We start from the raw sequence: 576,716 nt of genomic DNA, 5'->3' as shown, positions 1-576,716 counted from the left end.
GCTAAACAGTACACTACTAAATAACCAAGAGATCACTGTAGAAATCAAAGAGGAAATCAAAAACTACCTAGAAACAAATGACGATGAAAAAACACAATGGGATGCAGCAAAAGCAGTTCTAAGAGGGAAGTTTATAGCAATACAATCCTACCTTAAGAAACAGGAAACATCTCAAATAAAGAACCTAACTTTACACCTAAAGCAATTAGAGAAAGAAGAACAAAAAACCCCAAAGTTAGCAGAAGGAAAGATATCATAAAGATCAGATCAGAAATCAATGAAAAACAAATGAAGGAAATGATAGCATAGATCAATAAAACTAAAAGCTGGTTCTTTGAGAAGATAAACAAAGTTGATAAACCATTAGCCAGACTCATCAAGAAAAAAAGGGAGAAGACTCAAACCACAGAATTAGGAATGAAAAAGAAGGAACAACTGACACTGCAGAAATACAAAGGATCATGAGAGATTAATACAAGCAACTCTATGCCAATAAAATGGACAACCTGGAAGAAACGGACAAATTCATAGAAATGCACAACTTTCCAAGACTGAACCAGGAAGAAATAGAAAATATGAACAGACCAATCACAAGCACTGAAATTGAAACTGTGATTAAAAATCTGCCAACAAACAAAAGCCCAGCACCAGATGGCTTCACAGGTGAATGCTATCAAACATTTAGAGAAGAGCTAACAGCTCTCCTTCTCAAACTCTTCCAAAATATAGCAGAGGGGGGAACACTCCCAAACTCATTCTATGAGGCCACCATCACCCTGATACCAAAACCAGACTAAGATGTCACAAAGAAAGAAAACCACAGGCCAGTATCACTGATGAACATAGATGCAAAAATCCTCAACAAAATACTAGCAAACAGAATCCAAGAGCACATTAAAAGGATCATACACATGATCAAGTGGAGTTTAACCCAGGAATGCAAGGATTGTTCAATATACTCAAATCAATCAATGTGATATACCATATCAACAAATTGAAGAAGAAGAACCATATGATCAGCTCAATAGATGCAGAGAAAGCTTTTGACAAAATTCAACACCATTTATGATAAAAAACCCTCCAGAAAGTAAGTATAGAGGGAACTTTCATCAACATAATAAAGGCCATATATGACAAACCCACAGACAACATCATCCTCAATGGTGAAAAACTGAAACCATTTCCACGAAAATCAGGAACAAGACAAGGTTGCCCACTCTCACCACTATTATTCAACATAGTTTTGGAAGTTTTAGCCACAGCAGTCAGAGAAGAAAAAGAAATAAAAGGAATCCAAATCATTAAAGAAGTAGTAAAGCTGTCACCATTTGCAGATGACTTGATACTATAGAGAATCCTAAATATGCTACCAGAAAAATTCAAGAGCTAATCAATGAAATTGGTAAAGTAGCAGGATACAAACTTAATGCATAGAAATCTCTTGCATTCCTATACACTAATGATGAAAAATCTGAAAGAGAAATTAAGAAAACACTCCCATTTACCATTGCAACAAAAAGAATAAAAAATCTAGGAAAAAACCTACCTAAGGAGACAAAAGACCTGTATGCAGAAAATTATAATACACTGATGAAAGAAATTAAAGATGATACAAATAGATGGAGAGATATTCCATGTTCTTGGATTGGAAGAATCAATATTGTGAAAATGACTCTACTACCCAAAGCAATCTACAGATTCAATGCAATCCCTATCGAAAGCAATCTACAGATTCAATGCAATCCCTATCAAACTACCACTGGCGTTTTTCACAGAACTAGAAAAAACAATTTCACAATTTGTATGGAAACACAAAAGACCCTGAATAGCCAAAGCAATCCTGAGAAAGAAAAATAGAGCTGGAGGAATCAGGCTCCCTGACTTCAGACTATACTACAAAGCTACAGTAATCAAGACAGCATGGTACAGGCACAAAAACAGAAATATAGATCAATGGAACAGGATACAAAGCCCAGAGATAAACCCACGCACATATGGTCACCTTATCTTTGATAAAGGAGGCAAGAATATACAATGGAGAAAAAACAGTCTCTTCAATAAGTGGTGCTGGGAAAACTGGACAGGTACATGTAAAAGTATGAAATTAGAACACTCCCTAACACCATACACAAAAATAAACTCAAAATGGATTAAAGGGCTTCCCTGGTGGTGCAGTGGTTGAGAGTCCACCTGCCGACGCAGAGGACACGGGTTTGTGCCCCGGTCCGGGAAGATCGCACATGCCGCGGAGCAGCTGGGACCGTGAGCCATGGCCGCTGAGCCTGCGCGTCCGGAGCCTGTGCTCCGCAACGGAAGAGGCCACAACAGTGAGAGGCCTGCGTACCACAAAAAAAAAAAAAAAAAGGATTAAAGACCTAAACGTAACGCCAGACACTATCAAACTCTTAGAGGAAAACATAGGCAGAACACTCTATGACATAAATCAGAGCAAGATCCTTTTTGACCCACCTCCTAGAGAAATGGAAATAAAAACAAAAATAAACAAATTGGACCTAGTGAAGCTTAAAAGCTTTTGCACAGCAAAGGAAACCATAAAGAAGACAAAAAGACAACCCTTATAATGGGAGAAAATATTTGCAAATGAATCAATTGACAAAGGATTAATCTCCAAAATTTACAAGCAGCTCATGCAGCTCAATATCAAAAACACAAACAGTCCAATCCAAAAATGGGCAGAAGACCTAAATAGACATTTCTCCAAAGAAGATATACAGATTGCCAACAAACACATGAAAGAATGCTCAACATCATTAATCATTAGAGAAATGCAAATCAAAACTACAATGAGATATCATCTCACACCAGTCAGAATGGCCATCATCAAATAATCTACAAACAATAAATGCTGGAGAGGGTGTGGAGAAAAGGGAACCCTCATACACTGTTGGTGGGAATGTAAATTACAGCCACTATGGAGAACGGTATGGAGGTTGCTTCAACAACTAAATATAGAACTACCATACGACCCAGCAGTCCCATTACTGGGCATATACCCTGAGAAAACCATAATTCAATAAGAGTCATGTACCAAAATGTTCATTCCAGCTCTATTTACAATAGCCAGGATATGGAAGCAATGTAAGTGTCCATCGACAGATGAATGGATAAAGAAGATGTGGCACATATACACAATGGAATACTACTCAGCCATAAAAAGAAACAAAATTGAGTTATTTGTAGTGAGGTGGATGGACCTAGAGTCTGTCATACAGACTGAAGTAAGTCAGAAAGAGAAAAACAAATACCATATGCTCACACATATATATGGAATCTAAAAAAAAAGTGGTCCTGAAGAACCTAGGGGCAAGACGGGAATAAAGACAGAGACCTACTAGAGAATGGACTTGAGGACATGGGGAGGGGGAAGGTTAAGTTGGGACAAAGTGAGAGAGTGGCATGGACATATATACACTACCAAACGTAAAATAGATTAGCTAGTGGGAAGCAGCCGCATAGCTCAGGGAGATCAGCTCAGTGCTTTGTGGCCACCTAGAGGGGCGGGATAGGGATGGTGGGAGGTAGGGAGACACAAGAGGGAAGAGATATGGGAACATGTGTATATGTATAACTGATTCCCTTTGTTATAAAGCAGAAACTAATACACCATTGTAAAGCAATTATACTCCAATAAAGATGTTAAAAATAAATAAAATACAAATGAAACAAAACTAAAAAACTGCGCATATTAAGAACTTCATAAATATTTGGTGAATGAATGCATGTGTATACACTATGTATCTAATTATCCTTGCTCATAATCAGAATTTTCTCTTATAAAGAAGAATAACTGGCACTTTTTAGACTGAATCTCAAGTTGGACAGAGAAAGGAAAAAGTTCTGATATTAACAATGCTTGGTCGGTATCAGACCCTGAGGAAAAACACACGTGCCAGTGATCATTTAAGGATGGGTTCCCACGCAAGACTTGTAAGGAATCAAAAGAAGCAGGACAGGGAAGGGATGGAAGCTGAGCATGGGTGTGAACTCGGCCCATAAAAGAGGACCTCTGGAGTGGAACTTAGGTCTCAGAATCATCCCCAACCCAAGGAAAGGGAGCTGGGGTTTCATAATCCATCCTGAGCAGGCATTGGCTGAGGACTACCGGAGGGGATGCAAACTTTAAGGCCCTGCTGGCTGTCCAGCTTGTGGGCAATGCAACTCTAGTAGCACCCAGCTTCACCACTCCATGGTAGCCTGACCTGGGGGATGTGGGGTACCATTTCTAAGCATGAGTTTAAATGAACTCCAATATGAATAACTTTCTCAATTGAAATTTTTTTGGAATTGATTGAGATAATGCATTTACCCCAATACCTGAAACACAGAGAGAACTTGGAGAACAGCTATTACTTAAGATTTGGTTTTTAAGGCAATTTGGAGATTGGAAGAGATGTCTAGGAAGTTAACTTCTTACTTAAGAATAAAAACTAAACAATACCTCTGGTATATCATCCAGCCCTATATATTAAAAATTAAAAGTAGAAGTGAGGAATACTGGATATTAGGTTTAAGAGAAAAAACAAGCATCAGAGCACTTATATGAAGACACGAAGTTTACTTTTCATTTAACACTATCCCTTCAAAATTTCTGTTGAGGTCCTTTAGGATCGTGGAAAGCACAAATTCATGGACATATAGGAGGTGAACAGTCCCAACAATTTTCAGCTCCCTGAGAATAAGAGAAATGGGTACTACCACAGTGAAAAGAAATGGACTCAGTCATCTAAAACATTTATGTTTCCATTCAGAGAGACTACAAAGAGGTATTGGCAGCATTCTGGACTCATCAGCATGCATTGTCAAAAAATCTCATTGATCCTACAGAGAAAAGCAGCTGGAGCATCTTCAATCCCAGACGTGTTCAGAGCCTGTCTATGGGCAAATTTGAGGGGATTTTGCAAAGTGTCAGCTTCAGAGGAAAGTGAGTGAGGCGTATTTGCCATTTTTGCATTGGTGATGCTGAGATCTATTTAATAAGCTCAGGTAAATCTTTTAATAAGTGCTAGTGTTAGTTCAGGAGAAACTACCAAAGTTCAAAACTGCTGAAGTGGAGAGCACACGGACAGCCAGGTGCCTGTTTCTCGCAGCACACAGGCTCGTACCTTCTCTTTGCATGTGTGCATGCACTAGCCGCCACATCGTTCTTTCCTGAAGGGAGAAACTTGATAAGATGCAAATGTGGCCATATCACTGCCCTGCTTAAGAGGGTTGTTGTGAATATCAAATAATGTGTGTGAAACATTTAAAAGAGCGTCAGGCATACAGTCAAATTCCAATGTGTTATTAATTTTATTATTCCTATTTTACGGCTGTTAAAAAATGAGAATTAGAGAAGCTTAAAAAAATTTACAAAGGTGAGAACGTTAACAAATTGCAAAGCTAGAATTCAAACCCTAGAACTTTTTTTTTTAATATCTATATTGGAGTATAATTGCTTTACAATGGTGTGTTACTTTCTGCTGTATAACAAAGTGAATCAGCTATACCTATACATATATCCCCAGATCTCCTCTCTCTTGTGTCTCCCTTCCACCCTCCCTATCCCACCCCTCTAGGTGGTCACAAAGCACCGAGCTGGTCTCCCTGTGCTATGCGGATGCTTCCCACAAGCTATCTATTTTACATTTGGTAGTGTATATATGTCCATGCCACTCTCTCACTTCTCCCAGCTTACCCTTACCGCTCCCCGTATCCTCAAGTCCATTCTCCACGTCTGGATCCCTAGAACTTTTTGACTCAAAAATTCATGTTCTGGGGCTTCCCTGGTGGCGCAGTAGTTGAGAGTCTGCCTGCTGATGCAGGCGATACGGGCTCGTGCCCTGGTCTGGGAAGATCCCACATGTCGCGGAGCGGCTCAGCCCGTGAGCCATGGCTGCTGAGCCGGAGCGTCTGGAGCCTGTGCTCCGCAACAGGAGAGGCCACAACAGTGAGAGGCCCGCGTACTGCAAACAACAACAACAACAACAACAAAACATGTCCTTACCCATCTTTCTGATAAATTCGTTTAAAATGAGCTATATGTATTAGTCAGCATTTTCCAGAGAAACAGAATCAACAGGATGTACATATCCATATAGATAACTACAGAAAGACAGATGGATGTACATACATAAATGTGCATATATACATATGTACACAGAGAAAGAAAGACAGAGATTTATTTAAGGAATTGGCTTACAAAATGTAGCGGCTGGCAAGTCCAATATCTGTGGGGCTGGCTGACAGGCTGAAAATTCTGACAAGTGTTGATGTTGCAGTCTTTATTCCCCAAGAAGTCTGGAGGTGGAATTCCTTCTTCCACAGAAACTCAGTCAATGCTCTTATGGCCTTCAACTGATTGGATAAGGCCCACCTCAATTATGAGTGTCATTTGCTTTACTTAAATTCTACAGATTTAAATGTTAATCACATCTTTTAAAAACTACCTTTAGAGCAGAGATTCGTTCAAGATGGCAGAGTAGAAGGATGTGCTCTCACTCCCTCTTGCCAGAGCACCGGAATCACAACCACCTGCTGAACAATCTTTGAAAGGAGGACAGTGGAACTCACCAAGAAAGATACCCCACATCCAAGACAAAGGAGAAGGCACAATGAGACGGTAGGAGGGGCACAATCACAATAAAACCAAATCCCATAACTGCTGGGTGGGTGACTCACAAACTGGAGAACACTTACACCACAGAAGTCCACCCACTGAGGTGAAGGTTCTGAGCCCCATGTCAGGCTTCCCAACCAGGGGGGCCGGCAATGGGAGGAGGAATTCCTAGAGAATCAGACTTTGAAGGCTAGCAGGATTTGACTGCAGCACTTTGACAGGACTGGGGGAAACAGAGGCTCTATTCTGGAGGGCACACACAAAGTAGTGTGCACATCGGGACCCAGGGGAAAGAGCAGTGACCCCATAGCAGACTGAACCAGACTTACCTGATAGTGTTGGAGGGTCTCCTGCAGAGGCGGCGGTGGCTGTGGCTCACAGTGAGGAAAAGGACACTGGCAGCAGAAGTTCTGGGAAGTACTCCTAGGTGTGAGCCCTCCTAGAGTCCACCATTAGCCCCACCAAAGAGCCTGGTAGGCTCCAGTGTTGGGTTACCTCAGGCCAAACAACCAACAGGGAGGGAACCCAGCCCCACCCATCAGCAGACAAGTGGATTAAAGTTTTACTGAGCTCTGTCCACCAGAGTAACACCCAGCTGTACCCACCACCAGTCCCTCCCATCAGGAAACTTGCGCAAGCCTCTTAGATAGCCTTATCCACAAGAGGGCAGAGAGCAGAAGAAAGAAGAACTACAGTCCTGCAGGCTGTGAAACAAAAACCACATTCACAGAAAGATAGACAAAATGAATAGGCAGAGGGCTATGTACCAGATAAAGGAACAAGATGAACCCCCAGAAAATCAACTAAATGAAGTGGAGATAGGCAACCTTCCAGAAAAAGAATTCAGAATAATGATAGTGAAGATGATCCAAGACCTCGGAAAAAGAATGGAGGCAAAGATCAAGAAGATGCAAGAAATGTTTAACAAAGACCCAGAAGAATTAAAGAACAAACATCTAGAAGAATTAAAGAACAAACAGAGATGAACAATACAATAACTGAAATGAAAAATATACTAGAAGGAATCAATAGCAGAATAACTGAGGCAGAAGAACGGATAAGTGACCTGGAAGAGAGAATGGTAGAATTCACTGCTGCGGAACAGAATAAAGAAAAAAGAATGAAAAGAAATAAAGACAGCCTAAGAGACCTCTGGGACAACATTAAACGCAACAACATTCCCATTACAGGGGTCCTAGAAGGAGAAGAGAGAGAGAAAGGACCTGAGAAAATATTTGAAGAGATTATAGTCAAAAACTTCCCTAACATGGGAAAGGAAATAGCTACTCAAGTCCAGGAAGCACAGAGAGTTCCATACAGAATAAACCCAAGGAGAAACATGCTGAGACACAGAGTAACCAAACAGGCAAAAATTAAAGACAAATTACTGAAAGCAACAAGGGAAAAACAACAAATAACATACACGGGAACTCCCATGAGGTTAATGCTGATTTCTCAGTAGAAACTCTACAAGCAGAAGGGAGTGGCATGACATATTTAAAGCGATGAAAGGGAAGAAACTACAAACAAGATTACTCTACCTGGCAAGGATCTCATTCAGTTTCGATGGAGAAATCAAAAGCTTTACAAAGAAGAAAAAGTTAAGCGAATTCAGCACCATCAAACCAACTCTACAGCAAATGCTAAAGGAACTTCTCTAATGGGGAAACAAAAGAGAAGAAAAGGACCTACAAAAACAAACCCAAAACAATTAAGAAAATGGTAATAGAAACATACATCGATAATTACCTTAAACGTGAATGGATTAAATGCTCCAACCAGAAGACACAGGCTCTCTGAATGGATACAAAAACAAGACCCATCTATATGCTGTCTACAAGAGACCCACTTCAGACCTAGGGACACATACAGACTGAAAGTGAGGGGATGGCAAAAGATATTCCATGCAAATGGAAGTCAACAGAAAGCTGGAGTGGCAATACTCATATCAGATAAAATGGATGGTAAAATAAAGAATGTTACAAGAGACAAGGAAGGACACTACATAATGATCAAGGGATCAATCCAAGAAGAATATATAACAATCATAAATATATATGTTCCCAACATAGGAGCACCTCAATACATAAGGCAACTGCTAACAGCTAACAAAGAGAAAATCAACAATAACAAAATAATAGTGGGGGACTTTAACACCTCACTTACACCAATGGACAGATCTTCCAGACAGAAAATTAATAAGGAAACACAAGTTTTAAATGACACAATAGATTTAATTGATATTTATAGGACATTCCATCCAAAAACAGCAGATTACACTTTCTTCTCAAGTGCACATGGAACATTCTCCAGGACAGATCACACCTTGGGTCAAAAATCAAGCCTCAATAAATTTAAGAAATCATATCAAGCATCTTTTCTGACCACAAACCTATGAGATTAGAAATCAATTACAGGGGAAAAAAAAGTAAAAAACACAAACACATGGAGGCTAAACAATATGTTACTAAATAACCAAGAGATAACTGAAGAAATCAAAGAGGAAATTAAAAAATACCTAGAGACAAATGACAATGAAAACACGACAATCCAAAACCTATGGGATTGGGCTTCTCTGGTGGAGCAGTGGTTGAGAGTCCACCTGCCGATGCAGGGGACACAGGTTCGTGCCCCGGTCCGGGAGCCATGGCCGCTGAGCCTGCGCGTCTGGAGCCTGTGCTCCGCAACGGGAGAGGCCACAACAGTGAGAGGCCCGCGTACCACAAAAAAAAAAAAACACACAAAAAACCTACGGGATGCAGCAAAAGCCGTTCTAAGAGGGAAGTTTATACCAATACAAGCTTACCTCAAGAAACAAGAAAAATCTCAAGTAAACCATCTAACCTTAGACCTAAAGGAACTAGAGAAAGAAGAACAAACAAAACCCAAAGGTAGCAGAAGGAAAGAAATCATAAAGATCAGAGCAGAAATAAATGGAATAGAAAAAAACAAAACAAGAGCAGATATCAATAAAAGTAAAATCTGGTTCTTTGAGAAGATAAACAAAATTGATAAACCATTAGCCAGACTCATCAAGAAAAAGAGGGAGAGGACTCAAATCAATAAAATTAGAAATGAAAGAGAAGAAGTTAAAACAGACACCACAGAAATACAAAGCATCCTAAGAGACTACTACAGGTAACTCCATGCCAAGAAAATGGACAACCTGGAAGAAATGGACAAATTCTTAGAAAGGTATAACCTTCCAAGACTGAAACAGAAGAAATAGAAAATATGAACAGACCAATCACAAATAATGAAATTTAAACTGTGATTAAAATCTTCCAACAAACAAAATTCCAGGACCAGATGGCTTCACAGGTGATTTCTATTAAACATTCAGAGAAGAGCTAACACCCATCCTTCTCAAACTCTTCCAAAAATTGCAGAGGAAGGAATACTCCCAATCTCAATCTATGAGGCCACCATCACCCTGATACCAAAACCAGACAAAGATACTACAAAAAAGAAAATTACAGACCAATATCGCTCATGAATAGAGATGAAAAAATCCTCAACAAAATACTAGCAAACAGAATCCAGCAACACATTAAAAGGATCATACACTACCATCAACTGTGATTTCTCCCAGGGATGCAAGGATTCTTCAATATACACAAATCAATCAATGTGATACAGCATATTAACAACTTGAAGAATAAAAATCGTATAGTCATCTCAATAGATGCAGAAAAAGCTTTTGACAAAATTCAACACCTATTTATGATAAAAACTCTCCAGAAAGTGGGCATAGAGGGAACCTACCTCAACATAATAAAGGCCATATACGACAAGCCCACAGCAAACATCATTCTCACTGGTGAAAAACTGAAAGCATTTCCTCTAAGATCAGGAACAAGACAAAAATGTCCACTCTCACCACTACTATTCAACATAGTTTTGGAAGTCCTAGCCATGGCAATCAGAGAAGTAAAAGAAATAAAATACAAACTGGAAAAAAAGAAGTAAAACTGTCCCTGTTTGCAGATGACAGGATACTATACATAGAGAATCCTAAAGATGCCACCAGAAAACTACTAGAGGTAATCAATGAATTTGGTAAAGTTGCAGGATACAAAATTAATGCACAGAAATCTCTTGCATTCGTATACACTAATGATGAAAAATCTGAAAGAGAAATTAAGGAAACACTGCCATTTACCATTGCAACAAAAAGAATACAATACCTAGAAATAAACCTACCTAGGGAGACAAAAGACCTGTACACAGAAAACTGTAAGACACTGATGAAAGAAATTAAAGATAATACAAACAGATGGAGAAATTATACCACGTTCTTAGATTGGAAGACTCAACATTTTGAAAATGACTATACTACCCAAAGCAATCTACAGATTCAATGGAATCCCTATCAAACTACCAATCGTATTTTTTATAGAACTAGAACAAAAAATCTTAAAATTTATATGGAGACACAAAAGACCCTGAACAGCCAAAGCAGTCTTGCGGGGCAAAAAACAGAGCTGGTGGAATTGGACTCCCTGACTTCAGACTATACTACAAAGCTACAGTAATCAAGAGAATATGGGACTGGCACAAAAACAGAAACATAGATCAATGGCACAGGACAGAAAGCCCAGAGATAAACCCATGCACCTATGGTCAACTAATCTATGACAAAGGAGGCAAGGATATACAATGGAGAAAAGACAGTCTCTTCAATAAGTGGTGCTGGGAAAACCGGACAGCTACATGTAAAAGAATGAAATTAGAACACTCCCTAACACCATACACAGAAATAAACTCAAAATGGATTCGAGACCAAAATGTAAGACCGGACACTATCAAACTCATAGCGGAAAACATAGGAAGAACACTCTTTGACATAAATCACAGCAAAATCTTTTTTGATCCACCTCCTAGAGTAATGGAAATAAAACGAAAAATAAACAAATGGGACCTACTGAAACTTAAAAGCTTTTACAAAGCAAACTACAAATAAGACAATGAAAAGACAACTGTCAGAATGGGAGAAAATATTTGCAAATGAATCAACGGACAAAGGATTAATCTCCAAAATATATAAACAGCTCATGCAGCTTAATATTAAAAAAACAAACGACCCAATCTAAAAATGGGCAGAAGACCTAAATAGACATTTCTCCAAAGAAGACATAAAGATAGCCAAGAAGCACATGAAAAGTTGCTCAACATGACTAATCATTAGAGAAATGCAAATCAAAACTACAATATGGTATCACCTCACACCAGTTAGAATGGGCATCATCAGAAAATCTACAAACAATAAATGCTGGAGAAGGTGTGCAGAAAAGGGAACCCTCCTGCAGTGTTGGTGGGAATGTAAATTGATACACCCACTATGGAGAACAGTATGGAGGTTCCTTAAAAAAACTAAAAATAGAATTACCCTGTGACCCAGCAATCCCACTACTGGGCATATACCCAGAGAAAATCATAATTCAAAAAGACACATGCACCCCAATGTTCACTGCAGCACTATTTACAATAGCCATGTCATGGAAGCAACCTAAATGCCCATCAACAGATGAATGGGTAAAGAAGATGTGGTACCTATACATGATGGAATATTACTCAGCCATAAAAAGGAACAAAATTGGGTCATTTGTAGAGACGTGGATGAATCTAGAGACTGTCATACAGAGTGAAGTCAGAAAGTGAAAAACAAATACCGTATATTAACGCATATATGTGGAACCTACCTAGAAAAGTGGTATAGATGAACTGGTTTGCAGGGCAGAAATAGACAGAGATGTAGAGAACAAACGTATGGACACTAAGGGGAGAAAGTGGCGGGGGTGGTAGTGGTGGTATGAATTGGGAGATTGGGATTGACATGTATACAGTAATATGTATAAAATGGATAACTAATAAGAATCTGCTATATAAAAAATAAATATAATTCAATAAATAAATAAATAAATAAAATAAAAATTATCTTTAGCGCAATACTGATTGACGTTTGGCCAAACTATTGGGCACCATAGCCTAGCCAAGCTGACATAAATATTCACCACCACATGAGACACCAGAGGCAAAAATGATGTGAAAAAGTGCCAAATGTTGGTAAAAAAGAGAATGTTATTATTATTAAAGAACATGGAAAATGAATGCCAGCACACTATGGCTTGCTTTTCCAGTCCTTTATGTTTTCATCCACATTTGATGAATGGGCTGAGGGAGATGCTTAGAAAGTTTCACTCAGCCTATTCACAAGGGGTATTCTAGAAAAGCCGAGAAAGAGAGAACAGGGGCCACTGCAATTTCTACAGGCATAACAGTTCTTGCTGGTGCATAATGCTTGTCAAGTGCTGTGAGATTACCCTATGTGTCTATGACTGCCATGCACCCCTGACTGTGAATCCTTCAATCACACAGAAAATGAGTGCCCACATCTCTATCATGATTTGCCATCATTCTGTTTATTTTTAATGTATGTTACTGAGATTAAATTTGTGAATTTTCCTCCTCCACAGTCTTTCAAAGCTTCTTTTATATTCTGTCTGTGACAGAACCAAACAGTAAATTGCAGAATGAATTAGCACCATGCAGTTAGGGATGCCTGAACCTCACAATTCCTACGTTAGTTTTTTAGGACTTAGAAACCTATGATGCGAGAAGCAAAATGTTCCTTGTATGTGAGGCCCCAAGTGTGCCTAATGTGCCTTTAACTAGTAAAGAAACGTATAATTTGTTTGAAATCATAGAAGTTGATTTAGGGAGGGGAGTAGCACTGACTGCTCATTCTAACTCTCAAAAAAAAGGTGGAAATTCTCTCTGTTGATGGTTGCAGAAGGTACAACCTTTTCTTGAAAAGTCATCACATGGCTTAGGGCATCTGTAGCGTAGAAATAGTACATGGCTTTAAGAGCCACATCAAGACATGACGTTGCCTCAGGTAGCCTAATAACTTGGAAGCTCTTCAAGTTGATATTTCTAAAATATGTGTTTAGGGGTGATTCTGAGCTTTGCATGGGGAAAGAGGGTAGCAGGAACACCAGTAATAACATCCGTATTCTCTGTTGCCTTCCAAGCAATTTCATCCTGGCCCCCTAACATTCATACCCACTCAAAAGAAAAAGAAAAGTCCTGAACTGAACTAGACTCCCCTTCTCCAAAGGCAACTTAGTAAATACTGACTGTTATCCCAGTTCTCCCATTAAAGTCCCCCAAGCGGCTGAACAAAAATTCCTTCCAATCACATACATTATTTCTCTGATAAGAATTCTGCTAGGTTCTCTTTTCTCCATCCAATTAGCTTCCCTGACTCTTTTTGCAGTCTGTGCTAGTCAGGGCGAGATCAGAGAAGTAGAACCACTAGGAGATTTATATAATAAGAGACTTATTGAGGGGATTTAATCTTAGACAAATGTGGGTTAAGAATCTATTGAGCTACAGCTTCTGCAGCAAGGGAAGTCAGCCGTCTGGCATTTGGGGATGGAAGAAGGATGTGAAGTAGGGGAAGCAAGCTCAAAAGGATCCCTGCAGGAATGGGCTGGGACACAGGAGGATGGACGCGCGAATCTGCATCAGACTGGCACTGCCACTGAACCTCCAACCTGGATCATGGGAATGATGTGAAGGAGAAGCTGGTGCCCTCTTTCATGCAGCTAAATCTACACCTGACCCAGGAGTCAGAGAAACTGAAAGTGGGAGTCTGGCTGGAGCTGCCACACACCAGCAAGGTGTGTCAGCAGATAGAAGGCAACACGCACGGCCTGCAACAGCGCTTCAGACCACGCGCCGACCTCCTGAGCATAAACTGAATACAGTAAGTCCCCTACATAAGAATGAGTCCCATTCTGAGAGCATGTTTGTAAGTCCAATTTGTTTATAAGTATAACAAAGTTAGCCTAGGTACCCAACTAACACAATTGGCTATATAGTACTGTACAGTAATAGGTTTATAATACTTTTCCCACAAATAATACATTAAAAAAACAAAAAATAAAGAAAACATTTTTAATCTTATAGTACAGTACCTTGAAAAGTACAGTAGTACAGTACAACAGCTGGCATACAGGGGCTGGCATCGAGTGAACAGGCAAGAAGAGTTACTGACTGGAGGAGGGAGAGGAGGTGGGAGATGGTAGAGTTGAAGGATCCTCAGTAATAGGAGATGGAGGGCAAGCTGCAATCTCACTCACGTCTGACACTGATGGCACAGGTTCTGGTTCCTTGCTCGATTCAATTCTATCTACCCTCTTGAAAATACGATCCAGTGATTTCTAGGTAGTAGCTCTTTTTTTCTCGTCATAGATGACATTCTGGGCTTAAAATAAAGATACTGTACTACTGTACTTTATACAGTACTGTACAGTAAAGTACACAAAAACACAACCACTTGTCGAGGATGCACGCATGTGACAATGTACACCGGACACGGGAATTAATTTATGTGGCTGGATGTGCGAACGTACGTCGGCATCTTTGAAAGTTCGCAACTTGAAGGTTTGTATGTAGGAGACTTACAGTATTGCTGTTGCTTCACTTCCACCTTCCAAATCTTGTGCAGAAGATCTTTTGTGGCTCACCTAGCCCAGAGCTATACACGAAGGGAATTCTGGGAACTATAGTTCTGGATTAGCCAAATTAACACAATATGAATCCACCACATATGCCTTATAATGGTACCCCGGGAAAATTCTTGGCTGACCCATCCATGAACCTATCAGAAACAAAAGTTTCGTGATGTAAGAGACCATTAGCACCAGAGTGCGCTTAGAGTCATCTCAGGCCACACCTGTACTTTATTGATGAATAAAATGACATCCAGTAAGGTATAGAAACTTGCCCAGTTCTCTTAACTGCCCAGAAGCAGTGCAAGAAATCAGTTTACCTGTCTGCTATCCATTAGATGTGAATTGAGCATCGCATACAAAGCATAGAAACTCCCAGATAAGCCTATCCCTGGTCTGACTCATCCGGGGCCTCCTTTGAAGGCTGCATAGGGTAACATATGATAAGCTGTGGCTTTGGCATTCCTTCTCATTAAAAAAATTTAAAAAAAAATTATTGCATAACTTATGTTTGTAACTGTTATTTTGGCTTTCACATTTTCTTTAAGCATTATACCTTTTCATGATAACGGGCCATGAGCGAATTCATCTGACAAGGTACAGACATTTAATTTTTTCTTTAAAGATTATTTTCTCAACTATTTTTAATTGGTGATGCCTTTGAGTAAAAGGTTTAACTAAATACAATCAAGGTACACATTATATTAAGGTTGATATTCTAAAGCTTAGCCCTGAAAAAATGATGTACTATATAACATAAAAAAACAGTCTTTGGATTCATACAACTCCAGCTTCAAATAGGAGTTCTACCACTTGCCAGCTACTGAGCCTGCACCAAGTTCCCCAAACTTTAGAGATTATTTCCTTTTTTTGTACAATATAAATTAGTGTGTTGCTAGGATTAAATGAGACAGTTCATACATAAAGTTTACTACAGTGCCAGGGGAATATAAAGAGCATTAAAATAGAAGCCATTAGTTACTATCGTTATTATTGTTGTTATTATAATTGGCACTATTAACAATGGCATATAATAATTAATACTAATAATTAATTAGTATTATTGATTGTAATTAATCATTAAGAATGTGTTGGACCTGAAGAACCAAATGTGGTGCAAAATAATTTTTAAGACTTTTTTATTGAAAAGAATAATTTATGTGATTCCTTTAAGAGGTCATATTAAGGAAACTGGGGTTTAATATAAAAAGAGCCTGATATTATCAACATATGACTTAGAGTCTATTAGATTTCCCAATATGAGAACTGTTACACAAATTTCAAGCCTAGGTCCCAGGACAAGAAATGGCAATTGTAAGAAATTAAGTATAAAATTAATATTGTATACTTAATGTTAACGGTAGGATGCCAACATCCTACCTCTAGCTATTTATCTTCTTTCCATCATTCAGTTTCCTCTTCAAAACTAAGAAACACAGATCAAAACATAACTCTACCTGCTCAGCATCCTTTCTTCAACTGATCTTGGCCACAGCTCAAGGGGTTTTCTGCCTGGCCCTTTAACATGGGAACAACTTATTCTGAAACTGCTGGGCCCCAAAAAAGCACCTTTTTCACTCTACAAATAAAAACTTCACTGATATTTGTCTAGAAAGCATTTTATCCAAGGCTCCACAAATTGCCTGATTCCAAAGGTTTCCAAGCCTTCTTGATGTCCTCATCCAGTGTCAAGCAGGTTTTGACAAACATGAGATCAGTTGATTTCAACTTCAGACAGTTCATCCCTCTCCGAGTTCCATTGTTATTTTGAACTATCTTCTATTCACAACCTTTACTTAGACATGTATCAGTCTGCTGATTGCAAATACCAAAGATTTATTTCTTTTCCATATCATATATCCATTGCAAGTTTCCAAGAAGTCTCTGCCCATCTTAGTCATTCAGAGTCCCAAGTTGATGGAACAGGCACCATCTTGAACACTGCCAGTTGCTGTGTCGAAGGAAAAAGAGTTCTGCAGTATCTTGCATCAACAATTAAATACTTGACCCCAAAGTGGCATGCGTAACTTCTTCTCATAACTCATTGGCCGGAATGATCACACGGCCCCATCCAACCAGAGCACAGCTTGGAAGTACTTAGCCAGAAGAGAGTAAACCAGAACCACCTCAGGAAGCCCTAAAGACTAACACACCAAATTGCTATTTGATCCCAAACAGCAATATCTTTCTTTTATTTGAAAAACTGTCACCTTGAGAAGGTTGTTTACTTATTTTCTGTGGAAGACTTTTGGTGGTGAGTCACAGGTTATGTGAAAGGATTCCAAATCAGATAAGTGTAAAGCATATTGATTAAAAAGCTCAGGTGCCAGTAAATTTCAGTCTAGGAGAGTTTCTAACCGCAAATCGCCATAGAAATCACACTCACATGGAGACATATACCCACCCCCTTCCCTGCCGCTGAGATGAAAATGAAGACAACCTGGAGTAACTGACCTATGTAAGAGTCCTGCAAAGAACCAGACCTAGAGTTTTCAACAAACTGCCTCCATGATGTACCTTCACTGCAAAAACTAGATTTGACCATTCACTTCGTTTAGGCGTGAGAGTTCTAATTATTGGCCTTGGAACACACATGCTCATGGGAATGATAACAATCTAAATCAGCACGAAGAGTAACTACTAGCCACAAATGTAGCTATTTATACTTACACAAATTAGAAATAAATTATATTAAATTAAAAATTCAGTTCCTCGGTCACACCAGCCACGCTTCAAGTGCTCAATAAGCACATGCAATTAGTGGTTCTTGTACAGGAACAGCACAGATATTGAACATTCCCATCACTGAGAAAGCTTTATTAGACAGGTCTGGTCTAAATCTTTCACTTTTGTGTCTGGAAAGAGTTGAATGTTACCCATTTCCTAAAGCCATACTTTCAGAAGAATAACCGGATTTCTAAGATCTTAAGGAATGAAACAGAAAGTCCTAACTACAATAATCTAACAGTCCATCTCTGGGGTTGGAACACACATAGCTGGACTTTTTTGATCACATTGATTTGACATGCCTCATAGTTGCAGAGGGTACTTACATTAACACACACACACACACACACACACACACACACACACTTCAAATTCAAGGTTTTTCAAGCTAGCAAAGGAAAGCAGAACATCAGAAATCGTGTACAAATTATTTCTACTAACCCTGTACTTTGTAACTCCAGGATAAAATTTAGCCTAAAGAGAAATTGCGGTAAGGTTAGCTATATTTTTTAGTGTGAAAATATTACAGAAAGTCTAGATCAGGAATCATAAGTAACAAATGATAATTTATTTTGATTCTCTGTAACTCACTCAAATGTTTCCATAAAATTAAGAACATTTTATACTACTCAATAAAAATAAGGAAAGAGGTGGATCAGTTTGGGTTGTGAAGACAAAGAGGAGATGATGGAAGAAGCCCCCATTTTGCTCTTCCTCAGGTGATACTCATATAATCTGTGCATCATTCCTCAAGATGGGTATGGCTGACAACCAAAATGATGACCATGGTCCCTGAGAACATGACTTGGTAGCTGGAAGGATTTATTTCCTGTTGCTTTGTTTTTGTAACGGAACACAAAAAAACTGCCAAATAAGCAAGATGTTGGCATATTGCTAGACCCCAACTCTTCATTGTCAAACCCCACTACGATGCTCTCAGCTTCTGTTTATTCAGGCATCTCTTCCCATTTATGCAAAGGCTGTTACCTCAGAAAGAAAGCTTATTTTTCTCTGCCTCATCAAAGTTTGCCAAGAGATCTAATAACAGGGCCAGGGATCTAATTATAAACAGCTTAAGTCCCTTATCTGATTTGAGCAGACAGAGTCTGAGCAACAATAAAAATCAAAACATTTCTCTGGGCAAGTTTTATTGAACCTGATATATTTTAGGCCAAAATATACTCGTTCTCTGAAACTTGCCCATACTCAATAGGATGACTCCTTTTTTATGCAATGTGGAAAAATATAGAAGAATTTTAATCTACAAATTGATATATGCTTTACATTTTTGCAGCCCAGCTCCAATTATAATTACAAGAGGAACTTTAAGAAATACTCATTAAGCATGAAGTATGCATGTCTGGGTATATACTGTGAAAATTTTTGTCATTGAATATGAAGCTGTAGTTGTCAGGGGCTGTTGGTACGGATACTTGTATTGTGTCAGCATCTGCAGTGACCAGTATTGAGTCTGCTTCTACAGGTCTGAAACACTAAAACAATGGTCAGGAGTGCATCCTTAGAGTCAGCCTGGGATTAAAATAATAGCCACGCTGCTTTGCTCCTGTGACTTTGGAAGAGTTTCCTTATCCCTCTAGATCTGATTTCTCAATTATAAGATGCACAAAGTAATATCTCAGGGTGGGTGTAAGGATTAAAAGCAATGGATGCAGTCTCTGGCATATGGCAAGTGGTCAGTGGATGTTAGCTGCTGTTATCAAGTGTTGCCACTCTTGTTGTCTATGAGTAGGACAGTGCTACAATGATGATACGCCCATGGAAGATGCAGTGACGTCATCAGCCCCGGAAGGTATGAGGACTTGTGCTCAATCATTAGGAATATGCTTCAAGCGTTGAAGAAATAAATGACACCTTGTATGATGACTTAGTGATAATCAGACCACGATCACATGAAATACCACTGTCAACCCCCATCTGTACAGTACAGAAACATCTCCCACTTTGAGAAAGAGGCTGTCATGGTAGAGACTCTTCTTGTTCGCTATGGTGGTGGTGGTAGTTGTTTTTAATGCCCTGGATTTGAAATCTAGAAACCAAGGTTTGAATTCCAGCTTGTCCTTAACAAGTTGTATGACCTTAGCTGCTAAGTCACTTGGCCTCACTGAATCTCAATTTCTTTGGCTATAAAAATGCAGGTTGTTTTGAGCAATATGGTACTTGGACTTGTGAAAGGGCCTTACCTACTGTAAATGCTAGTGATGATGCAGATTTTTAACAAGTCACCAGGAAGATGCTACCACAATGCAACTGTGTTACAAGGAGGGGCAACAGCTGTCCTGGGATTTCACTGTTTCATCCCATTAGCCGGCTCTCACTTCATTCATTCCCTCACTCACAAATATGTATGCCTACTATGTGCCAGATGCAGCTCTAGGGATTGGAAATGCAGCAGATGACGTCCTGAAACCCACATTCTACATCAGGAAAAACCACATTAGTAAATATATGTTCTAACCCCCAGTAATGGTAAGTGCAATGAGGACAATTAAAGTAGCCTAGGGAGTAGGGTGGTCAGAGTTCTCTCTGAAGAAGTAACGTTTAAAAGGAGAGATTTGAATGAAGTAAAAGAATGAACTATGTGATTATTTCAGAAAGAACCTTCCTGGCAGAGAAGACACAAGTACTGTGCATCGAGGCAGAAGCGTAACTGGAATCTTCGAGGAACATCAAGGAAACTGTTGCATTTGAAGCCTAGTGAGCAAGGCGGGCGTGGTAGGAGATGGAACCTAGATCGTGTAGTACTTGTAAGCTGTACAGGAAGTTTGGGTAAGATGGAAGATACAATGAACACGAGCGCTGAGAGAATAGAAGTTTGGGTGAGGATGGGGAAGGGAGATGGAAGGAATTTTAACATGGGCAGAGTGGGAGAAGGGAAACCCCGACCAGGGACCACAGTGGGTGGTGCTGGACAACCAGAGCCTGGAGAGCGTGGAGAGCACCAGGGTGGGTGCAGACAAAGGCTCCCATTTCCAGGACTAGCCAGTGCCTTTATTGGACAGTATGATCAGTACTGAGAACCAGTACAACTTTTCCAGAACAACGCCTGGCACACGTAAAGTCAAGTAAGTTAACATTCACATTTAAAGTGACATTTGTCAGGAACATGTTCAGTTGCTGATGTGAATGTAGAAGAGGCCACAAGGACTCATGGTAAGAGAAAATTAAGAAAGGCCTTGTATAGGGGCTTCCCTGGTAGTGCAGTGGTTGAGAGTCCACCTGCCGATGCAGGGGGACACGGGTTCGTGCCCCGGTCCGGGAGGATCCCACGTGCCGCGGAGCGGCTAGGCCCGTGAGCCGTGGCCGCTGGGCCTGCGCATCCGGAGCCTGTGCTCCACAACGGGAGAGGCCACAATGGTGAGAGGCCTGCGTACCGCAAAAAAAAAAAAAAAAAAAAAAAAGGACCTTGTATAATAAAAATGGTTAACGGTGTAATAAAATGAATGTTTTTAAGACAATGTTGCTGTGTCTTTTTATTATTGCTATATACCCAATTTCTCTAGACCACATAGTAGGTCTATCCTATTACATAGTAGGCACACAAAGTTTGTTGAGTGAATAAATGAGATAAGGAAAGAAGGCAGAAAAGAAGGGAAGGGGGAGGAAAGGAAGGAATAAGTGACACTGGTTTCCTAAGCCTGCTGTAACAAATTACACAAAGTTGGTGTTTGAAAACAACAGAAAGTGATTCTCTGACAGTTCCGGAGACCAGAAGTCCAAAGTCAAGATGTTGGCAGGAGGACTTCTCTGGTGGCCCAGTGGTTAAGAATCTGCCTGCCAATACAGGGGACACAGGTTCAATCCCTGGTCCGGGAAGATCCCACATGCCGTGGAGCAACTGAACCCATGCGCCACAACTACTGAGCCTGCCTGCCACAACTACTGAAGCACGTGCACCTAGAGCCCATGCTCCACAACAAGAGAAGCCACCACAATGAGAAGCCCATGCACCACAACAAAAAGTAGCCCCCGCTCGCCGCAACTAGAGAAAGCCTGCATGCAGCAACGAAGACCCAATGCAGCCAAAAGGGTTGGCTCCTTTTGGAGGCTCTGAGGGAGAAGAATCCATAACCTCTGCTTCTAGCAGCTCTTGGCAACCCTTGGCGTTCCTTGGCTTATGCCTGCATAACTTCTATCTCTGACTCTCTCTTCATCTGGAAGCCATACTTCTTCTGTTTCTCTGTCATACCTTCTTTTTATAAGGACACATGTCATTGGATTTAGGGCCATCCTAAATCCAGTGTGATTTATCTCAAGACCCTAAGATTAATTACATCTTCAAGCATCCTTTTTCAAAATAAAATAAGTTCATAATCACAAGTTCCGGTATACATGGGGGGCCACAATTCAAGCCACTGCAGGTGATATATATTTTTTAATATGAGGAAAACTATTGGTAGGTCAGATTCTCTTATCAGGAGTAGCACCAAGGCTGTTCCTATACTTTGCTTAAATTGACCCATAGTATGACAATTTTGTCCTACATAGATACATTTTCAAAGGGCAGGATAATATGTTCTAAAGTATTTTGATATTCTTGAATAGGATAGCTCCAAAAATGGTTAACTAGACTCAGAGAGTCCAATTCTTATTTTAAAAGAAATTAAAGATATTAATTGATGTCTGCACTTTGAAGTATTCTGCCTTTTGGCTGGCCCATTTTAAAACAGTTTGAGAATGATTATATTCTGATTTTCATATTAAAAAAAGCTTGTATAAGCAACAGATGCATGGGAATGAGTTTTTGCAGCATAAATGCTTAATAGTCAAATATTAACCCTCACAAGTATGTATTTTCGTTCTGAAACAAGTTATGTAACAGTCCAACAAGTAATAGACAGACAACATACATCAACATGTTTCTCAAATTGGTAAATGCAACGCCCTCCCCCAAAAATGAACATCCCACATCCATGCATTAGGTGGTCTCTTCTGCAACTTGGTGACATTCTTTATAGGAACACATATTGGCTGAGATGGAAAAAAAACAGTGGATGAGGCAGACACTTTTCTCTCCTGATGGACCACGGGACTATGGCAAGGAGCCACGGCATCAGTGGCCACTGCAGAAGGATGGCACAATCATATTAGAATGGTTGTCAAATGTAAGAGCGACAGAGAAAGAGGAGGAAAGAGAGGCCCTTCCATCAATTTTGGCAAGAAGAGGCCGGGAGCCAGATTTAATTTGGTTTAAACCAACATGTTAATATGGTATTATCTGAATCCCAAGCATCATGTAGTAATTAAAAAGTATTATTTTCATAAGACTTGGAAAAAATGGTTTTAATTGCTAAAAAAAAAGTTGGAAAAGCTCTTTTGTTGGACCTCACTACTCCCTCTGGCCACACTACTCCTTACCTACATGAAAGAAGGATTCCACTGAAGGAACACTTAGTTCTTTTGAGTTCTACACCTGTGGGTAACACACACAACTTTGCATAAATCTAATAGCATGTACCATGATGCCCCTGGCAGGCTTCTACAGTGAAGTAGGGAGGAAAATCCAGAAAAATGGAGAGATCAGAGGCAGCATCTACAGGATATTGAATACTACAACATAAGGATAGCCGAGTTCCAGTGAACTGAATACCTTCTTTCCATCCTTCATTTCACTCCTACAAAGCTTTCCTTGTACCCTCAGTCTTTTCAAAATGGTAAAAATACACAGGATCACAGCTGGAAAATATGGCATACCTTGGATTTTTTCCCCTCTGATTATTTCCACCCTAGGGAAGAAGTACCGTGAAATTGCTGTTTCTAGTAGCTGATATTGAGACCCTGTAGGAATCAAAATAGTCTGAAGAAAGTACACAGCTGATGGCACAGGTCTAGAGATTAAACTCTCATTATCACTTTTGTCTGAGAGTTCAGAAAGAAATGTGGAACAAAGTCACTAAAGCAGAGCCAGAAGCAAATCTCATTTTGGTACAAGCAACTCTTGCTGCCTTTTTTGTGCGCCATTTATCATAAAAGCGTGGCTTCTATCCCAGAGCATAGGGGAAACTGGAAGTCAATTTTATCCACCTCTTTTGAAAACAGTATCATGGGTGATGATGGGAATTAAAACAAAACAAAACAAAAAAATCACATCTTACACCAGGAAAAATAACATTCAGCTGTATAAAGGAATCAAGTACCACTATTTATGGTCTAGAATTAATGAGGACTCGGGCAACTTGAAAAGCTTTCTTTTTGGAAAACTCAATGGCATATTCAGTGAGTCTCTGAATGACAAAAGCAAGGTAGGCATCTCTTCTCTAGCATGGTGGGCATTAGGTGAGGTGGACTTTTCTTAATTACTTCTTCTTTTTCAGTGAATTATCTACCCTGTGATCCAGGTCCCTGGGCAAAGGTGGTAGGGGACGGAAGTAAGAAGATGGATTATTTGGGAGAAAATATGTCAAGTTAGAGACTCTTCTCACACATACATCAAAGTGAAATCCAAGTGGATTCAAGAGTGAAATGTAAAAAATAAGCAAGACCCAGAGAAAATAGATTATGTAGCAGATATTGGTAGAGAAAGATACTAGAAGCATAAAAGCAGAAAGCACAAAGGAACATTTTAGTAGAATTTGTTACATAAGAATTTAAATGTCCATATATCATGAAATATTATAAATAAAATCAATAATAAATAACAGAAAATATTTGCAATGTTTAAGACAGATGAAAGATAAGTATTTATATAATAATTATATACGCTAATTATATAGTTAGCTCTTATAAATCAATAAGAAAAACCTCCAATGGAAAAGAAAGTAAAGATCTTAAATACTCAAATCTCACAAATACAAATTATTAATAAGCATATGAACAAAACTTCAACCTCATATATAATCCAAGAACTATTCAAATAATAAATAATATTCTCACCAAATTGCAAACTTGTTTTTAAATGACAAGCTCCACGCTGATAAAGTTTTGAAAAACAGGTAGTAAAAGATGTAAATGGTTAAGGAAACTTTTTAAAATAAATTGAAGAATTTATAGTCTAACAGAAGGCTAGTTAGAGGACTGAGAGAAATGGGTCCTGCCAGGTCATGGGAAGGTCAAAGTAGAGATTTGCTGTTTTTGTACACTCTACCAAGTCACCAAAAATTCCAGTATCATGACCACACTGCTATAAGGACATACTTCTGTGCTTTTCATGTGAATTATTCCTCCATCTCCAGCATAGCTTCACTGCCTGAGGTCAGACCATGGAGCAATGGTTGGACCTCACACACACCCAGTCCTATGGGAAGAATATAATAATGGCCAGTTTGCAGGCTCGCTGTCTCATGCACCTACTATGATACAAATTCTGAGGCCACTAAGCTTGGTATGCCCAGCCATGAAGGTCCACAGCAATGCCAATCAAAAGTCTCCACATTCTTTGACCCAGTAATCCCATTTTTGGAACTCTGACCTAATGAAACAGAGATGCAAACAAAGAAGTCTGTCCAAGGATTTTGACGGAAGCACTTTTTATTTCTGAGAAAACCTAGAAACAATCTAAATGTTCTATACCTGAGGAATAGCTAAATTACAAAAAACTCAAATGAGGAAACACTAAATAATTTCAAGGCTGCCTAAAATCATAATAAAGCCACAGACACCCCAAAACACACCACCAGACGTGAAACTGCCCACTAGAGAGACAGGATCCAGCCTCATCCACCACAACACAGGCACTAGTCCCCTCCACCAGGAAGCCTACACAACCCACTGAACCAACCTTAGCCACTGGAGACAGACATCAAAAACAGCGGGAACTACAAACCTGCAGCCTGCAAAAAGGAGACCCCAAACACAGTAAGATAAGCAAAATGAGAAGACAGAAAAACACACAGCAGATAAAGGAGCAAGATAAAAATGCACCAGACCTAACAAATGAAGAGGAAATAGGCAGTCTACCTGAAAAAGAATTCAGAATAATGATAGTAAAGATGATCCGAAATCTTGGAAATAGAATAGACAAAATGCAACAAGCAGTTAACAAGGACCTAGAAGAAATAAAGATGAAACAAGCAATGATGAACAACACAATAAATGAAATTAAAAGTACTCTAGATGGGATCAATAGCAGAATAACTGAGGCAGAAGAATGGATATGTGACCTGGAAGATAAAATAGTGGAAATAACTACTGCAGAGCAGAATAAAGAAAAAAGAATGAAAAGAACTGAGGACAGTCTCAGAGACCTCTGGGACAACATTAAACGCACCAACATTCGAATTATAGGGGTTCCAGAAGAAGAAGAGAAAAAGAAAGGGACTGAGAAAATATTTGAAGAGATTATAGTTGAAAACTTCCCTAATATGGGAAAGGAAATAGTTAATCAAGTGCAGGAAGCACAGAGAGTCCCATACAGGATAAATCCAAGGAGAAATATGCCAAGACACATATTAATCAAACTGTCAAAAATTAAATACAAAGAAAACATATTAAAAGAAGCAAGGGAAAAACAACAAATAACACACAAGGGAATCCCCATAAGGTTAATAGCTGATCTCTCAGCAGAAACCCTACAAGCCAGAAGGGAGGGGCAGGACATACTGAAAGTGATGAAGGAGAAGAACCTGCAACCAAGACTACTCTACCCAGCAAGGATCTCATTCAGATTTGATGGAGAAATTAAAACCTTTACAGACAAGCAAAAGCTGAGAGAGTTCAGCACCACCAAACCAGCTTTACAACAAATGCTAAAGGAACTTCTCTAGACAAGAAACACAAGAGAAGGAAAAGACCTATAATAACAAACCCAAAACAATTCAGAAAATGGGAATAGGAATATACATATCGATAATTACCTTAAATGTAAATGGACTAAATGCTCCCACCAAAAGACACAGATTGACTGAATGGATACAAAAACAAGACCCTTATATATGCTGTCTACAAGAGACCCACTTCAGACCTAGAGACACATACAGACTGAAAGTAAGGGGATGGAAAAAGATATTCCATGCAAATGGAAACCAAAAGAAAGCTGGAGTAGCAATTCTCATATCAGACAAAATAGACTTTAAAATAAGGACTACTAGAAGAGACAAAGAAGGACACTACATAATGATCAAGGGATCGATCCAAGAAGAAGATATAACAATTGAAAATATTTATGCACCCAACATAGGAGCACCTCAATACATAAGGAAAATACTAACAGCCATAAAAGGGGAAATCGACAGTAACACATTCATAGTAGGGGACTTTAACACCCCACTTTCACCCATGGACAGATCATCCAAAATGAAAATAAATAAGGAAACACAAGCTTTAAATGATACATTAAACAAGATGGACTTAATTGAAATTTATAGGACACTCCATCCAAAAACAACAGAGTACACATTTTTCTCAAGTGCTCATGGAACATTCTCCAGGATAGATCATATCTTGGGTCACAAATCAAGCCTTGGTAAATTTAAGAAAATTGAAATTGAATCAAGTATCTTTTCCAACCACAACGCCATGAGACTAGATATCAATTACAGGGAAAGATCTGTAAAAAATACAAACAATTGGAGGCTAAAAAATACACTACTTAATAATGATGTGATCACTGAAGAAATCAGAGAGGAAATAAAAAAATACCTAGAAACAAATGACAATGGAGACACAACAACCCAAAACCTATGGGATGCAGCAAAAGCAGTTCTAAGGGGGAAGTTTATAGCAATACAAGCCCACCTTAAGAAGCAGGAAACATCTCGAATAAACAACCTAACCTTGCACCTCAAGCAATTAGAGAAAGAAGAACAAAAAAACCCCAAAGCTAGCAGAAGGAAAGAAATCATAAAAATCAGATCAGAAATAAATGAAAAAGAAATGAAGGAAACAATAGCAAAGATCAATAAAACTAAAAGCTGGTTCTTTGAGAAGATAAACAAAATAGATAAACCACTAGCCAGACTCATCAAGAAAAAAGGGAGAAGACTCAAATCAATAGAATTAGAAATGAAAAAGGAGAAGTAACAACTGACACTGCAGAAATAAAAAAGATCAGGAGAGATTACTACAAGCAACTCTATGCCAATAAAATGGACAATCTGGAAGAAATGGACAAATTCTTAGAAATGCACAACCTGCCAAGACTGAATCAGGAAGAAATAGAAAATATGAACAGACCAATCACAAGCACTGAAATTGAAACTGTGATTAAAAATCTGCCAACAAACAAAAGCCCAGGACCAGATGGCTTCACAGGCAAATTCTATCAAACATTTAGAGAAGAGCTAACACCTATCCTTCTCAAACTCTTCCAAAATATAGCAGAGGGAGGAACACTCCCAAATTCCTTCTACGAGGCCACCATCACCTTGATACCAAAACCAGACAAGAATGTCACAAAGAAAGAAAACTACAGGCCGATATCACTGATGAACATAGATGCAAAAATCCTCAACAAAATACTAGCAAACAGAATCCAACAGCACATTAAAAGGATCATACACCATGATCAAGTGGGGTTTATTCCAGGAATGCAAGGATTCTTCAATATACGCAAATCTATCAATGTGATAAACCATATTAACAAATTGAAGGAGAAAAACCATATGATCATCTCAATAGATGCAGAGAAAGCTTTTGACAAAATTCAACACCCATTTATGATAAAAACCCTGCAGAAAGTAGGCATAGAGGGAACTTTCCTCAACATAATAAAGGCCATATATGACAAGCCCACAACCAACATCATCCTCAATTTTGAAAAACTGAAAGCATTTCCACTAAGATCAGGAACAAGACAAGGTTGCCCACTCTCACCACTGTTATTCAACATAGTTTTGGAAGTTTTAGCCACAGCAATCAGAGAAGAAAAGGAAATAAAAGGAATCCAAATCAGAAAAGAAGTAAAGCTGTCACTGTTTGCAGATGACATGATACTATACATAGAGAATCCTAAAGATGCCACCAGAAAACTACTAGAGCTAATCAATGAATTTGGTAAAGTAGCAGGATACAAAATTAATGCATAGAAATCTCTGGTATTCCTATATACTAATGATGAAAAATCTGAAATTGAAATCAAGAAAACACTCCCATTTACCATTGCAACAAAAAGAATAAAATATCTAGGAATAAACCTACCTAAGGAGACAAAAGACCTGTATGCAGAAAATTATAAGACACTGATGAAAGAAATTAAAGATGATACAAATAGATGGAGAGATATACCATGTTCTTGGATTGGAAGAATCAACATTGTGAAAATGACTCTACTATCCAAAGCAATCTATAGATTCAATGCAATCCCTATCAAACTACCACTGGCATTTTTCACAGAACTAGAACAAAAAATTTCGCAATTTGTATGGAAACACAAAAGACCCCGAATAGCCAAAGCAATCTTGAGAACGAAAAAAGGAGCTGGAGGAATCAGGCTCCCTGACTTCAGACTATACTACAAAGCTACAGTAATCAAGACAGTATGGTACTGGCACAAAAACAGAAAGATAGATCAATGGAACAGGATAGAAAGCCCAGAGATAAAGCCACGCACATATGGACACCTTATCTTTGATAAAGCTGGCAGGAATGTACAGTGGAGAAAGGACAGCCTCTTCAATAAGTGGTGCTGGGAAAACTGGACAGATACATGTAAAAGTATGAGATTAGGTCACTCCCTAACACCATACACAAAAATAAGCTCAAAATGGATTAAAGACCTAAATGTAAGGCCAGAAACTATGAAACTCTTAGAGGAAAACATAGGCAGAACACTCTATGACATAAATCACAGCAAGATCCTTTCTGACCCACCTCCTAGAGTAATGGAAATAAAAACAAAAGTAAACAAATGGGACCTAATGAAACTTCAAAGCTTTTGCACAGCAAAGGAAACCATAAACAAGACCAAAAGATAACCCTCAGAATGGGAGAAAATATTTGCAAATGAAGCAACTGACAAAGGATTAATCTCCAAAATTTACAAGCAGCTCATGCAGCTCAATAACGAAAAAACAAACAACCCAATCCAAAAATGGGCAGAAGACCTAAATAGACATTTCTCCAAAGAAGATATACAGACTGCCAACAAACACATGAAAGAATGCTCAACATCATTAATCATTAGAGAAATGCAAATCAAAACTACAATGAGATATCATCTCACACCAGTCAGAATGGCCATCATCAAAAAATCTAGAAACAATAAATGCTGGAGAGGGTGTGGAGAAAAGGGAACACTCTTGCACTGCTGGTGGGAATGTGAATTGGTTCAGCCACTATGGAGAACAGTATGGCGGTTCCTTAAAAAACTACAAATAGAACTACCATATGACCCAGCAATCCCAATACTGGGCATATACCCTGAGAAAACCATAATTCAAAAAGAGTCATGTACCAAAATGTTCATTGCAGCTCTATTTACAATAGCCCGGAGATGGAAACAACCTAAGTGCCCATCATCGGATGAATGGATAAAGAAGATGTGGCACATATATACAATGGAATATTACTCAGCCATAAAAAGAAACGAAATTGAGCTATTTGTAATGAGGTGGATAGACCTAGAGTCTGTCATACAGAGTGAAGTAAGTCAGAAAGAAAAAGACAAATACCGTATGCTAACACATATATATGGAATTTAAGAAGAGAAAAAAAAGTCATGAAGAACCTAGGGGTAAGACAGGAATAAAGACACAGACCTACTGGAGAACGGACTTGAGGATATGGGGAGGGGGAAGGGTGAGCTGTGACAGGGCGAGAGAGAGTCATGGACATATACACACTAACAAACGTAAGGTAGATAGCTAGTGGGAAGCAGCTGCATGGCACAGGGACATCGGCCCGGTGATTTGTGACCGCCTGGAGGGGTGGGATAGGGAGGGTGGGAGGGAGGGAGATGCAAGGGGGAAGAGATATGGGAACATATGTATATGTATAACTGATTCACTTTGTTATAAAGCAGAAACTAACACACCATTGTAAAGCAATTATACCCCAATAAAGATGTTAAAAAAAAAAAAAGAAAAAAAATGTATATCTAGGACACTTTTTAAAGTTTTTTACAAGTGTAAAATTAGCTGATTTTTCTCAAAATATCCAAGCATCAAAGCAATGAAAAAGACATATATTTTTCCTACAAATATTAAAGCTTTTCTTAACTTTTAAAAGTAACAAAATACAGGAAAAATTGTTTTAAATACCCCCCCCAAAAAAATTTTCAAATTATGTTTTTAAGGACTATTTAATGACATATAAAAGCACTCAAGATATATTAAGCCAAAAAAGTTGAAACAATAATCTTTTTATCGTTTGATCCAATTATTTTTAAAAAGGCCAGAAGATAACAAAATGTTACCATTGGTTATCTCTGATATAAGAGATTAATGTTGCTTTGTTTAATTATAAAAATATAATTTAAAAATTATTTTGCAACTATAAAAGTATAACATGATAGTTCAGAGTAAAACAATATAGGAGCTTCCATGTCCTGGCTATTGTAAACAGAGCTGCAATGAACATTTTGATACATGACTCTTTTTGAATTATGGTTTTCTCAGGGTATATGCCCAGTAGTGGGATTGCTGGGTCGTATGGTAGTTCTATTTTTAGTTTTTTAAGGAACCTCCATACTGTTCTCCATAGTGGCTGTATCAGTTTACATTCCCAACAGTGCAAGAGGGTTCCCTTTTCTCCACACCCTCTCCAGCATTTATTGTTTGTAGATTTTTTGATGATGGCCATTCTGACCAGTGTGAGGTGATACCTCATTGTAGTTTTGATTTGTGCAAATGACCTTGCCTCCATGTTTTTAGCAAAAATGAAGAGCTTCTAGGCAAAGTGTAATACACACATACTTCTTCTACAGAATAAAAGTCTTCCTGTATAATCTCATCTTGTTTATCTTTTTAAAACCTTTCCCTGTCTCTCAGAGCCATGTAACCAACACAACCTGCCATATTTAAAGCACAAATACTGATGCTTGCATTCAGATTTCTGCTGCTCAGCTGAAAAGGCTTTTCACACTTCAATCCTTTAAGTATCTCCTATCCTATTATGGAAGGGTTACAGATCCAACTTAAGCATCTCATTTTTTCCTATTTGTAAAAGGTGAATCACAAAGAACTTCGCGTGATTGGGCTTGAAATGAAGAGCATGTTAAATAATTTCTTTAGAAAAAAACCATAAAGAATTAGAGATGAGCTAATTAAAGACAGACATATTGCAGTGCATTTTTAAAGCATACAGTAATAATAGGCAATAATCAAAATACCATAGCTTGCAGGAAAACTAGCATTCAGGAAACATGAATAATCTAGAACAATCATCCGAAGATACCTGGAGGACAGTCAAGGTGAACTAAAATATATTATATATTCATTTCATGATCTGTCTGGACTCAGTTAAATGATACTCTGTCATTTTAATCAGAGAAAAACAGATAATTCCAGAATAAGATTAAGGGCAATGGTGGGGAGTGGAAGGATAGAGGGGGTGAAAATTAATCAGGGAGAGAATTTAGACCTCTGGGGGAGCTGGTGACCTTCTAAAAACTATCTCCCAATACTTAAGCTTTAAATGAAACCTGAGTTTGGCAAACAGAATTGTGGCTGGGTGCCAACTGAAGATCAAACTTCTACTAAGCAAGTGGCTGAAGTATTTTTAAGAGCTTCCAAAATCACTTAAGAAGAAAATTGAACTTCACATCTTACTACCCTAGCCTTCAAATATTGAAGTCTTCAGGAGTCTCAAAAGTCTAAGACACTGAAATATTTTATCTACCCAATCTCATTCCCGATCATGCAGTCTAAACTATGGTGGAAAATTGCAATTGCAATTTGTTATGGCTTATTATCAACTCCAAATCTGGTTTAGCAATTCAATGAATCCCCTCCCTGGAGAAGCAAGAACTTCCACCTGAGAACCCATCCAAGCCCAGCTGAAAACGTCATCTTGTCTTATCACTAAGATCAGATCAAAGGTATCTTTTCCCTTTCCCCAGGCACCATATAAATGATCTCAAGTACTGACCACTAGTGTTGCTTTTCTCATTTTTGAAAATCTCCATCACTCTATCTAGTCTTCACCAGGAGAAAGTAGGTTTTAAAATAACATTTTTCCATACATAAAAATGAATCGAAATATTCAAGCATCAAAGTTGTGTTCAGTTTGAAGTAACACGCAGCTGCTTCTTATTTAAGGGTGATTCTCTTAAAATCATGTTAGCTCTCGCTTTTAGTTTATAGATTTTGTGTCTGGAATTCCAGGTAAGCTTCCCCGTTAATTAGACATAAGCCAATATTGACAGCAGCAACTACCACTGTGAAAATGAGATGCTAAACAATGTCTGGTCTTAAAAGTCAAGAACCTATGAGTTAACTAGATGATCTAATCTAGCTTCAAATTAACCACATTAAAATAAATTAAATGCTCTTTCCTCTCGATGTTGCAAAACATAAAAATGTCATGCTCTGTAATTTGAGAATGACTGTTCTCATTTGATTCAGGAGACGGTGTGGTGTCTTTAATCCTTTGTCAACATTATCCCAGACCAACAGATGGAAGATCAAGCAATTAAGGAGAAATAAGCATGTGCCGTACTTATCATGCTTTTTAATTTTTTTTCCTGAAGTTTGCTTACTGGAAGCTGTTTTGCCATATCCACCAGACGGGGGTGTTGACAGCCAAGAAATGACAGAGGAAAAATTAAAGGGCTCAGGGAGATCCATGATGTATTGTAGAGGCAGGGACAGAGGACAAATTCACTTCTCCTTTCTCAGTCTATTCCTCTATTGAAAGATTCTTCTTCAAACAGACAGGTATCCAGTAAGCCTTGACTTTTTTCTTATAAGCAGAAATTATGACCTAGATTTTGCCGAGATAGTAGATTAGTCCGCAAGCATTTATTGAGCACCTATTATATGCTGAGCACATTGCTAGGCTCTGTAGACACACTGGTAACAACTCAGTGGCCCTTCCTACAAAGGGAGCCAGAAAACTAGGAGGGAAGACAAATGCTAAGGAAACTATTTCATTTATTAAATGTGAAGGAGTTAAATTTTGGATCACAGCTCTAAGGATCAAGACAAGTTACATGCTGTATCACGTCAGGTCCCAGCAAGAAACAGAGGTCCACTTACATAAGCAAATGGGTGACTTTAATAAAGGGACTATTTTAAAGGTGTGGGCTGGATTCAGTCCCCTAAAAGGAAGCATGCAGTTCTATAGGACTGTAATGAGGAAGAGTGGAGTCCTCCAGGGTAATAAAAAATGGTACAGTACCTCAGGTCCCTAGCAGAGAGCCAGCTATTACCCCCAGGTCCTTCTCCCTGGCCCCACCCCTATCCCACAAATACACTTAAAGGAGTAAGAGGGCCATGCTTAGGGGAACCTGGAAGAAGAACTTTGTGGAGAGGTCTGCCAGATAGGAATGACTGCCTCTCTGAAAGAATACAAGCAGCCCTTAGCAACGCAGCAGCGAGGGCGGGGGAATAAATGCGCCAGCTTCACTCTCCTCCATCCTGACTCTTCTAGCTGAATACAAGGCCCAGACTAGGCACAAAATCTGAGGGGGCCATCACCACGCCCTGGGGACCTCACGCCTTTCACCCTGAATCTGACCCTGGATGGACCCAATGAAAGCCAAAGAGCAACTCTGCCTGTTGATGCAGCCATGCAGGCCACAGAGCAAGGCTGAGAGAGGACAGAGCAATTTAATAGAAAACATGTAGAATATGCAGCACACCTGCTTTATTTTTCTAAATCAGATTATATCTGCTCTACGTTTCCATCTACCTGGTTGGAGAGAAATTTAATTTCAGTAAATCTTTGGCCCCCTTCACCTCCTGCTATTACAGAAGAATCTTCGGAAATTGGGGCAAGAATAGTAGGAGAGGGTCCAGGGCTTGGTGGACGTTACCTCTGTAACTGTGGCCCTGAACTACTCAATATTTCCCCACTTTAGGCTTTTACGTATGTAGGGATGACCTATATTATTATTTCCTTGGGATGTTCTTCAAATCAACCTATTTAATATAAAAAAGTCATAGCCATAAAACCACAGTTTTAATATTCAAAGTATATTTTTTCCTCTATGCATTTAAATAGATAAATACATAAACAATAAATAAATAAACATCTGCTCTCTCAAATCCTCCAGCACTGTTGGGATACTTTGGGCTTACTCAGTATTTCAGTTTGTCCTCCCAAGCACGGCGGCCCTGGACAAGCTCAGGGATGCATTTCCTAGGAGTTATCCACCCCAGACTCTGATTCCACATCCTCCCTCTTCCCAGTGGGACACAGCAGGTCCTTGATCATGTTCTTAGTCTCAGAGGTCACTCAAGCTCTGCCCAACCAAGCACTGGCCTGTCTCCCTCCTCCACGGAGAAACCCACAGTTAATCCTCCCAAACAAAACCAAACCTTAAAATCCCCTAGAGAATATTATGCTTAGTGAAATAACCCAGGCAGAGGAAGACAAATACTATAAGATATCAATTACAAGGGGAATCTAAAAAATAATACACGTGAATCCATATACAAAACAGAAACAGACACAGAAAACAAACTGATGGTTACCGAAGGGGAGAGGGAGGTGGGGAGGGAAAAGTTAGGAGTATGGGATTAACAGATACAAACTACTACACATAAAACAGATGAGGGCTTCCCTGGTGGCGCAGTGGTTGAGAGTCCACCTGCCGATACAGGGCACATGGGTTCGTGCCCCGGTCCGGGAAGATCCCACATGCCGCGGAGCGGCTGGGCCCGTGAGCCATGGCCGCTGAGCCTGCGCGTCCGGAGCCTGTGCTCCGCAACGGGAGAGGCCACAACAGTGAGAGGCCCGCGTACCGCAAAAAAAAAAAACAAAAAAAAACAAAAAAAAAACAGATGAGCAACAAGAATTTACTGTATAGCACAGGGCATTATACCCAATATCTTGTAATAACCTATAATGGAATATAATCTGCAAAAAAACTGAATCACTGTGCTGTACACCTGAAACAAACACAATATTGTAAATCAACTATCCTTCAATCAATCAATCGATCAATCAATGAATTCAGAAATTTAACAACATAGTGTCAGCTCCTCTTTCTGTGGGCTAGAAGGGGAGAAAAGAGTCACTAACATCCCCTGTTATATGTGTTCTTCTCAATCATTCACTCTGTCACTAAATAATAAAAGCTGTTATCAGGAGACAAACAGTGGTGAAGAAAGTTGGCAGGTGTGGGGAGAGAGGGTACGACCTGCTCAGATTATGAGAGGATTGGCTGCAGGCAGCCTAGAGAAAGGTGTACAGAAGTCAGAGTCCCTGAGCTTGGCAGGCATCCTCACTCATTTTGCAGGAGGCTTTCCAGGTTTTCTTGGTACCTGCCTTTTCAGGTCTGCTATGACGATAAGCTGTTGCCTCAGGGTCCACAGCCAACCCTCTACACTGCCTATGTGTTTATTACTATCATCCTCCAACAACAGATCCTAATTAGAAAATATGAGTATCTGGTAGAGTATAAAAACTCACAGGTGGGCTTCGCTGGTGGCGCAGTGGTTGAGAGTCCGTCTGCCGATGCGGGGGACATGGGTTCGTGCCCCGGTCCGGGAGGATCCCACATGCCGCGGAGCGGCTGGGCCCGTGAGCCATGGCCGCTGAGCCTGCGCGTCCGGAGCCTGTGCTCCGCAACGGGAGAGACCACAGCAGTGAGAGGCCTGTGTAACAAAAAAAAAAAAAAAAAAAAAAAACCTCACAGGTGTTGTATTGATACTAAGCGATAACGACATCTAAAATTGACCAGGTTTCTGGGGGCAGATCTCCTGGGAAATGTGTAACAAAGTTAGTGATGGTTTTTTAAAAAACTGGAGAAAATAATTGCCACTTTGGCCATGCACGTGGTGGGCCAAGTTTAGAGCTTAACTAGTGAGAGCTTCGAACCTAGAGGAGGGACCGCCTGGCTGGGTTGCAATCACAGGATACGGCTCCTTCCGAAGAGGTGCACTGATATATGGGGGCTACGGGGAAGAAATTCCCCAGTGTCTTCCCGTTTCACGTGCTCATTTCCTTCTTCTTGTCTCCCTTTGGCTGAACCCAATGAGAAGAAGCCAGAAAGGGTGGTGGGGAAATGTAACCCTCATGGATCATCGTTACAGGGTACAGAGCAGAGATCAGAACAAGATGCAGGTGGATGGGCAGAGGGAAGATTATTCCAGTTATTTTTATCTCCTCTATTCAGGCTCTAGAGATCCACTGAGCTCATCCAGACCTGACTGGGATCAGAAGTATAACTAAGAGAGAACAGAAAATGGTCTCTCCCCCCGGGCAGAGTCTATAAAAGTCATGTTTTTTCAACAATTTTCAAGGATAACATACTGACACGGCTATAGCACTATGACATAAAGACATTATAAGAAAAATATGACATTGACAATGAGACTCATAAAAAAATATTAAAGGCACCTTTTATTATGGTTTTATTCCCTTAACTACTAATGGTGTAGGTATGGGATATTGGGTTAGTGGAGAATTTTCCAAAATAGGATAGCAAAAAAAGCATTTCTAGAAAATTGTCCTTCCATAAGCACTCCTGTCCGAGTATATAGGATATGGTGATGCACCATTCAGATTCCTCATCAGGAATAAAGGTCTTAGTCCCCCAGTTGCTAGGGATGGTGTTGGCAGACAGTTCTCAACTGCAGCACCCTCCAGGGATCCCCTTAGCTTGAAGAGAGACACTCACCCAAGGTCAGGAACCTCTTCCCAATCCCAGAACAGCCCACATCCAATGACTGATTAACACAGGCCTATAAAGGGTCAGCCCTCTTACCCCAAGTAGGGACAGTTCTGAAGGGCCAGGCCATCTTCAGAACAGAACACCCCTTAGGGATGGCTCAGGCTCCCAGTGAGACTACATCTCAGCTTGGCATCTCTCTCTGTGCAATCCTGCTTCTTTCTCACTCCTTCCATAGGCTGATCCCAAGAGCACTCCCTAGGAAAAGCCCTAACTGCTGATCTTCCTCTCAGAGGCTGCTTTCCTAAAATGCAACCTGAACCACAGACAGCCTCTAACAAATAACACTTGTATTTCTCCATATTGTTCAACATGCCTGCTACTGTAAACCAGCTAAACCAAGGGATTATTTTGCTGCCAGTATTTCATTAAACTCCCTGCACATTAGTTTCCCTTTTCCAAGTTTCTAGTTTTGCTCTTGAAATGTACTTGAGAAAATTAATAGACCTAGATCCTTTAAAGTAAAACCCAAAGCACACTAAGTCTTACACCAAGAAAACCAGGGGAGAGGGCAGAAAGGAGAACCAAGGGCCGAGTTAAAAAGGGATGAAGGACTTAAGAAAGACAAGTAGAACAGCTGTATACATAATAAAACCTGTTTTAACTCTGAAAAAAAAAAGGGATGAAGGAGAATGTAATAAACTCATAGATTTACAGGTTCAATGAAAAACACACTTAAAATGGACAGTGGATACCTGGGCCCATGGATTTCTTGCACTGGAAATCTGCTTCCGTTAGGAATCAGAATCTTTTTCCCCTGGGGCAGCACCACAGCAAGATATCACATGGGTGCAAATTCCCTCCACATTTTCTGAGCTCTACCCTCAGAGGATGTCAAGGCCAAAGAAGTCAAGAGCCTTCTCTAGTTTGATGGGAAAGGTCAGTCCTGAAAAATGATAATAAATTCATGTCATTTTCTGTGATAATAGAATAATAATAGCTAACTTTTACGTGTTATGCATGTGTAAGACTTTATGCTAAATGTTTTAATAATATTTCACTTAAGGGGAAAAAAGAGGAGATGCTGAGAACTGTACATCATGTATATTGGATTATGTCAGTTAGTAAATGATTGTGGGTATCAGAAAAAAGGAGAAAATCAAAGAGGAGCCACAGTGGCTTTGGAATGTGTTAAGCTGGCTGGGCTGAACATTTCCCAACATTCCTTCTCCTGTATGTTTCAGGTTAGGCCGGACCACAAGGGAGATTCTCACGAGAGATCTGGAGGGTAGTCCTTTCTTAGCCCACACACATTGTTACCGATCACCTTGTGGGCATGCGATAGTGGCTGGGTCTTCAACTGCTCCACCTTTCCCTGAATCCTCCAACTTTGCTGGAGTGATAGGTCCCACACACGGGCTGAGGCTTATGTGGTTTGAAATTCCCACAAATACAAAAGAAGGAAGTATCCAGGCTTTCTTATCAGCCTGCCCAGATGTGGGGCAAAGGGGAAGGGAGCCTGATGGGGATTGGAAACTGTCAGCTAACAACAAAAATGGAGCCAATCTCTTTATTAGAAACGTCTTTGACTAATGGGCCAGGGATGTGTGTTTTTCCCCATGACAAAGGGCCTTGGCTTCTATAGAGCATTCACACTGCCAAGATCAGAGGGGCATTCAGCCCACCAAGACGAAAGGTAACAAGAATGGATACTGACTTCAGTCCATTCTTGTGAGCTCTAGCTCATGCTTATGGGTTCCAGCTTCACCTTTCTTGACTCCACTTTACACCCACCTTCCCTTCAGGATTTCCTGGCCTTTGGACTTCAAGCTCTAGTAGCAGGTGCAAAGACAGCAACCTTAGAAGAATACTGAACCAGCTCTCCCCATTGCACATGGCCAAATCCCTAAAATAAATGTGTGTGTGTGTGTGTGTGTGTGTGTGTGTGTGTGTGTGTTTGTAGTGATTCTGCTTCACTGATTGAACTCTGATACAGAAACCCCAACCTTACTTGTTTGGGGGATGGGAACATGCATCAAGAAAGGTTTAGCTTCTCTGACCATATGATACTCTTATTCAATATGTTTAATGATTCTCAATGGGCCCCCAATTAAGTACCTGGGTGTTTAAGGCCCCTGAACCTACATTTATACTCTGTATCATAGCCCAGCTGAACTGCTGGCAGCTCTCTGACCAGATATCCATATTCTCATATCCAAAATACAATGGTCTGGGGAGAAGGCCAAGCCCAACCACCATAGGAAAGACTCTGGCCAATCACAGCCCTGTTAGCCATACCCTGTTGTTTGTATGGTAGTGTGTATGGTCCCCTTGGGCAAACCTCCACCTTTATTTGCCTCATTCTGAGAAGCAAGAGATCATGTGTACAACTGGTGAGATTTTTCAAAGAAAGACTCTATACATTGAGAGTATCTTAATTACTACATATTTTTATTAAAAAGCAATTCTCAAGGCCCTCATCATGCAGTGTACCTTAAACTTTTAGATCACAAGGTCTGTCAGTCATGGTATCTACATGTGGATGAGTTTCCTCCCTTTCATTTTTCTCTGAATTCCATTACTTACCATATTAAAAGCATAGTATTTTCCTACAACGCCCAACTTGTGCCAAGTGAAGATTTTTCATACTTGCAGACAGAATTTAAAACTGCCAGGATTTAAAAGCTCAAATTTTTATCAAAGCAAATGATTATAGTCATTTGTGTAATTTCTGTTGACAGTTTTCTTTAACCTTGGTCTCCATGTCATAAAAATTAATGTCTATAATTTGCTTTATGGTCCCACAGAGAGGGACAGCAAAAGAAAGAGGAAAAATACCTGCTCTGTTAGGGGATATGGTGAGAACTGATCATGTGAGTAAAAATCCAGAATAAAATTAATGCTACTAAGAGGCAAAAAAAAGAAAGTGGAATAAAAAAGCATTGAACAAATATACCAAGGGAGAAATATAAACTCTACATTAGACAGGTCTGCTAGTAAAAAGATAAATATTAAATTATTATGACTCTAAATTTAGCTGAATGGTTGTTGTCATTTTTCAACTCCTGTTTACCAACTCAAACTAGAAAAATAAACTTGTTCAATAAGAATAATGGAAACACTTCAAAATAAGTATTGGCAAAATGCAGGTGGCGAGTAGAGTAAATGTGAACATAAGCATTTGGTCTGGATGATACGCATCCTAACTTAACAAGAAAATGAGCAAACATCATTTGAATTGCTTATAATTGTCTTTAAACAAAGCACTCAAGACACACCATAAGATTAGAGGAAAACAGATGTGGTATCGTTCCACAGAACAGGTAAGAATGACTGAGCCTGCTATTGTAATTCAGAAACTCTACCTTAGCAATATAATGAAACAAATATAAAAAGATGAAATATCTTTAAACAGTTAGAACACAAGAGGATCATAAGCAAAAGATAAGATGGGCTTACAAAGAAAATATCACGTTAGACTGAAGTCATAGATTTTTGCCAACAAATTAGAAAATCAGTGACTGAAGGAAATGAAGTAGATGTTTCATAATTGGCCTTTGGTGAAGCTTGGGACAGAATCTCATAAAATTCTGTCTGTGAAATTCGTTTGAATTGGCTTAGAGATGAATACAGTCACCTGGACTGAAAATTGGTTGCCTCGTTGAAGGACTATGCCTAGAAGGCTCTGACAAGGATGAATATTTATATTTTTTATGCTCCTAGATTTTCCTTCTTCCTTTCAAGGCCTTGATGAAAATGAGGGTAAAGCTACAGATTTAGGCACTACCCATTTGGAGCCATTTAATTTTATATTTTTAGCCAACTAAACATTAGTGCATCCATTTGTAGAAGAGAGATGTACAAGGAAATGCAGGAATAGAGTAAAAAACAATATTTCTGATAAAGGCATAAAGTACAAAATACTGGCTGTTTCTGATGATATCTTTGTAAACAAATGGAGGTAGGGTTTTATTTGAGTTTTTCCTTTACTTTGGTTGAGTTATCATCCGTACACATTCTGATTAAAAACAACTGAAGTTTAACTAAGACCTTGACCCTTGAATGATTTCCCTTCCTTTTTTTTTTTAACTGCCCAGCTAACCTTCTCACGCTCTCACCTGATCATCTTCCTTGTCAATGGAAAAGAGTTGTTAGGAAGCTAATCAAAGATGTACTTTGTGCAACAATTAAGGTCAGAGCCCTGCTCTGGTTTCACAAACCAGGTGAAAATTAGAAAATTAGAGCCTAGGAGTTGGTCCTCTCTCATCTGGCAGGTGAGAAATGGTGAAAGACAAACTTTATCTTACAGTATCCCAGGGTGTGAATGGGGACCTTTTGCTCACTGGGACACAAAAGCAATGAACAACTAGTGGGATTTTGTAAGATGCCTAAAAACTAGGTCACCTAATCTGATACACAAGGCAGGAGAAACCATGGAAATGGATAAGCCAAGTGGCAGAGAGGAAGGCTTGAACTGAGTCTTAAAAGATAAGCAGGAGATCATCTGGGATTTAGGAAAGAAAGCAGGGGAAAGAATGTCCCAGGCAGAGAGAACCTTACATGTAAAGACACAGAAGCAAGTACACGCTGAGGTTCAGAGCAGCTGAAGATCATCTGGTATTAGACTAATGATACACCCAACGCTCGCCATGCCACTACGGCTTAAAACCTTTAGTAGAGCTCCATTGTGTATAGGATAATGGTGTAGGATCCCTGTTAGGGCCTACAAGACCTGCATGGTCTGGCCCATGTCTAACTCTGTTGCTTCCCTTGTTGGGAGACAATTCTCCATGAATCTCTCGAGTTTCTGCATTTCTTGCAAGCAGAGGTATTAACTACCATTTAGTTCCAGACTATCTTTTCAAGAGTGAGGGTATAGGGCACTGTCCTGGAAGTCAGAGACAGTGTCTCCCTCTGGAGCAGAAGGCAGGTTTGCTTACTGTCTAGTGTAATAAAGACAACATCCCCCTCCAGACCAAAGATCAGGCAGGTCTCTTTCCCATTTTAAAAGGCTCAGGTTCCAAAGCTCAGGATTCCTCAATGATGACACAAATCCACTCTGTGTTCAGCTCCACCTGGGCCTCTCCAGGTTGCCTCTGTGAGACTCTGGTGGTGGGTGGGAGAGAACGGATACAAACATGAAGCCCCTGTTATTTGCTGTGTTAGGAGTAATAGAACTTTTGTGTCTGATCCTGGGATGTTTTGTCTTCTGTCAGTATCCATAAGACGGTGGCAGGCTAACTTCTTTGTGTCCATCTAGAGTAAAATCTCAGATCTATCACCGTTCTTGACTCACCCTGACTTCCTGAACTCTAGTCACATTCAACATCATTAGATATCAGAAACATGCAGATTAAGACCAGAAGGAGATATCATTACACACCTATCAAAATGGCTAAAATAAAAAATAGTGACAACACCAAATGCTGACAAAAATGAAAAGAAACTAGATCACTCATTCTTTGCTGATAGGAATGTAAAATGGTACAGCCACTCTAGGAACAATAATGCTGTTTCCTCAAAAATTAAATGTGCAGTTGCCGTACAATCCAACCATTCCACTCTTGAGCATTTAGCCCAGAGAAACGAAAACTATGTTCTACACCAAAACCAGTATACAAATGTTGATTCCAGTTTTATTCGTAATATCCCCAAACTGGAAAAAGGCTACATGTCTTCAATAGGCGAACGGTTAACAAAATCTGGGTACATCCATACCATGGAACACTACTCAGTAATAAAAAGGAATGAACTATTGTTACATGCAACAACTTGGAAGAATCTCAAGAAAGTTACCATGAATGAAAAAGAGCCAATCCTGAAAGGTTACATACATATTATATGATTCCACTTACATAACATTTTTAACGACAAAATTTTAGAAATGGAGAAGAGATTAGTGGTTGCAAGGAGTTGGAAATAGAGGGGCAAGGCAGGAGAAAGGCTGATGCTGTTATGAAAGGGGGGCATAAGGGATCCTTGTAGTGATAAAACTCTTCAGCATCTTGACTGTGGCGGTAAATACATGAACATAGACACGTGATAAATTTATACAGAAGTAAATACACAAACACGCACATACACACACATGAGCACAAGTAAACCTGGAGAACTGTGAATAAGGTCAGTGGGTTTTATCAATGTCAATATCCTATTTGTGATATTGTGCTGTATTTTTATATGATGTCACCATAAGGGGAAACTGGGAAAAGAGTACATGGGATCTCTCTGTATTATTTCTTACAACTCTATTAAATCTCAAACTCTCTCTGTAAAAATTTCAATTAGAAACTTCTGGGACGTGCCAAAGACACCTTCTTTGCGTAAGGAAGGAATCTATCAAAAAGTGTTTAAAGGCAGAAACAGAAAAAGCTGCGTCACTTCCTGTTTACATTACATCAAGTCCAACCAGTTTCATACACTGCTACAGCATTCCATAATTCCACATTTATTTTGTGGACATTGATGAATTTCTCTTGCCTTACAGTACTGTAAACTTCTTTATGGCAGGACCATGTCTGGTTTGCTCTAGGGTCTGGCAGGTATTAAGTGATCAAATATTATTTGATAAATTAATAAAGAAAGTTTCAAGAGGTGATATTAAAGAAAGAGAAATTTACAATCATGAAGAAAATATTTTAAGCACTGATAATGTCAAAGAAAGTGCCAGGATAACAGTGAAACAAGTACACCCAAGCCTCAGACTGACCAGGGTCCACATTCTGCTTCTGCCACTTATCCCATAGGTGACTAGGCACCTAAGTCTTGATTTCCTCATCTCTGCAGCATGAAGATATTAATGGCATCTATCCTAGAGGATTGTTATGACAACTGAGATTATATATGGAAAGCACAGGGCTTGGGACAAAGAAGGTGTCCAATAAATACAGCTGCTTCCTCTACTAAAATTAGTAATAACACTATTGACACTCATATTAAAAAACTAGCTGCTCCAATTGAAGAAAGGAGACACTGGATAGAAGGTTTCAGAGTGATAAAAAAATTTTTCCAACAAGTCTTTCAACAGTGAAAGTGTTCTATAAGCGTATTTTTCTATTGGGAGATAAAAATAATAAAGTAGTTAAATAAAATCTTCTTAAAAACTTCCATTTTCATCAAGATATACCACATTCCAGGCCATAAAATATACCTTAACAAATATAAAAGACTAGAAATCATATAAAGTATGTTCTCATCCCACAGTGGAATTAAAATACAGGTCCAGGAACAGAAAGGTAGCTGAAAAATTCCCCAAATATTTGAAGATTAAACAACACACTTCCAAATGACACATGGATCAAAGAAGTTACAAAACAAATATTGTATACTAACATATATGTGGAATCTAGAAAAATGGTACAGATGATCTTATCTGCAAAGCAGAATAGATACACAGAGGTAGAGAATAAACATATGGACACCAAGAGGGGAAACGGGGGGGAGTAGGATGAATTGGGAGATTGGGATTGACCTATATATACTACTGATACTATATATAAAATAGATAACTAATGAGAACCTACAGTATAGCTCAGGGAATTCTATTCAATGCTCTGTGGTAACCTAAGAGGGAAGGAAATCCAAAAAAAGAGGGGATATATGTATACGTATAGCTGATTCACTTTGCTGTACAGTAGAAACTAACAAAACATTGTAAAGCAACTATACTCTAATAAAAATTAATTTCAAAATGAAGAAATGAATGCTTACCCCTGGGGAAAAACAAAACAAAGAAGTTACATGAGAAATGAAAAAGTATTTTGAACTAAATGAGCACAACTAAAGGACAAAGACAATGCAATGGAGAAAAGATAGTCTTTTCAAAAGTGGTGCTAGAACAATTGGATGTCCATATGCAACAAACAAAAAACAAACAAACAAACAAAAAATCCTATATACACAGACCTTACACCTTTCACAAAAATTACCACAAAATGGATTGTAGCCCTACATACATGTAAAATGTAAAACTATAAAACTTCTAGAAAAGAGCAAAGCAGAAAATCTACGTGAACTTGTGTTTGGTGGCGAGTTTGGTGGCGAGTTTTTACATACAACACTAAAAGCATGATCCATGAAGGAAAAAGTTGGTAAGTTGGAGTTTATAAAAGTTAACATTTTCTGCTCTGTGTAAGATATTGTTAAGAGAATGAAAAGGCAAGCTACAGTCTCGGAGAAAATATTTGGAAAATGCACATCTGATAAAGGACTTGTACCCAAAATATACAAAGAATTCTTAAAATTCAACACTAGGAAAATAAACAACCCAACATTAAAAAATGGACAAAAGATATGAACAGACTCTTCACCAAAGAAGATATATGGAATGTAAGTAAGCATATGAAAAACTTATATGAGAAAAGAATCTAAAAAAGACTATATATATATATATATATATATATATATATATATATGTATAACTGAATCACTTTGCTGTACATCTGAAACTAACAAAACATTGTAAATCAACTATACTCCAATAAAATTAAATTAAATTAAAAAATAAAGCATATGAAAAGATTCTCAACATCATTTGTCATCAGGGAATTACAAATGAAAACATTTGTAACTTTACAGAGGAGAATGGCAAGTACTATCTTAGCCAGGCAGTCTATATTAACAGGGATATCATATTGATAGTATGTCCTCTACCCTGAGTCTAATCAAGAGAAAAACATCAGACAACTCCCAAATAAAGAGCATTCTACAAAATACAAAAATCCTCAGAACTGTCAAGGTAATCAAAAACAAGGAAAGTCTGAGAAACTGTCACAGCCAAAAGGAACCTAAAGAGACATGCAATGTAATGTTGAACCCTAGATGGGACACAAAGAGGAACAGTAGGTAAAAAGTAGGGAAATTTGAGTAAATATGGACTTTAGTCAATAACAGTGTATCAATATCGTTAATTGTAGCAAATGTACCCTACTAATGTTACATGTTAAGGACAGGGGAAACTGGGTATGGGGTATATGGGAATTCTCTGTACTGTTTTTGCAATTTTTGTGTAAATCTAAAATTGTTCTTAAAAAAAGTTTTGGGTTTTTTTTAAAGCCTTGTTTAATGGATAGGGAGTTTCAGTTTTTCAAGATGAAAAAGTTCTGGGGCTCTGTTGTACAATAATGTGAATATACTTAACACTACTGAATTGTACACTTAAAAATGATTAAGATGGTAAATTTTATGTATGTGCTTTTTACGACAATTAAAGGTAAACAAAATTTTTAAAGCCTCATTTTCACTTTTAGTAACAGGAGTTTCTCATTCTCTTCAATTAATTAAATATTAATTATTACAATACTATATTTATTATTAGTGTAGCTTCTAGCATCAGTAGAATGCTTAATGTATTTATGAGCTATACTAAGCATTTCAAAAAAATTCTTCAGTTGAATCCTCACAACAACTCCATCAGGTGGGTATCATTGCAGCTGACCTTTGAACAAGGTGGAGGTTGGAGCACCGACCGTCCACCATCCACACAGTTGAAAACCCACATATAACTTGACAGCCAGCCCTCAATATACTTGGTTCTACATCCCTGGAGTCAACCAGCTGCAGATCTTGTAGTATCTATTTGGTGGAAAAAAAACCCACCTGCACAGTTCAAACCCATGTTGTTCAAGGGTCCACTGTACTATGCTTCCCTGTTACAGGTGGTATATGTGAAGTCTTAAGTAAATTGCTGTGGTCATATTGCTAGTAAGTGGTTCTAATTTCCAAAACAATCTGACGACAAAAATACACATCCATAGCTACTTTGCTATATTTGTAAATGTCACCTGCAGCAGGTCACAATTCCCCGGTATTGAAACAACAAAACAAACAAAAAATCCATAAGAGTAAACAAATGAATAAATGCCAAGCCAGCAGAGCAGCCGGCCACTTAAGTAAAGTGACTCTGAATGCCTATGCATCTCTCACAATGCACCCACAAGCTTTTGACCATTTTATAGATTACTGGTCCCCACTGTGATCCCATTACAACCAATGTTGGCTGCTGTGATGTAAACCGTGCTCCCTATCACGCACTCATATTCAATTCACCTTATAAAAACTGGAAGGGGAAAAAAAATGCTATACCTTAGAGACCGAAAAAATCCTAAACGTAGTTCAGTTGAAACTTGAACAAGGCTTGAACTTCACGAGTCTAGTTATAGTAAATAAGTGAGTAAGACCTGTAAGTACAGTACTACCTAATCCGGGGTTGGTTGACTCCGTGGATATGGAACCACAGATACAGAGGAACCCCGGGTAGGAAGGAATCTTGGATACAAGGGCCAACTACTATAAATTATACGAGAATCTTCGACTGCTCAGAGGGTCAGTGCCCCAACCCCCGCGTTGGTCGAGGATCAACTGTACATTTAAACAAGTGCTGCATTCCTAGGAAAATGAGGCTATAACAGCTCCATCCTAAACATCTTTTCCCTTGCGGAGTGGAAGAATCTTGGAACAAAGAAGAAAAGTAATGCCCCTAAGAAACCGGTTAATCCTTCACTTTGTTTAAAAAGACCTGCATTTACTTGTCTAATTACGAAGCCCCGTGCACTTGTCAGGCATGGACTGTGAATGAAGGGGAAACAATCTCCCTGTTTGTGAAATGTCACAGTGCTCTCCCGGCATTTAAAAAAGGCAGAAAGCGCCTATGAGGCTAAACTGGATAGTTCCTTGCAGGTTAAAGCTGGAAACATTTGAGGAAAACGTTTCAAGCTCGGCCTGATGTAAAAATCAGCAGCAATGCTGACTCTTAATAAGGAAAACCATAAATCGCGCGAATAAATCCTTGTTTGGGATGGAACCATGTGAATGGAACATGGACAATGCATAAATAACTTTGAGTAGAAAAAGTGAACATGTTTTCTAACTTTGAAAGTGCTGCAGAATGTTAAGCCATGGTTCAAACTCTATGACTTTTTTCCCCCCATCAGCTTTCACTAATTTCAGTTCCAAAGACTCTGACATGAAAGGAAGGCATAACCTCTGTTATCAGGGTTCAAACTTCAATACAGAGTTATTAGCTCCATCTTATCGATTATGTTAGTTGAGGTTTCTCTATCCTTATTAGTGTTTTCTCCTCTGATTTCTCCAGGATTGAGACAAGTGTGTTAAAATCTCCTATTTCTAGTGTGTCTCTATTTCTCATCTCTAGTAGTTTCTGCTTTTCAAATGTTGTTGCTGTGTTATCAGAGAACTGGGTAATAATAACTTTTGCATCTTCTTTGTGATTTTCAGCCTTTAGTATTATAAAATATCTCTTTTAATCTATTTTAATATTTTTGGTCTTAATTCTATCTTGCCTATATATCGTCCTGTGCTTTTTGAATTGCAATTGCCTAGCTTTTTATTTATAACCTTTGAAATTATTTAATTTTAGGTATGTCCCTTTTAAACAGTGGAGAGCCAGATTTTGCTTTTGGGGCAATCTGAAAATCCTTTATCTTTTCATTTTTTACTATTTTGTAATAAGCGAAGTAACCCTGATATGATCTATATGCTTGATATCTGTTCTGTCATATTGTTTTATGATATTTTTCATTGAATGTAGAAAGCTGTTAGCTATGTAGACATTTTTCTTGCCCTTTTCCTTTTTTAAGATGCATATTAAAGTACTTGAGAGTAAAATGATATAACGTCTGAGATTTTCTTTAAAATACTTCAACCATAAAAGTGGTGGTGGCAGGGGTATAGATAAAATAAGTACAGATAATGTTGATGGTTATTGAAGTTGCATATTGGGGTTCATTGTAGTTCCTACTTTTATGTATGTTTGGAAACTTTTGTTTTTGAAAGTCTTTTGCTTTATCAACAGTTATGAAAGTTTTTGTCTTTTGTAAGTCATATGAAGTTTGTGTGTTTTTTAATTTACTTTCTTAATAAGCCAAGCTGTATCTTCATGAACATAGACCTGAAATAATTAAAACTTAAGAGCTTCATAAAAAGAAGTGCTGGTCTCTAAATCAAATAAAGACTTTCTCTATTGCCTCAAGCTCTGCAGTAAATTATACATACTGTAAATGAGCACAGCTTCTTTTAAACTTACTAGAAACAATTTTGTCTTTGTGAGAGTTTTATAACGACATCCAACAGCCTATAAAAAGCCTGTCTTTATGCAGTTCCCATGGTGATAGGGCATAATATATGTGTCCATTAAATTTGGAAATGTAATGAAGTGTAATAAAAATCTACTTCAGAAAAATACACTTCTCAGCATATTTTTATTAGTTAAAATATTGCATTGAGCGTTTTTCATGTCTGTATGCCTGACAGGAAATAAAAGCTTTGCCACAGATTAACTGTGACTCTTGAGTTCCATCCAGTATTAATTGGTACAAAATAGGAAAGGCATTTTTGCAGAGAAAATATTTTGACTGGTGGCCCAGAGTGATTAATCGTGAACAGTTATGCTTCCTGATCTGTGCATATACCATTTTAAATGCCACCAGCAATATGGATTTTGACATTTGTGTCTATAGGGGTAGAAACAGACTAGAAAGTGGATATCTTTAATCCTTGGGGAAGAAGTTCCTTATTGATGACTCCCTACTCCAGCCTTGCAGAGAGTGTGGCTATTTTGCCCACGGGGGAGGTATGGTATCATAAAGGCAGTTTAAGAGAACCCTGCACAAATTTAACTAACAACAACAAAAACAAAGAAGAAAAATCATCTTGGTGTACTACTAGAGACACAGAAGTCAAAAAAAGAAAAAAAAGTTGGGGCAAGGGACAGGGAACCAAGGAATAATAAGCCAAATCACTCTCCTATTCTACTTTGAAGAGCTAAAATTCGAAGCAGAAGGAGAGGAAAAAGACTTATTCTCAGGATGATTATCCAGTCATCTTCAGATGAGAAATAGAAGACTCTCAGCTCCTCTGTCTGAGCGCCTTTCTGTGTCTGTCTTCCCAAATTAACAACATCTCAATGGCTTTGACACATTTGAAATCAATGTGCATGGCTTCTACCTACCCCCAAATCAAGAAGAGCATGAACTGCCTCTCATATAGTAAATTAATCTGAGAGATATTTGCCTTTTGGGTAATTGCAATGTAATAATTATGAGAATCTTGACTGTCCTGGTTGCTGTTCCATGAAATACCCGATCGATTTAAACCACATTGAGCAACTATTCAACTGAAGAACTAATGAGCTGGACTTACTAGGTCATAAACTCGCTCCCCCAATTTTTTTTTTTAAAGTACTCTTTATAGGATTCCCTTTACTTAACCATACCTTAATACCCTAGCCACATTTTCTGGAATTATGAAAAGTATCTGAAAATACCACTGCCCCCACTTTAAATAGTGCCATACTCAAAAATGAAAGGAAATGCTTGGGCACAATATTTGTACTGAACCCATCACTGAGCGCAGAATATCAATATTATATTACTATCAGATGGTACCCATTTGCCTAGCTGTTGCGGTGAAAAAGCAATCGATGGCAATCCACAAATGTTTGGAAGTTCTACAAAACAAACTTTTTCTCCCCATTGGCTCAGAAGGTTTTTTGGAAGTAGGGGACTCTAGGAGTTGCACATATATCAAGGCAATAATGGAAAGCAAAAGAAGTGAGGAAACTGAAGCCTTTCCAAATCTGGAGGCTCCCAGGGCCATGGAACACAGCCAATTGCCAACAGCTATTCTTCACTGGGTAAGGCAGGCTATGTAAACACACTACTTTCACTAACCACGTGGAGTGATTCTCTACTGAAATGTATCAGAGGGCTCTTTGAGGGGCCCTAGTCAGGGTTCTAGGGGCTCTAGTCAGGGTTCCGTGATTTCCAACACTTAACACTCCAGCTCCTGTCTGTTCCAGAGTTTCTCTTAAGTGCTCCCCTACCCCCTAATGCTTCATTTCACGTTGAAGCACTTATCAGACTATTCGAATGGTCTCCTTGTCCGTGCCTGCCCATCCACCAGACTGTGAGCCCCTTGATGGTGGGAAATGAATCTTACTCTTTTCAGCATTCCACCCTCGATGAATAGTTAACCGCAAGTGTGGATTTACATAGATCGAAAAAGTCTCAAACTGTTTGTAAAACATTGTATACATATGCACACGGACTCTGTCAAATACATAATGGCACACTTCACCCTTTGCGCCTCTAGATCACATTGTCTGGATAGTAGATACATTAGGATGATTACTTTATTCTCTGTGCCTGTTGGACTATTTGAAATATTACTGAATTATTAAATTCGAATATGGAAGAAGAGAAAATACAAATACCTAGTCACTAGCTCTGCCTATTGGTACCCATTTATTTATTCATTCATTCTTAGTGTGTTTTTTCAGTGCCTATAAAGCACTAGGTTTGTCGTAGGCATTGAGCAAGGAGCAGTGAACAAAACAAATCCCTTTTGCACTCTTGGAACTTACATTCTACTATGCTTGGGAAAAGACAATAAATCAGGAAATGAATAAAGATACCAGGCAATCTCAGGTTGCAGTAAGTGCTTATAGGGACTTCCCTGGCGGCGCAGTGGTTAAGAATCCGCCAGGTTCGAGCCCTGGTCTGGGAAGATCCATGCTCAGATGCTGTGGAACAACTAAGCCCGTGCGCCACAACTACTGAGCCTGAACTCTAGAGCCCGCGTGCCACAACTACTGAAGCCCATGTGCCTAGAGCCCGTGCTCCGCAACAAGAGAAGCCACCGCAGTGAGAAGCACGCACCGCAACGAAGAGCAGCCCCCGCTCGGCGCAACCAGAGAAAAGCCCGCGCGCAGCAGCGAAGACCCAACGCAGCCTAAATAAATAAAATAATTTTTTTTTAAAAAATGGTTTTTATAGAGAAAATAAACCAGATGATATAACAGAGTGACTGGAAGGAGGAAGGGGCTCCATTCGTAGGTGGGCAGGAAAGGCTTCCTTGAGGTGGTAACTTACCAGGATAAATGTAGAAGAGTAAGGAAAGGTCGTGGGGTGGCCTATGAGGGCAGAAAGTGGGCTGGGGCAAGATCAAGGAGGGCCTGAATGGATGTTGCAAGGAATTCAGATTTTACTGCAGTGCCATGAGAAACAACTGGAATGTTATAAGGGGGGAAGTGGCAGGATCTTAGTTTTCGGAAAGACCACTATGGCTGTTGGGTAGAGAATGGAAGGTGGCCTGCCAAGAGATGAAGCAGAGGACGCTTTAGGAAGACTGGGCTACATTTACTCTAATGGCTCTCAATCAGGGGCAGTTTTTCCTCCCAAAGGACACTTGGCAACATCTGGAGACATTTTTGGCCATCACAACTAGGGGGGAGGGGTGCTGCTGGCATCTAGTGAACAGAGGCCATGGATGCTGCTTCAAGTCCTACAGGACAGCCCTTCTCAACAAAGAGCTATCCATCCAGTGGTGCTGAGGTTCAGAAACCCTGATTTACTCCATGCGGATCTGCTCTTTGATTTCTGCATTGCATGACAGAAGCAACAGGAACAAAAACAAGTCATATAAATTCTAAGGGGTATGTGTTCATGGGAAGCAAAGAAGCAAACTATGGAAAGAAAAGAACAAATAAAGAGAAGCTGTAGGGACTTCCCTGGTGGTCCAGTGGTTAAGAATCCACCTTCCAATGCAGGGGGGATGCGGATTCAACCCCCGTTCAGGGAACTAGAATCCCACATACCAGGGGGCAACTGAGCCTGCGTGCTTTAGAGCCCGCACACCAAAACTAAGACCCGATGCAGCCAAATAAATAAATATATTTTTAAAAAAATTAAAAAAGAAGAAGCTGTAAAGTTAGAGTCAGCCAAAGTATGGAGTCATCCACTTTTGTACCAAAAGCAAAGATGCTTTGCTCTTGAGACCAGCCAAACTTCCTTTAATTTCCTATTGCATCCTTGACATCGTGACCCTCATTGATAAAACATACACAGCTATTTTCTACTTTCCTTTAATTAAACTAAATAGCACTCCATTTAGATTGCTTTGTATTCACTTAGAAATCCTTGATGAATGGTACTTCTTGTCCTCGGATGTGTCTTCTTTTCAATAAGTTGATAATTTCCCTTCAGAAATTGCAGCATTTTATTAATTAGTGACTAGGATTAAAATTTTTTTTTCTGACAACACCTGGACCTTTTCCATTAACATTCTAAAACCAGAGACAGCAGTCCACAATGTACAGTACTGTCAGATATGTTCATCTAGGTTAAGCTGGATTTTTCTTTTTCATGCAGATTGATGCGACGGGATTCTCCCGACAAATTATTATGCTGAGTCTCAGAGAAGGTTTCACACTCAAAGGGAGCCCCCGGGATGCTGTTATTACTCTTTGAAGGACACTTGACTTTCATGAACATCTGCTTTGCTTAATGTACCTCTACTAAATGCGAGCGCCTGAACTGAATATTTTAACCGTGGAAGGCAATGAGGAAGAGACCATTTGGAAAACGCCAGGACCTTTGCCAGGAGGCTAAAGTACAACTGACCCTTGAACAACATGGATTTGAACTGTGAGGGTCCACTTATATAGATTTTTTTCAAGAAATGCATACAGTACAACACAGTTGTACTGTGGTCATTTGAATCCAGGGAGGCAGAACCTCAGATCCAGAGAACAGAGGGCTATGGGACTTGAACATCCAGGGATCTTGGTATCCATGGCGGGTCCTGGAACAGATCCCCTGTGGATACTGAGGGACAACTGGATAACTTAGATCCTTAAAAGAAAATCCTCAAAATAGGTTTTTAGGGGTTTCCTTTAAAATCTGTATTTTGTCAATGGTCATATTCAGTGAAAATCAACAAAAAATGGAAAAACAAAGATTATTCATATAAGAATATGAACGTTAGACGTACTAGAATAAAAAAGTTCTATTATGAGGCAATGTATAAGCAGATAAATACAATTAACAGTGAAAGTACAAGTTAATACCAGTGAGGGTGGCAGGATGGGTACTCTCATACATTGTTTGGGGGGCAGGGTTTATTAATTATTACAACCTTTCACAGAAGCCCCTCTAAACAACTTTTTTAAAAGTTCATGCCTTATAATCCGATAACTACTCTTCTATCTTAAGTGAGTGATCAGAGAAGAACACAAAGATTTATGAGTAAGAGTACTTGTTGCAAGATTAAAATAATAGTGAAATGGTAACAACAGTCAGAAATTTGTTAAATGGATTATAGTTAACCTAAAATATGAAATAATAGTAAGTCATTAAAATCAAGTTTTCAGGAAAACATTCAAGATACTGTTCACTAATATATCCCTAGAACTTAAAATAGTACCTGGTACATGATACTAAGTCCTCTCAATATTTGTCAAATGAAAGACTATAACATTGAATGAAAGAGGGTACAAACCATTTTTTTCAGCATGATCCAAATTCTCTTGTAAGTATAATTTAGATAGCTACACGGATAGACCCCTACCTATGCATAGAAAAAGATCTTTAAGGTAACACTCGGAATTATTTACAACTGTTCCTTTTGGGTGGTGGGCTTGTGCATTGTTTTTACGTTCTTTATTTCTTCCTTTATTTTAAAAGTCTTCTACAATAAATATTAATCAGTTCCATAGTCAAAAAGAGTGACCTTTCTAGGTGACAAAAGGTATGTATACATTAGAAACATAAATCACTATTCCTTTTGGTGATGTTTCTTGCTGGCCTTGATTCCATTTCTCTATTGGAGTTCCTGAGTGTTTATGGGATTAATCAATCAACTTAGTTTAACAAACTTCTGTTGACATCTTGTTAAGTGTCTACCATGATCTGGGGAGACACACGTAAGCAGTATACTTCCTACTCTTAAGGGTGTGACAGTAAATATAAAGCCATATTATTTAGTTAGATATTTAATATAAAGATAATATGGTTAAGAGAAAACTAATGAAAGCTTTCCATTATCTGGAGCTAGTATAATAATGGAAGTGGATGGGCATAGGTCACCATATGAGCAAAGAGCTAGAGGGTCTTCACCAACCTGGGGGAGACCAGAAGGAGAAGTTAAAGCCATAAGGCCAAAGGAATGAGAATACACAGTTCCAGAAGCCAGGGAAAGAAAATGAGTGCAGGAGGAGGTCACGGTGGCATTCTGCCAGGAAAGCGAATAAGACAACACCTGAGATGTTAAGTAAGCAGCACGGGCAGCCTTGCTCTTTGGTGTGTATGCTAGTCACATCTTCATCTCTACCCAAGGAGAAATGATAAATGACATGTCTGATGCCTTCTCCAGCCTCAAGGCCAATTTGCCAGCCCCTCAATCTAACCCTCATTTGTGAGTTAAAACTCCCCTTTCTTGGCTCTATCTCCACAAAACGTTGATCACTCCATTTCCTACTCTTTCCACATCCCAAGTCCTCCAGCTCTCCTCTCTGCCAAGGAAACACATTCCATAATGCTTTCAAGATTTGAAGGCATTTTAAGACAGAGGAAAGCATTTTAAGACAAGGAATCCATGACTCAAGCTGCAGAGGGAGTCCATTTAAAGGAGATTTAAGTCATTGGTAAGATAGTAACTTTCAAACAAGACCAGTAGCCCGCCCCTGCTTGTCACATAGGGGCACTAAAGATGAATAGCCTTATTACCAGGCCCTTGGCACTAACAAACACCAGGTTTAAAGGGAATAGCCCCAGAGAAGAGGTCTCTCCAGAGACAGTCTTACCAATATGCGCTGTATTCAACAGTCACACAGATATAGTAATTACCAATATAGATCGTGTGACCAAAAATAGCTTAGTGAATTCTGCGGTGTATCGTATAGATAAGCAGCTAGGGTGGGAATTTCTTTTTTTAAACACAGAGTTCAGAAACAAATCAACAAAACTCAAAGCATCATAACCAATGTGGAGACCAACGAATGCTAGTTTCAGGGGATGATAACAGCTATTATAAAAAATAAGAAACCTGGTTAAAAATTCTGGGAAAAAAAATGAGAAACCTGATTAAAAATTCTGGGAAACACTAGATAAGACAAGTGTCTCTACCATGGTCTTTAATGTGGCAAGGTAAATTTAATTTCTCCTAGAGCATGATAAGATATGTAACACTTCCCAAGTTTATTTGACCACAGAATCTCTTTGTACAGATTATTTTGCAGATCTAGGGTTTTTGTAGGGAGCATAGTTTGAAACTCATGGAACTGGATTTGGTTTTTAAGTTATAGAATCGTATTAGAAGTGACCTCTAATCTCAGTGAGAAGTGATTTTAGAACAGCTGTTATTAGTTGTGTCTGCCCATTAAAATCACCTGAGAAACTTTTAAAATTCCCAATGACCAAGACTTACCCCAAATCAATCAACTCAGAATCCCTGGTGCTAGGACCCGGGCAACAGTATTTTATAAAGTTCCCAAGGGGACTGCAATGGACAGCCACATTGACGCCACTGCTGTTGAGTCTCCCTGCTGCTGAGTCGCCTTCCAATGCAGGAGGCTCTTCGGCATCCTAGATATCTTGTTGAACTAGCTCTTCAGTAATGGGGAACCTCTGTACCCCCAAGAGGCAGTGAAACATTCCTCTGCTATGTTAAACAGAAGATGAAGCACATTGCGTCTAAGATAACATTTATCTCAGTAATATCTTACATTGCCAAAGAGGGTGCATGCTACATTCCTATCTTCCATCGATAAATAAATGGCCCATATTTTTTTTCCCTTATTAGTTTGAACCTAGTGTTTCAGATAAAATTCACACACAGGGAAAACAAAGCTTCAAATTTATTAATAAAGTTCTAACAGCAGATATTGAGAAGCAGATATCTAGACAGAGAATACAGAATATTAACTGCGACATGTAATATTTAAGGGCAGGAATTTTTTATTAATATTTATATACCTAATATGTACCATGCAGAAATCTAAATAGCAGGGATGCGTTTTGCATTACGTAGACATAGCCCCAGTGAATCTAACCAGCCTCCAGAGCACAGACTGTCTTGGAGGTGGGAGCTGCTCTAGCCTTCTTTGCCAATCTTTGCCTTACTAGGAACCTTAATTACATTTATTTATAGTTCTCCCAAGCACTGCTTTGCTTCTTCTCAATGAATTACTGGGGACCCATATGAGGTCATAAAGCACTGCTTTCAGTGGAATAGTTAAAATTAAAATTCTTGAACTTCAGGGATTCCAGCCATACAAACCAAAAAAGAAATACCTTTTTGAATCTACCAAAAACCAGTTTCACAAGGACATCCCAAAAAGCGTTGCCCCTGACTCGGGATGAGTCGATAGGTCATTCTGTTAAAATGCGTAATAGTCTAATCCCTTAGATACCCATGGATTTCATGTATTAAAAACAAGACAACAGTCCCCAAATGGAGTCACTTATGCTAAGCCCCATATCACCAAATGTAGGCTTCATTACAGTTTTGGCTCTCCCAGAAATGGAATCTTAAACCAGCCAATCAGGAATCACCTGATCAATACTAGTCAGGTAATCTGCCTGATAGACACCTGCCATCCCCTAAAGAAAAGTGATCTTGCAATAACCAATCCACTTTTTTGTCCACTATAAACTCCTTGTTCCCACTCCCTTTTGCCTATAAAAGTCTTTCATTATGTACAGCTCCTTGGAGCTCCTTTCTGTCTGCTAGATTAGATGCTGTTTGATTCATGAATCATTGAATAAAGCCAAGATCTTTAAAATTTACTCAAATGGATTTTAACACTTGCAAAACTTGCATCAAAGAAAACAAATACCTAGTGCTTTGTCCTTAAAATTGAAAAGGTTTATGACAAGGTAGTTGCATTATTTATTTGAATAATAAAATAGAGACCAATTTCAACCTGACTTGCTAAAACCACCTATCTGATCTTAGCATCACTAATCTTTATTTCCTTCACAATCCAAGTTCCTTTATTATTTCATTGCTAATGACTGTTCTGATTAAGGAATTAGGGATAGAAATGATCACGCGGTATAATTACGTATGTAGATCTGGAGCTTCCTGCTTTCAAATTCAGTGTATTCAAAGAGCCAGATCTTGCTACTAGATAATTTGTGAAATTATTTATTCCATTAGTAATATGCTGGGATAGTTAAGGAGCTAAGAATTTCAGGATTATGCCATGTTCAATGGCTGGTGGTCCATAAATATACCAAATGAATCTAAGTAGGCCTTTAAAAAAATCCAATTTATTGAATTAAGTATGAGTTTTAATAGCCCAATAAAACATCACTGAAAGATAAATATTGGAAGTTACATTGCCCAATTTCAACATAGCAATTCATCGAATTTTATCTCTCTAGGAAAAACTATTATGATTCTTTTTCACGACAAATTTGTATCTAACTTAAATGATATTCCTTCATGAACCTGATAGCTTCTATAATAATGGAGTAAAGTTATCTGCTGTTTCCAACATAGTTTGTTAGGTATTTTGAAACTGAAATATACAGAGGGCCTGAGGGAATGTGTAGCACTAAAGAAGAGGAAACAGGGAAAGAAGCCGTGAGGAGGGGAATTTATGGCTGTGTTTAATTTTGTGGTTGGGCTGCTGTCATGTAGAAGAGGGATTAGACTTTCTCTGATGCTTCTGAGGGCTAGAGACCAAATAGAGATAGGCTGTAAAACAACATAAGGAAATATTTTCAAGCAGTTGAAATTATTTCAAGATGGAAAATTCCTGAAAGGAAGTGAGTGTTTCATTAAGAAAAGAAATCAAGTTCAGGCTTGATAAACACAAGCAGAAATATTGAAGAATAGGTCTGGCATCAGAACCAGGAGTCAACTGGATTACTTTTAAAGTCTGTTTCTACCCTGAGATCCTGAAATTAATTACAGTTAATTGGAGATTATCAAAAATCAAGGAATTTAGTTTAAATAAATCATTTTAAATAAGTCATTGAAATATCAGAAATCAGAATCAAGCTAAAATAAAACTTTTATCCAAGGTGCAGCCACTGAGAGACACACAAATGGTCTTAATTAAATCATTCTCTATTAAAAATCTATACAAGTATGGTCATATTTTTTCTATATAAATTTATGTTTCTTGAAAAGCTGTACAAGAATGGACTTTTTTATATTTCACATTAAAAACTATAAACTATTATAAACCTACATGCTTTTGGTTGTTATCCCTAGATTCTGAGGTCATAAATGATTTTTATTTTCTTCTTTTTGCTTATATTAACATATTTGTTTTCTTAAAACTGGAATGGTTAATTGAGAAATAAATTTTAGTAAAATATTCAAAGTATGTTTTGTCCACATTCACAGAATAACGCTAAAAACCGAGATACTTAATTTTCATCAAAGTCCCCTTTTAACCTCAATTGTCTGGATATGGTAAAAAAAAAAATTTAAGTACTTAAATTATAATTATCTAAATTTGTCCTTTACATTTTTCACTGCACGTTGGTGGGAATGTAAACTGATACAGCCCCTATGGAGAACAGTATGGAGGTTCCTTAAAAAACTAAAAATAGAACTATCATACGACCCAGCAATCCCACTCCTGGGCATATACCCTGAGAAAACCATAATTCAAAAAGAGTCATGTACAACAATGTTCACTGCAGCTCTATTTACAATAGCCAAGATGTGGAAGCAACCTAAGTGTCCATCGACAGATAAATGGATAAAAAAGATGTGGCACATATATACAATGAATATTACTCAGCCATAAAAAGAAACGAAATTGAGTTATTTGTAGTGAGGTGGATGGACCTAGAGTCTGTCATACAGAGTGAAGTAAATCAGAAAGAGAAAGACAAATACCGTATGCTAACACGTATATATGGAATCTAAAAAAAAAAAAAAGGTTCTGAAGAACCTAGGGGCAGAACAGGAATAAAGACGCAGATGTAGGGAATGGACTTGAGGACACAGGGAGGGGGAAGGGTAAGCTGGGACGAAGTGAGAGATTGGCATGGAATTACATATTTCACCAAATGTAAAATAGGTAGCTAGTGGGAAGCAGCCGCATAGCACAGGGAGATCAGCTCGGTACTTTGTGACCACCTAGAGGTATGGGATAGGGAGGGTGGGCGGGAGACGCAAGAGGGAGGGGATATGGGGATATATGTATATGTATAGCTGATTCACTTTGTTATAAAGCAGAAACTAACACACCATTGTAAAGCAATTATACTCCGATAAAGATGTTTTAAAAAATAAATAAATAAAATAAAAAATAAAAAGCAAAAAAAAATTTTTTTTTCAGTGCAGAAACAGCCTACGTATTCCATCATCTGAAAGCTCATACAAATTAATAAAATTAGCATTCTGGACATATTTTACTGAAAGTGCAAGAACATTGTCTTAATATGTTTCACAATATAATTGTGTACCAAGGAGTATTTTAAATTTTATAATATTTTAGTTTAAAATTACATCACTGTCGAAAATTATTTAGGGTTATAATCTCAATAGCTATACCAACTATGGAGGTAGAAAAAGTAACAATATTTAATTCTGGTAAAATTAAGCATTTTACCAAGCAATAACATTGTAGTCAGAATTAAGGCAATAACCACATGGTACAAATCCAAGGAAAAAAATATAATTTATTCTGCTGTTCCCTGCTAGTATCATGCAAAATAACTTATGAAAAAATTCATAATATTTCTGTGTACCTATCATTATGTACTGTATTTTAAAATCATAGGGCTTCCCTGGTGGCGCAGTGGTTGAGTCCGCCTGCCGATGCAGGGGACACGGGTTCGTGCCCCGGTCTGGGAAGATCCCACATGCCGCGGAGCGGCTGTGCCCGTGAGCCACGGCCGCTGAGCCTGCGCGTCTGGAGCCTGTTGCTCTGCAACGGGAGAGGCCACAACAGTGAGAGGCCCGCGTACCGCAAAAACAAAACAACAACAACAACAAAAAAATAAAATAAAATCATAGCTGCCTTCATTTAAATGCTATGACTGAAAGTTAAAGGTATCACATAAGGCCTTAAAAAGGAATTCAGGTTCCATACTTTGAAAATTATTTGAAACTTCAGGAAATCACTGTATTAGAAAACTCAGCTTTCAAATAAAAACGATTCTACCAGCCTCACTCGGTATGTAATTTATTTCTCTGTTCTAGAAGGTTGTAATTTTGGAGACAGGCTAAGTAAACTAGTGTGCCATTAAGAAAAATCTGATTCTCCTCCTATCTGGGTAGCACCATATGCACAGGTGAGCATCAGCTGGAAGCAATTACCTGTGGGAAAAAGGGTAGTGACATGAATTGCTTCTGCAAAGCACTTGCTTCATTTTCTGAGTCCCTATCCTTTCTCTCACCTGTACTTGGAGCCACTGAGTGCCCTCCTGCAGACTCAGCTCTGTTCTCCAGGCCCAATGAACAATTTGATCCCTCATCAGAGAGTGTTTAAAGAGTCCCATTTCAGGACTCAAGAATAAACTTCGAGTCAGCTTTCTCTAGCCTGGTTTTGGTCCTTTGCCCCACTTCTGATATGCGGCCTTTTGACCCCTATCTTTCAACTCTGCCCTGACAGATGATTCCTGTCTTGTTCTCCTGCACCTGATCATCTGCTTGGAAGCCAGATAAGAAGCCAGTCTCTCTGAGGCTGGGACCCAATATTGCCCTTATGCTTAAGAAAGATGGGGGCTCCCACATATTTATAAAATAACACAGACATGCAAATGCATGTGTAGACATGTGCACACACACTAAATTCCAGAAAAGAGTTTTAAAGCTATGTTATTCTTTAAAAGTTTACTTTGAACAAACTGGTCCTTTTACCTGCAAAAAGTTCAACACAATAGTACTGTGTCAGTCACAAGCAAATTATAGAATTAATTTCTAAAATCAATTCAAAATACATTATAAGAAATGTAGCAGGAATGGGACTCAGATATAAAATGATATAACAAACGACTCTACAGTCTGATCATGGTACCTGTACGTGTCCTCATCAGGAAAAGTGACGGATGATGTCTCTTAGTCCCTGCAAATTTACTCTTCATTCCTCCACCCTACTCTCTGCTGAGGCTGGCTTGTATGGACAACTCAACCTGCTCCCTTGCCTTTGGCTTCCTGTTGGGTTTGCCAATGAGTAGAGGTAGTGGGGGTTGGAGGGATGACGAGATGGGGCTAGAAATATATTCCCTCACAGCTTCTCTGCCTCTAAGTTTTGCTTACAATTCCCCCTCCACCCCTTCAGATCTCGGGATGGTAACCACTCCCCACTGCTATTAGCTCCAGGGCACTGCACTATCCCTCGTGAGTTTCCCTACATGTGGCCAACACTTTGGGAATAGTCCCTTCATTAAGCTCCACCCAAAAGATCCAGTTTGAGAGTATCATCTATTTCCTGCTGCAACTCTGATACGAGAGATAAAGTCAAAATTCTAAATGTGAGGTTCTAAGTAAATGTAAGGCCAAAATCAAATGGTCTTTCTGGGCTTGTTTTGATGGCCGGGGGTCTCCATTCCTCATGTCCTGAAACCGGAATCCTGGCTCTAGCCCAGGCCTGTGGCTAGTTACTTACATGCTATGAACGGCTAGACCTCCCAGTTCTGACTTTTGCCAGTTTTGTTCTTCTTATGCCTCCTTTGCCAGGCTTTGGTGCAGTCAGAGCACCTCTATAATGTGATGCCATCCATCAACTGCATGACCATTTACCATCATTTGTCCACCTGCCCTTATATACCTGCCTGGCTAGACCTTCTCCAACTTCTAGCAGCTCCTACATGGTCTGTAGCCTTCTCCAGCCCAGTGGACATATGTTTTCTCTATATCTGTATCTCCTCATCCTACTGAATCAAACACTCTGAATCTCATCCATGTCACATAGATTCCATATATGGGACTTGGTATAGAAATAGTTCATATGCTCCTTTTTACAATCACTGCGACATCTTTTCTTCATGTGAAATAGGCATGTATCCACCATTCACTTCCAGAAGTGTGGTTTACTCTGCATTCCCTTTTTTGCCTTCCCCAGTATGGGACATCAGCGGATACCCCTAGCTGGAGTATCCGCAGCTCTCCTCCTTTCAAGCCTCTGCTTTACTAAATATACATGTGGGATGAAGCCATACACTAAAAGGCAAAATGGCACTGGGACCTTGACCAGTAGCTACCATTACCATTGAAAGAATCCAGAAACACATTTGTAACACTGGTAGATATTTGGGAGAAATGGGCATTCTGAATGTACCACCATGCGATCAGGCCACACTGACTTATTTCAGAACAGATAGAGCAGGAAAGCGGCTCAGAATTGCTCTGTTGATGTACAAGGTCTACTGTCTGTTTGGTTGTTCTCTGTTAAATCTCTGAGAACTTTAGAAACAAAATTTACAGTTAGCTTAAGTGGTACTTAACCTTAAATCACTTTAGGAAGAGCCTGGGAGCATTGTGCCCTCTGAAGGGATGGGATAAAAGCAATACAGGTGTGAGATTTTATACCGAGTTGATAATATAACTGAACCCTTTAAAGAGACCACTCAAGAGACCTGCCTGGCAGTCCAGTGGTTAAGATTTCGCCTTCCAATGCAGGGGGTATGGGTTAGATCCCTGGTTGGGGACCTAAGATCCCACATGTGTCATGCCCGAAACATAAAACAGAAGTAATATTGTAACAAATTCAATAAAGACTTTAAAAATGGTCCACATCAAAAAATCTTAAAAAAAAAAAGAAAAAAAAAAGAGACCACTCAAGAACTTATTCTCCTGCCAACACTTGCTGAGATGATCTGATCTAGTCTCATGGATCAACTACAAGCTCATGACTCCCAAATTTAATCCTTCAGCCCAAATCTGTTCTCTGACCTTCAAAATGACTACCTAAGTGCCTCCTCCACAACTCCACATGGATGTTAACCAAGCATCTCACACTGAGCATGTCCCAAACAGAGATAATTCTCCCACCTCCCCAGTCTGTGTCTCCTAGAATCTCACTAAATAATACCTCTACTCTTCTAGGTGTGCAGGAATAAAAATCTTGATTCCTCTTTTTTTCTCACTTTCAACGTATTAGCAAATTCAGTTAACTCTCCTTCTTAAATATCTAGAATTTGATCCCCACTCACCATCTCCACCATAACAACCCTGGTCCAAGCAGCATCTCTCTTGTCTAGACTAACACAGCCTCCTACCTATAGCTTTCCTCCTTCTACTTTTTCCCTCTATGTCTATTTTACAGGGAGAAGGAGACTTTAAAAAGGTGAGTCAGATCATGTCACTCCTCTGCTCAGACACTTGCGGTGGTTTCTCAATCTACAAGCATAAAATGTAAATTCTTTATCAAGGCTTACGTGAGGCTTGCTGATCTGCACCCTAACATTTCTCTTCCTCTGCCTCCTCCTGATGACATCTCCTATCACACTCTCCCTTACTCATTTTGTTCCAGCCACAAGGGCATCCATACTCCTACACCTTAAACATACGCCTATTCCAGGGACTTTGCCATGTTGCCTGAAACACTCTTCTCCTGACATGTGCAAGTCTTACTCCACCACCTCCTCAAGGTCTCTGCTGAGGTGCAACCTTAGGGAGACCTGTGTCTGCTCTATCTACATAAAACAGCATGTCTTGCCCATATCACTCCTTATTCTCTTATCTTGCTATATTTTTCCTGATTAGAATGTAATATGTCTATTTACTTATTGCGTGCCTTCTTTCAGAAGATATAAACTCCTTGAGGATAGAGACTTTTATATCCTCAGCACATCGAACAGTGCCTGATACAGAACAGGTTGTCATTGTATATTAGTTAAACGAATGAATAATGTACTCTTTTGTTCCCAGTCTTTCTCATAATAAAAGCCTGCATGTTTGTACATACTCATACATCATCTGGAACACATCAGACTTTGATCCAGCCATTCACAATGTCCTAAGGATGGGAAATCTGGAGTTAATCATCCTTTTCAAACTGGCACTGCCCCATGGGCATTCTATCATCCTTATACCAAGACTGCTGGAAAACCCAGATTGAGCGATTAAAATGTTCTCCTAAGGAGCCATTTGCTGTTCATAAAACTCAAGAAAATAGCATCTATGGAACAAAGAGGCCGAGGCAGTGTAGACATACATCATCCTGAACAGCTTACGATGGCTTCCAGGAATAGGATGTACCACGTAATAGCATAATAACCTGTCCATTTCTCATTAAAAGGAAGCTGAGTATACAGCTAGCACCACACATTTATTTTTAAAGCTCTTACATGAAGTTGCTCTCATAGACTCTAACTGTGGGCTTGAAGATTCTAAAAGAGAACTTCTAATAACAGAAAAATCATCAAAATATCCCATGCCTTCTAAATGTGGAATTAGAAAATGAGGTAGCAGACAACAGAGGGAAGGAACTGCTGCAGAGAACACAGCGTGTGAGTTTTAGACAAATCTTCTGCTTTTCAGGATTAATGACTAAATGATTAGAAAGAGTAAATATCTTGTCCCCTATGTTATGCATGATCTACATAAAGTGATTGGCTCAGAGGAAGCACTGAATATTTGGTACTTTTGTTTTCAACCTCTGTAATATTGGTTAAGATCATAGATTTGGATGTCAGGTATACAAGGGTTAATTCTTAGCTGCTACTCACTACCTGTGGGATTGGACCAGTCACCTAGCCTCTCTGATCTTCCATTCTCTTATCTAGAAAGTGGAGAGAATAACACCCTTCCTAGGGGAAGGACTAAACAAAATAAGCAAATAGAAGAATGTAGGTAGTGCAGCGTCTAGCAAATAAATAATAATAACAAATACAATACGAGCAACATAACATAGCAGGCATTGCAGAAATGGAACGGGAAGAAAGAGGAGGCGTATCTGAACTACCTTGTGATTACTCTCCCCCACTTTCAGGTCTCTACTCAGCTGTCTATGGCATGTGATGTGAAGAGCTGCTAACAGGGTGAAAGGCTTTGGACTACAGTTTCTCACGCAGGAGAGAGGGAACTAATTCCCTCCATTTGCCATCTGATTTCCCACCTGACTTCACACTAAACTTAACATCCTTTCCAGGGTTTGATAACGCCGCCCCTTCCCTAGGAATTCACGCTCAACCTGTTAGCATGAAGGTGGGTTCATTCTTCAGTCCCTCCTCCAATACTGCCAGTTCCTCGCTGTACGAGGTCGGCTCCACTCTTACACCTGGCTGCTTTCCCCCTGCTCCTGTTAAAGAAGCTTCCTCACCACTCCCTGAAGAAAGAAACTGGGATCTCAAAACTCATGACCTTTGCACCTGCTGATCCCACTCTTTGTTCCCATCCAAACCAAGGCAGACTTATCCTTCAGGATCAAGCCTGTGTACCACCTCCCTGTGAAGATACTGCTGTCTTCCCCATCCATCACAAGTAGAGATGATTTCTTACTCCTTTGTGTCATCTATGTGTCTAACAGCATTATGCCTTTTAGAACCTCTATTGCAACTACTGGCTCATCTGTAACACAGGATTAGGGTCAGATAGACCTAACGTCTAATTCTAACTAACCATTTACTATGTGACTTTGAGGATGTTATTTACTGTCCTTGAGCCTCAGAACCGTCCTCTGTAAAATCAAAATCATAATATTTATCTGAGAGGATTATTATGAGAACTCAATGAGATCATGGAAATAAATGTTTAGTCAATACTGTCACATAATACGTGTTTTAAGTATACAGTGCCTGGCACATAGAACCCAGTCTTTCATCCAAAATTTTTTATAAAACATTTATGATGTGTCAAGTATTGTGTTAGGAGCTTGAGATTCAACAGAGGCAGTAAGACTCAGTTCCTGCATTCAACAAGCTCAGAGACTGTTACTGGGATGGGTGAGGGAGTGCTGGCTGGGAGAAGGGTGCAGTAGAGCAGGGCATTAAGGGGGTGGATAGACAAGGAAAACTGCAAGCATGCCACAGTGTGGCAGATGGTATAATGGGGTGGGATGACAGGTGACTGCACCCACCCAAGTCTTGGAGGGGAAGAAAGGCTTCCCAGAGGCTTTGGGATTTAAGCCTAGCCATAAGCGTGAATAGGTATCAGCCACACAATGGTGGTGGCGGAGTAGTAGAGGTGGTAGAAGTGATGAGGCTGGTGTGTGGCTTGAAGGACAGGAAGGCAGGGCTTGAAGGGCATTCTTGGCAGGGAATGTGCGGGGATCTGGAAACAAAGGAGACCCCACTGGGTTCAGAGTGCCAAAAGCATTTCAGTATGGCTTGAGACAATGAAGACAGCCAATGAACACTGAACTAATCAATTAACTAAGTAATTCATTAACTGGACTCTCTACCCTTCCCACCCTCACTAAGCTCTTGTAGCACTTTTCTGCTGCTATGCATTGCATATATTTCAAGACATGTTCACATCCAGTACACTACAGTGTAGACGAGAGTGGTTAAGAGCAGGGGCTCTGCATTCAGACTCTCCAGGTTCAAATCTCAGCTCTACCACTTACTGGCTGTGGAACTTCAGTTACTTACCTCCAGTTTCCTCTCTTGTAAAACAGAGATTAAAAACTATCCCCCAAGGGCTTCCCTGGTGGCGCAGTGGTTTAGAATCCGCCTGCCAATGCAGGGGACACAGGTTCGATCTCTGGTCCGGGAAGATCCCACATGCCGCGGAGCAACTAAGCCCGTGTGCCACAACTACTGAGCCTGTGCTCTAGAGCCTGTGAGCCACAACTACTGAGCCCACGTACCGCTACTACTGAGCCCGCGTGCCGCAACTACTGAGGCCCGCACACCTAGAGTCTGTGCTCCACAACGAGAAAAGCCACCGCAATGAGAAGCCCGCACACCGCAACGAAGAGTAGCCCCCGCTCGCCGCAACAGTTGCGGCGTGCAGCAATGAAGACCCGCGTGCAGCAATGAAGACCCAACACAGCCAAAAATAAATTAAAAAAAAAAAAAAAAAAACTAGCCCCTCCCGTGGTCATAGTTGTTAGTATGGCAGCTGACACAGAGCAATCATTCAATAAATGTTATTAACATGACACATACTTCTCCCTAAGTTTTCCCTGTGTGCACTTCTTGTTTCGTGACCCATCTGCAAGCTCTTTGGGGTCAAGGACTCAGTCTTAAACATTTTCTCTTCCCTGATAAGACAGAGCAGTGCTGGTTTAAAATGCTCAATAAATGTGTGCTGACACTGTTATATTAGTTCAGGCAGCATAGTAGAATGCTTAAGGTCATGAATTCCAGAGCAAGATCTGCCTGGGCTCATATTCAGAGCTCTTTCATTTTCTGACCCTGTGATCTTGGGCAAGTTGCATAACCTCTCATTGCCTCAGTTTTTTCAACTGTAAATGGGGATAACCATAGCAATGACCTTGCTGGTTAGTTACGAGCATTCAGTGGGTGACCTTTTGTAAAACCCTTATTCCAGGGCTGGTATTTAAGAGCTAGTATTGTAATTATTATGCTGTGTGTATTTGTAGCGTTAGAATGGAAAATCAGGACTGAAGTGGGAATGCATGGTGTCTAAATATGCAGCCAAACTAAAGATACAATGCCGATTAGAATTGTATAATTTCTATGTATTTGTGTAAAATCACCTACACATATGTACAAATAAATATCTACAACCTCCTTATATCAAAAGTAACACCATTTAATGTAACATGTCATACATAGATTTCTCTTGGCTCCTGAATTTGTCCTATGAAATCTTGAGTCAAACAGAATCTTCGCTTCAGTAGAACCCAAGTAAGAGACTGGAGGGCTTCCCAGAAATAAGAAGCCAAACAACAAGAGACTGCATCTTAATAACCTGAAACCAGCAAATACCAAAAATTACAGCTTTAAAAACTTAGATGTTAATGATTGATCCAATCCTAAGAGACTCAATGCAATTTGAACCATCAAAGTCAGTTCTGAAGCTAGATCAAACCTACTTATCCATCCCTGATTTAGAGCTTACGGATTTTATTCTTCTAAGGATCTGTAATCCAAGTATATCATTTGGGGCTCTTGGGGAAAGATGCAATAAAGTGTACAGATGCCGGGAGTTCAAATGGGGGAAATTCCTAACTCCTTAATTAAAGAGCAGGGATAATGCTTTCTGTATGAATCAGATTCATAAAAGTATAATAACAACCACAGATTTATAGTTGGACAACGGATATATGTCATGCTCTGAGTTACAGCTGAGAACAGAGTCTGTTAAAGCTGAATTATGGCAACTGAAAAAATGTATGCATAAAATATTAGCCGATATACACTTAGAATATTCTGCATTATAATAAAGACCGTTTCTTTTAAAGGTTATAAATTAAGAATGTTTCCTTTCAAATGAAAGGAATTATCAATTATCACTTTCTTTTTAAAAGTGTCTGAGGATGTATCTTGTACCTATCTCCTATATAAAGGATATGTCCTTAACTGTAACATTTTTCTATGTAACTTTCTCCAGGGTCCCTGGATTATAGGCACAAAACTACTGTAAAAATGAGAGAAATACACCAGTATTTACTGATATACATCAGTAATTACTATGTTCACTACCCAGTTGCTTCTACATATTCTTTGATGCAGTGGACAGGTTTATAAGCATTCAGAGCACCCTTTTTTCTTTCTTATTATTTTAAGAAAATCCAGGTAGGAATTGCGTAGGTAGTAAATATTCCTTGGACACCCACCATGAAGGCATATTTCTTCCTCCAAGCCAGGAAATGAGAGGAGAAAATTTTTCAAAGCATTTGAAGCTACATTTTCATGAAGACACTTGGGGATTTGAGCTTATAACTCACATGTCCGGGAAAGGGAGTTTGTTGGGTGGAATAAGTGACTCCCCAGGCCTGCAAGGGAGCTCTGTCACTGGACTGGCAGGTACCAGCCAGTACCTCCAGTTGTGGGATTTGTAATAACATTTAGCCTACGCAAATTACTTTACCAACTCCCAAGATCATCAGTCCGTAGTTTGCTTTTTTCTCTGAAACTTGGCTTTCGCTCCTGCTGGCCTACTGACTTGAGTTTATCCAAAACTCATGAGCTTTTGCTTCACCTCCTGACCAGGGAGTATCAGCACTTAAGCTTCTTTTTTTGGGGGGCGGGGGGTGAGGGGAAGAGAGTAAATATACATATATCTATATACTCTCTAGTTAATTAGAACTTTAAACTCTCTCTTTCTTTAAAAGTGGCTATTCTTTGAAAGTATTCAAGACTCCCATTCTGTACATTTATCCAGCAGCTCATGGGGAAAAAAAATCTTTGGTCTTTTCCTTTCTTTGTGTTATTTTTTAAACATATTTTTCCTGCTATTTTTAAACGTAAGAATAAAGTATATATTTTTAGACATTTTTGAAGCTGTAGAAAAGATGGAGAACAATATTCAAAAACCATTCCTAATTCTGGTACCTTGAGCTCATCACCATTAACATTCGATATCTCTTTCTAGAACTTTTCCTATGTGCCTTCTAATAGCATTAGGATCAAAATATACATAGACTGCTTTACATACTTCTTTTAAAATGTAACATTATACCTGAGAATTTTTCCATTTCCACATTCGATGAAAATCTAATTTTTTAATGGTTGTGTAATATTCTAATGTGTATATACCCTAGTGAATTTAACCATTTCTATCTTGTTTGACATTTAAAATGTATTTAATTATTCATACGTAATCCCAGAATCTTGCTCTCATCTCTGAGTTTTTTCTCAAAGTTTCTATAAGCGCAAATACTGTGTCAAAAGATATTTTAGAAGACCATATAGGACATACTCTTTGTCAGGCATTGTTCTTAACTTTAATAATATTGGCTTATTTATTTTATCCTTTTAAGGTGGCGATACTGTTGTTATCCTTATTTTACAGATAAGAAAACAGGCAGCAAGATTAAGTAATTTCCCAAAGTCACACTGGGAGTATGTGGAAGAATCGGGCTTTGAACTCACCATTTGAATTAACCATTGTTCCAAGCTGCCTCTTGGGAAAAGTTGCAAGACTTCTGATAAATACTGTCAATGTTTATAAAGATCATACAATATGCAACTACGTGTGAGAGTACATACTTCAACTTCCATCATCTTAAATTCACCAGCACAGAATACTATTGCTTTTAATGTCTGTCCCCAAATTTTACGTTTTAGATTTGTATTTATTCAGAATATTATATATATATATATATATATATATGAATCACTTAGCTGTACACCTGAAACTAGTACAACATTGTAAATCAACTATACTTCAATTTAAAAAAAGCAGTAAGAGGTATTTAAGGAGGGAAAGGAACTTGGGGATTTAAACTTATATCTTTATTTATTTTAAAAAAACAAATTGCATTTATTCAATTCAGCTCCTTTATTCTAAACTTTATAGATGTTTTTTCTCTTTGAGAAAATAGTACTTTGAATGTAGTTGGAGTTCAACCAATAATTGAAGGCTCTAGAAAAGAGGAGAATTAATTCACATCAGTTCAATAAGCACTAATTCAACTTACTTGGATATAGACTAGCAGACTTGAAAGAATAGTGTGGCCACCTGAACTATTAAAGACAAGGCAAATATCTGATAGTGTATGTAGGAAAATTCACAGCATTAATGCTTCTGCCCAGTGAGGCTCCTTTCCTAACTCAGAAACAAACTAACAGATGCCTCTTCAAGAAGCTTACCATTCGTGAAGGTATGGGAGGTATTTTTCAATGGAAAGCAGTTGGAAAATAATCTAAGATGGTACCTAGTCATGAGCTAAATGAAACACAAATGTCATAGTAGGTCTGAGAGGGGAGAAAACTCCACAAGGCTAGGCCCTGAGCCGAGCCCTGACAGATGCGGTGAGATTTATCTAATGTAATTGTATTGGATTGATGGAGCAGGTCCTTCTGAGCGATGGTGAGCCGAATCTTTGGATGAAACCTAATTTAGGAAAAGTAGAAATGTCTGCAAAGGGCAATATTTTAAATTGTCTTTTATATTTAAGCAGGAAATATAACACCTACAACTGTTATTTTCCTCTTATTTCACAATCACGAAAGTCGTTCATTTGGTTTTGCTTTGTTTTGTTATTTTATGTCAAAAGGTAGAAACTACATAAGCAGGCTGATTGTATGCTGTGCTTCTGAACACATTTCAAGTTTGAATAAGATATACTGATGTCCATGTAAGTCAGCTGATTATGAAATATGGTTGTCTAGTTGCACTTAAGTGTTCTTTAAAATGAGAGATTAGTTTGTATTTCAGAAGCTATTAACAGTAGTCTTTAAATTACAGAACTACTCATGTTGTGGAAATATAGGGTTATTTCTAGACACTTCTTGAGAGCAAATACTGCAGCAGTTTACATACCTATACCACTTCTTAGTTATGTTTTGTAGTTGTTAAGGAAAATGTAATTATAGAATGGTTAAATTTTTATAAAAGATTAAGATACAAAGACATCCATTTTTTTCCACTAGTCACCAAGAGCACCATGCCTTCAGCCTCTAAAAATTTCAAGACCTACCAAAAAAAAAAAAAAAAGGCAATAAAAATGCACTGGCTTTAAAATAGAAAGAAAATTGCAAAGTAGGAATTAATAAATGATATTATTACATCTACAGAAGGCATCCTTTTGTTAACTGTTCAATGACAAATCTTAAGACAGTTGTATATATCAGTTAAAATGTACCACTTCCCTTGTTTAAAATAGTCGATATAATTTGGACCTTTAAAAGTAGGAGAACTTAAGTTCTGCAAAGTTCTTAACTTGGCCCTGCATTTAAGGAAGTACTTCTGTCTTATCAATCCATTTTGAAGCATTGCTCATTAAATATGGCTTTCATTTCTCTAATAAGTAACATTCATTATATAATTACCTAAGGTACACTCAAGATATCAAAAGGTATTACAAAATTTCTACATCTGTCTACAGCCTCAATTGATAAAGGTCCCTTGCTTCAGGCATGTGCTCTGGCTGACTATAATATTTGAGATGTTAGTAGTATGGTTTCCTCTATTTTAGCCACTGTTTATTCTTCACTGAATATATAGTTTCAGCTTGCTTTTTGCTCAGACTCTGTAACAAATTATTCACTGCTTCTCCTCAGGGGCCACCCAGTTTGTGGTACTTTGTTACAACAACCCTAGTAACTATATGTCCCTAGGTTGAAATTCCAAATTCCAGCATCTTTCTCTGCTCTCATCAGCCATGGTGATGGGGGCAGGATTATAACTCCTGCAGACCAAGTGTGCATTTGAGACAAAGGGAGATCTAAACCTGCATCCCTAGAACAGGAGTTCAGTGCAGATGCTTAACTTGGAAGGTCCAAAGCCACAGCGGCAAGTGTGAGGAAAAGGTAGGACTACCATATATCCTAGCTTGCTTTAGTCCTGGTTTGCACCTGTATCCCTGGTGGGTTGTGAGAGAATGATGAGCAAATGCGCAAGTGGTTCTCCTTGAGCAGAGGCATGGTAATACTCTCAGCTCCACAAATCAAACACCTTCCTTCTTTTCGAGAAAGGCTGTGTGATGCCAAGTGACCAAAAGGTTCACAGGAATAGAAATCAGGGCCCCAGGGCTACAGTTTCATTTTTGCTCTTGCCTTTCATTTGGCTTAGGAATGTCCACAGAATATCAGTCTTGGAAGGCATCTAGTTTTGCATTCACTGACAGATACGTTTTTTTCAGTCATTTTTGTATTTTAATGTCCATTAAATAAAATAACCAAGACATCAAATGTGCAAAATATAGTTTTAAAATAAATAATAAATTTTAAAATAAATTTATCTGAAAAATTGAGTAAATCAATTTTAAGAAAAAGATTTAATAAATAATAGTACAGAGAACACTAGAGCAAAAATTGTGAGGGTGGTTCACTAAAGAAGTTCATTCATGAATCCAATGTTTAATCCCATGTGCAACATGCAAGACATTGTGGTTCAGCCTGATCTTGAACAGCCCCAATGACTAGTGTCTCCTGGTAATCCTTCCCCAGTGCCTCAGCCAGGTCTCTCTTCTTCTTCCTGTTTGTTCCCCATTAGTCCTGACTCTTATTCTGTGGAGTCATACAGAATTATTCTATTGTTTCTTCCTCATGGCTGTCCTTCAAATACTTGAAGTCAATAATCAAACCTTCTTTTAATCTTCTTTTTCTCAGGACTAAGTACTCCTATGGCCCTTCCTCATTGAGAATCTTTATATTCTCTTCTCTGCCATCTTATGAATAAAGAGAGAGAAGGCCCACGTCTCAACAGCATATACTTCTCATGCAATCCACTTGGGCAGAGCTCCAGGAGAATACCAAGTCTCAACATTTCTATGTGCCTCAAATTTTGGAAATTCTTACATAAAAATTATTTGATCCCCTCTGTAACGTTGCAAGGTAAACAGGTCAGATTAGTCCTATTTATTAAATTAGAAGACAGAATGACAAAAATGTTAAGCAATGTCCTTTAATTAGAAGACAAATAATAAATGCAAAAAAATGGGGTCTCCATATTTTGGGTTTTGTTTTTGGTTTTTTTTTGCTAAACCTGCTTTATTTTTTTTTTTGTCTCTGGTATCATGAAATTCACAGCCCAAGATGTAAGATGATACGGACAGAACCCACAGAAAATGGAGAAAAGGAAAGAAAAAGTAAAGTAAAAAACTGAAAGGGAAAAAAATACAGGATGTGGAGGGGGCAGATGAGCAAACCAAAGGGAAATGATGGGTATAAAAGAGACACGACATCACACGTGCGTATTTTAGAGTGGATTGTCATACTTCACACTGGCTCTTGAACCTGAGCTCCCTGAAGTCAGAGCCTACTGCTCTAGTAGTGATGGGGGGCCCTTCAGAAAAGAAAAGAAAATACAGTTGATGCTTCACATCTGTGGGTTCAACATCCATGGATTTGACCAACGGCAGATCAAATTTTGCCTGAACTTTGGTTGAATCCACACATTAGGAACCCAGGGATAGGGAGGGCCAACTGTACTACACCATTTTATAGAAGGAACTTGAGCATCCATGGATTTGGGTATCCACGGGGGGTCCTGGCACCAATCCCCCATGGACACCGAGAGGCGACTCTACGTACATCCCCCCTAAGGAAGAGAAGAAGTCTCAAGGTCAGCCCCAGGTTTGGTGATTTGCTAGGAGGAATTATATGACTCAGTATATAGTTGTACTCACAGCTAAGATTATTACAGTGAAAGGAATATAAAGCAAAATAAACAAAGGTAAGGGTGCATAGGACAAAGTCTGAAGGAAACCAAATGCTAGCTCCCAAGGGGCCTGTCCTAGTGCAGCCACACAGGACATGCTTACGTCCTCCAGCAATGTGTGGTTACAATATTGTCCACTGCAGAAGCTCAATAACCAATGCATTTATTGGGACCTGGGCATATAAGTACCCACTGCCTGACATGTACCAAAATTCCAGAATCCCAGAAGGAAAGCAGGTGTTCAGCCTCTATAATATTGTTTGTCCAAACGGTTTAGGCACAGTGAGCCACTCTTGTCAGTTAGGGGCCATTTAACATCAGTGTAAGGATCTGTTCGCCATCAAATTCCCAGCTGCCAGCCAAGGCCAATACTGCAAGCAGGACTTCCTAAGGATAGTGGTCTCAGGTCTGCTATGGTAAGTTTTCTGCACACACAGTAAATGCTTCATCCAGACAAAAGCTTTACTACAATCTCAGGTTGATTAGGCTCTGCAACAGAATTTCTTTTTTCTTCTTGGAAAAAGGGAACCCAAACTGTTTCAGTATATAAGTACTAGTCATCAGAAATACATTGGGGGAGCAGAGAGGAAAAATGGGTAAGACCAAGGACCTAATGCCTAAATCCATCTAATGGATACATAAATCTACAGTCTCACTGATGATCTCTAAGGAACATTATTTCTCAATCCCATTTGAGAGTTCATTCCTACAACTAAGATATTTCTGCCCCTTAAATCTAACCTAAATCTTTCCTTCTTATTGAACTGGATGTTTCCATCTGGTTTAAGAAAGCCTTCCATTCCCTGTGGAAGCTCAGGTGGTAGCAGCATTACAGATCATCAGGGTCCACGATGATGTCTACACCATGATGTTGGCTCATGAAGAAGCAGGCATTCGATACTTATATTGAAGGAGCAGGCTTTAAACTTCTATACACATAAATTAAAAGTAATTGGGTCAGGTTACTTGAGGAAAGTATGTCAGGAGATCCGGTTTCCTTCAGAGAAAATTTAGTCACTAATTAACTGTGCCTTCTTGGCCAATGAAACTCCTAAACCTCAGTTTTCTCATCTGTAAAATGAGTGTCAAGCTGCATGGCCTGCAAAGTCCCTTCTGATTCAAAACTCTGATTCAATGGGTTTCACTGTCAAACACAATACCACTGTCATGGTTATAAAGTCACAATGCTCTTGACTCAAATGTCTTTTATCCCAAATTCAGGGGTGAAATAGGCAATGGGCAAGGAGCTGGGATTGAGAGAACTGACATCAAAAGAAAAGGTTGCAGGGATTAAAGGAGCATCCGAATAAAACAGGTTCCAAATATTCTTCCTACTCAGAAATTTTTATTTGAATCATACAGAACTATTTCTTTATACTCCAGCTGAACTTCCCCTTCTTGGTTTTTAATAATAAAGAAATCAGCACATTAATTTTTTAAAACAGGAAATGATAGGGCAAAGATTCCATAAACAGCTGAAATGTTAATCACACAAAGGATCCCAAAGCAATTTCATTCCGGACGCCTCATGCTTATGCATTACAGTAGGAATTTTCATCAGAACGCTGGCCCTTAGGACAGGCTGCTGGGCAAATGACACCTATGGCAGCCTGAATGCCTGTGCTGCCTTTTGAAGGGGCAACCAGGGCAGAATGTTCCAGAAAAGCCATTCACATAGACAGTGGTGCTGCTGGGGCTGAGGCAACAGAGGGGATAATTAATCCATTTTGACAATACTAGGTAGTCTGCATATATCATCTCACTCGATTTCAGCAACAGCTCATGGGGGATATAATCATCAGGCTCACTTCACAGATGATGGAAATGAGGTTCAGAGAAGGTAGGTAACTTTCCTAAAGTCACACAATCACACAGTGTATCAATCTTCCACTACTGTGTTCTTGCTGCATAACAAATTACCACAATCTCGGCAGTGTAAAACACCACACTGTACTGTCTCACAGTTTCCATTGCTCAGGAGTCCGGGTATGAGTTAGCTGGGTCCCCATAAAGGTCTCATCAAGCTGAAATCAAAGTGTTGGCCAGGGCTGTGATTCTAATCTGAGGTTTAGGGTCCTCGGCCAAGCTCACTGGTTACTGGCAGAATTCACTTCAGCTAGTAGAGCTCATACACACCCTTACCACGGGATGGCAGTAGGCACTTCACAACTTGGTTATCTGCTCCCAGGCCAGTCAGGCCCAACCAGGATAATCTCCCACTTGGTTAACTCAAAGTCAACTAACTGGTTAGTAACCTAGTTGCAGGGGTGATATCCAATCCTAGCCCCAGCTTCCACCCACACTCAGGTGGGGGGCAGGGAGATCATACAGCATGTAGGCCACTGAGGGTCACCTTAGATCTCTGCCTACCATACGGAGCTGGTCAAAGACAAGCTCAAGTCTTTTAGATTTTAAGTTGTGGGAAAGGCATGAAAGTGAATCAATACAAAATAAATGCGTTCAGGGATAGGTACGTATAAATGATAAGTTAGATAGGAAGGAGCTATATCTGCCTGGGAACAGTCCCTAGAGTTCCAGCTGACTTTAAAGAGGAAGAGGTTGTTGAGTGGATAAGATGAGGGATTAAGTGGGGAGAGTATTAGAGGAAGAGGAAACATCTTCTTTACATCCCTTCAGTGATTCCCCATTGACTCTTCAGATTAATCTTAAGTCTTAAATACGACTTACAAGTTCCCACGTGATCTGACTTCTCCTTCCTTGTCAGACAATGGCCCCCCTCAGTACCTGCCAGCTGGACTCCCTATACATCTTTTATACGCATGCTTTCCTTTCCTGGAACATTTTTTACCAGTGTACTCCTACCACACTTAATTCTCCAAACTGTCTTTCCACAGTCCTACACACACACAAATACAAACACTCGTCACTCTCCTAATTACTATTTATTCTTCAGGTCTTGGTTTAGACATCGCTACCTCTAGAAAGCCTTCCTCAGCGCCAAAGTTCCAATGTAAAATGCTCACTGCAAGTGCTCCCATAACGTATGCATTCCTTAGCCATCACATTTATTACAGCATCTTGTGCCTGTCGCTTTGAGGCTAGTGGAGGATTCAAGAGAGCCAAACTAAGGGATGAGGTCTGTCTTTTCACTCTTCCATTGCCAGTGCTCACCAGTTACTTAGTAGGTGCTCCAACACTATTTGTTGGATAAACAGGTAGAAGGCACAGAGGCAACACTTGACCATGGAAGAAAATTAAAGGCACCATAGACTAACTGGAAGCTAAATTGTTGAAGTCTTTCAGAGCCTCTACTAGGGCACTTCATATGGGCCTTAGCAGAGAATTTATAAATAAATAAATGAGTAAACAAACGTAAATGAGAAATTTTATATAGATATAAATATAGATATATGAACAATAGTGCTTAAATCAAGATCAGAAAAAACAGAGACACTTCTTAAAACTTGGTAAGTCTGATTTTCTGTTGAAATCATAGTCAAGAAATCAGAACTGATTTTTATAGTTGGCCATTCCTAGAATGCAGCTGTATTGCTCAGGAGAGGCTAGGTTTTCCTGCAGTAACAAGTGATTCCCAGAATTACAGTGGCTTAAAACAAAGGTTTAGAGATTGGTTGAAGATAGCGGAGTGGGACAAGCGCTCACTCCCTCTTGCGAGAGCACCAAAATCACAACTAACTGCTGAATAACCATCAACAGGAAGACACTGGAACTCACCAGGAAAGGTACCCCATATCCAAAGACAAAGGAGAAGCCACAATGAGACGGTAGGAGGGGCTCAATCACAATAAAATCAGATACCATAACTGTTGGGTGGTGACTCACAAACTGGAGAACACGTACACCACAGAACTCCACCCACTGAGGTGAAGGTTCTGAGCCCCATGTCAGGCTTCCCAACCAGGGGGGCCGGCAATGGGAGGAGGAATTCCTAGAGGATCAGACTCTGAAGGCTAGCAGGATTTGATTGCAGAACTTTGACAGGACTGGGGGAAACAGAGACTCTACTCTGGAGGGCACACACAAAGTAGTGTGCACATCGGGACCCAGGGGAAAGAGCAGTGACCCCATAGGAGACAGGAGCAGACCTACCTGCTAGTGCTGGAGGGTCTCCTGCAGAGGCGGGGGGTGGCTATGGCTCACCGTGAGGACAAGGACACTGGCAGCAGAAGTTCTGGGAAGTACTCCTAGGAGTGAGCCCTCCCAGAGTCCGCCAATAGCCGCACCAAAGAGCCCGGTAGGCTCCAGTGTTGGGTCGCCTCAGGCCAAACAACCAACAGGGAGGGAACCCAGCCCCACCCATCAGCAGACAAGCAGATTAAGTTTTTATTGAGCTCTGCCCACCAGAGCAACACCCAGCTCTACCCACCACCAGTCTCTCCCATCAGGAAACTTGCACAAGCCTCTTAAGATAGCCTCATCCACCAGAGAGCAGACAGCAGAAGCAAGAAGAACTACAATACTGCAACCTGTGGAACAAAAAACACATTCACAGTAGCAATACTCATATCAGATAAAATAGACTTTAAAATAAAGAATGTTACAAGAGACAGGAAGGACATGACATAATGGTCAAGGGATCAATCCAAGAAGAAGATGTGACAACTATAAATATATATGCACCCAACATAGTAGCACCTCAATACATAAGACAACTGCTAACAGCTATAAACGAGGAAACTGACAGTAACACAGTAATAGTGAGGGACTTTAACACCTCACTTACACCAATGGACAGATCATTCAAACAGAAAATTAATAAGGAAACACAAGCTTTAAATGACACAATACACCAGAGAGATATAATTGATATTTATAGGACATTCCATCCAAAGACAGCAGATTAAACTTTCTTCTCAAGTGCACACAGAACATTCTCCAGGATAGATCACATCTTGAGTCAAAAATCAAGCCTCAGTAAATTTAAGAAAATTGAAATCATATCAAGCATCTTTTCTGACCTCAACGCTATGAAATTAGAAATCAATTACAGGGGAAAAAACGTAAAAAACACAAACACATGGAGGCCAAACAATACGTTACTAAATAACCAAGGGATCACTGAAGAAACCAAAGAGGAAATCAAAACATACCTAGAGACAAATGACAATGAAAACACGATGATCCAAAACCTATGGGATGCAGCAAAGGCAGTTCTAAGAGGGAAGTTTATAGCTATACAAGCTTACCTCAAGAAACAAAAATCTCAAATAAACAATCCAACCTTACACCTAAAGGAACTAGAGAAAGAAGAACAAACAAAACCCAATGTTACTACAAGGAAAGAAATCATAAAGATCAGAGCAGAAATAAATGGAATAGAAACAAAGAAAACAATAGCAAAGATCAATAAAACTAAAAGGTGGTTCTTTGAGAAGATAAACAAAATTGATAAACCATTAGCCAGACTCATCAAGAAAAAGAGGGAGAGGACTCAAATCAATAAAATTAGAAACGAAAAAGGAGAAGTTACAACAGAGACCGCAGAAATACAAAGCATATTAAGAGACTACTACAAGCAACTCTATGCCAATAAAATGGACAACCTGGAAGATATGGACAAATTCTTATAAAGGTATAGCCTTCCAAGATTAAACCAGGAAGGAATAGAAAATATGAACAGACCAATCACAAGTAATGAAATTGAAACTATGATTAAAAATCTTCCAACAAACAAAAGTCCAGGACCAGACGGCTTCACAGGGGAATTATATCAAACATTTAGAGAAGAGCTAACACCCATTTTTCTCAACCTCTTCCAAAAAGTTGCAGAGGGAGGAACGCTCCCAAATTCATTCTATAAGGCCACCATCACCCTGATACGAAACCCAGGTAAAGATACTACAAAAAAAGAAAATTACAGACCAATATCACTGATGAATATAGATGCAAAAGTTCTAAACAAAATACTAGTAAACAGAATCCAACAACACATTAAAAGGATCATACACCATGATCAAGTGGGATTTATCCCAGGGATGCAAGGACTCTTCAATATATGCAAATCAATCAATGTGATACAGCATACTAACAAACTGAAGAATAAAAACCATATGATCATGTCAATACATGCAGAAAAAGCTTTTGACAAAATTCAACACCCATTTATAAGAAAAACTCTCCAGAAAATGGGCTCAGAGGGAACCTAACTCAACATAATAAAGGCCATGTATGACAAACCCACAGCAAACGTCATTCTCAATGGTGAAAAACTAAAAGCATTTCCTCTAAGATCAGGAACAAGACAAGGATGTCCACTCTCACCACTATTATTCAACACAGTTTTGGAAGTGCTAGCCACAGCAATCAGAGAAGAAAAAGAAATAAAAGGAATCCAAATTGGAAAAGAAGTAAAACTGTCACTGTTTGCAGATGACATGATACTATACATAGAAAATCCTAAAGATGCTACCAGAAATCTCCTAGAGCTAATCAATGAATTTGGTAAACTTGCAGGATACAAAATTAATGCACAGAAATCTCTTGCATTCCTATACACTAATGATGAGAAATCTGAAAGTGAAATTAAGAAAACACTCCCATTTTACCATTGCAACAAAAAGAATAAAATACCTAGGAATAAACCTTCCTAAAGAGACACAAGACCTGTATGCAGAGAACAATACAACACTCATTAAGGAAATGAAACATGATACAAACAGATAGAGAGCTATACCATGTTCTTGGGTTGGAAGAATCAACATAGTGAAAATGACGATACTACCCAAAGCAATCTACAAATTCAATGCAATCCCTATCAAATTACCAATGGCATTTTTTACAGAACTAGAACCAAAAATCTTAAAATTTTTAAGGAGACACAAAAGACTCTGAATAGCCAAACCAGTCTTGAAGGAAAAAAACAGAGCTGGAGGAATCAGACTCCTTAACTTCAGACTATAGCACAAAGCTACAGTAATCAAAATAATATGGTACTGGCACAAAAACAGAAATATAGATCAATGGAACAGGATAGAAAGCCCAGAAATAAACCTACACACTTACAGTCAACTAATCTATGACAAAGGAGGCAAGGCTATACAATGGAGAAAAGACAGTCTCTTCAATAAGTGGTGCTGGGAAAACTGGACAGCTACATGTAAAAGAATGAAACACTCCCTAACACCATACACAAAAATAAACTCAAAATGGATTAGAGACCTAAATGTAAGACTGGACACTATAAAACTCTTAGAGGAAAACATAGTAAGAACACTCTTTGACATAAATCACAGGTAGAACTTTTTTGATCCACCTCCTAGAGTAATGGAAAGAGAACAAAAATAAACAAATGGGACCTAATGAAACTTAAAAGGTTTTGTAAAGCAAAGAAACCTACAAACAAGACGAAAAGACAACCCTCAGAATGGGAGAAAATATTTGCAAATGAATTAACGGACAAAGGATTAATCTCCAAAATATATAAACAGCTCATGCAGCTTAATATTAAAAAAACAAACGACCCAATGAAAAAATGGGCAGAAGACCTAAACAGACATTTCTCCAACGAAGACATACAGATGGCCAAGAGGCACATGAAAAGCTGCTCAACATCACTAGTTATTAGAGGAATGCAAATCAAAACTTCCATGAGGTATCACTTCACACCAGTCAGAATGGGCATCATCAGAAAATCTACAAACAACAAATGCTGGAGAGGGTGTGGAGAAAAGGGAACCCTCTTGCACTGTTGGTGGGAATGTAAATTGATACAGCCACTATGGAGAACAGTATGGAGGTTCCTTAAAAAACTAAAAATAGAATTATCATATGCCCCAGCAATCCCACTATTGGGGATATACCCAGAGAAAACCATAATTCAAAAAGACACATGCACCCCAATGTTCATTGCAGCAGTACTTACAATAGCCAGGTCATGGAATCAATCTAAATGCCCATTAACAGACAAATGGATAAAGATGTGGTACATATATACAATGGAATATTACTCAGCTATAAAAAGGAACAAAATTGGGTCATTTGTAGAGACGTGGATAGATCCAGAGACTGTCATACACAGTGAAGTAAGTCAGAAAGAGAAAAACAAATATCGTACATTAACGCATATATGTGGAACCTAGAAAAATGATACAGATGAACCGGTTTGCAGGGCAGAAATAGAGACACAAATGTAGAGAATAGACGTATGGACACCAAGGGGGGAAAGTGGTGAGGTGGTGGTGGTAGGATGAATTGGGAGACTGGGATTGACATGTATACACTAATATGTATACAACAGATAACTAATTAAGAACCTGCTGTATAAAAAAATAAATAAAATAAAATTCAAAAAAAGAAAAAAAAACAAACAAAAGTTTATTTCTTGCTTACAATGCATGATCATTACTGCTCCAAATATTGGTCATTCCAGACTCAGGGTCACAGAACATCCTCTATCTCCAGTAAATCTATGGTCATCATACAGACAGAAGAAACACGATAAATCTAAAATGTTCATCTTGGAAGTGATACGTGTTACCTTCATCTGTACTCCATTAAAGAAAGGAAGTTTACATAGCCACTCCTGAGTTCAACAGGGTAGAGACATATAAACCTCACCCAAGTAGCGGTTCTTCAAGGAGGGGAAGTGAAATATTTGACAAAGAGTAATATAATTCATCACACCAGGGATCAGCAGGCTACAAGGCTCTCTTCCAATGTTTGGATTTTCACTTTACATTCGTCAGCAATTAAACATTACAATACTGCCCTGGATTTGGAGTAAAGAATATAAGTTAAGGTTTTAGAGGAAAGAGAAAGGAAGAATGCTCACGTTGAAAAGGTCCCTATAGTTCACATAGTTACACCACCATATTTTATGAATAAGAAAACTGGTTCAGTGAAGCTAGTGGCCTTTCCTAAGGCAACCCTGCATCACATGAGAAAAAAGAGCAAATCACAAACCACTGGCCTCTGGACTTAGGATCATTCTTCCATTGCCTACATGAGATAACCCAAGTCTTATCTACAAATCAGACCCAAGACTTCGCACAGCATGGATATGGTTCCTGCTCTTGAACCTGATATATGGTCCTCCTGGGGAAACCCCGGAGTCAACGAGTTACAATGGGGCCTTTCTCAAACCAATTCTCCTTGCTCTGTTGAGAGAGGCTGTAATTATGCTCAGTTCTTCCCTTGTTTTATAGCTTGGTAATGACATAGTGAGAACATCTACAATAAAAATGTCTATGAGGCTTTGTTTCCGTTTGTATAAATTCATTGTCTAGAATCTAGCAGCCCCATGTCTTGGTGATTTACCAGAATTAGTCCATTTAGGAAGGAGTGCCTTGTTCAACTGAAGTCTGTGCTCTTTGTTTCATCCAAACACTGGTATTGTCATGTAGCTTAAACTAAGTTCCCATACCTATTTTAAAATTTAAAAAAATAAAAAACAAAAACCCTCTCTGGTCCTCAGTCAATTCTATCCTAAAGCCTCTTTATTCTAATCTTTTTCATGCTTCTTGATTGTATAATGAACACTTTTTCTTCATCATTTTCTTCCTCACTGACATTCCATCTAATTTGACTACATCATCTGATGGCTGCCTTCACTTAACAATTGGTCAAATCTTAGCGATGGCAGAAAATGTAATGAAACAGAGAGCTATTTTTAAAAAAATAAAATGTGGTTTATTTAGACTTTTATTTTAAAATTTTTAATATGAGCTCCTTAGTATATAATGGATTTTATGTCCTTCAAATTTTCTATGTAAAAACAAGGAGCATATACTCCAACATTCTCAAATCCTTAAGAAAAAGATATATGCATATGAATGGTCAATTAGCAGTTGTTTGCTCTCTGAGTTTTGAGTCCTTTTTTTTTTTTACTATCTCTTGTTTTCTACTTTTGATACATTTAGGTTGCATTTTTTTCTTCTAATATATTCAGGGTATTGAAGTGCAAGGTTTAGTGCTAAAAACTGGGCAAACAGTAGACATGTCAAGGAGCTTGAGGATAGAGAGACTGGGCTATTCTAAGAAATGAAATAAACATTCAATGCCTGCAGAGAGGTTAGAATCTAGATTTTTTAAAAGATGGCTCCTGACACTTTTAGGATTTGGAGTCTAAAAGCTTATTTTGGAGCTCCCTACCCCTCAGCTGAATGTTGACTGCTCTCTTCTCATTTGCTGACTCTGGCACAGGGTGCACAGTTTACCTTTGAACAGCTCAAGGACTAGGACTTTAAATTCACCTTCTAATGATTTGTTGTTCTGCAATTTATACCCACATACACACATATATAACACAGGTACAGTATTTCCCTGAGGGTTTTCCAACATAAATAAACTAAATGATGTCAAGTCAGACAAGGGAAATTCTTCAGAGAAAGCCAACTTGGCATATAGAATCCAGACATGGGGAGCACATTTGAACAAACAGGCAGACTGTGTGCTAAAGAGCTGCTTCCCTACAATGCCAGAGTTTGGAAAAGTTGAAAAGTTTGGTTATTTGAATAGGACTATTTCCAGAAGACATCATCAATTAGTAGACAGATGACTGGCTAAGATGAGGAAGTCATAATCATGTCCTAGAAGTCTAGAAACTCAACCTGTTCCACGACTTAATTTCCACAGCTCAGCTTGGTTTCATTTCTGTCTTGGCCATGATAACTGTACAATGACCCGTTCTCTCTTTGTTTAAACACAGCTGATATGATAGTAAATCTACTGCTAAACACCACAATTCTAAACCAGAATATCTTTTGTTTATTAATTATCCTCCTATATAAAAAACTAGCATATGTTCACTATGGAAATACAGGAAAATAAGAAAAGTATAAAGAAGAAGTTGTGTGTAATCCTCTTGCTCAGACATCAAACTTCTACAATATCTGGTATATTTTCTTCTAGCCTTTTTTTTTTTAGGATGACTCTTTCTATATCTACACCCCCAAACCCATACACAGACCTCCCCCTCCCCAACACAGACATAGGGAGGAAGGCATCTTCCATCACTTACTAGAAAATGACTTAACCTTTTTACTCCTTAGTTTTCTTACCTGTAAAATGCAGGTAAAAATAATTCCTGCTTCACATGACTAGTGTAAAGATTAAATGAGTGAGTTATGGAATATGCTCAGAATCTTGTCTTGCACGTAATGATACTCAATAAATTCTGGCCACTATTATCTTACTGTATATTCAGTTTTGTTTCCTTTTTTAAAAAACTTTCTAAAGTACACTCCAACTCTGTCTCTCCACCTTCATAACCCTAGTCTAAGCTAGGGTCATCTCTCTCCTGAATTACTGCAATGACCATCTAATTGATGTCCCTGGTAGGACCTATGGTCTAGTCTCCATATAGTACATAGGGCCATTTGTTACAAATATAAATCAGACCATATAGCTCTCCTGCTTACAACCCTCTGATGATTTTCAATTACACATAGAACAAAATATAAATTTCTTACTATTATGTATCATTTAGGGAGCGGATTCCAATTCATGTCATGGAACCCTGGTTAGAGTATCCAGGTCAAACAGGAATTTGAAGGTGGGTATTCCAGAATGGGTGTAACAGCTGAAGATGCCCTCAAGGTCCCAGATGCTCTTTATCTTCCTGCTCCAAAATTGTCAGTCTAAAGCTTTCAGTTTCAAGGTTGCAGGGCACTACACAATCTCCAGGATCTTTTCCATGTTCCAGAGAGAAAGAGAAGAGAGGGGTGAAAGGGCACAAGTCGAAGTCCAAGGAGATAATCTACAGAGTCTGTCCCCTTTGCAAGAGTCTTCCTAGAAGCCTCCTCCTACACACAGATTTCATGGTACATCTTTATCGGCATGGACAGTCTCACAATCTCCCTAACCCCTATTGCCGCTGCAAGAGACACCAGGAGAACCAGTATCTGACTTATTCACATAGGTGCTCCACACTGAACTGGTGGCCTGCAGAGAATTAACCCATCTTGTGCAACAATACACAAACACCAAGAGATTGCTTTCAAGGGAAATAAGGCATATGAAAAATAAACAGAACACAAAGGCACTTTTTTCCTTTCTTTCCCCCATTCTCTCCTCGTTAACACTATAACCTAAAAGTGGAGAGCAGGAAAGAGTTAAAATATAAGACCAGAAAAGGCTCGAGTGCAGCTCCAAAGATCTAGACACACCTTTGATACCTGCCAGATGGGCCTCTGAAGTGCAAAACAGGATCAGATCCCTAAGGGAATTTTGACACACAGGTCCTGACCTATGAATTAATCAGAGAAGCCACTGGGTGTGAACAGACAGTGCAGGACAGTTGGAGGGTGTGGTCTGGGTAGGTTGCTTGGCCAGGGGTGGTCTCCACGACAAAAGAGAGAAATAATTCACTTAGGGTCCAAGTGACAAGTGTAGGGTCCCTCAGGGCAGAGCATGGCAATGACCATCCCTAAACAGGGATAAGAAGCTCATTGCAAATAATTCAATATGGAAACTTATGAAAAATCAACTTTAGTGTTTTCCCATATTTTCCTGCTTTCCACCCTTGAACCTTGCAACTCAAAGCATGTTTGGTGGCCCAGCAGCGTTCTCCACACCTGGGAGTTTGTTAGAAATGCTGATCTCAAGCAGCTCCAGACCTACAAAATCAGAATCTACACTTTGACAAGATCACCATGGGATCCTTACGCACATTAAAGTTTGAAATCACAAGCTCTGAAATCTAAGCGGCATAAAAGCAGAGCCTTTGTGGGCTTTGTTCAGTGTTGCATTTCTGGTGCAGCAAACAGTGCCTGGTGTTACCTGGAGGGGCTCAATAAACATTTGTTTTATGAATGATTCAATGAGTGAATGCATGCTGAAGATGCATTTGAAAAGATGAGAGTTCCTTGTGTATTAGTCTCTGTACTTTGCACACACATGCACACACACACTTTTTTAAATCAAAGAATATTTTTTTAGTCCATACCTAATGCATACCTCAGATGCATTAGCACAACCTAAATACGTGACTGCAAGATAAACTCCCTTCCTGGACATTAGGAAAGGCTATATCCAGGGAAGAGGTTAGGACAAGAGAGCGGGGTGAGCCTGGAGAAGTTACTCTCACAACCCAGAAGAACATGCAGGTTTGTGGTTCACCCCGGTATGTCCAAAAGCCCCACCCCTCCTCGGGGATGAATGCACAGGACTCAGCAGGGAATGACCAGGATCCGGTGTCTACAGGGGACCTCAGGAGGCTGGCCCTCTACATGGATGCCACAGAGTTCAGAAAAGATGCCTGCTCCAGCTGTGGCCTAAATGTGACATTGCTAACTTTTTCTAAAAAACATTCATACCAGATAACAGTCATACCACCAAGTATGTGGGCACGTGAAGCTACCACCAAGCCCCTGCTAGCCTGTAGACTTTTTGGAGCCCCACATGAGCAGCCCAGATTGATGAATAACCCCGGCCAGGGGGACCTAGGATGACAGATGGAATTTTCCTCCAGCCTTGGGATATAAAGACTGTGAATCAGATTTCATTCCATTTAAAGGAAGCAAGAAGTGTGACATTCCCTTTTTAATCTTTTCTTTTTCATTTGAAAATTTTGAATGTACACAAAGAGTGAAAAGGAAAAGCATCATGATCCCTCATTACCCATCATCCAGTGGCAAAAATTATCAATATGTTGCCAAACTTGATTTATCTATACCCCACTTTCCATTCTGTGCTATTTTTATTTCACAGCTTTATTGAGGTATAGGAGTCATAGAATTCACCCATTATAAGAGTACAAGTTGATGATTTTTATTAAATTAAACAGATGTTCAAAAATTACCATAATCCTGTTTGAAAACATTTTCATCACCCCAACAAGTCCCCATGGACCCCCTCCTCCCCACTCCTATTGCCTGTTTATAGTCAATTCCTGCTCCCAACCTGAGCTCCAGGCAACCACTGATCTGCTTTGTATCTCCGTAGACTCGCCTCTTCTGCATGTTTCATATATAGGGAATTATACAATATGTAATCTTTTGTTTCTGGATTCTTCCACTCAGCATAATATTTTTGAGGTTCATCTGTGTTGTAGCATATATAAGTACTTCAATTATTTTTATTACTGAAGAGTATTCCAGTATATAGATAGATCACATTTTGTTCATGTACTTACAAATTGATGGATATTTGAATGTAGGCTGGGGTTTTGTGTTATAAAAATGCTATGAACATTCATTTAAAAGTCCTTTTGTGTACATATTTTCATTTTTCCCGGGTAGATACATAGGTGTGGAATTACTGGGATATATGGTAGTTTTGTAAGAAACTGAAAACCTGTGTTCTGAAGCAGTTGCACCAGTTTACATCTCTACCACAATGTGTGAGAGTTCCAGTTTCTCCACATTCTCCCCAACACTTGCTTTTGTCTCCATTTTATTATAGCCTTTCGACTGCATAGGAAGTGGTATCTTTTGTGGTTTTAATTTGCATATCCCTAATGACTGATGACGTGGAGCATCTTTTCATATACTTATTAGCCCTTCACATATCTTCTCTAGTGAAAAGTCTATTCAAAATCCCTTATGAGATATATGACTTGAGAATTTTTTCTCAATCCAATCTGTGGTTGTCCTTTCATTTGATTAATGGTATTTTTCAAGCCATTCTGACCCTGGATGGTTATGATATCTGCTCACTCAGGATGTACAGAGACCTCACTTAGTTACTTTTAGTTCATCTGACCATAACAAATCACAGGGAGTCAATTTCAACGGAAGCTTTTCAAACTTTACAAAACATAAAGATCTGCATCTGGACAAAACCAATGCTGGCCCAGCTTCTAGTTAATGGGATGGCCCAGGAGAGGGGGAGCATAGAGCTTCTCATGAAGGCAGAACAGAGGTTCCAGCAAGGACACCTGCTGGGACTTAGATAGTGATTGTAGAGAATTAACATCTTCCAATCCAGGAACATGGAATGTCCCTCCATTTATTTAGGTCTTTTTTGATTTCTGTCATCAATTTCCAGTGTATAAGTCTTATATTTCTTTTGTTAAATTTATTCCTAAGTATTTTATTCTTTTGGTTTTATTCTTTGGTGTTACAATTTCCAGTGTATAAGTCTTATATTTCTTTTGTTAAATTTATTCCTAAGTGTTTTATTCTTTTGGTGGAATTGTTTTCTAAATTTCATTTTCAAATAGCTCATTGCCAGTATATAAAATTACAATTGATTTTTGTAAATCAATCTTGTATCCTGTGACCTTGATGAACTCACTTATTATTTCGTCGCTTTTTCTGGTGGTTTCCTTAGGAGATTTTTACATACAGTGTGACACTTTTTGCACGCACACTTCTGTGGAATAAGATTCATAGCAGCCTGATTTTAAACTGAACAAATCAGAATGCACTCAAGATTATTCCTATTATAGTGCTGCATATGCCTGAAGAGCAGAGTGCGAGAGGTGTCTGAGCCGTGCTGGGGATCACACAGCATCTGCAGCCTGTCTTACCTCTTCTACAGCCATATGAGACAGTTGTTTGGTTGAGGGATTTGTCAAAATATGCCTATACCTATAAGAATGTGCTGGGGTGGGGAGGGGGAATTATTGGAAATTGCTGCCTTTGGAAGATTGCTTGTCCTGAGATATGTCCTTAAGGAAGATTTTAGGGAGAGAGAAGAAATCTGCAAGAGCAGGGGCTGCACGGGAAAAACAAACTGGAAGGCAATGTACTTTGATGCCTCCGTGTGAAAAGTAAAAGTGTAAGAAGAGGCATCTTCCTTACTTTACAGAGGGTATAGATAATGGTACAAAGTTGGCATTTTGAGTCCTGCACATTGTAGAATTCAAAGAACTAGATAAAGGCAGTGAAAAAAGAGGTTTTACAATGGCTGAATTGTTGCTATAAAATTTGCAAAATCCTTATGCTGTAATAGAATTGAATCCCAACATATCATTGTGTGTGTAAAGCACGTAGCTCAGAGTTGGTTAATAGTAAATGTTCAATAAATGGTAGCTGTTTATATTATTATTACTTTTGCAATTAAAATTAGAGACATTCTGCAATTCTGTACAACCAGTATTTATAATGCTAAAGGCAGCTCTCTTCTCAATTTGATGTGCATTTCAGGGACAATATCATGGGACTCCGGAAGTAAATTAAGGCTGCTCAGGATAGAGGCAGACTTCAGAGAAGGTAGTAAGGAAGATGACAAAAACCAAAACTTTGCACTAACCATGCATGACAATCAAGACCACAAAGTGCTTTTCCCATGTCCATTACGGCATTATTCACAGTAGCCAAGATAGGGAAACAACTTAAGTGTCCATCAACAGATAAATGGATAAAGAAGATATGATTTCTCTCTCTCCAAATATATAAATATAAATATAAATACAGTAAGTCCCCTAAATAAGAACAAGTTCCATTCCAAGAGCACGTCCATAAATCCAATTTGTTTGTAAGCCCAACAAAGTCAGTCTAGTTACCCAACTAACACAATCGGTTCTATAGTACTGTACTGTAATAGATTTATAATACTTTTCACAAGAATAATACATAAAAAACAAACAAACACAAAAAATAAAGAAAACATTTTTAATCTTACAGTACAGTACCTTGAAAAGTACAGTAGTACAGTACAATAGCTGGCATACAGGGGCAGGTACCGAGTGAACAGGCAAGAAGAGTTACTGACTGGAGGAGGGAGAGGAGGTGGGAGATGGTAGAGCTGAAGGATCCTCAGCAATAGGAGACGGAGGGCGAGCTGCAATCTCACTCACGTCTGACGTGGATGGCACAGGTTCTGGTTCCTTGTTGGATTCAATTCTATCTACCCTCTTGAACATACGATCCAGTGATGTCTGGGTAGTAGCTCTTTTTTTTCTTGTCATAGATGACATGGTAGCACTGGATTGCATTCTGAACAGGTGCTGCAAGCTTCGTGTACCGTTCTACGTTCAGGTCCTGTGCCTCAAAAACTAACAGTGCCTCCTCAAATAAAGAAAATCCCCTTGCCATTTCCTGCACTGAGAATCTCTTCAGTTCTTCAGTTACTTCTTTTTCCTCTTGTCTCTCTTCGTCCTTTCTCTGGGCCTCCAATTCCATCAGGTCATTAGTAAGCTCCTTGTGTTGCACAGCAAGGAGTTCAATGAAGTCGTCCTCTTGCAGCTCTAGTTCCAGCTTCTCACTGAGGGTCACTAAGTTGCTGAAGACCACTTTGAACTCCTCATTCACCTTCTCAAATCCACGAAAATCGTGAACAAACTGCGGGCAAAGGTTCTTCCAAACCCCATTCAGGGTTACGGCCTTGCTCCACTCTCTCAATTATTTTCACTTTTGTTTCCATTGTTATTGCTTGGCGGTTCTTAGCAGTACCAGCTACATCACCCTGCTTTTATGCTTGCTTCCGGACATCCTGGGCTTGAAATGAAGATACTGTACTACTGTACTCTATACAGTACTGTACAGTAAAGTACACAAAAGCACAACCACTTGTAGAGGATGCACACATGTGACAATGTACGCTGGATGTGTTAATTAACTTAAGTGACTGGACATGTGAAACGCACGTTCACATCTTTGAAAGTTCACAACTTGAAGGTTCATATGTAGGGGACTTACTGTATAAATATAAAAAATACTATTCATCCATGAGAAAGAAGAAAATACTGCCATTTGCAACAACATGAAGGGACCTTGAAGGCATTATTCTAAATGAAATAAGTCGGAGAAATACTGTACAATATCACTTATATATGGAACCTAAAAAAGCCAAACTCATAGAAACAGAGAGTAGAGAGAGCCCCAGTGATTACCAGGGGCTGGGGACTGGGGGAAATTGGGGAGATGTTGGTCAAAGGGTATAAACTTCCAGTTATAGGACAGATAAGTTCTGGGAATCACCATGTATAGCATGGTGATTATAGTAATAATACTGTATTTACATACTTAAAAGGTGCTAAGAGTGTAGATCTTAAATGCTCTCACCACAAAAATGAAATGGTAACTATGTGATGTGATGAAGGTGTTAGCTAACTCTATGGTGGTAATCATTTTGCAATAGATAAGTGTATCAAATCAACATGTTGTATGCCTTGAACTTACACAGTGTTATATATCAGTTATACGTCAATAAAGCTGGGGGGAAAAAAAAGACTACAAAGTGCTTGTGAAGAGACTAACGAATAAACCTGAAATGCGTGCATCTGTAGGTGTGTGTTTATATCCAGTAAATCTATTTCAAGCTTAGCTGTAATCATATTTAATTACATCTTTAATTTCTAAATTGCCAGATTAAGAAACAAGCTCCCTTCTCATTGTATTTGAAAACCTAACACTGCAAGTGATTGTCAAAAAGGAGGCTATTGTGTAGCCAGCGAGTGCCACCTGAGGGACAGTTTCAGAACAGATCCCTCCCCTCTCCTCCCCTGCTCTCCCTCCCTTTTCCTCCTTTCCTCACCTCTGCTCTAGTTAAGGGCTGAGTCATCCTACCTGGAGGTTACAGTATCACTGATTTGGGGGGTGGAGCTCTTTGGGCTACATTTAGTTCATTTGGCTACAAAATGCAACCCAGAAACCGAGTTCTACTTGGTTGGAAGGTTTTTAGACCCTATACAACCCAGGAATCTACATCTGTAGAAACCACCTCTGTCTTTCCCAACTTCTGTGCTCCAAGTAACCAAACGTCTGATAGGATGACCCAGGGCAGGACACCCAGAAGTGGCCTGAACGTGGTCAGGAAGCAAGAATGCTCAGGTGGCCAGCACCTTCAGGAAAAAGCGGCACTGTTGGGGCACCCTGGCAATATCTCTCTGCCAGGCTCAGTTTCTCTGCTCTTGAGCAGACAGACAATCCTGTAGCCAGCAGAGAGAGACTCAGGTTGCTGAAAAAAGCAGGAAGCAGGCACACTGATTTCATCTTTGTGTGATGCCTAGCAAGAAGTGACTGCAACCTCAGGAAACTCTGCACTGAATGAATGAACATTCTAGAACCAACTCTGCCACATGGGAAGTGAAGCCATTTCACTTCTCTGAGCCTCCTTTTCTGCTTCTATATATTAGAAATGTAATAATTCCTACCTGCCAGGTGGCATCAAGGGTAGAAAAAGAACAAACTCTAGAATGTTCTCTGTGAGGTCCAAAGCACCACACAAAAAGGAACCAAACAATGACAAGCTCCGTGGTGCTATGTCTAAACTTGGCCCAGATATTAATATTTAAGTGGCTAAAAGCAGGGCCAATTTTCTCACTGATATTCTTCTAACAAAGGTAATTTAAATTATAAGAATACAATATAATTTTCACAGAATTTTATAACGTTATTTGCATTTGAACAAAATAAGTATGGCCAGAAACTTCTTTTTTCTCCTGAGTGGGCCCCTGTACAAAAATACATTGTTTATCACGGCTCTAATTGGCTCCCTTGTTTCAGGCTGACACTCTCACAGACCCATCCTTCACACCACTGCCAGACTGCTCTGGCTCAAAGACACATCTGAGGTTGACTCCTCTTTTCCCCTAAGGACCCATACCCAATCAGTCAAGTCTTATGGATTCTGCCTTCTTAATATCTCTCAAATCCAACCATTTCTCTCCATCGCAACTGACATGTCTCTATTTTAAGTCACTATCATTTTTCATCAGAAATTAACAAATTAGCTGTCCACACGGTCACTCATAGGGGACCCTGTGTTGCTCTTTTATCTCGATTCCTTTCTCCACACTGCAGCTAGAATGATCTTCCCGCACTGCGCATTTTATCATGTAACTCCCTGCTGGAACCTAATTGTCAAGATGATCAAGTCCCCAACTGCTGGACCTGGCGTCCTTGCTCCTTCAGGTCCAACCTTCAGGTTCAAGCCCTTGCTCAGCTCCTTTGCCTCACTGTGCACCACTTCTAATGCACTTTTCACTCCAGCCATTCCTAACTATGTAAGGTTCCCCCATGCCATGTTCTCATTTTTGCACACACTGTCCTCTTTACTAGGAAGACTCTTTCTAACAGTTTCCACACTCACTGCCTTCACATGCCTAATCCCTTACATTATCACTGCCATAACCCCTTTCGGGAATCCTGCTTAGGATGCCTAAGCCTGGGCTAGATGCTCTTGTCCTGTGTCTTCATAGCACTTTACTCTTGTACTAATCTATCTGCACTTGCACTCACCTATTTGCTGCTATGGCTCATCAATTAAACTATCAACTCCCTGAGGACATGAATGGATCCTTGTTCCTGCTATAACCCAATAGTGGATGTTGTGCTCTCACACAGATTTCTTCCCATCTCCCAGCTCCTGGGGGTATAGATTATTGATGGCTCAAAGCCATGTCCCTTGCTGGGCACTGCCCTAGGCTGCAGAAAACTGGCTTGTTTTACATAGTTACAGATCCTCTTAGAGACACTAGGCCACCAATGACTGGCTGACATGGCACACAATGGCCCGGCCTCCTTGCCACTTTAGGAAATCTCTAAAGGGTTATCTCAGCTCCAGAGCTCCTAGTAGGTTAGGAAGAGGCCTCATTTGCAACCTCACTGAATATCCATTTTTCTCCATGACCCATCCTGCCATCCTCACATTCTTTCACATGCATCACCCAAGAATACTCCCCAATAAATCTTCACGCACAATTCACAATTCTCAGTCTTAGGGTCTGTTTCCACGGAACCCAGTCAAAAACATTCCCCACCACCCAGTATAGTACCTGGCACATATTAGGTGCTCAGAATGCACTTGACATTCAACAAATGAATGAATGAATGCCTTTTAAGGCGTACACTCAGAGCAGGAAAGTTGTATTACTCATGTTTCCTTTTCTAGAGTCCAGCACATTGCCTGACTACTTACTTGCTTGAATGGTCCTTCAAATGTTCCCTTTATATGACTAAGAGGGAAGTCTTCTGGAGGCACACGGCTCCTTTCTTTATGCATCAAGTCCAAAGTGATACAAGCTAAAAAGGAGTATAAAAGGCGTGTAATACTATTCTGCATAATAATGAAATTTGCTGCCTTCAAAGGAAGAAAAAGTTATACTGCAAATTACAAAGCAGTTAAAAAATACTTTTTTTATTAGGGTTTAAAGGGACTGTGTTCCCTTTGAGAATCAAAATAACTGTAGGGTAAGCTATGTGCTGTCTAACAGATCTGATAGTTTTTTTTAAGTGTATCTTTAGGAAAACCCCAAAGGGCATACGCCTTGGAGGATAAATGCTGACCTGAATGATGCTGTAAAACTGGGAGCACCAAGACCCTTCCCTTGTACCATTCTGTCACTTGTTGGGTTGTCAGAAGAAATCATTGATTGGCCAAATAAAAACCCGAGGATGCTATTTTGGACTTAATAACTTGGACTTGGGGGGACGTCTTAATGAGGGGAATCACAATGGGTCCTGGAAGGACCCAATGGGTAGGAGTTGGGGTTTTCCAGAACATGAATGGAATTTCAATGGGGACGTCTAGAAGATAAGGCTCTCTTGGATAGAGGGGCAAAACCAGGGATAGGGAAGTCAGATTAGAAATTGTGGGTGTGTTCAAAGAGGACCCATCTAGTGAAGGGTTGACTTCTTAGTTAACGCACACATACACACATACACACATGCATACTTTTGAACCTTGAAGAAGTTATATTTAGTACATGGCTTTCAATTTTTTCTTTTCTTTTTTTTAAGTAGATTTTATTTTTTAGTGCAGTTTTAGGCTGCACACATTCCTAGCCAAAATGTCACACTATAAAGCACAGTAATTCCTTAGGCTTCAGCAAAATTGAGCAGAAAGTACAGAGGATTCTCATATACCCCCCGCCCCCGTACACGCATAGCCTCCCACATTATCAACATTCCCTATCAGAGTGGTACGTCTGTTATTATTGATGAACCTGTGTTGACACATCATTATCACCGAAGTCCATCGTTTACATTAGGGTTTGCTCTTGGTGTTGTATATTCTATGAGTTTGGAAAAATGTATAATGATGTGTATCCATCATTATAGCATCATACAGAGTAGTTTCTCTACCCTAAAAATCCTCTATGGGGCAATTCCCTCATAAAATTACCCCATCCTTCAGTAAAGAAAGTTATGTATATGTATACGTGCACACACACATATTGATATTCTGAAGTGGTGGCTCTGGGGAGGCTGAGGGTTGGGCAGTAAAGGAGAAATAGAGCAACAGTTATTGAGGAATGGCTTTCTGGAATATCACCTGTGAAGGTGTAGTACAGTGAGTAGGGGCTCATCACTAAGTAAGAAGTCTCAGCTAAGAGGCCCGGTAATAAGAAACAGCTTTCAAATAGACAACCCAAGAGAGTTTCCTGACCTGAGTCCACAACAAGCCCAGGAGAGTAAACCTCTTGGGTCACATTCTCTCTCTCTCAGGAAGATGCACATTGCATATTAGCATGTCAAAATCTTCAGGAAATTGTATCACTAAAGAAAACTACTTCTTTTAAGACAACATTCTCCAAAAATTACTGATAGGTACTAATATCTGTGGCACCGTGTGTGAGGACTGCTACACAACCAAGTGAAGGGATTTATTTACAGGTTTTTACAACCAAAGAGGATATTCTTGGAGGTTTATGTGGTCACTGGACACAAGATAGTTTGGAGGTAAGAATGACTGGAGATGAGAGCTCTGTTTGGAATGGCTAAATGTTCCAATCCCAGCTCTCATCAGGTGTAGAATGAAGACGGTGGCTAAGGGATGAGAAAAGGAGTCAACAGAGTAGTTGTTGAGGACAAATTGACCAGACTTGGTCACTAATTTCTCTAAGGATAAGGAAGCACGAAGAAGGAGGACTCACGTCATCATAAAACTGTAGAGTAGGAAGGGATCTTTAAGATCTTCTAGATGGGCAGTTTTCAAACTTATATTTAGCCTTAGGACCTTCAAACATCAAAGTTTCAAGGAGAAACCTAGGGACTTCCCTGGCGGTCCAGTGGTTGAGACTTCGCCTTCCAATGCAGAGGGTGTGGGTTCGATCCCTGGTCAGGGAGCTAAGATCCCACATGCTTCGTGGCCAAAAAGCCAAAAACATAAAACAGAAGCAGTATTGTAACAAATTCAACAAAGACTTAAAAAAATAGTCCACATCAAAAAAATCTTAAAAAAAAAAAAAAGAGAAACTTAAAGTGCAGAACAGAAGAAAGGAGAGGGCCGTGGAAGTGTTTTATCCAACAGTGGAGAAAGGAAGAGTGTAGGGGAGGAACTCCTGGGCTTCACATTCTGAAATCTTGGCTGGGAATTTTTAGGGCATTCTAGATCTGAGAAGAAGTGCCCCAAGATATAGACGTCACAATTCAAGTATCATTTTCTCCCACTCTCAAAGTAGTCCAGGACAAATAAATTTCAAAGGGGGGAATATTTCACATGAATGGTTTTACAGGCCCTGAATTGTAGGAAGACCCATAGTTTTGTGGTTAAAAGCTCCATCCTCGAGTTGACTATTTGAGACCAATTCCTGGCTCTATCATACCCCTCCATCTGTTAACATCCAAGAAATTTCTTAACTTCTCTGTGCATACTTCAGTTTTCCCAACTGTAAAATTGGGATCATAATAGAGTAGCAAACATTTCCCAGGGTTATTGTGAAGATGAAATGAGCTATTCTGTTGAAAATGCTTAGCACAAAGCCTGACACAAGGCAAGCAGTAACTTTAGCTCATTATATAATAAATGTTATCTCACCACTTAGGATGCTTGCTATTTGCCAAGCACTGTTGTAGGTACTGGAGAGATGAACAACAAGATACTACTTAAGCCTTGCATTCACTAAACACTTATTCGAAGAATCTTACTTATGCTATCTCTTATGGTGATTTAAAATATGTCCACAAGTTCTTAGATGCTCCCTTCAAAACGCAGAGCCTAATTCCCCTCCCCTTGAGCGTTGGCTAGACTAAGTGGCTCTAGACTAAGTGGCTCACTTCTAACAAGCAGAATAGGCAGAAGTGATGACGTATGATTTCCGAGATGAGGTCACAGAAGACATGTGGTTTCCTCCTTGGATCACTGTCTCTGGGGGAAGCCACCGTCACTTTGTGAGGACAATCCAGTAGTCCCATGAAGAGGTGCTTGCTGCAAGGTACTGAGGTCTCCTACCAACAGCCAGCAATAACTTGCCAGGTGTGTGAGGAGCCACCACAGCAGTGGATCCTCCAGCCCCAGTCAAGCCTTCAGATGATTGCAGCCCTGGCCAGCATCTTGACTGCAACCTCATGAGAGACCTCGAGCTAGAATCACCTGGCTAAGCTGCTCTCAGATTCTCTGAACCACAGAAATTGGGTGAGATGTTTATTATTTTAAGCCACGAACTTTGGGGTGAAAATTAGAAAGATAGATAACTTACCCTCAAAAAGCCCTGAAAGGGATATATTGTTATCCATTTCATAGATAAGGAAACCAAGGTGGAGATGTTACTTTGCTCAGTTCACCCAGCTGGTTGTGGTGAGAGGCAGATTTCAACTAAGATCTATAGGTTTCTAGGGTCCAGGGTATTTCTACTCCATCACTGTGTCTCCAAAGACAGTCAATGAAACATATAGCACACATAAGGGAATCCTATAAGGAAACAGGGCCTTGGGGAGGCTTTGCGGTTGGGTTTGCTTTTTTGCCTGAGACCAGCCCAGGGGATGAGAACAAGGACCCCCAAGGGTCCATAAAAGGGTTGTATGAGGAACGCAGAGATTGCCTTAACAAGTATAGCCTGCCTCAATTAAGACACCTTAACAGATACTATCCCATTAGCATTTAAACCTGTGGGGCAAAAGTTTGCAGATAGTTTCCCCCGCTCCTGTAAAATTCACATTTTCAGCTTTGGGGATTCTTGAATAAAACCAGACCTCACAGAAATACCTTTCAAAGACCAAATTCTTCTCTAACAGTTACTATGGGCTGGAAAAAGCAAGTAGAAGGCAAAGCCTGAGTCTGCACTATGCTAATGCTGGCCTTATCTCACAAGGCACATCTTGAGTCCTGCGTTCTTTCTCTCCCAGGTGCAATCTAAGTCATCGCCCTATGTCCCATTTTTCTTTAACTTCTTTGAGTTTGGCAGACATTAAGGCTGAGCCCTAGATCATGCCTGCAGGTTCATGAGGACAGTAATCAGCGCCTGCAGTGCCTTTTATTGGTCTCTGACTGCATGAATTCCCCCGACTCTTACTTTCTGATAACGGATAGACTTTTCTCATCTCTAACCACAAAGGCTCAACCCCATTCTTTCCTCCTGCGACCACACAATATGCTATATTTTCTGCCTCTGGGAAAATAAGAAAAGCATACAAAGAAAAGGCTGCAGAAGTTTTATCCATGTTACTTGCCCACCGTTCAAGAAGAGGCACGTGGAGTGGTTCCTTTGGGCCACACCTGGTATCAGTGTATCAGGCTCCAAGTTTTGACCTTGGTCCGCACTCTGCAAAACTGAATATGGTGGAAACACAATATGTGAAAAATTAGAAAGGTGAGATTGTATACTGGTTAAGCACATGGCCTGCAAAGCCAGAATGCTGGGGTGTTTTTAAAGCACTTAGACGGATTTCTGGCAAATCATAACCACTCCATTAGTGTTTGATTCATATAGGTAGGTTAAATCTATTGAACAAACTCCCATTTCTTTAGAAAACTGCCTCTATTCTAAGATGGAGCTTTAGTTCTCTCATTTAATCCCCACAAAACCTAACAGTATATTAAGATGTTAGAGTTCAGCACTGTCTATCCATCGCCCCATTCACAATTAGGAATTTGATTGTTATTTTAAAGGAAGAATACTTTAAATATACGGACATTTGCTTAAAGACTTTCCTAATAGTGTTTTCTTTATGTTTTCCAATTTTGGTGTGCTAGGAAATTATTCTGCAGTACTGTATATATAAAAAATTACATGTCCTGGGCTTCCCTGGTGGCGCAGCGGTTGAGAGTCTGCCTGCCGATGCAGGGGACAGGGGTTCATGCCCCGGTACGGGAAGATCCCACATGCCGCGGAGCGGCTAGGCCCGTGAGCCATGGCCGCTGAGCCTGCGCGTCCGGAGCCTGTGCTCTGCAGCGGGAGAGGCCATGACAGTGAGAGGCTCGTGTACCGCAAAAAAAAAAAAAATTACATGTCCTGTATTTCAAAGGCAATGCAAACCATTTTCAAGGGCAAAGTTGCCCATTTTTTATTTTTACTCTCCATTTTTACTGGAGAATCTAACCCCACCTAAGCTCTGACAGCACTTTGCCAAGTTTAGCTGAACGTTACATGTGGCTCTCTGGTAAATTAACTTCCCGTGCCCCACGCCTGAAATGCTGTATTCACCTGTGGCACATACAGCCACAGGGCTCCCAGGGTCATACTTTTCCAGAACTGGCTAAAGACAGAACTGTGGAGTCAGCAACAGGTCTTTGGTAATAATCATTTCCACAAATGTATTGAACACTGTTCAAAGCCTTGCCTACATTTTCTCATTTTCTTCCCAGCATAGCTCAGGCCAGACTCAGGAGCCAGCCCCGATGACCCCTCCCATCTTTCTCACACCCACACAAAATGAAGATTCATTGTGATGACTCTGGAGTATAAGAACACTGCTTATACAACTCCACTATTCCAGGAGGCAAATAGGACCTAGATTCCTTAAAATTATATCCTTAGTACTCAGTGAATTGGTTAAACCTGCTCTATTTCTAGCACCTTCCCCCTGTCATTTTGCCACCAGCAAAATGCCCCCATTGCTTATTCTAGCACCCCTCTGTACTCAGAAACACACACATGCAGATACACAATGGTTGGCACCCAATCGGGATTGGGTCCCACTTCTCCCTCCTTTTTAAGAACAATGGCTAAATTGACCTCTTTGTAAAGTCTGGGTCCTAATGTCTTCTTTGGTAGTGGTTCTCAAACTTTAGCACGAATTAAAATCACTTGGCAGACTTGTGACACCACAGATTGCTGGATCCTAAACCCCTAAGTTTCTGATTCAGTAGGTCTGGGTTTAAGCCCAAGAATTTTAATTAACTAGCTCCCAGGTGATGCTCATGTGCTGGGTTCAGCACCCAGCCCTTGAGAACAACTGCTCTAGTTTATAAAAGATGGTAGAAGATTCCATTCTGCTGTGGGTTGAATTGTGTCCCCCAGGTAGATATGTTGGATTCCTAACCCCAGATACTTGTGAATGTGACCTTATTTGGAAATGGGGTTTTTGTAGATGTAATCAAATTAAGGTGAAATCATACTGGATCAGGGTTGGCCCTAAATCCAATGACTGGTGTCCTCATACGAGAGATTTAGAGACAGAGACATACTCATGAGGAAGACCACCATGTGATGATGTTGGCAGAGATGGCAATGATGTAGCTGCAAGCCAAGGAACCCCAAGGATTGCTAGCAACTTAGACTAGAAGCTAGGAAGAGGCAAAAGAGGATGCTTCCCTACAGCCTTCAGAGGAAGTATGGCCCTACCAACACCTGGATTTCAGAATTCTAGCTCTAGGACTGTGAAAGAGTAGATTTCCATTGTTTTCAGCCACTCATCTTACAGAACTTCACGACAGCAGCCACAGGAGGCTAATACACAGTCATTGTAGAGACTGAGGAGTTAACCCAATTCTTCATCCTTCCCTGCATTCGCATCCTTGCCATGGCTTCTTCATGGCCAGAGTATATTTCCTCACACCCCAACTTTGAGGTTGGCCATGTGACCTGCTTTGACAAACGACATGGGGGAAGAAGCGACAGTGCCCCAGTTCAGAGCCAGGCCTTGCACACTTCCTTTTGTCCTCTTGCTCCTCTGCCATTGCTAGGAGAATGGCTTCCTCCTTCAGTCTGGGGCAGAGTTCCCCCAACCTACCCACAAACCAGCAGTGAGGAACAAAGCTGCCCCAGCCTCTTTGACTTAAAGCTAAGCCATCAAACCAAGCTGAGCTGTGTCTAGAGCAACAGAAATCTTCCCCCAACCCATCCCTGTCCTCGCCAAAAGAGCCTTGGTCTGGACCAGTTGTGGACACTGTTTGGCCACGGTGTGATCTGGGCAAACCCTTCAACTTTTCTGCCTTAACTGTGAAATGAGGGGGCTTAGATTAACTTGTCTCTAGGTCATTTTTGAATTGATGAAAATATCTACTTCGAAGAGTATGAAACATTAAAACAAACAAACGTGAAATATGAACTTGCAGTTTCATGGGGGAAAATGAAGACCTAATCATCATTAGGTAGCTTATTCACACACTCCTTCAACCAGGCATTATTTATAAACACATAATATATGTACTAAACATTTATTATGTGCCAGACAGTGCTGGTGGCTGGAACATCAAAGGTGAGCAGTACCAGAGTCCATCCCTGACCTCGTGGAACCAGTGGAGGCACTGACATTACTTAAATACAGCAGAGAGAGTAGAGAGGAAGCCCACACTCAGGAAGATGCAACAAGACTCAGTGACAGGTTAACAGAGCAGGAAACAGAGAGGAATGCCCAATATGCCCCCTCTTTCCTTCTTACCCAGGCATTTTGGTCTCTATCCCTTTAAGAAGATTGTGCAATAGAAGCTACAGATTAGAATCTCCTGAAGTATTTGAAAAAAGAAAAAAGTGCTGGGGATGGGAGCCCTACCTCCAGAGATTCTGATGCACTTTGTCAGCGTTGGTATTATTAATATTATCATTATTTTAACTTATTTTGCCCATGGCAAGCACGTCTCACTGAACAGGACTCTCTCTACTGTACCAAGGATGGAAGGCTTGTGTTTGAATTGCATACAGCTCCATGAACTCAGAGTTAAAGTATCACCAAGGGCATTAACTGGTTACAGGTATTTTTAAAAGTACCCAGACACGGCCATGTTACCCAATAGGAGGACTGAGCACATACCTAGTGACCACAAAAACAGGTGTGCACATATGCGTTCAGAAACAAAACTGTTCAGTGTTTAAAAAAAAAATTATCACCAAGAGGGACAAAGAAAATCTAAGTAGTCATCATGACAGGAAGAATCGAATCCTTGTATTTCCTTGGAGTTATTTTCCAGAGTAATTTCTTTAAAAATTAAATATGGGGTAGGGGCAAAGAGCTGGGGGCTGGGTGGACCATATGAAATTCTGAGCTCCAGGCCTTTAAAAATCTTGCTGGAGTCCTGAGTCTGATCTGTTCCCAAGGCCATTCCCTCACCTCTACCAGCGATAATTGCATCTGTATTTCCACACGCGGGAAAAAAAGTCTGGGAACTTCATTCTTATCAGTATTTACCAGCTCTGGAATTCTACTGCCTTCAGCGTGATTCTTTTTCCTGTCTGCTTATAGCACTCCCAGAACCTGGAGTTAGGACAGAAGTTTCGTAAGTTGAAAGAACACTCTCAGATGCTGTTAATTATTAGGCCCTATCACTGACCGCCAAGGGGCTCCCAGACCAGTCAGGCTGAAAGCCTCCTGTCGTGGAAGCCACACAGGTTTCCATCATCTGACATCCTCAGGTGGAATCCTGGTTCCCAGATTTTGTTTCTAATAACCCCTTAGGGGTGATACCTGTTCGGGTTTTTTAGGCCATCCCCCATGCCTACGCGAAGTGTTTAGCCACCTGAATCACCTGGAGGATCAGAATACAGCTGTATCACCTCGCAAGATTCTCCCTAACCCACTTCCCAGGTCTCAGAGGAACAAGTTTCAACCGCACCCTGTGCAGCGGCTCTCTGGCCCAGGCGGAAAAACAGAGCCGGCCGGCGGCTCTGCTCCCCTCACTAACTGGGTGGCCAAGGAGGCCAGTGACAAGCCCAGAAGGTCACACCACAAACCCCGCCGCCTCCTGCCTCCCGCACGAGCCCTGCCAGGTGCTTACCCACTTCTAATCAACAGGGAAGAGCTCAATCACGGGTCTCAGCTCCCGGCGCGGAACGAAATCCAGCGCACGGCATCTTGGGAAATGTAGTCCCCGCTACCTCTCAGGGTCCCCGGGTCTACTCACGAGAGCCCCCGCCCCGCCAAGAGGGATTTCTCTGCCTGGGCCCGATGAAGCCGGCGATGCCGTCCCAGTGTGGAGGCGGGGCCGTGCCCTTCTCAGGACTCGGGGTGCTCTCCCGGGTCTGAGGAAAGAGATGGAACTACAATTCCCAGGCTGCTCTGCGCCGAGCCGGGAGCCGCCAGCCTCGCTTTGCGTGACCGCGGCAGGTTGGTCCTGGAGCAGATGAGCGCAGAATATTTAGGCGAAAGCGCGAGGCGGGAGGGGAGCGCGGGGCAGGAGGAGTATCTCGGCCCAGAAAATTATGCATGCGTTAGGGAAGCTCTGAGAGAATGGCTGTGGAAGGTAAGGGACGCTTGGGCATTTTAAGACCCTTCTTAACCCGCGCACCCCGATACACACATCCCCGATGAAGCTTGGGGAAGCTTGGGGAAGCTTGGGGAGGAGAGGAAAGTGGGTGGTGGCAAGCGGGCCCTTTCCTCTTACACCTCTTGGCACTCACCTGAGCCACGGAGAGCCAGTAGGTGCTTTATTCAGTTACTTTGGAAAGACAGGTAGATGCGCAGCACTCTCGGGTTGGAGGCGAAGAGTGTCCCTAATGCGAAATGATGTGCTGGATATGGGGGAAAAGCCTGAGAGAGCGCTTGGAGGTCTCAGCCCCGAGGTGCCCTTTTCGCTGCCGCATCCCGCCAGGGCCGGCTCGGTGACCTCGAGGTTGAGGATGCTCACTTTGGCCTCCACACATGGGAGAGGACCCTCGCCAGGTGCGTCATCGGGAAGCATGGACTGCTGTTGGGTCGAGGGCCCCTCGTCGTGTGTACGCAGCAGCGATAGCAGCAGATGTACCCAGAGGGTGGAGGTGTCCCTACACCTGTCTCTTTATACAACCCTCCCGAGGTTAGCAAAGTTTATAGAAACGAAATGGAATCAGCCAGGAATAAGGACAGCCAGCCTCTTCCATTGGGGGGAATCCTTTTCTTTGAAGCCCCCCTTCTGCTTTCCTCCTATAATTTTGGCCTTTGGCTTTGCAGTTTGGGCTCTATGATGTTGCCACCTTTGAACTGCCTGGTTGAAAGCAGGGACAGGCGGTTTGTGTGGGATCCCAAGTTTTCATTTCAGATGCTCTCACCTTGGAAGACTGGCTTTCCTGTTGAGGGTAGTTTCTGGGGAAAAATATGTGGGCCAGACGTGTTTGTGATGTCAAACGAGCAGTCACACTGTGCCTGAATGATAAATTGAAATGATCATGGGACTAAAGGGGAGTGTAAGTTCATTTACAGAATTATGGCTTCTGAGTGTGGCTCAGGTCAGAGGGGAAGTTGGTGTTGGAAAAAGAGGGCATGCCTGCCAGCTGCAGCAGACTCCTTGCCAAGGGGAAGTGAGCCTGTTCCTTGGAGGCTGAAAGCAAGAAGGAGCCACAAGGGTTTGCTGGTGTCCCTCTCCCCTACCCACCCCAGGTGAGAGCAACTGACCTAATCTGACTCTTGCTCTCTTTGTAATTACTTAACAACTTGAAGTGGCAATAACCCAGCTCTTGTGGTCAGCACCCATTAACTCAGGAAACTGTCTCAGGTTCAGAGATCCCAAGCTGGGCACTTCTATCCACCTATCTACCTACGTTTACTGTTCTTATATATTTGGCTTTTAAATTTATACATATATATATATAAATCTATATATGCCTATATAAATCTCATATATATGGCTTTGAAAAAAAACAACCAGAGTTTTCTGTGCAAATGTAATAATAGGGTGAGAATCTGGCTTTTTGCATTGTTACGGTTGATGGTAACTGAGACAAGACTTTAGATGAAAAAAAACAAAAAACACAAGATAAAGTTCATTCTGAGCTTGAGGCTAAGGGCAAGTTGTTGACCTACTGGCACCTCTCTACCTCACCCCTCAGATGACATTATCTCTTCTCTTCCTCACTCTTCTGTGTCCTCAAGTGAAGGGCACTCCCACTGGGTGCCAGTCCATGATGTACTTGAAAGCAATTTCCTGCTCGCTGGAAGAAGTAGAATTAGTCATATATCTTGTCTGATGGGTTATTATACCAGCGAAGCCAGACCTTACGAAAACAAAGGCTTTGAAAGGAAGCATGCCTGGACTGTGGAGAGCTTATTTTATTTTCTATTGACTTGTTTGGTTAAAGTGCCTGTCTAGTAAACAGGAGATCCTGAGTTTGAATCACAATGAGGCCTCAACTTGAAGAATAAAGGGAATATTTTAAACTTTGACTGCAAATATTCCTATCTCTGGTCTTTACAAAGGCAGCTTTCTTGGTTTGAACTTGGCCCTTCCTAGCTACTCTCGTTTGGTCTTTCAAGGCTCAGGGAAAACTTCACCTCCTCTGGGAACCTGTCTCAACCCTCCCTTCCCTCTGCCTTCTGAGTGCTCTGCCCAGTCTGTGGGAGGTGCCTCCTGCATTGTCTCCTCAGCACCTGTGCTTACATTTTATTTATGTATTTATTTTTTTGCGGTACGCTGGCCTCTCATTGTTGTGGCCTCTCCCGTTGCGGAGCACAGGCTCCGGACGCGCAGGCTCAGAGGCCATGGCTCACGGGCCCAGCCGCTCTGTGGCATGTGGGATCTTCCCGGACCGGGGCACGAACCCGTGTCCCCTGCTTCGGCAGGCGGACTCTCAACCACTGCACCACCAGGGAAGCCCCTGTGCTTACATTTAACACTTGCTGTACTTAATGTCTCTCACTAGACTCTAAGACTACAGCCCCTGGGGAGTGGGGACCATGTACTCTTTGAATTTATACTCCCAGGCAATAGTACGCTACCTGACCCATGACAGGTACTCAATAAATGCCCATGAAATGCATGGGAAATAAATCCATGGAGCTTTTGTAACTGACTCCATACGGGTGCATGGGGCTTTCTTAGGAGCCCAAATGCCATAAAATAAGGAACTTTTGAGAGGTTTGAAGGCAGTGGCTCTCACCTGAGGAGGGACATTGTCCTCCTAGGGCATGTTTGAGATATGCAGGGGCTGGTATTGATATTTTATGCCCATGGGCCAAGGATGTCCTAAGTGTCCTATAGTGCATGGCTGTCTCATACAAAATTCCCAACCCAAAACCAAGGAACAACCAGTTTCCCCAAGCTCACTGAGAAAAACTGATTTAGAGAATAAGGAATATTGCCAGAGGAAATGGAATAGGACATATAATACATGTTGCTTAACATCTGAGGTTTAGTTTCTGCATCTGGAAAACATGGGCACACTACTGTTGAGGTCCCACTAAAGTTGTGAAGATTAAATAAAGGAAAGGGCTTATTAAGAGTGGCTAGGACATGGATTCTCAGTAAATATTACTTGCACTCCCTCCCATACTTCTCCTATAAAAAAAAAAGCGGTACTGTTTGGAACCTGTTTTGTATCCTGAACTTTCACTTATTCATGCCAGTCTTTGTAATTAGTAGCAAATTAGAAGTTTTTTTTTGTTTTGTTTTTTGTTTTTCTTACAATGCGTAACCTGTTTTCTTAAGTAAGCTTGAACTTGTAAAAGTGTTAAGAGCAAGTAGGGGGCTCATTCATTTTGCTAAACTTGTAACTTGGAGTTATTTCATGGCTACCCTGGGTTAGGCTTTCTTTGAATTAATTACAGCATCCTGTGTCTACTCCCTAATCTGGTTGTGACCCAAGCCTTACATTTATGGGCAGCTTAAAGCTGTGCTTTCCAGCCACAGACCACGTTATGGTCTGCATTCCGATTGGGATTGTAAATGGCATCCATTGTCTTAAAAAAAGATTATAAGAAATTACTCCAAATAGCTGGAGAACTAGGACCTCTAGAAAGGAGGTAGCCTGTAGAAACCGAGAGTAATCCCTTCTCCGTGGACAGATTGCGTAGACAGTTGTCTTCACTGAGGCACTGTTTTCTAATATTAATGGGTTGACGGGAGAGGAAAAAAGTGGATTCATCAGGCATAGTACCGTATTCACCTCTGTGGATTCATCAGGCATAGTACCGTATTCACCTCTGTATTCCAAGATTGGTGTCTGGCACTTACTTGGACCTCAGTAATTGTTTCATGAGTGAAGTATAAATGCCCCAGAGCAAGAGAAGGCTTTTCCTATTCCTGGGCCACATTTCGTCTCCTCCTTGCTTCATCCTCAGCTGTATAAGAAAATGGAGTGGATACATTTTGTACGTAGTGTTTCTATTCCAGATCTAATAGAATAATAGCTCCTCTTCCATGACAGAAAGACGAGTCCCAATATTCACCTCCCTCCAGAAAGATTTCCAGTTGTAGGCTATGTGCTCTGAATGACATTGGGCTAAGGGATCCACATTTTACATCCAAAGTGAACAAACTGACTCATCAGATGGCCTCTGATTAGTCATTCAGTGCTCAGGTTCTATAGTTTTTCTCCTGTAAAAGAGTAACGAAACTTCCCATCACCAAAATATTGTAAGGATAAGTAATCATAGCAGCGGCTGGGGAAAAAAGGGAAAACAAGATACCTCGGAACCTCGTGGCAAAGAGAAGCAGTCGCAAATGATGACTTTGTACCCTGCTGGCATTCGGAACTGAGTCACAATCACAGGGGGATAAAGACATCATCTTGATTACAGGGGTGCAGGGGTTATTCTTCCTGACTTTGGGCCGGATGGTAAAGTGGGTTTGCTACTACTGCACCCCAGCAGCGAGTTTACCCCTCACAGGACCGCCTGCCTCTGTAACACTGGCAGCCTGGACAGCAGAGAGAAGATGGGCTCCTGCAGCAGGCATCTGGGACCCAGAGGGAGAGAGCCCCCAACTCGGATGCATTGTTCCCTTTCACAGGCTTTCAGGTCACCACTTGTCTTCTCCTCACCAGAGGAGAGCCCACAGAGGGCGGAGAGGGACCAGCAGTGCCATTCTTTTGGATTGCCTCTGTGACACGGGAAGTAAGGAGGATGGTGGCTCTCCTGGTACTAGCCTGCCTCCAGTTTTTTCTAACTGCGTTTCCATGTTGAGAACAAGGTTTACGTGCTGTTCTGCTTGGTGGTGCTTTCTGAGGGCAGGCACGGTGCCTTACGCCTGGCCCACGGTAGACTCCGTGTGAGGTTTGTTAAACAAACGAATCAGTGAATGAATGGCAGACTGAATGAATGAATGGGTAGGCTAATGAGTGCATCTGATTTCTGTGGCAGCCCCTATACACGCCCCCCAAGAAGAACTCCCAGCTGCGTCCACTTGCAGAGTGCTTGTTGTAAAAGCAGCGCAACTGTCAACACGCTTCCCTCTCAGCTCCGTGCAGCATCCCGGTGTTAGTGTTCAACTACCTGCTACTCGATTCTCTTTCATTTCACTTTTCACCAAGGGTCTTTTATTCTTTTTTTCTAATATTTATTTTGTTCCCTAGCCCACGAGATCTGACTGTCCTGCGGCAGCAGCTTGTATCCATCACTCTATTTTAGGACGTGAGAGTGGTGAACATGAAGGCTTCGCTGAAAACTTCCGTCCAGTGACTGTGCGTGAGGGCGAGGTGGGGTCCCAAGCCCTGCTTCTGCACTTGCTGCGGCAGGAGTTCCTGCCACTCCCAGCTCTTCTCCGTGACCTCTAACTGGCTCAGACAGGGCTTCAGTCTAATCCTGCTGTTACCTGGCCACGCCCTTGCACCCACCCTTCTTTCTTGTCTGTCTTGCTGTGCTCTTTGGCTAGAAGGAACTAGGGCTGGTGCTAACAAGGGTGAGGTGGTGTAGAACCTCTGGCGGTGTAGCTGTGATCCGTAATGCTGTGGGACACATCCCAGCAAGGACAGCCTGGGATCTGAAACCTGTGCCTGAACTCTGGGGACTGAGCGTCAGACGTTGTGCGTTTAATGAAGAAAATTGCAAACTCCCTTTTCCTGGCATTCAGGCAGGTTTTGCATTTGCTGTTGATAAGCAGGAGAGTTCCTTGCCTGTGTGCAAGGAACTCTACTAGATTTGGGGGGGCCACTAAGAAGGAAGCTTAGCCGTCCCCCGCCTCCACTTGGCTGGAGACAGAGATTCAGATTAGGCTGCATGATATAAGTGCTAAATAAAAGTACAAGCAGCATAACGTGGGCGGTCGGAGAACAAATGGAGCATTTGGTCCTGATCTGGACAGGATGGGATGGCCCAACCAAGGGGATAGCATTTGAGTGAGCTGTTGAGTATAATACTGATGGGTGGGGAATGGGGGAAGGGCGTGGAACAGAGGGCTGTATGTGGAATGTGTGCTACCCCCCCAGGTCCTGGTGTTGTGGTTGTTTAGCCCTCCATGGGCAGGAACATTAATGAGAATGCTCCTCTCACGTCTGGTACGTTCCTTTCCCTGTGGGCTCGGTTATCTGCTTGGCCAGACCTCCAGCACTCCCTGCAGCCCCGCTGGATCTTGCCCGTGGTCCTTTTGTAGCTACAAGAGCAAGCAAGGAAAGCTGCTCTCCTGTAAATCAAACTGATCTTCCCCAGTTTTCTGATGCGGATGTAGCAGCTCAGAGCTGGCTCATGAGAGCAAACTTGGCTATATTTAGTCTGATTTTTCTAACGCGTGGGTGCAAGAAGCTGCTCTTATAGCTCGCCTCCCGAGGGAAGAGCACACAGGGGTGGCATTTGTCAGGTGACAGGGGTGGCCGCCCCGCGGCCTTCTTTCTGCAGCCTTTTTCCAAGGGCACCTGGGGCTGGGAGGAGCCAGCTGGCAAGTTCAATTCCTTTGCTTCTCAGCTGCCCTTGATACTCTAGAAGGTGTTTGGTGCTGTTCTGTCCAGTAAATACCACGTCTTCAGGGATTGGATGTTTGTGGATTGGCCATAGGTACAGAGTGACCTCAGGCCTGCTGGTGCCCCACCATGGGAGCTGTAGCACACACAGTGCCGTCTGTAAGTATACGAGCTCTGCAGGCAGATTGGGTGTGAACCCCAGCCCTGCCAAGGGCTTGTGCTGTGGGCCTGGGCAACTCTGAGACTTCTCTGCTCATCTGTCAGATGGGGATATTAGTAATGATGACCTCGTAGGCGTGTTGAGAGGGTTCAATCAGTATCAGAGCTCTTAGGACCTGGTTGGGTAGTTGCTCAATAAACACTAAGCAAATATTGGACAAGATGATGGTGATGCCGCTGTCTTTCCTTGTCTTCCCGCCACGTTTAAGAAAGCCCTGTGGTAGTACAGTGTCTGGTATAATTGTAGTTGCTAAGAAAGGAATGGTATTCATTATGTAATTCCCTGAAGTTATGAGGTAGCAACGAAAAGTAAAAGTGATCATAATATGAGTGTATTTATTCATTAGAGACTCAACACTTAAATAATCTCTCCCCACCAAAAATTGACTTTCCACTTAACACCCACAATTTGGTAGGCTGGACTCTCTTAGATGGTCTGATAATTGCCCAGTCATACAATGTGTATGTAAATTGACTGCAAAGAGAAATTTCAGGCCATGCAAAAGAGGAAAAAAATTCATGGACTCTTATGAAAGTGACATTGGAAAACTGATGGAATCACACAGCTGTGACCCAATTAAGATTTGGCTGAGTTAGGCCAGGTAACCATTAAAGAAGAGAAAATTGACCTAAGACACTGTTTTGGTAGGAACCAAAGAAAAATATTAGACCACCTAAGGATTAGGAGAAGTCTTTAGTGAAAAGTGATGCCCTGAAATATAATACTTTGGGGAAAAAAATGATCTTTATAAATGGGCTGTGAAAAGTCAAACATGAAATGAAAAATGTTTTGTCCTGCTGACATAAATCTTGTTGCAGGAATTATATAACAAACAATTGATTTTTTTGTTGTTGTTGTTCTAAGACTTAAGACACATTGACAACTATAAGTTTGGTTAAATGGGAGATAAACTCCATTTCTCCTTTCAAGATAAAGTATCATTCAGACTGTTTTACTATTAAGTTTTGATACTTGAGTCCCTATTTCAAGATTTTTCTCCATGTTCTATATTAGTACTGTAAAAAAGTTTAAAAAATCAGATTATTTAGCTATAATTTACATTCAGTAAAATTTACCTTTTGAAGTTCTTTGAGTTTTGGCAAATGTATACAATGTATTCAGTCTTGTAACCACCAAGACAATCAAGTTCAGTTCCTACAGCCCAAAAAGTTTTCTTGTGCCCTTTAGTTACCCTTTACTCTATTCACAACCCCTGACACACACTGCACTGAATTGTCTTTATACTTTTGCCTTTTCCAGAAGGTTATACAAATGATATCATGTACTATGTTGTCATCTGAGTCTGAGTTCTTTCATTTAGTGAAATGCATTTGGGAGTCATCCATGTTGTTGCATGTATCAATCATTCAGTCCTTTTAATTGGTGGGTAGTATTCCATTGGATGGATGTACCACAGTTTATTCACCAGTCATACATTTGGATTGTTTCCAGTTTGGGGTAATAATGAAGAAATCACTATCAATAGTTGCATGCAGGTTTTTGTGTGAACATATTTATTTCTCTTGTATAAATAGCTAGGAGTGGAATTTTGGAGTCATAGTGTGTTTTAACGTATAAGAAACTGTCAAACTTTTCTAAAGTTACTGTGTCTCACACGTATTTTCCTCAATTTGGATTTTTTTTCTACTACTCCTCTGCTGATAATGAGGACCTCACAAGAATAAGAGAACGGGGACTAAGCATGTGATTGGATGGGATTAGAAGGAAACAGTTTTCCAGAAGTGGGTTCCTTGAGCTATATTACAGAAAAGCACGCAAGTACAGCAATGGCAAATATACACCCTGGTTTCCAGGTTAGTCCAGACTTCAAGGATGGATATAGCTTAGAAATACCACTGGTGTTGCATCCAAAAGAAAGCTGTTTAAATTCCCTTTTACAATGCACAGTAACAGGAATTTGCCATCAAGTTCTGAATATTGATTTTTTTTTTTTTTGGTTATTGTAGTAAAACAGGTAAGGAAAGCAGCCTAGATGAGGGAGGGCTTACCTTTGGAGGAAATTTGGGTAAGAACATGCAGACAAAAAAGGGAAGACGATGTTTGAGAGGCCAGGGAAAGTGAGTTTGACTGGAGCAGGAAACACTTAACCTGTCCCTGGAAGGAATTGGTCTCGCGCACCAAGGGGCGTGGTCACAGGAGCCAAGGACTCCATTTTATGAAGCCTAAGAAAGGTTCGTTGACCCAGTCTCTAGAGTGATTTGAATGTTGAGTATGGCAGCGGCCAGGCTTGTTTTGCAGCTGTGTGTGATTCTCACTGAGAGTTGGGTCATGAGCTCTCCCTTCATACATTGCAGGTAAACCAAGCACTGCTCCCAAAGACCACATTTTGCTCAGCCGCAAATGGGGTAGAGGGCCTGATAACAGAATCGCTTCCAAATGCAACACATGGTCTTGGAGGTATAATTTGGGTATGGACACATTAGGATTTCCCACTGGTCTCTGGGACCGTGGGATGGGATATTTGAATTTAGGATAGCTACAGAATTCCTGTGATACGTGGTTGCCTTAACCCTACGCTACCCTGTTTGAGGTTGTAAAATACCAATATAGGGTTTTCGTGTTTTTTGATGAGAAGGTGCCTGTGCATTACATAGAGGTGAAAATATAATACTAACCAGGCTTCAGTAGATGTACTTTGCACTTGATTTTGTCTGGAGTTAAGGGTCATCTAGGAAATTTAGGTAGGTATAGCGCTGACTTACTGTAGGTTGGAAATAGAATGTCCTTCATTTTACATTCACAGGTATTTATCGAGCATCTAATATATGCCAGTCTCTAGCAGGGTTTGATTTATAGTCCTATAATATCGTGGATAAGCTTAGGAAAAGCAGGTGTTCTGAAGACAGATCTTCTTACGTAGTGTTTCCTTTAAGGTTCTTCTGGGACACTTGGATGGTACTTTTTAATAAGTCAGAAATGGGGCCTTGAATATAACACATGGCCTGAGTCATTCTTTTTTTTTTTTTTGCGGTACGCGGGCCTCTCACTGCTGTGGCCTCTCCCGTTGCGGAGCACAGGCTCCGGACGCGCAGGCTCAGCGACCATGGCTCATGGGCCCAGCCGCTCCGCGGCACGTGGGATCCTCCCAGACCGGGGCACGAACCCGTGTCCCCTGCATCGGCAGGTGGACTCTCAACCACTGCGCCACCAGGGAAGCCCCTGAGTCATTCTTAATAAGCATATTTGGAGATGCTGGTATGCAGACAGGATTCTTAATCTAAGATCACAAGAGGGGACTGAAGGTCTCATGGGATGCTTGACCCCCTTAAACTATATGCACAATATATATATGGACATTATGTGTATTTTTCATGGCAAAGGGGACAGGGGCTTTTATTCTTTTCTCCAGGGACTAAGGATGAGCATGATGATCTCCATGAGAACATCCATTTGACTTTTTTATTCTGATAAATCTCTAGTGCCTACAACTATGTCTGGCACATAGCCCACAACTATTTGTTGAGTAAACAAGAGAACTAATATCTTTTTGTTAGTTACTACTGACTACTCTGAGCCAGCCACTTGATGGCCATTCTCCACACATTAGTTTTCATAATGCAATGGGATAGGTGGTTTTTCCCAGCCAATAGCTGAGAGACTTTAGGTCCAGAGAAGATAGGTATTGATAATTTTTCGAAGGCTGCACAGCTAATTCCTGGTAGGACAGGGCTTTGTTGCCAACTTTGTCATATTCTAGAGTTGATGCTTTTTCACCGTCCTGTGTTGCTTTCTGGTTTTGTTTTAATTTGGTAGTTTGGTTCTGGTTTAGTAGCTGTCTATCGGGAACATTAGTAATTGAAGGGGGGAAAAGAAACCAGTGTAATAAACAAAACATTGCTTATTTGGGCTCTACAATAGGGAAAACTATTCCAGGTTTTTAGATCAAATCCCTGAGAAGGCATTTGTCTTGATCTTGGCTCTCTACACTTTAGCTTCCCTCTTTGTAAGGAGCCCGAGGTCTTTGGGGTTTTGCTGTGGCTGTTGTTTTCCCATGAGACTTTCCACATTCACTTATGTGCCCAGCACAAATTAGTGTGCATTTCTATTTTATTTGAATAACAAATATTCATTGTGCACTTGTGACAAGCTCAGCTCTGTGAACGGGATCCACCGAGTGATATAAAAGAATGTAAGGCCACGAACCTTCCCCTCATGGGGCTTACAGTTGCTTCACATTCAAGGCTCAGGTTGCGAAAAAGTAAAAACAGTATGGACATGGGCAGGGTGGGCAGTGTAGAGGGCCCTGCTCTCAGTCAGGGGAGCCACCGTGCCCACAGCAATGGCCCTCCCACTGCCCTGAACTCCCCATGAGAAGTTCTTATAGGTTTTTTTTTTTTTTTTAAACATTTAACTGCTATGGAAAGTTTGATCACAGCCTGGAGAAACTGAAAAAACAAGGAAGCTGAAGTGATAATAAGGTAACGGAAAAGAAAGGAACAGAAGAGCAGATGTGAGAAATATTTCATAGGGGAGAAGACATAGGATTTGAGATCGTGTAGTTATAGGGTGTGGCAGCCACGTAATTGCTCCCAACTCTTCAGGGGTGCTCCACTGCCAATAAAATCTAGCTCAAACTCTAAAGCAGTCAGGGACCTTACCAGAGTGCCACAGCCTTCCTGCTCCAGGCTGATCTCCCACCCCTTTTCCCTTAGGAAACTTCCCTAATATTTAAGGGGCCCAGCGATCAGCTGTCTGCTGGCTCACAGGACACCTTGAATCCCTCCCATGTGGTTTATGCTGGTCTTCCTACCTCGAAGGCCTTTCTTCCACATGTTCACATGTTGTGCTTCTCACATCCTTCTATATACATATCTAAGGCAAGAGAATGGTGGGCGAGAGAGGGAGATCTCCTGTGAGAAGAGCGTGACCACCAGGCACCTGCAGTGTTAAGGGATGGGATGAGGAAGAAGAGGCTGAAGGAGGTGGGAAGAAGCAGCCAGTGGAGGTAGGGGAACCATTTCAGAGTGGAGCGTCTCAGCATCACCTGATGCACTAGGACAGCCAGCAAGACATGTGCTGGGAAGTGCCCAGGGAGTTGGCATTCGGATGAAATGGGAAGGCAAATCCACATCATAATACTTCAAGGGTGTCAAGGAAGCAACTCTTGATGCAAATGTATAGAAATGGAAAGAAGATGTATGGAAGGGGAAAGAAGGGAGAAATAGTTATGGCAAGGAGAGATCAAGGTCAAAGGAATTGTAAATGTGGTGATAAACTGGAAGAATGAAGACAAGGGGTCTAACCTAGATGGGAAGCAGTTCAAAGAAAGCCTTTATTTTTTAAGCTATGAAATATTTGAGAGTGTTTCTAGACTGTGTGTACATTGACCCAGTAGAGAGGGAGATTTTGAAGATACAAAGGATAAAAGAGATAACTGTTAGAGCGAGGGCCATCTGGAGTTTAGATGTGTTATCTCTTGGAGAAGGTGTTCTTTCTGGAAAGGGTGGGTGATACAGATAGGAGTGTTGTAACTTTAAAATAAAAACATGACTATTAAAAAATTAATACCTAGAACAGTGCCTATCACATAGTATAACTACTTACCATATATTAACTCATTAAACTTCACATGAATCCTGTGAGGTAGGTACCATTATCATCCCTATTTACAAATAACAAAACGGGCACAGAGATGTTAACTCACTCAACTAGTACATGGTAAAGCTGGAATTTGATTAAAACCAAAAGATGTTCATCCAGTTTCCTAGTTAGGACACTTTGGGGAATACTGGATGAAGACATTATCATCTTCAGAATTTTCTTTAAAAGTGAGACTCTTAAACAATTGCCTACTAATATACTGTTATGTCAGTTATATTGATAAAAATTTTTAAAGGATAATCTATAAGAACATGTGGGTCACTGACAATTTCTTGTATGTGAGTTTATTTTGTAATAAGTAACTCCAGGTAGGACAGGGATGGAATCAGAGGACTCCTAATTCTCTAATGTTGGGAGGGTATAATTTTCGGAACATGAGTCCTCTTCTGGAGAGTTTAGGCCTTGGCAAGGGGGGGGTGCTTGCTTGTGGAGCAGGGGTTGGGTGCATAGGCCAGCCAGCAGGTACCACAAGGGCTCTCTGATCCTACAGCCAGGGTGTGGGGTTTCAGGAAAATAACAGCAAGTAGGAGTGATGTCAGAAAGGAAAGGTGAAAAGATGCTGGAAATAAATTTGGCCAATTTCACAGTTTTGCCAAGACGGGAACGTCATCTCCATTTCCTTCTATCTCCTGCCCCCTTTCTGCTTTTAAAGGCCATAAGATTTAGGTTTCCAGGGTGCTGAGGCCATTGTCCCTGACTGTAATGGTAAGGGAGAGTGATTTTCCCTTGCTGATGTTCATTCTATTGCTTGCTAAGTGCCTCTCTACAACCCCATGAAGCTCCTGCCTCCCTCTGACTGCTTTCCCTGGCCAGGGTTTCTTAATTGAAACTCAATAGCTGATAGCTTTGGCACCCGTGCGTTTGCTGGGGCTCACCCCAAGGCCATCATCATCGTAATCATACTGCCCTGGCTTGACACAGCACCCCGTGCCTTCCAAAGTACAGCTTCTCATTTGAGCCACAGCTGACCCGTTGGCAGCTGGAACAGGCGCTTTTGTTCCCATTTCATAAATAAGGATGTGAAGGCTCCCTTACCCAGGGTCACAACTCATTAGCGGCAGAGTTTAGATTTAGAGCTTGGTGTCTCAAGTCTTTTTCATTATGGCTTCTGTCATTGCTGCCATGATTTGGAAGGCGTGGCGCAGCGCCTAATTTGAAGTGGGATGATCTAAAAGGGATCCAGAATTTTTCTTCAGTTATGGATGAAGGCAGCCAGAATGGGGCCTGAGGTCACGTAGTTCTCTGGAGACACCTAATCTCTGGCTCCAGTGATAAGTTCCTCTTTTTCTTTCCCAGTATTTTGTTGATTCTCTATCTTCTAAATAGTTACATTAAAGTAATATTTAAAAACTTTTTTCAGGTATGAAAATTCTTCCTATTTACCATAGAAAGAAAAAAATCATAAGCACAGAAATAAGAAACTAAGAATAACAGTAGCCAACGTTTATTAGGCACTTGCTAATACTAGCAGTTGGGTTGCTCTTTATTTATTTATTTTTTCGGTACACGGGCCTCTCACCGCTGTGGCCTCTCCCTTTGTGGAGCACAGGCTCCAGACACGCAGGCTCAGCGGCCATGGCTCACGGGCCCAGCCGCCCCGCGGCACGTGGGATCCTCCCGGACCGGGGCACGAACCCATGTCCCCGGCATCGGCAGGCGGACTCTCAACCACTGTACCACCAGGGAAGCCCGCTGTTTAATTCTTGATAAAATATTAATGCATTTTATTCTCCCTCCTCCTTCTTAAAAAATGTAAGCACAGTGATCAATCTCATTCTCTTTAGATAACAGCACTAATGAGGGCGATGATGGGAGCCCTTGCGAGGGCAACAAATACATAACTCTGCCCATGTTTCACAAGGTATCATCACATTCTATCAGCTCTGTTCCTGTAACTTGTTGATGGTCATTGTCAAGGTCAGAGCCATAGAAAACACTTATCTTTTATAATGAAAGGTATATGTGTATTAGATGGCATGAGAGGTCTGTGCAAGATGAGGACAGGATCCAAGTTAATTGTAGAACTCACACTTGTAAAAGTTTCTTTAGTTATGCCCATCAACTTTTATTACAGTTTATTGATTCATGTGCACTACTTTTATTTGATTATTGCCAAGGCATTTTATACTTGTAAATTTCAGTATGTTCCTTTAACAAAGTTTTCTACCCATCCTTTTCTTCTGGAGTTTTATTTTGGTCTGTCTAGTTATTCCCTAATGTTAGTCTGTCTAGTTATTCCCTAATGTTTCATTGATGTTTTCTTCTTCTTATACAGTGGAAGCAGTTCAGCCATTTTTATTCTTTTTTTTTCCTTTTTATTGGTTAACTTTTATAACTTTAAGTAATACTTAAAGCTGTATTTCTTACTCTTTAATCTTTTTATTTTTACTGGAGTATAGTTGCTTTACAATGTTGTGTTTCTGCTGTACAGCAAAGTGAATCAGCTATTTTTTTAATATTTTTTTAAAATTAATTAATTTATTTTTGGCTGTGTTGGGTCTTCGTTGCTGCGCGCAGGCTTTCTCTAGTTGCGGCAAGTAGGGGCTGCTCTTCGTTGGGGTGCGCGTACTTCTCACTGCGGTGGCTTCTCTTGTTGCAGAGCACAGGCTCGAGGCGCGCGGGCTCAGTAGTTGTGGCTCACGGGCTCTAGAGCACAGGCTCAGTAGTTGTGGCTCACGGGCTCTAGAGCACAGGCTCAGTAGTTGTGGCTCACGGGCTTAGTTGCTCCACGGCATGTGGGATCTTCCCGGACCAGGGCTCGAACCCGTGTCCCCTGCATCGGCAGGCAGACTCTCAACCACTGCGCCACCAGGGAAGCACTCCTCACAATTTTGAAGCCTCTAATATCTTCTAGTTTCCAGTTTTGGTTTTGAGAAATCTGAAGCCTTCTGATTCTTGATCATTGGTATGAAATATGCATTTTTTTCTTGAAATTATTTAATATTTTTATCCCTAGTGTTGAGAAATTTCATGAGAATGCGCTTTGGTGTGAGTCTATGTGTTTCCATTGCATTGTGTATTTAGTGGTTTTTCAAGGTGGAAACATGCCATTCATTTCTGAGAACTTTTTTGAATTATTTGTTGGATTTCCTTTTATTCAATTCATTCTGTTCTTTATTTCTCTGGCTGCTGTTTTTGAGATGATGAAGTTCCTGGACTGGTTCTTATTTTTGAAGTCTATGTATTCTGTTTCTCATCTCTGTTCTTTTTGTTCTGTTTTCTGGTAGATTAATTTTATCTTTCAAATTTCTGTGGCATTTACAGTTTCTACTATCATTTTTAACTTTTCCAGAGATTTTTTTGGCTTCCTGAAGTTTCTACAGCATCCTAATCTTATTTTGTGGATGTAATATCCTCAATAAAATATGAAAAGATATTAGTTAGTGCTAACATTTTTATTTTTTTCAATTGAGGTTTACCTCACTCTCTGTATTTCTTCCAGGATGTTTTTCTTTCTATTCATTCTGGTCTTTTTTGGTTAGATGTTGTCAGATGTTTGTAGATATTAGGCTCTCTGCTCACATAGCCCACATTAAAAAAAAAAATTAGGAAGTTCTCTGTGTATAAATTAGGCCTGTCATTCATGGTTTTCATTATAAGATGAACTGGCTGGATATTTTTTAGGACAAGGGAGTGGGTCGTCTTATGTCAGGATTTTTAAGTCGTTTTTTTTTTGGGGGGGGGCTGGTTAATTACTCAGAAGACCCAATATTCAAACTCCAATATATGATTGCTGGGTATATGCCTTGATACTCATTAACTTCCAGATCAGTTTCAATGTCTGGTTATATTTTATTATTTTTAAGAAAGTTAGCAATCTAAATGTAGATTTTCTAGTAATTTCCATCTCTGAAGAGGATTCTTTTAACCAGAAATTTCCCTCCACTACAGTTGTCATCTTTGTTTTTTCATGGATGTATCTGAGCACCTGGAAAAATACCTGGTGCAAAGTAGGTGCTCAGAAAACAATTGTTGGATGAATTCATATTTCGCTCAGCACATCAGGCTTTTAGAACAATGTATGATAGGATGTAGGAAAAAGCCTATATGTTCTAACTTTCATCCTAGTGTTGTAGTGCATGTGTAGTCTTCAGATTTGACCAAGGCAATCACGCAAACCAACATAGATTCAACCCCAAAAGAGAGGGTTTCCTGTTTACGGAACTTCTTGGGGCAAGAGTATATTTTATATTTGAGATCAGGAGTTGGTGTTGAAGTGGCACCAACCATAAATTGGCCTGAAAAAGGGCAAGTGGAAAAGTGCTGGCTGGGTTAACAGAGCTGCTCCTCTTAGGACCTTGCTGATACTTGTGTGTTGAGATGGCGGCATTTTGGAACTTGATTTAAGCACACATTCTGCTGACTGCTTCCTAGAGACTTTCCCATCTGCTCTTTTCTGCTGACTGGGTCTTTTTGAACTTAGAGTGGAGAGATGTCCCCACAGGTCACCCACAGCTGCCTCTTTCTATCCTGACTAGCTTTTTCTCCGCTCTTTCTCTCTGCATCTTCCCACCAGTTCTTCATCACTGGGGTGGAGATTGAGGAGAGCTGGATGATGCTGAGCTGGCCTTTATGAAGAGCCAACTGTTGAACCAAAAGGACTCACCTATTGGCATGACCACTTGCTCTCTGATAATGCCTTTGTCCTTCGTTTTGACATCTGTGTTCCTGGTCTCAGAGAGCCACCAGTAGGATCAAGAGTCCCTGACAAGACCTCGCTCCTAAGGAGAATAGGCAATTGTGTTTATTTTTTTAATATTTTTTAAAATTATTTATTTATTTATTTTTGGCTGTGTTGGGTCTTCGTTGCTGCGCGCGGGCTTTCTCTAGTTGCGGCGAGTGGGAGCTGCTCTTCGTTGCGGTGCGGTGCTTCTCACTGCGGTGGCTTCTCTTGTTGCGGAGCACAGGCTCGAGGCGTGCGGGCTCAGTAGTTGTGGCTCGCGGGCTCTAGAGCGCAGGCTCAGTAGTTGTGGTGCACGGGCTTAGTTGCTCCACGGCGTGTGGGATCTTCCCAGACCAGGGCTCAAACTCGTGTCCCCTGCATTGGCTGGCGGATTCTTAACCACTGCACCACCAGGGAAGCCAGCTATTGTGTTTAAAGATAATTGTTCAGAAAAACTTGAAATTAGACTCAGTTGGCCAACCACATTGGGTTTGTCAGGAGATGAGAAAAAAGGGAACTGTATAGGAAAATAGGATAATAGGAGAATATGGTGTCTGGAAATACTAAAAGAAGAATCATTCAGTAGGCATGAAGGAAAAAATAATTTATCCAGTTATAAAGCTTTATCAGCTCTTTAGACCTAAAAGCATAGTTTGTTGCAAGCCTAAAGCTTTTTAAAATTTTTTGCATAATTTACCATATTATGTTACTATCCTAGAGCAAGATACTGTTAGAAATTCAAGAATTTAAAAAAATGCAACATAGCAACATTTCCTTACCTTTCAAATTAACCTTTTAAAATAATTACACACTTATTATGTATACTCTTTGGAAAGTAGAAAGAAAAAATTATCCATGGACCCAACTTCAAAAGACAGCCACTGTTAGTATTTGGCATATTTTCTTCTAGCCTTTTTCTTTGTATGGTTTTTGGTTTTGCATGGCAGGCATAAGGCATTTTACTTGGCTTTTAGTAGGATTTTTTGGTCTTCAATTGGAGTCAACTGTGGTTATATTCTGATAATGCATGTCTGTGATTTATTCTTTTCCTGTCATGAGGCTGAATAAGCAGTGCTTTAGTTCTTGGCTTGAATAAATTCTTTATATGCTTTTAACATAAAACATTGTTCAGATTAGAAAGTGAATAATCCTTAGAGCAGAGCAGTATGACGTATGTTTAACAACCACTTAAAAAAAATAGATCTAAAAAAAAATCAGAAGCATAAAAATGGCTTGGGGAAAATGTATAACAAAGATAAGATTTTAAGGTTTCTAGAGGGGAGACAGTCTCTCAGTGGATCTGGGACATATCATAGATGTCTAGTATTACTTATTAACTAGATGATAATTTTTATTACATATAACATGGTGGTCTCAAGGCAGAGAGGGAAATTTTTTTTATCTAGAGGCACAGAAGAGAGGAGTGCAGTACAGTTGAGGCATGACTGAAACCAGTTAGAAATTCTGGTCCTGTCTGCACTGCTAACTAGCTGCTACATCAGAGGCACCTGCCCTCAATATCATAACCACTAAAATGAGGTGGTTAAACTGTATAATTTTAATGAGTTTCTATCCTCTGACATTCAATGAATTATGATTCTGGGGCCAAACACTAAGAACATAAAGATCCTCAAACCCAGTAGCTGCAGTGCCTTGACTCTTCCTTTCCCTCCTTCCTCACATCCAGTCAATTACTGAGTTTGACCCTTTTTACTGTCTAAGTCAGGGTTTGGCAAACGACCATCCATTTCCTTAAATAAACTTTTATTAGGACAGAGTTATGCTCATTAGTTTATGTATTTATTGCTGCTTTTGTACTCCAGTGGCCGTGTTGGGCAGTTGCAACACTGGTTCGCAAAGCTGCAAATACTTACTACCTGGCCCCTGATAGAAAAATCTAGTCAACCCCTGATCTAAATGATTTACAAACCCATGTCCTCTCATTTTTACTACGTTGTCCTACCTTAGGTCTTCATCTCTTCTCACCAGGAGAGCCCAAGAGCCCGTCGTCTAACTTTCTTGACCCCAGTTTTGAGCCTTCCAAATGTGTTGCATACAGAAACGGTATAATTTTTTTAGAAAAATCTTGAAACACCAGTTTGCTGGCTTAAAACCCTTGAGGGGCATCCTGCTGAACTCAGGAAAAAATCCAAATTCCTCACCCAACACACAAAGTTAGAAAACCACTCCACTGATATCTGAAGACCCTTCTAGTCATGAGGCTAGGTGTTTGTTTGACATGACACACACGATATGAATTGCAATCTCGGAAAACCCAACTCAACTCAGCCAGTCTTGAGTACGAAGAGGCTATATGTTGGCTCACCCGACTAAGAAGCCTGGGTGTAGATCTCTATAGATGAAACCTTTCCCAAGGCTAGGTCTCTAGTTGTGTCACCTGAACTCCATTTCTTTCTGTTGGCTCCTCTGCTGCTGTGTTAGCCCTATTCACAGGCAGGTTTTCATCTTGAGAGGTCAGGACTGCATAGCAGTTCCCGCCTCATAGCCTCCTGGGGACCCATCTTTTCCCACACAAGTGCAGAGGTCTCTCTGACTGGACAGCACAGGTCATGTGATAGGGATAATGGAAAGTGCTGATGGGTTTAGGACCAGTGCCTGTGCTTATGCTCAGGAATTGGCGAAATCCCACCTGAACCATAAGGAATGGTATGAGGGGGAGGGCATTACCCCCAGGCAAATAGTGGGCTGTTGTGGAAATGGGGCGATTGGAGGTGGACTGAGACAAAATAACCAAGATTCACGGAGCATACCACGAGCGGGAGCCCTTTGACAGTCCAGCAGTAGTCGTTGCCGTGAGAACCTGGGGAGGCCCATAACCAGAGTGTCACAAGGTTTCGGAGATTGTGATTGCCTTACTCAGTGGTTCTTAATTCTGGCTAATCATTAGAAGTACCAGATGCCTGGGCTCTTTGAGAACCAATTAACTTGGGATCTCTCCTGGTTGGCCAGGTAAGAGTGATTGTACACATTCTCCAGGTGATTCTAGTGTGCAGCTAAGACGAACTATTGACTGGGTTTAGGTCCTGACTTTATTTACTGGTCTGTGGAATGGGAGCAATTCTATTCATTCAGCAGGATTAGGGGGATGAAGAAATGAGGCGATATATGAAAGGAATATAGACTACTTAGTTGCTCAAATAAATGGGAGCTTCTTATTGATGTTCTCAACTTTACAGGGATATCGTATTAGAGTCCTAGGGCTGTCATCACAAAATGCCACAGACCGGATATCTTAAACAACAGAAATTTCTCACAGTTCTGAAGGCTAGAAGCCCAAGGTCAAGGTTGTTGGCAGGTTTGGCTTCTCTCTCGAGACCTTTCTCCTGGGTTTGCAGATTGCCTTTTTTTGTGTACATACCCATCCCTCCAGTCTTTTCCTCTTTTTATAAGGATGCCAGTTATATTGGATTGGGGCCCACCCTTATGGTCTCATTTAACCTTAATTACCTTTTTCAAGGTCCTGTCTCCAAATATAGTCACATCAGGGGTTAAGATATCAACATATGATTTATTTTGGTGGTTGTGAGGGGACAATTTAGTCCCATAGCAGGTATGGATCTTTTGATTATCTAATGAAAGCTAGGGTTTCTTTACTCAGAAAAATGCAGAGACACAATACACATTAAACCTTGCATATGTTTGTGGACTTCGAAGATGACTGTTAGACAGGAACATTTGCAGCAGCCTTGCAGAGGGAAACAAATACCAAAGGGAAGGATGTGTGTAAAAGAGGACATCCCGTTCTCATTCATTCATTTAACAGTTACTTACCAAGTGCTGCCCATGTACCAGGCCCTGTGGTAGGGTTATAACAATGACATAGGCAAGGCCCCTTCTTCTCATGACTTACAATTTTTCGTTGATGGAGTCAGACAGTAAACACATACACCATTCAGCATCAGAGAGCACCAAGTGCTGTGTGTCGAGAATCGAAACAGAATGATGAGGTGTTATTTACCTGGGAAGCTATTTAGATTTTGTGGTCAGGAATGTCTTCACTGAGGAGATGATGCTTAAGTGGAGGCTTCAATAACAAGGAGTCAGCCATGCACATGGGGGCAGAGGGTTGATGGCTGATGAAATGCCTGCTACTCTCTGGTCTATTTTAGTAGCAGCTGGCAGAGCCACCTCCTCTAGCACCAGCTGCTTCCCAGATTCAGTTCTGCTGCCTGCACAGCAAGCAGTCAGGATCTGCCCTGAGATTGGCATGGCTGTTGTGGATTGCTCCCCTAGCTTTGCGTGTGTTTTTCTTATCCTGTCTCGGAAATATTCAGGTCATGTGTTCAAAGGGGTGAGACCCATCATTGCAAATATCTGTTCCTCTAAGCCCTCACTGATTACCAGAGCTTAGTCACTATTGTCTTTAGCCTGAATTAGAGTTACCATTGTAGGGGGACAAGTTGGCATTGGTGGTGTGGTAAATGCATAAACAATTATTGTGTTGTACTGCGTGCTTCTATAACGGTATGCTGCATGCTGGAGGAATTAAAGGGACCCCAAACAGTATCTGGATGGGATGGAGATGACTTTCCCTAGGAGCTGCATCCTTTAAAGGCCCCCCATTGGCCTTAGGATAAAGAGCAGGATCCTGCTGTGGCTGGCAGACTCCCGTGGGTCTGGTTCTCTCTACCTCTCTGCCAAGTTCGGGGCCAGTTCTGCTCTGTGTGTCTCATTCTAGGGTCAAGATCGAAAGGGCAGTAGCCTCTGGGCATGCTTTTTCTCTGCTTATAACAAGTACATATGAGGGCAAAGAAAACTTCATAAGTATGTTGAATTCTGTTGCTCACGTCTCCTACACTCACATCCATTGGCCAAATTAACTTACATGGTCAAGACGAAAGTCATTGTATAGAGACATATTCTGCTCCAAGGGTAGGGGAGTGAATGTTTATCAGATGGTAATCTGATCCACCCTAGCAGGTTTAGTGCTTATAACAGCGCCCCTATAGGTCTGCCTAAACTATAAACAGTAGTGTACTTTTAACTGTCTTACTGTCGGAAAAGGGAAAAAAGGGAGAAGTTGGTTACTATGTGAATGACAGAGTTGGGGGAGGATTATTATACAGGGCAAGACTTGAGCATGTTAATAGACTTATGGGAGGAGTGTGGAGAAGACAGAAGACAGGGCAGCTTGAGGATTCAGCTGAAACTGGAAAACATGAAATCGGAGTGGTACCATCTTTCTCATGGCTTTGGATAGCAGCAGCCAGGGAGGCAAATGGTTGGATTGATAACTTTCTTTGATCTGAGCCTTATGTATTTGATCCAGCCCGCTTCCCTCTAGTCTTAAGGAGAGATTTAGATGGTAACAGTTGGTGTTTACAATGTTTTAATGGCTGTCATGTTGAGAACTGACTAGAAGCATCTTTAGAAATAATTTACAGCACCATAAAATGAATTGCTAATCTTTCAGAGTGTATTCTTTAGCGTTGTTTTCATTTGTATACCGGCCAAGAAGATCTATACCAATGAAGACACTGCTAAAATATTTTAGAAGCACAGTCTGATTTGAAAAGCTAAGTAGGAATATAAATCCCTTCTGTAACACGCAGTCACACTCTCTGCCGTTCTCTTGTGGTTTTGTGCTCATTGTCTCCTAGGGCAATGTGCATGTATGTGATTAACATGTCCACAGCATGCACACCCACCAGCGTTCAGCTCTAGGACTCACAGGTGGGGACATAAGGGCTATGGGGGTATATGTTGACTTGTAGCAGCAGGCATTATTTAGCCCTTATGATGAGCCCAGTATTGAAAGGGACACAGGTAATGATGTTGATAATTAACAAGAACATGATCTATTTGATGCCTAACTTTTGGGTAGTAACTTGAAGAAGTAGTAGCACAGTGCCCTGGGTAACGAAAGAAAGCTTTGGAAGTTCAGATGAAGCGATACAGGTATGGGTTGGAATAGGGGAGAGGGTTTTAATGAGACTTAAACTGTATCTCAAAGGTCGCTTGCATATCAACACGCAAATAATCTCATAGTCATCCATGTTACTGAAACACAACATTCGCTAAATTTCTCCCTGCTCAAAATCTTGACTTTCCATCTGATTAGTGAAAAAATATTAGACCTCTTGCCCTGATACCCAAGACCTCAAACTCATTATAATCTGCTCTCAGATTATCCTGTCTCATCGTCAAGATTTCTTTTCATGTACTTTAGATTTTAAAAATTTGTTCCTGCTTGTAAATGCTCCAAAATTCCCTAATCTGTACTTTTTTTTTTTTTTGGATAAATGTATTTATTTATTTATTTTTGGCTGCGTCGAGTCTTCGTTGCCGCATGTGGGCTTTCTCTCTTTGCAGCAATCAGGGGCTACTCTTCTTTACGGTGCTTGGGCTTCTAAGTGCGGTGGCTTCTCTTGTTGCGGAGCACGAGCTCTAGGCGCACGGGCTTCAGCAGTTGCAGCAGAAGGGCTCAGTAGTTGTGGCTCGCAGGCTCTAGAGCACAGGCTCAGTAGTTGTGGCGCACAGGCTCAGTTGCTCCATGGCATGTGGGATCTTCCCGGACCAGGGATCGAGCCCGTGTCCCCTGAATTGGCAGGCAGATTCTTAACCACTGCGCCACCAGAGAAGTCCCTGTACTTCCTTTTAAATTGGCCCTTCTGCTTGGACACCTTCCCCTGATCTATGAGTGCAAACCTCACCTCTTCTTCCAACCCTGTCTCGCAGGCTCAGCGGCCATGGCTCTCGGGCCCAGCCGCTCCGCAGCATGTGGGATCTTCCCGGACTGGGGCAAGAACCCGTGTCCCCTGCATCGGCAGGCGGACACTCAACCACTGCGCCACAAGAGAAGCACCCCTTCTCATTTTTGAAGCCTCTCATCATTACTTTTTCAGCAGCGTTTATTCCCCCCCTCTCCTATCCCCATATCATCTGCAGATAACTATTGGCCTGCTTATTTTTGGTCATTATCATAGAAATATCCAATCCTCTAACTTTCATAGACAAGTAATTTTTAAAATGGGGACACTCAGTTTCTATAACTTTTTTGCTGACGTTAAAACTTATGTGCACAGACATTAAAACTTACGTGCACAGATGCTGTGGTACTTACCATTTCTCATCTAATTTCATAGAAGATAAGGAGTCAACACCAGGAAATGCAGGGAAGACAATATGAAAATAAGGACATGCCTTTATACTGAAAACATGTGGCCAGTGGAAAACTCACAAGAGGCTGTTTTCATTTCATTGAGGACCAATGAAATTTTCATCTCATCTCTCTGTCTTCTCTGGGTAGACATTTGGGAGCCACTATTTCAGTAGACTGTGAGCTTTGCCGGAGCTGATTTATCTTTGATTCCTAATTTATCTTTGTCTTTCTCAGATAATCTTGGGTCTCTAAAAGCTTATTAAAAAAGGGAAAAAAAACCTGATTTGTAGCAACAGAGGCAACTAGTTGGGGGATAGTTTATTCAAAGATCTAACAGTTGTCTAAAATAACCAAACAACATCAGTTCTACAAAAGCGTATCTGAAATGTGTATGAAAGTCAGAGCAATAGACAGGTTACAGGGATCTTCGTTCTCAAAGAGCAGAGTTTTAAAAATATTCCTAATTATGGCATTATATTTAATCTTTTTCTTATTCCCAAAATGTAGATATGGTTATTTAAATCACTAATACAAATATAGAAAAGCCAGAAATCATTTTCAAATTCTTGTTTTCTCAGTTCTTTTTTGAGTAACATTTACAGAACAAAACAAATGGATTTTAACATTAGGAAGAAAGACACTGATTTTTTTTTTTCAAATTTGTGCTATCCAATAGAACTTTCTGTAATGATGGAAATGTTCAGTGATCTGCACTGTCCGATATGGTAGCCATAGCCACACATAGTTGTTGAGCAATAGAAATGTGGCTGGTGTGACTGAGGAACTAAATTTCAAGCTGTTCTTAAATATAATTAAACTAAAACAGCCACATGCAACTGTTGGCTCCCATATTGGACAATGTGCCTTCAAAGGATTGACCAAGGAGTATTGAGATGCAATTTGTGATACCGATTTGGATGGCATCTTATCAATTTTCTTAGTAAATTTGAGATGCTTTAAAATGAAAAAATTTTTAAATTATTCTCTGACAAATTGTATGCCTGTTAAAGGCTCTGTTGACTTTTGAGCTTCTTTTAGTCCTCAGATCACTACAAGTTTTTAAAATGCCAATTCTCAATCCTTAACTTGCATTCTGTCCATTTCCCCCATTGTTATAGCTCTTCTTTGATCTTTTAGATAATATGATCTTTGACTTATGTGTATATATATTCATACTCAAGTCCATACATATACACACACATAGCATATAATACATTTGTGAAGATCAGGTGAAATGAGGGATGAGGCTTGTTAAAACGCGAATGTTCCTTCCGTCTGAGCGTTGCCATGAATAGAGAATATGAGCAAACAAACTGCATGTTAAGATCTTGCTCCGCCCCCTCGGGGAAGGAGAACACCCACATTCATCAAGTCAGACTGGAACCTATCACACCTTTTTCATGTTTCCCTGATTTGACAGAAAACCCATGTTTCTGCCTGAAATATTCTCTTTTTCCTTAGTTGCCAGGATGACCCTTGCAAGAGAATTTTAAAGCTGCTTTTTCTTCTCTGAAGCCTTTCTGACCTTTTATCCTCTTCTCCCTTTCCTAACCACACTGACCCGTTACCCCTTTCTTTTTAGTGGAGTCGTGCATGCTGGTGCATGCAGATGTGTAATCCAAGGGTCACGGTATTTGCTTTTGAAGAAATCAATATCGTGAAGATATTAACAAGAGTGAAGGAAGTAATACTGCCGTGGTTCCCATTTGTGGGGCACTTAGTAAGGTGCCAGGCATTAACTAAAAACTTTAAATACATTTTCATCTAATTTTTCTAAAGCGTTGTAAAAAAGTTATGATTATCCCAATTTTATAGGTAAGATAACCCCAACTTAAAGCTGAGTAAGTTGCCCAAGACCACACAGCTAGTCAGTGGCAGAACCAGATTTATTGGACTCCAAAGCCCATGATTTTACTGGCTAAAGAATAATGAAGATGTAGAGAGAAAAAAACCCTTATTCCCCAGAGTAGCATGGTGTGGTGGGAACAGCATTGTATGTGATGTGAAAGAGTTCTTGTTTTCATTTCCCCTTTGCCATTTTCATGGTGGCCTTAAACAAGTGCCTTAGTATCTCTGAAGTCTTTTTCTCCTTCTAATTTCCAATTCCCTCTTTCTACTAATTAATACCTTAGTGATAGTCGATGCAATGTCCTCCATATGTTAATTCTGTACTACTTCCTCCTCTCTTCCCAAAATACCAGATTGTACTCCGTAAAGACTTTCTAAACAATTAGAGACACTTTTTTTTCATTAGTTTGGTTTGACAGAGAATACCATCAGCTCACCCATAGAGAGTATGTTACAAGGTGCAGCTATTTGCTTTTATCTTTATTTCTAACCTCATTTCTCAACTCTCACCAAGGTTGTTTATATATTTGAAAAACTGTCCTTTTTACCTTCTGGCTTTTCTTCACTTTTTTTTTTTTTTAATTTCACTTTCGTTTTCCCTTTTCCCTTAGGACTCCTACTTTTCAAGTCTGTATTACGTTCTTTTAAAGTTACATGACTACCATTTTGCCTATTTAACAACTGTTGAAATTGTTAGTGCCAGATATTCCCGCACTGTGATGGAGGAGGGCAGAAGGATGTACATGGAGAATGGATGCTCACTGAGCATGGGGTAGCTGTCAGGTGTCCCACATGTGTTATCTCACTTTAATTTTGTATTGTCAATACAATAACAATGTGTGGCGAGTAATAAGGTAATATTAGTATTTCCATTTTATGGAAAAGAGGTAATATAACTTGTCCTACACACATATATATATATATAGCAAGTAAGTATAGAGCTTGGGCTTGAATCAATGTGTAGCAGCTGTGTGTTGGGTAGGGCATAGGGATACGACTAAAAGCACAGGGTTCAAAAACATTTGTAAATTCTTAACGTATATCTAGTGTTTGTATTTTGTTACATTTTTAAGATTATTTTATATCCAATAGAAAGCAAATATCTTTAGTGTTCCGGTTAGAGTTTTGATACTTGTATAGTGTTGTGTAACCAAAGCAAGACGTAGAACACTTGCGTTGCCAAGGAAGCTCCCTCTTCCCTTTCCAATGAAATCTTCCTTCGTCTCCTCCATTCGGCTCTTGAACCAGTCCACTGAGCTTTTTATTTTGGGTATTTTTTAGTTTTAACACTTCCATTTCTCTTTGTCTTTTATTTCTTTGAGACTTTCTTGGCGGACGCTTTCTGGTGTGTGTGTGTGTGTGTGTGTGTGTATTAATTGCTCATTGAAGCATTTTTTACGTGGCCTGCTTTAAAATCTTGGTCAAATAATTCTGAGATCTGTCATCTTGGTGTTGGCATCTATTGATTTGTCTTTTCTCATTCAGTGTGAGAACCTCCTGGTTCTTGGTTATGTTTTTGTTTGTTTAATCAAAACTTGGACATTTTCATTTTATGTTATGGAATGCTGAATCTTAATTAAACCTTCTGTTTTAGCCGGCTTTCTTTTTTTTTAATAAATTTATTTATTTATTTTTGGCTGCGTTGTGTCTTTCTTGCTCTGCACAGGCTTTCTCTAGTTGCGGCGAGCGGGGGCTGCTCTTCATTGTGGTGCATGGGCTTCTGGCGGTGGCTTCTCTTGTTGCAGAGCACGGGCTCTAGGCTCGCGGGCTCAGTAGTTGTAGCTCGCAGGCTCTAGAGCGCAGGCTCAGTAGTTGTGGCGCACGGGCTTAGTTGCTCGACGGCATGTGGGATCTTCCCGGACCAGGGCTCGAACCCGTGTCCCCTGCATTGGCAGGTGGATTCTTAACTACTGCACCACCGGGAAAGCCCTAGCCGGCTTTCTTTAACGCCACTCTGGCCAAGTGGAATTTGAAATCCACGTTCCCCAGTCTGAAGTTGATACCTGGGAGGTGGGGCCTGTTAGTTAGTTATCACTGGGAGGTGGTGGAAGTCCTGACTCCCACCAGTCTTCCTCAACATCAGCCCAGGAAGGAGGGGCTGCCTGCTGTGGTGAGGCTGCAGTCTAGCCTCCCCGTATCTCAAATGACATTGCAGGGGTGGGGAGGTGGCCTCCTTACCTGCTGACAGAGATGAAAGTCTGGGCTCTCTACCTGGCCTTCTATGATGCCACCCCGTTGTGGGTTTTGGAGTACCTTATTATAGCCTGGGGAGGGTGGGAGTCTGGGCTACTCACTCAGCCTTTCATGAGGAAAAAAATCAGAGTAGATCATGTGTTTTATAAAAACTTGGTTCAGTTCATACATATAGATAGAGACGTACTTGGGCACTGGTTCATAATATGAAATCTGTTTCCTATAGTATCATGGATACAAATGTTTTAGTCACCATTGTAGACCACCTATTTCTTTATGAGTCTGATACCTGAATCCTCTCAAGCTTCATAGAACTTCTGAGTATATCTACCTTTGTATTCTCTCACAAAAGAGAAGAGTTAATGTCTGTGTGCCTTAGAGGTTGTCCAGAGCCTTCCCCCACTCTACTGCTGGTGAAGTGTGTAAGTCAAGCATTATCTAAACATCTTCTGTGTTTAGATTGTCTAGTCCAGGTATCATGGGTAGGAAGGGTGAATATCTGCTGTGGTTGTTACCCTTAAGTAGTCTCTGGGAATACTTGAAGGTTCCCTTAAAGTATTTTACAAAGAGGACATCATCTCTGTAGACACATGAGCTGGAGTGAGTGTGCTTCAGGTGGCTCGGAGCAGGCAGTGTCCCGACACAGCCACGCATGGTCTGAACACCTGGCTGAGATGGAGTCATCCAGGCCCAGCTCTGGCAACCACACGGTAGCTGTCAAGGCTGCCGTCGGGCCGAATCATGAGGATAGTAGAGTGTGTATTGGGGGTCCAACTGTTCACGTTCTGTATTTTTTCCCTCCCTCTCTCATCAGCAGAGTGTCTTCCTCCTCTTGTTACAATAAGGGATGCATCTATTACTGGTCCCTTCCAGACTGGCTGGGAATGGGCATGTCCTCTTTTAATGCCTCCGCGTTGCCCATTTGGAAGTTTGTGTTTTACCATGTTCTTTTTTTTTAAATAAGTAAATAAATAAATTTGTTTAAAAAAAGATGGCATTGGGATAAATAATAGCTGTCTTTTTTTTTTTTGGTCTGCTGTATGCCAAGTACTTTTTTTAAAAATTTATTTTGTTTATTTTTTTATATACAGGTTCTTATTAGTTATCCATTTTATACATATTAGTGTATATATGTCAGTCCCAATCTCCCAGTTCATCCCACCACCACCACACCCGCTACCATGTTCTTTTTGATGGTGACAAAAAGACGTCAACCTGTATTTACAAATGTTAAGCTTCGACATATATTTGCAGAACCACATTTAGCTGACCAAGGAGAGGTTTGGAGGTCATATTCTGTCTCCTCATAGCCTGACCCAAATGATAAAATCAAACATAATTTAGCTTATTTAAATTGCCTGGGAGTGGGGGAGTGCAGGATAAGTCAGAGGCAAGTTCCTCAAAGATCCATGAGTTCTTCTTTGATGATAAAGTGAAGGGGGCTGGGGTTCTTGGACCGTAGGGTCCTCCAGAACATGGTTCCACTCTACCCTAGGACAGGGCTCACTCAGCAGACTTATTTCTGTAAAGGGCCAGCTAGCAAATATTTTAGTCTCTGCAGACCACGTGGTCTCTGTCACCACTACTCACCTCCACCATTGTAGCAAAAGAGTGGTCATAGACAATATATAAATAACATGGCTGTGTTCCAATAAAACTTTATTTATGGACACTGACATTTGAATTTCATATATTTTTAGGTCACAAAATATTCCTTTAGGTTTTTTCCCAACCATTTAAAAATATAAAAATTATTCTTGGCTCACAAGGCATACGTAAACAGGTGATAGGCTGGATTTGGCCCATGGGCTGCCATAGAAGATGTCCACTGGACAGGTTCCTTTACCCAAGTAGACATTGTGCTTCCTGTCCACTAGCTTAATCCAAGCTTATGTTCCTGAGACATTTCTGGTACATTGCTTTATTTTCATGTTAAAACATTAGTGACCTGACACTCATGAACACGTCCTTATTCATTCGCGCAGAAGTTTTTGTGAGTATTCTGGGCACCAAAGGCCCCCAGGTGAATTAAGACTTTTGCCCTCAGGTCTTCACAGTGGAAGACCTGGATGGAGTCTACCTCTGATGATAATTTTTGTGACAACAACATGTATTCTTAATGTACATCTTCCTTGCTAAGGTATTATACTTAGGTAAGCTTTCTAAGTCATAATGGGAGTTACGAAACCCAGACTGTAATATTTTGCTAGGATTTCAGTTTTCTTATTTTTCTCCATGAGGAAGAGCTAAGCAATCATATGTAACTGGTTAAAATGGAATCATATGTTAGTTTGGAACGGTTCATCTGAATGGTAGAGAACTGATTCAAAGTGGCTTAACAGCTAGGATTATTTCTCTCCCAGAGCCCCAAGTCCAGAGGGAGGCAATTACGAACATAGAGTAGCCCAATGATGGCAGAGCCAGTGTGGCTGTTAGCCTCTTGGCTTTCACTCATGTTTGGAGCCCTGTTGTCACAGAAGGTCTATAGCAGCTCTAGATAACACATCAGCATTCAAGGCAGAGAGGGAAGGAAGGGCGGTATCAACATCTGTTCTCTTTTGTCAGTTCCAGGACTGTCTTTTTATCCATCTGTTTAGGTCCCATTGGCAGGAACCTGTCAGTAGCCACTTGTAGCTGCAAGGGAGGCTGGAGAATTGAGTTTTGACTTTGTAGACCTGCTGTGGGAGGTGGCAAGGAGGAGAGATTGGGAATGTTTAGCCACCAGAAGTGTCTCCTGCAAAGGGCGGGAGGCCTTTTGTGATGCCCGGATTACTTCTAGAGAGTAGAGTTCTGCCACATTTGAATGCAGAATATTAACGAATAAGGCACTTCCCTTACTTAAACAGGTATTTGGAGAGTGTCTGCTATGTGAATATTATATATGAGAGATGTACAAAACAAGGGCCATGTCCTCCAGGAACTTTTTCTCTAGCTAGAAGCAAGAAATATACATGAAATGATAAACAATCTATCTCAATTCTAATAGCTAATGATGGGGATTGGAGTATATTTGTGTCATAAGGTCATGTATTCATTTAGCAACATGTATGAGGTGCCAAATACGTGCAACTTAGTCTTTGCAGGTACACAGATGAATAACACTGTGTCTGTTCTGCAGAAGGCAGTCAAGTGAAACAGCAGTTCCGGGACAGCTCTGTGGTTCCATGATTTAGCATATCTTTGAATTATCCAATTAGGTTGGAAGCAACTCTTATTTGCTCTTTTGAAAAATAAAGATCTAAGCTACTCATGAGAAGGGAATGGCAGTCAGTAGGATTGAATCAGTATCTTTCCATGATACCTCTGCTCATTCTGTGAGCAATGATTCAGCGTAACTGTACGTTAGTCATTTGGCTAGGCACTGGGCTTGTAAAGCTTAATAAGAAGTCACTTGTTTCATGGGGCTCCTAGTTATGGGGTAGGCAGACGTGTTAATAAATACTTGCAACTCATGGTGTATACACATACACACCAGATTTAATAAGAAAAAGAGACGTGGTCAACATTGCTTAGGAGGCTATAATGCATACAGAATCAGTTAAAGCTTCACAGGGGAAAGAAGAAAGAGCATTTCTTATCTCCTGAAGGGTTATCCATGCAAATAAGGGAAGGGAAGAGTATATTATGGAAAAAGATCAATTCTGGCAAAGCAGAGAAGCACAAGACACCTCAGCAGCTGCACGCAGCGTCTGTGTGTTGGTAGAAACATAGGGGCAGGAGCCAGAGCGGCACCACTGGGGGTGTTTGCACAGCATCTCTGTTCACAGTGAGGCGGGGAATAAAGGGCCATTCAACTTGAATGAGGCTCTGTCCCTTGTCTCACTACAGGGAGAGTGTGGCGTGGGTGGGGACTGAAAGGACTGGCAAGCTGCATGACTTCTTGGCAAGTACGATCCACTTGTTCTTACAAATGAATGTTGTGATGCCAGCACATCCCTCAGCTCTTCTTGAATCATCTGGAGATGAAATGAAGCCTGGCACTTAGGCACAGTCTGTTACTGTGACCTAAGTCCCATCGGAATGGGACCCCTCAGAGGTCAGGGCCAGGAAGGCCCAGGCTCGCTTCCAGCAAGTGAAGCATGTCTTCTGCCAGTCAGGCTGGGGCCCATTTTGGAGAACATGCCCTTTCCAAGAACATTTTAATGTAATCTGATACCATGGAGCTATTATTATCTATTATACTTTTTTAAAAAGAAAGCAAAAAACGTGTTATACCTGAAAATCACAATAAGATGATAGAAAGAAGAATAAAAATACTTTTGGAACTTTCCATTTAACAGGCAATAGAGAGGTGAAATGAGAGGGAGTCCAATTTTGGTTTTTTGTTTTAAAATTTTATTGTAGAATATAACAAAATTGATCACTGTAACCATTCTTTTTTTTTTTTTTTTTGCGGTACGCGGGCCTCTCACCATTGTGGCCTCTCCCGTTGCAGAGCACAGGCTCCGGACGCGCAGGCTCAGTGGCCATGGCTCACGGGCCCAGCCGCTCCGCGGCATGTGGGATCTTCCCGGACCGGGGCACGAACCCATGTCCCCTGTATCGGCAGGCGGACTCTCAACCACTGCGCCACCGGGGAAGCCCCACTGTAACCATTCTTGAGTGTGTGATTCAGTGGCATTAAATATATTTATATTGTTGTGCAACCATCACCACTATCCATCTCCAGAACTTTTTCATCAACCCAAACTGAAACTCCATGCTAAGCAATAGGTCCCCACTCTCCTCTCCTCCAGCCCCTGGTAACCACTGTTCCACTTTGTCTCTATGAATTTGACTGTTCTAAGTACCTCTCATAAGTAGAATCATACAATACTTGTCCTTTTGTAACTGGCTTATTTCACTTCGCATAATGTCTTCAAGGTTCATCCCTAGTGTAGCGTGTATCAGAATTTCATTCCTTTTTAATACTGAATAATATTCCGTAGTACATACATACAGCATTTTGTTTATCCATTTATCCATCGATGGGCATCTGGGTTCTTTCCACCTTTTGGCTATTGTGAATAATGCTGCTATAAACATGGATATACAAATATCTGTTCGAGTCCCTACTTCAATTCTTTGGTTGAATTGCTGTATCAAATGGTAATTCTATTTTAATTCTTCTTTTTGAGGAATTCGCCATGCAGTTTTCCACAGAAGCTGTCCCATTTTACATTCCCACCAGCAATGTGCAAGGGTTTTCAATTTCTGAGGGAGTGGGTTTTCGCACATGAAAAAAAGATGCTGCCTTCGAATTGGCATCTCAAAACAATGCTAAAACATGTGTATTTGCATGAGGAATTTTCTCTAGGTTTTTAAAAGAGCAACATTTGTAAAACCTGGTCTTTAATTCCTCATTTTAAGAGCTCACCATTAGCAACTTTAACATTAAAGCGACGGTGGCAGCCCTTCAGGTAAAGACCACAAGCAGCCTGCAGTGTCAGTTCAATAACTAGAAATCCATAGGGCACAAGACTGGTTGGGAAGGTCAGGGAAACAAGAAGATCTCAAAGCTGACCTGTGAGCTGCTGAGCCCATTAAATTGAACAGATAACTTCAGTGAAAGCAAGAAAGGGTAGTGATGAGGATAGAAAAGAGAAAGCAAATGGGGGTGCCTTTTACATGATGCACAGAGAGATGGAGGTCACAGCGTGTAAGAGGCCATCTAAAAGTCGCTTGATTTGTAAACATCAGGGACATGAAATTTCAGGGAAAACAAAACAAAGCCTGTCAGAAATGGTTTTAAACAAATAAACCCAAACACAAAAACCTACATCAACTGCAGGATTTGCAGGCGAGGAGGGAACAGCTGTGGAGGATTAAAATATATGTGTGAAGAACGCGACATGCATAGAAAGTCAAAATGCCATAACCCATCTCATGTCTATAGAGATCTTACATTTTGTACACTTAGTATTTACTAGCAGAGAAAAGATACCTTTTGATATATGGCATAGTTGTGTAAAGACAGAAGATTGGTGGTTCGTTCAGCAGCTGAACAGATGTTTCTCCAGTGCCTATTATGTGACCATTTCTGGACTGGGCAGTGGAGGTGGAGCTGGCAGCTGTGGTCGGTGAGGCAGACAGGTCAATTAGACAGACATCCTCAGAGAGTGAGGGGATGAAGCACCAGGATGCCAGAAGCTCCTAGAAGGCTTGCTGAAGAAGTCTGAAAAGACACGTGGGCTGAGTGGGAGTTCACTTCCCAAAGAAGGAAGTAAGGTTGAGGTGGAGTAGAACTTTCTAGGACGAGGGACCAACGTGAGCAAAAGCGAGGGAAGTACGAGAGTCTGATGGGTGGGCAGGTGATGGCAGAGGAGAACAGGAGATGCTGGAAGCTATCAGCAGCTCAGTGATATTCCTAGGCCATGAATTTCAAGGCAGGAAGCAGCTGGGAATCATGCTGGAGTAAGATCAAAGATGCACACTTTTTTCTTTTCCTCACTAATCTCTAAATCTGTCCCATGCCCATCCGCCACCTCCCGACACAGGCTCACCTCTTTTTAATAATCACAATTTTAATATGTTTAATTGAAGATTCCTTGTAAGTAGGCTGATCTTTGGAGACGGGGAAGCTGATTGATATTAACAGTAGTTAGCCTCATGCTCTCATAGGTTTTGTTCTTTTTCTACCACTGCCTGAATTGGGCATTGCGGTTGGTTCTCCAGCATCTATTCCACCCCTGCCTTGTTGAGTAACAGCGACGTGGTTTGGGGACTTGACCTTAGGTGAAGGTCAGCTGGTTTAAGGGTAATCCTATCTCTACTGCCAGGGTTTTAGTTCACTAACGGATGTGTGTGATTCACTTTGGGCCGCTGAGAAAAGATCCAAGCTTGGAGGAGGATGTGGGGAAGAAAACGATGGTCAATCAAGCTGTCTCTATTGCTAGCTGAGAACCAGAAGCCTGTAGCTCTAGTGCCACGTGGGGACCCAGGCTTAGAATAAAGGTGATGTTATGGACAGCAAACTAGGAAGAGGAAAAAGAGTCCTTGATAGCACCGCTGAACTTGGAAATCAGCTAACTCCGAACTTTTCCCATTACTGGGCTTCCTCTCCTGAAAGATAATGATTTTCCTTACTGCTTAATCTATTTTGGGTTTGTTCACCTGAAACTTGAAATCCTCTGCGACCTAAATGATACATGATCTTTGTGACCTTCGGTAGACACCTGTATGACTCTTTATGACTATAACCCTTTGAGCCTCATTTCCCTTGTCTGTGAAATGAATATAATTATGTCTCAGAGTTCTTCATGGAGATTATTTGAGACGCACCACAAATCTGAGGGAAGAGGCATGAACTAATACATGCTGAGTGCCTACGAGGCACCATGAAATAGACTGGCCCTTGTTTTAGGAAGCTTAAAGGCTAGAAGAGAAATTCAGATAATTTTGATATAAAATAGTTGAAATAGGGTCACATGCATATGGATCTTTGTACAATAAGTTTTTTAAGATCATTCGTACAATGTTGAATACTTGCCACTTCCAGGCACATGATCAGATCTGAAGAGTTGGTATTTAAACCAAAACCTGAAGGATAAGTAGGGGTTAGGTGAAGAATGGGGAAGAGCAGTTCAGGCAAAGAAACATTATATACAAAGTCCAGAGGGGACAGATTATGAACGACCTTGTTGGCCACGTTAAAGATTTTTGAATGATCTGGGTGTAAAATGAAGATATTAGAAAGTTTTTTTTTTTTTTTACTTTATTATTAGGGAAAATTTCAACATAGACAAAAGTGGAAGGAGTAGTATAATAAATCCCCGTGAATCCACCAATTAGCTTCAAGAATTATCAACACATGGCCAATCTCATCTCATCTATATCATTCTCTTGTCCCCCATCCATTTTTTGTACAGTAGGTCCTTGTTGGCTCTTTATTTTAAATAAAGCAGTGTATATATTTCAATCCCAAACTCCCTAACTATGCCTCCCCTCCAGGTAGCCATAAGTTCGTTCTCTAAGTCTGTGAGTCTGTTTCTGTTTTGTAGCAGAAGTCTCTTGAACCAACCTATACATTTATAAATGGGATTGCGGGGGTCCAGCGAGGAAGAGCAGTTGGGCTGGTCACATTCTGGGGAAAAAGATGAGTAGCTTGGACCAGGGTGATGGCAGTGGAGGTGTGGACTGAAGTAGGTGAATGGGAGCAGCATTTTGAGTGTAGTGCTTACTGGCTCTGGTGATAGATATGAGGGATGTGGTGACTTATGGAGAGAGTGTGTCAAGGAGGACTCTTCAGTTTCTGTGTGAGTAACTGAAGACAGGAGAAAGTGAATATTTTTTGGTAGAAAAACCAAGGTTCAGTGTGAACATGTTAAGTGTGAGATCTGTGATACACTGACATTGGGATGTTGAGTCAGTCTTACATCTGAAGCATCATGAGAGAGGTCTCTCTGGGCTGGGTTTAAAATTTGAGAGTCTTGGTCAGGTTGATTGCATCAGAAGTGCTGGGAATGGATGGGACCTGTTAAGGGAGAAGTGGAGAGTGGGGAAAAGAACACCTGACTGAATACTTCTGGGCAGGCTTCCCTCATCTCTCAGGTGTAAAATATTCTTTCACAAGCCTGATCAAGAGAAAAGGAAACCCTGGGGTGCTAAGTAAAGGGAAGAATTTTAGAATCGCAGATGTCCTCTAAAGGGGAAGAATGCTTAGAAAGGGGGAGACTGAAGATCCTGGGTAAAAGGAGATTATTGATGAAGTGGAGTCTCGAGGGAGATGGGAGGGGATTGGAGGTTCTGGCCTTAAATCCTCTGAGACCAAGGGGAAGGGGATAAGGATGGAAGTTTAGCTACATTTGTAGGCTTGAGGGTCACAGGGAGATGAGAGAATTCTCCACCAGAGACTTCAAAACACACATACCAGCTATATGTACATAAGTGTGTGCACATTCACTCACACACACCCGTTGGTTCATGGATGTCATCCAGGGGGAATGTATGTTTCCTATAACATTCCCCGCTATTTCTTTGATAGTCATGGGTACACAGGAGGAACTCCTATGTGGAATGAATAAATATACTCAGTATGAGCTTTAGATTTTATTTGTGAGGGTATCTGTGTTAAAGGATGTGGAGAGATAAGGTGAAAATAGGAAGCTACTAGGCTGAGCTCCCTTAAACCCTCCACTCTGACCTTTCCTTCTTTCATGGAGGAGTAGTAACTGTTTTAAAACCACTAGTTCTTTTGTTTCTTGTCTGCCTCTTCTATTGGATTGTGAGTTCTTTGAAGCTAACATCTGTCGTATATAAATCCGTGCTTGCAGGACCTGGTCCAGGAACAGCACACAGTAAGTGCTCAGTAAATTTGCTGAATGACTGCAAGAGGGTGGATTTGAGTGGATGCTTGAAGAATAGAGAAGATTCAGAAATGGGAGGGAATGAGCAGTTTTCCAAATGGAAGCAGAGATACACACTAAACTGCAGGGGTTGAAATGATTGCATGTGTGGAAGGCAGTACCCAAGTTGCCTGATTTGGTGTTGTCGTCTGTAATGTGGGGATTAGTTGCTTGCTCAAGGTCAAACAACTTGGAACTGATGGTTCCTGGATTTGTACTCTAGTCTTCCTGACTTCAAAGCTCAGGATTTCCCACCATACCGTGCTCCCTCTTCACCAAATCATTTCCCATAATTATGACCCCCACCTCTCAACTTGGAGATTCCTTGTATCTTCCCACATAGGCCAGATGAAATATTGTCTTTCGTGGACACCTCCTTTATTTATAGGATCTGTTTTCTGAGTTTAGATTTTTTCCTCTCTCCTAGCTCTCCACTGCGGTTTGAATCCACGGGGTATTGATCACCCTGCCCGTGCTGAAGGTATTAAACTGCAAATTGAAGGTGAAGGTGTTGATTCTCACTCTATTAAAAACAAAAATTACCAGAAGGTGCTTGACCAAAAAGGAACCCCCAAGCGACTGCAGGCAGAAGCCGAGACGGCTAAGGTAGGTAATAATCCAGTAAGTTAAGGAGATTCTGAAGCTGCAGCTTTGCTATTTCGTGGTCCAGCCCCAGATAAGAACTGATGGTGTTTTCGTTAATTAGCTCTGTATCTTCAGTTAAAGAAACACTGCTCTTCATTGCAGGTAATGAGAAATGAAAATATTGACCGCATACCCTTTAAAGTGAAATTGAAACACGTTTGTGGTCAGTTTCATCGCATGAGGCTCTGAGGATGGTATAGAATGAGCTACAGGGAAGAGTGCCTTGGAATTAAAGCTGAAAGATTTGTTTGCCAGGCTCAGATTTATCATTTTATGATATTAGACAAGTCCTGTGACTTTTCAAGCCTCAGATTTTTCACCTATAGAATGGGTTATCAGAAAAACTCCATCCTCCATTAGGTTGAACAGATGAAATAATACTATGTATGTGCAAGTGTTTTGTAAAAGCCCCAGTTGGCTGCATGAGTATGAGGGGGCTTTTTGCTGACAACCACAATAACAAGTAATATTTTATTAAATATATACATACATGCCAGGTGCTGTTTGAAGGACTCTTGATATACTGGCTTATTGTCTCCCTGTAACAATTCTATGAGGTAGACAATAGTAAACAAGACCCTAATTAATGAAAGGTGTAATTGTTTTATTTTGTTGCAGGATACTTTGTTCTTTTAGTCTTTTAGCCTAGATGTTGGTATAAAACACACCTTGGTCAACTGGGAGGATGGATGATTCTTTAGTAAGAGCAGCGTCTTTCAAAGGTTTTCTGCAATGGAACTGGCACTGTATGGGTTTTTGTCTGCAGTCAGTGAAGATGCTCTTGTTGGCGGTGTATATTAGTTTGCCCCTTGGAAATTGAGAGGACTAATCTTCGTGTGGTTATTTGATTTCTCCCTCGTGCATTTCCTTCAAAGGAATTTCCTTTCAAATGTTCGTTGAGTGGATGAATATGTGTACGCCTTGGAAAGCAAACGTTGCAATCATCCAAGAAAAACCTTAAGTAGAAAGGTCACTTGGCTGTCATACAATAACCACCACTCCCCCCAAAAAAATGCCTTCCGAAATCAGATGTGAATTTTTCTTCTTTATAGTTTTGAATAATTACCATGGCTCCTTCCCTTCTTTAGTGTGGATAATTAAAAACTGATGACATAATGAGTGTCTGTGTGTCTGTGTTGTAGGGAGTGGAGACTGATTAGCAAGGGAGATATTGCAGGTATTTTGCACTAGATATTGTAGCTGAGAGAAATTGCGCCTTATAGGAAACTGGTTGATTATTGAGGTTTGGTCTGTAAGAGGAGCTGGGAAGAAGTGAGCCCTCTTATGACATCTAAATCCGATCAGCCAGTGGTGCCATCTTGAAAGAGTGAGAAAAAAATGTCTTAAGCGTCTTCTTTAACTAGGAAGATAATGGTCTGAGTGGGATCTTTTCAAAGAGATGCTTAAAATATTAAAAGTTAAGAGTGGAGAAAAAGAAAACAAGTTATTGACATTTGCCTGATTTAATTCACCTTTCAACATGTCCAGATTCTCTTTTATTTGCACAACAGATTGGTGATATAAGAAGTTTGATTCAAACCTGACAGGATTTGATAACTTCTGAATTATTTGGAACGTGTGCAATTGTAGTAAACCCTGAATTTTCATGTCAGTAGCACCTGCCTTTGCCTCTAGATCATTTTACGTTTGCTTTGCTAAAAACCTACTTCACTTGAGAACGTAGTTGTCCATAATGAACCTTTCCTCAGGAATAGCCTACAGCTGGAAATCACACTCATCTGAGTTTGTCCAGATCACCTACAATGAAACCCCCAAACAGGGTTGAGAGGGGATTCTGAATGTCTTCACATTGACATGTTTAGGAGGGAACAGACGAGGAGCTCTTGTTACAAAGTATTTATTTTTTTCATGCAGGACTTGATGACAATGGTGGTTGCTGGGGGGACAAAATAAAAAGAGCTTGATTACTGCAGACCTGCAGTGTCACATACCCTGGAGATTCTGAGCCACAGACAATGTGAACATGTTCTGTGCATGTACAGACACATTGAAATGTGCCCTCCTGGTGCACTTAGAGGGTTATTGGAGTTGTGAGTCATCCTTTTTCCTTGGGTAAATAATTGAATCTCTGGTAACTTGACCTACTCTAAACTTACCCTAAAAAACCTCTGGCTAGAAATGCACGCACTTAAAGCCACTCAGTAGTGTAAGTTGGTACAGATTTTCTGGAGGACAGTCTGATAGAGTTATCAACATTTTAAATGTGTATAAGTTTTGAGCCAGTAATTCCCTCTCTAGGAACTTGTCCCAAGGAAATAATCATCCAGATGTGCAAAGATGGCTGCAGGAGAATGGTCACTCTAGCAACGTTTATAATATGAAAACATTGTCCTTTCATAGGACATTGGCTGAAGAAACTGTGTGTTCGTGGAATGGAATAGAGTTCTCCCTTTATAAGGGTGAGGGAGACCTATGTGTATTTATCTTAGTCTATTCAGGCTGCTATAAAAATACCTTAAACTAGGTGACTTATAAACAATAGAAATTTATTTCTCACAGTTATGAAGGCTGCAAAACTCAGGATCAAGGTGCCACCAGACTGAGTATCTGATGAGAGCCTGCTTCCTGGTTCATAGACAGTCGTCATCACACTGTCCTCACATGGTGGAAAGGGACCAGGAATCTCTCTGGAGTCTCTTTTACAAGGGCACTAATCCCATTCATGAGGGCTCCACCCTCATCACCTAAGCACCTCCCAAAGGCCCCTCCTTCTAATACTATCACATTGGGGGTTAGGTTTCAGCATGTGAATTTTAGGGAGACACAGACATTCGTCTGTAGCAGTGTTTATGTGGGAAAATGAGTACGCTGCTATTTTAGAGTGGGGAGAGGAGGGAGAAGGGCAAGTTACTGCACACTGTAAAACGTTCCCATTTTCGTAAAAATATCTTTTCTCTGTAAAAAGGCATCACCGAGTCTGAAAGAGTTCATTCCACAGTTTGAGCAGCAGTTTACATCTGGAGCTGAGATTATGGGGAAAACTTTCTTTTTCGGCACTTGAGTTTTTTTGTTTTTTTTTTAAAGATATGTACCCTTTCAAGCATATTTATTTTCAAGCCCTTTTCAGGTTGCCCCATTAACTTAAGCAGCTCATCCATGACTTTTCCTGTTTGTTGAGTCTGTATTCTGCCTTTGAGGGTGCTGTCTTTCCTCCCGTGGCTCCTAATTCTTGCTGGTTATTTGCCAAGGGGGAGTTATCTCGGGGACTAAGCATGCCTTGGGTTGTGGAGGCCATTTGATGAGGTGCTTTTGTAGTCTTTGTGCCACTGAAGCAAGCACTGATGAGGTGCTTTTGTGTTTGTCTCTTCCTGAACTTTTTGGGATGTAACAGCTTTGACCAGGTGTTTAATTATGTTTCAATTTGATGTTCTCTTTGCTGACTCACTACACGAATCAGGTCCCCCCAGATGTGCCATCTGCAGGCTTCACACAGGAACCTGGTTCTAGCGTGCTATCACGCCTGTAGGTTCTGCCACTTTTGGTCTGGCCAAGTTGGACTTTGAAACCAATCCCTGTTCCAGATCTCCAGCAGGCATACTGTGCTTCAGTCCTCCTCATTGCTGTGGGCTCCTGGCACCTAGAGAGGTCTCTTTGGCCTTATATAAATTAAAAAATATATTTTCTAGTATCTTTAAATTTTTAGAGCCTGAGAGGGGATTGTATAGCACAAGTTTAATCTACCGTCTTGACCCTGAAATTTACATTGCTTTCATAATTAAAAAATATCTCTATCGCTACATATCTTTGGAACAATCATCCTTTTTGTTTCTTTATCTTAAATGTGATTTGGCACCTTTGGCCCCAGTTACTCTAAAGACTAGGGCCCTGATTCCAGAAAGAGGTTATCGGTCCTATGAGTTGCCATCAGCTCTTATAGACAAAAGAGAAATCAGTAGAGAACCAAGCTCACTTTGTTTTGTTTTTTTGTGGGTTTTTTTTTTTTTTGGCTGCACCGCATGGCATGAGGGATTTTAGTTCCCCAACCAGAGATCAAACCCGTGCCCCCCCCTGCAGTGGAAGCACAGAGTCTTAACCGCTGGACCGCCAGGGAGCTGGACCCCCAAGCTCACTTTTAATCCTTATTATTAGGTAGCATAGAGTCTAGTTGGGAAAAAAAAAAAAAAGAAACAGATTCAATTGAATTGTGGATTTGCAAAAGCTATTTACCATTGGGAGTGCTAAATGCCAGTGAGGACTTAGGAATTCAGAGAGTATGCATGCCATACCACAGCTGCAGTTCTGAGTTCAAAATGCAAAAACTATGTTGACTTAGCTTTACAGGTGGATACCAGGCAAGAGATAGTATGTACAGCATTTCTTCTCATCGGGAGGGCCAGAAGGTGTGAAGGTACACAGCTGCTTCTGTTCCTTCACCCACGCAGGGGCACCTACCACTGCCACAGATGAGAGCCGAGGCGAGGATGAGTGTCCTTGACTCACAGAAGGCACAGCCTCTTTTTCCCACCATTCATTTTACCATTCGAGTCATATGGGCTCAAGGCCATCTCACAGGTCCTGTAGACCAGGTGTGGTCCACATAGCAGTTTTCAAGGAAGCAGCGCTGGGAGCCCCTGGGGTCCTTCCCGGACAGGCCTGAGGTTAATGAACCCTTCCTTCCAGAGCAGTAGGCATGGGGCTGCCAGAGGGTAGGTGCTCCAGGAGAGGAAGAAATGCATCTATGCTGTGAAATATGGGTAACATTCAGATATGCAGTAGTAAGAATGGAAGACCTCCTTAGCAGTGGTGTGGCCACAGACATCCTCAGGTGCTCTCGGCAACAGTCTCCTTGAGTCCAGGTTTGTGTTGCGGAAGATGAGGTTGGAACAGTAGGTTGGGGCCCAGTCGTATGGGATTTGAATGTTAGGAGCGTAGATTTATTTTCTATCTGCACCATCCACTATGGTAGCCACTAGCCATGTGTGGCTATTAAATCCATTAAAAATGAATAAAATGGGGATTCCCTGGTGGCGCAGTGGTTGAGAGTCCGCCTGCCAATGCAGGGGACGCGGGTTCGTGCCCCGGTCCGGGAAGATCCCACATGCCGCGGAGTGGCTGGGCCCATGAGCCATGGCCGCTGAGCTTGTGCGTCCAGAGCCTGTGCTCCGCAGCGGGAGAGGCCACAACAGTGAGAGGCCCGCGTACCGCAAAAAAAAATGAATAAAATGAAAAATTGTTTCCTTGGTCACACCAGCAAAATTTCAAGTGTTCTCCATGTGTCTAGGGATTACTGTCTTGGATAGCACAGACATAGAACATCACAGAAAGTTCTGTTGGACAGGCTGATCTGGTTTGTGGAAGCCATTGAAGTTTTCTGGGTATAGGAGTGAGTAAGATGAAAAGATGAGATTATGTGATCTGACCCTTGTCCTTGGGCCTGGGGGGACATGTGCTTCAATCATGAGAAAAATGTGGAAAGGGGAGTCTGTTTTGAAAGTGATCTCCCTAAATGCTCTGATGGTTGGAATTTGAGTTTCCATGGCAACTCGGGCTTTGGAATAAGATCAGCCCATCAGCAAACAGTATCCTGGCTGTTCACCTTGGAACTCTGGATTGTGTCCTCACAAGTGGCCTAAATACAGCATTGGGAAACTAGAAACTCTTCACTTCTAGACTTGCTTTTCTAGGTGCTTATGAGGAAACTTACCCTGTGTTTTCATGCCTATGAAAGAAGGCTTTCATAAGGTTAATCTTTATTTTTTCTTGACAGCAATGCTAATTCACCAGAGCCTGTAAAGTGGTGAATCAGAGTAATGATCAAGAGTCTTGGTGGCTTTTTGTGTGTCGCTCTTATATGTATCACTGCCCCCTTTTTATTTACAGAATCTGTTTTGCAGCTGAGAAAACAAAGAATTTGAATGGCTTGCCAAAACTTCGTTTCTGGCTAAAAATTGGAGGAAGATAAAATTCACGTCTAAGTATAATGACCCTGAAACCATGATTTTTTTTCACTCCTTTTAACATTAAATGTACAAATGATTTATTTATTTGAAAAGAAAATATAACCTGATATACTGAGAATCTGGCCAACTAGGCGAAAGAAGAGGTTAAAACGCTGCCTGTATTCTTCCTTTCTTGGATAGAAACACAGCAGATCTTTATTGCTGTATTACATAAGGGAGATGCAGCGCCAGCACCCAAAACAGTGAATAATTGCGTGCATTTGGCTTTGGGATGCATTCTGTGAATCTCTGGCAGCAGATAGCCTTTTCTCATTAGGCTAATATTAGATTCAGTTTGTGTTTCTTTGGCACTGAGTTAAAGGAGCTGGCCTGGAATTTTGTGCTGGAGGCAGGAGGAGGAGAAAGCCTGGTGCTTTGGATAAGCCACAGGTGGGTAAATGAGAGTTGACTGGAGAGCCGCTGGTGGACGTTTGTAAGAGTGGTCAGGAAGCAGTAATCTGGGATTGAAATGGAAAGTTCAAAGGATTTTGACTTGGGTTAAAGATGAAGGGTGGATTGTACTTAACCTTGATCAAATTACATGGCTCAGCTGCCTCTGAGAAGGTCTGTAGCAATTTGGGGATAGAATGATCTAATTCTTGGCTCTCTGTATTTCTTGGCTTGGGGATCAAGAGTGTCTCCAAAAGAAGCTGCCAACCCAATATAATGTCACCAATGATAGGAAAGGACATAACGCATGGGAAACATAATGAGCACATCCTTAGTTAAGAATTGTCAGGGGTCAGAATAAGAGAGACAAGCCAGAATGACTTCATGCTATGTGAGTTCCAGCTCCCCGCAACCCACCCCATATATGCACTGGGCACTTGGAAAGAAAGAAACTACAGTTAACCCATATTTGAAAAGGTAAGCATTTATTACCAAAGTGTTGGGCTCTGAAAAGTGTAACAATAGAGCATGTATTTGAGCCACCGTAGAACCGTTTCATGAGAAAATGTTTTATATGTATAAACATATCTCATTCCAAACGGAATGGCTACCTGATTTATTTTATAGGTGAGGATGAGAATATATGGCTTCTCCAAAATCTTGAAGCTAGTAGTGGCATAGTCTAGCCTAAAACATAGTAATTCTGACCCATGGCCACTGCTTTCCACTCTGTTGTGCTGACAAATCTATACAAAGCAACAAGAGCCTGCAGCCATTTGGTTAATCTTCCTTTTCTTGTGTACCAAGACTGTAGTACATGCCATTTGAGGATGCAAAATGGAAAGTTGCATCAGGGGAGGTGGAACCCCTATCAGTGGGTGGATCAGAGCCCAATTACAATTCCATCGACAGTTTTGACACAGCAAAGATAGGCTTCTGGAAGAAAGGGCATTTGAGTTCTAAGGGTGGCTCGTCTGGTAGCACTCTGCCCAAATGCGTTTCTTTTCCAGCCTGAAATGCTGGAGATAATATGTAAACCTTTCAACCATGGAAGCAGTTAGAATCATAACAGAACTGATTGAGAGATTTCAGAATTGTATGTATCTATATAAAGGCAAGGGTATAATTTATACCTAAGAAAGAGACAGACATAGGTGGCGCACAGGACAGCAGTGAACTTCTTCTGTAGCTGTGTTGAAAAGACTCCCAGTCCTTGGTGGGTGATGCTGGAAAAGCCGTATCTCAAAGCCCTGGTCAACTCAGCTGAGTGAAGAACTCAAGAAGAAGATAAAGTAGAACTTGAGAGAGAAGCTTGAGGCCGAGTAAGGTGAACAGCAGAAGGTGGTGGAAGAAAGCAGGGTTGGGCCTTTGCACACACAGCTAGAAGGCTGATGCTAGCTCCTGGTGAGGGGCACTGTCGTTCAACAGACACGCACCATCTCTGAGCATATAGTGTCACCCTCTTTCTCTCTACATACACACCAGATGCTAAAACGTTTTATAAAATCCATATTATTAAGATTTTTAAGTGTATCTTTGCTTTCCCTGGTATCCTATGTCATAGTTGCTGTTGAACTATGAATACTTGCACTCAGGTGACCATTGAGAACGGGTGTGCAAACTTTTGCTGTCAAGGGCCAATGGCTCTGCATGGTGGATGTTGCAGTCCCCACGTGACTTTGAGGAAGTGGATGCATTTCACTGAGATGCTTACAGGGGGACCTGTGGTTTAGATGCACATCTTCACTGCTCCACCTTGGCTCAGCTGTGCCTCAGCCTATGGGAGGAGCTGGGCCGCTCAGCTTTAGACACTGCACACCCATCATTCTGGAGCAGTGTTGGGGGAAGGTGAGAGGTGGACAGGGTACTTGGAATCATTTTTTAAAAACACCTTGCTTTCTCTTCTTTCTTCTGTATAAATATACAAACGGCTACTGCTTATGTTCTGTTTGGATATAAATTGCCAAAAGTTAATAGCTGTAAAGGGAAAAAAACATGGTAATAAGTAATACAGCATTTTAAACTGTCCTGGCATCACTTATACATTGAGAAAAATAGAGTATTCCATTATGTAAAAAAAAAAAAATGCGAATTGCACAGCCAGTTCTGTTGTTTAGAGATCAATTATTCATCAGCACATCGTGTTCAGTCGTTCTACCCCCACTGCGTATTCTGAAATCCACACATGTTCCACCTCCACTGCTATCACCCGGGTCGACCTCATCATCTCTTAACCGGCTTCCACTTTGCTCTTGCCCTCTTGTGATCCATTCTTCACCTGGTGGTCTTGAATCAAAGGATACCACTCACCAGCTTAGCATCCTTAATGGTTTTTCCTAGCACTTAAAGTAAAAATCCAGACCTCATTCCCATGGTAAGAACCCAAGATATTTCGGCCGTGCTTGACCTCCCTAATCCCACCTCATATCAGGCTTTCCTCTGGCTGTCTGAGCTCCAGACATGCCTGTCTTTCTGTTTCTCAGGTATACCAAGGTCATGCTCTCTTGAGCACATTCATACTTGCCATCCAGTCTGCCTATATTTGCCCCCTTGATCATTGCACCACCGGTTCCTTATCACGTAGGTCTCAGTCAAATGTCCCTCTGCAGAGAAGCCTGACCACTCCAGTCACACTTTCTGACATCACTGTTTGTCCTCCGTAGAGCTTCTTCCTGTCTGAAATCATCCTATCTATTTTCTATGTCTCCAGTAAAATGTAAACTCCTTGAGAGCAGTGATCTTGACTATCTTGTTCACTGCTACAGCATCAGTGCCTGCTACAGGGTGCAACACATCATAAAGAATACACTTTTGATTTGATAAATGAAATTAGTTGATGTGACCCAGAAGTCCCTTGCCTCTGGGTCTTCCTTTCTTTTGCCTCATAGTTATTTCTTTATCTTTAACCTCTCTACAAGCAAGCAGGAGGATACATCTTGCTGGATCCTGTAACAATTGTCAGTGGCAGGGAATGCTTTTCTGGACGGTGGGTGCAAGTGGAACATTGTCCACAGGATGAGCAAGGGATACTTCCATAGCTACTCCATTACCCTTCATCCTCAAAGTCTAGGTTGTCCCTTAGACTAGGCAAATACCCATTTGTAGTCTGTGGTAGGCAAACTTCACTTAGGCCAAGAGTCTCCAACCTGCAGTTGAGGACCGGTGATCTCTCTGCTACCTCCAGGGTTGGCCAAGATTTCAGATGGCGAGGTTCCTTCACCCCCACCCATAGCTATTCACCATCCTCAGTGTAAGCATCAGCTGACTACCCTGATTTCTGTCCCATTTCCTTGAAGTCAAAACTTGAAGGTAATAGAAAGCAGCAGCTTCTGCTTAAATGATCAGGAACTCCTGACTTAAATTGAAAATCAGACCACCAGGTACCAAGCAACACCTAAAACATTATTGCCAGGGTTTTTATGAATTAGAAATAGTTTTCAAATGTTGCTTTCACATGTGACCATACATATCTATTAGTCTGCTTGAGCTGCTGTAACAAAATTCCATAGATTAGGTAGCTTCAATAATAGACATGTATTTCTTACAGTTCTGGAGGCTGGAGAGTCCAAGATCAAGGTACCATCCAATGTGGTTCCTGGCAAGGGCCCTTTTCCTGACTTGCTGATGGAAACCTTCTGCCTGTGTCCTCACATGGTGGAGAGAAAGTAAGCTCTAGTCTCTCTTCCCCTTCTTAAAAGGACACTACTCCTATCATGGGGCCACACCCTCATGACCTTATCTAAATCTAAGCATCTCCCAAAGGCCCTATCTCCAAATATCACCACATTGAGGGTTAGGGCTTCAACGTACGAATTTGGGCGGGGCCACAAACATTTGGTCCAGAATATATACCAAATGTGCATTTTGGCCAAATGGCAGAGTGTTCAGTCACTGTTTGGCTGAAGTGGAATATTATCATCATAGAAGAAATGTCTGTCATACAAGGATAAACCTGAAATATTAGTAAGAATACCTATTTATTACAACTTAAAGTTATACCAAGCAGATTTTTTTTTTAAATTGGCATTGTAGTGCAGTGTAATAATTCCTCAGAGCTGTCGGCTTCTGTGGTTTTTATATTGCACATTTATGATACTGAAAATATACCCTTTCAGCTGAGGTCAGTGAAGGAGCAACATACATTTTGGTCCAGCTCTGCCACTACAGGGTCATGCTAATGGTGCTATTCCCAAGTCATTAAGCCTTCATCCTCTCCGATGATAACTGACTGAAATAAAGACTTCAACTCTTGGACTTGCCATCTTAGTTGAAGCTCATGAGGCAATTTCATTCAAACAATCCCATAAACTAAAGCTGTGGGCTGTATTTTTTAATAAGTTTATTTGTTTTTGACTGCATTGGGTCTTCATTGCTGTGCACGGGCTTTCTCTAGTTGTGGCAAGTGGCGGCTACTCTTTGTTGCAGTGCAGGGGCTTCTCATTGCGGTGGCTTCTCCTGCTGTGGAGCACGGGCTCTAGGTACGCAGGCTTCAGTAGTTGTGGCACACAAGCTCAGTAGTTGTGGAGCATGGGCTTAGTTGCTCCGCGGCATGTGGGATCTTCCCAGACCAGGGCTCGAACCTGCGTCCCCTGCATTGGCAGGCGGATTCTTAACCACTGCGCCACCAGCGAAATCCCTGGGCTGTATTTAAAGAAGATGCTTTTTAAAAATTCTCAAGATCAAGCTGAATTTTGTTGCCATCCCTGTGGTTTTCTTTCTTCAAAGATGTTTTCACAGTACTCATTGTAAAACATGATTTTCAATTCAGCCAGAATGATCTTGTGAATGTGTCCGTCAGATCATGTTGTTCCTTTGCTCAGACTCCTCTCATCACTCCCCATTTTCCTCAAATTAAAAGCCAAAGTCCTTTGGTGCCCTCTGGGACCCAGCATGAGCTGTTCCCTGGCAAGTCACTCATGTCATCTGCTGCTATACTCTTCCATGTTTAGGCTGCTCCTGGATTAAACCAGGTATCTTCCCACCTCAGAGCCCTTGTACTGCCCGTTCCCTCTGCCTGCGATGTCTTTTTCTCAGGATGCACAAGGCTCACTCCTTCATCTTCTTAAAATCTTTGCTCACACATAACCTCAGGGAGGTTTACTGGGCTGTTGTATCAATATTTAAATAATGACCTCTTTCCCAGTGCCTCTGGTCCCCGGCTCTTTTGTTATTCCCACTCAACATACGCATCGCTTTCTGAAACAGTGTATCATCTCCTTATCTATTACGTGTATTATTATTTTATGTCATCCATCTGAGTGTAAACTGTGTGAGGGCAGGGACCTGATTTGTTTTTTGATCCCTAAGGCTACTAACCATGCTTGACACTTCATAGGGGCACAATTATTTGTTGTTTAAATGAATTCTTGTAATCAATGTGCATTTAATTTTCACCTGACTGATAAAGTTTTAATAGAAAAACCAGGAGGTTTTCCAAGTTACATGTAAAACGCCTCCTTTTATTGGAAAGGGAATTTTCACATAGCACTAGTAAGCCCAAAGAAACATCCCTATCTGTGTTACTAGCAGTGCTATGATGATCAGATGTTTAAGTAACCTACGTGATCGCATGATCATTAATTGTGCACAAGGTCAAGGTTGCCAAAAATAGAGCTGAAATGGCATTTGGCTACTTGGCCTGCCAAAAACCAAGGCTGAAGCCAAATCCTAATGGAATTTGGCCAAATGCCACAACCAAAGCTGAACTTCATTGCCTCCCTGTTCTTTATGTAATTAAGCAGTTTAGCTCCTAAATGCTTTCATGTCTGACTTGCCCATTGTGTAATCTGGTTTTGGGGAGAAATCTGATACCAGCCTTTTCTCCTGTTGTACTAAATAGACAAAAAAGGGTTAATGCTATACATGCCTGGATAGTAGTAACTTCTTGGAGGTAGCCAGAACTGTAACAAACAAACAGAAGAGAGAAAGGCATCAAAGCTTGGATTTGTCATCAGGAAGAACGTTTTATAGAGGATACGCACTTTCACTATTCTCATTGCTCTTTACATAACAGTAAAGAACATAGACTCTGGGACCTAGGGTGTAGTCCCTATTCTACCCTGCTACATGCTAGCTGTATAACCTGGGGCTAATTTCTTGTCCTTCCTCTGTCTCAGTGTCTTCATCTGTAGGGGTAATCATAGTATGTACCTCAGTGGGTGGTTGCTAGTATCATTGGAATTTATACACTAAGTACTCAAAAAGACTCCTGGCATATAGTAAGCATGCGGTTAAGTTTGCTACTATCATTGTTCTTAATATCATCATTACTGTCAGAAAATATTTTGGCAAGATGGATTAGAGAAAATGCTTTTTTTTTTTTTCCCAGCAGAGGTTTCGAATTGGCTGCCTGCAGCCCTATTGGGTCTACCAACACATTTTGTTTGCCCACACGAACTTAAGGTTTAAATTAATTCTTCAGCAGTGGAAAACCCCTGAAGTTCTTCATTTAAATGCTTCAGATTTCCCACTTCACTTGAAAATTTTTTAAAAATCTGGAAATGATAAGCCTAAATTGGTACCAGCTGGAGTCGTCAGCAGCTGCCCCTTTTAGACGAGCAGTCTCTCCACTTAGGTTCGGTCTATGCCTGGCCCTCTTCACTCATGATGTTTCCTGCTAGGCTTCTATAGGGAGTTTAGTTTGTGACCTTCAGGGTACAGGACGCTGACATAGTATAAAAAGTATAGTTAACCCTGTCTTATTTAGTGAGAATGGCTTTTATCTCCTTAAAATGCACATATCATTCAACATTCAAAGTATCTGTTAGAGCCCTTCTCTGGTGATACCTATATTGAATAAAACAGAAGTAGAAACTGGGTCTCAAGTATGTGCTATGATACAAGTTCTAATATATATTTGGAAGGAAACCTACCACAGCCTGAGAAACTGAGGTAGAAAATAAAGTTGGAGTAGAGGATTGGGGAGGGAAGGTAAAAAGGGAGGGAAGGCTGCTTTCTGAAATGAAATCTCCATGTTAGAAAGGAGCAGCCTTGCCAAAAGATGGGACAGCTTGTGCAAGGGCCCTGAGGTAGGGAAGAACATCTCCTGCTGAGGAATGGATAGAGACCAATGTTGCAAGTGTACAAATGGCTCAAGATATTGGAGAGATCCTGTGGCTTTGCCTGAATTTTCTGCTTAGTTCAATGGAGAAATCCATGGAAGGTTTCACACAGGGGAGGGGGTTACAAAGAGAAGGTCCTAGCTGCTTCTCAGAGGGTTTGTTAGAAGCAAGCAGGAGGAGAAACAGGGAGACTAGGAAGTGGATACTGGAGCTGATGGAGGTGAGAGATGGTGTCTTGGGCCAGGGTGATACCAGTAGAAGTGGAGAGAAGTGGGCAAACCTGACGTTTATTTTGAAGGCAGAAGTGGTAAGATGTGATTAGGTGTAACCCAGGAGGCAAAGGGAGGAATCGAGGATGACTCCGAAGTCCCTGGTTTGAGCAGATACCTGTACATTGGTGTTATTTAGTAAAATGGAGAAAAATGGCAAGGAGGGGAGGATGTTGAAAGGGGAAGATTTGAGGTGAAATCAGAAGTTTCATTTTGACCGTATTTTATGACTTCTGAGTTACATCCTAGAGAAAGTGTCAAGTAAGCCATTAAACTTTCGAATCCAGGTTTCCAAGGGAGGTCTCGGCTACAGCTATAGATCAGCGGTCACATCTGTCACGCTGTGGTGTGTACCTGTGTGTGTGTGTGTGTGTGTGTGTGTGTGTTGGTGGGGGGGGTATAAAATATGTAGAAACCAAGGGATTTTTTTCGTTGGTCCTTACCTCTAGGAGGTTGTATCTCTGGTTTCCCTGCCTCTGCTGCTGCTGCTACTACTTGGTTATCTTTGCCATGTTATCATTGAACTTTGACCTAAGGACTAGGCTGTTCAGTTTGGAGGGTAATGACATAGCATGAAAGCACTTGGGTAGAAATAGCTCATCTTAACTTTTTTCTTTTCAGCCTAATTTTTTTTTACCCGCCCCCTCCCCGCCCTGCAACTGACAATCATATTTGCCTACTGTTAACTGTTTTACACATTTGGTGAAAAGAGGGCAGTGCATTGCATGGCCATTTGGGAAAGGGGAGGAGTAGAGTTGTTGGGATGAGTAGCTGATAGTTTTTAAGCTTTGAAGCCTTATTAATTTTCTGTAGGGATATGAGGGTGTCTCTGCTGTTTATTAGTGCTGTCATCATAGTTGTCCCTTGTGTTCACCAGCATCCACTTCTCTCCTCCTGGGCTCCTGGAAGACTGCACTTCCCAATCTCCCAGAATGCCTAGTTCTAGATGGTGGCCTGTGAGAGAAACACGCTGCCCTGACGGGCTGGGGCAGCAAAAACCCTGGTGAAAACTTCCAACTCCCTCTTCCTTTTTGGGGGTGTGATGGCCACACGCTCAGATGGCAGAGCACAGAGTCAAAGGAACTTTGATCACCAAGTCACAATGTAGAGGACAATTGCCCAGGATCTGACTTGGCACTGACTTCGTATAAGCAAGAAATAAACTTTCATTATGTCCGAAGAGTGTGAGGAATGTTTGTTACTGCAGCATAAGTTTAGCCTAATCAGTTTAATCCAGGTGGCATCTGGGAACAATGCAGTAATGTTTGCCCAAAACCTAAGCTCCTCACAGGCAGGCATCTTGTTGAACTTCAAGCCAAGTGCAACCCCTGACAAAGATGGGTGTGCTTAACTAATACTCAGTATCAATCATGACTTTTCTTCTCAACAGATGGAGCATATCAGCGCCCTTTTCATTCTGAACTACTGAACTAAGCTGTTTGAAGATTTTAAAGCTTTTCCCCTGGGGTCCCAGCAATTGTTACCAATGTCAGGACATTATAGTGCCCCGTTTTGTGTTGTCTGTAATTGACAGCAGTTAGCTTCTGATCCCATCTCATTTTGATGCTGTGATTTCCTTTAGCTCATGTTTTTTTCTAGAATGTATCACAAAGTGCTCAGTACTTGTAACCAGTCTACATTATTGGGTTTAATTTAGAGACGAAGGTTGTTTTCTCCATTGTTATTTGTGTGTGGGCCTGTGTGTGTGTGTGTGTGTGGTTTAATCCGCTTAAGCAATTATTTAGTTTTGGAGACACTGACCTCTTCTTCCTTCCAGAATGCAAATATGGGTTGTGTCTCTTACCACTTACACATCGACTTTAAGACACAAGTGCTTCTCCGTCAATGACTCCTTTCCCTCTTGGGCTTATTGGCTAATACTTATCAGCAACATCTGGGGTTTAGCACAGTGAAGTTATTTACAGCAGTGCATATTAGTGCACTTCTGTGAGTCATGGCAGTTGCTAGCCAACTCTGCCATTTTGTTGAGGATGCTCCCCAGTGGAACCCCAAGATTTGCAGCTTTTTCTCAGGAAGCAGAAGGCTTGTGTGCCTTGATGGAAAATCCAGAAAACATAGGGGAAAGGAGTGGTCATAATAAGCATGGACGTTAGGAATCATCCAGCATTCTCGTTTTACTGGTGAGAAAATTAATAGGCACAGAAGAGGGATGCTCCAAAGAAGACATACAGATGGCCAAGAGGTACATGAAAAGCTGCTCAGCATCACTAATTATTAGAGAAATGCAAATCAAAACTACAATGAGGTATCACCTCACACCGGTTAGAATGGGCATCATCAGAAAATCTACAAACAATAAATGCTGAAGAGCGTGTGGAGAAAAGGGAACCCTCTTGCACTGTTGGTGGGAATGTAAATTGATACAGCCACTATGGAGAACAGTATGGAGGTTCCTTAAAAAACTAAAAATAGAACTACCATACGACCCAGCAATCCCACTACTGGGCATATACGCTGAGAAAACCATAATTCAAAATTACACATGCACCCCAATGTTCATTGCAGCTCTATTTACAATAGCCAGGTCATGGAAACAACCTAAATGCCCATTGACAGACGAATGGATAAAGAAGATGTGGTACATATATACAATGGAATAATACTCAGCCATAAAAAACGGAATGAAATTAGGTCATTTGTAGAGACGTGGATGGACCTAGAGTCTGTCATACAGAGTGAAGTAAGTCAGAAAGAGAAAAGCAAATATCATATATTAACGCACATATATGGAATCTAGAACAATGGTACAGATGAACTGGTTTGCAAGGCAGAAATAGACAAAGACGTAGAGAACAAACATACGGACACCAAGGGGGGAAAGGGGGTGGCGGTGTGTGTGTGGCAGTGGTGGTGGTGGGATGAACTGGGAGATTGGGATTGACATGTATACACTAATATGTATAAAGTAGATAACTAATAAGAACCTGCTGTATAAAAAATGAATTAAAAAAAAGAGGGATGACTTGCAGAAGCCTGGAAAAAATAAGTTATAAAGTTGCAAGTAGGAGTCAGATCTTTTGCACCCAAGGAAGAAAATGTTTAATCCAAATGTTTATGGGAAAGAAGCTTTCTTTGTTCACAGATCATTTTTAGATTTTATTTCAGGGAAGAAAAATATGAGAAAGTTCGAGTTGTTATAGGGGTTGGTTATTTTCATCATTTTAAGGGTTTCTCCACTTTCTTCCTGGAGAGGATCTCCTTGGAGCCATCCCTTGGTTAGAGCAGGGTGGGAAATTGCCTTCAAATTGCCTTCAAGCCTTATGCTCCGGGCTTGGATGGTGATGGCTGCTAATGAGAATGGAATGAAATTTGCAGCAACATGGATGCACTTGGAGGGTATTATGCTAAGTGAAATAAGCAGACAGAGAAAGACAAATACTGTTTGTTATCACTCATATGTGGAATCTAAAAAATAAAACAAGCTAGTGAATATATATAACAAAAATGCAAAGGACTCCTAGAAACCACAGTCTATGGTTACCAGTGAGGAGAGGGGCAAAATAGAGGTAGGGGATTAAGAGGTACAAACTAGTGTGTATAAAGTGAACTACAAAGATAGATTGTACATCACAGAGAATAGAGCCAGTACTTTATAATAACCATAAATGGAGTATAATCTTTAAAAATTGTGAATCATTATGTTGTACACCTGAAACTACGTAATATTGTAAATCAATTATGCCTCATTAAAAATTTTTAATAAAATATTTTTTAGAAGGGAATAGCAACTTCTGCTGTTTAAAATGATACCTGGCATGCATTTCCACTCTTTCAAAAAATATATGTAATATTTGATAAATATACAGTAGCATATAAAGTATATATGTGTGAATAATAGTAAATTTAGCACTGGTGAATCCACCACCAAACTTTGAAAGTCTGCTCACTTTTAAACTTAGTTTTTTTAAACCCTTGAGTTCTCTGGAAGTGACTGGCTTCCTTAGCTATATCCTTTTCTCTTTTTATTTTTTGGTATTTTCACCTTCTATAAAATATTACTGACTAATCATATATAGCAGTGTCCTCTATAAAACAACCACGATTACACCAATCTTTTTTATTTTTACTTTTTAACTTTATCCCTCAAATATAGTGATTTCCAAAGTTGTCATCAGCCCTTTTCTGGTTTTCATACACTCTCCCTCTTGGCAGTGTCTGTGCAGTGTCCTGATCTGCAGGCCTGACTTCTCTTCTGAGGCCGCTTCCTTCATTTCCAGATGCCTGGTGGACAGTTCCCCTGGGACCCACTGTAATTACATCAAAAGGAACATAAAAGAGGAAAGGCTGCATCCCTTCTTTGGCAACTTGTAAGCCTTTGACATAAAAATCAAGGAGGAAAAATCTAATGTATATTATATTAGATGGCAGTCAAGCCCTTTCTCATCTGTCTTCTAATTTTTAAGGAAGGTATTTCTTTTTAGAAATGCTGCATACCTATGTTACTTAACATTACTTTTCTAAATCATCTTTTATACTTGAGTACTGAGTATCAATTTCTATATTTGTAGACTGAGTAGGAATTTATGCTTAATATTTTATAGCTTGCTGAACAAAATTTATTAATCAGATAGTCCCATGAACCATAAACTTTAATACACCAATTTATTTTTACTTCCAGTCAGGTTGAGAGTTGTAACTTAACATTTGACTTCTTTTATTAAAGAAGGCAGTTTTAAGATGGTTATTATAATCCCAGAGTTAAAGTTTGAGATATTTATAAATGGTTTTAATTCCTATTTTAAATTAATCCTACAGAGGAACAAGGTAGATATAACTTAAAATATAGAAATTTGCTTTTTCTAACAACTTGTTCTTACCAAATGGATGAATAAAAGGTTTTATTTGCTATGCATTATCAAAAGTTTAACTTTTCTTAAAATTGGACCTTAAATCTCACTGTTTCATCAAATGTGTTCTTAAATTTTCACTTTTAGTCTAGTTGCTTCTATTTTTGTCCCTGGGGTAGGTTTTGTGGGGTCTGATGCTTAGATAGTTTTGGAACTTTCGCTATAAAATTTCAAATATAAAAATTCATAGAGTATGATTATCATTTTAGGATAGTAAATCACAGAAACTACAAATTTGACAGAACTGACAGATATCACAAACATCACAAAATCTAGAAAAATAAGTTTTTATTAACTGATATATAATACTTTTTTTCCCTTCTTTGACTGCTTGTTCATTGACTGCCTCTCCCTAAAACATTGATTTTATAATATTTTCTATAGCAAGAGTAGAAAAATAATTCAATATTTCCTCTAGTATGTTTGACCAACATTTCTTGGTATTTCGGATATTGGAAATTGGTATCATGTGACCTGTCATACAAACATACTTACTGGTTGTAGTAATACTGTAGGTTTGAGCCCTAAGACAGGAATCATGATAAAATCTATTTCCTAAGATTCCCCCAAACAAGAAAAAAAATAAGATCTAATTATGTCATATTGTCAAGTCTGTTAGCTAGGTCTCTTTTGACTTGGTGTCTATGAGAGCTAGATTCTCAGCTTTCAGCTTTCCATGTCTAAAAAGGGGAAGAATTTTCTGAAGACTAGCATCCTGCTGGGAAGGGGACCAGCACCCCTTCACTGCATTTCAAAGCTTGCTGCTTCTCCTTCGTGTACTTCCGGTTCCAAATGACTTGAGTCCATGCAAGTGAGAGGGTAGTAGAAGTATTCTTAGAAGTCATTCTACACTGAGACAGCTAGTAATAACTTAGCTGTACATGGAATCACGTTAACCGTGTAATACTGTATAGACTGTATAAATACCTCTTACTAAACGAACTTAAGTTCGTTCTGCCTCAACTTCTTCTTAGCTGGATCCCCAAAATGTCTATGGATTTTCTAACACTGCCCAACATGAGGAAGATGTGACAGAGGGGAGTGAGAGTAGAAAGAGCCAGTTACCTTAAGTGACTATGGAAGAGATACTTTACCCTAGCAAATTTCAAAAATTGTAACAATATATGATCATGTGATTCCACAGGTGAGGCCCTGAGCAAATGAGGGGATGCTTCCCCAGCTTGAGTTGCACAGTGTGTTGACCCCTATTTCACCGTAAATACATAGGAGGATTGTTAAAAAGCACTAACTTTCCGAATAGTATCTAGTTTAATTCACAGTTGATGACATGGCATTAGTTTATATGATCACTTGAGATTTTATTCAATTCGTGTTTTAAAATAAAAATGTATTATTTATAGGAGCCCTCCCTCAACAAAGAGCACATAATCAATTTAAAATGGAATTTAAAAACCCCACTAGATTTACTTTACAGAAATTTACTTGATATTAAAAGGCATGGTTTTGTGTATTTATTCAGTGAGCATGACACACTAGAATCGCTATGTGTGTTACGTTACTTGGATGCAAAGAAAGGGAGAGGAGAGAATGTTTTTATTACAGCAGACACTTATATAGCAGTTATCATGAGCCAGGTGCTGCTTGAAGTGCCTTTCTGTGTCGCCACTTCTAGTTCTAGCAGAATTGCACGGTAGATAAACTCTGAGACCCCTCCCATTACAGATATCAAGAAATGCTAGATGAAATATAACAAAAATCCTAATCAATGCCTGGCAGAGCTTCTAAGCAGGGTAAAGGAAATCACCAGATGCTAGAAACAAGAAGGGGACTAAAAACCAGGAGGTGAGAATCTGGGGGTGTCACTGTGATGCTCTTGGTTGAAGGTTGACACTGGGTTTTAAAACTCGTGGAGTTAAGAAGTGAGAGAGTCGGAACTGCTCCCCTTACGTAGAATACGAACACTGAAAAGGCTGTGTTTTCTGAGCAAGAATGGTCTCAGGAGTCTTCCCACCAGTACAAGAAAGCAAAAGGAAGTGTATCTGTCTTCAGCTGGGTTCAGGGTAGGGAAAGAAAAGTCTTCCTAAAAAAACTTGAATTTATGTACCTGACTTCCTGTGAATTTGGAATTTTATATTTGTAATTCCCATGTGTTCCAGGAGCTGAAAACTGAGAAATTAATTCCCAAATTAGTTTTGTGCCAGTAATAGCATTGGGACAAGTCCCAGAACCAAAATCTACTCTGGAGGGAGTTTTTGAGATATTAGGGAATCAATAAATAAGTCTCCTCCCAACTATAATTTAGTTGGGACCCAACTAAATTATAGTCGGGCAGATGTCAATTGGAATTTCACCTCTATTCCTGACACATCTGGTTGGATAGTGTGCAGTATGAGCTTGGTATCTGATCACTCTCAAATCTGATCAACTTCTTCATTGAGTCTTAGCTCAGTTTCACAATTGCTGATCACCCACATGGAACAGACCATTTACAGCAATCTCCCCAAAGATTGTATGTGGTCTAGTAGTCATCCTTGTCACCATATAAAGATAGAAGGAACAATTCACTAGTAGTATGGAAGTTGCATGCACCTAATATAATAGCCTCAAAATAGATAAATAAATCGGAGAAATTGACAGATTCATAGTCGTAGAAGGAAGTTTTAACTTTTCTTAGTAATTGAGACCCTAGGTGGACCAGTATTAGAAAGGATATAGAAAATATGAACAACCCAGTAAAGAATCTTGATGTAGTAGAGTTAGAAGCTTAGGAATACACATTCTATTTGTACATACAAGCCAGGAAGCTACAGCTGACAAAATTAAAGGTGCACATGCTATAACAGAGATTACGTCTTACATCCTTGTATAGAAACTGATCTGTGAAAGAAGACATTTACATAAATGTTAATTACAGGATTATTTATAATACAAAAAATAAGAACCTAAATAATCAGAAGACCAGCTAAATGAATTGTTCATACAAGGAATACTAAACATAATTTAAAATGATTGAACTGGAGTTACCTGACTCAAAATGCGTAGGTCTCATAAAGGTGAGTAGCAGTCAAATTGTAGAGTAATATGTGCAGCATGATGGCATAAATGTTAAGTTTAAAAATGTAAAAAATATATTTGGGGGTACATAAATCATTGCCAGTTGGTAAATGACATGTATACATACTGGAGGAAGCAAGGGAGGGGAACAGGTTTCACAAAGGTGCGTTGGACTGTCCTTGAAAGTTTTTGTTGTTAAAAACGATTCTAAAAAAAAAAAACCCAATTCTAGAAGACTATGCTTAGGGGTATGGGAGTGACATTTTCAAAGGGAGGAATGTTGGATCTTTGAAAATATTAAAAAAATCATACTCTCAATGGAATTGTTTCCCCGTTAAATCTTTAACATTTCCTCATAAGGTGATTGGTAGGTAGATTTCTATTCCCCCCATTTTAAAGATAAGAATACTGATGAGGCCCAAGAGTGAGGACCCCAAATCTGAATTTTATACCTTTGGCTCAGTGCTCTGTCCATAATTATTTTACTCTGACATTTTCTAGTTCCTCATTCTCAGGATGTGATTTCGTCATTTTTTTTTCTAAGCCACATTAGTAGAACGTAACTAATGACTAGGTACTCACTAGAAATCACTAAATATTAAGGATTGGTAATTGTGCCCCCAAAATCATTTAAAAATCACTTTAATATGTAGTGAGTTGACACAACGCTCAAGGATCCAGTCATACCCATTGCCCAACTTCATGTTGCAGTGAGAAGGGGGCTACATTGGTTGTGGCCAAGCTAATTACCATATAATAAACATTTTCTTATGGTTTGCTTCTCTGTTCAGGAAATGTAATGATAAGCATATAACAGAGCTGGTTTGTACTTCATTGGCACAATATGTTATTTAGTCAGATGGGAGAGATGTACAGTGTGCTGATTTGCAGGGTAGAAGAGACGACTTATTTAAATTTTATGATATTAATATTTTTGAATATTGGTTGTAGAATTCATTAAGTTGTTTGATTCATTAAGAAAAGACTTTATATCTAGTGTCCCTGTGGTAGTGTGGAGGAAGACGTTTTCTGTTGTATGTCTATAATGCAAAGAGATGCCCTAGAAGAAACCCAGCTGGCTTCATTGGGACTGGGACGGAGGAATGAAGAGGGGGAATACTGTTGTTTTAGGGAAATGTTTTAGGGAATTTAGTTTATTTGTTTTCTGGCACCCACTCAAAGAGAGAGAAATTCTGTAAGCAAACTGAAACTTGGGTAAGAATGTCTTAGTTGTTTCATTAGTGATTTAAACAAAAGAATGGAAACCAAGTGTAAAGATAACATCAGGAAAGGAATTCTTCAGTGTGTGCCCTGAGAAAGTTGTAATTGAAACTAATTTATCATTAATTGATTTGTGTACTTGGTGGGTTGCTTATTTTGCTTTATTCTCACATTTGCCGTGTTAACAAACAACAGATGACTGTTGGCTCCTTTGCAGTTGTTGAATTAGTGATTACTTTTTTACCCAAATCCCTGATTGGTCATATTTAGGTTTGAGTCTTCCTCTTGCACATGCATAGACATGGAAAAATATGGTGTATTATTCAGAGTTCTCTGGACAGAACCAATAGGTTATATAGCTACAGATCCATCCTCCCACACATCTTCTACTTCCTACCTATCTCGGCATCTGCCTGCCTACCCACCTACACATCTAGAGACTGATTGGTTAAGGAAATCACTCATGATTGTGGAGCCTGACAAGTTCAAAATCCACAGGGCAGGTGGCAGGCTGGAAACTCAGGCAGGGTTTACATATTGCAGTTTTGAGGCAGTATTTCTTCTTCTTTGGGAAACGTCAGTCTTTGCTCTTAGAGCCTTCAATCGATTGGATGAGGCCCACCTACATCAAGGAGGGTATATTAGGGTTCTCCAGAGAAACAGAACAGGTAGGTCGGTTGTGTGTGTGTGTATACATATACATACATATATGTGTGTATTCATATGATTGATATAAGGAATCAGCTCACCAATTATGGAGGGTGAGAAGTCACCAAATACCTGTAGTCGGCAAACTGGAGACCCAAGAGAGCTGATGGTATAGTTCCAGTCCAAAAGCTGGTGAGCTCAACACCCAAGAAGAGCCAGTGTTTCAGTTTGAGTCTAAAGGCAGGAAAAGACTGATGTCCCAGCTCAAAGCAGTCAGGTGGAAAAGGTTCCTTTTTACTCATGAGAGGGTCAGCTTTATTGTTCTACTCAGGCCTTCAGTTGATGGAACTAATTGCTTACATTAGGGAGGACAATCTGCTTTACTCAAGTCTACTGACTCAAATGTTAATCTCATCAAAAACACCCTCACAGGGCTTCCCTGATGGCGCAGTGGTTAAGAATCCACCTGCCAATGCAGGGAACACGGGTTCGAGCCCTGGTCCGGGAAGATCCCACGTGCTGCGGAGCAACTAAGTCCATGAGCCACAACTACTGAGCCTGTGCTCTAGAGCCCGTGAGCCACAACTACTGAGCCTGTGTGCCACAACTACTGAAGCCTGCGCGCCTAAAGCCCGTGCTCCACAACAAGAGAAGCCACTGCAATGAGAAGCCCGTGCACCACAACGAAGAGTAGCCCCTGCTCGCCACAACTAGAGAAAGCCCGTGCACAGCCACAAAGACTCAACGCAGCCAAAAATAAATACATACATAAAAAAAAAAAAAATGCCCTCACAGAAACACCTGGAATAATATTTGACCAAATATCTGGGCACCCGTGACTCAGTCAATTTGACACATGAAATTAACCATTATATATGTTTTTTTTTTCGTTGTTAAGGTACTGGGACCACATTGTAAGTTATTAGGATACTAGGAAGGAAAAAAAATAATGTATCCATTATCCCACTAGAACTTTTCTTTCAGTCTTTTTAATAAAAGGGTATGTTTTAAAGTATTTTGAAAATATTTGTGAAAATACTTTGGCTGTTTGAAAGCTCTTATCTCTTTCGCATATTTGTCCCAGTCATTGGAGCAGAAAGACTAAAATAGGCCCTGGGGCCCTGGATGTTTGTCCAGCCTCTGCCACTCGCTAACTTCATCAGTTGAGAAAGAAAGAGAAATCCTCCTGAGCCTGTTTCCTTATCTGTTTATGAATTGTTTGGGCTTGGAATCTCTAGTGACATTCTCAGCTTGAATATTTTATTAATCCAGGATTTCTTGCGGGGGGGTACGTGACACACTCTATTGCTGCATGCTAGAGGATTAGGGGTGGTGTACAGATGAACAATGCTTAGTTTAATAATTCAGTATTTTATTGTGTGTTTGAACAAAATAGGATTTGCACCCAAAATCATGGTTTCCTGATTATCGTTGCTTAGGACAAGGTGAAAACTAACGAAGGGAATCATTTCAGTGAAAAATATTAAGAAAATACATGTTTTAGACTTATATGGGAAAACATTAGAAATGCTCCAAGCTTGGGCCATATACAATATACTGTATTAATCTGTGAATGTAAGTTGATGTGCTATCATGATGATGCTTTTCGTAAGACCCAGAAGGACCACAGTTCTCATAGCAGAGAGCAGCGTGGATGGTTGTTTAACACTTTGCTCCACCTGCATGAGTATAGCCTGCTGAGTACTGTGCCAGGTGCAAGGATCCTTGGTGAGTGGATGTGGCTTTGGCCCTTGGTAGCTTATAATCTAGTGGGATGTCAGGAGTGTCAGTGAGTCATTGTAACCCCATATCATATCTGCAGTAGTGAAAGTAGGTACCAGGGACCAGGTTTGGGATAACATAGAGGAAAGAGACCACCTCTGCCATGGGAACACCAGGGAAAGCCTCACTGCAGTCATTCTCGACCTGGCTGACAAATTGGGGATGAGCATTTCAGGCACAGGCAGTAGGCTGTCTAGAGCAGGGGTCCCCAACCCCCGGCCTATTAGGATCCGGACCCAGTAGGGGGTGAGCAGCGGGCTAGCGAGTGACTGCCTGAAACATCCCACCGGCCCGTCCGTGGAAAATTGTCTTCCACGAAACCGGTCCCTGATGCCAAAAAGGTTGAGGACCGCTGGTCTAGAGGCTTTCAGCAGATTCTTGGGTGTTTTCCGAAACATATTTTCACATAGAAAGTGCCGGGAGAAAATACATTCTGGAATATTTGCCGTCTCTACACTTTCCTGTTACCTGGTTCAGGGCTTCTATTTTTTTCTTTTTTTTTTTTCTTTTTTGAACTCCTGAACGAGTCCTAAGTAAAAATCTGCATATCCTATAAACATTTTTTTTCAATATGGCTTTTGCCATTTTCAAAAAGGCAAAGAGAAGAAAAATGATTTTCAGTGGTCTTGGATGAGGGAAAACTTTGTATCCCTAATAAAATGCCTGAGTTTGCTTTTGTGTTTGCCGGGAGCCTACTGTAAAGCAAACCGATGTGGCCTTCTGTTCTGTTCCAGGCGCCAAGAGCTTGCTGGGCTGGGTTCCCACTGAGTCTGTGTAATGCATTCCTTCTGTCCCATCCCATATTGCAGAGCTGCTAAAGCTGATGACATCACCTTGGATGATAAAGCCATTCCCAAATGGGTTATGAGTTGAGCTGCCTAAATGGAGAGATTGGGTTGGGGGTGCAGAGGGGCTTGCCACTTAGTCCAACATTATAATTTCACTTGCTTTCTTACAAAAAAAAAAAAATGCCCTCTGTAGAAATAGGAAAGATTACACATTTAAATTTGAAGCATTTTATAGGGCTAATTTATTGCTCCATTGCTGCCTGGCCCGTAAGCAGATCAGTTCATCTGTTCCCTTGGCAGCCTGCTGACTTCAGTCTGCTTTCCCTCCCAGTGGGCCTCCTCTGGACACCTTGGGAGCTGATGGGAATCATATGGACAAAGTAGGTGTGGGCTGCTGGGAAGAATTGTTTGATGCACTGTTATTTTGGTTGAGAATTTTTCCCGTCGGGGCTGGGATTTACAGAAACCTCTCCCCCTCCCACCCCTTGCTTTGACAGCTCAGTGCTACTTATCACTGTTAAAGTCTCACCTTAAACGTTACTTGGCCCAGGAGCCTTCCCTGAGCACCAAAGGCATGGGTGAGTCCCGTTGTCATCGGCTCTCACCCCACTCTGTGCTTCTGATCTCATCACACTTGCCAAGCAAAGTGGGCCCCAGTGGGCTAATGCCCTTAAAACTGTGTGTCGTGACCTGGAGGGGGTAGTGAGGAGTTGTATAGTAATGGTTCAAAGAGGGTATGATCAGCTCGTGGACAGTCGTCTGATTGGTTGGTGGTGAGGGAGTCAGCATCATCAACCTTCTGGTTACAGCTGGTCTGGGGTCTACGTGCCTGTGGGCACCATACCTTTAACTTCTTCCACCTGGTGGGGTCTCCAGTATCTGTAAAACAGCTCAAAGATATTGTTATGTATATCCCTTGAGGGGGACAGGACCCTGCCCCAAGGCTGCACTATTGTTTCTTTTGAGTGTTTCTCCCTTTTCTCCACATGCCCTCCCTTCCCTAATTAGCAACTGTGTGAAGCTGACCTTTGGAACTCAGGGAAGGTCATGGAGGCTGAATGAATCTTACTTCCTGTAATCAAGAACTGGGGGAAACAGGAAGGCTTTTGTGTCCAGGAGCCCCACAGGGTTCTGCTCAATATGAAAATAATGGTGTGTCAAGATTTGTAGGACAGAGAGTATGGGGTATAGAGGAAGTGGTAGATACCATAATCCAGGGTATGCACAATACCTGTGCGTTATTTAGAATTGTCTGGGCTGCTTATTTACAAGTGTGTATCCATTTGTATATGTGTGCACGTGTGTGTGTGTATTTATATGGTTTGGAGCTTCATCCCAGTTGAGTAATTTATATCTATATTGACTAGGTTTGGGGCATCTACATTTTATCAGTTGCTCTAGGGAGGTCTGCCATGGCTAGCGTGAAACGATTTCAGAACCAAGGCCCTCATTCACCTCCAGTTGGCTTTCATTCTACTTCTGGTCCCCGCTCGGCCTTTTTCTGTTTTCTTTCTTCATTCCTTCTCTTCATTATATATGGAAGCATCTAGCACAATCCCTGGCACAAAGCACATTCTCAGTAAATCTAACCTCTTTCCCCATCCTTTCTCCTTAATATTTCCAAAATGAGTGAGTGACTAGAATGTGTAGGGGGCACTGTTGTGGGATGTGTCGAGGAAGCAGTGAAGTAGTCAGGTGCAAGCTACTGACTGACTTTTGTCCATGTTATTAGCCTGGAAGGAGGATTGGGGAGGAGGGCAAATACCTCTGCTTGTGTGGTCTTGGCTGTCTGTCATGCTGTCCTTGTCTCCTTGGTACTCTACAGTGGACATCAAGTACTTGAATTTCAATGTGATTTTTCATGGCGCGTGGCCTGGGGTGAAATCTCCAGAGCAACTCTCCACACTCTTAGACTGACTTTCAGTCCTGACCAATATAAACATCATATGCTTGGAAAACCCAAAGTAGAGGAAGCCCTTGTGATTTGCTTGTTCTTAGTTATAAGTAAGTGTCACTCTTACCCAGAAAGCCTGGAGACAGGTGCCTCTGGTGTGCTCTCCCCCATGCCCAAGCTACTGCTGCTTTTGGCTCTACAGTGCATCCTTTGATCCTTCACCACCCTTTCCTGAAGGTTTTTGTGGAAGACTGCATTCCTTAACCAAAGCCTCAAAGAGAGGAAAGGATGCCTCTTTATTTCTGGCTTCTCGTAGGTCCTCCCACCCTTAGAACTAATCTATCTCTGGTCAAACATACCTTTAAACTTTGTGTAGCTAATATCGCCCACCTAAAATATTGTCTAACTATGAAGGTGAAATGTGACCTGTTTTTGTGCCGCCACACGTCTAGCACATAACTGATGATTAAATGTGAATATATGACTGGGGAAAAGTGGGGATGAGCATTGCCATTTGGAGAATAACCAGTGGACTACCTTGGGTCGTGGAGGGTTTCCATCTTGGGGAGATGGGAAGGGTGGGTTGGAAACAGATGGTAAAAGACCTCAGATGTTGGACCCAAGAGCTTGTAGGTAGATGGGGCCCCAAAGGATTTTTCTGAACAGGAGACTGACGGAATAAAGATTCATTTAGCTCCATTGGTTTGAAATGGGGGAGATGCTGGCAGTAAAGTGATGAAAGAGGATTATGAAGACCATTCTAGAAATTGATGAGTGCCTCAAATTTAGAATATGGTCAGAAGGGATGGAAAGTGAGGAATGGATGCAAAAATATCTTACGGGGAAGAGTCTTTATTGTTGAGGGATATGGAACCAAGATCCCTGAGGTTTCCACCATGAACTGAAATCGGGGCATGGAAAAGGGAAGCTGGCCAAGGGAGAAGGTGTTATTGTTTGTTCCCTTTAGGGTTTGACATAAAGGTAACTCTTCTTTTTTTCTTTTGGCATCTCATTTTATTTATTTTTATTTTTTTATACAACAGGTTCTTATTACTTATCTGTTTTATACATATTAGTGTACATATGTCAAGCCCAATCTCCCAGTTCATCCCACCACCACCCCCACCGCTTTCGCCCCTACATTTGTTCTCTACATCTGTGTCTCTATTTCTGCCTTGTAAACTGGTTCATCTGTACCGTTTTTCTAGATTCCACATATATGTGTTAATATACGGTATTTGTTTTTCTCTTTCTGACTTACTTCACTCTGTATGACAGTCTCTAGGTCCATCCATGTCTCTATAAATGACCCAATTTTGTTCCTTTTTATGGCTGAGTAATATTCCATTGTATATATGTACCACATCTTCTTTATCCATTCGTCTGTCGACAGACAATTAGGTTGCTTCCATGACCTGGCTATTGTAAATAGCACTTCAGTGAACATTAGGGTGCATGTGTCTTTTTGAATTATGGTTTTCTCTGGGTATATGCCCAGTAGTGGGTTGCTGGGTTATATGGTAATTCTGATTGCTGGGTCATATGTTAATTCTCTTTTTTGTTTTTTAAGGAAGAAGGTAACTTTTCTAAAGGGAGCTGCTCAGCTGATAGAGACTTGAAATGAAAGACCAGGAGAGGGATCAGTGACAGAGATGAGAGATTTGGAAGTTATGCACATAGAGGTATAGTTGGTGTCATGAGTGTGAAGAAGTAGTGAGCTTAGGACTAAATGCATAGACTCTGGGAATGCCCAAAGCAGGGGACAAGCTTTTTTTTGGTGTTTTTTGTTTTGTGTGTGTGTGTGTTTGCTAGGCCTACAAGGACTGCCCTTTTTTCTTTTTTAAAATATTTATTTATTTATTTTTGGCTGCGTTGGGTCTTCATTGCTGCACACAGGCTTTCTCTAGTTGTGGCGTGCGGGGACTACTCTTCGTTGCGGTGCGCGGGCTTCTCGTTGCAGTGGCTTCTCTTGTTGCAGAGCATGGGCTGTAGGTGCACGGGCTTCAGTAGTTGTGGCACATGGGCTTAGTTGCTCCGTGGCATGTGGGATCTTCCCAGACCAGGGCTTGAACCCATGTCCCCTGCACTGGCACGAGGATTCTTAACCACTGTGCCACCAGGGGAGTCCCTTTTTTTTCTTTTTTCTTCATTCTTAGGCTGTTTGTTTTTTAATTTATGTAACAACGATTTATAACATAGGTTTCATGTATACAGTGTTATATTTTTACTTCTGTATACACTTAAGCATTCTCACCATCAAAGTGAGCCCAATTTACTGGTTAATTCTTTTTTCTCTTTTCCTTTCTTTCATCTGCCTTCCCTCTTTAAAAAGTAAAATGTGTTTTATATGATCTATAGCATTGTGTAAGTCTAAGGTGTACCATGTGACGATTTGATATATGTATGTGTATAACATTAAATCATTACTACAATAAGATTAGTTAACACATCCATCACCTCGCATAGTTAACTTTGTTTTCTCCTTTGGTGTGTGATAGGAACATTTATGATCTATTCTCTTAACAGCTTTCATGTGTATCATACAATGTCTTTTCCCCAGATTTATTGAGATATAATTGGCGTATAATATTGTGTAAGTTTAAGATGTACAACATATTCATTTGGTGCATTTATACGTTGTAAAATGCTTATCACCTTAGGGTTAGCTAACACCTTCCATCACGCCCCATAATTACTATTTTGTGTGTGTGTGTGTGTGTGTGTGTGTGGTGAGAACATTTAAGAGCTACTCTCATAGCAACTTTCAAGTATGTAATACAGCATCGTTCCCTCTAATCACCAAGCTGTGCATTAGATCCCCAGAACTTACTTACCTTCTAGCTACAGTCACCATGCTGTACAGTACATTGCCTTCCCTCTTTTCTTCCCTTCCTCTTTCTTTTCCCCTCCCTCCCTCCTTCACCTCTTCCATTCCTTTTTTTCTCTTTACTTTGTCTTCCTTTTCCCTACCCTTGTGCAAAGATGCCTGGGTGTTTAGACGTAGGCTAGGGACAATCTTGGATGCAAGAGAGGAATATAGGCAGAAAGGAAAATACAGACAACCTTGGGAAAGCCATGGTTCTGTTTTATATGTTATGCACAAGACTACTTTGTCCCTCAAGGGCAAATTACTCCTCATAATAGAAATAAAATTCATTTTGTTAAATGGGAATTACAGGCAACCTGTCATACATAAATGTGTATAGGCTTGGAAATTAACTTGCTCTTGGATCTTTAAGTAACCTCATAAAAGTGATTGTCATAAAATTGCCTTTCTTTGTTCTCTGGTTTTCTAATTCTGGAAGACTTGGGACGTTCCCCGATATTTCCATACAGTGATGTTGGAAGTTGAAATCAAAGTGCTGCCTCCTCCTCCAAATGCCCTTCGAACCATACTTCCCTAGAAACCAGAACTTTAAAAGGTGTATCTAAAAGTGTACTCTTTTTTCAGTACAATATTTTAAGTACTAATTCATATTTGTAGCAAATGTTATCATTTCAGGGATATTTTAAAACATTTAGTTGTTCATAAAGCAGTTTAATTTTTAAAACAAATACTGTTTGGAAAATTAATGGCAATAGATGTACCTGTTTTCCTACTGAGAATGAGATGATCTAATCATCTTTACGGATCTCAAAGAAAATATCTTTTGGTAGAGCATTTTCTTGCTATGGTCTGGAAGTCCCTAACACTTTTATCCATGCAGCCAGAGTAACCGATTTCTCACTAACTTAATAGTTCTTTCATCCTTACGTGGGGTAAAATGGACTGCCCCTTTTCAGTGGACATATGCCCACCCTCTAGCATTGCCTGCTCACCTTCACTTTCTTTGGTGTACTGCAAATGAGATATTTGACACACTCATCTTCAAGAAAAAAAAAAAACCTCAAAATCATGAGTTAACACCTTTATCAACTTGGTCAATTAGTACATTTGTGTATTTTGCATATGTCTGGCAGTTTCCGTTACTGAAATGTGTGTGTCTTTAGTCATGGGGAAATTACAAAACAACGTAAAATATTTAACATATGCAATTTGTCTAAAGAAATTGGCAATCTAGTTGCCTGGTGATTTATAGCTTAGAACAGCAAACTGTTACCCACAGGCCAAATCCTGCCTTCCCCCACTGCCTATCTTTTTTTAATTTTTATTTTATATTGGATTGTAGTTGATTAACAATGTTGTGTTAGTTTCAGGCGAATGGCAAAGTGATTCAGTTATACATATACATGTATGTATTGTTTTTCAGTTGCACTGCCTATTTTGTAAATAAAGTTTTATTGGAACACAGCCACACACGGTCATTTACATGTTGTCTGTGATTGCTTTCACACTACAATAGCAGATTTGAGTAGTTTTGACCTATTTTGTGGCCTGTAAAACCTAAAATACTTATCAGGTCCTTTACAGCTGAGGTTCGCTTGACCCCAAGCTTAAAAGCACTTAAATACAAGTCAGTGATGCCCAAAGACTTGCCTAAGCAAGGTCTCATGGAGAGGCATTTTCAGATTGGCCACAGATTCATATAAAACATTATATACCTACTTGGAAGAGGGCAAACCAGGAAGACATAAACTGAGATGACTTTGGACAATTAGAGTCCTAGTTTGTTCATCAGCAAAGGGAGCGTAATAGCCATCTACTTCCCTGGGTCATAGGATTTAATGAAATCACACACATACACGTGTTTCTCTGGGTTGGCTCCCTACTCTGGGAAAGATAGGTTCTTGTAGCTCCAGGCTTACAGGATTCTGTTAGTTGAGATGTAAGAAGACCCCTGTTCTATCATCTCAACCTCTCTAGTCACTTGCCCACCTCTGGACCAGTCACTGGCCTGCCAGGGTGCTATGGCCTGAGGGAGAAGCATTTCCCATGAGAAAGGAAAGCAACCGAAAAGTAACGTGTTAACTGCATTGTCTTTACCTTTGTTAGACCTCATTCTTTGGCTTTACCCAACCTTGGCGTGTATTCTGGGTTGAGATAAGTATTTTCAACAGCTAAGGCCTAGTGCACACATGGACATTGACTGTGTGGCCATTTGCGGTGGTGCAGGCTTAAGGAACAGAAAGGCTCCTTTCTGCAGCACCAGCAATAGCAACTACAGTGGTTTATTGAGCAACTATGATATGTTTAGAATTCTGTGAATGCGACAGTCTGTGATTCTTTCCATCTACCTTGACAAACAGTAGGGATGATTTTCACATAACTAACAGATCTCTATGTACATCCCTGGGGTTATGCACAAATCCCTGAATGATGGCTTTATCAGAGTTCTCTTCCACAAGAAAGCACATGGGAAGGCAAGTGGAGCTGACTTTATTACAGATGACCTTGAATCTGCTGCAGGGGTAGGGACAGTCATAAAGCACTAACCAACTTTAGCACTTCATTATAACGTTAAAATTAATAATGACCTACCTCATCACTGATCATGATGCCCTGGGGACCTGTGTCATGGTGGTTGAGGACCACTCTCCTGGAAGAACTTGCAGTCACCTTAGGATGATAGAAGAGGTTTATAAAATTAGATATGAGACAAGGTAGATGGGTTGAGCACCTAATAAGTGGAGCCGGCATCTGGAACAGTTGAGAGTATAAAACATTCCACAGATAGAGGATTCTTGCATTTATGAGCCTGTGTTAGTTATAGGTCTCTGGTTACGAGAAACAGAAATCCCCGCCAGTTAGCTTAAGTAAAAAGCAGAATTTATTGCCACAAGGAAGTGTATCTTCTAGTCCTCCGTCTTCTAAAATGACATCTGGCACATATTAGGTGCAAAGTAAATATTTGTTGAATGCATGATCCCAGCCAGAAAGTCATGAGAAACCCGGCTCTCCTCTCTCCTTCTCTGTATATAATACTGTGTTTGCCTTTTTCCCCCCTGCAGCTGGTTTCTGTGCTTCCCAGTCCACGTGGCAGCCCATGGCCACCCACAGCTCCTGAGCTTATACTGTCCAGTTTCAGCCATGTGATGAGGCTGATTTGATTCCCTCATTTCTCACTTTAAATTCTGGGAGAGAGAAAGTCCGGCCCAGTATGAGCTAGCAATGCACCTCTGGCAAATCAGTGGTGATGCAGACCTGGTGGCCAGCAGCATCTTCCCTAGGGTCCTCTGGCTCTGTGTTGGGCATATGGGGAGTATTCCCAGACACAAAGGAATTCATTGTAACTGAGAAGTTGGTTCCAGGGTGTCTCCTCTTGGCCCAGTGGGATAGATGGGATGAAAAGTGCTAAAGCCAACTCTCCACGTGGTTTGCAGCAAGGCAGGACTCTCTGGGGATGGATGATTGTAGCTGGAGTCAGAATGGTTCAGCCTCCCTGGTCTTAGGTAGACCGTCAACCCTACTCTTCTCTATGTTTACTACTCGGCTTCCATGCCAGCCAAGAGAACATAGAATTGTCTTTGAGAAAGTGTCAATTTGAGGCATCCTCATTTCTGTGATAGCAGCTAGTTGCTGCTGAATAATAATGGAATTCTATTCCTGGACTTCGTGATTCCATCTCTGAGCAAATACAAAGCAGGTCTTGGCAGGTATATCTATATATGATAGCAATGCCAAGGCACCTCTTGCTGTTAAAGCAGTACAGCAGACATGAGTGGCATTTTTAGTCTGTTTGTGTGGAGCGTAATAATGTTTTAAGGTGGAATGTATTATGCTTTACTCTTTTTTTAAAACATCTTTATTGGAGTATAATTCCTTTACGGTGGTGTGTTGGTTTCTGCTGTATAACAAAGTGAAATCAGCTAAACCTATACATATATCCCCATATCTCCTCCCTCTTGTGTCTCCCTCCCACCCTCCCTATCCCACCCCTCTAGGTGGTCACAAAGCACCGAGCTTATCTCCCTGTGCTATGCGGCTGCTTCCCACTAGCTATCTATTTTACATTTGATAGTGTATATATGTACATGCCACTCTCTCACTTCATCCCAGCTTACCCTTACCCCTCCCCATGTCCTCAAGTCCATTCTCTACATCTGCGTCTTTACTCCTGTCCTGCCCCTAGGTTCTTCAGAACCATTTTTTTTCTTTTAGATTCCATATATATGTGTTAGCATATGGTATTTGTTTTTCTCTTTCTGACTTACTTCACTCTGTATGATAGACTCCAGGTCCATCCACCTCACTACAAATAACTCAATTTCATTTCTTTTCATGGCTGAGTAATATTCCATCATATATATGTGCCACATCTTCTTTATCCATTCATCTGTCGATGGACACCTAGGTTGCTTCCATGTCCTGGCTATTGTAAATAGAGCTGCAGTGAACAGTGTGGTACATGACTCTTTTTGAATTATGGTTTCATCAGGATATATGCCCAGTAGTGGGATTGCTGAGTCATATGGTAGTTCTATTTTTAGTTTTGTAAGGAACCTCCATGCTGTTCACTGTAGTGGTTGTATCAATTTACACTCCCACCAACAGTACAAGAGGGTTACCTTTTCTCCACACCCTCGCCAGCATTTCCTATTTGTAGATTTTTTCATGATGGCCATTCTGACTGGTGTGAAGTGATACCTGATGGTAGTTTTGATTTGCATTTCTCTACTGATTAGTGATGTTGAGCGTCCTTTCATGTGTTTGTTGGAAATCTGTATATCTTCTTTGGAGAAATGTCTATTTAGGTCTTCTGCCCATTTTTGGATTGGGTTGTTTGATATTTTGATACTGAGCTGCAGGAGCTGCTTGTAAATTTTGGAGATTAAGCCTTTGTCAATTGCTTCATTGGCAAATATTTTCTTCTATTCTGAGGGTTGTCTTTTTGTCTTGTTTATGGCTTCCTTTGCTGTACAAAAGCTTTTAAGTTTCATTAGGTCCCATTTGTTTATTTTTGTTTTTATTTCCGTTTCTCTAGGAAGTGGGTCAAAAAGGTTCTTGCTGTGATTTATGTCATACAGTGTTCTGTCTGTGTTTTCCTCTAAGGGTTTTACAGTGTCTGGCCTTACATTTAGGGCTTTAATCCATTTTGAGTTTATTTTTGTGTATGGTGTGAGGGAGTGTTCTAATTTCATTCTTTTACATGTAGCTATCCAGTTTTCCCAGCACCATTTATTGAAGAGGCTGTCTTTTCTCCATTGTATATTCTTGCCTCCTGTATCAAAAATAAGGTGGCCATATGTGTGTGGGTTTATCTCTGGGCTTTCTATCCTGTTCCATTGTTCTATATTTCTGTTTTTGTGCCAGTACCATACTGTCTTGATTACTGTAGCTTTGTAGTATAGTCTGAAATCCGGGAACCTGATTCCTCCAGCTCCATTTTTCTTTCTCAAGATTGCTTTGGCTATTTGGAGTCTTTTGTGTTTCCAAACAAATTGTGAAATTTTTGGTTCTAGTTCTGTGAAAAATGCCATTGGTAGTTTGATATATGCAAATCAATCAATGTGATAAAACATATTAACAAACTAAAGGAGAAAAACCATATGATCATCTCAATAGATTCAGAAAAGGCTTTGGACAAAATTCAACACCCATTTATGATAAAAATCCTCCAGAACATAGGCACAGAGGGAACTTACCTCAACATAATAAAGGCCATGTATGACAAACCCACAGCCAACATCGTTCTCAATGGTGAGAAATTGGAACCATTTCCTCTAAGATCAGGAACAAGACAAGGTTATCCACTCTCACCATTATTATTCATTATAATTTTGCAAGTTTTAGCCACAGCAATCAGAGAAGAAAAAGGAATCCAAATCGGAAAAGAAGAAGTAAAACTGTCACTGTTTGCAGATGACATGATACTATACATAGAGAGTTCTAAAGACTCTACCAGAAAACTACTAGAGCTAATCAATGAATTTGGTAAAGTTGCAGGATACAAAATTAACGCACAGAAATCTCTTGCATTCCTAGACACTAATGATGAAGAATCTGAAAGAGAAATTAAGGAAACACTCCCATTTACGACTGCAACAAAAATTATAAAATACCTAGGAATAAACCTACCTAAGGAGACAAAAGACCTGTATGCAGAAAACTGTAAGACACTGATGAAAGAAGTTAAAGATGATACAAAGAGATGGAGAGATATATGGATTGGAAGAATTAACATTGTGAAAATGACTCTAGTACCCAAAGCAATCTACAGATTCAGTGCAATCCCTGTGCTTTACTCCTGAGAGTTGGCTTCGTTTGGTAGAAAGGGGCAAGCAGGTTTACATCCCAGTAAGGCTGCTTGCTGCCTCTGAAATATCAGGGAAGTTCCTTAACCTTTGTTAGTTAGTTTTGTCGTTTGCAAAATGGAGGTAGTAACATTTCAGGAGAAAGAAAGAAATCAGAAATAGATGCCTTACTTTATAGCATAAACCAAAAACAATTCCAGATGGATTAAAGGGCTAATATAATAAAGCTTTAATAATTTCAGAAGGCAGTATAGAAGAAAGGTTTTCTTAAGCATCATAAAATTAAATATTTCTAAATACAGGAAAAGTCACTATGAACACAGGTAAACATAGGTGACAGGGTGGAGAAGATATTTATAACAATAAAGCAGACATTGAGTTAATATTCATAACATGTTCAGTAAAACAAATATCCACAACAAATAAGTAAAATAAGTCAAATAGGCAATTCAGAGAAGAAATTTTATGTCACAATAAACTTATAGAAAGAATCAACTTCATCATTAATCAAAAAATTCATTTTTTTAAATGAGATTTCTTTGCATAGGATTAGCAAACATTAAAAAAGTAAGTGATGAGGAACAATGGCCACTTTCATACACTATTAGTGAAAGTATTTTTTAGTGAAGTCTCTGTTTTTCATTTTGGCATTAATTCCAAGATATAAAATGCGTATACCCTTCGACTCAACAATTCTACCTCTCGGAATCCATCAGGAATTCAGTTCTGCACAATAATGTATGCATCAATATTCTTATTGCAGAATGTTTTGCTGTATGAAAAAATTAGAGCCAACCTTTATTAATAGGAGTAGTTACATTATGGTATATCATTAGAATGAAAAATTAGAAATACAGTAATGCTTATCAATAAGGGGGTAGCCAAATCAATCATGGTATATTCAATAATCCTGTGGAATATTATGCAGAGATTTAAAAGAATGAGGTAGATCCATAAATGAGATTATGGAAATAGTTCTCCAAGACCTATTGTTAAATGAAGAAAATTGAATCATAGAATCACAAATACAGTATGGTCAAGTTATATAAAATGTACTTATATTTGTGTACATTTATGGAAAGAGACAGAAGAGAGACAAGAAGGATCACACCAGTTTGACAGTAGGGGCCTTTGTGTAATGTTCACATGTACAGGTGAAGGATGATAGTCACACTTCCTTTTCTTTTTTTTTTTATGCCCCACTATAGTATAAATTATATAGGTCATAGATTATTTTATATGCTCTGATAGTTTTATATGTTTGATAGTACTCATCATGCATCTACATATAATATACATTTGTTAAACACTTACAAATGAGTGAATTTAAGAGTGAAATTGATGGAAGCGGGAGATAAGAGAAGGTGGATTTGGATGATACTAAGTACTTACTTAGGGTCCCTTTTTGCCTTCCCATACTCTTTTTTTTTTGAGTTTTTCACTTTTATTTATTTTTTTATACAAGAGGTTCTTATTCATCTATTTTATACACATCAGTGTATACATGTGAATCCCAATCTCCCAATTCATCACACCACCACCACCACCTCCCGCCGCTTTCCCCGCTTGGTGTCCATACATTTCTTCTCTACATCTATGTCTCAATTTCTGCCCTGCAAACCGGTTCATCTGTACCATCTTTCTAGGTTCCACATATATGCATTAATATACGATGTTTGTTTTTCTCTTTCTGACTTCATTCTGTAGGACAGTCTCTAGATCCATCCACGTCTCTACAAATGACCCAATTTCATTCCTTTTTATGACTGAGTAATATTCCATTGTATATATGTACCACATCCTCTTTATCCATTTGTCTGTTGATGGGCATTTAGGTTGCTTTCATGACCTGGCTATTGTAAATAGTGCTGCAATGAACATTGGGGTGCATGTGTCTTTTTGAATTATGGTTTTCTCTGGGTATATGCCCAGTGGTTGGATTGCTGGGTCATATGATAATTCTATTTTTAGTTTTTTAAGGAACCTCCATATTGTTCTCCCTAGTGGCTCTATCAATTTACATTCCCACCAACAGTGCAAGAGGGTTCCCTTTTCTCCACACCCTCTCCAGCATTTGTTGTTTGTAGATTTGCTGATGGTGCCCATTCTAACTGGTGTGAGGTGATACCTCACTGTAGTTTTGATTTGCATTTCTCTAATAATTTGTGATGTTGAGCAGCTTTTCATGTGCTTCTTGGCCATCTGTATGTCTTCTTTGGAGAAATGTCTATTTAGGTCTTCTGCCCATTTTGGGATTGGGCTGTTTGTTTCTTTAATATTGAGCTGCATGAGCTGTTTATATATTTTGGAGATTAATCCTTTGTCCGTTGATTCGTTTGCAAATATTTTCTCCCATTCTGAGGGTTGTCTTTTCATCTTGTTTATGGTTTCCTTTCCTATGTTTCTCTTTGGGTTTATCCTGTATGGGACTCTCTGCACTTCCTGGACTTGAGTGGCTACTTCCTTCCCCATGTTAGGGAAATTTTCGACTGTAATCTCTTCAGACATTTTCTCCGGTCCTTTTTCTCTCTCTTCTCCTTCTGGGACCCCTATAATATGAATGTTGTTGGGTTTAATGTTGTCCTAGAGGTCTCTTAGGCTGTCTTCATTTCTTTTCATTCTTTTTTCTTTATTTTGTTCTGCAGCAGTGAATTCCACCATTCTGTCTTCCAGGTCACTTGTCGTTCTTCTGCCTCAGTTATTCTGCTATTGATTCCTTCTAGTGTATTTTTCATTTCAGTTATTGTATTGTTCATCTCTGTTTGTTTGTTCTTTAATTCTTCTAGATCTTTTTTAAACATTTCTTGCATCTTCTCTATCTTTGCCTCCATTTTTTTTTTGAGGTCCTGGATCATCTTCACTGTCATTATTCTGAATTCTTTTTCTGGAAGCTTGCCTATCTCCACTTCATTTAGTTGTTTTTCTGGGGTTTTATCTTGTTCCTTCATCTGGTACATAGCCCTCTGCCTTTTCATCTTGTCTATCTTTCTGTGAATGTGGTTTTATCCATAGGCTGCAGGATCGTAGTTCTTGCTTCTGCTGTCTGCCCTCTGGTGGATGAGGCTATCTAAGAGGCTTTGTACGAAAGCTTCCTCCACACTTTTGTACATTGAATTATTTAACTATTTTAGGTGAAGCATTTCCAATTTTTCACTCCATTTGATATACCATAATTTAACTACTCTCCTGTTGATAGAGGTTGTTTCTAATTTTTTCCTTACAACAAAATATTCTAAAAGAAGAATCTTTGTACATGTATTATTGTGTACAGTTGAATTCTTGATGGGTTCCTAGAAGTGGAATTGTGGGGTCAAAGGGTATACACATTTTATAACTTGGAATTAATGCCAAAATAACTTAAACAGAAGCCTTACCAAAGAATAGTTCCATTAACAGTGTATGAAGGGCTCATTGTTTTACATTACTTGCTTAATTTACTTGCTTGGTGCAGAAGATATCCTTGATATGCATTAGCGTTTTTCTTCTTTTAACCCTTTGCTCGAATGGAAAATGATTGTATAAGTTGAGAAATATTCAGTTAGTGCCTTCTGTATGTCATGGGGAGAACTTATCTGTAAGGACCTTCCAACCTACCTGTGACGATTAGACAGATTCACTTGAAATGTGCATTTGCAAAAGGGAATTATAATCTGTAAAATGAAAAGTACAAATAAAAAATGCATGGGCAGTTGGAAGGGCTGCTGTGTATGGTTGTGCAGGTTGGGCACTGCACAACTGTAGCCTATGAAGTAAATCTCCTAGAGTTGTGCGGTGCTTGTCTGCTTAACTCTGTGCCACTGTGGTGATGTTGTAGATGATCTGTATGAGCTGGGGTCTTAGAGAAAGTCATGGGAGAGTTGTAATTTAGATTGATGATTAGGGAATAGGAAGAATTTGAGTCAGAAGAGATGAAGCAGTGTGATATTCCCAGTAGTAGGGATGGGAATAGCAAACCTTCAGGAAGAAGATATTCAGGGCTGAGGACACAGCCCCAGCCCCACGGCTTATGCTAGCTTACACATGTGTTTGCTTTTGTTCACTTCATTTGTGGCTTCTTTCATGGTTAAAATGATAAAGGCATAGTGTGGCCTTGATGTTTCAAGGCTTTGGAAACCATATATTCTTGGTTTAAACAAAGGTGAACAGGTTCTGGGTTGTTGACATACAATAGTCAAACGTACAAGAGACTGATCATAAACCAGAATGCAAAATCATTAATTTTCCTAGACTCTGTACCATTTCCTAGAATCAGAGCATCCCTTTCCCATTGTCATATCAGAGCTTGATGCAGGCTAATATTCTTATCTATCCTACTCTTGTCACACTATTTTACAACTTACCCAAGGGTTTCTGGTACAGTTTGTCCTTTCTGTCTCCCCACTCCCTTTTATGAGTTGGTTCTTGGCTTTTTACCCCTATTAAAGTTTTACTGTACCTTTTTTAAGCTGCCTTTTTCTTTTTTTAGAGGACAGGCATACAATAAATAAATGTATATTACCTATGCTTGCCACAAACTTCTATCATTACTGCATCGCTTCATGTTGCGCATGTTACAATTAAGTTGTTAATTTTCTTTAGTTAGCTACATTTTTCTGATCATTTTTTGCCCCCTCCCCAAGCAAAACAAATCCACCCTTTCATGTGTGTTCTTTCTTTGTTTCTGCATTATCTGTGCTAGAATATCTTATTTACCTGTGTCTTCATGACTAGATTCTAGAGTTCCAAAGAGATCAAAGACAGTGTATGTTCATGCATGGGCTAGACACATGCCAAGTGCAGGCTATAAAATAAATGGTCGGTTACAGCATAGCATGAACATTCTCGTGTTGGAGGCATACAGTAATAGGGGAGCATTTAGAAAGAACCATGGAACTGAGAATAATGCTGATAGATTTGTGGGAGGGGGTCTGGAGGTGATTAGACAGAAAGAGTAAGCAAACAGCATTGCCATAGTAAGGGAGATAGAATGCATAGCAGACTGTATGGCAAAAGCTTGGAGTGCAGTGAATGGAAGGCTGAGAGAGATGATAGAGTGAAGACAAGAGCCAGATTAGAAGGACTTTGTAAACTCTACCTTGGGGTTTATCTGGGAAAATGATGGCACAGAATCAGGTTCTCTGCCACCATGCTTCCTAGTTGCAACCTAAGTGCCTTACATCTGTCCTGAGTGGTGGAGTTATGGGCTAGGCAGGAGCCCCTGGAGATTTGCTGGAGTCCAGGACCAGAGAGCCAAGTTGGGAGCCAAGTCAAGCCTGGAGTGTAGCGGCAGAAACCCCTTGGGAATATCAGGACACCTTGCTTCCTGGAGAGAGCTGAATCTGCAGAACGCTGTGGACTCTGGGATTAAGGGCGGCACCATCCCTGAAAGTGTCTCCTGGAGGACCTCCTGACCCGTAGGGACCTGTGTTGAGAAATGAGAATGCATAGGTTGAGTCTTTCCTTTACATGTGAGCAGGAGAACACCAGCTTCTCCCACTGAGAGACACAAGGAGGAAATGTACTTCCTTGTCATGGTGTATTAGTCCGGTAGTCTCGGTTTAATCTGTAACAAAAATCCCCCAAACGTCAGTGACAAAAATGCAGCAAATTTCTTTTTCATATTACATTCAGTTGCCCATCACCAGAGGTCTCTACATCAGGGACCTGGGCTGATTGAGGTGCCACTGTCTGGAAAGTCAGTAGTTACTATAGTAGGAGGAGGGAAAGATGAATAATTGCACACTGACCCTTAAATATCTTCACTCAGAAGTGATGCACGTATTCATTGGACAGAACAAGTCACATGGGTACAAGTAACTTTGGGGGTTGAGGGGAGTGCAGTCCTTTCTGTGCCAGAGATGGCAGGAACTGTGTATTGGCAAACAGTGGAAATGTCCGCCACATTTGGGAATGGCAGCTGCCAGCCTAGCCGTTGCTGGTCCATAAGTCCATGGTCCTCCCTCCTACCAGATCACTGCTTAAGGACCTCAGTTGCTGGACCTGAGCCTCAGGGGTGAATAGAGCCTTGAACGGGCAAAGGAAGATAACCTAAATGGGACCCAGAACCCAGAGAGAGGAAAGATATGCAGAACACTGAGAATAGGTAGCAACTCCTGTAAGGGTTGGCAAATTATAGCCCATGGACCAAATCTGGCCCAACCAGCTTGTTTTTGTGTGGCCACGAGCTACAAACGATCTTACAGCTGTAAAAGGTTGAGAAAAAATCGAAAGAAAAATAACATATCAAGGGCTTTACAATGTGTCATACATTCTTCTAAGTCTTTACATTTATCAGCTCAATTAATCTTTACGACAGTCCTGTAAAAGAGGTCCTAGTAGTCATTTTGTAGAAGAGGCCACTGAAACTTCTAGATAGGTTAAGTAGATGGGTCGAGCTGATGAGTCATTCAGCTGGAACTCAAACCCGGGAAGGGAAGTTGTGCCCTAGAGCAATCTGCTTCCCTAAGCGAACAGTTCTTCAACACTGTGAGTGCAATATTGAAGTGACAAAAGAAAGATGCAGGCAGCGCCTTCTGGTCAGTTCCCAAGAAAGATCACCGTATTTCAGGGAAGCAAAGAAAGTCTCCATAGGAAAAGGAGGCCCCATTTCTACCATGATAATAGGGAACACTAACTTTGAACCCCGATTAAACAAATTGTTACCCACGCCCCCCCCAGAATAACTCTGTTCTTCTCATTAGTAGACTTCAGACCTGTGTTACAAAAATTATACTCAGTTATTACTATTATATTTTGAATTAAGCCAATGAAGAATTTATGGAAATTGACTTTCTCTCTTGTACACAATATCCTCAATTTTTCCTCTTGGCCAGCAAAGCCTGAGGCCCTTTAGAGAAGAAGTTTGCTCACCCCTGAACAAGTGCTGTGGAAGTTGAGGAGATTGCCAGTAACATTAATGAAAACAATGATACAAACATTTAGGAAGTTCAGTAATAACATACAAAGCCTTTGTGTAAATAAAAAATATTTTACTTTAGCTTTTTTAACATGAAATTTTCAAACATACTCAAAATAGTAAAAGAGCAGTAAAATGGACCCCAGGTACCCAACACCTAGTTTCAACAAACACCTAGTTTTTACATATTGCTCCAACTGTTCTGTCCCTGGACATTGGGGTATTGTAAACAGACATCCTGTCATTTCACTGGAAAATATTCCAGGATATTTCTGTAATAGATGAGGACATCTGCTTTTTTTGTTTTTGTTTTTTTAAAGGCATAGCCACAAAATTCGGAAAAATTGCCTTAAGGTTATAAAAGAAATCTATGTTCAGTTTTTCTTAATTGTGTCAAGAAAAGCAGAACTCCTCAGTGAAGTGGCATGCATGTGGAGGAGGCCATGAGTGCTAACTTGTTCAAGCCAAGAAAAACAAGGAAAAGAAAAGGAAACAAAGTAAAAAGAAAACAATGAAGATACAAGGAATAAAATTAAGTATATCAGTTGCTTACGATGAACATGACGAGCTCCCTTATTTTATACAGATTCAGTTAACAAAACCCAGCAACATGAAGCACTTTTAAATCAGAGCTGAAAAATGGTTTAAATTACAGGAATGTGCAAAGAGATACCAAGAAAAACAGAGGTTGTAATTTAATATCAAACTTCTGGGAGTAACTAATAAGAAAAAAAAGATAAGGTGTTAGAAGGTAAAGCCTGGAGCTTTTGGAGTAGGAGGAGTTGTTGCCCTACCTTCTGTGCCTAAACAAAACACTAATGAAAGACAGCAGAAACAAACACAATTTTGTTTTATGTTATAAAATGATGAATCTTTAATGGTCTAGGGGCTGATCATAGAGTTTTCGTATCCACACTCCCTTCCCTGTGTTTGTCAACTGCATCATATAATAGTTTCTATATAAGAGAAATATCTAGGAAGGAAGAACTCCAATGACACACTAGTTGACAGGTCTTAGAACTGCAAAACACTAAACTTACAATTTTAATTCTTTGGGGCTGAGATCATTCAGTGTTAAAGATCAACAGTCATTAAATAAAGACCCTAAAACAGTGCCTGACATATATTAAATGGCAATAAATATTAACTATTACAATTTAAAAAATCAAACATGGGAATTTGAGGTTAAAAGCACTGAATGGGATAAATAAGGACATTAATTATAGGCACAATATAAAGGAAGATATATTAGTCATAAGCATAGAGACATCAAACAAGACTGAAAAAAGCAGAACTTATTAAAATGCAAAAGAACTTGATATTAGTAAAATTTTAGGTACAATCTTGCTATATATCTTTCAGCATGACCCAGACCCGGCAAACTGTGTGTTATAATAAAATTGAATATATTTAACTTTGAATTTTGTGAAGGGGAAAGGTACGTGTATTTTTCTACGTCTGTGGAATACTTTCCAGAATTGATTATGTTCTTAGCCCCAAATTTTCATAGCCCATGTTCTCTAATCATAATCTAGTAATTATAAACAATTTAAAAAAGAAATCAATACTAAAGTGATGACCAAAACCATCTTAATTATTGTAATAAAATTCTTCTAAATTATCCTTGGATCAAAATAGAAGCCAAAATTTGAATTACAAACTACCTCAAAAGCAGTTAAATTATGGGACATACCAAAAGCTGAACTCAGGGAAATGTATTCCCTTAAACATCAATATTTACAAAGTAAAATAAAAGAACTTCAAATGTGTCTTAAGAATTTAGAAAAAGAACATAAAAATAAAACCTATAGAAAAAGAAGTAGTAAAGATAAAGGCTGAAATTGTTGAAGTAGAAAATAATAACTTGTAGAAAAGTTAAGCGAGTCCAAAATCTGGTTCTTTGAAAAGACCGTTAAAATCGATAACCTCTTCATGATTGTAGTTGAGAAAAAGAGAGAGCCAGCAAAAATGTGTATAATTAGGAAAGGAGATAAAACCACAGATAGAGAACAAATTAAAAGATTTGTAGGAGGATACAGTGTAAACCCTTGGGACAATAAATTTGAGATCCCAAAGGAAATGTTTAGGATGCAAATTAGAGGTCACTTCTGGGGCTGGCCTAGTCACAGAAGCCCCACCAAGCTTATTTCCCCCAGTGGTTTCAGCTGGAAGTTCTGGACAAGAAACCGAAAGGAGCTGCCTGAGGCCTCTGAACAGTAAACAGTACAGCCCAATGGGGAGGGAGTCGGCACTGGAACTGCTGGTGCAGTGGTAAGGCTGCTGGTTTTCCTCTTTCATCCCAGCTGAAACCTGAACTGTGCAGAGGGGATCCATCGCCACAGGTTAAGAGAGAAACCCCCTGTTTCTGGCCAGAGGACCAGGAAAAGGGGGCCTCCTACAAACCAAAGAGTGTGGGAGAAATCTTTTTTTCTTGTTTCTTTTTCTCTCTCAGCCTCATCCTCACCCCCAGGGTGGCCTTACTGTGGCACCAGGTGGGGCCTCAGCAAGGTGCAGGCACCTAAAACCTAGAGAGAAAATGGTCTCTAGCCAGAAGAATCAGAAAAAGGGACCCCCGCCCAACCCGGTCCAAAGAGCGATGGAGGAGGTCACCCCGTTACTGTTTCCTTGTCTCTCACCATTTTGCCGGAGGGCAGCCCTGGTTGCACAGAAGTGCGGGCAGTGGGGTGTGTAAGACTCATCCCCACCTGTCTGTCCAGAGGAAATGGGAAGACTCACACCTGTCATGGTGAGTACGTGACTGTGCATTCATCAAACTTAGGGACGTGTGTACCAAAAGGAATGAATTTAACTGGATATAACTTCAAAATTTAAATTTAAACCAGAAAGCTTATACATTCATTTGGGAAGAAGACAGTTTGCATAAATTAATTATTGTAGAAGATATTAGAAACATGGTAAAAGGTCTCCTGTTTAAAAGTCACAAGAATCAGGCCACTATACAACTAAGTTCTCTATACATCAGAAAGCAGTTTCTGCATATAAGTGGTATCATACAGTGTTTGTCTTTCTCTGTCTGACTTAACTAGTGAATATAACAAAAAAGAAGCAGACTCAGATATAGGGAACAAACTAGTGGTTACCAGTGGGGAGACGGAAGCGGGAAGGGGCAATATTGAGGTAGAGAATTAATAGGTACAAACTTTAGGTATAAAATAAGCTATAAGGACATATTGTACAACAGAATATAGCCAATATTTTCTAAAAACTGTAAATGGAGTATAACCTTTAAAAATTGTGAATCACTATATTGTATACCTGTAACTTATACAATATTGTACAGCAACTATACTAATAAAAATTTTTGTTCCAAAAAAATTTTTTAAATAATAACAATTAAAAAAAAGCAGTTAATCCTGATATTACTACACTATTGTGGGCTATAAAGAAAGACAGTCTAACACTAATAGCAAAATATGATTTTAAAAAAGTATAAAGAACAAAAACTACAGACCAATATCATGTGATTATAAATATCAAATAATCTAGCATTGTGTCAATGAATAATATGCTATGACTAGGTAGGCTTTTTCCAAGAACAGAAGGATATACAGTGTCAGGAAATTTATCAGTATAATTCATTTCTATAACAAAGAAAAAAACTACTAAAATGCTTCCAAAGGCAGTTCTTAAACTTCAGCAGATATTAAACTTAAGTTTGAGTAAGAATATGTGGGAATTTCATAAATAAAGGCTGTTTACAAAGAAAAAAATCAGTGGCTGATGTCTTAAGTGGCAAAACATTCAAATCATTTCAGTTAAAATCAGGAACTAGACGAGGGTGGCTACTGTCACCATTAGTATTCAGTATTGTTTTGGAGATTCTAATGTAAGGAATGAAAATGTAATAATTGATATAAATAGAAAAAGAATAGTTATATCACCTGTGCTCATTATAAAATTGTATGCCTAGAAAATGCATGATAGACTGATAAAGTACTAGAATTAACAAAGGCTTTGTCCACAATAATACAAAAGTCAGTAGATTTGCCTCTCAATTAGCAAAAATGCAAGAAATGGGAATAAGGAAACACATTGCGTTCACACTTGGTGTCTGCAGTTTACCTGTATGCTGTGAGGAGCTACTGCCGGATGCGAAGCCTGGGAGAGATAGGATCAGGTTTGCATTTTGAAAAGAATGGCTTTGGCAGCTCTGAAGAGACTAGTTTGAAGCAGGGAGACCAATTATGAGGCTCCTGCAGTGATCCAGGCCAAGACAATGTGGCCTCAAGCAGTGGCAGTGGCAGTGGAAAAGAATAGAAAGGGACGGATCTGAGAGATCAAGCAGGGAATAAAGGATTTGCCATCAGCTGATTGGAAGGAAGGGAGAGCGAAGAGTTAGAGATGAATCCCTAGATCCTGGCCAGGAGGCTGGCGGAAGGGGCTGCTGTTCCCTGAGGAGGAACACGGGAGGATGCACTCGTGCCACGTGTTGGGGGTTGGGAACATGTTCCTTTGGGGCGTGTCGTGTCTGTGGGATATGAGTATTCAGCAGGCAGGTGGTTACGTGGGTTTGGAGCCGAGAGCGAAGGATGCATCTGAGGAAGACATTTGGGTGTCATCAGCAGGTTTGCCTGATATGCCCAGTGCAATTACTGGACCAGTGTTTCTTTCCACAGGAAACTGATCTTCAAATGCCTGGCGTAAAGAATGTTTTCCTTTTAGCCCTCCAGACCTGTATACCTCTCTTTTTGTCCACTTTGCTCCACACCTCAGAAGTCAGTCCAGTATGGACTCTCTTGATCTCTGGTTCCTGACCACCTTTGGCCTTGACCAAAGTTTGTGCTCCTGCCAGGCTGTCTTCTCTTGTGGCTACAGCAATTCTGGAAACTTCTGGCAGCTGTTCCCTTTCAGCCTAGAAGTTTTAACAACTCTCTGCTGGTATTCTACTCTGCCTGATCCTTGCCCACACCTTTATAATTAGTCCCTTCATTAAATTCCTCCTAATCTTCCCATTTGATATGCTGTTTCCTGTTTGCTACATCATCTGGTCAGTGAATTGGCTGCATCAGAATCAGCTGGGGTGCCTATTAAAATCCAGCTCTCTGGGCTTCATCCCATAGTTACCAAAACAGAATTTCTAGGGATGAAACCAAAGACTCAGCAATGTTTCCGGTGTCTCAGGTGATTCTGATCAGGTGATTCAGATTGGGGAACCTTCCCTAGTGTTCCTGGTGACACTTCTGAGACAACATAATATCATGAGCCAATTGTTGGAGGTTAAACAAACAGTTCAGTCCCAGGCTCTGCCATTGCCCTTGTGTGACCTTGTGCAACATTATTGCACTTGTCTAAGCCTTGAGTTCCACAAATGTAAAGGGAGCTCATAGTTCCTTCCTCATATTGTTATTGAGAGGCTTAAAGGAGGTAACCCACGTAAAACAGCAGGATGACCCTAAGCTTCCAGTGTTCGTTAATATCTGTTGATAGTGTCCAATCTCCAGACACTCAGAATTTACCAGCTTTAGGGCAAATAAGGTTTGGTCCCTGTATTCAGTCTTGTGAAGGACACAGAAAAGCAAGATCATTTCAGTAAAATGCAATTATATTCTTCAATGTTTATAAACTTCTAATTTGAGTTTAGGAACTTTCACTGATGTCAACAAAGCTGTGTCCCAGAGCAGATGTTTGTCAACTCCGTACTATGGAGTGGGGTTAGCAGTTGCTTGGACAGTGTTGCTTTGAACATATGAACAAATGGATTTACAAACCTAACTACGGATAGAGATGTTTTGTGATGAACTACTTTGGGAGTGCAGGAGAGGCTGGTTGAAGCAGCACAGGTTTCAGAGACATTTTTGACATGTCGTAGACACTTCAAGCTGTCCATCCGTTGGGCAAGGAGTCAGGGCAAGTGTTTCACTGACAGCTAATAGCACACGGAGTCCATGGAATGTGCATGTGTGGGATCGTTGGGAAAGGCACAGTTTGGTATGACGGGGACGCAATATTAGAAACGGCTGGTGAACTGAGGTCATTCTTTTATTCAGCTAATATTGATTGAATTTCTGCTATGGGTCAGGCACTGCTCTGGGTGTTGGGAACACAGACCAGTGCAAAATAGTCCTTGTCTGTCCTGATGGAGCTTACATTCTAATAAGCGTTTTAGTCAGTTAACACATGAGTAAATGTATAATGTGAAATGGTAATTGCCATAGAAAAGTATTATAAAGCAGGATAAAAGGAAAAGGATGTGTGGGCCAGGGAGGGTGGGTAGGGGGATAATATGGGGCAGCCAGGGAAGGCCTCTCTAACAAGCTAACCTGAGGGGCATGCAGGAGCTGGCCAAGTGAATATCTGGGGAAAAAGTTTCCAACAGAGGGAACACAATACAAAAACCTTGACACAGAGCATGCTCGATGGCCTGGAGAAACAGCAGGGAGGCTGGGTGACTTGAGCAGAAGGAAAATGAAAAGAGTGATGAGAGACAAGATCTGAGGACTGGTGGGAGTCGTAGTTCATGTAAAGCTTGTGTAGCAGTGGTGAGCATCTTTGTTTTTACGCTGAGTGAGGTAGTAAAGCATCATTGGGTTTTGATAACATCTGACTTGTTTACAAAGGGTCACACTGGCTGCTGTGTTGAGAATAGATTGTAGGGGGAGCAGGAGGGAAGCAGGGATACCACTTGGGAAGCTGTTGTAATAACTCAGGGGAGAGGTAGGGGTGGACCAGCCAGGCAGCAGTGGCGATGGTGAGAAGTGGTCAGACACTTGATGTATTTTTTTTTTTTTTTTTTTTTTTTTTTTTTTTGCGGTACGCGGGCCCCTCACTGCTGTGGCCTCTCCTGTTGCGGAGCACAGGCTCCGGACGCGCAGGCTCAGTGGCCATGGCTCACGGGCCCAGCTGCTCCGCGGCATGTGGGATCTTCCCGGACCGGGGCACAAACCCGTGTCCCCTGCATCAGCAGGCGGACTCTCAACCACTGCGCCACCAGGGAAGCCCACTTGATGTATTTTGAAGATAGACCTTCATGTTTTGATGATAGAGCGCACGTGAGTGCATGCACGAAAGAGAAGGAGCAGTTCAGATCGACTCAAAGTTTTTGAGCCGAGCAGTTAGAAGGTCGCAGTTGTTAGCTGCATCAGAACTGCAGGAGGAATAGGGTTGTTGGGTAAGAATGAAAATCAGGAATTCTCCTTTAGATATGTTTAGTTAGATATGGTGGAACGGGCAGCTTAGGTAGAGAGTCTGAAGTTCAGGGGAGAAGTCCAGCTGCAGGTATAAGTTCAGGAGGCATTAGTGTATAAGTGGCATTTAAAGCCTTGAGATTGGGTGAGTTTTCTTAGGAAAAAAGAGCTGCAGGGACCGGATGCTGGGACAACCAATATTTAGAAATCAGGGAGACTAGGAAAAAACAGGAGGGAGTCGCAAGTACCAGGTGGTGAGGTAGGAAGGAAAGGGGGTGAGACTTGTCCTAGATGCTAAAACAAAGTGCTTCTAGAAGGAGGGATGGTGGAATCAAATGTTCCTGATATGTTGAGTTTGATGATTGAGAATTGACAATAGCATCTGACCGTGTGGAATCAGTCATTGGTGACCCAGAAGAGCTGTCTCAGTGGGGCGATGGAGATAAAACGCCTGGTAGGAGTGGGTTCTGGAGAGAATGGGCCCTGAGGATTTGGAGAACAAGAGAAAGGAAAACAATTTTGAGGCCTTTTATTCTAAAGGAGGGAAAGAGATATGAGTGGGAACAGGAGGTGGATATGGGGACTTGGGGTAGAGATATAAAAAGATATTTCTGTGCTGATGGGAATGATCTGGTAGAGAAGAGGGAAGTGGGAAAAGAGTAGACAAGGGCCAAGTGACGACTCGAAGTAGGCGCGAGGGTCTAGCGTATGAACGGAAGGCTCGGTTTCAGGTAGGAGCTCCTGGAGCTACGAGAGAGAAGACAAAGCAAGTGGGCCCATAGAGAAGGTGGGCGGGTGGGGGATGAGAAGGAGGGATTGCGGAGCTCTGTTCTTTTGGCTGCTCTGCTCTCAGAAGTAAGAATTAGAACTCCATTCAACAGTGAGGACGGACAGTGGACATTGGAAGGGAGTGGGTGACTGATGGGATCAGGGACACATAATGGAGATGCCCAGGAGCACTAAGGTCCTCTTAAGTTACTGGCCTTGAATTTCAGTGGTAACCAGTCACCAGGGTCGTGTTTTATTCTCCAGCCTTATTCAGCCGGGCGTTATTGCATAGACAGTTGAATTTTTCTAAGGTTGGGGCTTTGCCAGGCAGATGTATCCAACCAAATGAGAGAGAGGCAAAATATGCTGTGTAAGAAGTTTAGCTTTATTCTCTAAGCATTGGGGGTCATCTGTGATGACGTGTGTTTTACGAGGATAAATGTGATAGCCATGACAAGGGGGACACCTGCACACCGTCACAGTGGACGGTAAGAGCTGATATTGATTGCTTTCGTTTCAGCCACCCTGACCTTGGTGCTTGCTTTCAGTTTGATTGACTGTTGGAAGTCTGGACCTCTCGGTAGACTTGTATCTTTTGTCCACAGGCAAATGATAACTTCCATTTCCACAGGAGGTTGAGGGAGCATCCACCCCCATTCCTCCTCGTCACAGTCTTCAATAAACCATGTGCCAAGTCAGCAAGCTCTGAGAGGTCTGTGGTTCCCAAAGCTAATTGGAAAACTTCGGTGCATCACAGAGCACACATGTTGTGCCACTCTTTCGATTCAACTGGGCCAGCTATTCTCAGGTGCAAAATATATTCTATGAGTTAGATATCTATCTAAAGAGTACATTTTGTAAAGCCAGATAAAATTGCATTTTCAACTAGAGAAATATCAAATATCAGAATGACCTCCAAGGACCAAAATATCCAGGAACACTGTGTATTTTATTAAGTAGAGGGAGCTAAACAAAATCCATTGTGTGGGTATGTATAAAATGTGTTTACACCAGAATCATCTATCTTGGGATGGCCTTCTCATGACTACTTTATATATACCCTCAGGACCAACTCCATGTCTTTTTCATTATTATTGTTCATGTAAAGAAAAGCCTTTACATGAATTAAGAACCTTAAAAATTATTTATTCCATTAAGCTGTGTTGATTTTGTTCAGATTCGTTTCATATCTGGTGAAACGAATTTGTTTCTCAATAAAACAAATCGGGAAAGCCCTGCTGACAGGCTTACAATTAAACTGGATATGAAATCCCTTAATCTGCAGTTGTCGCACAGAGATGAAACGTTCACAACAATTTTGTGGAAAAGTGTCTCTTGAAATGCTTCCTTTCTCCTCCTCTTTGGCGGAAACCATTAAAGCTCACGTTTGCTGATGGGAGATGATTATTTAGTACTGAACTTGGTATCAGTCTTCTGGTGTGGTAATTTAGTTTGAGGCATGAGTTTTTAAGTTACTGAAAACTTAACATTGAGATGCTTAAGTCTCCCCTAATACTGCTGAAAAACTCCCTCTGCCCACCAAGCTGTAAGGAGTGTCTGCTAAAATGGAAACTGAACTATTTGGGTGATGAGCCTGGGTCCTCCCTAGTTCTTCTCCTCTCCCTCCCTCTTTTACTCAGACAGTCGTGTACGGAGTGGCCACCACAGTGCTGGACACCGTAAACACTCCAGACTTAGGGGAGGACACAGTTCTCACCCCCGAGAGTTCATAATTCGGGGAATACTGGGCAAATTGTGCTAGGTTGGTTACCATATAGGTTATAGACCTTGTTAGGTAACCAGTACTTCATTGGGAAGATGCTCTTCTGTTGACAGATAACGTACTGTCAGTCACTACAAGATTCCCTATTGCGTAATCCAAAGTGAGTTTGAAAAACTAGGCAAAAATACCCTCCACTCCGTCCCCCTGCCCCCATGCACACAGTGAAGAGGGCAGCTTCTCTTCGTTTGCTCCATAGCTTCTGGGTCTGGCTGAATGCCGACAAAAGTAGACGGTGACAAGGATGAATTTAATTACCTGGGAAGAAAGAAGCTTAAATTCTTTTTTTAAAAAACCGCTAATTTTTATTCACTTACTTATTTACTCATTTATTTTTTATGGCTCCGCTGGGTCTTCGTTGCCGCGCGCAGGTTTTCTCTAGTTGCAGCGAGTGGGGCTACAGTTTGTTGCGGTGCGCAGGCTTCTCATTGTGGTGGCTTCTCTTGTTGCGGCGCACGGGCGTAGTTGCTGCGCGGCATGTGGGATCTTCCCAGGCCAGGGATCGAACCCGTGTCCCCTGTGTTGGCAGGTGGATTCTTAACCACTGCGCCAACAGGGAAGCCCAAGAAGCTTAATAAATTCTTGGTTTTATCACTTAGCATTTTTAGTACCGTTAAGGAAAATAAGGGCCCTGGGTACAGATCATCAGTTGGATGGAGCCCAGATGTGGGTCTAAAGCATAGAAAGTGTTGAAGGTCATGCATCAGTCACTCCAGCCGTACGTGTGTGTATCTGGTTGTATAACACTATCAGCAATAACATTGTCAAATATGCAGGCGGCTGGAGGATAAATATGGAAGTCAAGTGAAAGGTAAAAGCGAGAATGGAAGAATAAATGACAGTGAACACTTATCTCTCAATAAGAGAAATGATTTCAAATGCACCTTCCTTCAGGCCAGCTCTGACAGGTCTCTAATACAAAATCCTTTGCCTAACATAACCAGCCTCTGAGAGTTAGGGACCCTGTGCTCTGCCACCTCTGCTCAGCACAAGGATGAAGGGAGTAGACCTGGCAGCCGGTGTTAAACGAGCTTAGCTCAAAGGGAGGATCAAGGGAAATGTGACAGACAGTGAGTGCTGGGTAGAGATAACAGCTGCATGATGGATGTTTAGAAACGTGTGAAAAATTGGACAATGCAACAAATAAAATGGAGAGGGGGGAAAACTACAATTTTTAGATCAGCATGCACAATGATGCTAGTTTAGACAAAAAGGGAGGAATCAGGCAGGCATTCCCATAGACGCAGACTAGAGGACGTGAAGGAAGAGAAATTTATACGTATACACTTAATATACATTTTACGTGTACGTGTACACGGAGTCCAACAAATCTTTAGTGCCTGAGCAAATACAGATTGACGAGACCAATGGTGAATCTGTGCTACCTAATAGGTTTATCCTTGTCCTAATTATTTTTTATGGATCGCTACCCAGAATGGATATAAAAAGGAATGGCTTTAACCTTTCTCTCAGGCTGATTGGAGTTTTACTTTCCTTTTTCTCTTCTCCTTTCTAAATCAATGAAAAAAATTTTGTCTAAGAAATAGTAAATTGAGCCACTCTGACCTTTTGGTATCTGGTTAAAGCAAAAACGTAAGTGATTGTCTTCAGACATCTTATTGATGAGTCTTCCAGAAGAGAAACATAAGCCACCTGGCTTCCTGATTACTTTTCCTGCATATCTAGTCCTTTCTCTCTTAACATTTTACCATCAAGAGCCTGAATCTTCACAAATAGGTTCTGTGTTTTCAGAACAGGTAATTCATGTAAGTTCCCTGGGCTAAATGTGTCAGTGTGTAGATCCCACTGGGCATTTATAGTTTAAAATGATCCTTTTTTTTTTTTTTTTTTTAACTCCCTCTATCCTCATCCTAACAGTATGGTGAAAAATTGGCTTGCACGCGTGAGGGTGCTTTTTCTTTCCTTGACAGTAGTGATGGCCATGTTTTGAAGTATCTCACACCTGTGCAGTGTGATCTCTCACCACGCCTGCCAGTTCAGATATTTCAGATGTAAAAACGTTCAGGTAGGCTTCCAAATGATTTAAATTGACTACATTTTCTGAAAAGTCAGGAATTTGAAGCTGAAAAGGAATTTTTATATATACTTTTTCTTTACTGAAAGCTGGTACCGTGTTTTAGCATATGGTTGTCATATGAGGTAATTAAATCATTAGATTCTAGCAATGCATTTATTTTAGAGACTAAGCGAAGTAAATCATACTAGGAACGCTCACCCTCCCCTTCCTCAACTCCCCTCTCAGCTCTCTAATGCCTTCCCTAGAGGAATATCTCGTGTGGGACCAAAGAAAAGCTTTTTCATATTGCTGACAATTACCTGAGATTATCAGTTATCTTACAAAAGGCAATTATAACTCACAGAAGTACCAACATAATTATTACAACGTTTTCAATGCGGTGAGCTTAAATGTACTGATAGCTTGAGCACAAATGATGTTGCTGTGACTTTATTAGTCAAATTATTTAGAATATACAGACTACAAGTTAAGTCACTTTATTCAGTTGTGACCAGTGAATGCAAGTCCTAATGTTACAAGTACACAGCTTTAGACAATCTGTGGACCTCTTTCTCCTGTTTATAACTGCAGCATGTTCATTAAAGCAGACCATCTTTAGGCAGAACCGTGTAATTATAGCGATGCAGACCCAATGTGCATCAGGATCCCTTAGCTCACACACAGTCATCGAATAATGTGTGACACTTGAAAGCAAAGGTGCAGCCACTGCACCTCTATAAATCATCAAAAAGAATAAAACTGTGCTCCATGTACTTTAGAATGGACATAAGTATATTGTACTACATTGATTAGGAAGACAGTCCCAGAGGACTTTTAGATTTTTGTGCAGGGGAAAGAATATAAGAATGTCATCCAGACTTGCTTTGAAATTCTGATATCACTTAGGCTCATTCTTAAGCTTTAGCTATTTTGACTCTTCTTTATTAGTAACTAATATATCTAAAGATGTCTGGTGCCTGGCAAAATGCCTGGCATACAGTAGGTGCTCAGTAAGTGGTAGATCATATTATGTGCAGGGTGGTGCTGGAGGAGTTTCCTAGGGGGTGGGGAGGTTAGTAGGGGGTGGAGAGGTTAACTTAAGGGTGTGGAGAACGCCTGGAAACCTCTGGAAAGTTGTTTAGCCACTGAGAGTCTAACTGAGGGAACAGAGCAGTGCTATCCTGAAGTTGGATTCCTTTCATTCCCACATGATGGGCTTGCTTGTCTGTTGGTGTAAACAGGCTGGACCTCAGTCCCAGACCATTGACTTTTGTCCCCCTCTGCTGACTGTTTAATGCATTCCCAGCTCTCCTGCCTTTCAAATGTAGCTCTGTTGCCGGGAGCCACCATCATAAGCCTTCAGTTTCCACGTTTTCTTTCTTTAAGAGCTCACCTGTTTCTTTCACAAACATTTATCGAACACACGCTGTGCACCAGGCCCTTGTGCCTGACATTGGAGATACTGAGCTAAGAAGACAGAGCCGTGCATTCCAGGAACATGTGTCCCAGCTCAGAAGCCCTATGGAGACCTGGTAGTATTGAACGATGCTCGGAGCACACTTCCTGAAGCCTTTCTTCAAGAGGCCAGAGGTGCTCAGAATGATGGTGGTGCAGTAGGTTACAAAACACATCATTCCAAGGAATGTTCTGTATGTGTTATCTGGTGAGGGCTGAGAAGGGTGACATGCTCTTGTGTCACTGAGTGATTTCCCTTTACCTGCAGTTTAGCACAAGTTTATTCATAAGTTAGGGAATGTCAGGTGAGCACTGTGCTAAATGCTTGAAATACGGTGCTAAGTAAGTTTTGTTATTCTGTAACCTTTCAGGCATAGGGAACATATTGGAAGGAGGAATGGGGTAAAAGGCTATTTTTACTTTATCAAGATACAAGTATTGGCCTCAGAGCTAACAAGACAGTATTTCCCATTGAAAGGCTTATCTCTCTGTAGTAAGACAGGCCTTCAATCCTATAGGGAACCTGTTCCATGTGGTTTGGTGGACCCAACTGTGCCCACCCATGGTGGTAGCCATATGACTTACGCCTGGTAGTTCCCCATCTCTTTGGCCACAATGATTAGTTCAGATGTGGGCATGTGATCCAAACTAGGTCAATTGGAAATCCATGTAAGACTTTTTTGCCAAAGCTATTGGAGACAATGGCCTCCTTTTCCTTGGGGTTGCTAAGCTGCTAGGAAGTCAGTCTGGGGCTGCTGTTGACCACCATCTTTGCCTGTTGGAAAGGAGAAGAGAAACTGAACCTGAATAGCATTGTTTAATGCCCCAGATTCAATCATGAATGAAAATAATATTTCCCAGTTTTGTGTGTGTTAATCACCTCCCTCCTATGACCCATTTCAAGGATGAATAGGTAGACATAAGCTAATTTAAATTCGATTGAGTTGCAACTAAAATAATTCTTATAAACTTAGCCATTCAAAAGCTAAGACATTACCAGTAAATTCTGGTCGATTTTATAACAGTCTCAAATGTCTAAGCCGTATCGCCTTTGGAAACCACCTAATGTATGTGTGTGACTGATTCTGATACTTTATATGACATGTCATATCCTGTTGGGCAGGCACCCAGCAGACACGGTGGCCCCTGGTGATTTGTTAATAATCCTGTGCTCTGTAAGCACCTAGATGATACATCATCTGGAATTTCTATAGGATGCCCTTACGGGTGTGATATACTTCCCTTCCATTTGTTGTTTTAAATGTTTCTCAGTCACTATGTACCAAGAACTATTGTTAGACATCATCATCATAACCTTTAATCCTATAGCCCTAAGGGGATGGCACTGTTATCATCCCCGTTTTACAAATGAGGAAATTAAGATGTAGAGCAGTTAAGTAATTTTCCCAATCAGGTAAGTGCTAGACCTGTGATTGATTGGCCCTTGAACCTGACTCCAGAGCACTGATGTAACCACTGTGTAATGGCATCTGTCTGTGCACCTGAAGTGGTTTTGGTTTATATGTGTTTGGACTTACTTCAGACAATCTTGCCCTTTGCTTCCCAGCTCCTTTTTTCCTTTGGGTGACTAGTGTGTCTAGTACCCCCTTTGAGCTAGGAACCATTCAGAAATGACACTGTTTTCTTCCCCACTGATAATTTGTGGAGAGGGATATTCACCCATATAAAGAAAATAAGAGTCAGCCTAAGAAGGCTCTAGATTTTCTTGAAACTGTCTTGGAATATGGAACTTGTAAAATCCTATAGCCTCTCCACAAATCCTGTTAAAATACCAACAGTTTGTCTGAAGCAAAGAAAAATGTCAGCAATAGCAAAGAGCCACGGATAAGATTTAAGGAAAAATGAGTCAACATGAAAAGATACTTTGAACCAGAACGTTTATGGTCCAAGGAAGGAGAAATGGAAACCTTTGGGCTCTTAAGAGCTAAGCTTTCCTCTGTACCAAGGACAGCCTTCTATATTCCCAGAACTCCTAGGATTCCCTGCACTGAGCAAACTATACATGTTTCATGTCAGCAGCATGTTATAAACAACGTAAAACTTTTGTCCAAAACATTTTTACAAAATTGAGATGTCATCTCCACAGCCAAAACCAATGTAAATGAAATCACTCAAAAGCAGTTGTAAAGTGGTGTTTAAAGCAATACGTAATACTAGGGTATAAAGTGTATAAGTAAGCCCTATAAGATAAGGGGCAAGAACCAATAACTATCTGATAGAGATAAGAAAGGGTTGGAGAAGTCAGTGGTAAGATATACATCAAGTGGAATATTATTCAATCTTAAAAAAGAAGGAAATCCCGTCGTATGAAATAACGTGAATGAACCTGGAGGACATTATGCTAAGTGAAATAAACCAATAACAGAAAGATAAATATCACACGATCTTACATATGGAATTTTTTTTTAAAAGTCAAAGTCATAGTAACAGTAGAATAGTGGTTACCAGAGGTTCTCATAACACACAGTTGTCTGTAATTAAGGTAGTTAATTACCTTAAATTGACTAAATCAGTATTTCATATGCAGAAAAAGGACGGATTCAGATGGTCAGCTGCACAGTTTGTGATCCATTTTAAATATGTTGTAGGCAGAAGGAGTATGAAGACATCTTCGACAATTTGTTAACCTTCCTCATCCTAAAGCCTTGAAGAGAGGGATGGAGTGAGAATGACTGGCTCACAGATGGTACTCAGTAAACATTTGCTGTGCATGAATGGCAGTGAGGAAATGAATGACACATGGGCCTCCCTTCTGCCTTGTCCAGAGCCTGTGGTAAAGTTGGTCTGAAAATGGGCATCATAATACCTTTCTCCACGTTTGCTCTGAGGAGGTATTGAGAAAATGGATAATACAAAAGCACTTGGTAAACATACAGCACTGTACACGTGTTTAAAATTCCTACTGTGGTCCCATGGCTCATTTTAGGGCCCTCCGTGGTCAAAAATTAGAAAGTAATATGGGGCTTAAAAACTAGCTTTACATGCCATGTGACTTTCAGAAGCTGGCTGGCTTCAAGCACTCTGTAGCAGAGAGCCTACAGATGTGAAGTTCGGCAACCCACAACTCTCTGTACCCGAGTTATTTGCCTTACAGGCACTTTCTTCTTTTCTCTCCGGAGCAGCCAAGTTCTATACTTCCTATAGCTGACTGCTGGGTTTGACCTGGTCTTTATTGTAATACATATATAGGAATATATATGTGTTTTGTGGTTTGTGTATCAGTGGTGGGGGCTGTTTTTTGAAGTGTCCCCTTTAACAGGGTAGATATACTTTTACAGCTTCACATGTACCCTGTGAGCTCTGTTGGCCATTTATAAACCCAGCCTTTCCTGCATCCTCAGACTTTTAATATTTCTTAATAGATGTCCTCAAAGTCCTTTTCCTTTAAGATTTTTCAATTCTGTTCATCTTTACCTTATTATTTATATACTTTATTTGTAAAATATTTAAATGTCCTTCTCCTTGGGCTATCTGCATTTGGGATTGGCAGATTTAAAAATTTTCATGGGCCCTGGTTTTGCAAGAGAAAATAATCAAATGACTAGTACATGTCTGAACTCCATACTATTTAGTATTTATTATGCCCAGACAGTTGACAAGGCAGGGAAATAAAGCTGGTTCCTGCCTTCAAGGGATTCAAAGTCTTGTGAAGGAGATACATGTATACAGTATAACTGCAAGAAAAATAATGATACAATTGCTCAATAATATTAAGGATAATCTAACCTGAACAGTGGGGAAGAGGTTACGGGGATACATTCCAAAACAAGAGAATGACATATGCAGTATCAAAGATGCATGAAAGGGTAGGGTATGTTTAGATATGGCTAGTAGATCAGTATAGATGGATTTTAGGAAGCTGGGAACAATGTTCTGGGTCATTTCATTGGAAAAAATGACTGGGACTAGATCATAAGGAACTCAATGCCATGCTGAGTATTTCAGCACTGAACTGAAAAACTCAGTGTTTCTGCCAAACGACTGGTGGTTTTATCTCCCTTTATTATAATCTTATAAAAATATTGTTTATTGAGTATCTGATGTGGCCCTGTTTCAATGCAATCTGATATGTTTGCATTCTCTGGGATTTGTTCAGTTATAAGTGATAGTTCAGTTAAACTCTCTTATGCAATTAGTCAGTCAAATGACGGGGTAAATATTTATGGGCTCACAACACGGAAGGAAAAGATTATAGTTCAGGCCTGGCAGAGACAGGGCTCACAGTGTCATGAATCTCATCTTTTAGGTCTCTTTTGTCTGTTTTGTCTCTACAGTAATCTCTCTGTATGTGGCAATCCCCAGGTCACGCCCAGGTGACAAATGTGTCTTTCCTGAAAGTTCTTGCCGACGTCTTCCGAGTTAAGGAACCACTCTGATTGTATTCACTTGTCCAATTGAAATGTGGACCTGGAAGTGTTAGAGAGGTGTCTCCAGGGAAAATATAGATCCTATTTCCAGATGAAGGGGAATGGATGCAGAGCTGGAAGGCAAAAAAAAAGTCCACTGCAATGCTCTATTCTCTTAGAAAGGTTTAGCTACTGATTTATTTACTCATTTACTTATTCACTTAGAATTGGAGGCTCAGATATCATTGATAAGTGATATCAATGATTTCTTTGATTTGTGCGTCCTACAAGTGGCAACAAGTGTTTGTAGAAAGACAAAAGCTTTGTTCAGTGCAGATGTGGATTTGCCCCTGTTGTGTGCTTTTATAAAACAAATGGATACTTTTGAAGACATCACAATAGTAAATGATTTAACTACAACCAAATTGTGTCTGTTTAATTTCCTACTGACCTTCATGAGGTTGTAAAGCCCAGTGGAGACTTTTATTCTGTTGTGAAGTTTTGTGTTGCATTGTGTTGAGAAATATTTTGAATTGTCTTTTTTTTTCCTTTACTTTAGAGCTTGCTATCAAAGCTGGAATGTAGGGCTTTAAGAAAAAAGTACTTCCTCAACCAGAACTATAGAGTTGCTAGGGCCCCGCCATGATAATTGACAGAGCAGAGGTTCAGCAAACATTGCTCTGAAGTTTGCATTATCAAATCTACCCAGATTTTCCAATCCATGAAACGTCTATTCAAGCACTTTTTTTGAATTTTACCATTGAGAGATTTCTAAATTTGTCAGTTGACCTGTTAGACACTTCATATTTTGTTGCTTAAAATAGCACCGTAAACTGTGGGGGGAAAAGGTGGAATTGTCAAATCACCTACAGTTTTTAATGGTTTTCTCTTTCATACGAACATTTCGATTTCAATTGCTGTCAGTTCCTCTAAATAAAAATCGATCTTTTTTTTCCCCTTCCTATTCCCATCATTCTGAGTGCTTTCCAGGGAGGTAACCAAATTAAATTTATCTCTGCAGCTTTTGAGTTTTTGTATTTATTTGTTTATTCTTTTCTAATTTGGTGAAACTGTTGCACTAAAACATCCCTTTCGTTAACAGTTCAATTTCCTTCTGCTGTTCTAGATGAGTTGTCAATGATAATATTTGAATTCCAGTAGGTTCTTTGTGAAGAAAAATATAATATCGCAGGCTGTCACAGTCAGTTTATTTTTTAAATGACAACGGTGTTGTTAATACCTTTTAACTTGAATTTCAAGAGGAATTTCAAGCTTTCATAGTTTTAAAATCCATGGAAAAGTAACCACATTCATACTGTCTTTGCTTGAAGGAAATGCATTCTATCTACTGAATATTTTGAGTTATTAGCATTTTTAACTGTTGACCCAAGCTTTTGATAGGAACTCTGTGAAGAATTGTTAAATGAAGAAATAGTGCTCCCCTGACCCAGCTGCTGCTTTTGGTTTTTTTTTTTGTTCATTTGTTTCTTGTTTTGTTTTGGGGTTTTTTTTGTTTGTTTGTTTGCTTGTTTTGGGAGTGGTTAGAGAGGCTTTGGGCATTTAATGCCTCCTAGAACTAGACTGTAATATCTAAACTTGACCAGTAGGTGCCACTCTCCAACATATGATGCCCCCTCATCTGCTGACCGTGACCAAATCTGCATAATGGGCGGAAGGGGTGCTTTCAGTTTGTCATAGGAATGACTTCCTGGAATTGTCTTGAGGAACCTTTTCCTGAAAGTTCAAGATTGGGTTTTATATATACTTCATAGGCAGTGATGGAATTTTATAAAAGTAAACCTCCAGAAATATGTATTGGTGCCCTTCTCGTTTTAAAAAATGATTGTGATACTAAACAATTGAGTGAAATTACCTCCTTGTTAGAGTACGATCTGAACCAGTCGCATGACGTGCTTATCAGTGAAGGTTCCTGGGCCTCACCCTAAGCCTTCTTGGGGCAGAATTTTTTTTGGTAGGAAGAGTGTTGAGTACCAAGCCTCCCGGGAGATTCTTACGTAAAGTAAAAACTGAGAACGACTGTTATAAAAGATTATTGATTGTAAAGTGATAGCCCCGCACATGTGTAGGAGAGTGGCTCTCCCACTAAAATGAGGGGGTATGAAAAGGAAGAAATCATGTACGGTTGACCCCTGAACTTGGGGGTTGACCTGCCTATAGCATATAGTCTTCCATGTCCATGGATTCAACCAACTGTATAGTAGCGTAGTATTTACTCTATTTACTCTTGAAAAATATCCACATATAAGTAGACCTGCACAGTTCAAAGTCATGTTGTCCAAGGGTCAGCTGTATATTGTGTGTGTGTGTGTATGTGTAACTACTTTTGTTTGCACAGATAACTCTCACCCTTAATATTATATTGAAATAATTAGTTACACATTAACTATATAGAATGTTACTTAAGGGTACGATAATGCATTATTATATAAACATCACCTTTCCATCAAGATTTAAAATCTTAAGACAGCAGTCACTGTTGGATATTTAAGACATATGTTAAGGGCAGAAGTCAAAGAATCTAAGTATTTAAATTACATGTAAATTAATTTAAAGCTATTCATGATGTTACATTTTAGTTAAAAATAATAAACATAATCTGGACTTTATTGATAGAAATAGTGTCAGAAGGGTGTGTGTGTGTGTGTGTGTGTGTGTGTGTGTGTGTGTGTGTGTGTGTAATGTTCAGTTTTGAGTTTTGGAGCAGTTATGCTTAGGATTTTGACCAAATCATATATTTCTACATTTCGGAAATAGAACCATTTCAAAAACAGACCATGTATAGTTGTATTCATTCTTGCCCTCCAAGGGTCAAAGCTAGATTCGTGAAGATACAATACAATTTCTGTTCCTTGGGAAGTGATTTCTGAGACCCTCAAGCTATTTTGCTGGAGTTCAGGTGCCAGCCTACCAGGCCCACTCCCCCTGTTATCCCAAACACTACCTGGTCTAGCCTGTGGCTTTAATCATGATAGACAAGATGACTGTTTTGGCTGTGAGTCAGTTCCTGTGGATTAAATATTATTAAACTTTGGATAGTTGGCCAAATCCATTCACACAAGAACTTTTAAAGTTTTAAGCAATTATTTGGCATTTATAAAATACAGACACATACAGATGCACATTTCCCTAGATTTGTGATCTATTCGCACCTTCGCTGAAGATCAGTTCAGAATCACCCAAGAAAGTAATGCTTTTCTCTTACCAGACAATGATTGAAACTTAAGGGAAGAGGGCTAATATTCTTGGTATATTTTTTATCATCCACTTGCTTCCCAAGTGACAACTCACTGTCAATATTTAGCCCAGCACTTTATTAAGAATATGAAATGTTATTACAGAGCAGATTTCGTAAGAAATTTGATCCATCACTATGGTATGATACCAGACTTTCAATCATGTTGTACCATTAGAGTTCCATTTTTAATGTTGCCTGGGCCTGGAACTGTGTTCAAAATTGAAGAATAAAATGAGTTTGGAGAAAATGCATTTATCCCTTTCATTCATATCTCCACCTCGGTCATGCTCTGCCTACCTTGTTGATTGCTCCCAGGAATTCAGTTGAAAATAGTATGTATTGTCTCGGCACTTGCTGTGTGCCCAAAAGTGCCCCATATTGAACAGTAATGCAAATAAGCAATTCCTACCCAAAATAAGAAAACTATGAATAAGTGATGATGGTGCAAGTCATATGGAAGCAAAAATACATGATGACATGAAGATACCTTCCTTCTTTTCTCTTTTTAGGCATGCAGAAATATTAGATAAATTGAAATGTCATTAACAAGTCAAAGTTTATTATTAATTGTGAAAATGGGGACTTTATAGATGGCAAAAAAAAAAAAAATCTCACCTTTGGGAGAAGGCTGCTTAAGTCTTTCATTAATTCTTAAAAAAGGAAGAAGATGGTATAATCTGGGTGTTAGTTTAACCAAGCAGGCTTCACCTTCCTTTTGAGAGAAAGTAAGATCTGGCCTTAGAGAATACTTCTCTCATAAATTAGAAGTTTAGGTTGATTTTTCACTTCTTTTGGGGTCTAAGTCTATATGCCATATAACAGCTAGTGTATAATTAACTCTTACTGTTGGTATTGTAGTTCACATCCTACTTAGCTCTGGGACCTTGAGCAAATCACCTAGCCTTTCAAAGCCTCAGTTTTTTCATCTATAAATTAGGAATAATAGGGAGTAAATGAGATGATGATCATACCATGCTTGGCACCAAAATAATATGTGCTTTTTGGTAGAAGCTGTCTGTGTTTTACATACACCTTTAAGGAGGCTACCATCTAGTAGTTAAGATGGGACATGTATTTATGTGGTTATAATTTAATACAAGGTAGAGTTCAGAAGAGGGAAAGATCGCCTCTAACCTAGAAGACTGAGAGGAGACCGTGTCACTTGACCTAAGCCTTGAATAAAAGGAATACCATTAGAAAAGGTAGAGAAGCCTTTCTGGGGTTGAATTACACAAGTAGATCTGGAAAGGTGGGAAAGTACAAGGTACCGATGAGGTGGTCAGTGTGATTGCATCACAGAATTCCTGAAATGCCGCCAGTGTAAGTGAAGACTGGGGAAAAGGAAGTAGGTTGTAGCTAGACTGTTGATGCTTTGTGTTCAAAAGTTGGATCTCTAAGCCACAGAAAATGGACTCTCATTCTGAACATTTGGAGGAGTGCATGGCCAGCTCACTTGTAACCACCATACCTACACCCAGCTGAGAGCACCATGCCCATACAGCTCCTTGGTGGCAGGTGATACGTAGCAGCAGCCAATGGCTGAAGCATCCTGAGCAGGTCTGGACTTCCTGTTATCCTGCTGGGCACATTTTCCACCATACCTATGTAGTCATCGAATATTAGAAGCTTTTTTTTGGTTGGCTAAGGTAAAGGCTAACACTTTCTAAATTGGCTGTGACTGATTTTCTTGTAAATAATGTCTGCCTGGGGCACTATCAGAGCAACATGACCCTAGCACCTATCAGCCAACATTGGCGACAATGTTGTACCATCAAGTACACATAATTTCATGCCTCAAGTCATTATCAAGTGCTTTTCCCATGCGTTTATGGTATGAAAAAACCCAGACTAAGAGATTGTGTAGCTTTTCCTAGTTCTTGTGAACATTGTTGACATAGTGGCAGGATTGGTCTATCCCAGTTTCCCTTTTCCCCATGGAAATTGGGAAGTTTTGCTGATACATGGAAGACACAGAACAGCAGGCAAGCCACAGAATGTCAGGAGGGAATGGGCACCTCCACGAAGGTCTGTAGTCTTGCCTGAATTCGGGTTCAGGGGATGTTTTACTCACTAGAGACCAGAGCCAAAGTAGGAATTCAAAGCTCTGATGTACTCAGGGCCATAGAAAAATGAGTAAGTTATTAAGTTTCATGACTAATCAAGATATTAAAAAAACTGAAGATAACAAAGCAAAGCCACTGATTAGTGTGTAGACATGACCAGGAGTAAATAAGGAGTTAGGGGTTCAGGAAATCTCTAGGAAAGACAGGGTGTCAGCTTTCAAAACCAGAGCTTTTTCTTTCCCATGTCGGTGCCTCCTCTGGTCCATCCTGCTAGAATATAGGGACCAGTGTTCTGTTGGACAGTGTTCTGTACCTAAACCGTAGGTGTGCCCATGGGTATAGGTACTGAGCTCTATTAGCGACTAGAGCAGTAAGAGGGCTGACTTTAGTGAAAAGTTCTTTTTAGGGATGGTGATGAGATTGGAGTGCTAATGGACGATATTATGGCCAAAGCACGGAGGAGTACTCAGATCCCGTACAGGGGCCCAAGGAAGATAGTCCATTAACTGCAAAATGGGAGGCAAAGTAATTGCTCATTTTTGGCTGTGACTTCACCTCAAATCTTGATGTAGGGAGCTCTAGTAATTGAGTGAGTTCCCAAAGAAAATTGTTTTTCTAAACTGATGGACACATTAGGATCTGGGTATGAGCTGCAGAAAACCCAATTAAACAGCAGCTCAAGTATATGATTGACTTTTCTCATATGCTATGAAGTCCAGAGTATGCAGTACATGACTGACACGCAGATGTGTAATATTTTCAATGTGACAGGCTCCTTCTGTCTTTTCTGCCTTCCTTAGCATAAGGCTTTTTGGTTTGCATAGTTTTAGTTCTACTCAACATATCTTCATGCCAGAAAAGAAGAGGGGTAAGACCCAAGAGGCAGGTGACTGCCAGAAGAGTCCGTCCCTTTAAAAATGGTTTTCCTGGGGGCTTCCCTGGTGGCGCAGTGGTTGAGAGTCCGCCTGCCGATGCAGGGGACACGGGTTCGTGCCCCGGTCCGGGAAGATCCCACATGCCGCAGAGCGGCTGGTCCCGTGAGCCATGGCTGCTGAGCCTGCACGTCTGGAGCCTGTGCTCTGCAACGGGAGAGGCCACACCAGTGAGAGGCCCACGTACCGCAAAAAAAAAAAAAAAAAAAAAAAAAAAAAGGTTTTCGTGGAGGGCAACCCAATGACTTCCAATTCTCTCTCTCAGAATAGAACTCAGTCATGTGTCTAGTTGCAAAGGATCGTGGGAAGTGCAGTTTGCACATTGCTGCCCTGAAAAAAAATCAGAGTTCTCTTCATAAAAGAGTGGAGAAGAGATTGAATGACCAATATTCTGAATAACTTCTGTGTAAAGTGGCCCCTGAGACTGGTCCAGCCTCTGTTACTGCTCACCAAAACCCAAGCTCAGATTCCATCTCTGTGCCACCCTATCCCAATTAGTGCCAGGTAGCGCAGGAGTTGGAACTGGAACTAGTCATTCACAAAGAGGAAGCTCATGTGTACCTTCTGTATTTGTGTTCTGTGTCTACTATAACCAATCACCACAATTTGGGGAGCTTAAAACAACAAATGTACTCACGTTTCTGGAGGCCAGAAGCCCTAAATCTTAGAGGAACAGGCAGAGGGCTGCACTCCCTCTGAAAGCTCTAGGGAAGAATCTGTTCCTTCTTCTAGCTTCTGGTACCTGTTAGCCTTCCTTGACTTTGGTCGTATGTCTCGCTGCTCCATCTTCACATTGCCTTATCTTCTGTGAGTCTGTGTCTTCTCCATTTCTGTCTCTCTCAAATCTCCCTGTGCTTTTCTCCTATAAGGGAACTTGTCATTGGATTTGGAGCTCACCCAGATAATCCAGGATGGTCTCATCATCTCAAGATCCTTAACTTAATTAGATCTACAAAGATCCTTTTTCCAAGTAAGGTCACATTCACAGGTTCCAGGGATTTGGGACATGGACATAGCTTTTGGGTGGCCACTATTCAAACCACTGCATCCTCTGATAAGCCATGAGTTTTCCCAAATCAGCCTAAACCTTTCAGAAATAGCAAGTCAAAGGCACACCCACCATGTGGTCTCACCAGCTGTGTATATTTGGAGAGAATAGACAGAATGATTAACAACCAGGTCACCTTTCATTAATGGGTGGGCCGTATAATGTTGTTGTGAGCATTAGATGGCCTTGGTACTAAGTATATATTCAGTAAAGAGAATCTACCCATTATTACTGTGTTGCTCCTATCTGGGCTTCTCTAGAATGCCTGGTCTAGGAAGGGCAGATCACAGACAGGACTGTGTTTTTTTGCTGTGCGTTATAGAGGCTGGTGCAGAGCTGCCTTGTAAGTAATGACCTTTCCTTCCCACTCAGCTATGGCCTCAGAATATAGATGAAGGGATGGTGAATATGAACTTCATAATATGGTAACAGAAAAAAGAGAATGAGGGGTTAGGGAAAGGCCGATTTAATGGTGGAAGAGGATAGAGGTAAGCCAAGAAAATCATGTGACACGGGCTATTTCTATGGGATGGTTAATCTGAGATACTGTCTTTGAGGATCTAGGCTTTGAGGCACACGGAAAATAAAGTTAGAGAAGGAGGTTTGGGCTACTGCCTCCACCCAGTATGGCCAACTTGCAAAGTTAGTGTCACTGCTCCTTTCAGACTCTTCAGAATCACCTTAGGCAACCATTTTGTGATGATTTTATCTTTTACTCCTGCTCTAAGCAATTATTTTAATTGGATTTTACCTGGGGCAGAAAAAGAGGTGGTGGTTACAGAGGAGGATCGACTTGAGAATGAGAGGTGGAGGGAGATGGCGGCAGTGTTGTGATTCCCCCTCCCACCGCCAGGTGGCGCTTGATATCTGACTGAACTTTTTAACCTTAGAACATGGTCTAGTCTCCTCAACTTTGTCAAATGATGAAAGGCAACATCATCTTGAAACAAATAGCCAACCCTCCACGGACTCTTCACACCTTGAGGATAAAGTTTGACCTTATTGGAAGTTTTCTAGAGGGTCATAAGGAGGTCTTGACAAGATGAGCCTTACAGGTGCTGTTAGCTAGTGGGAAGGGAGCCCTGAGCACAGCTATCCTCTTCATAAACGTTTGTCCAATGAATAGATGACTCTAATACCTTTCCATGAAAGAACCCAGTCCCAGCCACAGAAATAATCACTTAAGTTTCTTAATTTCCTTTTATAATGCACTACTGGAAGAAGAGCTTATTTTCTAGTTTTAAACCAAACGGCAGCACACTGATACATTTCCTTTTACTTGGGAGAAATCCCCACTGACAGCATTAATGGATTTATTTTAAATTGCTGTTTGTAAAATGAAAGCAAACTCGAAATAATTACATAAAATTGTTTTTTAATGTTTGCATAATTTTTTCATCATTAAAAGCCACCGAGCTCTTTCATATTGAGGCAGAACCATCCATTGAACATAAAAAATTGTTACCTTGATGCTTTTAATGTCTCTTCCTCACACACAGACGTTCTCTGCTCTTCGTGGTTATTTATAGTGCTTGTCACATTGGTAGTTTCTTCTGACAGATGTATTGTTTTGGCGTGTACTTCACCAAAGAAGTGAGGGGCGGGAGGGATCCTTAGCCTGAAACTTCCCGGAAACCAGGCCTCCATCCTTGGCCTGCCATAGAGAAGCAGACAAGGGTGCTACTCTGTTTTTCTTCTAAGAGACCTTTAAGTGTTGCTATTCTTAGCAGTTACTCTATTTTCAAAATCATCCTCTGCAGAGGCCATAACTCAATGCTGAAAAAGCCTACAAAATCCACTTACTAGGATCAAGGTGTGATTTTGTAAGCTGTCTTCCTCAAAATTGCAGAGGCGGCTGAGGAGTTCAACAGATATTTGCTTTGAGTTTAGTTTTACATACATTTCTACTCACTGAAAACTGTAATGAAAATATGCCCTTCCGTGTATGCCAGATTTGAATACACTGCACACCGTTAGTGCTTTAACTTGCCCTGACTTTTAGGCAGACATCAGAGAGAAAAGCTTTTCCTGTCATTTCTGTTTCACGGACACCTAACAAAGATTGTAAGTCAAGCTGCTAAATAGTTGTAAATGCTGATGATTATTTTTGTCTCCATGAATCAGGACATTCATCAGGAAACATGCAAAAATACACTAAATACAAATGCTACTACGCATTTGTCTTACATAATCCAGGAGTTCACATTTTGCATTCCTCCAAACAGCCTCGCTGGCCTTTTGAATTGGCTGACTTTATAATAAGAGATGTTACAAATCTGAACTTAAATATTCAAGCTGATAGAAGATTGCTTTTGTCTATTGTAACAGTCCCTGGAAGATACTGTTTTAAAGTAGCCTCCCAATAAGCAAACTAACAAAACGATTAAAAGTGTGGTCTACAGGGCTTCCCTGGTGGCGCAGTGGTTGAGAGTCCGCCTGCCGATGCAGGGGACACGGGTTCGTGCCGCGGTCCGGGAAGATCCCACATGCCGCGGAGCGGCTGGGCCCATGAGCCATGGCCGCTGAGCCTGTGCATCCGGAGCCTGTGCTCCACAACGGGAGAGGTCACGACAGTGAGAGGCCCGCGTACCGCAAAAAAAAAAAAAAGTGTGGTCTGCAGACCACACAGGCAGCCTGGACGTTTGTTAGAAATGCGTAAGCTTGGACCCCATGCCAGACCCACTGAGTCAGAGTCTGCATTTTAACAACTCCCCAGGTGATTCATATGCATGTTAGTTTGAGAAGCACCGCACTAGACTAAGCAGCACAAGTCTTGGCTAATAAACTTGTGGCCTGTGGGAGGCACCATTATCATCCATGAAGACACATTGCAAAGGTGCTTCCCAAACATCACTCAGAAGGCCAGTGTCCAAGCTGTATGGATTCCCAGGCACAGCCACAAGATGATGCTTTAATAGGTCTTGTGGCTGCATATACTTCAGAAAGTTTCCCAGGCAGTTGTGATGAACGGCTAGTTTTATAGAAAGCAAGACATTGGAGAATGGGATAGAAAACTGACGGTTTTTAAAGTTTGGATGAAGAGAGGATGGTAAAGGGAAAGTTCACATCAAGAAAAGTGATCATGCTAGCTTGGCTCTAAGGTACCACATTCTCATCAGTCAGGGACCATTTGAGAAGGACAAGAGAAAATGAAATGACAGAAAAAGTGGCTAGAGAGGTGCGCCATCCCACATTTGTTTGATACAGATCACCGTGCTAGACAGTGATAGACACTGAGCTAAGTAACAAGACACTCTATCCTGTAGTGCTTTGTAATAATGGAGAAACAAGAATATCAATGACTCTAATCCAAGTAAGAACAAAATAAGTATGAAAACAAGGTAAAATCATTCTCACCCTAAAGGAAAGAGTAATTGGTTTTAGCTAAAAGAATCAGGAATGACTTCCCCGAAAGGAGCCGTCCCTGTTTTCCAGGCATTGTTCTTATCACATTTGAGAAAGATCCATATGGAAGGAAAACTGGAGGAAGGTGTTTGAAGATAGAGCAAAACTCAGAGGCATGAAAGGTGTCCTGAGGCCCAGATCAGCATCTGTTCTGGTGTGGGTGAAAGGGAGGCGTGTGGTGAGAGACAGCATAAAAGGGCCCTTGGTTGTACCAGCGTGGGGACCACGGAGCCATGTTAAGGACAGTCTTCTCTGGATGTTGGCTACAACCTTGTTGATTGTTTGAGGGAGGCTCAGGGGTCAGGGAAGTCAACACCCCTTTTTTTTTTTTCCATTACCCAAGAGGAAAACATTCTTGAAGCTCTTGTCCTTGGAGTCTGTGGCCAAGACTCGTAAGTCATTTGTGCTTTTATCCACACTGATCTTTTGGCAACCTCCAGTGTTTATCAGTTTTTCTCAAGCACTAGCCAGCCATGGCCCCCGGACACATGAAACTCATATTCAACACTATTTTACATTTCTAGAGCATGTGTAGCTTTCAGAGGTTTTTCATATCCTGCTGCTTCATTGCAGCTGTAGACCCACTATCCGAGGTAGGCAGGAGAGAGGGTATTGCCATCTGATTTTTTTTTTTAATTTATTTTATTTATTTATTTTTTGGCTGCGTTGGGTCTGCGTTGCTGCACGTGGGCATCTAATTTTTGCTTAGGGAGTTTGTGGGCAGGGGGCTGGTCAGTCTTGGAGCTGGGAATAGATCAAGCTAATTGTCCACTCCATATTTCCACGTTTCCTCTCGTGCCTTATGGTAAACCACTGTGGTGATCACTAGCTCTAGTTAACAACATTTGATCCTCATCTCCTTCGGGCATGTGGATGAGTGAACTCTCTGCTTTTTGCCGGAGGAGCGGTTCTACCCAGGAAGACTGAGTGGAGGTGATGGATGCCACTTTCAGACCGGGGCATCGAATGACCAGCTTTAGACCAGGTGGTCCTTTAATCTGTGTGGCCATCATGGAAAGCATATCAGGATGAGGCCTCTGTCAGCCTGGGTTCCTGAGCGACTCTGATGAGCTGAGCTGCTGTACTTGACTTGTAGTATGGTCAGGGAATAAACTTTCATTGTTAAGTCGCTCGGATTTGGGAGTCATTGCCATATAATCTAGCCTATCCTGATGCTCCAGCCTCCATCAGATCCTTTTGTACGTGAGCCAGTGTGTATTCACTGGAGAGTGAAGGGGTGTAAAAGCAACTTGACAGGGTGATAAACTTGACTCTCAGAGGGAAGGTGCTGTGTCTACCTCTTTCCTAGTTAAATCGACCGTTTCTACCTTATCCCTCACACCTCTTTGGCTCCCTGTCTATATTTGTTGAATGAATGAATGAACGTTCTTCTGTTTAAAGTAAATCCTTGGGCTATGTTCTTTCTATCAAGGTATGTTTTAGCAGTATCATCTCCACATGTTAAACACCGTTAGCCATGGGAATACCAGGTGTAAACACCAACCTTTTCCCAGGAATTGTTTGGGTAGGCTATCTTTATTACTGTTAAACAGCTAGCATCCTAGGTTTTGGCAGACGAAGAAAAGGATGAAGTTATGATGTTACTAGAAATTCAAAGCAGCGGATCCCCCAGCTTGGTTTGGTGATTTTCCTGCAGCTGCCTATGTACCTTTAGGAGGGTTGTGACGTAACACGTGATACATTTTAATATTTCTTTGAAAACACTATCTTCTCCGCCATTCATGTACCATGCTAATGAGCCCCTATTCCAGGGAGTAGCATATAGCTGTGTAAACAGGGTCCTTCAGCAGAGATGGTGTCCAGGACCGGTGGTCATTGAAACACTAAATGGCCTGCAAAGCCTTTGTCTCTGCTGGAATCGGAGGCCGCTGGGCCCGAGGATGGTGTCCGTGTTCACTGCACTGTATTCACCTACAGCCCCTGATCCCCCCGCCCCTTATTTCAGTGCATTAATTATTTGCTTCCACTTCTCTTTAATTAGTCCTCTGTTTCAGTCTTCCTGCTTCCTGACTTCATTCCTTTCTTTCATCGTCTCCATCTGTTTCTGTCTTTGAAAATTTCATTCTGGTCTTTAATTGATGTCTGCTCTAACATTTTGTAGTTCATTAGCATCTCTTACCAGATTTCTCACATTCAGTTCAGCCATTTTTTTTACATATCTAAAAACTTTAAAACTCTCGATTAAGTATGTTGAGGCTCAGAAAGTCACTTGTTTTTTTTGAGGAAATAAATATTCCCAAATGCTTGTGATTCTTATAAACATTTTTCTAGTCTCTTAAGTCCAAAGCAGATGGCCTATATCATACCCTTGATGTAGCACATTGTATTATTTCAGAACATAATAATGATGGTAATAGTTAACTTTTTTTTTTTTTTTTTTGCGGTACGCGGGCCTCTCACTGTTGTGGCGTCTCCCGTTGCGGAGCACAGGCTCCGGACGCGCAGGCTCAGTGGCCATGGCTCACGGGCCCAGCCGCTCCGCGGCATGTGGGACCTTCCCGGACCGGGGCACGAACCCGTGTCGCCTGCATCCGCAGGCGGACTCTCAAGCACTGCGCCACCAGGGAAGCCCAATAGTTAACTTTTAATGAGCACATAAATGTGTCAGGCATTTTCCTAAGTGTTTTGTATTTGTTATCTCACTCAATTCTTACTAAAATCCTAAGAGGTCAGTATTAGCTCTATTTTACACATGAGGAAACTGTTTCACAGAGAAGTTAAGTTTCAGTGACATGGAATTGAGCCGGGCAGCCAGATCCAGGTCCCATTCTCTTAACAGTTGTAAAGAGAGAAAGGGATCTGGTAAGTAACTGGTTGGAAATACCTACAAGTCTTTGAAGATTAATTATTTTCCTGTTGGTGTCAAAATTTATTAACCTGTTTTCAGCTGGTCATCATGTACAGATTTGTTTCTTAGCTGAAGTGATCATGTAAAAGTCACACCCAGCCGAACCTGGAAGAGAAGAAATATTTCACAGAGTCAGTATATTTGGAACTGTTTTATTAGACCAGGAGAAAACACGAATGCCGTTATGTTACACTTGCCAAAGCTTTGGAATTTGGGGTTCTGAGACTTCTGCACCGTGTGGCTTGCTTGATGCCCAAAAGCCAGGTCCGTCCTATATCCACCGGGGCACATCCCGTGACAGTCTGCTGACACATTTGGATCTCTTCCCATTTGATACATCATTGCCTAAGCTCACCTCACATCCTTTAATATCTTCTAGTGACAAGCATGTTGACAACCAACAATTACTGTCAGTCAGGCACTTGTGCCATGAGCTTTCTGGACATTTCTCATTTGATTCTTATAGCAACTCCATAACGTATGTACTATCATATCCTCAACCTACAGATAAACAGCCTAGGGAAGTTTCTGTGATTTGCTTATGATGACAGAGATGGGACATTGCAGCACTGGTACCGCCTGTTCTCACCATACATGATTCGGGGTGTGTGGAAGGCGTCCATTCATCAGACATTTCTTAAACCTGCTTGGTGTGAGATGTGCTGAACCCTCAGAGGAAGGGGGTGGTTTTTGCCCTCATGAACTTGTAGTCAGCCTTGCACACAAATAATTGAGATAAAGAGATGAATAGTGCTGAAGAAGCACATAGAAAAGACCGACCAATTCCTTGGGGGAAAACTGAGAATAGAGTCAGTACATTTGATTGAGCAGGAATTAACCAGGTGAATAAGAGAAAGGCATTCAAGACCAAGGGAATACTATGTGTACAGGCCTGAAGTCCTTTACTGATTCATTCAACAAATATGATTGACTTATGTTTACCAGGGAGTAAGGGTGGGGCGGAGGGATAAACTGGAAGATTAGGATTGACATATACACACTACTATATATAAAATAGATAACTAATAAGGATCTACTGTAGAGCACAGGGAACTCTACTCAATACTCTGTAATGGCCTATAGGGGAAAAGAATCTAAAAAAGAGTGGATATATGTATATGTACAACTGATTCACTTTGCTGTACACCTGAAACTAACACAACATTGTAAATCAACTGTATTCCAATAAAAATTTTTAAAAACAAAAGCAAAAGACGAAAACAAAAAAAAACCCATACACCTCGGACTGCCCTCATGGGCCTTATTCCCCAAACATCCAACAGATGGAATGGGATTTCTTGGAAGTGCATGGAACAGTTAGCACATCCTACAGCTGGTGTTGTGAAGTGAAGTGAAGTGTTGTGAAGTGAAGGCAGGAGAAACTATTGGATTAGTTTCGTATTGCTGCTGCAACAAATTACCACAAATAGTGGCTTAAAACAACACAAGCTTATTATCTTCCAGTTCTGGGGGTCATAAGTCCAAAATAAGTCTCATGGGCTAAAAATCAAAGCGCTTTCATGGCTGTGTTCCTTCTCTAGGGAAGACTCCATTTCTTTGTCCTTTCCAGCTTCTAAAGGGCACCTGTATTCCCTGACTCACAGCCCCTTCCACCATCTTCAAAGCCAGCAGTAAAACACCTTCAGATCTCTTCTACTCTGATACTCCTGTCTCCTCCTTAAAAGGACCCCTGTTATTACATGGAGCCCAGCTGGATAATGCAGGATCATCTTCCCTCCACTTAAATCACAAAGTGCCTGCCATGGAAGGTAACACATTCACAAATTTCAAGGATTAAGATGTGGGCACGTCTGGGGCCTCTTATTCTGCAGGAGAGGCAGATGATGAAGAGCTTCTTTTGACATCCTGGGACCTGGGCTTTGTTTAATAGAGTCATGGGAAATGAGCAGCAGCAAAAAGAGGAGAGAAGAAAATGTTCAGAGGTTTTTGCTGGTAAGAGCTGATGAGGGTCTGAAGTAAGGTAGTATCAGTGGGAGTGGAAAAGAGTAAGCGATTTGACAGAAAAGTAGTACATTTAGCACTTGGTGATTAACTGGGTAAGTGGATGAAGGAGAGGGAGAATTCCAAGATGACCCCAAAGTTTCTCCCTTGGTCAGCTAGTAAGCAAATGTTCTTAATTTTCTGCTTAAAATGATACTTTCTGAACTATCCAGTGTCAGCATAAATATTCAGGCCAGTACATTAGCTGCATTGACTTCTAACAAATCACTGGTGTTAGGCCTTCCAGTTAAGTTACTCAGGTCTTCTGTTTTTATATTTTTCTCTCGTCTATTTAATATGGTGGTATACCCAGATGTCTTCTGCACTACATTACATTGTGTAGTATCTTATGCTAGCCTATGATTTGAGCTTTTAAGGTATGATAAGGCTTGACACACATCCATCTTGCTTTTGTCTCCTAATATGTTTAAGAAAGTAATTCTTGATCTAGCAGTCTCATTTCTGGTTATATATCCAAAGGAAATAAAATCACTATCTCAATGAGATATCTGTACTCCCACGTTCATTGCAGTATTATTCACAGTAGCAAAGATACAGAAACAACCTACGTGTCTGTTGATAGATGGGAACGGATAAAGGAAATGTGTGTGTACATATTCCATTGTGTGTGTGTGTGTGTGTGTCTGTGTGTGTGTATCATTCAGCCTTATAAAAGAAGGAAATCTTGGTGTTTGTGACAATATGGATGAACCTGGAGGACATTTTGTGAAAAGAAATAAGCCAGATACAGAAAGACAAATATTGCATCATCTCATCTATATGTGGAACCTAAAAAAGAAAAGAAAAATGTTGAACTCAGAGAAGAGAGTGGTGGTTACGAGAGGCCAAGGGGCGGGGGGAAATGGGAGGTATTGATCAAAGGATGCAAACTTTCAGTTTTATGATGAATAAGTCCTTGCACTCAAATATACAACATGGTGACTATACTTAGTAACTATATATAGTGACTATATAATGTATTATATACCTGAAAATTGCTAAGAAAATAGCTCTCCTCTGTTCTCACCACACACCAAAAAAGAAAATGGTAATTATGGGATGTGATGAATATGTTAATTATTTTGATTGTGGTAATCATTTCAGTGTATACATATATCAAAACATGTTGTACACTTTAAATATATACAATTTTTATTTGTCAAAATATATTTATTAAATTCTTACTGTTAAACACTGTGTTTGCATAGCCTGGGAAGAGTATATACAATGCATGTATCTGACAAGTGACTTGTATTCAGAATATATAAAGAAGTCATTCAGATCAGTTTTAAAAAGGACAAACAGCCCAACTTTTTTAAGTGGCTAAGACTTAGACACTTCACCAAAAAAAAAAAAAACAAAATGGCCAATAAGCCCATGAAAATATATTCATCATCATTAGGAGAATATAAATTAGGACCACAGTGAGAAACAATGTCATACTCCTAGAATAGTCAAAACTTTAAAAAGATCAGCAACACCAAATCAATCAGAACTCTCATTCAGTGTGAGTGGGAATATAAAGTGTTGCAACTACATGTGGAAAACTGTTGGCAACATCTCAAACTTAAACATATAGTAAATATAAAGTTAAATATATGGGCTTCCCCGGTGGTGCAGTGGTTGAGAGTCCGCCTGCCGACGCAGGGGACACAGGTTCGTGCCCCGGTCCGGGGTGATCCCACACGCCGCTGAGCGGCTAGGTCCGTGAGCCATGGCCGCTGAGCCTGCACGTCCAGAGCCTGTGCTCTGCAGCGGGAGAGGCCACAGCAGTGAGAGGCCCGCGTACTGCAAAAAAAAAAAAAAAATATATATATATATATATATATATATATATATATATAGTAAATATAGGGTTAAATACATACTTGTCCAGTGACTTAGAAATTCTACTCCTCTCAGTATTTCCAAGAGAAATTGACATAGAGCCATGTAAATACTTGCACATGAATATTCATAGCAGTTTTATTCATAATACTCCGAAAGTGTAAACAACTCAAATGTCCATCAACCAGAGATTGGATCAACAAATTATGGTGTATATATATATATACACAGTGGTTCTCTGCAGCTTTAAAAGAGAGGAAATTACTTGTACACATGGCAACATGATTGAATCTTACAGACATTTTGTTGAAAGGAACCAGGCCCAAAAGCATACATACTGTATGATTCCCCTTAAATGAAAACAGGCAAAAACAATCTATGGTGATAGAAAATAAAATAGAGCTGCTATAAGGGGTAGGGATTAATTGGAAGAGGGCATGAGGGGATTTCCTGGGGGAATGGAAATGTCCTGTATTTGATTAGGGTATTGGTTACATGGGTGAACACACTTCTTAAAACTCATCAACTTTATATTTAAGGTGTATGCATTTTATTATATGTAAATTTTGCCTATAAAATAAAAATATTGTGCTAGGTACCAGGAATGCAATGATGAACAGAATAGATGAGGTCCCTACCTTCATGGATTTTGTAGTTGCATGGGTGAGAAAGACATTAAATAAGAAATTGCATGAGGGATAAGCCTTATGATATGGTGCTACAGTAGCATAAAGCAAGGGAAAACACTCAAGAAAGGTTAGCATCCCCAGAGACCTGACATTTAAGCAGACTCTTAAAGGATGAGGAAGAGTGACTCAAGTGAAGTTGAAAAGGCAAAGAGGGAAGAGTTTCCTAAGAACTTGGAAAGTGGAAAAAAGAAAACTCACTTATTCAAGGAACTGATGTCCAGTATGACCGGAGGGTGGAGAAGGATGGGGAGAGTGACAGAAGATGACAGTCAGGGGCCAGACAGTGAAAAATCTTGTAGTTCATATTAAGGGCTTTGATATGTTGCTTGGGGCAAGGGGAAGGTGGTGGTGGGTTTTACTTTGTGGGCTTTACTTTGTAGGATGATGTTATTGGTGTAGCAGAGCCTGCCAGGTTTCTCCCATATTCATTTTTCCTTTCCTTAATATTAAAAATTTTAGCTGGGTATGGCTGCCCAAAGCAGAGGCTTCATTTCCTAGCCAAACTTGCAGCACTTTGTGGCCATGTGGTAAAGTTCTGGCAAAGGGGATGCAAGTTCCTGGGAGACTTCTCTAGGAGACAGCTGGGGCATGCCCACCTTCTTCATTTCCTGCTCCTCCCTGCTTCCAGGAACTTGGCTGTGGCCTTGGAGGATGCTTGAAGATCCTGGCCATACAGATCCCAGGGTCAGATCCTGAGGACATCAAGGAGAAGAGCTTACACAGTGGTCCTGAGTGGCAAACCTCCAGACTTCTATGAGAAGGAGAGGAAAAGGGAGAGAGGGAAGAGAGAAGAGAAAAGTGTCTTTGGAATTTTTTGTTAATGCTAGGTGAAGCTAATCCTAACTCAGATTTGCATTTTTAAAAGATCATCCTGGGGCTTCCCTGGTGGCTCAGTGGTTGAGAGTCCGCCTGCCGATGCAGGGGACACGGGTTCATGCCCCGGTCCGGGAAGATCCCACATGCCGCGGAGCGGCTGGGCCCGTGAGCCATGGCCGCTGAGCCTGCGTGTCTGGAGCCTGTGGTCCGCAGCGGGAGAGGCCACAACAGTGAGAGGCCCGCGTACCGCAAAAAAAAAAAAAAGATCATCCTGGCCTCGTTGTGATTCCTGGACACACAGTTTTGTCCTCTCTCCTTTGATATTTTGCTTTCTCTTTTGTTTCCTTGTCCTTTAGGGAGTTAGATGATGAAAATGAAGCAATCTTTTATCAACACAAATAACATTTTGTGGTTTTTACTTTCAGTTTCTGCAAGTGGCTGCTTTAAGCTGTAGGAAAATGATAGACATGATCCACAATTATAAACTAATTACCAAGAACACGGGAACCAAATCTCAATAAATGGGTTCCCCCTCCCCAGTTCATATTGAGCAAAGTTGATTAGCATCTTAAATAGGAAAGTTACATGACTCTCATATCTGAGTAGCTGCAAAATGTTAACATATGATAATGATTTACTATATCAACAATATCAGAGCCCTTATTTTAAAGATGCCCATGCAGTAAGGACTTAAAACATTTTACTCAAAAAAACCCAAAAACATAAAAAACCTTTTTCTATCTGCAAGGAGGAAAACATAGGCAGGATCTGTGCATAGTGATGGTATGGAAAAGGGCCATTCCTCCCCTATATTAATCTGAAGTCTCTAGGATATTTCTGGAGGAAAGAGCTGCCTCCTTTCCCGCCCATCCCCCTACCCCAGTGTTCACCAGGACCTCAGTATCCTAATAATACCTAACAATTTGCTTGGTGTTTTGAACAATTAAATCATGTTACTTCCTTTCAGTGTGTCAAACAAAAGAAGAAGCTAATATTTTTAAAAACACAATAAAACAAAGGCCATTACGACCGTACTTAGAGCAGAAGGACATTATGAGCTATGAGTGTTTTAAATTAGTTTTTAATGTGAAAATTAAAGGCATTATGAATCCATCACATGAACAGGATTGTAATTTCCAGTCGATATAAAGAAAAAAACATCCTGATAGGAAGGGTTTTAAAGCACCGGCACAGATTACTGAAGGAAATTTTTCAAGGTGGTTTCTCTGGAGATCTTTAAAGGGGAAGAAGCTCATCTTTCATAGTTGATTTAGAGGAAACCTGGTAGGAGACAATTGGTTGAAATTGTGGCCTTTGAGCATCTGTCTCTTCTACTAGGGCACTGTAAAAGTTCTATGAAAAGGGAGTGTTTTCATAATCTTGGGGTGGGAGAAGATTTCTGAAACAAGACACAAAAAGCACTACTGCTAAGAAAAAATGGTAAATTGGATGTCGTTAAAACTAAGAACTGATCATCAAAAAGCATAGTGAGCAGAATGAAAAGATAATCCACAGATTGGTTGAAATGTTTGCAATACAGAAATCCAGCAAAGGACTTATATCCAAGTTTATAAAGCAGTTCTATAAATTAGTGAGAAAAAAGACAAATACCCCTATTTTAAAATGGTCAAACGAGTTGAACAGGCACTTGACGTTGAAATTGCAATGAACATATGAAGAAGCTCAGCATCATTACTAGCATATTAAAAACAAAAAGAGATATTATGACCTTCTCACCAGAATTTCTGTAATTGAAGCAACTGCCAATACCAGCGTTTGGCCTGAGTGTGGAGTAACTGATCTCTTACACATTGTTGCGAATGTGTAAATGGCTACAACCTCTTCAGAAAAGTGTTAGGCAGGGTTGTTTTGTTTTTTTTTTTTAAAAATAGAGTTAAATAACTACCATGACTCTGCAACTCTACTCTTAAGTATTTGCCCAAGAAAATGGAAATGTGTCCAAAGACTTCTATAAGAATGTCATAGCAGCTTTACTCAAAATAGCTACAAACTGAAAATAACCTAGGTGTCCATCAATCAGAGAAGGGAAGAAAAAACTAAAACCGACAGATGGTATAGTTTCTACACAGTATTAAAGAAGAGTGAACTACTGATGTATGTAACAATATGGATAAATCTCACAGACTGTGCTGAAGGAAAGAAACCAGGCGCCAGAGTGCATGCTCTATTATCTCAGTTGTGTGTGGGTCAGGAGAAGGCAAAACTAAGGGTGGAGGGAGGCACCAGAATAGCAGTTACCCTGGGGCTAGGGACTGGGGGGAAAGAAAATGTGTGACAGGTTCTGGTTGAGCAAGGGACATGAGAGGAAACCTCCTGGGGTGATGGAAATTTCCACCATCTTAATCTAGGTTGTGATTGCATGGTGTACACATATGTAAAAAAACATTATTGCATTGTACAATTAAGATTAGTGTATTTTACCATTTGTAGACTTCAGTATTCTATAGTGTGATTCTGAGTCCTGTTGGAGTATTGTTCAGTATTTTTATTAGGTACATTATATAAAGCACCTGTCTTCAAAGACCTTATTTTTTTAAAGTGTAAAAATTTTAAAGTCAAAGAAGAAATTGAATAAATAGAAAACAGCTAGTATGATGGTATATTTCAAGCAAATTATATCAATAATTACAATAAGTGCAAGTTGTCTAAATATACCACTTAAAAGACATAGATTTTTCACATGGAATAAAAAAGGAAGACACAATTATGTCCTCTACAAGAAACCTACTTTTTTTTTTTTAAAACATCTTTATTGGAGTACAGTTGTTTTACAGTGGTGGGTTAGTTTCTGCTTTATAACAAAGTGAATGAGCTATACGTATACATATATCCCCATATCCCATTCCTCTTGTGTCTCCCTCCCACCCTCCCTATCCCACCCCTCTGGGTGGTCACAAAGCACCGAGCTGATGTCCCTGTGCTATGTGGCTGCTTCCCACTAGCTATCTATTTTACATTTGGTAGTGTAAATATGTCCTTGCCACTCTCTCACTTTGTCCCAGCTTACCGTTCCCCCTCCCCGTGTCCTCAAGTCCATTCTCTATGTCTGCAAAGACCTTATGTTTTAAAATTTGTTTCCAGTTTTATTGAGATGTAATTGACACACAGCACTGTATAAATTTAAGGTTTACACCGTAATGATTTCACTTGCATATATCATGAAATGATTACCATAATAAATGTAGTTAACATGCCTCGTCTCATGTAAAATACACGCCCCCCCAAAAAAAACCCCAAAAAACAACAAAATTTTTTTTCTCTGTGATGATAACTTTTAGGATTTACTCTCTTAACAAGTTTCCTGTGCACCACACAGCAGTGTTAACAGTAGCCATCATGTTGTACATTACATCCCTAGTGCTTATTTATCTTATAACTGGAACTGCATACCTTTTGACCACTGTCATCCAGTTTCCCTTCCCCTACCCCCCCAACCTATGATAACCATAAATCTGACCTCTTTTTCTATGGGTTTGGGGGGGGGTGTTTTTGTTTTTTCAGATTCCACATATAAGTGAGATCATAGAGTATTTGTCTTTCTTTGTCTGACTTATTTCACTTAGCATAATGCCCCCAAGATCCATGCTTGTCACAAATGGCAGGATTTCCTCCTTTTTATGGTTGAATAATGTTCGATGTCTATACATATCATGTTTTCTTTATTCATTCATCTGTTGATGGACACTTAGGTTGTTTCATTTTTTAGCTATTGTAAACAATCCTGCTGTGAACTTGGAGGTGCAGATATCTTGTCTGCATAATGTTTTCTTTTCCTTTGGCTATATTCCCAGGAGTGAGATTGCTGGCTCATATGGCAGTTTAATTTTCCATTTTTTGAGGAGCTTCCATACTCTTCCAAAATGGCTGTACCACTTTACAGTCCCACTGACAGTGCAAAAGGGTTCCCTTTTCTCCACACCTTTGCCAGCATTTGCTATTTCTTGTCTTACTGATAATAGACATCCTAACAGGTGTGGGTTGGTATCTCATTGTGATTCTGATTTGCATTTCTCTAATGATTATTGATGTAGAGCATCTTTCCATGTACATTTTAGCTATTAATATATCTTCTTTGGAAAACTATCTGTTTGGGTCCTTGCCCATTTTTTAATCTGATGATGATGATTTTGCTATTAAGTTGTATGAGTGCTTTACATATTTTGAATGTTAGCCCCTTATCAGCTACATGGTTTGCAAATATTTTTCCCACTCGGTAGGTTGTCTTTTGGGTTTGTTTGCTGTGCATAAGCTTTTTAGTTTGATGTGCTCTCACTTGTTTATTTTTTACCTTGTTGCTTGTGCTTTAGGTGTCATATCGAAAAAGTAATTTCCAAGACCCATATCAAGGAGTATTTTTTCTTTAATGTTTTCTTCTAGGAGTTTTATGGTTTTGGGTCTTAATGTTTAAGTCTTTAATTCATTTTAAGTTAATTTTTGCTGGTGGTGTAAGATAAGGGTCTAGTTTCATTCTTCTACCTGTGAATATCCAGTTTTTCCCAGCACCATGTATTGAAGGGGATGTCTTCTCCATTGAGTATTCTTGGCCCACTTGTCAAGTATTAGTTGACCATACATGCATGGGTTTATTTCTGGTCTCTAGATTCTGTTTCATTGGTCTATGTGTCTGTTTTTATGGCAATACCATACTTTTTTGATTACTACAGCTTTATAATATAGCTTGAAATCAGGAAGTGTGATACCTCCCTCTTTGTTCTTTCTTAGGGTTACTTTTTCTATTTGGGGTCTTTTTTTTACTTCTTTTAAAAATGTCATTGGACTGTTGACAGAGATTGCCTTGAATCTATAGATGGCTTTGTGTAGTATGGAAATCTTAACAATATTAATTCTTCAATCCATGAACATGGAATACCTTTTTATTTATTAGTGTTGTCTTCAGTTTCTTCCATTAATGTTTTGTAGTTTCAGTGTAGAGCTCTTTCACCTTCTTGGTTAACTTTATTTCGAAGTATTTATTATTGTAAATTTCAAACACTCTAGATCATGTATCCTGTCATTTAAAAAAAATAACAGTAAAGTGAATGGATGGAGCATGTACATAATACATCCCTTATTAACTGTATCTTGTGGAATAAAATGTGTTTGGGGTAAAGATCATGATTATTGATAATAGTTATAAACCCACATTAGATATTCTTGATATTTTTTATTCATGCGCTGACTTGATGCCTTTGATACCAGAAACCCCCTTTTACTATGCTTACCTATAAAAGTAAACATACTTTCATTTTAATTCACCAGCTGCTTTGTTGAACTTCATAGTCAATATCTTGGTGTTGCAGGGTAACTAATGGATTATATTAAGTATAGCCACGTGGTAAAATTAATCAAATTGCAGGAACAGAAAACTGTGCTGCATTTGATAGGTCTGTCTCTCAAGTCATGAAGCCATGATTTGAAGCCATGCTGGACCGTGTTATAATGTACAGAAAAGTGGACTTAGAATAGAAAAGACTCTTGTCAAATCTCAGTTCTATCAGACACTACCTCTGACCAACTTATGTTTCATTTTTGAGTTTCATTTTCCTCTTCTCTGAAGGAGGACCAGTAATACCTGCCTCAAAAGGTCATTTGGGCAAGTAGAATAAAATAATATTTGTGAAAACGCTTAGCATAATGCATAATACCTATTAGTTTAAAGCACAATAAGGCTTCATTCCTTCCCTTCAGTGCTCCCAGAAGCCACACGAAGCATCTAGACTTGGAGTTCTTCCTTTCTGCTAAGCCACCACATTGCTGGCCACTCCCAGCCTGAATAGCAGAAGCCAGACTACTTTACACCGTGTGCGTCTAGGTGAACTCTGAACTATCACTAGAGGAAGGTACCCTTGATGCATGCTGAGCTGTGGCCCGGATTATCTTCCAGCCCCTTCTTAGACCTTATTCTCTGCTTTTTCATTATACGTAGCGTGCCTTCCCTTAAACTCTCCCCTTCACAAAACTCATAGTCTTTTGAATCGGATACATTTCCCAGAGGATATTAGTACTCAAGTCTCGTATTATGTGCTGCATCACAGTTGTGTCAAGTAGCTGGAGCACAGCAATAACCAAAGTCTAGAGCCACTAACACCCCAGAGTGGTGGCATGGGTTGTCTAGGTGGGAAAGCCTACCACATACCAGGTCCTTTATGTACATTTGTGCTAGGTATTCTCTTTGCCTTCGAAGTCCACTCTCACCCATCTTTGCCCTACTCAGACCCTGGCAGGACCACATCACCCAGACTCCCTTGACCTCTGACTTCTAGTTGGGAAACACCAGCAGGAGACCAAAGGGCAGGAGGAGAATGAGGTGGAAGTGTTTATTTCTCCCGTTGCCCCATACCAGGCTTTGATGTGACAGTGGCTGCATTCCACTATCTGAGGCCAGGGCTCCTGTTGGGCAGCATCTCTCCTTTGGCTGCAGCTCTCTCCCCTTCAGGCCTAGAGCTGGTACCTGCCTCCCACCATTGCTGGCACAGAGGTGCTTCCCCTCCCCCTGTTGGTTCCATTAAGCCTTGCTGTACCTTTGTTAATGCTTCTTACTGTGTTCATTTTCTTTTGCTGCTGTAACATGACCAAAGACGCTGTGTCTTAAAACAATGTATAGTCGGGCTTCCCTGGTGGCGCAGTGGTTGAGAGTCTGCCTGACAATGCAGGGGACATGGGTTCATGTCCCGGTCCGGGAAGATCCCACATGCTGAGGAGCGGCTGGGCCCGTGAGCCATGGCCACTGAGCCTGCGCATCCGGAGCCTGTGCTCCGCAACGGGAGAGGCCACAACAGTGAGAGGCCCGCCTACCGCAAAAAAAAAAAAAAAAAAAAAAAAAACAATGTATAGTCTGTTAGAAGTCTGTCATAGGTCTCACTGGACAAAAATCAAGCTGTGGGTAGGGCTTCATTCCTTTCTGGAGTCTCTAGGAAAGAATCTGTTTCCTTATCTTTTCCAGCTTCTAGAGGCCACCCATGTTCCTTGGCTTGTGGCCCCTTCCTCCATCTTCAAAGGCAGCAACAGCAGGTTGAATCCTTATCACATTTCTGCCATTGTCTTCCACTTTTAAGGTTGGGCCCACTCAGGTAGTTTAGGATAATTTCTTCATCTCAAGGTCCTTAACAGGAATCAAAACAGCAAAGTTCCTTTTGCCCAGTAAAGTGACATATTCACCAGTTCCAGGATTCCAGAGATTAGAATGTTAGCATCTTTCATGGCCTTTATTCTGCCTACCAAAACTACCTGCATTAAATTCTCTTTATTTACCCCTTTGTATCATCTGCTTCGTGCCAGGAAACTGATAAAGTATTCTTTAATCCCATCCCCTAGTGACTGTGTGATATATAGGTGTTGTTTCACAGGTGAGGAGATTGAAGACAGAAACCAGTCAACTAAATATGGATTTACCATACCACTGTTAGGTAAATTTAATGATCTTGGATAGTTTAAAAAACAAATCAGAAAATCCAAAGTTATTTATGCCTGCCAGCTGCTGGAACTGCCCATAAAATTTCATAAACATTGCCTAGCTCAAGGCAAAATTATTTGGTTCTTAATATGTATGTGTCAGATATACATGCACGTATGTATGCTGCGTACCGACTTCCACAGCCCAAAGATCATAACCCAGAATCAAGTTTAAAAAAGGAACTGTGGATACGGAAGGTTAGGCTTTATTCTGGTTCCTTTGACCTCTCTGCTTCTCTCCTCATCCAATCAGGCAACTTAGTTTCTTCTTCCTCCTTCTCCATTCTACCCCCATCTCTGTGTGTCTAGTAAGTCATTGCAGCTTTGGTGTGAATTGGTTTAATGTGTTACCTCCCCCAGGAGTGTTGATGGGGTGAAAGAGGAGGTGGTGTTTACAACCCCGGGCCATCTTGTTTACCGTTAGTAGATATCTTAGTCCTACCTGATAGGGAGCCACGGCTTCCATGTTCTCACACTGACCTCGGTGCTGGGCTAACCAGAGCAACACAGAAATCATGCTGGTGAGAGCGCTTGGCGGAGGAACAGTCCAGCTGAGAAGCCAGGGCTTGGGTCTACAGATTGTGCTAATGCAGTTGTAGGCAAACTGGAGCAGAGTCCAAGCAGGGAGGCCAGGGCCACCCCAGGCATCACTGAGTAGATCCGTTAGCATGAACGTCCTGTAGGACCAGGGATTTGTTGTCTGGTTTCCTTGGTCTCCATATTCCCAAGCCCAGAGCAAATATTCTATAGATATTTGTCAAGTGAAGGACTCGGAGAGAGCGGGGAAGGAGAGAAAGAAGTGCCATTTCCGGGTTTGTAACCACCCCTCCAAAGGCAAAGGCTGTTTTTCTCTCGCCATCTTTGCCCCTCTTAGAGCAGAACACTCAAGGATTGACAGATGTGTCTTGACAGCCAGAAAGAGGCAAAGCTCCCCAGGAGGTATTAGCTGTTGATGTTGCAAGGGAATCTCAACTGCTGTCTCAACTAATGTGTTTCCCTTTGGAAGGGGACAGTGATATTTGAACGATAAGGCTATACCAGTAATACATATGTAATTTACTGGTAATAGAATATCGTAGATCAATATATACATATATCAACTCAACACACTGTGCACCTTAAACTTATACAATATTATATGTCAACTGTATCTCAGTCATAAAAAATAATATCATAGATCATTGGGAAGTCCACTTGCCTAACATACTTCAACACATTCTTCTGCTATTCACATGACCACTTCATCCTCATGACTTATATCACTGAAGTCTCTGCTCACGTGTTCCTCTCTAGAGATGGTCTCCCAATCTCAGTACCACCCTCTTCCCTTACCGTCATAGCACATGCTATGGTATTATATTACATGATAACTGTATAATGCCCAGAATGAACGTCTATGCAGCTAGGCACTCTCTCTGTTTTGTTTCCTGTTGTGTCCTCAGTACTGAGAACAATCCTTGACCCAGAGTTGGCACTCAGGAAATATTTGCTGAATGAATGAATCTGGCTTTGAATCTATCTGCTGACCTTCGGCAGGCCCATCTCGCCGCACCTCAGTTTTATCATCTATGAAATGGGGGTAAGAATTACAATATGGAGTTATTTTAAGAATTAGATAGTATTCAAAAGATCCTGGCACAGCATCTGGGCTTTCGAAAGCCCTCAAAAATAAGAGTTTCTTTAATGTTGTCTATTTTAATTGTATATATTCTTGAGTGTATGTAATTTTTCTTTGTTAAGGGTAGCTATTATAGCTATTTAGAAAACGTGTTAATATTAATGATCTAGTTGTGAGTTGTAGTAATCAAATCTCATCATCAAAGACAGAAAATCAAAGTTGGCCACTGACCATTAAATAAAACGTTATAATGAAATTCACTAGATGGCAATCTTGGTCTCAATATGGCAGGAGTTGAGTGACAGAAGTTCTTATTTGTTAAAGCAAATTGTAAATGACCACATTAGATGACACAAGCAGAACAATAAATGTAGAAAGTGATTTAAGACTAGGTTCTTATAATGTCAGTCCTTTTCAATTTATAAATCTAAGTGGTATGTTTCTCCATAAAAAGTACAATGTAATGCAAAATAGTGTCTCTTTAAAATGTCAAGTGCCGTGAATTACTAAGATGTTGCTGATGGTTTGTGTTTTAACCTCAAACACTCCCAGTTATTGTCTTGATTGTTACAAATAGCAGATGTGCTTTCTGACATGATTATTACTTTATTAAATAATCTTGTTTAATGCCCTTATATCTCTTCCATGTCTCTCTAATAATTTACTCATGAGGCTCATCATATTCTGCATAAAGGTAACATGATTATATTTGCACCTGAATTTTTTTTTAAATTGAGATGGATGGCAAAGATAGGATATTTTAAAATTACTTTGCGGGCTTCCCTGGTGGCGCAGTGGTTGAGAATCTGCCTGCTAATACAGGAGACACGGGTTCGAGCCCTGGTCTGGGAGGATCTCACATGCCGCGGAGCAGCTAGGCCCGTGAGCCACAAGTACTGAGCCTGCGCGTCTGGAGCCTGTGCTCCGCAACAAGAGAGGCCACGATAGTGAGAGGCCCGCGCACTGCGATGAAGAGTGGCCCCCGCTTGCCACAACTAGAGAAAGCCCTCGCACAGAAATGAAGACGCAACACAGCAAAAATAAATAAATTAATTAATAAACTCCTACCCCCAACATCTTCTTTAAAAAAAAAAATTACTTTGCTGCGCTGCTCTCTAATTGCCAGTTTTACTGAATGTGAAATGTGTTTACCTTTTCTTCCTTACGGTTTCCCTGCAAATAATACTCAAAAAGCCAATGAGAGCCCTGTTCACCACAGAGCAGACTTTCAGGCAGGTCCTTCTTAGACCCCTTCTGCAAGAGTTTTGTGCAAAGGTATCAGAATGCTTTTATTACAGGGTGAGGTGACCTCCATAGGTGTCCTGAATTACTGATCCTTGGACAGCTTTAAAGCAAGCAATGAAACATATAGCAATGTTCCTTATCTTCTGTTTGGTAGCTGTTCAGTAAAAGTTGGAGTTGAAAGTGTATGAAGTGAAGTGAGTTGTGACAAGTTAAAATGATCTTTGCCTCAGAAAGTCGTCTTTATTCTAGGGAGAAGATTGAAATGACTGGCGATGCTTGTTTTTGGAGCGTGGGTATCATTTTGTTGCATAAAATGCTCATTTCATGTCTTTGAAGCTGTGGGATCCTGCACCTATTGAATTAAGAGGATACTCTACTGATGATAATTTGGGGGAATGAAAACAATGGATTGTCATTTAACACACGTCATTGGGCATCCTTCTTGGAGGGGTATGATTGTCTGGACTTAAATCCCTGCTTGTCCAGTAATTAGCTATTTTATCTTCCCTCATTTGTAATGGAGACAATAACTGTAATCTACCTCATGGAGTTGTTGGGGGAATTAATTAAGTTAGTATGTTTAACTCTTGGAACGTTGCCTGGCTCCAGGTAAGCAGGTCTCTAAGTGTCTTCCAAGGCACAGTGCACATCCTGCTTTGTCTATGGAAGCTCCTTGGATCTCTCTTCTTTCTGGCTGCCTATTTGATTTATTGTCCGAGCTATATATTTTGGAGCTTTATCATATTTGATGTAACCCTTTATCATACCTCTGTTTTCCCCCACTCATGTAAGTCAGTCTCATTCACGCATTTGTAGGATCATTTAGGATCTCAACAAACTGGAGCAAAAGTGTTGTTAATGATGGCAGAGGGTATGCATTTGCTAACTAGAGATTGCTAGCCAGTTATGTAATAATAATGTTAACAATCAGAGTGATCATAATGAGATGATTAAAAATAAATGTTATTAAATATTGTGAAACTCATGTCAAATCCATATAATCCTAACAATTTGCTTGTAAAGTTCTAAGTGGAAATAAAAATACAATTCTGATGTATAATTTCTATAAACCATATAATGTGAGCCCCAGAAAACACTTTTTAAATGGAGGTATAGTTGATTTACAGTAGTATATTAGCTTCAGGTGTACAGCATAGTACAGAATTTCTATAGATTATATTCCATTTAAAGCTACTCAAAATTTTGGCTATATTCCCTGTACTGTACAGTGTATCCTTGTAGCTTATTGTATACATTGTAGTTTGTACCACTTAATCCCTGTGCCCCCTATAGCAGAGGGCTGGCTAAGTTTTCGACTTCAGCTTTTTGGTAAAAACAGATCAAAATGACCCTCCCAGGCCTGTCAAGGTCTTACTTCCTATTCCTATGGAGAATTAGTTTTGTTGTTAGCATTCCTTTATCCCTTAAAACCTATTTCTTTTCTACTTTCTCCTTTCCCTCCTTTCCTTCCTTCCTTCCTTCCAGTCAAGCCAACCACCTAGCCAGCTATTCAACAATCATTTTCAGCCTCTTGCTATGTGCCAGGTGTTACGTATTCGAATAGTCAACGTGCAGGTAGCCCCTGTTTTCCTGGAGCTTATAGTGTGCTGTAAAAAAAAATGGTTTAATACTTAATTACAGACTACTTTAAAGGCTAAAAAGAACAGAGTGCTCAGAGTGAATAACAACAGGAATTCACTTTAAATTGTGTGGTTAAGGCTGCCCTGAGGAAGCAGTGTTCAAACTGGGACTTGAAAGATGAGAAGAAACCATCGTGCCAAGATTGATAGGGGAGAAAGAAGGTGAGGAAGGCCGAGACAGGTAGAGGGGACTGTATGTAGGGAGGCATAGAGGCCCTCATGGAAGTGGGGATGGCCAGCCCAATTGCAGCCCTATGGGCTTGGAGGAGAGCTCTGAGAATGGAACCTAAGTGGTACATGGGGGTGACCACACAGAGCCTTGCAGGCCAGGTCGGGGGTCTAGATCTGAAGTGTAATGGAAGTCAGTGAGATGGCTGAAGGCTTACATTTTTTTATTTCCATTTTTAAGTCACCCTGGTTGCTTCTGTGGATATTGCTTTGGAGGGGGTCCAGGCCAGCGTGAGGGAACTTGGAGGCTATTGCAGCAGTCCGTCCCTCTGTTACCATATTGAACACGTTGCGTTATTTAATGATTGCTTAACTTGGCTCTTCATGCTGGCATCAGTGAGTCCTGACACACTTCTGACATATAGTGAGATGTGTCAGAAAGTGTTGAGAGGGTGAATGTCTGAATGAAAGTCCACCCTTAATGCTGTCCAGGGGGATTACTTCTCTTGTCTGTGACCTTCTGATTTGCTCACGATGATGATTACCTGCCACTGTCCCTGACCGAGGACACATGGCATGCATGCTGCCGAACTCCATAGCACAGTAATCAAGTACAGCATCCCTGCCTACAGAAGCAGGCCTGGGAGAGAGAACCACTTGCTTCTTCTTGCCTCGAGAATCATTAAATTACCTGGTGTTGAAGTTTCCCAAAGCATATGCTGAAGTTTTTCTTTTTTTTTTTTTAAGATTTGTGTGTGTGCTATTATTCATGTTCTTTAAGGACCTTGCTATTGAATCCAAATATGACTCTGCTATGGGGTTTATACATCTCTCCCTTCTATCTTCATTCTCTTCTATACTGTTTTCAGGAGATAATTTGCACAGCTGCAGAGTAAGAGGTGCTGTGATAGTGTGTAGGGGTGTAGCAGTGATCACCTGTAGGGATACAGCAGTGAACACATATGATAAAAATATCTACCTTTGCAAGAAATTACCTTCTGGGAGCAGTTATACAAGAAGATGGTGAGTATTAGGGGGCAAGAAAAAGAGTAAGGGAAGGGTTCTGCAGGTTGGGGTCATGATTGAGAGAAGGCTTCACGGAGAGGGCAACATTTGAGGAGTGAGCTTCAAGTGAGGACACGAGGGAAGAGCGCCCCACATGAGGAGAGCAGCTCCTGCAAAGACTGAGGCACTGCACGCCTGGCAAGTTAGAGGAAGGGCAGGGAGGCCAGCGCGGTTGGAGGGGAGTGAGCTCAGGGTGACAGGTAGGATGTGTGGTCAGTGAGATGAAGTTGCTGAGACAGACAAGAATAGTCCTGTGGTCGACTGTGAGGACTTGGCTTTTACTTTGAGGGAAATGGGGAGCCAGCGCACAGTGTTGACCAAAGGAATTACAGGTGGGTTGACTGTGAACTGCTCATTAAGTGACAGGGAAAACAATCTACCAAATCCATTTGTCTTGAAATTGGTGTCCCAGGTGTGGTGTAGGAAGTTGCTGACACTGGCCTTGAGTAACTGTGACATATTGTCATTGCTGGGGTAGCTTAATTTCAAATAATGGAGTGTCAGCTCTTCCCTAATGAGGTCTTAGAGCTCCTACTCAGTGCTGGAGAGAGAGAGACAGGATTGTGAAAAGTAGATCTGTGCAATAGAGACCAAGGGTGACAGACCAGTACTGCCCCAAGCAGTGGTCATTAGGAAGAGACGCACACACAACTGAAATGGAGAGGCAGCCCAGCATAATGGTTACAGCAGAGATTCTGGGCCCAGACCGCCTGGGTTGGAATCCAGTTCTGCCATTTGCAAGCTGTGTGATGTTAGGGAAGTTAACTTTGTTGTGCCTCAGTTGCCACACCATGAAATGGGAATCATTGTGGTACCTCTTAGTGTTACCATGAGGATTAGTGACTACTTATAAAGTGCCTTATATGTTTTAAATAAAATCCACATATACTCCCTAACTTTTTCTGGCTTATGCACCAGGTTCATAACTTTGTGGCCCAAGGAAATGAGATTGCTCTCAACAAAGCCATGATGGCTCTTTCCTGGGTCCCTGTGTTTTCCTCTCTGTCTTTGATGACTCTGCAGTTAAGCCTGATAGTTCAGGGCTCTCCTCCAGTCCCGACTGAAAAATGGGACAGCAGCTTCCCTGTAAGGGGAACACCCTGTTGGAAGAAAATATGTTGGCCAAGCCATCATGCTAATTATCTAAGCCTCAAAGGAATTAATTTTCTGGTAGTCGTTGAGCTTACTGTCTTCAAAAAAAAATGTTTATTAAATTAATGTGGTAGAAGAGGATTTATATCTAAGTAATTGGATGATGACTGGAATAAGAATGAAGGCATACTGAGAACTAGAGGTACAGGGTCAACATATATTAATTCTTCATAGGTTCTTAGGTTTTTGAGGAATTGGCATCTGTGTGATGCTAGGCTTAGAGTAGGGTCTGGTTCTTTTTAACTCTAGAATCAGATAATAATTGAGAGGAGAGTTCAACCAAGAACTGAGTACCATTCTATACCACGTGCTTTTTAAAAACGATCTCAGTTAATCAGCACTTGGTGAGGTATACAGAGTTTCACCTCTAACTCACAATCTGAGGAAACTTGACACTAAGAGGCCATACAGCTACAAACGGTGGCCCCAATATTCAGAACTTCTACGTCTGCTTCTCAAGACCCCGTTCTTTCCACTCTCTGTCTCCTTTGGGGCAGTCACTGCTGAGCATTATGAGTCAAAGAACTTGATCTCTTCTCTCCTAGTAGGTGATAGTAATGCTTTCCTGTCAGACTTTTGGATCCCTAGAACCAACCTATTGTAGAATTGACCTGGGAGTAAATCCTTGTGTGTATCCTGTTCCTAATGTTCATTGGGACTTACAGACTTTCGACTGTTAAACCAAAGGATTGTCTTAACCATTCATATAAAGGGGAAAGACTAGAAAAATGAGAGACACTAGCTCAAAATAAGGAAGTGAGAAAAGTAAGTAATTTGAGTTAAATATCTCTGGGTTGTGTTACAGCAAAGGATCTTTATCCGCTGCTAACTGTGTCTCAGAGAATAAGCAGGGGCTGTTGTTGGAGGATTATCAAGGAGCCATCATGAATTGGGCATCAAACAGACCATAAAATCAGACTGTGCTCCACCTCGAGGCTAGAACTCACCCAGCGATGAGAGAGGGCTGCTGAAGTGTGCAGGCACAGGAATGGATGTGTCTGGGTGGGAAGCAGTGGTGGCAGGTTCTCTAGAAGACTTGTGTTTGTAGTCTTGCCAGCAAGTGGGAAGAAGCTTTGAGCATTGCTCAAGAGTTGGCAGAGAACCGCTGAGCTAGAGAAACAAATGACATTTTCTAAGCACTAAGGTTTCTTGGCAGAAATCTTTGCTATTTGGAACTGCAAAAATGCAAATGAAGACATGAAATTATTTTAGTATTTATTTTTAGTAATTTTTAAGAACGTGCTTAGTATTAGCTTGTTCCTAGAGCCATCTCTTCAGATTTGTTGAATTGAGATGGAAGCAACGCCAGGCATCTTTAGTCTCCTTCCCTGCCACTTTAAGGCCCTCCACATGATTCCTGTCTGGCTCTTACATACTCCCATGATGATAAAATCAACCATGTAGGGAAATGAACTGCAGTCTCGGAGCTTTGGAACTGTTGCGAGGTTTGGTAGAATTAAAAATGTCTTGCCTTTCTGGGCTAGACTCAACTTGGATTCTTTATCACCGTAAGATGAAAATTTCAGGCACCAAGGGACAGAAAACATCCAAAATCTATGCATTCTCTCTTTATTCCCTAAAAGTGTAGAGTGCAGAACAAAACCCAGAAGTTGCCCACACTGCTCCTGCCCTCTGCATCAAGGTGAGAATCTTCCCTTATTTGCATGGTCCGTGGCGGATAGCAGAGGGCACCCCTGCAACATGCAACTGAGACTGTGCCATCCCTGGTGGGTGTTCATTCCCACTAGTGGGAATGTGCTTTGACTCCTCTTTTCATTCACTCTCCCTAAGGTCAGGAATGATGGACCGCTGATGACAAGTCAGTTTTCTCTGTGCTTTGGGAGCAGGTTTAATATGACACCCAGACACAGCCTTTGCACAGCATTTGGGATACTGAGTGGCAGATGTTTTTTACTTAAAGGAAGGAATGTTTTCTACAAAGGGAGAGGAATTTTTGCAGGAAATTTGCAAACATTACATTGACCCTGATCACCTTGTTACAGATCCAGTTAGTCTTCTGGGAAGGGACTGCTAGGAAGGGAAGATCCTAGCAGTGCCTTGCTGGAGAACATTGAATAATTTGTGAATTTACAGTCCCATCTGCTTCCTTTTTTTTCTGTTTTTTTTAATTGAAGTATAGTTGATTTACAGTGTTGTGTTAGTTTCAGGTGCGCAGCAAAGTGATTGTTTTATATATGTATTCTTTTTCAGATTCTTTTCCATTATAGGTTATGACAAGATATTGAATATAGTTCCCTGTGCTATACAGTAGGTTCTTGTTCCTTACCTATTTTATACATAGTAGTGTGTATCTGTTAGTCTCAAAGTCCTAATTTATCCCTCCCTTCCCTCCTTTCCCCTTTGATAGCCGTAAGTTTGTTCTCTGTGTCTGTGAGCCTATTTCTGTTTGGCAAATAAGTTCATTTGTATCATTTTTTTTTTTTTTAGATTCCACTTATAAGTGACACCGTATGATACTTGTCTTTGTCTGACTTACTTCACTTAGTATGATAAACTCTAGGTCCATCTGTGTTGCTGCAAATGGCATTATTTCATTATTTTTTATGGTTGAGTAGTCTTCCATTGTGTTTGTGTGTCTTTTACATGTAGCTTCCCAGTTTTCCCAGCACAACTTATTGAAGAGACTCATATTTCTCCATTATATATTCTTGCCTCCTATGTCATAGATTAATTGACCATAAGTGCATGGGTTTATTTCTGAGCGTTCTATCCTGTTCCATTGATATGTGTCTGTTTTTCTGCCAGTACCATACCGTTTTGATATCTGGAGCTTTGTTAGTATAGTCTGAAGTCAGGGAGAGTGATTCCTCCCACTCTATTATTCCTTCTCAAGATTCTTTTGGCTGTTCAGGGTCTTTTGTGTTTCTATACAAATTGCAAAATTATTCTGGTGCTGTGAAAAATGCCATTTGTAATTTGATAGAGATTGCATTGAATCTGTAGTTTGCCTTTGGTAGTATGGTCATTTTAATACTATTGATTCTTACAATCCAAGAACACAGTATATCTTTCCATCTGTTTGTGAAATCTTCAGTTTCTTTCATTAGTGTCTTATACTTTTTGGGGTACAGGTCTTTGCCTCCTTAGGTAGGTGTTTCCTAGGTATTTTATTCTTTTTTGATGCAGTAGTAAATGGGATCGTTTCCTTAATTTCTCTTTCTGCTATTACATTGTTAGTGTATAGAAATGCAACAGATTTATGTATATTAATTTTGTATCCTGAAACTTTACGGAATTCCTTGATGAGCTCTAGTAGTTTTCTAGTGATGTCTTTAGGATTTTCTATGTATAGTATCATGTTATCTGCAAACAGTGACAATTTTACTTCTTCCTTTCCAATTTGGATCCCTTTTATTTCCTTTTCTTCTCTGATCGCTGTGGCTAGGACTTCCAAAACTCTGTTGACTAAAGTGGTGAGAGTGGACATCCTTGTCCTGTTTTTGATCTTAGAGGGAATGCTTTCAGCTTTTCATTGTTGAGTATGATGTTACCTGTGGGTTTGTCATATATGGCCTTTATCATATTGAGGTATGTTCCTTCTATTCCCATTTTCTGGAGAATTTTGATCATAAATGGATGTTGAATTTTATCAAAAGCCTTTTCTGCATCTATTGAGTTGCTCATATGGTTTTTATTCTTCAATTTGTTAATGTGGTATATCACATTGATTGCTTTGTGGATATTGAAAAATCTTTGCATCTCTGGGGTAAATCCCACTTGATCATGGTGTATGGTCCTTTTAATGCTGGATTTGGTTTGCTAGTATTTTGTTAAGGATTTTTACATCTATGTTCATTGGGGATATTGGCCTGTTATTTTCTTTTTTGTGATATTTTTGTCTGGTTTTGGTATCAGGGTGATGGTGGTTTCATGGAATAAGTTTGGAAGTATTCCTTCTTCTGCAGTTTTTTGGAATAGTTTCAGAAGGATAGGTTTTAACTCAGTCCCATCTGCTTCTCATGAGAAGGGAGGAAAATCACATGGTGATGTTGTTAGTGGATCTCAAGCCTCAAATGGGATTTTCCCAAAAGTCTTCTCTAACCAGACTTAGCCATATATTCTCAATATCCAATTTGACATCTAGTAAACCCACTAGAATTTATGAAATAATCCAACAAACCTTCATTAAGTACCCCTGAAAGGAAGTACAGGATGGGGATTAAGAGTAGAGACTTAAGACATAGACTACCTATATTTCAGTCCTGGCTTTGCAACTTACTAGTTATATGATCTGGTCAATTTACTTAATCATTCTATGCCTCGGCTACCACATCTGTAAAATGGAGGTGAAATTATCATCTGTGTCATTGGGTTGAAGGGAACAGTAAATGAATTAATATCTCAGAAACACAAAGAACAATGTTTGACACATAAACACTGTTTAGGAGCCTGTTGGCTGATGATGATGATAACGGATTATGATTATGACAACAGTGTTGATGATGACATTGATGACTTCGTTGTTGTTAGGCTGAGAATAAAAAAAATACAGTTCTATCAAGTGACTAGTCATCTTGGGTGGGGATACAGCCAAGTCAGTCAACGGTGTCATCACAGATTTTGGATGTGTTTGAAGTGTGCAGTAGTGTATGAGTATAGAGGAGATTTGGTGTGGGGTGGTGGGAAGAACTCAAGAGGCTGTGATGTGCCAGCTGTATCTCAAGCAATGAGCAGGCGTTAGCGAGGAAAAGAGATGAGAGCAGTGCCTTCCAGAGGAACCAGTGTGAAGGAGAAGAACCAGTGTGTGTGAAGGTGTGTGGCAAGTTTGAGAATCACAGTTAGTTTGGCCTGGTTAGTTAACATGTAGGATGCAGGTGAAGGAGGGGTGAGGGATAAGTTGGAGAAAGAAGTAGGAGCTAGATCACAAAGGGTCTCGTATGCCTTAATCGGAGTGGGGCCTTTACCAGGAAGGTCTGAAGCATGGGAATGACAGAGCCAGGGAGGCAGGGAATCAAAGACTCAAACATCAGTGACTCTTACAGCTTTTTGAGTTTCCTCATGTATAAAATTAGGGCCTCTGGGACTGTACGGTATTAGGGTCTCTGCTGTGCTTGTAAGTACAGAACGAATGGCCAAAACGTTCTGGTTTTGGGCTCTCCATCAATAAGGCAGAGAACAGGTGGCTTACTCGACTAGGATTTTTGAGAATAAATGTGAAGGAAAAGGCTCTTCAGAGGTGTGAGCTGAAGCTGTAGACAAGGGCCACCTGAGTGAGGACCAGCCACTTCCAGGACTGCTCAGATGCAGGGAGGATCTTGTCCTCTCCCTTCCCCACCCTCTTGTCTTCTACTGGTGCCTCCCATGGCTGACCCCGACTGGAAGCAAGAGGTGAGTGTGTAAGGGTCCTCTCTTTGGAGTCCAGGGAAGGACTGAGAATAGGAAAAATGGGAAATATCCTGAACTCCTCTTGGGACTGATTGTTCTGAGGCTATTTTAAGTCCTCTTTTTTTGGCACCTGTCAAAATCCACTCTAAGACGATACCTGTGGATGAGATTGGAATTTGTGCAGTATTTCAGATCACCTTCCTGTTCTGAGTCAGAAAGCTATACAGGCTATTTTACTATATAATCAGCGACTTTTTTCCATTAGGGCATCCTAATGGAAAAACCACAGAATAAGTATTACAATAATTCCCCTTCCTCTTCTTTCCATTTATTGAAACTCATCTGTGTGACAGGCTCTTGAGACTTATCACCACAATCCTTAAAACAATCTGAAAGGTGCTTAATATTATTCACATTTTATGTATAAGGAAATTGAGGCAGTGGTGTTCCAGTAACTCTATAGCTGTAACAAAACTGGGATTCAAATTCAGTTTGGGGTTTTTGTCTATACCCCACTACCTTTAGGCAATAAAGTTCCTTTAGGTAAGTCTACCACCCTGCTTTGAGAAAGATACTGGGTACCTGGGTCACTACTGTCATCACCACCATTTTCTCTACCAGCATCTCTATCATGGTCACCGCCACCAACAACAAAACAAAAGCAACAAATATTGATAGATACTTTAGGATGAGGGGCAAATTTTATGGACACCAAGTCTGAACATCTTACTGAAGAGTTATTTTCGCTTAACCTCTGGTTTTATTTTTTAATGACAAGTTTCAATTTTGGCTTTGTAAAGGTATTTTTATGAGGTTTCTTCTCTCAGGTGCTATCAGTGGTAACATATTGGTTATAATTTGGTGCCATGAAACATTTCAATGGAAGTGCCAGGTCAGCCACTACTTCAATACTATTTGGATGCAACTAAAATTTTTGCAACGTAGTGCAAGATAAAATTACCCAGGACTGTATGTCCTAATGGTCTCACCCAAAATGGTGGCTGCTAAAAGTCCTTGCAACTGCAGACTAGGTAATTGAATAATTTGTATACCAAATTCAGGTCCAAATGATGCTTTTAATAGTATGATTACTCATATTAAGAAAAAGGTCAGCATTCACTAGTATTATCTATTATCTATAATTTTTAAAACGTGAAAAAAATGCTGTGGCCAGCACATCCATAGGGGAAAAGGCACTGCAACACAGCAATGGTATGGGAGAACCGTGCTTTATTATTAAATTAGTCATTTCGTTTGAGAAACACAGTGTATAATTGATCCACTAATTTGCCCGAAGCCTTTCACTTAGATACTGTATTTCACATCTCCTTTCACATTTTCACATTTCCAAAAAGCAGGCATCATTGTGTGACATAGTTTATTGATCATCTTTCTTTTTCTGTCTTAGTGGTACCTAAAACAAATGCATGTCATAAAATCAGTGACATCTTAGATCAGATGAAATAGGGATTCAGACCCTTTTGTGTATTTTTTCCCGATGAGATATCCCTGAAAGACCAAAAGAACCCTTTGAAGAGAGCTAATGCAGAAGATTAAATTCACATATTCTAATAGTCGTTCATTTTTCTAATTTATATCATATGGCTTATCTGTGTGAGTGCTTTATGAGAGTAATAATCACAATGATAAATAGTATTTTCTGCATTTGGGTAGTGCTTTATAGTCTTTAAGGGGCTGCTACATGCATCATCTTACTTCTTCTCAAAGTTGACTTGGAGGATAGACATCAGTTTCCCACTTTCTGGCTAAAGACAGGTGCAAACCTTCTGAAGGTTGGGCGACTCTGCTAAGGTGATCCAGGTCAGTATTGACAGAACCAGAACCTGAGTCTCCCAACTCCAAGTTCACTCTTTAGAGCTGGGGCTTCCAAAGTTTAAGTCCAACTCCTGCTTTGCAATCCAGCATTTTTTTTTTCTTATGTTCTAACATCTAGGTAAACCTCTTTTCCCATGTTTTTTAATTGCATAAGTAATACATGAACATAAACCCACTGTTAAAAAAAAAGTAAAAATGGAGTAAAAAGTGATATATCTCCATGCCACTGTTTCTTTTCTAGTATTTACACATGTGTAAACAGCTCTTTGGCATAAATCTTACTATGTATATGTTTTGTGATTTGCTTTTCTCACTGTATATATCTTAGAGATTTATTCATTTAACAAATATTTACTGTTCTCAGCACTGAGAAATCCTCATGTCAGTATATGTAGTTTTATCTCTTAACCAGTAAAGAATATTCCATTCTATGCATTTACCATAATTTATTAAGGCAGTTCCCTGTCACTGGACATTTGGCTTGTTTCCAAATGCAATTTCAGTTCCAACTAATGCTAAATAAAAATATAAAAATTGTAGCACATGCCTGTCTGGGCAAAGGTGTACACTTGTGGGCCAGTTCCCTATGTGCAGGGTTAAAGGATGGGCATACTTAAGTTTTAGCTGTTTTTGCCTGTCCACAAAGGAAGCTGAATCAACAGTGTGTCAGAGTGAGCAAACTGAATCTCCGTGAACTTTTTTTTCGTTTATAAAAGGGAGGAAATAACACAAACCTAATAGCGTTCTTCTGACAAGCTTGCAGAGTAATGATAGCCATGCTGCAGAGCTTCCCCCTCTCTTGTGGATCAGACAGAGCCACAAAAATGATCACAACAAGGCAGTCAATTCCAAGGGCATCTGGACGGTGCCAGCAGTTTGAAAAGGTCAGAGGAAGATGCAAACTTCTGCCTGCTGTGTGGTAGGAGGGCGGAAGAGTAAGTCTGGTCTGCCTGGTGGCTGGGGAGAAATGCATTAGGCCGCGATATTCCTGAAAGAATAGTGTGGATAAAGGCAGGGAAGAGATGAGTATGATGGGAAACCTGCAGTCCAGCAGAATCTGATATGGTGAAATGGAGCTGCAGCCTCTCCCTGGATTACAGCTTTCACTCAGCGTCTCTTTAGTCCTGCGGCAAGATCAGCCGCTTTGCTGTGCCTGTCAGCTTGGTCATTGCTTTTTGCTCCTTGCTTCTCTGCACAGTGACAAGAATGATACACCCATGGATAGGCTGCCTAGAGTCCTGCATATCCCTCTAGTTAGGGAAGAGTGTTCATCAGAAGTTCAGTGACAGAGTTGGAACTGGAGGAAAATATCTAGTCTGTTGCCGCAATGAAGCTACATTTGAGTTCAACTCACCTGGACTGCTGTGTACCCGGCATTCTGCCAGGTGCCTCTGAGGCGAAGAGTGAAGGGGATGAGGTTATAACACCAACTCTGAACCCGCTAAAAGCTTTCAGATTAGAAACAGACTATTGTTTCATATCAGCAAAGCCCTGGGAAGCGCCACGTGCCTCCTTGGATCTCCCTTTGCAGTGAGTTATTTTCCGAAGGCATTTCTGAGCCGGTGGAAACAATAGCAGGATAGTCAAAAGACATTCTGGCATTTTTAAGGAGGATGAGGCTGCCAATAGGGGTGGAGTTTTTGTGAGCATGTGAAGACCGTAGGTTTTCAGAGGCAGTTGACAAAGACCCAGCCCTCTTTGCTAGTTCATATTACTGCCTGGAGAATCTGTCAAAAATCATGATGGTACACTTTTTGGTCTCATTACTGCAGCTCTTTGCCCACCATCTACAATTATTTCATATTGTTAGGAGTCTGGCCCGGGTGTGTGTGTGTGTGTGTACACACTTCCTGTGCTAAGGTACTCTGCTATTTGTTATTGTTCATTTCCACGTTTGTACTGCAGACACACTATCATATTAGTTGCCACGAAGTAAGAGTTGTGGTTTACAGGAATGGGATCATTGGAAAAAGAGGCGGTGGCTTGAAGCAGGTCTCAGCATCCCACTGGGTAGATAAAGTGTCCCGTAGTGCGGTGCCACACCCCCGTACTCACGAACCTCAGAAAGCCACAAGTTGAGGGGCCTTTTGGGCTCTTGACTTAGAAGAGCATCAGGGTGATTGGAATGTGTAGTCTAGTTCGCAACCCGGAGTCATAAATAGATTGATCCTGAGTCATAAATAGATTGAGAACCATCTACTCTGCATTGTTGTCTCAGACCATAATTGATGGGGCAGGATTCAAACAGATCTTTACCAACTAGCTTGTTTGGCCTGGGCCACGCTTCGCATGGGTTTGCAGCTGCCAGGAGCTGCTGAGCACAGAGCTGTCCTAGATCGGGTGTTCAACAAGCCTGTAAGGTAAGTGACTGCAGTCTAGATAGCTTGATGTTACCTACTTTACGCTGAGCTGACATTGTAGCGAAGATCATGGCCGCATGTCCTTCTGCAGGGGAGCATATGAGGTGTATGGATCTCCCAGGTCAGAGATCCGAACTTGGAAGTAGATGTAGCACAGTTTTTGAAATGATAATAGCATTAAACCTTCATACAAATGTTTCCATATAGTAAACATTACTCCAGGCACTCTAAATGGGTTATGCCACTTAATATCCTTCAACGACCCTGTGAGGTAGGTAGTTATTCCCACTTTACAGACAAGGAGACAGAGACATGCTAAGATGATCCACTCGGGGTCATACAGCTGTCGAGTGCTGATTTGAGCCTGGGCAGTCTGACCTTAGGATCCCCAGGCCATAATTGGTTGTAAGGGTCCAAAGGGGCCCAGGTGTAGCCATGGGGATGAGGAGCTATAGACAGGTGTCAGAAGCATTTGATGATTGGCCCATTGTCTCTGAATACATAACTCAAGAAAATGCAGTCCTGTCATTTTCTCTCTCCAACATCCTGGTATCTTCTTTTGTGATTGCTACTAGGAACCATTGATTACCAAAAATGGTTTGTGAAGCAGCCCAATTAAGTGAGCCAAGAATTACATGTCAAGTGTTACCATTTATTTGCTTATGTCAAGTGGAGTCAGAGTCCTTCTGTGATCAGCAAAGCAAGTGTAAAGTGGTTGATTAATTTCCTTTAAGTTTTGTCAAAATTTGTGTGCAGGGAATCTAATTTTCAGTTTAATTTTCCTTCCTAACACAGACACTCCATTTTTTTTTTCTTTCTCTCTCTCTCTCACTATTACTGATAGCTGGAACACATCATTTGTAGTTTCATTTCACTTGAGTGTTGGGTTAATAATATTAATCTGAATACTTCTCCCTTCTTATCTTTAAGTAATTTGTAAAGGATCGTCAGTTACAGACGTGCTTAAACAGATGACAGCCATTTTGCAGAATACCCGAAAAAGCAAAAGACTTTTATTGTCCTTTAACATACTTCCCACACTGAGAAGTTTTTTGTGTGGTTAATAATATTTTTGTGGGATTTATTGTGTGCCTACTTTGGGCTGGGCATGGAAGAAACACAAAGGTGAATAAAACTCATACCAATAACTTCAGTTTTCTCATATATAAAATGAAGCTGGTAATTGGATTTCTTTCATAGAGCTGTGATTAAATTATATAATCTTTGTAAATGTCTTAGTCTAAGTACTCAACAAATGTTAGCTGTGGCTACATGGCTTCAAAGTCGTCTTGGCTTCTGATTCCTTAGGACATGGAACCAGCTGGCTGCCCTGGTCTGAGACCTCCCCATGCTCTTCAAGCTCCCAGACCTGTGTTGCGACTCCTGTTTACTCTTTCCATGTTGGCAACTCCTGAGCTGTGACTGTTTCCAATCCTATATCTAGATTTCAACTGAAGACCCCCTGTGCTAGGTGTTAACTCAGGCTGTGCAGTGGAGTCTTCGCTGGTTTCTCATTGGTGTGAGGATGTGAGATTGAGAACATCTGTAATTCCTCCTCTAATCTGCTCTTTCCCCTTTAGTTATCACTAAAGGATCAATGACACCTCTTTTAGAAAGTAACTCCATTTTGGAAAACTAGGGATATGCATGGGGACCAACTCATCTCAGGTTTAGCATTGAAAGTCTTGAGATCCAGGAACCCCTGTGGGATCATTTCCCCAGGACTGTCTGTTTTAAAGCTGAACATCTCAGCTTCCAGGAACCCCTGGTCCCAGGCAAACAGGGATGTTGGTCTCTCTAGATGCAGAAGACCAAGACAATCAAGAAAGCATACCTCACATCTTGTTTGTATGTAGTTATTTTGCCATAATAAAAAAAATAGAATTAATTCTTCCTTTTTGAAATACAATAACTGCCTTTAAAGTTCTGTGAGGTTGATGAGGTTACTACATGCTCTCTTGAGGGCAGCACCTAAGAGTCAGGAAGGATCCAGGTCTTAGCCTCTGTTTTGTACGTATCTGAAGCTATGTATATCCCTTCCTCTCTAGTTAAACAGATCCTGGAGATGCTGTAGGACTTTTCAGAATAACAAGACAATTGACAAATAAATAAGTCACTTTTATTGATTTAAAAACAACTAACTAGCTAGCAGGTCAGCTGATCACCTGATTTTAGCCTCTAGAACAAGAGTCAACCTAGAAAATCCGATAACCACAAGAAGGTTGCTTGTTCATCATGGTGCCAGAGCAAAGGAAATTGAGTCATTAGAAAGCCATCGAGTTTTATGAGTTCCACTCACCCATCTGAAGGTATACAGTTGACCATTGAACAATATGGGAGTTAGGGGTGCGACCCTTCACATAGACAAAAATCAGAGGAAAACTTTACAGTGGGCCCTCAAAATCTGATATTCACACCTGTGGGTTCAACTAGCTGCTGATCATGTAGTACTGTAGTATGTATTGAAAAACATCTGTGTGTAAGTGGACCCACACAGTTCAAACCTGTGTTGTTCAAGGGTCAACTGTGTGGATCAGTTCTCAACCCTGAAGTTTAATCATAGCTTCCTAGATCTGCCCCCCAGAGATTCCACTTTAATTTGATTGGGGTGGATCTCAAACATTGCTCTTTGTAAAATTCTCCAGATTATTCTAATTTTCGTCCAGGGTTGCAGCTAAGGATGTTGAGAACCCTCTCTACTGGATAGTACCAGACACATTAAAAACCATGGACTTGACCTCTGCTTTCCCTCCATAAAGACCACACCATTCTGTTAAGACAGTACAGCAAAGCATAACATCCATTACTTTCTGTTTATAATTTCCTTGGGAAACTCCAGGTGATCTTAACAGAACCTAGGGTTGTTCCCAAACTATTTCTTATTGTAGGATAAATCTTTGAGCATTTAACATCCTCCATTTATTTTGGGTTTTTGTTTGTTAATTTTATTTCATTTTTTAATTGAAGTATAGTTGATTTACATTATTGTGCTAGTTTCAGGTATAGGGCAGAGTGATTCAGTTACATTTTTTCAGATTATTTTCCATTATACGTTATTACAAGATATTGAATATTGTTCCCCGTATTATACAGTAAATCCTTGTTGCTTATCTATTTTATATATAGTAGTGTGTATCTGTTAATCCCATATTCCTAATTTATCCTCCCCTCCCCTCTCCCCTCTGGTAACCATAAGTTTGTTTTCTATGTCTGTGAGTCCGTTTCTGCTTTGTAAATAGATTCATTTGTATTATTTTTTAGATTCCACACATCAGTATAAGTGATACTGTATGATGTTTGTCTTTCTCTGTCTGACTTCACTTAGTGTGATATTCTCTAGGTCCATCCATGGTGCTGCAACCTCTATTTGTAATTGATTCTTATTAGCTCCAGTTTTAGACAATGCCATTTGCAAATCTTGTCCCCAAGGCTTAGAAGGGCAGCCCACCAGGAGACTTTAACAGGCACTATATTCGCTCAAAATAAAGAAGCCAGATAACACCAAATAGAATTGTTTCTGTGTATCCTTTACTCCGCTTCCAAAAGACTTTCTTTGTTCCTTCCGGACTTGCCTTTGGAAACTTCGGGGAAACACCATTTATTCTTAGCTAACTAGTCAACATTCCATTGGTTAGACTCCAAATTAATACCACTTTACCAAATATGAATAGCTCTCTTTACTTAATCTGATTATTTCCCTGGTTCTAACTGTTGTCAACCTTTGATACCTTTTTTTTTTCTGGAGCTGTCTTTTCTATGAAGTGTTCTCGGTAGTGGTTCTGATTCAGCTCTCATGGGCCGGTGGAAATACCAAATCTCTTTGTCCCTATTTCTCTTTTGCAGGCTTCTTCAAGGTAAACAGCTCAGTTGTATCAAAGCGTCTTAACAACACACCAATTTAGGTTCGGCAAAGTTAACTTCTTCGCCTATCAGAGACATGAAGCTAGTGCGTTCCTTAGCAACGGTTATTTGAGGGGACTTTTCCCTCTTTGCAAGGCCAGAGTGTGAAGGGCAGTATGTAATGGAAGGATCAGCTGAAATCCTAATCCTTTTAGCAACAGTATGGCACTTTAAAGCTTCTCCTGTAAGCTGCCTCTGAAATATGATTTTCATTTTTTTAAATGGGGAAACTCAGACATAGTCTCACAGAGAGATTAAATGACCTCCCCAAGGACATCCATTGCTGGGCAGAGGTTGATCCAGTAATCTAATTAAGGCCTCATAAATCCAGCAGTGTTGCCAGAACCACACTTTTCCCTCCTGTTCCTGCCAAACGCACTAACTGAATATGATGACTTGCCTGGCCCCTTGCCCTGGAAGCCCTCTGGTGCCCACAGCTGAAGCCATTTGACCACACTTCTGGGTTCTACCCCAGGCCAAGGGCTTGGGATGATGAGTGGTCGTTAATCAGGGGGAATTTAAGGACTCGTCCTCAGGGGTCAGGTCTTGCCACTGGGGCTTTTCCGGGCTTAATCCTTCTGGCCATGACACAGCCCCATACTGTACGCCGGTACGGGTAAGAAATAGGATCACTATTCTGTTCTCCTTGGTTGGATTTTCCCCTTTGTCCTTCAGTTCCTGCAAGGCTAGGGCACCCAGTCTTGGTGACTAGCCTGCCCTCCCAGAGTCCGTGTTCTTTCTCTGAGCCCTTGCCAGGCGGTGGAAGCCCTGCCTTCTCCTGCCCACTCACCACATGTCGCTGGCTTTCACATGCGCCATTGCTCCCCGTGATTCCCGGGTAGATTGCTCTTTCTTCTACACCTCCTGGCCTCTTAATGCCTGCCTGGGCCACTGTGTCACTGACACCTAGCATCTTGCTGCCCTTCCTGCCCGGGCTTCTCCCCATTGCCTGTGGCTGGGCTACATCTGCTCTGTGAGTCTGTCTAGGTTCAAGGTTCAAATTTTATGCCACCACCTGTGAAAGTTCCGGTTTTTTGGTCTGGACAGGAGCCATCCATACCCTATACCAGTTGAAGATTCTCTTTAGACTCAGCACTTTCCTCCCCTTTTAATTTATTTCTTACAGAACTTAAGCTTTTGTCCTGGCCTCTGGGGGCAACCAGCAGTTTTCGTCTGTATTTCCAAGTGGTGGTTTGGCCTCGGCTTTTGATTTTGAAAACTGGTCTCGTTTCTCATTGCCCTTATTTTCAGCCATGGTGTCAGGTTTGTGTCTGTCTTTTCTCTCTTTCTTGTTTGATTTTGTGGAGGGTTCTGTTTAATCGGTCTTTCACCGTATCATTGTAAGATGGATGGATGGATGAATGGGGTGGATGGATGGACAGACAAAAAAGCATGCAAGCATTCTACCTGTTTCCTTTTTAATGATCCCTCATTGGCACAGTTAAGAGTATCTGGTGTGTGTGAAACTGGTGTACCTCTGTGTTTTATCACTGTCCCCTCCACAATACCTTAAATGTAGTTAACATTCAACACACGCCTGTTATCAATAATAAGGCAAAAACTATTATCTTGTCAAATTCAGGTTTGGTGTCAGAATGAAGGAGAGGCTTGTACTAGTTTACCAGAATAACCTTATCCTTCATTTTGTGTAGGAAGAGAAACAAGACAAGGCTATTAAAATCTCTGGAAATAAGTGATGTCTCTAAAGGATCCCATTATCAGATGCACACATAGTCCTGAATTGCAGTATTTGAAAATATTAGAAATGAGAGAGATTTGAACTAAAGCAGCCTTAGGAAGGGACAGACATGGGACCAGAGTAAAGTTAGATTCTTTCAATACCACATACCCAAAACTGGCAAAACAATGTGCGGGTATTCCATAATTTATTAAATCCTTACGGACATTTAGGATGCTTCCAAGTTTTCACTGTTACAAATACCATAGCAACACATGTGCACACCTACATGTATTGTTTTATACATACGTATCTCTGCTTCTTCTAGACAGAGACCTTGAAGTGGAATTGCACCTTGTAAACATTTAGAAACACACTAATGTGCACTTCAAACAAACAAAACTAGTCTGAGAGAGCACACTTCCTCGATGGATATTATCAATTTTCTCAATACTTGCGTATTTCTTGAGTAAGAACTCAGTCATGGTTCTCTGTTTACAGTGAACGCTGTACAGCAGTTGAAAATAATGAGGTGAATCTATATGTTTTAGGGTGGAAAATATTTCTAAAATCTATTAAGTAAAAGCAAATTGAAAAGCAATGCACGTGGTACTATCCCATTCATAGGGATGGGCAGGGCTCACAGAAAACCATATAGTCCTGTTTTGCATATATACAGGTATAAAATACATAGGAAAGAAAACGTGTGCAAGGCTGTACCTCAAAGTGATGATAGGTGCTAACTCTGCTGAGAAGAATGGAATTGGGAAAATAGTATGAAAAGAGGGTGTGGCTCTTTATACATCTGTGCTGTTTGAATTGTTGCAGTGAAAATGCTTTCAAGAATTACCATGTATACTTTTTAAAATTAAAATAGCCATAGTATAATGTCTTCTGTCTCAGGTATCTGAGCCTTTGTTAAATGCCTGCTGGAATAATAAATGATATAAAAGCCAACATTTAAATAATCAACACCTACTATATGGCAGACCTTGTGTTGGAGCTATGAAGGGTAGAAATGATGGACAGAACTGTGAGTACCTTTGAAATGCTCACGGTTGTGTGTGGGAGCAGACCTGTAGACAGATAGTTAAACCCCACTGGGAAAGGGACTCTAGTGGGAGAATGTTACCAACGACTATGGGAACAAGGCAGGAGAGGGAATTGGGGAAATCCTGCAAATGAGGTTGCATTTGACCTGGGGCTTGGAAAGGCGTGCAGGAATTTTTCACGTAAAGAAAGTGAAAGTGACATCGTAGCAAAGTAAACCATTACGCACCAGGGCACAGAAGCAAAGAAGGGGCAGGAGAAGTAGTTTATGTAGCTGGAGAAATAGTTCTGGGGAAGTGATGGGTGATGAACCTGGGATGTTATGTTGGGTACCAGTCAGGTCAGGTTTGCCAGCTGGGACCATAGAGATGGGTCTTGTTCACTCTCGCTTCACCAGCACTCAGCCCAGCACAGCTTGAGAGGATGCATGAGTGTGTGCACACAGGCGTTCTTCCTACACATGGGAACCATACTACATCACCGTTCTTGAGTTCATCACTCGTGGTCTACCCCAGCTCTTCTCCCATCCTCCTGTACACTTCTTCATCAATAGTGTTCCTTTCCTAGGATCTTCCAACTTTCTCAGTCGTCTGATTTCTCCTTTTCATCACACCGATATCCTCATGTGCCTCTGTTCTAAAACTACCCGCTGTTACTCCTCCACTCTGATTCCGTGTCACCTTCGCTTACGCGGGCCACGGGCTGGATGTACTCCCATAGGTGCCCGCATCATCCACTGCACTTCTCCCTCCTTGCACTTCTGCCATATACTGCTCGTACCCAATTATGTTTCTCACTCTTCTGAAACCCTTGGCTTCGAGCCACCATTTTTCACCTTTGTGTCCCCAGCAGATAGCACAGTGCCTGGCATGTAGTAAGCACTTAATAAATGTCGAATAAATGAATTGAGTAAATGAATCCCCTCCAATCCCCCCTCATGAGTTGTTGATTGTTAGTTTCTGCTTTTGTACCCGGTCCATCAAACAGTGCAATGTCCTGTGTGCCTGTTGGACGGTGTAATTATGTGGTTACAGGACACCGCCAATCATAATACTTCATGGGGATGGAGCATTTGTGAGGGTCAACATCACATGGGACTTCAGAGCAGATGGGAGGCCATGTTATTGCTGGAAAACACATTTCTACTGAAAAGTAGAAATTGTTCAATAAAACCAATGTTGTAACACCATTGTTAATTTTCATAATCTCACGCTGAGGTTTATTTATGTTAATTTTTTTCAAAATATCAGTTTTTATTTTAGTGACTAATTGTGATAGGAAATACGTCTGACCCCCCCCCCATCTGAAATAGACATCTCTCACAGTACTCCTCGCCGTCCTAATCCCATGCTCTCTCCTCATCCAGCTTTATTGTCCTCATGGCACTCATCACTATTCACTGTTGATTTGCTGAGTGTGTCCTTTATGCTAGAATGTAAGCCATTTGCAGGCAGGGGTCTTTTCATTCTTTCTCGCTAGCGCATTCCATAGCGCTGTGCATGGATACTTGCTTAAATATTTCATGAGTGAATGAATCTTCCAAGTATTCTTTAGAAAGTTATCTAGCCATTTGCCTTCTGCCTGATATTAAAAATTCATCATGTTGAAGTTTTCTTCTTTTAAGCCTCTGAGAGCTAGCAGGGGCCACTTAGCAGCATATTTAAAAACTTGGTATGCACCTGACAGAAAATAGTCATCCAAAGTTATTAATAATTGTTTGCTTGTTTTAAGTGGCTTTAAATCATTTGAATTATGCAGAGGCATTTTCCCTGCTTTTAGTGCTGCCCTTCTGTTCAGTCCTCTGTCATCTGGATGTACAGTTGACTTATTTAAAATAGAAAATAAAGAAAAATGTAGAAGTGCTACTGAATATGTTAACTGTGGAAATCAGAACACTTTGCAAATAGGAACGACAAAGCCAGTGTTATCACGTGACAATTATCAATTATTATTTGACACCTTTCCTGTGTAGAAGACTTTTTTTTTATTTTTAATAGATCTTGTTGGAGTATAATTGCTTCACAATACTGTTAGTTTCTGTTGTACATCAAAGTGAATCAGCCATATGTATACATATATCCCCATATCGCCTCCCTCCCACCCTCCCTATCCCACCCCTCTAGGTGGTCACAAAGCACTGAGCTGTTCTCCCTGTGCTATTCTAGCAGACTTTTTTTAAAGCAATATATTAATATTGTAAAATACTGGAGCCACGAACTGAATACACACACACACACACACACACACACACACACACACACACACACAGCTGAAAACTTAACTACTATTTGCTTTGAACAATGGGACGAACAGAGCATGAAATTAAGTGTCGAGCACATTAAATCTTTTTCAACTTTTGTATGGTCACTTTTCAGTGAGTAATAGTAACTTGAAAACTAGTTTGACTCTAAAAAGAATTATGGAGTAAAATACATTTGATAAGTAGAAATAATATGATTGAAAGGGTAGCTGAGAGAGAGGCTGGAATCACCCTGCTTGCAGTATGAAAGATTTTTGCTGCTTCGTAATCAGTAATCCCAAATGACTCTGAAGGGCTCCACATATGTATAAAAGGTACAGAAAAACAATATAATGGAGGAACAGAGAACCAGTGGAAAATTAGTTCAGGATCCTTTTCTGGGCTTTTCTTTAAAGGCTCAAAAAATGTCCTGCACTCAGTTCTCTCTAGTCTGTATATCAAATGTGTAACCCAGACATTTTTATTATTAAGGTAACGTGCTTTCAAATCAAAGAGGTCAAGAAATGCAGAAGATACCTTTGAACCTCCAGCCTCTTTTTTACCTGCTCAAAATGCCAAATGGCTAAAAGATCAGAATTAGGCCCCAGAAAAGAAATGGAAAATAATGAGCACACAAAGGCAGAGAATGAAAGGTTTTTTAATTGAACAACCTGTGTAAATGCAAGGGGAGAACTGGAAATGGAGTAAAAAATGAAAACGGGAGCTTATTAAAAGGGAATAAACAGGAGATAGAAAAAGTGAAAACATGGAAGAGGATTTTCGATGACTTGTGGGGAAATTTGATTTTAGTTAAGTAAGGAAACTGCGTGTTTGGTGTATCTTTTAGTGTTGTTACTGATTTCTACAGACTCTGGATGATGCTTGGTGAGTGGGAGACTTTTTCTTGTTTTGGATTTGTTAAGCACTTCCATAAGATCCCAGATTTCACTTTTACAAATAATATTCATGTGCCGAGTAAGCCTTGCTCAGTGAGATTCCGGATTTCTATTTATGGCCCTGAATGATCCTCCCTAGAGAAGGTCTGACAGCCACATGGACCAAAACGACAAGACAGATTAGAAGAAAGACTGAGCAAATGAAAATGCTTCTCTTGGCCGAGGCCAAGAGTGTGTACTGATTGGGAGCTTGGATCCATGTTGAATTGGGTATTTGTGGCCCATCACAGAGAAGGCTAAGATGTCTCTTGTGAATAGTAACTGGCAGCTTCATGCCTGGATCTAAGAAACCAACAGGATGTGATGCCATGTTTCTTAACTTTTCGTGCTGTTTTCTGGAAGAGAGTTATGGAATGGCAACCATGAAATCCTTTGCATTTTTGCCTTCCTGGAGATCTGGGTAAATTATGCCACTGAGAAATAACAAATCTAGATTATTATGCAGCTGTCAATGAATGTTTCTAAAAACATGTTTAATCCTGATTTGCACCTGACCTACACTTCCATAACGGTAAGTAGTAGCCTTAGTGGGAGTAGTAGCTATAGAGACAGTAGAAGTAGTAAGAAAATAACAATAATGGCAGAGGCTGTCATTTATTAATTATAATTGTGCTATCATTTATTAATTATAATTGTCAGAAGTAACAGAATAAATATCATATTTTGAGTTTATTTCCTAATCAAATCATCATAGCAAACCTATGAGATAAACATATTATCCTCCTTTCCTTTATGGTGAAGCAGAGGCATAAAGAAATTGTCACCTGCTTACAATTAAGTAGCTATTGTATGGAAAAACCTAGGTGCAAATCTAGGTCCCTGGAATTCCATTTGAACAGTCAGGCTGAGTACCTGTTTGTGATGTTATCCAGTCTCCCTTATTTAGATCTCTTGGTCTTTGAAGCTCATTTACTTGTGAATATACTTGTGAATATAAAGTGTCCTATGAAAGGCCTCTTCTGTGTCAGTCAGTGCTCACTCCACACCTTATACAGTGCGAGGTGCTAATTAAGTATCCAGTAAATCCACTCAAATGAATGAATGAATGAATCAGGACAGAGCCCTCATGGTTTTCAAATTCAGATGCACAAGACTGTTCTTGGCTTTGCGTGTTGCTTCACTGATCCCCTTTGTCTTATACCAAAGCCTTTCTCTACCATCAAATTGGGTCAGGAAAAGACACAAGGAAGACTCTGGTTTCTGATCCAGCATGTAAGAAGCTTGCAAGTCACCACTCCATCCTAATAACAAGAAAAACCTGAACAAATTGAAAAATCAGTAACTCTTCTTAGATCCACAAGAGAAGTGAAGTCACAGAGCAAACTACTGCCCCCTTAATTAGAGAGACCAACAGGTGAATACAGAGAATCACATCTAGCCAGAGCATAAACCTCTATGTGAACCAGAGCTGGGGTAAAGAAACCTGGACTGTAATTGATGAATTGCTGAAAACTCAGTGTGAACAAATCTGAAATAAAAACTCCTTGGGGACCCAGTCATTGGGGGGTACCATACTTTTTGTGAATTTTACCTCTTGGAGGTCTACCAGGCTCTCACAATGAATATCAGATACAAATTCCCTTGTGCATGGAGCAGAGGGAAGGTGAAGGGAACCATTTTGAAATACAAGAGCACATTCTGTTCTTCTTAACAAGTTCTTCCCTCGGGAAAAACTATTTAACAGGATCCTAACCTGCTGGGGTATTTTCAGAGCCTAACTGACCTGGAGGAAGGGAAATACCCAACTCTAGTCCCCATTAGCCTTCTATATGGGAGAAAGGAAATACCCAGCTCCAGCCCACTCTAAGCATCCTGCTCGACCTAAGGTGGGGAAAACTGAGACGAATGTATGAAGTTCACAGTACAGAGGCACAGGCTCACTAAAAGACTGAGCCCCAATTATAGGACTGTAGAAGGCTTCCCCTCTCTGCACATCTTACCACCCACATTACTAAAGGCCATTTATAGTAGTTACTTTTACCCAGTACATCTTGTCTGGCTATCAAAGAAAAATAACAAGACATATTAAAAGGCAAAAAAAAAAAAATATCACAGTTTGAAGAGATTGAAAAACCATCAGAAAAAGACTCAGACATGGCAGAGATGTTGGAATTATCAAACCAGAAATTTAAAACAATTTTGATTGGTACGCTAAGAGCTTTGATGCATAAAGTAGACAGCATGCAGTAACAGATGGGCAATGTAAGTGGATAGATGAGAATTCTAACAAGCAACCAAAAAGAAATGTTAGAGGTCAGAAACACTGTAACAAAAATGAAGAATGCCTTTGATGGGCTTATTAGTAGACTGGACACAGCTGAGGCAAGAATCTGTGCTTGGGGATATCTCAATAGGACCCTCCAAAACTGAGAAGCAAACAGAAAAAAGAACCCAGAGTAGAATATCTAAGAACTGTGGGACAACTACAAAAAATTCAACATATGTGTAATACCAGAAAAACAGAGAAAGGAAAAAATAAATACTTGAAAAAATAATAGCTGAGATTTTCCCCAAGTTAATGTCAAACACCAAACCACAGATCCAGGAAGTTCAGAAAACACTAAGCAGGATAAACACCAAAAAAACTAAACCTGTGTATATCATATTCAAACTGCAGAAAACCAAAGATAAAAAATATCCTGGGGCTTCCCTGGTGGCGCAGTGGTTGAGAGTCTGCCTGCCGATGCAGGGGACACAGGTTCGTGCCCTGGTCCGGGAAGATCCCACATGCCGCGGAGCGGCTGGACCCGTGAGCCATGGCTGCTGAGCCTGTGCGTCCGGAGCCTGTGCTCCGCAATGGGAGAGGCCACAACAGTGAGAGGCCCCCGTGCCGCAAAAAAAAAAAAAAAAGTGAAGGAGAAATAGACTTGCTCAGACAAATAAAAATTTGAGATTTGTTACTCATAGACCTGCCTTGCAAGAAACATTTAAAGAACTTTAGAGAGAGAAAAAATTATATAGGTCAGAAACTCAGATCTACATTTGAAAGGAAGGACCAGAGAAGGAATAAATTAAGGTAAAAGAAACACTTTTATTTTTCTTATTCTTAATTGATCTAACAGATTAAAATGTTCAAAATAATAACAGCAACAATGTAGTCAGTTATGTACATGTATGTACATATATGCTTCTGTGTAAGTGAAATAAATGACAGTGATGATACAAGGGAGGGGAGAGAGGAATTTAGGTTACTTTGTTACTGTAAGGTACTTGCACTACCCATGAAGTAGTATAGCATTACTTGAATGTAGATTTGGATTCGTTTTAAGTGTATATTGATAACTCTAAGGGAATCACTAAAAAATGTTTTGAAAAGGGTATAACTGATATACTAGTAAAGGAGAGAAAATGAAATCATATAAAATATTCAGTTAAAACCAGAAAAGGTGTCACGAGAATGGAAGACAAATAGGAACAAAGAATAAGTGCAACAAATAGAAAACAGTAACAGATATGGTGCATATTAATCCAACTATAGAAAAATCACTTTGAATACTAATGGTCTAAATGTCCCAATTAAAAGACAGATTATCAGAGTGGATGAAAAAATAAGACCCACTGTATGTTGTCAACAAGAAATTCACTTTAAGTGTAAAGATACATACATATTAAAAGTAAAGATACACTGTGCTAATCAAAAGAAAGCAGGAATAGCTATTATTAATTTCAGACACAGTGGACTTCAGAGCAAAGAAATTTATCAGGGATAGAGGGGGCATTATATAAAGATAAAAGGATCAGTTTTCCAAGAAAACCTAACAATTCTTAATGTGTACACACCTAACAAGAGAGCATCAGAATGTGTGAGGAAAAACTGATAGAACTACAAGGAGAAATAGATAAATCCACTCTTATATTAGGAGACTTCAGCATCCCTCTATCAGAAATGGACAGAAAAAGGAGGCAAAAAAATCAGTAATGTGATAGTTGAATTCAAACGCCATCAATCAACTATATATAATGGACATCTATAGACTACTTCATTCAACAACATCAGAATGCATTCTTCTCAAGCTCACATGGAACATTCACCATGATAGAGCACATTGTGGGCCATAAAACACACCTTAACAAATTTCGAAGAATAGAAATAATTTAATGTCTGCTCTGAGACCACAATAGAATTAAGCTAGAAATCAGTAACAGAAAGAAAGCTGGAAAATCCCCCAAATACTTAGAGTTTAAATGACACACTTCTAAACACATTAGTCAAAGAGGAAATCTCAAGAGAAACTAAATATTTTGAACTAAATGAAAATGAAAACACAACTAATCAAAATTTGTAGGTTGAAATGAAAACAGTTCTTGGAGGGGAATCTATAGCATTGAATGCAGGTATTAGAAAAGAAAGATCTAAAATCAGTCATCTAAGCTTCCACCTTGGGGAAACTAGAAAAAGAGCAAATAAAATCCAAAGTAAGCAGAAGAAGAGAATTCATTAAAATTACAGCAGAAATCAATGAGATTATAAAGAGGAAATCAATAGAAAATATTAATGAAACCAAAAACTGATTCTTTTTTAAAAGAAATTTGCTAAGCCTTTAGCCAGGCTAACTAGGGAAAAAAAGACATGACACAAATTGTAATATCAGAAATTAAAGAGGAGACATCACTACAAATCCTATGAGCATTAATAAAGGAATACTATAAACTGTAAAATACTATAAACTGTACTGTCAATACTATAAACAACTCTTTGTCCATATAAATTTGATAACAAAGATGAAAGACTAATTTCTTGAAAGACATAATCTGCCAAAACTCATACAAGAAGAAATAGACAACCTCATTAGGCCTATATCTATTTAAAAATTGAATCAATAAATTAATAACCTTCCAAAACAGCACCAGGCCCAGGTGAGTTTACTATGAATTCTACTGAACATTTAAGGACAAAATTATACCCATTCTCTGCAATCTCTTTCAGAGCACAGAAGCAGAAAGAATACTTCCTAACTCATTCCATGAGGCAAGCATTTTTCCTAATATCAAAACCAGACAAAGACATTACAAGAAAAAAAAAAAAACCCCACAGACCAATATCTCTCACACAGTTGCAAAAATCCTCAACAAAATATTAGTAAATCTAATCCAACAATGATGAAAAGAATTATACACTACAACCAAGTGGGATTTATCTCGGCAATACAATGCTGATTCAACTTCAAAAATCAACTAATGTAACCTATCACATCAATAGGCTAAAGAAGAAAAATCACACAATTATATCAAAATTGAACACCCATTCATGAGAAGAACTCTCAGTAACCTATCAATAAAAGGGAACTTCCTCAACCTGATAAAGAATATTTACAAAACCCCGACAGCTAACATACTTAATAGTGAGAAATTCCAAGCTTTTGCACTGAGATCACGAAGAAGGCAAGGAAGCCCCTCTCACTGCTGTTTCTCTAATCCTACTGAAAGTCCTGGCTAGTGAGATAAGACAAGAAAAGGAAATAAAGGGGGGTGGGGAGAAGGAAGAAATAAAACTGTCTTTGTTTGAAGATATCATTTCTGTCTATGTAGAAAATCTTTAAAAGTTGACCAAAAATAAAAAGCAAATACAAAAACCATGGAACTGATAAAGGACTATAGCAAGGTTGCAGGATACAAGGTTCATATACAAAAGTCAGTCAGTTTCCTATATCCCAGCAGTGAGCAAGTGGAATGTGAAATTAAAAACACTATATCATTTACTTTAGCACCCCCCCAAAATGAAATACTTAGGTGTAAATCTAACAATATGTATGCGATCTATATGAGGAAAACTATAAAACTCTGATGAAGGAAATCAAAGAGGAACTAAATAAGTGGAGAGAGAGTCCATGTTCATGGAGGAAGACTCAGTATTGGTAAGATACCAATTCTTTCCACCTTGCTATATAGATTCAGTGCATTCCCAATTAAAATCCCAGCATGTTATTTAGTAGATATTGACGAACAGAATCTAAAGTTTGTATGAAAGGCCAAAAGACCCAGAATAACCAATGCAATATTGAAGAAGAAGAGAGTTGGAGGATTGACCCTAACCATTTTCAAGACTTACTGTAAAGCTACAGTAATCAAAACACAGTGGTATTGGTGGAAGAATAGAAATATAGATCAATGGGACAGAATACTGAACCCAGAAATAGACCCACACAAATATAGTCCACTGATTGACAAAGGAGCAAAGGCAATATGATGGAGCAGAGGTAGTCTCTTCAATAAATAGTGCTAGAACAACTGGGTATTCATATTGAAAAGAATGAACTCATAGACTCAGATTTAACACCATTCATAAAAAATAACTCAAAATGAATCACATACCTATATGTAAAATGCAAAGCTGTAATACTCCTAGACGCTAGGAGAAAATCTAGATGGTCTTGGGTTTCCTAGTGACTTTTGAGATACTACACCAAAGGCATGATCTGTATAAAAAATAATTGATAAGCTGGATTTCATTAAAATTAAACATTTCTGCCCTGTGAAAGATACTATCAGTAGAATGAAAAGACAAGCCACCATCTGGGAGAAAATATTTGCAGAAGACATATGTAATAAAGGACTGTTATTCAAAATATACAAAGACTCTTAAAAGTCAACCAAAAGAAAACAAAACCCAATTTAAAAATGGGCCAAGGACTTTTATAGACAGCTCAGTAAAGAGGATATCCATATAGCAAATAAGCATATGAAAAGATGCTCCATATCATACGTTATCAGAGAAATGAAAATGAAAACAACAGTGAGATTCCATTACGTGCCTATCAGAATGGACAAAATCCTGAGTACTGACAACACCAGATGCTGACAAGGATGTGAAGCAGCAGGATCTCTCATTCACTGCTGGTGGAAATGCAAAATATGCAAGAGATGCAAAATGCAAAATATGCAAGAGATGCAAAATGCATCTCTCTTTGGGAGATGGTGTGGTGGTTTCTTACAAAGCTGAAGGTACTTTTACCAGTTATTATCCAGCAGTTGCTACCCTTGCCATTTTTCCAAAGAAGTTGAAAACTTATGTTCGTACAAAAACCTGTACACAGATGTTTATAGCAGGTTTATTCATGATTTCCAAAACTTGGAAACAAAAATCTTGGAAGGAACCAAGATATCCTTCAGTAGGTAAACAGATTTAAAAAAACAAAACAAAACAAAACTGTGGTACATGCAAGCAATGGAATATTATTCAGCTTTAAAAAAGAAATGAGGGCTTCCCTGGTGACGCAGTGATTGAGAGTCCGCCTGCCGATGCAGGGGACACGGGTTCGTGCCCCGGTCCGGGAAGATCCCACATGCCGCGGAGCGGCTGGTCCCGTGAGCCATGGCCGCTGAGCCTGCGCGTCCGGAGCCTGTGCTCCGCAATGGGAGAGGTCACAACAGTGAGAGGCCCGTGTACCGCAAAATAAATAAATAAAAATTAAAAAGGAATGAATTATCAAGCAATGAAAAGACATGGAGGACACTTAAATGCATATTACTCAGTGAAAGAATCTAATCTGAAAAAGCTACATAATATATGATTTCAATTATATGGCATTATGAGAAAGTTAAAATTATGGAGATAGTATAAAAGATCAGTGGTGGCCAGGTTAGGGAAGAGGCAGGGATGAACAGGCTGAGCACAGAAGATTTTTAAGGCAGTGAAACTACCCTTTATGGTACTATACTGGTCAATACCTGTCATTATCCATCTGTCCAAACACACAGAACGTGCAACATGTAGAGTGAATCCTAATGTAAACTATGGACACTTTGGATAATAATGATGTATTGATGTAGGTTCATCAGTTGTAACAAATGTACCTCTCTAGTGGGGAGTACTGATAATGGGGGAGACCGTGCATGTGTGTGGGCAGAAGTATACGAGAAATCTCTGTACCTTCCACTCAACTTTGCTGTGACCTTAAAGCTGCATTAAAAGATAGTCTGTTTTTTTTAATCTATGCAAAGACACAAGGAGATAAAGCATAAATCTGTAATCTCACTTCTAGAATTTATACATCATCATAATCAAGAATCAGTCCAGACTCTGGAGATAGCTCTATATTTAGTGTTTGATTTATTCATCTAAAGAGTATTTATTTTGTGCCTGGGTGCTAGGTGCAGGGAATATAGTAGTAAACAAGTAAATGGAAAACTATTAGATAACAAGAAGAGCTATAATGCATTAAAAATGTTTTGGGGTTTAGTTATGATCTGATGGTCAAGGAAGTCAGCCCTGAGGAGATGACATTTAAACTGAGATCTGAATGACAAGCCAGTGCTAGTGATGAGAACAGCTGAGAGAATAGCTAGCCTTTAGTACTTGCCCTAGAATAGGGATGGGCTCCATGTGTTGGAGGAGCGGAAAGATGAGAAGGTCGTGGTCTAGGAACATCAAGACCAAGGCAAAGAAGAGTTGGAGATGTTCTAGGAAAGGGCCTTGCAGGCTGGAGGATGGAGTTTGGATTTTATTGTAAGTGGAAGGAAAAGGCAATGAAGAACTCAATCAGATTTACACATTTAAGAGTTTGTCTTTTTTGAGCTATGGAGAATAGTTTATAGATGGCAAGTGTGGAAGTTGGGAAATGAGATAAAAATTTATTGCCAGAGTCTAGGTGACAAGTGGTTATCTTTTTGGGTTGGAAGGAGTAAACTTGAGTGTATGGGTCCCGGACACATTTTCCATGCAGTCTCGACATTCCTGGTATGGGTTGTATGTATTTGTGTATTAGGGGTGGGGTAAGGGAAAGCCAAGGAATGAAAGGATGATTACTGGACTTTGGGTCAGTATCTCCCAAGACGTAGAAACACTGGCAGGATATCAGATTTGAGGGAAATCGTGAATTCTGTTTCGGACATGCTGAGATTGAAAGCCTATCGGAGCTCCAAGTGAGACATCGTGTAGGCAGTTTGTCTAAATAAGTTGAAGTTAGAGATATTGAGGTAGAAGTATAAAACTTCAGCATCACTGATTTATAAACAATATTTAAAGCCAATAGGACTTGAAATGACCACAGATGAAAGTACATGTAGAAAGTAGAAGGGGTTACAGGATCAAATCCCAAAACAGACCATTTAGGAGCGGATCAGAGGAGAAGCAGCTGGCAAAAAGGGAAATAACTGGAGAAGTAGAAAGAAAACCATTAGAGCGAGATGTATGGAAACCAGAAGAAGGAAGTATTTCAACATCACAGTGTGGCTCATGGCGTCAGGTGCAACCAAGAGGCCACATGAAGGGATGTGCGATGTTGGAAGAAGTGATGTTTGACTTAGCCTCTGGATGCCTCAGTGGCCATGACAAGAGCATGTTCAGTTGGAAGAGGAGGGAGTGAAACCCGACTAGAATGACAGCACCAGGTGCTGAAACAGATTGTTACCCCAGACAATTCTTTCAAGATGTGTTTCTGTGAAGAGAATGGAAAAATGGGGCAGTAGCTGGAGGTAGGGGAGGGGGAGGTTGGGTTTTCAAAATATGTTGTGGCAAAAAAGGCAAACAATATAGCTTGTCTATGAATGGAGGAATGATTAAATTATTAGATTTTCAGTGGCACACTACTGTGTGTGCCTATATGCGGATGTATATTCTTTTGTATATATAAAATATTATCATGATAACAATTTTTAAAAATAAGTAAATTTGTCAATCGTCCATACTGATCACAAACTAAGCACAGATGTCTATGTCCTCTTCCTGCTGAATACCATTTAAAGATAATAGTATGGGAATATAAACATTAGATGGCAATAACAATGAGAAAGGAAAGGAGAAGAGAGGCCAATGAGTTTCACTGTAAAATCTCAAAGAGGTTCTAGACTGGGGGACAGGAGTGGGAAACAGGACATAAAATGGGGAATCAGTAAAGCAGTTTCCATCAAACAGTCTTTTCCTTGCCCATTCCTGCTTGCAGAAAGAAAGCCCAATGGCCAGATGTTTATGCCTCAACCAAAAAAATAGTCTGTCTCTTAAAAGTTAATTTTTTATGTGTCTAGGATGAATTGGAGCTTATTTTGTGGATATTAGCACTCCAGAGTGAGGTCATCTTCGTTTTGGCATTTGGGGAGCATTTTGAGTAATAGACTACTCAGGCGTCAAGCCCAGTGCACATGCACAGAAATCCCTCCCTAGTCTCCATTGCCTCATTTTTTTTTTTTAATTAAGAGATAAAGATATAAACCAGATATTTGCAGGAAATCTACAGATAAAGTCAAATATGTACAAAGAAACTTTTGAATAATAAAAACCCTCCTTTTAAAAAATTCTTTTAGTGTCTTCAAAGATATTCAAAAACACATTGCATCCCTATAAAAATACATTCATTTTTTTAAAAAGTCCTGACCAGGGTGTGGCGGAGGCCAGAGGCCTCTGGTCCCAGACTTGTTCACAAGGAGTCTGGCTTGCACCACCTATCAAGGAAACCCCATCCTCATCGATGGCTCATCCCCCCTCCACTTCCCCACTCAGGAGTCACTGTGCGGTGCCTGTTCCCAGGGGCACGTGGCCCAGTGTTGTGGGACCGGGCACAGGCCCAGAGGCTGAGCAGGGGCAGGGGCAGGACCAGGACCACTGATGCCAAAACAGCCGTGTGGCTGACAGGGTCTTGGTGCTCTGGCCTACTATCAAGCCTGAGCCTCTGAGGTGGGAGAGCCAAGTTGAGGACATTGGACTACCAGAGACCTCCTGGCCCCATATAACATCAGTTGGTGAGAGCTCTCCTATACATCTCCATCTCAGCACTAAGACCCAGCTCTACCCAACGTCCAGCAATCTCCAGTGCTGGACACCCCATGCCAAACAACTACCAAGACAAGAACACAACCCCACCCATAGGCAGAGAGGCTGCCTAAAATCATACTAAGTTCACAGACACCCCAAAACACACCACCAGATGCAGACCTGCCCACCAGAAAGACAAGATCCAGCCCCACCCACCAGAACACAGGCATCAGTCCTCTCCACTAGGAAGCCTACACAAGGCACTGAACCAACCCTACCCACTGGGAGAGACACCAAAAAAAAAAACGGGAACTACGAACCTGCAGCCTGTGAAAAGGAGACCCCAAACACAGTAAGTTAAGCAAAATGAGAAGACAGAGAAATACACAGTAGAGGAAGGAACAAGGTAAAAACCCACCAGACCAAAGAAATGAAGAGGAAATAGGCAGTCTACCTGAAAACGAATTCAGAGTAATGATAGTAAAGATGTTCCAAAATCTTAGAAATAGAATGGAGAAAATACAAGAAACATTTAACAAGGACCTAGAAGAACTAAAGAGCAAACAAACAATGATGAACAGCACAATAAATGAGATTAAAAGTTCTCTAGAAGGAACCAATAGCAGAATAACTGAGGCAGAGGAGTGGGTAAGTGACCTGGAAGGTAAAATAGTGGAAATAACTACCGCAGAGCAGAATAAAGAATGAAAACAATTGAGGACAGTCCCAGAGACCTCTGGGACAACATTAAACATACCAACATTCAAATTATAGGGGTCCCAGAAGAAGAAGAGAAAAAGAAAGGGTCTGAGAAAATATTTGAAGACATTGTAGTTAAAAACTTCCCTAACATGCGTAAAGAAATAGTCACTCAAGTCCAGGAAGCACAGAGAGTCCCATACAGGATAAATCCAAGGAGAAACATGCCAAGACACATACTAATCAAACTATCAAAAATTACAAAGAAAAAATATTAAAAGCAGCAAGGGGGCTTCCCTGCTGGCGCAGTGGTTGAGAGTCCGCCTGCCGATGCAGGGGACACGGGTTCATGCCCCGGTCCGGGAAGATCCCACATGCCGCGGAGTGGCTGGGCCCGTGAGCCATGGCCGCTGAGCCTGCGCATCCGGAGCCTGTGCTCAGCAACGGGAGAGGCCACAACAGTGAGAAACCTGCGTACCGCAAAAAAAAAAAAAAAAAAAAAGCAAGGGAAAAGCAACAAATAACATACAAGGGAATCCCCATAAGGTTAACAGCTGATCTTTCAGCAGAAACTCTGCAAGCCAGAAGGGTGTGGCAGGACATATTTAAAGGGATGGAAGGGAAAAACCTACAGCCAAGATTACTGTACCCAGCAGGATCTCATTCAGATTCAACGGAGAAATTAAAACACTTACAGACAAGCAAAAGCTAAGAGAATTCAGCACCACCAAACCAGCTTTACAACAAACGCTAGAAGAACTTCTCTAGGCAGGAAGCACAAGAGAAGGAAAAGACCTACAAAAACAAACCCAAAACAATTAAGAAAATGATAATAGGGACATACATATTGATAATTACCTTAAATGTAAATGGATTAAATGTTCCAACCAGATAGACTGGCTGAATGGATACAAAAACAAGACCCGTATATATGCTTTCTACAAGAGACCCACTTCAGACCTAGGGACTCATACAGAATGTATGTGAGGGGATGAAAAAGGTATTCCATGCCAATGGAAATCAGAAGAAAACTGGGGCTTCCCTGGTGGCACAGTGGTTGAGAGTCCACCTGCCGATGCAGGGGACACGGGTTCGTGACCCGGTCCGGGAGGATCCCACATACTGCGGAGCGGCTGGGCCTGTGAGCCACGGCCGCAGAGGCTGCGCGTCCGGAGCCTGTGCTCCACAACAGTGAGAGGCCCACATACCACAACAACAACAACAAAAAAGCTGGAGTAGCAATTCTCGTATCAGACAAAATAGACTTTAAAATAAAGACTATTACAAGATACAAAGAAGGACACTACATAATGATCAAGGGATCAATCCAAGAAGAAGATATAACAATTGTAAATATTTATGCACCCAACATAGGAGCACCTCAATACATAAGGCAAATGCTAATAGCCATAAAAGGGGAAATGACAGTAACACAGTCATAGTAGGGTACTTTAACACCCCACTTTCACCAATGGACAGATCATCCAAAATGAAAAGAAATAAGGAAACACAAGCTTTAAATGACACATTAAACAAAATGGATTTAATTGATATTTTTAGGACATTCCATCCAAAAGCAACAGAATACACTTTCTTCTCAAGTGCTCATGGAACATTTTTCATGATAGATCACATCTTGGGTCACAAATCAAGCCTTGGTAAATTTAAGAAAATTGAAATTGTATCAAGTATCTCTTCTGACCACAACGCTATGAGATTAGGTATCAATTACAGGGGAAAAAAAACCTGTAAAAAATACAAACAAATGGAGGCAAAACCATATGCTACTAAATAACCAAGAGATCACTGAAGAAATCAAAGAGAAAATCAAAAAATACCTAGAAACAAATGACAGTGGAAACACAATTACCCAAAACCTGTGGTATGCAGCAAAAGCAGTTCTAAGAGGGAAGTTTATAGCAATACAATCCTACCTCAAGAAACAAGAAATATCTCAAATAAACAACCTAACTATACACCTAAAGCAATTAGAAAAGAAGAACAACAACAAAAAAAAAAGAAAACCCCGAAGTTAACCAAAGGAAAGAAATCATAAAAATCAGATCAGAAATAAATGAAAAAGAAATGAAGGAAACAACAGCAAAGATCAATAAAACTAAAAGCTGGTTCTTTGAGAATATAAACAAAATTGATAAATCCCTAGCCAGACGCATCAAGGAAAAAAGGGAGAAGACTCTAATCAACAAAATTAGAAATGAAAAAGAAGTAACAACTGACACTGCAGAAATACAAAGGATGATGAGAGATGACTACAAGCACCTAAATGCCAATAAAATGGCCACCTGAAAGAAATGGACAAATTCTTAGAAAAGCACAACCTTCCAAGACTGAAGCGGGAAGAAATAGAAAATATAAACAGGTCAGTCAGAAGCACTGAAATTGAAATGGTGATTTAAAATCTTCCAACAAACAAAAGCCCAGGACCAGATGACTTCACAGGCGAATTCTGTCAAACATTTAGAGAAGAGCTAACACCTATCCTTCTCAAACTCTTCCAAAATACAGCAGAGGGAGGAACACTCTCAAACTCATTCTACGAGGCCACCATCACCCTGCTACCAAAACCAGACAGAGATGTCGCAAAGGAAGAAAACTACAGGCCAATATCACTGATGAATATAGGTGCAAAAATCCTCAACAAAATACTAGCAAACAGAATCCAACAGCACATTGAAAGGATCATACACCATGATCAAGTGGGTTTTATCCCAGGAATGCAAGGATTCTTCAATATACGCAAATCAATAAATGTGATACACCATATAAACCAACTGAAGGAGGAAAACCATATGATAATCTCAATAGATGCAGAAAAGCTTTCGACAAAATTCAACACCCATTTATGATAAAATCTCTCAAGAAAGGAGGCATCGAGGGAACTTACGTGAACATGATAATGGCCATATATGACAAACCCACAGCCAACATTGTTCTCAATGGTGAAAAACTGAAACCATCTCCTCTAAAATCAAGCACAAGACAAGGATGTTCACTCACACCACTGTTATTCAACATAGTTTTGGAAGCTTTAGCCACAGCAATCAGAGAAGGAAAAGAAATAAACAGAATCCAAATCGGAAAAGAAGAAGTAAAGCTGTCACTGTTTGCAGATGACATGATACTATACACAGAGAATCCTAAAGATGCTACCAGAAAACTATTAGAGCTAATCAATGAATTTGGTAAAGTAGCAGGATACAAAATTAATGCACAGAAATCTCTTGCATTCCTGTACACTAATGATGAAAAATTCGAAAGAGAAATTGAGGAAACACTCCCATTTACCATTGAAATAAAAAGAATAAAATATCTAGGAATAAACCTACCTAAGGAGACAAAAGACCTGTATGCAGAAAACTATAAGACACTGATGAAAGAAATTAAAGATGATACAAACAAATGGAGAGATATACCATTTTCTTGGATTGGAAGAATCAACATTGTGAAAATGACTATACTACCCAAAGCAATCTACAGATTCAGTGCAATCTCTATCAAGCTACCAATGGCATTTTTCACAGAACTAGAGCAAAAAATTTCACAATTTGTATGGAAACACAAAAGACCCCAAATAGCCAAAGCAATCTTGAGAAAGAGAAACGAAGCTGGAGGAATCAGGCTCCCTGACTTCAGACTATACTATAAAGCTACAGTAATCAAGACAGTATGGTACTGGCACAAAAACAGAAATATAGATCAGTGGAACAGGATACCAAGCCCAGAGATTAACCCATGCACATATGGTCACCTTATCTTTCATAAAGGAGGCAAGAATATACAGTGGAGAAAAGACAGCCTGTTCAATAAGTGGTGCTTGGAAAACTGGACAGCTACATGTAAAAATGAAATTAGAACACTCCCTAACACCATACACAAAAATAAACTCAAAATGGATTAAAGACCTAATGTAAGGCCAGAGACTATCAAACTCTTAGAGGAAAACATAGGCAGAACACTCTATGACATAAATCACAGCAAGATCCTTTTTGACCTACCCTGTAGAGAAATGGAAATAAAAGCAAAAATAAACAAATGGGACCTAATGAAGCTTAAAAGCTTTTGCACAGCAAAGGAAACCATAAAGAAGATGAAAAAACAGCCCTCAGAATGGGAGAAAATATTTGCAAATGAAGCAACTGACAAAGTATTATTCTCCAAATATACAAGCAGCTCATGCAGTTCAATATCAAAAAAACAAACAACCCAATCCAAAAATGGGCAGAAGACCTAAATAGACATTTCTCCAAAGAACATATACAGATTGCCAACAAACAAGTGAAAGGATGCTCAATGTCACTAATCATTAGAGAAATGCAAATCAAAACTACAATGAGGTATCACCTCACACCAGTCAGAATGGCCATCATCAAAAAATCTGCAAACAATAAATGCTGGAGAGGGTGTGGAGAAAAGGGAACCCTCTTGTGCTGTTGGTGGGAATGTAAATCGCTACAGCCACTATGGAGAACAGTATGGAGGTTCCTTAAAAAACTAAAAATAGAACTACCATGTGACCCAGCAATCCCACTACTGGGCATATACCCTGAGAAGACCATAATTCAAAAAGTGTCACGTACCACAACGTTCATTGCAGCTCTATTTACAATAGCCAGGACAGGGAAGCAACCTAAGTGTCCATCGAGAGATGAATGGGTAAAGAAGATGTGGCACATATAGACAATGGAATATTCCTCAGCCATAAAAAGAAATGAAATTGTGCTATTTTTAGTGAGGTGGATGGACCTAGATTCTGTCATACAGAGTGAAGTAAGTTAGAAAGAGAAAAAGAAATACTATATGCTAACACATATATATGGAATCTAAAAAAAAATGGTTCTGATGATCCTAGGGGCAGGACAGGAATAAAGACGCAGACTTAGAGAATGGACTTGAGGACACGGGGCGGGGGAAGTGTAAACTGGGACGAAGTGAGAGAGTAGGATTGACATATGTACACTACCAAATGTAAAATAGATAGCTAGTGGGAAGCAGCGACATAGCACAGGGAGATCAGCTCGGTGCTTTGTGACCACCAAGAGGGGTGGGAGGGAGATGCAAGAGCGGGGGGATATGGGGATATATGTATACATATAGCTGATTTCCTTTGTTATACAGCAGAAAGTAACACACCATTGTAAAGCAATTATACTCCAGTAAAGATGTTTTTTATAAAAAATGTCCTGAGGGCTTCCCTGGTGGCGCAGTGGTTGAGAATCTGCCTGCTGGTGCAGGGGATGCGGGTTCGTGCCCCAGTCCGGGAGGATCCCACATGCCACGGAGCAGCTGGGCCTGTGGTCCATGGCTGCTGGGCCTGCGCGTCCAGGGCCTGTGCTCCGCGGCAGGAGAGGCCACAGCAGTGAGAGGGCTGCATACCACCAAAAAAATAAAATTAATAAAAAGAAAAAGTCCTGGAAGCTTTGGAAAAAAGAACACATTAGAGAATAAGGCAGCCCGTTGGAATTAAAATGCAATTTTTGAAATAAACTTTAAAATTTAGTAGATGATTGTGCAGATGAAATTGAAGGAAAATCTCTCACCATTTATAACAAGGGTTGGCAAACTTTTTTATGAAGAACCAGGTAGTAAATATTCTCAGCTTTGCAAGCCATTCGGTCTCTGTCAAAATCATTCTCTCCGACTTTGTAGCGCGGAGGCAGATGGGCGTAGCCATGTTCCAGTATAATTTCATGAGTACTGAAGTTTGATTTTTACTTAACTTTTACCCATCGTAACATAGTACTATTCTTTTGGGGTTTTTTTCAGCCATTTATATATAAAAACCATGATTAATTAGATTGTGGACCACACAGAAGTAGGTAGTGCGCTGGAGTTTGTCCAAGAGGCCATAGTTTATTGACCCCAATGTTGATGAAAATACAGATGGTATGTAGGAACAGCGTGCTAAATTGTGGAATGAACTTAAGCAACTGCTGGCACGTAAGAGAAGAAAGTCTGTTTCGTTTCCATGTTGGGAAACTTCTTTGAGATTTTCAGCAGATATGACATTGGACTGCTGAGAATATGATACAAGAAAAAATAATTCATACCAGACTAACTGGCTCAACATTTGAACAGGACTTACACAGTCATAATAAGGTAAATGCTGGTTACTGTTTTTTTTTTAACTTTGAATCAATCTGCAGTCATACTATAGCAGATCAAATAGAGGTTGTAGGGCAAAATATGCGCTGTTAAGCATGACAGTATAAAAATAATCCTATAGATGACAAAGGTGGGACTTGGAAGGGGATGAACAGGAGTTGAAAATGTAAGAAGGAAATTAACAGCCATAGAAAAAAATTAAAAGGAGCTTATTTGGGAAATCCTATATTTAAGTATATTAAGGCTACAAAGATAACTAATTAAGAGATAAAGTTAATAATACAAAGAACAAACCACGGAAAATGAAGGAGAAAGGTAGCATTGTGTATGCTAATTCCTCATCTTTCTCATCGGGGTGTCCACAGGTAATTCTCTAAGTCTGATGAATTAAAGAGACTGAAAGAGGAACCATTAAGAGGTTGGCCCTGGAAATTGCAACTGGGGTTGGAGAAGGGAGGTATTTGAGTTAGACTGTGTATGTGTTCAACTTTGAAGAAATAATAGTTTCCAGTGAGAAGAGAACTTGTATTTTTCACTATAAGCTCTTTTGTATAACTTTTTAAAAAAACATGTGCATGCTTTCCTTGATAGCAACAAGAAGGTTACAAATAGACAGTATGACTATAAAAGTATAAAAATGACCTAAATTGGTAAGCAAGAAAACGTGCATAATTTTTTGTTCAGCAGGAAATGTGGCCTTAAAAACACGTGCATGGACATGGATTCTGGAAGAATAGTTTATAAAGATAAAAGTAATTGTGTTAATGAGATAAATCCTGGTAAAATTTTCTTTAGTTGTATGAATAAGTTTTTTAAAAGAATATGTAAATATATAAGGAAATGTTTTTGCCTTTATCATATAATGCATCTTACCTCCATTTTATGCTCTTCCCCATTATATGTAAATAGTAAGATTTTCAAAGCTCTGTCAATCTTCGATTGTCACACTATTTTGTCCACCTGACCCATTTATCTGAACTAAAGTTTGCCCCTCTATTAGTCAGCTTGAACTGCCATAACAAAAAACGATCAAACTGTGTAGCTCAAATAACAGAAATTTATTTTGTCACAGTTCTGGGGGCTGGAAGTTCAAGATCGGGGTCCCAGCATGCAGATTCTGGTGAGCGCTCTCTTCCTGGCTTGGAGACAGCCACCTTCTTGCTGTGTCCACATCCTGTGGAGAGAGATACAAAGAGCTCTCTGTTGTCTCTTGTTCTACAAGGACAGTAATCCTATGGGATCAGGACCCCACTTTATGACCTCATTTAACCTTAATTACTTCCATAAAATCTCTGCCTCCAAATATAGTAACATTGTATAGTAACATTGTATATACAATGTAACATTGTAGTAGCATTGTATATATGCATTGTATATACAATGTATAGTAACATTGTATAATAACATTGTATAGTAATACCCTAGCGTGGGTATTTTGGGGGACACAAACACTTAGTCCATAACAGCCCCCACTGAATTAAGTTGCCATGTGGCTCAGTTGAATATACAGACAAATTATTTTGCCACCGAGAAGTCGTGGACCTGGAGAATGACTATCCTTTATGTAGGCTTGAATTGTAAAGCCAATTAACACTAGTATTAGAAGCTTTACATAGACTGGCCCCTACCCTACCAGATTCTAGAGTTTTTAGGCTCTCCAATCCCAAGTCCCCATCCTGTCCCTGCTAAATACAGTTGCAGCAGCATTTTCTTAGTGCTTTTGTTTTCTCCTGAGTCCCCATAGCATGGTACCCTCAATTTCCCTAAGACCCGTCGGCCCTCTCTTTTTCTGTAAAATCATCCAAAGTGAACACTCAGCCTTTTGATTATTTTATTTGATCTTCACAACAACTTTGTAAGATGGGGAGAGATGTTTTTATTCACATTTTATTGGTCATGTAGTTGAGAGGCAGAGATGAGCATTGCCCCACTGTACAGTGTAAAATATGTGCCTCCTTCCATAATAAGGAGGATGGAAAGAGCCCTGGACTAGAGGTCTCATGACTGGCGCTGATCCCAGATCTAAGCTTGGCACACCCAGCTTATGACAAAGGCAGAGTTGTTTTTGATCAGATTTACCTTCATTGATTCAATCACAGAAGTCTGGCACTGAGAACCTCAGTAAGATAAGTCACATATTTTTTTCCCTACATGCATCAAGCCAAAGTGATATCATGATCCACGTTTTTCCCCTGTGTCCGTCAGGCCAGAGTGATAGCATGGAGTAAGCATGGAGTTTGAGTTCACTAGCAGTGTGACCTTGGACGAGTTACTTTACCCCTCTAAGCCTGTTTCTCTATAAACTGAAAATAATAACTACTTTGTAGATTGTTGGGAGGATTGTAGATTGTTGGGAAGGTTAAAGACAATTTATCTAAAGTACTTAAAACAATTCTTCCCGTATGCTGTTACAGAAATGTACCTAATATTTTGTCTAGAATGGCATTAATCCTCCCCTGCCACATTCCGAAGCCTGATTTGCTCCAACTTCACCAGGCCTGTTCTCCTAGCAATTTCAGGGGAGCAAGAAGAATGTCCAAGCACGGAGGGCCTCTGGACCTGGCCCATCATCACCTCTGCCTTGTTATTTTTTTTTTTACTTTTTATTTTATATTGGAGTATATCCGATTAACAGTGTTGTGATAGTTTCAGGTGCACAGCAAAGCAACTCAGCCATATGTATACATGTGTCCAGACTCCCCTCCCATCCAGGCTGCCACGTAATACCGAGCAGAGTTCCCTGTGCTCTACAGTAGGTCCTTGTTGGTTATCCTTTTTAAATATAGCAGTGTTTACATCTGCCTTGTTCTTTTGATCAAAGCAAGCCACAAGCTCCTTTCTCTCCCTCCCCTAGACTCAAGAGATGGAGAAATAGATGCTACCTTGTGACCTAATGACCTCAGGTCATATTGCAAAGGGTCATTTTTTTTTTCTTTTTCTTTTTTTTTTTTTTGCACTGAGGACATTTTTGTTATCAATCTACCACATTGTTGTTCCAAAGGAATTTTTGTAAACATATGAAATGATGGTCAACAACCAATTTTCTCGTTCCTGTTTGCTTTCAGTTTTGCTTTTGTTCATTCGGCATTCACGCAGGGGTACGTGCTCCGAGTGTACATGTGCCTTGGCGCCTCGCAGGCATAGCATCTCCCCTGTAGGGTGTGCTTATCTGGGTGGATGAGTGATGGGTTTTCCCACTGTACCATGAGCAGGCACACAGTACAGTGTGATCCTGTCCCTTCGTGTTCCACTTGACAGGTGCCACAATCTGGGCTGATAAGAAAGGCAGGCCTTGGGAACCAGAGCCATCTGGGATGCCAGAGGCATCTTGTTTCCTCTTGACTGCCGGCGCATGTCTGTTTATTCCCTCCATGAGGTTTTATTGTTAGAAGCCCTGATACCCAGTAGCGCACATTTGGGATGCAGCAGATCCTAACCAGCATTCCATGTGAGCATCTGCTTCACAGCTTGTAAGTGGTAGAGTCCACACATCTAGATGTGCGCCTTTATAAATAGTTAGGTGCCTGGGGGATCTGGGCCATATCTTTGGTGTGGAATTAGGACACTTTGTGCCTGACTGTCCTGGAGACAAGAAAGAGCTGACTCCGCGTCCGAGAAAAACCACTGGTACAACCTATTGTTGGAAGACATGAGGTGATATTTGTGTAGTTGCAGCAAAGCCGGCCTGAATAAGGAGGACCATTGCCTTGTGTCTCCTAATTTGGTATCTTTGTTTTTCCATCTTTTTTTCTTTCCTTTTTCTACATGTTCTCACTCTCTCCCTGCTCCTATACCTACCTTTTCCACTAGTGCCTTTTCATCCTTCTCCTTTCCTATCAGCTATTTTTCTTCAGGTCTTAGCTCAGTACACCTAACACCATCTCACAATGCCTGTAACTCAGCTCAAGTCAGCTGGACTCCGAGGACTGTCTGTGTTCACTGCACGATTGCTTCCCCAAATCAGGCTTGGGAATCCAGCAGGAGAGTGTACTGATGCCATTCAAGGGATGTGAAGGTAACTCTTCCTGAGCACATCTATGTGGCAGGCACTTTTAAGCATTTAGATAAACTACTTCTAATCCTTCTACCAAGGACAAGATAGGAATTATTTCCAGCATACTGAGGAGCATGTTTAGAAAGGTTTAGTGACCTTCCCAAGGTCACAGTGCTAGTGAACTCCAGAGCCAGCCTTCAGTCCAGGTCTGCAAGATTCCAAATGCCAAGTTCTTTCATTATATCACTCTTCATGTCATTCAAAAAAGAAAAAAAGTGAGGATCAGAGATGTGAGCTATCTTGCTAAGAATTATAGTGTTGGAAAGTCGCTGCATTTTTGGCTCAATATGAGAGAAATCTAATTGGAGGAAAGCCTGTTTTACTCCCAACCTGTGAATGTCAAAAGCACAGCTGGGACTTGAACCAGTTTTCTGACACTCAAGGCTATAGGAGCCGTGATATATGATGGACAGACCGTTGTTTCATTCCTTCAGAATTTTATTGTTGCTATGTGCCAGGCATTGTTCTAAAGTGTGGGATTCTTCGTGAAATAAAAAAGATCCTTGCCCTTGTGGAGGTTGCAAGCCAGTGGAAAGAAACATAATAAACAAAAGACAAAATAAGTTAGCTCTGTAGTGTGTTAGCCAATACTTACTATGGAGAAGGAAGCAGTGGAACAAGGTAATTAATGAGTGTTGGAAGCCCGAGGGAAGAATGTTGCATTTTTAATTAGGGAGATTAAGATAGGACTTATTGAAAAGGTAGTATTTGAACAAAGGCTGGAAGGAAGTGAGGGAATTAGCTGTGTGGGTATCTGGGAGAAGACCATTTCAGGCAAAACGAGGAGCGGGTATAGTTGGCATTTGTGAGCAACAGCAAGAAGGCTGGTATAGTGGGAGCACATGTATTAAGGAAAGAGTAGTAGTAAAGGTGGCATCAAAGATACTACGTGCTCAGATTGCTTAAGGCTGTGTTAAACGTTTTTTTGGTTTTTTTGCTGTACGCGGACCTCTCACTGTTGTGGCCTCTCCCGTTGCGGAGCACAGGCTCCGGATGCGCAGGCTCAGCGGCCATGGCTCACGGGCCCAGCCGCTCTGCGGCATGTGGGATCTTCCCGGACCGGGGCACAAACCCGTGTCCCCTGCATCGGCAGGCGGACTCTCAACCACTGCGCCACCAGGGAAGCCCTAGAAGACAGTTTTGAGAGGAAGAACAGGAGCTCATTTTTGGACAAGTTGAAATAGAAAAGTTTCCTAGGTTTGCAGATGGAACTGTGAAGTGATCGGTTGTATATTTGAGTCTTTACTCTGGGGAGGCAACAGAGAGAGACATACAATTAAAAGACGTGATCCCACGGACAGCACCAGTGCGATGTGTGGGCTGGAAATCAGTGCAGTGGGTAGTGAGATTTGTCTTGAATTGCTCCAGAAGTAGGACTCAAAAATCAGTGAGAAAGATGATGGAAGTCTGACTTTGGCTTTGACACAAAGGACCATTTTAAACTACTAACGTTTATAGCAATGGAATAATGGTGTGTTTCGCAGGATGCATTTTCTAATGCTGTAAATTTTCAGGGAGGGTCTTGAATCTAGATCATCATTTTCTCAGATCTAGATCTAGATTTCTTTAGATCTTGTGCAGCTTCAAACAAAAAAGAGAAAAGAAAAATGTAGTAATTATTTTCAGTTAAGGGATTGACATTTGCTTTTTATGTATTCAAGTAAAGTTGTTTACACACACACACCCTTGATACATCCATCATGACCGAGCTTTACTAGTCACCATTTTATTGATAGATGTCTTAAAGTGGATTGGACTCTTGCCTTGGGTTTAAACTTGAACATACTGACTATTTAGATTCCTTCAAACTTTCAGTTTCTGTGATTCTGAGCATTTAGGAAGGAAAAAAGCCATCAAAAATTCAATATGGACAAATTAAGGGAAAACAGTTATGTCAAGCCAGATGTCTTTTTTTCCTTTAATGACGCCACCATGATGATGCCTTAAAACAGTGGTTCTCAAACTTTTAATCCCAGGACCCTGTTACAGTCTTTAAAGTTATTGAGGACCTCAGAGACCTTTTCTTTACATGGGTGGGGCAGATATGGGAGAATAACCAAGTACCCTGTTTAATAAGGATCTCAAATGATGAATTGAATCCTGCAAAATTGAGGTTCACAGAAATCTACCTTCAGGGTAAGAGAGCTGTAGCTTGACAGAAATTCATTTAAAGAAAACACAAAGTTTTAGAACTTGCCCCTAAGTCCTGTATAGTCAATGATGATATGACTCAGTAATAATGAAGGTTTAGGCTTAATAACACATTTCATTCATCATATTTAAGACCCTGCCTTTTGAAGGAACTATTAACAAGCTACAATGCCCTGTGAAGGAGACTGGAAAGTCAAAGATCTAAAACAGTTGCTGTATGGAAAACAATTGAAGAAACTAATCAGTGCCACACTGTATACTTGGAAAAATTACTGAAGTTGCTTAGCCACTACTGCTACTCAGAGGTGTCATACTGCTCAGAAGAGATCAGCATCACAAATTAGGAAGCATAAAGTGATCCAGGTGACATTAAAGCAGTGGTCAAAGTTAGAAAATGTGAATGAAATGAATCTTTCATTCATCCAAGAGGAAAGGTGTTCAGCTTTTTCCTGGAAACTTTCTAGCAGTGAGATATCCTCTCTTGGGAAGACAAGAGGTTTAAGAGTGTCATTCATCATAAGATATTTTGGTTTGAACCCAAAAGTGACCAGGTGGATGTTATAAACTACCCTGGGGATAGAATACAATAGAAGAGATACCTTTTAAAATTTGTCTAACCAGTTTTCCCATGAAAGAGTTCAGGCCGCAGAAGAGGGCATTATTAGTACTTAAGAATTATTTAATTAAATGCCAAGTATTCTGTGAACTAGCCCATCCTTCTTGATAATTAGAGGCCCTTTTTTTTGGTAAATGAGCATAAAAGCTGCTAAAATATACATTAATAGGTTATTGTTTGTGTGTGTGTGTGTGTTCCTCTCCCCTCTCCCCTCTCTTCCCTCCTTTTTCCAATCTTGAGTAAGATGACACAATAGAAGCCAATAAAAAGAAGACCTAGAACTAAAGAAAAAACATTGCAAGATGGTAAGAGAAGGAAGAAGCATTTTTAGAGTTTGCAAATGCTTGCTTATAATGAGATGCTGCAAGTATGTTTACCACTTCCTGATATTTGGCCATAGAGCTTGCTTTGTCCTGCCAGTGGAAATAAACAACAGTCTTTGCTTTCTCTATTTTTTCGCAATCAACCACTGGGCTTCACGTAAGCTTAACTCCTTAAGAGTTTGTACAACTACTGGGGACTTAAAATTTCAGCATTCTCTTATAAATCAAAACACAGTAATTTAAAAGAGAATTTATATTGCAAAACAAATAAGGGATAATTGAATTACAAGATAAAATTTAACTTTAAAAGCACTTTGTAATATTGATATGTTCTTTCAATATCAAACTTCTTTAAAACATTTTTTATTACTTAGCAAAAATGCTTCAGGTTTACCTTAAAGAACTTAAAACTTGAGAACTCTTTCCAGTTAAATACAAATCAGAAGTTACTGTAAAATGTAGCTGAAATTATTGAATAAGGGTAAATTAAAGTAGGAATTACTTGCAAAATAAAGCAATTTGCAAACAACTTTTCCCTCAGGAATGCAATGTGTCTTTTGCATAAAGTGAGGTCTCTGTAAAACAGAAAGTGGATATGTCAATGCTACTCCCTCACTCCCCAGCTTACCCTTCCCCCTCCCTGTGTCCTCAAGTCCATTCTCTATGTCTGTGTCTTTATTCCTGTCCTGCCCCTATACACTACCAAATGTAAAACAGATAGCTAGTGGGAAGCAGCCTCATAGCACAGGGAGATCAGCTCGGTGCTTTGTGACCACCTAGAGGGGTGGGATAGGGAGGGTGGGAGGGAGATGCAAGAAGGAGGAGATATGGGGACATATGTATACATATAGCTGATTCACTTTGTTTTACAGAGGCAACTGACACACCATTGTAAAGCAATTATACTCCAATAAAGATGCTAAAAGAAAAAAAAAAACAGAACGTGAAGGCATCTGAAATACACATTCAGATTGTCTATAGAAAGGCCAGGACCAATTCAGAAAGAAAATGCCTAGAATTCCGCGTGGTGTTACAATGCATGGGGAAGGTAAGAACTGCCTCCGGCCTCTTTCAGGGGCCGCAGAACAAACCAAAAGTGTCTCCAGGGATGGAAATCCAGAGAATGATGTAGCAGGCCTGAGTGTAGAGAAAGAAACGGGGCAAGTGCTTTTTCTGATGTTTGCCTTGGGCAAGATTTTTTTTTATTATTTTCTACTGAATATGAAATACTATCTCTTTGCTTTACAAACTGTTATTTCGGTTGAGGCTCCTTCTGTGGGGGAGAAATAAAATGCAGCACAGTCGAGAAAATTACCTAACGTTGGGTGCGGAGAGAGGCATGAGTTTTGGGTGGCAGAGGAAAGGAGGAGAGTTGAAGTAACACTGTGGAGCTACGAAGACTGGACAGCTCTGCACCTCCCAGCGGGACAATGTGATAAAGAGATTGATGTGCGTTTAACACGTGCTTGTTCCAGATGGCCCGTGGAAATCAGAAATCAGGTTATGTTTCTGCTTTGTACATAGGTTCATTTGTGCCATCTTTTAGATTCCACGGATAAGTGATAGCATACGGTAGGTGTCTCTCTCTTGCTGACTTCCTTCACTTAGTATGATCCTCTCTAGTTGCATCCATGTTGCTGCAAATGGCGTTATTTAGTTCTTTTTTTATGGCTGACTGAGTCACTTTGCTGCACAGCAGAGATTGGCACACCATTGTAGATCAACTCTACTTCGATTATAAAACGAAAAAGAAAGAAAGAAAAGAGCCTGGTTATGGCATTCACTCCCCAAGCCTGGTTGCTGTTGGGGTTGGGGGCATCGTGACAGAAGGGAGAGGAGCACAGGTTGACCTGGGCTGCTAGGCGAGCAGCTGAGGCGGAACAAACAAAAGTCTGCTCTGAGAATAGAGAATCTCGCAGCGCGCAGAGGCAGCTGAAGTCCACGATGGCTCTTCACAGGTTAGTGTGTATGGCTGAGTAATAGTCCCCTGTATACATGGGCCGCATCTTCTTTATCCATCGTCTGTCGATGGACGCTCAGGTGGCTTCCATGTCCTGGTAGTGAGGTGGGTGGACCCAGAGACTGTCACACGGAGTGGGGTAAGTCAGAAAGAACAACACATACCGTAGGCTAACGCATATGTATGGAATCTAAAAAAAGAAAACATGGTTCTGAAGAACCTAGGGGCAGGACAGGAATAAAGACGCAGACGTGGAGAACGGACTTGAGGATGCGGGGAGGGGGAAGGGGAAGCCGGGAAGAAGTGAGAGAGTGGTATGTACATACATACACTACCGAATGTAAAATAGATAGCTAGTGGGAAGCAGCCGCATAGCACAGGGAGATCAGCTCGGTGCTTTGTGACCACCTAGAGGGGTGGGATAGGGAGGGTGGGAGGGAGATGCAAGAGGGAGGGGATCTGAGGATATATGTATATGTATGGCTGATTCACTTTGTTATACAGCAGAAACTAACACACCATTGTAAAGCAATTATACTGCAATAAAGATGTTAAGAAAATAATTATTCAGATAAAAAAAAAAGTTAATGTGTAGCAAACTAATAACAAGTTCATATTAGAGCCAAAGCTAAGAATCCGTTGATAAATGGGGCCGATACATGTATCACTATCTGAGTAAGAGACAGACAGGGCTTATTAATGGTAGGAATCTGTATCCCTCCCCACTGTATTTGTTATGCCTGTTTACATGGAGGCAGATCCCCGTAGGTTCGTGTGGTCTTAAAAATCTGTACCTGAAGCTTTGTGTTTATTGCTGTCCAAGCATGTAACACCAAATTACTGCTGAGTAAGAGTATATTGTGAAGGCAAAGCAAAGCAACACCTGGATTGTTAGCCTCGGAACACCTGGATTTATAATCAAAGGAAATTTATAACACAAGAGTACATGGTAAGCTGGTGAGGATGTATTCCGAGTTGACTTGGTGTGTTTGGATTGATCTCCCCCGAATCTCCAGTTGATGAGACTTGTCTTGGAGCTGAGGGTGTTCCATTTCCTAGGAAATGAGCAAGTTAAAGAATGACCTCCCAGGAAGTTTGGTGAATTGAGGTATAAGCAATTTATCTTCTTGCCTCTCCCTTCCTAATTTACAGCCTTCTGTGACTGGTTTATAGGAGTTTTCAAAAGATGTGATTAGCTTTACTTGCGAGAAACTTGCAAGGGGTTTCAGGGCAATGATGTGTCAGCTAAGAACTCATTCAGCTAATCTGAAGGAAAATTTTTAGAGCAGGAAGGAGGCAGTTTCAGAGGTGCTGACTTGTGAAACATGGTGGCAAGTGCATTCCTAGCTAAAAGAGCTGAAACTCTGGTTTCCTAATCATGCGAGGGAAAAGTGATGACTAGCAAAAGGGAAAAAGCTAAACAACAACAAAGCATGCACTCATTTGCACCATCCATGCCAGAGGCCCTTCTTTCTCATCAAAATTAGGAAAGCAATTGATATGGTTGTATGCAGTGATTAGAGGGAAGATGGCTGGCAGTCTGTGACTAGAGTATGCAGAGTGGAAGGGAGAGACGGACAAGTTTGATCAGGAGCCACGTGAGCAGCACACAGTCGGGGTAGAGCAGCGAGGGCTAGACTTGAAATTCGCTGCTGATTAAAAGTAAGGCAGGTCTGTGAGCTCAGACTCAGTGAGAATGGTTTCATTTCATTAATTTCTTCGCTTGTTCATTGTGGCTCTGTAGAGCATCTGTTAAGTGCAAGGCACTCCGGGGAGCACAGTCATAACTATCGTATCCTCACTGAGTGTTCCAGTTACTAGGGTTGCAAAACAAATTACCCCAACACTTAATGATGGAAGACAACTATACATGTTGCTAGTGGATTATGTGTGTCTCTGCGTCATGGCGTCTGGAAGTCTGAGCTGGAAGATTTGAATCCTGGTAGCTGGAATCATCTAAAGCTTGGTTACTCATTTGTCTGACAGTTGATAGGGTTGGTGGTAGCTGTCAGCTGAGACTTTAAGCTGGGGGATTGGCTAAAGCTCCTCTACCTGGTCTCTTCATGTGGTCAGAGCTTCCTCACAATATAGTGGCCAGGTTCTGAAGGTGAGTGCCAGAGAGGGTGAGCCAGGCAGAAGCTCTGTCTCTTTTCTGATGTAGCCTCAGAAGTCACGGATAGCATCAATTCTGCTGTACTCCATTGGCCAGGCCCTCCATGAACCCTGTCAAAATTCAAACAGAGACAACATCAACCCCAAATATCGGTGGAGGAATGAAAGTCACAATCAGTGAAAAGGAGATATGTATGTGTGTATGTATGTATCCGTGCATATATAAAATCGTCTTTGGAAAAATACAATCTGCCACTCCTGAGAGTGAAAGAAAAAAAAATACCACAGCACAAAGTAAAAAATGATGTTTTATTTGTAATTATTTCATAAGTGATGGCCCAAAGAATCATACAATTCAAAATATACTAATAAAAAATAACACCTGAACACTGTTTTCTAGACTTGAATCACCTGCATTTCACTTCCACTATTTTTACTATTACCATCTATATTGTTTCCTTAATTTTTCTTGAAATGGACCCATTTTATTGAAGTATAGTTGATGTACAATATTGTAAGTTACAGGTGTACAGTATAGTGAGACACGATTTTTAAAGCTTATACTCCATTTATAGTTATTATAAAACATTGGCTGTATTCCGGTTTTGTACAGTATATTCTTGTAGCTTATTTTATACCTATTAGTTTGTACCTCGTAGTCCCCTCCTCCTATCATGCCCCTCCCCTCTTCCGTCTCCCCGCTGGTAACCACTAGCCTGTTCTGTATATCTGCAAGTCTGCTTCTTTGTTGTTATAGTCACTAGTTTGTTGTATTTTTTAGATTCCACATGTAAGTGATATCATACAGTATATGTCTTTCTCTGACTTATTCCACTTAGCATAACACCCTCAAAGTCTATCCATGTTGCTGCAAATGGCAAAATTTCGTTCTTTTTTATGGATGAGTAGTATTTCATTATATATATATATATATATATGTATATATACACACACCACATCTTCTTTATCGATTCATCTATTGATGGACATTTAAGTTGCTTCTGTATCTTGGCAGTTGTAAATAATGACCCAGGTTTTTATTAACTCAGATTTGTTTTAAAAGCAATCTAGGTATTACTACAGAAAATAGAATGTATTTTTGCCATAATTTATTTGTCATAAAGTAAAGGTAACTTTAAATATAAAAAAAGTAAAACACAGCAGTTATTATATGCTAGATGAAAATTCTGCTTTCCAATGACAGTTCCGAGGCTGAAGGAAGCCCTCTCTTTGTCAAAGATCACGTTAGCAGGTGTTAGAAAGATGTTAAATCACACATACAAAATCAAGGCTCTCCCCTTCACATAATCTGAGAGATTGAAAGAGAAGTGAAAGAGAATGATCCCTAGTGAGGTCAGTGATATTTAAGGCCGGGTCTGTGTACTGTCCAACATCCTTTAGAGAACTACTTGTATTAAAATCCCGATCCAGAATGCAAACACTGATCCAGAACGATAAAGATTATAGCTAGGTAAGCTTTCACTTAGCCTCAGCCCAGTCCCTGGGATCTATGAGGCAGACCAGCGTCTAGCACAGTTGATGCTTGTTGATGAATGAATGTATTTCTAACCTGCCGTTGGTCGAAGGCTGGGTCCTTTGCGCCTCTGTGTTCCGTTTTGTTTCATAAGCCTCCCTGAAAGATCCAGTGAGCAATAAATGACTCCAGCTAGTTGGCTTCTACATGAAGTCTAGCGACACTCATTATCTTATTACCATTCCCCACGTGCTGGTGGAATTGACTTTTCCTTACCTACTGTGCATAACTAATTCCTAGACTTTACAGGGCCACCCTAAATCCAGAGCTCTCAGGAGCTATTCGTATGTAGGTATCTAAATCCTAGAACATTCGTTCCTAAAATAATTATTAGCACCTGCTGGGGCTAGTTGTCCTAGGTCCTAGAGATATCAGAGGATAGTGAGAAATGGACACTTTATTGGGATACAGAGAAAGGCCACTTGGGGGCAGCTGTTTCACCCCTAAAATTTAGTCAATTGCTTAGCAACCTAATTGTCTTGTTGTTAGAGGAGTCATCAGAAAACACTACTTCCTGGGGACCTCTCCCAGTAGAGAGAATCTGAGAATAGGTGTAGTTTTCATGGCCTTCTCCACCTGGACCTTTTCTTTCTGGCTTTCAGGGGCATGGAGAAGGTCTGCAGAGGCTCAGAGGAAGACAAGAGTCAGATGTTTATCTTCAGGGAATCCAGCCTGTAGCCTTTACCACACTATAGGACTTCTAACAGCAGTGCCTTTCTAGGCATGAGACTGGCACTAACAGATCTTCTTTTCCTTCTTTATTTATAGTCGGCTACGGTGAAGCTGTCAAAACCAGTGGCTCTGTGGACTCAGCAGGATGTCTGCAAGTGGCTGAAGAAACATTGTCCGAATCAGTATCAGATCTACAGTGAGTCATTCAAACAGCATGACATAACGGGTAAAGTATGCAGTATCCGAAATATTTCACTCCCTCTCCCTCGTCCCATCTCAATGGCCTTTCCCACACCCTTAAAATGAAAAAGCATCTCCCTGCTGAAATTGTCTGGCATGGGTTTACTTTAAAAGGAACGATAAATTCCAGATCCGGGCACGCCATGCTACTTAACAAGCATAAGTGGGAACCATGGATTTTGAATGTCCAGTATAAAAGTATGTGGTAATCAGGGTAAGGGGTTGGGGGATCCTAGAGAAAATAAGAGTGTAGCAGTCCTAGAGTAAAGAAAGGGAGGAGATCCTTCAAATTAATTTGGTTACAGGGTCCGTAGGTAGATGTTTTAAGAAGAAAAGGTTTCTAAATAGGAAAATTCTGGACTGAATATAATAATACTAACTCACTGCCCCTGAGATGAATACCCTCAAAGCACAAATTAAGACTCCCTTTAAATCAAGGGGCTTCGAGTATTACATGTGGAAGTTGAGAAGCGCTTGGCAGCAGGAAATATGACAGCATAATGAACTGTAAAAGCCTGTAGGATCGTGTCTCTCAATTGGAGAATGGAGTGGGTAGGAGGGAGCGGATAGGTCCACGGTGGGAGCCCATCAGAGTAAGGGGGTCTTTTGCAGACCTCGCCTGCCCACCTGCCTTGAGATGTTGCTTGATCGTGGGTACCATTCCTCCCACCCTCCTCTTCTGCAAACCCTATAATGAAAGATAGGATGGAGGAACATGCTCTGTGCACCAAAACTGTGCTTCAAGGTGGGAAAAAGTGTTGAGAAGACCTGATTCCAGTCCAGATTCTTCTTTTTTCTAAGCGAAAATTGACCCTCTAGTGGGAAAGGGACTTGCTGTCGAGTGGCTCAGCACACCTGATGCCAAGCCCTTTCCAAACTCATACTTTGCATCTTCAGAAATGCTAACCTCTATATTCACTCCCGTCACTTTGAAAAGGGTCACGTCAAGCAGAAAGCATTTATTTTTGCAGTTCAGTTCTTACCCTGTAGCTTCAAAATCTGGGGCAGATCGTACCTCCTTAGAGCAGGACTAGATGGATGGTTTTCAAAGTGCGTTCCGTGGAGCCCTTGGTTCCACTAGAGGCTGCCAGAGGGACATGCTTTGGGTTGAGATGGGTGTGTCTGTTTCACATATTCAAGTTTTCCAAACTTGATTTGGAAAAAAAAGGCTTCTAATATTAAATAATATTAGAAATTAATATTAAATAACATTTTTTTAAATTTTATTTTTATTTATTTATTTGGTTGCATTGGGTCTTCATTGCTGCACACAGGCTTTCTCCAGTTGCATCGGGCAGGGGCTACTCTTAGTTGTGGTGCGCGGGCTTCTCATTGCAGTGGTTTCTCTTGTTGCAGAGCTCTGGCTCTAGGCGCACGGGCTTCAGTAGTTGTGGCTCGTGGGCTCAGTAGTTGTGGCTCGTGGGCTCTAGAGCGCAGGCTCAGTAGTTGTGGTGCACGGACTTAATTGCTCCGCGGCATGTGGGATCTTCGTGGACCAGAGATCGAACCCGTGTCCCCTGCACTGGCAGGCGGATTCTTAACCACTTCACCACCAGGAAAGTCTCTAAATAACGCTGAGCTACATTATCAGAGATTCCTGATGACCAAGTTAGTAATGTTTAAATATGTAAGGAACACACAGGTGTAGCTCAAAGTGAGTTAACAGAGAGTGAAATCCTCCTAACTTAAGCCTAGAAATGGTCCTTAATGTACTTCTTTTCTCCTCCGAACTGGAGGTAATGGCCCATTTGGATGAAATTCCTGAAATCCCGAAGGCAGTGTCAGAACTTAGCTTAGATTCCAAGTGTCTAGATTCTTTTTCTTAGTCACTCCCTTAAGGATATAAGAAAACCCCATACAGGGTCAGCTATTCCACCCCTAGAATTTATCAACAGTTAGTAACCATTTGGCTGCTTATGGGAACCTTCACCAGATAATGTCTGTTTCTTAATGCTTGTGTGATAGTAATGGCAAAACCTTTTTCATGATCTTATTAGAAAGTAGTGTTATCTTTTGTTAGGAGTGGGAATTCTGTGATACCCTTGAGGGAAGGGTAAGCGTTTATAATGGTTTGAAAAGTATGAGCATTACACCCCCCTCAGAAATAAAGGTCTCATGCTTCAATGCTTATGGAGTAAGGGGTACCACTTCCTAAGGCTTTCTGCCAAGTGGCCTTGTGTTGCAAACAGCTGTCATATTGCTTTTGGTGGCATACCTCGTCTCCACAAACACCGCTGGTGTTGGTAAATCGCAACCTTCTTGAGATCTTGGACAAGCTGCTTAACCTAGACAGGTTATTCAACCTCACTTCTTCATCTCCGAAATGGAGATGGTAATAATAACAATACCTGTCTCAGAGAGTCGTTGTGAAGATTAAATGAAATGATATAAACAAACCACTAAGTTAATCATTTATCGACACCTTCTACCTACTAACACTGTGCCGTTCTTCATGTCGAAACTCATCTGGAGGTGTCTAAAATCATACTGTTACTTCATTCTGAGGGCAGCCTGTTTTCTGGCAAGAAAAGAAAGCAGGGGATTATTTGGGGACTTAGGAGAGAATGATTTCAGATTAACCCTTGACACACACACATCTTTCTGACCTTCACCTATTCAAGGCCTCAGAAGACCACGTTTGTGTCCTGTCCCTCTGCAAGGGTGAATGTAAACTACCCAAATGATCGCAGGTGCCAAGTGGCCCGAAGATAGATAGCTTTCAGGACTGAAGCCAGCCTGCAGTTCCAGCCCTGGGATGCTGGCGGCTGCAGGAAGCCTGGTACCCTTGTAGGCTCTGATAAACTGGGCGAAGAGGATTGTGAAAAATCAAGACACGATGGCAGAGAGAGCCTCGGCAGCCGATGCAGACAGTAGAGTGTCTCAGAGTGAGGGCCGGGAGGGGGTTACAAGTGCCAGGTCAAAGCCCAGACTTGCAGCTTAGCCCGTGATTCTGTGAAGGTGACTTGGTGTACTCCCGCTTTCTTTACCTGTGAAGAGGAGGTGATAATAGCACCCGCCTCAGAGTGTCGCAGGGAAAGTAGTTCACGGCCACAGTAAGCGGGGAATGTTAGCTGCTGCTGCTTGCCTGAGTGCTGCTGCACTTTCTATGAGGACAAACCACACACGTAAACACTGATGGATTCATCCATCTTTGTTAGCCTGAAAATTATAATGAGCACCTAAGGATGGGGCTTGGGATGTGGGCTAGTAAGTATCCTGTGCTTATCTGCGAGGCCACAATAAAGATGTCCATGTGTCTCTTATTTATGCTTAGATTCTCCTGAGTACTGCTGTTCATTTATGTGTCTTAAAGCAAGGGTCTCCAACATCATGCTCATCCGGGAAGCATGTTATATCTCTGGAACATATAAACAATCCCTTAATTTAGAGGCATGTGGCACCATGACGATAAATAAAAAAGACATATTAAATGGAAAGAAGAATCAGGAAGAAGAAAAGATGGGCTTTCTGATTACAGACCTGAGGCAAATCCCGCTCCTCCCACCCTGCCCCTGTTCTCCACCCCTCGACCTCTGACAAGTAATAACTGTGCAGCATCACACAAGCTAGTTTCAAGTCAGTGATCTGAGAGTAATATTTATCTTAAAGCGTTGTTGGAAAGGTTAAAGGGGACGATGCATGCGAAGGGTTTAGCTTTATGCCTCATACATAGTAGACGTCTGTTTAGCAAGTATTTACGGAGCATCTGCCCTGTACCAGGTGTGGGGAATACAGCAATAAATAAAATAGCCAGTGATCTGTGTAGGGAAAACATTGTGCCTCCTTAGAAAACCGCGCACCCTCAGTAGCACATCATTTCGGGTTGTCTAATTCTGACTCTACGAAGCTGTTCTACAACTCTGTAAGTTGTACGCAAGTGATAGCAGTATGAAATAATTCTTGTTTGTAGATGTGTAAATTCTGTCCCACAGAGGTTCAGTTGACTTCCCAATCCACTGTGAAAAAGGTGAGTTTTGTCTCCCATTTACACATTCATTTCATTCCTCCTGATCTGAACATGTGTCTGCTCTTTGGTTTCTCCTTTGAGTTGGTTGTAACATCTTATCAGTTTCCACAAAATCTTAAACATGTGTTTATTTTTGTATATGATGAGAGTCAGGATTTTAACTTTTTTGAAAATTACCCTTTAACCTTGGTAGTTGTTTCTTTTTTTTTTTATTGGTTTCCACCAACAATTCCACTACATTAACATCTTTCTGATGCCTTTGTTTAAAATACATTAAATTCTAAACAAACTGCCCCCCTCCGCCATCCAGTTTCTCCAAAGTCTAAAGAAACTTAAGGCATGTTTTAACACACCAGTATTCAAAACACTGTGCAGATTTCCTCTTAGAATCTCTGAGAATTTCATTATGTCCAGAAGGCACCTACTATTTTATGGCAGATGAGTTAAATCAGAAGAGACGCTACTAGTGGTAACTCCCTGCAGAAGTGCTCTTAACAGGCATGAGATGGTTAGAACACCTGAGAGGCGTTAGGAGAGATATATTTAAATCATCAGATTAGGCTTGAAGGAAAGAAATTTGACTATTTTCCTGTGCTTGCAAGATTCTTTCCCTAGCTTTCTGAGGCCGGGCTTGGAATGCTGATGAGGAAGCTCTACTGGGGCCAGGTGTAAGCTCACAGGCAACGTTCGGATTCTTTTTTATGCACAGTTAAGAATCTTTTCAGGTTTGAGGCAGTTTCAGCCCCTGGCTGTGCCTGGTATTCTTCCTGCGGTGGCTGCTAAAATCAACTCATTTCCTTCCGCATCAAGCCTTTCCTCTGTAAAGGGTTCTCCCCCCCCCCCCCCAACTTTAAAGACTTATCTTCGTGGGTGAGGCGCTCAGAGCTCCCCAGAATACAAAGTGCATTTTTAGAAGCTATTTTGAATGTGTAAAAGGTTTCCACGTGGCCTGCTTCGTGGAACACGGGTGGGAATCCTTTAGATGTCTGCAGGAATAAATACTTACCCTGTGAATGTCCCCTGCAGGTGGTCAGTATTGACTTGTCATATTTCTCAATGGTCTCCTACAAAATCAGTGAATACTTTGGGTTCTTTCTGTGCTTCAGACACTGCCCATTTGTACCTCTTTCCCCTTTTCAAAGTATTCCTCTGGGATGTAGCACCCTGAAATTTGGCCGTTCCGCTTATGCTATTGAATAAAGGGGAAACCTCTTTATCTTTTTGAAACCTTTGGATTGTGGGCTCTGTGCATTTGTTAACATTTACCCTTCTGCTATTGTCTTCCTAGTCCTTTTTTTTTTTTTTTTTTTGCGGTATGCGGGCCTCTCACTGTTGTGGCCTCTCCCGTTGCGGAGCACAGGCTCCGGACCCACAGGCTCAGCGGCCATGGCTCACGGGCCCAGCCGCTCCGCGGCATGTGGGATCTTCCCCGGACCGGGGCACGAACCCGTGTCCCCTGCATCAGCAGGCGGACTCCCAACCACTGCGCCACCAGGGAAGCCCCTTCCTAGTCTTTTATCACGGTTAGAATTACCCATGGAGGTCGGTGGGATGTGTAGTAAACAAGTGTCCAAACAAGTAGAGTAATTATTTTATGTGCTATACCTGTGAGAACACTACTTTGTGGAACCCAGTGTAGCCCAATGAAGTGTGGGCTTGTTGAGCTACCCCAGTGCTTCGTCTGCACATTTTCTTGTCTTTGTTGGTTTGCCCTCTGCATAGTGCGTTCTACTTTTGTATATCTTTGTGTTTTGTTACATTTCTCTTTTGTATGAACTGCTCTACGTTTTTTATTGAATCTCGAGCAGCATTTTATATCTGCATAGTAGAGTTTGGACATCATCGGGGCATGAGTTTCCACATATTAATTTTCCAATAACAGCATTTATTCTTCATTTTTAACGCCCTTTGATAGAAAGCTTACTAACATCACCTCTATACTCCTCCGCATTCTTAAACCTAGGATGCTGAATTTGGTTGTCTTGATGATTCAGGATAATAGATTTCTGAATGTTGGAAGTGACTTCAGATGTCATCTGAGGTTTTATGGGGTCAGTTTAAAACTACGCCTTGCAATGAAAAATATGAATGGAGATCAGAATATCAGCTTCATTCCTGATAAAGCTTTTTTGGAGAATATCCTTTAGGTCTTCAGATGAATTGATTTGCTAAGAATATTTTCCCTCTAAATGAGGTATTCTGGTCACTGGCACAGTTGGGAAGTGCCCCTCTAACCGCCTGGGAGAAAGCAGACTGCATCAGGCACACAGGTCACAAGACAGGACAGAACATGAGGCTGGGCTGGGCAAACCCGTTTCCTGCTTCCAAGGGCACCAAACAGAGGGGAGGAGAGAGAGGCCAGGAGTGTTAGGGAAGTTCTTCCATGAAGGAATAGGGTGGAGAACGAGTGTCCCCCTACCACTTCAATCAGATGTCTCCCTACATGTCCTTTCCAACATCCCTGCTAGATGGCCAGACAGCCTTTGCTCAGACACCTGCAGGGATGAGCATTTCATAATTTTTGAAAGCAAACTGTTGTATTTGTTTGTCTGTTTTGGTTCAAGATCTTGGATGGCGGTGGCAGTTACAGTGCTTGGTTTTCCGTACTCCCTCCTACTCTGAGCTGCAGGCTCTCAAATGCCGTGCTTTCTTCTACCCTCCTCAAACCCACCTTTTTACCTGGATAATTCCAACTTCCTTTCGGGCTTTAGTTCAGATACCACCTCCTACAAAAGCCTTTCTTACTCCTCCTCTTCTGGATTAAGTAACCCATCCTGTAGCTCCCAGGATAAAAGCCCTGTGATAGAACTTGTCCCATGAAGTTGATAGTTGAAAAATGTAATGATTCGACAGTTCTGCTGAGGTTTTACTGAAACCCACCCCTAGATCCTGTTTAGGTTCCTGGGTTATAGAAACCTTTGCTGAAGAAAGCCCTTCATGACTGCCCCCCAGTACAGATTCACGTGCCAGGCCTCCATGGAGCCATGATGCCTTCGCCCAGCCTTTTCTTCATCCCAGTGGCCTGTTAAGTGGCTCTCCCAACATGCTTTCTCCCAATTCCTTTCTTCATCGCTAGTAAAGGTCTGGTTTCTGCTACGCTGAAAACTTACACGCTGTTTGATGGGATTTCCCTAAAACTTTTTACCCTCTACCCATCTGTCTTCTCCTGCCTCTTGTTTCAGAAGGCAAGCTCTTATTCCCTTCTACAAACAACCTTTTCTGCCTCTGCTTTAACCAGACGTCCCCTATATCCTCTGGATATTTGCTTCCTCAGTTACAGTCATCCTGTCATCTTCAGTCTAGCTACACTGGCTACCTCCTTTCTCTCTAAATACAGTTGACCCCTGAACGAAGTGGGTTTCATATACACAGGTCCACTTATACGCAGATATTTTTCAATGGAAAATGCAATAGGACTGCATGGTTCATTGAATCCGCGGATGCAGGGGAGCCATGGATACGGAGGGCTGACAGTACTGCAGGCAGATTAACCCCCTCGTTGTTCGCGGGCCAACTGTAGCTTCATTTTAGCCTCTTGACCAATCCCTTCCTATTCATTTCATTTATTTGTTAAATCATAGTTAATTCATTTGTTTTATAAAATTTATGTGACCACTACCACATGCCAGGCAGAACACTGTACCCAACAGCTTCAGAATGTATGTACTTTCCAGTTCAGGGGACTTATTCACCATGATGTACTATACACCAGGGCACAAATCAGTGTCAGTAAATTTGAAAAACCTGAAGTGGCACAGGGTGCATTCTCTGACCGAAACAGAATTAAATTAGAAATCACTACCAAGATAATCAAGAAGATCCCAAATATTTAGAAACTTAATGCACATCCATGTAACCAGATGGGGGAGGGGGGAAAAATCGCAAGAGAAACTAAAACATATTTTGAACTGAATGATAGTAGAAACATTAATATTTCAAACGTTTGTGTGGTACGGCTACAGAACTTAGAGGAAAATTATAGCCTGAAATGCCTGTATTAGAAAAGAAAGAAGAAAGAGTTGAACTTGATTAATTAAAATTTTACCTGAAGAAGTTAGAGAAGGAAGAATACTAATCTCAAAGAGCTGAAATCAGTAAGACACAAAACATACAGGCAATAAAGAAAATTAACAAAGGTAAACCTGATTCCTTGAAAAGATCGACAAAAATTGATAAATGTGTAGATAGCCTGAATGAGGGAAAAAAAGACAGCATCAAGTGAGAAGTTGGGGATATCACTAAGTTTTCTACATTCATCAAAAGAGCAGAAAATATTATGAACAGGTTTATGCCCACATGCTTAACAACTGAGATGAAATGGACTAATTCCTTAAAAACGATAACTTAACAATATCTGACTCAAGAAAGCTAGAAAATTTAAATAGCCATGGATCTCTTAATCAGTTAAACTTTTAATCAGAACTTCCCATAAAGGAAGTTTCAAGCACAGAAGGCTTTTTCCAATAAATTAAAACAGTCGAGAATTAGCAACCAAATTTTCACAAATTCTTTCAGAAAATAGAGAAAGGGGGAGCACTTCCAAACTCATTTTATGAGACCAGACTAACCCTGATACCAAAACCTGACAAAGATATTACAAGAATGGTATGGTACGGACCAATATCCTTCATGAACATAAACCTACAAACCTTGACAGAATACAAGCAGGTTGAATCTCACAATAGACAAAAAGGATATTCCATCATGGTCATGTGTGCATAGGAATGTAAAGTTGATTCCATTTTTGAAAATCGATGTGATTCGTCATGTTAAGAGTAAATGAAGAAAGTCATATGATCATCTCATTAGATGCAGAAGGCTTCTGATTTCAGCTCTGATATGTAAAGAGCTTGGATGTCATCACTCTAATCCTTACCACAAGACACAGCTGGACACAGTGAGTTTACTGGTAGTCTGGTGGTTAGGACTCCACACTTTTGCTGCTGAGGGGTTCAATCCCTGATTGGGGAACTAAGATCCCACAAGCTGCGCGGTACAGTCAAAAAAAAAAAAAAAAAGCTGGATAAACTGAAAAACAGTGGGTCAGAGAGCTGATGTCATAATGCAAATCACCCCCCTGAAATCTGGAGAGAAGGGCACATGCAGGAGATACAGAACCCCAGAGACCTGCTTAGCTGGAACAGAGACAGACCAATAATAATGGACAAAATATTTGGACACTTCACAAAGAAGGTAAAAGCATGGCCAATAAGCACATGAAAATATGCCCAGCAATATTAAGTCATCAGGAAAATGCAGATACAACCCAGTGAGATATCACTTTACACCCAGTAGAATGGCTGAAGTTCAAAGGATTGGCAATACCAAGTGTTGCTGAAGATGTAGAGCAACTGGATCTCTTGTACACTGTTGTTGTGAGTAAATATGGTGCCACCAGATGCAGAAAGTAAATTTCTTACACAGTTAATCACACACTTATTAGATGATCTGCCGTTCTGCTCTCAGATATTTACTAAAGAGAATCGGAAACATATGTTCATAAAAATTCCAGTCCACTCATATCCAAAAGAGCTTTACTCAGACAAAAATTTTAAACAACCCTTAGGTCCATCAAGAGTAGAATGGGTAAAACAAAGTGTGCTGTATTCACACCGGAAACAATGCAGAACAATACAAAGGAACCAACTACTGATGCATGTGACAACATGAATGAATGTCACCTTGTACTCAGAGAAAGAAGTTAGAAAGAAAAGAACACACACAGCGTGATTCCAATCATATGAAATTCTAAAACAACAAAATTAACTTACAGTGATGGCAGTGAGATCGGTGCTTACTTCCGGGGGTGTGTGTGGCGGGGTACTAGAAGGGAGATTGATACGAAGAGGAGCAACGGAACTGTCTGTGCTGATGAAAATGCTTCATATCTTTGTCACAGTTATCTATTTGGCACCTCAAATCTGTGAAATTTATTGTAAACAAGTTATATCTCAAAGCTGGTTTTTACAAGCTTGTGTGCTTTCCAGATTTTCTAAAATGGACATACTGTTTTTAAAAGGAAAAAATGAAAATGTCATCCTGCGTCTTTCCATACTAGCTGTAGGATCATTTAGGTTAAAGGTAGTTAGGTGAATAGACAGAGTTTTCTATTCATTTATCTATAATATATAGTTATGGATAGTGAGATTGAAAATCCACTTTATGCATTTTTCACTGGAAGAATAATCAGATACCAGAACATTCTTATAAAGAAAGGTATAGTCTGCCAGTTGCTGGAAGATGTACTGCTGACGAAAGGAGAACAGTTCTCTTGTCTTATTGAGATTCTGCTTGTCTGAGCCTACACCTGTGCATCCAAGATACTTGTATTTCACAGATGAGTTAAATTTCAGAAAATATTCATTGCCATAGCACACAGTTGGCCCTTTTATATTTTACTTATTAATAGCTTTTTCAATTAAAAACTACTCTCACCACCATTTTATAAACCAAAGGAATTTTAACAAAATAAAAGACCCTCATGGCTTAAGAATGGAGTACATTTCACTTTAAGAAAAACATACATTGTTTTTATTTCTCCCATTTTCATCACAGATCAGCGCGGCTTTGTTAAGTTAGTTAAGGAAACTACTGCTCTTGGGGACGTTTATTGATATTCTAAGTACATCATTTATTTAATATTAGAGATGGTATGTGGCAGGATAAGAATGGAAGTTGTCACCAAATGTTGTTTCACAGATCAGAACAAGAACAGAAGGAATATACTTTTCTTAACCAGCAGCATAGACTTAAATACACCTCATACACTGCTCTTGTATCACCTACTAACTGCTCTCTGTAGAATTATTATAATCAAGGCTCCTCTCAGGTGGAGGGGGTTTGCTATGGTTACCAGTTTTCTCTTGAATGACCCTCCCCTCCTGTCATCACCTCTATAGGTTTTATAGTGTGGGAAACAGACTAAAGGAAAAGGCTTGCCTAGGTCCCACAGCCAGGAAATGGGGAGCTGGGGTCAGGAGCTAGCTTTCTAAACCCTTATCCCAGTGCCTCTCTCAATTACAAGATACCCTTTTCCCGGCCAGCACCAGATAGCAGACCCACACCAAAGGCTTCTGAGACCTGAGAAATGCCAGTGCCAGCCAGAAGGAATCGCCTTACCAAAGTTGTAACCCTGGAGCAGTCCTGCTTTAGAAAACCCCTGACATCTTGAATAATGCCGGTTGTTTCTTGGAGGTTTTCTATGTGCAAGAGGCTCTGCTGAGAACTGTCCACTGTCGAGTACCTAGAACTGTCTGGAACCATTCAGTGTTAGCAAATTGTAGCTCTCAATCTTGCAAGCTGTTACAGGTGAGGAAGCGAGGCCCAGACTTCAGTGGGAGACTCAAGCTGAGCGCTTAATGTCAACAGGACCTACCACACAGGCTTGTTGGGAGGTGAAAGGAGTTAAAACATACTTAGAACAGTGCCAGGTCCATTGTAGGGGCTCAATAAATGTTATCTGTCATCCTCATTAGTGGTCTGTGTTTAGTAAGTGAGAAGCATTTAATGAGGACCACCATGGGCTCTGCACCGTGCTCACCGCAGTGAGATAGAAAAGCAAGACACCACTGGTTCCATGGTGTCGGACTAGAAGGCACCTCCTCCTGTCTCCTGTTATTCCCATGAGGAAACAGAGGCCTGGAGCTAAACTGAGCTGTGCAAAGGGCACACAAGTTCTTGGATTACCAGGAACTGTTAAAAGCTAAGTCACATTGTTATGGGACAACAGGAGACCCATTCTTAGGGACAGTCCAGCAGGTCGCTTGGCTTAGAAGTAATCAGAGTAGGGGCCCAAAACAGACAAGACTCCCTCTTAGTGAGCGTGTTTTTCCACTCCCAATTCCAGGAGCAGAGTGAAGGTTTTATAGCCACCAATTCGATCTCATACTTCCTTACTTTCAACCAGATCCAGCTTTTCCTTCTCTTCCCCCTCTTTATGCCACCTTTCCAGTTCCCTATGAGAATGTCACATTATAATAAATGAAATATGACCGAAGGTCTAGCTTCCTTTGCTCCTGAGCTTTTGACCCTGTCAGAGGAATTAAGTCAATGAAGCACAACCTGTCCTGAGAAGTCCCTGTTTGCTTTTCAGCTTCTGTATCAATTTGATTCCTTTTCTCCTGATGGTTTTGTTAATTACTCTGTTTTGTTTTGCTTTTTACTTTGCCGTGTTTTTAGAACATGCTGAAGTCAGATTGTAAAACTGGGAGATCCCCTCCCCTTGGTTTCGCTCCCAATCCCTGTTTGAAAATTACTGTACTGTGTACTCCCTACGCGGCGAGTCAGATCTCCCATCCATCCGCACAGAGCCCAGGCTGTGTGCGCAGAGCCTCTGTTGCTGCGTGCTTTTGGGGGTTTGGCAATGAGCCCTTTTAGAGGCCACCTGCTAAGTGGACCGATGACTCTCCTTCAGACAGCGCTGTTTATGGTGACGAGCGTGATGCTGCGCGTCAACAGAGGGAACTGAAGCCCACACACGAGATTGATTCTAGTTAAGAGCCTGTGGCACTGTGTGCATGAAATACTATTGTCCTCAAGAGGTCTTGGCCAGTGTCATTCTAGGCCATTTGTGTGTGGACTCTCATGTTCCTCATTCAGAGTTCCACTAGATATGTTTTCCAGCTCCCAGATTTATGTTAGGGTGATATGGCTGTTAAGTGTTTAATTGCTCCTGACAAGTTTCATATCTTGGAAAGTTATGAAAGATTAGAGAAAGCAGGGATGTGGAGACCTGTGATGGAGTCCCCTCCGCTGATGAGTCACTGATGAGTCCCCTTGGCCAAGTCTAACCTCTCTGAGCCTCAGTTTCCCTTTCTCTAAAATAAAATTATGATAATATACCTTACAAAGTTGGTATCAGTTACTGTTGTTGGTGGTGATCTATAACTGTATGGACTCCATACAAAGGTTTGTAAGAAGCAGAGTATAGAAATTACTTTGCAAATGGTAAAGAATGATACAAATGTATATATGTGTGTGTGTGTATGCATGTATATACATGTGTATGTGTAGTTCTTGTTTCACTGTTTAAGGGTATCTCAGTTCTCTAATTAGGGCCCTAAAAACTATCAACTTCAGTTTCCCCAGCCCACCAAAATTTTGCTTTGCCCCATGCCTTTTTGAGTAGTCTAATTATTGCAAATAAATATCAACTTATCTCCCAAACAGGTACTTAGCAGCAAATACTCCCAAGACATTTCTCTAGTAACTCAGAGTGTAAAGAATTCAGAAGATTTGATTCTTGATCATTAAGACAATTATCATGATGTTAGGGAAAACCATATATTATTAAAAATATTTCGGTGTTTTCATGCCAGGCACTCCAGTAAGTATTTTGCATATATTTTTATCTTCACAATAACCCCATAAGGTAATATTATTCCTATTTCACAAATGAGAAATATGAGACTCAGAAAACTTAGGTATCTTGTCTTATGTCATATCAGGCTAAAAGTGGCAAAGTCAAGGATTTTTCCAGGGCCATCTGAATCCAAAGCTCATGTTCTGACCTCTGTGCTATGAAAGATAGCATCATACAAGTACAGGTGAGTGATACACAAAGGAAGGTTGGGGTAAATACCAAAGGGGACTTGAGAAGGAACTCTTATCTATGAGTCTGGTTTATTAGGAAATCTGCTTGGAGGAGGCTGAATTCGTGTACAATTTTAGAAGAGAAAGTCCCTGAAATATCAAATTGTATTTACATATTTTGTTTGATCCTGATAGAATTTTTTAAATTATTTATTTATTTATTATTTTTGGCTGTGTTGGGTCTTCATTGCTGCGCATGAGCTTTCTCTAGTTGTGGCGAGCCAGGGCTACTGTTCATTGCAGTGTGCAGGCTTCTCATTGCGGTGGCTTCTTTTGTTGCGGAGCACAGGCTCTAGGCACGTGGGCTTCAGTAGTTGTGACGCGTGGGCTTCAATAGTTGTGGCACTCAGCATCAGTAGTTGTGGCGCACGGTGTAGTGCGTAGGTGTAGTAGTTGTTCCGCAGCATGTGGGATCTTCCTGGACCAGGGCTTGAACCCGTGTCCCCTGCATTGGCAGGTGGATTCTTAACCACTGAGCCACCAGGTAAGTCCCTGATAGAATTATAAAAGAAAATATAACAGCTTCCGAGCCACAAACCTCACCACTCCCTGTTGCCTCAGACCATGCCTCTTTTTACGCTGTGTTAGACCTGCCTGAGCCTGAAAGCATTTGGGTTTCTGAATCCAGAGGAGGGAACAGTGAAGGAGGTGGAGATAAATCAGAGGGATAGATCGAGAGTTCCATTGGAGAAGGCCTGAGTGTCAGGTTGAGGAAATCAGATTTTCCTCTCTTGAGTGTCATTCAACACCCATCAATGATAAAGCATTTTTCTAGATGAGTCAAATGATAAGCTCAAAGCAGTCTTGGAAAAAAATCAAATGTGCGGATGAGACATCGCCAATGTATGAGTTGTTGGCCCAGGTGGATTCTGAAGCATTTTCCCTTTCCCAGCCACCAAAGGTGGTTCCATGCCTAACTCCCTTTCCAAAAAGCCCCCATCCCTCTCATTACTCTAAGAGTAGAGGTCAGTAGTGATGAATTTTCTCAACATCCCTCCCTGCAATATTATCTGCGTTCTTACCCTTCCTTCACTGTTTCCTTTATGTCTCTGAGAGAAAAAAAATCTGTGTGCCAAATCCAGTGCCCTAGCCATACTCTTCTCCCTGCTCACCTACCCTTCCTCCTCCCACACCAGAATTTTATTCATTTGTTTTTCCCTTTCTTCTGGGTTTAGACTTTTTGCCTCCACTTTTGCATTTCAGTTTGAAAACATGCTGTATTCTGTCTACATCCCCTCCTCAAGATTCTTACTCACATCTCTGTGGTCTAGGTTTTCCATCTTTCTGCTACACAATCTCCCATGATCCAACTTTATGGCTCTCTAGGAAATCATTCTTTTGTCATTTTAAACCAGACTCAACCGGGTCACTTCCTGCATTTAAAAAAAAATGAAATATGTGTGTATGTATATATGTGTGTATGTGTAGATGTATGTATGTGTACACGTATATATGTATATAAGTAAAACCTACTGGATGAAGCCCAGATTCTTAAGCTTGGCATAATCATTCCTCATCTTCATTTTAGCCATTCCTTGTATCCATCCTATTCCAAAACTGCAGCAGACCACTCTCGTTCTTGTCCCAATATTCACCTAGTGAACTTTTAGTAATTTTCAAGGCCTAACTCAAATTATTCCTCTCTTTCCTGCATTCCTTGGACCTTTCCAAGCAGAATTCATTTTTCTCATTCTGAATTTTCTTTACATTTTTTTTTTTTACAACAAATGACAACTATTATTGTTAATATTATAAGACATCATTTGGTTACACATTCATCTCCCTTCCACCAGCCCAGAAACTCCTCTAGGGTAGAAAGAGCATCTGATATATCTTACCACCTATAGCTGTGTTAACCCAGTGCCTGGCATAAAATAGACATTGTGTTGATTGGATTAAACTGAGTTTGTTCTTCCTTTGATAGACTTAGCCCTGAATTTAAAGCCGTTCTTCATTTCCATTGATAAGTATACTTTGATTAGTCCTTCAGTTTCCTGATTTGCCTCCTTTTCATGAAACTCATCCTATCCTTTCCTATCTGCAACTTCTTATAATTACATTCCATTGATAATCAAGTCTCTCTTCTTGTCTCATTCTTGGAGAAGCCCCCTCTTTTTAAAAAAATTCCAATTTTGAATTTGTACCAAGCCCCCAAATGCCATCTTTAAATGTATTTGAATGACAGACTCTCAAAATTTTGCAGGATCCAGAGTCCCATGTTTCCTTCAGACAGGTCTTCCCAAAAATGTTTTGGCAGGCTGTGTCTGGATCTCCGCTCAGTGCCAAGAGTGATTGTCACCATGTCGTGGAAGCTTGCTGGACCCACTGAAATTCAACAGACAGGTGTTATTTTGTAGGGTGGAAAGAATATTCTTTATCTGAGAAGCTTCTGTTTAGGGTAGCAGGGCAGGAGTACAGAATGTCACACCATAGCTACATTTTGTGCTAGTTTGCCTGTGTTTCACAAGTACAAAGCGTAATGCAAATATAGCATTATGATTTCAGTCGTTCAAATGTCTGGACTTGGATGCAACAGTGCTAGATTGAATCCCAGCCCTTCATGGCAAATTAGCAAACCCCAAACTACCTTAATGACATTGGTACTATCTCAGAGATGATAACTGACCCAGAAGAAATGAGAACAGTGAGTGGCTAAAGTTGCTAATATGGAGCATTTTGACCAACAACATTGGCAGTTGCGTTAGATAATGGTGGAATGAGGTATCTTCTATAAAAGAAGTAGTTAGTAATAGGTAGAGTAATATTTTTGAGAGTTTCCTAACATACAAGGAACAGTGTTAAACGCTTCTGATGCATTAATGACTCTTAGCAGAGTTATCCTTCTCTTTATATATGGGGAAAGTGGACAGGGAGGTTCTGACGCCCTCAAGCTCACACAGTTAATAATGTGCAATGGATAATCCAATATCAAGGGAAGGATTCTTCTGACCCAGGGGGTTGGCAAACTTTTTTCTGTAAAGGGCCAGATAGGGCCATTTGGTTTTGGTTTTTTTTTTTCGGTACGCGAGCCTCTCACTGTCGTGGCCTCTCCCGTTGCGGAGCACAGGCTCCGGACGCACAGGCTCAGCGGCCATGGCTCACGGGCCCAGCTGCTCCGCGGCATGTGGGATCCTCCCGGACCGGGGCACGAACCCGTGTACCCTGCATCGGCAGGCAGACTCTCAACCACTGCTCCACCAGGGAAGCCCAGGGCCATTTGGTTTTACAGGCCATATGGTCTTCTCACAAGTACTGAACACTGCCTGTGTAGCATGTAAATGAATGAGGTGGCTGTGTTCCAATAAAACTTTATTTACAAAAACAGGCAGCAGGTCGGATCTGACCCACAGGCTATAGCCTGCAGACCCCTATTCCAACCTCTTCCTTCCTTCCTCTGCCCAAATATGTTTTCTCAGTGATGGTTATAAAAGAAATGTAGAAGCCATAGTTTTCAAAAACATGTATTACTTTTTTCCTTTCTGTATATTCAGTATAGAAAAATTAGAAAATACACACACAAAGGAAAAATATGTAAAATTCCCTTTTAACTCCAACATCCAGAAATAATCACTGGTACAAACATTTTGATGTGCGTCCTTTCAGTTTGTTGTCTCTGCACACACATTTATAAGAAATGGCATTTTACCTTAGTGGAATAGCCTTCTCTTTTCCACTTAAAAATATATGGCAAATGCATTTCTATGTCAGTTGCTGAATGCAAGATATTTTCTTTGTCTGTTAATGGTTATTCTCTGGATGTTGTGTATGTTTCCACTTTCCAGATAAATTGTTTATCTGCTCCCATATGCTTCTCTTTCAACACCCCATCCTCTGCCTGTCCTATATTCTTAGTTCTGTGCTGAATTCTTCTTCCTCGTACTCTAACACACACACAGGCACATGCAAAACACTGCACTTCCAAGCCCTTACTCTCCATGTCAGTAGCCCTCAGTTGTGCAGTTGTGAGAGTCACAATTTTCTGTCTCTAGCGTTGGTACCTCTGATGTTGATCAGATTCCTTCACCGTTGCCCCGCTTGGGGCCAGCACAGTAGTGAAATCAGCCCCGGAGGTAAATGGGCACCAGAAAAATAGTCTTCCCCAAGGCTGCTCCAGAAGGGAAGCTTGCACAGCTTTTCTTAAATTCATTAAATTTTCAGTGTCCTTCCCCAGTGGTTGGTACGCAGCAGGTAACACAAGACAGGAGGGCCTTAGAATTCCTTCCAGGGAAAGGATATACCATGAGAGTTTCAAAAGGTCTCCATGTTGCCACAGTGCCCTTCAGTCTTTCAAGGGATGCCGAGACATTTCTAGAAGGAGCTCATTGGGACAGCTGTAGTCATTCGGGAAGGATCTTAACTCCAAACCTGCCATTGGGTGGTAAGTTCACAGTGATGATCAGATGAGCACACAGAAAAATGGGGACAAGATATAGTTACTTCTGGTTTTGCAATATATGCTCCTACTAAGTTCAGGTCAAAGATTAGTCTCTCTCCCAGCAAGCGTAGAAGGCTACAGAGTGAAAGACGCGGTTATAGCTGAGTACAGACAAAAAGTGCCCCTGTAGAATATAAAAGGAAGACCACTTTGTTTCTCTAAACAGTGACTTGAATGTGTTCAGTTAACTATTCTGAGAATGTCCTCAGAATCTTATAGATTTTGTTACTCATAAGAAATTTCCCACTGATATTCATATCACACTTGAAATTTATAAAGTGATATTTCACACATATTATCTAACCTCGGAACCCTGTTGATATAATATTAGTGTGAATCTCTTTTCAGATGAGGAATGTAAAACTCAGAAAAGAAAAATGACCCAGACCACATAGCCAGTAGATGGCAGTACTCAGCTCCTCTGACACCTAAGACTCCATTTTTTGCTCCAGTGCAAGGCAATTCCACCTTCCTTACTGCCCTCATTCTGCCCTTGTTCATTAAATGCTAGGCACAGTCATATTTGTCTATTATAGAACATTCTGTGCTATTCTGTGCTACAGAACATGCAAACTATAGGGGAAAATTTTTGAAGCCAAGGAGAAGATTGTTTTAGCAGATTGAGAACTCTAGAATAATCTCTATAGCCCAAGCATGGCTGTTCAAGATCACTTAATACCGAAGCTACAATATATTCACCAAAAGATATTGTTACCTTTAACTAGAACTAGTAGAGAAAGGAAAATTAACAATGAAACTCTTTTGAGATAATTAGTAAAATGTCAGGGACAGATGGACTTGAAACTATGGAAAAACATATGTTTTACTGATCATGTTTTGGATGCTACAGTGGGAAAACTTGTCTCCTGATTGGAAAACTGTACTTGTCATTTTCTCTGCTTTTTATTGAAGAGATTGGCTGGCTTGCTTTTGGAAGTTTTTGTAGTCTGTGCCCTTCCCTCTTATTTATTTATTTATTATTTCTTTAAAAATTTTGGCCACACCGTGAGGCATGTGGGATCTTAGTTCCCCGACCAGGGATCGAACCCACCCTCCAACACCCCCCCCACCTCCCCGCATTGGAAGCACAGAATCTTAACCACTGGACTGCCAGGAAAGTCCCCCTGTCCTTCCCTCTTTGTCACTTCTGGCTGTGCACATTTAAGTTAGATTCTCTTAGCACATTAAAAAAGAAAGGCTAACTATGGAGAACAGTATGGAGGTTCCTTAAAAGACTAAACTACCATATGACCCAGCAATCCCACTCCTGGGCATATACCCTGAGAAAACCATAATTCAAAAAGAGTCATGTACCACAATGTTCGTTGCAGCTCTATTTACAATAGCCAGGACAGGGAAGCAACCTAAGTGTCTATCGACAGATGAATGGATAAAGAAGATGTGGCACATATATACAATGGAATATTACTCAGCCATAAAAAGAAACGAAATTGAGTTATTTGTAGTGAGGTGGATGGACCTAGAGTGTGTCATACAGAGTGAAGTAAGTCAGAAAGAGAAAAACAAATACATATGCTAACACATATATATGGAATCTAAAAAAAAAAAAAAATGGTCATGAAGACCCCAGGGGCAAGACGGGAATAAAGACGCAAACCTACTAGAGAATGGACTTGAGGACATGGGGAGGGGGAAGGGTAAGCTGGGACGAAGTGAGAGAGTGGCATGAACATATATACACTACCAAATGTAAAATAGACAGCTAGTGGGAAACAGCTGCATAGCACAGGGAGATCAGCTCAGTGCTTTGTGACCACCTAGAGGGGTGGGATAGGGAGGGTGGGAGGGAAACTCAAGAAGGAGGAGATATGGGGATATGTGTATACGTATGGCTGATTCACTTTGTCATACAGCAGAAACTAACACGGCATTGTAAAGCAATTATACCCCAATAAAGATGTTAAAAAAAAAAAAAGGCTAGGAAATGAACAGGTCTACTCTGCTGCTTGGAAGCAGTATCAATAGAAATGATTGTTGTATGCACCACTAAGGGTAAAACCAGGTCCAGTTCAGAAGGTAATGGATACTATAGCTCCTATCTTTGAAATTTCGTAGCTTAAAAGGATAGCTGTTACAATTATACCCTCATTTATTTGGGACCCACTACATCTTAATTCACAAGAACTGGTCTAGCGCATCAAAATGACACATGGTAGGCATTGAAGAAACAGGGATTGAGTTAATGGCAGGCAGAAAATATAGAAGAAAAGAAAAAGCTGACTAGAAAGAAGGCCAGCTATGTGCTAGCCAAGTAAACTTGGGTAGATCATACATGGAAATGGGGCTCCAGTTCCGCATCTGCAAAACAATGGAGTTTGAATAGAAGACCTCTCAAGTGTGTTTCAACCATAAGATTCTAAATCGGGCGTTTAGCAGTTGAATATTAAATCTTTGTTAATAACAGGTTATTATGCAAGATGGCATGGTGAATTGCACTGCTCACTAATTTATCTAATTTTGTTTCAGTGCCCATTTATATCTTACAGTGTTTGAAAATAATATTTCTGTTGCACATATTCTCTAGTTTGGACCTTTAATCCTTAGGGGAAATCTTCCTTTTTTTATTCTAGCAGTTTGTTTACTTACTGAATATTTTATTATCTCTATTGAAGTTTAATTATTTACTGATTAACTAAATTATTTGTAATTTATTATAAATTGCTAATTTACAACTCATTCATTACCTGCTAATTGTTTAATTATCTTTAAATTAGTGCTCATTAATTTACTCAATAAACGTTTGCTGAGCAATTACTAGATGGCCAGCTCTAGCAGAATGGAGATGCAAGCCCGTGTGGGAAGGAGGTTGGGTTCCTTTAAAGAAGGAATTCTCTGTCGCTCCTGGGAAACTGGATCTTCTTTAGTGCAACCATGTATGTTCACATCTCTTCATTAACCTAATTCCATTTAACTCTGTTTAAAAAAGTCCCCAGAAGTATGATATTTAGAAACTTTCATCTACAGTTGTTTCTAAGATTGGGCAAAGGAAAACACCTTTGATAATCCGTAAGACTGAAAAATCAAAATGAAGTTGATGGAATCGTCAAAGTTAGATTTGTGTACTATATAATCACAAATGATTTACATATATTACTCTTCAAGTAAATAGGAGTTAACTGTGTTTGAGGGATGAAAGAAAAGAGATGGACAGAGATATTGAAGGGAAAAACAAACATGGAAAAGTTCATGGGGTTAAATGAGGTTGAAGGATTATCCCATGATTCCCTTGTGTGGCTAATCAAGCCCAGATGAATGAAACTGTAAACCACGAGATGGTTCGATTTTTCACATAGGACAGTTTCTTCAACCTGGAATTTTGGCAGCTGCAACATTCAGTTCAACGGCCTAAATGTTATTTTAGATGAAACCAAGTTTCTGTTATTTGATTCTGCCAGAGTTTAAAGATCTCCTTGATTCCAGCTGACTCCCTAGGGCATGTTAGAGATAGACTGAGTAAAAGTGTAGCATCATTGATTATCCTTTGCCAGAATTTGAGTAACACGCCCTGAATAAAATATTAATGCCTCTTGGCCTAAACTCTTTCCCAGATCTGATTAACTTATTACAGTTATGGTTAATAAGAATAGTTGATGCTGTTAATAATAATATAATTATGAAGCTCATCACTTTATACAACATTTTCTCTCTGTCTTTCCCTACATTCAACATTTAATGCCATCCTACTATGACTTAGACGGACAGTGCATATTGCAAACGGCCTCCCTGATTGCACTTTAAGAGGAACTATTAAACTATGATTGGCACTTCCCTGATCTAATAGAAAGAAAACCCTATTCTCCTTTCATAACACTGAGCATTGATGTCTTTTCTTCATTGTGCTGCATTTTTTCATGTCTCCAAAAACTTTAAAGGGAAGAGGGGAAAGCCACACTAGATAAATGAGGAGATTGAGATAGTGTTAATGGAAGATCCCTTTGAGTCATCTGAGGCCTCAGGCACTGTTAGTCTGATGAGACCCTCTCCAGTTCTAGCACAAAACGGGCAGATCCTGACGTGTGAGTTGCCACTTCTGAGTGTGCATTGTGCCCTAGAGGTTTGCTTATTTGACTTACGTGGGCAGATTGGTTAGTGCATTCTTAACGCATACTTGGGAAAGGAGGCTGTCAGTCCTAGAGGAGAATGGGTACTGAAGATGCTAGGCTACAACAAAATCTCCTCATTCCTTCTAATTCTTTCAGAACCTCACAAGAGTCAAGTTTATGGTGTGCTCATATTGAACAAAAAGCGCACTCTCCAAATTCTCATTCAGGCACAAAAAAATGTTTTCCAGTTACTTGCAACCTTTTATCAAGAAGTGTATTTTCTCCCTCACGTCATTCTCAGGACACAAAGCAACTAATTAATGGTAACTACCTACACACAAAAAAGTACTAGCTTAGAACAGGGGTATCTTCATTTTTATAGTGGTTTTTCCTCGGGTTTGTTGAAGGAGATGGGTCTTGGCTGGTGACAGGGCACACGTGGAGGTACAGTTTTTTTACATGTCTTATTTCACATGAAAGATACCAGTTAAATAATAAAGTATCTTAGATGGAGGCCAAAAAAAAAAAATAAAACCTTTTGTAAAATAGTCTTTTTCAGAAATGTTTGTAAAGGATTTTTTTCTTTTTTTCTAAAAGTGCTTAGTCTTTTCTTCTGAAGGACAAGAGCTGGTGATGGAATTTTTCAGTTGAACTTTGCAGTTGGCCATGTAATTTTTCAGTTGAATTGTGCAGTTGTTTTGAGCTCCTCAAGGGGGAGCTTTCACACAAGCTAACTGTAGTAATAAACTCACCTCTGAGGTTCCACTTGGGCTTTTGGTGGGTACCTCCTTATCCATCCATTTAGTCCTGGTAGAAGTCTCCATATGCAAGTTTTACTGTTTTAATTGACATGAGGGAAGTGACAGACAGCCACTGACAGCCAATGATAATCTTTTTAAAAATTCTATCAAATTGTAAATTAATTGTTTTAGTTGTGAATTAATCAGCTTCACTGCTAGGTGTCCTACTATATGTAGGACACATATACATTACAGGTGTGGTCCGTTTGGGCAGTGTCCTGCACAGGGTCAAGAAAGCAATGGCAACTGGGCCTTAGACATGTACTTTTAATTAGAAAATTCTCTGTAGGGTTATTCAAACCTACCATTTCATACTGCCATGTAAGCGTGCCATTTTTTTATGGTTAATATGAAAGGGATTACTCTCATCCTTTAATAGATCTCAGGAGTTATTGTTCACCCCACCTCCAAACCATGTCCCTTCAACACAAATCTATTTCAGTGTGGATTACATATTTTATTCTCATTTTTAATGTCTGGATATAAGGACTGGGTAAGTCCTACTCAGACTCCTTTTTCAAAAATAAGAGGAAGGATAAATTAATAACTTTGATTAACCTCTACTTGGAGTTGAAATTGAAATAGATGGGGGTATGTAGAAGACTTTATTTTCTTCCAAACAGATGCTGAAAGGTTGTTTCCTATTGCTCCCTTTTTTTAAAGAAAAAAATTCAGATATGATACATCGTCACTAAACAGTGATATTTGACAGGTGATTATTTACTCTAATTCAGCCTCCCCCTTTTCTTCCAAGGTAATTTCCCGGGGGAGAAAGTTGAGACAAAGAAAGGATGCAGAGTAGCACTTCTCTTTATGATTCTTGGAAATATAATGCCCTTTCATAAGAAATACAACCATTTAGAGGGAAATGGTTCTTCTGTTTTAACTCTGAATACAGTGGGAGGATTTCTGTGGCATATAAATATTTGCAAACCCTTTATGTAACCATGCTTTAACCAAACACCTGGTAAATGTTGCACAGTTTATTAATGACTTGCAAAACCTCCAAGTTGGGAAATACAGCTACGCCATTATGGTCAGTCATTTGGCATATAGTCAAGCCTGACGGCAATTGTTTAATACCTTTTTACCCATAAAGCCTCTGAATCACTGAAAACATTCAAGATTTCAGAAGATTTCCCTCCCACCCCCCACCCCGACCCTGCACCAAACTGCTCAGTTATCTTCCATAAAAAATTCTATTATTCTTTCAAATTTGAAGCAATAAAAAACGACTGTAAGCAATGTTATAAAATGTGTATTATGTTGTCTCTACCTGTCTGAGACCCTTTCAAAAGCTATGGCACATTCTTTGCTTTCTTTCTATATTCATTTAACACCTGTTACGTGCACGATATTAGATTATGTGCTGTACGGGCTGGGAAGAAGGGTGAGAAGCAGTATGGCATAAGATACCACCCTTCCACCCTTCTGAGCTCCTAAAGTACTTTTGTGTTTCATTCTCCCCACCTGTGAGTTAAGTAGCATCGCAAAGCAATACACATACAGTTAATTGTCAGGAAGATGGTTCAAAAGGTGAATTCTCCAGGAATCCGGAGGTGAAGCTATCGTGGGATGGAGTGGTCAAAATTGATTCTGGGGTTACAGAATTTAAGCTAGACTGTTAAGAATATGTAGGATTAGGAAAGGCAGAAAGAGGATGAAAGGGCATCACCAGAAAGAAGAGTGGTTTGAATATCCCAAGTGTTTTAGAGACAGTACACAAAACTATGTGATTAGAAACTGTGGTTTTTATTAGGAAACTGCTTGAAATAAAAATTCTTGTTGTACTGATTATCTGTTGTTACTGAAGGTGTTACATGGCACATGCATACCCTCCAAAAGAGTAGCTTAAAACAAACATTTATTTAGCTCACAAGTTCACAGCCTAGTGATTTAGGCTGGATTTGATGAGCAGTCCTTCTGGTTTTAGCTGGGTTCATCCACTTGTCTGTGAGCCAGGTGGCTGTTCGCTTGTGTGGAACAGACTTGACTGGGATGACAGGGATGAATGGGACCTCTGCCCTGCTGCCATGTCTCTCACCTGCCAGCAGGCTGGCCCAGCTATCTTCTCATGGCAGTGGTGGAGGTGCAAGAGAAGATAACCCCAATCTTACAAGTGCTATCCAATCTTCTGCTTGAGTCACATTTGCTAACATTCCATTGACCAAAGCAAGTCACATAGCGGGGTTCACAGGACCACCTCACCCTGGAGTGTGTCCTAGATATACACAGTGAACTGTGCCAGTTATCTATTTTTGCTTAACGAAATATTCCAAAACTTAGTCACTTAAAACACCACTTATTATACCTCACAGGTTCTGTGGGTTAAGAATTCAGGAAGGGCTTGGCTGACCTAGTCTTCTGATCCTCATGACCTTAGTGGTACTCATCTGGTAAATAGAATGTTCTGGATGATCCAAGGCAGCTTCACTCATATGTCTGATATCTTGGCTAGAAGTCTGGGCTCAGCTGGACTTTTGACCGTACTTCATTCCAGCTTAGTGAGGTCTTAGGGAGACTCAGAATCCTTACGTGGCACAGGCTTTTCCCAGGGCCAGCCTCCCAAAAGAACGAGGCAGAAACCACATGGCCTTTTCTGACCATGCAGTAAGCTCTGCTCTGCTCAAAGGTCAGAGCAGACACAAGCCCTCCCAGATTCCAGAAATGGGGACACAGACTTTATGGGAGGAGTATAAAAGAATTTGCAGATGTGTTTTGAAACCACAATGGTCATTCCACAAACAACAAATTATTTACGTTTTCCCTGTGTGTGAATTATACTCAACCCCTCGTAAGACCCACCCATCCAAAGACCCATCCCATCATGGTATCAAGCTTAGGCACAAGGTCCAGCTTCTTATCTAAATCAGGTGCAGCTGAAACCCCCATCTATTACCGTTACTTTTACCAATAAAATTTTCATTGGAATAAAAAGTACCAGTTTCACCATTTTCTTGGATTTCAAGAGCCATTTAACTTTCTTGTCTATTTTGTGCTAAGTCAATTTAGTTAAAACTAAATGTTATAAGCTACAAAGCCATTTACCTGGCACATGTACGTAGGGTATGTCCTAGTACACTGATCAGGATCCAGGGATGTGGGCAACACTGCTATCCCCCAAGCCTATGGAATTCTCACTTTTCTCTTGGGGATACTTTAAATACACCATAAGCTTCCAAATAATGGAGGCTTATTTTTTAGGTAAAAAAAAAAAAAATTATGAATATGGAGTCTTTTTCTTACCACACCCTAGGGTACAAACACACCATAATGAAAGCAATTGACATAGAGGACATTAAATAAGTATTTGTTGCATTAACAAGAGAAAGAGTCTGTCACAAAGTAGGGACTCAGTATTTGTTGAATGAAAAGGACATTACTGTATCAGCAACAAAAACTAAATTGCAGAAATCTCAGTTGTTCTCAACAACTCATCTCCTCAATGACGGAGTCAAAACATTGTGGAAGATTGAAACTTATTTTCCTATAAAGTGCATTCCCACTGGAGGCTGATTTAAAAAATTAACTTTCTGTATCAGTGGAGATTAACAACTTTTCCTCCTTTCTACACCCTTCCCATTTGTAATTTCTTCTTGATGTCTTGGGTTTTACGTTTCATAGCAGCCTCATAAATCATTTAATTCCCTTCAACAATTAGCTGAGTTGAGTTCGTAATATTAATATCTTTTTTGTTCTTTTTAATGAAAGAACTAAGGCATATTGAGTTGAAATTTCTTGCTCAAGTCCACCTAGAGCATCGGTAACCATGCTGGGATTAAATTTTTAAACTTCTTACAGGCTTTACCTGTGTTCCTTTAGCCACTATGGCCATTTGATCTTTGCTTGAAATAAAAGAATTCTTGATGATTAAATAAGTGGACTTGCTTTTAAATAAGCAAATAATGGAACTTTCAAAACTAAAAGCAGTTAGCCTAGAAAATTCAATACTACTATTTTATGGAATAGAGTTGCTACAAAACAGCCTATTAAGTTGGAAAAAACAAGACAGCAGACAAGGATGGTTCTTCCGAATCCTTTTTAGAAAGGTGGAAGGTGAATATTTGATTGCTCTGTCTGTTGGTTGGTGTTAGAGTAGAAAGTTGAAGGAGTTCTCTTCTATCAACCCCCAGGTTTCTCTGCAAAGCAGAACACTTCTAACAGTGATGGTAGGTAGTGGTTGGATAGGGAACGTTAGGATACTGGAGAATTTGGAATAGCAGTGGTGCAGATTCACAGAACTGTTGAGCAGGTCTGAGGGTCCAAGTGAAGATGGAGACTATGACTTGGATTGTAGTGGCTGTGGTCCGCATTGGTGCAACTTCTCTCCAGTAATGTGTAGGTTGATAAGGCAGATGGTTGGTATGATCTTTGATTGGCGTTTAGCTGGTCTTTTGAAGCATAAGTACAAGGGATGTTGAATTTGAGGATATTGTCAAGGGAGTCTGTATGCAGTTGAGTATAGGATTGGGGTAAGAAAGTGAACTCACATGGTAATTTATAAATGTGGAGAAAGGGGAAGTAGAAGACACTTGAGTGTGCATAAGGTTGAAGGACAGAATAGCCAGAGTTAGAGAACAACTGGGCAGAGAGGAGGTTGGTGATGAAGCTTGAACTTGAAGAACATGAATAATTCACAGTGATAAAGTCCAGAGTGTGGCTATCAGGGTGAGTGGCTGAAGTAGGGTAAGAGTAGGATAGTAGATTCATTTATACAGTAGAGAGTAGGATTTGATGTAAAATTGAGTCTGAAATCCAGGTGTCATATTCCTCAAGGGATGTGTGTGATTGAGAAGGTGGATAAAGATAAGAGAGGTAAGGATGAAATTGGAGGGTGGCATAAACACCAAAGGAAAAGGATCTCTTTTATGAGAATAGAGTAATAATCTGGAAGTAGCCATAGGAAGCTCTTGTCAGCACTCACCCAGATCGCCTGTCTGTCCCTCTGGTGACATTTGTCAGTGAGGCAAGGAGGAACTCCTAGTTGGTTATTTAGAAAATAATAAAAATTTAAAAATAAAGTTGAGGTTTTTGTCCATGCATTGTCCTTCCTGGTTTAGTGAATGCAGAAATACAGGGCTGACCTCCCTTTTCTCCCTTCAGAGTTTTTCCCTGAGTTTATTTAATCATTTTATGATTTATTTTCCTTTAGGAATGCATAGTGTTTATTTTAACCTAATTGCCTCATAGGAAATATTGCAGCCAGGCATTTCAGGGAAGGCTTTGTATATTTTACTTCCTTAAGACTCTTTTCTGGTCAGAGGGAAATACTTAAATCCGGTTTAATCCAGCTTATGTAACCTAGTTAAATCAACATTCCCCAGCCTGCTGAAGTCATTGAACCTTGTAGTATTTATCCATGGAAAATACTTTCCGTGACCAACCATAGAGACAAAACAAAAAAAAATGTCAGTAAGACTTGTTATCTCTTTGCACATAACGATTTCCATCGATTGTTAATATTTATTAACAGGAAATACTTACTCCATCTAGCTTTCTTTATAGTCTGGAACATGATGGCTGAGGAAGAACCTAATAAAATCTGTGAAGTGGCAAGGACCAAAGGGCTTTTAGTGGCAAGGACCAAAGGGCTTTCAGAATTGTTTTCCAAATTTTCAAATTCTAGGACAAAGTGGTTTATCTTTTCTTTCTTCCTCTCTCCCTCCCTCCCTCCTTCTCTCACTTCTTTCTTTCTTCCTTCCTTTCTTCCTCTCTTTCTTTCTTTCTCTTTTTCTTTCTTTCTTTCTCTCTCTTTCTCTCTTTCTTTTTCTTTCCCTCTCCTTTCCTTTCCTTCCTTTCCTCCCTTTCCTTCCTTTCCTCCCCTCCTCCCTTCCTCCCTTCCTTCCTTCCATACAGTAAAGCACCCAGATCTTAAATGTACAGTTCAATAAATTTTTACATATGTGCATACACTCATGTAAACCTTACTCAGCTCATAACATAGAATCCTTCTATCATTCCAACAGGGTCCCTTCTGCCTCCTCCCAGCTGACTATCTTCAGAGTGAACCATTGTTCTTACCTCTGCTATCATAGATTAGTTCTACATATTTTTAAAATTCTTTTATGTCTGGCTTTTTTCACTCAATATTTTCTCTGTGCAGTTTCTCCACATTGTTGAGTATAACTGTAACCTGTGGTTTTTCATTGTTGAATAATATTTAATTGTATGAATATCTCCTAGTTTCTCTATTCCACTGCTGAGGGACATCCGATAATTTCCAGTTTGGGGCTCTTTTGATTAAAGGTGCTAAGAATATTCTTGTACATATCTTTTGATAGAAAGAAGCACTCACTTCCATACCAAGGAATGGAGTTCCTGGGTCTTTTAGCCTGAATAGATACTCCAAAGTTTCCAAAAGTGATTATTCTAGTCTACGCTTTGACCAGCAGTTCATGATAATTCAAGTTTTCCCACATCCTTGTCAACACTTGGTATTGTCAGTGCTTTCAATTTTAGCCATCCTAGGAGAGTTGTAAGAAAAGTTTATTCTTGAATTAAAACCAAGACAATTTTAAGATGAATGAATCAAAGTATAGGTTCAAGCAGAGGGCCATTAATCTTACAGAGCTTATTGGAGTGCCACAATTAGCAAATAGTAGATTTGTTGAGTTGATGTTTATTTAAATATAACCCCCAGATCACCTGCCTCAGCCTCATTCAGGATGCTTGGTAAATATACATACTCCTGGTTATATACATAACCTTGATCCACTGAGTCAGAATTCCTGTCCTCGAATTCTACATGTGTACCAAACTCCCTTAGTAACCCTTATAGACATTAAAGATTGTATGGTATGTACACCACTACATACATATTTGAATGACAGAGATCTCAAATGGCAACGTAGAAACTGGGTTAAATCTATGTTGACTGTATTTTGAGGCTAACAATTGAGGTACTCTGAAATCAAGACAGCCTCAGAAAATCTCAGTCACCCTTGATGTCCACAGATCTCACATATGGGTAATTGGAATTCTGCAGGGAAAAGAGAATGAGGCCAAGGAAATATCTGAATTTTCTTCAGGAGGCTGAGAATTTTCCAAAGTTAGTGCAGACACAAAACCATAGATCCTAGGAGCTCAGAGAACACAAAACAGGACAAATACCGAAAATCAATCAGTCAAACAAACAAAACACGTGTAGAAACCGAGGGTAAAGGAACTTAAAATATTGTTCAAATTGACCAAGCAAATATGTGAAACAGCTAGAATTTAAACCCAGGCAATCTGACTCCAGAACTCCTACTCGTTTTCTTTCCATCTTTATTAAGGTATAATTGGCAAATAAAAATTATGTATATTTAAGGTGTTTGACTTAATGTCTTGATATCAGTATGTATTGAGTGGGAAAAAAACTTCTACTCTTAACCATTCTGCTGTACGCATCTTCATTTAAAAAAAGAAACCACACTCCCCCCCACACACATAAGATCATATATTATGTGTAACATAAATGTGTAGCAGACTTTATTCCCCATTTCCACTGAGAGAGCCCAATTTGCTCAGCAGGTTAGAGCCCATTGTATCTCTTTACCTTTGCTTTCATTAACCCTGTTGCAACAGCAGCCTGGTTGAAATGAACAAATCCTCTTTAACTCTTGGAGTTGCATTGAAGGAACTGGCAGGCTGACATGAAGATACAGTGTTTCCTACACTGGCAGATGCTAGCCTCATCTCTCCAATGTGTGGAGAGATGCAATAAATCAGGAAAGAGGCCGTGTACGCAATTCAGAATGCAGGGTGTGTGGGCGGACTCTCGAAAGGGATTCTGATAAATTTTAGAGATTGCTTACCAGCAAGTTCCTTTTACCCCATTTCACTGTTTTCTGGTAGGCTTCTCCTTTTTAAATGGCTTGTAGCAACTAGTTACTAGTATCAGATTTTTTTTTTAACAAAGGACAACAGTAAAAGACAAACAAGACCAGGCCTTACAAAAGACTTGTCTAATCAAAGGTCAGATTGTGAAATCTAAAGATGCTTAAAATTTTTAGATAATTTTTAGATAATTCTGCTCTGATTATTTGGGTAAATACCAGCATCTGCTTCTTATTGTTTCTGCTGTATCAGTCCAGTGCCCCTACTTCCACATCTCCTCCCTCCCCAACTCACGCACACACTCAGAAGAATGTTTACTACAAGCCGTTGCTCTTTACTAGGAGGGAAACAGGGAAGGAGATTTCTAAGGATTAGGTTACATTCCATAGATGAAAGCTTGTGGTTTTACACACAATAATATCATTCAGCCTTTGACCCCTCTGGCTCTTCTGGCTGTAACAGTTCCCTTATAAACCCTAATCCCTGGACACTGTCAGCGTAGATACCATACAGGACTTTTATCTCTGTCAAGAAGACTTTCAAATAAAGTTTTATCTCCTTGATGTTTCAGTGTTACTTCTCCATTTGCCTCTCCTGTATCTTACATATTTCTGTCTGATATTCTGATCTATGAGGACTTGCCTTTGATTAAGGGCCTTGCTCCTTAAATGTTCTCTTGCAGTTTCTCCACTTTATCAAAAGATTGGAGGCACCTCTGGTGACCCCACATCTCTGGCATGCTAAATCTGGGTGTCAAATGCAAGCTTTGATTTGACAAGCCTCTTCCATTTCTAATTTCAACACCGATTTAGCTATACTGAATTATTTCTTTTGGTAGGCATATGATTTTCTTCTCCTCCTCAAACTTCCCTGTGTTACATAGGTTTTTCATAACTAAAGGCAGTGGATTGTTTAGAATCTAATCTTGGACACATGTGCCTTTTGTCTTATGGAAAGACAAGGAAATGGAGCTTCATAAATCAGAATATTCGGCTTAAATATAATTTATAAGGAATACAGGAAATGTAAATCATGCTAAAGAAGGGCTTACTTTCATCTTACAAGTTGGATTGAAAAATCATGTGGCTACATTTCTAAGTGATGAAAAGACATTCTGAAAATGAAATGTCAAAGTTAAATGTAGAGGCACGTTTAGTGGATATTTGAGCAATCCCAATGTCCTCAAAAGTGTGTGTGTGTGTGTGTGTGTGTGTGCGCGCGCGCGCGCGTGCGCGTGTGTGTGTGTGTGTGTGTGTTCCCAGCGATGAATCTCATGACTTAGCTCATTTAAAAGATGAATTCTCATCGGGGCTAACTTCTGTGTCCTCATGAGCTTTTAACGTCTCAGTATTTTTAAAAAAAGCCTAGAGCTGTGATAATCCAATCCAGAAAATATACAGGACTCGAGGCAAAAAGAAGCCTGGAAGACTACTGCTTTACTGTCAAAGAAAATCTGAAAGAACTGTTATAGATTCAAGTTTCAACTGTGTCCAGATTTCGTAGCACTCTATGATTAAGGGAGAAATCTAGGAATAGTCACTACAGACACTTGTGTTCCTTATGTTAGAAGCAAGATATGAAAATTGTTCAGATGGCTAGGATTGGGATGACACGGCACCGGAAGATGCAGCCCAAACCAATAGAAATTTGATGCTTGGGTAGAGATTGATGATTTTAGAATCGACAGTTCTATAGAGTCATTTCTAAGGATGGTATCATCTTATTCTTCAGTCTAGGCACATTTTGAAGCTATTCTTTACTGTAATAGTGAAGTTGTAACATTTGACATCTTTATGTAGAAGACTTAATTTAACCAATATAGTTTTTGTTGACTCCAAGCTGTCGATGTTATGATAGCAATGCGTTTATCAGTTATGTTTTTTCAATCTCAGTTCTGTTTTTATGGACTGATCAGCATTCAGCTCTTCCTTTGACAGAGACTGTCTCCTGGCTTGTGAGGGTGTATGTTGTCACGGTCACAACATGATGGAGTGTGTGTGTTGATTTACAGATTTTTGTAGCTGAAGGCATGTATTCTGCTATGCTCCATTACTCTGCATGCAAAGGAAGACATTTAGAATGTAAAAAGCAAGCTCACTTGAGTTACTGAGAAGATGTACCTTCTGCAAGGGGTAGAGGACAACGCTACATTTCCCTGTGGCTCTGTTGTTTGTGAATTTGACTTACTTGTGTATCCAGGTGTCTCCTGATTTAAGGAGACCCAGTATACAAAATCTAAATTTGTAAAATGAGGGATCCATGAGTCTGTATTTGTCCTTCCTATTCGCTTGTTAAGTCACAGCTTTTGACAATAACTTTTTACAATAGTGCCAAATTAATATTCAGTGTGGTACAGGGCTTGAAGTCTGGGAGTGCCTGATCTGACCCAAAGCATCCATTCTGCTTGCTGGGGGGTTTTTGTCAGGATCTTTAACCTCTCTGGGCTTAATTTTCTCATCTGAAAACATCAGACAAGTAATTGTGCTTGTATATAAGAATCTGATGCGATAATTCATGTCAAGCATATAGATACTTATGTGTGTATGAAAATATATGTGTATTTGCATATATACATATGTATTTATGATTTACATAGAGTGCGCTATTATTACATAGCGCTCACAGTGTTTAATGGAAAATGAGACACGTATAAAATCAATAGATGATGTACACATACAATTTTTAGCAGCAGATTTATCTTAGTAATTATGTATTGCAGAGACCACTATTCACTTTCATTCCCCGCACACACACTTACTTACTATGGAGGTGGGTGACCTAGAGGCGTACTGGATGGGCCAGTGAATCCACCTGGGCTGTTTTAAAATCATCACAGGCAGCATGTCGTGTTCATGTCAGAGACTCAACCGGGCATCCCTTTCCCCAGTAAATCCCTGTCAGAGTTTGGGTTCCCCAGAAAGCAGGCTCAGAGAAGGAGATCTGGGTGTTAGGAGTTTGTTGGGTGGTGTCCTCCTGTTCACCACCTGCTGGGAAAGTTAAAGAGGCAGAGTTCAGGCTGTGATTCAGTCATGACAAGATCTCAGCCAGCCCCAGTTCTGGAGCTGGGGTTGACCTTTGGAGTTCACTGGGGGCTGGGCTAGCTGGGAGCTGGACTTCTACACCTTCTTCCTCCCAGCCACCCCACCAGTCATTGGATCCTGGCTGCTTTCAGGAAGAGGGTCGTGACCTCGGGCAAAGTGGCTCTTTTCAGCCCAGAGCATTGCCCAGAAGGGCCGACAGCTGGGAGCGGTCAGCAGGCAACTCTCACTCGCAGCAGCTGGGGAGTTCTTTAGGCCTTATGGGGGATCTAAGTGGCATGGCACAGAGTCTCCCATTCAGTAGAACCGATTATGGTCAGAAATTGATTTGGCCTAAGTTATCCGGTCTCTACTTCTCTCTTGTCTTTCTCCCTCGATTTTTTTCCTTCTCGCCCACCCTTCCATCAATCACTTATCGTTGGCCTGCTATGCAGCGCGGGCACTCTAGTGAGGTCTAGAAATTAAAATATTTTTAAAAAGAGATTCTCTTCCCTTTCCAAAGCTTCTATCACATGCAGGACAAGCCAGGCAGCAAAATGGGCAGAAGCGATGAACTATGGAGTTGGAAAAATAGTAATTCAAACTTCTGCTGTCTCTTACCATCTATGTGATTGTGTCACCAAAATTCTCAAGCCACATTTTCCTCATTTTTAAAATAGGGATAACAGTTAAACCTACCCAGAGGACTGTCCCAAAGAATAAATTAAAGAATGAGAAATTATTCACATTTATCCCCAGCCCATCATAATTGTCCAATAAATTATTGATGTTTTTATTATTGATAATAATGATGTCAAAGGTTTATGAATCCATTTCCATGTAACTCCTTTACCTTTGTTGAGTAAAACAAAAGATACCTCACCTAGGAGAAAAGCTCAGGGATTGAATGACCTGGTGTGTTAGACTCTACCCTTCACATACTCTGTGCACTAGGGATTCAAGGGCCTTCCATTGCCTCAAGGGCCTTCCATTGCAAGGTATGCTCTAATGACTACTCCTGGCTGGACTCCTCAGCGTTCAGCGCAAATGGTCTCTTCTCTTTCTTGAACTACGCTCCTGCTGACACCTCATCCTCCCTGATATTTTCCCTGTCTCCAGTCATTCATTAGCAGTGTGTCCCAGTTGGCCTGTCTCACTGATGTACCCACTCAGTGCGAGAGGTCCTCAAAGGATCAGCCTTAGGGCCTCTCCTCTGTCCATTCCCCCTTCTCTTTGACAGTGGGTTTCTATGTCAACTCTATGATGGTGGTTCCCAAGCTAAACTCCAGACCTGACTTCTCTTTGAAGCTCCAGGCTTGTACTCCACGCCCATTTTGCATTTCTGTTGAGTATATCATAGGCATGGGCAGTTCAGATTTATTCCATGTCCTGACCAGAAGTATTGATCTTTTCCTTCTGACTTGTTCACTCAGTGTTCTCCATGTCAGCAGTGGCCCTTTCTTTTATTTTATTGACCAAGTGAGAAACACAGGGATGATTCTTGCTCTCCATTTCTTTCTTGACTCAATACCTAATCTACCACCAAACCCTTTCATTCTACATTCAAAATATGTCCTCTCTTCACATCTTTATCACCACCTTCTAGTAGAAGCCACCGTCATCTGTGGGCTCAACAACAGCTCCAGTTTCCCAGCTAGTTTCCCTCCTTCCAAATGTCACATAGACCCTCAACTGGGACATTGTTTTTATAGCCAGAGAGAGTTTTTAAATATAAATTGTATCCTGTCACTGCCCTGCTTAAAACTGTATTTTGACTTCACATCACAGTTGGAATAAGTAATGGGATCCTTGATCTTGCCTCCAAGACCAAGAATGATCTTACACTTGCCTGCCCTTCTATCCTCATCTCAAGCCATTGACCCTTCTATCCTTGTCTCAAGCCATTGGCCTCTTCTATCCTCATCTCAAGCCATTGGCCTCTTCTATCCTCGTCTCAAGCCATTGGCCTCTTCTATCCTCGTCTCAAGCCATTGGCCTCTTCTATCCTCGTCTCAAGCCATTGACCTCTTCTATCCTCATCTCAAGCCATTGGCCTCCACCCGTCCCACAACCCTACCTCATCTTGCTGGCCTTCTTGCCTTCACTAAAAGTAGTAGTCTAGACAGAACATTTGCATTTTTTTTCTTCCGCCTCCACCCTCTTTCACTTTACTCTTTACCAGTCTTTCTCATCCTTCAGATAGTAGTGTACTTCCCTCACTAAACTACAGCTCTGTGAGTACAGAGACCACATGGATTGTATTCACTGCTATACCCAGCACCTAGCCTAATGGCTGCATTAGAAGACCATTGTTTTGTTTGTTTGTTTGTTTGTTTGTTTTGTTGGGGGTTTTTTTGGTTGTGTTGGGTCTTCGTTGCTGTGCGCCAGCTTTCTCTAGTTGCAGCAAGCGGGGGCTACTCTTCGTTGAGGTGCGCAGGCTTCTCATTGCGGTAGCTTCTCTTGCTGTGGAGCATGAGCTCCAGGCAAGTGTGCTTCAGTAGTTGTGGCTCGTGGGCTTCAGGTGTTGTGGCTCATGGGCTCTAGAGCACAGGCTCAATAGTTGTGGTGCACGGGCTTAGTTGCTCCACGGCATGTGGGATCTTCCCAGACCAGGGCTTCAAACCTGTGTCCCCTGCATTGACAGGCAGATTCTTAACCTCTGTGCCACCAGAGAAGCCCCAAGATCATTGTTTATTAAATGAAGGCTGAACCAAAGCAGGCATAGCCTTTCTAGACACAGTGTGAATTTGAATCAGGTGTCTTGGTTCTAGTCTCTGCTCTGGTAATTACTAGGCATGTGACTTTGGGCAGGTCCTTTCACTTTTCTGGGCCATTTTTTTACTTTCATAATGGGGATGATACCATCTCTTCTCCCTTTCTCACAGGGCCATTCATTCAGCAAAACTTCAACAAATATCTACCACGTGCCGAGCACTGGAGCTACTCAGTTAAATGAAACCCACATTCTCTTTTATAAAGAGCCTAGAATTTGGAAGGGAAGAGAGTCATGTGAACAAATTCATGATTATATTATAATATAGTAAATGTAATGCTAGAAACAAGGCACACCTTTTGAAATCTCTACTTTAATTTGAAAGAAATGTATTGAGTCAGGTACTATGCTAGGCACTTTCAAATTTCCTACCTAATTTTACTTTCACATAGAAAGCTCAAAGCGTTGAAAATCCGTATTCTCATTTTACAGATGAGGAAACTGTGACTCAGTGGCCTTAAGTAAGCTGCTTCAGCCCACAGCACTAACCCAAGCTTTCTACTCCAAGTTCAGGTTGCTTTCCCAAAATCAAACAAATAAACAAAATTAAACTAAGTTGTGATTATATTATTGCTAGAAGAATCAGTTAACTAATGTTGAACTGAAGTATTTTATAGCCAAATCTAAGTCAGAAGAGAAAGTTGTACCAAAGAATCTCACTTTTCCTTCCACTTCCACTTTTTTCCTAGCTTTCCCTGGGTCCATTTTTATTATCACTTATGCTTGATTATAGAAAGAGTATATTATTAGCCACAGTGTGTCTTTATTTGTACCCACAGTAAACAAAGTGTTTCCTACAACAATGATTTGAAACTTTTTGAGGTTAGAGAACCCTAGTATGTGACATTCTGGTCCCCAAATACTGACCCTAGTGTGTGGTTACTGGAGAAAACCCAAGTGGGTATTGCTTTGTTTTCTTTCCAAATAATTCTTGAAATGTCTTGTTGCACCTTACAGTTCTTTAGGGAGAGCTCAATTAGAGATTAAACATATGAGATATACATCCTATAATAATGGAATTATAAAAAAGGAAGTAAGGACAGCTAAGTGACCTGAGCCCTCAAGCAGTGGCTGAGAGTAACAGTGAGGGAAGCAGTGTACAATGTAGTATATGTATATACTACCAGTATAATTATAAACTGGCTGTACTGTGTAAGGCGGATGTATAGTACATTTCACCTGTGGGAACAGAGGGACCCATGGCTCATCAGAAACTCACCTGTAGCAAATCCTCAGTCTTAGGACTGGTCATCATCATCATCATCCATTGATAACTTCTGTTGAAAGCTTATGGGCCAGGCACTGTGCTTTCTTTGTATCATCTCATTTAATCTTCATAAATATGCCTAGGACAGAGAGAGTGTTATCATACTCATTAGTAAGGTGAGTAAATGAAGACCTACATCAGGTTAAGTAACTTGTGTAAGGTAGCATGACCTGTAATTGGTGGAGACGTGTTTTGCGCCCAAGCATCTGACTCCACAGGTGTGCCCTTGACCATCATAAAGCCATTGGTCTGTGCTGTCAGGGTCATCCAGTTCCCCCTTCCCCTGTGCTGCCAGTCTTCAGGGGTGATGTAACTCATCACAGCAAGAGTTCTCTCCCTTCCCCTTTCACTCTGTTCTTGCCACCTTCCTCCTGCTCCAGCATCGTGATCCCTGGAATGAGAGAAGGGAGAGAAGAAAGCTGTCATCCATGTGTGTCTCTAGTTCCACAGTCCTTAGCACCATCACTCACCTGGGCTACCAGGGGGCTGTTGCAACCCTGAAAGTCTTTTTGCAAAGTCAAGGTACTGGCACTACAGACATGGCATCACATGTACCTGCAGTTGCAACATGGGACTGTTCCCTTCAGAGTCTACCACACCCTCTAACTCGAGTTTCCCTTGACAAAGTTCATTTTGACACTGTCCAAATCTTATTTCACTGGGTTATTAAGCAGTATTCTGAATGTTGGCAATAGAAAAGTGAAAAGACACACCCTCGCTTTAAGGACCTTTAAGTAGGGGAAGAGACACCTGTAACAGCACCTTATACTTTACCTGTAGGTTCCGAGGGAAGCCAGGGAGAAAGTAAGATCTGAGCCAACCCTTGAAGCCCATCAGACAAGAAGTGGGGAGGGAAGACATGAAAAGGCAGAACATGTAGGGAGACACGAATAAAGGAAACACCAGAGAGAGTCTGATCATGCTGCTTACCTTATTCCAGCATAACTTTTAGTGATGTAACCTGTTGACATCAAATCTTGGACTTTAAGTTCAATTAGCTTATTTTTTTTAATATCTTTATTGGCATATAATTGCTTTACAATGGTGTGTGAGTTTCCCCTCTATAACAACGTGAATCAGCTATACATATATCCCCATATCTCTTCCCTCTTGCGTCTCCCTCCCACCCTCCCTATCCCACCCCTCTAGGTGGTCACAGAGCACCGAGCTCATCTCCCTGTGCTACGTGGCTGCTTCCCACTAGCTATCTATTTTACGTTTGGTCGCGTATACATGTCCATACCAATCTCTCACTTTGTCCCATCTTACCCTTCCCCCTCCCTGTGTCCTCAAGTCCATTCTCTATGTCTGCGTCTTTATTCCTGTCGGTGAGCTTATTTTTACTCCCTCTTGGAGGACAAAAGGGAACATTATGTAGATGTGCATCCTTTATTGTCTCTTCAGCATTGAAGCAATGCCAGACAGTGTCAATTTTTATCGTCTTGGTTTCCTCAAAATTTTGTCACATCAAACAGGGGAACCTTATTTCACTACCATTACTCTTTTATTCATGAGGACCCTTCAGTTGAACCTCATTGGAAGTGTTGTGGTTGTGGGCTTTGAGGCATTTCAAGATCAAATGCATGGAAATGTTTACTTGTAGAACTGAATTGGGATCCTTGTTCGTCTTGTACGCTTTGGAACTTTATCTCCGTGAATGTGTTTCCTCATCCTTAAAATGGAGAAAAGAATGCTTCCCAGGGTGATTTGTGGATTAAATGGAGTAATGGATGGGAACTGGCCTAACACATAGTAGGTGCTTTTCTCAAAAGTACATTGTGTGTTGGTTTGCCTCCTTATCTACCTGAGTCCCATGAATGTCTCTTGGATTAGCATTTTGAGAATCAGTTAGTTGAAAGCAAACATCTTCGTCATTGGTTCTCAACCAAGGGTGAATTTGCCCTCCAGCAGACATTTGGAAAAATCTGAAGACTTTTTTTTTTTTTTTTTTTTTTGGCCACACACGTGGCATGCGGGATCTTAGCTCCCTGACCAGGGACTGAACCCTTGCCCCCTACAGTGGAAGTGTGGAATCTTAACCACTGGACTGCCTGGGAAGTCCCTGAAGACATTTTTGACTGTCACAGCTGGGAGTAGGTGCTACTGGAATCTAGTTGGTAGAGGCCAGGGGTGCTGCAAAACATCCTACAGTGCCCAGGACTGCTCCCCACGACAAGGAATTACCCAGCCCCAGATGTCAGTAGCGCCCAAATAGACAAGGTCAAGCAGGTAAGACCTACTCTACTTGCATGTCATATTGATGACTTTTGAAATTTGGGATGTACTAAATCAAATTTTCTTTTCCTTTTGACCACTACCTCCTGAGAAATGATACCCACTGTCGTCATCAGGATGCCATCCTTTCAGGTGCTTCCATCATAGTTTTGGAGTGAACTACAGCACTCCCTACAGCATTTTGGGTGGGACCCTCAGCTTTCTTCAGGTCTGCTTCCTAAAAATGGCAATGACACTCTCTGTTCTACTGCCTTCATTGAGTACTTAATCAGCACAACATGGGGGAGAGGGTATCATTTCATCCCCAGTTTACAAGTGAAAAAACTGAAGCCTAGAAAGGCGAATCATCGCAACAGTAACCGTGGAGCAAATCAATGGTCAATCCAGCCCTGACTTTCAACTCCAAACCCAAGACCTCTTTCTTTTTCACCAAAGCTTTCCTAATAGATCGTATGGTCCTCATGGTCATTGTTATAGGTTTTATCACATAATTGCTTTTAGGATGTTTAATACCTTCTGATCTTACATCTGCAGGTAACTCTTCAGCTCCCCAAAGACAGGAGCACTGTTTCCATCTCTTCTGTTGAATGTTTCTGGAGCTGGGCTAGTACTCACGTGTTAATCTTTCTACCAAAGAAAGCCCTGGTATTAATAAAGTCCAACATTGAAAAGTTTAAGAAAAAAAACTAATCTATAGGTATCAGGAAGAGAAAGTCGAAGTAGCTTTGAAACTTTTTTAAACATCCATTTGGCATTGGGTCACTGGCTCAGATGAATTCGTGCGGAGAGGCCAGCAAGCCCAGTGCCTGCCTCTTCAGCAGATGAGCACTGTACATGTCAGGCTGTGATGGCCATGGGTGCAATATCGACGGGGAGGGGGAGGCTGTCAGCAGACATCTCACGTGCTTCCTGGTAATTAATTTTAAAAGATGCCTGATGCACGGTGGGCTGCTCACCTAGTGACATTCAGTTAACAGAGAATCCCCAAGACAATGCATACAGATTCTGACAAATAAAAGCAAATGTACCATGAGGTCTGGTTTGCCTATCAAAACCAGGAAAGACCTTGAAGGTGGTTTATGATATCATAAATCTTCGGCTGTAGTCTCTGATATGTTGATACTGTACTTCTTCGCTTGGAAAATCTGCTCTGAGGTACAAGGGAAGTAATCACTGAGTCTTCCCAGGGACTAAAACAGAATCCCCAAACAAAATGTTTTAAGGTTTTCTTTAATTTTTGGAGGGGATTTGGTAACTCTGTGTGCTACCAACAACATCAAGGATTTAGCCTTTAATTTACTGCCTGGAAGCTGTGTAGTCCTTCTTGGAGAGCTGAAAAATAGTGCACAGCCATATTTCCCCCCTGTTTGAAAACCACTGTAAAATTTCTTTCTGACTTTATATTTCGTGTGAGAATTAGCATTATTTTAGTTTCCTCCTGTTAACATCATTGGCACCTGAATATATTCAACCAAAACCCTAGATTGTCTAAAACAGTCTTTTTATCCTGGGATAAACCATAATGGAAAAGAATATAAAAAAGAATGTATGTATGTGTATAACTGAGTCACCTTGCTCGACAGCAGAAATTAACACAACATTGTAAATCAACTATACTTCAGTAAAAAAAAAAATAAATTTAAAAAATTTAAAAAGTCTTTTTACCCAAGACTGGTTTAAAAAAATCAATATACAGTTCCCATCAGTATGGTAAATTACTTACAGTGATCGCAGTGCAAATGTCCGTTAACCCTTCTCTTCCTCAGCACAGGGAAGGGGCCTTTAATTTACTGCTAACATTCTGAATGTAGCCAAGTAAGTGACCAGGCTTGGCAGTGGGCTGCCTTCTCAGGTAGAAGTGAGAGGAGACTTACTGGTCCTGGAAGGTTTTGTGCACATTCTCTCCAGGAAATAAAGCAATGGGTTGGCTGACCTCAGAGCCCTGTTCACGCTGGTACTGGTGATCTGCAGTCACCCTTAGGAAATCAGGCACTGGGTTGGGGGTTACCTAAGAAGATAGGTTTGCTCTGCACGTTAGGTTATAAAAAACGGAAGGCCTGTTCAGACTAGTCATCAACCACCCTTGGTCTCGTTTGCTGTTAACCTGGAACAGGCCGCACAGGGTGGAATCTCAGAACCTGAGGTCCATTCCAAAAGTGAGTTGAAACCCTGAAGGCAAGGTTGCCTGAATCCCTTTCCATTGCAAGTGGGAGGGACATGGGGGAGGAAAGGTTAAAAGTCAGATGTTGAAAGTGGCAACTTGTGAGTCAAATATGACACATGTGTGTGCTTTGTTTAGCTCTCGTAATATGGGGGAAAAGGGCAAATTTTAAACTAGGAGGTTTTGTGAAACTTCTAGATTTTCCATTCTTAACTTAAAAATAGGAGCAGTGGCAACACTCAGCCTGTATTCTAGCATAGCAAAAATGGGTTGGAATTGCACATTTTAGGAGAAAACCAACAGCAAAATATCCCATCCACTGTCATCCACCAAGTCCCAGTTGTCCCTTAGATTGGTCCTCTTCACGCAGTTATGTTATCCTGGCAACATTTGAGTTTGTAACCTCAGGTGTAATTGGATAAGGAGGTGGCCCAGGTGCATCAGGACATACAGAAGTATGCAGTTGCACTTAAGGTGTATTCCACATTGTATAATAATTAAAATACCAAAATTTGCCAATGATTCACTTTTTGAAAGTAAGTTACCGTGGGTTCTCATTATTCTTACTTGCCTACACCCTGATGGGCTTTCTTGAAATGATGATAAGCAGGACAGTACAGCAGCTCAACTGAGAATTCCACATAAGCTTGGCTCTGTAAGTCAAGATTGTCTTGAGTACACGTGGTACAAATGAGCTCAACTCGCTCCCCGCCCCTCCCCCCCCAATATTGACTTATATAAATGAGAAACCCAGGGGTATCTGACTTCAGGCAAGGCTGTTTTTAGGAAATCAAATAATATTTACTTTCCTCTCTCCCTCCCCCCGCCACCTCCCTCCTCTCACCGCCCCCCTTTCTCTTTCTCAGCTCTGCTTTCTCTGTTGGCTTAATTCTCTAGCAAATTCTCTCCATATGGTGGCAGAGACAGCCACTGACAGCCAGTCTAAGCTTATATTGCCCCTTGGGACATGCTCTAAGTAAGAAAGAAAGAGACCTTCCCTCTTAGAAACCATAGCAATTCTACTAAATTTTATTTGCCCTGTCTGGGTCACACACCCAGCATTAAGAAATTTGTTCCGTGCCTCCACTGAGTCAGGCTCTAGCTAGGTGGTTGGAAACATCCTTACATCGTGGGAGGAGGTGGGAGGGAATCCGAAAATAAAAGGTAAACATAATAAGAAAATTATGTAGTCCTTTAGAAATGAAAAGTCCTGTAGGAAAAGCCCCACCAGTTGGGGAAGGGCAGCCCTCCCTGCCAAAGGCAAAGCATGGTTCCTTTTACCAGAAATAGGCAGGGATGCAATGTAGGCAAAAAACGAGGCGTTCATAATCTACAAATGAGTGTTTTATGACGGTGAACATCATCTTGTGTGTCAGATGTGCTGCTTCAGGTTGGGCAGAAAAAGGAAACGAAGACTAAAACTGGCTACCCTATAAGGTAGGCATCCCAAAATGGCATGTGAGACTCACATGATGTGCTCCATGCGCAGCCATGTCAAGCTTCTCAGAGTTCCCAAAGTGGACCATTGGGTTGTCATTTCCGTCTCTGCCGAAGCTGTTTCCTGTGCCTCCAGGGCCCTTCCCCCTCCTACTCACTCTCCTGACTTGTGTTTTATTTAATTCAAGGACCTCAGCTAAGTTAGGTGCCCCTCCTGTGGGCTCTGGAAGAATCTGTACTTGTCCCACTGGCGGGGAAGTTACCTTTCTCCTCCTGGTTCTTCATCGTGAAATGTGTTCAGTCCCTGGTACAGACCTAGACCTTGTGTGATGAAGGAAGGATGAATTTGTTCCACAGCTCCTCTCAAAGACCCCCCAGTCCCCTGTCACTCTTCACTGTGGGAAAACTGGAGGGTGGTGGCCATCACAGCCTTGTGCATCGTGAAGCTATGCCCGTGTTTGCACTGCTTGCCTTTAAGTCCTCGGAGACGGTGACCTTTTCTGGCTCTCATGCTCCCTACACGAGAACAGCAGAAGCCTGCTTGGGGGGCATGTCAGGCTATGGGAAGGGTTCCTGGGCAGCAGTGTAGAGAGGTGGCTAAAGAGCATGGCTTCTACGCCTATTTGTCTCCTAGATCCGCAGCTTACTAGGTGTGTGCCCTTTAGCTGTGTTTAGTAGCTATTAATCCGTTGGAGATAATAAAAGTGTCTTCACAGAATTGTTGAAAATGAGGTAATCCGTGTAAAGCTGTTAGAACAGTGTTTAACACTTAGTAATGGCCTGATCAATGTTTGCTATTATTATTGTGATGACGAGGAAGAAGGGGAGTAGAAGGAAGGAGGACGAAGCAGCCTCAGCCAGCCAAGAATGGTAGCGCCCCGACTGCATCATCATGGTGGTTCCAGTCTGCAAAGGGTGTGTGTTTGTGTTATGTCATTTGATTCTCACAGTCACCCTATGAAACAGTGTCATTGTCATTCCCATTGTAGACCTGAGGCGATTAAGACTCAGGTGTGATTTCCTGGGCATTTATCTCATGATCCTATGCTTTTGTGATTATGCGTCTCTCCTTATATCTCTGTTCCACAAATTCTGATTTTGGAGTCACGGTGAGATTGAAGAAACATGGGTTCAGGCTGTGGTACCCTGATGGTATGCCCAGCACCTGTCACTCTGTTGCTCTGGCCCAGCCAGGACTGGGGTAGAGCCAGGGGCATCTACCTGGTGTGTGACACAGACCTTTACCTGGGATCAGATTTGGAGCTAACCCTGTGCACAAATGGCTGTTTGTTTGGGGAACTGTACAGTGACCTCTATTTCCAGAAGAGAAGAGGCCCTGTAACTCGCACTCTTTGGGGAAAGTGGCATTCCCCAAGCACTTGCAGTGACACCAAGACTTTCCAGTAGGGTAGGAGCTGAAGTCACATCCTTTGCCCCCCGCTCCAGTTTACCCTGAAATTTCCTGTTGGGCCTTATGACATGTGGTCATTCATCTTGGAAAGCTGTGACAGGGCTTCTCTTACAATTCTCTGAACAGACTATGGAGGTCATCTGAACTAGAGACCACAAACCAGATTGGGCCTGAAAGTCAGAGGCACCTGCCTAGACCCAAGTCTTCCTTCCATCTCCTGTGTGGTTTTATACTTTCTCTGAGCCTCACTTCTCCGTGGAACACAATGAACCCTGAGCCATACTCAGAAATCTCAGGTTCCTTCCAACTTGTAACAGACTGAATAGTGGCCATTCAGAGATACAGGTCCTAATCCCTGGAACCTGTAAATGTTACCTTATAAAGAAAAAGGTCTTCGTAGATGTGATTAAAGATCTTCGCAGGAGGAGATTTTCCAGGATTATTTAAGTGGGCCCTAAATCACATCACGTGTCCTCATAAGAGAGAGGCAGGATGAAATTTCCTACACAGAAGAGGAGAAGGTGATGTGAAGATAGAGGCAGAAATTAGAGTGATGTGGCCACAAGCAAAGGAATGCTGGCAGCCAGCAGAAGCTAGAAGTATCAAGGAACGAATTCTCTCCTACAGCCTCCAGAGGGGGCGTGGTCCTGCTGACATCTTGATTTCAGCCCAGTGACGCCAATGTTAAACTCTGGCTTCTAGAACTATGAGGGGTAAATTTCTGTTGTTTGGAACTTCTGTATTTGTAACGTGTTAAGGCATCTGTGGGAAACTAATACACTGCTCTCTAAGTCTGTTGTCAGTTACCTGTTCTCGCTGCCCATCTGCTCAGCAAAGCTTATAGTCTCACTTGGTGCTTGTTCCAAAGCAGAACAAGACACTTGTCTTTCTTTAAGCCTGTAGGAAAGTGAAGTGGTCATTTAGTCTCAAGTTCTCTATTCCGTTCAACTTGGCAGTTGTTCCTATGTTCGACACCAACAAAACGCTACCTCCTTCCCGTTACATTCAACTTCTCATTGTCGGTATTTTCCTGTCTGAGAGTCGGTGTCCAATCAAGTCTCTTGAAGCAGAAAAGCCACTAATTTAACAACCTTGAGATCATCAGTAGTGAGTAAAGAAAACAACATTCATTTAGTGGTTCTAAGTATATCCGTTCAATAAATATTTCTTGTGCACCAGCACGTGGGCAGCAGTAGGGAACCTGTGACAGTGGAGAACCTGACAGGAAAGGTTCTTATTCTTATGGAGCTGGCATTGTATTAGGCCACATGCAGTAAAGCTTTTGTGTATATGCTCACGCTTCAATTGCAGCAAAATTCTTATTTCCAAGATTGCTAGCAGAGCGTCAGATCCATGTTTCTGCTGGGTGAACCTCCTTTTGGAATATTCCCTGTCTTGGATTTCTACAAGGAGCCCTGGTAAACAGTTTTAGCACCCAAGACAACTGTTGGGGTTAAGCAATACAGACCTTAGGTCATAAGAGGTCCCTCTGATTTCTCTAAGTTCCATCACGGCATGCCTGTGCTCACCTTAGCCCAGTCAACTCAGAGCTTTGGGATCTGAGGAGAGGATTGAACGAATGAAAACACTGTGGGGAGGAAAGAAGACTGTCGTAACTGTCCTCCTTCGTTTAATTCCGTACTTTTCATTACTTCTCTGCATCCCAGGCGCTCTCAAAAGAAAAAAAAGAATAGCACTAATACTACCATGATTTCCTCCCTCTGGTACACCCTCTCTTGGAGCAGTGACTCAGCTTCCTGCCCTGAAAGGGTGCCCCCAGCCATTGGTGGCCCAGGTCGAAAGCCTGAGTCATCTCTGATGTCCGCCGTTCTCTCATGCCCCACTTCTAGGTGTTGTAATTCAGAATTCTACTACTTCTCACTATGTCTTCACCTCCACCCTAGTGCAGGGCACCCTGGCTTCCTGTTTTGACTGCCCTGGCGGTGTTCTGACTCTTCCCATCACTGCTACACTTACTCTCCACCCCCAGTTAGTTCCCCACATACTGACCAGAGGGATTGTTTTCATACGTGAGATGATGCCCAAGTCATCCCTTGCTCAAAACTTTCCCCATTTAGAATAAAATCCAAAGTCTTCACCGAGGCCTAGGAGGCCCTGTATGATGTGGCCCCTGCCTTCTCTTGGGCCGCATTTCCTACATACTTATCTTGCCTACTTTGCCCTAGTCAACACTAGCCTTCCTGCCATTCCTCTCATTGCCTTGACACTTCTGTGTGTTCCAGGGTCACCTCTTCAGAGAGGCCTTTTCTCACCACCCGAACTACAACAGCACCATCCTTCCAGTAGGGGTCCCTGTCTACCCCTATATATCGGTCTATTTGTGTGCTGTCTGCCTCTCGCGCAAATGGTAAGCTCCACAAAGGCAGAAGATACTACTCATCTCTATCGCTGCAATACCCAGGGTAGGGTCAGGCATATGATGGTGCTCAGTAAATACTTAATAAAGGAAAGGAGTAGAAGGCCCGGCTATGATCAATATGGAGGACTTTAAGCCTCTTCCAACTCCAACAATCTATGAGTCTGTGAAGGGCCCAGCAGCCTGGTCACCGAAATGCCATTTAGAACCAGTTTGGAGTATCAGGAAATTTAGTTGGTGCTTCTTTTTTTTTTTAATTTTTTTTTTTTTTCTTTTTTTGGCTGCACCCCGAGGCATGTGGGATCTTCCCTGACCAGGGACCGAACCGACGCCCTCTGCAGTGGAAGCACAGAGTCTTAACCACTGGATCACCAGTCCCAGTGCTGCTTTTTTGAGATTGGGTTGACTTTTCTCTCCTTGATCCCTCCCTGTGTAGGCAGCTGACCGCAGAGGCAGGTGGTCATTCAAGACACTTGTGTGAGAAAACGTAGGAATGTAAACGCCATAATAGCACTCCTCTATTTTCTGCCTACCATAGTAGCCTCCTCCATCTGCATGGTTACTGGACTCTTTAAAAAAAATCTTGGCTTTATCCCATGGTCTTGGTCTAACTGTTACTTACTCCCTAAGTCCCAGGTTAAATATCCTTTACTCCCTGACAGCTCCTTGATACCCAGACTAGTTTAGCTCACCCAGTTCTGGGCTCCCATATTTGCTCTTTCTTAGGATTGACCCATCACATACCTGTAAACATTGATCGTTAGCTGCCTTCCTTATCAGTCTGAAAGCTCCAGGAGTGACCCTGTCTTGTTCCTCATTATCCAAGCATGAATAACAAAGTGACAAGACACAGTGCTCAAAAAGTGTTTGTTGAATTAACAATTGGATTTTTATGATAAGCAACAAAAAGTTACAATATAAATTGAAAAAAAAAAAAGATGCAATTGATGATTGACTGCTTGTCACCACCCTGACCCACACTTGTTTGGACACTCTTTATTTTTGTGGTCAGCAGGGGGTGGTGGGTCAGGAGATTGCTAGGACGGTTCCTCCTGTAAATGATCTAATGTTTCTGAAGAGTTTTCAGAACCACAGACTTAAATGGCTCTGTAGAAACCATCCAAGAAAGGCAGCAAATCAGATTTTGTTCATAAATTCCTCGGTGTACAGATGATGATCTTTTCTAGAAGTTGTTTTATCAGGAAACTCTTTTATATAATTTCCCTTAATCCTTCTCCTAAGACTCTATTTTCTTACTGCTGAAGATAGAGGGCACCTAAAGGTGTAGTAGTAAGAATTAGAAAAGGCTCTCACGTTTTCAGTATTCTTTAACTTTTCCCAATTTTCCTATCAATGGAAATAATGAAAATAACAGCAAGAACATCTTTAGTCTCAGGGCTGAAACAACTTGAACAGTCAAGCCTATAAGAGGTGAATTGTTGATAGGTACAGTTGTTTGTACCACACAATGTGAAATGCACAAACTTTTTTAACTGGTAGAGTTTTGTTACTTGTACATTCAGAGCTGATGCTTTTAACCCAAGTAGGAGATAAAATTCTGGTAGGGCTCATGTATCCACATTTTGATCAGTCAGATGCATTCATGGAACAGTTGAAGCTGGAGGTTGTTGGGGGAAGGCGACATCTTTGTTTCTTTGTCTGCAAAGAAACTGAACCATGCACACTGGAATGAAACCTCCCTTTGAGCACTAATGATGGACCAGCCAACCTCTCGGGACCAAAGCTCCCAAATATCTTACCAACACCTCAGCAGCTCTGGTTGATGAATGTCCCAGTTTGTAAAACCACAGCTCAAATAGTGAGGACCAGAAAAGGGAGGAGGAAGAGAATTAGATCATCTGAATTTCAGTATTTATTGTTGAGTTGAGGGCCTATATAAAGAGCTAAATATCTGCTATTTGGAGACCAATTATCCACGTAAATGATACCCAAGTCCCACTCAGTGTTTTCTGAACATCACTTCAGGATCAAGGTCTGACAGCAGAATACTTGAAGGCAGGGCTGTCCCGGAAGCCTGGGACTCAGACTCAACACTCCTTAGCTCTGCACCTTTGAGTATGCCAGTGCCCAGAAATTAGGAGAGGGATAGCAAAGGAAATCTGAAGCCATCAGTTGACTTTTTATATATATATATATATATTTTGTTTGTTTGTTTGTTTATTTGGCTGCGTCCGGTCTTAGTTGCAGCACACAGGATCTTCGTTGCAGATGGGGCATCATTCATTGCTGCGCATGGGCTTCTCTCTAGTTGTGGTGCGTGGGCTCAGTAGTTGCAGCACACAGGCTCAGTTGCCCCACGGCATATGGGATCTTAGTTCCCCGACCAGGGATTGAACCCACATCCCCTGCATTGGAAGATGGATTCTTAACCACTGGATCACCAGGGAAGTCCCTCAGTTGACTTCTTAAAAACATGTTAAGTTCCAGTTGCAAGGCCAATTGCTGCTGTAACAAATTACCACAAACTTAGTGGCTTAAAACAGCACAAATTTATTATCTTACGGTTGTGGGGATGAGAAGTCCAACGTGGGTCCTATGGGGCAAAAATCAAGGTAGAGCTGCATTCCTTCTGGAGGGTGTGGGAGAGAATCCAATTCCTTGTCTTTTCCACCTTGTAGAAGCCTGCCTTCCTTGGTTTGTGGTTGCATCTCTCCAGTGTCTGCTTCCATGGACACATCTCTCCCCTCTTTGGCTCTCCTGTGTTGCTCTTTCACTTATAAGGACCCGTGTGATTAGATTGGACCCACCTGAGTAACGCCAGTACTCTCCCATCTCACGATCCTTAACAAAATCACATTAGCAGTGTCCCTTTTGTCATATAAGGTAAGAGACTCACAGGTTCCTGAGATGATGTGGACGTCTTTGGCAGAAAGAGCATCATTCTGCCTATCGCAGAAGACAGTCAGAACTACTTGAGTCTGTGTGTGTCCTGTGCTTCCTTTCTCATGGCCATGATGATCTGCCCACTGTTGCCAAGCTACCTCAGGTTCCCCTTCCCCCACCTCTTTTTCCTCTTCCACATGCAAATTTTACTGAAGCTTCAGACTACCACCCACCTCCACAACTCCCTGCACTCACTTCCTTGCCAGGCACCGGTCCAGAGCCCAGTCGATATTGGTGCGGTTCTCATCAGTGCTGCCCATCAAATATATCTCTTCCCCCCTACCACCTTCCTGGCACGTGATGGAAGCACAGTTCAAGTGTGCACCCTTGGCGGGTGGGAAAGTTCATGTGATTAGTTCTGGCCAAAAATTTATAAATGACTCCAGGCTGAGCATTTCATTGATACTATGAGACCTTCCAGCACCTCTCTTTTCCCTCTGGTACAATGATCAACAATGTTCAAAATGGATGGACTTGCAGTCGACATGTAAAATAAGCAGGAAATAAACTTTGTTGTAGCCACTGATATTTTGGGCTTGCTTGTTACTGCAGCGTGGACCCTAACTTATCCTGACTGATGCATTTAGCAAAGCTTAAAGGGAGGTAAAAGAGAAGTGTGCACAGCATGGGTTGCTCTTAACTGGTTCTCCCTGTTCACCTGTCTCTACTCAGAGGCCACATAGGCTTCCCTGTTCCTCAGATTAAAATGCCCATGAACCTCACCTTCTGGCTGTTGAGTTTATTTTTTGAGGAGGTAGAGAATTTAGTTCCTGAAGCATATATCGTAGTATACCCTAAGACTTACCATCCATCACTGGTGGACTCTGTCTTTTCGTCATCAATTAAAATGAAAAAAGACCTGCAGGTCTGGTGACTGGGGGTGTTGGAGGGAGAGTACAGGGCCGCGCTATTCTCTTTATTTCTTGTGCAGGTCAAGCACAGAGTAGAGGGAATTGGGGAATTTGATGGAAACCACAGTAGCAAGGGAAGCATGCAGACTGCCCCACCCCCTGCCACCACCCAGGAAAAGAAAGAGGTTGAAAGGAAACTATGCCAGGCTGCCCAGGGCCCAGGGTGTCTGTTCTGAGGGTACTCACACCGGAGGCTCCTTGTTTTTGCCCATGCTCAGCCCTGCTGGAATTTTTTCCTTAGGCCAGTGATTGGGTTCAGCGTAGCTCCCACCAACCAAAGATGGAACTCCAGCCTAGCACCAGGGGTGCAGCAGGGGAGGTGGGTGCCTGCCGATAAAACTGGACCTTCAAATGCATGTTTCACAGAAACATTATCGTAACCTGGTTAAACAGTGCCGGAGTTTATCTATAACCACAGTTAGAGCATCTAAGTCTTCAGCTGGCTTATCAGTGACATGGGCTCTTATGGGTGAGCCTCAGAGCCCATCACCCAACAGAGAGCATTGTTTCTATGGAAACATGCAATCTGTGACCCAAATACCCAGGTTAAAATGTTGCTGATTTATTTAACTCAATGTGTGAGTCAGTTGGGGATTGCCAATATTAGATAAAAATTGAAGTTCTTTTTTTAAAGTTGTGGATTTTTTTCCATCCTGCCTATCCATTCCAGTCAGCAGGCATAATGGAGGAGCCTGTATTCTAAAGTATCTGTGTTTAGATGGAAACTTCTGTTATGGCAGGATCAGCCCAGAGGAAGATGGAAATCCTTTTCCAGCCATTGTTCATTTGCTTTTCCTCTTATTTCTTGAAACCCTGCAGGGCGAGCCCTGCTGAGACTTACAGACAAAAAGCTTGAGCGAATGGGGATTGCCCAGGAGAGCCTCCGGCAGCACATCTTACAACAGGTGCTCCAGCTGAAGGTGCGAGAAGAAGTCAGAAACCTACAGTTACTCACACAAGGTATCCTGTTGCTGCCTAGTGGGTGGATGGAAGGGGAGATGGGAGGAAAGAAACCCTTACCGTCGTGACAGAAGGGAGCCAGGGAAAAACTGGCTTGTTTTTGTTTTGTTTGCAGAATTTTCTTTCATTAAAAAAAACGTATACAGATTTAAAGGCCACTTCCCTCCTAAAACTTCTCTTTTTCTTAGCTCACTAGGGGGGAAGGAGGTACAGATAAGTAATGGATAAGCAAACAGAATTATCTGAGCTAATTTCAAGGTCATCACATACAGCTATAGAGGTTGTGCACTGCACAACCCCCAGAGTACCAGTTACATAGATCAGTATACGATTGCACCACCTAGAGTTGTACAGTGTGCAGCCTGCACAACTGTACAGTGCAGCCCCAGCTATTTTAGTCTGACTACCAGTTTTGAGGGGGCCTTGGAATTTGAGTGATTCCATAGTTCATATGGCCATGGTATAAGTGGGATTTTTTTGTTGCGTTTTGCTTTACTTCGCTTTTCACTGAGAGAAGAACATTTTAGAGGTGTGTGTCTGTGTGTGTGTGTGTGTGTGTATATATATGTATGTATATATAAATACATACATATGTTTACACACACTCTCTAGAAATTTTGAGAACCCTATTTATCATCTTAAAAATAGAATAGTTTTTTAAATAGACTATAGGGAATTTAAAACTGCAGTATTACAACCATATAGTTCTAAATAAGAATCATTAATAATTTCAATATGTTGAAATCACTTAAAAGCCCTATAACTGGAAGTGACAGAATAAAGCTGGATCTTGAAGAAAACCTTAAGTTACACTATAAATTATATGTCTAGGTAAGATTTGGTTGCTGTCAACCTCCATTAACTATAACCCTTTATTTGTTTTATTTTAATGTCCATTGTACACCATTTTAAATGAAAGGATGATAAAATATATATTTTTGAGAGCCTTGGTTATTTTTCAATCTGCAGACTATTGTTAATTGCATGCATACTGATATTGGAGAAATCTGGATCAGCCAGATTTCATGTTATTGCATTTAGATTAACCAATTAATAGTCTATTTGCCTGGGGGAAGTAATGTACTGCCTGAAAGATGACTGTTCTAGGAGGATAAATATAGACTTCGAGTGATATGAAAATATATTGTTTACTTGATATACGTTGTTTGCATTGGTCTCCAGAGACTTCCAATGGTAAATTTACAGATACAGGTACACTGAGTGACTTAAACGTGAATCTGACGTACTGATACACTTTGAAGTTCTTTTAAGAAGTAAACAGAGATTCAAAGGTTTCTCACAAGAATGTCCATTGCGGTGCTATTTATAAAACTGAAAAATTAGAAACAACCTAGATGTTCAGCAATATGGAGAGAATCAGATAATTCTATTTGAATTCAGAAGATACAATATAATATAGTCATTGGAATTATATCTTTGAGGAATATATGACAACATGGGAAAGTACTCAAGAAGTAATAGGAAGTAGGGGGGGAAAGGCCATGTATAAAATGTTATTTATAATATGAGCCCAATTTTGTAAAAAGAACATATTTTTATATGCTTACAGAAAAGGGGATGCAAATGGTTTTGCCAGTATTTTGATAATGGTTCTCTTTGGGTGGTGAGATTGTGGGTGATTTTAACTGTTTTCTTTATATTTTTCTAAATTTTCCAAATCTTCTGCTATAAATCCATATTACGGTTATAATCAGAAAATGCATTCACATTTTGTAAGCTTCAGTCACAAGCGTCGTTCTGCCCTGTTCTATTTAACGTCTGGGGTTTCCTCAGCTCTTTTGTTTTCCTCCCGTGGTGATATGCAGAATGAGACCTGAACTCATCCCGTGCACCTTGGACTTTTTTTTTTCCCCTCTGCTACTGTCAGCCTGCAGTGTGTTTGCTTTGCAAAATCATTTTCTACAACTTTCATTGCCCTAGATTCATAATATATAAGATTTTTCCTGAGATACTACTCAACTCTATTAAGCTAAATATATGTTTGTGTTTTGGGAAGATAATGCTAAGTTCAGCCTTTTCAATTCAGTTGTTGTCATTTTCTTTAGCTTTGAAAAGCTGTGGCTTTAGAACTCTTTCATTCCATTCCCTTTAGAAGAGATCACATTCTCTAGCTCTTGGATATTTTGTCTGCACTCATACTACCCTTTTTTATCGCTTGTCCTTTCCATGTTAATGTTCAAACTCATTTCATGTCAGACAGCTTTTGAAAATCTATTGCCTTATTGAAGTGATGGTTTCTTTTTTAAAAAAATGAAACAAAAATTGACAAGTCGTTGCTGTGACTGATAATAGAAGTTCTGAAGACAGCTGGAGTGGCCTTAAAATATTTGGGGTCTAGGTTTGCTATTATAAGAATTGTATCTCCATTCCACCCAAGTGAACTGAATGGCCTAACATACATATCATATGGAAATGTACCAGGGGGGTGATGTGTGATTTGGTATTGAATATTTGATTCCTCAATTCAGAAAATATTAATCAGTGGAAATAATATGCTAAATAAGTGCAAACAAGTGTCTTAGAATGTTACTCAGTTTTCAGAAATCCATGAGCTTTCCCCTTAAAGAGTGTAACTCACCTCTCCAGTCTCTAGAGATACATTTTCTTTCCTAGCTCACATAGGACTGTGACTCTGGTGTAATGCAATTAAATTTTATTTGTTTTTAAGAAATGTTTTCCAACTAATACATTTAAATGAGGGTTGTTGCCTTCAAAGTAGCCAGTTTTTGAGGAAAGGGACTTATTTCACAAATGATTGTATTTCTTATGCGTTTCCTTCTTACTTTTGGAGGCAATTTCAGAGCTTTAACTGAATCGCAAAAGTTTAGGAAGAACCTAAGTGTCCATCGTTAGGAGACCAGCTAAATGAGTTATGGTACATCCAGGCACCGGAGTATACTTGGAAGTTATAAACGCAAGAGTGAAGAATAGTAATATGGAAGGATCTCTGAGATGCCAGGTGAAGTGGAAAAAACAAGGTGCAGAACAAGGTAGAGAGTATACCGCATTTGCAAATGAGAGAGGGAGAAATAGTAATGTATATCTGCATGTACTTTGTTTACATAAGAAAATGCTGCTGCATAAGAAGCTAATACAAACTCTACCTATGGGACTGAGAAGAAGATGGATAGAGGACATATGCTTTTTAAGTCACTTTGTGTCTTGAAATATGTGTGTGTTAACTATTTAAAAGAGTAAAATGTTTTAAAAGAAATAAGGAGAAAGAATGAATTTTAGCATCAGACAGGCCTGAATTTTAAATCTCGGCCCCAACACTTACTGCTGTGTTATTTCAGGGAAGTTACTTAATCTGTCTGTGTTCCAGTTTCCTGTTCTCTGAAAAGTGAGATCAGCAAATCTACTCACCTCATAGGGATGCTGTAAGAGTTAAACGAGCTCAAATATATACATCACTCAGTGCAGTGTGACAGTAAGTACAGAACATAGTTAGCTATCAGTAATAGAAGCCACAGAATTAAATCAACCTCATTAATTTATATGAAAACTTTATTTTTATAATATCATTTATTGAGCAGTAATTCACAGAATATACAGTTTCCTCAAAGTATAAATTCAATGATTTTTAGTATTGTCACAGAGTTGTGCAACCATCACCACAATTAATTTTAAAACATTTTCATCACCCCCAAAAAGAAACCCGGTACCCATTGACAGTCATTCCCCATTTCCTCCCAAGGCCCCCCCAACTACCAGCCCTTAGAAACCACTAATCTACTTTCTGTCTGTTCACCTATTCTAGACATTTCCTATGAATGGAATCATTCAATATGTGGTATTTTACAATTGGCTACTTTCACTTAGAATGATGGTTCTAAGGTTTACTCATGTTGTAAGCATGTGTCAGTATTTCATTTCTTTTTATTGCCAAATTGTATTTCATCATACAAATGTACCACATTTTACTTATCCATTCATCAGTTGGACATTTGTATTGTTTCTGGATCTTGGTTATTATTCATAATGCTATTTTGAATGTATGTTTTTCTGTGGACCTGTTTTCATTTCTCTTGGTTATATACCTGGGTGTGGAATTACTGAGTCATATGGTAACTCCCAGTGTAAGTTACAGGAGCTGCCAGACAGTTTTACATGGCAGCTGTACCATTTTATATTCCCACAAGCAGTGTATGAGGGTCTCAATTTCTCCAAATCCTTGCCAACACTTGTTATTGTCTGTCTTTTTTATTATAACCATTCTAATATGTGTAAAGTGGTATGTCGCTGTGAGTTTGATTTTCATTTCCCTGATGGCTAATGATGCTTAACACCTTTTCAAGTGCTTATTGACCATTGTGTATCTTCTGTGGGTAAACATCTATTCAGATCCTTTACTCATTTTTTAATTGGGTTATTTGTTTTTTCCAATCTTTATCTTGGACCCACCGTGTTTCTCTATGCTTGATTACCCACTTTATTTATAAGATCTAAAGCTAAATATCAGGCTGCCATTTCCAGAGAGGAACCCCATCCTCAAAGGATGAAATCTTATTTATCCCCACTAGAGGTGTTCAGAAGAACCTACCACAAACTTGGAAATCAACTCCAAAATGAAACAAATGAACTCTGAAGATCTCCTCTCAAGGAAACAACATTCTTTTGGTTGTAGAAATGATACACACATCAAATCAGTTACCTCAGTTTGTAACCAGACCTCCAAATTAGATACACCCATCTGAAAGCTCATTCTACTGTGTTTCTAGAAGAAATAAGCTAATAGATAATTAAGGGTAATTTTCCAACTTTTAATTGATGTTTTAAAACTTGTCTTAAACTTTTCATTCTACACCAGTCATTGTCACTCAATTGCCAGGAGCCCAATGACAGTAATACGGCCAAGATAGTCACAAATGGGCTAGGAGAGCTCTAGCCAGCCCCTATGGGTTATCTGAACACAGGGAAGGTGAAGTCTCTGCCCTCCTTTTTCTTGCTCTCCTCCTTCTGGATACCGACCAAAGGCAAAAACTATAAGGTGTTTAAAAAAATGTATATGGTGGATTCATAGTAAATAGATCCGTTTATAGGCACTGTCAATGAATCATGACAAAAATTCCTGAAACAGCTCATTATCTAAAGCCAGAACTCTCCTTCAGCTAAAATGCTGGCCTCTGATTTCCCTGCCTTTATTCACAGTGGCCCTGTAACTACCTGACATTTGCAAGCAACATAATCAGTGTTTAGCCCTGCTTTACTGTCGTTCCCTTTGGTGCCTTTGAGGTAGTTCTTCCTTCATTCAGCCTTTTGGTCTTCTGTGTCCTGTCTGTGGAGTGGCCGGGGTGTCCATCTGGTGGTCTTACTTGCTTGCACATTCCTGCAGGAAACTCAGCTGTCTTTTGGGAAATGCAGTACAGAGCTGGAAACGTCATTATTATACTTTCCTTCTGCTCAGTCCATGAGAGACAGGGGGGAAAGGTGCCTTATGTAACACACAGAAGTGGTGCAAATTATTTTGGCGTCTGTCAAATTAATCCATAATCAAGCATATGCGGGGCATCCTTACCTCTTTAATACTGGATATTTCTAGGAAGAAAAACACCCAGGGATACTGAAAGCTATTTCTCATATAGCTAATGAGTATAATAAAATGTTTACTGTATGCAAAGCAGTGCACTAATTGTCACATCAACTCCTGACGTTTACCCTACCATAATCAGTACTGTTGTTAGCCTCAATTTACATATGGGGAAACTGAGGATGGAGAATTTAATTAACAGACCCAATATCAGACAACTAGTCAAAAAGCACAGTACAGGTCTGTCTGACTTCACAGCAAACTTTTATCCATTACACTTCATCACCTCTGATCTGTCAAATGAGTAATTCCTATTTCATAGCAACGATGTGATGATTACACGAGATTTTATGTGGAAACTATATAGCATAGTTCATGGCATACTCTGTGGAAGTGGGTTGGCAGACTTATTCTATAAAAAGCTAGATAGTAAGTATTTCAGTCTTTGTAGGCCATAGAGTGTCTGTTGTAACCACCACATCATGGGAGAACAACCACAGACAATCTTAAATGAATTGGCATGGTAGTGTACCAATAAAACTTTATTTACAAACACAATTTCTAGTCCATAGTTTGTGGACTCTTGCTTCACAGGGTCAGAAATGTAAACTTTTTGTCATCATCGTCAAGATTATTGTTTTATTCTTAGTATCTTCCCTTTTGAGCTATATACTTTTCCCTCAACCCCAGGGACACTATAGTATGGAACCACTCCTGGAGCGTCATTTTCAGTGTCTTTCTTGGCTACAAATGCATGGATAGTGTAAAAATGTAATAGTAACTCTGAGGGTTGGGTAAATGTAAGCAGTAGAAAACAATGTTCCAACTGGAGGGTAAGGCAAACAAAGATAGTAAGCGCTGCCATCTTCAAAGGCCTTTTTTTTTTTTTTTTTTTTTTTTTTTTCTGGTACACGGGCCTCTCACTGTTGTGGCCTCTCCCATTGCGGAGCGCAGGCTCCGGACACGCAGGCTCAGCGGCCATGGCTTACGGGCCCAGCCGCTCCGCGGCACGTGGGATCTTCCCGGACTGGGGCACGAACCCGTGTTCCCTGCATCGGCAGGCGGACTCTCAACCACTGCGCCACCAGGGAAGCCCGGCCCATTTAAATTCGTGCCTGCAAAATGAAAAAAAGAAGAGTATGATTGTTTACCAAGGCCAGTTATAGCTCATTAAACATTAGTGTTTCCCGAAGGGCTGTTTCCACATTGTCCAAATATATGTGTCAAATTTTAGTTGAGAATTACATGACCAGATGGACTTTTCCAAAGCTCCACGACACAAATTAGAAACACTATTTTCTAATCCAAGAAGGCTTTTCAGAACCATGTGTACAGATTGAGTATTTTAGTCCAGTCACCCTCACAATGATACTTCAGCAACTGAAGTAGGCCATCTGAATTGAAATAGGCCATCTGGTCCACCACCTTGCTTAAAGAAGGAAGTCTTTGTAGAACACAGCAATAGACTCTTTGAGAAAGTTTCCAATCTCACTTTACAGTTTTGGGCACCAAGACCCAAAGAAGGTTAGAGGATAGTCTGTGGTTACACAGCTAGTCAGTGGCATAACTGAAGCTAGATCCCAGTCTCTTAATTCCCAGGCTGGTATTCTTTTTTCTCATTGTTTTTATTAAGGTATAATTTACATACAGTAAAATTCATTATTTTTAGTGTACAGTTCTGCAGGTTTTAACAAATGCATACAGTTGTATAACCACCACCACGGTCAAGATATAACAGTTCCATAACTCCAAAAAATACTCTCCCTGGTACCCTTTGTTGTCAACCCCCCTCATTACCTCCAGTCTCTGGAAGCCACTGATATATTTTCGGTTCCTTTAGTTTTGCCTTTTCCAGAATGTCATATAAAGGGAATCATGAAGTCTGGCTGCTTTCACTTGCTATGATGCATTGAGACTTACCAAAGCTGAGTATGTCACTTGTTCATTCATGCTCACTGTTTAGTATTGAATTGGTTTGATATACCACACTTTATCTGTTCCCCAGTTGAAGGACATCTGGGTTGTTTCCAATTTTGGCAACTACTAATAACACTACTAGAAGCATTCACATACAGGTTTTGTATAAACATCAGTTTTCATTCATTAGCTAAGTACCTAGAAGTGGGATTGCTGGGATGAATCATAAGTATACATTAAACTTCATAAGAAACTGCCGGGCCAGTATTCTTAGGATGATAAAAATAGAAGAACAGCATTATGGAGACTTTCTGAAAATCACTGCATCTTTGCAGCTGTCCTACCTAGCACTTCTTAGAGCCACCATTATTTTAAGAGGGCCCTGCTTTCCTGGGAGTTTCTAATAAATTGTCTCAAGGTAAGTTTAGGCCAAGTGTGTTTACAGTTCACTCATTAATTCAATTTAAAAATCCTGGCATCAGTGTACAGGCAGTAGGATATGGTTTTCCCCAATTGTCAATGAGGAATGCTTCCTTTGTCTCTTTTCTGAGGAAGAAAATCTAATAATATTTGCAGCTCCTGGGAGAGAAAACATGAGCCAGTCAGATTCCCTCTTATGCGTTCATTAGGTATGTCTGATGGCCCTTTCTAGTATCTCTCAAATTACACTCTTTAATTTCCAGGCTTCTCCACATCTTGTATTCAGCTGTGCCACTGGTGTTACAAATCTGATGCTCACATATCAGTTCTCTTCATACTTGGCTTTTCTGCTTCATCGTTGGATAGCCCTAAGCTTTTCCTCCTTGGTGTTCATCTCTTCCATGAGCGTGGTCATGACTCTCTTGGTTCTCCCCTTCTGTTTCTAGTGGCTCCTCCTCGGACAGGTGGCTTGCCGCCTTCCTCTACTACTCCCCACATGTTGACGCCCCCGGGGATGAGTCCTCTCAGCTCTTCTCATTTTGCTCTCTGAAGAGTCTCACCCACTCCCATCGCTTTAACCATCCCGTACTTCAAAGTTACTTTCAGATACATCTTAGCCCTCTATGAAGCTTAAAAGATGTGAACCTCTGAATAGTCCGCTGACATCTCAAATTTAAAATATCCAAAGTCAACCCCATCGTCTTTCTCACCATCTCCCCAGCCAGTTCTTCTCCTGTGTTACTTCTCAGGGTTATTAATGCCTTCCTCACACCATCACCTAAATGAAGAAGGCTTAGAGTCACCCCTTTCCCCACCTACTCCTGTGTAATCAGTGACCAAACCCTCTGAATTCTGCTTGTAAAATGGCTTTCCAGTCATTCCCCATCTCATCCCCATCCTTGCCACTGTGTTAAATCATCCCTCTTTGGCTCCTTCCCAGGCCATTAGAATAACCTACTAGTTATTATTTGATCTCCAGTCTCTGCCCTGCCCCATTCACTCTCCTTTAATTAACTTCCCACTTCTATCGCCAGAGTTAATTTAAATATATTTCTGACAACGTTATTTCCCTCCTAAAAGCAATTGATGGCTCCCAGTTGCCTACGGAATACAATCCAAATGCTTTAGCATTCCATAGAAATCCATTTTAAGGCATTTCATAGATGTATTCACTTTGGGCAAGTTACTTGTCGGAGATTAAGTTTCCTTAGTTGTAAAAATGGGGATAGGATCTATTTCACAGATCTGTTATGAGTATGGTATAATAAAACTCATGAAAGGACCAAGCTGTGGTGAGATACAACCTCTTCTGAGAAGCCTTACCTTATCTCTCAGGCAGAACCAATCATTCCCTCTTGTTCATCACTAAGCACTTTGTTCACACTAATAGTCTATTCATTACACAGTGTCTGTTGAGTATCTATTTGTTCTTCCATCCAGTGAGCAACAGACTCTGTAGTAGGTACTAGGGATAAAAAGGAACGCCCAATCTAGCAGTAGGGATAGGATATCAATGCCGTGGTAGAGATGCGTAGGTGTAGAGTGGTAGCACAGAACTGGAACTTAACCTCATCTGGGAATGGGGGGAGACTGGGAAGGAAAACTTGCCAACGGTGTAGCTCATGAACTAGATCTTGAGGGATAAAAGTTTTGACAGATGGACATGAGCTGGCATGAGGCAGGAGGAGAAGCTTGTCCAAGAGCATGGGGGCATGCAGTCTCTTTGTCTCCCCTGCAGATCATGGGCAACCACAGTTGTCTTCTGATTTTGCCGTGCTCTCCTACCTCCTAGTACAGTGTCGCACAGAGAGTGGATCCTCTGTTTAAATGTATTTTGCTGATTTCAATGTAATGGTTGCCCTTTTCTCTTATTTACCAGCTCTATTTCATTTTCAACATCATCTTCTCAAAACAGTGCATGCAGTATAAATTTTAAATGGGTTTGTAATATACGAGAGAGACTACAAAGCCATTTTGCATTATCCATGAGCAGAATTGCCAAAAGTATCTTTTATTCCTTTGTGATCTTTTTGTATTGACTAGTAAAAACAATGGCAGTGGCTCTTAAATGTGTAAACCTTTGGCAAGGGCTCTTAAATATATAAGCCACCCCACCTACCTTGAGTTGTTTGGCCTAATATTTTGAAGTCTTCAGTGTTCTTCTGAGTGACACTGTCAAGTGACTGTAGAATGAACCTTTTCTCCTAAAACCCAGTTAATTGCCCAGGGATTCATGATGGGTGAGGACGTTGGATTCATAATTTTATAGGATTGTGTGCAAATTATTCTTCTGTCACTGGGGTCTTTCACTGACACTTTTTCACTCAGCGTTATTTGATTATGTCCTTTCCCAGTTGCCTCCAAGACAGCATTTCTTCAACCTGCTACCTTCTTGGGCTTTACCCACAATACATTTCCAAGTCTTCACACCGTTTCACAGATTTTGCGGCTAGGAATATTTCTAATTTTATCAGGTCTTTGAGCCTTCAGAAGAATTCTCCTTGGTATGAGCTTTATATGTAAACACTTAGGTCTTTAAATATAAAGCTCGTAAACACAGACTTCTTTGGGGGAGTATTAAGCTCACACATCAGTTCATTAGTAGGAGTTAGCATTGTGACAGGTACACCCTAGCTAGCATCCATTCCTATTTCATTTTCATTCTGGAGTCCATTGTGGCCAGTTCATTCAAGAAGGTGTTTTGTTTGAAATGAGGCTTGAAGTGAACCCTTGCCTTTAATCTGTTGCAGTCTTCATGGCTGAGAAATTGCTTATTCCGAGTACCGCAATGGTCCCTCTAACTAGCGTATGGTAGAAGTGTTCACAGATCTTTCTAATTTGGACATGCTCTATCAGGAATTATCCTTGTCATTACTTCTTCACAACTCAATGTTTTATGGCATCTTTTGCATGGTGAAGAGTTCCTGTAAGGGCACCACAAAGACTCCAAATGCTTCATGTCTGCCTCTGCAGAAATCACCAACCTTGAAATTCTTTACCATTGTTGCATTTTCATTAAATGTAGTAAATGAAATTAAAAATATATTTGAGGGAATTCCCTGGCTGTCCAGTGGTTAGGACTCCACAATTTCACTGCCGAGGGCCTAGGTTCAATCCCTGGTTGAGGAACAAAGATCCCACAAGCCATGTGGCACAGCCAAAAAATATGTATATATTTGATGTTTCTTGTTTGGACAATTCAAGATGGCCATGAAATTGCATTGTTATGTCACCTTGTGGCTTGACCGTGGATTTGGAGAATCTTCAATGACTGATATTGCACTGAAGAAAGATGATATATGGGTTTTCCACAACTGACATTGGTTCATTTCTTTGGGGTATGTTTAGACCCTGAAATCTTGGCTCTGTGGTATTCAAATCTCCTATGGGCCTTTCGAAAAGCTGTTGTAGTAAGGCAATGGCATGTGGACCTGATGAGAGAAAATCAAAGCCATTTTCAAGGATGCAGTGAGCTGTTTCGGCTTTTCTAAGAAGAAATAGAGAAATGTGCCATCTATGTGCTTTAGAATTTCTGTCCTTAAGATCGTACATGGTCTACTTTCTATGTGGCTTTTTTCTTTGGGGCCACTAATTCTCGGTGCCTGGAGTAAAGTTCTACATAGTGTAGATGTTCAAGGTTCTCCTTGCATCCAAGTTTCTAATGCCAATTCTAGAAGGCCCTGTACTATGAATGGCCCAGCCAAGAATTAAAATCTTCAGTTCATCTCGGAAATAACCCCTCCGTTCTTCGTATCCCTTTTTTGTTCCTTTATCCCTCTGTAGTAGCAATAATCATTCAGTAACTCATCTAAGAAATGTTTACTGAGATTTTACCAGGTACCCAGCAGTATATGCTGTGTGTCAGGGACACAGGGATGAATGTGACATTCCTTGACTTTGAAGCCAAGTGAAAGAGACATGAGGAGTAACAGAGGTAAATGTAGAATTCTAGAATCATGTAGGAAGGTCACTTGATTTAGAAGGAATGTTTTTTTAAGGGACCTCCATACTGTTCTCCATAGTGGCGGTATCAAGCTACATTCCCACCAACAGTGCAAGAGGGTTCCCTTTTCTCCACACCCTCTCCAGCATTTATTGTTTGTAGATTTTTTGTTGCTGGCCATTCTGACGGGTGTGAGGTAGTAGATACCTCATTGTAGTTTTGATTTGCATTTCTCTAATGATTAGTGATGTTGAGCATCCTTTCATGTATAGCTGATTCACTTTGTTATACAGCAGAAACTAACGCAACATTGTAAAGCAACGATACTCCAAAAAAGATGTTTAAAAAAAAAAAAACGAAGGAATGTATCAGGAAAGTTTCCAAGAGTAAGTGACCTCTGAACTAGGCTAGGTGCTATAGTTAGCAGGGTGTGTTTATTTTCTCTTTAATCATAGAGCAAATATAAAATCGCCAAGATAATAAAAGATTTGGAGAGGTATGCCATGCCATTAAAGTATATTTACTAACAAATCATAGATTTACTACTGAGTGCCTGCCATGTGTCCATCTTTACCCGATGTTTGTGAAATTCAGTAAGCAAGACAGACCTGGTTCTCACATACATGGATTTTGTGTTTTAATGGGGAAGGTACTCATCAAAGAAAGAATCATAGTAACACGATGAGTGATGTGAAAGGGGATACTAATTACACTTTGGGGCGTGAGTAAGCAGAGGGAATTCCCTGATTCTGAGGGATCAGGAAAACCCCCCTCAGGAAGCTGAGATCTAAAAGAGGAAGAGGCATTAACTAGGGCAAGTGGGGCTTGGGAAGATGTCCCGGTGGGAGGGAACAACCTGTTCTCAGGTCAAGGTTGAGAAGGCAGCTTGGTGCGTTCCAGGAACACGAGGATGGCTGGTATGATTAGAGGGTGGGGAGTGAGTAAGAAGGGAAGCAAGCCAGCAGGAAGTGAGGCTGGAAGGGGACCCAGTGGTGATACGAATGCCTTGTTTGTTTGCTCTCCTTAAGGGCTTTAGAGACAGTGGGGAGATACTGAAGAATTTGGGACCAGACACTATCCTGATCAGATTTTTGTATCAAAAGAAGAGAAGATGCACTGGAGAAGGAAAAATGGGGCCAGACCTCCAGTCAGGAAGTTGCTGCATTAATCTGTGCAGAAGATGATGACAACCTGAGTGAGGGTGGTGGCAGTTGGGGATGGAGAGAAGTCAGTTCAAGAGCCCAGGCGACCTGGGATGGTAGACCGAGACCCAGTGAATGAGAGGTTGTAAAGTAGCACCTTCCCTCCTCTGCACCACAGTCTGCCCCCTCAAATCCATGACCCCCCTGCAGCAGAATTTTCGGGGCATGCTTCTTCAAAATGTAGATTTCTGGACCTTACCTTGGAACTGTCAAGTTAGGCTCTCGAGCCCAGGCGTCAGTATTTTAAACAGCTTCATCTCTTACACTTATGAAAGCTTGAGGGCCGTGGCCCAGCACTGTGTAGATTCAGCACACACAGTACACCAGGTACTCATCCTTCTTGTAGCATCAGAGTAAAACTCCCTTTGGGCTTAATGAGTTTGCTTGTCATAACCATGTGAACTCAGACGGAGGCTTCAGCCCTTGGAGTGCATGAGGGTATCTCATCTTAAAGCCCAAAATGGAATGGAGCCCACGTGGCCCTTTATCTGCAGTTCTCAGGAGACAACACCACTGAAATCCCGCATCTACAATTCCCCAGGTGAAATGAAACAAGTTCTCCTGGGCAGTCAGTCCCACAGGGCCACAAAGAAGGTACTTTACTCAGAGCCTCCACTATTTCCTGCACGTAGCAGGTATCAGGGCAGAGCTGTCACGGCAGGACCTCCAGTAAAGCTAGAAGAGGGGAGGAGAGACAGAAAAGTACTTGCTTCAGCTCCACCAAGAACAGTTTAGGTGTTCATATTGGAAATCATGGAGGGTTCATCGTTTGGCAGCCATCTTCAAAATCATTAATACCTAATATTAGTGTTAGATACTGTTTTTATTTCTGTACAGAGGCACAGGTATCACAAAGGGGAACCTTGGAGCTAATATTGATTGTGCACCTATTTGCACATTTGGCATTTTAAATTCCATATTTAGTCCATACAGTAATCTTGCAAGGTAAAGATCATGAACCCCATTCTACAGAAAAAGAAACTGAGGCCCAGAGAGCTGCAGTGCCACACAATTAAAAAGTGGGTGCACAGGGTTCTTCAGAGAAGCATAACCCATAGGAGATAGATATATAATATTGTATAGGAGGTATATATATAAGCAGGGGCGGGGGGGGGAGAGAGATGGATTGACGATTGATTGACTGACTGACTGACTGAATATAAGGAATTGGCTCACATGATTATGGGGGCTAAGAAGTCCCAAGATTTGCAGCCAACAAGCTGGAGACCCAGGAGAGCCAATGATACAGTTCCAATCCAGAAACTGGCAGGCTGAACACCCAAGAACAAGTGTTTCTGTTCAAGTCCAAAAGCAGGGAAAAAACCCAATGTCCCAGCTCAAGGCAGTCAGGCAGGAGAGGTTCCCTTTTACTTGAGGGAGGATCAGCCTTTTTGTTCTGTGCAAGCCTTTGACTGGTTGAGGCCCACCCACACTGGGGAGGGCAGTCTGCTTTACTCGTCTACCTATTCAAATGTTAATCTCATCCAAGAGACACCCTCAGAGACACACTGAAAATAACATTTGCCAAATATCTGAGCACCCCATGGCTCAGTCAGGTTGACACATAAAATTAATCACCACAGTGGGTAAGATAACTAGTTGTCTTCAAAACCAATGCGCTTTCTTTCCAGCCTACCTGCCTGCTGTGAAGTATCTCTTCTTTCAAAGATGCAATTTTTTCTTGTATAAAAAACTCTTGATGCCGATGCATTTTTAAATGTTAACACTTGAGACTGTTCAAATAAAAGATTTCTCTTAATAGCTTGCTCATGGCACGTAGCTATCACTGCCCATCCCGCATTTTCCATTAGTTGGGGCTGCTAGGAATGGGAGGTGTGTGGTTCCGCTGGGCCGCCTCCTGAGTACCTGAGATTTGGGGGCACTAAGAAATCAAATTTGTTTATCTCCCAACTTGACATCATAATGAAGCAGAGATGCCAGCCCAGCATTTCCTGATGCCCCCAAATATCCTGAGTAATCTTAATCTTGTTAGATCAATGACGTGAAATTTCGCTAGTTGCCATTTTAATTGATCTAATTGAAATTGATTTGGCATAAATGAGTGCACAGAAAATTATTAACAGTGACCTCAAAGGTTTCAAGTGTCTGCTATGTAAGACGTGATGGGGCTTTGATTTACACATCTGAAGGCTCACTCTTTCCAAGTTACGCCAGAGAAGTGAAACAGATGTTTAGCACTGAAAACCATTAAACATTGATGAGGGTAGTAAACGGAGAGTCTGAAAACATATGAGACGCATTTGACTATACTTTTCAGTTCATCCCTTTCCTATCACGTTGGTTGGTTGTCATGAATCGTGTTTACTGTAAACTACATATGTAGATGTTTATTCCTGTAAGTATTGGGAAATTTGATTTTTGTTATTTGTGTCTCTAAAATTCAGACCACACCATGGAAGGGAGGAAGAGATGAAATAATAGTAGAATAAATTTCATTGACTTAAAATTATTTTGTATTTTTTTAAATTAATTGATCCTCTCCTGAGGCTTGGATATTTGTTTTGTTACACAAAGAGTTTTACTCTAATAATTTTGATCTAGCAGGATTTGACATATATTTAGGCGTAAATAAATGGCCTGTAATTTTCTTTCTAGTTCTGAAATTTTAGATGTGCATTAGCTTTTCTGCTTCCTCTCTCCCTTTCCCTCTTTTTTTCTCCCCAACTTCTCCCCACTACCCACTTACTTTTTCACTGGAGACTCCTCTCTGCCCACAGAAGAACTGTTAGAAATTTATTAATTAAAGACCAGTTTCTGCTTCTTTGTCAGGGACAATCATTTTTAGAGGTGATTTTCTGGTTTAATTAAATGAACATGTCACTCAGTCAGATGAATTCATTTATATTTGTTTATCTCGTTCTTCAGGCTGGAATTTCTTAGCAGGGTCTTGGGCTCATCACATTTGCTCACAGAATGAACTGAAAAATGTCTCTTATGTCTGTTTAAAAGGCTCGCGAATAATTACTCCTCCCCGTAGAATTTGTATAAGCAAAGCCAGGATTAGCAAATGTGCAAATAGTTGTTTTCTCTTGTCGAGGTCATCGAGGGATCCATATTTGAGTATGTCTTTGCACACACATGTGTCTGTGTGTGCTAGGGCAGGAAAGTGAGGAATACCCATCACCACAGTCCCTTCAGACCTTCAGAAAGTGCCGGAGGTAATGTTTTAACCACCTGTGTGTCTTTACTCGCCTTTTCAAAATGCTAATGGACGGTGCAAGGTGTAAATGCTACCCAATCTTTCCCATCAGATTTTTGGACAGATTACCTGCTGAGTATAGACTGTGTCTAACATTATAATAGGTGCTCTAGGGTATGAAAATGGAATGAACATACTTATTCACTCATTCAACAACTTTTGTTGAGTACCCACTATGTGTCAGGCTAGGTGTTAGGACTCAGTGATAAACAGCGCAATCCTTGGAACTGGACAAGTAGGGCAGCTGCAGAAGACTCACCAGAGTCTTTTTGGCATGAGCGAATCATGTTCCCTTTCCAGAAGGCTGACACACGGGTTCTTAGGAGTTCTAATCTGCTTTTCTAGAACACCTGAAAGGGGTAAATGCCACCTTGAATTCTTCCAGGAAGAAACAAGTGCAGTTAAAGCAGTTCTCCACCTCACTGAGAGGATAGAAAAAGACGGTGATGCCCACCTGACCTCCATAGACTTCTATTTAGACTTTCTGGTGATCTCACAACCACAGATATGAACTCCTTAATCACCCGTCCTTTGTGGCAAAATGCTCTGTGCTAAAACACCGTTTCCTCATAACACACGTTGCCTTTTGCACTTCTGTAGTACAAACAGGCTTTGACTCCACCTGGGGTTTTGGGGGTTTTGCTTTTTATCTTAAATGGTCTGGAGACAAAACTGGGTTTAAAGGGCTTGAACGTTGAGCTTCCAACAGCTTAACGAGTTACTCCGTAATGGAATAGGCACAATTTTAATCTTTAAGTCATCCTTTTGTTTTCTTCTCTGCAACGTAATAAGAGCTGAAATTATGACGGCTTGGCAGTTTTTACTGTGAGAGACAGTTGCACTGGGACCCAACTGGTCCCTTGAGTTAACCCAGCACTGGGGTTAAGAACTGCCAGTACTTGAGTTCCCTCATCCTTAAAATAGTTCCTGGTAGATAGAAAGTGCCGTGACAGTAAAGATAATTGAAATAATTATTACTTAGACTCTGGGGAGCCTATATCCTATTCAAGCCCTGGGCTTAGAAAGAAAAGCCTGGGAAGGAGTTTACTTCTTTGCCCCTTGATACAGGTGTGGAAAGTGTTTACCGTGGTGGAAATCCCACTGCCCAGGTAGAGAGGAAAAGGTGATTGGGTGTCTCCAAAGGTAGGAGAATAGCTTCAGCTTAGGAACTCCATCCCAGACTTTATAAGGGCAGCTCATAGAGTATTCGATTGGATATAGATTCACTGAGCACATTAGTATATGCTAGGTACTGTACTAGGCCCAAGACAGTGTCTGCCTTCAAGGATCCTTCAGCCCAATGAATATTCCAAAATATATCATTCATTGTGTTTATTATGTATCAGCTCTGTTCTAAGCACTCCATTTACACTGTCATTATATCCTTCCAACAACTGTATGAGATGGGAGCTATTATTATCCCTGTTCAGCAGATAAAATAGCTGAGGCACAGAGAATTGAAGAGACTTAAACCAGGTCACACAATTTAAGAAATGACAGAGTGAGGGTTTGAACCCAGGCTCTCTCCAAAGCCCTGCTCTTAGACACCATGCTACGTGTGTAGCTATAACTGTGGCTACCCTGTGAATATATTTCGTCATTCGTTTGTGCCAAGTTCCATGCCAGGTACTAGAGTTACAGTTGGGAACAGAGTAGAAATGGTCCCTGCCCTAGGTGACTTTTAGAACCTGGTGGGGGAAGTAAATGTGAGGAAAGAAAAAAGCCTGCATATAAATATAGTCACATCTCATTTAATGCCACCCCCTAAGGCACTGATTCATTATAACTACTTCTTTCTTAAATGTTTCCTTTAAAAAGATTGTTTAGACCTATAACTATCCATATAGTATTACTAACCTGTATTTTATCCCTTCTCTGAGCACTTCCCCACTCTGTCATCCAGTGGGCTGCTACAGCACACCTTAGTGTACACACAGCCCGTTAACATGGGACTACTGCTCTGGAATATTTTCAGCCAATCAGTAATCTTTCTTCATATTCTAAGGTAATTGTGCTCCCTTCGTTATAGTTATCCTGCTTTGGCCTCTCTTCTTGCCATTTATTTTATCATCTGGTGACCAGTTTTGACTATAATGACAGAAAGAAAAGGCATGCAAGGGAGAGTGTTGGAACTGAAGCAAAAAAAACAAAAACAAAAAAGTACATCATCACAGGTGTAAAACTTCAAGTTCTATAGAGACTCACATTTGTTTACAAGGTTTCATATTTGCTTTCTGTAGGGACTCAAATTTGCTTTCAAAGAAGCAGAGGATAAAGATTAGCAGGAAATTAGGAATTATCTGGACCTAATGAAAGCCAGTAGGAATATCACAAAGTTGGCCACTGGTTGTTGGAAACAATCTACGGCAAAAGTTACGTGAGACTTCGTTAGATTTGGAAGAGTGGCTGCCATTGTCCAGTGCCAGAGAGGCATCTCCAAAGGAGCTGTACTGCACTGCCCCCTGCAGCATTGTTCAGTTAGCACATCCCTCTCTGGGGTCCTTTCCACAGGAAATGAGGTGTGTATGTATGTGTGTGTGTGGTGTGTGTGTGTGTGTACTGTAAAGTTGTGTCAAGGGTAATGAAGGAAAAATTGAAAATGCAAAGAGAGGCTCTAAGTTAGACTGGGGCGTAACAGTGACATTTAAGTGGTGACAAGAAAGAGAAATCAGGGTCGCTAGGTATGGAGTAGGGGAAGAACAAGCAGGCTGATGGAAAAGCGTGTGCTAAACTCTGGAGCACACAAGATGTTAGCAATACTTGGGAACTGAACACAGGCCACGGGTTGGACCTCAAGGGAAAGTCACGTGGCCTGGACACAGCAAGGGCCAGATCTTGCAGGGCCTCAGAGCCACAGTCAGGATTTGGAATAGAGTCTCAATAAGTGTAATGAGAAGCCATTAAAGGGTTTTAAGCAGAGGAGTGATGAGGTCTCATTTACATTTTTGAAAGATCATGCAGGCAGCTGTGTGGAAAATGGATTGGACGAGGGCAGGGATGGAACTGGGAAGGTCAGTGACTTGCAGAAATCCTGGTGAGAACAGGTGATGGTTACAACTAGGGTGGTAGCCACTGAACAGGGACAACAGAGTGGCTCTGTTTGCAGGTAGGATCAACAGGCCTTGGTGATGGATTGGTGTGGCCAAGGGGAAATCCAGGGTGAGTCCAGGCTGCTGGCCTGAGCTGCTACACAGGTGGAGGAGCCTGCAAGGGGGAGTGTGAGACAGAGGCTGGACTGGGAAGTGAAGAGGTCAGTTTGGAACACGTTAAGTTTGAGGTGCCTTTGAAACATGGAAGAAAGCGGTCCGGCGTCTGAGTATGGAGCTCCAGTGAAGGCTTGGCACAGAATGTGCAGGTTTAGGAATCATGAGAGTATGTGTATCAGAGGTGCTGGGGGGGGGGGGGGCGGTGCAGTGCAGTCACCTGACCAGGAAGCAGTCCTGACCTTTACTTACAGTAAGTCTTGTCTTATGTCAAATAAGAGAGCTGCAGGGGACTTCCCTGGTGGCGCAGTGGTTAAGAATCCGCCTGCCAATGCAGGGGACACAGGTTCTGAGCCCTGGTCCGGGAAGATCCCACATGCCACGGAGCACCTAAGCCAATGGGCCACAACTACGGAGCCTTTGCGCTAGAGCCCGCAAGCCACAGCTACTGAAGCCCGTGCGCCTAGAGCCCGTGCTCCGCAATAAGAGAAGCCACCACAATGAGAAGAAGCCTGCACACCACAACAAGCCCCCGTGCAGCAATGAAGACCCAATACAGCCAAAAATAAATAAGTAAATAAATAAATTTATTTTTTTAAAAAAGAGAGAGAGCTGCAGGGATAGCCTCCAAGTGCCCTGGGTGTGCTTCCCTCACTGGGTCGCCCATCCCGTGTCTCTTTTTTTTTTTTTTTTTTTTTTTGTGGTATGTGGGCCTCTCACTGTTGTGGCCTCTCACGTTGCGGAGCACAGGCTCCAGACGTGCAGGCTCAGCGGCCATGGTTCACGGGCCCAGCCGCTCCACGGCATGTGGGATCTTCCCGGACTGGGGCACAAACCCGTGTCCCCTGCATCGGCAGGCGGATTCTCAACCACTGCGCCACCAGGGAAGCCCATCCCGGGTCTCTTTTGATGAAGGTTGTTCAAATGAAGATCAGAAAAGGCTTTGAGAGGGTCAAGAGGCTGTAATGAGGAGAGAGATCACAAAGCAACATTGTGAGGCTGTACACCACGCCCTGTCCTCTGCCAGCTCCCCACTCCCAGCATTACTTTTGTTGATATTAGGATAAACTATCACAAAGTGACCCAAAGAACGAGCCTCAGAGTCAAAGAGCCTAGGTTGTGATCCCAGCTCTGTCCCTCCCCACCTATGAGGCAAATGTCACAACCTCTCTGAAAGTAAGTTTTCTCTGCTATCGAATGAGAACAAAAGTATCTAGCTCACAGAGTGGCTATGGGATACAGAGAGAGATTTTTGCAAAGATTTGTCATGGACCTGAATAAACGGTAGACAGGAAGCGGATTCACACCTAAGAACACATTCTTTCGAGAGATTAGTAAAAGGATGAAGTATGTGTTTTATAAGGCTATTCCAATCAGCCAAACACTGAATTTCTGTTAAAAATTCTGTAGTCATCTCAAGCCAGCGAGATGAGCGAGAGGGCGTTGTATAACATATATAGCTTTATCACTGCCATTAAATTGCTTCTGACAGAGGCCAGTTTCTTTGTCAACCAGAATGACAGTCATTAGTGTACCAACACCTAAAGACAGGTTTTCATTGTCTGTGAACAAGTCTGGAGGATGGTATAGAAGCTTCTATAGATAGCTGTGCGTTTGGGTCCTTTTGATGCTTTCACTTGATCAGGACCTATAACTTGTTAAAGAATCATTCCTAATGTTTCGAGGTTCTTTATGAGTTCATAAGGAGGACATTTTATAAAACAGAGTTTTTGCCTTTACAGTAAGTACCCTACACACGAACCTTCAAGTTGCAAACTTTCAAAGATGTGAACGTGTGTTCGCGTGTCCAGTCACGTAAGTTAGTTCACGTGTCTGGCATACGTTGTCACGTGCTTGCATCCTCTACAAGTGGTTGTGCTTTTGTGTACTTTACTGTACAGTACTATATAGAGTATGGTAGTACAGTATCTTTATTTCAAGCCCAGGATGTCCAGAAGCAAGTGTACAAGCAGTGGTGATGTAGCTGGTACTGTAAGATTAAAAATGTTTTCTTTATTTTTTTTGTTTTTATGTATTATTTGTGTGAAAAGTATTATAAACCTATTACAGTGTGGTACTATATAGCCAATTGTGTTAGTTGGGTACCTAGGCTAACTTTGTTGGACTTAGGAACAAATTGGACTTACGAATGTGCTCTCAGAACGGAACTCGTTCATATGTAGGGGACTTACTGTATTATTGTGGGACTAGAAGAATCCCTACCACAACTACCAGCAAATTGTCCATTCTCTACCATTGTTATACCCTTGCTTCCATTATTAATGGAGTGGAATGTGTTTTAATGTTCTTTGTGTTTTCATGTTCTACTGAGAAATAGTCATGGTCATTACCTAGGTCAACATGTGTATCTGCTAAGCATCTCCTGTGTGCCCAGCACGTTTGGACTCAGAATGAAGACTCTTCCTTGTTTTTCATTGACTCTGCAACTGGAGAACAATACAGGAGTATTTATGATTTGATACTCATTGGAATCGTACATAATTAGGTGCTCTAGAACAGTTCTGTCCAGTAGGACTTTCTGAAATGATGGAAATATTCTAGCTCTGCACTGCTCGGTACAATAGCCACCGACCACCTGTGGCTGTTGAACGCTTGAAATATGGTTAGTGTGACTCAGGGGCTGAGTTTCTAATTTCATTTTGATTTACATTTAATCAGCCATATGTGGCTACTGGCTACCATAATGAACGGTGCAGCTCCAGTATTTCTAAGGAGAGATGGCTGTGGGCTCCAAGAACTCAGGAAGGAGATAGGACTGCAGCCTGATCTTCGAAGTAGGGAGGAAACTGGAGGACAACTCCACCTAGGGTAACAGCATGAACAGAGGCTTTGAGGAAGGGGAAAGTGTGCATTTTGTGAACATTACAGAGGGAAGAGCACTGAGGGTAATTAGATGAGTGAGACTTTCTGAAAGTGTCAGGGAAGAAGTTTCTAGAGTCTAGACCATTCCTCTATTTCACAAGTTTGGTATGAGTATTTTACCTGCATTAAACCTCCCATGTTTGGAATAGGGTTGCATAGTATTGATTTTGTTATGCTTTTTATGAATAAATGAATTCCATAGAGTTATACCATATAGTGTACCAGGTGTTCATCGAAACTTTCAATACAAATCCGATGAGAATCTAAAGGTAATTAAGAAGCGATTACATAGCAGAGGTTAAAGGAACCCACAAGGGTTGTTTAGTCACCCAGAGGCTAACAACAGCAGAAGCCAGAGGGAGCAAAGTGAGGGACTGTATCCACGGGGTCTGTGGAGAGCCGGAGCCATGGGAGAGGGGTTAGCTGCCTGGAGACACAGTAGCAGAGAGGTGTAGGCTGTGCAGAACCATCCAGTCCAAGCAGGGAGAGAACGAGAGAATAGTGAAACCTCTTGCCTGCTGCCTCCTGCTGGTGCCTCTCACTAGAGAAAGGCAGCCAGAAGCAAGATGGCATGAGATCACAGGTAACGCAGTCCACAGGAGTCAGCCTCCCATCAGAGCTGGACAGAAAAAGGCGAGAATGGATCATGGAGAAGGGGCAGGGAAAGGAGGTAGAAATAAACAACTCTCTTTTTCTTAACGTTTAAAAAAGTAGTGTCTTAGTGCTGCTAAAACAAAAATACCATAGGCTGGGTGACATAAACAACAGAAATTTATTTCTCACAATTCTGGAGGCTGGGAAGTCCAAGACCAAGGTGCTAGCTGATTCCGTTCCTGGTGAGAACTCTCCTCCTGGTTTGCAGACAGTTGCTTCCTTGCTGTGTCCTTGCATGATTTGGCGGGGGGGGGGGGTGGGTGGCGGTAGCCGTAGTATAGGTGGGAGAAAGAAGGAGAAAGCAAGCTCTCTCATGTTTCATGTTATAAGGGAACTAATCCCATTCCTGAGGGCTCCACCCTCATAACCTAATTTCCTCCCAAAGGCCTCACTTCCTAATACCTTCACATTGGGGATTAGAGCTTCAGCATATGACTTTGGGGACAATACAAATATTTAGTCCATAGCAAATGGTAAAGTGGGAACTATATAGATAATATGTTGGTTAAATTATGAAAAAAACCATACAGTTGAATGTGGTACAGCATTGAAATTATATGCAATGACTAGAGAAAATTCTCACTAGACATTAAGCAAAGAATATGAAAATAGCATATACAGGAAGTTTAAAATGTTATTTTTAGTGTATATTCAGTAAACATATAAATGTGTATTATTCATACTTACAGGGAAGAAGAAGAAAACTGGAAAGAAATACACCAATATTTTAACAGTGGTATCTCTGGATGGTGGTTTGAGGGTGCTTTTTATTTTCTTCTTTGCACTCTCGTCGGTTTTCCAAATTTTCTAAAGCAACTTAATTACTGCATTTTTCGGATCTGGAACAATGTTCTGTTGTTCTTGAGATATCTGCAGGGCTACACTGAGCAGAGAGCAGTATGTGACCATGTCTTTTTTTTTTTTTTTTTTTTGCTGTACGCGGGCCTCTCACTGTTGTGGCCTCTCCCATTGTGGAGCACAGGCTCCGAACACACAGGCTCATCGGCCATGGCTCACGGGCCCAGCCGCTCTGCGGCATGTGGGATCTTCCCGGACCGGGGCACGAACCCACGTCCCCTGCATCGGCAGGCGGACTCTCAACCACTGCACCACCAGGGAAGCCCTGACCATGTCTTTTTTATCAGTCATTCACTAGCTCTGCAGTTAACTTGAGTCTCACTATATACAGTACCCATTTCTGCAGTGATGACAGGGACCTCAGTTACATTTCTTAGTGTATTAAAAATGGGATGAGTTAAGAAAATGCTCTTCTTTTAAAACATGCCACTGAGAAACCCTTAGGTCCTGGAGAATGGCCTGATTTCCTATTAATCTTTTTATTGCCTCAATTATTTCCTCAAACACGGTTAGTTAGTTCAGGTCCCCACCTTTCCCCATTGTCTATTACATTTGGCCTCTGTTAAATAGGAATCTTCGGTGGTACTTCCTTATTAAATTGACAGTTGCATAATGCTTTATTGGCATCTGTAAGAGTGAAGCATATTTCTTAGGAACTACGGAGACAGTAGCCATTTCTTTTTCGGAACCACCTGAGCAGAGTCAGTATTTTGTGCTCTTGTAATCTTCGTCTTGAAAACAGCAATTCATCTGTTTCATTGTTTTATTCTTTCCTGATAAGAAAACACTCCCCACTACTGTCCTCCTGATCTATAATCATCCGACCTTGATGGACTCTTGTAAATGGAATCATCGCCGGTGATCTGATGGCTTCTCATATTAGTCATCATTTCAGGAAATCCACTCCCTCTCCCTGGCTTGCTTTCTAACCTCCAGCTGCTACCCAATTATTAGTTCTTCGGATGGCTGCTTCAGCAGCTTTTCTCTAGTACTTGCTTGTAATAGATGTTGATAATAATAAGCAGTTCGTAAATGTGCACACAGTGTTGAATGCACATAAGGATTATTGTTCATAACCCAAATTGTCACTTTTGCCATTAGGTGATTTAGGATTCTTGTGGTTTCAAAGAACAGAAAGCTGGGGACTTCTTGGTGGTGCAGTGGATAAGACTTTGCACTCCCAACGCAGGGGGCCCAGGTTCGATCCCTGGTCAGGGAACTAGATCCCACATGCATGCCACAACTAAGGTTCCCATGTGCCACAACTAAGGAGCTGGAGAGCCACAACTAAGGAGCCCGCCTGCAGCAACTGAGACCTGGCACAACCAAAAAAAAAAAAGCTGAAGTTGCCTTCTTCAAAACAACAGGGCTTGGTGAGGTGTTCCTGATACGCATAGGGAAGAAGTCTTGGACAGGGCTTCAGAGCAAAAAGGCAGCAGGACCTCTCGTTTCTCCTTTTCTAGCTACTTCATTTTCTGTACAGTATCTCTACAACTCAAGCCACAGAATGGCAGGTGTTGTCTGACCCCTTTTGAGTTCACTGACTGTGGCCAGAGCCCTCAGAACTCTCCCAAGTGCTCTCAGTTTCTCACCTTTCTGCTCCCAATTATTTTCTGCCCTTTCCCAACCCAATTCCTTATTCTCTGGACAGGAACTCTGATTGGCCTGGCTTTGATCCAGTGAACAACAGCCAGCAGCAGGGCTGTAATGTTTCTCCCTCACTGTCCAGAGATATCCCTTGGGGTCACTGTGAGGCATACAGACACCCTAAAAGGTGTTGACCACAGTTGTTATGTGGTTGATGCCTTCGTTGTACTTAATCAATGACAGGGATATAAAGTTACCAAATTAAAATCTTTTTTTGTATTAATATTTAGAGGAAGAAGCATATAGCTCATGAAGATGAAGCCAGAGGGGGAAAAGTGAGCTTTGAAGACTTCTTTCCTATGTGGCAGGAAAGAACAGGTTATGTTCTTGACATAAGAGATTTTCACAGAGAGATGTCAAGGAGATGATGGGATGTGATTAAAATATCAGAACTAGGAATGACAGCAAGAAAAGTAAAACACGGAAGGGCTAGCTCCTAAGAGGCTGGCGGCTTTCCCATAGTGAATATGGCTATTTTGGTACCACGTTTACGAATCTAGACACCAACTTATGCATATTTTACAAAGCTTGCATCCTGGAAGTAAGGAGATCCATTTTGAGGCAAACAGAATACAATTAGCCTTTCTGTGTGGGTCCCATTGCATTGGATCCCCAAATGGAGACATAATGCAGAACACCCACTAGACTTCAGGCAAATCTTAGGCTATATGTTTATCAAATGAACCTTTAGATGAGTATCAGTATTAATTAAGCTCTGTGCTAGGCACTCGAATAAACACCTCACATTCTTTAACTCATTTAATTCTCACAAGCACCATTAAATAGGTTCCACAATTCCCATTTTATGGAGAGAAAACTGGTACTCTGAGAGACAGAAATGACATGGCCAAGGTGACAAGGTTAGAATTTGGAACTCAACCCAGATCTGTCTGGCCACAAAACCCTTGACTTTATTTTTTCAGTGTTTGAGTTGCGTTGTTGTAGTTTTTTCAACCTGTTCTATGGATTGTTTGAGGAATTATGTGAGGAACACCCCTGCTGCATCCCAGGCTAGCTCCCAGGCTAGCACTGGTGTGGACCCGTGAATGGTTAGACCATAAGCCACAACAGGGTGCTAAATACTCAATACTGTGAGGCTGTGACTGAGGCAGCTGGAGAAGAGGCATCTGCACATCCTCGCTCTGGAAGTGTGGGCACGTTCCTTTCACCTCTGGGCTTCATCGCCCTGCACCTGTAAAAGCAAGGGCATAAAAGGACCTACCTGATAGGTGATTGTATAAAGAGTTGATATATATAAAAATGCTAGAGTAGCACCTGAAACAAAGTTAAGGCTCCTACAGTGGTCACTCTTATTATTACCCACAAAGTGCTAGTTCTCTCCGAATTGGTACTGCCTGCCCGAATGAGGTAGGCAGGATACAGAGAGAAACAGGCTTTGACACATCAGGTGTTGCTAGGTAAGGAGGCAGACGTTGGATATTTAAAACAGAAGGATCTGTGAACGAATGGCTTCGTTTATTCAACACATGTTTCTTGAACCTGTATGGTGAGGCAAGCACTCAGCTCAGTGTTAGTTAGGGATGGAGAGGCATGGATGGCACAGTGAAAGTATATGGCATGTTCTAGATTCTGACTTCAAAAAAGAGATGAGTCCTAGGAAAAGGGCCACAAGGAATTACCTGTGAAAACAATCAGGGGTATGACAGACCTAGGATTGCCTCAGAGAGATAATAATCTGATTTCTTTACCAAGGCCTTGCACAGTTCTTTATTTAGGCAACAGTTTTAGCACACCCAAGTGCACTGAGGGGTCTTCTCCCCCCACACTCTCTAGACCCACCTGTGTCTATCGACTCACTGCAAAATGTATCACTGTCCTTCACGTTCCAGAGTGACACAGCTAACTCGCCATATATCTCAATGAAGGATTATTCAGTTCTATAGAGCATTCCTCAACTGAAGATAGCTTGAGAAGGGAGAAAGAAGAAGTGTTGAGGCATATTAAAAATTGGCTTTTTCTTGGTGACAGTTTGTCAGTTTTCAATTTAGCATCCTTCCCTGTTCTTTTTTCTACCACGTAGGTCTGTCTGAGTCTTGATTCAGCGGGGATTTTCTTGCAAGGTGCCTGTCTTCAACCATATGGATAAAATCACCAGGTTTAATTGAAGGCTGTTCAGAGTCTTGCTCTATTTACAGTTGCTGGCCTCAGTCCTAGACTCCAAGGAAATAGTGCCTCTTGGCCGGTGATGGTCTGTGTCTAATCCCTGGCGTGGGCCTTGTCTTTGACGGGCCTTGGGTGTCACGGCTCCCTAGGACCTGGAACAAGCTCCACCTGGGACCCTTCTGGTTTCCTCAGGCCACCCTCATCCTACTGTCCCATCCCTTAGTCTCTGAAGCCACAAGAGTCTGTTGTCTGTGCCCGTCCGTGGTTTGTGGCATAGAGCAAAGGATCTAGACTGCTTGAGCTGGAAAGAACTTCATTTACTTAAACAAATATATATATCAACAAGCCCATGTGTAGCACTTCCTGTGTATTAAGCACTTTCTCATTTCACAGATAAAGAAACCAAGGCACACCAAGGTTAAGGAACTTGTCATACAGCTGGTAACTGGCAAAGCCAGGAAAGATCTCACTGAGTAATTCAGTGTCTGCACTGTTTCCCCCAACTGTGCCGCTTTACCCTGCTTAGAGGCTACCTTGTCCAACCTCTTACTTGATTGAGTTATTGTATAAAAAACTCCTTACACGCAGTAAGAGCAATATAAGTGCCGGCTGTTGTTATTAGTGCGTTTAATAGCTGGTGAAAGCTGAGGCCAGAGAAGTAATGCAAGTTCACACACTTAGCCCAGGATTTCCCAAATCATATTCTGCAGAATGCCAGTATCCAAAAGGATGTGATAAGTACTGTATATTTTTTAAGGATAATGATCAAATAGGGTTGGGAAATGTTGGTTAAAATTTTAAAAGAGTCTTTTACAGTATAGTATTTCTCCAAGCACTTTCATGTGCTAATGTGTATTATTAATCTCCCAAAGGTGGCCATGGCACACAGTTTTCTAGACTTAATAGACTGTTGTATGGGAAAAAATTAACATAACAGGACTGAGACTGCTCTTCTCTTTCTTAGAAGGTCCTGCTTGTGAGGTTGACCCCTACTGGATTTCAGGAGAGTTCCCACCACCCCCTGATCAGAAGGGCCCACATGCCTAAACCGTTTGTCCAAAGAATATCATTTATGTTCAACACTTGCTTTCTTTCCGGGAATCTAGAAATTTGGTACCTGCCGAGCCAAGAATGCCTGTGTGACCAGCCCCTGATAAAAAACCTTAGGCGGTGAGCCTCTAATGAGCTTCCCTGGTAGAGAGCATTCCACACATGTTTCACAATTCATGGCTGGAGGAATTGAAAGCATCCTGTGTGACTCCAAGGGGAGAGGATGCTCGGAAGCTAGTGCCTGGTTTCCTCCAGACTCCACCCCAGGGGCCTTTCTCTTTGCAGATCTTGCTCTGCATCCTTTTGCTGTGATGTGATAAACCTTAGCTGTGAGCACAACTATATGCTGAGTCCTGCTGGTCCCCCCAGTGAATCAGCAAACCTGGGATGTTCTTTAGGACCCCTGTCACAACCAGAAAACCCTCTTCTTCGTGATGCCTTTTAATGTCATGTGGTTCACTGGGGTTCTACAGCGTACGTTGTGGGCAAGGATGAGCTTCAGTCCCACAAGTTAGAGGCAGAGATCACCCAACATCACCACTCTGGGCTTCTTGGTGGAAAATGTTAGGGTTCCTGAGGCCCATGTGGAGGTCATTACCAAGTAATCATTTCCTTCCTGGTGGGAATACACAGATTCATTAAACAGTGACAGAGCGGAACTGGCTGGTACTATTTCATCACACTTTTGGCACGGTTGGGGGGCAAGGGTAAGGATGGAACCAGTAGCTTCAAGATAGAACCATCTTTCATGTTCTTCCATCTTTTTAGACTTAGCTCTTTAGCCCAGGATAAAATTATTTATATAAATTTATATTACATTATATTAGCATTTGTATGAAGATGTATTATATAAAATGATATATGTGCATAGGAGATTGTTCATATATCTAGGTAGACAGCTCTACTAAAAGGCTTTGGAGCCTCACGGCCGAGCCTGTGGCTTACCCCTCATTAAATACGACTTCCTTACGTTCACTGTAGAGAATAAACAGAGGCACCAGGCGTCTCCTGAGAGCAGGTAGGCTGCTATGGTGCATGAAAAGCCAGATGAAGAGGGCGATCAGCCCCAGTGTGTGTTCCTTCCAGCCCCTTCCCTGGTCTTCCTCCTGCACATTCTTCATGGCTGACTTGTCCTCCTCGTGTTTTTCACAGCTGCTCTAAGTTATATTTGCATATCCTCTGCCATGGGTGTACTTCCTGCAGCCCAGACTGCTCCAGCTCACTTCCCTACATTGTATGTCTGGACCAGCCTGCATTGTTTGCCTTTGACCTTGTTCTCACAGCCATGGTTGTCCTGTTTCCAGATAACATACAGTCTTATACCAAGAACCGGCCAGTTATTAGTTGGTTTAGCTGGCTACTTGCCAAGTTGACTAAACAGTTCGTCATCCTCATGGTCTCAATACCCGAGGCTCATGCTGGATCCTGCCTCCTTTTATGTGTTTCTTTATGTGTTGCTTGTATCCTTTTTGCTCTTTTTGACCTCTCCAAATCCCAGCTCAGGTCTTACTCTGTCCTCCATGAAACTGGCCTCCTCCACTGCACCACTATGGACCTCCCTGGACCTTGAATTCCCAACAGTATCTCTGTCTGTAGCATACATGATTATTTTATCTGCTTATACATCCAAACCCACAGTGGTTGAGCTCCTACTAAGAGGAGTCCCTGCCGCCAAGGAGCTCATTGTCTGTCTGAGCTGCTTCGCAGTGTTACACTATTTTTCACACGCGAGTGCTAATTCCTCTCTGCATCTCTTGACAGTCTGAGAATAATGAACTCTTCTTGGGTTTTCTGCATTTCCAGAATGATGAATCTTCAATAGTAAATAGTGGTTAAGAACTCAGGAAAAGGCTCAGTTCCTAGCCCATGTCTACAGTCAAGAGCCGTATTCATCTCTACTTCCTCACCTGTAAACTGGGAATAGTCATATCTGTCCGACCGAGTTGTAAGGGCTGAGGTGGGTAATGTTCATAGCCTAGCACAGGGCCACGCACATGCTAATCCTACATACTATCTATAATTCTCACTAAGCAGGCCTGTGACACAAGAGTTTGTCGTGGTTTTTCCTGGAACTTTGGCCTCAGAGCAGGACTGGGAGATTTTTCCTGGTGGGCAAGATCCTGGCATTGCACCATCCACCTTCCATCAGGTCCAACCTCAGCAAGATGGGAGGAGTTAAAAAAGAAAGCAGTAGAGACTCAGAAAGTCAACAATGCGTGTCAAGACCTGCCAGGCTTCCTCTGCCCAAGGACGTGCATTTCCACATCCATTTTTGGCATGAAGGTTGCTGTCCCTAGTTTGTTGTGTTTCCTGACAGTCACTCAATGTGGAATGGAGGCTGGAAAAAAGGGAAGACTTTCCACATCATGACGGAATACAGTGTGCCAGGTGCCATGTATGCAGTCTCCATTTTCACAGCATCCCTGCCGAGAAGGTGATCTTACTCATTTGAAAGATTTTATTTTTATTTTTTTATAAATTTATCTATTTATTTATTTTTGGCTGTGTTAGGTCGTCGTTGCTGTGCACGGGCTTTCTCCAGTTGCAGCAAGTGGGGCCTTCTCATTGCGGTGGCTTCTCTTGTTGTGGAGCATGGGCTCTAGGCGCACGGGCTTCAGTAGTTGTGGCATGTCGGCTCAGTAGTTGTGACTCACAGGCTCTAGAGCTCAGGCCCGGTAGGTGTGGCACACGGGCTTAGTTGCTCCGCAGCATGTGGGATCTTCCTGGACCAGGGCTCAAACCCATGTCGCCTGCATTGGCAGGCAGATTCTTAACCACTGCACCACCAGGGAAGCCCCTTGAAAGATTTTAAAACTGAGACTTAAAGAGGTTAAGTAACTTGACCAAAGTTGCACAGCTAACCCAACACAGACCCGAAGCCTTTCCCCTTAACACCAAACGCCCTTCGGTAAATCAAATCCTTGGAAGTCCTGGCGGAGTCTGGGCTGATCTGTCTGCATTTCGCCTTCTACAAGACCCACTCCCACTCTGCCCCAGGGGTCTGTGGTAGAGGTGACAACTTCACAGCAAGCTTGTAACTCCAGCGCCCTAATACAGCCTCTTCAGGGCTGGGACTAGGGTGAGGCAAATGAGGAGCCTGGTGCAAAATGTAAGGGAGACCCTCACTCCCAGGTTCGTGTATGTGTCGACCCACAATTCTGCTCACCCTTATCCCAGCCCTGCCCTTCCTGAAGCCAGCTGCCCTGCAGTATAGCTGCTGGGATTTGCTAAAGGCAGCTACCCCTAGACCTCCATCACGGTGAGAGCCAGGATGGGCCTAAGACTGGCTGGCAGGCTCTTTGCTCCCCACGCCCACCTCCACCTTTCTCAGATTGCACGTTTCTATTTCTGGACAATTCCTGCCCCTAAAACTCTTCTCATTCCTCCAAAACTACCTTTCACGGTTTCTTTTTCACCTGATTTTCCCTCCCAAACTGTATGTGCCTCCCAAGCAGGAGGAGGCCACAGGGATCCTCTGCCAGGGTGACAGAACTGGTCTCACCCCAGGTGTCAGCTCCATTCTGTTGGACGTGGCTGAGTACATGGGAGGCCAGGGCAGAGCGGAGAGCAAGGTGGCCCGTGTGATTGGGCTTCACCTCAGGCCTGGGCTGTGGGTAGTTGTGCTGGCCATTGTTATTCGCCGGGTCGCTCCTTCTCATCATACAGGACAGGAAATGGAGGCCATGGGAAGGGGGATGACTTCCCTGAGCTCAGTCAACCAGCTAATGCAAAACCAGGCTTAGAAACCCGATCTGCTACTCCTAGCACATCTTCTTCACTGAGTCGGCAGATGGAGCCCAGTTCCGTTACTACCATGGCCACCAAATCATAAAAGGAGGCATGATTCATACTTTAGCTGTGCCCAGTTTTGCTCTCTCTCAAAAACCTGCCCCTGTTATGGAGTACCAGCAATGTAGTGTAGGGGCCACCTACATCAGAATCATCTAGAGTTTTGATTCAAAATGCTGAGTCTCGGGACATCCCCTAGTTCTTCTGACTCAGAAGGTGATTCGGTCACTAAAGTTTAAAAAGTACTAATGTGGAGATGAGACTGTTTATGTCAGTGACTTTTTATTTAGTTTCTGGGCTTCTCTTTGTTTTCCTTTGGGGCATGAAGTCAGTATCGCCATCTTGTGTTTCTAGTTGTCAGTCAAATTCAACAGGAAATGGAAATCACCATATATTTCATCAAACTGTGATTCGGCCAAGATAGAAATGGGAGAAGGGAATTCTCAGAATAGGAGACATTCAGTTTTCTCTTGTGGGTCATGATAGAGTTATATAGAAAGATCCGTCATTTACCTACTGGTGTGTTTTCAGTAAAATTCTGTTGTCAAAGATGGAAAAACGCTCTTAAGATCTTCATTTTCAGTTGTAGGCAGAAAATACATGTCAGTATTTTCCTAGAACTCCTTTCTAAGAATTTTGTTTAGTGCATTAAGCCCGCCATACTGGTGGGCATGGCCAGAATCTGCAAATGTGCGTGTTTGACACACAGAGTTTTTCAGAAAATTTGACTTAATTGTCAACATTTTAAAATATTTATTCCATCTTCTACTTAAATTTTTTAAAATATTTCATATGGGACCACAGTCCCCCAATGCAACAACCTGATATCCAGTGGCTGGTCTTTGAAACAGACTAACGCACACTAAAGACATTTGTAAGTTCTTTAACATTCCTCCTATGGAGAGGTGGTGTCTGGGTATCCTCCCCGAGAAGGCTGAGTGACTGCTCTGACCAGTATAATGTGGCAGAAACTGGCAGCATCTACTTCCTGTCTCTTGAGACACTTGTTCAAGGAGGTGCACCACCATATAACAAGTGCAACTGCCCTGAGCTCACCATGCTGTGAGAGGCCCAAGCCACAAGAAGACGCCCTAGAAGAGACATCATGGGGAGAAAGACAAAGGTCAAGGAGCACCTGGGTGCCAGACACATGACTGAGGAAGCCATCTTGGAAATGCATCCTCCATCCCCATGACGGGACATCCCATGGGTCAAAGATGGGCCACCCAGCTGAGCTCTTCATGAATTCCCATCCAACAAAAGCATAAGCAAAAGAAAAATCCTTGCTTTAAGCCATCAATTCGGTCTGGAGAACTGAAACAAGAGCATGTGTTTCTAGTTTGCTCTGTTCTGACCTCCATTCTTTCCCCTGGCTTTACTTTCTCAAATTGTTTTACATTTTGACTCCTGTAGGTATGTGGGTTCACAGTCCGTATTTAAGCCTGTCTGGAGACCCTTGAATTATGTGAACTTTTGAAAATTAGAATACTAAAAATAAATAAATAAATATATATATATATATATATATATATATATATATATGAAAAATTGGGTTCTGAGGGCAGGAGGGCTGCAGGGAGCAATGGAAATGTCTGCGTGAAGTGCTTTATCTTCCACAGACCACCTTGCTCAAGGTGACAAGAGCGTAAGATCAGGGATTGGTCAGCTCCTCCTTCCTTATCTATAAAAGCAGGTCCCATTCATCTCTGACATTCTGTGAGCCTAGGAGGAAGACAGCTCTGCTCTTGTATTATTTATTTGGAGTGTGTATTTTTGTCGCTTGTAACATATTAGAAAGTACATGGATCCCATGGCAATCCAACCTGTGGGGGAAAGAAACATGTAATTCTTTGTGGAGGCCTGTGCCTTTCTCGTCTGGCACCTCTTGCTCCTAGTAAATAGTTGTGGAGTAAATGAATGAACAAGTGAACGTGTGTTAGTCACCAAGGCTACAAAGACAAATGAGATGTGGTCCCTGCCCTTGAGGAGCTCACAGTCTATCAAACACAGGCAGCAAATTAAATACTGGTTATGCCTCCCGGGTAGCACATTCTTTTTATCAGAAACATCATTTTGTCTGTGTCGAGCCACTGTTCACACCCATAACGCGATGGAATGACAGGCTTCAGGGAAACGTGCTTCAGAGGAGCCCAGGATAGGGCAGGGGGCTGCAAACCACCCACCCTGAAGAGGCGCCCTCCCCGTGCTCAGGTCTTAACCTTGGCATGAAGAGGGGAAGGGGAGGGACGTCCCATCAGAGCTGTGGAAGGCCGGGCACAGCTACTAAGAAGCCCCTCAGGGACCCATCAGAAAAGCAGGAACAGAACCACTGACGCATGGTTCCATCAGCCTCAGCTTGCGTGGACTGCAGAGACGGCTGCAAGGCCGCGCCATGGCCGCCACCCCTCAAAGCTGCAGCCAGAGCTGAAAGGTTTCAGGGCAAACCCCAGAGTTCTGGTTTGCTTTTTAAGAGAGGTGAGGAAGTCCCTGATTTTCATCAGCCTGGCCCCTATGGGCTTTGAGGAATTATCTTTTTTTCCCACCCCAAGTAAGTTCGGCAAAGTGTCCGTTTGTGCTTTTTTTTCTTTCCTTTTTCTTTCTTCATAATTGAGGACTTTGGGGAAGTAAGAGAGGGGAGGTGAACACTTTTGTTTCATCTTAAAGATAAGTGGCTTCCGGTTCTTTATTCACTCAGTGTCGATATATTGATATAATCAACATTGTACAGAGTGTTGATTACCATGCTTTGGGGTTTTGAAAGATTTCTTTTTGTTTGTGTTAAATAGCAAGACCACAAGGATGTCAGGAAATTGCTGGGGAGCCACGTGGTGGTGGGGTTGGGGGGCAGTCTGGTCAGTTTCCAAGCAGCAGAGCTGTGTTCTAGCCGGGGAGGCCGAGCCCCACAGGTGGAAATGACTTTCTGTTTGTCAGGTAGAACTTGGTAAAATACCTAACCGGTAGTTAACTTTCTGTGTGCAATAGACTCTGAGCTCCTTCAAGTAGAAATCCCATAAGGAAAGGTAAAAGCAACAACAATGCAACCCAACTTCTCTCCCATTACTCACAATTTAAGAATGTCAGTGTCTTAATGCTTTGAGGAGAAAATGTCATCTTTATCAAGGGTCATTGTCTTTTTTAAAGAGTAGCTTTTTCATCATCCCTTCATTGGAATCCAAAGTAAACATAAACTCACTGTCTTGGTAATAAGGTACAACTATAAAAAATAAAGATTTTTTAAAAATTAAATAGCAGCTATAGAAACTGTTGCTAGTAAGTGGTGATTAGCTTGTGATTACTAATCACTGACTATGCACCTCATCCAATTCTGGCTGAAGAGATCCACTTTCAAAGGGGGAAGAACTTTATATATATTCCTGAAAGCAGAGCCTTCTTGCTAGTTTTGTTTCTATTCTTTTAAGTTTTCCCACCTCCCTATAATCTGTAAATTAGTTTTGCACTGCTCTTAACTGTGATGAGTGTTTCTGGTGTTATCCACTATCCCTGGTGATTTCATTTAAATCTCGAATCTCATGGCCCACGATTCCTGTCTTTAGATGGGCAGTGTGTTCTTAAGTGAATAAAAAGTTTTATCGCTTAATCTTCAGGAGGTGACTAGAAGGTGAAATAAGGTTAAAGAAAGCATGTCAAGATAGCATGCTTGGTCTCCCTGCCTCTAACAGGGTCTGAAATCACTCAATACCTTGGGACTCAAAGCATGGAAGAGACACTGGTGTGTAAAAGCAGAACTGGCATGTGACATGGATTACTGGTCCCAAGCCAGCAATTACTAGGGACCCGCTTGGTTGCATAGTCTTGTCCCTTAGTCCAGAGAGCTGAACTCTCAAATGAGGACTACATGGATAAAATTCCTGAAGCGTAAGGTTCCTTCTTCTTCCATCCATGAAGACTGTTCTATGACCATAAACATAATAGACCCAAAAAGAACTTTGAAAGATTGTATTGCCCACGCTCATGACTTCAGGAAAAAACGATGCACAACCTACCCATACAAGATAACTGTGTGTCCGTTGTTAAGCCTTCAAGAAAATGATGGTAGCCAGCTTTCTTTGCTAACTTATCCTGATGCTTAATTACTTTCCCCAGAAGGAAAATCCATACAAATTGTGAACTTTTTTATTCTAGTTCTGTGAAAAATGCCATTGGTAGTATGGTGGGGATTGCACTGAATCTGTAGGTTGCTTTGGGTACTATAGTCATTTTCACAATGTTGATTCTTCCAATCCAAGAACATGGTATATCTGTCCATCTGTTTGTATCGTCTTTATCTTCTTTCATCAGTGTCTTATAGTTTTCTGCATACAGGTCTCTTGTCTCCTTAGGTAGGTTTATTCCTAGATATTTTATTCCTTTTGTTGCAATGGTAAATGGGAGTGTTTCCTTAATTTCTCTTTCAGATTTTTCATCATTAGTGTATAGGAATGCAAGAGATTTCTGCGCATTAGTTTTGTATCCTGCAACTTTACCAAATTCATTGATTAGCTCTAGTAGTTTTCTGGTAGCATCTTTAGGTTTATGTATAGTATCATGTCATCTGGAAACAGTGACAGTTTTACTTCTTCTTTTCTGATTTGGATTCCTTTTATTTCTTTTTCTTCTCTGATTTCTGTGGCTAAAAATTCCAAAACTAAGTTGAATAATAATGGTGAGAGTGGGCATCCTTGTCTTGTTCCTGATCTTAGTGGAAATGGTTTCAGTTTTTCACCATTGAGAATGATGTTGGCTGTGGGTTTGTCATATGTGGCCTTTATTATGTTGAGGTAAGTTCCCTCTATGCCTACCGTCTGGAGGATTTTTATCATAAATCGGTGTTGAATCTTATCGAAAGCTTTTTCTGCATCTATTGAGATGATCATATGGTTTTTCTCCTTCAGTTTGTTAATATGGTGTATCACATTGATTGATTTGCATATATTGAAGAATCCTTGCGTTCCTGGGATAAACCCCACTTGATCATGGTGTATGATCCTTTTAATGTGCTGTTGGATTCTGTTTGCTAGTATTTTGTTGAGGAATTTTGCATCTATGTTCATCAGTGATACTGGCCTGTAGTTTTCTTTTTTTGTGACGTCTTTGTCTGGTTTTGGTATCAGGGTGATGGTGGCCTCGTAGAATGAGTTTGGGAGTGTTCCTCCCTCTGCTATATTTTGGAAGAGTTTGAGAAGGATAGGTGATAGCTCTTCTCTAAATGTTTGATAGAATTCACCTGTGAAGTCATCTGGTCCTGAGCTTTTGTTTGTTGGAAGATTTTTAATCACAGTATCAATTTCAGTGCTTGTGGTTGGTCTGTTTATATTTTCTGTTTCTTCCTGGTTCAGTCTTGGAAAGTTTTGCTTTTCTAAGAATGTGTCCATTTCTTCCAGGTTGTCCCTTTTATTGGCATGTAGGTGCTTGTAGTAATCTCTCACGCTGCTGCATTCTTAGTGTTCTCTGCCTCAGTGCAGAGGACAATGTCAAATGTCTAATCATTCCCTAGGGGAGTAGTTAGTGTGATGTAACTTGAAGACTTGACACAAACTTTAAAGGGAAACGTGCTTGCCCCCTTCAGAACAGCCAGATAAACTAAGAAATCAGGTAGTGTATCGCATTTTGTGTTAGTTTACTAGGGCTGCAGTAACAAAGTGCCCAAAACTGGATAGCTTAGAACAGCAGAAATCGCCACGTGAAGGCATTAGGGAAGGGCCTGTTCTAGGCTTCTCTCCTACCTTCTCGTAGTTTCTTGTATGGCAGGATGACTCTAGTCTTCACATGCCTTTCTCTCTCTGCCCAGTCTTCCCCTTTTATAAGGACACCAGTCGTACTGGGTAAGGGGACCATGCTACTCCAATTTGACCTCGTCTTACGTCATTCCATCGATGCCACCAAATCAGGTCTCACACTCTGACTTGACGAGGATTACGACTTCAATATGTGAATCTGGGGGAGACGCATTTCAGCCCCTAATACGCTAAGTTGTGGGACAGTTCATACTTCCTGAAAATCTTTTGCCAGGTACTATTTGACATTACATTTGGGACCCAGGACAAAGTAATTTGTGGCCAGCCCCCCAGATATTGCCGAAAGACAATTCCTTGGAAAACCAACCTCAAACCCCTGGGTATTAGGAGAGTATGGAAACGTGTCACAGTAGAGAGTCACGTGTGCAAATGGAAGGGGAGGGAAGGCCTGGATGCAAGTGGACGAGACAGCCACAGAGGTCGTAGCTGAGCCACATCAAGAATGTCACACAAGGGACTTCCCTCGTGGTTAAGACTTCGCCTTCCAACGCAGGGGGTGTGGGTTCGATCCCTGGTCAGGGAGCTAAGATCCCACATGCCTCGGGGCCAAAACACCAAAACATTAAACAGAAGCAATATTGTAACAAATTCAATAAAAACTTGAAAAAAAAAAAGTGTCACACGATAGGTAAAGGGTCTTTGAGACAGTGAATGGGGGGAATGTACACTCTTCTTAGATCCAGGAAGTCTCTCTTCCTCTAGCCAAGGCTGTGCCTTTACCAGGCCTAGGAAGCTTCTGGCCCTACAGCTGTGGCATGTGATGCAAAGGCCTTCAACAGTCCCCAGGAGAAAATAACCGTAAAAGGTAGATAGCCTTGAAACTGGCCTCCATAGGAATAGTTAATTGAGATCCTCAGCACCACATTTTTTTGGTAGTTGGAACTAGCTGAGAAAATTTTAGAATAATTTTCAAATATCGGAATAGTGGTGAAGAGCAACACTTTGTCATTTTCAAAGCAAGGGAGGATCAAGGGGAAGCTTGAATTATGGGACGTGCGATTCAGATTAGATATGAGAAGAACTTCCTGATATTAAGAGCCATCTATTAAAAAAAATAGAGAAACTGTGATATCTTCCTTACCTATCTTAGGCACAAAGGCGGGCACCTCTCTGTTGTAAAATGAGCATAGTCATTCCTGAATATCAAAGAGCTGGGCTTTATCTTGCCATCATTTTGTATGCACCAAAGAGTTACTGTGCGCATAACTTATGCAGGTGCGGAGCTGAGATCTAAGGTCCCAGGGATGACAGACACAGGCTCCATCCTCAAAGAGCTCACCCACTCGTGCCACTTACCCAATATCTAGTTGAATCAAAACATAAATGAAGATGTAGAAACAGATAACTTCTCATGCAATGACATAATACTAAGAGCTGCCCCAGTACTGTGTTTATATGTCTAACTGTGGGCAAAGTCATTCAACAGTGCTTTGCCGAACAGTTGGCATTTGGGCAACATCTAGAAAGATGACTGCTGTTTTGCGGGGTGGTCATGAAGGGATGGGACACACACATACAAGACGCGCAGTGATGGGCTATTTGGACGCTGAGTACCGTGTGACTGGAGTAGAGGTGACCTAGTGGAGATTGAGGGGACCAGTGATCAGAGAGGAAGTGGGAGGAAGGCGAAATGCATAAACCCCAGTTCTTCAGAGGGTCTCTTGGGCTCCTAGTGACCCTAACACTTTGTAAATGAGGTCCTACTGTATTCAATACTCTCCTGACCCAGCCTGAAAATAAGACACTCTTTTGTGTCCTTTGTTTGTAAATTTGTAAAACAAAAGGATTATTGCTTGATCATATTGTAAAAGATAGGGCTGGGTGAGGAAATTCTTCAACTTGGGAATATTCAACTTCAACATCAGGTCTTTGCGAACATCCCCTCTCTTTCAGTGGAGACCCACTTGGGATCATGATACAGAAAACTGAACAAGCCTGGTGCCAGCTTCCTTCTGGAGAGTGGTGGGACTTTGGGTAGGAGGTGGATGAGAAGGAAGTACGAAGCAGCTAAGCTCTTCAGTGAGGGTGGAGCCGGCCACAGAGCACAGCAGCCGTGCCGTTGAACTCTTGCCAGCTTATTTTGTTGCGTAAAAATCTCATCTGTGCTCCTCCAGGAGAGAGTGGCCCTGTGGAGCTCAGAAGCTCAGAGAACAAGGTTTGCCGGACGCTGCCTCTTAGACCCTAAAATTGTTACCTAACCGGACTCGGCTTCATCCACCAGTCTCCCGACACTGGGTTATGGTGAAGGAAGGTACAGCATGTATTTACCAAGCAAGGAGATCGGGCAATTAATGCTCAAAAGACCCAAAGTCCCACTGGCTTCCAGACATGGGTTTTTAAAGGCAACATTAGGTGGGCTTCCCTGGTGGCGCAGTGGTTGGGGTCCACCTGCCGATGCAGGTTCGTGCCCCGGTCCGGGAGGATCCCACGTGCTGCGGAGCGGCTGGGCCCTTGGGCCATGGCCACTGAGCCTGCGCGTCAGGAGCCTGTGCTCCGCAGCGGGAGAGGCACAACATTGAGAGGCCCGCTGCCCCTGGACGTTTTTCTGATTGGTTGGTGGTGAGCTAACAGGGTGATGTTTCAGGAATGTCAGTCATTCCAGCCAGCCTGGGGTCTTTGTGCTCGTGGTCAGCATGTGGTCACCATCCTCCACCTGGCTGAGGGGTGGGTGTCTTAGTTTTTGTAGAACAACTCAGAGATAGGCATCGATTGTTATCTTTATTCCTTCAGGAGGAACCAGGAGGCCTGTGATTCTGTTGTTCTGATCATTAACCGCTTGAGTCTGTTCTTTGGAACTCAAGAGAATGCCAAACCAGAAGCGTGGGAAATGGGGGGGCTTGTACCCAGGAAGCCCCCAACAGGGTCCTGCTTGGTTTCAGTCCCCCTTTTCTTTAATGCTCCTCAGTCCTGAGGGGAACAGGGGCAGGACAAGAAAAGGAATAACGTTTCAGACGGAGGGCACTCAGCTTTAGAGGGACTGGGTTTCAGGATCTCTCCCACAGAGAAGACAGGTGTGAGCAGGGGAAGAGGGGGCTGGGAGCTGAAGGGAAGCAGCTCAGAGAAGGTCTCCATGCAGCAGTGTCTGCTGAGCACTTTCTACTTTGTAGGCACCGTGCTAATGCGGGAAGGCAGACACCACACTTCCCTTGCAGCAGGCATCCACGTGGCGAGACAGACATTTCCTCAGCAGATGACTCTAAAGCAGTCACAATACACGAGGTAAACAGGGGGATAGGCGGAGGGGCCGTGGACCCTTAGGAGTGGCCCTTCATTTTCCCCTAATGTGGCAAAGCAGTCCAGGCATGGCAGCAGGATTCAAGAAATGACTTGCTCTGTGTGGCTGGAATTTGAGGTTTGTGGTGGGGCAATTACGAGAGCTGAAGCTGGAGGGCAGATAAAAGTGTGTGGTGCAAAGGGGCTGAACGGTCACCAGTGAGCCCTCCCATCCTCACAGGGACTGACCCACAGCTGAGAAGCCAAGGTCCCACACCTTCTGCACACGCACACAAGCACCACCCAAGGGTGCTTTCCTACCGTTGCAGTGGTTATGTTGAGAAAACCAGGGAAGAGCACGATGGTAAAGAGTAATTAGTGTTGTGACTAAATAAATGAACACACCACCTGTGCATCCTGTTTGGGGAAATGAGTCAGATTAGTGAAACAAGTCACACAATCACAGCAAATGCCAATCTCAGCCATGGCAGCTAGGCTGGTCATTTCTAGTTTTAATGAGGGCCTCCGTGATCAGCGTTCATTCAGATGAATGAAGAGGAATTTTCAGTGTATGTTTTATTTTTAATCACATAGATGTAATTGCTGCCAGAAAATTTTTTTTAAATTTAGTCAGTCAAAAATTTTAAAGTTAAAGTTACTCTAAAAACACCATGCACCATGTTAACCTTTTGGCGCATATACTTTCAGACTTTCATAAATATGTATGATTATAAAAGTCGATTATTTTGTTCTGTTCTCTTAGCTTCCATCTGATTTCAATTCTGGGGGTTCCTTTTGTTCCTCCTTTTTTCCTTTTCTAAATGGATGTGCCTAGTTTTGCTCTACGTTATGAGTTTATCGTTGATTCCTTCCCCCCTCTGCATCCTACTCCAGGAATTTGGAAGGTATGGTACTTGTTTAAAGTTCTTCTGATCATTACTATCAAATTTTTAAATAATATTGACACATGTTTAAAACCTATGTTCTAAACCTCTGTTTCTCAAATTATTAATGTCAAGAATGAAACAATATCTACTGACTCACCCCACGTACAGATGAAAAGTGCCCACGCTTTCCTTCCTTCAGCTCTGGACACACACCACCCCTTCCCCCCAGTTTTTGTTATTCTACTTTAGGTTTTTATCTCAGTCTGCCATAGTTAAATTGGTTTTTTTGTTTTTTTGTTTTGTTTTTATTTTTGGCTGCATTGGGTCTTCATTGCTGCGCGCGGGTTTTCTCTAGTTGCGGCAAGCCGGGGCTACTCTTTGTTGCAGTGCACGGGCTTCTCATTGTGGTGGCTTTTCTTGTTGTGGAGCACGGGCTCTACACGCGTGGGCTCACTATTTGTGGCGCACGGGCTTAGTTGCTCCGCGGCATGTGGGATCTTCCTGGGCCAGGGCTCGAACCTGTGTCCCCTGCATTGGCAGGCAGATTCTTAACTACTGCACCACCAGGGAAGTCCCTGCAATAGTTAAATTGTTGATTATCACATAATCGGACCTCTTGTTTCAAGAATGAGATAGCGTTTACATTCTCCTTAGAAACAACGCTATTTAACAATATTTGCATTCCTCAACTCCCATATTGTTGGTTCATCTCAGTTACCATACAGAGCACATCAGCATTCTAAAGCCCTTTCCCAGCTGCAAATGTCTTCTCCTTGCCTTCATTTATTACTGATGATAGAATTTGGGAAGCATAGCGTAACCATTCTCCCTGAAAACCACATAGACAAATTAGACTGATATATTTTTTTCTTTTATGCAGTATCTATTTCTTTTTCCTGGATTTGGGAAGGTTTCTTTCTTTAGACTTGATATTCAGTGGATCTAAATATTTATCAGTTTTCACAAAGTCCACAGTAAAACTTTAGTGATTTTTTTTCTCTCATTTCAGAGAGATTTTTCTTCAGTATCCATTTTTTTGGTTTGCATTTATCCATTTTATTATCCTTTTTCTAGCTTATCTTTTTTTACTTTTATTGAGAAACAATTGACATACATCACTATATAAGTTTAAGGCATACAGCATGATGGTTTGATGTACATACATTGTAAATGATTTCCACAGTTGGTTCAGCAAACATCCCCCTTCTCATATAGATACAATAAAAATAAAGAAGAAAAGAAGAAAAAATTTCTCCTTGTGATGAGAATGCTTAGGATTTAATCTCTTAACTTTCCTGTATATCACACAGCAGTGTTAGCTATAATCATCATGTTGTACATGCCATCCCTAGTACTTATTTATCTTATAACTGCAAGTTTGTACCTTTTGACCACCTTCCTCCAATTCCCCGCCCCCTTTCCCCCCTCTGCCTCTGGTGACCACAGTTCTGATCTCTTTCTCTGATTTTTTTTGGGGGGGGGGGTTGATTCTACATATAAGTAGGATCATAGAGTATTTGTCTTTCTCTGTATGACTATTTCACTTCGTATAATGTCTTCAAGATCCATCTCTGTTATTGCAAATGTTAGGATTTCCTTGCTTTTTATGCCTGAATAATATTCCATTGTTTATATATACCACAACTTCTTTATCCCTTCATCCATCGATGGATACTTAGGTCATTTCCATGTCTTGGCTTTTGTAAATGATGCTACTGTGAACATGGAGGTGTAGATATCTTTTCTAGTTAGTGTTTTTGTTACCTTTGAGTATTTTCCCAGAAGTGGAATTGCTGGATCATATGGTAGTTTTATTTTTAATTTTTTGAGGATCCTTTATACTGTTTTCCACATAGCAACTGTCTCAATTTACAGCCCCCCCCCCATTATTTACGAGGATTCCCTTTTCTTCATGTCCACACCAATATTTGTTCTCTCTTGTCTTCTTGATGTTGGCCGTTCTAACAGGTGTGAGGTGGTATCTCATTGTGGTTTTAATTTGCGTTTCCCTAATGACTAGTGATGCTGAGCAGCTTCCCATGTACCTTTTAGCCTTTCATATGTCTTCCTTGGAGAAATGTCTTTTCAGATCCCTGGCCCATTTTTAACTTGGGTTATTTGCTCTTTTTCTTACTGAGTTGTATGAGTTTTTTATGTTTTGGCTGTTAACCCGTATCAGATACATGGTTTACAAATAGTTTTTCCCATTCTGTAGACTGTATTTTTCACTCTGTTTAGGGCAATTTACGTTTTTGAAATTGGTTCTCTTGCAATGGTTCCAATTCCTTCCTCATTTACTCCCATTATGCATATGCTACATACACTGTGTCCATGATTCCAGTCCATCTTTTTCTCTTTAGTCATTTTCACTTGCTTTTTTTCTTTCTCTGAATTCTGGGTGAGTGTCTCAAGTTTGCACTCACCTTAATAGTTTCTAAAGCAGATTGATTTTCTGAATCTCTTCAGGGAATTTTAGAAGTATAGATTTCTTAGCTTCACCCAATGCCCACGGAATCAAGATCTCTTATATTTAACCCTAGAAATATATATTTTAAGTATCCGCTTCCCCCACCACCACCATATTTCTGTGATCGTCTAGGTTTGGAACCACTGTCCTATTTCACTAGTCTAATTCCATTTAATTCAGGAACAATTCTCGTCTTCACTGCTTTTTAGCAGTTTGAAATCCTGCAATGGAATTATTTGCTTCCTTGTATTCTTTTCATAAAATCCCTTTTTATTTCCGTTTGTTGCCTCATGACCTCTCTTTTTAGCAAGTTTGTATTTTGAGTAATTACCTTGAGAATGCAAAGTAGTTACTTTCTTAAACTTTTGTCTTTCTCTTATGGCAAATTTTTCCAAAGTCTACTATTTCCTCATACGTGTATTTCCTTGGGTTTATATTATGTTTATAGTCTGTGGTGGAGAACCTTCTCTTTTAATTCCTTGTTGGGAGCCTATTTGATAACTTACTCTTCATTGGTGCCTTGGGTGACTTCTCTGCATTCCCAGGCACTCTTAATTTGAGGGCTGCGTGCTATGCATTTACATAATAAGCTTTGTCATTCGGTAGCCTCAGGAGAATGGAGAGTAGCCAGTTTCTTGAGTAGACCCAGCAGGAGAGCTTCGCCTTACTCAGCATCTCCTGCATGCTGAGGACTCTCAGCATGTAGACTCAGCCTGGGGACTCCTGCGTCAAGAGCCATCTCTCCGTATCTTGGGTACACTTCACTCTACCCACTATTCTGTGTACTTCGTGTGGCTACATCTCGTATTTCACATTAATTGTCTATCCCTGTGAGCTGGACAGAATTTACATGAGTTGGAGCAGTATCCTGTCTAGTTCCAGAATGTTCGTCCTATTTCTTAATGAATGACCACGTTGGTGACAGTTTGGTCAGAGAACATCCCCACCTCACAGGAGTTCTGTGTGGTTGGGCCATGTGCATTATTTTCCCACACTGCATATTCCACATTGTTCCATAAAAATGAGTCTCTCTACTTCCAGCAGACTGCCCTGCCTCCAGAACCTCTCCCCTAGATGTCAGAGTAAGTCCACAAAAACGTCAAGTAATAGCCCCAAACTGGAAATAAGCCCACACTCCATCTGCGGTTATGGTTAATAAATTGCGGTACGTTTGTGCAATGGAAAGTAAATCTTAATTAGCCACATGCATCAGTATGAACAAATGTCAGAAACAAAGTTGAGTAAGAGTTAAATGGAAGACTTTCAGTGTGGTCCACTCACATCCATTTCCAAACAGGCAACGCTAAAATACGTTACTTAGACTAGAGATATACACATAGGTGGTAGAGGTGTTTTTTTAAAAAGCAAGTTAACAATGAACGCAAGTACCAGATAGTGATGCCCACAGGTGGAGGGGAGGGGATGGAATCAGGAAAAAGCCCTCCAGACATTCGAAGGCACTGCTGACATTCTACTTGCTAAGATCAGTAGCTGATGCATTGGTATTTGCTTTACTGTTATTTTTAATAGTAATACTAATTTTTAATGACAGTGGTTTTAAATAATTATACATCTAAAGTTTTAATACATCTAAAGTTTTAATTCAATGATATGTTAAATCTAATCACAACAATTTTCATAACTTCTTTTTACAAATGACACTTCACAATTTTAAAAAAATTAAAAGTAAAAATAAGCCATGTAAGAGAAAAAATAGCAAAGGGTAACCATTCAACTGTCCTCGCTTTCCCCCAGCTGTGGTCCTAGAGGGCCCTGTGTCCACAGTGGGGAAGGGGACTCCATGTGGTGCCCTGTTCCTTCCCCTGCCCCACCCATGGAGCCAGGCCTCCTGATTTAGTGATGTTATTTGACTTTCCCAAAATGCCTTCCCCTTACTTGTCCCCAGACAACTGTGCTCCACTCTCAGAATGAGAATTTGTATGTCTTCCCTCAGTCTGAGGTTTCTGGCTGCGTGTAAATGGCTTTATTAGGTGACCTGCTTCAGCACTAAAGCTAGGCTTTTCCCTACTCCTGCTTCTCTTTAGATTTCTGAAAGGAGGAAGGTCAGAAGCGTGCTTTTATGTGAGACTTTTCCCCAGAAATAGGAAGAATGGCTAGAGCCATACACAGAGTGATATTAACAGTAGCGTGACTGTGAACAATGCGGAACATCATTGTCAAGCAGCACTGCGTGTATTCACTTTCTTCAGAGGTAGTGTTCATGGCATTATGATTCCAGATGAGGACAGCAAGGCTCAGGGAGTTGAAATGACTTGTCCCTCTTGCTGAAGCTGATTTCAGAGTCCAGAGTCCACCCCCATCCACTCCACTGCAATGCCTGATGCTTCAAGTCTATAGTCAGCTCTAGTTGAAAGATACTTTGCCATTCAGTAATTATTTATTGAGCACCTATTATGTGCTGGACCAGGTGCGAAGGACACAACAATGAACAAGGCGTACCTATGAAATGACAGTTGTGAAGAAGTGCCTGTGTGATGGTGTACAAAGGGGAACTGAGACTACAGGGTCAGGGAAAGGGTTTCGTAAGGGAGTGGCCAGTCATCTGAGCCCCAAATGATAAACAAGTGAATCAAGCAAAGAAGCGGGCAGAAGAGCAACACAGTAGAGGTACAGCCTGTAGGAAGAGCCCAGAGTCTGGGAAGAACTTGGTAAACTGAAGAAATTAGCAGAAGGGCCTAGTGAGGCAGGTGGACAGTAGCCAAGGACAGAGAGCAACACACTTTGCAGGGCCGTGGTCAGGATTTTGGTTTTATTCTAAAAGTAAGGACAAGTCTCCGCAAGGTTTCAAGAAGAGGCGAGGCATCGTCATATCCATTGCTTTGTCTACTAAAAAGAGGGTAAAGAGAGCAAACCAGCTTATTTTAAGCCAAAATATAATTGGGAATGATTAACATATACTAATTATCTCCTATATTATTATAGACTTGTTTGTAAGTCTATATAGTTTCCATAAGGCTCTTTAAATGGATAAAAATATGTCGCTCTCACTCTACATATTGGAAATTGAAAGCAGATCTGGCGCACCTTAAAAGACATCTCTGGCATTCACAGCTTTTCAAGCTGAAGATCCGTCTTCTGAATAGGAGATGCCAGGATCTCGAAGCAGCCCAGGGACTCCACCACAGCCCACCCTCGCCAATCAGACAACAAAAGGTCAGGGCCAGGAACCCCCAAGACTGCTTCAGCTCTTCCGGGTGCTAAAGAAATGTACCACGTGGCAAAATGAATGGACCTTTGTTTTGAATCAACATCTTGTGTTTATAAATCCTCACCCAAGATCTGTAAAGGGCCCATTCAGCAGATCTTTTAAAAATCAGAAAATTAATTTTAATATAACTTCACTTGATTGCCCGCCAACCTCTCCCTCCTTCCAGTGGCATTTACCCGTTGTTCTTCCATAAACTGGGAAATAACTCACTGCTCTCCAGAGTGAGGCTACCTGGAGTGGCGAATGGGGCCGTTTACACCTGTTTGTTGCATACCTGGGCCGTGGAGGTGCTACATCATATGCTTTGGAAATGGATGACAAAGATGAGCAAGCCAGGCTTTCTGCCCTCGAGAGGCCTCCAGTCTTAGGAGATGAGATCAGAGGATTGCAGTAGACTGTGATATACATGCTTCCAAGATGGCTAACACACTCTGGGTTTTCAGAAGCAAAAGAGGAACGAGGAGAACTTGCAGTTACTCAGATCTCTGGCAGTAGAAATTATTTTTTAGGAGGTCATTTAAAAAATATATATTGAAAGTCCATGCTTCTGAAAAATTGATTACATTAGAATTCTGGACTGTCCGTTCATGTATTCCCTACAAAATGCCCTTCACTGAGTCTGTCTTTTGAAGTGAATCTTCTCTGAACTAGCTGTGCATCTTTGGGGATCACCCGTGTGCATGTTTGCACGCCACTGCCTGCTTACTCTATGGAAGGGACCAAAATAGCTGTTGTCTAGTTGTTTTCATCTTTGATTTGCTTCACTGTAAATGGGATGTAAAACTGCCTATGGTAAGCTAATTAGACCTAAGCATTTATCTTCTGCTGCTAAATGGAATCACGTAGAAGGCATCTCCCCACCCCAGAAAAATGGAACATTTAACCACAATAACTATCTTACATTAGATGAATCACCTTACTAACCCTTAGGACCTCGCTGCCATAAGGTATCTGACTAGCCAGGGAAGCATGCAGGTCCTGCACAGTATCATTGTGTATTGTGTCTGATACTCGGTACAGAGCCCAGAGGCCCTAAAGCAGCAGCTCCTTCGTGAGAGGGCAGGTTGGGGATGGGAGGATGATTTCCACTAAATATCAATTCCAGTACAGATTCGTAACTTTTAAACTCCTCACAAACATGCATTCCTAAAAGAGGCTGAATTGGGTCTTGTACTTGGTGGCTGTCATCCTACTAGAAATCGGAAGCAACACGAAGCATGCATTCATTCAGTCATCAGAAGAGAAGCAGAGGATGACCTGGGTATTGAAATACGTAATGTTCCCCAAGCCATCCCCTAGCCTGGGTCCTGAGGTTTTGGTCTCTTTTAGGAGGTGACATTTCATTGCTTACTCCTCAGTTTATGGTAATTTTATGCCAATCCAGGTCCAGGAATAATTGCTCCCAAATTCTTTATAAGAAAAACTCAGTTGTCATTTTCATTTTAGATGCCTGAAATGGATTGGCAGGCATTAGAGAGTTAATCCATCTTCTAGCTATGATTCATATATATATTCATATATATATATATATTGCTTTTCATTCTCCAACTTGACACAGTGGAGCAGGGTGCTATTATTGAGAAATTGAAGCAGCAGATGTGATTAAATCAGATCACACATTTCATTCTCTCTTTAATTTCGCCTCGCTCTTCGGCAGCTGAATCCATGCGCTACCCCCATGGAGTCAGCCAGCGCCATGCATTCTTAGCATGCCCAGCAGAGCAGGAGCAAAATGTTTCCAAAGTCAGCCACCCTGCTGGGCTCTCACTCGTCAAATCTGTGTTTGTCTCCAAATTATTCAGTATTGCTAGATCTGGTTTATTAATCCATTCATCTCCCTAGAGACTAAGATTTCTGGTTAATTTTCATCATTAATGCTCATTTTCAACTAAGAGGAGTTTCAAAACCTAAAGACTAGAATCAAGGATAAAGAAACAATTAGGGGACTTCCCTGGTGGCACAGTGGTTAAGAATTCGCCTGCTAATTCAGGGGACACGGGGTCCATCCCCGGTCTGAGAAGATTCCACGTGCCGCGGAGCATCTAAGTCCATGCGCCACAACTACTGTACCTGCGCTCTAGAGCCTGCGAGCCACAACCACTGAAGCCCATGCGCCTAGAGCCCATGCTCCGCAACAAAGAGAAGCCACTGCAATGAGAAGCCCGCGCACTGCAATGAAGAGTAGCCCCCGCTCGCTGCAACTAGAGAAAGCCCGCAGGCAGCAACAAAGACCCAGCACAGCCAAAAATAAGTAAATTAATTAATTAAAACCTTAAGGATATTTTAAAAAAGAAACAATTAGAAGTCTTCAGTCTCTCTCCTCAACCTTCCCTTCTTTCTTCTGTGACTTCCCCATCTCTCTCCCACCCACCCTTATTCCCTGCTTCTAGGAATAGGAGTTGGAAATGGCATTTATACATTTGCTTCGCAAGCATGTCCTAAGAAGCTACAGTTGTGGCATTCCCATTGCCATCGAGAAATGAAGGTGAAATAAGGAGGCATTTCTCAGATTAGGGTTCAGTGTGCCTGACCCCTGCTGTTTAGCATCAGACAGTTCAGGACCAACAAAAATGAAGCAGTGTCCCAGCACTGAGAAGCGAGCAGTGGTCCTGTGGCATACCCAGCATGGCAATAAGGGCCATCATAGATGCAGTCTCTCTCTTGAGACTAGCTGTCCCTTCCCACCTGGGTGTACCTCTCTTCCTTTGCAACCAGAGTCCAATGACTATGACCAGTAATGGTCAACTGCATAGCATAATGTGGCTTAATTCATTGCACAAATACAGATGGAGTATACGCATGTTTGTATGTGCCAAGTGCTGCCCTAGGCAGTGATGAACAAACACCATCACTGCTATGACGAAGCTTTTGTCCTCTTCATGATCTGACCTCTGCTTACTTCTCCCTTCTCATCCATTCACCCTCAGTGTGCTCTATTAATGTCCAGTACGGTAGAGTAACCTACTGTAGGTTTAATTACATCATTCATTATGGTCCATGTGTCTAGCAAACCTGGACCTCCTTCTACCCATTTGCCTGCCAAGCTTCCAGCCAAACATCAGGTCTCATTTCCTCCAGAAAATGGCCTCACCCTTCCTCTGAGCTCACCGAAATGTGTCTTCTTGTCTTTCATCCATACTTTAACCTTTTCAATGGTAGAGACTGTGTCAGTATGGTCCACATTGTCCCTGACACATAGTGGGCGCTCAAGAAACATTTGTGGAATTAATCACTGAATTCATTTTTATCCTTAAATAAGATCCATATATACTCATTTGCCCTTCATTTAATTTTTGTAAGACCCACAAGATAAGCTTTTAAAAGGAAGTAGAAAGATTGTGACATTTGTAACCTTATCACCCTAATTGTAGTGAGAATTAACACCTCTGTGTACTTTCTTACGAAAATCACCTCCTCTCCCTGTTATGCTTTTTAATAATAATGGAACCCCTTGGCAAAATTAAATTGGAACTGTTAGAAATATTAGGTGGTTCTTTGTTGGAATCACTTCTGGAGAATTACCAAACCCGTGCTTTCCTTACCAAGTACAAATTAAAATTTATTTTAAAAATAAGAAGAAGAAACAGATTTGCAACTATGAAAAATTGACATGCATGTAGATAAAAGTTCTAAGCCAATGGATAAAAATGAAAGAGTGTGTTTCGGTGGTGTGAATAAGGGTATATTTTCCTTGTTGCAAAATGCCCTTTAATATCTTATAATTATTTTTGATGGAACAAGTATTAAAAAGAAAAGCAATCTTCTTGAAAAAAGTACAGAAGGTTTTTGCTTTATTTGTGTGAGCTCAAGTGAATCAATTAAAAGTTTTCCCTGAGCAAACAAATATCTTTCCCATGCTTTTGTGTTGTATAGACTTTTTTTTTTTAATCTCAGGCTTTTCATCAGCAAGATGTTCGTTTACTTGTTCAACAGGTAAACATTAAATATCTACTATAGGTCAGGCACTCTAATATGCACTTGTTTTCTCTGTATTAGTAAAATGATTTGCAGTATATACATGTATCAAATCATCACATCATATACCTTGAACTTACACAACGCTATGTGTCATCTGTATTTCAAAAAAGCTGGAAGAAAATATTGATGACAACAGATTTTTATAGCACTTTCTACCTCCCTAAACTCTTCCTTATACGTGAGAACTACTATCTTTCACAGTTCTATAAAGTAGGTAGGACATGTGTGTTAGAGAAACACTAGTTGCTGTAACAAATATATTCCAAAGAGTTAGTGGCTTAGTTCTCTCTTACTTAACAGTCCTAGCTGAAGATTGCAAGTCAGGAGGTGTTTCTGTTCCACACAGTCATTTAGGCGCCCAGGCTGGCAGCAGTTCTGCTGTCTTTAAGATACCATTTTTTTTTTTTTTTTTTTTTTAACATCTTTATTGGAGTATAATTGCTTTACAATGGTATGTTAGTTTCAGCTTCACAACAAAATGAATCAGTTATATATATACATATATTCCCATATCTCTTCCCGCTTGTGTCTCCCTCCCTCCCACCCTCCCTATCCCACCCCTCCAGGCGGTCACAAAGCACCAAGCTGATCTCCCTGTGCTATGCGGCTGCTTCCCACTAGCTATCTACCTTACGTTTGGTAGTGTATATATGTCCATGCCTCTTTATCGCTTTGTCACCGTTTACCCTTCCCCCTCCCCATAGCCTCAAGTCCATTCTCTAGTAAGTCTGTGTCTTTATTCCTGTTTCACCCCTAGGTTTTTCATGACCTTTTTTTTTTTTTAAATTCCATATATATGTGTTAGCATACGGTATTTGTCTCTCTCTTTCTGACTTACTTCACTCTGTATGACAGACTCTAGGTCTATCCACCTCATTACAAATAGCTCAATTTCGTCTCTTTTTATGGCTGAGTAATATTCCATTGTATATATGTGCCACATCTTCTTTATCCATTCATCCGATGATGGACACTTAGGTTGTTTCCATCTCTGGGCTATTGTAAATAGAGCTGCAATGAACATTTTGGTACATGACTCTTTTTGAATTATGGTTTTCTCAGGGTATATGCCCAGTAGTGGGATTGCTGGGTCATATGGTAGTTCTATTTGTAGCTTTTTAAGGAACCTCCATACTGTTCTCCACAGTGGCTGTATCAATTCACATTCCCACCAACAGTGTAAGAGGGTTCCCTTTTCTCCACACCCTCTCCAGCATTTATTGTTTCTAGATTTTTTGATGATGGCCATTCTGACTGGTGTGAGATGATATCTCATTGTAGTTTTGATTTGCATTTCTCTCATGATTAGTGATGTTGAGCATTCTTTCATGTGTTTGTTGGCACTCTGTATATCTTCTTTGGAGAAATGTCTATTTAGGTCTTCTGCCCATTTTTGGATTGGGTTGTTTGTTTTTTTGTTATTAAGCTGTATGAGCTGCTTATAAATTTTGGAGATCAATCCTTTGTCAGTTGCTTCATTTGCAAATATTTTCTCCCATTCTGAGGGTTGTCTTTTGGTCTTCTTTATGGTTTCCTTTGCTGCGCAAAAGCTTTTAAGTTTCATTAGGTCCCATTTGTTTACTCTTGTTTTTATTTCCATTTCTCTAGGAGGTGGGTCAAAAAGGACCTTGCTGTGATTTATGTCATAGAGTGTTCTGCCTATGTTTTCCTCTAAGAGTTTGATAGTTTCTGGCCTTACATTTAGGTCTTTAATCCATTTAAGATACCATTTTTGATACCACTCCAGTCCTTTCCATTCCCACCTGGAAGTAAAGGACCTTGAGCAAGAAACAGAGATGACAAATATCACTTGTGCTTACATTCTGTTGGCAAGAGCTTAATCACATAACCACACCAACCTCAAGGGTAGTTTGGAATTGTCATCTAGTCTTGTACTCAGAGTAAAGGGAAGAATGGATTTGGGGGCATAGCTAACAGTCTGTGCCACAGCAGATATTTTTAAATTGCCATTAGTTAGATGAAAAAACGAAGGGCCAAAGAGGTTGATGGGCTTAAAATCACCCAGTTAAGCATGAACTAACAGAACTAGCAATCTGGCTCCTCAATGCTAGATCAATATGTCTTTCATCACTTCACATTGCCTAAAATTAGAGTGACAGCAAAAGACCGGCTCGGTGAAAGAATTGCTCATGGCTGTCCTGTGCACCAACTTTGTGAACATGAAATGTCATAGCACAGCGCAGAATTTGGTATTCTTCTCTTGTTTAATTTGGTTCAGCCTTGACCAGAGATGGAATCTTCCTAGTGTTGGAAGAAAGACTAAATACTGCCTTATAAACACTTTAATGCAAGCAATATGTCTGGCTATCCACCAGCTCCAGGACAAGACTGAGAACAGACTAAAAAAAATACATGCCCACATCGAAAACTGAAGCACAGTCCACAAGCATGAATATAGCTGGGGATCTCCTTTGTATCTTCAGTTGCTCCCTGTCTGATGGCTCATTTAATGAGTATTTATGGAGAGCTTATTATGTGGTAGGGACAGGGGCTAGAGAGAGGATCAAGAGAGACACAACTCCAGCCATTATGGAGCTCATTATAGACAACAGCTAACCAAAACGGTTACAAATTGGGACAAAGGATGCTGAGAGACAGAGAAATGGTGGGAGTTCTATTTCAGAGATGGTTTCTGGAAAAGCATGTCTAAGGAGGTAACATTCAAACTGAATCCCAAAGGATAAGGAGTCAGTCATGCTGAGAACAGTGGGGAGAGCCTTCCAGACAGAAGACCAGTATATGCAGTGGTTCTGAGCAAGGAAGAATGTTACACGTTCAGAGAACTGAAGGTGTCTCTTTTGCCAAGGGATACTGAGTGAGTGGAAGGTGGTCAAGGTAATACTGGCCAAAGTGTTCTTACGTAACTCTCACAACAACCTGTGAGGTGGGTTACTATTCATCATCCCCATTTTACAGATAAGGAAACTGAGGTATAAAGAAGTTAAATGGTTAAATAACTAGCCTAATGGCACACAGCTAATAAACAGGGGGCCAGGATTTAAACTCAAGGAGTCTAGTTCCAGAGCCTGTCCCTACTTCACTGCATTATCCTGCCATACCACCAGAGCAAGACTTAAAACCTTCCACTCTATCATAAACAACATTTTTCTCCTTTAAAACAAAAATACCTCTCTTCCCTTAGTAAAAGGCTCTTAACCTGAGGTCTCTGGATCCCTCCCTCCTCCAAGGGAACCTTGGCTAGAATTCAGCGGTGCTGATGAAGTTGGAGATATATATTATTTTTATGTGGAATAAATATTATATATGAAATATATTTCAATCAAAATTACACTTAATTTTATGCTGAATTCAATATACGAATTACACTTAATTTTATTTTTATTGAAATGTAACATTTCTTTCTACTATGACTGTAAGTACAAAAGCTCACTACTCTTAGCAGTTCTTGTGACTTTGTCACTAGAATCACAGGTAATTTTTAATCACATAACAGTTTGTTGAAGATACCTTGAAATATCATTTGCACTCATCACCACTTTCAAATTATGATAGTTATTATTCTTGCCAGTAAATCCTACCGTTTAATGCATCGATAAAGAAACACCTGTATACTTCTATCATGAAATTTTAAGAACTTTTGGTATGTGTTTTTTAATATAACTTGATTATTTTGTAATCTTACATATTTTCCCTTTTGCATTTAAAAACATTCTTGAGAAGGACCATAGGCTTCACCAGACTGCCAAAGGAGACTTTGGCACAAAAAAGGGAAGGACCCCTTCCCCTGACCCTTTCTGTGTTTAAACTTTTGCCCTCCTTCCCTACGTAACTAGATTTCTAGAACAGTCCATACGGATTGTACTTTCTCACGTCTCATTTGTTCCACAGTCCACTGTTTTCTGGCTTTCACACCCAAATTCTTTTCACAAGATGGTAACTCTAAGATCACTGGAGTCCTCTGAGGTTTAACAGATACTTTTCAGTATCTCTTTTCCCTGAAATCTGTAGAATTTTGCCACTGTTGATCTCATTTTTCTTCAGGGGACACTCTCTTGCTTCAGCTTCAGGAAAATCACCCTTTTCTTTTCCCTGCCTACTTTGCAAGTGCCTTTACTGACTACTCTGCTAATCGCTCCTCAGAAAATAATGTTCCTAATGTTCTTCTTGGGAAACCACATCTACCCCTAAGACATCAGCTGCCCCTGTACACTGATGATTCCAAGTCCAGCCGCTTCTTTTAAGCTTCATTTCTGAGTTCCCAGCTGTCCAAAGATAAGTTTCACCACCATATCCCAGAGGTACCTCAAACTCAGCACATCAAACATGAACTCCTCTATTGCCTCCACCACCAAACCTGCTTTTTTCTCCTGCATCTGCATTTTGTTTATGGACATCAGTCCCTTCTGATCACCCAAACTAAAACCCTTAGGGTTTCCCTCAATTGTTACCCCTCACTCACTCCTACTTCTACTGAACCAATAGTTCCTATTGGTCCATTATTGAGGAAGTCGGGTTGATATAGCCCAAGGATGATGTGTACTACTGGGACATAAATAAATATTCTAGGTATAAGTTTTATGAGTATATTAATTTATGACCCCCTTGAAAATTATGCTGTGGTTTTTATTTTATTGAGATATAATTGACATATAAGATTACATTAGTTTCAGGTATACAACATGAATAAATACATGTCTCTATTGTGAAATGATCACCAAAGTCTGGTTAACATCTATCACCACACATAGTTACAATTTTTTTCTCTTGTGATGAGAACTTTCAGGATTTGCTTTGTGACTTTTAACTATCTTTCCTGGGCCCCCAACTTCTACCAGGAGTCTGATAGCTGAGTTATGACTTAAAATTCCAGTTTTAATGGTTCTCCTCTCTTTCCCAGTGTGGAACGTGTTGAAGAAATAGGCCACGTTCCTCTGCCCAGTGTCACATACAACTTCTTCCCTTGCTGGCTAGGGGTTTGTAACCTTTTTTCCAATGAGAACAGGATGAGGAAGGCATGGTGGTCGAGAAAGTTCTTACGTGACAAATACTGTCATAAGCCGACCCTTGCTCTTGAGGGTTGACAAGTGTTTACCCTTTGATGGTTCTTCTGAGGACACCGCCCTACCACCCCCGCTGATGGAAGTGACTCATCTGCATTCCTTTCGATGAGAGCAAATGCATCTGTGTCCTTCGATGAGTTTATGTTTCTTCACGCCACAGTAGTTCAGCAGCACATCAGCTTCTTGGCTTGAGTTGTGTTTTCCCTTTTTAAGTGTCCTCTTGGAGGAGATCTTAGCTCCTCCACACCAGCTCTCTCGCTCAGGATGGCCCAGATCTGATCCAGGGGAAATGCTGATACAGTCCTTGCACAGGCAAATGAGGGCAGACTGTCTCTAACATTAAAATCTTTTGTTTAGTCTGCCAGCAGAGCAGTTAGCACGCCGAAGGTTCTGGCTCTTTACCTATCTCACTTTGTCCCACAAGCTCCTAGAGACATATGTCAAGTTGTTTGAAAGTTCCTTGAAGCCTCCTCTCTAGACTTGGAATCAGAAAGCAGCCCCTCCTTTCTCTCCCCCCAAGCAAAGAGAGGCAAATTAGAATGTCAGGGACTCGTGCCCATCTTTTTTTTATAGAAAAACTCCTTCTAAAACTTTTTGATTGAAGTATACATATAGAAAAGACCATATACATTAACTGTGTACAGCTCACTGAATTTTCAAAAATTGAACACACCCATGAAACTAATACCCAGATCAAGAAATAAAACATGACTTGTATTCCCAGAAGCCTTCCCTATGCTCCCTTCCAGTGGCTACCCCCGTCCAAGGAGTAACACAATTCTCAATTCTAATGGTAAAGAATAGCATCATCTGTTTTTGTTCATCATATAAATAGAATCATTCATTATGTACTCTGTGTGTGTGACTCCTTCATTCAACATTATACGTGTGGATGATTCATCCATATTGTTGTCTGCAGTTTTAGATGGTTTGTTCTCATTTCTCTCAATTGGTCAACATGTGAACATATCACAATTTATTTCTGCATTCTGCAGTTCATGACTGTTTGGGTAGTTTCCAGTTTGCAGCTACTCTGTAAAAAGTTCTGTTCTAGATTATATCAGACATATTCGGGTGAACAAAACCATACATTTCCATTGGTACGTATTAGGAGTGGATTTGCTGAGTAGGGTAGGGTAGACTATTAGTTTGCTAGGGCTACCATAACAAGGTACCAAATACTGGCTGGCTTAAACAACAGCACTTATTTTCTCATAGTTCTGGAAGCTAGAAGTCTGAGATCAAGGTGTCAGTAGTGTTGGTTTCTTCTGAGACCTTCTTCATGGCTTGGAGATGTCTGTCTTTTCCCTGTATTCTCTCACGGGCTTCCTTTTGTATGTCGCTGTCCAAATTTTCTCTCCTTATAAGGATACCAGTCATAATAGATTAGGGCCCACCCTAATGACCTCATTTTAACTGAATTACCTCTTTAAGATCCCATCTCCAAATATGGTCACATTCCGACGTACTAAGGGTTAGGACTTCAGCGTATGAATTTAGGGGTGGGGAATACAATTCAGTCTGTACATATATGTTCAGCCTTAGTAGATTCTTCCAGTGTCTCAAAGTGGTTTTAATAATAAACCCTCCTTCCAGGAGTGTATAAGAGTTCTGGTTGTTCCATATCCTCACCAACACTTGATATTTTGTTTTAAAGAAATCTTTAGGCATATGCTCCCAACCTTTATGTGCTCTTGGTATGACTGAGGGGTTAAGATAATGAAACTGGCTTCGCACCTCTTTTGCAAAACTTGTGTTGCATGTGCAAGGCTCATGGCATCTCCCTTTGGGATGTGGCATCTGTCATCCTCACAGAAAACTTCATTCTCAGACCATGTTAACTAGATCTAGAATTTCTGCTTGCTTGTTTTTACATCCTTAGGTAGAAAGGTAAGTTGGCAATGCCAGTGCCTTCATTTAATTTTTGAAATTTGACTCTCTCCCACACCTGCCCCAGCATTTTGAGAGTAACTCACACCAAAAAGGAGATGTTACCGGAAATCTCTAAGAAGTTAGATCTCTTGATTCTGATGTTGGGACCGCAGCTCTCAGGGTGAACCCTGATAATAATAGCTCTCAGGGGATGTTGACTCACCTGGAGATGTCTTCCAGCCCCAAGAGCAGTGGCTGTTCAATTGGGGCTGCAGCAATTTTCCCTTCCTCAAGCCCTCTCCCATAGCTGGGCCGTGCACGTTTGCTTTTGCACCATCATCTCCAATGGGAGACTTCTGGAAGGACTTTTCCTAACCTTCTGATGACATTTAACGTACATTGAGGTTCATTGCAAAATAACTATTTAAAAACATTTATCCAAACTCCCGAGGTGACACACCCAGTGAGAATCAGAGCTCGGTTCAAAGGCTGTGCTAATGTCAAAACTCCTGCTCTTCCTTAACTGGATTCACAGATGGACACAGAATTAGTGCAGAGAAACTTAGTTACCTTAGCTTGGCATTAAATGAAGTAATAATATTCCCATATTACTACTAAGGAATCTTAACTTTTCTTGATTTGACTGAACCAAATTGGTAGGACACAACCACAGAAAGAAGTTAAAATTTGCAACCAAAGAGAGTAGATTATATCACACAGATCTCAAAACTGTAATTGGCCCTTTATCAAGAGCCACCGGTACAAAACCATTAATGGAGGAATTTAAGAGATTTCCTTCCTGGTACATGTCTGCTGTGGATTTAAGGGAGATATTTTCTGTCATAAACAGAAACTAGAAATTTATGTAGAACATAAATCACTTTATGCCCCTGTATTGACATATTAGTTCAAAACACTACTGGCATGCGGGTGAGAGAGCAGCAGGGAGGAAAATTAGATGATCTGCGGGTAATCTGCTAATTTACAAGTTGAGAGAGGGTATTCTGGCTTGACACCACTTATATTTCTCCACGTGGCCAAGCACAAAACAGCAGCTGAGATGGTGGTTATGGAATTCCTCCAAGATGGAAATGTGAGACCAGCCCTTCTCTCCTCCTTTTCTGCAGGTACTGACCTGCAGAGACTCTGTTGGCACCTGGAAAGTGCCTTATGTTTATCAAGAAATTAATGAATTTATTCTCTTTTTTTAATAGAAATGATGTTATATTGGAACTATTTGGGATAGCAGACAAGATGGATAATAAGTGATTTCAAAGAGCAGCATGGCTCCTCCAGGCAGAAGGCAGTGGCTGGGGGTAGAGGTGAAGTAGAAGGATCAACTTACCTTTTTAAGGAACATCTCTAGCAACCTCATCTATTGCATTTTTTTGCTAAGTCTGAAATAGTTACCCCTGGTGTATATGATTTGATGGAAAGAACAAATGCTCAAATTCATAAAGAGTTTCACTCCTGACACTAATTTAGTATTCTTGGTTTGGAATGTGGCTTAATTTTTACTACTATATGAATGAATACACTACACACACGTGTGTGTGTATGTATACATATAAAGAAAGGAAGGGGTTTCCCTGGTGGCGCAGTGGTTGAGAGTCCGCCTGCCAATGCAGGGGACACGGGTTCGTGCCCCGGTCCGGGAAGATCCCACATGCCGCAGAGCGGCTGGGCCCGTGAGCCATGGCCGCTGAGCCTGCGCGTCCGGAGCCTGTGCTCCGCAATGGGAGAGGCCACAACAGTGAGAGGCCTGCGTACCGCAAAAAAAAAAAAAAAAAAAAAGTGAGGATTTATTAAAGCGTGGGTGAGTTGGGTGGATGTCCCACAATTCGTTTAACTTTATAGTCAATGAAGGATATGTGGCTTGTTTCCAGTCTTGGGCTATTGCAAATATCGATAAAGCTGCTATGAACATTAGTGTACAGACTTCTGCACGAATAAACGTTTTCATTTTTCTGGGACAAACATCCAGTAACTTTCTTTTTTAAAAGAACATTGGTTCTCAAAAATTAAAATAAATAAATAACAAGAATTAAATGAGTTAATAGTTAGAGAATATTTAGCACATTGTTGGAGTAGTAAAGTGCTTATTCATGTCAACATGCAGTAAAATTTTTCTACTATGTAAACAGGCACTATTCTAGACACAGGGGGTACAAAGATAAAAAGATACAGACCCTTCCCTCAACAAACTCACTCATCCTAATTAGACAGAAAGAGAGGAAGGGTACCAGTTATCAGCCTTAGGCTGGAAGAGGCAAGAAGATGGAATAGTTACAGGAACTCAGACGGGGACAGTCATGTGGCAAGAGCCACTGACAAGAGCTGTGGCCTTTGGTCAAAGGATGCAACCCTGGAGACCCGCAGTGAGGGCAGCTGGGGAATCAATACCCTGAACTCCTCTCCTCCCTCCCCCTAGTCTTCTCCCAGCACTTCCCATTGGCAGGACCCAACCCAACTGGAAGCCAGAGGGCAGAGGGCCCTGTGATGCCGTCCGTGCAGGTCAGTGTCTAGGAGTACGGAGCATGATGGGGAAGGGTGCAGAGCAAACCTAGAGGAATCAGTAGACTAGATCCAGCCCACACACGCACACCCAGCTTTGAATCCACTGTTTAACTTTAGGCAAGTTGCTTAATTTCTCTACACCTCGGGTTGCTCACTGCAAAACAAGTGTCATAATGATAGTTATGCAGGTTATCGGAGCATAAACTAGACGATGTCTCGAAAATGCCTGGCAGAGCTCCTGGAACGTGGTAGGCATCATTGAATGTGCTCCAGCCCCACCCCCAGCTGATGACAGTTCTCTGCACTTGTGGCTGTTTTATAGTCTTCATGTATTTCCCAGGAGCATGGTCTCTCCTAGGGTGGTCCCTAGACCATGTGCTTTAGAGACACCTGGGGTCCTTTTCATCACGCAGGTTCATGGCCCCCACCCCAGTCCAACTGAATCATGAGCAGAAGGATGGGAATCTTCATTTCGGATAAGTTTCCCCAAGTGATTTTCATGCACAGTGAAGTTTGGGAACCACCGTCCTAGAAGTCCATATTTCTAACTGACGCCCACTTGGGTGAAGTAGAGGTGAGATTTATCTGTACCTGGCAGCCGTTAGGTATAGTTCCAGCCCATCAGCTCTGGGAAGAGGGCTCTGAGACCAGGACACTAACGGTCTGTGTTGCAGTGGTAGGCCATGCTGATTCTCCATTTTGCTGGCTTTATTAATACCCGAGGAACAATGTTCCCAGGTTTTTAATTAAAAATTCTCTAACATCCAGACTCTAATCATTTTCTAGGTGGGATGTGGGCTTGGTTAGTAGCTGTCTCTGACCCCTACCTTTCAGAGAAAATTTAATAAGCAGAGCAGAAGCTGTTAAAGGGAATAAAAAGCTTTGTGGTTGAGAACAGGTCAATTCTGGGTATAAACAGGAAAAGGCCAAAACTTGGAATAAGACCAGAGGATCTAGGACCTTGCTTTAGTTTGTTAAGGAAAAGTATAAGGAAATTAATCAGCAGTCCGGGACAGACACTGAGCTCATGGCTTGGGTCTTGAATTGGTTAGATCTCAGATTGGCTGGGATAGATTAGAAAGAGCAGGAGCTTAGACAAGAGAGAATTTTATTTGCTTCTCATGTAAAACTGGAGACGGGCAGAGCAGGCCTGGGATGGCGGTTTTTCTCCATAAAGTTCTTGAGGACTCGCTTCTATGGCTTTTGGTCCTGCTCTCCCCCAGATGTGGCCCACGTCCTCATGTTCCAGGATGGAATGCCAGTTGTCACATCCATGTTCCAAACCGCAGGAAAGGGGGAAGAAGGTACAAAGAGTATGGAGCAGCTGACTTCTAAAGAAGGTTTAGAATCTGCCACACAACACATCTGATGACATCAGTTTGGCCAGAACTCGTTCACATGGCCACACCAAACTACAGGTCTAGCTTGGAAACAATATACTACCAAATGGATGATACATTGAGGACAGCTAAGAGTCACTGCCATCGGTTCTGCGTCCTGAGAAACTTTGGACCTTCTTTTCCCAATGGAATGGTTATCATTCAGGTTCCATACAGAAACCCAGAAACCATTCCTGGTATATTTTGAAGAGAAAACTTAAGACAATTTGCAGCACAAGTACAAAAATGAGACAACCCAGAGGTTAACAGCAGTGGGAAGCTTCTACCTTCCCTGGTGCTGGAGGGATAAACGAAGAGACAGAGTTTAGAAGTCAGGGTTGGTTGGCAGAACTTGGAACCCCAGTCGGCCATTCCAGTGGGAGCTAGAGCCAGGAGATGCAGTCCCTGCTCTAGATGCCACCAGTAGCAAAGTGATCCAGGAAGAAATATGCTGGCGTTTCCCTTCTTCTGCCCCTTAGTCTCTTTCTAGTGCCTTACACTGGCTAGAACTGCCTGGAAGCCAGAGGGCAGGGACGTCTGGGAAATGTAGTTTCATGCAAACAGAGTAGGCAAAGAAGAGGAAAGTATGGATCTGAAAGCAAACAGGTGACTAGAGCAGCACCAAGTCCAAGTTGTGGACCAGGATAAATGACTAATAATTGATACCTGGCTAGACATTTTTTCTGGATGAAAATTTTGCAAAACAAAAGTGTCCTTCTGTTGAAAGCAGGGACTTAAACAGATCTTAGTACATCGGTGTTCACAACAGCGTTGTTCACAATTGCCAAAAAGTGGAAACAACCTAAATGTGCCACAACAGGTGAATGGGTAAACAGAATGTGGTATATACATAAAACTGAATATTATTTAGTCATAAAAAGGGATGAATTTCTGATACATGCTACAACCTGGATGAACCTTGAAAACATTATACCAAGTGACATAAGCCATACACAAACGAACAAATACTGTTTTATTCCACTTATATGAGGTACCTAGAATAGGCAAATTCACGGTGACAAAAAGTAGATGTTACCTGGAGCTGGGAGTTGGAGGACAATGGAGAGCTATTGTTCAATGGGTACAAAGTTCAGTTTCTGGGTTACCTGTTAACAAGGAGGGGGGTCAGGGTGGTCAGGATATACTCGACTGTGTCTAAAACAGCTCGGAAATGTCATCAAGAACAAGCACTGAGGATGGTTGTTGACTTTTGCACCCAGGAAGGTTATTGGCTGCTCAGTAAAGGCTGTTTCTGTGAATGGAAGGAGACTCTACACTGAAATGGGATGAGCAGAACAGTCCTTTCTGCATTTCTCCATTTGCTGGCTCAACAGAAGCAGTAAATAAACCCTATTCCCAGAACTATGCTGATAACATTGATGGTGGCGGCACACAAATTAGGAGGTAAACAAAAAGCCGTGTAAATTTCAAGCTCCATTAGAAACACAGGCAGGAAAAAAAAAAAAAATTAACATCTGCCAAATAGAAAAGGTCAAAATTGGAAAGGAAAGAAACTTTCTTTTTGAGATCCTAAGAAGGTACTGCCAACGTCAAAGACATGAGAGGATTCTGTTTCCTCGTTGACTTTGTGAATCATAGAATTCTTGTAAAAACCCTCTTGTCAGTATCTCCTCGAATCAGATATATGGGGTGATGGAGGATGAGCTGCACATTCTCTCTCCTGGAAAAGGAAACCATACAGCGTTTGGAGTAGAGCCACAAGATTCCATTCCAGAGCTGTCTTCTATTTTGTCCCTTACATGTAACTTTTTTTTTAAGAATCTCCAATAATATTTATGGCTTTGGCATAATGCATACGTAGTTTTCTTTTGAAGACTTCACAATGTAAGTTGTCTCTGACATGGAATTGGCATAATAGTCTTGTGTAAAAGACCTCGGGCCCTTTAATCCCTTCGTAAAATGTGTTGCATGCCCCAGATCAAGTCCAGGAAATGCACACATGTCTTTCTTTTAGTTGCTTGTGTTGAGGGGGATGATGCACAAAAGAAAACAGATATTCCTCATAAGTTCTCTGTTATGTCGTGGCAGTACACATTCTGGGTCTTTGATGATGGACAAGCCTTCATTTGTAAATTTAATGCCATATGTATTAACTTAGTTTCCTTCCAGGCATTTTGTATTAGTGAGCATCACATATGGCTTTATAACGCTCCCATACCAGATGCCTGGTTGTTCTTTGATTCAATATATGCAGGAAGAAAAGATGTAAAAGATGTATGGTTATGTATACCGTAACTTTGTGGCTAGGTAATCGGTCAGAAGATCCATCCTACCTGGTGGCAAGGGACTGACCTAGTTGACTTCTCAGGCTTCTGTCTCTAGATGTTATGATCCTGTGGCATATGTTCCCGGAGGTATTAAATTTGAAGAGTCACTCACTAGATGCAGTCAAATCCACCCTCCCTCCCCCAAAACCAAACAGGTATTTTGAAGTATGCATCCATATACACATATACGCATTTCAAGAACAACAGAGTTCTCTCTGAGAATGGAAATACAGTCATGGATAAATTACATTACTGAACTCCAGGCATTAGTTACAGCGGAAAGTGAGAAATTGTAGGAAACTTTTAAAATCAACATGGATTATGGCTTGAATTTAATTGTGTTGCTCAGGGCACTCTGCAGGCTATCACTTGATTATATTCAATTTATCTCTTTATATACCACCACTTACTCTCCAAATGTTTCATCTATGCTCGTTGTGTTTTCTCCAGCTCTCTCATAAGCTCTTTGAGATCAGAGCTCATGTTACACAGTAGAGACTCAATAAATACATTATAAATAAATAAAGGAGGCTACGGCCAGAGCTGGGTGGCGGCGCTGGGTGCTACCGGAGGAGTCTGGCGGAGCCCAAGGCGGTGGCGCTATGGAGTCACTGGAATGGAAGTGTCCAAGTTGGAGAACTGTTACCTTGCAAGATTTGTGGAAGGGCATCCTTTCCAGTGGCATTAAAAAAAACATGGACCTATTTGCCAGAAAACTGCCACTAAAAAACGGAAGACTTTTGATTCAAGCAGACAAAGAGCTGAAGGGACGGATATTCCAACAGTAAAGCCTCTTAAACCCAGGCCTGAACCACCAAAGGAGCCATCTAATTGGAGAAGAAAGCATGAAGAGTTCATTGCCACCATAAGAGCAGCTAAAGGCCTCGGTCAGGCCCTTAAAGAGGGTGGCAAACTTCCTCCCCTCCTCCACCTTTTTATGATCCTGATTACATTCAGTGTCCATATTGCCAGAGGAGATTTAATGAAAATGCAGCTGATAGACATATAAATTTCTGTAAAGAACAGGCAGTGCATATTAGTAATACAGGCAAATGTTCTACTGATACCAAGGGAAACTCGACTTCTCGGACACAGTGTAAGGCACCTGCACTTAAAAAGTCCAGTTCTCTAACCGCCTCATCAGGATCTTCACGATTACCACAGCCAAGTGGCACTAGCAAAACTGTTGTAGGTGTTCCTTCGGGTAAAGCGTCTTCAGTTAACAGCTCTTTGGGAAACAAACTTCGGACCTTGTCTTCCTCCCATAAAGGGATAGCAGCCCCTCGCGTAGGTAACATGGACAAGTTAGGCCCTCCACTCCGAACTGGAAGACATGTGCAGAGGTTGCATGACAGTGATGCAAAATCAGACAGTGCCCTCAAAAGACATGAGTTATTACCCATTTAGAGATCCTGCCTCAGGTGTGCTCGCAAGCAAAAGAAAAACATATACTGAGAGCTACATGGCCAGGGTCTACAAGTAATTTTATTGAAAAAATAACACAACAGCCTTCCTCGATCGAGGGCTACCCTTCCCCAAGCCATTTCTCACACGCTTAAAACACAGAGTTTGCACGGTAAGGAATTCTTTTTAAAAGTCATTTCTCTGTAGAAATCACACTCTGCCCCAATATCACAGACTAGACTATTTACAAGCGTTCACATTTTAAGTATTCCTTTATGATTGTTCTCTCCTTTCTGTCCCTACCCAGGGGCTCCAGTACTTTTCTCTTACTGATCCTGAAGGGATGGGGATGCTGTAGGGCAAGGGGTGGTGGGCTCCTGAGAGCTACTGGCAGCAGCCCTAGGGTGCTATCCCTACCACAGGGTGGCAGATGTGTAAGGGCAAGGGGGGTTGGACACGGTAGGTGGGATGCGGCAACGCCCCCGTAGGCACAGGCATCCAGAGCCCTTCCTGGTCACCATCCTGTGCCCTCTCAGTTGGGGTGGGGGCCAACAGCTAGTTGCAGTGGGGAGGGATGAGCCCAGCCCGGGGTAGAGGGAGAAGCCTCCCACACCTATTAACGGCCAGCAAACTGTCCATCCATCTGGGGGAAACAGACGGGCAGGTAGGCAGGAAGAATCAGGCTTGTTCTGCCCCTAGCTTCGATCCAACACAGGAGGAATTGAGGTTAGCAAACGGCTGAAATGCTCCAATGAGAAGGAAAGGAAGTTCCCACTGTGTACAGCTCCCACACCCTGGGGCTGGAAGAAGGCAGACCTTGCTTGTAAAGCGCTGTAGCCTCCAGCAGCGCTGGGCCCTGGGCAAGCTTGCAAGAAAGCAGGCCAGGCAAGGGCACAGGAGCCAGGCATTCCTGACCAGCACATGCCCTGCCATGCTCCTCGGGGGGATTGCTGGGGAAGGGCGACTGGGAACTCCGCCGTCAGCCGTTGCCGGCCACCGGCCAACTCCTGTCCACATACAAACCAACACCCAACCAGCACTGTAGGGCGGCCCTGCTCACCGTTGAAGGTTCCAGGCCAGGGGAGTTTATTCAGGGTTGTGGGCCCAGCCTAGGTTCCTCGATGGAAGCCACACCTGGAGCCTGGGGGGGGGGGGTTCTTGCTGGGGCCAGGGTGTGTTTATAGCTGCCACCCCCCAGACTCACACTTCATAGAGGATCGCAGGGAAATCCACGTGGATGCGAGGGGAGATCCAGCTTCCGATGCCCTGAGGAATCAGGTTCTCATGCACCCGCCTCCGCTTGGCCTGCTTCTGCCCGTTCTTGGTGACAACTGTCTCCTCATAGAGCTCGTGAGCCATATCCCCGTCGTCGGCATAGAACATGGAGCCGCGGCGGCATGTGGCTCCGAAGCGGAGCACGACCAAAGCTTGCTCAGCGACAGCCGCCTCCGTGCCGCCGAGGCGAAGGGCCGCAGGCCGCGAGCTTTGCGGCCGCCGGCGCGGCCCCACGGCCGCTTCGCTCTCACAGGGCCGTCGGCGCCGCCTTGCGCAGGCTCCGCTGTCTCCCACAACATTTTTTTTTTTTAATGAAAGAAGAAAAGGAAAGACGAGAATTAAAAGATACAGTGGAAAAAGGAATGGGGTTAGTCCACAAAATGTGTGGCATGAGACCCTGTAGATGGACTAGCCCCGGGCCACAAAGTGGAGTTTGAACTTTGTTGTAGGAGCCAAAGTACAGGAGAGGATAGGAGTAGTAACTTGATTCATGATGTCTAAAACAGAAAAATGTATCACTTTCTCTGTGAAAGTACAACTGGTTCTGAGGCCTCAGAAGTTCTCCTTTGATTTCTCATAAGGAGACACAGGATAACTTGTTAACTTCTTAATTAACATCCCTACTGAATCCATACTAAATATGGCAATGGACTTCATAGGGTGTTTTTTTTTAAGATGCCCTCAATGCAGGCCTATAACGTGACATCCTGTGCCCCACCAAAACCAGTTGTGATGTGGGTGTGTTATGTGTAGCTATATATATTGTCTGCTTTTGTTGTAAGCACGTAACATGTACATATTCATTATTCAGATTTAATCCAGGGATGGATAGATTTTCAAGTATCTAAGATGCTAGCTCTCCATCCTGGTTGCCCCTTAGAAAGAAGCATCTGTGGAGCTTTCTAAAAGTGAACACATCAGGGTCCCTCCTTGAGATTTTGATTTCTTTAGTTTGGAGAGTGGGATCTGGGCATCTGCCATTTGGAAAGTTTTAAGAGTGATGCCTATGCATAACCTGAGGATCATAAAGGAATTGGTGAATTGCTGTCTTTTCAGCTAGATTCTTTAATAAATAATGTTGGTCTCAAAAATAAAGAAATAAAAATTAAAATAAATCAATAAAGGAGCAAAGGGCTAGATGAACGTGGCTACAGATTCAAGATGCCACCATTTACATCACAAGATGTGACCTGGGAAATTTAACAACTGAAGATGCTCCCACTTCTTCCTTGGAGGTCATTCATTTTCCCCTCCTCTGGCTTCCATGAATAATATAGATGTTTAATTTTTCCCCCTTTGGTCCTTTGCCCTTTGAATCCACCCCAGCAAAAACGCTCAACTCTATGGCACTAGAAAATGTTGTGAAGAGCTTTACCACGTTCCAACATTTGTGTATTTATATACTTATTTTATTCTTGGCCTTCGTTTGAGCTTTTAAAAATTTTCTTAGTTTCCACTGTCATTTTCTACATGTGTTGCCTCTGCCTTCTTTTTGACAGCTAAGGTACCTTGTTTTTTTCATAAATTTTATTTATTTATTTTTGGCTGCGTTGCGTCTTCGTTGCTGCCCGCGGGCTTTCTCTAGTTGCGGTGAGTGGGGTCTACTCTTTGTTGTGGTGCGTGTGCTTCTCATTGTGGTGGCTTCTCTTGTTGCAGAGCAGGGCTCTAGGCACACGGGCTTCAGTCGTTGTGGCACAACGGCTCAGTAGTTGTGGCTCACAGGCTCTAGAGTTCAGGCTCAGTAGTTGTGGCACGTGGGCCTAGTTGCTCCGCGGCATGTGGGATCTTCCTGGACCAGGGATCGAACCCATGTCCTCTGCATTGGCAGGCAGATTCTTAACCTCTGTGACACCAGAGAAGTCCCTAAGGTACCTATTTTAAATGAGATGCTCCTAAAATACAGGTCAAGGACTCCCTACCTGTAGAAAAACTCTCTAAGGATAACATAAGGAACTAGTGACAATGGTTATGTCCAGGCAGTGTAGAAACGTGGAGGAGAGTGTTTCCTTTTCATTCAGTAACCATCTGTTTGAATCATTTTTGTCCATGAGCGTGCATTGCTTTTATAATTTATAAACTGGTTAAAAGATAAAATATCTATACTCATCATGGCAATTCTAGCAGGTCTTAAAGTTTTAATGAAATATGAATGCAGTTAGTTTATGCATATGTTTATTCTAAACAAATGAACAATCTTATTGTTCTAAGATACCACACTTAATGAATCCAGTATTCCACCTTTTGAAGCATCTTATAGGTATCTGAGATTAAATACTGGTCAGTGATTCATACTGGGGTACGTTTATGGGTGGAAGATGACTGAGCTGCTTTTGTATCTGTAGCTTTCCGCTTTGAATGACACACCCCCAGTGAGCATTTTAATAACACAGGAAGTGTTTCCGTCAGTGGGTCAAGAGAACCACTTCCATCACAGCTTTCCGTATTTTTGTTCATTTTCTTCACTCGTGGCAGTGTTCACACTTGGAACCTGTTTCACATGCTAAGGGTCCTCCACCTCGACTACAGCTTTTTGCTAATTCTTCACATCCCATGGTCCCACCACATTTCACTCTTTGCATTTCCAAACTTTCTCTTCAAGGTTTTCATGTCATTTTGGTCCCAGAGTTTCATTCCCATGTCAGTCTATCTGATCCTGCCTCTAATTTGTCATTAGCATTTCTACTCTGGCTTGTTTGTTTTGAGTTTCTGCAAATAGTTCAGCCATTGTCAGGCATGTTTTAACCTTCAAGTAAATAAATGTCTGCCTAGAAGTGCATAAAGTTATTTGACTCCATAAAAGAATACTCACAAACACATGCTGTTCTTCATAAGCATTCTGTGTTACTGTATTAAGTTGATAATTGGTAAGATATGTTTAAATTTGCACATTGTAGAAACTGTAAGTTTAATTCCCAGCAGAGTAAGTGTATAAATGCTCAGAGTCATACACGATTCTATGGAGATGCACTGCTTATCTGTAATCTGTAACATTTAAAAATTAGCCAAAAAGGCTGAAAGAGGGTTCTTCCTATGTTTTCCTCTAAGAGTTTTATAGGGTCCCGTCTTACATTTAGGTCTTTAATCCATTTTGAGTTTATTTTTGTGTACGGTGTTAGGGAGTGTTCTAACTTCATTCTTTTACATGTAGCTGTCCAGTTTTCCTAACGCGTGTATGTGGAATCTAGAAAAATGATACAGGTGAGCCTATATGCAGGGCAGGAATAGAGACGCAGACGTAGAGAATGGACGTGTGGAGACAGGGTGGCGGGGGAAGTGGGATGAACTGGGAGACTGGGATTGACATATATACACGACCAGGTGTAAAACAGATAGTTAGTGGGAACCTGCTGTGTAGTACAGGGAGCTCAACTCAGTGCTCTGTGGTGACCTAGATGGGTGGGATGGGGGGTGTCGGAGGTCCAAGAGGGAGGGGATATATGTATACATTAAAGCTGATTCACTTCGTTACACAGCAGAACGTAACACAGCATTGTAGACCAGCTATACCCCAATTTTAGAAAAATAAATGCATAGTAGGTAGTCAAAAATAAGGCGTGAAAGAGATCCCCTCCCCCAGTGATTCTCCAACTTCAGTGTGCATCAGAATCACCTGAGGAGCTGGTCGAAACACTGATTGCTGAACTGCTGATTCAGTCGGTCTTCAGTGGAGCCTGCGAATTTTCCTTTCTAACAAAATCCTAGTTGATTCTGATTCTGTTGATCTGGGACCAGATGTTGAGAACCATCGCTATCCCAGTACTCCTCCTGAGCACACAGAAACACTGCATTTCCCAGCTGTGCTTATACTTATGTTAAGACCAAATGACTAGGTCTGGCCCAGTGGCATGTGTATGCCACCTCCAAATCGGGCCACACAGCTCCCTGCGTCGTTCTCCACTCTCTCTCGCCCCTTCCCTGGGCAACAGTGGAGACTATGTATTCAAGATGGTGGCCTGCCGAGATGGAGGGTCCCTAGATCTGTGAGTTTGTGATGGAGGAAAGCTGCCTTACTCACGTAAAGCTGTCATATGAAAGAAGAATAATCATTTGTTATTTATATCAAGTCATTGAGTTTCAGGGCAGCATTGCCTAACTCACCCTGATAGACATGACTTTCACGTGGTCATGAGGTGAGCCAGTTGCCCAGCTCTGAGGCAACTTTTACTATGCAAATTTGAGAGATTGAATCAATCTACCATCTACGCTTCCCCATCCAAAAAAAAAAAATCTATTTAAATTGACTTATATGTACTTAGCTTAGAGCCACATGTCTGTAGGCTACAAAGAGATTGTTGCTAATCTTTCAGAACATCTCCTAAAGCCACTTAGGTACATTTTGGGGTGATGATCTTTCATCTGAACTTTTCCAACTGCCAACTCCTTGGACTCAATCAATATTCTTGATTCTTTTCCCTTATAGGTTATTACAAAATATTGAGTATAGTTCCCTGTGCTATACATTAGGTCCTTGTTGGTTATTTTATATATAGTAGTGCGTATACGTTAATCCCAAACTTCTAATTTTTCCCTCCCCCGCTTTCCCCTTTGGTAACCATAAGTTTGTTTTCTATGTCTGCGGGTCTATTTCTGTTTTCTGTATAAGTTCGTTTGTGTCATTGTTTTAAATAGGTTCCACATATAAGCAATATCATATGATATTCGTCTTTTTCTCTCTGGCTTGCTGACTTGCCTGGGGCATAGTTTACCCTTAGGCATCTTCACAGTTAAGGTTGATGGGCCCTGAGTGACCCACATCTTTCATCGTGGTTATAAGCCTCGAGACCCTCCCAGATGATCCCTGTTGCTTTACCCCATTGCTGGTGATACTTTGCTGAATCTGACCCACCCCATCTCTGGACTCTACCTGGATGTGCATGACCCCTTCCTGTCCCACCAACCTTGAGGAATTTGACCACTTGCCTACTTGGGTATCTGCCAGGCTCTAACACCCCATTTATTTGTCAGTTCTCCTGTCCAGGCCTCCACACACAGCGCACTCCATGACTCAAGTAGACTCTAGTCAAACTCTCTTCGTTTTTCATGCAAATGTTATATCATTGCCCCTATTAATGTCTCCTTCACACAGAAGTGAACCAAAAGCAAAGATTTTTCCCAACTATACCTTATGAAAACTGCACTTCCCTCAACCCTTACATGAAATCAAAGCCTCTAGACTACAGAATATAAAAGTTTCACCTTTTAAAATGGTGTTCATTGTTCTGTTGATAAGTAATCATACATTTATTGAAGAGAATTTGGACATTCAGAAGAGTACCAGCCTCTATCTAAAGATAATTTCTTTTATGTTTATTTTATTGCCATGTCATTTAAATATACCCGGCTACTTAATATTCGGTTGCACATTTAGGCCATCATTTAGTCAAATAATCCAAGCAAATGTTGCTTCTGATTTTCTTATTATTAGAAATAATGACAGGCTGCACATACCTGGTAGTATTTCTAGATCTACCAAAAATCTATTTCTAGATTCTTTGCAAGGGAATCCCTTGGTATAAGTGTATGAACAGTTGATGTAAATACTACAAGAAAGAGCTAAAATATTAAAAGTGGTTGTGTCTGACAGGAAGTTCACTAGATGGGCAACAATGGGCAGATTGCTTTTTTCAGTTATAAGCACTGCATTTGACTTTTTCTGTTTGTGTATTATTACAATTAAAAATAAGCATATAATAAAACTTTTTATTTTTTCCCCAGTGAAGTTATGCGCTCCAAAAGGTGTAGGAACACTTTAAAGAGTTCATATTACATACACATCTGAACAAATTGCCCTTCTGAAAATTCATAAATATTTACCCTCCCCTCAAAAATGTAAAACATTTACCTTCCTGAAAAAGCCTCTACAAACTAGGTATTTCTTTTTCCTTTTAAATATTTTCTAATTAGCTTTAAAATGACAAGCAACTTTTATCTGCATTTATCTTACTGATAAGGTTGAATTGCTTTCCTGTCTGATTTACGGTCCATTTGTATTTCTTCTTTTGGCTGTCCCTGCGACATCTGTCCCTTTAGAAGGTGGTTTCCTTATACCAGTGACATGGCCATGGCTTAAACATTTGGGTAATTCTTCTTTTGGAATGACCATCAGAGTCCGAGTTATTTTTTCTTGGATATTCTTAGGACCAGTTAGTTATATCATCAAGTTACGGACAAATTGCAGAGCAACTGCATGGTGATAACCTCAGTTTTCTTTTGTGGTTTTAAACCATCCATGGCAGGAACTGTCAAATAGGCATTCCAGTTACCTGTGGAGCCACGAGAACGTGAACAGAATAAATACGTGGCTCTTGAAAGCCACCACAGTCGTTTGACTGTATCTATTATGGAAGGCTTCTCACTACATCCACCTCATCATTTTACAGACTTCATATTTAATATATTTATGTTAATTAAAAGTTGTCCATTAGTCTGCATGTCAGTCTGTCACGCAACCTTATACACATAGTCTTATACGTAGCAGACACTTAGAAACTGGATCAAGATTGTAGACCAAGCATATTTTTGACTAAATGTCCTTCATCCTAAGGATTTTTTTGTTTTATTCATCGTTGTATTCCAGGCAGCTAGAAGAGTTCCTAGCACAGACTAGGTGGTCAACAAATATTTATTGACTAAATGAATACATGATGAAAATATAAATGAATGAATGAACAAACCAACACTTCACAATTGGGCATCAAGACCCAAGCTCTGTTTACCTTCTTTTGTAAAATACAGCACAAGACGGCAAATGCTTTTGAATAATGCAGGTGACAAATACACGATAGAGGCTGAATGGCATTAGAAAAAGGGCAAGCTTCACTTCTAAACTGTGGCTCTGTGCCCTCAGGGAATTTACAGTCTAGTGAGAGAGAGAGAGAGACATTAATCAAATGTTCCTACAAATAAATAGGGAATTAACAGATTTTAAGTGCCAGTCATATAACAGGCTTACCTGGCCTGGGTGTTCAAGGATGGCTTCCTTCTCTGAGGAAGGGGTATTTCAACCTCATATGGCAAAGGAGGCATTCTGAACACAAATTCAAAGATGAAAATGCATTGGAGAAACAGAAGGAACAAGAGCCAGGAAGCTCAGACACGGGTGGAGATAAGGGCTTTGTAGCTCTTTGCCATGTGATGAGGGAGAGACACACTGACCCTTACCATCAATAAGGGCTTGGTGACACCTACCTGGTAGGTTTATTGTGAGGATAAAATGTATATGTGTAACTGCTTAATGTCTGGCCCATAGAAATTCCCAGTTATGGTCACTTTTTCCCTCTTTCTTTCCTTTTGTTACCTATATCTTGAGTTCATTAAGAGCCAGAACTTGGTCTTCTATTTCAGTGGGTCCCCCTTAGTGCCTATCCTGGTGTGAACTGCTTGGTAAATGTTCAGTAAACGACAGCTGGGGTTACCATTAGTAACCATTAGTCCGTTGTATACTAGGATTTTACATTTATTTTCTTACTTAGGTTTTTATTTAATAAAAATTGATGTGGATTTATAGTACTAAATTGAGTTTCTAACATCTGATACTTTCATATGTGGAATTTTGCACCTTTGTTATCCATGTGGGATTTGGGATTTGATTGTGTGGTTTGGACATGGTTTTATTTTCCAGCAAGTGGAGTGTTGGTTCTCTCAGAGCTTCAAAGCATCTCTAAGATTTAGAATGATGAAAAAATGTAATCTATATATATTTAATTGCAGCATATATTTGCATCAGCATTTTTCTGATAGCTATCAGAAAAGCATATAGAGATTAAATGAATGCATAGAAGTAAAAATATCCTTTCACCAATAATTTGCTGCTCCAACAACAAAGCAATAATTTAGAACTCTAACCTTGTAATTCAGCTGATTAGAGGAATCCAATTCTCTCTTTATTTCACGTTGTGTTGTATCTAATTGATGGAGAAGTCTAAGCGAATCAATATGCCAAAAACTGGCCTAGACAAACTCCATTTCTTTTGTGTCGTGTATGCCTAGTTTGCCCAATTTTCAAGTAAAAAAAAAAAAGTCTGTTTTATTTTTTCCAACTGCCAAAACTGCAAACTAAAACTGGGTTCTCCCTCTTTCTCTCTCACATAATTACATAATAAAGTTCCCACATTCCAAACTTCACTGACAATTCTGTTGACAATACACAAGATAGAATAGAATGCATCCCAGCCTTCCTTAACTAGATGAGTCTAAACAATTGTAAAAAACAAACTTTAATCAGATTTAATGTACTCAGATCCAACCAGATGCTCACAGCAGATCAGAGGAGAAGGAACACACAAAGTGTCACCTTTTATGGCATGATCCTACATGATCTTTTCTTTTTTTCTGATCATTGATGGTAGATACAAGACAATATTTATACTCCACATATTACCCACAAGTGCTTTTTTTTTTTTTTTTTGGTCTCTTTCATCCTTCACTTTTTATTAAGAAGTTAAGTTCCTGTTTATCTTACCCCTCAGTTCTTCTTACAGATACAGTTTTGTGTACTGGCCTATTTATAAATTATTAATGTCACATTGGAAAAAACCTTTCAGAAACAGGCCCTCCTGACACGGAACTACTGGTAATTTCAGCCAAGCATCAGTGTGCCTGAAGCACACCCAGCTCTAGCAGCGAAGGAAGCCTCTGAATCTTCTTCCGCTAGTGACACAATTAACTTCACGTTCCATTTGCCAGCTACGATGCCCACCTAAGCTGATCATGTCTGTTAAACCCATGTCAGTCTTTTCAGCCTGCTCAGCTCAGGGGAGAGTCAAAATGTATAGCCAGGCTCCCGCGCTTTGGGGTAGAAATGAAAAGATTTGCATTCATCGAACAAGAAAATGGTATTGCTGGCTGTCAATCTGGAAGGAAGAGCTTTTCTCTCCAACGTTGCACAGCAGGTTCTGCTCAAGTCCCTGAACGTCAGCTCATGCCTCACTGCTGAGCAAGCATCTTCCCCACCTAACCTGGCAGGCAGATGTGTCTGACATGAAAGCAGGCTGCCCTCAGATTGAGCAGGCAGGATGCCCCAAATTGGGGGCCAGCTCTGTTCAACTGAGTAGGTTGCACTGCAGCTTTCTCTAGTGGGAGTTTACGATGAGATTTGAGCTGTGCCTTCAATGCCAAGGAAATCGAGCGGGAGAAGAGTCTGACAGAGCTGGCTTGTGTGTGAAGACGCAGCGAGGGGCACGTCATTTCTCCCACTGGCATCCGACACCCCTTCCCTTCTCCCTGCCACATCCCATCCATCATGGAGACCCGAGTGGACCGATACAGTGGTTATGAAGGGAGTTGGCATTGCTTGGAGCCCCAGGGCCCCAGAAAATATCACAGTTGGGACCTATAATTTGACTGTGCATGGGGGTGTTTTGCATTTCACATCTTCATCTGGCTTCTAGCAGCACACATCTGGCTCTGATTTTCACTAAAGTGTTAAAAAAAAAAAGAAAAGGAAAGGAAAAAGAGCAAACTGGCTGTGGTAATCCTGAAGAAGTTATAATTTCCTAAGAGGATCAATCTGCTAAGAAAAACATCTATTTCCAAACCAAATATAAATTGACTCCTATATTTTCTGTTTTCAGTTGTATACGTTGTCTTTTCATTCACAAATATTGATTAAATGCCTAGTCTGTGCCACCACTAAGGTGAGCAAAACAGACTTTTTTTCTGGCCCACAAGAAGCTAACCATCAAAGTAACATTCTCTTCAGTTATCGTGAATCATCAGAGTTGGATGTATACAAATCCTTAACATTTCAGACTATTTTACCGTGTCTAAATACCTTACGGCTAAATTTCAGCATCTCGTGTGTAAAATGAGGGGAATGGGTCTGCAAAATCCTTAAGGTACCTGGAAGACGTTCAGCTGGGCTCTGCCATTGGCACCTGTGTGGTCTTGGGGAAGGTGCTTAATGTTTCTGAGTTTCAAACCCTGCATAAGTAAAATGAAATAATACCCAATTTGCAAGGGTTTGGTTTTTTGTGTTTTTTCAACGGAATGAAGATTGAAGTCTAGCCTGGCCTAATAGTAGTGCAGAATAGAAGTAGCTATTATGGTATTCTTGCTGTTTTTTCTGTGACTCTGTAAATACGGCTTTCGAGCCAAGGATTTCAGAATGTGTTTTAACAGATTTACCAAAATCCCCTGATTCTGGTATGCCGCAGTTTATAGTAGTCAATAGAATTCAGTTTCTAAAGCATCTCTCTATAGCATTTTTCTTCTTTTATAGACCCACATGCAGGAGCATGGATGAAAAGAGACACGTATGTTCACTTTTGCCTGGTAAAGCAGGGTCATGCTTAAGATTGCTACGTGCCTACCAAGTTGTCACCAAAGAGCCAGTGACTCCAAAACCGAATTCTGAAGTCACGCTACTTCGGTTTCAAGCAAGCAAAAACACATGACAGTTTACAGAGCTCATTTCTGTTCCTCTGGATTTTTCCTTCCATTGTTAGAAAAATGACAAAGATTTTTCTGGGAACTAAATGGTAATAAATGATAATAAGGAGACTTCAGGAAGTTAGCAGATATTTCCTTTCAGAGCCAAGGACACGTGGAAATCAGGCCTCTGAAACATCAGCCAGACGCTGGAAGCTCTCATGATTTGGTTTCATTAAAGATACCAAAGAATAATTAGACCATGAGGGGAATTCTGTTTTCCATTCCCCAGGGAGTAGGATTAGTAAATGACTTTCCATGTCATTCTTTTTTCCACTTCCTGTTTTGTTCCTGTTTGAGAAAATTGCTAAATGGCGGGAACAGAAAGAGTGCGAATACCCAAGCACCCCGAGCTATGTGGCTGACCCAAGGAACGCTGCTAGTTTTGTTTTATTCTCGCCAGCCAGATCTAGGCTTTCCTGCAGGCCTGGATGGAGATTCTCTTTTCATCTAGACAGCCAAAATGATAGAACTTTGGGACCTTTCCATTGTAAATCCGGAAAAAAAAAAAAAAAAAAAAAACCAAGAAAAAAGGAAAGAAAAGATGTATGCATAGAAATAAAATGAAGTTACTTTATTAGTGTCCCTAACAGCTAGACGCAGTAAAATGCTGTCACAAATAGGAAAGACTGTGAAGGTTTTCATTGTGCTAGGAACTGTACACAATTAAATTGAAATATAAATGTAAGCCAGCATTTCAGTTAAGCCGCTTATTAAAATAATTAGGCCAGTGAAGCAAGGAGTGTGCAAGCCAAGGAAATTGTGAGGTTTGGTTCAAATGCTCTCACTGCAGGTATGTATAGAACTGAATGGGAAAGGAGTTATAAAGCCACAGATTTAGTAAATAAAAAACGTTCTGTGCTGAAAGTCGAAAGACATGGAAAGAACTAAAAAAAAAAAAAATTTTTTTTTTAATCTCTACAGGTTTGTAGTAATAGAAATCCTGAGCTGGAAGGGGTTTTTGTGAAACCATTTCTAAACTGGCCACCATCAAGTTTCTATTAAAACTTATTTTTCCCTGTGAGTTTTACTTTTTGAAAGATTCCCTTTACAATTTGCACTTATTAAGTAGCAATTAACTTGATTTCCCACTAAGTAAAAACATGATCCTCCAATCAGAGTATTGCATTAGCATGGAACACCTAGTGTTCCCTCTTTCAGCTGACACTGGGTTGGCCAACAAGTTCGTTCGTGTTTTTCAGTAAGATGTTTGGCCAACCCAATATAATAGAAAAATCAGATAAATGTAACATTTAAATTTTCCTGTGTTATCTTATCATGGATAAATGTATGATTTCTGTTAGGCTTTTTCTGAAAAGCAAAAATAGGGCAAGGAGGCCCACTGCCACTTTGGAGGGTGACTGGTAGGCACCCACTATCTGTTCCAGCCCCTTTGTTGTAGAGCAGGTTTAATGGCTCAGCCTAAGCTGTACAGTTTAGTACAAGGTCAAAGCTAAAATACAGGTCTCTTGATTTTCAGTCTAGCCCTCTCTTTGCTAAACACCCTGCCGCTTTATAAACTTGTGAGGCTGAGGAATTTTCAGTGCTATTAATTCCAAGATTTTGGAAGCACAACTGCCTTGGAAAGTCTGTAGAAATTGCACTGTAGTAACCCATTTTCTTCTCTGGCCTTCTCATTAAATTTTCTTAATATCAAATTGGTCGTTTTTTTTATTTTTGGTCCCGTGTGCCATGCTGTAATATAAGGGCCACAATTTCTACTTAGCTGATCCACTGTAAGAACTTTTAAGTCATTGAATCTTCCTTATTTGAGTCATTTCGTTTGAGGCGTGCCCCCCACAAACCCTTCTGTGTGATCAAATTAACAGTAAGACCTAGAAAAACTCAGAAGACACCTCTCTTCAATGACTAATTATGTTAAGATGGCTTCTTTCTGCTGAGATCTACATTTGGAATCCAGCTCTATACTCTGTATCTCCAAGCAAGCTGATAAGCAACTCGGATGTGCTGTTGGGACTTAATCAAGAGTGTGTGAATATGATTTGAGTCCATACGAAATATGTTGAGAACTGTGTCCTTTCAGAACTTTAGGGAGAGTGGAGTTGGCATTAGAAAAGTGATAACATTAGAAATACAGTGTGGCTAAGAATTACAATCGGTGACAGCCACTTAGGAACCCCTGAATCTGGTTAGCACTACTGTAAGCTAGGAAGCCATAGTGCATGACTGGACCATCACACCTGGCAATATCATCTTTTTAGACCACCTGAGCATGCAGTGAATGCATGAAAGGTTGCCGTTGCTTATGGAAGCTCTTTGGAAAATGTGGACTCCCTGGATGCCACCTAGGCCCCTCATATCATTTAACTTGGGGTGTGTGTGTGTGTGTGTGTCTGTGTGTCTGTGTGTGTTACGCGGGCCTCTCACTGTTGTGGCCTCTCCCGTTGCGGAGCACAGGCTCCGGACGCGCAGGCTCAGCGGCCATGGCTCACGGGCCCAGCCGCTCCGCGGCATGTGGGATCTTCCTGGATCAGGGCACGAACCCGTGTTCCCTGCATTGGCAGGTGGACTCTCAACCACTGAGCCACCAGGGAAGCCCTCGTTTAACTTTTTATTTATTTTTGGCTGCGTTGGGTCTTCATTGCTGTGCGTAGGCTTTCTCTACTTGGCGGCAAGCGGGGGCTACTCTTCGTTGCTGTGCTCAGGCTTCTCATTGCGGTGGCTTCTCGTCGCGGAGCACGGGCTCTAGGTGCGCGGGCTTCAGTAGTTGTGGCTCACAGGCTTTGTTGCTCTGCAGCATGTGGGATCTTCCCAGACCAGGGCTCGAACCCGTGTCCCCTGCATTGGCAGGCGGATTCTTAACCACTGCGCCACCAGGGAAGTCCCCCTCATATCATTTAAATTACATTTGGAAAACAGAACGTTTAACAAACTACCATTTTAAGGTGCTGCTGCCGAGGAACCTGTCCCAAGGCTGCTTCGTGGAGACATTTGCAAGATCTAGCGGGTGTCTCTCTTTCAACATATCAATTAGGAAAAGAGCAGAGGCAGATGTGATATATTAAATGGCCTTAAGATGGGTGGCTCTGAAAAATCTCATATTGGCAAGAGTAATTCAAGTTGCCAGGTATCCAGACTTTGCCATGTGATGCCCGCAGAAGTCTGCCGGGGTTTGACTGGTTTACTCTGCTAAATGAAACTGCTGATATGACTGTCGCGAGGTGATTAATAAAGTGCATAAATCTTAACTATGGCAAGAAAGAAGATGAATTGACACACGCATAGATTGGAAATGTAATGAAACCAAATTGAACCTACCAGGATTTGCTGATAGAGTACACAAAAACAATACCACGTTTAGTGTTCCTCAAGTCCCGTTTTGTTGGCCTCATTTGGAAAATGACCAGGAAGACAAGTTTGGTGTTATTTTTCATTTTCCTGGCATAAGAGACCTGAACCGGCAACAGAGCAGGAAAATAATAATGACATAGTGAATACGTGCCTCTGGTATTTATCATTTATTATTTATTTCCTCCATGTTAATGGAGCTTGGGAAAAAAAAAAAAAGGTTCAGTTTCCCTCAGAGTTGCTATTGAATGCTATCAGTGATCATATACAAAGTTTTGGTAGTTTTCAAAGTAATTAGAACCCTAGAGCAAATAAACACTAAATGGGCTCTCATCTTTGAAGTTATTTTTTCTAACTAAATAGCTCTGTTCTGCTATCATTATATACTAGTCATTATAAAATTAAAAATCATTTTAAGTGAATGGATGCTTTTTTAAGAAGCATTTGTTTCTTGCTAATTATTATGAGCTAATTTTAGTTTATGATAGTCTTCAAGAAATCTGAAATCACTGCCTTAGAGCTCTAGTCCCCAGTGGTTGCAAGTGTCAATTCTGGAAGGAAAAAAAAAAAAAAACATTGATGGGGAAGAGGGTCCAAAGCAATGAAAACCTGAATTTTCATGACTTTGAAAATATCTGACTTTCTGAAGGTCATCACAGACAGATGGCATAAAAAAAACTGTCTTGTGGACCAGCACAACTAGAAGCTAACTGTGACCTTTGCATGTTAATTAATGTCTCTAAGCCTCAATTTTTGCATTTTTTAAAGGGAGATAATAATATCTACCTTGCAGCATTGTTTTGAGGATTAAAGATAACATCTGTAAAATTTTTCGCACAGGAGCTGACATCATTTTAGTAGCTATAATTATTAACATCACCTATCATCATTTCCATTTTTTCCATGATAAGAAAACGTACTACTGCTCAGAGACCCGAACTTGGTCTTCAGGACAGTCAGTCCTTGGCTTCTTATGACAGTGTTGTTTTTAATGGCAAACTTGTTTCTACCAAGAACGCGGCATTTAAGTTAATCTGGAAAAGTGACAGTTTTCCATGTTATTTTTCTACCCTATGGGCCAAAGCCAGGTGAATGTTGGGAAGAATGTGACTGTACAGGCCGTATGATTTATGAGGGGCTTTCCCATGAACAAGCAAGTTCTTGAAAGCCCACCCAGTCGTAATTTCACACAGGCCTACACTTTCTGAACATCTCTCTCGGACAGTAAGGAAAGCAAACAGTAAAAGAGGTAAACAACAGTAACAGAAAACCAAATCATCCAACACGGAAAACTGCTACAGATGTGCCTCCTAAGTGTCTCTTTTGCCCTAGTTCTCTCTTCTTGCACTCTTTATTACAAATTAATATCATGAGTAAAACAGGTTAATAAAACCCGGGTGCCAGGTGTTTGGTCAGGAGGGAGAGGTGATGAATGTCACCTTCGGGGTTTCCCTCTAACTCCCAGCACTATCCCAACTGTCTTCATCGGTAAACTCTTTCCTTTTACTGACCTTCGCTCTTTGCTCTGACTTCTCATTTTTCATTTTATTGTTGGTTTAGACAACATTCTTCCTGGTTTCTTGGTTTCCAAGTACTAAGTTTGCTGATCGTTCCTTATATTCTAGGCACTGAAATGCTTCACATATATTATCCTAATTAATCCTCAGAACAAGTCAGTATTACAGCTGAGGAAAAAAAAAATGTCGGGTCATAGAGATACTAAGTACCAGGTAAGCAAGTAAGGGCTTGAGTGAGCTCCTTCAAGTACATGAGACAAGGCTACCTTCCTAGCTATATTCAACATGGTGGGTACAGATTGGAATATCCTGATGGAATATCCAGCAGAAAAAGCAAATTTTGATTCTAAGTGTAGATGCTATGAAGGGCACTTAGACTGTGGATCCTTGGTCTGACTTGTCCAAAGTTCAACAGAATCTATCCAGTTCCTTCAGTGCATAGATGTTGATCAAAAGTCACAAATCCAACTGACTCTCATGCTTTCTTCCTTCCTCCTTGGATCCATCCTCTTCTTACTCACAGCTTCCTGGTCCCACCACTCTGGCTTCCCAGGTAAAAGGGGCAGGAGAACCCTGCCAGCTTAGGACACATCACCTCAGGGGCAATGGAAGAACATGCTCTCATCTCAGTGGAAGAAGGGTGTGGTAGTGTAAGCCTTTATTATTTTTCTTAAAGATACTGGAAAGAAAAAGAAAAGCTTGGATGGTTTTCAGCGGAGGGATTGATGAGAAACAGGAAACCACCTTCAGAGATGAAAAGGCCCCAAAAGAGACAAGAAAATTGCCCTCCCTAACTGCATCTCACTCAGAAGAGTCCAACACAGCTTTCTCACATACGCTTCCCCCCGCCCCACCCACTGAACTCAGGCACTACATTTATACAACCAGCCGTGGTGTGTCCTTCACCAAGTATCAGACAAGAGTTGTCACAGGATCAGATGTTTGTAATCGTAAGAGCTATCAATTTGTACACCCACTCTGTGCCATATATGGGACTAGGTCCCATTCAGTCTCTGCAGTAACTCTGTGACGTTGGTAAATTTTTATTACCAGCTTACACGAAAGCCAAGGCTGAACAAGTTTAATCAGATTGTTTACTGACATGTAGTTAGAAACGGGCAAATCTGGTATCGAAACTAAGCTCTGTGGTCTCCCAAGACTGGCCATTTCCACTATGCCACATCGTCAGTGACAGGACAGCTTTTCAAGCATGCCATTCCAAATTCGTGGGTCTTTTTTGGAAGGATGGCCATAAAATAGGGAAAAGGGTTTTAGGAAAATCTGGTGATGCCGCAGTAACCTGAGAAAATAGCATTGGTTTCTCTTTTTTTTTTTAATGGCAACATTCAGCGGTCATTAAATACAACAAACCTTCAAGCTGCTCTATGGCTTTTTCTGCTTACCTACTGCTTTTTTAAAAAATCTGTGTCCTCCCCAAAGTTAGTATGACCGCTATAACATGGGGACTAGGAGATTTCTCAAGGAAGGTTGATTCAAGACTCATCAGTGCCCACAGCATAATTTGGACAAAATGGATTTGCAAACCACTCTGAGTTGGGAGATCCAGTCCAGAAGTCCACCCACGCACCCCATATTCCAGGCTCTTTCTTGTGACCATTCCTGAACAAACATGGCTAAGAGCGGAGAAACTGAATAGGAAATCAGGAGGAGCCTGCCTGAATATAACAGGATATGATACCACATAACACAGACTCTGCACCCAGATGGCAGTTAGAGGGAACTTGGGCCGGATCATTTATCTCTGCCTGGGATCATGTAGTTCCCAACAACAGATGAATTTTTATCCACTGCTTCTCCAAGATTCTCCTATAGCCTGTTTTCTAGAAAACAATGATGTGAGTATCCATATGTCACCTCTGGCAATGTAGGAGAATTTAATGAATTTTATACCATCATTTCCAGTCAGCCTTGATGTTCCATTTTTTTATATACTTATTTATTTATTTATTTTTGGCTGTGTTGGGTCTTCATTGCTGCGCGCGGGCTTTCTCTAGTTGTGGAGAGAGGGGACTGCTCTTCGGTGCAGTGGCTTCTCTTGTGGAGCACGGGCTCTAAGCGTGTGGGCTTCAGTAGTTGTGGCACACAGGCTCTAGAGCACAGGCTCAGTAGTTGTGGTACACGGGCTTAGTTGCTCTGTGGCATGTGGGATCTTGCTGACCGGGGCTCGAACCTATGTCCCCTGCACTGGCAAGCGGATTCTTAATCCCTACGCCACCAGCGAAGTCCCCTCCATTTTTGTCTAGATAGAGTAAGAGGGACTATCTTGGATTCCTTACGGATGAAGATTGGAGGGAACAGGGATACATCAGGCAATCAGAATCTCTCACTTGTCAATCTAATTGTGCAGATGTTCAAAACAGGATATGCTGCTGCTTGTCCAATTCAGTGTGAAATTTTATGGAATCATATTGCTTGAAGGGAAGTTATGAGATCATCCTAGGCAGTTCTGCCTCAAACCAGGTACACCCCGCAACTGTAAAACAGAGAGATTGGCTTATTGTTTCATCTGTCCTTAAGAAGGGCAAGAAACCTGGAGCCTTCTTCATTTTATCATAAAGGGGGGCAAAAAGTGATCATCAGTGTTGACCATAATGAATCTAAAGGAGTATATTTGGAAAGGCTTCATTTTATAAGCTTGGTGGATAGAAGATTTGGCAGTCTTTTAAAGTCACCTTTATTTTACCCATTTTCTTGACATGAAATCTATGACTCATAGTCACCTTTGTTCTTTGAAAATGAGCTCCCACATCTTCCAGAATGTGATACATTTTACTTTAGGGTGCCAGCAGGCATCTACAGACCAGAAAGCACTGTGTCTCCACGCTTACAATTTATGAACAGAAACATTCAGGAATAGGGGAATTTTCTGAGTGAAACTCCCAGATAATGAGAATAGAACCCTACTCTCCAACCCCAGGGCAAGCCCCATTCCATATTTATGTCTGTATTCCACGTTCATCTCCTCTATTTATACGTTGGCTATTTGAAGTCTTTATTCATTCTCTTTCCCCCCATCTCTCCAAGTTCTAGCCATACTAAGGAGACCCAGGGGAAACCCTTTCTCTTTACAGAAGGCTCATCACTGGAGTCTAAGATGTACCTCCCTTGCCTAGAGTTCCGTGCTTGGTGGTTCTTACTCTTGTCTTTAGCTCCCTCTCACCAGTTAGTTCAGGTGTAGCCAGTGGGCTTCATCTCACATGTCAGTTCGGACTGGGTGTGGCTGATTAGACAGAGGTTACAAGGCTGCGTGTGGAGTCTGTGAGGAGGATGCAGTGATGAATTAGCAGCGTCTTTCATGAGTATGGACATAGGAATAGAACACTCGGGCTGTGTATCTACCCTTCCCTAACCAGCTCATAAACATGAGTATGGACATAGGAATAGAACACTCGGGCTATGTATCTGCCCTTCCCTAACCAGCTCATAAACATGAGTATGGACATAGGAATAGAACACTCGGGCTATGTATCTGCCCTTCCCTAACTAGCTCATAAACATGAGTATGGACATAGAAATAGAACACTCGGGCTGTGTATCTCCCCCTCCCTAACCAGCTCATAAACACCTAGAGAATAAGGATCTTTTACTTTGGATTTTGTATCCTTTGCACACCTGGTGTGGTTCTGATATCAGGAATGAGTTCTAAATGAGTCTGGAAAGCAATATCTGACTTTACCCAAAGATAACATTATCTCTAAAAGTAAAGTACCAGAGAAGGAGAACTGTGTATTTTTCTCCATGACTCCTGGCCAAGTATCAAGATAAAGTGAAATTCCACATGCAGCCACACTTAGAACTAGATTTTAATTGTGATACGTCTGCGCCCAGTGAAATTTTTATTGTTTGTATATTTAATCCATCCAATTAAATATGGAGCAATTGTCCAGCTCCTTCTAGCTGATGCCTGATTTGGCCTGAAATGATATGCCTAAAGGAAAAAGAAAAAAATAAAAATATGTATCTGGCTGATGTAAAAATGAAATGAAAATATTGCAGGGAACCATAGCTAATGAAAATCACCTGCATGATAAAAAACAGTCATATTTGCTTTGAAAACCTGCACCTCTTCCTTGAATTTCTAGAGGGAACGACTGGGTGGTGTCGACTAAAGCATCCAGATCCTGACCCCTCTCTAGTTGCGGCAGATTCCAATAACATTTGAGGTTCATTCCCATTTCATAAAGAATAAACACTCCCCTATCGTTACAGCACTTACTGCCAGGGTTAATTGGAATTTCAACTTCGACAGTTTCTGTAGGCTTCGAGCAAAATATCGTATGCGTGAAAGACAAGAGAAATAAATTGTAGGAGACTGACAGGTTGGGTTTACACAGAAGTTTCTCATTCTTTGGATGAAAGTTCTTGAGCTGATAGAAGAAAGAGACAGCTGCCGGGGCCCAGCTTTTAACCTGCTCAGCAGACAACCTGCACTAGCCTACATAGGAGAGATCAAAGGGAGAGAGAGCCTTTGCCCGCCTTGGGCTAAACGTCCTTAGAAAAATGGGAAGAACAGTGGACTTAGTATTAGAAGCCCTGAGTGCAAGTTTCTCCTAGATGTCTGACCTTCAGCATGTGATGTAGCCACTCCAAACCTTGATCTCCACTCTGAAAAAAAGAAAATTGTTTTTACTTATACCATAGGGTCAAGATGGTCAGATAAGAAAATGGAAGTGAAAGAACCTGATGAACCGTAATCAAGGCAAATCAAGCTGTTACCATCCTAATATCACTCAGCTCCAGTTGCTTACCCCCATCTCCAGATAACGTGCCTTAAAACAGAGTCATTAAAGTCTTTCTTCAGTGGTATTGACCTTGTTTCTGCCAAAAGCACCTGAAGGGTACAATTCCTGTATGTAACAGTGGCTTTTCTCTACTAGATGGTGAGAGAGGAGATGTAGTTTGAAATGACCCCCCGGCGAGAACCATAGCCTTTCATGTAGAAAAAATGGATGGTGAGCACATTTGGGGAGGGTAGAGGAGACGTGGGTTTAGAAATTGGGGAAGGGTTTTTAACCATCCCTGGAATCATACTCAGTAAGGGGTCTACTGAGTCAGCCTGAGGGAGTCTACATTTAAGATGATTGAAGCTACTCAGAACTCTGCCATCTTGTTTCATGGCCTGATTCAGAACCCCTGGCCACCCAACGCAGGTTTCTAAACTATTTCTAGGTGTATCGTATTTACAGAGACGACTGGCATGTAGATTATATATCCCCTTTCTTTCTGGTCTAGAGCTTCTCTCGGGTCTAGATTACATATCCCCTTTTCTCTCTCTGCCTGTATGCCAAACGTCAGCAATCTATTCCTAAAAATGCCTAGTGTCTATTAGAAGGCACTTAATCATTCACCTATTAGGTATTGTGTACCTATCACAGAGTAGGTTCTGTGCTAGGAATTGACAATAAAATGGCAAGCAAGATGGGGTCACTGTCACATAGCATTTGCATCCCTGGCTCCATAGCCACTGCACACAGGAAGGCCCATGAAGGAAGGAGACCACCCCTCTGGCCATGTGTGATGCTGCATTTTAAAAGAGCACTGGATTCCAAGTCTTTGTGGAATCTCAGCTCTCTCTCTCTTACTAACTTACCATGTGATCTTTCTCATTCAGTTTCCTAATCTGTGAAATTAGAGGCTGAAATGAGTTCCCTTAGGACCCTTTCAATTCTAGAATTACCTGCTTCCTTGGCCTTAAAAAAATCTGTGCCTCAGTTTCCACATTTGTTAGAGAAATTCTGATTTTTGCCCTACGACCACCACTGCCTGTTTCTGAAATTGAATTTAGAGAATACGTTGAGTTTGAACAATATAAGGTGCCCAGGTAAACATAAGATGCTGCTAAGATTATGATTAGGGTGCGATCACTAACATAGGACAAAGGAGGGCAGGCTTGCAGTTTCTGCTTGGGGCCCCAGAATGTGCACCTCCGCTGCTTCAACTGAAAGCGTGGAGCTACCTGCCGCTGTGCGGTTGGCTGACAGAGCCGGCAATTACTAAGAACTCTTATTTCTACAGAACCTCCCCACCAGAGTGCTTGGGGCACGATACATATATAGTAATACAGTCGACATAAGTCTCAGTTGCCTAATGAGAAAATAACCTCCTGTCACCATGTATGTGTGTTCCCTAGAAACTAGGTTCGAACTGGTTTCTTCTCGTTTCTGAAGAACGCGTGAGCCTTTTCTTTCCCTTCTGCTGCTGCTTGGAGCTGGCTCTTGGGAGCAGACCTACAGTTTTTTCTTTCTCCTAAGTCTGGTCGTGCAGAGTCACAATCCCCTCTGGGTCATTAAATACCACCCCCAGCATCCGGGCTACCTTGGCCATATTTCTGTTGAGGCCTGTAATATGAAATCACTGGGAGGCAACAGGAATGATAATTTTGTCCTTGATTCTATCCCAAACTCAAGTTTAGCATATAGTGGCCAGTGCAGCTAATCAGAGATGAGCTCAGTGCACTTTGAGGGGCCGCGCTCCTCTCTGAGTTGCTTGGCTACAAAACGGCACTAGGAAAATGCTTTGCATTTGCCATGACACCCTAACAACTGAACTGAAAGGTATGTTTTGACTAAGAGTGAGGACCTTGTGCCGTCATTGACACAGGGATTCGCTTTTGGAATTCCTTACTCAGCTAAAGAAAATGTTGTGGCTGTTGATTTCGTGGTTGATCTGGGCACTCGAGACGGAATAAAGCCTACACGCATTTATTTTGCTCCTCCCATCGCCATCATGAAAATGACAAGATGGCCCAGTCCCCTGTGCACGTGGAGAGAACGTACAAAGGTCAACTCAGAATCTCAGTAGTGTCATTTCGAAGGAAATCATTTGCAGACAAGAAATTTGCCAAGGTTAAGTCACGTGTGTCTGTGCGTTTACATACGCTGTTGTCTGTGGTCAGCATGTCTGCTTAACCAACCACTTCTTTGGTGAAGCGAATCCCACAGCACCAAACTGCCCACCTCCCCTTAGCTGCCCCCAAAAAGACACAGAAATCTCAGACACACGAGGAAAACAGAATTCTGCTGCATGGAAATCAGCAAAATGCATGAGATACGCATGTCCAGATTACGGTGTTAAAACAGACTTTTTACATATTCCCCCTTAGGTATATAAAGCACTGACAGCGCGCCCCACAATGTCAGAACAAGGAAGGGATGGGAGGATTAACCATTTCAGTTTTGTATACGACAGCTCTAGTCTTGGCTACAGTTCAAAGCATACTTCAAATGTGAACCAGAAATGAGTGGTTAAAATCATTTAAAAAGATACAGTGTTTGCATCACTTCTCCTGTAACCATTTCTTATTACTGTTAATCATAAGCATTAATGAGAAGCTGCTAATATATGGTTATTGCCTAATATTAAAATACACAAGGGCACACCCCCGTTTGATCTAGATTTCCGTTCCAGTTTAGCATGGGAAGGTGTTAGGATTTTTTCTTTTCATGTGTATTCAATTAGTAATAAAGAGCTATTGGTCTAATCCGTAGAAGGTCTTAAAATAATAAAAATAACACCAGCTGATTGTAATTTGTTTCAGAAAAACAGTTGTTATGCTTTCCATCCCAAAGAGGGAAAAAATTGTCAGGGGTGAGCACTTCTGAGCTTTGTGATCACTTGGAATTCATATTCATTTTTGCATTGGAGGCCGAAGCAGGCCCAGACCCAGATGTGCAGTTGATTTTCGTTCAATTTCAACTCTTTGGGGAAAATTACACAGAATTGCCTAATTATTTTCCTGAATGCCCAGATTACATAAACACACCCATTTCTTTTTTTTTTTTTTTTTTTTTGCGGTACGCTGGCCTCTCACTGTTGTGGCCTCTCCCGTTGCGGAGCACAGGCTCCAGACGCGCAGGCTCAGCGGCCATGGCTCACGGGTCTAGCCGCTCCGCAGCATGTGGGATCTTCCCGGACCGGGGCACGAACCCGTGTCCCCTGCATCGGCAGGCGGACTCTAAACCACTGAGCCACCAGGGAAGCCCACCCATTTCATTTTAATAAGACAGCTGGAGCTGCGCACTGGGAGAACATGCTAGTACCTTGCTTTCTCTAAATTGTATTTGGGGGCAAACCTTGCACAAGGAAGGATTTAGATCCTTTTATATCCTGGAGTGTGACAACATCTCATGAGCCACTGTGCAAATACACGTGGCTACATAGAATGGAAACAATGCACCTTTGCTTCCCTTCACTTTATCCTGCCACGTTCGTCTCTTTGGTCATGTATGAAGAAGCCTCAGAATAGAAAACTTGCTCGACTTAGTTTTGCATTTGTGATCACTGACTCTAAATTATAGTGATCCAAACGTTAACCCCTTCCCATAGGGTTTGAGAGTAAGCTGTTTCTGGAGATGTTGCTTTCAACCTGGTTTTAAGTAGAAATGGTTCTCTTCCACTGGTGAGGCAGCCAGTGACCAATGAAAATGGGCCCATGTACCATCTTTATGGTTTGTTTTCTGTGCTGCCCACATGCTGGAGTTCTCTTGGATCCACTTTAGACATTCAAGTTCAGCTAGGGAAAGGGGGACCTGTGGAAAGACAGGGAGAGAGAGCCTTTTCCTCAACCCTTGGCCTGTGGTAAATTCCAAAGTGATAAAGCAGAGAGATTAAATAAGATTAACTTATCTATGGCATTCTTGGGTCATCCATTTTGGCAAGTTTGCTTCCAATAATACTTTAGGCTTAGCTTGCAGGGCTACACGGGCTCTTGCATGAACAAATACGTTGTATTTAATGAGAATGAGAATGTGAACCAGCATCAGGAGGTTTTCACGCAAGGCTTAATTACTTTCAGAGGTTTGAAGAGTATGAAATATGAGATACTTGGTCAAAAGTAAAAATGGCAATTAAAAATAAAAGTTGCTTGACGTTAGGACCCAAACAAAGGTTTGCTTTGAAAGCATTTGTTTATGTTATCACTGTTTATGTTTTCCCACAATCTGGTCTCTTTCTGGAGTCAATAAATACCATGTTTGCTAATAGAATGAGTGCTAGCAATTAGCAGAGTTCTAACCAACGCTGGGTAAATAGCTGCATTGTTCCCTATGAAAATTACCAGTGAAGAACTAACCAGCATTGTTTTTACCAGCTCTGGAAAGAATCCCTCAGAGCTCTTTACTTGAGGAAAAGCCGCAGGAGTCAGGATAAAGGGCATGGACTCTGGAATTCAATAAGCAAGAGTTTGAATCCCAATTCAGTAATTTAGTAGTCTCAAAATGTGGTCTCATGTATAAAATGAGGGTAACAATAACTCTTTCATGGAGTCATTATAAAGATTAAATAAAGTGAGTATAGGAAAATAATATACATAGTAGAAGGGAAAGCATTTTATTAGGGTTAATCCTTTTTGTTTCCTTGATCTCTGAATAATATCATCTGAGAGTAGAATTCTGCACATTTTATAGGAGACATACAAAACAAATATGTTACTTTTTCCCCATTGTCCCAGGCCTGCATAAACCTGTCAAAACAACATAAGGAAATGAATGCATCAGAACCAAAGCATGGTCTTTCATTTCTAGCAAGACGAATGACCAAGCTATTTAGAGAAAAACCCTCCCAGTTTGCACTTAAGCATGCTAGGTGATGACAGATTGACAGATCCATAGATCAATAGATAGGCAGATAGACATAGAGATACAAAGTTAAGAACATCCAGAAAGCTCTGCTTCACAGGGGTGAGCAAATCCTGGAGCTGGCATTTATGGTCTAGGTTTTAGAGCTTTGCACATGTGAATAGAGATGGACAGGAGTTAAAACCTGGACTCTGAGCAGGTTGGAGGTTGAATCAGATGTCCTTCACAAAAACCAAAAACCCAGGAGTCCAAAGGGTGACATTCTCAGTAGGCGAATTAGGAAAAATAAAACCCACGCCACGGAAGACTTGCTTTCCATGACTCCAAGTGATGGAGGTTGCACATAGTCTGATTTCTAAACTTGTGGAAGAAAAACTGCAAAGAGAGTGAAGAACTTCAAAAATCCTCAAGAAGTCAAGAGGGAAAAGTGATAATAGAAGTATAGAAACAGTGGAACAGACGCCACAAAATAAAGTTGTGGAAATGTATCCAGTTATTTTAGTAACCAAAATCAATGCAATTGTATTATCCTTCCCTACTAAAAAGACAGTAATTGTCAAACTAGATTAACACACGTACACACACTATCAGACAAAATCCAGCTATGTGTTGTTTAGAAGAGACATAGAATGGTTGAAAGTAAAGGTGAGAAAAAGGTATTCCAGGCAAACATTAACCTAAAGGAAGCTTTCATTAATACAATAATAATATCAAACAAAAACAGAATTAAAGCCAAAAAACACTATGCTAGAGATAAGGAGGTGTACTGAATTTTCTTAAAAGTTAACGTTCTTCAGGAAACTGTAATAGTGTTGAATTTATATGTAATAAATAGTATAGCTTCAAATTGTAAAGACAAGTCTATAGAATTATAGTGAGAAATACACGACTCCACATCATAGTAGGGAATTTTTACCTTTTTTTAAAAATTTTATTTATTTTTTGGCTGCATTGGGTCTTCATTGCTGCGTGTGGGCCTTCTCTAGTTGCGGCGAGCGGGAGCTACTCTTTGTTGTGGTGTGCGAGCTTCTCATCGCGGTGGCTTCTCTTGTTGTGGAGCACAGGCTCTAGGTGTGTGGGCTTCAGTAGTTGCAGCACGCGGGCTCATCAGTTGCAGCACGTGCGCTCTAGGGCACACGGGCTTCAGTAGTTGTGGCACACTGGCTCATTAGTTGTGGCTCACGGGCTCTAGAGCGTAGGCTCAGTAGCTGTGGCACACAGGCTTAGTTGCTCCACGGCATGTGGTATCTTCCCAGACCAGGGATTGAACTCATGTCCCCTGCGTTGGCAGGCAGATTCTTAACCACTGTGCCACCAGGAAGTCCCATATTAGAATATAGAAAACTAGAACAACAGAACAATAGAACAGTCTTCTGACAGCTGGAGAGTAGAAATTCCTTTAAGGGAGACACAGAAAATTCCTAAAAATTAATCAAATTCTAGGGCATAAAGAAAGTCTCAACAAATGTTAAAGAATCCATTTGATCACACAGAATATAAACAAATCAGTCATAAAAAGATAAATGTATGTATGGAAGTTTTAAAACCCACTTATAAATTACCTGTGGATCAAAGAATAAATCATAATGGAAATTATGTAAATTAGGTGATAATATAAGTAATACTTCAGAAAATATGTAACAAGAAGCTAAAGCAATACTTAAAGAGAAATTTATAGCCTCAAATGCTTATATTAGAGGAAAAAATGTACTGAGTCATCAACTGAAAAATTTGAAAAAGAGCAGCAGAGTAAACCCAGAGATACTGGGGGAAAAACTAAGATAACAAAAACCAATGAAATTGAAAACACAAATAGAAACACCATTACTTTTTGAAAATTATAATGAATTAATGAGATTGATCACACAAAAAATTGCACGAATAAACAACATAATGGGTATAAAGTCTGTAGTTACAAATGCACAAGAAGTTAATTAGATGAGGCAAAATTATAAACTACTTTATGCAGATAAAGTTGAAAATTTAGGTAAAATGGACAATCTCAAAATACATATAAATAATCAAGACTCATTTGAGAAAAAATGGAAAATCTGATCCTATCATGAGAGAAATAAAATCAGTAATTAAATTATTTTTCTACTGGAAATCACTAGACCAGAAGGTTTTACATATGAGTTATGCCAAATATTCAATTCCGAAATACATGAACTGTTTTAGACAATAGTAAAAGAGGGAATAATCCCAAACTTATTCTACAAGGCCAATATTAACCGTGGATCCAAAACTTGACACAGACAGTATGATAATAAAATTATTCACAATTCAAATATCTAGAACATTAACAGGTAAAAAGAACATTAGCAAACCAAATTAAGCAGTGGATTTTAAAATGATGTATCATAAATTTGGTTTACCCCTGGAAGCAAGGTTAGTCCATTATTAGAAAATTAATATAATTCATCGTATCAGCTGACTGGAGAAAATCATATGTCATCTCAATACATATCAAAAAATCATTCAGTAAAATTTTACAACCATTCATGATAAAAATTCTCAGCAAACTAGGAAGCGAATGGAATTTTCTTAACCTAATGAAGTATATCTACAAAAAACTTACGGCGAACATCGTATTCAATGGTGAAATACTTTCAGAAGCCCCTTTAAAACCAGGAACAAAATGAGGCTAGCTATCACTATACGTATTCAAAATAGCTTTGGAGGTTCTAGTCTAGAGAAGTGTGGCCTAGTGAATAATTTGTATACCAAGAGCCATGCACCAGAATGTTCAAAAGAGCTTTGATTTTAATAGCATAAAACTGGAAATTACCCAATTATCCTTTGACTTAGAATGGATAAACCAATCTTGGCATCTTCATATAATGTCCTCCTATCACAGCAGGAAAACCAGTGGATCTTATTATCTATTTGTGTCCACGTGGATGAATAGTGTTGACCAAAAAGGCTAATCACAGAAAAATACGTATATAGTATCATTCCATTTATACGAAGTGTCCATAAAGTTTATAAACGGGCAAACTTTATGTTTTTTTTATGTGCTAAACACTATTCTTTTTTGTTAATTTTTAAAAATTTTTATTTTCTATTGGAGCATAGTTGATTAACAATGTTGTGATAGTTTCAGGTATACAGCAAAGTGATTCAGTTATACATATACATGTATCTATTCTTTTTCAAATTCTTTTCCCATTTAGGTTATTACAGAATATTGAGCAGAGTTCCTTGTGCTATACAGTAGGTCCTTGTTGGTTATCTATTTTAAATATCGCAGTGTGTACAAAATACATATATGAAGAAAAATAAGGAAATAACACAAAATTCAGAATCTTGGTTACATCTGAGGGGAGCACAGGAGATGAGCTCAGGGACGGGTTTGTGCACAGTTTTCTGTATCTTAAGCTGCTAAGAGGTACACAGGTGTTTGTTATTATTAGACTCTACATTTTATATTGTCTGTAGTATATTTCATAATGTATAAAACAAATCCTTATGAATTTGGGTGGAATGCACATTCTTCTTTGATATAGCGTCCTGTTACCCCATCAAAGACATCAATTCTGGAAGAGTGCCAACTTCATGTGCAAGAAACCTCACACAGTAATCATTTAACTATTGTCCTTTGTGTTTATTTGGTCTGTGGCCAAACTCTCTTACTTTATTTTTCTTCACATTCTCCTAAATCCACACTTTCATTTCTTACAACCATAGATCCATGTCATGCAGTATTCATACCTACATGCTCACTCGGTCATTTACAAATTCCTTAACTTCCCTAAGGTACTTCCTCATCTGCAAAGCAGAAAATATAATACCTGCCTCAGACCATGGGGGTGAGAATTAAGCAAGATGATATCAGCCTGGAATTTAGTAAGTACTAAATAAATATTAACTATTATTGATTGTTGTTATGAAATGGAATAGTTTATGGAGAGTTCCAGGAAAATGTTGGGCGCAATATAAGCATTGCATACATCACAGCCACTCTTAGTGTCATGGATCCAGGCCTTGTTCATTTCACTTTGATGATGACCTTCTGGAGACAAGGCTCTACCCATTTCCATGATGCTCAGCCCTATTTCAATAGGACACATTCCTTGAGGCAGGTTCTCTATTTTCCCATCTGTGTATCTGCATTGCTTACTACAGTTTGTTGTTGGGGGGTCCTGAATGTTTACTGGATTCCTTTAAAGGCCATATGTTAACATCCGTTTCACAGTGACCATTACCTGGTATCAAAGTTCATCACAGGGCCTTCCTGGAGGAACCTCATCACTCAGGCTGATTAATTGACCATCTTCTTTGTCCAGTCAGTCATCACAGGTTCTTCCCCTGAAATAAAATTTAGTGAGGAAACATATAAAAGCTGCTACTACACAAATGACATAAGAGATCTTCAAAAATTATGTTTATTGCACTCTTTCACACTCTTTTCCTTGCATTCAGGCCAACTCTCAGAATTCCAACCAATGAATCATGGTTTCTCAGTCTGATAATTAGAGATGTGTTAACTTACCCCTGCTCCATTTGGTTTGAACTTTAAACTCCTGTGATCCCCATTTACCTAATAATTACATTCAGCTGATGCAATGACCCCTTGGCCTGCTGATTGTATAATTTATCTTTTCTTTATCCTTGTTTGTTCTCTGTTCATTTGCAATGTGTTCTTCCTCTTTAATCCAAGAAATACGTCACTGTTGTTGTCTTTTGGATTATAAGATCAAGTGTATGATCTAGAAGATTGTCAAGGATGTGCAGAGGAGACTGCTAAGAAAGACTATCTCATATGTGTCATTAATTTTCCTTTTAATGGCCAGACTCCAGAAAGTACTAATTCAGCACACAGTGAGTTCTGTGACTCCCTAACCTCTTGAAAAGAGACCAAATAAAAGTGAGGAATGTTTCCATTTAATGTGTTGTGTATACAGTGCAAAAAATTGTAATCCAAATAAACATTTAGAAAAGGAAGATGAAAAAACTCAAACGAGAACATCCTACCCTCTGGGAATTCATAATCTAAATATGGCAAACACATAGAGTGAGATAGGAGAAGAGATAGTGGGTGGTAATGATATCGCTGACACTAATGTCCATTCAGGAAATGGAAATATATAGAAAGAGGAACCAGCTAGTTCTTGGGCATTGATCAAAGAAAAACCCACAAACATATTGAAGGAGAGGAAGGTTGCTTTATTTTTTTTTTAACATCTTTATTGGGGTATAATTGCTTTACAATGGTGTGTTAGTTTCTGCTTTATAACAAAGTGAATCAGTTATACATATACATGTGTTCCCATATCTCTTCCCTCTTGCGACTCCCTCCCTCCCACCCTCCCTATCCCACCCCTCTAGGTGGTCACGAAGCACCGAGCTGATCTCCCTGTGCTATGCGGCTGCTTCCCACTAGCTATCTATTTTACGTTTGGTAGTGTATATATGTCCATGCCTCTCTCTCGCTTTGTCACAGCTCACCCTTCCCCCTCCCCATATCCTCAAGTCCGTTCTCTAGTAGGTCTGTGTCTTTATTCCTGTCTTACCCCTAGGTTCTTCATGACTTTTTTTTTTCTTAAATTCCATATATATGTGTTAGCATACGGTAGGTTGCTTTATTTCTTAACGTACTCCACAGCTAGCCTACCTCTGCTGCCCCCAGGATTCTGGGGTATTTTGGCTAACGTTATTTGCAGTGTCCATAAACTCAAAGGAGGTTAGTGCTAAAGGGGATATGAGAGAACAGTCATGGTGTAAAAAACCTCAAGTAGAGCTTCCCTGGTGGCGCAGTGGTTGAGAGTCCGCCTGCCAATGCAGGGGACATGGGTTCGTGCCCCGGTCCGGGAAGATCCCACGTGCCGTGGAGCGGCTGGGCCCGTGAGTCATGGCCGCTGAGCCTGCGCGTCAGGAGCCTGTGCTCCGCAACGGGAGAGGCCGCAACAGTGAGAGGCCTGCGTACCGCAAAAAAAAAAAAAAAAAAAAACCTCAAGTACATTTAGGGAGTGGAAAATTCATAGGAATTTGTGAAGCAGCCTGGTGATGTTACCATAGTAGAAGTAGTGATTACTACAGAAAACTGTGGCGTTCTTTCCCCCGCCGTCAACCACCACTAAAGACAATCACATTCCAAAAAAAAAAAATTTCTTTATTGTGCCAACCATGCTAAATATGTCTGCTGGCCCCAGCTGACCAGTGAGTCTTAATAGCTCCCGTTACATAGATGAGAGATGCCTATTGTGGTAGTATTTACCTCAAATCACACAAACAAGGGCAGAGATGAGTCTAGGATCCAGACCTATTCATGCTGATGAACTGACTCTGAAACTCTGAAGGATGTGCAGGTGTTTCATGCAAAGAAAACAAATGTGCTAGCTAAAATAAACTAGATGAGAGTATAAAAGTTTTGTAAACACTACCAAAGTACTGGGGTCGATGAAAGAGACCCAAAACTTGATTGAATAAAACATCTCGCTTCCACCTCATTGCATCCTTGTCCATATTGATCAGCTGTAATAGAGCATGACAGAGATATTGATTGCCTGACGTAATTCTCAGGTATTTGAGACCTGACAGCAGCCATAGACTGTCAAGAAGGCAATGCTCTACAGAAACCTAAAATTAGGAAGGTTAAGTGAAAAGGGGACTGGGGCATAAGGTGTTCAATATTTATATCAGTCCAGCAAATGACTTACTAGAAGCAGGATGGGCCTCATCTTCTTCACCTATAAGTTACAGATAAGCATATGTTGGTTATTGTCTTATAAATAGCTATTGATGAAATGCCTACTTAAAATATTTGCCTGGGCTCTCAGGCAAATCAATACTGATTTCTAAAACACTCTCAAAAACAGTGAAAGCAGAGTGAATATACACTTCTACATTTGTTTCCTGCTCAAAAAACAACAAACAAAAAAACAAAAACGTCAGTGAAGAAAAGTGTTAAGGGCTTAAATGGATCGAGTCATGAAAAACAAAGGGAAGATGACAGAAGACAGAACACAAAATTTTTTTTTTTTTCCCGGCACACGGGCCTCTCACTGTTGTGGCCTCTCCCGTTGCGGAGCACAGGCTCCAGACGCACAGGCTCAGCGGCCATGGCTCACGGGCCCAGTTGCTCCACAGTATGTGGGATCTTCCCGGACCGGGGCACGAACCCATGTCCCCTGCATCGGCAGGCCTAGATAACTTTGATTTAATATCTATACATTACATATAGATTTCAAACTCATTAACAAAAATAGGATGGAAGTACGTGCTGAAAAGCCAAATTAGAGTTTTGTCTCAACAGCTAGAGGTGAGGATGAACAGAACGTTCTTCTCCCCATCTCTGCATCTTTCCAGCAAACCACTCTGTCCACGTGCTGGTGAAGTGATACCTCTGTCTCAAGCTCATGAAATGATGTATCCTCACTTAGGAATAATAGGAACCAGATGGCCTCAGTCTTCTCGGAACATCTCATTTCTAACAGCTTTTATTTATCTTCCCCTTTTGGTTGTGTTTCTTTAGGACATTTTTTGATCTTACAGATAGTAAAAATTATTTTCTTAGAATCAAAGCATTGTAAGACTTGAAGAATTCTCTGGAGTTTATGGAGTCTCCTTAACCACCTTCTTCAGAATAAACAGGGTCTATGCCTTTTACTTTAAAAGGCTGTGGCAGGGGACGGGGCAGTCACTCTCACCTCAGTGTCTTGCACTGTATGATGTCTTACAGTCTCGGACAGGGAGCTCCATGGTTCTGAACCTTTTTTCGGTCACAAGGATTTTAATCTCATTATAGCTGTGAAACATGCTCTTAAGAAAAATTCCTCTGTACAGATTTTACGTACACTTTAGGAGAAGCAGAGAGTCCCGGATGCCCCTTCACGGAGCACTTAAGTGTCCATGAACCTATTATGGGTCTGATCCGTATGACTTGCTCTATTAATAGATTCTAAGTAAGTGTTGAATTAAATGACTGAAAGGACCCAAAGAGAGGGCCTCTAGTTCCAGCTGACGTACTGGGTGAAAGCAGGGACACACAATCATTACACTCTTTTTTTTTTTTTTTTTTTTTTTTGCGGTACGCGGGCCTCTCACTGTTGTGGCCTCTCCCGTTGCGGAGCACAGGCTCCGGACGCGCAGGCTCAGCGGCCATGGCTCACGGGCCCAGCCGCTCCGCGGCATGTGGGATCTTCCCAGACCAGGGCACGAACCCGTGTCCCCTGCATCGACAGGCGGACTCTCAACCACTGCGCCACGAGGGAAGCCCCATTACACTCTTTTATGTCTTTGATTTTCCCCTTGGAATCTGGAGAATGGTTTCAAAACTCTCTCCCTGCTCTTTGGATTCTGTCTGCCCTTGTATTGTCCTCAGCCCCTCCTTAAAGGGACTGAGTAGAAGTACTCTTCTCTACTGCCTAGACTCCTGAGTTTCTAGCCCCAACTTGTAAAATGTGCCCTTAACAGTATGTCTTGCCATTCTTAAATAAATGATGCTCTGTTATGCCCAATTTGTTCTACTTATTCAAGCCTGCCATATGGCTTCAATGGATGTCTGGTGAAAATGTATTTAATATCTCTTAAAACCTACATAAAAATGTCCAATGCCCATGATTTAAAGAAAAATCCTTTTTGAGCTATTGCTTTACCCATTAGCCACCTGGAGCTCTCTGGCCAGGTCCTAATCAATGAGCCAATGTTGTGGACATTTTGAAGATGGCCAAGTCCGAAGGAGAGTTGGGAATACTTAGCAAGTTTAGTAGTGATGAGAGTGCCAGGATAACTAAATTCAGGATGGTCTTATTATGATCATGCCTCCTTGCAGGACATTTCCACTCCCTTGGGTGGTCACCATGAGAAGTAACAGAGCTGCATTACCTGAGCCCTGCCCTTAGCAGGGTAATAAAACTTAAACAGTGGCTGTGTGAGGAGCAGTATAGGAGAAGTCATGGGAGGTACTTGCGGAATTAACCTTATTCTGTCGGTGGTCCTTTCTTTTATACAAAGGACAGTTAGGTCTCAATTTAAGTCCTCACCTTGTGAAGCCATCAGGTCCACAAAATTTCTCCATCATCCCCTTCTCCAGCAATTCTCCCGCCAGGTGGGAAAAGCTGAGCGGAAGGTAAGCTTCGGTGTGTCCCAGAACCTCTCTGAGGACACATGTAAAGCAATGCGGACGCCCGTGTCACAGTATCAGATACTCCCGTTCTCACTCTCATACTTTTACTTCATTTTCCGTCTTCTCCTGGCCTTCTGGCTTCACCTGTTTCACTCCTGCGTATATGGCAACATATTCTCTTCACTCTAGGGCTGATGCTAACCTAGAAAACAACCCGCTAGGAATGTCTGGAAGACTTTGTGATGGGCCACCAGGGCTTGCAGAATATTTTCTCTAAAGACAATTTTGTCTCCCCTTTTTGGCTTTAGAAACCAAAAGACGACTCCAATATGATTATTTATGTCACTAAATTGAAACGTGAGGAAACTTTTGTAAAACAAGGCCAGAAGTGCAGGATTTGAGCGTGCCCTTTAGTGGAACTTGGGAGGAGCAGGAGGTGGGGGAGGATGTGTCAGTGTCTGTATTAGAGACACCTCAAAGGGTGGAAAGGGTGCCAATAGAACAGAAGCTACAGGGGTGGGAACAAGGAACCGTTTGCCTTATGGATAGAGAGCTAACTCTAACACATAAGAAGATCGTGTTGAACACATATATATATATATGGAATCTAAGAAGAAAAAAAAAAGGTCATGAAGAACCTAGGGTTAAGACAGGAATAAAGATGCAGACCTACTAGTGAATGGTCTTGAGGATACGGGGAGGGGGAAGGGTAAGCTGGGACAAAGCGAGAGAGAGGCATGGACAGATATACACTACCAAACGTAAGGTAGGCAGCTAGTGGGAAGCAGCCGCATAGCACAGGGAGATCAGCTCGGTGCTCTGTGTCCACCTAGAGGGGTGGGATAGGGAGGGTGGGAGGGAGACGCAAGAGGGAAGAGATATGGGAACATATGTATATGTACAACTGATTCACTTTGTTATAAAGCAGAAACTAACACACCATTGTAAAGCAATTATACTCCAATAAAGATGTTAAAAAAAAAGTGTTGATTTTTGCAGGTGTTCTTAACAAAGCAAGAAGGTTGGACTTAAACCGAAAATAAAATTGAAACTTATGTTAGGAAACAACAGAAAGTAGGACTCTTTCCATTGCAGTAGAAGATGGCTTTACCTTTCACAAAATACAGGAAGTCTCAAATTACATGATGAAAGCCATCTCCTCAGGGCTTAGGAAAGGAGTGGTTGGTGCATTTTCACTTCCCGCAAGTCTTTTAAGAGTTGTTTATGCGTTTACTGTCAGCGCCTTGACTGACTGCACCAGCTCCATTCCCATCTCCCCTGTCTCAGCGGCTGAGCCCCTGCTCTCCACCTCGCTGGTGCCCCCGAGAGGGACCAGTTATTCTGCATCTCCTAAACATTTGCATGTACAATTCTTGCCTTGCATTTTCACACGCGCTCCACTTTATGGTTGCTGGGGTCTTTCTCCTGCAGTTGCTCTGCCCGCACCCTGGAAGTCTTAACTTCCTAGAAGCTAGCAGCCGTATCTTCTCCGCCCCCCCCACCCCGCATCCTTTGGTTGCATTTAGGATAATACTGCAATAAAAATCCAGCCCTGAAACTTGTGGATTGATTCACTACTTTTTTTTTTTTCTGCGATACATGTCTCTGTGCCTCAGAACAGAATTCTGTGACTTCAGTTAAATGCGTATCTGAAGGGTTTCACATTTCCCAATAGCTAATACTTAAAACAATGCCAGAGGCTTAAAAGCACCAATTTTCCTGTCCGGTTTTGTTCTGCTCTTGCATTGACAGTAAGAGTCTCATCTTTCCACACCCTCTGCCATTGTTTTTACGTGTCCACATGTAAGAATTAAAATGATCATTGGTTGACTAGTACTTTCCTTCTGAAGGATTGTGTGCTTAAGAATTGACAAGTGTTCTTCCCAGAATCAACTATATATAGGAAGTAGGCACCTTTCATAAGGAAACTGAAAAGAAAGCACTTTATCAAGACTGCTTTACAATACCAAGAAAAATAAGTGGAGAGGGAATAAGAGATGAAACAAGAATGGCAGACATTGATGTTTATTGAAACTGGGTTTTAGTTCATGTAGGTTCATAGTACTGTTCTCACTACTTTTATATACATTTGGAAATGTCCATACCGTAAACGTTTTAAAATTATTGAAATGAAACTAGTTAAGTTAAAAACTGGTCAGGAGAAATCACGTCTCTTCTTCATCTAGTATTTGGGTTATTTGGGTGCCTCCCTCTGGTATGGAAAATACTCATAATAACTGAACGCCATTGAAGAAGTCCCTTGAAACCCCGGTAGTTTGTATACAACCATTTTACCTACCCATGGCTTTAAAGTTTTATTGGAACACAGCCAAAAAAAAAAGGCAGGGGAGGGCTCCCCTGGTGGTGCAGTGGTTGAGAATCTGCCTGCTAATGCAGGGGACACAGGTTCGAGCCCTGGTCTGGGAAGATCCCACATGCTGCGGAGCAACTAGGCCCGTGAGCCACAACTACTGAGCCTGCGCGTCTGGAGGAAGATTTCTTTCCGCTTTCCTCCTGAGTATCCCATGGAAGCCTATTCTGTACACCAGGAAGACATAAGGGGATGTCATTTCAAATGCTAAGATATCATCTTTTCCCTCTGTTCAGTTGTGATAATGTGTGCGTTTCCCAGTAATTTCTCTCTGGTGTAAACTGCTGCTTTTCCATGTTGTCTGTGCCACCACCTCATTTTCTTGTTGTTAACCAAAGAATTGTTCATCTCTATTTAGACTTCAGATCTGCATCTGCTTTATGCTCTTCCATCTGTTCTGCAGTGTAGTGTCTTTGTAATATATTAGGTGCTGGGTAACATTTAGGGACAGTCAAGTTAGTGTGGGCTTTAGGCTTTCTCTCCCTTGGAGGGGAAGATTCTTAGGCTATTAACAGAAATATAAATGGGGTTTTACTGCCGTGGACAAATGTTGCCTTTGGAAATTTGTAAAAAAAAAATTTTTTTTTGAATTATAATTTACAATATTGTGTTAATTTCAAGTGTACAACAAAGTGATTCAGCTATACATATATATATTTATTCTTTTTTAGATTCTCTTCCATTATAGGTTATTACAAGATATTGAGTAGAGTCCCCTGTGCTGTACAGTAGGTCCTTGCTGTTTATCTATTTTATATATAGTAGAGTATATATGGTAATTCCAAACTCCTAATTTATCTCTCCCCTCCCCCACCCTGGTATCCCCTTTGGTAACCACAAGTTTGTTTTCTATGTCTATGAGTCTATTTCTGTTTTGTAGATAAGTTCATTTGTATAATTTTTTTAGATTCCACATATAAGTGGTATCATATATTTGTCTCCATCAGACTTCACTTAGTATGATAATCTCTAGGTGCATCCAAGTTGCCGCAAATGGCATTATTTTGTTCTTTTTTATGGCTGAGTAATGTTCTATTGTATATATACTACATCTTCTTTATCCATTCATCTGTCAGTGGGCATTTAGGTTGCTTCCATGTCTTGGCTATTGTACATAGTGCTACTATGAACATTGGGGCACATGTGTCTTTTTGAATTATAGTTTTCTCTGGATATATGCCCAGGAGTGGGATTGCTGGGTCATATGGTAACTCTATTTTTAGTTTTTTAAGGAACCTCCATACTGTTCTCCATAGTGGCTGCACCAATTTACCTTCCCACCAACAGTGCAGGAGGGTTCTTTTTTCTCCACACCCTCTCCAGCATTTATTATTTGTAGACTTTTTAAATTAAAAATTTTTTAAAGTCTTTTTCTCCTTACCTCTTCCTTTTTATCATCCCAAACCCATTCTCAGAACTAAGGGTCTTGGTCTCCCTGAACAGACTGGTTGATTGAAACTTCAAAAGTACCTTTATCCACATGTCTCTCTTTGATACTAGGGGTGAGTGGCTTTTGTTCAGAGAAGGACAGTTTCTACCCATGACTTCTGAGTCCATGTGCTTGGATTCAGATCCCACCTCTACAGGCAGCCTGCCCCAGGCTCAGCTTTGCCGTCCATAGAATGGCAGGATAATACCTGTCTTGTAGTATTGTCATAAAGATAACCTTTGAAAAGTTTGCAGTATGAGACCTCTCACTTACTGCAAAAGCTTTATATTTAAATGGTCAAAGCTATAATTACCATTAACTCTCCAAGTCACTGACAGCATGGTAAAGGCTAAATATGGATAATAGCTACGAAAAATAATGTGTTTTCTGGGATCCAAATAAAGTTGAAACCGATTTTCACATTAACAGCAGGTACTTGCTAACTTAGAAAACACAGCTACCAATGAGGCGCCAAAAGAAGGTCTTTGAGGCTGATGCTCATTTAATGTGTCATATTCACTTTGGGTGAAAACTTTTGCTGAAATGTGAGAGGCTCATTGAATTTATTTACTTTTCCCTCTCTTGTCTACTCAGCTGTCATCATGTGTATCCCCAGAGGTAGAAACTTTCTGACCAGGGTTTGTTGGTTAGGACAGAAGTTTCATGTTTTGATTTTGTTTTGTGTTTGAGGTTAGTAATGAAGAATTCAGGGGAAGGATTGTTGGATGCTCTAGGGAGAATATAGACGTCACCTTATTTCTGTTTCCTGTAAAGTTGAAAATGACAAAGAACAGCAGTGCTAGTAAGTGGTACGGTGCCTAGTCAAGTTCAAAAAATAATTCTCTACTTCTGAAGAAAGTGAAGCCTTTGATGAGAGCAGCTTTTCTGATAAATAAAAAATTCTAAGACTGACAGTAAATTTTTGGTAACATCTGTATTCCTTCATTTACACGTTTAGCAAACATCTATTGAGCATCTTCTTTGAGCCAGGTACCTGTTAGACCCTAGGATTCTAAGATGAGTAAGGTTATTATAAAAGGGGAGAAATAGCTCGATTAAATTCTATAATTTTAGGAGAGCTTTGAAAAAGGGCTAATTGCAAATGTATGGACTGGGTTTAGATAAAGTCGCAAGGGATGGTGCAGTACCCGGGGCATCGTGACGGTGGGGAGCCGTTACCACCTCTTGGCCTCAGTGAACAAGGGTGAGTCCGGGAACCTGGAGAGAGGCCAGTATGACTGGGCCTCCCCTGGGAGATGCAGTGAGCTATAGCTGATTCAGAATGGCCTGCTGGGGAGGGAGCTGAAGAAGATAAACTCCAAGGTCACTCCTCTCCTGCCCCCTGAAACTCCTACTGGTGCTACCCATTGGAAGATCCCTCCTGAAGCCAGAGGGAAAGGGAGCTCACGGGTGTAGTTCACAGAGGTCAGTCTCCCAGGTCACAGAGCAGGGTGGAGAAGGCACTGGAATGGGCAAAGGGAAGAATCCAGCACGACTATGACCTCCCTCAAGGTACTCAGTCTAATGGTAGCAGGCTAACACACAAACAGGTAAGTTTCAGTACTCATAGTAATTAACATGATACTGAAACATACAACATAATATGAGAGCCCAGAGGACAAAGCTACTAGCTCTGCTATTAGGGAACATTTATTCTGGGTCTCAAAGAATGAGTACCAGTTTGCTGGACGACAGGGGCAGGAGGCAGAAGAGGAAAAGGCACATAGATATACAAAGCTTGTTTAGAAGTCCTCAGCGTGACTCTAGCACAAGGTGTATAAGACATAGGGAAAGAATTGGGATTTTGTGAGGCTTGGTTGCGATTGCTGGAGAATATTATCCAGACTCACCACAACATGTTTAGTGAGCAAGTGTAAGATACTTGTGACCTGCCAGCTTCATGAGAGGTGTCTGTCTTGTTCACCACTGTGTGTGCAGCCCCTAGAACAGTGCTTGACACCTGTACCTCACTCAACAAGCTTTTGGAGAACGAATGAGCAAGGGAACAGAAGAACTGTTGTATGTGAACCTCCGAAGTCCCGTGACTTTGTTTTGACTTATTAAAATTAAATTTGATACACATTAGCAAGTGGTACTACTCTGATTCTCCCTTTCTGTTCTAGAAATAAGTAGATCTAAAGAACAGTGGTTGTGTGCAGCAAGCACGAGAGGAGGAGTCAGGACCTCTGTTCATCACCTCACCGGGAGCATCATTTATCCTTCTGTTTCTCAGCTCTCTTGTCTCTAAAGTGGAAGCTGTACCAGCTCCCTCAGCTATCTCATAAGATTATTGTGAAGATCAAAGCTGCCTTGACAGGTCTAAAGAACTTGATAGACAACATGCAGTGGTGCCTCCTTCTCCTGCATCACTAGCGACTGAGATGGGCCACATAAGTGAATTTTTCAAATAATTAAATTTGTTGTATTAAACAAGGGTTTCTCAATCTCAGCACTACGTACATTTGGGGCCAGAATATCCCTGTGTGTGTGATGCGGGCGGGGTGCTCGTCCTGTGCATTACAGGATGTTTTTACAGCATCTCTGGCCTCTACTTATTGGCCACTGGCACTCTCCCCACCCCACCGCCACAGCCAACTGCAACAACTAAAAATGTCCCTAGACTTTGCCAGGTGTCCCCCAGAGAGCCAAATCATCCCCTGGTTAAGAACCACTGCATTATGCTTTTTTTTTTCACTCTTAACCATTCTAGATGGAAATCTTTCTCAAATACATTGATTACATCCCTGGACTGTTAAACATGGGCTCCTGGGTTGCTCCACTAGAGTACTGGCTGTCACAATCATCGCATCTTTAAGACATGGTAGAACTATGTCCCCGCATCCCTAGTCTGCTGTATTTTTGAAGACCTTGTGTCTGCACTTTTATCCTTTTACTTTTCCCTCCCTTTCTCCCTGTGAGGCTGACAGCTGTCATTTTCCTGTAAGCATTGAAGTGTACTAATTTGCTATTTCCGATCTGCTTGGGATTTTAAAAGTGGCCAGCTAGATTTCATAGAATGCATCTAAAATGAGAATCAACTCAGTCCCTGAGTTTGGGTGTACAGGAGCCTGGCAGATGGACTTGGTCTGTTTGAGCCTTGCAGAGCCCTTCTTAACTCCTCACTTCTCAGTGCTGCTCCCCTTAGGGACACCTGCCAGGTCACGTGGTGTCATCACGACTGTTATTAATATGGCCATGATATTGCCCACATCATCTTTCCCACATCCTGATTTAGGATGAAATGTCTGATAGTAGTTCAAACATTCCTGCCAACTGGGTACAAACATTTCAGAGGACAATTAGTTTTTTCCTTTCTCACCACCCTCCTCACTCTTGCTTCAATTTAGAAATGATATGAGGGGGTCATATATCATCTATGTCATCTACGAGGCTGCACATAGCCTGGTGTAATGTCAGCCAATAAAATGTTCTTGGATATTTTAAATAAAATAAGTCTCTTGTGTTAGTTAGCACCTAGTATACTGACATGGTGCCAGCCATGTCGTAGGTGCTCAAAAAATGTTTGTGGAGGGAAACACAGCAATGAGTCACATGGCTATAACCTCACTTCCCAGTTGTCAGTATGACGAAAACTCACATAAGGTGTGACAAGCCAAAGATAAAGACTTCAAAAATCCTACGCTAATATGTATAAAGTAGACAACTAATAAGAACCTGCTGTATAAAAACAGTAATAAAATTCAAAAAAGAGAAAGGAAAAAAAAAATCCAGATGAGGAAAGTGGTTTGTAATGAAAGCACAGACTAATCTTTCATGTCGCAGATAAAGAGAGAAGTGCAGTAGTCCCAGAGGGGGGAAAATAAAATGACTAAACAGCATTCCGTTTCCTGTTTTGCCGTGGTTCTCTTTTAAGTTTGCAGGCTGGGAATGGCCCAGTTGATTCCAGCTCACAGGGCGAATTCACCTCCTTTTCTTTCCTCAGTTGCAAATGCTTGTGTGTTTCACTGGACAGGAAGAAAGGTTCAGCCTCCGCTGTCTGCCTGGCCCCAGTGGATAGGCTTCAGGGATCTCTAATAGCTGCTTGCCCAGGTAGTTAGGCTATTTCTGTCCGCTGTAGCAAGGAAAAATCCCTCACACCGGAATAAAGCAACCTGTCGGGGAACTCTTAGCTGAATGGTGGGCAAGGTCAGAGGAAAGCATTTCATTTAGAAGTGGCTCTGTACATAATAAAAAAGGGATCAGTGTCCAGTAAGACGGGACACTGGGAGAAAATTGACATTTGACTCGCTGCATTCTCTCCAGGTCATGTCAGGTCTTGACAGTCCCCATGGGTGACAGGTTTCCAGATGGTGATTCTGGACCCTTGAGAAAGGAGGCCAAGACTGAGCAGTATCCACCCTGGACTGTGAAACATGAGATCATGCTGATAGCAAGATCACCCTCAGGGCACGGCCTACAATCCGAGCTAACCGCTGAGCATCGTCCCCTGAACCGAATGAATCCAGGGATCTGTGATTTATACTTGGAGACTTCATCTGGTCATTTCAGTGAGGAGTTCTGTTGAAGAAGTGAAGACAGTCTGACCTGGCCAGAGACAAGAAAATAGCCAGTCCTTGAAAGATAAATACTTAGAACACAGTAACAACCTATTTGTATTTTCAAAAAGGCAACATTAGTCAGAAAAGGTCTCTGTGTATCTCTTGGGTTCTGCAGTCTCGGTATTTCAGAAAGGTCACTGGTTAATTGGGCTGGGTTAATGGTTCTTTTTTTTTTTTTTTAATAAATTTATTTTTGGCTGCGTTGGGTCTTCATTCCTGCACACGGGCTTTCTCTAGTTGCAGGGAGCGGGGGCTCCTCTTCGTTGCGGTGCGCGGCCTTCTCATTGCGGTGGCTTCTCTTGTTGCAGAGCATGGGCTCTAGGCGTGCGGGCCTCAGTAGTTGTGGCACACGGGCTCAGTAGTTGTGGCTCGCGGGCTCTAGAGCACAGGCTCGGTAGTTGTGGTGAACGGGCTTAGTTGCTCCACAGCATGTGGGATCTTCCAGCACCAGGGCTCGAACCTGAGGTCCCTGCGTTGGCAGACGGATTCTTAACCACTGTGCCACCAGGGAAGCCCTGGTTCTTTTTATTATGGTGACTTTCGGCCATGTTTCTAGCAGAAGGCACCTGGTTAAGTGATGGGCTGCTCTGGGTGAACGATATCACTTCTCTGGCATTTAGCCTCCCCAGAACAGAGCAGGAATTACATGGGTGACTTTGGAACATGGTGGCTACATTCACAACAAAGAGCAGCAAAGGGCCTTTTCGAATGAGGTGATTGCACAGGATCTGCAGTCGTTTCTTAAGGCCGGTGTGTCTGGAGTCTGAGCACGCAGGAGTGTGGTGTGAGATGAGTTCAGCTCAGGCAGGGCTCAGCATTAGTGACCTGTTAGGAAATGAGGGATGAAGGGACTTAGACAAAGGTGGGAGCCAGGCCATTGCAGAATTCTGGGTTGAATTCCTGCATTCTGCTTGAATCCAAAGCATCCCAAAAGATTCATTGGGCAGTAGGTTCTGGGGCTGAAAAAAACATCTCTTATGCAAATATATTGAGTTAAGGAGGTCCTGCTGCACATTTTGTAATTATTTATTGAGTACTTGATAGCCGCGGGTCACTTCTATGTATGTGATTTAAGAGAATTTTTACAAGTCTTTGGGATATTGAACTAGTATTTTTATTTTAAAGATGGGATAATGGGGGGCTGGCCATTTTCATATAGGTGATTTAGGAGAATTTTCACAAGCCTTTGAGATCCGAATTATTATCTTTATTTTAAAGATGGGGAGATGGGGGCTTCATACCTATTAGTCTTGCACACTTTGGCCTGAAACTTGACCTGTCACAAGACCCTATTTGGGAGTGGCAAAACTAAAATTGGAAAGCAGGTTTTCTGTTTTGTCCATTTTATTCTAAAGTTCTTATGCTTCATAGGATAAATTAACTTTTGAGGTCTAACCTAGAAAACGGAACACCAGGAATAGTTTCATTGAGGAAATATCTTCTCATAGCAAATGTGAAAAGTTGTTAAAATATAACTCATTTATAACTTGTAACCACATATGTGTACACTAGTTATGAAGAATAAGTTCTGTATATAATAAGTAAATATATGTGTATGTGTACAGTTACTTATTTATCTTGTATCTACTATATCCAGAAAAATTCTGAAAGAATGGGTCTTCAATGGTTAACAATAGCTTTTTCTGGAAGATAAGATTTAGGGTAACTTCATTTTATTATTTTTTTCTCTTTTTGGAAATCTTTTTTTTATTTTTTTTTTAACCATGGGAATGGAGCACAAATTATAATTCTTAGGAAAATGAGAAATAAAGAAGGTGGCACACACCTGTCTCTTTAAAGATTCAGGTGTATTTGGTTTTCCTCCTTCTGAAGCCTATTCCCCCATCTGTATTGGTTTCATCACAATGATGAGTTTAAGCGATCAATTTGAAGGTGATTCTGTGAGCTTACTAATTTAACATTTTTTTGCGGGTGTCAAGATTCCAAAGGCATCGTTGGACTCAACCAGATTGAGCCACACCCTGATAATTAGGATTGAGAAAATGTTTGGAAAGACATTGGGAAGAAATTTGAGAAACCAAATGGAAGGCATAGAGCTACCTGGTCCCTAGGACCATCCCCAGGAGATATCAGTTTGGGGGAGAGGATGTGCAAGTACAGGGGAAACCAACCATCCATTGTCAATGACAGCCTCTGAAATCAATTTGGGAGAGGAACAAAGGGCAGATCTCAGAGCATGAGAGGAGCCCTAGAAAGATGGAAAAACACAGGCCAAGGAGACTAAGGAAAGACAAGTCCTGAGCTGTGTGCTGGACAGTTTGAGGAACAGCAAGGCTCTGCAGTGGGCACCGGTGTGTTTGAAAGGCTTGTCATGTGGTGTGAGCATGTAGGAAGCAGAGGGACTCTGGTGACTCATTTGTCATGGGAAGAAATGGGGCGGGGAGAGGGAGGAAGGAGCAAACCCTCAGGACAGAGGGAATGGAAACAGTTTAGATGCGTGTTATTAATTATTGTCTCCAAAGAGCCTGGTGTGGCAAGGCGGATGATGACATAGGGGGTATTACTTAAATCCCTTCCAACATAGCTCGCTGCCTCTTCCCATGCAGCATGAATCATAATCTCTGGAACTTTCTTGTTTCCAACAAGGAGGCTATAGCACTAGCACTAACAATGGCTATTGGAAAGATTGAGTGTTACATCACTGCCATTTCTGCAACTATTCTTCACCATCCTGTCAATCCTGGCCTGAAAGACCCCAGGGTGGAAATATTCACAGCAACCTAATACTTGACATATAGGGGATTGACTCTAGAAAGATTTTTTAAAACTTAAGTTATATTCTCAAATGAGTGGTTTCTGGCCCCCATTCCCACCAGCCTCCTCTACATCTTTCATCGTTTATCCACAACAGGTGTGGCCAGTTTTCCCATAGATGGAATCTGTTTCATTTGCAGGAGACCATGGTTTAAGCGTTATTATTGTTATGATGGTGGTGGCTGTCATTGTCGTTTAAACTTCACCTATTTCTAAAAAGTGTTTGAGACAATTTTCTTGGATACAGTAGAACCTTTCAACAGGATTGAAATGTAAAAACTTTTTAACAGAAAGGATAGTTATAAACTATAAGCCCAAGTATTTTATTTCCCATCCTGAGCAGTTTATTCTTGGTGCATAGCAGATACTTGATAAATATTTTGGAATTAAGTATAAATGGGTTTTGATTTCATGTGAATCACCTCTCTGTTGCCTATTAGTGTTATATACATTGGTCAGTTTATCATCCTTTTCTGGGGCCTGGCCTTGGTTGTGGGATAGGTTAGTTGGTTAACTCATTTGTTCATTAACTTAACTGAACACATGCTAAATGTCAGGGATTATGTGAGGCACAGAGAATACGTCACTATTACATGTTCTCGTCTCAGCAGCAGTGACATCAGGAACATAAACTTCCCCAAATACCTGCTGTCACCAGCAAGGCTGCCAAAGACAAATTGGGGACCAACTGTTTACAAGGCAACTTGCTAGGCCATAAGATACAAAGATATGTCTTCATAAATACAAAAACAAGTAGGACATTCTATTTAAAAATCATAATGCAGAACATGATAGTTTATAATTTACTGTAGAAAATTTATTTAGCCTTTTGCACAGAAGTGGTACAAAATATGTCTTGCCACTATTCCCATTTTGGCATTGAGCAAACAGCTCTGTAACTCAGAACTTAGAAATAGGATGTGTTAGTCTGGGTTCTCTAGAAAAACAGAGAAACAGAACCCATAGGAAAAAAGAGAGAGAAAAAGAGATCATGGGTGGATGGATACATAACATACAAACTGTAAGGAACTGAGCCACACAATTATGGAGGCTGAGAAGTGCGAGAGCTGTTGTCTGCAAACTGCAGGCACAGGAGAGCCGATGGTATAGTTCCAGTCTCAGTCCAAAAGGCTGGGAACCGTGAGAGCTGATTCAGTCCAAGGCTGGAGTCCAAAAGCAGGAGAAGCCCGATGTCCCAGCTCAAAGACAGTCAGAGAGAGAGAGGATTCTTTCTCACTCAGGCCTTTGATAGATTAGCTGGGGCCCACCCACACCGGGGAGGGCAGTCTGCCTTACTCAGCCCACTGATTCAAACGTTCATCTCATCCAGAAACGCCCTCCCCGACACACCCAGAAATAGGGTTTAATCAAGTATCTGGGTACCTCGTGTGACCCTATCAAATTGACCTAAGATTAACTGTCACACGTGGCTTGCCCGGGATTGTACAGCCATGGAGAGGGAGAGCTCGTAGCTCTCTGCCTTTCCACAAGGTTTCTCACTGAAATACCAACCACACCCAACTCTACTTAGTTTGGACAGAAGATTGGGTATGTTTGGATGTGTGTGATCCGTAGTTGGTTCACAAAGAAATGTCCAGGCAGTGTTCCATCTCTCACCAAAGCAGCTACAGTGGCCAGGGGCTCTCTTACCTCTCCAGTGGCTGCCAGCTGTCCCCCATCAAAGTTGCCCACGACATGCCTGTGCTCAGCTTCTCACTGCATGGCATCCCTCTTCACTTCTCAACAGCGCTGCCACACTCTCCTCACCCCGTTGCCACATTCTGCAGGAATTCCCACAGGCCCAGGACTCCTGTGGGGAGCAGACCAGCCAGGGTCCCACAGAGGGTAAAGCCGGGACATGCCTTGTGCCTCTGAAGGCTCAGATTCCAGCTCCATGGGGGATGGGGCTGCTTGGGCTACCAGTGTGTTCCCAGTGCCCCGTCCAGTCGCCAACCCTTTTTTTTTTTTTTTTTTTTTTTTTGCGGTACGCGGGCCTCTCACTGTTGTGGCCTCTCCCGTTGCGGAGCACAGGCTCCGGACACGCAGGCTCAGCGGCCACGGCTCACGGGCCCAGCCGCTCCATGGCACGTGGGATCTTCCCAGACCGGGACACGAAGCCATGTCCCCTGCATCGGCAGGCGGACTCTCAACCACTGCGCCACCAGGGAAGACCGCGCTAACCCACTTTAAGCAGTCAGTCAGCATTTGGTAAAAGAAAGGAAGGAAGGGCAGGATGGGGGAGGGAGAGGGTGTTGAAGAAGGAGGAAGGTAGAGAAAAGAGGGGAAAGTGAAAGAAAAAAAAAAGTTCAAGAAAGGAGGGAGGGAAGAAGAAAGAAACATGAGAAAATCAAGAGAGGAAAACAGAGAAGGTGCAGAAAGAACCAACAGAGGCAGCGAGAAGGGTGCTGGACTGGACAGGGACATTGGAATACGGCTGGTCCAGGTAGAGGAACATGGCCCTGGGCAAAGAGAAAAGACAGGTGACTCCTAGCTCTGCCCATAGCAAGCTGTGGGACCTTGCACAAGCCCACCAGCCTTTGTGGAACGTCGGGGGAGGCCGTATTTGTAACAGGAGGGAATCAGACCAGGTCATCAGATGGAACCCCTGTCTCCATCCTGGTCCTCCAAGAATCAGCACAAGCCCCCCAGCCACCAGCCCTGACCCCGTTCGCTGTTCATTTCCCCCAGTCTTCATTAGTAGATACATACATGTCCTCAATGAACTTAGGGAGGAAAATACAATGACAGTTTCCGTAGCAGCTAAATTGCGGAACATGGAGAGGATTGAAAAGGACAAACCTTATTGTACTCAGCCTCCTCTTAAAGCCAAGGTGTATGGAAATGCAAACCTCAGTCTGCCCTCTGCCACGCCCAGGCAGAGCCTGACCAGAAGCTTCAGAAAGAAGAGTGTAAAATGAAATACAGATATTTATAATTGAAGTATCTTTCCCCCAGGTATCGCTTTCTTTTTTTCTTTTTTTAATGAAAATTCAGTCAACTGAATATTTAGTTCCCCAAGGAAGGCTCCTTGGCTGTCGTTACACCGCACACATAGGGAGAAGCCCTACCAGAAAATGATGCCCGCTCTCAGCTAATGATCACCTTGCTGGAGATCAGTGGGAGACAAGGTCTTTGAGGTCGGCCCCCTTTCAGCTGCGAATTAGGTATTAAGTTCAGAGTATAGCCTAAAGCATTTTTTGTGAGCCTGCAAACCAAATGGATGCTGGATCCAATTTTATACATGTACAGGTATATCAAATAAATTTAATTTCTCCATTGAAGGTGCTTGCTTTTAATTCCGGGGCCAGCAGTGCAGAACAGTTTTGAAGATTAAATTTCCATTCCGAGAAAGTAGTTGGGGATAGAACTTCTAAAGCAGGAGTAACCAAAAAGCAAAAGGTTTTCAGTGCTCACAGAGAAGGGGGGCGGGGGGCACAATGATCTAGCGAACACTTGACAGGCAAGAAGCCTTCAGGTGCAAGATTACTTCTGCCACCTCGTTTCAAGTCAGATAATCACCTTATTTATAACCAAAGAAGGGCTAGTTTTGATGCCCTGATTGCAGCAGCAGGGACCCTGCTGTCATTCACAACACCTGGTGCCTCTCTGTGTTATATGTGGCTGCCCAGCTTCTTAACCACTACTGCAAAATGCGCCTGAATCGGGTATAATTTTAAGACCAAACTCAAAGGATTTAAAGAAAAATCCTAGATCACATCCTCCATGAAGCCTTTCCTGATTTCTGCCACTGAGCCACCACCATCTGACCACTCCAGCCTGCACCTGGCTCAGTCAGACCCTATGCATTTATCTGTGACAGCAACTATAAGAAGAGGCAGTTCTACCATAGGGTTAAGCTCTGCAATCTCAGACAAGTTACTCAACCTCTGTGAATCTTAAGTTTTATGCATTTTAAACGGTGGCCATAATAATAGGGTTGTGAGGATTGAGTGAGAAGTCCTTAAATCAGTACTTGGCACATGGTAAATATTATAGGGCTGGGGAGGACAGACCCTGTCTTTGACTCTCTAGAACTTGGCCCAGCTTGGCAGGAAAAAACAGTTGATTGACTTTTGAACTCTTTGTTTTATGTGCTCTAAGCCTTGGGATATTTGGCGGTGGGGGCGGGGGGGGGGCGGTATTCACCAAACTGAACAAGCTTAGCTTGTTCTCGTTGATTGAGTGCCCACTGCATGGGAAATACTGTTTCAGGCACTTGATATAAAATATTCTATTTCATCCTTATGTAACCCTCTGATTTTTCCCATTCTAAATGTGAGGGAAGGGAGTCTCAGAAGAGTTTAATAACTTGCTTAAGGCAATATTTGATGATCCAGGATTCGAACACAGTGCATGCCATCTCCGTGCTATTTCCGCCTTCCCTCAGCCTCCTTACTCTAAGTCCCAGGGGTCAGACAGTTGGGTCGTGTGCTGGCTCGCTCTGGAGTGCTCCACCCAGCCACACACAGCGCCCTCCTCGTGTGACCCAGGGAGTTCCTAGTCAGCCAGACTGGCTGTCCCTCCTGTTCCAAAGGCCCGGAACTCAGCCTCAGTTAAGAGACTGGAGGAGATTTGCTCAGCTTATCCTCCATCAAGCCCCTCCTCCCCAAACCTGGAGTGTGGAATCACCCTCATCACCTACAGGCCACTGCCTGCCCCCGGTCACCCAGTTAATGATGAGACCCACAGCACGCCATGCCTCTAATGCCTTCTACCCGTGACTCCATCAGAAGTTCATGGTATCCTTGAAAAATAATCCTATTGAAAGTCTACACTTCATCTCAGATCATTCTAAGGGACTAAGCTGCTGCTTAAGGTAAGAGCAAAGGGAACCTAGTATCTTACAGACAATCCACAGAAATCCCTGGTGGTGCAGCGGTTAAGAATCCGCCTCCCAGTGCAGGGGACATGGGTTCGATCCTGGTCCAGGAAGATCCCACATGCCATGGAGCAACTAAGCTCGTGCGCCACAACTACTGAGCTGCAACTACTGAAGCCCGCACCTCGCAACGATGAGTAGCCCCTCTCGCCGCAACTAGAGAAAGCCCGCGCGCAGCAACGAAGACCCCACGTGACCAAAAAAAAAAAAGAAAGAAATCTTGGAATTACTGCATGTCTTTTGTTAGGGAGAGGCTACGCTTATTTGAATTATCTTTCTTAATTTCTAAAATACAAAATCTTTCACAAGGTCCTATTGTATAGAGTATCTAAAGTGATTTATGAGAATAGGAACTGCAACGGAAGGAAATTATGTGTGTGTGTATATACATATATACCTATCTATTCCTTTTTATTTAAGAAAATGAAATAATTGTCAGTTCAAGTAGTATTTTGACAACAGGGGCAATTCCATTCAGCAGATGATCCTTGAGCATGAAGAGATTCTCATGAATAAAGAGGTACTCATAGCTGTATTTATCTTAAAATGGATTTGTTTTAGTGAGTTGAGTATTTTAAGGAGAAGTAGATATTAATTTAAAAGAGTGTTTTAATAGACAGCTTTCTGGGGCTTTTTGTCATTTAGCACCGATCATATTTTAATTGGCTTACATGTGCTGCACTTAACTTTTTAGAAGAGGGTGTACACCTTCTCATGTTTAAAAAAAAAATCATTTTATCACTAATTTTATCACTAATCATTTTATCACTAATCATTTTATCAAATAGTAGCCAAAACAAAGAGTGTGCTAAGGCCAGATTAGCAAATAAACAGTCATGATTGCCATCAGATCCTGCCCATGCCCAGGGCAGACATCAAAAATCAATCTGAGCCATCATTCTTCTCAACACCACCCTCTGGCAGCAACCACCAGCCCATCAGTATCGGCCGCCAGTCTGATCCTGGGCTAACACGTTCTTTCATTTCTTCATAGTCGGAGCCAAGGTTCATACAAGATTAGCCAAGAGTAAGAACAGGATTCCATGTGGAATAATCAAGATAGAAATATTTACTGTAGAACTCACACCATGTGATTCCTGTATTATGAACAAAAGTGGAATAATAGCTTTCCGTGTAGGAAAACAATTAATCCTTTGAAGTTAGGCCATATTTAGGGTAAGCACAGTTCCCACTGGATATAAATTTCATGTCTTCCACTGGTGAAATGTCCATACCCATCTCCAGAAACACTGTCCCATTCTGCCTCCTACCATCTCTTACCTGAATTTCTGTAATAATTTCAACCAACAGTAAGTTCCTGAAAGACAGGGACTATGTTTTCCATGATTATTGTTCATTTTATGTGAGTGCCTACCACCATTTGGCATAGTGAGTGAATGTGAATGAATTAATCCCCCCTAACCGAGTTCCCTGCCTCCTTAAATTGCATCCTCCACTTTATAGCCACATGTAAATCTGGACACAACACTCCCCTTCCTAAAACCTTGTCTCCTTTTCACCAACTGAGTGAAACCCAAAGTTCTCCCCAGTCACACTGCCAGCCAGCCAAGCTTTGCACTTTATCATCTAGTAATACCAAACTGTTTGAAGTTCCCCCCAAGCATCATGTAATTTGTACCTTTGTGCCTGTTCTCATGCTGTCCCCTCTACCTGAAACTCCTTCCCCACCTAATTCTAGTTCGTCCTTCAAGGCTCAGTTAAATTATCATTTCCTTAGAAATCCTTCCCTGTATCCCAGAGTTGGGGTCACTGCCTCTCCACTAAAATCCCACATCACTCCGTTTATATTTTTATTCTATCACTCACCATTTGATGTTGGAATGATCTATTTTTAGATCTCCTTAAATGATTGTTTTTACTGCATGTTACAGAAAATCCAACTCAGACTGGATTATATTGGTTCACGTAAATGAAAAGAGGTATACAGCTTTCAGATAGAGTTTGATCCAGAGGTTCATGGGATCATTGGGCTTCACTTTTCTGTTTCTCTTGACCATATCATCCTGGCTTTTCCTTCAGACTAATCCCTCGTGGTATCAGAATGATTGCCACAATTCCTAGTACAAGTTTCCCCATTGATATCCAGATTGGAGGAAAGAACTTCTCTTCCCCTCATGAGAAGACAAAAGCTCTGAGCTTTCTCTGATTGAATCAGTGAAAGGCTGGTGCCATCCCTAAACCAATCATGAGCACAGAGGAGACGGGAATGTGATACCTGGCTGAGGCTCCAGGACTGGAAAGTTCATGTCCTTGTGGGAAGGGGGAAGGGATGAAGGATACTGTGGAGGCCACCGACAATATCCACTCCACTTTCCAATTAGACCAAGCGCCTACTGGTCATACACCCCTTACCATATTCATCTTTGGGTTCCCAGCATGTAGCACAGGGCTTGATACATGCAGAGCAGATGATGAATACACACTTGCTTAGCTGAAGGGAATTGAGCCTTCCTGGAAGTGAAAACACATGTATAGCCATGCCCACCTTTGTCCGTGCTCCCTTCTTTAGCTCTGCAGATTCCTCCTCCACACTGACTGCCTCCTCCAGCCACTTCTCACCCTTCCCCTGTGTGAATTCTTCTGCCTAAAGTGGATTCCCACTGCCCTTAGCCTGGGTTATTTTTTTCTCAATCAAAATTCAGCTTAAACCCCACTCACACCCACCCCAATCCCAAAAAGATCTCCCTGTTTAGAGGCTCTCTGAGGCTTCCCTTACAAGTTGAAGATTCTGTGATAAGTGCACGAACATATCACCAGAAATGATGGAAACATCAAAAGAGAATGGTTTGTCAGTCAGTCCTTTTTTATTAAATATTCCCAGAAGGCAGCTGCTGTATATCTTTTGATTATTCCTTCCGAAGAAGGGATAACAGAGTAGAGAGACTAGACTTTGCAAGCAGGTCGGGGTCAAATCCTGGTCCCATCGCTTCTCAACTCTGTGAAATGTTGGGCAAGTGATTTCACCTCTCTGAGCTCAGCTCCCTCCTGTGTAAAGTGAGGGAATAATACTACTCACCTCCCAGGATCATAATAAGGGTTAAATAAATGAGCTATGTAACGTGGCTGGGACAGTAGATGTCATTTTCCCCCTCTCCCTTAGCATCCCGAGTGCAGTATTGCTGTGCCTAGTATTTTAAGCTCTATAATAATAATCTACAGGGGATCCAGGCAATTAAAGCTGCTCACTGTTACTGGAGAAGCTCTTCTGAAAGCTCCTCTGGCCTCACAGTGTCTAAGAGCAGAAACTTGAGACTCCTTAGTAATCTTTGGTAACTAGTCCAGTTGCCCCCCAAAGGAAGTTGTCTTCCTACTTTGGCATGCCCTGGGTTTGTTTTCCTGGTGAAGCAGAAGATAAACAGCTCGCCATCTGTGGTCACTCTGAAGATCCAGCTCGGGTGGGTGTGAAAGTCGGGACAGCTGTGGAGTCTAAGGAGTTTCAAGTGTCCTTGGGGTGCTTCGAACTTTGGGCTCATGCTTCCTCACGTGCGGCCTCCCTGATATAAAACTCAGCCTCATCTCCTATTTCCAGAAGTAAACCTTACCTAAAATGTGAGGCAGGGAAGAGAAGTTCTTCGTAGACCTCAGACAACTTCAGATTTATCATTGGACGTCCCTGTTTATAAAACCCCATGCCAGGCTATTATCTGGTTATTTCTTCAGACCTTTATACCTCCTCTTGGCTCCTTTCTGTATATTTTCTTTTCTCCTTTCCGAGTTTTTGCTACACTTTGTGGAACAAAACAGAATTTCTCTATCTCCTTCAGGGTATTTTATCACCAACTTTTGTGGTTTTAACTACTAGTCTCCTTCTACCCTGTAGAGCTCATCAATGATTTCTATCAAACAAGAATTGTTCCCTCCCTCAGAGGAATTCTAATGCCTGCTGTCAATAATCATTATTAATAACACATTCATCTTATATATAAGTGTGAATGGATTTTTTTTCCCTGAAAAATGTACAGAAAGGGCCACCCCATGGAAAGGACTGCAAATGTTCTCAAATCCCAGTGATTAAAAACAAAAAGCAGGGCTTCCCTGGTGGCGCAGTGGTTGAGAGTCCGCCTGCCGATGCAGGGGACGCGGGTTCATTCCCCAGTCCGGGAAGATCCCACATGCCGCGGAGCAGCTGGGCCCGTGAGCCATGGCCGCTGAGCCTGCGCGTCCGGAGCCTGTGCTCCGCAACGGGAGAGGCCACAACAGTGAGAGGCCCGCGTACCGCAAAAAAAAAAGGAAATATCTTTAGAAAATGAGTGTGTAGTTCCTTTTGACCTCCGTGCAGACTATAAAGAGACAAGTTCGAGAGAAATATTGGATTCTGGCCCCTAAAATCAATGAATAACCCATCCCAGGGTTGGGTCTCAGGACCTGAAAGCCAGGTGATTGTTTGTAGGGGAAGGTAGAGCTGAGCACTTGGCTCCCACTGGCGAAGGGAAAAGTGATTGAAGGGGTGATGGAGGACTCACTCTTCAGTGTAATTTTAATGACATTACAAAATGCTGTTCATCAGCATTTTGTGGACAAGGAGAGAAGAGCTCGGTTGGCTGCTGGTTGGTTAGGGCTTTTTAATCTTGGCATGTCCTTCAGCACCACAGGTGATAGCAGGCAAAGCCTGTGTCCTCTGAGCCTGTCTTCCTCCTACAAAGATTCCTTTGCATAATCCAATTGACAAAGGCTTAGAGTCGGTATTTTAAGAAGAATCAGTATGTCAAATATTTGCCCAATGAGCTCCAAAAAATTATCATAGCAATAATAATTATAACTCCTAAATACTGACAGCTTACCATGTGCCAAGCACTGTGTTTAACAAGCATCACTTTATCGACTCTGGGAAGAGAAAAAAAAAAAGAAAACTCAGGCATAAGTACTATTATTATCTCCATTTTGTGGATGAGGAAATTGAAGCTTAGAGTTGTGGAATAAGTTTCCCAAGGCTACAAAGCTAACTGGTCAAACTGGAATGCAAATCTTAGAAGTATCTGACTCCAGAGATGAATTTCTATGCTCTCAAAATTTGTATGAGTTATCCATTCCTGTGTAACAAATTAGACACCACCATCAACATTCCCATCCCCAAGGCATGAGAATACCCTGGTGTGATGGTTCAAGAATCTTCTCAGTCTGTGAACATGAGACCTAATTCCTCTTTCACTTCAGGTACCTTTAATTCACAGGAGAGTCTGTTTCTTCCCCCCACGGTAACAAAAAATGTACTGCACTATGTTACTATTGTGTTATTATGGCTCAAGGAAAAAAATTCTTACCCCTAAAAAAACTTAACAAGCCCTGTCACCAGATTCACCCAAAATATCTTGGAGTTATATTCCCCTAGTATTGGATTTCATCTGCACTGTTTACCAACTATGTGGACCTGTGGAAGTTACCAACACTCTCTGGATTTCCATGCCCTCATTTATGGAACGAAAACTTACTACCAACCAGATACCAATAGGGCTGTTATAGGGAGATTCTGTTATAACTGAGAACTCTTGCCAGATTTCTTGCATGTGTCCTTTCTATGGTAGATGCTCAAATAAATATTTATGGAATAAATGTTTTGATGGAATGAATGCTCTAATTCTATGCCCAACTTTGCTGTTCGTTCCAAAACTTGGTTCCCCATGAGAGGAAGAAGAGATCCTTCTAAAATCTAGGGAACTCTGAAGGGATGGAAGATAATAGGTTCCAGGACTCAGTGTGACTTCGGGCAGAGTCATCAGATGTGATTCAGGGTCTCAGGGGCCTTACTCCCAAGATAAGAGGAACTGATGGCTGCACAACAATGTGCGTATGCTTAATGCCACTGAAGGACACATTTAAAAATAGTCAAAATGATAAACTTTATGTGATGTATATTTTACCACAACAACCAAAAAAAAAGAAAAGAAAGGAAAGGAGAATCCTAACTGGCTAGAGTACATTCTGATACTGGAATGCTAAAGCTTGAGACAAATAACACTGGCTAGCATGTGTGATCCTTTACCGTGTGCCAAGCACGGCTAAGATATCAGATGCTTAATCGTCTGTGACTTTCTCAGTGGTCCTGTGATCAGGGTATTATTATTACCCCCATTTTATAGGTGAGGAAACAGCCAAAGCTAGCGTTTCCAGAGCTGGGGTTTGAACCAATATGTGTCTCACTGGAGCGCTCGTGTGTTTACTACTTAGTTTTCTGATGGTGGGGAGGGGCGCAAATCACCAAATCACAGATGCCGGCAGCTCAAATCCTGGCCAAGGAAAACTTTGATTAAACAAAAAAAGGTGGTCTCAAGCCCCATCAGAATTTGAGAAAGGCCTTGGCTACTTCTTTTCTTTGAAGCTCCCAATATATTGGAACAGAGGGAGGAAAGGAAGAAGAGAGTCAGGGAGAAGAAAAAGCAAAACAAAACCAAGACATAGTTACCAATATTTTGCTGGGGTTTTTTTTATATAAATTTATTCATTTTTATTTCTGGCTGCATTGGGTCTTCACTGCTGTGAGCGGGCTTTCTGGAGTTGCGGGAAGCGGGGGTCACTCTTCGCTGCGCTGCACGGGCCTCTCATTGGGTGGCCTCTCTTGTTGCGGAGCACGGGCTCTAGGCGCGCGGGCTCAGTAGTTGTGGCTCGCAGGCTCTAGAGCACAGGCTCAGTAGTTGTGGCGCACGGGCTTAGTTGCTCCGGGCATGTGGGATCTTCCTGGACCAGGGCTTGAACCCGTGACCCCTGCATTGGCCGGCGGATTCTTAACCACTGAGCCACCAGGGAAGCCCTGCTGGGTTTTTTTTTTAATATTGACATTTAATTGTTATATTTGTGTGATTTTAATAATGACAAAAATATTTTATTGAGCAATAACATCACAAGTCCCAGTCAATGTCCTACAAAACTGGAGGCCTGAGCGAACAGTGTCCGGCCTCTGCCTCTTTCTTCCCGCCCTCCAGCTCCTCCAGAGGAGAGAGGTTCTGAGTGCTGTTGTGATGTCACCTCAGCTGGCTCCTCTTGGCACAGCCATGGACCCTAGATGGGGCTGGAGGGACAAACAGGAAGTCCAGGGTTCCCATCAGATCGTCAGTATGATACAACCTAGCTCTTAGGACCACAACCCAGGAAAGTTTGCTCCCCCAACCCCTCTTTTATGGGCTTCATTGATTCTTAAAATAATTGCAGTATTCGTAGATAGCATCTAACATGTGGAAGGCTTACCATATGTCTGATAAGCACACTGTACGTAACTTATTTCTTCCAGCAATTCAGTTAGGTAGATACAAGCATTAGTCATCGTCTTTTTCCATATGAAGAGACAGCTATACCTAGGAGTTAAGTGATTTGCCCAAGACCACAAAGTTTTCAACTTGCAGAGACAGAACGGAATTATGGAAAGTGGCTACCATTTACAGAGCACTTATAGTGGAGTTAGCGCGAGGGTTGAATGGAATAATTCATCTAAATATTTAACCCAGAGGCTCACACCAACCCTATGCAGAGGGTTCTATGACTACCATCCTAAATTTACTGACGGGGAAAGCATGGCTTAGGGTAGGCAAGAAAATGTCTGAAAATACACAGGTTAAAAGTGGCATAGTTCTGGGGTCTGTCTTATGTCAAAGCACAAATGCTAATCTGCTCTGCCCTCTGACCTTCTCAGAAACTGATTAGAAACCAAGAAGGTAAATTTCTGACTGTTGCATTATCGCTTTGCATGGTCTCCCTATTGGCTCTGTGCTGTGAACCACTGTTGTCTTGTTTTTGTTTTTTATCCAACTGAGGCACAATGGAGGGTCCCAGCCTCCTAAAATCTGTCTTTTCATCTTAAGGATCAAACCTGGTAATGAAGGAAATCGTTCTATTCAGTATGCCAGATCTCTTACAGAAGGTGGATATGGTTTGTGGTGACATTCGTAGGCATGAGTTGCGATCCCTTCTCAATAACCTTTCCATGTAGCGACGCAGAACCATTCTAAGGCAGCCCAGGCAAGGTTTTTCCCATAATTGTGTCTGTAATAATCTACCATTTTATATTTATTTCATCAGTTTCAACAGTTCATAAGAACACACATAACCTTAGATGCAGTGATCAACTGTTTCAGAATTGCCCCATCCTAAATTTAGGCCTCGCACTCGGTGATTTAGCTAGAGAGCTTCATTGTCGAGTGCCCCTCTTTCACGGATGGGGGAAAGTGCTCCTATTTAAGGTGTATTTAATTCTTACTATTTCGCCAGTTGAGCTGGATACCACGGAGTTTAATAATGCAGGGTATAATTGCTGTAATGCTGTGAAGGCGCGGGGCTGCCGCCTCCCCTCGTCTTTGCTAGGACTCTCACGCAAATGGGACACTGCTGCTCAGTGGGGCTTTTCTACTTCAATTTTTTAATAAAACAGGTTTTGTTGCAGTGATGAATTTGTGGAGGAATCGATTAAGGGTATGAAATAGTCACCACGCAGGGCTTTTCATAACTGCTCACATTCCTTGGTTGAGGACTTAAATAAGTGCCTGGCACTGTATCATCAGCTTATTTCCTGTCACAGCAACCCTGGAAGGCAGGTCCTATTGCTACTGAGTTTGTAGAGGCTGGAAGGGATTCGTCTGTAGTGGGTCATGTAGTCCACAGCAGAGGATGCCTCCTCCAGAGGCCTGCAGTTGCTGTTACATTGTCTTCCCAGAACAGACTCCTCTTGGTCCTTTTTGCGGAGCATAAAGGAGGGAATGTCTTAGGTGGGGCACAGCACATCCCACCTTACAGGGGATGGAGAGGGTCCCAGATGAGTCGTGAATTCTGGGTGTGTGTTTGCCTGTTTCCCAGGTGGACTGTCACGGCATTCACTACTAGTCACGGCTGTCCTTGTGCCTGTGCGCCCTCCCCCTCCCCCATCCACTCTCAGATATGACCCCAACAACAGAGAGTAGAATGAATTTTACTCTGAAGTGTAAAGTATCTTATGAAGCTCTATCGTTCCCGCTGCTAAGATCCCTTTCATTTTGTAGTGAGACTCACATTTGATTGCCCGATGAGAAACGATTCTTCCTTCATCAAAATGTTTAAACCCTACGGACACCAGGACACATGTGAAAAAGTAGATTTGTGGTAATCACGTTTATTTAAAGTGTTTATAATACACACGTTATTTGTTAATGGGCTGGGAGTGACATCTTACTGACCCTAAAATGTAAGGTTTATATATCTGAGACAGTTGAGGAGATTTGGGGGAAATGATGGTAGAAATGACAGCTTATTTGGATAATACCTTCTGACTACTAAGAAATGGGATGAATCTACAACGTGTGTGGACTTTTCTAAACGTCACTCGGAATTCATTGGCCAAACACTGAACTTTTTGTGGATACTAATGTAAGAGAAAGTGGGTAAATATCAATTCTGCTTCTAAAGTACTTATAAACCAAGAAAAAAGGACTATATTTGCTGAGGAATTATCTATGTTTAATGTTTTATTTAACAGCAATAATTAAATTTTGTTTTTACTAACCTTGAAAAATAAAAGCAGCAATCACGATACACAATACGTATCACGTTGTTCATGTCTTCATTCAGTAGATATTTCTGTATCAGGCATCGTGCACTCTAACAAGTGAGGTACAGAACCTGCCATCACAGGTCCATTTCACTAGGGGAGACAAGTTACGGGCACAAAACCAAATCAATATGTGTAAATTCAGAGGATGATAAATGTTATGACAAACAAAGGTAAGGTAAGGAGGTAGACAGTGCTTCCTTCGGGTAGAGGGGTAGCCAGGGAAGCCCTTTTAAGGAAACAGAATCCCAGTAAGGACTGATGAGTGAGAAAGAACGTTCCAATCCCCTTCATGTACAGACTTCTCATCCAGAACGACCGGGAACCACCAGTCCCACCTAAAGGAAAATAATTCTCTCTGACCTCCTCCCCCACCATTTTTTTCCTAGTTCTGTTTTCTTCATAAAATATATTTAGGATAAAAAGATCTCAGCCCATCTTTCTTTAATATTATTCCCAAAGTGAGGCCAAGTTTGTCCTGAAGTGGAGCCAAATTCTAGCAATGCCGCCCAGGGATCTGGTTCTGTTAAAAACTAGCTTGCAGTCTCTAGAAGGCTCTTATTTACTTGAGTCTGCCTCGTCCTTTGGACTCTTGAGATACCCGTCTCCCTGTGGGAAGCGCCTTAACATTGAACGAGCCCACCTCCCCGCCACCCGCTTCGTATGGTAACCTGGAAACAGCCTTTGTGCGCTGTCCAGGGCCTCACAAGCTCTTCTCTCTGCCTTCTGGAGGAGGAAGAAGAGGATGGGACATGCCATTTGATAGGATTCTCCCAAAAGGCAGGTACGATCCCAGGCATTTGACACACTTTACCTTATCTGATCTTTCTAATTTACCTGGGAGCTTAGGGACATCCTTATTCTGCAGGTGAGGGAAAACTGAGGCCTGGAGTGCTTAAGCCCCTTCTTCAAAGTCACCCAGTTCATGAGTTGTAGATCTGGGATTTGACCTTATTTCAGATTCCAACACCATCTCGTACTCTTTTCTGCAACATGGATCCAGAAAGCTGTCAATTTCTCTTGTCCCCCGAGGGAATAATATATGGAAGTCTCCCACTACTCGCATAGCCAGAAAGCCTTCCACCTAATTCTCATGGTCAGTGCCTAGCAAGTGGACATCAAAGCTACAAATTAAGGTTCCAACCAAAGAAAGTTCCAGTTTCTAGAATACAGTTTCCAATAAGAGATGATATTGCAGGCAATAAACCGACTACCTTAACGGTAGGTGCCAAAACCCCATGGGTGGTTTATAGAGAAGTTGAAATAAGGAACAAAACAAATACATTTAGACTTCACCAAATTCCTCTCTGGGAGGAAGAAAAAATATTATTCTTTGCGAATGGGAAAAAAAATAGATGTATTCCTCTCTGCTATTACATGGGTCCTGCTAAGCGATAATGCATGACCAAGGCAAATGCTCTGATCAGTTTCTCTGAGGTGTTATTAAAGTTTGCAGAATATTGCTCAGATTCTTCCTGGCAGGGTTTCGATATTGTCTGTTTAAACTGGACTTGAGCTGGTACTCTCCATTTCTGTTAAGCCTGCCATAGCTGGTGATCCCACCGCACACATCTCCCGGTGCCGTGGCCTTCATCCGGCAACAGGGGCAACACCCTGAGAGGCAACATCCTCCCCTCTGCTGGGTCTCTGATATGACTCAGTTCAAAAATGACTGAATCAACTGAAGTCCTCTTCTTTCTCTTTGCCTCCCCTTCTCACCGCCAACATTCATGCACGTGCGTGCACATGCACTCATGCAGACACCTGCCTGCTTTCACACTGAGCAGGAATGAGAAGGGGGAACTTTACAGCACAGACTGCCTTGGAAGGTATTCCTGCCATGAAGTTGGGACCGCTGAGCCCAGTATTCAGAAGGGACACGACACGCTTCTTTTCTTCTGCCGATCTGAATCGTCCAGCAACATACCTTTCCACTCCCAAACTTTGTCCTCTGACCCTCTTCAGTCCTACTGAACCTGTTCCATTTCCTCAAACACACCATGCTCTTTCTTGCCCCAGGCTTTGCTCTGATGGGAACACCCTTCCTCTCTCCTCTTCTGATGAACTTCGGTTTACCCTCCAAGTCTCAACTTGGATGGCATTTCTCTGATCCCCCAGGATGATGGCTTAGATGCCCTTGTTATGTGCTACTGTGGAGAGGTTACCTTTCACACCTTGATTGTAATTTGTCTCCCCCAAACAGCTGCAAATCCTGAGACACAGAACTAAGTCTGTCATGTTCACAGACCTGTATAAAGGTAGGCTAATCGCTATAACACATCAACCAAAGAAATGTATGGAAGCTCCAGCACCGTAAACTTTTATTCTTGCGTGGATAATGGTCCTGGGCAGGTTTGTCAGGTAGGCAGGATGGCCCTCATCCATGCAGTCATTCAGCAACCCAGGCCAACAGAGATTCTGCCATCATCAATAAGTGGCTTTCAAAGACTCCCTGGAGGTTTTCTCCATACAACCCACCAAAAGGAAAAGGAGCGTGAAGGAGTGCCTCTTGGGATGCTTTTAGGGACCTGGTCTAGAGGTGTGTACATCATTGATGTTCGCGGTCTATTGGCAAGAACTTAGTCGCCTCACCACAGAGAATTGCAAGGGGCGCTAGGACATGTAGTCTCTGGCTGGGCAGCTACTCCCGATAAAAGGTATATAGAAGGAAGAACACAAATTTGGGTGGGTAAGTGGCCAATCAATAAGTAGTTGCTAAACAAATAAATGAATCCATGAGTGAAAAAACTGAGGGCAAAAGACATCTCCTTAATGTATTCTGACCTGTGGTACAGGACCACCTTCTCACAGCTACTTCAAATTAAAAAACTATAAAAACTACCAATGGTCAGAGAGGCAGGTGAAAACCTAGATTGCCTTCAGATTTTACTAGTAGAATGACAGTGCCTGGCACAGTACCCAACATAGACAGTAGGCCCTCCTTATGCATTGGTTCCACATCTGTGAGTTCAACCACCTGCTGATATGGAGGGCTGACTGTACTATACCATTTTCTCTAAGGGACTTGAGCATCCGTGGATTTTTGTATCTTCAGGGGTCCTGGAACCAATCCCGCATGGATACCAGGGGAGGATTGTAGTTTATGTTCAATGAATATCAGTTGAATGAATGAGTGATTGGAAATCGTAGACTATTGAGGTTGGAAATGACTTAATTACCACCATGTTTATATTGTGGTGGCTGAGTGATCGTTCAGTCCCACTACAGAGGAAGCACACTCACTCCCAAAGCGGCACCTGCCATCTTCAGGTCATCCCTGTTAGAAACTCCTGTCTTCCGCTGAGCCAAAACCTGGCTCCTTGCACTGTCCCAGTATTGGCATCTGTCCCTTCAGGTCATACGAAGCATGTGTCTCCCAGAGGGGCTCAAATCTAGCTGTACATCAGAAGTGCCAGGGACGCTTATAGAAAACTATGTAGTCCCAGATGGCATCCCCAGAAATTCTGATTCCCCCCAGATGATCCTGATGTGTAGCTGGTCTAGGAGCCCATGTGTCTGACACTTCTGTCTGGGTTAGAATCCTGCTTCCATCACTTACTAGCTGCAGTCCCTTGGGTAAGTCATTTCGCCTCTTTATTCCTCATCTCTAAAACTGTGACAAGAATAGTATCTATGTCATAGGGTTGTTGTGAGGACTGAGTGATTATTTCGAGTAAAGTGCTTAGCGTAGTGCCTGGCCCACAAAGGCCCTCATTAGACAGAGGCCACCATCAGCATCGTTATCCTCCGCCTCCTTAGCAGCTTTTCAGATATGTCAGTGTAACCATTACAGAACACTTCTTTTCCAGACCAGTTACTCTCAGTTTTCTTTTTTTTTTTTTCCTAATTCCTTTCCTACCTGGCAAATTCATATTTCTCCTCTCACAGACAGATTTCATCCCAGGAGGGGGTGTAGTGTTTCTGTACCCCGTAACTCGTAGGGATAGAAGCATCTGATGGAATAAATGTAGGTAATTGAGCTGCGGCTCTGAACTTCAGATGCCAGTCATTACTGGTCATAGGAGGGCAGCTGTGCATATTCTCTTATTCCAGGGAAGTCTTCCCATAGGGCAACCCTAGATGTACTAGTGTCTGTAATGAAGGGGAAACCAGAGAGAGGATACGGAGTTTATTTTCTGAATGCTTTCATCCTGATAAGTTCAGTTGAGTCTGAACCCACCCCAGGTTAACTCATTAAGTTCCTGGAGTTTGTTGTAGATTTTCAGCCTTTAGTCGTCATAGTTAACACCATAGGAACAAAAATAATGAAAATGGTACCTGGGGAAGTAGGAAGGGCCGGTCTAAAAGTCCAATGTGAAGTTAGGAAGGGAGAAAAGGCCAAATGTAAAAAACAAAATGACCCCTAGTTAATGATAAGGTATGGTGTAGACTTTGAGAAGACATAAAGAAGTCAAGGAGAAAAAAATCTGGACATCTCCTGGTACAGGAGGTACATTTTTCTTAAGTCTTATTTGTTGGTCATGGGTCACTCTTCTTTCACTTAAGATTGAGACCTGTCCTTATATGGTGAGGGACAGTTGAGGAATAGAGAGGATAAATTCATTTACGATAATAATTTGTATTAATAAGATGTTCTTAAAGCTTCATAAATGTTCAGTCATATCCCTGTGAGTGTGAGGTAAACCATACATCAGTATTCTTGTCTAATATATGAGGAAAATAAGTCTCAGAAAGGCATAGTGACTTACCCGGTGTCATACTTCATGTATACCAGGCCCAGGAGGAAAACCCAAGTTCTTCTAATTCCTAGTTCATTGTCCTCCACTCCTAATGCTACCAGTTCTGGAATGTTCCACTGATTTACCCTCTCACTATTCCTCAGTTTTTACACACACACACACACACACACACACACACACACACACACACACACATTCAAAACTATAAGCAGCTCTTATTCTCAGCTTATATGTCACCCCCTCTAGGAGTTCTTGACTTCCCCAAGCTGGCCATAGAATGTTGCTTCTACCTCAGTTACAACATGGATATCACTGGATTCTAATTACTTTTTTATAAGACTTCTCCCCCCACCCCCATGATGACTTTCTTGAGCACAAGGACTGTGATATACTTAACTTTATATCCGCAGCAACTTACACAGTACAAAGCATAAAGTGGATCTTCCGTAAATATTTATTGAATAGTTGGATATGTGGGTGGATGGATGGATGGATGGAAGGATGGAGGGTCTTTCAAGGTTGAGATTTAAAGAAACATACAAGAAGCCAGCTTGCTGTCAACAGAGGGCTTTCTTAACTTTCTGATAAACACAGAATTCTTCTGATGCTTTTGGTTTAGATCTTCTACCATACTTACTTATCCATATTCTGCTAGCATTTTCATTGCTGAAGTATTTATTTTGTATGAATCATTATACACCAAAGGGAGAGGGCTTGTCCCAGGCAGCAGTGTAGTAACAATAGCACAGTCTTCAGATAGCCGAGACTTGAATCCTGTTTCATCAGGTTCTTAGGTGTATGAATTCTTCTAGAAATTCTTTATTCCTCAGTTTCTTCACGTGTTAAATGAGGGCAATGATGGTGCCTCCTATACAGATGGTATGTGAGGATTAAATGAGATAAGAAATACAAAGTACTTCGTACGCACCCGCACTTTGGACAGCGCCGGACCCAGAGTAAGCATTCCTTATATATGAACTCTTCTGTCTTCTTACTGCACACATATGACTACTGGGACCCAGAAATTTGGCTAAGTCAAGTCTGTATCTGGAGACCCAGTTCCGAGAAAGTCTGAAGAGATGATCAGAGTTACTCTGGAGACCAAACAGGCTGTAATTCAGTGCATCCTTAGCCAAGTTACTTCTCTGAGTTCAATCTTATCATCTCTTCTTACAGACCTGCTTCAGTGTTTTAGTGAGCTAGAGGTCAAGCTCTGAGTAACCTGCCCCCCGCACTTGGCACTTGACATGTATGACTTGAACTGGAAGCTCATTGAAGACAGGAGCTCCTGAAGGTGTACTCCTTGCATATCTGGGCCCAACTTGCTTCTCAGGAGTCCCTTCCTATAGGAAGTTTTGCTGAGTGGAAATAAACTTTCCTAAATCACTTAACATGCTCTTTGGGGGACTTAGTTGAGCTCCAGGAAGGTTCTAGCCCATTAACCCTATTCCCCTGCAAGCAGTTACTGAACTTAATGATCCTGCTGCCCCCTAGCAGGTCACCAGGCCCACTCCCTCCCGGGTTTGCTCCGGGATCCTCTCTGGCAGCCACAAAAGCCCTGGCAGCACAACTTTCCCGGCGGCATTTGGGAAGCTGGGCCAAGTTCTCTGTCAAGTTAATGGAGTGACCTTCTTTTAGGTTCTGGACAACCCAGCCTCATGTTCAGAGGTAGAGGGCTCTCCCTGGAATTATGAGCTCTTAGGTTTTACGTCTGTGCCTGCGTAGCACCTGGAACGTAACAAACACTTAACGTATGGGGAAGGATGGAGAGAGGGAAGGAACGAAGGAAGGAAGGAGGGAGAGAGAGAGAGGGAGGCCTGGTTTCTGGTGGTATTAGCCTCCAGATGTGTAGCATTTACCTAATACAGGATGAAGACCAAGGAGAGCTACTTTTACTGTTTTCTAATTTTAAAAAAGTCTTCTCCCATGAGTGATTTTGTGACCTCTATAAGCAAAGGGCGGGGGGAAGCCACAAAATCTTTCGGTCATTTCAGTGCTCTCTCCAATCCTCTGCCCTTCCAAGAAGTCTCAGTTGAGAAATATGTGTAATAGGTGAGCAATGATAATGCCGTTGAACAAAGACTGATGGAAACAGATATAAACCCAAAATGGTTTTAGTGCCAGAAATTACTGTTTGCTCAACAGTAAATAACATCAAAGGACTGAAACATTTCCCACAGAGGTCAGCAGTTCTGGGATGATGCACTGAAATTCACACCTCTGCCAGAAGCGCTCTGTTCCTGGCACGACAAGAAAAAGGCAAATCTGTTCATGTCAATACCCAGAGGAGGCAATTTTACCTTTTCTGATTATCGTTCAGGTGTGTCTTTCTCCAAAGAGCCTCTGGAGTCTCATTAGGCCTGTTATAAAATTTTTAAAGCTTTGTTTTAAAATGGATAAATCCTTTTATTGTTTCGTTTTATTTTGCTTTGTTTTTACTCCTGCAACTAACTAAAACTGTAGCCTGCAGATGTCTGTCCTGTGTGAACCTTAGAGATACTCCTGTTTCAGCAAGCATCGCTTTTGTTACCATAATTGGCCATATCTTGAAGCAAACCACCTGGGCTAAACTATATCTTTGGTTTTCTTTTTAATTTTAAAATATTGCCCTTTGTCCCTATAACGCTTGTTATCTGAGAATCTCGATTCCAGAATCAAAGTATTTGAGATTAGAAATTAAAGATAATAATAGTAACATTTGGATGCTAAGTGCTTTTTCTTCCCTTACTTCACTGAATCATCACGACAACCTGTGATCTGAGTCCATTACTATTTACGTGTTATGAATGTGGGGAGTCAGTAGCCAAAGGTACAGTCCAGACCTTTCCAGAGCCTGTAACACTCCCATCTACTCTCTGGCTCCAAATCCACCTTAACCACACTGTTTTCCTTTAATATAAGCACCTATCAATTTTCCACATACAAAATAATTTACCTATTATGTGTATTGTCTGTTTTCTTTGTCCTCACTAGAATATGAGTTCCATGAATGCAAAAATTCTTTTTTTCTGTTCTGTTCGTTGCTGTATCCTAAGCTCACGAAGAGAGCCTAGTGCATGGTAAGCCTTCACTATATATTGCAATTGTTCTTGTTCCCTGTTTACCTACTATACCGTGCCAATCCTATTCATGTATTGCTGGCAGAAAAACTGAGGTCAGGAGCCACCTGGTGATTTACTAAAGATGACACAGCGAGCAAGTTGGCAAGAAAAACCAGATCTCCTTACTGCCAGCCCAATTCTTTGCCTAAATCCCAATTCAATCTTGCCGTACTTTTATTATGCTATAAAATGAATAACTGTTTATGAGTTCATTCTCAGACACATTATTGCTTTTATATCACATCAAAGGACTTGAGACAGGCAAAAGATATAGCCCTATTGATTGTTCTCAGAGACTCAACTTTTCCATCCCACAAGGAATCCATGCTTAAAGTTCATTTGGGGGACAGGAGCCAGATAGAAGACCAACTCCAACAAACGTACCTCCACATCAGGGCAGGGTTGCAAGAGTGTCTGGTTTTAGGAATCTTGAAGTCAGTCTTCTGAACAGAGGACTGTTTCTGTTCCTCTCCACCAGACTCTTACAGAACCTTAGAACTGACCTAAAATCAAAAGGCTAAGATGTTTTCAGCTCTTGGATACTCAGTGGGTCAGTGTCTTCTAGGGGAAATCCAGTAGCTACGGTAAGTAGCATGGGAGTGACTCACCCCTCCTTGAACCAGCTGTTGAATCCATGGGCCTGGGATGTGAAGGGGTGAAGTTCTGGATGCTGGCTGAAGAGCAAAGTGGCAGCTTTAGAAGTAAGGGTGTGTTAAAATAAGAGATGTGGGGCTTCCCTGGTGGCGCAGTGGTTGAGAGTCTGCCTGCCGATGCAGGGGACACGGGTTCGTGCCCCGGTACAGGAAGATCTCACATGCCGCGGAGCGGCTGTGCCCGTGAGCCATGGCCGCTGAGCCTGTGTGTCCAGAGCCTGTGCTCCGCAACAGGAGAGGCCACAACAGTGAGAGGCCTGCGTACCGCAAAAAAAATAAGAGATGTGTGTTTGACTTTCTGAAAAAAGACTATAAAGAATCCAGAGCCTACCAGGAGAAGCCATTTATTTGAGCATGAGTTGTTTTTTCATTACCAGCAACAGAACACACCTGCTAATCCTCATAGTAACATCTCGTCATCCGCTTTAAAGTGGAATATGTCACTCTCAGTAGAAGACATAGGGAGAGAGGCTCTTCTACTACTGATAATGTGCCTAGACTACTCTGCTGTCACACCCATTCACAAGGCTGTTGGCCAAAAGAGAGGGACTTATTTGTAGTTTAACAACTCAAGTGGCCCATAGACATTAAAGCTATGATGTTGAATTGACTAGTACCAAGCTCTATGAAGGGGTGCACTACAGTCTTTCAGGGCGATGATAATAATAATGAGTCCTCATAAAGCTCTCTATCCTTTAAAAATACATTCTTTAAAATACATTTTTTCATGCATTTTTAAATTTTAGCTTAGTATAAAATCATCCTGAGTTAGTTATAGCAGAGATTCTTACCACCTCCATTTCATAAGCCAGAAACCTGAGTTAAGAGATGCTGATGACATGCCCTAGGTCACATAGCTGGTAAATGGCAAAGCCCAAATCCACTGGCTTCTCAGTATTTTCCATTATGACATTCTACCTCCTGCCCACGTGATATCTCCACCTGGATGTCCTGGAGGCTTCTCAAATACATGGTGAGAACCAAATTCATTATCTTCACTTCACAGAAAAAAAAAAAAAAAAAGCCCATTCCTCTTCCCCCTGCTTATTTCCTTTTAACATCTTCATTGGAGTATAATACCTTTACAATGTTATGTTAATTTCTGCTGTATAACAAACTGAATCAGCTATACGTATACATATATCCCTATATCCCCTCCCTCTTGCGTCTCCCTCCCACCCTGCCTATCCCACCTCTCTAGGTGGTCACAAAGCACCGAGCTGATCTCCCTGTGCTATGTGGCTGCTTCCCACTAGCTATTTATTTTACATTTGGTAGTGTATATATGTCCATGCCACTCTCTCACTTCATCCCAGCTTACCCTTCCCCCTCCCTGTGTCCTCAAGTCCATTCTCTACATCTGCATCCTTATTCCTGTCCTGCCCCTGGGTTCTTCAGAACCTTTTTTTTTTCAGATTCCATATATATGTGTTAGCATATGGTATTGATTTTTCTCTTCCTGACATACTTCACTCTGTATGTCCGACTCCAGGTCCATCCACCTCATCAAAAATAACTGAATTTCATTTCTTTTTTATGGCTGAGTAATATTCCATTGTATACATTTGCCACATCTTCTTTATCCATTCATCTGTTGATGGACACTTAGGTTGCTTCTATGTCCTGGCTGTTGTAAATAGAGCTGCAAGGAATATTGTGGTACATGACTCATTTTGAATTATGGTTTTCTCAGGGTGTATGCCAACTAGTGGGATTTCTGGGTCATATGATAGTTCTATATTTAGTTTTTTAAGGAACCTCCATACTGTTCTCCATAGTGGCTGTATCAATTTACATTCCCACCAACTGCACAAGAGGGTTCCCTTTTCTCCACACCCTCTCCGGAATTTATTGTTTGTAGACTTTTTGATGATGGCCATCCTGACTGGTGTGAGGTGATACCTCATCGTCGTTTTGATTTGCATTTCTATAATGATTAGTGGTCTTGAGCATCCTTTCATGTGTTTGTTGGCAATCCGTATATCTTCTTTGGAGAAACGTCTATTTAGGTCTTCTGCCCATTTATGGATTGGGTTGTTTGTTTTTTTGATATTGAGCTGCATGAGCTGCTTGTATATTTGGAGAATAATCCTTTGTCAGTTGCTTCATTTGCAAATATCTTCTCCCATTCTAAGGGTTCTCTTTTCGTCTTGTTTATGATTTCCTTTGCTGTGCAAAAGCTTTTAAGTTTCATTAGGTCCCATTTGTTTATTTTTGTTTTTATTTCCATTTCTCTAGGAGGTGGGTCAAAACGGGTCTTGCTGTGATTTATGTCATAGAGTGTTCTCCCTATGTTTTCCTCTAAGAGTTTGATAGTGTCTAGCCTTACATTTAGGGCTTTAATCCATTTTGAATTTATTTTTGTGTATGGCATTAGGGAGTGTTCTACTTTCATTCTTTTACATGTAGCTGTCCAGTTTTCCCATCACCACTTATTGAACAGGCTGTCTTTTCCCCATTGCATATTCTTGCCTCCTTTATCAAAGATAAGGTGACCATATGTGTGTGGGTTTATCTCTGGGCTCTCTATCCTGTTCCACTGATCTATATTTCTGTTTTTGTGCCAGTACCATACTGTCTTGATTACTGTAGCTTTGTAGTAAAGTCTGAAGTCAGGGAGCCTGATTCCTCCAGATCTGTTTTTCTTTCTCAAGATTGCTTTGGCTATTCAGGGTCTTTTGTGTTTCCATGCAACTTGTGAAATGTTCTGTTCTAGTTCTGTGAAAAATGCCATTGGTAGTTTGATAGGGATTGCATTGAATCTGTAGATTGCTTTGGGTAGTATAGTCATTTTCACAATGTTGATTCTTCCAATCCAAGAACATGGTATATCTCTCCATCTGTTTGTGTCATCTTTAATTTCTTTCATTGGTGTCTTATAGTTTTCTGCGTACAGGTCTTTTGTCTCCTTAGGTAGGTTTATTCCTAGATATTTTATTCTTTTTGTTGCAGTGGTAAATGGCAGTGTTTCCTTAATATCTCTTTCAGATTTTTCACCATTAGTGTATAGGAATGCAAGAAATTTCTGTGCATTAATTTTGTATCCTGCTACTTTACCAAATTCATCGATTAGCTCTAGTAGTTTTCTGGTAGCATCTTTAGGACTCTATGTATAGTATCATGTCATCTGCAAACAGTGACAGTTTTATTCTTTTTTTCCGATTTGGATTCCTTTTATTTCTTTTTCTTCTCTGATTGCTGTGGCTAAAACTTTCAAAACTATGTTGAATAGTAGTGGTGAGAGTGGGCAACCTTGTCCTTTTCCTGATCCTAGTGGAAATGGTTTCAGTTTTTCCCCACTGAGAACGATGTTGGCTGTGGGTTTGTCATATATGGCCTTTATTATGTTGAGGTACGTTCCCTCTGTGCCTACTTTCTGGAGGGTTTTTATCATAAATGGGTGTTGAATTTTGTCAAAAGCTTTTTCTGCATCTATTGAGATGATCATATGGTTTTTTTCCTTCAGTTTGTTAATATGGTGTATCACACTGATTGATTTGCGTATATTGAAGAATCCTTGCATTCTTGGGATAAACCCCACTTGATCATGGTGTATGATCCTTTTAATGTGCTGTTGGATTCTGTTTGCTACTATTTTGTTGAGGACTGTTGCATCTATGTTCCTCAGTGATATTGGCCTGTAATTTTCTTTCTTTGTGACATCTTTGTCTGGTTTTGGTATCAGGGTGATGGTGGCCTCGTAGAATGAGTTTGGGAGTGTTCCTCCCTCTGCTATATTTTGGAAGAGTTTGAGAAGGATAGGTGTTAGCTCTCCTCTAAATGTTTGATAGAATTTGCCTGTGAAGCCATCTGGTCCTGGGCTTTTGTTTGTTGGAAGATTTTTAATCACAGTTTCAATTTCAGTGCTTGTGATTGGTCTGTTTATATTTTCTATTTCTTCCTGGTTCAGTCTCAGAAGGTTGTGCTTTTCTAAGAGTTTGTCCATTTCTTCCAGGTTGTCCATTTTATTGGCATATCGTTGCTTGTAGTAATCTCTCATGATCCTTTGTATTTCTGCAGTGTCAGTTGTTATTCCTCCTTTTTCATTTCTAAATCTGTTGACTTGAGTCTTTGCTTTTTTTTCTTGATGAGTCTGACCAGTGTTTTATCAATTTTGTTTATCTTCTCAAAGAACCAGCTTTTAGTTTTATTGATCTTTGCTATCGTTTCCTTCATTTCTTTTTCATTTATTTCTGATCTGATCTTTATGATTTCTTTCCTTCTGCTAACTTTGGGGTTTTTTTTTTTTGTTCTTCTTTCTCTAATTGCTTTAGGTGTAAGGTTAGGTTTTTTATTTGAGATGTTTCTTGTTTCCTAAGGTAGGATTGTATTACTACAAACTTCCCTCTTAGAACTGCTTTTGCTGCATCCCATAGGTTTTGGGCCATCGTGTTTTCATTGTCATTTGTTTCTAGGTATTTTTTGGTTTCCTCTTTGATTTCTTCAGTGATCTCTTCGTTATTTAGTAGTGCACTGTTTATCCTCCCTGTGTTTCTATTCTTTACAGATTTTTTCCTGTAATTGATATCTAGTCTCATAGTGTTGTGGTCGGAAAAGATACTTGATACGATCTCAATTTTCTCACATTTACCAAGGCTTGATTTGTGACCCAAGGTATGATCTATCCTGGAGAATGTTCCATAAGCACTTGAGAAGAAAGTGTACTCTGTTGTTTTTGAATGGAATATCCTATAAATAGCAATTAAGTCCATCCTGTTTCATGTGTCATTTAAAGCTTGTGTTTCCTTATTTCATTTTGGATGATCTGTCCAGTGGTGTAAGTGGGGTGTTAACATCCTGTACTATTATTGTGTTACTGTCGATTTCCCCTTTTATGGCTGTTAGCATTTGCCTTATGTATTGGATGCTCCTATGTTGGCATAAATATTTACAATTGTTATATCTTCGCTTCTTCTTGGATTGATCCCTTGATCATTATGTAGTGTTCTTCTGTGTCACTTGTAATAGTCTTTATTTCAAAGTCTGTTTTGTCTCATATGAGAATTGCTACTGCTGCTTTCTTGTGATTTCCATTTGCATGGAATATCTTTTTCCATCCCCTCACTTTCAGTCTGTATGTGTCCCTAGGTCTGAAGTGAGTCTCTTGTAGACAGCATATATACGTGTCTTGTTTTTGTATCCAGTCCACCAGTCTGTGTCTTTTGGTTGGAGCATTTAATCCATTTACATTTAAGTTAATTATAGATATGTGTGTTCCTATTACCATTTTCTTAATTGTTTTGGGTTTGTTATTGTAGGTCTTTTCCTTCTCTTGTGTTTCCTGCCTAGAGAAATTTCTTTAGCATTTGCTGTAAAGCTGGTTTGGTCGTGCTGAATTCTCTTAGCTTTTGCTTCTGTGTAAAGGTTTTCATTTCTCCGTGGAATCTGAATGAGATCCTTGCTGGGTAGAGTCATCTTGGTTGTAGTTTTTTCCCTTTCATCACTTTAAATATGTCCTGCCACGCCCTTCTGGCTTGCAGAGTTTCTGCTAGAAATCTGCTGTTAACCTTATGGGGATCCCCTTGTATGTTATTTGCTGCCTTTCCCTTGCTGCTTTTAATATTTTTCCTTTGTATTTAATTTTTGATAGTTTGATTAATATGTGTCTTGGCCTGTTTCTCCTTGGATTTATCCTGTATGGGAGTCTCTGCCCTTCCTGGACTAAAAATCGAAACTAGTCAGTCGCATACGGCAAACCCCAAGTCTACAGTTGCTCCCAAAGTCCACCACCTCAATTTTGGGATGATTCGTTGTCTATTCAGGTCTTCCACAGATGCGGGGTACATCAAGTTGATTGTGGAGATTTAATCCGCTGCTTCTGAGGCTGCTGGGAGAGCTTCTCTTTCTCTTCTTTGTTCGCACAGCTCCTGGGGTTCAGCTTTGGAGTTGGACCCGCCTCTGCATGTAGGTCGCCTGAGGGCGTCTGTTCCCCACCCAGACAGGACAGGGTTAAAGGAGAGGCTGATTAGGGGGCTCTGGCTCACTCAGGCCGGGGGGAGGGAGGGGTACGGATGCGGGGAGAGCCTGCGGGGGCAGAGGTCAGCGTGATGTTGCAGCAGCCTGAGGCGCACTGTGCATTCTCCCGAGGAAGCTGTCCCTGGATCACGGGACCCTGGCCGTGGAGGGCTGCACAGGCTCCCAGGAGGGGAGGTGTGGATAGTGACCTGTGCTCGCACACAGGCTTCTTGGTGGCTGCAGAGGCAGCTTTAGTGTCTCATGCCCGTCTCTGGTGTCCGAGCTGATAGCCGCGGCTCGCGCCTGTCTCCGGAGCTCGTTTAGGCGGTGCTCTGAATCCCCTCTCCTGGCGCACCCTGAAACAATGGTTTCTTGCCTCTTCGGCAGCTCCAGACTTTTCCCCGGACTCCCTCCCGGCTAGCCGCGGCGCACTAACCCCTTCAGGCTGTGTTCACGCCGCCAACCCCAGTCCTCTCCCTGCGCTCCGACCGAAGCCCGAGCCTCAGCTCCCAGCCCCGCCCGCCCCGGCGGGTGAGCAGACAAGCCTCTCGGGCTGGTGAGTGCCGGTCGGCCCTGATCCTCTGCGCGGGAATCTCTCCGCTTTGCCCTCCGCACCCCTGTTGCTGCGCTCTCCTCCGCGGCTCCGAAGCATTCCCCCTCCGCCCCCCACAGTCTCCGCCCGCGAAGGGGCTTCCTAGTGTATGGAAACCTTTCCTCCTTCACAGCTCCCTCCCACTGGTGCAGGTCCCGTCCCTATCCTTTTGTCTCTGTTTATTCTTTTTTCTTTTGCCCTCCCAGGTACGTGGGGAGTTTCTTGCCTTTGGGGAGGTCTGAGGTCTTCTGCCAGCGTTCAGTAGGTGTTGTGTAGGAGTTGTTCCACGTGTAGATGTATTTTTCATGTATTTGTGGGGAGGAAGGTGATCTTCACATCTCACTCCTCCATCTTGAAGGTCCTGATTCCCCCTGCTTATTTAATAACTGTTCTACCCCAATCAGGCGCCTTAGTTAGTTTGGAGTCCCCCTTGATTTCCCCTCCTTTCCCCTGCCATATTTCTTAGAGTTACTCCAGGATTTTCGTTTTTAAAATGTCTGTCAAAGCTCTCCTCTCTTACCTGTTGTCACTGGTACTGCCCTGATTCAGGCCTTTGTCATCTATATTCAGTAGTTTGATTCATTCGACAACTCATCACTGAACCTCTGCTGTGTACCAGGCACTACACTTGGTGCTGGGGAGAGTGTCCTGAGCAAAAGCAAACATGGACCTTGTTTTCATGGCACTCTGTTCTCTAATTATTTGTAACCAAATAGTCACTCCAACAGATGTAAAAGAGCAACTATGACAATTGCTACAAAGGCAAAAGCGTGATCGTCCTGCCAGCAGTGCCAGTAAAGAATGCTGTTTCTGAACCATAAATGTGGTCGTGGCACACCCTCTGCTTTAAAAAGCTACATAACTACCCATTGCCTACATGATAAAATCCAAATACATTAGCCAGGCATACATGTCTCTTCATGATTCAGCTCCAAACATTAGATGAGGTTGCAAGCCACCCCTCACTCAATTAACTCATCCTGTGACTAAGTCGTATCTGACATCGTTTTCACATCTTGCCATGCTGGAAACAACTCTGTTCTTTCATTCTTCCATAACTTGGCTTAAGCAAAACTCTCTTCCTGTAACGCCGTTCCTCTAGCTGTATAAGGAGATAGCCTCCTCACGCTTCAGCCTCAGCTTACATGCCTCTTCCCACCCCCGGATGCAATTAATTATTCCTTATGTTTTCCAACATGTTTTCTACACCACTCATATAACGTCTCCCATTGGAATATAGTTAGTTACTTTCTCTAACTCCCTCCCCACCAGACTGCGAACCACTGTGGGCAGAAATTGTTTTAGTTAGTATAGGTTTGAACTGATGTTTCTGTCATTGCATAAGCCAGACCATAGATACATTGTAAGGGAGACAAAAATATTTCGTCCGTTTATTTCTTTTCACTGTGAGTCTCTAATTTCTCATGAGCACTTCTTTGCCCTCAATTTAACTTCAGGAAGTTTTCCCTCTTGGTTTGGGGTTTTTGTCGGAAATCGTATGCAAATAATTCCAGAGGTCTTTATATCATCATATTTACAATGTGTCACCTCTTCTTTGTGTACAATATGTTCCTACCCCTCCTGCTTTTTAAACCTCTGGCATAAGAATGGGCTTTGCATGTTTGCATAATCACTGCTTACATGATTGTGAAGTGACCATATCAAAATATGGAAAAGGTGTTCTTTGGGAAGGCTTTGATCTGTTTGTTTAATGGGGGTAAATTACCAGGAATGGATGAATTAACTGTCAACTGTTTCCATTACCTTTCCAACCTCTGCCAAGTCTAGATCTTGTCTCTCTGTGCTTGAATCATGAGTATTGCCAATTGGTTCCCAGGGTTTGCAACAGGAAATTGGGAAACTCATGAGAATACTTGAGAATGAGTTCTTTGAGAAACTGATTTTACAGCACGGTAAGAATGGTAGAAGAAAAATGTCGTGGGCTCTTGGGAAGGAGTTAAGATTTTATTTAAAATGTACACTTCTTGGGACTTCCCTGGTGGTCCAGTGGTTAGGACTCCATGATTCCAATGCAGGGGGTGTGTGTTCCGTCCCTGGTGGGGGAATGAGGATCCCTTATGCTGCGTGTCGTGACCAAAAAGTTAAAAAATAAAATGTACACTTCTTAAGGACCTTTAGATTTCTAGGGTCTGGCAACTGAAAGGAAACATTTCTTAGAGGCTCTCAAATTTCACATTCCACAATCTGATGGTCACAGACTGTTAGACAAAGTTGTAAAATACAAAATCATGGCCGGATTATTTATGTAGATCAAAATAATGGATAGATACCTTTCTAAAATATAAAATAAAAAATTAATAGCCCAGCGGAATTGCTGCAGAGAAAAAGATATTACTCACCGTGTCCATTACTGAAGGATGTGACAGTGGAATTACGTATAACCAAGTGCCCACTCCAAGTGGTGTGTGCATCAGGAAACACTGGTTCTCTCAACAGCAGGACTCCCAGCCTGCTCCCTCCAGCCATGAGTCGCCTCCACCGTTTACTCAGACGGCCAGACAAGCATTAGCACTTTTAATGTATGCCACAGTTTTCAAAAGATAAGGACTTGAATTCTGAATATTGGGATGCCGTCAGATGAACAGTAGAAATGGGGATGATTCTGTTTCATTTCTTTGTTCCTATGTAACAAAGTACACCCAAACTTAGTGGCTTAAAACAACTACCATTTCGTTATATCTCACGCTTCTGAGGGTTGGGAATTGGAGCAAGGCTCAGCTAGGTGTCTTTTCAGCTTCACATGGCATTGAATGTGGTTCCTGTGTGACATTCATCTGGTGGCAGGGCTGGTCCAAGGTAGATTTACTCGCTTTCCGGGTGCTTTGGCAGGGATGGCTGGAGGACTTGGCTCAGCTGGGCCCTTTCCCTTTCCATAGATTCTCAAAACTTTTCCACGTGGTCTCTCCTGTGGGGCGGTGAGACTTCTCAACAGACCAAGCTGCCCGCCTCTTACGGGCCAGTCCTAGACCTGACATAGCATCATCATCCCATTCTCCTCTGTTCAAAGCAGCTAGAGGCCAACCCAGATTCAAGAGAAGGGGAAATAGATGCCCATCTCTCATTGAGTGGGAGTGTCAAAGAGTATGCGGCTGCCTTTACTCCACCAGAGAGTGTTAACAAAATTACCTTGTATATTTGATTTAGGATTTGTACTTTAGATTTATAACCTAGGCAGAACAGATCACTCCTTCATTCAGTTTTCCTAAAGGTATTAAGCACATGCTCGTTGTGTGCATAGCACCGTGCTGTCTACTGAGAGAGACTTGAGAAGAGATACAGGGCACAGTCTCTCCCCTCCAGGAATTTGCATCTAGATGGGAACACAAGACAAACACACAGCAAGCAATTAGAGCATGCCATGATATAACTAAAGTGGCAAAATGCACATCCTAGACCAGTGTGGCCCACACAAGTTCCTACAGGGCTCAGGCAAACACAGGAAAGAGAGAGGTGCAGTGTCCTGAGAATAGTGAGAAGTGTGAGGGGCACTTTGGAAAACTGGAGTGTTCGTGGCACACCTAAGGAGGCAGCTCCACTCAGCTCCAGCCAATTATTGTCATTTGAGAATACGGGACGATGAGGCCACAACTACCGGTTTTTCAAAGAAGTATAATCTCTTCATGTTTGCGTGTTGGCAGTTAACTAAAGTTTGGCCTACATGCCACCAGTTTTCAGACCCTAAAAAGGATGATAAGTGCTTTAAAGATTCATGAGAAGAGATGAAGTTACACCAGAGCAGTGCTATTTAAAGTGTGGGCTGCAGACCAGGGCCAGGCTGTGAATTGTGTGTTACTGATGTACAGTGGAATAAGTCAGTAACTTGAGGATAAGCGCTTAGGCACCCTCTATAGCAATTTGACACCCAAGCCTGTAATTGGTACACTTGTGCTGTTGAAGAGAGACCAACTTTGGTCTTGTAGAACATGGGCCGTGAGCTGTGTTTGGTGTGAACTGTATGCTAGTCCTGAACAGTAGAACCATGTGTGACCAAGCCCCACGGAATAGAGCCCCATGGTGAGGCCCCATGGAGAAGCTGGACCTCAACTCATAAATAGAGTTCAGATAAGCATGAGGGGACAGAAAGCTTTTCTAGGTATTAGAACAGCACACCCAAAAATCAGAGGAGAGTTTATTTGTGAGGGATGTTGTGGAAGGCACGGATGGGATGTGTAGTGATTACAGAGAACCCCGGATACAGCCTCCTACCCTGGAACTTACATTGCGAGGAAAGTGGAGCCCCAGAGAGTCTTTGAATGCAGTTGGGCATTGTTAACATCCTACAATGCCCTTTCCCCTCTTTTCTCCTTTCTTTCAAGGCCTGGTTCAAATTCCACCCTCTCAGGACCAATTTATGCAACAGCAATCACTTTTTTTTTTTTTTTTTTTGCATCAACTAATATCTTATACTCTTATTTTTCCATAGCCGTCCCTTGGTATCTGTGGGGGGTTAGTTCCAGGACCTGCCACGGATACCAAAATCCTCAGATGCTCAAGTTGCATAGTTGGCCCTCCATATCCTTAGATGAGGGACCTGTGGATGTGGAGGGCTCACTGTATTATTTATTGAAAAAATCCACATATGAGTTCAAACCCATGTTGGTCAAGGGTCAACTGTACAAGTATATTGTCCTTCCTCCCTAATATTTGAAGCGCTTTGTAGGCAAAAACTGTCTTACCCAGCTCTGAGTCCCCTTCAGAATCTAGCGCAATCTCTTGCCCATAGTGGATGTTCCTTTGGTGTGTGCTGATGAACAAGGCAGGTAGTTCTGCAGGGGAGACTCATGCGGTAAGGGCATTTGGAACAGGTTAGAGCAGAAGAATAAAACTACCGCAAGGGTCTAAGAGATGAATGCTGAGCACAGGCCCTGGAAAGGAAAAACTGATGTAGGGGGTGTAGACAGTGAAGGAATAGTTACACATACTACTCGTTATGCACAGAATCTCATATCACTGGTTTCCTGAAGTCTCACACCACATTCATACATGGCTGATTTTGCATTTATCAAGAAACATTCAGAATAAGCTCCAGTACTTAAAATTTGGGGAGATTATTGAAACTTCCTCCTTTAAGCATTAAATAGATGTCTTAAATGTCTTCTTAAATGTCTTAAATGTTTCTTAAATGTCTTAATTTCTTAAATGTCTTAAATGTCTCACTTAATAAGTTTATTAAGCTACGGTACATGTGTCCCTATGCTAAATGGCCCCCAACTGCTGCAATTCAGTACTTTTTGTTTCTTCGGCCCTCTACCAGCTCCTACTAAATGGTACCATCTGTGGGTCCTCACTGCTTTCTATCCTGCTTACTTCATAGAACTTGTCTGAGTGAGGATGAAAGGGTATTTCATGTATATCCATGCAGTAGAGGCCACTTGGTAACAGCTATTTTCCTTGCCGTATATAATCTCCTTAAAGCCTTTTCACTAATACTAAATTTATTTTGGTATTCTATGTCAGGAGTCAGCAGACTTTTTTGTGTGAAGAACCATAGTGAATATTTTAGGTTTGGTGAGTTATACGATCTCTGTAGCAACAGCTCAGCTCTTCCACTGTAATTTAAAAGCAGCCGTGGACAATACATAAACGAATGCGTACAGCCATGTTCCAATGAAACTTGATTTATAAAAACAGGTAGTGGGCTGGATTTGCCTTATGGGCGGCTGCTCTAGCTTTCCAACACCTGCTCTAGATTATTGAACTTGCCAAATGCTAACTTTTGAAATACAGGAATTTGACTATAACTTGGTTTATATAAAAAATAACAGAAAGAGTTTTCATGTGTAGAGCAGTAATACTTCTCTAGCTTGATCATTCTTATTCAGGTATTTTTAGTGCTTCAGATAAGTTCTCCTTATGTCTAACAACTGCAGTAACAGCCAGACCTCTTGTTTGACCTCTCACCTGAGTGGTGTTCCTATCAAACCTCCACCTCCATCTCCAGCCATTGTTCCACTGCACTTTCTACACTTCTCTAATTTATTCTGTTCGTATGCTGTGAGGCCCTGTCTCCTACACAACTGATTTCATTAAGAAATGGTAGCTTTGTCGTCAACCAGCAAGTCATGGGGAAGGATCACAATTTCATGAGTGCTATAGCTTTAAAGCAAAGATAAACACCAGCAATTTATATTGAATTCAACCCTAAGTTTACTTTCCTTCCCCTTCTTGATTTCCAAAATAAACACCAAGTTTCTAACATCCATATGGTAGTAGCATATTTCTAACATCCTGTGGTAGTAGCATCCTTCATGTATGTCTATTAAAAGCTTCCTGCTTCAGTGATATTTGGAGTTTCCCTGAGACAAAGAAGATCTGTCTCCTCAAGCCTCTTTAGCTGAACATTGCACCGCAAGATGAAATGCTTGACAGCGTCGCCTCTTGAGACACAGATGTCTCTACTAAGGGCACACACTCTTACCATGAGTTCTAACATGTCTAACATGTTGCAGACACCATAGCCAGCCTCGGCACACAGGCTGCTAGATGTTAAGACAAAAGATCTTGATGTCCTAGCGTAGAAAGTGAACAGCAGTGTGAAATATACTTGGTTGGTGTTTAAAGTAACATTGTGGTCAGCCAGACTTCTATCTCAACGTGAAGCCTTTCTGGCACAAGGACTGACTGATTCTACTCCGTGTGTGTTAGTCTGTCAACAGGGTAATCTGTGTCATCTTGGGATTCCATTCTGAATAATCCGTGACTGAGATGAATGAGTCCCCATGACTCTTGCTTGTTTCCACTAGGATATTACTCCTTGAGGCCACCACCGGATATCTAAAAAGGCTTGGGAATATCGCAAGCACATTTGTATCTAATTCACGAGCTCCACTCTCAAATTCCAAGTAAGGTTTTAGATTGTGTGGGGAGGGGGGGAGATACTGAAACTCCCCCCCTCTTGAGTGCTTTTTAATTCTTCTCTATGTTTTTCCTGAACCCACCAGAATTCAACTCTTTTAAGGATTTCCAGTGATGGAAAAAACTCCTTGAGAGTGAAGGGAAAGGACTGTCTTAAAAATTTCATTTATGGGGGCCTCCCTGGTGGCGCAGTGGTTGAGAGTCTGCCTGCCGATGCAGGGGACACGGGTTCGTGCCTCGGTCCGGGAAGATCCCACATGCCGCGGAGCGGCTGGGCCCGTGAGCCGTGGCCGCTGGGCCTGCGCGTCCGGAGCCTGTGCCCCGCGGCGGGAGAGGCCGCAGCACTGAGGGGCCTAGTACCGCCAAAAAAAATTTCATTTATGATCTACAAATTTCGAGAATAAAGACGTTGAATTGAATTTTAAGCCCTATACCCCTCTCATCATATAGTCAGATGAGAACTAACGAGTAAGACAGTCAGAGCCCTACAAGCCCTGCGGAGCCCTGATAACCGCAGTGTATAGAATAATTATGCAAGGGCCTCAGTCCAAGAGTCAGAAGATCTAGATTCACTTCCACGTCCTGCCTCTTTAAAGTTCTTGAATAGATCTTGCTCAGAGCATCTGTGAAAATTAACAAGGTAGTGAAGTTTGATGATCTCTTGCTGCATAAAACACTGCCCCATATTTTAGAGGCCCAAAGCAACAACAGTCGTTACTTGGCTATGATTTTGCAATTTGGGCAAGACTCAGCAGGGAGCTCGTCCTTTCTCCCCACATGCTATCAGCTGGGGCTGAGGTCCACGTCCAAGATGGCACACTCAAATGGCTAGCAAGTTAGCCAAGGCACTTGGCTGGTCGCTCAGCTGAGTTTCAGCTGGGAGCCTCAGTTCTCCTCCGCGTGGGCCTCTCCACGTAGCTCCTTGGCCTAGTCATAGCATGGCAACTGAGTTCTAAGGAGGAAGAAGCAGAAGTTCCCAATTCTCCTAAAGATTAGGCCCGGAACTGGTCCAGTGCCATTTCTGCTGTATGCTATTAGACAAAGCAGTCACAGACCTGGCCCAGATTCAAAGGAGTAGGAAAAAAGACCCCAACGGGAGGTAGGAAGAGGGGCCGTGACAAGAATTTGCAGCCATGTCTCACATTGTTCATGGAAAAGTACTTTGATTTCTATGGAGATCGTTCATGGTTTTGTAGTTTCTGAAATGTAAATTTTATCCAAAAAGAGTCAGATTTCAATCCAGTATTTTATCTCTTTGCAACCATATGGGGTTCAACTTCCCTGCACTCTTTTGAGATTCACCATTCTCCATTATTAAATGGACAGGTACTTGAGATTTGTTACACATCTAGTAGGCACAAGACCCCTAATATATGTTCTTTCATTTACTGTATTTCACTGCTTCTGAGATGTACTGTTTTTTTTATATTTTAACATTTCTGAATTGAACATTTTCCATTGTAATCACGGTAAGTCATCTGGCAGTCCTGGGTGCATGAATTTGGCTGTGACTGTTCGTATTTTCATCACTTCACTCAAGTTATATATACTATGAGTACTTCACCTGTTGAGTTTAATTGCTATTTTAAAATGTCTTCAAAAATATTACAGTATAATTTGGCATTGAAGCAAAAATTTATCCCTAATGCTCAGTCACGGAAATAGAGCACCATTAGCGAGGCAAATGTTTGACATTGGAAGAATGACCTCAATTCCATATATTTTTAAAAGCAGCAGTGAATCATGAGATTTATACTACCTATAGGAAGATACCACAGGAAGATGAAGGTGTGTTAATTTTATTACTAGGATGTATGCAAAAGGATTGCCCATCATACACGAAGCTTGTACCGAAAGAGAAATTGCCAGGTTCTTCAGAGCCAATGAAAGAAATCTCAAAGAAACTAAAGGCTAATATCATGCCTTGTGCGGGACTGTCCAAAAAAGCATTGTCTCATAGTTCCATGAGCAGTGTTTTTTTTTTTCCTTTCTCAGTGGTACTTTAAAAAAATTGCATTTTGGATTCAATGAAATATAGTAGTTCTCACAAAAACATCTGTAAACCACACATGAATTCCCTCCTTTTACATATGAGAAAGCTGTGGCTCAGAGAGGTTAAATAACTTGACCAGTCTTAAAACTAGCGAGTAGAAAAATCACTTATTTTCATTATCCCATAGCGATTCCTTAAAATTGTAGGGCAGCACAGGTTGGTGGTTCTGGAAAGATATGAAATGTTGTGTGATAACAGCCATTCCACCCACCCTGTCTCCGATAAACGTTACAAATATGAATGCAGTGTTGCTGCAGTACCCCCAAACCAAACCCCAGCTTTCTAGAGAGATTTTCAAGGGGCTGGGCCCCTGCCCGGGATTCCCTCACAGTCCTTTTGAGAAGAGTAACTAACAAAAAAGCTTATTTGTGCAAAGAGTTTTATAAGAGGTCACATAATAAGTAATCAGAATGACTGCTCTGAAATAGTGATTTTTAAAGAAGAACAATTTCCCAACTCTTGAAGACAGAAGTAGGTTTTAGGAAGACTTGCCCAAACGATAGTTTTAAGGCAGTACGTTAAACATTCCTTGGCCCCTTACAGACGAGAGCTATGGCTTGGGCCACTGCTGCTTACTGACCCTAAGGACACACCGGGAGCTTCCTCTGCCCCCATCCTGTCTGGGCCAGCACCATTGTGGGACCGCCATGGGGGGCAGCAAGGGCCTGCTTCCCCCTTCTGCATTTCCACTGAAAAGGCAGAAGGAGAGAAGGTTTCTAGACCCCTCCTACCGTAGTGAGAGAGACTCCATCACTTCTCTGACAGGTCTTCATTAGGCATCATATGGTTGCTTAGTTTAGAGAGTGCTGAGTGCTTGGGGCTAAACAAAGATGCATAAAATACAAGCCCTTCGCACATGAAGTTTCCCTAACCAGGAGGGCGGGTGAGGCTTGGGCAGGATTCCCAGCCATATCTGGAAACAGTGATGAGCACCCTTCCTTCTGTAATGTCATGCAGGACGTTATGTGATAGTGGTTTTCCTGTGTACAGATCTCTCCGTAGACCGGAAGCTTCCTGAGGGCAATGACAAGGGCCGTTCATCTTTATATCCCTGGTATTTTGCACATGCCTGGTACAGTGATCAAAAAATGATGTTCATTTCATTTGTTCATTCATGCAACAAAGTCTTGCAGAGGTTCTGAACAGGGAGAGAGATGCTTTATGGGAATATATAAAGCCTTGTTGAAGTGGCCTGTGGCTGGCCTGGTGAGAAAGGGAGAATAGAGGCAGGAGGATGAGGAAGGAAGTAGGGACCACATAAACAAAGGAAAGGAAAGGCAGGATAGGACAAATTCCATCAGTTACTGTGACTGGAATGCAGGGTGGATAAGTCTGCAAGGATGTGCTGAAGTGTGATGGCAAAGGGCGGGAAATATTAGGCCAAGTGTTCTTCTCGAATGGGTGCCGTTAAACAGAACCCCCCTTCTCACCTCAGAACACTCAAGAGGTGGCATTGCTCTGGAGGAGAACAGGGAAGAAGGATATAGGGCGCTTCTTGTTAGAAAAATGTGCCTGGGATTTGTCTTCTGTCTTGCAAACGATGTTAAATGAATGCTCCATTAGCACCAACAGACTCCAGGTCTCATCTGTGATGCTAACGATACTTCCTTGGGAGGAGGTAGCACATCATAACTGAGCCAGAGTACCAGCTTTCGTCCTGGCTCCATCAGTTCTCAGCAGTGTGACCCAATCGCTGTGTGCCTTAGTTTTCTGGGTTGCAAAGTAGAGTTGATAATCATATCAACCTCAAAGGTGTTATAAGGTTTAAAGGAAATGATGCACAGAAACCCCATGGGAACAGTACTTCTTGGCACGTAAGGGTTCCACAAATGTTAACTATTATTATCCCTTCTCTTCTGTGTACCTTAGTTTCCTCATCCAAATGGAGATAATAACACCTGTCCCAGCCCATTTCTCCTGGATCCTGATAGAATAAAATACAATTGTATGCGTGAAAGCAATTTGGAAGCTAAGCTCTAGCATAGCGGCAAGGTGGAGCTAGGGCTGTTAATTACTGTATACTTGGCTAAAACGTAATCCCAAGATCCTGGACAGGAAAGTGGGGCTCACACGTGTCTCCAGGCTACTGGCTACAGGTGTGGGTACATGAATGTCTTCTCTAGATGCAGTATGTCAAGATGAGGACTTTAGCATGTGACTGGTCCAAGATGACATAAAGATGGAAAGAGGGAAATTCACTAAGCAAGAAATAAATAAGATTTAAGCCCTAGAGCCTTGTGAGCCATATGATTTCAAACATCATAGTCTTGGACATCTGGGCTCTATTACCTGAAATCCCATTAAACCCTCAGTTTCATAATTCTGTGTAGAACTTGGTAAATTGCGAGATTCTGCTGATGGCCACTAGCCAGTTCAAGCAATTAATCACAAGGGTCCCCAAGCAGGTTTGCAACTCACGCCAAGTGGATTCTTTAAGGGGAAACTGTATACACAAAAGAAATAGCCCAATCCATACAGTTTCATAGCGACATGCTTTGTAGCTCTGCCAGCACAGGGAACTTATCTGTTATCATTAAGATATCCAAGCCTCGTAACTTCTTCCTCAATGGAAATTAGGACTCACCAGCCCAGGGAAGATCCTCAAACCTCGTTAACTCTAATGCAGATTGTAACATGCTGAGAGCTGACAAATCCAGTTCAGACAAAATGAAATCCTACCCTTTCCCCACCCTCAGCATTTTCTCATTTGAGGGAACTCAACTTGAACTGAGCTCTCCTTCCTTTTCAACTTTTCTAGAATGCCTGGGACTGTTTGCATTTGTTCCTGTGTTCCAGGCCAAAAGGCCAAAACACAGCAAAGAAATAACCTCGGAGCCTGTCTTCAGAATTCTGCTAGACATACCCCAGGGAGAAAGGGCCCATAACAGAAGAACTATTTCTCCTAAGACGTCTTGCTTGTTTTTGCCAACTTAGAAGAGTTTATGTAAACGAGATAATCTTCTGCACTTTAGAACATTTATAAAGCCTTTCCTAATTAACTATTTTGTTTAGAGAGAGATTCTGGGAACATGATGGAGAACAGAGGGGAAGCCTTGAACCCTCCCTACAGAGAGCTGAAAGGGAGGAGGGTGGGAATCAGAATAAATTTACAGTATGGGTTTGAGGATTGTGGCTTTGCCTTGCTTTTCAGGTTTCTTCTTTCTGAAACTCTTTTAACTAACTCTTTCAGTCTCAGTTTCCAATGCTACAAAGCAGCTGTCTAGTATGGTAGCCACGACATAGATGCGACCATTTAAACTTAAATGAATTAAAATTAAATAAAATTTAAAATTAATTTTCTGGAGACACTAGCCACGTGTCAAGTGCTCAAAATAGCCACATGTGGCTCATGGCTGTCATATTGGACAAAGCAGATCTAGAACATTTCCATCATTGCAGAAAGCTCATTGGACGGCGCTGCTCTAGAGGAAGGAACTCTACAGCCTTGCTCCTCAAAGTGGGGTGCACAGGCCAGCAGCACTGTTATCACCTGAGAGCTTGTGAGGCCTGCGTGATTTACATTTTAGCAAGATACCCAAGTGACTCCTAGGCACATTAAAATTTGAGAAGCACTATTCTAAAATACCCTTCCCCTCTTAAGACTCTGTGTGGTGAAATCCATCATTATCCCTGGCATTATTTGTTCATATTTATGGAGCTTGTGTAGCTTTACTTCAGAAAGAGGCACGTTAGCCCCTTGAGACTCCGCATGCAAAAGGAGAAACCTAAGTATATCTTGTATGTGCCTTAAAAAGTGGGCTTTTCTCTTTTTCTTGGAAAAGCTGCAGGATCTGGAGAATTTTTTTGAACATACTTTTTCTAAAGAAGTGAATCTTAGAGAACATTTTTCTAGTGGAGAAGCTATTGGATTGGTCAATAGAGAGGCCCTTGAGATGAAAGTAAGATTAAATAGAAAGACAAAGTGGGGTATAGGTGAGCTTTAAAATGAAAAAGGAAAAGGAACTTGATTTATTCATTCAGTCGACAAACACGAAAGGTGCCGTGCTTTGTAGTTGAGTCAGGTGGGATACAGAAGCAGTGAGAGGAATTAGGAAACCATTCCTCAGAATACGATCTGCCAGCCGGTCTGACACTGTGGACATGGAGGGGAGTTTCAGCGGCAACTTGAATTAAACTTCAAGGTTTTCATGCCCTCTCATGACATTCATTGTCATTTGTGCCAGTGGACAGAGTTTTCTTCTGGAAGGCTCTGTGAGCCTTTAGAGTGGCTATTAGAATTTAATAACTTGAGAAGCTTGCCTCTGTCTAGTGCAGAGAATGGAATCACTGGGGTTACCTCTGACTAATAGGCTATACAAACGCATCCCTGCTGAGAGCATCTGGCCTGCAATACTTTCTCCCAGAAATGCATCATCTCATATTCATGTGGTGCAAGGTGGCAGCCACTGTTGTCAGCAGGCTTCTAGTTCAAGTTGACCCTAAAGCTGGGTGAGGTTTTGCCATTTTCCTGGGGGAAATCATGCTCTGAGACTGAGGTCAATAGGTGTCTTGAATTATCACAGAGAATTTATAGAGTTCAGATGCTTGCATACACCGAAATTCCTAAATCCATTCTCGTTCGAGAACAGTACTATGGCCCCCAAAGAAATTCTGCCCTTACTTTAAGATAAACTGCTAACCTCATGCATGTAGGTTTGTCATACATTCACTCATTCATTCAACAAAGATTTCAAGAACCCCTTTGCTATTCCAGGCATTTTACCACACAAGTACAGAAAGAGAAGAATAAGCCATACTCTTTGCCTGAAGAAGCTTGGGGTTAGGAGCAGTGATGCTTAAAGAGTGGTCCTCAGACTAGCGACATGGGCGTCCCCTGCAAGCTTGTTAGAAATGCAAATTTACATGGTACAGATGAACCGGTTTGCAAGGCAGACACACATGGAGAGAACAAACGTACGGACACCAAAGGGGGAAAGCGGTGGAGCGGGGGGGAATGAATTGGGAGATTGGGATTGACATATATACACTAATGTGTATAAAATAGGTAACTAATAAGAACCCACTGTATAAAAAAAATAAAATTCAAAAACTAAAGTAAAATGTTTAATTTAATGTTAATTTCACCTCAATAAAAAACATTATAAAGCATTCTTAAAAAAAAAAGAAATGCAAATTTACAAACCCACTCCAGACCTACTGAATCAGATTCTTTCCATTGGAAAGAATGGAGCTCCAAATCTGGGCTTTACCATGCTCTGCAGGGAATTTCCAAGCACAGAAAAGTTGGAGGAGCGTTCCTCTAGACTCAGACACACCATCAGGTGATTCTAAAACAGTATGATAAGTACAATGAGACAGACATGAAACTCTCCAAGCCTTGCAGCCCCCAAGGCAATGGGGAGCATCTTAGTAAATGCTCAATGGAATAAATATTGCTTACCTCTTTGATTAATTGATGCATGAATCAGCCTATAGAAACTAAACACTATTGGGATGATGGCCCCAGGGCTTTGAATGGGTTGGATGGCTTGCTCGGGTCTTGCCACTCCTGTCAGCCTCACTCTAAAACCCAATATTTGGACCACTGCACTATATCATATCCAGGACTCTTGGTATTTTATTTCATGAAGTGAACAAGACGATAAAGCAAATTTCCCCTGCAGTCTGCACACTTTTCTCTGTCTGAAGGACAGATAACTACTATTTAAGTCCTGGGGAAAAGATGTAGGTGTGCCCACGTATTTGTGCCAAGCTGGCTTCGTGAGAATCACCGAGCCACTTGTTAAACACAGAGATTTCTAGACCTCCCCCTGGACACTCTGAATCAGTGGAAATGGAGAGAGGCTGGGCAAAATAAGAATTTTAAACTCCTTGAGATGAGTCTGATGCGGTCAGTTCTGAGAACCTCAGACCGAAATGGCCGGGTTCTTAAAACTCTGGAATCCAGAGACTCAACCCACAGGAACCAGAGTCGATTTCTGAGAGGTTTTTGAGCCTCATAGTGTAGACTGTAGACTAGCAGTTTTATTTGTAGTAGAACAGGAAGGGGACGAATACAGTGTCCGTGGGGTTTTTTTTCCCCCTAGGGCTGAGGAAAGGAGAGGGGCAGCTTGCACACAAGTGCATTCTTTCTCTGTCTCTCAGTGTGGTGTGTGTGTGTGTGTGTGTGTGTGTGTGTGTGTGTGTGTGTGTGTGTCCAGTTTCACTCATCTCACGAACCCACAAATCCCCTAGAGAGAGGCAGCCACCCGAGCCGATCAGGACAGCAAAGCCAGCTCCAGAAAGACTCCACTTAGAGTGTCAGAAGCCCATTACATTCTCATTGAAACAATAAAATACAGGGCCAAGAGGGTGGGAGATGGAGGCCAAAGCCTTCCTACCCAACCTGGTTATAAATGATTGCCTGAAAATCTTCCCATGGGGCCTTGGGACCTCCTGTGTCTTCTTAGCACTTGTGGAATCAACAGGCCCCTGACATGTCATAACCAGATTGAGGGTCACAGCCTGGCCTGAAGGCTGCAGCCTGTCTGAGGTCCTTTATCTCCCCGAGCCTGACTTTCTTCACCTGTAGAGTGAGGCCACGGGATCTACGTCCTTGGGTTGCTGCAAAATGGACAGGCTCTGAGCATGATGCTCAGCTCACAGTACTTGGTTAGTAGTAGAGCTTATTGTTATGGCCATTGTGGTCTATAGACTGAGTTAGTTGGTTATGCAGAGAAGCAGAACCAATAGGAGATATTGGTCTCCAATAGGAGATGTATCTATAGGTCTATCTATAGGTCTATCTATCTAAGGAGAGATGATAGATAGATGATAGATAGATAGATAGATAGATAGATAGATAGATAGATAGATAATTGTAAGGAATGGCTCACACAGCTTTGGAGGCTGAGAAGGCCGAAGATCTGTAGTCAGCAATCTGGAGGCCCAGGAGAGCTAATAGAATAAATTCCAGTTGAAGTCCAAATCCGAGTCCAAAGGCCGGAGAAGACTGATGTCCCAACTCAAAGACAGGCATAGAGAGTGAATTCTCCCTTACTCAGCCTTTATTCTACTCAGGCCTTCAACTGACTAGATGGGGCCCACCCACATTAGGGAGGACAGTCTGCTTTACTCAGTCTACTGATCCAAATGTTCATCTCATCCAGAAACACCCTCCCCGACACACCCAGAATAATGTTCAGTCAACTGTCTGGCCACTCCATGGCCCAGTCACATTGACACGTAAAATCAGCCATCACAGAGTCATTGTGGTTTCCAGTTTACTAGGGGTTATGAGACGTTACAGACTAGTTTGTATGCGTCATCTGTTTTATTGCCCTTAACCCAAGTCCTCTGCCACCCTGATACCCATCTTGCCTGAGATTCTGACTTCCATCTTCATGCAGTCAGGGGTAGCGTTGATTTCTTAGTCACATTCAAAGCATCACCCACGCCCTTCCCCTGCCTCCGCCAAACTGTCAAGAGGGCCGGTAGTGGCAGAAATGAAACCAGTGCAACTGAGAACACTGTGACTTCTCCCACCAAAGGGCTGGTTAGCAGAGTTGAGTTTTATCGCCACATAAATCCTCCTTTGTCCTTCTTTTGTCTCCTAACTTCTTCCAAACATACTGATTAATTAATCGAGCATACCTGTTTAAATCATCCCATCTTGATTCGTATAATGGTATGCCTGTGAGGGTTCTAAAAGTTAGAAATGATTTAGTATTAGAGGTTTTGATTACATTGAATATAAAATCAAATAAAATGAGCAAATGATGAAAAGAAGAGGGGAGTGAGGTTTGAAATTAGCCTTATTTCCTGTATACACAAGAGGCACACTTAAGTTGGTCTTTATCTTGGCCTATTTTGGGAGTGATATATTTGGCTCACAACCAGGAATGGAAGATAAGCAAGGACCTCTACCCTCTAAACCAACCTCAGCATTATTGACATTTGAGCTGGTGAATTCTTTGAAGTGCGGGTCCGTCCTATGCATTCCAGGATGTTAACAGGGTCCCCGGCCTCTACTCACTAGATGCCAGTAGTAGTACCCCCGAGCTGTGACAACCAGAAATGTCTCCTGACATTGCCAGATGGGGGCAAAATTGCACCCAGTTGAGAACCACTGCTCTAGACATAGAACAGCTTTTAGACTGTTAGATAGAAATGTACTAGCTTTCTGGTCACACTTCTTACTTAGGGCACTTTGTATATAGGTTCACGTCTGATGAGCATTCTTTTATACAAACACAGCTACTTGCTTTGTCTGCCACATTCCTGTTGGAGTTTAGGAGCTTACTTTCTAACACATGTTTCGTATTGAGTCAGGAAAGCACTGTGGTGAGAACAGATCTGTGTTCCAGTCTCAGCTCTGGGCATTCCAGCAGGATGGCTGTGACAACTTAATGAACTTAGCCTCATGTTTTCCAGGTGTGTTATGAGGATAATGCAATTGAGGCCTCAAAGATGGCAGTCAGGACTGTGAGTGAGTGCCTGTAGAACCTTAGTTGGCCATCGTAGCTGCTCAGTAAATGTTAGTTCTGCTTCTCGTTGACTGTTATGTGGAGGTGGCTGTGGGTCTCACTCCTTTGGAATGTGCATCTCACCCCTGCTATGAATTGTCACAGTGCATTCAGGCCTACCCTGAAGTCCTCAACCACAAGTCACGTGAAAGACACTTTCAGACAGAAGATAAGGCCCTTCTGTTGGAATGGAAGACACTAAACAACCCTCTTAAGAGATGAGGTCTTCTTTCTTCTCTTAACCCCTGAGGGGCGGGGCTGCCTTCACACACTATCTTTTCTTCTTTCCCAAACACACCCTTGCGACTGGAGTGAGGGGAGGTGGCACTGGACACGCTCAGTCCCAGGTCTGTTCTTGAATCCTCTACCAAGCTGGCCTTTGCCTCCCGGGCCAGCTTCTTCCTGCCTTTGCAGTGTCTGGTGTGAACTCTTCTTATCACGGAACTGCCTGTTGGCGTCTGCACTAATCTGGGTGAGAGTGGAAGCCAGCGTGCCTTGGCTGTGGCCTTGGCAGGCTAGAGGAGTGTTATCCATCGCTGGAGGGGGCAAAGGCTTGGCCTCCGGACTGTGTTGTTTCTGCTTCCTGGCCCCCAGCTGTGGCATTAGTACATTGACCTCTTTGTATCTCTAGTTTCTCTAGGGAATTTTGGGGCGTCTGGGCAGTAATAAAAATAAGAAGCCATCACTTAGCGGATATTGACTACCTGCCAAACACCATGCAAAGTATTTTTTCTCTGAGCCTATTTCGTCTTTACAGCAACCAAGTGAGGTGGGGATTATTATCGCCATTTTAAAGGTGGAGATGTTGAGGTCTGAAGAAATTCATGTTTTCAACAACATGTAGCTGGTAAGTGGTGAGCCTGGGATATCAACCAGATCCACCTGATTCCAGAACCCACAATCTTTAATCACTGGACCCTAATGTTGCGCTACTCATCCTGGACCCTGATGCTGTTAGACTAAAGAGGTGATTGGTTCCCAGAATGCCTAAACTAGTCATGTTGAACAAAGATTTGAGAAAGAGCTTTTTTTTTTTTTTTTTACTGTTAGCTGAAAATCCATACACGGCCAGTTCCAGGATGCACACGTCCCTTGAGTAGTCCTCAGATGCAGAGAAAGAAACAGGAGCAGTCCTCTCTCTATATGCAGACCTGACTACAGGATTAAATCTCAACTAAAGTTGGGTCTTAAATTAAGCCCTGAAAAAGAGAAAAATCTCTCCTTCTTCAGCATCACTGCTTTCTTCATTATTTCACAACTCTTTACTAAACACTTTCTGTATACATGGCACTGCACTTTGCATTAGGAAGACATACAACCACAAGACATGGTACCACCCTCAAAAAATTTAGGAGGAGAGATGGATACATTAAAATAAAGTGTTCATGGTGGGTTTGGTGGTAAACATTTATGATGCCTTGCTGGCATCCAAGGGTAAGCTGTCAGCTGTTTTGAGAGAGAGAAGGCTTCATAAAGAATGTGATGCTTGAAGTAATCTTGAAAACCAGAGGAGTAAGGTGTTCACTAGTGTTCCAGGATGTACAAAGAAGGCATCCTAGGCAGGGGGAAAGGTTGAGCAAAGACTGCAAATAACCTAGTACATATGAGGAGGTAGAGGGAGTCTGGGATGGTGAAGCCCAGAGGATGGAACCCAAAAATTGTGCTATCTCAAAGATCACACTTTTCCCTCTTTAAAGGGCCAGAGCCATCTACCATTTACAACAGACCCATGGCCAACATAACACCTAACAGTGAACACCTGAAAGACTTCCTGCCAAATTCAGCAGCAAGACAAGAATGCCCACTCTTGCCACTTCTATTTAACATAATGTTGGAAATCATAGGCAAAGCAGTCAGACAAGAAAGAAAGAAGGAAGGAAGGAAAGGAAGAAGGGGGGAAGGAAAGAAGGAAAGAAAGAAAAGGTATCCAGATTGTAAGGGAAGAGGTTAAACTCTCACTATTTGCAGATGACTTGATACTCTAAACAGAGAACCCTAAAGTCTCTACACAAAAACTATTAGAACTAATAAGTGATTTCAGCAAGGTATTGGGTTACTAGATTAATATACAAAAATGCTGCATTTCTCTACACTAATAATGAAATACCAGAGAAAGTAAAAACTAATCCCATTTAAAATCACATCAAAAAGAATAAAATACCTAGGAATAAACTTAACCAAGGAGGCAAAAGACCTATATGGTGAAAACTATAAAATATTGTTGAAGGAAATCGTAGATGATACAAAGAAGTGGAAAGATATCCATGCTCTTGGATTAGAAGAATTAATATTGTTAAAACGGCCATACTACCCAAAGCAATCTACAAATTTAATGCAAATTCTATCAAAACACCCCATTTTTCACAGAACTAGAACAAATAATCCTAAAATTTATATGGAACCACAAAAGACCTAGAATTGCTAAAGCAATCCTGACAAAAAAGAGCAAAGCTGGAAGTATAACCCTTTCAGGCTTCAGTATACAGGCTTGCTGTATACTACAGAGCTATAGTAATCAAAGCATCATGGCATTGACACAAAAACATAGATCAACAGAACAGAATAGAGAGCCCAGAAATAAACCCATGCTCATACAGTCAATTAATCTTCAACAGAGGAGGCAAGAATATACAATGGAGAAAAGAGAGTCTCTTTAACAAGTGGTGTTGGGAAAGCTGGACAGCTACGTGTAAAAAAATGAAATTAGAACATTCCCTCACACCATATACAAAAATAAACTCAAACTGAGTTAAAGACCTAAATGTAAGACATGACACCATAAAACTCCTAGAAGAGAACATAGGTGAAAGATTCTTTGACATAAATCCTAGCAATATTTTCTTAGATCAGTCTCCCAAGCAAAAGAAATAAAAGCAGAAATAAACAAATGGGAGCTTGTCAAACTTAAAAGCTTTTGCACAGCAAAGGAAACCATCAACAAAACCAAAAGACAATCTACGGAATGGCAGAAAATATTTGCAAATGATGCAACCAACAGGGGTTAATATCCAAAATATACAAACAGCTCATACAACTCAATATCAAAAAAAAAACCCAATCAAAAAATGGATAGAAGGACTAAATAAACATTTCTCTAAAGAATTCATACAGATGGCCAACAGGCACATGAAAAGATGCTCAACATTGCTAATTATTGGAGAAATGCAAAACTACAATGAAGTATCACATTTGTCAGAATGGCTATCATCAAAATATCTATAAATACTAAATGCTGGAGAGGGTGTGGAGAAAAGGGAACCCTCTTACTCTGTGGGTGGAAATGTAAATTGGTGCAGCCACTATGGAAAAGAACATGGAGGTTCCTTTAAAAAAAATTAAAAGAGGTCTACCATATGATCCAGCAATCCCACTCCTGGGTATATATATATCCAGAAAAAATGAAAACTCTAATTCAAAAAGATACATACACCCCAATGTTCACAGCAGCACTATTTATAATAGCCAAGACTTGGAAGCAACCCAAGTACCTGTCAACAGACAGTTGGTTTAAGAAGATGTGGTATATATGTACAATGTAATATTACTCAGCCATAAAAAAGAATGAAATATTGCCATTTGCAGCAACATGGATGGACCCAGAGAATATAATGTTTAGTGAAATAAGACAAAGACAAATACTATATGATATCACTTATATGTGAAATCTAAGAAATAATACAAATGAGTGTATATACAAAACAAACAGATTCACAGACGTAGGAAACAAATTTATGGTTACTGGAGGGTAGAGAAGTGGGGGGAAAGGGACAAGTCAGGAGTATGGAATTAACAGACACAAACTACTGTACATAAAATAAGTAAGCAATGAGGATTTACTATATAGAGCCAGGGTATTATACTCAATATTTTGTAGTAACCCATAATGGAATATAATCTGCAAAAAAAAAAAAAAAAAAAACAGAATCACTGTGCTGTACACCTGAAATTAACACAGTATTGTAAATCAACTAGACCTCGATTCTAAAAACAGAACAAAACTATAGAGAGCCACAGCCATCTCATACCCACCGCCATTTTACATTTGACCTCATGTAGCTTTTACACACCTGAAGGTTTGATTCTTGTTACACATAACAAAAATCTCTAGGCAAGCGATAACGGCAGAGCCATCACTGTACACGTGACAGAAAGACAATGGTCCAAGCCTTATACTAGGCACATCCCTGCACATACAACCTAGTAAACAGGGGCCTCTTGCTCCCACATAAAGCCCAACGCAACCTGGTGACACATTCAAAGGAAACGTAAGTAACTGCAAAAGCATCAAAGAACAATGAATACTGATTCCGTGGAAAGATGGGTCAAGGTAGTAGTATGCCATCCGCACTCTTCTCTTTGGCCATCCCTCTTCCTAAGGGCCCACACATGTGGCAGCCATCACCCCAAATCTCCTATGTCACTCTACAAACCCCCAGGTTGTCTCTCTGTGGCCTCTGCTTCTGCGTGTATTCAAGTCTTGTAGGAGTATCTCTGTTCTTTCTAATATCTCCATCTTTCTAATAGAAATTAATTTAGCAACCAGTTTTTTTCCCTGCCCACTAGGGCCCTTTGTTGTGCTGATTGGGCTTGTGGATAACCACGGAATCCTAGTTAGAAGATAGGAGAATGAGAAATACTCTGAATACTTGATATATTTATCCCTGTCACTCCTATGTGTCACTAGAATGGGACAGACCTAGGTCTGAGTACAGATTTGACCTTCACTAGCAGTGTGACCTTGGGCAAATAATACTCCTGGGCCTCAATTTCCTCATCCACAAAATGGGGATATTCTACCTATCCCAAGAACCGTACTGGGGGGCCACAGGTGAAAGACCTTTAAGGTCTAATAGGCTCAGCTCATGTCCATGGCTATAAATCTTATTGTATGCTAAAGTTAGACACATCTGCTTTCCATCAGCCTTAGAGGCTCATGTGGAAGACTTGGTTATTTGGAGAAATAGCAGCTGTGATAAAGCTCGTTATCCACTCCTGACTCAGGATCCAAAGTAGAGTAATTAATTTGTGTTTGCTCTTTATTATCATTATTCACTTTTCAATTTTACTTTTTAAATTTAGGTTATTCTTAATAATTCTTTTCACACATTTTCCAGAGCTGATTTCAGCAAAGTCTGGGTAATAGTATACGGTATCAGATTCCTAGAAATCTGTTATTCCAGCTGTACTTCGCTTTTACAGGTCGGCTTGGATAAAAGATTTTTACTTGTGTCAGTTTCTAAGCCCCTTTAATAATACTGGACTGTTATTTCTTCACGAAATTATAAATATTTATTTTCTTAGTAGTATTAGTGAATGGAAATAACTGTGGATGCTTTAGTTAGTCAATGCTTATGGGTCAAAGCTGCACCCTGTGACCCTAACTTTTGTTGTTCTTGTGTAAAACATTATGACAACAATAATAAAAATCCTAAAGCCTTCACCTTTCCCTTACATTTCTTTTCTATACATATGTGTAAGTTTTGTATTGTACTATATCATAACTGTTCACCATGTTGCTACATAATCATCATAATTATTACTTTAATGGCCATGTAATCATCCATCTGGTTAATGCACCATAATTTACTTAACCTAAGTTTTCAACACTAGGAAACTGGTTGTCTTCTAATTTTTCCACTATTATAAATAACCTCTGGGTTGCGTATTTGTGCATATAGCTTCTTTCATTTTTTTAGAATATTTCTTTAGGATGCACTCCAAGAATGGGAACACTGAGTCAATGAATGTGAATTTTTAATAGTTTTTAAATAAATAGACATTATTTTTCCAGTTTACAATGCTATCAGCAATATATTAGTATTCTACTTTCATTACAACCTCATCAGTAGTGTATATTATTGTATATTGAATGCACTTAAATAGCACCTTACTTTGGTTTTTGTATTGTCTCAAAAATAGTAAGTTTAATGAAACATTTGCTTGTAAATTGTGCATTCTCTCGTGTTTTAAAAAGCCAGTTTTAAAACCTAGATAAGTTTTTTTTTTTTAACATCTTTATTGGGGTATAATTGCTTTACAATGGTGTGTTAGTTTCTGCTTTATAACAAAGTGAATCAGTTATACATATACATATGCTCCCATATGTCTTCCCTCTTAAGTTTTTTGTTTTTTAACATCAAGAACTCTTGCTGGGCTTCCCTGGTGGCGCAGTGGTTGAGAGTCCGCCTGCCGATGCAGGGGGCATGGGTTCGTGCCCCGGTCTGGGAGGATCCCACATGCCGCGGAGCGCCTGGGCCCGTGAGCCATGGCCGCTGAGCCTGTGCATCCGGAGCCTGTGCTCTGCAATGGGAGAGGCCACAACAGTGAGAGGCCCGCGTACCGCAAAAAAAAAAAAAAAAAAGAACTCTTGCTTACTCTCCATTGCCCAATAGTTCTGTGTCTTAAATAAAGCTCATCTTGATAGTCTTTCTGAGCAAAATATCCAATTGTGCTCTTTTATTAACTAATTAATGAGGACCTGTGTATAAGGATCTGTAGGGAATACTGAGATAAAATAAAAGGAAATTAGAAAATAAAGTTGGAAAAATTAGACAAATATATCTGTACCAGTATTCCCAAGGTCAGAAGCAGGGTTGCCATTCAAGTAGTTCAATCTGCTCAGATTTTAATGACTTTCTCTACCTAGTCACTAAGCTGCTCAGCCAACCTGACTTTTCAACTAGCAAACTCAGGACCTCCACCCATACTGCTTCCAATATGTTTTTCTAGGTTTTATCCTGGGAAAGCTTCTTAATGAAGAATGAAACCCCCCACTATACCCTCACCCCAAAATGATTCCACACCATTCCCAGTCTGATCTTGTTCCAGATCAAGTAAATGCACAAAACCCCATAATGTATGACATGGTTTCCCAAACCACAGCCCCGTCATAGGGCTGAATGCCAGTTCCAGGGATCCAGTTTTCCCCATCCTTTCGTGCAACTTCTCCTATCCCTGAGATGGATATCTTCCACGCTCTGCAAAAAAAAAAAAAAAAAAAAAAAAAAGGAAGGACGTTCCAAGAATACAAGCCACCATAAGTTCATCTTGAAGTTGAGTCACCGTTACCTCCAGTAGCGCCTTCTCTTTGACCTAAGGATGTTAAGGTTTGTTTGAATCGGATTATTGCTACATACCAGTATGTGGAAATATGCAGAAATAGCTCATCATGTTTTCTTCTTTTTCCTCTTGCAGCCTCAACTGAGGGTTCTCCATAAACGCGGTTAGCCTTCCAAGCTGCTGTCCTGCCAGTCGATATGAACATGGCCTGTTCCTCACAGAAAGACTAACTCATGGCACTGCCAGAAGATATCCTTGGAGCATTGACAGATTAACCAGATTAACTGAAAAACCACCCATTCAGTCAAGATCATGGGCTTTGGAACATCTTAGTTTGCTGTGGATTTTTAAATGAGGTGCATAATATACAGGGCCAGCTTGTTCCAAGTGGTCATTGGCAGACCATTAGCTGGAAAACTGCTTCCAGTTTTCATCACTGTGCATAACTCAAGCTCCCTCAGGGGAGCTGTCTGTGCCCTTCACTAGAAGTCCCGTTTTAGCATGGCAACTACTGGATTATTTTATTATGTGTGCAGACAGCATGATGCGTTAGAAAAAAAATTACAGCAGTTCTGCAATCTCAGTGGAAGTGTTCACAATATTATGCCCGGGTAGGAATGTAAACATGTCTCGATTGTGTTAGTTATGACATCTAAAGGTATTCTGTCCAACTCTTAAGCACTTTACGTGAGAACCCCCTATGCCGAAACGAATCAGCACGTTCAGTACATGTGAGAACACAAGTCTTTTCTTCTTTCTTATAAATCTTGTCCTATTTCTGGCTCAGACTGTCCAAGACGAGGCTCCACTCCTAGCATATACTCCGTCGTTTGTGGTAGATTGGTAAATATGGCCACAGCACTGTTAGACTTAACCTCTTGACACTTTACTGAACAACTGGATTTCTTACAGCAGCAAAGGGAAGTAAAGGTGGGCCTGGGGAATGGTGGTCATTTAGCTCTAGTTTCCTCTTACCTGGGCACAACTTACCACGAGCACATACACTCAAACACAGGAGGCTTCTACTTGGCCAATGTATGTAATCTCTCATTCTATAGAACAGTTCTTTCCAAAAAACCAGAATGGGGGTGTGGCCATATTTTAATCTTAGCATAGGTGCATTGATGGTAAAGACAGCAGAATGCAGTTTCCCAGGGTGCGGTCTGCCTTTAACACTTTGGAAACCTCTCTAGGTCAAGTTCTGATCACAATTCTTTGAAGAGAAAAAAACAGCAAGTGACCCCCTGCATGTCTAGAGAAGCGAGAGTTTCCAACCCCGCACTAGGTTTCTTCCTCAGAAGAGAACCTACTAGTCCTTTTTAATCCTTTCTGGGATTATACCCATAACTAATTTTTTTGTACTATGTTTTACAGCAAAGCACAGTCCTGGGAAACCAGTCAACCCAGTTATTGCTTGTCTTTAGGAATTAGAGAAATGTCCATATTGATTGACCCTACATCATGCTTTAGCGTTATTTTTTTCCTGGAAATGTAAAGTTGACTGAATCAGAAACTCAGCCAAGTATGTTCTGTGTGCCCACAGTCCCAGCCTGAGACCAGCAGACATCGGAGACTTTTCTTGAAATACATGTAACAACCCGGGGAGCCTGCCAGCCCAAGCAAGCTTGGCATTTTAGAGGGTCACCAGACACACACTCATTGTCTGTTCTCCCCACATCTTGCCTCCCCTGGGAGTATCAGGAAATGCACAGCCCATTAGAAAACTACCCCACCTGAGATTTAACTTGACAGGGAAGGAAAGAGCGATCCCAATGTGATTCGGGTGCGTCACCCAGCAGGATGACACACCACAAGCCTGCGGGCTGTAGTGCCAAAGAAGGGGGCTTCCAAGAGGGAACTCAGAGAAGCTCCAGTCGCCACCAAATCTGGCTCTCTGATGGGTCGGCATAGGCACCATCAGGCCCCCAGCAGACCGTAATTCTTTACAAATCCAGAATTAGGAAGTCAAACCCTGGCTGCCAACACCCCTGGACACCTCAGTCTCCACTGCCCATCTCCTGAGGTTCAATTCCAATTCCAGAGCTCCCTCCAATCTTTCATTTCTTCCCTTCTTTACTCAGCAAGTGTTTATTGAGCATGTGCTATGTGCCAGGCATTGAGCTGGGGCAACAACAGTGTACAAGGCAGACTCTCCCTGCCCTTATGATACCTCCTCCTCCCAAGCACTTCCCCCACCCGACCTTCTCCACAATGAAAACTGAACTCAGACAGCATTCATCCCCTGCCAGAGCAACGTGGGGAAATGGACGTGCACAGTTCCCTTGCCTGAGGAAGTGGACAGCAGAGAAAGAGGTAGTGGACAGCGTCAGGCCATGTATTTGCGCCCATCATGTACAGCCGACCCTCCCAGCACCCAGATTTAGCTGGTAGGAGCTACCCAAAGCAACTTACAGTTGCTTGATATCCACCCTGGTCACCTATATTCCCGTCCTTTATGCAGAAACAGCAATTCATCATCATGCTGGATTCTCTGAAGCCCCAATTCTATAACTAGTCCCAGGGACACAAAATCAGGCCTGATGAATTCGAAAGAACTACTGCCAGGTGCTGAGATATTATCTGGGAATGAGTTCGTTTAGCCAGGGACATTCTGAGAACAACTGTTAACACCCTTGGAAAACTGGACGTGCTTTGTGGTGCAGACAGATGTTCATGAAATGGTGGTGGTTCATCCTTACTGACTTTGGCTTTTGCAAAATATGTTACAAACCATTAAATAAGTAGAATGTCCTAGCTTTTTTTTTTTTTTTTTTGAGTCAAAAGTGTGCTGGACAATTATTTTAAGATGATGGGTAAAGATGGAGATAGGAAAGGGCAAAGATGGAGACAATGAAAGAGCCCCATTGAAGATGGCTTCTCTAAAAATGCCTTAATTCCTGGCACGTACCACATATTTGCATATGAACTACTGTTTTCCAAACTGTCGACCTCTGTTTGAAATCATCTGGAAGCATAGTTTTGGAAACGTGGTGGCATAAAATCTAAGCAGTCATGAGCTAAACCAGCAAAATGGAGAAACAATTCCCTTCACAGCCTTGGGATTCTTTGTTCTGTGTTGACCCCCAGTGACCCATGGTTATTTCCTGCTGTGCTGAACCTTCTTGCCAAGATGTGTGTAGGACATTTTACTCCCAGAACCTCAGAGGTGGCTGTGGTGAGTTTTGTTTAGTAGGAAGCAGGAGATGGGGAGGTAAGGGATAAATGCTTTGATGTCTAAGGGCTGTAAACTGTTGATGCATTTATTTTTTCCTTTTACGTGAACCTGTGCTGAATCTTTTTATTAAAAGGCTGGGCCCCTCACTTGCACAGGAAAGGCAGTCTTGGGAAGGAACAGAAACGAATAATTATTAGACTCTCTTGGTTGCCAAGGGGATAAGTTTGTTCCAGCTCCAGAAGTGAATTTCAATACTCAGAGCATCGGTGGTTCTGCTAGGGTAAAAATCAAATCACTTGAGTAGTTTTCAGACATACCTAGGGGGACGGAGACCCTATCAGCTTTCTTGTGGGTAATGGCGTCTTCAGTTCCCTACTCAGGCTCTGTGAGGTGTGTAACCGCAGCGTCGATTCCACCTCCCGATTACGGGGAAATAACCCGGGTCCCCTCCAGGGTCACTTCTCAGTTGCCCAGAGGCTAATAGTCCTTCATTCTGAGGTAATTCTGCCTCATTTTTAAACTTCAAGGGGAAAAGGAATGATCAACCTGACGTGAGAATATAAACGGAGGATTAAAACCTCTAATGGATGTACCCCCTTGTTACTTGCAAATTCTTCCTTTGTCTGCAAATGTCACACAACTGATTTTGGATAGGAACAATAAAAGTCTCATGAAGAAAAGTTTTCAAGACCCCCTTAGCACTTTCGTTTTCCCAAAACCTCCTCTTCCAGTGCATTAGCAGCTTCATTCTTTGTGACATTTTCCTCTACGTGCTTTAGAGTAATTTTGTTACTTGACAACTAGACCTAAAGCTGCCGTAGTCTCTTTTTGAAAACCTAACCTTTGAAAATGACATCAGTTCCTTTCTGCCTTAAAGGCTGTTTTTATTGACCTCTCCCACAGCCCCTTCCACTTTACTTTCTTGCGTTGTTTCGTATTCTTTTTTCTTTTAACCTCTTTCTTCTTTTCACATAGTTCCTTGTGCAGATTTCAAGTATTCTATAAAGAACTCAAACAGCGAAACATAGTCATCACCTTTTTTCCCCAGGACTGACTGAGAATTCCTTCTTAAGTTTGATCTTGGTGAAAGCTTGGTGCCCAGACAACACCGGGACAGGGATTCTCATCTCCAGGGGGTGGCCGGTCAGTGCCACTAATCAAAACAAGGGGCATGAGATCGGGAGGGAGGACAGCCCAGGAGATGCAGCCGCTCAGGGCACAGCTGGGGACTCGGTTTCAAAGACAAGTGGGTCCTGCCCCTTGGTCTCCTTAGATGTACATCTAATCCTGTAGCCAGAGAACTATCTTATGAATTCTGCTTTATCAGTGTGGATGATTCCTGGCTCCACAGCCCAGCTTCAAGGTCAGGGAGCTGTGTTTCCATTATTTTGCTCTGGTGACGTAACTCTAGTAAGGAGACAGGGAGCCTTCTTTTGAAGGCGAACCACCTGTGGGAAGCTTGAGGGGAAATTAGCCAAGTGCCCAGGGAGGTTACACCAGCCCTCAAAAAGAACAAAGTAGAGCCTTCCCTGGAGATTCTCGTTTGGGAGGATGGCTAGGAGGATGGTATCCTGGTTTTCTTCTGCCTATCATCTTGGCCCTGCAGGGAAGATTCTGGGAAAGTGGGGCAAGCACTACGATCTAACATTCTTAGAGTGAAAATCGGCCCGTGACAAATATAGAGGAGAAGTGCCTTTGAGTGTGGGGCTAGTTTTAGACCTCCTGGTCGGCAGCACTGACTGAGAAATTACTTCCACAGCACAGCAGAAAAGGGGTATAGAAGGCCTTGTAAATCTGAAGCTTCCATTCCACGTAGGGCTGTCTTCAAACCTTGCAGAGCTCCCAGTATCCTTACTTCAGAGCCTCCTTCCGCAGTTATATCAAGCACTCGAAGCCACCAACAACATACACCTCATAAAATTTCAAGGGAACCGTACGACTTGCATTGAGTTGCAGGTGACTGCCTGACATTGTTACAGATACTTAAACATTAATTCTGATTCTACAATATCCTTTTCATATTTGGGAGCCGGTGGTTCAGGGGTTTCATTGCTTGTTTTGTTGTTGTTGTTTTCCAAACCTCAGACATTTACAGAGCCTTAGAAAGGCTCTTAACCCCAGGCCTTTTTGCCTGAAGTGCAGTGTCTGACATAAACAAGGAGAAACAGCCGTCTGACATAAACAAGGAGACTTAAATTAAGCCAACATAGGAGATACTAACACCTGAAATCTTTAAGGCACCGAAGACCCTGCTGGTTGTCTTCTGCACTGTTTATAGCCTTTTAAATTTCAATCATCTGGATCAAAGGAAATAAACAGGCCGCTTTCACGTGGCCCTGGCATGTCAGCACACACGCAGCTACTACACGTGGAACTCTAAGCCGGGCTGACATGCCAGAGCACACCTGTTCTGTGTGGTCATATCTATTCACCACCACCGACCCCCATTTCCTCTGAAAATGTACTCAAATGCTTTACTCCAAGAAAATCCTAAAATGAGACTCTTAATATTTAGATCATTACTTCTCTCAGGGTGGGGGAACTGATTTTGTGACATAACCTTGAAGAAAAATCACTGGCCATTAAACGCCTTGGTGGTTGCCCCTGTTCCATTCCACAAGCTGACGCTGGTCTTCTCCCATCTCCCCAGAGGTCAGCCTGGCCTCCCTCTCAAATAGCACAAACATCATAAAGACACCTTTTGAAGCTCTGAATAGACTCCCTATTCAAGCATAATTCCAATAATGTGATTTGAATTGAGTACCACCTTGGTCCTTGATGATATGATTCCCTAGATCAATTCTAATTCTTTATATGTATTTTCAGTATGTTTTTGTTAACACAGTCAACTACATTTATGTGTTTGCATTGAGAGCTACCCGCTAACTCTGTTGCAGCTTTTGACAATGCCTATACCTAGTTCCCGTTTGATGCATTTGAGAGGAGACCAGAAATGTTTCCCTGCATACCAGCTGCAGAGGTTTTGAAGTACATAACCAGGTTCACTTTCACATCAAGAGGCCCCTGTTTATAGGTGGAAAATTTAAAGAGAAATGGGGGGGCAGGGGGAGTAATTCATATTTGAACACTGGAACCTTTGTCTTTTTCATTATAATTCCACTCTCACCTCACATCACCCTTCTCTTTCTAGAAGCAGTAGCCTCTTCAGTGAGTGCTGACCCCCACTTGGGGTAGTCAGGATTCCACTTGCTTAAATTCACTCAAAGGAAACTGGAAGCCTCTCTGGGGCTCTGAATGATTCCTCCACCACTACATTTCCTTCACCAGTAGAAACATGCTATCCTTACAAGGCCATGTTTGAGGAGACCTCTGTTTAGCTAGTGAACGTTCACATTACAGAGAGCTGAATAATGCCAGGTTCTTGACTTTGCCCTGTAAGTCTCAGTTGTGATTGGCACAGAAGCAACTAGTCTGCTGAAAAGCCAAACCAGCACAAATGTTTTGAAACGAATTCCACTAAAACTCTCGTGTCACTACGTCATACTTGCTGTAGGTCCAGTTAATCCGACTATTTAATATCATGAGGCACTAAATTAAATAGTTGTACCCAAATTTCAGAAAATATCAGTATCGTAACACAATTACGTATTAGCAGTCAAAAGTACCCGAGAAAAGAAAATATCGATCGGTTGTGGTTTCTGTACTTGAGTTATTCTTAGGGCTCTGTGGAGACCGGCACTGCTCTGATAAAGGGGAAGATGTTTTGAATTCAAGAATACTTGAACTCAAGAGAAATTGCCCATCTCTCTGGGCCTCTGCTCATCCGTTTGGGATGCTACCTGTTCCGTCTTAGCAGACAGGGTTGTTTGGAGGCCAAAACGAGCTAAGCGGAGAAGCTGTCCTGTACCACCAATATCTGCGTATTCATCATAGTGAGCAGGGATATGGGCTTTTATCAGTGAGTCCTTCCCCTTAGTTTACGCCTTTCCCTATAGCTATTATTACTGAAAGTCCATTCTGGGATTTTAAAAAGTAAAATGATAAAGTATCAATCAACCTTTTGTGGGGGGTACAAAATTACTTTATTTGAAGGAATGATGCTAAGGAAGGAACTTAAGTAGTTGTTTTTGTACAACTTATAGAAAAGGTGAAGGTAACTCAAACACTTTGTATGTACACACAATACCTGGGGGCTGGTCTGAAGAGCCCATGGCTAGGGTGTCCATTTATCTCCACCTTCCAAAGGTTTAGAGCACTGTGACCAAGCTGAGAGAGAGAGGTTTGGGCTGGGCTTAGTGCAGGTGAAGATTGCCAATCCCCGGGTGGAAGAAGACCAATGAAGTTGACAAATTGAGGGTCACGGGAAGCAGAGAGCCACATTGAACTTCCTTTATGAGCTTCTGTACATTGGTCTTTGTGCTAGAAAGAAAGAGGAAGAAAAATCACACAATGTGAATTGAATATAAAACCAGTGCTCTTGATTGCATTTGAGGGGAAAAAAATCTGTCCAAGAAAAAGAATGGTTCACTGTTTTACAAACACTAACAAACACAGCTCTAAAAGCACATTTCGTAACACAAAAGCCTATGTAGAGGGTAGACATTTTTATAGCTTCCTTAAGTGAGTAGTTAAACCAGCAGTCTGAAATCTCTTAATCCCCTAATAGTGGTTAATTAAATAAGTATTTTTCCTTATATATTGCCCACAACTGTGGGGTTTTTCTCTATGCACCCTAGAAAAATTCCCAAGACTAGACTTAAGGAGGACACGAGCTGGTTATGTAGTAAAATAAGGTGCCTTTTCTGTTGGATGTTCATTTTAGTTCCCTGTGTCCCCAGGGCATACAATGTTTAGAAACTTTTTTCTCTAAACATAAGAATTATTGCACACCACAATTTTGAACTACCAATTTCCATATCTTAAGCAGCTATCAACTTGCCAATTCCCTTTAGGTCTCCTTTACATTTTCTTTGAATGTCTCCTTGCGTTTTGGGTTGTGCTCCAAAAGACTTTCGGGGGAGGGGCATGTTTCTTTTTAAATTGATAGACATGAAACTGTACAGATTTTTGCTCCCTTGTACCTGTGAGCATGATCTCTATCAGTCTTGAAAATCTGCTTTATCATTTTGTATATTTGACTATTTTGTATTCAGCATTACTTGATTCCTTACGTGCATGGCAATGTATTAAAATGCGGGATTTCTATTACCGTGTGAAAGTGTTTTGATTCTGATTTTCAACATATATCCTTGGGAAAAAATTACATTAAACTTTTCTATTTTCTTCAGCTCATCAGCTTGTCAGAAGAAAAAAGAAAGTTAACAGCATTTCACTTTCCCTGTGTTAGCTAATGATGCAATTCATGGTGGAAAATTGTCCTCAATTATGCTGTGTTTCCTGGAGAAATAATATATGTGGAATGAATTGGTGGCCTCTCTCCAGCTCCCAGCACACAGAATTTCCCCAACACCAGATCCCACCAGCATGATGGCTAGTACCATTGAACACTTTAGTGTTGAGCACAGCTAGACCAAAGACACAGTTCTCTCCCTCCATAGATTTCGTAACACCCTGGAAAGAGATGGGACGACAGATCTTGGCCCGCCAATCTGCTCTCACCCCGAGAGAGTCTTAAGTGCTTATCATAGCATGATTGATGGAATTTCCCATCACCTCCACCTCCATCTCTCAGGTGATGACCAAGTGTCAGCTGTCTGTATTTTATCAATTGGGATGCTTTCGAGTAACACCTGCCCAAGGGATTCAGGATTAGAGAGCCGCTCTCTAGTTCAGCAAACATCTGGGTATACTCCACTCTCAACCATGTATTTGAAACACACCAACATTTGTTTCTCAAATTAAAACAAAAAAAATCCACTGAGTAATATGATGCAGCAAATATAAACAGTAGACCATTGTTTCTGCTCTAAACTACCATTTTCACCCTTCCTTGTCTCAAGGAGACATCGTAATGAGTAGTTACAACCACTGTGACTTTGCTGAATATGATGAATTGCCTCAACTGGTAACAGAGAAATGCTTCCTTCCCGGAGAGGAAAAGGCACGTGTAAATTGCATGAAAAAGAAGGGGAACACCCACTGCCCTTCTTTGTTACATGTTTACAGTGAATCTAGTTTTGGGGGATTTGGGGTGGGTTTTTTTCCCCCAGAAAAGGTTTCCAAAAGCAAAACCTGTGAGAACCTTTTAGTTTAGTTTACTGACTCACTGTATAAACCTTCTAAATCTGTCTACACACCCTGTAACTCTAAAAGTACAATTTCCTTCCACTTTCTATTCATACAAGTTAAGAACATGGAAAACGGGGCAAGTTTCTTTGTCAGTGAACCTCTTTAGAAGATGTAAGACTAGAGCCCTACGAACCCCACATTCTCTTTGTCTTCACTTTTCTTGGATCATTTCTGGCTATTTTTTCTTTTTTTTTGTCTCTTTTTCATCATTTCCTTCCTTTTCCTCTGTCATTTCTCTGCCTTTAACTTAGCACTCCTTTTCTGTGCGCTTCTCTTTATCTTTCTCTACCTCACCTTCCTCTGCCTCTATCTCATCTCCTCCTCTCTCCCTTTTCTCATCTGTCTCTCTCTTTTAACCCATTTTACCCTTCTCCTTTCTTTTCCCTCTCTGTAGGGTAGGACCCTCATCTTATTTGTATTTGTATCATCATCTCTTGGTACATAATAGTTGCTCAACAAATGTTAGGTGAACCAAATTAAACTTGGTGCCTTGTTCTTCCCACCTTATTCCCCTTCTTCCTACTGAGCCTAGCAACCGCCACGAACTCTTTGTTAAGCAAATGAACTCATGGTAATAAAGACTAAAGCCAGATGTGTTTTCAGAGGTGGGTGAAAGCTCTCGGTGGCAGGTTACCGAGGCAGCTTTAGGTAACCCAAGCCAGAAGTAGGTACAGAGAAAGCTTTCTTGCCATCTCAGTGCTTTGGGAACTCATACTTGCCTGGGTAAACGTGGTGGCCATATTTGGATCAAGGACAGTGATGTCATGAGAAGTTTACCATCAAAAGTATGTGTTGACCAAAAGTATGTGTTGACCGAACTGTATAAAATCCCTCCATGGGACCTAGTAAATGTACTCTGTGGTGCTAGATCTTTTGTTCCAAAGAAAGCTGTCCACGGTTGAGGTTTCTTATGGTGATTGTGAAATCATTAGGATTGTTAATACTTTCTCTTTCACATAAATCTATTTTTATGGCGTATAGATATATGTACACTGTAAAATAGCTTTCCATTACCTTTCATGATTTTGTACGTATATGGATAAAACCAACTAAAAGAATAAGATTTAATAAGGACAACCACGTTCTTCTGTTTTTGTAAGCAACTGGGGAGATATAAAGTGGGAGTGGATAATGAGAACTGTGTATAGTTGTTTCACAAGTGAAGATGTCCCCCGTCTCCTGAGAAATGGAAAGCTTGATAGATTCCTGTTTTTCTCTCATGTCTCTGTCCTTTTGTTAGTGTAACCCTAATATGATTAGGTCTCCCATTGCCCAATCTCTAGAGGAAAGTCCAAGAGGGGAATAAAAATATATACAAAAACATTTCCAGATTTTATTTTGCCCTTCATGAAACTTCCAAAGCAGAAAGTGTGACAGGGTGTGGGTATGTGTTATACAGAAAATATCTTAAAAGTCCTTCTTCCCATTTATGCCACCCTCATCATACATCCAAAGACAACTGCTTCCCTTCCTTAGACCAAATCTTTCCGTTCCGCCGCCAACCAAGAAATCTCGCAGCCACCAGACTTTTCTGGTTCTCGTCTCACATGACACCCTCTTTCCTTCCATTTCCATCCTTCTCTACTAAATTTCCATGTAATTTTCCCATTTTTGCTTTTCCAGCTCTGTTTTTTTATGCCTACTGCCCTGATTCTACCTCACAAAAGCTAGTAAACTTTAGCTTTTCTTTAGTGAGCAAAGGAGGGAAAAGGATATGACAATACAATGTTTTTACTTAATAATTTTCCTTATTAATTTTTCTGAATAAGTCTTGCCCCAGAACTGTGGAATAGATGATCAAAAAAAATGAAGAGTAACATGGGTGATGTGGTTGCTTGTCATTGATGGCTCAAATTCTACCTCCAGAAAGTAAGCTGTATGGGGCTTGAAATCATTTTTGTTTATTCATTGAGCAATCATTAGATGGATCTCGTGCTGTTTGTTCTATGTACCAGGATCTGTGCATGGTGTTGCGTTGAGTGTTGGTGACTTAGAGATGAAGGACATTTTCCCTCCCTTAAAGATCTTACATCCTAAGATACAGAAATAAGGAGCTCAGCAAAAAATAAGTGATAAGAGTCCCTTAGGAAAGTCTCAATGTCTCTGGAAGGATAATACTTAAGCCTCACTCATTCTCCCATGCTGGGATTCAGGAGAGATGCAAGAATGTTCCATGTCAAGTAAGCTCTGAAAACATGATATATTTACCCCACTCCTAGACACACGCGATGCACGTTAGCGTATTAAAACTTCTGAAAAGGCTTGCAGGTTATAGTTATATATATTTATTCAGTACAGCATTTTCAAATTTCATTCAGGCGTCAACTATTTTCCCCCAGAGAATACTAACTAATGCCTCATAGAACAAGCACTTTTGGAAATGGTGTTCTCAATCAATCATTAGCTTGGTGATAATATGTTGTCTCAACCAGGTGAGTATAAAGTCCCTCAGGAAATAAGTGATGCAAAAGATGAGCCCCCTAGAAGGTGATAAAGGTCTAAGGGCCAGAAAATGGGCTGAAAACAAATTTGCTGATTTCTATTAATTAATTATGAAGCAACCACTACATAGTCAACCTATGAGGCTATCACATCCTAGGCCTGCCACTAGCCATGATGGGAGAGGGAGAAACAGTCATGTGAGTTTGACCAAGTCTCACATTATCTCTGGATTTTAATTTTCTGTTTTGAAATATGAAGGGTTTGGAATAGATGGGCTCCAACATGGCTTTGTAGCACAACATTTTAAGTCCAATTATAACTTTGTACCACCTTATCTCCAACTTCGCTTTTTAAAAAAACACGCACACATTAAAAAATCTAGACGCTTCACTCCACTGTACCTTATTTTCATTCTTAAGACTAAAGAAGACTTTTTATCTTACTTGTTTTTGTCTCACAAGTGTTACGGGAGATTTTCAAAGGAAACAAAAACTTGGACCACGATTTGAGCAATCACACAAGCACGAAGACCACAGTTGGTAACGTCACTGACACGAACAGGTGTTGATTTTTATTGGTTAAGCCAGAAATCTTTTCAAAAATTATTCTTGGACACAATGGGAGCTAGGGGGAAAAAGCAGTCATTCAAAGAATTTGAAAAAAAAATAAGTGGTATCAAACTTGATGCTTTTGGTATTCTTCCTTTGATGACATTCTGTTCAAAAATTAAATTAGGGGAGTTAGAGAGAGGCTGAATCCAGAACTATATTTTAAAGAAGGACTCATAAGATGTACACTAACTCCCAGGAGATGATATTTCTGAAAGTGTGTTGGTGTGTATGTGTGCATGTGTACAGTGATAGAGATGAGGGTGGGAGGGAAAGAAGAAGAAATTGGAAACGTTTCTAACAAAGCCCTGATTCCCCTTTTGGCCACCTTGCCTTCCTCTCTCAACCTGGGCAAGACGGATGAATCCCTGCCCTTGTTTTCCCTTTGTATTTGTCTCCATGACATTCCAAAATCATTCCATGGTGCATGAAACTAGAGTAATATTTTTAAAGTTGTTTATGTATTGTGTTTCATTGTGGAGAACAAAAATTGATATCATGAGAATCAGTCCTCATGAGTATGTGATAATAAGTCTCTGAAATACAATTTAATTGATTGACTAGCAAAAGCAATAGCTCTAATAACTTAGTGCTTGCCATGGGTCTAGCATTCTTTATGTTACCTCATTTAATCCTCACAATATTCTGTTAGATATTATTATTCCCGTTTCACAGGTGAAGAAATTAAGAGAATTTAAAGGGATTAAATTCTTAGGTCAGATCACACAGCTGACTCAGCTGTTTCTGACTGGGAAACACAAAATCTCAACCATTAGACTATACACATATTAATTGAGCATGTACTATGCACATTAACTGAGCGTGTACTAAATGACTAATCCCTAACATCAACTGTCCTTGACATCTTCAAAGTCAGAAGTACTTTTGAAACTCTCCTGAAAACTAGGGATGCTCTTGTCCAAACATGTACCCAACATACAAATCTTTACATACATTTTCAGTGGGTTCAAGGACCTTCTGAACCCCATCCCATTTTAAGAACTCTTCCCTTAAGTAATGATACAGAATTTAATTGGTGAAGAAGAGATGATAGCAGAAGAAATGGAGCCAGCAATGGCTTGGCCTTCAGTACACAAATTTCCTCTCACAGGAAGAGGGGAGATAGTCATGACTCATTCCACAAGTAGTTACTGGGTGTCTCCTGTGGGAAGTGCCATTGTAGGCCCTGGGAATCCGCCAGGAAATTGTGCAGACAAGGTCCAGTCCTCATGGAGACTGTTGTTCAGGAGGGGAGACAGGGAAATTAACAGGCATTAGATCTGTAGCCCTCATGCTGCATATTTGAGCCTCTCAGTTCTTCTAAGGGTGTCTAAAAGACTGGCTAACTTAGTTTTGGATCTATGTCCTAAAGATATGGCTATCGCACAGTTTCTGTCCCAGTGTGTGAAGTTGAAAATACAATGAGCACTTCCGTTAAAAATATTTTTCTTTATTGCCTTTGGTAAAAAGAGGAAGCAAATAGACACGCTCTTTCAAATGCTGATTCCAACATCTGTCCACCAAAATCGCTATTAATATATTCTCTTCCAATTAGGACTTTTGATTTTCTGTGGATAACAAGAATATTAGCTATGCTGGGTTTTGTGCTGTTTCTGTTAAAATTTTAAACCCCTTCTTTTTGTTCAATGTATCGTTCAGTTCAGCTGAGGTTGGGGGTAAGATGTCTATTTGTAGGAAACCAAGTATACATCCTGTGTCCTTATCATATGGTATCATTTCAAGCTTGTCTGTTCTTTTTTTATGTTTATATTAATGCTTTTACTTATTCATAACCCATTTATATCCACAAAGTAGTTGAGGCAATTCACAAGAAAATATACCATAAAATAGAAGGCTATAAATAAACTAAAATCAGAACCAGAGAAATTGTGCGGCAGTTAGAAGATTAAGACAAGGATGTAGGTTGTAGCCTATCTACTTTGGCCATCATTATTAGAGAGGAGCCATAAATTTCATGTCAACATTGGAGGCAATCACAGTAACCTGCTACGAGGTTTACAACTACCATAAAGATAAACATGGATGTCTAGTGGAGAAGAATACAAAAGTCACATGAATTTTTAACATAAAACAAAAGAAATTGTGCTCACTTTGCTTAGGGTTATGTCTCCAACCCCTGGGAGTATGAGTTCAGTCTTCTCTGATGATAAGAGTGAAAAAACTGGAGAAGGACAACCTTGGGGGATGTCAAGTTTTCCTTCCCACATGAATCTGAGAAAAATTTCTTACGGCATCTTTTTAGGTAGGACCCTGAGTGAAGCCATAGAAAATGTCCCTATAACATATGCAATAAAGGTTTTCACATAGCAGCTTATCATGTCCCTCAAAGGCAGCAAAGGGCACAGCAACTATGAGTGACCAGGTGGAAACAATTTTATGGGGCCCAAATTCATGTGATCTCAGTTCATGAGTTCATCAGTTCTGCAGGCTGCCTAGAGGACCGAGAATAAGGAATAAGCAAGATAGTGTGCTCGTGACTGGAGCCCCCTAGCAACCAACCTCAGCCATGACAGCAATCATGTTTGGAGCGCTTGTAATATGGCAGGCTCTCTAAGGAACTGTATATTTAATCCTTGTGATAACTCTCCAAGGTAGGGACATTGATCAGGACTCTTTCAGTTGCAAGTGACTAAAGCTCAACTCCCTTAAGGGAAAAGAGGAGAGAAAGAGATTGATTGATTGATTGATTGATTGACTGACTGGATGATGTATTGAAAAGTTCAGGGCTAGATGGAACTTTCTCAGTATCCACTTTCTACTCAGTATCTGCTTTCTTCTCTGAGTGGGAAAAATGGCATCTCACAGCTCCAGGCTCACACAGAAAGAGACTTGTCTTATCCAAGCCTGTCCTCAAGGTAGACTCATTTTGGGGTCACTTGCCTACCCCTTGGCCCAGTCTGTGTGTCCAAGAGAATGTAGCCCTCTAATTGGCTGGCCTGAATTGACAGTTCCACAAGACTCTCACAGAGTGGGAGGAACATTGCCCAGATGGAATGGATGCAGGGCAGACACGTATACCAGACGGTCTCTGCAGTAGGTAATATTATCCCCACTTTACAGAGGAGAAAATGGAGGCCAAAAATAACAAATGGCAGAGCCAAGATGAGGTTGTAAGCCCTGCATTAGTCGTAAAATCTGAAATGCTAACAGCTTAGTGCACCAAAACAGTAATTTTTACTTACCCTACGTGCCTAACTCAGGTTGCTTCCTGCAGTAATCGTCACAGTACCCAGGGACCCAGGCTGACGGTGAGGTTTCTAGTATCTGAAAGACCCGGATTCCAGGCCTATAGAGAAGAGGAGGAGGAATGCTCACAGCCATCGCTCACTAACCAGGATGAGTCCCCTGGCTCTGCCCATGGATAGGGACTGACCCGGGGCGATGGGACATGCACGTGGGTGTTTGTGAGTATTAACTATCTCTGCCGTTTAGGTCTGTGTGACTCAAAACCTTTGTCTCTCACCTTGTATAGCTCAAGTGCCACAAAAACAAATGCGAGTAGTAAGAATTTCCAGCCAGCCTCTCCCTGCCAGCAGCCATGAGTAAGAAGGGGAGGGGTATTCCCGTTCCTCAATTGATCCTAAGAGAAAGAGCAATAGATTCAGAGCACAGCAGGCTGACGGAGCTGGCTGACACCCTGTCCAAAGGGCCATTTCAGCGCCCAGCCTCCCCACAGGAGCCACAGAGAAGGGGGCTGACATAGAGGCGGGTTGCTACTGCCCAGTCTGTAAGGCTGCTCAGAGCTGAGTCCAGCTGAGGGTGGCTCCTTCAGGCTGCCACTCACTGGCCTTAACCTCCAATGCAACTGTGCTTTGAGCCACGAATTGTGTTTCTGAATTTAGCTCTTCATGGGGTTTGTATTCTCACCTTCAAGGACGACAGCAGGCGGTGATGAGAGATGCTGGTCTGGACTGGGCAAATGCTGCCTTGTGACTTTGCACTGTTGCAGGAATCTGAGAGCACTGGGAATCACCCACATCGATCCATACCTTCTTTGTACCCACGGTTTTGATCCCAAATTCCTCCCTGACCCCTATCTGCATGAGCCAGACTGTGAACGAAACCCTCTCTTGCCTCTTCTGGCTTAAACCAGAACTTGACTTTAGCTATCGGCAGAAGGCCTCTTTCACCTGGCGCGACTCTAGCAAGGAGTTGGTCTTCAAAAGGTAGAGGAGGAAACCTGAGGCCGAGGGGAAGGAAAAAAGGCAGCTTTCCAGAAGGGAGTGCTAAGAAAAGACCATGCTTTTGATGTCTTTTCTTCTGTTCCAAGCACTACCCCTACTGGAGTGGCCAATCATAAATGCCAAATCTTAACTGAAAACTCATGTGGTAGGCCCTATGAGATGGTACATCTTTCCAAAAGAGTGAAAAAGTAGTATGTCATTCTTAACTGCCCTTCGCTTTTTCAGGAAACAGTTCTATAATTGTGTATATGATCTTAAATTTTCTTCTCTTCCTTCTCAATGGAACATGGAATTGTTTGGCTTAAAATAAGATTGACCATTTTCGACATTATTAGTATCAATTCAGGTCTTAACTACTTTATACTGATGGAGATTACAGGTCTTAACTCTAGTCTCGGAACATTGATTGCTTCATTTCCCACTTGTTTTTATAAAATAAGGAGATAAAGAAATAAGAAAAGATTCATGGAATTGCCTGAACACACCTGGATGGTCAAACCTAGATTGTAGATTGACAGGAAGTGCTTCCGTGTGATGGTTTCAGGTTTTCACATTTATAAGAGTTTGAATTCAGTGTAGGCACAGGTGGATGAGAGGTCTTGAGAAAAGTGTATGGCAGTGTGGTTACACCAGATGGCAGCATATAAACCTGTATGCATATCTGCCACCTGGGCTTCTGAAAGGGCCTCTTGCCTTGCTGTTCTCCATGCCTAGAAGGCTCACCTACCAGATCATCCCATAACTATTTCTCAACCTTCTGTTTCGTTGAGAAAACAAACAAAAAGTTAGGGGGTGCCGGCGGAGAGGAACAGTGATTGAGAAAGTTTTGAACTTCACTCCGTATTAATGTTATCGTATACGATTAAAATTTTTGAGAGTCCTAATGGCATTGTGGCGGTACAGGTAGTATCCTATTCTTGGGAAATATTTGCCGGACTATTTAGAGATAGTTTCGTGATGTCTGTTACTTACCCTAAGTGGTTCAACACCAAGGACCACATATATACGTACGTGTATATGCATACATACAAAGATGTGCACACGTAGAGGAGGGAGGGAGCAAGTGTGGCATAATGTTAATAGTTGTTGCATTTAGGCAATGAGAAAATGGGTGTTAATTGAATAGTCATTTTCAACTTTTCTGTAGATTTGAAATTGTTCAAAATAAAAAGAGAATATAGTCTCCATACCTAATTTCTACCTTTTTATCTTTATTTTATCTTCATTTTTATATTTATTTTCTCAATTCTCTGAAATTATGTATTTATTTATTTAATTGATTATTGGATCTTCTTTTTCCATTAGAATGTAAGCTCCTGGGAGCAGTTTTGTCAGTCTGGTAAACCACTTTATCCCAAGCACCTAGACCAAAGTAGCATTCAGTTGAGAGCTGTTAAATGAACAACCCTTTCAGATACCCTCAACCCATGCCGTGTCTCAGGCTCCTTAGGGATGAGTCAGGCACAGGTGCCTTGACCACCTCCAACCCCCCAACCATCAAAGGGGCCCCAAAGAGCCAAAAACTCAACAAATCTGACTTGAGTGTCCACAGTCATCCCTGGGGAGCTACAAAAACAAGGAGATTTCAGTCTCAGTGGGGACATTAGACAGTCCACACACCACCAAGACGACTGTGAGGGCTCTTTCCATTTCATAAAGTCACTTTGGCAAACACTGCCCCATTGAAACCCTCAGGTAAATCCTACAAGACAGGCAAAATGATTAGCCTGTCGACAGAGGAGGTCCAACACTTTTAACTGGCAGAGCTAAGATTTGAACTCCCTTTCCCTGACTCAAAATAATTTACCCTTTTCACTGTACATCAAACCATCTAAAAATATTACAGTTACTAACAGGCAGCATTTTTAATTGCCAAATGAGTTATATGTTCATATGTATACATATACACATATATATGTCAATATCACATCCCAAAATAGTCTATCACAGAAAACAGATTACTTCTCTAAAAGACAGAGCCTTGCAATGCACAATGACAACTTATTTTGTCGTTGAGATGGAGGTCCTAGGGGCACTGGTTTTGAGCTAAGCCTCTGGGTCCTTTAAGGCAAGTACTTCTGTTCCTTAATCCACCACCTTGCCCTTCTGCACCTGCACCTGCATAAAGACAGTCGACCCGTTACAGTGGGTGGCCCAGAGCTCTAACATTGCACCCTGACAATGCCTAACACCTTGTAAGCTGCACAGAGGCCTGTTTCAGTCAATACTTGAACAGCAAGCAAAAACTGGAAAAAAAATTTCGAGCAGTGCAAGGCGTAGTGTTGTTCACTTAAGGAGGTTGCACTTTTAACCACGAGTCAATACTATACCACTTGTCTGGTAGGAAAAGGGAGCTGGTTGAAAAGCATCACTTCTATCTTAAATAAGGAACAGAAAGCCTAACTCCTAAGAGCTGACACTTGGTATATACCCAAGAGAAATGGAAACATATATCCACCAAAAACTTGTAATCGTATACAATAACATTAATATGTAGTGAAGTTCAAACTTTAAAAATCCAATGGTACCACTAGTTAGACTAGAATGCCTTTGGATCAAGGTTCAACTCAGGTCATTACATGCCCATCCAAATTTTCAGTGGTCTCCAACTTGTTCAAACAGGCTTGCAGACTTGGTTGTGCAATATAATGCTACGCTAAACCAATGCAATGATCAAATATACATTTTATATTTTAGAAACCTATGTTGAGGAATCTGACTAGAAAGTCTACATTCAAGATCTGTTTGGGAGCTTTTTCCTTGCTTTTTTAAAAAGCCTTATTAAGATACAAATGATATACCATAATTTACCTATTTTAAGTATACAATTCAGTGTCTTAAAATATATTCACAGGGCTATGCAACCATCTACCACAACCTAATTTTAGAACATTTTCGTCACCCAAAAAAGGAACTCTGCACCCATCAGTAGTCAGTCCCCTTTCACTCCAAATCTCCTCTTCCCCCAGCCCCTTACAACTACTAATCTCCTTTCTATCTCTACACATTTTCCTGTCCTGGACATTTCATATGAATGAAATTATGCAATATATGATCTTTTATAACTGACTTCTTTCACATAGGATAATGTTCTCAAAGTTCATTCATGTTGTAGCAGGTATCAGTACTCCATTTTTATTGCCAAATATTTCATTGTATGAATATACAACATTTTATTTACCACTCATCAGCTGGTGGACATTTAGGTTGTTTCCACTTTTGATATTATGAATAACACTGTTTGAAACATTCATCTACAAGTTTTTGGGTGGATACACGTTTCTATTTCTCTTGGGTATATACCAAGGATCGAAATTGCTGGGTCATATAGTAACTATATGTTTAACTTTTTGAGGATCTGCCAGACTGTTTTCCAAAGTGGCTGACCAATTTTACCTTCCCATTAGCAACACGTGAGAGTTTCAGTCTCTCCGTGCCTTCACCAACACTTGTTATTGTTTTTCATTATAGTCATCCTAGTGGGTACGAAGTGGTATCTCAACTAACCAGAAATGTAAGGGTTGGGTTTATTTTTGTATTAGCATGCCTTACATACTCCTCCAAAAGTTATAATTAATTAAATTGATCTGTTTTATTGTTTGGGAAATATCTGATGTATTTCTAGAAAAGAGAATTTGCAAAGTATACATCAACCCATAGAATATGACATCCTAAAGATCACTTTAAGTCCCCTCCATGTTTTGTAAGGAATATTAGTTTTCAAATCAAAATATTAGATTAATAATACCTGCAATAATTATAAGAAAAGTAATAGTGGGATATATTGGGCCCGGAACTGTGCTAAACTCTTTCAGCATGTGTAACATTTAATCTTCACAAGAAGATTTTAAGCTCAGTGTATACTTGTTTCCCCAGATGAGAAAACTGAGGCTTGGAGGGGTTAAATAACTTGCCTTACACAGCTAGTAAGTCACTTGACCATTTCCAAATCTCAGATGAACTGATCACACTCTGTAAAACAGGTATAACTTGTAGCTATTACCTAATAGCAGATATAAAAGTCTAAATGTTTCCTCAGGGTCTGAGAGCATGGCCAAACAGCCCAGCCCACTACAAACCTGAAATTTCGTTGAAGGCCCCATGTTTGATCTTTAAATTCATGCAAAACTTTTAATCTCTATAATATATGTGTTTATTTTAACTAGATAATATATGTGTTTATTTAAAATGCAGCTGAGTCCTGGAGGTAACACGCAGAAGTAGGGAATTCCTTTTATTGTCTTCCTCATCCTTTTAAAATGACAATTAAAATGTTTCAAGAACTGTATCTACTGCCTCTTCTAAAGCCATCGAGAACTATCCCTAGGTCTCCCTGAAAGAGTCCTTGGGGTCACAGGATTCTTCTGATAACATTGCTGTGTCTGACTAATGGACTCCACATGTTCCTGAAGCATGGCTATAAAACAATTTCCTTTAAGCAAATCTTATTTTCATACTGACTTACATTATGGGAGTGAAGATGTATTCCCACAGGAGCAAAGCATTGTAGCCCCAACATGTAATTTGGAAACAACTGCATCTGCAGGAAAGCTTTTTAAAATCACATGTTTAAAAAGAAAGTGTATCATTTTTGATAAAACAATTATAAAGCCAAACTAAGTCACAAGGAGAAGAAACAGCGTGCTGAAACTCAAAAGACTGTGCCAGGATCTGCATTTCCTCCTGGAGTAGCTTCCTCGAAAGGAAATTTGTCTACTGTATACTCTGGGCTTTATAGTCAGTCTGTTACTGGTTTCAAAAAGAAAAAAACAACCCAGTCCAAAAATGGGCAGAAGACCTTAAAAGACATTTCTCCAAAGAAGATATACAGATTGCCAACAAACACATGAAAGGATGCCCAACATCATTAATCATTAGAGAAATGCCAATCAGAACTACAATGAGATATCATCTCACACCAGTCAGAATGGCCATCATCAAAAAATCTACAAACAATAAATGCTGGAGAGGGTGTGGAGAAAAGGGAACCCTCTTGCACTGTTGGTGGGAATGTAAATTGATACAGCCACTATGGAGAACAGTATGGAGGTTCCTTAAAAAACTAAAAATAGAACTACCATACAACCCAGCAATCCCACTACTGGGCATATACCCTGAGAAACAATGTTCATTGCAGCTCTATTTACAACAGCCAGGACATGGAAGCAACCTAAGTGTCTATTGACCGTTGAATGGATAAAGAAGATGTGGCAAATATATACAATGGAATATTACTCAGCCATAAAAAGAAATGAAACTGAGTTATTTGTAGTGAGGTGGATGGACCTAGAGACTGTCATACAGAGTGAAGTAAGTCAGAAAGTGAAAAACAAATACCATATGCTAACACATATGTATGGAATCTAAAAAAAAAAAAAATGGTTCTGAAGAACCTAGGGGCAGGACAGGAATAAAGACACACACAGAGAATGGACTTAAAGACATGGGGAGGGGGAAGGATAAGCTGGGACGAAGTGAGAGAGAGGCATGGACATATATACACTACCAAATGTAAAACATATAGCTAGTGGGAAGCAGCCGCATAGCACAGGGAGATCAGCTCAGTACTTTGTGACCACCTAGAGGGGTGGGATAGGGAGGGTGGGAGGGAGACGCAAGAGGGAGGGGATATGGGGATATATGTATACGTATAGCTGATTCAGTTTGTTATACAGCAGAAACTAACACAACATTGTAAAGCAATTATACTCCAATAAAGATGTTAAGAAAAAAAAGGAAAAAAAGTGTTAAAATGCTTAACATTTTTGAATGTGTTAATTAAGGTTGATCTCTTAGGTAATCCATGGTTGGAGCCATTGATGGGTTTGCTTAATATTCTTTGTATTTCTTTCCATAGTGAAAATGGGTTTATTCTACATATGGATGTCTTCATAATCCTAAGTTTTTTCCTCTGGGACTTGATTTTCACAACTGGCGTGCAGTTTTCTGACTTAACAGTCAGAAAAAGAAAGGAAAGACCTGCCAGTCTGCTGATCCTGAAATTTAAAAATTTCTGGAGGTCCTTCCTAAACCTATTAAATGAGCATGATGGAGCAGCAAAAAGGATAACTTCTCAGAGCATGTTCCTGCCCTATCTGGGATGTACCAGGCAAACTGGTGACGCAGGCAAGCCAGAGGTCTATTTGCAAGAGAACTAAAATGTATCTCGGGAAGAACACATCCTAAGAGAAAAGGGTCAGAGTGTAAAGAGGAGAATCCAGCAAAAAATTGACAGCACTCTCAAATTGAATAGTTGAAGAGTTTTTAATACAGATGCTCTATACAAGGGTGTGGCCAGAGCTTAGGGAAACCAACAAGATCTGGTGCAATGTCTCAGGGCGAGACTGTGTGGTCACGGGAATATGGAAAGAGAGGACTCCAGGTGAAGAGGGAGGGTATTGGGGGAATAAATACCCTAACCTCATTTTCCTCTTAACTTCCATCTTCTACTGGTTCCTCCCGTTGGTCAAACCCAACCAAATGCCAAAGGGCAAGGGAGCCGGTTGTGTCCACTTGGGTGTCAATGTCCTCCAGCCAAAGACCTCCAGGAACACGGCTGTAATTGATCAATTGGGTCTATTGCTCATTGGAGTGGACAAGAATGCACACCCTAGAGAACCTTGGGGAGTCATAGTAAGGGGTTGTCAGAAAGGATTTATTTCTAAAATTTGGGCTGGTGGTGGGTAATTTGCGGAAGCATTGAAGAAGGGAGAGGCTCTGCTCTGCGTTGGATGCTGTCGGGAAGTGAGGCAAAACTTCTGTATCTACAGCCTCACACCTTTGCTCCCTCATTCCAGATAAGATTTATTCAGATACTCAATCATAGACTTGCCACACTTCCTCATAGCATCCCCCTCCTCTAATTAAAATGCTTCGTGGCCGTGTTTGTGGCTCGGATGACGTTCACATTTTTGTGTGTTCCCATGTGACTGTAGATTGCTCTTGCTGTCTTGATCCCTGCGGGTCACAGCCCAGCCTGTCTGATGCTGAGGTTCTACGCTAGATTCAAAGCTCTGCCTCTCCACATCCACCCAACTGTGGAGTCAGGGAGGCTGACCTGTGGGCAAGAGAAAAGCAGTTCCTATTCTCCAGGACCTGGCCTGATTCAATCAGGCCTTTGAGCTCTATGGTTGAACATAACATTTTTTTTTTTGCGGTACGCAGGCCTCTCACTGTTGTGGCCTCTCCCGTTGTGGAGCACAGGCTCCGGATGCGCAGGCTCAGCGGCCATGGCTCACGGGCCCAGCCGCTCCGCGGCATGTGGGATCTTCCCGGACCGGGGCACGAACCCGTGTCCCCTGCATCGGCAGGCGGACTCTCAACCACCACGCCACCAGGGAAGCCCTGAACATAACATTTTTATAGAACCTCAACATGAGACAAGACCACGGAAGATGCAAGGTTCTGAGTCCAACGTGATGTTTGTCATCAGGCCACATCTCTGAGCCCAGCTCTGCATGGGGAAAAGTAAGAAGTGATACAACTGCTTCCCTTGAAAAGCAAAGCCACTTACAAAACACTAGTGCTCCCAGTGCCCTGCCTTGGGCTGCCTCCTAACAGAATATGACACAAAGGAAAGAGGGCCTTCTTTCCCATGTCACTGAAGGTCCCTGGACACTGTGCAACTCAGGCACCTAGGAGGCAGAGTTAACTCTATGAAGGTTTCTGGCAGGGCAATGGGGGAGAACTGCAGTCTGGCACCTGATTGGAAAATGATGCTCAGTGAAACAGAGGAAGCCATTGGTCCATGAGCACAGAAGGGACTCCCCCTGGGGACCCCCAGGTACACACAAGGGGATTTGCAGGAAGCTGAGATCTTGAATTATATAGAAGGAAGGAAGGACCAGAGAAATTTGGGCTTACCATTATTGTAACTTTGTTAATATCCACAGTCTGTTGAGGCATAGTGGAACCTAGTATAAATATTTTAAAACACCAAATCAACTAATTTTATATGCATTTAATTAAAAGGAGCTTCTTCCTCAGTTTGGCTATGATGCACAATGCACTTTTAACAGCTTTGTGCATCATTTCCAACCTGTAAATGTAGATAATATGCTTACTTATTTATAAGGTTCTTTGAGGTTTGGGGATGAAAGGCTCTTTTAAAGTACAAAGCATTAATTTTTTGTGACAGAGTGCTATACGAGAAATGAACATGAAGCGATATAAAAATTTTTGTCTTCTTTCTTGCTTTCAGTTTTTAGTTGCTTTCTGCACAGAGACACAAAAGCCAGTCTCCAACAAGAGATCTGGGGTTTGAGATAACAGAACTAATAAAGTACTGTAAGTATAAAATCCTACATAGGCTTGAATCGGCTACTCCTTTTGAAGATGAGAGAAATAAATTGAGAGACAAAGTATTTTGTACAAATGAACTCATTTCAGTAAGTTGCACTGATAATCCTATGAGTATGTAAATGGACCTCTATTTATAGACCCGTTATATCCATTTTTGACCAGGACGAGCCAGTGAAGCAATCGCAATAGTCAATCATTACAAGTAACTAGACCACAAGAGAAAAATGTGCCAGTTGCTAGGTGATGACTTTCAATCTATCATTTTAAGCAATAAATATAAGATGAAGTTATGAGGAGAGAAGCTATTCATAGCTAAAACTCTAGCTAAAACGGCTCTTATTTATTGCACGGAACTGAAATCGGATGAAGTTGAGAAACCCAACGTATCAACCCAGAAACCAAGATGCTACACCAGCGGACATCTTTCAAGGACAAACCCAAAGGTCAATAGAGAGCAAGGATTTAGGAGGAGGATGGAGAGGATAAAGGTTCAAAAAAAAAAAAAAAACACCTAGACTCGACTGTGTCGCTTATTATCATGCTTCAAAACATAAAAAGAAAAAGTAATTGATTCATTATTCAGAACTTTACCATTTTTGAAAAAGACAAAAAGTCCCCCAGACCCTATCAGTTAGCTAGCAGGTGGCAATAATGTACTTGGCACCATGACATATGCGAATGCTGTGTAAGACCCTGCCCTCTGAGAGCAGGGAAGTCAGTTTGGAAATACAGGTAATGCAAGTGAAACAATCAGAGAATCACAAAAGGCATTAAAATCCATTAGGTAAAACCTATGCCTGGCCTAAAGCAAGTGCTCAGTCAATGCCAGGTTAACAATTAAAAATTATATAGTGTGTATTATTGCTGGTTCTATAAGGCAGAGACCTCAGCTGTCTAAAGCACAGCTGAGAATTCCAAAGCCTAAGGACAAGCCCCACCCCTTTCATTACCCGTTTACTTTTGCAAACCCGATAATCTAGAGGAGTGGTTCTCATACTTTAACGTATGCATCAGAATCACCTGGAGAACTTGGTTAGACACAGATTCCTGGGTCTCGCCCACAGAGTTTCAGACCCAGTAGGTCTGAGTAAGGTAATTTGCCGTTCTAATGTGTTCCCAGGTGATAGTGATATTTCTGATTTGGGGAGCACATTTTGAGAATTACTGGTCTCAAAGATTTTAAGTAAATTTCAAAACATGAAAGAGGATAATAAAAACAGCTAGTATTTAATGTACCCACGATGTCACTATGCTTCAAATCCTCCATTAGGGGATAGATAGATGATAGATAAAGAGATGTTAGATAGATAGATAAATAGATGATAGAAAGTCTCTAATTTTCATATATGCACAAACACAAAAATAGGCATTATTTATTTCTAATTTTATAGATAAAGATCTAGAACTAGGCTTGGAGAAATTAAAACACTTGCCCACAGCATGTAAGAGGTGGAACACAGGCTTGAACCCTAGCCTGTCTCAGTTAAAGCCCACACCCCTTCCCCATACTGTTCTGCATCTCTGCGAGGCAGCAGTCACCTGCCAACAACAAAAAGATACCAGCTTACAGTGTTGGAAGAGCTTAAAAATCAATCAAAACCGGAAAGAACAAAAAATGCACAGTAGCCGGGGGTTTTTAAGGCAAGACAAGACAGCCTGACCCTCTGCAAGCTGGAGAGAAGGGACGAGTGTGAGCCGCACAGTTTCATTGCTTGGGGTGACCCCTGACAGTGGTGGATGGCCGGGCCTCCCTGTTGGCTCTAACTTTGTTGCAGCTGAAGCAGAAACTGGCTGGCATGACCTTCAACATCCAGAGAAAGGACAAAAGGAGATGCCTTAAAATTACACTTTCTCTTTGAAGGGCTCACATTTCCCTGCATTGAACTTGACCCCCAATAATAATTATATGTGGAAGCTGAGAGGGTAAGAGCTATAGAAAGTGTCTCCTCTCCCTCCTCCTTACATGAAGAAGAGCCCTTGGTTTCCCAGGCCAAGAGTGGCCATGTAACCCTTTCACTTCATCGTATCTCCTAGCCATACTCTTGCTGCCTGGCCTGAGATGACTCAAGCCACTTGGGTTGTGCTCCACCCAGATATTCTGATATGACTCATCGAGGCATCAGTGTGTCTTCAAAGCTCTCCCAGGTGGTTCTGATTGTAGCCAAATACGAGAAACACTGTGTAGTATCTTGTCTTGGTTTATATCTACAATCTCTCCTTCTGCTGCTTTCTCCCCCCTCTAAAACATGCTCACTTTATCCAAACTCTAGGAAAAAAATACTTACATTGACCCTGCATCTCCACAAATTACTTGCCATCTATATTCTTAAAAATAGTGGAGGTTATACATACTTGTTTATTTAGACCCATTCAGTATTTAACCCCTCAAAAGCAGGCTTCAGTCTCTAGTATCCCACCCACGCAGGGTTTTTTTGGTTTTCTTCTGGTTTTGTTTTTTAAACTCAGATACTGATAACCTACAACTTTTTCTCAGTCCTCATCTTCCTCAATTTTAATGATGTGGTTGATACTAGAGACCATTTAACCTTTGAATCCCTCTCAGGCCTTGAATTTGTGACCTTGATTAATACTGTGTTTCCTACTACATTTCCTACCTTACCAACCATTGCTTTCATGTTACTTTTATTCTTTTCTCATCCTCTACCCTGTATTTGTAGAAATTCCTCAAAGTTCCATGCATTTCCATTTTCCCTTAGAAATCTTATCCATTTTCAGGAATCCAATAATCACTTTTTTAAAGGGTCTCTGCCATCCTTATCTGCTGCCCAAGACTCTCAAAAAGTCTGGACCTTGGGGCTTCCCTGGTGGCGCAGTGGTTGAGAGTGCGCCTGCCGATGCAGGGGACACGGGTTCGTGCCCCAGTCCGGGAAGATCCCACATGCCGCGGAGCAGCTGGGCCCGTGAGCCATGGCCACTGAGCCTGCGCGTCCGGAGCCTGTGCTCCGCAACGGGAGAGGCCACAACAGTGAGAGGCTTGCGTACCGGTAAAAAAAAAAAGAAAAGAAAAGAAAAGAAAAGAAAACGTCTAGACCTAGATTCCACCTATATAGTCCACCTGTATATCCCTATCAGGATTTCAAAGTCAACATGTCCCAAATGAAATCATTATCCTCTACCAATCTGTTTCTTCCCCACCCTTCTCTTTTATGGAGTCACCCAAGTTTGAAAGCTTGACATTTTCTGGGAGTCATCTTTGTTTTCTTCCTTTCTTTTCCTGCCAATAAGAGCACATTCCCTATAATTATGCAATGCCTTCGTTGAGGTACAATAAGCTACACCTAAAGTGTCTAATTTGATAAATTTTGACATATGTATATATCAATGAAACACACAAGATAGTGAACAGAACCATAACCCTTAAAGATTGCCTCATGCTCTCCTTCCCAAATGTCTCTGTCCTCCGCATGCCAGATAACTATCTGCTTCCTATCAGTAAAGGTTATTTTGCACATTTTAGAATGATATTGATCTTTTCCTGTGATTATTTGCCATTGTGTTCTTTTGTGAAGCATCTGTTTAATCTTTGGCTAAAATGTTAATTTATTTGTTAAACAAATTTATTATTATTATTACATTTTGAGGATTCTCTATGTATAGTATCATGTCATAATAATAATATTATTATTATTGCATTTTAATAATGTAATATTATTACATTATTACAATTAATTATTATTAATACATTTTAATGTATTATTACATTACATATTATTATTATATTTTATTATTATTACATTTAATATTATTATTTGTAATAATATTATTATTACATTATAAATTTGTTAAACAAATTTATTATTATTATTACATTTTGTAATAATGTACATTATTACATATTATTATTATTACATTATTACATATAATAATTATTATTATTACAAATTTATTATTATTATTACATTTATATATATTCTGAATACAAGCCCTTTGTGAGCTATATGATCTGCAAATATTTTCTCCCAGTCTATGACTTGTCTTTTCATTCTCATCATGGTGTCTTTTGAAGAGAAGTTCATAATTTTGATGAAATCCAATTTACTTTTTTCTTTTATGGATCATGCTTTTGGTATTGTATCTAAGAAATTGTTGCCTAATCCAAGGTGGAAAAGATGTTCTCCTGTGTTTCCTTCCTGAAGTGGTATAGTTACAGGCTTCACATTTAAGTCTATGATCTATACTCGGTCAGTTTTTGTATATAGCTTGAGATATAGATCAAAATTCCTTTTTTTCTTTTGCATATGGATGGTATATCGTTCCACACCATTTGCTGGAAACTCTAACAAAACTCTTTCTCTGCTTTATTGAAATCAATTCATCGTACATGTGTGGATCTCTCTTTTTTGGTTTCTAGACCCTCTATTTTGTACCATTGATCAGTCTGTCTACAAGGATGTCAATATGACACTATCTTGATTATTGTAACTTCATAAGTCTTCAGACCAGGAAGTGTAAAGTTTGTTCATTTTGAAAGAATTGGTTATTCTAGGTCTATTGAATTTCTTTTTTTGAGGCATTTATTCCTCATTATTTTTTAAAATTTTATTTTATTTATTTTTTATACAGCAGGTTCTTATTAGTCATCCTTTTTTTTTTTTTTTTTTTTTTTGCGGTACGCGGGCCTCTCACCGCTGTGGCCTCGCCCGTTGCAGAGCACAGGCTCCAGACGCACAGGCCCAGCTGCCATGGCTCACAGGCCCAGCCGCTCTGCGGCATGTGGGATCCTCCCGGACCGGGGCATGAACCCGTGTCCCCTGCATCGGCAGGCGGACTCTCAACCACTGCGCCACCAGGGAAGCCCTAGTCATCCATTTTATACACATCAGTGTATACATGTCAATCCCAGTCTCCCAATTCATCACACCACCAACCCCACCCCCTGCTGCTTTCCCCCCCTTGGTGTCCATACGTTTGTTCTCTGCATCTGTGTCTCAATTTCTGCCCTGCAAAGCAGTTCATCTGTACCATTTTTTTAGGTTCCACGTATATGCGTTAATATACGATATTCGTTTTTCTCTTTCTGACTTAATCCACTCTGTATGACAGTCTCTAGATCCATCCACGTCTCAACAAATGACCCAATATCATTCCTTTTTATGGCTGAGTAATATCCCATTGTATATATGTACCACCAATAGTGACTGTATCAATTTACATTCCCACCAACAGTGCAAGAGCATTCCCTTTTCTCCACACCCTCTCCAGCATTTGTTGTTTGTAGATTTTCTGATGACGCCCATTCTAACTGGTGTGAGGTGATACCTCATGTAGTTTTGATTTGCATTTCTCTAATAATTAGTGATGTTGAGCAGCTTTTCATGTGCTTCATGGCCATCTGTATGTCTTCTTTGGAGAAATGTCTATTTAGGTCTTCTGCTCATTTTTCGATTTGGTTGTTTCTTTCTTTAATATTGAGCTGCATGAGCTGTTTATATATTTTGGAGATTAATCCTTTGTCCATTGATTTGTTTGCAAATATTTTCTCCCATTCTGAGGGTTGTCTTTTTGTCTTGTTTATGGTTTCCTTTGCTGTGCAAAAGCTTTGAAGTTTCATTCGGTCCCATTTGTTTATTTTTGTTTTTATTTCCATTACTCTAGGAGGTGGATCAAAAAAGATCTTGCTGTGATTTATATCTAAGAGTGTTCTTTCTACGTTTTCCTCTAAGAGTTTTTTTTTTTTTTTTTTTTGCGGTACACAGGCCTCTCACTGTTGTGGCCTCTCCCCTTGCGAAGCCCAGGCTCCGGACGCGCAGGCTCAGCGGCCATGGCTCAAGGGCCCAGCCGCTCCGCGGCATGTGGAATCTTCCCAGACTGGGGCACAAACCCGCGTCTGCTGCATCAGCAGGCGGACTCTCAACCACTGCGCCACCAGGGAAGCCCCTTCTAAGAATTTTATAGTGTCCAGTCTTACATTTCGGTCTCTAATCCATTTTGAGTTTATTTTTTTGTATCGTGTTAGGGAGTGTTCTAATTTCATTCTTTTACATGTAGCTGTCCAGTTTTCTCAGCACCACTTATTGAAGAGACTGTCTTTTCTCCATTGTATATCCTTGCCTCCTTTGTCATAGATTAATTGACAATCCAAGTTCTTCCAATTCAAGAATATGGTATATCTCTCCATCTGTTGGTATTATCTTTAATTTCTTTCATCAGTGTCTTATAGTTTTCTGCATGCAGGTCTTTTGTCTCCCTAGGTAGGTTTATTCCTAGGTATTTTATTCTTTTTGTTGCAGTGGTAAATGGGAGTGTGTCCTTAATTTCTCTTTCAGATTTTTCATCATTAGTGTATAGGAATGCAAGAGATTTCTGTGTATTAATTTTGTATCCTGCTACTTTACCAAATTCATTGATTAGCTCTAGTAGTTTTCTGGTGGCATCTTTAGGATTCTCTATGTATAGTATCATGTCATCTGCAAACAGTGACAGTTTTACTTCTTCTTTTCCAATTTGGATTCCTTTTATTTATTTTTCTTCTCTGATTGCCGAGGCTAGGACTTCCAAAACTATGTTGAATAACAGTGGTGAGAGTGGACATCCTTGTCTTGTTCCTGATCTTAGAGGAAATGCTTTCAGTTTTTCTCCATTGAGAATGATGTTTGCTGTGGGTTTGTCGCATATGGGCTTTATTATGTTGAGGTAGATTCCCTCTATGCCCACTTTCTGGAGAGTTTTTATCATAAATCGGTGTTGAATTTTGTCGAAAGATTTTTCTGCATCTATTGAGATTATCATGTGGTTTTTATTCTTCAGTTTGTTAATATGGTGTATCACATTGATTGATTTGCATATATTGAAGAATCCTTGCATCCCTGGGATAAACCCCACTTGATCATGGTGTATGATCCTTTTAATGTGTTGTTGGATTCTGTTTGCTAGTATTTTGTTTGGGATTTTTGCATCTATATTCATCAGTGATATTGGTCTGTAATTTTCTTTTTTTGTGGTATCTTTGTCTGGTTTTGGTATCAGGGTGATGGTGGCCTCGTAGAATGAGTTTGGGAGTGTTCCTTCCTCTGCAATTTTTGGAAGAGTTTGAGAAGCATGGGTGTTAGCGCTTCTCTACATGTTTGATAGAATTCACCTGTGAAGCCATCTGGTCCTGGACTTTTGTTTGTTGGAAGATTTTTAATCACAGTTTCAATTTCATTACTTGTGATTGGTCTGTTCACTTTTTCTATTACTTCCTGGTTCAGTCTTGGAAGGTTCTACCTTTCTAAGTATTTGTCCATTTCTTCCAGGTTGTCCATTTTATTGGCATAGAGTTGCTTGTAGTAGTCTCCTAGGATGCTTTGTATTTCTGCAGTGTCTTTTGTAACTTCTCCTTTTTCATTTCTAATTTTATTGATTTGAGTCCTCTCCCTCTTTTTCTTGATGAGTCTGGCTAATGGTTTATCAATTTTGTTTATCTTCTCAGAGAACCAACTTTTAGTTTTATTGATCTTTGCTATTGTTTTCTTTGTTTCTATTTCATTTATTTCTGCTCTGATCTTTATGATTTCTTTCCTTATGCTAACCTTGGGGGGGGGGTTTTGTTCTTCTTTCTCTAATTGCTTTAAGTGTAAGGTTAGATTGTTTATTTGAGATTTTTCTTGTTTCTTCAGGTAGGCTTGTATTGCTATAAACTTCCCTCTTAGAACTGCTTTTGCTGCATCCCATAGGTTTTGGCTTGTCGTGTTTTCATTTTCATTTGTCTCCAGGTGTTTTTTAATTTCCTCTTGATTTCTTCAGTGATCTCTTGGTTATTTAGTAACGTATTGTTTGCCTCCATGTGTTTGTGTTTTTTACGTTTTTTTCCCTGTAATTTGTTTCTAATCTCATAGTGTTGTGGTCAGAAAAGACGCTTGATATGATTTCAGTTTTCTTAAATTTACTGAGGCTTGATTTGTGACCCAAGATGTGATCTATCCTGGAGAATGTTCTGCGTGCACTTGAGAAGAAAGTGTAATCTGCTGTTTTTGGATGGAATGTCCTATAAATATCAATTAAATCTGTCTGGTCTACTGTGTCATTCAAAGCTCCTGTTTCCTTATTTATTTTCTGTTTGGATGATCTGTCCATTGGTGTAAGTGAGGTGTTAAAGTCCCCCACTATTATTGTGTTACTGTCGATTTCCTTTTTTATAGCTGTTAGCAGTTGCCTTATATATTGAGGTGCTCCTATGTTGGGTGCATTTATATTTATAATTGTTATATCTTCTTCTTGGGTTGATTCGTTGATCATTATGTAGTGTCTCTCCTTGTCTCTTGTAACATTCTTTATTTTAAAGTCCATTTTATCTGATATGAGTATTGCTACCAAAGCTTTCTTTTGATTTCCATTTGCATGGAATATCTTTTTCCATCCCCTCACTTTCAGTCTGAATGTGTCCCTAGGTCTGAAGTGGGTCTCTTGTAGACAACATATATATGGGTCTTGGTTTTGTATCCATTCAGTGAGCCTGTGTCTTTTGGTTGGAGCATTTAATCCATTCCCGTTTAAGGTAATTATTGATATGTATGTTCCTATGACCATTTTCTTAATTGTTTTGGGTTTGTTTTTGTAGGTCCTCTTCTTCTCTTGTGTTTCCCACTTAGAGAAGTTCCTTTAGCATTTGTTGTAGAGCTGGTTTGGTGGTGCTGAATTCTCTTAGCTTTTGCTTGTCTGGAAAGCTTTTGATTTCTCCATTGAGTCTGAATGAGATCCTTGCTGGGTAGAGTAATCTTGGTTGTAGGTTCTTCCCTTTCATCACTTTAAGTATATCATGCCACTCCCTTCTGGCTTGTAGAGTTTCTGCTGAGAAATCAGCTGTGAACCTTATGGGAGTTCCCTTGTATGTTATTTGTCATTTTTCCCTTGCTGCTTTCAGTAATTTTTCTTTGTCTTTAATTTTTGCCAATTTGATTACTATGTGTCTCAGCATGTTTCTTCTTGGGTTTATCCTGTATGGGCCTCTGTGCGCTTCCTGGACTTGGGTGGCTATTTCCTTTCCCATGTTAGGGAAGTTTTCAACTATAATCTCTTCAAATATTTTCTCTGATCCTTTCTCTCTCTCTTCTCCTTCTGGGACCCGTATAATACAAATGTTGTTGTGTTTAATGTTGTCCCAGAGGTCTCTTAGGCTGTCTTCATATCTTTTCATTCTTTTTTCTTTATTCTGTTCCGCAGCAGTGAATTGCACCATTCTGTCTTCCAGGTCACTTATCTGTTCTTCTGCCTCAGTTTTTCTGCTATTGATTCCTTCTAGTGTATTTTTCATTTCAGTTATTGTATTGTTTATCTCTGTCTGTTTGTTCTTTAATTCTTTTAGGTCTTTGTTAAACATTTCTTGCATCTTCTTGATCTTTGCCTCCATTCTTTTCCGAGGTCCTGGATCATCTTCACTATCACTATTCTGAATTCTTTTTCTGGAAGGTTGCCTATCTCCAGTTCATTTAATCGTTTTTCTGGGGTTTTATCTTGTTCCTTCATCTGGTACATAGCCCTCTGCCTTTTCATCTTGTCTCTCTTTCTATGAATGTGGTTTTTGTTCCACAGGCTGCAGGATTGTAGTTCTTCTTGCTTCTGCTCAGGGCATGTTTTAATTGTTCTTTTTTTTTTTTTTTTTTTTTTTTTTTTTTGTGGTACGCAGGCCTCTCACTGTTGTGGCCTCTCCCATTGTGCAGCACAGGCTCCGGACGTGCAGGCTCAGCAGCCATGGCTCACGGGCCCAGCTGCTCTGCGGCATGTGGGATCTTCCCGGACCAGGGCACGAACCCGTGTCCCCTGCATCAGCAGGTGGACTCTCAACCAGTGCGCCACCAGGGAAGCCCTAATTGTTCTCTTTTGACCCTGCCATCCCACTTCCAGTAATCTATCCTGGTAAAAGGGCTCCAAACTCCAGAACTCCACAGTCCAGAGGCCCTCCTTTCCACATGCTGCCTCTCCCCATCTGCACAGGCCTTAATCCAGTCCATTGAATTTCCATACAAATTTTATGGATTTTGACTGGGATTGTATTGAATCTATAAGATCACCTTGGAGAAAATAGATGTATTGTAATGCCAAGCCTTCAGATCCATGGGCAGAGTATATCTCTTCATTTATCATGTCTGCTTAAGTGAACCACAGCAGCGTTTTATCATTTTCAGTATACAGGTATTATTCATCTTTTGTTAGATTAATCTCTAAATATTGTGAGTTTTACCTTGTTGGGCTCTGTTTATTTTTATATTCCCATAAATATTTGTGAGCTTTGTTCTGGTATACAGTTAAGTTACCTGGAAATTGGAAACGGTTTGATTCTTTTGGGTCTTGCTGTAAAGCTTTGTTAGGCAGAAAAACAGAGCAGCACTTAATCCAGGATTAATTTTTCTCCATTAGAGAAGTAAAGCCCTTCTGAGTACTCTGCTTTATGCCTTGTGAATTATGACATTTTCTGCTCTTGCTGGTGTGAGCACGCAATCTTCCTGGCCCTGTGAGAGATCCTCGGGACCGTTTCCTTTGATCCTCCTGGATTGTTCTGTTCTCAGCCTTGGGTACTGATCATTACTCAGCTGAATATGCAAGAGATGTCCTCTACAGACCCGCGGGGTTCTCTCTTCTCATGTATTCTCCCATGAAAACTCTAGAGCCTTGGGGGCTTGACCGCACTGTACCCTCATCTTTGTCTCCTCAACTCAGGAAGACCACTGGGATCCTCCTGAGTTCTTTTTCCTTTCCTGTTCCAAAGCCTGGAAACTCTCTCCAACCAATATATTGGAGCCATCACAGGGTTCACCTCATTTGTTTCCCATCTTTCTGAGAACACTGCCCTTCAGTGTCTGATGTCCACTGCCTTGAAAAACTTTGTTTCGTATATTTGTCCATTTTTTCAGTTGTTTTAAGTAGGAAGACAAATCTAGTCCCTGTTATTCCATCTTGGCTATAAGTGGAAGTCCTCCATGCCCCATGATTTTATTCTACAGATTTTATTCTCTTCTCTTTCATTCTATACTTTCTATTCCACCGACCTCATTATAACATTGTAAAAACAACAATAAAATAGCTTTCATTTATGAAACCTTGCTCTATGCCAGGACTTGTGTCACACACTTGATAAATATTATGTCCAGCAACCATGGCTGTAAGTTGGGCTTATTTACTTATGAAGTATTTCCAGCATTTAGAACAGTTGATAGTAATGTAAATGTTCTCAACACCTAGGACTGACAGTGCTAATCTTTTGCCGTATTTCCTTCAGCAAAAGCTAAAATTCCCTTTGTATCTTCTTCAGACCAATTCCCTTTGTATCTTCTTCAGACCAATTTCCAACCTTCCCTTGCTTAAGGTAGCTTTACTCTGGAGTTGGCGTTCTTCAGGTCCATGGATTTGTACATTCAAGGTGGACTTATTATCACCATTTTACTAATGAATGATCTGGGACTTAGGTTAAGTAACATGCACAGAATCATTCAGTTTATAACTGGTGGAACTAATATTGGAGGCCAGGTCTCTCTGGTCCAAAGCCATGTACTTCACTCCAAGAATACATTCATCTTCCCAATGTCCTGTTCAAATCACATCTTTTACCAATTTTGATTGCTATTCCTTAATTAAATATGTTTCTCATCCTGACTTTGTAGTCCTGACGAAACATGACTTCAGTGTACCTAGCCTTGCCTGCTGTATGAAACCTCTTCCAATCATACAAAACCATGTTTTTCCCCAGTATTAAAGTGAATTTTCTTGCTGCTGTGTCATCGCCTATATTTTTTCCTCCATCTGGAATGTCCTCTTCTTCCCCTTTCTGTAGATTAAAAACCATACTGATCTTGGGCTTCCCTGGTGGTGCAGTGGTTGAGAGTCCGCCTGCCAATGCAGGGGACACGGGTTCGTGCCCCGGTCCGGGAAGATCCCACATGCCGCGGAGCGGCTGGGCCCGTGAGCCATGGCCGCTGAGCCTGCGTGTCCGGAGCCTGTGCTCTGCAACAGGAGAGGCCACAACAGTGAGAGGCCTGCGTACCGCAAAAAAAAAAAAAAAAAAAAACCATACTGACCTCTCATAGCTCCTCTGACAAAATATATCATTGATTCATTCATTTATTCATATCAAATATTGATGCCTATAAAGAGCAAATGACCAATGGCTATTTGTATCTTTGTTCCTTCTCTCCACTGGGTATTCTGCCACTCTACTCAGAACTCTCTAGCAAAGCATTTTTCATCTCTTCCCCCAGCATTTTGCCGTATTTTATTGTAATTTGCATATATACTCTCCCCCTTCTATATGGTAATTTTATCTCTGTATTTCCATGAATGTCTAGCACAGTGCCTTTGTACATGATGGGTGCCCAATAAAGTCTTCTTAAATTGAATGATACACTCAAAATCTGGATATCCTGGGGAATGTAGGAACTGATAAGTATAGTAGTATTTGTTTTTAATTTACTTTCAGCTACTTCAAAAATACTGAGTACAAGAGTTTCTTTTTCTAGTACATCCCTAGAGCCTTTTCAAAACATCCAGGGCTCTGGCCCATGTGGAGCCTTGCTAGCCAGTGTTGCTCCAACAAACCGCTGAAACACAAAAGGGAATCTCAGCTCTGTCCTTCCACCCACAGAAAATGGCATTCACATCTTAAAGCAAGTTGGCTGACTTTTGGGTCCAAGCAAGTGATATGAGGCCAAACGTTCACACTGATACAATCCGATGTTATCTTATACCACAAACATTTTGCTTGGGCTTGGTGTAAGTGACTGTATGTTATTATTATTGCCACATAAAGTGCCACTGCCATGAACGGAGTTGCTATCAATGGGTCTTTTTATGGTTACTGAGCTGCAGAGCGACCCTGCTTGAGCTGGAGTGACTGATACAGAGGATTCCTCAGCTAATTCCATGCCAGTTTAGTCCCATTTTATAGCTCCCCCTGCTTTCCACTAAAACAGGATAGTGACTTTGAGATTATTCATTACATAAGGCAGAAAATAAATCATGTGTTAGCGCTATATATTATGAGGAAAAAGTATGCTATATGACACAAAAAGTATTCGGCACTGTATAGAAATGCTTCGATTTACTACTATGCTTGTGACACATAATGTCGCTCAGCTGGGTGGATTAACTAAAGAATGCGAAGGAAAAAAATATCTAAAACCAGAATAAGTATTCCAGGCTTCTTCCCTTTATTCAGCTCTGTGTGCATGGACATTGCTGATTCGGACACGTACCATTTCCTTTTCATTATTCATCCTCCCAGAAGCTATACAGACTAGAATTGTGCTAAGGTATGTTATGAAAAAGTAATGAATTCTCTGCCATATGCACCCTCCCCACACCGTGCTCCATTGTAGCAATATAGCAACTCCCCAAGGCTTTGGTCCAAGGAGGAGCCTAGCATCACCCTCCTTGAAGCACATCCATTTTCATTCCAGGCCAGGAAGCATCAGTGGGCATCCTTCTGGTACCAATACAATTTAGATCAGTGAGCACTGGCTGAGTACATATGGTGTGCCAGACACCGCACTGGGGTCTACAGTGGATACAATGTGATGCCTGGTTTTGCAGCTCTCATAACTAAGTTGAACTATAAAGAACTTTAAGATACTGTATTAGGAACTATCATTACATGTGGCCTCCCCAACAAGAAAAACGTTGTTCAGCCACCCCTGTAATTATGTATCTGGCCTGTGTGCTCTGACCATTAGGTTCTTATTTTAATTTAGAGTTGAGTCCATTCTAACTTTGGTAAAATTCAAACTCAGTTTTCTACTCAGGACTTAATAAAAATCAATGAAAAGGATTAAATAGTCAGGTTGGACCCACAACTTAAAATAGATTCGATGTAATTTACTAAATAGGTACTAATAAATATATGCATGTTGATTATACATGTATATGCAGTATTAAAGTTTAATAACTAAGCCATAACTAGTATGCACAGCTAACTAAAATTTAATTAAAGTATGAGCAGTGTTGCTAACAGTGTCGCCCAAAGGGATGTCACCATCATGGTGGGGTCTAGTTCTTTTCAGCTTATTTCCAGGTTCTATATCTGTCTGCTCAGTCCCTTCAGTGGGTCTAAAACTGGTCCCATGCTAGACCATTTGCTTAGTTTTTTATTCCAAGGCTGACATACTGTTACAGAAAATTATTCTCTTTTTCTGTCACTGCTCTCAAGGTTCAAGTCTTAAGTCTTCACTTAAGACTTGACTGTATTTCATTATATTTCACTACAATCCAAGCTTTTGTTGTTCCTAATTTGCTGTTGCCCAAACATGTGCTGTGCTGGACTGTAGGATACTCACTATTCTCCAACGTCCACTCTGCATTACTGTCTGTTCCAGCCACATAGATTCCTTGTCAGTACTGAAATTTAGTGATGTGAGGGGTTCTGTAGAACACCCCAGGTCTCAGGAAGGGAAAGAACAGCTTCCAGGCTAAGTGCTTTCTGAAAAGTTTTCTGCATTGTGCGGGAGTTATTGATGCACTTCTTTCTTCCTGGGGTTTTTGTGAGTAATCGATACATGCACGTTTATGTGAAGTCTGTAGTGGGATGACATGATGAACAAAGCACCATGGGAACACAGAGAGGAAAACGATGACTTCTGAAATGACAGTGATGTTTGATGATAATAGTTAGAAGTTTTGGTCTGGCAGAGGATGTATGGAAGGGCATTCCAAACATAGGGACTAGCAGAGACAAATACAGTGATTTGTTGAAGTGAGTGGCATGGTTAAAGAATGTGTGGTCCCCGGGTGTGACTGGAGTACAGGTAGATTGAGATGAGATAAAGCTGGAGATGGAGCAAGATTTTCGAGGTCCTTGAATGTCATGGTAGAGATTTTGGAATTTGTCCTTTAAAAAAATAAATCTGTCCTTTGACTTTTGCCTAAGCAGGTTTTGACATGATCTAATTTCCTTTTTCCAAAGGAAATTGACTGCAATAGAGTAGGTGGACCAAGATGGTGAAGAACAGTGGCAGGTGGACCAATTAGGGTCACTGCAGTAATCCAAATGAGAGACTATGAACATCTCAGTGAGGAAGGTAGCAGAGAGAGTGGGAGAGTATTTCATTTCAGATGTAGATTAAAGGGACTTAAAACAAATTGTATGAAGGATGAAGAAAAAGGAGGATCAATGCTGAAGTTTGGGTTTCTGAATTGGATGACTGGGTAGATTGTGATTTAATTAATCCAGATTAAAAATATAGGAGGTGGATGAATTTCTGCTGTGGGGGGATTTGGAGGATGGGGAAAGATAGAGATACCACTCTAGCCTAGAGTAATCCTTAGCTCATGGCGTGACATCTAGTCATCCCCCTTCTAAAGCAATATCAAGGGACAAGGTCATGTCTATTGCCAATATGAGGAATGAAGCTTAGTTCAACCAATGCAAGGAGGATGTAGATAGGATTATTGGCTCTGATACTTTACTCCTTGCTATATCCATACCCTTGATCTTGTATCTTTGCAGTGCCTCCCACGAGAGACACAATGTACTTTCATTTCTCTTGGCTTTGAGTTTGACCAATGACATGTTAGTAAATGTGATGCAAGCAAGGGTTTGAAATGTGCTTGTGCGGTGGGACTTGCTTGCCCTTTTGTACTTCACCTATCACCATCAGGAGTGCTTTCCCCCGGGTCGCTATTTGCCCTTCACGCAGGTTCTACAGAGAACATTTATGAAGCAGGGCCAATGCAGCAGCCATAGCCTGAAGCCAAGCCACCCAAACCCACATGAGGAAATAAATAATTATTTTACGCCACTGGGTTTTGGTGTATTTTGTTATGCAGTGAAAAGTAACTGATACAGACAGTAAGTGAAAAATATGGTTAAGGATGGTGATCCTCTCAGCTTCTCTTCAGCCCTCCTAAGGTTGAGGGAGGCTGGCAGAGGCCCCAGCTGATCAAATGCTGTTCTGAACAGCAGATGGTGCAACCACAGATGAGGTTAAACAGATCTAGTCACATTAGTGATGGAACCCTTCATGGGTTTTCAGCCACCCTTCGAAAAGCATCCATTTATGCTCATGAATGGCAATGTGCTTGTGTTTCACAGATCACTAGGAACAGAAATTCCACTACTAGTAGTGGATTTTTGCAAACCTTAATTACTCCCGAATCAAGAAGTTCTTGCTATTTTGAATCTCAATTTCTTATTCCATCCTAACTCTTAAATTATTTACACAGCAGGCTGGGGGGAGTTCATTTTCTTTTCTGCAGATGTAAACTATCTGGTCAGATACCAACTTTAAATTCTTCAAGACAAGTATTAAGTAGGCCTTTGGCCTTTCTTTCTCTGGGTAAACAATCCAAACTCATTTAACCTTTCCTCAGAGGTTCAATTTGCCAATTACTGACTGTTTCTTCGCTCTTTTCAGAACCCTTTTCTACTTTGTTATATCTCTTCTAGGTTGTAAAGACCAAAATTGGAATGATCTTTACATCTGAACTGGTGCTAAGTATAATCCCTTTATTCTTGGGTCTTTGAGAAGGTGCCAGGTCAGACAGCTTAAGGTTGGATTGCTTCCATTGCACAGTTAGAGAGGGTCTGTGCTCTCCTTGGATTTCCCAGCCACACATGGGACTCCCCATCTTGTATCTTTGGCATTGATTCTTCATACTTCAAAGTCTTAATCTGTATTTTGTCTTTGCCATGATCACTCTAGGTTGTCAATGGTTGTTCTTTGTTTATTTTATTTTATTTTTTTTGCGGTACGCGGGCCTCTCACTGTTGTGGCCTCTCCCATTGTGGAGCACAGGCTCCGGACGCGCAGGCTCAGCGGCCATGGCTCATGGGCCTAGCCGCTCCGCGGCATGTGGGATCTTCCCGAACCGGGGCACGAACCCGTGTCCCCTGCATCGGCAGGCAGACTCTCAACCACTGCGCCACCAGGGAAGCCTGTTCTTTGTTTATTTTTGTAGTCCCTATGCTGAAACCATGATTTGTGTAATCTAGATTTGAGATTTCAAAAGTTAAAGACAGACACATTAGTTAGGGGTAAGGGTGAGCTGTGACAAAGCGAGAGAGAAGCATGGACATATATACACTACCAAACGTAAGGTAGATAGCTAGTGGGAAGCAGCCGCATAGCATAGGGAGATCAGCTCGGTGCTTTGTGACCACCTGGAGGGTTGGGATAGGGAGGGTGGGAGGGAGGGAGACGCAAGAGGGAAGAGATATGGGAACATATGTATATGTATAACTGATTCACTTTGTTATAAAGCAGAAACTAACACACCATTGTAAAGCAATTATACCCCAATAAAGTTGTTAAAAAAAAAGAAAAGACAGACACATTAGGTAATTAGAATGAAGACACACCACTCTTGTAATACTAATCAAAGATAGTAATACTTAGTGACTTACTAAGTATAAATATTATGCAAAGATAGTTAAATAATACCATAAAGTATTATTATTAGTAATGCCATTTGGTATTTCCTGCCCAAAGGAAAACTGCAAAATGGCATAATTTCCCACTTTTGTAAAAGGGTTCCCCCAAAAAAATGAGGTGAGGAAAATTAACAATACTCATAATAGCTAACGTTTATTGAGTAATAACAATGTTCTGGGTGCTGTACTGTTTTCATGTCTTAGGTTAGGCTCCCCCCAAAAGACTCAGAGGTAAGGAATTTGTGTGAATGACTTATTAAGTTGTGTTCCCCGGACAAACCAGGAGGGAAGTGGAGAGAGTAGGACAGGAAAGGGAAGAAGTCAAGCAAGAAATTTCAGGTGTGCAATTTCCCCTGGAGGAGCAAGATCACTTCCAGTTGAGAATGACTAAGGTAAGCCACCAAAACACTGTGGTATTGGTAGCAAAATGGACACATAGACCAGTGGTATGCAACAGAGTCCAGAAATATACCTATATGGTCAATTGATTTGCAATGAAGGGGGAAAGGTGATTCCATTGAGAACGCTAGTCTTTTTAACAAGTGACACTGGAATAATTGGCAGTCAATATGTAAAAAAATAAATAAAAAATGAACTTCAGTTCATATCTCACATTATACACATAAATATATTAACTAGAAATAGATCATGGGCCTAAATGCAAAACTTAAAACTATGAGACTTCTAAAAGAAAACATAAGAGAAAATCTTTCGAACCATGGATTAGGCAGAGATTTCTTAGATATCACAAAAAATATAATCCATAGAAGGAAAAATTGTTATATTGTACTTTATCAAAATTAAGAATGTCTGCCCTTTGAAAGACTTCCTAAGGAAAAATCAAGCCACAAACTGAGAAAATATTTGCAAATCTGATAAAGGACTTGTACCCACAGGATATACAGAACAGTCAAAATTCAACTGTAAGAAAGCAAACAACCCAATAAAAATGGGAGAGTTTTGAAGATATGTACATGGCAAATACTTATGTTAAAATGTTCAACATCGTTAGTCTTTTGGTAAATGCAAATTAAAACCACAAAGAGCTATCACTTCAAATCTACTAGAATGGCTATAATAAAAATACAGACAATTACAAGTGTTGGTGAGGATGTGGAGAAAATGGAATCCTCTTCAGCTGATGGTGGGAATGTAAAATGGAACACCCACGTTGAAAACTAGTTTGTGCTTTCTTGAAAAGTTAAATATATATTTACCATATTACCCAGCAATTCCATACTGAGATATCTACTTAAAAACCAAAACAAAGGGCTTCCCTGGTGGCGCAGTGGTTGAGAGTCCGCCTGCCAATGCAGGGGACATGGGTTCGTGACCCGGTCCGGGAAGATCCCACATGCCGTGGAGCGGCTGGGCCCGTGAGCCATGGCCGCTGAGCCTGCGCGTCCGGAGCCTGTGCTCTGCAACGGGAGAGGCCACAACAGTGAGAGGCCTGTGTACCGCAAAACAAAAACCAAAACAAAAGAAAGAAAAGAAACAAAACATATGTCCACACAAAGACTTGTATACAAATGTTCATAGCAACATTATTCATAATTGCCCAAGAGTAGAAACAATCTAAATGTCCACCAACTGTGGAGTGGAGAAATAAAATGTGTTATAACCATACAATGGGATACTATTCAGGACATAAAAGTAAGAAATTATGATTCGTGCTACAACATGGATAAACCTCAAAATTTTTATGCTAATTAAAAGAAGCCAGACACAATGATCATGTATTATATGATTCCATCTATATGAAACCCCCCAAAAGGTAACTCTATGAAGAAAGAAAATATATTAGAGTTGACTATGACTGAGGGTAGGAATAGGGATTAACTGAAAATAGGCATAAGAGATTTTTTTTTGTGTGGGAGTTTGGGGAGAGTGATGGAAACATTCTAAAACTGGATTGTGGTAATGGTTGCATAACTCTGAAGATTTTCTACAAATCATTAAATTGCACACTTAAAAATGGTAAATGTTATGACATGTAAATTATGGCTCAGTGAAGCTGTTTTTTAAAAATAAGACCATATTGTCTTAATATATTTTTTGATGTATGGTTGATTTGCAATGTTGTGTTAATTTCTGCTGTACAGCTAAATGATTCTATTGTACATATTTATATATTCTTTTCCATTATGGTTTATCATAGGATATTGAATATAGTTCTATGTGTTATACAGTAGGATCTTGTTTAAACATTCTATATATAAAAGCTTACATCTGCTAACATCAACCTCCCACTCCATTCCTCCCCCAAACCCCTCCCCTTTGGCAACCACCAGTCTGTTCACTACGTCTGTGATTCTGTTTGTTTCATAGATAGGTTCATTTTTGTCATATTTTAGATTCCACATATAAGTGATATCATATGGCATTTGTCTTTCTCTTTCTGACTTACTTCACTTAGTATGATAATCTCCAGTTGCACCCAAGGTGCTGCAAATGGCATTATGTCATTCTTTTTTATGCCTGAGTAGTATTCCACTGTAAAAATGTACCACATCTTCTTTATCCATTCATCTATCAATGAACATTTAGGTTTTTCCATGTCTTGGCTATTGTGGAGGTGCTGCTATGAACATAGGGGTGCATATACCTTTTTGACTTACAGTTTTGTCTGGGTATATACCCAGGACTGGGATTGCTGGATCATATGGTAATTCTAGTTTTAGCTTTCTGAGGAATGTCCATACTGTTTTCCCTAGTGGCTACACCAACTTTCATTCCCACCAACAGTGTAGGAAGGTTCCCTTTTCTCCACACCCTCTCCAGCATTTGTTATTTGTAGACTTTTTAATCATGGCCATTCTGATCAGTGTGAGGTGATACCTCATTGTAGTTTTGATTTGCATTTTTCTAATAATTAGTGATGTTGAGCATCTTTTCATGTGCCTATTGGTCATGTGTATTTCTTTTGGAGAAGTATTTATTTAGGTCTTCTGTCCATTTTTTGACTGGGTTGTTTGTTTTTTTGTTGTTGTTGAGTTATGTGAGCTGTTTGTATATTTTGGAAATTAAGCCTTTGTCGGTCATATCATTTGCAAATATTTTCTCCCATTCTGTAGTTTGTATTTTCATTTTGTTTTTGGTTTCCTAGGAAGATCATATTGTATGTACAATTTTGCATTCCACTTTTTTCACTAAAAACCATACCATAAATATTTGTTAATGTCATTAAAGACAATTCGAAAACATCTTTCTAATAACTACTTACTATTTCTTTATATGCACTTGCCCAAGATTTATTGAATAGTTTCCTGTAGATTGTCTATGATTTTTGAAAATAATGTTTTGTTTAACCTCTTTGTGCGCAGTAACTGTGTGACCTCAGACATGTTAACCTCTCTGAGCTTTAATTTTCTGATAGGAAAACAGGCATAATTAACAGTTCCTATTTCTTAGGACAGTATAGCTATCCCGGGCATTATATAAAATCAAGTGTGAAACACTTAGCATGGTAACGACAAAAGCCATCTAGATGTTAGCCATCATTATTGCCATCAGCAAACATTATAAAACTTTAAATTTATGATTATTCCTCAGAATAGAATAACAACAGTGAAATCTCAGGGCTCATTTTTTAAGAAAACACTGCTCTCCAAATTAGAAGTAGGAAAACCCATTCTTGGCTTTTTTCCGCCCCACTTCATGATCCTGGGAACCCAAAATGATTCTTTGGATTCTTACTCTGATGCTATGGACAGCTCTATGGCTCTAAGTTTCTTATTTCTCCAACCACAACCCATCAGTCCTGTGATTTCTCTCCTAGTGGGGGATGGACTAGGTGGCCTTGGATAAAAATATTGAACAAAAATGACCATGGGTGACAATGAATTATATGCTTCCTCATAGGTAACATACTTGCCTTTTCATAAGGATCACTAGAGCCTAAATCTAGATATGGAACATGGGGTCTTCAAGTTTCTCTAGTAAAGTTGATGGGGAAAATTGTTGGTCACTGAGTGCTCACATCACAAACCACTTTGCATGTGGTTGTCCTGCCCAAATTCCTTAGTGTGGTGTGCAAGGACCTTAGTTATTTACCCACTATTTATTTCTTCAGCTTCATCTCTTCCTTCACTCTCCCTCCAATGTGATACTAAAATCATAATGTAGGTCTTGCCATTCCCCCCAATGTGCCACACTTTCTCTCCCACAAGGCTTTGTACATCATGTTTCCCTGCCTTGAACCCTCTGTACCTATCCCTACTCCCTTTATTTGACTAACTCCTACTTATAATGCTGGCATTATCTTAAAAACTACATCTTCGAGAGACCTTCAAGATGGCGGAGGAGTAAGACGTGGAGATCACCTTCCTCCCCACAAATACATCAAAAATACATCGACACGTGGAACAACTCCTACTGAACACCTACTGAACGCTGGCAGAAGACCTCAGAGCTCCCAAAAGCTTTGTTTTTACCATTTGTCCTAGGGTTCTATTTATTGTTTTTAGTGTAGCTTTTGGCGCTTGTTACCATTGGTGGATTTGTTTTTAGGTTTGGTTGCTCTCTTTCTTTCTTTTTTTTTATTACTTTGTTATTTAAAATTTTTTTTTTATTTTAACAACTTTATGTATTTTCTTTTCTTTCTTTCTTTCTTTCTTTCTTTCTTTCTTTTTCTCCCTTTTCTTCTGAGCTGTGTGGCTGAGAGGGTCCTGATGCTCCGGCCGGGTGTCAGGCCTGAGCCACTGAGGTGGGCATGAACCTAGGGGCAGGAAGGCAATAAAGACGCAGACCTACTAGAGAATGGACTTGAGGACACAGGGACAGGGAAGAGTAAGCTGGGACAAAGTGAGAGAGTGGCATGGACACATATACACTACCAAACATAAAACCGATAGCTAGTGGGAAGCAGCCGCATAGCACAGGGAGATCAGCTCGGTGCTTTGTGACCACGTAGAGGGGTGGGATGGGGAGGGTGAGAGGGAGGGAGACTCAAAAGGGAGGAGATATGGGGATATATGTATATGTATGGCTGATTCACTTTGTTATAAAGCAGAAACTAACACACCATTGTAAAGCAGTTATACTGCATTAAAGATGTTAAAAAAAAAAAACCCAAACACTACATCTTCTTGGAAGTTTTTCTGTTCCCAAGTCCAACTTTCATGCTCCATCTTTAAGCTCCCATGGCACCCTGTCATTACCCTTACTGGATTTGAATTACCTGTTTATTTGCCTTCTCCCTAATCACATTATGTGGCAACCATGAGGTTGCGTCACTTTGATCTCCCTTCAAGAAAGAACTTGCTGTTTAACTGGGAGGAGTGCAGTTAGCTGACAGCCTCCAGCTGTTAATGCCTTCAAGCTCTGCCCCAGCTTTCAAGCTGAGACCACGACCTTTTCCGGCAGCCCCAGCCAATGACTGAGCATAATAGCAGTACTAGGGCCCACTCGGAACTCCTTTAGCGGGAAATCTTTCAGTTGGCCAACTTGGTCAGATCTGCATGGTGGTCTCAGGCGCTCTCCGCTTCATCATACTTCTTCCCTCTTTCCCTTCACAGATGTCATATCTGCTTTTTGGGCTGAAGGATTTCCCTTCCCAATCCTGTTTCCTCACCCTTTAACGTTCATGGTATTTCTCTCCAGTAAACCTCTCGCACTCCTAAATTTGTCACTGCGTCTGCTTTCTAGAGAACCTGACTAACACAGACTATGAGCTTTTTAAAGGGAAGGACCATATTCTTTTCAAACTGTATCTCTAGCTCCCAGGGCAAGTCACAAGAGGATCTCAGAAAAATGATCATGGAATAATTGAATGAATGACTGAACGAATGATTGCTCAAGATAATGGTTAACATTGAATGATGTCTTGATCTTATATAATTCACAGATGCCAGTCAACATTCAAGAACATTCTGATTTGAAGACTCCGTTTCATCCATGAAATGCATTGTAGGAATGACATAATTGTGCATTTTGAGGTGGGTATTTTCCAGTGGTTGGATTTATGCCAAATATATAATTTACCCCTTAAGAGAATCCCATGGGCTAATGTAGTTGAGTATGAGTCATAATAGATATGTGGACTTGAAGTTACACAATAGCTATAAAATTATTGTTTACTATCAAAATAGCAAATTTTAAATATTACTGCTCATGCCTAGAAACCTTGTCTAAAGGTTGCTCTATAAAATAAAATCCGAAGGCATTAAAAGTTTTTCAAAACCTGGGCCTTGTTTATTTGGCACCTGTCACACTACCATCTGCATGAAGGACCTAGTCCCCCAGTAGATTGTGAACTGCTTCTGGGCAAGCATGCCGCGCACTTCTTTGTATCCAATCCCTCCCACCCTAACCTAACCCCTAGCATCTACTAGAGCTGCTTTGTACTGGAAAACAATGGATTTCAAATACCTCAATTGAAATGCAAGCTTCATCACTTACTAATTTTGACCTTCACCTTCTAAAACTCTTCCTTGTTTTTCTCACCTTTAACTCCGTCTCATAAGAATTAGTGAGATTTGGAGATAATATTTCCTCTCTGCTCCTTTCTCTCTCTCTGCTCTCACTCTCTCCTTCCCCGCCCCCCATCTTCCTTCTTTCCTCTTTCGCTTCTTTGCTCACCCCTTCCTCTTCTGATTTTTCCTTCCTTCCTCCCTCCCTCCCTCCCTCCCTCCCTCCCTCCCTCCCTCTCTCCCTTCCTTCCTTCCTTCCTTCCTTCCCTCCTTCCTTTTATTCCCCAAACACTTATTAAATATCTACTATGCCAGGTGCTTTGGAAGCAGTGGTGAATAAAGCAGAGAAGGCTTAAGGCTTATGTCCTCCTGGACCCTCACAGTGCGGGTGGAGGTTATCAAAAATAATTAACCAGGAACTTCCCTGGTGGCTCAGTGGTTAAGAATCCACCTGCCAGTACAGGGGACACGGGTTCAAGCCCTGGTCCAGGAAGATCCCACATGCCGCAGAGCAACTAAGCCCGTGTGCCACAACTACTGAGCCTGCAAGCCACAACTACTGAGCCCGTGTGCCTAGAGCCCGTGCTCCGCAACAAGAGAAGCCACCACAATGGGAAGCCCGCTCACCATAACGAGGAGTAGCCCCCGCTTGCTGCAACTAGAGAAAGCCCATGTGCAGCAACGAAGACCCAACGCAGCCAAAAATAAAAAAGTAAAATAAATAAATTTATAAAAAAGAAATAATAATAATTAACCAAGCAAAGGGGTGTGGTGGTCCACAAACTGCCTCCCTCCCCAAAGACGTCCATGTCAAATCCCTGGTGTCTGTGAATGTGACTTTATTTGGAAAAAAAAGGGTCTTTGCGGATGTGATTAGGCCGAGGATCTTGAAATGAAGAGACAACACTGGGTTATCTGGGTGGGCCCTGAATGGACACTGCCAACAGTTTGGGCATCTGGCCTCCAGAACTGTGAGAACACATTTCTATTGTTTTCAGCCAGCAAGTTTGTGATAATTTTTTATATCAGTCACAGGAAACAAACACAAGGGGATATTTATTTTTTTATTTATTATTTTTTTTATTTATCTATTTTGTTTTATTTTATTTACATCTTTATTGGAGTATAATTGCTTTACAATGGTGTGTTAGTTTCTGCTTTATAACAAAGTGAATCAGTTATACATATACATATGTTCCCATATCTCTTCCCTCTTGCGTCTCCCTCCCTCCCACCCTCCCTATCCCACCCCTCTAGGTGGTCACAAAGCACCGAGCCGATCTCCCTGTGCTATGCGGCTGCTTCCCACTAGCTACCTATTTTACGTTTGGTAGTGTATATATGTCCATGCCACTCTCTCACTTCGTCACAGCTTACCCTTCCCGCTCCCCATATCCTCAAGTCCATTCTCTAGTAGGTCTGTGTCTTTATTCCTGTCTTACCCCTAGGTTCTTCATGACATTTTTTTTTCTTAAATTCCATATATATGTGTTAGCATACGGTATTTGTTTTTCTCTTTCTGACTTACTTCACTCTGTATGACAGACTCTAGGTCTATCCACCTCATTACAAAAAAGGGCTCTAATCTAGACCAGGGGAACTGGGAAATGGCTGTGCATAGACCTTGGTCCTCCCCGTGATTTCCTGTCTTCTGTCTCCTATAGCACTTCAGGACAGTGTCTCGTTTTCTAGACTCTACATCCTTTCCTCTCTGTTTGGCCCACTCTCACCGTTCCCCTGTCTGGGAAGTTGGAGATGAATTCTTATAGGTCTGATTTGGACCCTCCTTGCTATAGATTCTTTGAGATCTATACTCCACACTTCTAGAAGTACACCACTGACCTCCATCAGCCTGGGCATTGACAGAGAGAAGGCACACTTTGCCAGCAGCCAGTATTTCCTAACATAGGACACTGTGATATGTCGTATAAAGGGCACAGGTGAGCATCACATTTTTATTTCTATTTTTTATTCTATTTTTTGGCTGTACCGCACAGCATGTGGGATCCTAATTCCCCAACCAGGATTGAACCCGTGCTCCCTGCAGTGGAAGCGCAGTGTCCCAACCACTGGACCTCTAGGGAAGTCCAAGTTCTACATTTTTATTCAGCTTCTGATATCAATCGATTGATCTTTGGTGAGACATTTAGGTTATTTATGCTTCAGTTTCCTTATGTGTGAAATGAGGGTTTGGGATGAGTTTAACCCTAAAGTTCTCTTCTGGCTTTAAAAATAATCTTCATCCCATAGTCAAATGTTTTTTTACTTTTGTGGAAAAAAAAAGCTTATGCAAATTGACTTGGGATCCTATATAACTAATTCTGTACATAAGAAGTTCTGAAAGAACATTATCTAAAAGGAAGAGGATTTGCAACTCTTAGGTACTGTGTGTCTGTTGGTTTTGCCCAGCCCAGGTAATTCCCCATGTCAGATGTACAGGTAATCACAGGTCTTCAGCATGCTCCCAAAACATACAACTCAAGTCAATCTTTGGGAATTTGTTTTTTAAAAATGCCATGAGTTTCATAGTGTCATGTCTATGGGTAAGCTTAAACAAGTAGTATAAGGTAATTTATTCAACCAGAAGAGGTTCCCCATCATACTTCCTTAATAAGATTGGCAATAATCAGGTGCTGGTTGCCTGTGATAGATTATTCATCATTCTAACAAATCTCTGGATCTGTGCTCTAGGCAGACCAAGTTGAAACATGCCTGTTCTTCCCTCACTCTCTTCTCTCTCTGTCTCTCCCCTACAAGCTGTGTGACACTGGATAATATTAGTCACTTATATACATCAATAGGTATATTCATCAAGCAGCTCACTTCTTTGCCTGGCACTGTAGGAATCAGAAATGTGCAAGACAGGAATGGTCCATGCCATCGAAGAACTTACCTGTGCAAAGGTAGCCAAGAATTCATGTCAGCAGTAAGGGGCAATATAAGAGTGACTGAATTTGTTGTAGAAACAGAGTAGGAAGCAAACACTCTGGTCTGGAATCCAGCCCATGGATGTAAGCTATCCAACTTACCATAGGGATCCTAGCACCTAGCACAGTTTATCCAATAAAGCAAGCACTCAATAGATATGAATTGAATGGATAAATGTATGGTCATTAGTGGGCAGGGATGGTCAGGAGAAGGTTTCTAGAAGAGAAACTTGAGTTAGGATTTAAAGGATTGAGAGGCATCAGATGATATAAGGCAAGAGGAAACTTCTAGAGGAGTATAAGCAAAGCTGCTGAAATAGACTCCGCATAGAGATAAAAGTAGGATTTAGATGCAAAATGAATGCTGAGGTTGATTCTTAAAAGGTTAATGTCCTTTCAGTTCATGGATTATCCATTGTTGAATAGTCAGAGTCTGCTTCTAGCATTTGTTAATTTTGACAGTGGGAACAAGAGGTTCAAGGACCTGGAAGAGATGCACGGCCTCCCTCTGTGGCTGACCTGCAAAAGACTTTCCTAATTGGGTGCCAACATTTTCATGTGTTTCTTAAACTTTCAACTATGTAGTGGGAATCGTTAGTTGGGGGTACCAGATTAGTGTGGCTATCAGCTGCTTAGCCTAAAGAGGTATTGTTTCATGGTAAAAGGAGCTGGAGTTGTCATCCTACGACTTAGGCCATTGCAAATTGTCCCAGGGAGAGGCTATTTTCCAAAATTTTCTAGAAACTTCATAAAGTATGACCAGGACCATGTTCAGGACCATGACTCTTCCTAGCCCTCCTTTATTCTGCGCCTTGGGCTTGGTTCTCTACATCTGAATGTCCAAATCTGGTCTTTCTTTCTTGCTCACATCCTTAATAGTTTTCATGGAGTCAGGCAGCTTAGCAAAGACAAATTAACTATGAAGATGCTCTATTTACGATCCGTATGGTTTCTATTACTCACTGAATCAGAACTAATGTTCTTACTCTACATCAGAACTATCACCAGACCTTTTTTTTTTTTCTTAGATTCCATATATATGTGTTAGCATACAGTATTTGTTTTTCTCTTTGTGACTTACTTCACTCTGTATAACAGACTCTAGGTCCATCCACCTCACTACAAATAACTCAATTTCGTTTCTTTTTGTGGCTGAGTAATATTCCATTGTATATATGTGCCACATCTTCTTTATCCATTCATCTGTTGATGGACACTTAGGTTGCTTCCATGTCCTGGCTATTGTAAATAGAGCTGCAATGAACATTTTGGTACATGACTCTTTTTGAATTATGGTTTAGTGGTAAGATGGGAATAAAGACACAGACCTACTAGAGAATGGACTTGAGGATATGGGGAGGGGGAAGGGTAAGCTGGGACAAAGTGAGAGAGTGGCATGGACATATATACACTACCAAACGTAAAATAGATAGCTAGTGGGAAGCAGCCGCATAGCACAGGGAGATCAGTTCGGTGGTCTGTGACCACCTAGAGGGGTGGGATAGGGAGGGTGGGTGGGAGGGAGGGAGATGCAAGAGGGAAGAGATATGGGAACATATGTATATGTATAACTGATTCACTTTGTTATAAAGCAGAAACTAACACACCATTGTAAAACAATCATACTCCAATAAAGATGTTTAAAAAAAAAGAAACTATCACCAGAGTTCTTTGGACCTCATTCCTGTCCCCTTAACCTACATCTCAGTTTCTGCACTTGTATATTTGCATAATGAAAAGTTAAATATCAGAGTGTCTATAGGGATGCAGTTTGGTCTGTAGAACATTGACTTCAAAGCTGAAGACCTTTGTTTGAGACTAGATTCTGTCACAAATGAGCTATCTGGCCCTCCCTTTTCTAAGCTTCCTTTTTCACCATGGTAAAATAGGAAGAATAATACTTAACTTGCTATCCTCACAGGATTATGGAGAAGAATCTAGTGGGATCATGCATGGGACAGCCTTTGCAAAATGTAAGGTACGTAAAGATGTAGAGAAGTTGTTTTCATTCTTGAGTCGTCTCTCAGTATATGGCGGTCTCAAATTACTAAGTATTTCTATTCCATTGTACAGATAGCTACTGAAATCCTAAGACTTTCATAAAACCTGAGTCAGGTAAGTGTTGATGACGTGTCTTGAATTTCACAATCTCAGAATTTGCTTCTATAGCTTCTTATCTTTTATGCCAATCTCTAAATGTCCTCTTGCCTGTGACTAACACTCTGGAGCGCTCAATTATATCTGTCGAATTAACGTATGAATGACTCAATGTCTATTAGTTAAAATAGTCTAGGCTATGGTTCGATAACAGATAAGCTCTGAAACCTCAGTAAGTTAGCCCAGTAAAACTTTATTTCTCACTCATGTTAAATCTGATACAGATCAGTGAGGCAGGGGGAGGCCTCCAGTGACTCAGAGGGTCAGAGTTTTTCTGCATTGGATCAAAACGTGGTTTCCAAGATTGCGGCAGGGAAGGAAAAGAAAGATGGAGAAAGCTCAGAGGGTTTAACTGGCCTGGCCTAGACATGACAGATGTCATTTCCACTCACAGCCTATTGGCCAGAACTAATCATAGAGACCAACCAAACTGCAAAAGGGGCTACAGAATTCAGGGGAGCAAATTCTAAGTGCCAAGTTATTTGCTGAGCACTAACCTCTCTGCAGAACAATGCCCTCCATCTCAACAAGAGTCTTGCCCATTACATTTCAGATACTGTTCTGGGCACAAGGAAACAGCAGTACGTAAGACAGACAAATTCCCTGATTTCGGAGGGTAGGTTGAGGTGAAAGAGTGAAAACACTCTGGCTGCGCTCTCATTTTACAGTATCATGTATTGATACTATCTATTCTTCCACTTCAATTATTGTTTATTCTTCTACTTGTGCTATTTTCAAGGGTGTCTACGTTTTTGAAAGAATAGAACCAGGGCCATTCTGATAGCTCTGTGCTCTTCCCTAGGGAAATGAGACTTGCTTCTCTTGCTTCTGCTGGTCATGAGGTTCAAAAGCCCCTGTGGTTTCAGCTGGGTGGAGGGAAGGGGGAAGGAAAGCTTGGAAGCAGCGCCTTCCAGCTGGACTTGTTTAGATTGGCATAGTCTCTGTAAGCAGCCATGACTCCAGAGCTGCTGGAAAATGTGCTTATCGCCCTAGGGGGTTGAGCAGGAAGGGGAAGGTCCCAGCTGATAGAGCCTGAAAGAGAGCTAATGGAAACGGGCTTCAGCCTTTCTGTGGGTAAGCAGGAGAAGGATATGGGGTCCAGCTTCAGGGAATGAGCAAGCCGTGATATTATTTTCACTATCCTAGCCAGAGAGAAAGGAAAACTATTGTTAGTTTTCATTGGATGAATGGGAGAAATATGCAATTATGTTCCTTCTCTGCTAGTTTCTTGTGACGGTCCTTTCCTTCTATCACTGGAGTTCCCTTCAGCTTAAAGGAAATATTTTTTATCTACCAAAACCCTGACACCAATCTCTGGGCTGACTTCACCCAACATGATTTGTTCCTCTAATGCAGACTAGCATTTGTTGATTCTCTGCACTGCACCACTTACACTAGATATTGTTAGCATCCCTGTCTACCACCTCTATCTCCAGTTTACCTTCTGTCACATGGGCAGAAAGCTAAAAACTACATTCCCCAGTCTCTCCTTGTTGTTAAGTCTAGTTGCAATGTAGGATCCGTCAATGAGATGTACTCTCGTGAGATTAGAAAGTGGAAGGGAGAAGTACCGTCCTCTTCAGGGCTGGCACTGGCTGATGCACACACGATCATCAAATGGGAGTTCGTGCAGGGACCAGGGAAGCTGGTCTGGGAATGAGATTTGAGGCTGTGGAGCAGCTGTGATGGTGAAAGTGCTCTCCTGCAGCTTCCTGAACTGGAGGTGGCAGCTGCAAGAGAAGCCTTGAAGCCTAGGGGTGGCCCCTGTTTTCAGTTCCTGCTGTCCTTCCTGCAATGTTGTACCCACTTATTTCCCTACTTTAAGTCCTATTCTGCTTGAAATACCTAGGGTGGTTTCTATTTCCTGAGCTTATTTCCTGACCTACGAGGTACTGCTATACACCATCTCACTTGGATATTCATTGACTATAGCCGGCCTAAGTCACTCATTTGCTATTGGGTAGTCAGGAAACACCTTCTAAGACCCATGTTCTTATCACCACTCCGTGCTGCCTCCTTTCTTATCATTCAAGGCTCAACTTTCACCTCCATTCTCACCCTGTCTCTGATTCCTCCATTCCAAGAAGGTGTCTGTCCCATACCTCTTCTTGTTGATTCATTTTGCCTAATGTTGATACTTAACTTTCCTCTCTAATCTTCATTCCACAAAAAGAAAAAAAAAAAATTATCTCCAAGGGCAAGAGAAATGCTTTCTACTACTTCTGCAACTACCCCCATGTGTATTCTTTTTTTTAACTTAAAAAAAATTTATAGAAGTATAGTCGATTTATTATGTTGTGTTAATTTCTGCTGTACAGAAAAATGTTATACATATATATATATATATACATTCTTTTTCATATTCTTCTCCATTATGGTTTATCACAGGATATTGAACATAGTTCCCTGTGCTATACAGTAGGACCTTGTTTATCCATTCTCTATATAGTAGTTTGCATCTGCTAATCCCGAACTCCCAATACATCCCTCCTCCACCTCTCCTCTCCCTTCGAAACAAGTCTGTTCTCTATGTCTGTGCGTCTGTTTCTGTTTCGTAAGTAAGTTCATTTGTGTCAAATTTTAGATTCCACGTTTAAGTGATATCATATGGTATTTGTCTTTCTGACTTACTTCACTCAGTATGATAATCTCTAGTTCCATCTATGTTGCTGCAAATGGCATTATTTCATTCTTTTTATGGCTGAGTAATATTCCATTGACTATATGTAGCACATCTTGACTCATCTGTCATTGGGCATTTAGGTTGTTTCCATGTCTTGGCTATTGTAAATAGTGCTGCAATGAACACTGGGGTGCACGTATCTTTTCGAATCACAGTTTTGTCCGGATATATGCTCAGGAGTGGGATTGCTGGATCATATGGCAACTCTATTTTTAGTTTTTTTGAGGAATCTCCATACTGTTCTCCATAGTGGCTGTACCTATTTACATTCCCACTAACAGTGTAGGGGGTTTCCTTTTCTCCACACTCTCTCCAGCACTTGTTATTTGTAGACTTTTTAATGATGACCACTCTGACCAGTGTGAAGTGGTACCTCATTGTAGTTTTGATTCCCTCATGTGTATTCTTAATATTTGTTGGATGGCACTATGCTAGCTTGTAGAGCATAAGGACACAGCACAGAGGGAGAACCTCTGTTCTTCAGTTTAAGCTGATACTTCTCCTACCACCTGCATAACCCAATGTCTATAGGGCAATGACCAGCATTACTGGAAGTGGGAATGCACGTTCTGGTGGAGGAAGAACGCTTATTACCAAAGAAGAGAGGAGGAGAAGAGGAGGCAGAAAGAAACTTGTCGAGGAATTTGTTCAAACCGGAAGCCCTGGGTTTTCTTCTTTGCTGACTGATCACACTTTTACTTTACATTTCACATCTCCTCAAGTCTCCTGCCATTATTTCACAGCAGGCATCAAAGTGACTCCCCCTCCCCCAATTTACATAGCTGCAGATGGGCTAGCAGAGCCAGATTCAGGAGCAAAGACATCAGCTGTGCACACCACCAGGTTTCCTCAAAGGGAAACCTCAAACTAACTTTCAAAGGTTAAAGGAAACTTGCCAGTCTGGAAGCTGCTGGAAAAATCCAACGCATACTTGATTTCTTTCCAATCTAAGGGGAGAGCCTAAAGGATGGAGAAGCTATACCTCATTGGATGGAGAACTCCAGGGAAATCAGAACTCAATGGTGAGCATCTGGGTTTGCAACTGGAAAAGGTTCTCTCGGTAGTAAAGTTCGGTCTTCCCCTTAAATTTCACCTTGTGACTTTCCCACTAGATCCGTTCCATAGGTTTGGTACTGGTTCCGGCCCTTCAGTTCCCGAGAACCGATGTGAGCACCAACAGAGAAGCCAGCTTCAGATTGAAAGGACTGGGCAGGTGAACAGAGTGGGGGTGGGGAGGGGGAGGGAAAGGAAGGAGGAGGAAGGAGGGTCCCGGGTACACATGGAGGAAGAGAGCAGATACGAAGAACCTTCTTGCAATGGAAAGAAAGATCCTTGTCCAAGCCCCTTCAAGGCCCAACCTGACAAACTCTTATAATATTCACTGTTTAGATCTCTCACTTTGTACGGACCAGCTGGCAAGTCCTTTAGGATTGTTTGTAGTTTGTTCCTGTGTATACTTGATTTCACAATTAGACTGCCCGCTCCTCCAATCACTTCGCCGGTCGTTTCTGTGTGGTCTCTGGACCAGCAGCACCGTCACTGGGGAGCTTGTTGGAAATGCAGGATCTCAGGCCCCACTCTAACCATGCTGAATCAGAATCCGCACTTTAACAAGATCTCCATATGATTCGTGTGTCCAGTAAAGATTGAGAGGCAGGGCCCTGCGACTCCGGAAGTTAACAAGGAAATGAGAGCGACAGTGAGTGAGGGACTGAGCTTGCTCTACAGGAAGTTGGTATAAAGGAATGTGCTCCATACCTTGAGACACTGATGGAGGTTAAGCAATAAATAAGCTGGTGGTGGGCTGTCACAAACTAGGAAAACCTGGTTATACTCTAAGCCAGTGGGTTTCAGTTTAGTGTGTATCAGAATCACTTGGAAAGCTTGTTAAACCGTAGATTGCTGGATCCACCCCCTTCCAGAGTTTCTGATTCAATAGGTCGAGGGTGGGCCTGGGAATCTGCACATTCCTAGGTGATGCTGGTGGTACTGATCCAGGGACAACACTTTGAGAACGACGTCCCTAAGCAATAAAGATATTCAGATAAAATAATCACCCTTCTACAAATTATTTGGGATCATTACGATCTCAAATCCCACACTGAGTTTGCCATGGGAGACCAGACCACTTTACAGTTACTTCCAGAAAGAAGCCCTCGTGGGAAAGCTCTGATGCATTTTGACCAGCTGTGTTGGGTTGCGAGCCAATTACGAGGAAAGCTAGAATGGTCCTGCTTTCCCAGCCGTGTTATCCAGCAAACCCAAAGACAGTACGTTAGTAAAGAAAATTGTACAGATGAGACCCGGAAGCTGCCGTTTCATTGGGGAAGGTTTTGTCTTTTCATTACAAGAGAAAGCTAACATTTCCCATCTCTCCCTTCTCCAGAAGTAGGCAAGCATAAAACCAAAGTCAATTTCTTACAATTTAGTAACCTCAGTACCAACCAATTATATTCTGGGACATGAGAAACAGCTGTTGTAACATTAGAGCTCCAACAGTTTCATCTCAGCTATTTAAAGGGATAAAAGAGCCAATATTTTCATTCCCTTATGATATTATCAAGACATGATAAACAGCCAGGACTGTAGTATTAATTACATTAATTTGGAGAGGAGAGAGACCACTTTAATTGCTCCAAGCTGGAGAATAATTTTTTATGGGCAGACATTCATTCCATAAATTCACATTAGAAAGGGTACTTTGTCTTTTTCTATCAGCAGCAAAATTTCTGGAGGCAAAAAGCAACGACCACCCCCTTTTAAGGTGGATTTCAATAGGAAAAAAACATTCTCACTGTAGCCATGTGTCATTCATTGAACCCTGACTTGTTGAGCTATTTGAAAGAAAGAAATACAGAAAGAAATACAGGTATTTGTCTCGAAATAATTTGTGATCTAAAAAAGGAAGTAGGTCTGTCGCAGCTAGATTTAAATACTTTCTCATATATGGAATGGATTTAGAGTGTGTCACCTCCCTCTCAGGGTCAAGAAGACCAAACGAATGATGTACATCAAAATGCTTTGTAAACTATAACATCTTACAAAAGCAGCAAAGGAAAGGGAAATATCCTTTACTGAGTGCTTTCTACATGGGGCACTGAGCTAGGTGCTTGACTTCTATGACCCTATTTTAATAGTCATAAGAAATCTTAGAAAGAGAAGTAAGAACATAAAAAAGAGAGAATGTAATAAATAGGTGATGAAAATGCCAATTTTGTCAAAGTGGAAATTATTCAGATAAAATTGTACAGTTCCAATTAATTAATGTAATGTGTGCTATGCATGACAGGTAATCTCTCTCACCCCAAAATACATAATAAATACATACTGACCTGATAGGTGGTCACATTATGGAATCACCCAAACGTTAACTATAGTCTTGGTAATGAAAATATGTCTAAGTAAATCTATCCACTACAACTCCTAGGATTAAAAACTACATTTGGCTCCAATGGTTGTGATAGAAGGGGGGAATTTAGGGTGCTTCCAGAAAGTAGCCCTGAAGAGCTGTTGAATGTAGCAAGTGTTGGACTAGCCATTTGTAATTTGGGGCTCAGAGGATGCCATCCAGGTTTCTAGAAGTACCTGTTCTAGAAACTCGCTATGAGCCCTGCTAACAGTATTGCATTTTTTTTTTTTTTTTTTTTTTTTTTGCTGTACGCAGACCTCTCACTGCTGTGGCCTCTCCCGTTGCGGAGCACAGGCTCCGGACGCACAGGCTCATGGCTCACGGGCCCAGCCGCTCCGCGGCATGTGGGATCCTCCCGGACCAGGGCACGAACCCGTGTCCCCTGCATCGGCAGGCGGACTCTCAACCACTGCGCCACCAGGGAAGCCCAACTGTATTGCATTTTGCCAGGTTCCTCTGCCATTGCCTCAAGAGTTGGTATGTAGCAGTTGTAGGGAATGGGCCTTCAATCCTGTTAATGCTCTGGAAACTTTAGTTGAGGGTAGGAGCAGTTCACACACAACTAATAATGTCACACTAAGGAAGAAAGTATTCAAAGAAATCGAAAGAACGCTCTAGAATTGTGCATTCCCAGTTGCTGGAACCAGGGGCACTGCTATAAATGGGGAGCCTTCACCAGAGTATGAGAAACTCTGAATATTGCAAAGTTCTGAGCGACAGGGTCCCTTTTTATGTAGAAATATCTTCATAAGTTAAATATCCAATAAGGGATTGCTTATGCAAAATGTGGAACAACTATATAAGCGAAAAAAAAAATCATGCAGTACAGCTGTATAGGTCAATATGGAAAAATGTGTGAAGTACAGTGTAGGAGAGAATTTCAATTGCAAAATAGTATTTTTCAATATGTTCTCACTTTTCTTTAAAAATGTGTTAATATGGGGCTTCCCTGGTGGCGCAGTGGTTGAGGGTCCGCCTGCCGATGCAGGGGACGCGGGTTCGTGCCCCGGTCCGGGAAGATCCCGCATGCCGCGGAGCGGCTGGGCCCGTGAGCCATGGCCGCTGAGCCTGCGCGTCCGGAGCCTGTGCTCCGCAACGGGAGAGGCCACAGCAGTGAGAGGCCCGCGTACCGCAAAAAAAAAAAAAAAAAAAAATGTGTTAATATGAATGGAAAAATGTTGGAAGTGTATGTAAGGAAATTTTAACACTGGTGGTCACTTGATAATGGAATATCAGTTCATTTTTATCATCTTTTTGCTTATCCACACTTTCTGAATTTTCTACAATAATATATATCTTGTTTTATGATGTCCCAGAGAGTCAGTCATACGACTGTCATCCAAACTTGTTTGGGGTTTGTGGTTAACCCACTTTTTTTTTTAATTTATTTTTGAATTTTATTGTATTTATTTTTTATACAGCAGGGTCTTATTAGTTATCCATTTTATACATATTAGTGTATACATGACAGTCCCAATCTCCCAGTTCATCCCACCCCCACCCCGCCACTTTCCCCCCTTGGTGTCCATTAACCCACTTTTAAAAGCTTAATTTTCATAAGCACATAAACGACTGCAAAATAAACTATCTGTGGCCTACCCAATATCCCACCTTTCTTTCTTGTTAACACAATCCAAATTTTGTTTGTCTATTGAGCAGGGACATGCTAGGAAAAGGAGGCTCAGCTCTGTTGGATTATTCTTAGTCTAAGCTGCTGTGATGGTTAATTTTGTGTCAACTTGACTGGGCCATGGGGTGCCCAGATACTTGGTTAAACTGGGTATGTCTATAAGGGTGTTTCTGAATGAGATTTAACACTTGAATCAGTTGATTTAGTAAAGTAGATTGTCCTCCTCAGTGTGGTTGGGCCTCATCCAATCCAGTGATGGCCTGCCTAGATCAAAGGGGCAGAGTAAAAGAAAATCCTCTCTCTCTGCCTATTTTAGAGCTGGGACATTGGTCTTCCGCCTTCAGACTTAGACTTGGACTCAGACTGGATCTTATGCCATTAGCTCTCCTAGGCCTCCAGCTTGCTGACTGCAGACTTGGGATTTGTCAGCTTCCATAACCACGTGAGCCAATTCCTTATGATAAACCTCTTTATATATAAAAATATATATAATTATATACACATATATATTCTTTTTCTCTATTGATTCCGTTTCTCTGGAGAACCCAGACTAATACAGCCAGCCATGGTCATTGTATTCTCTTTTGCTGGTGATTGGTAGCATTGACCCACTTCTGGTCAATGAAATGTAAAGAGAATGCTGGGGAGGGGGTGTTCTGTGTAATTTTCCTCTTTAATAAGGGAGAGAGTGGCACAGACAGAAGCTGTTGTGGCTCCTCTTTCTTTCTGCTTTTGGTTGGGTTATGTGAGAACAAAATGCCTAGGGCTGGTGTAGCCATAGTGTGGCATTATTGCAGACTTTACCGACACATTAAAGATGGCAAAATGGGAAGCTGGAGAAACCCTGGCTTCGTTTTTTTTAAATTGAGTTATAACTAACAGACAGGATTCTATTAGTTTCAGGTGTACAACATAGTGACTTAATATTTTTATACATTATGAAATGATCACCACAATACTGACCATATTCCCTATGTGTACATTACATCCCCATGACTTATTTATTTTATTAACTGGACGTCTGTACCTCTTAATCCCCTTCACCTCTTTCATCTGTCCCCCAACCTCCCTCCCCTGTGGCAACTACCAGTTTGTTCTCTGTATCTGTGATTCTATTTCTGTTTTGTTTTGTTTGTTTGTTTTGTTTTTTACATTCCACATGTAAGTGAAATCATATAGTATTTACTTTTCTCTGACGTTTTTCACTCAGCATAATACCCTACAGGTCCTCACGTGTATATATATCTCATATATATATATATATATATATATATATATATATATATATATATATATCACATCTTCTTTATCCATTCATCTATCAATAGACAAGCATTTCTTCCATAACTTGGCTATTGTAAATAGTGCTGCAATTAGCATAGGGATACATAAATCTTTCCAAATTAGTGTTTTCATTTTCTTCAAATAAATACCCAAGAAGTGAAATTGCTGGGTCATATGTTAGTTCTATTTTCAGATATTTGAGGAACCTCTATACTGTTTTCCATAGTGGCTGCACCAATTTACATTTCAACCAACAGTGCACACGTGTTCCCTTTTCTCCACATCCTCACCAACACTTGTAGTTTCTTGTCTTTTTGATGATAACTGTTCTGACAAGTGTGAGGTGATATTTCATTGTGGTTTTGATTTGTGTTTCCCTGATGATTAGTGGTGCTGAGCACCTTTTCAAGTGCCGTTGGTCATTTGTATGTCTTCTTGGGAAAATGTCTCCAGATCTTCTGCCTATTTTTTACTCCAGTTGTTTGGTTTTGATATTGAGTTGTATGAGTTCTTAACATATTTTGGATATCAACACCTTATCAGATATATCGTTTGCAAATATTTTCTCCCATTCAGTACATTGCCTTTTCATTTTGTTGATAGTTTCCTTCACTGGGCAAAAGCTTTTTAGTTGGAAGTAGTCCTACTTATTTTTGTTTTTGTTGCTTTTGCCCTTGCTGGAGGAGACATATTCAAAAAAAATATTGTTAACACTGATGTCAAAGAGCATACTGCCTTTGTATTCTTCCAGGGGTTTTATGGTTTCATGTCTTACATTTAAGTCTTGAATCCATCTTGAAGTTATTTTTGTATATGATGTAAGAAAGTGGCCCAATATCATTTTTTTGCATGTACCTGTCCAGTTTTCCCACCACAACTTATTGAAGGGACTATCTTTTCCCCATAGTATATTCTTGCCTCCTTTGTCATAAATTAACTGACCACAGGGGCATGGGTTTATTTCAGGGCTCTCTCTTCTGTTCCATTGAGCTATGTGTCTGTTTTTGTGTCAGTGCTAAACTGTGTTGATTACTATAGCTTTGTAGTATAGTTTCAAGTCTGTGAGCATGATACCTCCAGTTTTTTTTCTTCTTTCTCAAGATTGCATTGGCTCTATGGGGCCTTTTGTGGTTCTATATAAATTTTAGGATTATTTGTTCTACTTTTGTGAAAAAAATGCTATTGGTATTTTGATAGGAATTGTACTGAATATGTAGATGGCTTTGAGTAGTATGGATGTTTTAACAATATCAATTATTCCAACCCATGAGCATGATATATCTTTCCATATATTTGTGTCATCTTCAATTTCTTTCCTCAATGTCTTATAGTTTTCAGAGTACAGGTCTTTCACTGCCTTGGTTAAATTTATTCCTAGACATCTTATTCTTTTTGATAAAATTGTAGATGGGATTGTTGTCTTCATTTCTCTTTCTGATAGTTTGTAGTTAGCATACAGAAATGCAAAAGATTTCTTTATATTTATTTTGTGTCCTGCAACTTTACTGAGTTAATTTCTTAGTTTGTTTTTTGATGGAGTCTTGAGTTTTGTACATACATTTTTTATGTATCCTTTGTAGGTTTTTGGTTTGTGGTTACCTTGAGGTCCATATATATCAACTGTATATATAGTCTTCAATTTTAAGCTGGTATTTGCTTAAGTTTGAAGACATTCTAAAAGCATTATATTTTTACTACCCCCTGCAATATTTCATGTTTTGGATGTCACATTTTATATTTTTTATTTTGTGTATCCCTTAATTACTTGTAGTTATAGTTGACTGTATTACTTTTGTCTTTTAACCTTCATACTAGGTTTTTAAGAAGCTGATCCACTACTTTCACTATATATTTGCCTTTACCAGTGAGATTTTTCCCTTTTGTATATTTCCTTATTTCTAGTTGTGGCCTTTTCTTTTCTACTCTTTAGAAAACTCTTTAACATTTCTTATAAGGCCAGTTTAGTGGTGATGAACTCCTTTAGTTTTTGCTTCTCTGGGAAACTCTTGATCTCTCTTTCAATTCTGAATGATAACCTTACCTGATAGGGGATTGTAGGTTATAAGTTTTTTCCTTTTACTACTTTAAATATATGCTGCCACTCCCTCTGGCCTGTAAAGTTTCTGCTGAAAAATCAGCTGAAACTCCTATGGGGTTTCCTTTGTATGTGATTAGTTGTTTTTCTCCCCCTTCCCCCTGGATTCTTATTGATATTGCCGACCTGCTTCACCAACCAAAGCCAATTTCTAGACCACTCATTAAGTGAGAAGCTAATGATAAGACATTTTACTTAAACCACTTTGAGTTTGAGTGTGCTGTCTCTTACATCAGAAACTAGCCAAAGAAAGAAAAAGTATAATCCCTTCCCTGCTATTATCATATTTTGTTAATCTGCTTTTGAAAGGCTGCTCTTTATAATCATTTCAGCCACAAAATTAGAAACTTTAAAAGATATATCATTTACTGTTTGCCTGTAGGTCACTGAAGTAGTCCCTGCAGGAGGACAAGAAATATATAGAAATGTAGATCCCTTCTGCCAGTGAAGTTGTGTTCACATTGTTGGTGGCTAGACACATATCCGTAGTTGGAAGAGAAAGAGGAAGAGGAGATAAAGGCTCCCTTTTCTCCCATGGGTGATATCAGTGCTGCTCAGTCACTCTCAGACTTCAGAGTTGTTGGAGGAAACAATCATACCAGGTTTTAAAGGGTAAAACTGGTTTTCTTTGGTGGTGTCGTTTTATAGTAAATTTCATCTTGTCATGTCTCCAACAAAAGAAACCTTTAAGAGGTTTAAAGTGGGAAATAGTTTATTGATGATATTGGCCATGAAGCCAGGAGAAGCACACACGTACCTACAGCCTTGTGCCTCGGCAGGTTGCCTCCAAGCCCCACCCCTTCAGGAGACTTGGGAAAGGGCCAAAAAGATGACTGAGCTGCGGAACTTGATGTTGGCTGCTTGGTCATGGTGCTACTTCATCACTGTAGGGACACTCATTCTGGGATAGTTAATGACCTCTCCCTAGAGCCAAGTAAATTGAATACTTGGGTGAAGGGTTTAGTCTTGAAAATGAGACCTCGACAGTAGCAAACCTATTGAGAATAAGGCAAATGGGCTTACAGAAATAAGATAGCAATTCTAGACGTGTGCCTCCTTTTCCTGATTATAAGCAGCCCTGAAAAGTGAATGAAAATCAACTTATTGTAACGAAAATCCCATTCTCCTATTGGCCTGTACCATTTCAAAGATGATTTATCAAGCTGACTGATTTTCAAGATGTATTTGTTTCCAAACCTTTAACTTAAAGTTTTTCTTTTTTCTTCCCAAACCTCTTGGTAAATGTACATTACATTGAATTAGGGATTCACTCACTCCTTCCTTCATTCATTCCACATGAATTTTATGAGCACTTAACAGTGTGTCAGGTACTGTGCTAGGTGTCCAGGAAACAGGTAAAAAATAGATCAGTCGTGTCCTTATGAAGTTAACAGTCCTTCTGAGACTTCTACTGTCTAAATCAACAGTTGAAATAAGATGAGAGCAGCATTACTACAGAGACATGGACAGGAATGTGTGATGTCAGATGAAATGATCAACTTCACATGGAGGGGATTCAATAAACAGCCTTTCGTTCAAAACAGATTCCTTCCACAGCATTAGTAAACATTGCTGAAGTGATCCATTTTTGGTCAGATTTCAGTAAATTAGTTGGTCTTAAAGCAAGACAGCAATAAACCATATATCTACTCCATTTTATTTTAATTAGTTTTTCTTGAGAATATGGCTTTATCCGGTTAGCCATTCGTTCAACAAAAGTTTTTTGCATTCAAGTACGTGCTGGGTATGCAGGGGAATTCTGGCTTCCAATGTGAGTAAAGGAAAGCAGAGGTAAGGATTGGTTTGAAGGGAATTGTGGGAACAATTGTGGGCCTAAGTCAATTCCATATTGGCGCCTAAGGGAATATTTAGGAGCCTGGGCCTCACATACTTAAAAATCAATTTCCCACCTCAGCCTAAAAGACCGACTGGTGCAAGTCACTTCCTTTTCAATTAAGGGGAGGATCTCAGTGCTGCATTCAAATCAGTTAACTGGGCTTCCTCATAGAAGCAGCTCAATCAACTTAATATCAATGCTCTGATTCAAGGCCCTACTTCTGCTCACACACATATGCTACACACACATACGTGTAGTACATACAATACATTTATAGTTTTCTGGAAATTGATTTATGATTTGGACAGAAAGGACGGACGGCACTAACACCATGGATAACCCGCCTCCATTTTAAAGAGACGTCTTCCCTGGCAATCTCAAGCATGTTACCCTGAGTTCCACCCTGAGAAACACTGGTGTTGGAAAGAAGCCTGGAAGGCTAAGAGACCCAGAGACCCAAGTGGTTTGTGTAGTGGGACTGGTAGAATGTACCAGAAGCTGTCAGCATGTGACAAGGGGGCATTTATTTTAAGGGTGTGGGGAGAAAAGTGAATTAGGCAGCACTTGGATTCTTCAGTCAGGGGGTGGGGACAGGAGTTAAGGGGTGCACTGTCCTCTTAAGGAGTTTTTTTTTAAAGAACACCCAAGTGGAGAACATGGAGAGAGAATTTTTCTTGACACACCAATGTACAATGAGAACATATATTTAGTAACATTCGCCTCCCTGTACCCTGAGCAGCTGTTCAGCTAGCAAACACTCCTCCTTCCAGGCGGGGAAGGGGAAGTATGCTGCACGAAGTTTCTGGAGTTGCCAGTGAGCGCGAGAGCTGGGGCCAGCATTCCGGAGCCGCCCCTCCCCCCCCCCAGGCAGCAGGGGGTCCAGCACAGCCAGTGGTTGGGAAGGGGAGGCAAGGGCAGAGAAGTCGCTCCAAGGGAAGACCAACTGGAGGGTCCTGTTTAATTGCGTCTGAGCACTTGAAGTTCACTCCTCTTTACTATACCTCCTCAAAAGCAGGAAGCTGGAAAGAGAATTTCTCCAAGTTACCCCTCTTTGCTCTGTGAGGCTGGAACTCACTAGGCAGGGTTGGGGGCCATCAGGGAAATATTTTGTATCTCCTGGAGGTGAGAGTTACGGGAAGTGGAAGAAAGGATTTATCCACTTTGGGCCAAGCCATCCTTTTCCAAGGAGTGACAGAGTGGACATCTGGTTTTCTGGGTTCATAGTTACCTTCTTGACAGTTTTTGACAGGCGCTTAGGGCATACAGGTGGCAGTGAGGATGGGCCAGGGTGGAAAAAGGCCCCGTGTAACTGTAATATATGATCCAGTCAAAGATAGTGTTCGCTGGTTCCTTTGTTTCCTTCTTCCTTCCTTCCTTCCTCCCTCCCTCCCTCCCTCCCTCCCTCCCTTCTTCCTTCTTTCCTTCCTCCCTCCTTCTCTCCCTCCCTTCCTTCCACTATAGTGTACTGGTGCCACTCAAAGTGTGGTCCTCTACTGGCAGCATCAACATCACTTGAGAACTTGGTAGACATATAAATTCTTGGGTCCCACCCCATACTCCCTCTGTAGGCAATCTCTAAGACTAGGCAAAAGGATGTCACTTCCTAGATAAGGTTACAGAAAGACTTGGCTACAGTCTTGGATGAGCTCTGTCACTCACTCACTCGCTATGAGGGGAGCCAGCTGCCATATTGTGAACACCCTTTTGGAGAGGCCCGTGGGGCAAGAAACTGATGTCTCTGGTCAGTAGCCAATGAAGACCTGAGGTCCACCAACAACCACATGAGTGAGCAGGGAACTGTGTCTCCCCCAGTTAAGCCTTGAAATACCAGCCCCTCACATCTTGATTGGAGCCTATGAAATACTCTGAGCCAGAGAACCTGATTGTTACTGACTCACAGAAACTGGGAGATGATAAATGTTTGCTGCTTTAAGCCTCTAATCTTGGGTTAATTTGTTACACAGCGATAGATAACTAATAGAACTACTGAATTGGAAACTCTGCTCGTGGGGTCCTGGAATGTGTACTTTAGCATGTTTTCCAGGTGATGCTCATGCAAGGTTGAGAAGCACTGCGTGTGACTAAATTAAGAGTGAAGGCTTTGGAGCCAGGCTGCCTGGGTTCCAATCCTAGCTCAACTACATCCCAGCTGTAAGAGCTTGAGCAGGTTACGTAACCTCTCTGTGCCTTCATTTCTTCTGTAAAATGTCACTAACAGTAGTACATACCTTTAGGTAGTGTAAAGAGGATTCGTTGAGTTAATATATTTAAAGCACTTAGTG

At 41.2% G+C, this 576,716-nt stretch overlaps 1 protein-coding gene and 2 pseudogenes across 3 annotated transcripts; 2 read left to right on the top strand and 1 right to left on the bottom strand.

Moving 5' to 3' along the window:
• Positions 1-142,538: 142,538 nt before the first annotated feature.
• On the top strand, positions 142,539-501,343 carry SAMD12 (sterile alpha motif domain containing 12; the record flags this gene model as incomplete). Its single annotated transcript, XM_082858457.1, has 5 exons — positions 142,539-142,560; positions 143,388-143,566; positions 288,720-288,849; positions 340,851-340,991; positions 501,290-501,343. The coding sequence occupies 5 exons, from the start codon at positions 142,539-142,541 to the stop codon at positions 501,313-501,315; spliced, it is 498 nt and encodes a 165-aa protein (XP_082714583.1). The 3' UTR covers positions 501,316-501,343.
• LOC309974392 (zinc finger C2HC domain-containing protein 1A-like) lies at positions 400,860-407,602 on the top strand (annotated as a pseudogene). Its single transcript has 2 exons — positions 400,860-400,904; positions 406,647-407,602. The product of its transcript is annotated as a zinc finger C2HC domain-containing protein 1A-like (transcript).
• LOC309974090 (tumor suppressor candidate 2-like) lies at positions 408,724-409,249 on the bottom strand (annotated as a pseudogene). Its single transcript has one exon. The product of its transcript is annotated as a tumor suppressor candidate 2-like (transcript).
• Positions 501,344-576,716: the final 75,373 nt, after the last annotated feature.

Source organism: Leucopleurus acutus (assembly GCF_964270905.1).
Source record: "Leucopleurus acutus genome assembly, chromosome: 17".
Classification (NCBI taxonomy): Eukaryota; Metazoa; Chordata; class Mammalia; order Artiodactyla; family Delphinidae; genus Leucopleurus; species Leucopleurus acutus.
Note: the sequence above shows the minus strand (reverse complement) of the source record. Positions and strands in the feature narration are given on the sequence as shown.